Genomic DNA, 576716 nt, shown 5'->3' with positions numbered 1-576716 from the left:
TATTTATTGTTTGTCTCTTGCAGGTCACTTTATGCCAGCTGTGTGCCCAATGAGACCTAAGATTAGATACATAGGGGCCGATGCTTCAACTGATAATTTGATATAATCCGCTTGAATCTCACGTCATATTCAACGCAAATTGAATCCGCCGTAATTAACAAAGCATCAACATCGTAAAATGTTGAAATGTGTGATGTAGTATACACTCCTGCGATCTCAATCCGACGCAGATCGATGCTTGAGTCATTCCAGATGTTTCGAATTCACATCAGACTCTATTTGATCCTCTTCCCAATTTATTAGTGGCAACATGTGTGTGTGTGTGTGTGTGTGTATATATATATATACACACACACATATACAACACATAGGGCAAGATTACAAGTCGCGCGGCAAATCTGTTTTTCGCAATTGCCAAAACAACATGTGTGCTAAGGTTTTTTCGCATTTGGGGTTGCGCAGGTATTACAAGTTGCAAAATAACTTATTTTGCACGCGCGGTAACCTGCATTGTCCAAAAAGTGATATCCTGTGCGTGTTCACGTATTCCCTCATAGAAGTCAATGGAGAAGACAAATAGAAAAAAAACCAACTAACACCCTAATCCTAAGGAGGTGCGCTGGTGTAAGCTGACATATAGAGCCAGAGAGACAGGCCGCACTCTTGACAGAGAAGGTGATAGTCAGAAAGTTCCTAATCAGGGAACAAAAAGAGGCGCCACATAGGGTAATACTGACAAAGCTAGCCAATAAAAACAACAGTGTATCAAAGAGACCCTTCAGGGTGGCTACTCACAAGCGTAGCGGCACAACCGGAGTGCCTGACAGAGTGGTACGGGACCAGCAGAGTCGACCGTAAGACTCACACAGGATGCCGGAGTTTCGTGCGTCAGGTAACGTGGCGGGTCACACCAATCACAAAGGCAATACCCAGGCGGTAATGGAAGACGTCACAGTGGATGTTGAGATAGAAATAAACAGGTAACGATCATCCAGGGGAGTAGAAATGAAGATCCGAGCAAGTAGAGTAAAAAAGTGTGTAGACTTTATTGTAAACAACGCTACTAAAATTCTATTGGCTATTCAAATCAGCCAATAGAATTTCAGTAGCTCTCATCCTATTTGCTGATTTAAACAGCCAATAGGATTTCAGTAGCTCTCATTCTATTGGCTGATTTGAATTTCAAAAATCAAATCAGCCAATAGGAATGCAAGGGACGCCATTTTGAAAAGGTTCCCTTGCATTGAAGATTCATTATACGGCGATGACCGTATGAAGTGGATGCTCTGCGCCGGATGTCTTCAGGATGGACCCGCTCCGCGCTGCCAGGATGAAGATAAAAGACCCTGCCAGGATGAAGATAGAAGATGCCACCTGGATGATGATAGAAGATGCCGCCTGGATGAAGACTTCGCCGCCTGGATGTCCGGACTTCAGAAACTGTAAGTGTATCGCCGGGGGTTAGTAGGTTTTTTTAAACTTTTTTTTGGATGTTTTTTTTTTAAAATTAGAGTATGGGCTTTTCTTAAAAGAGCTCAATGCCCTTTTCAGGGCAAGAAATAGAACTGAATGCCCTTTTTTATTTGGGGGGGGGGCTTTTTTATGTTTATAGGGCTATTAGATTAGGTGTAATTGTTTTTATTTTGGAGAATTTCGTTTGTTATTTTTTGTAATTTAGTGTTTGTTATTTTTTGTAATTTAGAATTTTTTAATTTTGTGTTATTTAGTATTTTTTTTATTTTTTGTAATTGTAGATTTTTTTTTTTTAGTAGTGTTGGTTTTTTTTAATGTGTAATTTAATTTATTTAACTGATAGTTATTTAAATTTTAGTATAATAGTTTAGTATAATAGTAATGTTAGTTTAATTTATAGTTTAAACTTAGGTTTTTTAATTTCTTTTCCGCCGCAACGTACCTATCGTTCGCCACCCTTGATGCCGCGAATGTCATAGAAATCAATGGGAGTCTGAAAACCCAGAAAGGTTATGTTAGCTGCTGCAAGAAAATTAAGCTTATTACATATTTATGTAAATTAGAAAGTTGTATACTCTTTGTAAATCACACAGACAACAAAGACGCATGTTCAGTATCTAAATAATATGTTAATTAATAATATTATAATCACATGTAATTTCAAGGGACAGATTAATTTAAAAAGTAGTTTTAATGACAGGTAATATCTGTCTGGCAGCATGACTAGTAGGGATAAAAATGAAATAAATACATTACATACTATAGCTAACTTCCTTTTTTTGATCAATCTAATTTCACCATGTTTAACGCATGTAATAAAAAAAAAAAGTCCCACTGCATTTTGCACCAAATTTGACGCAATACTTTGCACCAAATTAGACACAATACTCGAACTCCTAAACAACCCACAAACTAGTGAAATTTTACACCACTTTTGATTAGGAAATGCATAATCACATTATTTATGACATCAGCCAATCTGATTTAAATATACATTTATATTATCACTAACAAATCAATACTGGTGTCATTGATCACTCATCAGAAGTGCCATTTGTTACATTGCGTATTAAACTTTGAAAATATGTATATGGGAAATTAGTATTAACCCCTTAACGACCGAGGACGTGCAGGGTACGTCCTCAAAAAAAGACAGTTAATGCCTGAGAACGTACCCTGCACGTCCTCGGTTTGGAAAGCAGCTGGAAGCGATCCTGCTCGCTTCCAGCTGCTTTCCGGTTATTGCAGTGATGCCTCGATATGGAGGCATCCTGCAATAACCTTTTTAAGCCATCCGGTGCAGAGAGAGCCACTCTGTGGCCCTCTCTGCACCGGAGATCGGTGGCTCCCTGCGTTGGTGGGTGGGAGCCGGACCGGGAGGCGGGTGGCGGCCATCGATGGCCCTGGTTATGTGCAGGGGGGGCGGGATCGTGGGCGGGGATGAGCGGGGGCGCGCACGGACGCGCGCGCGTGCACGGGAGGGCGGGGGCGGGCGCGTGCACGGGGAGGGAGCGGGTGGGAACCTCTACACTACAGAAAATTTGTTAATAAAAAATGTTTAAATGCCTTAATATTTAAAAAAAAAAAAAAGATCAGCAAGGTGGTGGGGGTTTGTCTGTGTGGGGGGGGAAGCTACACTACAGAAAAAAGCCAAATAAAAATAAAAAAAGCACTTTTTTTTTGCAAACTGGGTACTGGCAGACAGCTGCCAGTACCCAAGATGGCCCCCAATGAGGCAGAGGGGATGGTCAGAGAGCGGTTTTGGGGGGGATCCGGGACTTTGGGGGCTAAGGGGGGGATCCTACACCCTAGCATATGTAAATATGCTAAAAATGTTTTTTTTTTTAAAAACCCTTTTATTTTAGTAATGGTAGACTTTCTGCCAGTACTTAAGATGGCGGGGACAATTGTGGGGTGGGGGAGGGAAGGGAGCTGTTTGGGAAGGATCAGGGGGTGGGATGTGTCAGGTGGGAGGCTGATCTCTACACTAAAGCTAAAATTAACCCTGCAAGCTCCCTACAAACTCCCTAATTAACCCCTTCACTGCTAGCCATAATACACGTGTGAGGCGCAGCAGGATTTAGCGGCCTTCTAATTACCAGAAAGCAACGCCAAAGTCATATATGTCTGCTATTTCTGAACAAAGGGGATCCCAGACAAGTATTTACAACCATTTGTGCCATAATTGCACAAGCTGTTTGTAAATTATTTCAGTGAGAAACCTAAAATTGTGAAAAATTTAACTTTTTTTTCAATTTGATCGCATTTGGCGGTGAAATGGTGGCATAAAATATACCAAAATGTGCCTAGATCAATACTTGGGGTTGTCTACTATACTACACTAAAGCTAAAATTAACCCTACAAGCTCCCTAAAAGCTCCCTAATTAACCCCTTAACTGCTGGGCATAATACACTTGTGGTGCGCAGTGGCATTTAGCGGCCTTCTAATTACCAAAAAGCAACGCCAAAGCCATATATGTCTGCTATTTCTGAACAAAGGGGATCCCAGAGAAGAATTTACAACCATTTATGCCATAATTGCACAAGTTGTTTGTAAATAATTTCAGTGAGAAACCAAAAGTTTGTGAAAAAATTTGTGAAAAAGTGAACGATTTTTTGTATTTGATCGCATTTGTCGGTGAAATGGTGGTATGAAATATACCAAAATTGTCCTAGATCAATACTTTGGGATGTCTACTAAAAAAAATATATATACATGTCAAGGGATATTCAGGGATTCCTGAAAGATATTAGTGTTCTAATGTAACTAGCGCTAATTTTGGAAAAAAGTGGTTTGGAAATAGCAAAGTGCTACTTGTATTTATGGCCCTATAACTTGCAAAAAAAGCAAAGAACATGTAAACATTGGGTATTTCTAAACTCAGGACAAAATTTTGAAACTATTTAGCATGGGTGTTTTTTGGTGGTTGTAGATATGTAACAGATTTTGGGGGTCAAAGTTAGAAAAAGTGTGTTTTTTTCAATTTTTCCTCATATTTTATATTTTTTTTTATAGTAAATTATAAGATATGATGAAAATAATGGTATCTTTAGAAAGTCCATTTAGTGGCGAGAAAAACGGTATATAATATGTGTGGGTACAGTAAATGAGTAAGAAGAAAATTACAGCTAAACACAAACACCGCAAAAATGTAAAAATAGCCTTGGTCCCAAACGGACAGAAAATGGAAAAGTGCTGTGGTCATTAAGGGACAGTCAAGTCCAAAAAAAACCTTTCATGATTTAAATAGGGCATGTAATTTTAAACAACTCCCCAATTTACTTTTATCACCAATTTTGCTTTGTTCTCTTGGTATTCTTAGTTGAAAGCTAAACCTAGAAGGTTCATATGCTAATTTCTTAGACCTTGAAGACTGCTTCTAATCTGAATGCATTTTGACCACTAGATTGCATTAGTTCATGTGTTTCATATAGATAGGAGTTAGCCCTTATTGGCTAAAATGCAACTCTGTCAAAAGAAATAAAATAATGGGGCAGCCAGCAGAAGCTTAGATACAAGATAATTACAGAGGTAAAAGGTGTATTATTATAACTGTGTTGGTTATGCAAAACTGGGGAATGGGTAATATAGGGATTATCTTTCTTTTTAAACAACAAATATTCTGTTGTTGACTGTCCATTCAAAGTTAAACATTGATGATGATATTAGGACACACAGTGTAATATTTTTGACAATGATTTTAAAAATTTAATGATGTCAGATTCAATATAATCTTAAACTGATAGCTCAAAGGGATAGTCCACCTAACATTAAACTGTCATGAATCAGACACAGTAGAAATTAAAATCACCTTTCAGAGGCATAACCCCTGAATATTTTTTATACTAGATATATGCCCATTTTAGATCACGTACACAGCCCCTGTAGCCCACAGCATCCTCTTACTCTATTTAGAGTCTTAGGGGCCTATCTATCAAGCTCCGTATGGAGCTTGAAGCCCTGTGTTTCTGGCGAGCCTTCAGGCTCGCCAGAAACACCAGTTATGAAGCAGCGGTCTAAAGACTGCAGCTCCATAACCTGTCCGCCTGCTCTGAGGATGCGGATAGACATCGCCGCAATTCAACCCGATCGAATACGATCGGGTTGATTGACACCCCCTGCTAGCGGCCAATTTGCTGTGAATCTGCAGTGGGTGGTGTTGCACCAGCAGTTCACAAGAGCTGCTGGTGCAATGCTGAATGCAGAGAGCGTATTGCTCTCCGCATTCAGCGATGTCTGTCGGACATGATCCGCTGATCGGATCGTGTCGGACAGACACATAATAAATAGGCCCCTTAGGCACACATGTAAATGTAATGGGCCCTTTTAAAATAAAAAAAAAATCCCAATCTAAACCCTGCAACACAGTTCTGCAATAGATGTTTTTTATTACACCCACAATGCATACGTTTGCTCACACATAGGAACAAACACACTCTTTCTCACATGAACAAATTCACACTCTTCCTCACACACACACAAACAAACTCACACTCTCTCATACACACACAAATTCACACTTTCTCTCACACATACAAACTCACTCTTTCTGACACACACAAGCAAACTCACACTCTTACTCACTCACACACACAGGAACAAACTAACACATGCTGACACACACAAACAGGAACAATCTAACAGTCTTGCTAACACACATACACACTTTTGTGCACACACAGACACACACGGGAACAAACTAACACTTTCTGGCACACACACAAACTTACACTCTTGCTCACACACACAAACAAACACTTGCGGACACACACACAAACAGGTACAAACTAACACTCTTGCTCAGACACACACACACACTCCTACTCACACACATAAACCCAGATACACACACAGGAACAAACACTCTTTCTGACAGACACACAAACAAAATCACACTCTTGCTCACAAACACACACACAAACAGGAACAAACTAACACTCTTGCTCACACACACACACACACACTCTTACTCACACACATAAACCCAGACACACACACAGGAACAAACACTCTTTCTGACACACACACACACACACACACACTAATACTCTTGCTCACACACACAGAGAGGAATAAATTAACACTTGCTAACACACAGGAATTAACTTTTTTCTCACACAAACACACATATATACACACAGGAATAAACTAACACTCTTGCACACACACAAACACAGGAATAAACTAACACTCTTGCTCTCTCTCACACACACACATACACACAGGAACAACTAACACTTGCACACACACAAACACAGGTATAAACTAACACTCTTGCTCTCACACACACACATACACACAGGTACAACTAACACTTTTGCACACACACAAATACAGGAATAAACTAACACTCTTGCTCTCTCACACACACACACACACACACACACACACACACATACACACAGGAACAACTAACACTTGCACACACACAAACACAGGAATAAACTAACACTCTTGCTCTCACACACACACATACACACAGATACAACTAACACTTTTGCACACACACAAATACAGGAATAAACTAACATTGACTCTAACACTCTTGCTCTCACACACACACATACACACAGGTACAACTAACACTTTTGCACACACACAAATGCAGGAATAAACTAACACTCTTGCTCTCACACACACATACACACGGGAACAACTAACACTTGCACACACACAAACACAGGAATAAACACTCTTGCTTTCTCTCTCTCTCTCTTACACACACAAACAGGAACAAATAATACTCTTGCTCACACACACAGGAATAAACTAACACTCTTGTTCCCACATACACACCCAGAAACAAACTTACACACATGCTTACAGTAACACACACATACATATAAAACCCACTTTAACATAAATATAGAAACATTCAGGTAGATTACAAGTTATGCGCATTAGAGGGTATTTAACAAACGCAACAAAAGTTGTGTTATTTCACCCTCCATAGCGCTGCCATTACAAGTTTTCAAACAGCCGTCTTGTGCGTTCTATATGGTTGTGTTGAGCTCCATACTGCACAAAATACAAGCGTTGTTTTGACGTACTTGTGCACGCTTTCCCCATAGGCATCAATAGGGAGAGAGTGTTAGAAAAAAAACTAATACCTGCGATTGCGGAATGAAAAGCTCTCTAACGCAGCCCCATTGACACTCTAACATAAACCCCACGTCTAAACACCCCTTATCTGCTGCCCCTAACATCGCAGACACCTACATAAAGTTATTAACCCCCAATCTACCGCCCCCGACATCACCGCCACCTACATAATGTTATTAACCCCTAATCTGCCGCTCCCGACAACGCCGATACCTACATAATGTTATTAACCCCTAATCTGCCGCTCCCAACATTACCGGCACTATGAAAATTCATTAACCCCTATTCCGCCACTCCCCGCCACTGCCGCCACTATAATAAACCTATTAACTCCTAAACCGCAAGCCCCCCACAACGAAATATACTAAATTAAACTATTAACCCCTAAACGGAAAGCCCCCACATTGCAATAAACTAATTTAAACTAGTAACCCCTAAACCTAACGCCCCCCTAACTTTATATTAAAATTACAATTTCCCTATCTTAAATTAAATTAAAACTTACCTGTCAAATTAAAAAAACAAATGCCTAGATTACGAGTTTTGCGTTATGAGGGGTGCGGTGCTAATGAGCAGTTTTTTCTCACCGCTCACTTACCTACAGCGCTGGTATTACAGGTTTTTACAAACCCGGCGTTAAAAGGCAAGAAGTGAGCGTAGAGCAAAATTTAGCTCCATATCTCACTCCAATACCTGCGCTGCTTAAGTCAGCAGTGAGCTGGTTGTACGTGCTCGTGCACGATTCCCCCATAGGCATCAATGGGGAGAGCCGGCTGAGAAAAAGTCTAACACCTGCCAAAAAGCAGCGTAAATCTCAGTAACGCAGCCCCATTGATTCCTATGGGGAAATAAAAGTTATTTTTACACCTAACACCCTAACATGAACCCTGAGTCTAAACACCCCTAATCTTACACTTATTAACCCCTAATCTGCCTCTCCGGACACCGCCACCACCTACATTATACTTATTAATCCCTAATCTGCTGCCCCCAACATCACCGCCACCTACATTATATTTATTAACCCCTAATCTGCTGTCCCCAATGTTGCTGCAATCTACCTACACTTATTAACCCCTAATCTGCCGCCCCCAACGTCGCCGCCACTATATTAAATGTATTAACCCCTAAATCTAAGTCTAACCCTAACCCTAACACCCCTAACAAATATAATTTAAATAAATCTAAATAAAATTACTATCATTAACTAAATTATTCCTATTTAAAACTAAATACTATATAATATAATACCTATAAAATAAATCCTAAGCTAGCTACAATATAACTAATAGTTACATTGTATCTAGCTTAGGGTTTATTTTTATTTTACAGGCAAGTTTGTATTTATTTTAACTAGGTAGAATAGTTATTAAATGGTTATTAACTATTTAATAACTACCTAGCTAAAATAAATACAAATTTACCTGTAAAATAAAACCTAACCTAAGTTACAAAAACACCTAACACTACACTACTATTAAATAAATTAACTAAATTAAATTAAATTCAATAAATAAAATGAAATTAGCTAAATTACAAAAACAATGAAACACTAAATTACAGAAAATAAAAAACAAATTACAGATCTTTAAACTAATTACACCTAATCTAATAGCCCTATCAAAATAACCCCTCCCCCCCAAAATAAAAAAAAAAACCCTAGCCTAAATAAAACTATCAATAGCCCTTAAAAGGGCCTTTTGCGGGGCATTGCCCCAAAGAAATCAGCTCTTTTATCTGTAAAAAAAAAATACAAACAACCCCCCAGACAGTAAAACCCCCCACCCACACAAACAACCCCCCAAATAAAAAGCTAACTAAAAAAACCATTTGGATGGGCATTGCCCTTAAAAGGGCATTTAGCTCTTTTGCAGGCCCAAAGTCCCTAACCTAAAAAATAAACCCACCCAATACACCCTTAAAAAAAATCCTAACATGCAACACACTTTGGAGAAATTTGGTTTTGGTCCTAAACTTATAAATGGGATCATGTCCCTATATTCATCAATGAACACGAGAGTCAGGGTGAACGGTATACTCTCCAATGCCTTTTTAATTCGTAATGGGACCAGACAGGGCTGTCCCCTTTCCCCGTTCTTGTTCGCGTTGACAATTGAGATCTTGGCAAGCAAAATTCGAACAAATTCAGAAGTGAAGGGAATCTCTATAGGGGGCTATGTACATAAGCTCGCCATGTATGCCGACGATGTCTTATTAATGATATCAGATGTGGGAGGGTCCCTTGTAGCAGCCCTGGATGAGTTCACACATTTCGGAGAGGTGTCAAATTTCCTAATGAACCTCACAAAATCTGAGATTATGAATGTCACAATCCCCCGCACCGAGTTTGGGTCTCTGGAAGGCGGTTGCCCGATAAAAATAGCATGTGGCAAATTGAAATATCTCTGTATCTATCTGACACCAAGTATAAAGGAGATAGTGGACATGTATTATAAAATCATTAGAGATGAGATCCTTAAAGATCTATCGAGCTGGAAAAATAAAACCATTTCCTGGCTAGGCCGCATTGGGGTGGTCAAAATGAATGTGATGCCACGGGTGCTTTATGTCCTGCAGACTATCCCATCGTCTGCGGCTTCTCACCTTATTCATCAGATACAGTCAGCAATGGAGTCTTACATTTGGAGAGATCTGAAACAGAGAATTAATAGGAAAACTACTTTCCTACTGCGGAATAAAGGCGGACTGGGCATACCAGACTTACGGGTATACCAGACCGCAATATCCCTCCAAAGGCTGGGGGAGTGGTGTCATAACTCAGCTCAAAAGGCCTGGGTTCAAATAGACAATATGATTTTGGGGAGAGGAAATATGGGAGCCCTTGCGTGGATTACCCCCAGTGGCGGACCCCCTATAATTCGGCTCTATCCTATGATAGCAGAGGTACTCTCGGTCTGGGATAAATTGGTTAAAAGAGCCCCTTATATCTCCACCCCGTTCTTGCCGGTTACCCCGCTTAGAGAAAATCCCGATATGGAATTCCTACCAAGAGCTAATCTCCCGGACAAGACCTATGGTCTTAGGGATTCAGCAATATATAACATACTCCATCAGGATAAATTGAAGTCCCAGACGGAATTAACTGAATGGAACAGTGAAGTTTTTACTTCATGGTTCACGGTAGCCCAGGTTAAGCACTACTTTGACACTCACAGAGTGAGACCAGACTTGACGAGACGCAGAACCCATTTTGAAACCCTATGCAAAATGACCCCACACCCTACTCACTTGATCTCACAAATTTATAGATTATTGCAGCAGGGTGGAGACATTTACTTACCAGGATACACACAGGCATGGCAAAACAAATTGGGTATAGAAATTAGGGCATAAAGAATGGAATAAAATTTTTGACAAAACAAGGCGGGCGTCAGTATCTGCCAGGGTCCAGGAAACGCAGTATAAACTGCTGAGTAGGTGGTACTTGACCCCCAAAGACTGAAGCACATATACCCACACGCAAATGGGGGATGCTGGAGAGGATGCAGGGAGAACGGTACCCTCTTACATATTTGGTGGTCCTGTCCCTTACTGACACCTTATTGGAATGACATAATGGCTGAGATGAGCAGGGTCCTTGAAATAATCGTTCCCCCCAACCCCAGTTACCTGCTCTATCACCAACTACCAAGGATTATTAGGGAAGACAAATACTTGCTTCTTCTACTGATGCTCAATGGAGCAAAAAGCTTGATCCCCATTTATTGGAAAAAGCAGACCATCCCTAGTATTCAAGAATGGAAAAACAAAGTCACTGACCTGCTGAGACTTGAAAGGTATCATCTCAAAATTGGGAAACTATGCACACACAAGATGATGATGCTGACCTGGGAGGGTAGAGGATTCTGATTAACTGGTAAAATAATCATAGTAAATACTGTAAACCATTGTAGCACTGTGTCCCCCCTTTTTTTTTTTTTTCTCCCTCTTCTCCCACTCCACTTGAGATGACTACCCCTTCCTACCCCGCTCTATCGTTCTGCCCCCATAATTACCCTTGCACAGAGTACAACTTTGCCCGCAGCTGTGTGTTGTAGGTAAGTTGCTACAACGCCCTCTTTATCTTATGATCAGTACCCAGGTAATTAGACTTTCTTCCTATACTTTTTCTGAAATTAATAACTGTTATCACTAAACAGCTGAAGTTTGAAGTTTATGCAATATAGTCAGTATACATTTCATATATCTGATGAAGTTTTTTATGCTGTTTGACCTGAGTTTCTCTTTAATAGCTGCAAAGTGCCTCAAACATAATATTGTACAAATGTATAGATTTATGTAAAATTTGAATGATGTATTGTACTTGCATCAATATTCTGTATTTTTCACATTTCGCTAATAAAGCTTATTTAAAAAAAAAAAAAAAAAAATCCTAACACTAACCCCCGAAGATTCACTTACCGGGAGAAGTCTTCATCCAAGCGTCAAGATGTCCTCAACGAAGCCGGCAGAAGTGGTCCTCCAGATGGGCAGAAGTCTTCATCCAGACGGCATCTTCTATCTTCATCCTTCCGACGCGGAGCATCTCCATCTTCAAGAAATCCGGCGAGGAGCATCCTCTTCAAATGACGGCTTCTTCCGAATGAATGTCACTTTAAGTGACGTCATCCAAGATGGCGTCCCTTAGATTCCGATTGGCTGATAGAATTCTATCAGCCAATCGGAATTAAGGTAGAAAAAATCCTATTGGCTGATGCAATCAGCCAATAGAATGCAAGCTCAATCCTATTGGCTGATTGGATCAGCCAATAGGATTGAAGTTCAATTCTATTGGCTGATTGCATCAGCCAATAGGATTTTTTTAACTCTAACAAAAACCTAAGCTACCCATTGCCCTGAAAAGGGCATTTGTATGGACATTGCCCTTAAAAGGGCATTCAGCTCTTTTTCATTGCCCTTAAAAGGGCGTTTAACTCTTTAAGAATGACCAAACCCTAATCTAAAAAATAAACCCACCCAAAAAAGTTTTAAAAAATCCAAACACTAACCCCTGACGATCCACTTACAATTCCTGAAGTCCTGACATCCAGACGGCTAGATGTCTTCATCCAGGTGGCGAGGTCTTCATCCATCCAGGCCGCGTCTTCTATCTTCATCCAGGCGTCATCTTCTATCTTCATCCTGCCGGCGTCTTCTATCTATTCAAATCAGTCAATAGAATTTCAGTAGCTCTCATCCTATTGGCTGATATGAGCAGCCAATAGGATATCAGTAACTCTCATCCTATTGACTGATTTGAATTTCAAAAATAAAATCAGCCAATAGGAATGCAAGGGATGCCATTTTGAAATGGCTCCCTTGCAATGAAGATTCAGTATATGGCGGCAACCGTATGAAGAGGATGCTCCGCGCCGGATGTCTTCAGGATGGATCCACTCCGCGCCGTCGGGATGAAGATAGAAGATCCTGCCGGGATGAAGATAGAAGATGTCGCCTGGATGAAGATAGAAGACGCCGTCTGGATGGATGAAGACCTCACTGCCTAGATAAAGACCTCTTGCCACCTAGTTGTCCAGACTTCAGGAACTGTAAGTGGATCGTCGGGGTTAGTGTTAGGATTTTTTTAACTTTTTTGCGTGGGTTTATTTTTTAGATTAGGGTTTGGGCAATTTAAAAGAGGTGAATGCCCTTTTAAGGGAAATGCCCATACAAATGCCCTTTACAGGGCAATGGGTAGCTTAGGTTTTTGTTAGAGTTAGGTTTATTATTTTAGGGGGTTGGTTGGGTGGTGGGTTTTACTGTTGGGGGGTCTTTGTGTTTTTTTTACAGGTAAAATAGCTGTTTAACTTAGGACAATGCCCTACAAAAGGCCCTTTTAAGGGCTATTAGTAGTTTATTGTAGGCTAGGGTTTTTTTTATTTTGGGTGGGCTTTTTTATTTTCATAGGGCTATTAGATTAGTTGTAATTCTTTTTTATTTTTGATCAAGTGGTTTGTGATTTTTTCGTAATTTAGTGTTTGTTATTTTTTTAAATTTTGTATTTTGTATTTTTTGTAATTAGATACTTTGTAATTTTTATAGTAGTGTTAGGATTTTTTAATGTGTGTTTTAGTTTTCTTTAATTGGTAGTTAGTTTAATTTTAGTTTAATAGTTATATTAGTTTAATTGTTAGTTTAGTTTAAACTTAGTTTTTTTAATTTGTCAGGTAAGTTTTAATTTAATTTAAGATAGAGAAATTGTCATTTTAATATAAAGTCAGGGGGGCGCTAGGTTTAGGGGTTACTAGTTTAAATTTGTTTATTGCAATGTGGGGGGCTTTCGGTTTAGGGGTTACTAGTTTAATTTAGTATAATTTGTTGTGGGGGGGCTTGCGGTTTAGGGGTTAATAGGTTTATTATAGTGGCAGCGGTGTCGGGGAGCGGCGGAATAGGGGTTAATAACTTAAGTATAGTGGGGGCGATGTGGGCGGATGGCAGATTAGGGGTTAATAATATTTAAATAGTGTTTGCGATGTGGGAGGAGCGGTGGTTTAGGGGTTATTAACTTTATTATAGTGGTGGCAATGTCGGGGAGCGGCGGAATAGGGTTTAATAAATTTTATTAGTGGCGGCGATGTCGGGAATGGCAGATTAGGGGTTAATAATTTTAATATAGTATTTACGATGCGGGAAGGCCTCGGTTTAGGGGTTAATAGGTAGTTTATGGGTGTTAGTGTACTTTGTAACACTTTAGTTATAGGGTGTAATGCAAGTTTTTTAGCCTCACTGCACAACTCGTAATGGCAGCACTATGGAAGTCCCATGAAAAAACATAATTTTTACAAGAGCGGGACTGACGTTGCGTTACAGGCTAAAAGGCTTGCAGTAGAGCTATACCGACAAGACTTGTAATGGCTGCGTTGCTGTTTTAACACTGAAATTACAATTTTTTTCAGCATTAAAAGACAAACGCACATCTCGTAATCTACTAGAATGATACTTACATGCCAGTGGCTAACACTACCTCCTACAGCACAACTCCAAGGGCTTGACTTCATTCTGAGCATTAGCTAGCTCCAACACCTATTTTGCACGTGAGTACCATCTGGCTCCCTCACCAGTTCTGCACCTTCCTTTCCTCAGCAGCATTTAGAAGCACAAGCTGGGAGAAGAGAATGTTGCTTAGCAACTGAGTCACTGCACAGGAACTTCAGAATTAGGGAACAAGTAGACTGTGCTTAAAGGGACAGTAAACCTTAAAAATAATGTTATATAATTCTGCACATAGTGCAGAATTATATAACATTATTTAGGTGCTATAGCTATAAATGCCTTTTTTACCTTTTAATTTGTTAAAAATATGGCGCTTTTACAGACCCGCTCTCTGCTGAGCTGGTCTGTTATATTTAGTCAGCGCATCGGGCCAGCTGTATAGTCACAGCCCGGCCCGACCGCGCCATAAGACTAAGTGCAGCTCGCTCCTGTCACAGACACTATGGCCTAGATTTAGAGTTCGGCGGTAGCCGTCAAAACCAGCGTTAGAGGCTCCTAACGCGGGTTTTTTACGCACTCCGGTATTTAGAGTTTATTTACCGCGACTCAAAATACACCTAACGCTCAACTTTCTACCGCCACCTCAGACCCAGTAGTAAACATATACCGCACAAAAAAACATCCACGAATCACAAAACAAATATTACACAAAGTACACTTACACTCATACAAACACAACACTATCTTTATTTTTCGTATTTTTTATTTTTTCTTTAAAATACAAAGGATTAAAGTTGCGAGATCTCGGGTGTTTGAAAAAAATCCACACAAATCCATTTTCCCATTGACTTACATGGACATACGGGAAAAGACCCTCATATACCTACATCTAACGAATAACATTATCACAAACATACACTCATCGATGCATACAAACAATATACACCACATTACATACACAAAATATTTATTTATTACAAAAAGAACACGATTTAGTTACTTTTTCACACAAGCTCATGACGTCACTCACTTTACGAGGAAAACCAGTCTTAGAAAAAAAAATATAGAAATCTTTGGAGCCTCCATTGACTTCTATTGGGAAGACGTGCTCGTGCACGCGAAACCCTCATTTCCCTAACGCACGCAAATAGCGTAGACTGAAAAACTCCAAATACCAGCGCTAGAAAATACATGATTTCATGCGTTAGACCCAGCTATGATAAATAGATAAAGAAATGACTATTTCCCTATGGTGGACTTATGTTTTTTAATATTAAATATTCACCACACCATAAATATTTTTAACACTTTTAGATTACATCAACTACAAATCCCCATCACTAGTAACACATTATTATTTCAATAAAATTACATTTACAATTAAAATAAAATTCAATACACATTTCTGGATTCACAAACACTACACAATGGGAAACATCTCTCATTTACCTTTATTATTGCATTTCTGTTATTCAACTCATATGCTTGCAGCAACTGCATATCTACATAGGCTTAACACATGATCACTCATGGATGCACATACATTACTTTTAACATTCACTCATACATGTGCATTCAAATGATGGGGGAAAAACACATTACATTCTCTCTAGGAATCACAAAACACAACATATGGATTTTACTGTACTTTTAACATCATGATTCCATCACCAGAAACCATTAGGAATTACGTACAACAAGAACATCATTACACCAGATTACAGATGTCACTTTATGGGAAGGAACAACAATGCCAGACCGCTATATAGAAGTCAGCATATGTGGGACACAATCACAATATATACGTACATGTACATAACACGCATCACCCATCACGCAACCACAAAGCACACATTTAGATTTTATTCAGCACACAATAACAATGTAGCACAATACAACAACACAATGAGGATTTCACAACTACATAGGCAGGTTAATAATATCATGACGTCATTAGAAGATTCAACCATACACATCACAGATTCACCACTGTACCGCCCCTTTAGGAACTTTAACACTCAATACTACAATACAACATATACGTAAAACACACTTTTGAACAGCATTATTATGGAGATTTCAATGGGACAATTCAGAAATATTGTCAGATCGCACATCAATTATATATATAATACTACAGATGACAGCCGGAAGTTATTCAGTATTCGTGCAATTTTTATGGGACGCATACAATATCGTCAGATCGAAAATCAATTATATATATAATACTACAGATGACAGCCGGAAGTTATTCAGTATTAGTGCGATTTGAAAGGGACGCGTACAATATTCACATCTCGGCAATCACTTATATATACAATACTACAGATGACAGCCGGAAGTTATTCAGTATTAGTGCGATTTGAAAGGGACGCATACAATATTGACTGCTCGGAAATCACTTATATATACAATACTACAGATGACAGCCGGAAGTTCTTCAGTATTATTGCGATTTTACAGGGACGCATACAATATTGACATCTCAGCAATCACTTATATATACAATACTACAGATGGCAGACGGGAAGTTATTCAGTATTAGTGCGATTTGAAAGGGACGCATACAATATTGACAGCTCGGCAATCACTTATATATACAATACTACAGATGGCAGACGGGAATTTCGGAATTATTATTGCGATTTGAAAGGGACGCGTACAATATTGACAGCTCGGCAATCACTTATATATACAATACTACAGATGACAGCCGGAAGTTATTCAGTATTAGTGCGATTTGAAAGGGACGCATACAATATTGACTGCTCGGAAATCACTTATATATACAATACTACAGATGACAGCCGGAAGTTCTTCAGTATTATTGCGATTTTACAGGGACGCATACAATATTGACATCTCAGCAATCACTTATATATACAATACTACAGATGGCAGACGGGAAGTTATTCAGTATTAGTGCGATTTGAAAGGGACGCATACAATATTGACAGCTCGGCAATCACTTATATATACAATACTACAGATGGCAGACGGGAATTTCGGAATTATTATTGCGATTTGAAAGGGACGCGTACAATATTGACAGCTCGGCAATCACTTATATATACAATACTACAGATGACAGCCGGAAGTTATTCAGTATTAGTGCGATTTGAAAGGGACGCATACAATATTGACTGCTCGGAAATCACTTATATATACAATACTACAGATGACAGCCGGAAGTTCTTCAGTATTATTGCGATTTTACAGGGACGCATACAATATTGACATCTCAGCAATCACTTATATATACAATACTACAGATGGCAGACGGGAAGTTATTCAGTATTAGTGCGATTTGAAAGGGACGCATACAATATTGACAGCTCGGCAATCACTTATATATACAATACTACAGATGGCAGACGGGAATTTCGGAATTATTATTGCGATTTGAAAGGGACGCGTACAATATTGACAGCTCGGCAATCACTTATATATACAATACTACAGATGACAGACGGGAAGTTCTGAATTATTATTGCGATTTTAAAGGGACGCATACAATATTGACAGCTCTGAAATCACTTATATATACAATACTACAGATGTTACTTTATCATTTACAAACAATATTGCAGCAACATTGATCGATCACATTCGATGCACATTATACACAACTATGCACTTTCATTCATGTTAGCCTGGACGTGTGCTTGTTACTATAACATCGCGTTTAGGAAATATTGATTACGCATATGATCAAACATTACAAACATGCACTGTATGTGTGATATTTGACACTTTCACATTGAGAATCATTGTTTGAAACTAACATTTCAGCAAACAACAAATAAACGCCCACTGTGAAAGCATTCGCGCCGCTCACATACAAACAGGTGAATACAATCAGCAATCATTACAAACTCACTACCATTGGACTAATTGTACTATAAATCCCCCAAACAACATGGCCAATGCATCACTTGTGATCCACATCAGATCAAGTGCTTACCTTGTTACGCTGTTTTGAAAGATGGATGACGATGACATGGTAGACGCTGCTGGTGGTGCTATTGGCGAACTAGCTGTTGGTCGAATCAGGCAGCCTCGGCGGCTCAGACCGAGACGAAGGGGTCGTCTGGTTCGAGGTCCTCGTGTCTACAGGGTGAGACCCACCTTGGAAAACATGAGTGACTTTGAGGTTTATGATAAGTATCGGCTCGATCGCGAACAGCTCATTGGCCTTTACGATCTTCTTAAACCTCATTTGGAGCCACGTATACAAATAAGGACTGCTGTTCCCCCCATGAGTAAGATGCTAAGCTGTCTATACGTCCTGGCCTCCGGGAGTTTTCAATCCGGAGAACTGTACATGCATGGCCTGGCTCAAGGTACATTCTCTGGGGTGTTTGATAACTTTCTGAACGCCATGGTACGTATCAGTAAGCAATACATAGGATTCCCACAGAATGATGGTGATTGGAGGCGCCTGAAGCGGGAATTCTTTGATATTGCTCAATTGCCCAATGTCTTGGGAGCCATTGATTGTACCCACATTGCGCTGCGTGCTCCAATTGATGACTTGCCCTTCAGAAATCGCAAACATTTTCATAGCCTCAACGTGCAGTATGTTTGTGACGCACGGATGAGGATTATGCATGTGTATGCGAATTTTGGAGGTGCTTGTCATGATGCCCGCATCCTCTCTCTGTCGTCCCTGTGGAGACAGTTTGAGGAAAGACAAATGCCCCCTGGTTATCTCGTTGGTGAGTATTTGTGCACAACATGGTTAATTATTTTGACAATTGCCCCTGTATTTTTTAACTGTTAGCGTCATGTTCAGCTATAGGATTAAATTTAACCATTTGTTATTTACCGACGCTAATGTCTATTTTTATTGAAATGCAGATATGTAGCATGTCTTACCTTAAGTGTTCAGATAGAGAATGCAATGTAAACATGTAGTTAGCATTTTACACAAGGTTTGTTTTAGGAGAAATACGCATATGTAGCATGTCTTAGATGAAATGGCAAGATATTATCTCATGCAATTTAACCCTGTCATTGTCTTTTTCTGCTAATGTCTAGTTTTATTGAAATGCAGATATGTAGCATGTCTTACCTTAAGTGTTCAGATAGAGAATGCAATGTAAACATGTAGTTAGCATTTTACACAAGGTTTGGTTTAGGAGAAATACGCATATGTAGCATGTCTTAGATGAAATAGCAAGATATTATCTCATGCAATTTAACCCTGTCATTGTCTATTTCTGCTAATGTCTAGTTTTATTGAAATGCAGATATGTAGCATGTCTTACCTTAAGTGTTCATATAGAGAATGCAATGTAAACATGTAGTTAGCATTTTACACAAGGTTTGGTTTAGGAGAAATACGCATATGTAGCATGTCTTAGATGAAATAGCAAGATATTATCTCATGCAATTTAACCCTGTCATTGTCTATTTCTGCTAATGTCTAGTTTTATTGAAATGCAGATATGTAGCATGTCTTACCTTAAGTGTTCATATAGAGAATGCAATGTAAACATGTAGTTAGCATTTTACACAAGGTTTGGTTTAGGAGAAATACGCATATGTAGCATGTCTTAGATGAAATGGCTAGATACAGATTTATATATAATTTTTTTTATTTTTTTTATGTTTCTGACAACTTTTAATATGGATTATGGTTTTTAAAAAATATATTTATACAACAATATACTAGTTTAAGTATTCTGTTTGAATTATGTTCTGTTCTAAATTTATAGGTGATTCTGGGTACATGAGCCGGCCTTGGCTCATTACCCCCTTGCGTAGCCCAACTGATGTGTCTGAGGAGCGCTACAATAGGGCTCATAAGAGAACCAGGGCGGTGGTTGAAAGGATGTTCGGGCTCCTGAAGATGAGATTCAGGTGCCTGGACCGTTCTGGAGGAGCACTCCAGTACAACCCAAAGAAGGTGGCTAAGATCGTTGTAGCCTGTAGCGTCCTGCATAATATTGCACAGCGGGCTGGGATGCTGCAGGCCGTCCCGGTGGACAGAGACCTCCTCAGAGATGAGGAGGATGATCCTGTTCTAGAGGGGGAATTCCAGGACGAGGGACTTGATGTCAGAGCAGACGTCATCAACCGCCACTTTAGACGGTAAATAATAGAAGTTACACTGGAGTATTTTCAATAGATGTGAACTCTAGGGAAATGACAAGTAGAGAATTGTGCAAACATGTTAGTATTGATCAAATGTTAGAATAATATTTATTTCTCATAATATAGGTGATGCTCTGGGCATTGGGTCCTATAGCGAGTCTTTGCCACCTGGTTTTTATAGAGGACATCAGATGGTAAGTAGAAATGTATGGACTGTTGCTGGCATGATTTGTACACAAATACATAATATGGCATACATTTTTAAAAATATAACTTTGTTTACACATTACTTATGTACATAATCAGAAAGGGATACTCTAGAATGACTATGGTTCAATGTCACACAGAGGTTTGTTCTGCTCAATATGACTCATCTTCACACTTGATAGAAAATAACACAGGTTCATACACAGGCTTAGTAAGCTAGTGATAGATATTTATTATGAAATGGGGGGTGGGAGAGGGGTACAGAACTGATTCACACACTTGTATGAAATCTTTATATATAATTTCTTACATTAGGGAGATGACTTAATATAAAGACTGAAAGGGAACAATTTGAAGCCTGACAGTGAAGATTTCCAAGACTGACAGTGGGGAAAAAGCCAAGATTGAAATTGAAGTATACCAATGGGATCATGTCTGGCATATTTAAATTCTGCTGACCTTGAAAACCATACAAAGACATGTTCACATGGTAAGTGCAAACTATTTGATAGAATAAGGCTGTGGAGACATCCTATTGGAGACACTTAGATGATTTTCTATTTTGTAGATGGTATTTCCCAGTCCTCTATTTAATGAACTGATGAATAAGACACCTATTGAAGATCAACTGTTTACCCCTGAATTGACATTCAAAGACCATGCATTGTCCAGGTTGGTGTACCAATGCATGCTAGTGAAGACTGTAGAATATTAGTAGCTTACATACATTAGTCATATTTAGTTCTTAATTAGATATTTAGGGATCACAATCAGACACTTAGATGATTTTCCTTTTTAGATGGTATTTCCCAGTCCTCTATTTAATGAACTGATGAATAAGACACCTATTGAAGATCAACTGTTTACCCATGAATTGACATTCAAAGACCATGCATTGTCCAGGTTGGTGTACCAATGCATGCTAGTGAAGACTGTAGAATATTAGTAGCTTACATACATTAGTCATATTTAGTTCTTAATTAGATATTTAGGGATCACAATCAGACACTTAGATGATTTTCCTTTTTAGATGGTATTTCCCAGTCCTCTATTTAATGAACTGATGAATAAGACACCTATTGAAGATCAACTGTTTACCCCTGAATTGACATTCAAAGACCATGCATTGTCCAGGTTGGTGTACCAATGCATGCTAGTGAAGACTGTAGAATATTAGTAGCTTACATACATTAGTCATATTTAGTTCTTAATTAGATATTTAGGGATCACAATCAGACACTTAGATGATTTTCCTTTTTAGATGGTATTTCCCAGTCCTCTATTTAATGAACTGATGAATAAGACACCTATTGAAGATCAACTGTTTACCCCTGAATTGACATTCAAAGACCATGCATTGTCCAGGTTGGTGTACCAATGCATGCTAGTGAAGACTGTAGAATATTAGTAGCTTACATACATTAGTCATATTTAGTTCTTAATTAGATATTTAGGGATCACAATCAGAAAAAGGAATACATATTATAGTTGATATAGAGGTATTTGAATGGACATGAAATATTACATTTATGTTCAGCATACATATATTGTTTACATGTGATATACATTATTATGTATAAATTTAATTTTTGAAATTTAAATATTATTTTTAATCAACAATATAATGGTGTATGTATTTCATTAATTTAAAATGAATGTAATGATTATCTTTAAAAAATGTTGATCAAAGTTAGAGCATAGACACCATATGATTTTAAATGTATTTTATGAATATTTTACAACGTGTGTATTAACTTTGTTCCATTTTTATTATTTGTCATTTCAGATTGGCATCTGATGACTTCATGGAATATTTAATTATTTTCTATTAAATATATATATTTTTTTTAGCAGATTCTAATATATATCAATATAATCTGTAAATAAATAAAACTTGGACTCCCATGACTGATAGTTGGCTATTTGACAAGCACATGCATAAGAGAAAATAATGCATTAATAGAAGAAAATAAAATTCTTCAGAGAATATTAAAAGATATATTTTAACATTAATTGGGGAGTCATATTCTTCAATGCTTTTATATTGAAAAAGTATATATTAAAAATATTTAGGATATGTATTAATATTATGATTGTTTTAACATTTAATAAGGTGAAGTGGTTCAATTACATGAAAGTGACAGTGTTGTTGAATGTAAAAAGAATTGTATAAGATCATGTATCTTCCTTAGGTATCTCAAAACATTATTAGAAAATATTTTACAATTATTACATTTATAAATGGTAGGTCATTTAACTTTATAATTTTTAATAATTAGTTATTGGATGCCAGGTTAATCTATGTAATTTTCTAGTGGAGTCATTTAACTATACTTAGTAATATTATGTATTTATTACAATCTTACCTCTTGGGTTAGACATCAAATATCTATATAGAATGTAATTTCCCCTTTAGTTTATTTTGTCAATGTTAAATCAAAATACAATATGTTTGGGTCCTTAAAGGGGTCATTCAAAATGTATATTTTGTATACATTGTTACAAATATCATACAAGAATTTAAACATATTTAGAATGTACTATAGAATTACATTCAGTCTTTAAATATACTTGTTAAAATAAAAATAAATGCACATATCTTAGTCAATGATATAAGGCATCTATATGCAAACAACAATCAGCATCAAAATAGCCTATGTAGAGATGTATTTAATCCACGAATATATATAATTACAATATAATAATTGAATAACAAAACATATAAAGTTGGTCAAATATAAGATTATGATACAAAATGCATACATAACATATAGCTTAATGTCCCTCTACGCTGAAGGCTAAAAAAGACCTCATTTAATAAATATATTTCAGTCAGTGTGTAAAACAATCTAGAAGTTAATCTAAATTTGCTTTACTCATATGTTAGACTCATTTAGCAAAAGGAAGGTGCCTAGGTTTATGATATATTAAGCATTATTGTGAAATGTTTATTTAAAGGGACATGAACTCAAAATATACTTAAAGGTAGCCATTTAAAAAAAACCAAGATTTATACATTCTGAATGAGTATTCTATTTTAATCAACTTTAAAACTTGTCTCATATTATGAATGCTCATTGTGATGTTGCTATCATTACTTTAGAAATAAGGCAGTAAATAGCTAATTTATTTGCTTCAGTACTCTGGACAGAACTTGATTGTTTGGAATAATTGATGCAACAATCGTCAAGGACAACCCAGGTTTTTATTAAACAATTGTCCGTAATATAAAATATCATTATTGTTTTTCAAAGAAACATAACAAGATAACTTAACATTTGATAATCGTATTAAATAATAAAGTTGATTAACATTTCATGCTCAATCACCAATGGTAAATTTTTTTGGACAGTGTCCCTTTAAGAGCTTGAAATAGTGTATTTACTTCTCTTCCTATCTTGACATACTTTGCTTGAAAAGCATATCGAGATAGGCTCAGTAGATGAAGATTGGTGGATGCACAGAGATGCCTTATGTGATTGGCTCAACCATGTGCATTTAAATTTCTTATGTTGAGGATATATAAATACTAAGAGAAAATGATTTACATTTTAAAGTCTAAACAATCTTCTATCTCTACAGATCATTTGATACAATTGTTTGTAATGTCTCTTTAAAACTAAAGACGCCATTGCACAATAACATATATGAGCACTTCAGAGAAATACAAGCTCGAGGTTTATTTGCGAATAACAAAGCTGTAGTTTAACATTTATAAACAGATTATCAAAGTTACTGACATTCTTCCCGGAATTTTAACATTAATAAATATTGCGTGGGAAACGCATCTTCAAACACCAGATTAGCATATTTAAACATTAGTGTAATGTCAAGCAATAGCACACAATCAATGTGCATTATAAATACATTTAATAGAGCAATGTCAATACTTCACAATAAATTTATTTAAAGAACAATAAAGACATACAATATTAAATGTGTATTTGTATTAAAGAAACAGACCGTTATTAAACCGAGAAATGTCTACAACATTAATAATGTGACAGGATTAGATTTTAAAGAGTATTTAATCATTAATATTTCACGGATCACGGATATTAAATCTGCGTCACACATATCCGCATGACAGGCCCATGAGTTACAAATAAGTCTACATGAAAAATGAAGTTACAGCACCACCAAGCGGTATGTGTAAGGAAGTTACTAAGATATGAAACATTAAGGAACGGCCAATCAGAGTTCATCACACAAACACAACTTGAGTCAGGATGGTCTCACAGACATTATAACAATATTTCAAACTTTTATCCAATCAGATGTACAGATAAATTGTCCCATGGTGCATCTCATGTTTACTTCACCATATAAAAGTCCATTACACGTTGCCATCTTTGTCAGTTCTCTAATGCCTGCAGGCAATATATATTATTATTATACAACCCAGCAGGCATGTCAGTTCCCAGGTTCACCAAGGAGGAGAGCGCTGCACTGGTCCACGCCGTCAAGGACTTTTATCCCCAGCTGTTTGGGAACAAGAGGAGCTCGACAGATGCGCCTGTTAAGAAGGCCCTCTGGGAGTCTATCACCAATGCGGTTAGATTGGTGTGTGACGTCCAGAGGACCCAGGATCAGATCATGAGGAGATTCGGAGATATGAGGTTGCGTTTATCGAAAAAAGTCAACCTCATAAGGGACTGGGTACAAGCCCGTAAAAGAGGGGGCCAAAGAAAGGCCCCGCGGAAACTGTACCTACTCCCTTATGAGGTGACTTTATGCGAGCTCCTCAATCTCCGGGTCCCCAAAAGATTTAGATCCTCGCCATCCTCGGCCTCCTCTTCTTCCCTCCCAGCTGCGGGATCTGAAAGTCCTGACGCGGGGGACAGGGCAGATGCTTCTCCGTCCGGTGGCCTGGGAGGACCCGATAGAGAATCTGAACCAGGTAATTATCCAACTTCATATAATATTTATAATGTTAAAAATCCAAAATGTGTATTTAGTCAGATACTAAACCTATACAGATCTCACAACATACACTACATATGATGTTTAGATATCTGATTTTACATTAGTGATACATGAAATTGGAATGATGTTTCTTGCGCTCTACAGAATATGCGTCACAGAGCGGAAATGTAATTTCGCATCCACGTTAACATGGGTTTGCGGAAAGTGGCATTGCTTTATACATGTTGGTCAAATGACGGATGCGTAATTCCGCTTGGAATCATTGCGCAATGATCGCGAAAATGGCATTTCTCATCCACGTTAACATGGGTTTGCGGAAAGTGGCATTGCTTTATACATGTTGTTAAAAATTAAATGGAAAATCTTAGATTAGTGAAGAATACAGTATTCTTATTTTAAATATTATATCTAATAAAAAACGAATAATACTAATAAATTATAACATATGGCCATCAATTGATGATTATGTAATAACAAGCATATATTCTTAAAGATACAGTAAACAACACAACTGATTGAAAATAAGAGTCCAGGATATATTTATCATTCATTTAATTGCGGAAACTATTAACTCATGGGACTACCAAAGGATTAATATTTTTCTATTGATTTGTTATTAATGTAAATATTTTAAACATGGCATGATTAGTATTAATGATATGCAATCCTCATTTAATATATTACAGATATGGATGTGGCTGCTGGATCCTCAAGCCAGGGCTTGTCACAGTATGGTATGTCTCATTTTAATTGACATTTGTCTTAGAAACATGGAATGAACATTACATACTAAATACACATTGTTCTATATTTATATGTAATGTCTATTTAATAGATGAAAATTATATAATTATTCGGATATACTTAAATAACATATTTGATTTTAATTGCATGCTCAATACCATTCATTACATCAACATATGGAGTAGATAATTCATTAACAAACAACAACATTGTGGAATCTATTTAATTTTAGATTAAAGGGATACTGAACTACAATTATTAATATTGTCTTTCACATACAGTATGCAATATTAATAAACATAAAATATAATACTATCATCATATGTGACATATTCTATTGCTAAATGTAGTTTAAAATAAAGAAAGTACGTTTATGTGCATCTAAATATTTGTTGACCAACCTGGGTTTATATTGATGATTGGTGGATACCTTCAACAAACAATATTTATTGAATCCAATATTCCTTATCTGCCTTTAAGATTAATATCGAACAACATTCGAATTATAATAGGAGTCAATGTTAAATCATTTTTTACAGTTTGAACATAGAAATCAATTATTTAAATTAATCATGTCAGTGTCCCTTTAAGACAAAATAGATTCATTCATCATTACATTATTTTTATTAAAAACTATTGATATATAAATCTAATTATCTGTTGGAGTTACTTTATATATATCTGCATACTCTAACAGCACCATGATTACATATTAGTAATAATAAAGTTTGTTATGTATTGTGATAAATATGTGTTGTGTCCTAAACAAGATTACTGTACATTGAAAAAATGGATCGATGTGACACATGTTTGTTTAGATTTGTCAACAGATGCTCCTCAATATGTGGTTTGTGTGTATTCTTGTAACTTCTTAAGGACATATGACGGAATTATTCCGTCATAAAACAATTGAGCTAAGTGAAAGCTGTGTCCTTAAAGGGTTAAGAACATTGATCATTGGGTATATTTAGATATGCAATAGCAGCATCTGAGATGAATTTGATGTCTAATGTAGTCTGACATTAAACATATGTTGAATACAGATATGTTTACAGAATCCCCTTGATTCAATCAAGCATTTTCTGGTGTAATGACTGCTCTATTATTCACATTTTAAAGTTGATTAATGTTAAAATTCTAGACAGATGTGATTTAGTGATATCCAAAATGTGTTTAATAATATATATCTATATCATTCATAGAGAGAGTTGGTGTGGGGAGCCCACAGGAATCCAGCAGTGACATAGAGCCGCCTTTGCGGTCTCCTGGTAAGTCCATTGACTCATTTATATGTAATTGAAGGTGTATTGCTAATCAATATTATGATCATGATTCCGATGAAGCATAACATTATAAAAAATCATAGAATTTATCTTCTGATTATATATTTATTTTTTATATTGAGCGATTAATAATTTCTACTTTATTATTCTACACATTTGTTATTCATAAGATGTCTAACATATGTTTTTTTCATTTTTTTTTTTTTTTAACAACAGTCATCAAGTGATACACACATGAGAAATCTTAAATGTTCTATGTACTATGCTTTTATGAATTTAACATTAAGACAAACAATACATTAAGATTCTGATTTATTGACAATAACAAATCTATTGTCATTTGTATGCTCCATCAAAATGATGTAAATCATAACTTTGTGTGTGTATATCTTTAATGCAACATTGATGTGCGTATTTGAGCAACAGTAACATATGTTATAATATCTGATCTTAAGGTGTACACAACATGTTATGTTTTACAGAGATTGATGTCACATGTGGGATGGAGGAGGAAGAGGCTGCCTTGGAGTCTGATGGTATGTGAAATATATCTATCATGTTTCCAACATGTTTCTTTTTTTGAAATCATTTTATTGAAGACATTCAAAGTCTACAGCTTTTTCCCTTTAAAAAGGAATATTATTTGTCTGTTCAAATACACTACTGCCCCCTTTCTATATCAGGCAGCATGAAAATCTGCTTGTATATATTTTTTTAAGAATATATAATTCATGCCATCATTATGTCACATGCATATTCCATGCCAAAACACAATAATAAGTTTCACATTGTACAGACAGTCATTGAGATTCATCTGAGTGCCTATATAGATACCATATCCTCATTTCAGAATAGTTTACAGATTCAAACACACTTCGAGGTATATTGAAAACATAATCAATTTTAAATGCGTTGATTTGATGTCAGGATGTATGAGATGTTAATATATTTATTTTACATTTTCAGATGGATCCACCACTTCTGGTCATCTGGATTCCGCCCCTGCCCAGTCACAGACCCCTCCCCGTGCACACACCCCTGACCATGGCCACACCTCTGCACACACCCAGAGCCCTTCCCATCACCAAACCCATGACCATGCCCCGACCACTGCCAGCCCTTCCCATATTTCATATCCTGTCCCTCCCAAAAAACGCCCATACACCCCCCTTCGCCGCTCTCCCCGTATTCTGGCCCGTACAGCTGCCCAGACCCAAACTCCCCACTCCCCAGCTGTACGGCCTACCCTGGAGCAGCAGCTCACCACTCCCCAAGCCATTCCCATCCCTCCCCGAGCCAATCCCATCCCTTCCCCCTGTTTAAACCTTCATTGTCCTGGGTGTCAGATTGTCCTTCCCAGGCACAGCTGTAAGTATCATTCTAAATACACTTTATAAGATACTTAAAGGTACAGTGAAGTTAAATTGGTTAAATTGTGATTCAAATCCAGCATGCAATGTTAAGCCAATGTATAATAGAATACTCTTATGAATTATTCGTCATTCTCTTGATATATTTATTGAAAACAACTTATTCCTATAATTAGTTTAAACAATAAAATAAATGTGGCCATCATTTCTTTATTGTTGGATGAATGTATCCATCAACCAGCATGCACAAACAAGGTTCATCAACAAATATTGGCTTCCATAAAAACCAACATTCTTGCATTCAAAATATAGCTTGACAATTAAAACATATAATGAATATGTGTAATTTCTAAAGATTTGTCATGTCATGCTCTATCTGAATCAGTCCATTAAATATTTAGGTTCAGTGTCCCTTTAATTGGATATCACTACATATACCAAACACCACTACTTGGATCCAAAATTTTATGTCCAAATGTGGATACATTATCTCTTGTCTAACCCAGTGGGAATGTAATTTCTTCTGGTTGCTATGTTTACACAGCTTGTCCTCAATGCCAAAATGTTTAAGGATAGGTGTGCCTACCACAGTCTAAATTGAATTTTTAAATTGCTGATGTAAGTACAATGTAAATCCTTTAACAAGATTTGATACACTCAAGCTGTATAAGTGGATCATCTAAAACCAATTAAAGGGTTCAACATGTTTGAGTAACATGAGCCTTTAATGATTTCTGTCTGTCTGAATAACCTAATTCATGTGTAAAGAATATATGAAAAATAATTGATGTAAATAATTATTTGTCTTTATGATGACAATGTATGTATTAAAATCTTTTATTCTGTTGTGTAATTATCCTTAATATTAATTTTTATTTTATTTTAGGCTGTGACTCAGCATGGCTCATGCTAGAAGGGATAGCAAGAGTAGAGCAGGCCGTGTTGAGGAACGCAGCTGTCCTGAGAGGGATGAACGACACCATGCAGGCCCAGCTCCGGGTTCAGGACTTGACTCTGCGTGAAATTATGCAATTACGTTCAAGGCCTGAATCTGGAGCTGGACATGCACAGGACAATGAAGAGGATGACCAGTAAGTGGAGGATCTGGATATGCTCCATGGTGGCAGATAATAATCCTCCGTCCACATGTTGAATTTGTATTTATATTGTTGCCCTTTGGCCTTTTTATCAGTTTTTTGTTGTGCCTGTTGCACTCTTTTACCTTGTCATGTGTCTCCAATGAGGCTATGCTGGCCCTTGGCAACTCTCTTCATGGACTGTGATGCACTGTGTTACCTTGTCATGTGTCTCCAATGAGGCTATGCTGGCCCTTGGCAACTCTCTTCATGGACTGTGATGCACTGTGTTACCTTGTCATGTGTCTCCAATGAGGCTATGCTGGCCCTTGGCAACTCTCTTCATGGACTGTGATGCACTGTGTTACCTTGCCATGTGTCTCCAATGGGGCTATGCTGGCCCTTGGCAACTCTCTTCATGGACTGTGATGCACTGTGTTACCTTGTCATGTGTCTCCAATGGGGCTATGCTGGCCCTTGGCAACTCTCTTCATGGACTGTGATGCACTGTGTTACCTTGTCATGTGTCTCCAATGAGGCTATGCTGGCCCTTGGCAACTCTCTTCATGGACTGTGATGCACTGTGTTACCTTGCCATGTGTCTCCAATGGGGCTATGCTGGCCCTTGGCAACTCTCTTCATGGACTGTGATGCACTGTGTTACCTTGTCATGTGTCTCCAATGGGGCTATGCTGGCCCTTGGCAACTCTCTTCATGGACTGTGATGCACTGTGTTACCTTGTCATGTGTCTCCAATGAGGCTATGCTGGCCCTTGGCAACTCTCTTCATGGACTGTGATGCACTGTGTTACCTTGTCATGTGTCTCCAATGAGGCTATGCTGGCCCTTGGCAACTCTATTCATGGACTGTGATGCACTGTGTTACCTTGCCATGTGTCTCCAATGAGGCTATGCTGGCCCTTGGCAACTCTCTTCATGGACTGTGATGCACTGTGTTACCTTGTCATGTGTCTCCAATGGGGCTATGCTGGCCCTTGGCAACTCTCTTCATGGACTGTGATGCACTGTGTTACCTTGTCATGTGTCTCCAATGAGGCTATGCTGGCCCTTGGCAACTCTCTTCATGGACTGTGATGCACTGTGTTACCTTGCCATGTGTCTCCAATGGGGCTATGCTGGCCCTTGGCAACTCTCTTCATGGACTGTGATGCACTGTGTTACCTTGTCATGTGTCTCCAATGGGGCTATGCTGGCCCTTGGCAACTCTCTTCATGGACTGTGATGCACTGTGTTACCTTGTCATATGGCTCATATATTCCTTATTTTTACAAGATTATTTATAAACGTTGTGTATGTTTTCTTACATACTAATAAAATAAATTTTATTTCACAAATCTTTGTCCTCATTCTTCCTGTTATTTTTTGCAAGCTCTAGTTTATGTTGTTTATCCTTAAAGGGACCTAACAAATCTATTTGTTATAATGAAATCATATATGTAAGACAATAGTAAATGACTTTAAGATTAACATCTCCAATGTAATCTTATTATTTGTGTTTATATTATTTTCTCTTAGCTCTATCATTGCCTGATTATGATTAGCAGAGTAATTTCTTTATATATGTATATATATTTTTGTATTTGTGTATATATGTATATTTAAATGTTCATATCCATGTGTGTATTTATAAACTCTGCATGAATTGATGCACCTTTACAAAATGATCTGAGTATTGATACAATGATATAATCCCTGTAAAGTGTTCATTTTATTTAAATAGTATTGACTATGTGTATGCTCTTTTTAAAAACAAAATAATGTCCCTTTAAGTGATGTTGATCACTATTGTAAATGAATGTATTTCCATTTGTAAAGCGTTTTTGTCCTTTTTACAAGAACAAGGACATATAATTTTATTAATAAACAATCTTATTGTAATGTTGACAGCACCTGTATTTCATTTTCAAATCTATATTATTGTCAAAGTGTAACCAAATCAATCTCTGTGTGTAATACAAATAATGTAGATGATGAATATTAGTTAACTAATATGTTAACAAAATACATCTCCTCCCATATATGGCTATAGGTATGCTGACCATAATTAAACTTGAATAAATGACACGTTTAATCAATACATGTATAACTATTGTTATTCAACAACAATCCAAACATATCTTAAAACATCAATGGCATATGTATTTCTCATGTGTATCTTTTAAATGTTAAAGATATACACCATAGCTATAGTTCAAGGGACAGTCAAGTCCGAAAAGATGATTCATGATTTGGTGACATTCCTAGATAGCAATCTACACACATACTAGTTCCTAAAATATAAATACGTTTCTTAATGATATGCCAAGATGTCACTGAGTCCTTGTATTGTCTGCGGTTTTTCAGCGATCTCGGATGCGCCATGTTGCTTAAGACGTCACCTGCCAGGCTGTCCAATGATTCCTTGTATTGACTGACGTTCTTACGTGATCAGGAATATGCCTTTTATTGGATTGCGTTTTGACGCGATCAAGGATGCGCCTTTTTTTTTGGGGCGTTCTTACGTGATCAATAATGTGCCTTTCATTGGATGGCGTTCTTACGTGATCAAGGAAGCGCCATGTTAAGACGGCACATGTAAAGTTAAAAAAACGTGTGATTGGATTGCGTAGTCCCGCAATATTTGTGCACGTTAAAAACGTTTGTGACTGCATGCAATTTTAAAAAGCTTGCGAATATGTATTATTTGCATCATGTTACATTGTTGACCCGTAGCTGATAAAGACCAACACATTCTCTTTTGCTGGATGTCTGGTTGAATCAACGAACGAAAGCAAAATGTTTTCATGCATAGGATATTTCTAGGCAAGTGCAAATCTCTACAGTCCATGTTTAATATGTTTGTCAACAATGTTCCTTTTTCTTAAAAATTAATGTTGTGTTTAATGTTGAACATATCTAATTAATAAATATGCGCTATTGTGTTTGAATAAAGTAATCAATATGCATTTATCATATGCTAAATATATGATGCCGACTTCTTCTAAATGTAATTTCGTTGTATATTTTATGAAAGGTTCATTAGACACTCACATTATAAATAAAAATATTTGATTTTGTCTCTAGTTAGATAGTCCATTGTTTAACCAATAGGTTTATTTTGTCTTGTGTTGTAAGAAAATGTAAGTTATTTTCTTACTCCTCGCAAAGCCAATGAGTTTCATGTGAGTACCATCTCCAGCTTTGTCCAGTTTGTGTAAAGGTTCTTTTCATATGTTAATGATGGGGTATTGTGTTTTACGGTTGTAATGGTGGTTCATCTATATTTAAAATATAGCTAACCCTATTTTATTTGCAAGTGTTTGAAGCTTTTTAATATTGCTATCAGTATATGTTAATCGTGTTGTTTGTAGTAGTGTCTATTACATACAGTTATGTAAAAAATATAGGATACTGTCCCTTGAATGCAAATGTTGTTTTTTTGTATCATGTATGAGATCCACATAGTTTAATCTTCAAATATATTTTTGTTAGCATATTTCACCCCCCCACTCCTAAAAGGAATTTAAACCATATTCATTGTTAAAATAAAAATAGTTACAATAAAATATTAACACAATAATGTCTCTTAAAGAAAATAGACTTTATTTAACACGTCAATATAAATGTGATTTTCAAATTTTTTTTTTGAAAAAGTACATGTAGATATAGCAACAAGCTTAAAATGTGTTAGCATATGTAATGTTGTTAAAGGGACAGTTTCGAAAAAAATTTTTTTAACATTATTCGAAAAGTAAATTCTGTAATAACAAGGATATCAAATGTTTCTCAACAATTGAACATTTGTCTGGGTTTATTTAAATTTGCTATCTAAACCTATGAGGTTGGTGTGCTCATTTCTTAAATCTTGAAGAGTGCTTGTAATCATTATACAATTTGAGCACTAGAGGGCATTTGGATAGCATTTGTATATGTAAAACCTTGTGCTCATACAGCATATTATTGACCATGTATTGATCATTGATATCTAAAATGTTGTTATGTCAGAACAACAAATAAGTGGTCATTTTTCATAGTCATAGATACAAGGGTAAGCACATAAGTCACACATGTATTTCTCCATGTTTTGTTGTTTCAAACTTTATAATGCGTAATACAGTGTTTTCTTTGTAATCAATAATTTTCTGACTGTCCCTTTAAGCTGTGTTATTGGCATTCAAACAGTAATATGCCATCATGGATAATTGTTATGGTAATTTAGTTAGCGATTCGGGAAACAGTTTGGACATCACATCACAGAAACCAATCAATATCATGAACAAGGATAGGTATGTGATGATGTGGTTTTCACACACTTATAACCCACACTCTGCAAAGAATCTTCCTCCATGGACCCGGTCCCATAGAAGTCGATTATATACAGAGTGTGGTCCACAAGTGTATGAAAACCACATCATCACATACCTATCCATTACCCAAAAAAAATAATTTAAGATGGAAAAAAATACTTACTTCCTCTTCCTTCCCCTCTTCCCACGGGGCTGAGGCTCTGGGAGAGGCAACTGCCGACTCCGAAGAGTCCTCCTTGGAGCTGTTGTGGGAGGAGTGGAAGGAAGAGTACTGGGACGACCAAGGTGAGGAGTAGATGGCTGAGGAGGAGGAGGAGAAGATGGATGAGGAGGAGAAGATGGCTGAGGAGGAGGAGGAGTAGATGGCTGAGGAGGAGGAGGAGGAGTAGATGGCTGAGGAGGAGGATGATGAGATGGGCCGGCAGGAGGAGATGGCCCAGCAGCAAGAGGCCCAGCAACAAGAGGCCCAGCAACAGGAGGTAGACCAGCATGCGCCTCCCGGAAAAATGTGAACATTTCCTGATGAAGATTGAACATTCTTGTTTGTCCTTCTTGTATTGTATTCAGTATACTGATTATTTCATTTTGGCCTTGAATTATTTGATTCTGCCCATCAAGTATTCTGCGTCGTCCTTCTATGTTTTCTATCCGGGAGGTACGCATCTGGTCTATGTACTCCAGTAGAACCCGCACCTCCGCTATTTCTTCTTGTTGTGCCTGTTGAACCCGTGCACGGCGGGGTGCCCGTGCACGGCGGAGTGCGGGTCTTTGAGGGACCTCGGGTTCCGCGGGTTCAGCGGGATCCTCCTGTGCTTCCGGGGCCTCTTGATCATCTCCCGTGCGCTGTTCGTCACGGGGGGCCTCTTCCCTCCGAAGTGGGAATTCCTCACCACCACTCTCATCCCGGGGAGATGCAGGAGGCTGTGCTGCCTCGTCCCCAGACTCTGTATATTAAAAAAAAAAGAAAAAAAGAAATGTATATATTAGCATATTTGCAAATAAAGTTTTAAATGACTTAGCTTACGATACAATTACAAATGCAGAATCATTAATCCACTTTGAAATCTAACAAACAATCAATTCTATTTCCGCTTTTTCTAAACAGTGTTTGTGATATCTGGTCAATGTGAATGTTTTTGCGTTTGTTTTCAGTCTGTTTAAATGCACACCTAACCTATAGCCTAGATACTGATGTAACCGCTAAGTAATAGAATGCGTGTAAACAGCGTAATAGCATTAATCTGATCCTTAACACATGAAACCCAATGTTTTATCTTTCATGATTTATAAGCATACATTTAGTATCAACTTTCGAATGTACTTTTGTTATCTAATTAGCTTCATTCTCTGGATATTCTTTGCTGAAAAGCATATCTAAATATGTTTATAAGATTCTGATTGTTAGCTGAATATAGCTGCCTCCTGTGATTGTTTCACCGTGTGCATGGCTATTTCTTCATTAAAATATATCTCAAGAATGAATCAAATTATGTAATATAAGTACATTTGAATGTTTTGTCAAATTGTATTCGCTACCTCAATCATGAAAGTAAATGTTTGCGTATAGTGTCCATTGAAATACATTCGTATGTGAAATTATTGTTCAATGAGCTTACCGTCAGATGAGAGTGGCAGGTTCCCGGTATCGATTCCTCCGATACCGACTACTTCCACCTCGGAGATGCTGGGCCGCAACATTTCCTCCCATCTGCAGTACTCCATTTCAAGGGCAGGGCCGCCACCGGTCCCTGCGGCATGTCGGGCCTCCAGGCTTAACTTTTTTTTAAGTTCAAGTTTACAGTCCCGGTACCGATGTTTGATGGAATCCATATCCCGGTTCCGGCCACCCACTGCATTGACTGCATTCCGAATCTCGTTCCAGAGCCTCCTCCTGTCAGTCGGGGTAGTCTTCTGGTGCTGCAGCATCCTATACCTGGCCATATAGGCCTCTACGAGGGCCTCCTTCTCCTCCATCGTAAACCTCGCCTCCCTAGTCGCCTTGGCCTTCCCCTGTGACGATGCCCTCTGTTTCCCGGACTGTGAAGCCCTACTCTGACCGCCACTGGGCCCAGCCACTTGGTCATCTTGAACCAAGTGGCTGGGTCCACCCACCGCTTCCACCCCCGCTTCCTGCCCCCCTTCCTGCCCCCCTTCCTGCCCTGTTCCTCTCCCCCTCCCTCTACTCCCCCCTCTACCTGTCCCCTGCCTGGCCTCCATCTCCTCCCTAAACTAAACCCCAAATAATCAAAAAAAAGTGAGTGTGATGAAATGAAAGGGGGTCAAAATAAAGAACTAAAAAGACAAAAAAGGTGCTTAAAGTGTGAGGGATGTAAAAAAAAAAAAGAGGGTAAGGAGTATTTAAATAAACGAAAAGAATAAGACTAAAAGGAGGATATGTAAACTAAATGTAACTAGGGGATGGGTATGGGATGGGTATGGGGTATGGGATAAGAGTAAATGGGATGAAAGGGAATGGGACTACAAGGAATGGGGTATGGAGTGTAGTATGAGGGGGTAGGGGGTATGGAGTGTATGTAGTGTTATTGATAAGTGTATGTATGTATTGAATGTGTTTGCGTGTAAATGTGTTAAGTGTACAGATAAATCACTCGCTCGCTAACTAACACTACTTCTAATTCTCAATAACAAACACTCCCACTAACGCTCACTAACTACCACTAACTGACGCTCACACTAACAACTATCACTAATAACTCCCACTAACTCACTCACGCTCCCACTAACAGACTCTCTCCCACTCCCGCTAACTCCCACTAACTCACTCACTCTCTCACGCTAACACTACCAACTGACTATCTCACGCTAACACTACCAACTGACTCTCTCACGCTAACACTACCAACTGACTATCTCACGCTAACACTACCAACTGACTCTCTCACGCTAACACTACCAACTGACTCTCTCACACTAACACACTCTCAAAAAATCGCAAAATCTCTATTCTTAAATCTCCAAAGACCCACCAGCAACACAGTCAAAGAAGCCCTGCTTGTGTGGTGCTTATATACCCTGTGTAAATGTTTAATGATGTCCCAATTTCCATTGTAATTAGTGTTCAGGTGTGCTTTATTAGCAATTAATATTATTGCAATGTGTATTAGGTGTGTTAATTTGCGCATGCTCATTTTGAGTTGGTATTTGTGGAATGTGTAGAATGCGATGATGTCATAGTGGTCGTTTTCTCTAACATTGTCCAATAGTATTCTTTTTAAATGTGAATTTGCGATGGTGTGTTCTTCGTGAAGTGTTGTATATGTATGTTTTTCATAATATATAATGATATTGAATGCGATTTTTTTTTTAGTGTATGTATATATTTTTTATTCCTTGTTGTTATTGTGCGATTTTCCGCATCTTAAAGTATATGCGTATTCCCCGTATAAATAGTATTAAAACTTCCCCCGCTTGTGAATGTGTAATGCTTGTGTGCTTTGTTGATTGATTGATGTTGTGACATTTGCGGCGTGTTATTGTTGTGCATGATGTGGTATGCGTCATATGACCGAGCTGTGCGTATTCTCGCGAGATCGAGTGTTAGGTAAAAAAAGCTATTTTTTGACTTTCCCATTGATCTCTATGGGAGACTGTCTAACGCGGGCAGGATTACGCGTGTGACATACACGCGTTAGGAGCATCGTTAGATGGTCTTATATTAACTCTAAATACCGGAGTCAAACAATGACGTGCGTTAGACATAAAACACGCGTGGCGTTAACAGCCCATCTACCGCCGAACTCTAAATCTAGCCGTATGTGCAGAATTATATAACATTATTTTTAAGGTTTACTGTCCCTTTAAGCAGCACTGGAAAGTAAAGGTGCTGTGCCACAACTGATACTGCTAAAATGTGAGGTAAAATATATATATATATACAGTTTGCCAGTCACAGAGACCTCTGTACCTCTGCCACCACTGGCCCTAATAATATAATTTACAGTGGCCCAGAGCAATTGCTGTGTGCTTGAAAAAGAAATACACTATATGGCATCAGTTTTGCATAAATGTTATCCATTTGCAAGAGTACTAGATAGCAGCACTATTTCTAGGTATCTCTTCAACTCAGAATAACATGGGAACAAAGCAAATTTGATAATAGAAGTAAATTGGAATTATTTTTTTTTTTAAATGGTATTCTCTCTCTTAATCACAAAATATTTTTGGGGGGTTTCATATCCCTTTAAAGAGACATTAAAAAGGGGAGGGTAAGGAGAAAGTACAACATTATAAAATCATAGGGCAACAGTATTTGCAACAATGTTTTAACATTGCTATACAAATCCAGGGCCAGAATTGTGGGGGGGGGAGGAGAAAGCAGCCCTATATTCTGTAGAGCTGGTAGAATGTGGACACCTTATTTTTCTCAGGGTGATTATACTCCTTTGACCAATTCTTTTTTTCAGAATGTAAGTAAAGGTTTTGTGGAATATGCTGGTTAACACTATAGACATTTTTAAAAAAAAACACATAAATCATGATATCACAGCAGCACATAATCTCAAGTATTGGGATGGGATAAACAAGGCATTTACCAGTACAGTACGAAGTAATCCTTAGCCACTACCAGCTTGTGGCACAGCCGCTCTAAGCATGTGAGGCATCTAATGATGACATCATCCTCCTTGCAATCCGTTAGTGCAGGCAAGATGCAAGCCACAAATAAGCAGAGAACCCCGCTGCTTCTCAAATCAGCAATAGAAAAATGGATGGCTGCACATCAGTGGAAAAATAAAATTACTCTTTATTGTGTCAAAAATAAATACATGATACAGGTATGGAGCACATAGAGGCCTATTTATCATATGTCTGTCGGACCTGATCCAACAGTGCGGATCAGGTCCGACAGACATCGCTGAATGCGGAGAGCAATACGCTCTCCGTATTCAGCATTGCACCAGCAGCTCTTGTGAGCTGCTGGTGCAACGCCGCCCCCTGCAGACTCGCGGCCAATCGGCCGCTAGCAGGGGGGTGCCAATCAACCCAATCGTATTCGATCGGGTTGAATTCCGGCGATTCCTGTCCACCTCATCAGAGCAGGCAGACAGGGTTATGGAGTAGCGGTCTTTAGACCGCTGCTTCATAACTGCTGTTTCTGGCGAGCCTGCAGGCTCGCCAGAAACACGGGGCCTCAAGCTCCATTCAGAGCTTGATATATAGGCCCCATAGTCTGATGTGTTTTGTGCCCTCTAGTGGCGCTTAACCATAGACTGCTGGTACAAATTCATCACTTCCATTTATAGAACAGAATAGTCCATCAAAAGTTAACAGTCCACGTGCCACATATTAAAAATATAATGGGGTATATTTATTATAGTGTGAGCGAACATGATACGATGTAGCGTATCATGTCCCCTGCACATCGATAAATGCCGACAGCACACGCTGTCAGCATTTATCATTGCACCAGCAGTTCACCAGAACTGCTTGTGCAATGCCGCCCCCTGCAGATTCATGGTGATTGGCCGCTAGCAGGGGGTGTCAATCAACCCGATCGTATCTGATCGGGTTGATTTCTGTCCGCCAGCCTCAAAGCAGGCAGACAAGTTATGGAGCAGTGGTCTTTAGACCGCTGCTTTATAACATGTTTCTGGCGAGCCTAAAGGCTCATGCGGAAAAATCTGCCCTAATTAATAAAAACAGCATACAAATTCACAAACACAATGGCTTGATGCTTTTTATGCTTCCAGTGTAAATTAGATATGCACAAACTCTTATACAAAATAACTGACTTCTTGTCACAAACAATCTTCTTGGAATAAACAGAGCTTCTGCCATCTCTGTATATGGGCCTTGAATATATTTATATAAAGTAATTATGTCACCTCTCAAGTTCTCTTTTTTCTATAGAAGACAGATGGGTTACAGCAGCAGAAGACCACACTGGGTGCCACGCCTGTCAGCTAAGAACAATTCGCACAGGCTCACCAAAATTGGACAATAGAAGAATGGAAAAATGTTGCCTGCTCTGATGAGTCTTGATTTCAGTTGCGAGATTCCGATCGGAGGGTCAGAATTTGGTGTAAACAACGGGAAACATGGATCCAACCTGCCTTGTATCAACGGTTCAGGCTGGTGATGGTGTTATGGTGTGGGGGATATTTTCTTGGCACACTTTGGGCACCTTAGTACCAATTGAGCATCATTTAAATGCTGTGGCCTACCTGAGTATTGTTGCTGACCATGTCCATTCTTTTATGACTACAGTGTAACCATCTTCTGATGGCTACTTCCAGCAGGATAATGCACCATGTCACAAAGCTGAAATAATCTTAAACTGGTTAAGTTCAATGTACTCCAATGGCCTCCACAGTCACCAGATCTCAATCCATTAGAGCACCTTTGGGATGTGGTGGAACGGGAGATTCACATCATGGATGTGCAGCCGACAAATCTCCAGCAACTACGTGATGCTATCATGTCAATATGGACCAAAATCTTTGAGAAATGTTTCCAACACCTTGTTGAATCTATGCCACAAAGAATTAGGGCAGTTCTGAAAGCACAGGGGGGTCCTACCCGGTACAAGCAAGGTGTACTTAATAAAGTGGCCGGTGAGTGTATATGTATATATATATATATATATATATATATATATATATATATATATATATCCAAAAAGAGATTTTCACACATACATACAAATACACCCACTCACATACATATACAGACACACACAAAAAAACAATCCAGCAATTTATAGGCATAATATAACAATGTTTCTAAGTTTGAATGTTGTGAGGGTTGCTGCACTATTGAATAATCTTGTTCTAAAAAAAGTCTTAAATTATTTGCTTACTTATTTATGAGACTGCTTAGTCAGGGAATATTAGGCAAAAACATCTAGACACTTTTACCAAAATGCAAATAGTCCTTGCACAACAAAGATTGCCTTACCCTTTAAGGGACAGTATACAAACATTTTCATATACCTGCATGTAATAGACAAGATTAAGATGCACAGATACTGATATAAAAATCCGGTATAAAACTGTTTAAAAACTTACTTAGAAGCTCTCAGTTTAGCTCTGTTGAAAAGGTAGCCGGAAAGCCCACTGCAAGTGGCAAATAAGACCCCTCCTTCTTTTGCATATAAAAAGAACATTTACACAAACAGGAGAAAACTGGAGAAGGTAGCTGACGGTAATTCTCATAAAACTTTGGGGCTTGGTTAGGAGTCTGAAAATCAGAGCAATGTTATTTAAAAATAAGCAAAACTATTCTTTTTAAAAAAACAAAAAAAAAAACCAACAACCTTTATTGGCTATATAAATAGATCATCTACAAAACATTTATGGAAAGAAAAAATTAGTGTATAATGTCCCTTTAATAATGTATTATGTTGTAGTGCAGTTTATCACTAAGGAATGATCACATACGCAATTGTGTGCAATGTCTGAATATTCAAAGTTCAATTTAATACATCTTTACTACAAATAATGCTGAAGCAGTAATTTTTCTTTGCTTTGAGAAACCCCTTACATAAAAATAATAATTTTAAAAATGGGACAGTGCAGAAGCCAAAATGGAACAGGTCAGAAAGCCAAAATATTAAACATCAGTTGCAAGCTTTAAATACTCTTCAGAAAAAATATTTTACAGTTGAAAACCTTAAAATAATATAATTTTAGTAACTCCTTCCTATCCAGAATAAATATGAAACAGAAAGGAATGGCTTAGAACGGCCTGGAACTTTTAAGAAGACAAACCTATTAAATTCACCACTTACATAAGCAGAGACACCAACCCACAATTGATCCCATGTGTGAGTATCCTATATGTTATAAAATTAATTTGGTGCAAAAAAATGACACAGTACACCCATTTCCAAGTAGCCACACCTACCTAATTCAACCATTGCAAAATGCTAGGAGGGAGAAAAATAAGGAGTTAAATATCTTACATGGAGTCCACATCCAAGTGCCCATTCTGGTCCAAAAAAGTGCTTTGTGTAAAAAGGGCTCAATACAGCCATTTCCAAGGCAGCCACTCCATCCCAATGTATCCACTCCATAAGGCTAGGGGTAGAGAGAAAAGGAGATACAGACCAGCCATAGAATCCATGTCCAAGTACCCATTACAGTCAAAAAACATTAGCATAAAAAATATCAACTTCCAAAGTTCACCCATTCCACAAGACAAAGAGGTAGAGAGAGAAACAGATTCCCAGATCTGCCATGATATCCATATCCAAGTGTTTGTTCCTGTCAAAAATTCCTCCTTGTGTCTCTCCTTCCTAGGCTTGTGGAACAGGGGAATTTGGTTGTTATGGCTATTCGTGAAATAGCCATTCAAAATAATTTATATTTGGAGTTTTTCAACTCTAAATTGTTATTCTGAAGGGTTTTCTAAAAATTCCCACTCAGCTGGTAAGCCAATGATGAAAAGCATTCATACATATCCATTAGTCACTAGCCATGTTCAACTCAGGAACAGAAGTACATTGCAGCTATGTAGCTTACTTTAACTATGTGTTTAAAACCTTTGGATGGATCAAAGACTTAAATAAGATGTTCTAAAACATTAGAGCTTTTTCTTTTTTTTTTAAAGTGGGAATTAACTTTGCATAATATATGATATGTACTATTTGCTTCATGATAACATGAGCAATAATTTGAAAATGAGTATTAGTAAAATGTATGAAGTTAACTAGTAGACTTGATTGTAATGTAAATATCCTATATGCATATATTGCCTAGTACAGGAAGCTAATCACTTAGAGGGGCGATTATCTAAACCTTGCAAGGTCAGATGGGGTTCTTCACACTTACCCTTGTAGAGGCTGATATTTTGGAATTATTGTAAAAAAGAGACAGTCCCTGTGAATGGCGAGATGGCTCCTATATAAAGAAATGGAGTTCACTGTAAAGGGACACCGCAAAGTTAGCAAGGTGCACTTTAAAAATTAAATCACGCAGCCAATATATATCACGTTACACTGCTTTCTTCATACAGCATCTTACAATTGCTTATATTTTTATATGCTTGTGTTTTGTTTTTTTTGTATTAATTTTTATTGAGGTTACAACACATAATGTTAAAAGAATTTTAACCATAGCGCTGGAAATATAACTCAAAGCTGCAGTGTATAATTAAGGATTCCCTCACTCCTTACTAACAAAGTACTATAGAAGATTTAACTACACTGATTGCAGTTGATTGCAACCAGGTAATTTAACACTGCTGCGCTATCGCAATAGATTGCTAAATGAGTGCAGCAACCAAAACTGTAGGGGTATTGTAAGAGAGAGATTACCTCTAAAAAGTAATTTTAATGAACTCAAAAATTTAAAATTAAAATGTCTCACATTAATATGTACAACTACAATCATACAAATCACACAAATGCAATGCATAAATAAACATATAAAATAAACATTTAAAATAGATCACAATATACCAGCAAACAAATTCGTATGGCACACTGGTAAAAAGGATAAATGTACAGTCTCTTAGCTTAGAATCGTCCGTATGTTAAATTCTTTCAGTATGCCAGTTTTTGTGTTAAAAGCAAAAAAGACGTCAGGAAAGCTCCGGTTGGGTTAGTGGCCAGCAGAAAGCTAAGTGATAGGGCGAGAAGAAGGATAAACAATCCTTTAAACAATATGAAAGTGCAAAAACATAAGGTGCACACTTTTACTTACACCAGATGTTGATAAGCAGTCACATGGGGCTCCTCTCGAGGGCAAACCGCTTGTCTCAGTGTGTCCTAGGCGTCTTATAGCAATCAGAGGTCCGATACGTATTGCTGTATGATACAGCCTCCAAAGTGCTCAACCCGCCAGACGAAACTCCAAACTGCAAGGCACTCCCTTACGCCAAAGCAGAGACTTCAGGCTACGGAAGCCCACAAAGAACAAAGTACCAAGCAATGCGTTTCGGCTGATTCACAGCCTTTCTCAAGCTTGAGAAAGGCTGTGAATCAGCCGAAACGTGTTGCTTGGTACTTTGTTCTTTGTGGGCTTCCGTAGCCTGAAGTCTCTGCTTTGGCGTTGCTTGGTACTTTGTTCTTTGTGGGCTTCCGTAGCCTGAAGTCTCTGCTTTAGCGTAAGGGAGCGCCTTGCAGTTTGGAGTTTCATCTGGCGGGTTGAGCACTTTGGAGGCTGTATCATACAGCAATACGTATCGGACCTCTGATTGCTATAAGACGCCTAGGACACACTGAGACAAGCGGTTTGCCCTCGAGAGGAGCCCCCTGTGACTGCTTATCAACATCTGGTGTAAGTAAAAGTGTGCACCTTATGTTTTTGCACTTTCATATTGTTTAAAGGATTGTTTATCCTTCTTCTCGCCCTATCACTTAGCTTTCTGCTGGCCACTAACCCAACCGGAGCTTGCCTGACGTCTTTTTTGCTTTTAACACAAAAACTGGCATACTGAAAGACTTTAACATACGGATGATTCTAAGCTAAGAGACTGTACATTTATCCCTTTATCCTTTTTACCAGTGTGCCATACGTATTTGTTTGCTGGTATATTGTGATCTATTTTAAATGTTTATTTTATATGTTTATTTATGCATTGCATTTGTGTGATTTGTATGATTGTAGTTGTACATATTAATGTGAGACATTTTAATTTTTAATTTTTGAGTTCATTAAAATTACTTTTTAGAGGTAATCTCTCTCTTACAATACCCCTACAGTTTTGGTTGCTGCACTCATTTAGCAATCTATTGCGATAGCGCAGCAGTGTTAAATTACCTGGTTGCAATCAACTGCAATCAGTGTAGTTAAATCTTCTATAGTACAACACATAATGTTACAGAAGTAAGACATATTTAGGTGTTTCCTTTCATTTTACATAGTAAACAGACATGTTGGGTGTAAAACATCTTACATAGGTAGTCTCGCCTCTCCTCCGTAGAGGATCAGCGGCACTTCATGTACCTCAAATAGAATTTTATTTTTAAACATAAGGAACAGGAAGTATTAAATAGAAGAAGAAGCATTGAAGCTAGCTTCCAAACAGTCTTTGAGGTAGTCCATTTCTTTAGTGTTTGATGGATAAAGGTGGAACGTCCAACTTGAGCCAAATACAGAAATATATCAAACCGGACCACAGTGTGTATCAACAACCATGTGGAACTTCCTGTGTAGTAACAACAGGAGATGCTCTAGGTAAGTGAAAGGAGAAAGAAGAGAAAGATAAGGAAAAAGAGAAGAAAGAAAAGGGAAAGGGGAGGGTAGGGGGGGAGGGGCGGTAGGTTGGTATTGGTAATTAAGTTCTACTCGTCGTGTTCTGTTGGAACTCGTCCCATGGGGACCAAACGTCAGTGTGTAAGTCTAGTATCCCTCTATTCAGGTAGACAGCCTCCTCCATTGTTCTAATGTAGGATAGGATCTATTTTACTTTTTCAATGGTAGGAGCACTCTGCTGTTTCCAGTGTCGTGCGATAACTAATTTAGTGGACATTAGAAAGTAGATTAGAAGGTGTTTTCTGGGCTTAGGATGTTTAGGTATATTAAGGTGCAGTAGATAAGTTTCAGGGCCCTTATTGATTGGGAGGGAGGGGTGTTTGAAAATACTGAACACTTTGGACCACAATTTGCGAATTTCTGGACAACTCCACCAAATGTGGATATCATCTCCTCTATGGCCACAGCGTCTCCAGCATCTATCCGATGTAGCGGGTGAGCATCTATGAAGTCTATAGGGAACCCAGTGCCATCTTGTAAGCAATTTTTAGTATAGTTCGAATAGGGTAACACAGTGAATTGCCGTCTGGTGTCTGTAATAGCTCTCATCCATATCTCGGTATCAAGTACTATATCGAGGTCTCTCTCCCATGCCAGGAGATTGTGTGTTTTTTGTAGGGTAGGATATTGTAGAAGGCATTGGTAGTGTGTTGTAAGCGGTTTGTATCCCTGAAATCACGAGGTCCAACGGGGTTCCCACGGTGTGTTAGTGCGTGGTGGAGTCTTAAAGAAGTTCCAGCTATGTAACAGGGAATTAAAGCGTAGGACCTCAAAGTGCATTCTCTGTGGGACTGTATACTGCGAAAGTAAGTCTGGGTAAGAGGCCCAAGTATTTGTGACATATAAGTCTTGTATTGTAGTTATGTTTAGAGAGGTCCAACCAGCAGCGTTGGAGTTGGGTAGACCTCTTAGGAGTCCCCGTATACTGTGGATTGGGGAGGGATGCGGGGCAACCATTGATGAGTGACGTAGCTTATGCCACATAGAGAGGCAGTGCTTAATGATTGCGTTAGAGGGGGGAGGGAGGGTTCTGCAGTGTTGGGGTATCCATATCAGATCTGAGAGGAAGACCCCGTGGGGAGCGAGACTTGTTCTATATCATACCATCTGGGGGTTCCCTAGAGGGGCCCCATCCCGAGATGTGTGTAAGTGTGGCTGCCTCATAGTAAAGTCTGAGGTTAGCTAGGCCTAGACCTCCTTTTTCAATAGGGGCGTGAAGTATTCTACTTGCTATGCGAGGACGCGAGTCTGCCCAGACGTACTTGTTTAAAATGGATTGATAGGTGTTGAGGTATGTAGTTGGGATTTTGAGTGGGAGGCATCTATAGAGGTACGTAAGTTTCGGCAGAATCATCATTTTAAATGCAGAAATTCTACCCATCCAAGATACCTCTATATAGCGGGGGAGTGTTACCATTTGTTTAAGGGTCTGTAAGAAGTGATCATAGTTGGTCTCAACCACCTTCTTGAAGTCATGCGAGAGGAAGACACCCAAGTGTCTAATCCCGTTCTGGTTCCACTTAAATTTATATTTAGTCTGTAAAGCATTAAGTTGGGCTGTCGGGAAATGTAGTGGGTAAGCTTCAGTCTTTGTCACATTAAGCTTATAGAAAGAGAGCCGTCCAAATAGGTCAAAAAGCTTCAGGAGATTAGGGAGAGAAGTATGAGTAGTATCCAAAGTCTGTCCGTTATCATTTAGTCTGAAAAAGTCCTGTAAGTCAGTAGCTGTCTGTTGGGTCCAGGGATTTTTTATAAAGTGGTCTGTCAGTCTCCATGACCTCTTGAAACCCTCCACTTGTGGTGAGTTTAGTGGGGCAGTGACCATGTCATGGTCTGACCATGGACATACTAGGATGTTTGCAGTTCTCATTCTATCTAGGGCCCAGGAATCAGCAAAAATGTAGTCTATCCGTGAGTAAGTGTGGTGTGCCATGGAATAAAAGGTATAATCTTTTTCAGTCATATGGAGGCAGCGCCACACATCAAAAAGATTATATCCCATTAGGAGTTTGCGTAATCTCCTGGATGGGAGAGAGACTCCCTATAAGTAGAGATCCCCTCTTAACCTGATATTCTCTTGCTAAAAGATTTGTGAAAAATGTTGCCTGATGGGAGTTGGGAGCATATACGTTAACTAATGTATATAGTACATCATCTAGGTAGCATACTATAATGAGGAACCTGCCTTCTGTATCTCTATCTATGAGAATAGGGGAGTATTTTATGTTGTTTTGTATGAGGATAGCTACCCGTCTTCTTTTTCAAGCAGGAGGCTGTTTCACAAGTAGGGAACAAGGCTGTCTTAATCTTATGTAGGGATGGCTCTGTCCAGTGTGTTTCTTGTATGTAAGCTATATGTGATTTGTGTTTTTTCAGGTATCTTACCAGCAAGCTGCGTTTCATAGGTGTGTTGAGTCCCGTTACATTAAGGGTTGATAATGTTAGTTCCGTCATGGGCTAATCTGGGAAGATCTCACTCTGGTATTGGGTATCCAACCTGCAGGGATAAGAGGGGGGGAGGGGAGGAAGAAAGGAGGGAAGAGAAAGGAAAGTATACAGAAGAAACAAGAAAATATAATGTCACAGTTAACAACCATTATTGAAGTTTGAGTTTGTAATAGTGCGTAAAAGCACTGTTCAAGGTCACCCTGGGGAATCCACAGCTGGGGTCTCAGGGTAGCACGTATGTGAGTGCGCATATCTGCACTTACCAATTATGGGGGGAGCGAAGGGAGGGAGGAAGGAAAGGCCTATAAAAGGGAATTATATTGTGGATCTAACCACTTTTCGGAGTGCAGTGATCAAAAAGACCCCTGCTTACTCATTAAGACCTGGGTTCGTCATTCATTAGAGCAGTCGGGAGGGGGTCTTGGGTCTAATGTGTCATTTAGTGACACTTACCTAGGCGTGGGGAACAGATGTCGGCCACGGGATGGCAGGGAGTCAGCATGAAGTCATTACGGCTGGGGCCAATAATAGGCACCTCAGAATACTAGTCTCAACTGCCACAAACCCGTCTCCACCATACTGGGTATACACCTGTATACTTAAAAGTAGCAGTGCAGATATAGCATCAGACAATCACTAGCTCACAATTTTGAGGACTTGTTGCGTAGGGACCTGTGTTGGGATAGACTATTTCACCATTATCTCTTCGTCTGCAAGAGCATTTAGGGCTACTTTTCAGGGACCTATGTTATCCACTGGTACCTAGTGAAATACGAATTTACACTACAGCAGACTACTTGAGGGAGGTCTGGGGTCTAATGTGTCAAATTCTTAGTTAAGGTCTGGGCATAGGTAATAAACAGTGGGATCAGGGAGGAGAAATGGGCATAACTCGAGGCTCTTTTAATAGTGGGGTAGCTATAGGTCTCTAAAGCTGCCAATCTCGGGTTATCAAGGGGACATCCTCCAAAAATAAGTTGTGAACCTATGGGATTGAGCATGTTAGTGCAAACCTAGCATCAAAATATATAGTATTACCTAGGTTAGATAACATTTAAAGTAGAAACCTTTAAAACAAAACAGTTAACAAGGATCTCAAGATCAACAGAATAACTTGGGCCCATGGAGAGGCACATTACAAAAGATATCATCTTGGACAGTTTCTTATCCAGGGTGTTCCTCCCTGAGTCCCCAGACAAGGAGCAGAGGGGTCATAACAAGAAAGGTTCTACTTCAGGGGGGTCTTTGTGGGATGGAGCTGGTTCGGTCTCCTTGGGAGGGGCTTCCACTCCAGTGCACCCGCTCTCAGTGGAAGCAATCTAGAGGATTAAGTTTCCAGGTCTCTCTCATCTTCAGGAAGTAGTCCCCATCTCTGTAGTAACAGTTGGGCCTCTTCTGGCTTTGATATCGTGTGAAGAAGGCCATCTATGGTGATTAGCAGCTTTACTGGAAATCCCCATCTGTATCTGATACCTTGGGCTCTGAGGATTTTGGTGAAGTCTGAAATAGCATATGAGCTGAGAGATCTGGGACGATTTGAATCTGTTCGAACTTCTCTGGGAGTGTCTTGGACTTTAGGTCTACTGTTAGTAACTGACAGGAAGTATAGCAAGTTAATTGTATATGGATCTTCAACTGCAGATCTAGATGGAATGTTTCACTCAGCACCTGCTTATCATATGTAGATGAGAAGCGTATGGCTTGGAGTGAATTATTATATCTTGAAAAGAACAGAGTGACACAGGTTAAAACCTGGAGCAGTCTCTTACAGAATCAGCTGTTAGAGAAAACAGGAACCCAAGGGGTTAATTAATTCAGGTAGGAGTTTAAATAACAAGGAACCATTCAGTCACTGTTTCACTCTTACCGGAGAGTGGTCTTTAGCTATCCGTTGTAACAGCTGATCTGTCAGATTAGGACAGAAGAGAAATCCTCAGGCAGCGTGTGAACGGTTAGAACTGAGGAGCTGCGCTGATAGTAATTAGTGATCCGGTGAAGCAGGTAGTTTCAGGAGTGAAGAAAGATTTGCACAAGCAATATAAAAGTTCAAAACGATATTCAGAATTAAATCCTGTTGTAACAAAAGGGTAATCCAAAGAGCACAATATGCAGTGTTAGCTCAGCTACTAAACTCATTAACTAAGCACCTGTCTGCCCTCAGGAAATGGTTTAAGTAAGGTAAAAAAGGTGTGGCTTCATAGTTAAGGTGGAATTACAGAATTCTCAGATGTCAGACAGTTAAGGTGGAGAGATGAGTTCTGACATGACCCCCCCTTCAGGCAAGCCTTCCCAAGGCTTGCAGCCTGGGGCGATCAGGGTTCCTCCTGTGGAACTGAGCAACAAGTCTTGGAGCATTCACGTGAGATGATGGTTCCCAGGTATCCTCATCTGGTGGATAACCCTTCCATCGGACAAGGTACTGGAGTTCACCTTTAGTAATCCGAGAATCAAGTAATTCTTTCACTTCGTATTCTTCTGCATCCAGAATCGGTGGCTTGGGTGGTAAAATCTGTGTGCCAGAGGAGGAAGCTGGTTTGATCAGAGAAACGTGGAAAGTGGAGTGGATGGCCAGAGAGGGAGGTAATTGAAGTGCTACTGCATTTTGATTGATGATTCGTATAATCTAAAACGGGCCTATGAACAGACTGGCTAATTTTTTGCTTGGGATTTGCAATCTCAAATTTTTGGTCGAAAGCCATACCCAGTCACCGACTATGTATTGAGGTGATGGTCTTCTTCTTAGATCATAATATTTTTTCTGGGCGTTTTGAGCAGATTGCAAATGTTTTTGGAGTAATTGCAAATTTTGTGTCATCCTATCAGCTATATCATCAATTTTGGGACTTGGAGAACTGGTGGTTGTGAGAAAGGACATTTTTGGATGGAACCCATAGTTGGCGTAGAAGGGAGTCATTCGAGATGAAGAGTTGAGTGTGTTGTTGTATGCAAACTCAGCGGTTGATAAATAATTCATCCAGTCTTCTTGGTGGAATGCACAATAGGATCTAATGTACTGTTCTAGCCATTGATTCAGACGCTCTGTTTGGCCGTTCGTCTGTGGGTGATAAGCTGTGGTGTACCTATGGTTTATTTGTAGTTTCTGACATAGATTCCTCCAAAACCTGGAGGTAAACTGAGTCCCCCTGTCGGTGGTCAGAATGGTTGGTATGCCATGAAGTTTCAGAACATTATCTATAAATAACTGGGCTGTTTCTGCGGAGGTTGGAAGTTTCCGATATGGGATGAAATGGGCCATTTTTGTCATCAAATCAACAACTACCAATATCATGTTCATTCCAAGTGAGAGAGGCAAATCGACGATAAAATCCATGCCCAGGTGGGTCCATGGTTTATCAGGAACTTGTATAGGCATTAATAACCCGTATGGGGGTCTTCTTTCTGATTTCGATGTGGTACAAATTGTACAATCTTGTATGTATTCCTTGATCCTCATGTTCATCTTAGGCCACCAATAGTTCCTTGCTATCAAATCCTTCGTCCTGGAAATTCCTGGATGGCCAGAAAGAGGAGAGTCGTGGTGTTCCTTGATTAACTCCTGTCTTAGAGTCTGGGGTACATAAATCTTGTCTTTGATGTATCCTATACCATCTGAAGCGGTATGGAGTTGTGATGGAGTATCCAAGTCTTGGACCAAAGCCTCTTTGAGTTTAGAGGCGAAAGTTGAGGTGATACCAATGTATCTATCATGTGGTATGATTTCCTTTAGATTGTGGTCATTTAGTGGCTTTGGGTCCTTCCGGGATAAGGCGTCAGCCTTACCATTCCTTGAAGCGGGTCTGTATATGATCTGAAAATGGAATCTGCTGAAATATAGACTCCAGCAAACCTGTCTGGCAGAGAGTGTCTTGTTCCTTTGGAGAAATTCCAGATTTTTATGATCTGTATATACTATTATGGGTAATCGTGTTCCTTCTAAAAGATGTCTCCAATGCTCAAATGATCTTTTAATGGATAACAACTCTTTCTCTCCTATTGGGTAGTTGATCTCCGGAGGAGACATAACTTTAGAATAAAATGCTACTGGATGAAGAGGATGATTCAAGTCTTCTCTCTGGGATAAAACTGAACCTAAAGCGTAATCTGAAGAATCCACTTCTAAAAAGTATTGCAACTCCGGATTTGGATGTCGGAGTATCGGAGCAGAGGTGAACGCAGTTTTCAATGTGAGAAAGGCTTGAGCCGCTGATGGATTCCACAAAAAGGGTGTTGTGCAGCCCGTAAGGGCAGTTAGGGGTTTAGCGATAGCGGAATAACCTTTGATAAAATATAATAGTTACTAAACACGAGGAAGCGTTGGCCAATCTTTTACCGCTTCCACCTTGTTATCCTGCATCTGTATTCCCTCTGGGGATATATCATATCCCAAAAAGGAGATCTTTTCTGTATGGAAAAGGCATTTTTCTGCCTTGGCATACAATCGATGTATTTGTAATCTTGATAATACCCATGTGACGTGTTTAATGTGATCCTCCAAGTTTTGGGAGTATATTAAAATGTCATCGAGATAAACTATCACACATATGTCAAGAAGATCCCTGAAAACATCATTGACAAAATGCTGGAACGTTGCCGGAGCGTTACACAGACCAAAAGGCATTACCAAATACTCATATAACCCATATCTCGTTCTAAATGCTGTCAACCACTCATCTCCCTCTCTTATGCGTATGAGGTTGTAAGCCCCCCTGAGATCGAGCTTTGTGTAGATCTTAGCTTGATGTAAACGCTCTATAAGTTCGGGGATTAGGGGGAGAGGGTAACGATTCTTCACAGTAATTTTATTAAGCTCCCTATAGTCAATAATTGGCCTGAAAGTCTGATCCTTGTTCGTCACAAAGAACATGCCGGCTCCGGCAGGGGAGACAGAAGGTCTGATAAACCCCTTCTTTAAATTATCATCAAGATAGGACTTTATGTTGAAATTATTTTTATTAGTTTTTATGTCTTATAACAATAAAAGCAAAATAAAATAAAATAAAGTGAAATACATGTGTCGCTCAATTTTCTTCACATATTCAATGTGTTCTAATTTACAGATTCAAATGAAAACGGTTTCCATCATCAGTTATACAATTAGTAAAATCAAACTTTGTAGATGCACTTTTCTAAATACTTATCATATTTCTGGAACATTATAAACAGTTGTATTTTTGTGACAATCACTGTAGAGGTTCTCAGTGAATCTCAGCGGTTCATAGCGAGGGTCCCGGCTCATTTATTAGGTCTCAGTATTTAAAGCAGAAGCGTTATTCTGATTGGCCTTCCTTTTTGCCTCATGATGCATTATGAAGGGTTCCCATCTTGCTAAAAATCTTTCTTTGTCATTGAGGGATTCAGCTGCTGCACTTGCCATATTATAATGATATTCTAATTTATTATAAATAAAGGATGAGTCAGGTGGGGTGGATTTCCAGAACTGAGCTATGCTAAGTCTAACTATCGTGCAGACCATCATGGCTAGTTTAAGGTGTGTCTTTGGTATGCCAGGGATTGGGAAGTGGAGTAGAGCCTGCTCTAATGTTATTGTTATTTGTTTTTGAAGAATTTCACTAAGTAGTTTAAAGGTGTAGTCCCATATTTTTTTAATTCGCTCGCACTCCCACCACATATGTATATACGATCCTCTTTCCCCACATCCTCTATAGCAAGAATGCGATAGTGCATCTCTCGCACCATGCGATCTTGTTGGGTGGAGGTACCACCTGAACGCAACCTTTATATAATTTTCTTTAAGTAAGGCATTTGGTGTAAAGGACAATCCATTTGAGAGGTTTGTATACCATGTTTTGATTGGCCAGTTTTTACCTATATCTTGTTCCCATCTAGTAATAGTTAGTGATTTCTCTGAATTTCCTGGGGAGTTAAAAATGGAATAGAGGGATGAGATCACTCCTGGTATATGAGAGGCAGTAAGGCATAGTGTTTCTAATGTTGTGTTTGGGAGGGGTTGTGAATTACCTAATATTTCATTTGCTCTAGACCTCAATTGTAAATAATGATACCATATATTTTTGTCGTTGATGTCCATATTTTGGTATTGTGTAAAGGTCATTATTTTATCTGCTAGAAGTATGTCTGCAATTCTATAGAGTCCTTTATTGGACCATTTCTGTTGTACTGTTAAATCGACTGAAGTATCAAATGTTACTAGTGGGGTTAGTGTTGATCTTTCTCTAGTGAGTATGTATTTAGCGTTTAGGGATTTCTATATATGGATAGTATGTTCAATCGCAATAAACTTGCCGTTCTGCTTGTGTTTTGTGAGATATGGGGGCCAGAGTAATCTGGGTAGGAAATCAGTCTCGATGAGATTCGATTCAAGACGAGTCCATTGCTTCTTATTATTCTCTCTAAACCAATGTATAGTCTGCGCCATCCTAGCAGCGTGATAGTATGAAATTAAGTTGGGCACCCCTACTCCCCCTTCGCTTCTATTTGTACACATAACTTTTTTATTGATTCGTGCTTTTTTTCCTTGCCATATGAATCTCAGTAAGTCCCTTTGCAGTTTGTGTAATTCAGAGAGTGGAACTGAGATGGGTAGAGCTCTAAACAGGTACAGTAATTTGGGTAATAGGGTCATTTTAGTGGAGATGATCCTGCCGTATAGAGAGATTTTAAGTTTAACCCATTTACTGATTAGATCCCTAATGTGTTTAAACATTGGTGTATAATTAGTGTGATAAAGAGCGTGTATGTTTGCTGGGAGATTAATGCCTAAGTATCTAATGGATTTCTTAGCCCATTTAAATGTAAAATTGAGTTCTAGCAGTTTTTTAGTGTGTTGTGGGAGTTTAATACTTAAGGCCTCACACTTGTCCTCGTTTATCTTGTAGCCTGAGAGGTTACTAAATTGGTGTAGTATTTGATACAGAGGGGGAAGAGATAGCATTGGCTTGGTTAGGGACAGGATGATATCGTCCGCGAATAGGGACAGTTTGTGCTCTATTACTCCATCATTTATGCCCGCTATATTTTGATCATCTCTTATTTTAATTGCCAGCGGCTCAATACAGAGCGCGAACAGTAAGGGAGAGAGCGGGCAGCCCTGGCGAGTACCGTTTTTAATGCTTATTGCCTTAGACTGATAGCCCGATAATTTTACGAAAGCTGTTGGGGATGAGTATAAATTAGTAATCGCATCTAGAAATGTACCCCGAATCCCTATTTTCCTAAGGACAGCGAACATATATTGCCAATTAACCCTGTCGAACGCCTTCTCTGCATCCAGAGCCAGAAACAGAGAAGGCGTTCCCCCAACAGAGGCAGCATTGATCAAATCTATCACTTTGCGGGTGTTGTCCGGTGCCTCTCTTCCAGAGACAAACCCCACCTGGTCTATGTGTATTAAATCAGTAAGTATAGGATTCAATTGATTTGCCAATATTTTAGTGAATAGTTTTATATCCTGGTTTATTAATGATATAGGTCTATAGTTTTGGCAGTGCTGCTTATTTTTACCGGGTTTTGGAATTACTGCAATTCTGGCTGCTAACATCTCTGGGGGAATTACCTTGTTTTGTAGTATCGAATTGAATACTTTTACTAGTTGAGGTATTAAAATTGGTTGTAATAATTTATAAAATATCCCCGAATATCCATCTGGTCCTGGGGCCTTTGAATTTTTAAGAGTTTTTATACCTAATTTGACTTCTTCATTTGTGATTGGCTTATTTAGGGATTCCCTATCCTGCTCAGTTATAGATGGTAAGGAGCTGTTTTCTAAAAATGTATCTAATTCTATTGTTTTGTCTGTATCTCCTCTGTTGTGTGGTAGATTGTATAGTTTGTGGTAGTATTCAGCAAACGTGTTAGCTATTGCTAAGGGATCATTAGTCATTTTATTGTCTGGTAGTTTTAATTGAGGTACTGTGGTGATCCTAGTGATTTCTTTCAGTTTATTGGCCAACATTCTATCGGGTTTATTGCCATAAATATAGTATTGTGTGTCAATCATTTTAATTGTCCTAATAGCATCTTTGTTCAGGAGCTGGTCTAACTTATCGTTTTTGGTTTTTAATTGTTTTGTTAGCTCTTTAGTGGGTTTATCTAGACTTTTAGCTCTTAAGAGGTTAATTTCTGACTTTAGTTGCTCTATTTGGGTGTTTATGAGTTTACGTTGCTTGCTAGCCTCTGTGATCAATAGACCTCTAGCGTAGGCTTTTAATGCCCCCCATTCATATATTGGATTTGAGGTGGTGTCGTTATTTAGTGTAATAAATTCCTGTATTTGCTGTTGGAGTGAGTTCAGTATTAAACTATCCTGTAATAAGTGAGAGTTAAGTGTCCATGCTTTTGTTCTATTTGGGTTGATTACGCCTGAAAGTGTGATTTCTACCATAGCATGGTCTGACCAGGCACAATTTAATATTGAGGTATTGACTAGTAAAGGTACCATGATCTGACTTATGAAAATGTAGTCAATTCTGGAGTGTGATTTATGAACTGGGGAGTAATATGTGTAATCTCTGGCTGTACTGTTAAGTGTTCGCCAGCTGTCTGTCAGGTTGTGGTCAAGGGTAAAGTCTCTTAGGACTCTGTGGGATGCTCTATTTGTTGTTTGTTGTGAGGTGGTTACTGGTGATCTATCTACATTGTTGTCCATAGTGGTATTGAAGTCCCCCCCATAATTGTTTTATACCTCTTCCATAGTGTAAGTTGTTTACTTAGTCTGGATAGAAATACAGATTGATGTTCGTTAGGGGCGTACACATTGACTAACAGTACCGGGGTGTCTTGTATAAGGCCTTTTACAATTAAGAATCTACCTTCTTTATCACTAATGACTGATTCTTCTTTAAAGTTTAATGAGGTGTGGAGAAGGATCGTAACTCCACATTTTTTGTTTGGGTTAATTGAATGATATTGACTAGGGTATGTTTTATCCCAATATTTGGGAGTGTATGCTCTGGTAAAGTGTGTTTCCTGTAGCATCACTATTTGTGCTTTCAGGGATTTATATTCATTAATAGCCTTTCTGCGTTTTATGTCAGAGTTTAGTCCTCTGACGTTATGAGATATTATTTTAATTGACATAATAGTGTGATGAGTACATCTTTAGCGTTTCCTTACCTTCAGTTACAATATATACATCGTAGTGTATCCTTGTACTCTTAAACTGTTGTGTTTTCCTACCCCCTGAAGAGCCGGGACCCTCGTCAAAATGTCGCAAGACATCGTACCCTACGGTGATTCCTTCAATATATCTTAGTGGGAGATAAAAATATGTATTGAGAACAAGCTGAGAATAAGATACATAGACAGAGACCATACAATAATGAGAGCTTCAACAGTGATCTCGATCTGTAGTGTAGAGCAGTTTTGATAGACACATGTAATAAAAACAAAAAACTGTAGATGTTCATGATTCAAACTTAAACGTATATAATAGGGGAACGAATTATGGCATGCAATCAATGTGGACAATAAGCATGTGCAGTTCTAACTGTAGAAAGGAAGGATAAACCTAGCAAATAATGTTATGGGAATATGAAGGTAAGGGGTGGCGGGGTGGGGAAGGGGGAAAGGGGGGAAAAGGGAAGGGAAGAGATATAGGGGAGGGGACCCGAGATATATTTCAATTACTCAATTCACATAAATTAAACTTTAATGCAGCAATAGAAGTGCAACTCTTAGAAATTAGAGACCTCCAATGAAACTAGTCGGAGGGCTCCAAGTATAGCTAGAAACTGTATAAAGTTAGTCTCTGGAACTTAACATGGTAAACTGTTAATTCAAGAATTCTTCAAAGAGTTTTTGGGAGCTTTGCAGCTTTGACAGATGCAATTACCAGTGTTGTTACCTCCCTTCAATCCAGATCATCCTCTTCAATTGAGGATTCTGATTCTATGGGGTCATCTGGTGTAGGTTTTCTTTTCTTGTTCTTTGTCGAGTCTCGGACAGGCGTCCATTCTCTGTGAAAATTTTTCTTAGGTGTCTTGCTAGGCTGTGGTGGACTGGATTCTTCAGATGGGATTTTGAGTTTGTTCAGCAGTGTAAAGCCTTCTTCTTTGGTAGTGCAGCTGTACATGGTGTTCTGAATCGAGAAGACTAATTTGAATGGGAAGTTCCATCTGTATCTGACGTGAGCTGCGTTGAGAGCTGTAGTTATGGGTTTTAGATCTCTTCTTTTCCGGAGAGTAATGGGGGCTAAATCAGTGTAGATTTGAATATTATGTCCATCATATGTGATAGTCTGGCTATTCCTAGCGGCTTTCATGATGAGTTCTTTAACGTGGAAGTAGTGCAGTTTAGTTATAATATCCCTAGAGGTGGATTGCTGTGGTTTCGTTAGTGCCCTGTGCACACGATCCATAAGTAACATTCCTACTTCGACTTCAGGGACAAGTTGATGGAAAAGGTCCGTTATTGTTTCATCTAGGTTCTTATATGTTTCAGGAAGGTTTCTGATGCGGATATTTGATCTGCGTGATCTATTTTCAAGATCTTCGATGTGATCTTCTAATTTAGTTATGTAAGTTGAGTTTTCTTGTATAGAGTGACGTAATTGAGGAATTTCCACAACCATGTTATCTAGTTTGTCTTCTAGTTCGGCCGTGCGGCCTCCAATTTCTCTAATATCCAGCCTCAATTCTGAAATAGAAGACTTTAACTCCTCCTGAAATAGAGATTTTATCTGGGTCAAGAGTTCTTTATTGGTTATCGATGAGTTAGGTTGATCGGGGTCTGTTTGTGGGTTTTTTGCAGGGCTGGAATTTTGAGAAATAAGGCTTTTATCTGAAGCTTTTTGTTTTGCTTGAGATTTAGATAAGCATTCCTTAACTGTCTGTGTTTTATTCTTCATCTTGTTACCACTTGTTTTAGATATCCTAAACTTTAGAAGTTGTTTGCTTTATGACTGTAGTTCTAATTCAGGAAAGTCAGTCGATATTATATGGCTTAGATAATATACTCGGGATCTAGGGATTATTTAGTGATACACCATTAATTAGAACTGTCCATGCTTGCTAGTGAAAAATATTGTTAGTCACATTGATTATTCATCGTGCTTTATCCTGCCATTTATTTCCCCATTTTGCGTGGCACATTACATTTCTCTTCTTGTCTTGTTGAGGGAGAGTTATATAGAATTTCTGAGGAGTCTTGTGGGACCCTGCAGTTCCTGTTCCTCCGTTAGACTACTGAGCCCCTTGATTCTAGCCCCCTGTATCTTCCTGTTTTCAGGTTAGACCCCTCTAAAACAGGGCAGGCAGCCTGGATGGTATAAACGCGGAGGGCCGAAAAGGAAAGGAAATCTGCAGTCTTAGTTTATTATTTTTTAAATTTCTCTGCCATTAGTAGTGGGTCTGTCCTATCTGAAGCACTGCTGTCAATTTATCCCACTCTGTAATTGATCAATTTGGGTGTATGTGGAGAGGGGTCCCTCTTAGCTTTTTTGTGATCCCAGTGTAGCAATCTATGGAGGGGAATAAGGATGCAAGATGGCGCTTTTTCCCGCCTTTCAATTTGACAGTCTATAGTTCTGCTATTCAGTGAGAAGGGCAGAAAAGTATCCCCAAAGTTATCGTACCAGCTCTCTGTGAGCCTAACTGTTAAATGTACCAGTCTATGTAACGTGGATTGAGTGTCTCTCACCTGAAGTCTTCGCAGGGCTGAGTTCCCCTGCTATGCTGCATGAAGCGCGTCTCTCTTGTCAAGATAGGACTTTAAATGACTTAATTCGGGCTGGCTCAATGGGTATAGATGTCCATATGGGACACTAGATCCCGGTATTAAATCAATGGGACAATCGTAACTCCGATGCGGAGGTAAGCTCTCAGCCTCTCTTTTGCTGAAGACTTCTGCGTATTCAGCATAAATCCTAGGGATAACTGTAGTTTCTTCTGCACAATGTAGAGTATGTATGTCATTATAACACAACTTACGGCAATGTGTGGAATCTAATGTGAGTTTTAATGTTTTCCACTCTATGTTAGGCTCGTGTAGTCTTATCCACTGCATACCTAAAACTACGGGAAAGAGTGGGGAAGGAAGTACATCAAATCGTAAATACTCATGATGATTGTCCTGAGTAATGACTAATAGAGGGATTGTGTGATGGGTGATAGGACCGCTTGATATGTAAGACCCATCAACTACTCTGATAGACACAGGAACAGACTTTTTTTCAAGTGGGATTTTATTAACATTCACATACTCCAAATCAATATAAGCCCCATAAGCCCCAGTGTCAATTATAGCCTCTGTAGTCGAACGCTTACGGTCCCACTGCAAAGAGAGAGAGATGGTACAGTAAACTGGGTTATATTGAATATGAGGCATAGTATTGGTCATAATGTACTTACTCTTTTTATTTCTCTGCAGAACAGGGCAGTCTTTAACAGTGTGTGCTGGATTAGCACAATACAGACACAGAGCCTGGGCCTTCCTTCTTTGCTTCTCCTCCAAAGATAAAGGACCCCTTAACATGCCTATCTCCATCGGTTCTTGAGGGGCAGCAGCACTGCTGAGGGATTGGTTAGGTGCAGAGGTTCTTTTATACGTAGGTTCTGAGGAGTGGCGTTCGCTCTTTCTCTCCCGTAGTCTCCGGTCTATTTGAATGGACAGTCTCATCAACCCTTCCAGGCTGTCAGGAAGTTCCACTCGAGCTAACTCATCTTTTACTTGATCAGAGAGACCTAACCTAAACTGATTTTTTAGGGCTATGTGATTCCATTGGGAATCTGTAGCAAACTGCTTAAAATCAGTTATATATAATTCAACTGATCTGTTGCCCTGTTTCAAAGCCCTCATCTTTGTTTCTGCAGTTAACTGTGAGTTGGTGTCCAGATATAACTCATCCATGGCAATCAGAAAATCATTTAAGGAGTTGATGATAGGGTTGTTGTTTTCATAAAATGAATCTGCCCAAATTCTTGGCTCCCCTCTGAGGTAAGATATTACCGTGAGCACCTTTATTTTATCATTCTGGTAGGTCTTTGGCTTTAAAGTGAACATAAGTAGACAGGCATTCCTGAACTGTCTATACATACGTCTGTCCCCTGAAAATAAATCAGGAGGGGATATCTGTGGTTCTGGGCATGCATCAGGTGGTACCACTTTAGCAGATAGGGAGTCCTTGATGACCTTCCTTAACGTTTCATTTTCAACTTGAAGATTACTTAGAGCCTGACCGAGTTGGTCTACCCTCTGAGATAAGCCATAAACAACTTGAGGTAGATCCGCTGGATCCATTATTTGGGCTTAGTTAATCTGTTAGTAACTGACAGGAAGTATAGCAAGTTAATTGTATATGGATCTTCAACTGCAGATCTAGATGGAATGTTTCACTCAGCACCTGCTTATCATATGTAGATGAGAAGCGTATGGCTTGGAGTGAATTATTATATCTTGAAAAGAACAGAGTGACACAGGTTAAAACCTGGAGCAGTCTCTTACAGAATCAGCTGTTAGAGAAAACAGGAACCCAAGGGGTTAATTAATTCAGGTAGGAGTTTAAATAACAAGGAACCATTCAGTTACTGTTTCACTCTTACCGGAGAGTGGTCTTTAGCTATCCGTTTTTAACAGCTTATCTGTCAGATTAGGACAGAAGAGAAATCCTCAGGCAGCGTGTGAACGGTTAGAACTGAGGAGCTGCGCTGATAGTAATTAGTGATCCGGTGAAGCAGGTAGTTTCAGGAGTGAAGAAAGATTTGCACAAGCAATATAAAAGTTCAAAACGATATTCAGAATTAAATCCTGTTGTAACAAAAGGGTAATCCAAAGAGCACAATATGCAGTGTTAGCTCAGCTACTAAACTCATTAACTAAGCACCTGTCTGCCCTCAGGAAATGGTTTAAGTAAGGTAAAAAAGGTGCGGCTTCATAGTTAAGGTGGAATTAATGGAATTACAGAATTCTCAGATGTCAGACAGTTAAGGTGGAGAGATGAGTTCTGACATCTACATTGACAAGGTGGTTCTTGAAGATAAAGTAGTGGAGCCTCGTGACTACATCTCTCAGCTTATCTGTCAAGAGGGAGCGGGGATGGGCTACTCTGTGGGCCCTATCCATCAGAAGGTCAGAATCCTTAGCTTCTGGGACCATCTCCCTGAAGAGTTCTTTGAGGTAGCCCTCCAGGTCCTGAGGGGAGACTGATTCTGGCACTCCCCTAATCCGTAGGTTATTCCTCCGAGACCTGTCCTCCAAGTCCACAAGCTTGGCCTCCAGTGAGGAGATCTGAATGGCTAAGTTCTCTGAGTAGGATAGGAGATTAGTGTGATCTATGATGAGATCCTCCCGTTTCCGCACCAAGGCATGGGACTTGTCAAATTTCTTAGTCATAGAATCGTGGTGTCCCGCCAATAAAGATTTGATGGTATCTATTAGAGTTGTGGAGTCACTAGCCGGTTATTATTGCGGGTATTACCTAGGGCAGGTCCTAAGAGGGCCTCATATTGAGTATTAGTATCTAAGAGATCCTCGTCTGAAGCCTCATGTTGGGCTGCCGAGGTCGAGTGGAAGTGGTCTAGGACAGTCTTCTTTTGGGAGTTGTGTGGCTTAGATTTCCTTCTCTGATTCTGGGACATGATGTTCAAAGTCCTTCTAGCCTAATATGGCATAGTGTAGAGAGGTTCGCTCCAGGAGGGACCTATTGAGAATAGTTTCTCCAGAGTTGGTGAGGGGAGCCCACTCTCCAAGGGGATTGTCTCCTATCGACGAAGTCAGGCAGGGTATCTGGGATATGACCCACCTGGTGGCCAGGTGGGAAATGGAGGAGGGTGGGCTGATGCAGGGATCATATCAGTGGTCAGTAGATAGACGAGATACAGAGTTCCTGAGGACGGGTGGTCCCCTGTGGTATAGCGGATTGTCTCTTGAGGAGGGATCCTCTTAGTAGGTCTCAGGGATGTAGTGGTGTGGGAGGGCTTTGATGTATGGGGCCCTTTTTATCTTTGGCAGGCACTGTGTTATGTAATCTGTAGTGGATTTCTTGTTTAGGAGAAAGAGTTATACAACCTCATTAGGGTAACGGCCCATATGTAATTGCCAGTCCTTTTATTTTTATAGCTCTATGGGGCCTCCTGCAAGTATCCACTGCCTCAGCACCGCAGCCTCTTGGGTAGTGTTAGTGCAATCCTCCCTCGGTATAGGCATAGAGTATAAGTGAGTTTCTGTCTCGCTTATAGCGGTTAGGGGAGATTCTCTTGTTATAGCAGTGGGTAACCTTGTAATCTTTACGCTTAGGCTTTAAAATGAAGCTCTAGTGGGTATACCAGTGGTGAGTGGTTTATTAGTATAATTATAATGAGGCTTGGGTCAGCCCCTCTAATTTCTCACTGTCAGGGTTTTTTCCCTGTTTTGTTTGCCATGTGCTGCTGGCAGCCATTTTACTCACCTCTCTTGCTGACTCTGGTGCATACTGTGTGATGCTGCTCATTTCCTGCATTTCCTTTTATGGCCAGACTGGTGTACATCATCCGTGTGAGACAGGATGCAGTCTCAGAATTGTGATGTCATCACTTATTATTTAAAGGGCCTCTGTTCAGTATGCTTTGCCCTTGCGTTGTCTCAGACCTGTTTGTGAGAGCTCCTGTGTTTACCTGGCTGTCTGACGTCCCTCCTGGTTCCTGATCCCTGGCATCTTGTTCCTGACTCTGTTGTTCTCCTTATTCCTGATTCCGGCTCATCTGACTACTCGCTTTGGCTCCTGACTCGGCTCGTCTGACTACCAGCTCTGGTTTTGATTCCTGACTTGTTATTTGACTTGTGGATTTTTTTTATTATTTTTTGCTACTAATAAAGGTGTGATTATTTTTGCACTTCTCGTCTCAGTCTGATTCCTGGCATCCTGACATTGCACAAGGGTCATGAATCCTGATGGTGCTAATAATCCACCTTTACCTGCCATAATTTCCAGGATGGATGAACGGGATCACCGCTTGGATCAATTTGCACAAGCCCTGCAAACCCTGCTGACTTGCACTGCACATTTGGACCAAAGTATCCCGCAAGTTATGGCTGCTCCTGTTTCCGCTGCTGCACCTAGTCCTACCAGGAGCATGTCCAGTTCTGCACCTCTACCTCAGCGATATTGAGGCGATCCTAATCAGTGCAGAGGGTTTTGAACCAGGTGGGCATTTACTTTGAGATGTTACCTCAGGCGTTTCCCTCAGACAGAGCTAAGGTGGGATATCTCATCTTGTTACTCTCTGACAAAGCTCTTGCATGGGCTAATCCCTTGTGGGAGACTAATAAACCTGTGATTTCAAATTACCCTGAACTTGTGGCCTCCTTTCGAAGGGTATTTGATGTTCCGGCTCACTCCTCCTCTGCTGTTAAATGACTCATGTCCATTCAGCATGGTACAAGATCTGTTGCTCAGTATGCCATTGAGTTCCGTATGCTTGCCGCAGCGGTAGGTTGGAACAATGAAGCCCTTGTTGCCGCCTTCTTTCATGGGCTCTCTGATGCGATTAAAGACGAAGTTGCTGCCAAAGATTTACCAGAGGATCTCGAGGCATTGGTGTCTTTTTTGATCCTAATTGACATCAGACTCAGAGAGAGGCACTCTTTCAAGGATCGCTTGCGGAAGCCTCCTTTTCCGTTGTCTGCTACGTGTTCGTTCCCACCCATGCCTCCCTCTCCTCCCATGCCTCCTGGTCCCGAGTTACCAGGTACTGCTGAGCCGATGCAGTTGGGATTCACGCGTCTCTCCGCAGGGGAGAGGGCCTTTAGGAGGAGGGAGGGGCTCTGCCTCTATTGTGGGTTACAGGGCCACCTTTTGAAGTCTTGTCCTACACGGCCGGGAAACGCTTACACCTAAGGTCCTGTCGGGGGCAGACCTTGAGAGGTTTATCCTCGTCCCTGGAACCGCTAAAGGAGAAACTTTGGTCACAGTTGTCCTTTCCTGGGTGGACTCCTCCATAGTCACCCAGGCTCTTGTTGACTCCGGTGCTGCGGGCTACTTCATTGACAGTGCTTTTGTATCAAAGCACTCCATTTCTGTTTTGCCTCGGTCCATTCCGCTTGCTATTGAGGCCATTAATGGCAGGCCCCTTCAGCCCGCACTCGTTACTCACGAAACTGCTCTGTTATCCATGGCTGTTGGGGCTCTCCATTTTGAAACCCTCCAGTTCAAGGTGATAAACTCTCTGCATTTTCCGGTTGTTCTGGGTTATCCCTGACTCCAAAAGCACAATCCCAGTCTCGACTGGCACAGGTCCAAAATTTTGTCGTGGTCTCCACAATGTATTTCCACTTGTCTTCGGAAACCAGTTAAAGTCTTGTGCACTTCTTCGGTATCTCAATTGCCAGAGGAGTACCGAGAGTTCCTAGACATTTTTGACAAGGTGCATGCCGGTACGTTGCCTCCTCACCGGTCTTACGATTGTGCCATAGACCTGCAACCCGGAGCCATTCCTCCTCAGGCTGGGTTTACCCTCTGTCTGTTGTGGAGAATTGTGCTATGGAGGAGTATGTTGCCGATGCTCTGTTGCAGGGGATCATCCGCAAATCCTGCTCTCCTTCTCGGGATGGCTTCTTCTTTGTGAAGAAAAAGGGTGGCGAGTTAAGACCATGCATCGATTATAGGGGTCTTAATCGTCTTACCATTAAGAATGCTTACCCTATTCCGCTCATTACAGAACTCTTTGACCGCCTCAAGGGAGCTACGGTCTTTACTAAACTTGATTTGAGAGGAGTTTACAATCTCGTTAGGATCAAGGAGGGCCACGAAAGGAAAACAGCATTTAACACCAGGAGCGGGCATTATGAGTATCTTGTAATGCCCTTTGGCCTATGTAATGCTCCTGCTATTTTCCAGGAATTTATTAATGATGTCCTACGAGATATGTTGCAACAGTGTGTTGTGGTGTACTTAGATGACATCCTCATACACTCACCTACACTTGAGGCTCATCGTTCTGATGTTACACGGTTCTTCAGAGACTACGTGAGAACGGCCTGTTTTGTAAACTCGAGAAATGTAAGTTCCATCAGACTCAAGTAACCTTCCTAGGTTATGTTATCTCCATTGCAGGGTTCTCCATGGATTCTGACAAGCTATCTGCAGTTCTGCAGTGGCCTCGCCCAGTTGGTCTTCAGTCTATTCAATGCTTTTTGGGGTTCGCCAATTACTATAGAAAGTTTATTGAAAACTTTTCTTCCTTGGTCAAACCTATCACAGACATGACCCGTAAAGATAATGATCCACTCCATTGGTCACCTACTGCCATTAAGGCCTTTGATAGTCTTAAGACTGCCTTTGCTGACTCTCCAGTTCAGGCTCATCCTAACCCTGTCCTGCCTTTCGTTCTTGAGGTTGATGCGTCTGAGACTGGAGTAGGTGCCCTCTTGTCTCAACATCCTACGCCTGACGGTTCCTTGCATCCGTGTGGTTTCTTCTCTAAGAAATTGTCTCCAGTGGAGTGCAATTATGAAATTGGCGACAGGGAATTACTGGCCATAATTTTGGCACTCAAGGAATGGAGGCATTTACTTGAGGGTACTAGCGTGCCAGTGCTCATTCTTACTGACCACAAGAATTTAACTTATCTATCTGAAGCAAAACGTTTGTCACCCCGACAGGCCAGATGGGCGCTATTTTTGTCTCAGTTTAATTATGTGGTCTCCTACCTGCCTGGTAGTAAGAATGTTAGGGCTGATGCCCTCTCTCGACAATTTTCACCTCTGTCCAAGGAGGAGCCTGTACCTACTTCAGTTATACCTCCTGACCATATTTTGGCTACCATACGTACTAATTTGACTTCTCCCTTGGGGGAGGAGATCCTGGCTGCACAAACCAATGCACCTCCTGAGAAACCTAGTGGTAAGTGTTTTGTTCCTGAGAATCTTCGAACTAAACTTTCGCACACTTACCACTATCCAAAAGCCTCAGGTCACCCAGGCAAGAACCAAATGATTTGGTCTGTCACTCGACAATTCTGGTGGCCAGGTCTTCGTTCTGATGTTGCTGCGTATGTTGCCTCCTGCTCAGTTTGTGCACAGAATAAGACTCCTCGACGTCTTCCTGTGGGTCTTCTTCAACCTATTGCTAATGGTGAGCGTCCTTGGACACATCTTTCCATGGACTTCATTGTTGAGCTCCCTGTTTCCAATGGCAATACTGTTATCCTTATGGTGATTGACCGTTTTTATAAAATGTCACATTGAAGAAGTTGCCTACCGCTCAGGAGCTTGCTTAAATTTTTTCCCGGGAGGTCTTCCGTTTATATGGATTACCCAAGGAGATAGTGTCGGACCGGGGTAGTCAGTTTGTCTCCAGATTTTGGTGTTCCTTTTGAGCTCCAATGGGGATCCAGCTTTCCTTCTCCTCGGCATATCACCCTCAATCCAATGGGGCTGCAGAACGATCTAATCAAGCTCTGGAACAGTTCCTCCATTGCTATGTCTCAGATCACCCAATAATTAGTCTGAACTTGGGCAGAGTTTGCACGTAATAGTGCTATTAATGCTTCCTCCAAGTTATCCCCGTTCATGGCGAATTATGGGTTTCAACCATCCTTGTTGCCCGATTCATTCATGTCTCAGGGTGTTCCAGCTTTGGAGGAGCATCTTCTGCAACTCCGTTCCACGTGGGTGCAGATTCAGGATTGCCTTCATCGTTCTATGCAGTGGCAAAAGTTCCAGGCTGATCGTAGGCATATGCCCATGCCTTCCTTCCAGGTTTGTGAGAGAGTTTGGCTGTCCTCCCACAACTTGAACCTTCGTGTGCCTTCCAATAAACTGGCTCCCCGTTATGTTGGTCCTTTTCAAATACTCTGACGGGTCAATCCTGTGGCCTATGCTCTTAACCTTCCTCCTGCAATGCGCATCTCCAATGTTTTTCATGTCTCCCTCTTGAAACCATTGGTTTGTAATCGGTTTACCACTGTGTTGCCTCGTCCCCATCCTATCTTTGTTGACAACCATGAGGAGTATGAGGTCAGCAGCATTATTGACTCTCGTATATCCAGGGGCCGTGTACAGTATTTGGTTCACTGGCGGGGCTACGGTCCAGAGGAGCGTTCATGGGTTCCCTCCTCTGATGTTCATGCTCCTGCCCTCCTCCGTGCCTTCTATGCCCGTTTCCACAATAAGCCTTTTGTCCTACCGCGGGGGAGGGGTCATTGAGGGGAGGGTATTGTCAGGGTTTTTTCCCTGTTTTGTTTGCCATGTGCTGCTGGCAGCCATTTTACTCACCTCTCTTGCTGACTCTAGTGCATACTGTGTGATGCTGCTCATTTCCTGCACTTTTTTTTAATGACCCATAGCTATTCTGTAATTTAAGGGATATTAAAGTCAATGTTTAATTTCCCCGTAAAATGTTTGATTAAGGAAAATAAAACAACTCTGCAATACACATTCATTAATTATATTGCTTGATTTTGCTATAAAGTACCTCTCAATGATTTCTCTAGAAAGGTTGAAATGCCTCCATCATCCTTAAAGGGACACAAAAGCCAAAACTTTTATTTTGTGATTCAGATAGAGCTTACAATTTTAAACAACTTTCCATTTTACTTCTATTATCTAATTTGCTTAATTCTCTTGGTATAATTTGTTGAAGAAACAGCAAGGCACTACTGCGAGCTAGCTGAACATTGAGTGAGCCAATATAATGAGGCATATATGTGCAGGCAGCAATCAGCAACTCCTGAGCCTACCTAGGTATACTTTTCAACAGAGGATACCAAGAGACCAAAGCAAATGTGAAAATAGCACAAAAGACAGGAACATGGATTCCTCCAGACTTTTAAAGGGGATTATCCATGAGCTACTTTTTATTTTCAAAACTTTTCAAAACAAAATGACAAAGTAAGATTCTTTTAAAGCATTTGTCTTGCGATGTAGAGCTTTATTGTTGATATATGCTATGAGTTTAATGTCCCTTTAACCGCTTGTCAGGGTTTTTTCCCTGCTGTGTTTGCCATGTGCTGCTGGCAGCCATTTTACTCACCTCTCTTGCTGACTCTGGTGCATACTGTGTGATGCTGCTCATTTCCTGCATTTATGGCCAGACTGGTGTACATCATCCGTGTGAGACAGGATGCAGTCTCAGAATTGTGATGTTATCACTTATTATTTAAAGGGCCTCTGTTCAGTATGCTTTGCCCTTGCGTTGTCTCAGACCTGTTTGTGAGAGCTCCTGTGTTTACCTGGCTGTTTGACGTCCCTCCTGGTTCCTGATCCCTGGCTTGTTCCTGACTCTGTTGTTCTCCTTGTTCCTGATTCCGGCTCGTCTGACTACTCGCTCTGGCTCCTGACTCGGCTCGTCTGACTATTCACTTTGGCTCCTGACTCGGCTCGTCTGACTACCAGCTCTGGTTTTGATTCCTGGCTTGTTATTTGACTTGTGGACTTTTTATTATTTTTTGCTATTAAAAAAGGTGTGATTATTTTTGCACTTCTCATCTCGGTCTGATTCCTGGCATCCTGACACTCACCTTTTGCACTATCAAGTTCGCAGCTAGCCTCTTGTGTTTCCCTGGTGAGATGTCTGAAGTCGGGCACAGTGTTCCACCCGGGTCTGATTGCCGAGCCTTGTCGCAGCCTGCTGTTGCCCAGGGAAGGAGGGTGGGCCAAGATGGCGGCCTTTCGTGCCACTTCACTGGCGCATAGAATAGGTAATCTGCTTCTTACTTTTCAATCCTGGTCTGTAGGTATCTGCAGGAGAGTCCTCCTGCAGTCTGTTTTTTAGTGCAGAGGGATCCAGCAGTAGTTTAATGTCCGGTGCAGGGTGATGGCAGGTCTGCTTGACTTTTAAGATGGCGGGTCGGGATCCGGCAGTGAACTGCTTCTGACTCTGTTTCGTTAGGCCCACAGCTATGGACACTCCGGAGCGGAGCCCCGACCCTCCGGAGATGTCAATTGGTGTCAGATCTGTTGTCACTGCTGGCGGGTGTAGAACGAGTCCTGCTGGGTCTCGATCTCCGGCTGCGCCCTGTATACAGTGGGAGTCGGCTGGATTCAGCAGTTAATTACCCCAGGTTGTCACAGTGCCAGAGTATTCCCCTATTGATGTGGGTCTAATAGAGTGGTGTAATAGGGCTACTACCTTTTGGAAAAGTGAGTTTTGCACGCTTTTACAATTATCTCCTACGGAGCTCTCCTCTAGTGCTGCCACTTAGCTTGGCGGTAAACTCAACCCCATGCTTGTGTTTTTATTAGTTTAATTTAGGTTATAAGTATTTTGAGTGTTTTGAAAAAATCTTGCCACATTCTAACTGGCAAGAAAAAAATGTGAGATCAGCAATGCAAAACTCTTTACAGAATTTCGCTGGGATTCATACACATCCCTGGAGCTCCCATGTTCAGACCATTTTTAGCAAAAACAATGTTTTGTGTTTTGTACAAATTTTGTTGTTTTTTTTTTTTTTTGCATTGTACTTAAATTAAGATTTACACCGTACATATTTAATATGATTTATTCCTGCATAATTTACATACAATTTTTTTTATTTTTTTTAATAAAATATGATTTTTGGTGAACAATTTTGTTACGATTTTTGATGCACCTTAAAAATACAAATTTTTCTTGAGTATTTTTATGTGAATGGTTCAATTATTCATTTTCTATGATTTTTAAATTATGAATTTAATTGTGCACTTTTGTAATGTATACATTTTCTTCTCATACGAAAATGCTGTATACACCCACTTAGCGGGTCACCCTGTTTTCAGAGTAAAACGTGGTTTTATAGAATTCCACCAGGGAAATAAATAGAAGGATTGGCGATCATTTTTATAGAATCTCACCAGCCCAGAGAGCTGTAGATAATCTGCCCTTAGTTATGCACAATGCGTCATTCCAAAAGACACTCAGCTTGTTTACAGTCTGATGTATTTTATTTATTTATTTTAATTTCATTAGATAACATCTGTGTTGATGTCCAGGAAAGCATAAGCTTCAACTGTGGAGTATATTTAAATAACATTTACAGCTCATCTGAAACTTCCCAATTGCAGTAATTTATATCTGCTTGTAGTATTAACATCCTGTTCCTGGTAGCTAAGAAAAGCATCTCCCACATTTATTTTCATGACACTAGTTCTCATTTAACATTGTTTGAATACTAAAAATACATGATTCATTTTTCTTATAGCAAATATTAAGACCTTGAGGATTACGTTCACATAGCCTTATGAATTTGCTATTTCTTACGTTTAAAGAGACATTTTTTTTGACAAATTATCATTTAATTTAAATATTCAACCCTTGCTAAGGGCTAAACTCTTAATTTTGCTTAATCCTGTTATGCTTCAAATAAGGTTATAGATGATTGTAGGGTGGCTTGTAAACAACCATTGATTGGCTGATGCTTATAATTATCTGACAAGGCAAAAGAATGTGGGGTATGATCGAAATTCATAAAAGAAATAAACTGATCTCATGAAATAAAGCAATACATTTATATTAACTTACTTTAATTTAAATTATCCTTAAATTGATGTTAGTATTTATGTATCTGTCACACAGCACATCTGACTGTGCATACCTACAGAATGACCGATAGCTATTCTGTAATTAAAGGGATATTAAAGTCAATGTTTAATTTCCCTGTAAAATGTTTAAGGAAAATAAAACAACTCTGAAATACACATTCATTAATTATATTGCTTGATTTTGCTATAAAGTACCTCTCAATGATTTCTCCAGAGTGGTTGAAATGCCTCCATCATCCTTAAAGGAACACAAAAGCCATTTTTTTTATTTGGTGATTCAGATAGAGATTACAATTTTAAACAACTTTTCATTTTACTTCTATTATCTAATTTGCTTCATTCTCTTGGTATAATTTGTTGAAGAAGCAGCACGGCACTACTGGGAGCTAGCTGAACATTGAGTGAGCCAATATAATGAGGCATATATGTGCAGGCAGCAATCAGCAACTCCTGAGCCTGCCTAGGTATACTTTTCAACAGAGGATACCAAGAGACCAAAACAAATGTGAAAATAGCACAAAAGACAGGAACATGGACCAGACTTTTAAAGGGGATTATCCCTGAACTACTTTTGATTTTCCAAACTTTTCAAAACAAAATGAGAAAGTAAAATTCTTTTAAAACATTTCTCTTGCGATGTAGAGCTTTGTTGTTGATATATGCTATGCGTTTAATGTTCCTTTAACCGCTTAACCCAATATGATGTATATATATCATGCAGTACTTTGCCTATCATGCCGCATGACGTATATATATGTTGGAGCAGTATGAAGCTCCAGCAGTCTCGGCTTTAAGGTTACAGCCGAGAGCTGAAGTTTCTGAGCTCCAGACATCTGCCTGCATATGGAACCGGAGCACAATCGGTGCTCCGGTTCCATATGAAGACAGATGCCATATCTTCTTCTTGTGCCGGTGGGAGGTGTGGAAGAGAACTGAGAGGTGGGTGAGTGGTCCAGCAGCGGAGGGAGTGGGATGGCCCTAAACGGCAAAAAAAGGAGGAAAAGTAGGCATATACTGTATGTGTTTTATATGTACTGGCAGATAGTTGCTAGTACTAAAGATGGCTGTAAGTAGTGGGAGGTTTAGAGAGCTATTTGGGGGGATCAGGGAGGTGGGAGGGCTGATGAGGATCACTACACCACAGAAAAAAATTAATATAAAAAAATATTAAACCCCCCTAAACTGCATACTGGCAGACTGCCTGCTAGTACCTAATATGGTGGTGACCAGTGGGGGGCGGTAAGGGAGGGACGAGGGCTGTTTGGGAGGGATCCGGTGGTGAGAGGTGTCAGGTGGGAGGGTAATCTCTACACTAAAGCTAAAAGAAACCTTACAAGCTGCTACTTGGTTCACTGTTTGGTTCCCTTCACTGCCGTGAATAATAGTAGAAGTGCGGTGCACAGCTGCAATTAGCGGCATTCTAATTATCAAAAAGCAATGGCAAAGCCATGTATGTCTGTAAAAGCTTCTGTGGGATCCCGTTTGTTCAATCATTTGTGCCATTATTTGTATGTAAATAATTTCAATGAGAAACCCAAAATTTGTGAAAAAGTTAACATTTTTTTTTACAAGATTGTATTTGGCGGTGAAATGGTGGCATGAAATATACCACAATGGGCCTAGATCAATACCTTGGGTTTTCTACTTAAAAAAATATATAGTTTTGACAGGCAAATAAAAAAAAAAAAAAACAGGGCACTATTTCTGTTTAAATGGAGTGATAGCAAAAATGCTAAAACGTATCCGGTATTTTGGTCAATTTCTTCTCTCAAAGCTCCGGTAGCGAAGGAGTTAATGCAACATCTCCTTGTCATTCACATGTGTAGACAAGTAAGATAACATTTTAGATTAATGTCTATCATCATTTATATTGGATTATATGAGGGAATTAGAAAAGGTCGGAATATATTTATATTTGCATTTTAATTAACTTTTATAATTTTCTTATCTATTTTACTCTTTTATGATTTCCATCTGAACCATCAGATTTATCTTTATAGCCACCTAATTTCTGTAGATTTTTCTCTATCTCTGTTTTATGTTTTTTTTGCTTATTCTCTCACATCATTTCTCTCTGTTTTTCCTTATCTCTTTTAGTATTTTTTATATATATATAAATTTTGGAAGCCCAGACACACCATAATAACATTTTATTTTGCTGCCAGATGGCTTGAGCTTCTGGGAAGACAAAAAACATGGGAGAATGAGCCTGCATTATAGTTGACAATCACCCTTTTATGTCATTAAAAACAGATTTGTATTATTTTAAAGAGCAACTAGGAGGTTTTAAATTGCACTACTTTTTGATCTTGTTGTTGTTTTTTAACACTAGATAAATTATGAGTGACTATGGTTTTCCAGGTTGCCAGCACTCTCTCAGAATCTGCAGGCATTTACTTTGTGCATTAATGATTAGATGTGTTGCTTGGTATGGGCATTAAAAGTTGCTCTCACACAATATTCAGTGCATGTGTATGTAGTCTGTTTGGTCGTGATTGCTCCTCACTCACATATTTTTGCAGCCAACATATAGGGCCAGATTACAAGTGGTGCGCAAAAGATCACTTTCGCAAAAGCGATATTTGCGCTCCACTTTGCAATACCAGAGCCTGAAAATGTGCGCTGTTATTGCAAATTAGCTGCAATCGCATTGCACGGAAGCATTGTGCTCACAAGAGCGCGCTTTATAGGCTCCAATGGGAGCCTCGTTCTCATGTCATCAGACACGGAATGAGAATCTAGCGCAGCGAAGGGGGTAAGTCACCCAGCAATGGGCAGCAATTTTAAATATATATGTGTATGAATATATATACATATATATTTATGTGTTAATATGTGTATATACGAATATTCACAAATATATATATTTATATAAGTATATACATATATATCTACAGGGAACACACAGTTCTCATAGAACGCAACACCCACCAACTTTAGCTCCTTATAACTGCTTTGTGCAGTTACTTTGTTAAAAATAAAGATGCTGCTATTTTTATTTTTTAATAAAGAACACCACACTTGAATTTATGGGCAATTGGGGCACATTTAGAAAATTAACCAGAGATCTGATCTCTGGTTAATCTTCTGAGCGCTAATTGCTACCGCGAGCTTGCGGTAGCAATAACCAGCCACTTGTAATGTCTGGTTATTTATTCTGCGCCCGTAAACAAATATTTTTTAATGTATTGTCCCATTAATATAAAACAACAGTACTATTACTGCTGAGTGCTCTACACAGAGCATATCCTTGTTGATTAAATTATGAATTGTAATATAATTACCCATTTTGTGCTCTAAATCAGTATGGTTTGTTCTGAGCCAGACAAATACAGAAATCCCCATCGGTTGCAGGTTCTATCCCGGCAAGGTCCACTCAGCTTTTCATCCTTCTGAGGTCAGTAAAATGAGTAACATTAAAGGGACACTGAACCCAAACTTTTTCTTTCGTGATTCAGATAGAGCATGCAATTTTAAGCAACTTTCTAATTTACTCCTATTATCAATGTTTCTTCGTTCTCTTGCTATCTTTACATAAAAAGAAGGCATCTATGCTTTTTTCTTGATTCAGAACTCTGGACAGCAGTTTTTGATTGGTGGATGAATTCACCAAAAATGGGCCGGCATCTAAACTTACATTCTTGCATTTCAAATAAAGATACCAAGAGAATAAAGAACATTTGATAATAGGAGTAGTGATGTCGCGAACCTAAAAATTTCGGTTCGCGAACGGCGGACTCGAACTTCGGTAACTGTTCTCGAACCGGTGAACCGGGCGAACCGCCATTGACTTCAATAGGCAGACAAACTTTAAAATCCACAGGGACTCTTTCTGGCCACAATAGTGATGGAAAAGTTGTTTCAAGGGGACTAACACCTGGACTGTAGCATGCCGGAGGGAGAACCATGGCAAAACTCCCACGGAAAATTACATAGTTGATGCAGAGTCTGGTTTTAACCCATAAAGGGCCTAAATCACCTAACATTCCTAAATTGTTTGGAATAACGTGCTTTAAAACATCAGGTATGATGTTGTATCGATCAGGTAGTGTAAGGGTTACGCACGCTTCACAGTGACAGACCAAACTCCCTGTGTAACGCACCGCAAACAACCGCAAACAGTCCATTTGCACAACCACGAGATAGATAGATTTGATAGATAGATACATAGATTACATAGATCAATAGATGCAATATACATATGATAGATACAAATTACATAGATCAATAGATACAATATACATTTGATAGATACGAATTACATAGATCAAAAGATGCAATATACATTTGATAGATACGAATAACATAGATCAATAGATGCAATATAGATTTGATAGATACGATTTATATAGATCAAAAGATGCAATATACATTTGATAGATACGAATTACATAGATCAATAGATGCAATATATATCTGATAGATACGATTGATAGTTAGATAGATTTGATAGATAAATAGATAGATTTGATAGATATATAATTTCCCTGACAGAGAATTACAATAAGACATGCGGTCTGTGACCCATGGTAAGGTTACTTCCTTTTGCACAATCGAGTACAGTTTGGGGTCCGGGATTGCCTTTTGTGCAAAGAAATTGTGGCCGGGTACCTTCCACTGCGGTGTCCCCTATCAGGGGACGTGTATATGGCATGGATTTTAGGAACCGGGAGATGTAAAAAGATGCTTGGACACACAGTACAGGTCGTTCTCCTTCAGCCTTTTTATAAGAGGGTCCCCGACCTTCAACAGGCATGACAGCATGAAATACCCCATATGCCATGACTTCCTTTTGCACAATCGAGTACAGGTATGGCATCGATTTTAGGAACCCGGAGATAATTTTTAGGAACCGGGAGATGGAAAAAGATGCTTGGTCGGTCCTCCTACTTCAAATTTGGGGCACTGCGCGTGCAATCTACTGTGCCACCAGATATGAGTGGTGTGTTAAGTAGTACTATTCTTAGCAGTTTAATCTGTCATGCACGGCTGAGTAGGTTCAGAAGTTTGGAGCATGTGCAAGGTGATGGCTGGGTTAAGCTGAGAGGATGTGAAGAGGTGAGTAGGACTCAGTATACCTGAATGGAAACACAGAACAAAGAAGGGCTTTTGTTAAAGTAACTTTACTAAGGTAATGCAAGGAAAACAAGAGGTAAAGCTCATCAAGGTTATATTCCAAACTGATAATAAACAAATGAAAGTCTTGTAAAAGAACAGTTCAAGCAGAAGTCCTTCAACAGACACAGAATACCCTTACAAGTACTTGATATTAGGATCAAAGTGGGCATACACGGGTATTAGAGCCAGGGTACTTGGCATCATATGCCAGTATCTCGGTAAGGCAACTTGGTTTCAGGAACGGGCCGAGCGGTGAGCATACGCCTGTATCTCAGTAAGGCAACTTGGTTTCAGGAACGGGCTGAGCATACGCCAGTATCTCGGTAAGGCAACTTGGTTTCAAGAAGGAGCCGAGCATACGCCAGTATCTCGGTAAGGCAACTTGGGTTCAGGAACAGGCAGAGCATACGCCAGTATCTCGGTAAGGCAACTTGGGTTTAGGAACAGGCTGAGCATACGCCAGTATCTCGGTAAGGCAACTTGGGTTCAGGAACAGGCCGAGCATACGCCAGTATCTCAGTAAGGCAACTTGGGTTCAGGAACAGGCCGAGCATACGCCAGTATCTCGGTAAGGCAACTTGGGTTCAGGAACAGGCCAAGCATACGCCAGTATCTCTCGTAAGATAACTTTGGTTCAGGAACAGGCCGAGCATACGCCAGTATCTCGGTAAGGCAACTTAGTTTCAGGAAGACAAATGTCACAGTAGAGTTGCTTAAACTCAGCAAGCAGATAAACAAACAGTTCTTACAGCAGTGGAGTTTAATACCAACAGCCAAGGAAGTATACAGGTACTCACAGCATAGGTACTTGGCTTCAGGATAAACAGATGTCACAGTATAGTTGCTTAGACTCAGCAAGCAGATTAACATACAGTTCTTACAGCAGTGGAGTTTAGTACCAACAGCCAAGGAAGTATACAGGTACTCACAGCAGAGGTACTTGGCTTCAGGATAAACAGATGTCACAGTATAGTTGCTTAGACTCAGCAGGCAGATCAACATACAGTTCTTACATAAGTGGAGTTTAGTACCAACAGCCAAGGAAGTATACAGGTACTCACAGCAGAGGTACTTGGCTTCAGGATAAACAGATGTCACAGTATAGTTGCTTAGACTCAGCAGGCAGATTAACATACAGTTCTTACGTAAGTGGAGTTTAGTAGTACCAACAGCCAAGGAAGTATACAGGTACTCACAGCAGAGGTACTTGGCTTCAGGATAAACAGATGTCACAGTATAGTTGCTTAGACTCAGCAGGCAGATTAACATACAGTTCTTACACCAGTGGAGTTTAGTACCAACAGCAAGGAAGTATACAGGTACTCACAGCAGAGGTACTTGGCTTCAGGATAAACAGATGTCACAGTATAGTTGCTTAGACTCAGCAGACAGATTAACATACAGTTCTTACAGCAGTGGAGTTTAGTACCAACAGCCAAGGAAGTATACAGGTACTCACAGCAGAGGTACTTGGCTTCAGGATAAACAGATGTCACAGTATAGTTGCTTAGACTCAGAAGGCAGATTAACATACAGTCCTTACAGCAGTGGAGTTTAGTAGTACCAACAGCCAAGGAAGTATACAGGTACTCACAGCAGAGGTACTTGGCTTCAGGATAAACAGATGTCACAGTATAGTTGCTTAGACTCAGCAGCCAGTTAAGCTTACATTTCTCTCAGCATGGTGATAGACACAGTAGCCAAGTAAGCATACAGGATACAAAAGAATAGTCAGAATACAAGCCAAGAGTCAGTAGCCAGGAAAGCAGTCCAATCTTTCATAAAGCAAAAAGGAGAATACAGAAGAATGGTCAATCAGCAAGCCGAGTTCAGATGCCAGGGATCCAACAACAAAACAGGAATTCATGAAACAGAAGCAGCTCATCTCATCAGGCCTTTTTTACTCAAATGTATCGCCCAATGCCAGTCCCTTCGGGATCCATCCCTCATTCATTTTAATAAAGGTGAGATAATCAAGACTTTTTTGACCTAGGCGACTTCTCTTCTCAGCGACAATACCTCCTGCTGCACTGAAGGTCCTCTCTGACAGGATACTTGAAGCGGGGCAGGCCAGAAGTTCGATTGCAAATTGGGATAGCTCAGGCCACAGGTCAAACCTGCACATCCAGTAGTCAAGGGTTTAATCGCTCCTCAGAGTGTCGAGATCCGCAGTTAATGCGAGGTAGTTTGCTACCTGTCGGTTGAGTCGTTCTCTGAGGCTGGATCCCGAAGGGCTGTGGCGATGCATAGGAGTTAAAAAGGTCCGCATGTCCTCCATCAACAACATGTCTGGAAAGCATCCTGTCCTTGCCGGCGTGGTCGTGGGAGGAGGAGTATTCCTTTCATCTCTTCCCCTGTTAGATTCCCATTGTGCTGTGACATCACCCTTATACGCTGTGTAAAGCATACTTTTTAATTTATTTTTGAACTGCTCCATCCTTTCCGACTTGCGGGAATTTGGTAACATTTCATTCACTTTATGCTTATACCGGGGGTCTAGTAGTGTGGACACCCAGTACAGTTCGTTCTCCTTCAGCTTTTTTATACGAGTGTCCCTCAACAGGCACGACAGCATAAAAGACCCCATTTGCACAAGGTTGGATGCCGAGCTACTCAGGTCCCGTTCCTCGTCCTCACTGATGTCACTGAAGGTATCTTCTTCGCCCCAGCCCCGTACAACACCACGGGTACCAGATAGGTGACAACAATGAGCACCCTGGGATGCCTGTTGTGCTTGGTGTTCCTCCTCCTCCTCAAAGCCACATTTCTCCTCTGACTCCTCTTCCTCACAATCCTCTTCTTGCGTTGCCGCTGGTCTAGCAAGCGATGCTGATAAGGCTGTTTCTGGTGGTGATGGAGACCACAACTCTTCCTCTTCACGCTTATCTACGGCCTGATCCAGCACTCTTCGCAGGGCACGCTCCAGGAAGAAAACAAATGGTATGATGTCTCTGATGGTGCCTTCGGTGTGACTGACTAGGTTTGTCACCTCCTCAAAAGGACGCATGAGCCTACAGGCATTGCGCATGAGCATCCAGTAATGTGGCAAAAAAATCCCCAGCTCCCCAGAGGCTGTCCTAGCACCCCGGTCATACAAATACTAGTAAACAGCTTTTTCTTGTTGGAGCAGGCGGTCGAACATTAGGAGTGTTGAATTCCAACGTGTTGGGCTGTCGCAAATCAAGCGCCTCACTGGCAGGTTGTTTTGTTGCTGGATATCTGACAAGTGCGCCATGGCCGTGTAGGAACGCCTGAAATGGCCACACACCTTCCTGGCCTGCTTCAGGACGTCCTGTAAGCCTGGGTACTTATGCACAAAGCACTGTACAATCAGATTACACACATGTGCCATGCACGGCACATGTGTCAACTTGCCCAATTTCAATGCCGCCACCAAATTACTTCCATTGTCAGAAACAACTTTGCCAATCTCCAGTTGGTGCGGAGTCAGCCACTGATCCACCTGTGCGTTCAGGGCGGACAGGAGTGCTGGTGCGGTGTGACTCTCTGCTTTCAGGCAAGTCAACCCCAAGACGGCATGACACTGCCGTATCCGGGATATTGAATAGTACCTGGGGAGCTGGGGGGTGCTGTTGATGTGGAGCAAGACGCAGCAGCAGAAGAGGACTCAGCCAAAGAAGAGGTTATGGAAGAGGATGGAGTAGGAGGAGTAGAGGAGGTAGCAGCAGGCCTGCCTGCAAGTCGTGGCGGTGTCACCAACTCCTCTGCAGAGCCAGTCATTCCATGCTTGTCAGCCGTCAGCAGGTTTGCCCAATGAGCAGTGTAGGTGATATACCGGCCCTGACCATGCTTTGCAGACCAGCTATCAGTGGTCAGATGGACCCTTGCCCCAACGCTGTGTGCCAGACATGCCATTACTTCCTTTCGCACAATCGAGTACAGGTTGGGGATTGCCTTTTGTGAAAAGAAATTTCGGCCAGGTACCTTCCACTGCGGTGTCCCAATAGATACAAATTTTTTGAACGCCTCAGACTCCACCAGCTTGTATGGTAAAAGCTGGCAGGCTAAAAGTGCAGACAAGTCAGCTGTCAGATGCCGGGCAAGGGGGTGACTTTGGGACATTGGCTTCTTACACTCAAACAGGTCCTTGACAGACATCTGACTGTGGGCAGATAACCAGGAACTGCTACGGAATAGAGACTGAGTGGCGGATGGTTGAGAGGGGGCAAGGAGTACAGCAGTGGTTGACGTGGCTGAAGATGCTGGAGCATGAGGAGGATGGCGGCTTTGAGTTTGTGTGCTGCTTCTACTCATGTGTTCATCCCATCGTCGTTTGTGCTGTGAGATCACGTGCCTTCGCAAAGCAGTTGTACCTAGGTGGGTGTTGGTCTTCTCACGACTCAGTTTCTTTTGGCACAGATTGAAAATGGCATCCCTGTTGTCAGAGGCAGACACACACAAAAAATGCCACACTGCTGAGCTCTGCGATGACGGCATTCTGGTGGTGGTAACAGCATGCGTTGATTGGCGTGCTGTCTGGCTGACCCCGGGTGCCGATGCATGCTGTGCCACTAGCTCCTTGCGACGACCTCCCCCTGCTTCCAACTCGTCTCCTCCTCTCTGTCTCCCCATCTGAACTTTCCCCCTCTTCTTCTTCTCTTCTAGCGGGCAACCATGTGACATCCACGGACGCATCACCATCAACCGCTTCACTTGTATCTGACAAATCAGCAAAGGAAGCAGCAGCGGGTACAACATCATCATCATCATCACACCGTACATCGTCCATGTCTGTAATGCTGCCTGACTGAGACATATCACTGTTATCTACATCCTCTGTCAATGATGGTTGTGCATCACTCATTTCTTCCAACTGATGTGTCAATAACTCCTCTGACAGATAAAGTGAAGCGGCTGTGGTGCTAGTGTTGGTGGTGGTGGCAGGTGGGCGAGTGGCACTGGTCACTTGAGAGGTGCCCAAAGCTAAGCTGGAGGTGGATGGTGCGTCAAGGTTACGAGCGGAAGCTGTAGAAGATTTGGTGTCCTGTGTTATATAGTCAACTATTTCATCAGAACATTTTGCGTTCATGGCACGTGGCCTCTGAACACTTTTTTTTTAAATGTAGACTTACACTACTATTAAACAAGATATGAGTGGTGGCACTGGGCAAGTGGGCACAGTATACGCTGTGAGCCTGACACAAAAAAGCAGACTGATGTTTCACAGTCAAAAAAGTTTTTTTTTTAAATATTTACACTACTGTTATAACAAATATGATTGGTGGCACTAGTTGGCAAGTCGGCCTGGCACACACGCTGGCAGGCAGGCAACTGCAATTAGATTACACTAGCAGACTGATGTAAATGTTTTTTTTTTTTTTAAATTGACACTAATGTTATACCAGATATGAGTGGTGGCACTGAGGAAGTAGGCACAGTATATGCTGTGAGCCTGACACACAGACTGGCAGTGGCAGGCTGCCCTGGCAACTGAAATTAGATTACACTAGCAGACTGATGTTTCACAGTGAAAAAAGTTTTTATTTTAAATATTTACACTACTGTTATAACAAATAGGATTGGTGGTACTAGTTGGCAAGTGGGCCTAGCACACACGCTGGCAGGCAGGCAACTGCAATTAGATTACACTAACAGAATGATGTCTCACAGTCAAAAAAGTTTTTTTTTTTTAAATATTTAAACTACTGTTATAACAAATATGATTGGTGGCACTAGTTGGCAAGTGGGCCTGGAACACACGCTGGCAGGCGGGCTACTGCAATTAGATTACACTAGCAGACTGATGTTTCACAGTCAAAAAAAGTTTTTATTTTAAATATTTACACTACTGTTATAACAAATATGATTGGTGGCACTAGTTGGCAAGTCGGCCTGGCACACATGCTGGCAGGCAGGCAACTGCAATTAGATTACACTAGCAGACTGATGGAAAAGTTTTTTTTTTTTTTAAATTGACACTAATGTTACACCAGATATGAGTGGTGGCACTGAGGAAGTAGGCACAGTATATGCTGTGAGCCTGACACACAGACTGGCAGTGGCAGGCTGCCCTGGCAACTGAAATTAGATTACACTAGCAGACTGATGTTTCACAGTGAAAAAAGTTTTTATTTTAAATATTTACACTACCATTATAACAAATATGATTGGTGGTACTAGTTGGCAAGTGGGCCTGGCACACACGCTGGCAGGCAGGCAACTGCAATTAGATTACACTAACAGAATGATGTCTCACAGTCAAAAAAGTTTTTTTTTTAAATATTTAAATTACTGTTATAACAAATATGATTGGTGGCACTAGTTGGCAAGTGGGCCTGGCACACACGCTGGCAGGCGGGCTACTGCAATTAGATTACACTAGCAGACTGATGTTTCACAGTCAAAAAAGTTTTTATTTTAAATATTTACACTACTGTTATAACAAATATGATTGGTGGCACTAGTTGGCAAGTGAGCCTGGCACACACGCTGGCAGGCAGGCAACTGCAATTAGATTACACTAACTGACTGATGTTTCACAGTCAAAAAATTTTTTTTTTTAAATATTTACACTACTGTTACAACAAATATGAGTGGTGAAACTAACTTGGCAAGTGGGCCTGGCACACGCTGGCAGGCAGGCTACTGCAATTAGATTACACTAGCAGACTGATGTCACACAGTCAAAAACGTTTTTTTTTTTAAATATTTAAACTACTGTTATAACAAATATGATTGGTGGCACTAGTTGGCAAGTGGGTCTGGCACACACGCTGGCAGGCAGGCAGGCAACTGCAATTAAATTACACTAGCAGACTGATGTTTCACAGTCAAAAAAGTTTTTTATTAAAATATTTACACTACTGTTATAGCAAATATGATTGGTGGCACTAGTTGGCAAGTGGGCCTGGCACACATGCTGGCAGGCAGGCAACTGCAGTTAGATTACACTAACAGACTGATGTTTCACAGTCAAAAAAGTTTTTTTTTTAAATATTTACACTACTGTTACAACAAATATGAGTGGTGCCACTAACTTGGCAAGTGGGCCTGGCACACACGCTGGCAGGCAGGCTACTGCAATTAGATTACACTAGCAGACTGATGTCTCACAGTCAAAAAAGTTTTTTTTTTTAAATATTTAAACTACTGTTATAACAAATATGATTGGTGGCACTAGTTGGCAAGTGGGCCTGGCACACACGCTGGCAGGCAGGCAACTGCAATTCAATTACACTAGCAGACTCTTTTTAAAAAATATTTACACTACTGTTACAACAAATATGAGTGGTGTCACTAACTTGGCAAGTGGGCCTGGCACACACGCTGCCAGGCAGGCAAATGCAATAATATTACACTAGCAGACTGATGTCTCACAGTCAAAAAAGTTTTTTTTTTTTTAAATATTTACACTACTGTTATAACAGATATGATTGGTGGCACTAGTTGGCAAGTGGGCCTGGCACACACACTGGCAGGCAACTGCAATTAGATTACACTAGCAGACTGATGTAAAAGTTTGTTTCTCTTGTTAAGTGTATCCAGTCCACGGATCATCCATTACTTATGGGATATTAACTCCTCCCCAACAGGAAGTGCAAGAGGATTCACCCAGCAGAGCTGCTATATAGCTCCTCCCCTAACTGCCATTACCAGTCATTCTCTTGCACCCAACGAATAGATAGGATGTGTGAGAGGACTGTGGTGATTATACTTAGTTTCATACCTTCAATCAAAAGTTTGTTATTTTATAATAGCACCGGAGTGTGTTATTCCTTCTCTGGTAGAATTTGAAGAAGAATCTACCTGAGTTTTTCTATGATTTTAGCCGGAGTAGTTAAGATCATATTGCTGTTTCTCGGCCATCTGAGGAGAGGTAAACTTCAGATCAGGGGACAGCGGGCAGATTAATCTGCAAAGAGGTATGTAGCAGCTTATTATTTTCTGACAATGGAATTGATGAGAAAATTCTGCCATACCGATATAATGTAAACTCAGCCTTAAATGCAGTAGCAGCAACTGGTATCAGGCTGTCATGTATGTATATTTTACACTTCAGTATTCTGGGGAATGGCACTTCACTGGAATTATACTGTATGCATAAAACTTTAGCCTAATTTGCAGGGACTAGCAACAGGCTTTTTAATAACACTCAATTTATTAATGTTAAACGTTTTTTGCTGGCATGTAAAATCGTTTAATTTTCTGAGGTACTGGGTGAAAAAAAATGTTTTGGGCACTATTTTTTTCCACTTGGCAGTCGTTTTATTTAATTTATGACAGTTTACTGATCTCTGTTCTGTGTGAGGGGGAGGGACCTTTTTTGGTGCTTTTGCTACGCATCAAAAAATTCAGTCAGAAGTTTATTGTCTTCCCTGCATGATCCGGTTCATCTCTACAGAACTCAGGGGTCTTCAAAACTTGTTTTGAGGGAGGTAATCACTCACAGCAGAGCTGTGAGATTGTAGTTGACTGTGATAAAAAAAAAAAACGTTTATTTCTGTATTTTTTTTTTTTCTGCTATCAGGGTTAGTTATCCTTTGCTAATGGGAGCAATCCATTGCTAAAATTGTGTTTTTTACAAAGATTTGATGCTATAACTTTTCAGTTTATTAATTTTCAACTGTCATAACTTTTTCTGTGCTTCTTATAGGCACAGTACGTTTTCATATTATAGTAAATTACTTGAAAAGTATTTCCAAGTTGCTAGTTTATTTGCTAGTGTGTTAAACATGTCTGATTCAGAGGAAGATATCTGTGCTATATGTGCTAAAGCCAAAGTGGAGCCCAATAGAAATTTATGTACTAACTGTATTGATGCTACTTTAAATAAAAGTCAATCTGTACAAATTGAACATATTTCACCAAACAACGAGGGGAGAGTTATGCCGACTAACTCGCCTCACGTGTCAGTACCTGCATCTCCCGCTCGGGAGGTGCGTGATATTGTAGCGCCGAGTACATCTGGGCGGCCATTACAAATCACATTACAGGATATGGCTACTGTTATGACTGAAGTTTTGGCTAAATTACCAGAACTAAGAGGTAAGCGTGATCACTCTGGGGTGAGAACAGAGTGCGCTGATAATATTAGGGCCATGTCAGACACTGCGTCACAATTTGCAGAACATGAGGACGGAGAGCTTCATTCTGCGGGTGACGGTTCTGATCCAAACAAACTGGATTCAGATATTTCAAATTTTAAATTTAAGCTGGAAAACCTCAGTGTATTACTAGGGGAGGTGTTAGCGGCTCTGAATGATTGTAACACAGTTGCAATACCAGAGAAAATGTGTAGGTTGGATAAATATTTTGCGGTACCGGCGAGTACTGACGTTTTTCCTATACCTAAGAGACTTACTGAAATTGTTACTAAGGAGTGGGATAGACCCGGTGTGCCGTTCTCACCCCCTCCGATATTTAGAAAGATGTTTCCAATAGACGCCACCACACGGGACTTATGGCAAACGGTCCCTAAGGTGGAGGGAGCAGTTTCTACTTTAGCTAAGCGTACCACTATCCCGGTGGAGGATAGCTGTGCCTTTTCAGATCCAATGGATAAAAAGTTAGAGGGTTACCTTAAGAAAATGTTTGTTCAACAAGGTTTTATATTGCAACCTCTTGCATGCATTGCGCCTGTCACGGCTGCAGCAGCATTTTGGTTTGAGTCTCTGGAAGAGACACTTGAATCAGCTCCATTAGATGAGATTACACACAAGCTTAAAGCCCTTAAGTTAGCTAACTCATTTATTTCAGATGCCGTAGTACATTTAACTAAACTTACGGCTAAGAATTCCGGATTCGCCATTCAGGCACGCAGAGCACTGTGGCTAAAATCCTGGTCAGCTGACGTTACTTCTAAATCTAAATTGCTTAATATACCTTTCAAAGGGCAGACCTTATTCGGGCCCGGGTTGAAAGAAATTATCGCTGACATTACAGGAGGTAAAGGCCATGCCCTGCCTCAAGACAGAGCCAAACCTAAGGCTAGACAGTCTAATTTTCGTTCCTTTCGTAATTTCAAAGCAGGAGCAGCATCAACTTCCTCTGCACCAAAACAGGAAGGAGCTGTTGCTCGCTACAGACAAGGCTGGAGACCTAACCAGTCCTGGAACAAGGGCAAGCAGGCCAGGAAACCTGCTGCTGCCCCTAAGACAGCATGAATCGAGGGCCCCCGATCCGGGAACGGATCTAGTGGGGGGCAGACTTTCTCTCTTCGCCCAGGCTTGGGCAAGAGATGTCCAGGATCCCTGGGCGTTAGAGATCATATCTCAGGGATACCTTCTAGACTTCAAATTCTCTCCCCCAAGAGGGAGATTTCATCTGTCAAGGTTGTCAACAAACCAAATAAAGAAAGAGGCGTTTCTACGCTGCGTACAAGATCTTTTATTAATGGGAGTGATCCATCCGGTTCCGCGGTCGGAACAAGGACAAGGGTTTTACTCAAATCTGTTTGTGGTTCCCAAAAAAGAGGGAACTTTCAGGCCAATCTTGGATTTAAAGATCCTAAACAAATTCCTAAGAGTTCCATCGTTCAAAATGGAAACTATTCGGACAATTTTACCCATGATCCAAAAGGGTCAGTACATGACCACAGTGGATTTAAAGGATGCTTACCTTCACATACCGATTCACAAAGATCATTACCGGTATCTAAGGTTTGCCTTTCTAGACAGGCATTACCAGTTTGTAGCTCTTCCATTCGGATTGGCTACGGCTCCGAGAATCTTCACAAAGGTTCTGTGTGCTCTTCTGGCGGTACTAAGACCGCGAGGAATTGCGGTAGCTCCGTACCTAGACGACATTCTGATACAAGCTTCAAGCTTTCAAACTGCCAAGTCTCATACAGAGTTAGTACTGGCATTTCTAAGGTCGCATGGATGGAAGGTGAACGAAAAGAAGAGTTCTCTCTTTCCACTCACAAGAGTTCCCTTCTTGGGGACTCTTATAGATTCTGTAGAAATGAAGATTTACCTGACAGAAGACAGGTTAACAAAGCTTCAAAATGCATGCCGTGTCCTTCATTCCATTCAACACCCGTCAGTAGCTCAATGCATGGAGGTGATCGGCTTAATGGTAGCAGCAATGGACATAGTACCCTTTGCACGTCTACATCTCAGACCGCTGCAATTGTGCATGCTAAGTCAGTGGAATGGGGATTACTCAGACTTGTCCCCTACTCTGAATCTGGATCAAGAGACCAGAAATTCTCTTCTATGGTGGCTTTCTCGGCCACATCTGTCCAGGGGGATGCCATTCAGCAGGCCGGACTGGACAATTGTAACAACAGACACCAGCCTACTAGGTTGGGGCGCTGTCTGGAATTCTCTGAAGGCTCAGGGACAATGGAATCAGGAGGAGAGTCTCCTACCAATAAACATTCTGGAATTGAGAGCAGTTCTCAATGCCCTTCTGGCTTGGCCCCAGTTAACAACTCGGGGGTTCATCAGGTTTCAGTCGGACAACATCACGACTGTAGCTTACATCAACCATCAGGGAGGGACAAGAAGCTCCCTAGCAATGATGGAAGTATCAAAGATAATTCGCTGGGCAGAGTCTCACTCTTGCCACCTGTCAGCAATCCACATCCCGGGAGTGGAGAACTGGGAGGCGGATTTCTTAAGTCGTCAGACTTTTCACCCGGGGGAGTGGGAACTTCATCCGGAGGTCTTTGCCCAAATACTTCGACGTTGGGGCAAACCAGAGATAGATCTCATGGCGTCTCGACAGAACGCCAAGCTTCCTCGTTACGGGTCCAGATCCAGGGATCCGGGAGCGGTTCTGATAGATGCTTTGACAGCACCTTGGACCTTCGGGATGGCTTATGTGTTTCCACCCTTCCCGATGCTTCCTCGATTGATTGCCAGAATCAAACAGGAGAGAGCATCAGTGATTCTAATAACGCCTGCATGGCCACGCAGGACTTGGTATGCAGATCTAGTGGACATGTCATCCTGTCCACCTTGGTCGCTACCTCTGAAACAGGACCTTCTGATCCAGGGTCCCTTCAAACATTAAAATCTAATTTCTCTGAAGCTGACTGCTTGGAAATTGAACGCTTGATTTTATCAAAACGTGGTTTTTCTGAGTCAGTTATTGATACCTTAATACAGGCTAGGAAGCCTGTTACCAGAAAGATTTACCATAAGATATGGCGCAAATACTTATATTGGTGCGAATCCAAGAGTTACTCATGGAGTAAGGTTAGGATTCCGAGGATATTGTCTTTTCTACAAGAAGGTTTAGAAAAGGGTTTATCCGCTAGTTCCTTAAAGGGACAGATTTCAGCTCTGTCCATTCTTTTACACAAACGTCTGTCAGAAGTTCCGGACGTTCAAGCTTTTTGTCAGGCTTTAGCTAGGATCAAGCCTGTGTTTAAAACTGTTGCTCCACCATGGAGTTTGAACTTAGTTCTTAATGTTTTACAGGGGGTTCCGTTTGAACCCCTTCATTCCATTGATATCAAGTTGTTATCTTGGAAAGTTCTGTTTTTAATGGCGATTTCCTCGGCTCGAAGAGTCTCTGAGTTATCTGCCTTATATTGTGATTCTCCTTATCTGATTTTTCATTCAGACAAGGTAGTTCTGCGTACTAAACCTGGGTTCCTACCTAAGGTGGTCACTAACAGGAATATCAATCAAGAGATTGTGGTTACATCTTTGTGTCCTAATCCTTCTTCGAAAAAGGAACGTCTGCTACACAATCTAGATGTAGTCCGTGCCCTGAAATTTTATCTACAGGCAACTAAGGATTTTCGACAAACGTCTTCCCTGTTTGTTGATTATTCTGGTCAGAGGAGAGGTCAAAAAGCTTCGGCTACCTCTCTCTCCTTTTGGCTTCGTAGCATAATACGGTTAGCCTATGAGACTGCTGGACAGCAGCCTCCTGAAAGAATTACAGCACATTCTACTAGAGCTGTGGCTTCCACTTGGGCCTTTAAGAATGAGGCTTCTGTTGAACAGATTTGCAAGGCTGCAACTTGGTCTTCTCTTCATACTTTTTCCAAATTTTACAAATTTGACACTTTTGCTTCTTCGGAGGCTGTTTTTGGGAGAAAGGTTCTTCAGGCAGTGGTTCCTTCCGTATAAAGAGCCTGCCTGTCCCTCCAGTCATCCATGTACTTTAGCTTTGGTATTGGTATCCCATAAGTAATGGATGATCCGTGGACTGGATACACTTAACAAGAGAAAACATAATTTATGCTTACCTGATAAATTTATTTCTCTTGTAGTGTATCCAGTCCACGGCCCGCCCTGTCACTTTAAGGCAGGTAATTTTTCCATTAAACTACAGTCACCACTGTACCCTATGGTTTTCCTTTCTCTGCATGTTTTCGGTCGAATGACTGGTAATGGCAGTTAGGGGAGGAGCTATATAGCAGCTCTGCTGGGTGAATCCTCTTGCACTTCCTGTTGGGGAGGAGTTAATATCCCATAAGTAATGGATGATCCGTGGACTGGATACACTACAAGAGAAATAAATTTATCAGGTAAGCATAAATTATGTTTTTTTTAAATTTACACTAATGTTACACCAGATATGACTGGTGGCACTGAGCAAGTAGGCACAGTATATGCTGTGAGCCTGACACACAGGCCGGCAGTGCCAGGCAGGCAACTGCTATTAGATTACAAAGAAAAACAAACAAAAAAAACGACTGATATAGCCCTTTTCGGGTGCTGTCCTTACAGCAGAGATCAGATGAGTCCTTCAGGGCTGTAGTGGACAGTGAATACACTAGCCTAGCTATCAATTTCCCTATAAAATCAGCAGCAGCAGCAGCACTATCCCTCCTCTCACTAAGAATGCAGGATCAGAATGAATCTAAAATGGCTACTGCCAAGGAGCAGGGAGGGTCTGGGAGAGAGTGTCTGCTGCTGATTATCTGTAATGTGTTTGCAGACTGTGAGATACAGGGTCAAAGTTTACTCAATGATGACGAATAGGGGGCGGGTCGAACATCGCATATGTTTGCCCTCCGCTGCGAACGCGAACAAGCTATGTTCGCCGGGAACTGTTCTCTGCCGAACTATTCGCGACATCACTAAATAGGAATAAATTAGAAAGTTGCTTAAAATTTCATGCTCTATCTGAATCACAAAAGAAAAAATTTGGGTTCAGCGTCCCTTTAAGTTGGGTAATAATAATACCTGTTATCAGTTCTGCGAGTCGATAAAGTTTGAGATTGTGCAGTATACAATTATTATTATTAGATGCCAGTTATTCTTTAAATGCAATGGGTTCACTTTATGGACTGTAGGATTTTAACATAATAGATATATGAGACAGTGAATTTTACTCCAAAACTTAAAGGGACATGAAACCCAATTTTTTTTCTTTCATGATTTAGGTAGAACATTTAATTTTAAACAACTTTCCCGTTTACTTATATTATCAAATTTGCTTCATTCTCTTGGTATAATTTGTTGAAGGAGCAGCAATGTATTACTGGTTTGCAACTGAATACATGGGTGAGCCAATGACAATCGGTATATATATGCAGCCACCAATCAGCAGCTAGAACCTAGGTTCATTGATGCTCCTGAGCTTTCCTTTTGTTTTTAGAAAAGGATAACAAGAGAAGGAAGCAAATTAAATAAAGTAAATTGGAAAGTTGTTTAAAATTGTATGCTCTGTCTAAATCATGATGTCTAATCATGACTTTACTGTCCCTTTAAAGGGACGTTAAACACTAAACAAAGGCAAAATAGAATAATGCATTCAAAGAAAAGATTAGTATGAGAATAACATGTAGATTTATTTTTTGAAAGTTTAATTAGCTGTTTAAATATTGACAAAGTAAGTGCAATATTTTAGTGTCTATAAAACAATGGAAGCTGCCATGTTGTAACTTAGGTTACCGTCTCTGCTGTGGCCAATTAGGAACAGTTATAAATAGGTCACTACAGTGTGCAGCCAATGTCTGTGTGGACTATAACAGGGTTGTGCACTTCCTTTTCTAACAAGAACTGAAAAGCTCACAATTTCAGAATGGAATTACAGGACAGGGGGGGCAAAATAAATAATGAAAGTAATTGCAGAGGGCTTTTTATATGTATGATTTATCATTTTATATTACCATCTCAAAGTGTTTAATGTCCCTTTAAAACGCAATTAAATGCAGGAGAATTGCACAGTCAGTAAATGGATAAAAAAAAAGACAATGCAAAATCACTTATGGGCTGATTCAATAAAATTTCTAATTCTAGACGTGGTTTTCCACACAGGGGCAGCCCTCATGGAATTCTATAAAATAAAGGGGCTGTCCCTGTGAGCAGCACAATGTCTCTTATAAGAATAATGAGAGCTCTCTGTTAGGTAAAATTTGCTGTGGAGGACGAAGTAGAGACCCAGGCACGTCGCTGTTTTCAGTGCACTGTACCTTAAATTCACTGTTATTTTCGTATGCAAAGGTTTTGGTTTCAGAGTAATTAATTATTTGAGTATTTTGATAAAAGCTTGTCACATTTTAAAGTGACCGGCACGTCAAAATTAAACCTTCATAATTCAGATAGGGAATGCAATTTTAAACAACTTTCCAATTTACTTTTATTATCAAATGTGCTTTGTTCTCTTGGTATTCTTTATTGAAAGCTAAACCTAGGTAGGCTCATATGCTAATTTCTAAGCCCTTGAAGGCCGCCCCTTATCTCAGTACATTTTGATAGTTTTCACAGCTAGACAGTGCTAGTTCATGTGTACCATATAGATAAATGTTCTCACTCCCGTGGAGTCAGCACTGATTGGCTAAAATGCATGTCTGTCAAAAGAACTGAAATAAGGGGGCAGTCTGCAGAGGCTTAGATACAAGATAATCACAGAGGTAAAAAGTGTATTAACATAACCGTGTTGGTTATGCAAAACTGGGGAATGGGTAATAAAGGAATTATTTATCTTTTTAAGCAATAACAATTCGGTTGTAGACTGTCCCTTTAAGCTGCAAGAAAAACTGTGAGTTTTGTAGGGCGAAAATGTTTACAGAATTACGCTGGGATTTAAGAGACTATTTTATATACGACCATGGAAGCCCATGTTCAGCCCATTTTACGAAAAAACAACAATTACGCTTTGTATTTTGTTCTTATAACTACTAATTTATATGGGTTGTTTTGCACATTGTGTGTACTTAATTTACAATTTAAGCTGTGCATATTTAATAAGATTTATTGTGTAATTTACATACAAATTTTGCATTTTTGATAAATTACGATTTTTGGTGAACAATTTTGTTACGATTTTTGATGCACCTTAAAATGATGGTAAATTTACTGTGTTTACTAGAAATATTTGAATAGTTACTTAACCAAGCAAATAAAATGTATAAAGTAGAAATATAATAAATGTATTATTTAATCTATACCGTTTCAGTCACCTGCCTCCACCTCCCTCACATTTCCGGCTGCAGTTAGTCAGTGACTTAGAAGTGGTCCCCACCCAAACTCTCTCTATGTAGGGAGGAATGCGTGCTCCCAAGAAAGTAAAAGGCTTTTTGGATCACTCAAATTTATAGTCCTGCTGAGAGAGTGTGAACACCCCTTAGTAATGAGCAGTTACAATTTAAGTTTTACACAAAGGCCGACATTGCAGATCAGGTCCGCCAGACCTCGCTGAATACGGAGAGCATATTGCACAAGAGCTGCTGGTGCAACACCGCCCCCTGCAGACTCGCGGCCAATCGGCAGCCAGCAGGGGGTGTCAATCAACCCGATCGTACTCGATCGGGTTGAATTGCGGCGATGTCTGTCTGCCTGCTCAGAGCAGGCGGACAGGGTTATGGAGTAGCGGTCTTTAGACCGCTGCTTCATAATTATTGTTTCTGGCGAGCCTGCAGGCTCACCAGAAACACGGGGCATCAAGCTCAATTCGGAGCGTGATAGATAGGCCCCATAAGATAAACTCCCAGGTTGAGAGCTTCTCTCTTTTTATGTATGCAAATTAAACTAGCCATAGAACAAGCTATTATGCTATTTTTCATTCCCAGGTTGAGCGCTTCTCTCTTTTTTTTTAACATTTAATGTTTTTATTGAGGTTGAAAATAAGGCTTACAAAAAGCATTAAATAATTACATACAGCACAAATAAGTTGCATATAATACAATCAATACAAACCAGAGAAAAGTAATAAGATATATGCAAATGATAAGTTCAAACAACAACATGATGGATACCATCTGCCAGATAAACTACATACCCTCCAAATGATCGTTAAGGTCACTTTTGTACCTTCTAGTAATATAAAGTTGTCTAGCAGAGGATAATCATGACTAAAGGGAGACCACTTATGGATCTCCAGTATTAAACCTCATTTTACTTTTTTATATATAGATATAAGAAAATATGTTGTAAACTGATATGCACAATTTCTGAAAAAACAGGGAGTTTCAAGGAAAACAACAGAAGAAGACTCTGGTCACTGTTTAAGCATAGGCGGGCTATGAGAGGGGGTAGGCAAAGACTAATTGGGCGATAGGGCATGAAGCCTGTACCATCAGAAGATGCAGTAAACTAGAGTTAGTATTATTATGGCTTGTTTTAAATAAATATTTGCAACAACAACCTTGGGTGTATGAGAAGTCTGTGTATAATCTATCAAATCCTAATAGGGATATATAAGTCTATTACATGGAGTCATAGCTTTAGTTATCAATTAAGGATTCTCTCTAAATATAGTTTGAAGGCATCGTCATTAAAGTACTAGGGAGTAAACATTATATGTCTTTGTTTCGCACATTTAAGGCCGAATTAGAAAGCATATGAAAAACAATTCGCCAAACATTGATATGCTAAAGGGAAATACAGCAAAAGAATAAAAATGACCATACACTCCTTAGTACGCTGCTAAACAGAAATAGTAGTACAAGCATTTGAAAATATAATATCTGCACAGAGAGAGAGTATATAATAGTACATTAACATTTTCCTAACAGTGGTAAACTAAATAAAAATAACTGTCACAACAGAACTAATATTTAACCGATCATTTTCTTGCTATAAGTTTAAAGACAGCGTAGAAATAAAATTGCGCCTTCAACATGCACCTTTAAAGTATGCATTATGTGTCTGGAGACATAATTCTGTCGCCCGAAAAATATAAAGGAATTGCTGCATCTCGCTCAATCACCTCAAGTTTGTGCAGTAGGCAATGGGATAGTCAGTTAGATGATAACAGGCAGATAAGTAAAAATAAAGGGCTTAAACTTCATCTAGAATTGTAAGCAGTAGGATCGGAGGATTTAAAGATAACCTAAAGTAGTCATAGGGTGTCCCATGTATATAGCATAGCCCCACTAGCTGCCTGCTTACTTAAAGAATCAGCCGACACCCACAGTGATGAAAACAATGAGTCGGTAATATGTCTCCGGAGCAGGACAGAGACAGGGGGCAACATGGCGTAGCCATTCAGAGGCTGTCTCCGTTGTTAAGTTGTTTTTAGCCCACACCAGTTCTCTGGGACAAAGATCCAACGTCAGCTGCGTTCCCATAGTGCAGTTGACATATGGCAGTAAGATCTTTTGGCTGAATGGGTATATTACCATCAAGATGTGGAGGGAGCTCCCAGGAATTTCCTAACAGAAGAGGGATATGGCGTAGGCACCTGTGCACCTCGGCACCTCTCGCTTGTGAGTCCCGGCTTGTCTCAGTATAGTGCAGCAGAACAGGTACTTCCAATAAGGCCTCCGATGTTTCGATGGGCTGTGCAGCACCTTTCTTTTGCTGCCCAGCTGTACCCCTAAGAGTGACTCTCAGAGATAACGGAGCCGGAACTAGCTTTCCTGGTTCTCCCTCTTTCAGTTCGTGAAAGCTCCTCAATGTGCTAGAAGCACTCTGCGTCACGGTTCCTTCCAGGTGTGGGCCAAGTAGATCAAGCAGGTCCCGCTGCAGTCTTGCAAAGTGGTCCGCTAGGGTCTTTTGTGCCTCTTTCTCCCACCGGTCAATTGCATCTATGATCCCCTCGCTACAACGGGAGGCCGCCATTATAGTCTCACCTTGTGAAGCTTGCAGGGTTTTTAGCTCAGTAGTTATGATCTTCGGTTCAGCAGCAATAGAACTGGACAGCACATACGGCTGTCATTCCTGACATATCAGGACTCAGGGAGGGTAAATGAGGAGCCAGGTCTGTTACTAGGCCTCCGCTGCGTTCCTCATCTATTCCGGTCTGCTTGGCTGGAATTCAAAGTTAAAAAATACAGAAATCCGTTCTTCAGATATTAATCAACAAGCTAGTTGAAATTCCAGGCTTTGATTATTAATTTGAGAAGCGATAGGCAACGGATCTATCAGCTCCCGGAGTCAGCTAAAATTAAAAGCAGCCATCTTGGTCGGTGTTCGGACCCGCCCCCCCGCTTCTCTCTTTTTATTTATACAAAAGATAAACTCTGGCTATCAATGACATAAGCAGGGATTCCTTTTCAGAGACGATGGCGTGTAACATGAACGTGAGGCTGACAGATATTATTGCACCTGCGCAGATCTGCAAAGGTTGTTTTTTTTCCCCTTTTGGGGCGTATGGCACACACTGGCATTGGACATTTATAAAAATGGCACTATAATAAAAAAAAGTCAAATTTGCGAAGAGCAGACAAAAGTCAAGATAAGTAATATTTTTAGTAATGGCCAAAAATAAAAAAAAATCTTGAATGAAACTCATATTTAAATGTAGCATTAATTTAAATGCTGGTTAGCAGCTTCTGCAAGTTTACCATAACTTTAACAATAACATTTCTTCCTGAGAATTTTTTTTTTTGTGAATGGTTCAATTATTTGTTTTGTTTGATGTTCAAATTACTATGTTTATTGTGCACTTTTGTAAAATGAAGTATGTGCCCCCTAGCGACATACCCTGTTTTCAGGGTAAAAAGTGGCTTTATATAATTCCACCAGGAAAATAGGAGTACTGGTGAGCATTCTCATAGAATCTCACCAGCCCAGTGAGCTTTGCCCAGTGAGCTTTTTAGAATCGGGCCCATAGGGGTCAATTTATTATAGTGCGAGCAAACATGATACGATGTAGCGTTTCATGTCTGCTGCACATCGATAAATGCCGACAGCATATGCTGTCGGCATTTATCATTGTACCAGCAGTTCTTGTGAACTGCTGGTGCAATGCCGCCCCCTACAGATTCGCGCCCAATCGGCCGCCAGCAGGGGGTGTTAATCAACCCGATCGTAATCGATCGGGTGGATTTCTGTCCGCCGCCTCAGAGCAGGCCGACAGGTTATTGAGCAGCGGTCTTTAGACCACTGCTTCATAACTTCTGTTTCCGGCGAGCTTTCAGGCTCACCGGAAACACGGGGCATCAAGCTCCATACGGAGTTTGATAAATATGCCCCATAGTCTGAATTTCAAATGAGTAGTAGATTTAGTTCAGTTTTGCTTCCCCATGCATTATGTGACCGCCATCACACAGGAAGGGTACGTTTCGTATCATTTGGCTCTTAAAGGGACATTCCGGTCAAAATTTAATTGCACATAGACTAATTACATCTTTAAATAGAAACATATTTGCAATATACATGTATTGGCAAAAATGCTTCTAGTAAAAGTTATCACTGTTTTAGTGTTAGAATTTTTCTCTGCACGTGCATGTGAAGCAAAGCTAGATATTGTCACTGCACCCACATTTTAAATATTGCAGCTGCTCGGATCATCAGTGGGGCTTTTATCATGTCAACCATTAACAAATTGAGTCATTACCAGATTATACAAGCACCTTAGGCTCTCTGAGCAAGTGCTGTGTTTAAAATGCTGGTGCATGTTGCATACTTAAATACACTTGTAAAACAGCTATAGCTTTTATTAGAAACATTTTTGCTAATGTTTTGGCTGGAATATCCCTTTTTAAGGACATGCACTGTACCCTGTATAGGTTCTGTGTACTGTGCTTTGTGTATAAATGTTTTGCTCTAACAGTTCTCTGTAATTCATATAATTGTGGAAATAGCATACTTATTAATCTCTGTGTAGAGGTTGCATAGTTTGTTGTATATTCAAATATCTGGAAATGGAACACTGTGATGTTACTTTATTCATTTGTATTGTGTTTGAAAACTCTAATTAATGCATTTGTTTACATGGGCTAATAAGTGAAATGGGGAGCAATAAGGCTTTCATAGGCGGTGAAGTAAACTGCAGTTTAGGGAAGCTATTTTTTGCAAGGCTTCTCTTGTGCACATATTGTAAATATACAAACACTCTCTCAAGCTGTCATCTAAAACCTGTCCTGGATTCTGTGCAGCACAATTATTATCTCTATTAATGTTATTATTACTATTAATACTCTTGTTTGTCTCCCTCTCTTTCACTCACTCACTTTCTCTCTGTTCTCTGCCTCTATCACTCTCCCTTTATTCTCTTCCCCCTTTATCTTTCTCACTCTCTCTTTCTCCTCTATCTCCACAATTTATTTACTCTCTTCTCTCTCTCCCTCTTTATCTCTCTCTTTCCCCCTCTCTCTCCATCTCAATTTGTTCTCCCCCCTCTCTTTCTGTTCTTCCCCTCTCTCTATCCCCCCTCTCTCCCTTTTCTTACCCCATCTCTCTCCATCTCTCCTCCATCTTTCTGTTCTCCCGCTCTCTCTTTCTCTTCAATCCCCCTCACTCTCCCACTCTCTCTGTTCTCCCTCACCTCTTTCATTGTTCTCTCCCTCTCTCTCTTTGTTCTCTCCCCTTTCTTTATCTCTTCTCTCCTCCCCTCTCTCTCTCTTTTGTCTCCCTCTTTTCTCTCCCTCTATTCTCTGTGAGTGTGTGTGTATGAGTGTGTGAGTTTGTGGGTGAGAGTGTGTGTGTGAAGAGTGAGTGAGTTTATATTAGACATCTGCAACGCAACAAATTTCCTTTATTTTCGTTTTTTATTAGTTAAATAATTTTGTTTCAGCAAATTAGTTTAGTTAAGTTTAAAAAAAAAATAGTTTCAGCAAATTAGTTATGTTAAGTTAAATTGTTTTTTCTGATCCATTCGTTTTTTCTGATCCATTCTTCATTCATATGCATTATTCTATTCTGATGTTTAGAATAGAATAATGCATATGAATAAAGAATGGATCAGAAAAAACGAAAGATCAGAAAAAAAAACAAAATGATTTAATAACATAACTAATGTGCTGGCGATTGCCGAAACAAAATTATCTAAAACCTCTGCCGCCACCCACATCACCAATGCTAAATAAAGTTATTAACCCCTAAACCGCCGTCCCCCCACATCACCAACACTACCTAAACACCCCTAAACCGCCACCCCCCCACATCGCCGACACTAAATAAACATATTAACCCCTAAACCGCCATTCCCGGACATCACCGACACTAACTAAACCTATTATCCCCTAAACCGCATTTCCACGACAGCGCCGACTCTAACAAAACCTATTAACCCCTAAACCGCAGTTCCCCGACATCGCCAACACTAACTAAACCTAATTACCCCAAACCACAGTTCCCCGACATCGCTGACACTAGCTAAACCTATTAACACCTAAACCGCAGTTCCCCAACATCGCCGACACTAACTAAACCTATTAACCCCTAAACAGCCATTCTCAAACATCGCCAACACTAACTAAAACTTTTAACCCCTAAACCACCGTCCCCCACATCACAACCTAAATTACACTATTAGTTTTTAAAGCATTATTAATAGATTTAATAAAATCTTAAACTATTGACTTCCTAAGAAATATATATTGTTTTAATTATTAGCACTGACTGACATTTACTACCTGTTTATTAATGATCCCTCAGTGCAATTTTTGGCCAAGTGATTAAAATGTGTGCGTAGCCATACTTCAAAATGTTGTAATAAAGGTAATATCACACATATAAACTAGACATGTGCAATTCGTTTCGGACAAATTTTGTTTTCGGATGAACTTTGGCTTATTCGGAGATTCGAATGAATCAAAATATCCGAATCGGCACCATAACTAAAATCCTGAAAAATTAAAAAAATGAATAAATCAGTTTCCGAATTTTTGGATCAATTTAACAAAATGTTGGGCGGAGGAAAGAAGTGCATCGGAGAGTATGGAAAAGGTAAAAAACTGCATACAATTTTCAGATTAAAAAAAAAATATGAATTAAAGTACCACTATTTTTTATTAATCTATCCAAAGGCGTGAGCAAGTCAGCTCAACTTGACCTTTACTTTAACATAGAGATATATACATATACAGATTTATTTATATGTATATTTGTATTTACGGATGTATATATACATATAAACACATAAATACATATGTAAACATATATATATATATATATATATAGGAGCATTGGAGCCCTTTGCAGTTAAGTAGACAAAAACATGTAAAACCATATTTCAGCAATATTCATATTTAATAAAAAGTGTTTTACTGTGTATTTACTGTAAATATTTCACATTCTAATGTTCTGCACATACTAGAATATGTTTTTAGTATTTGTAAATACATATTTCTATTTATAAATATATATATATAGTTCCAATAAATATTGCACTCTCAGGATTTGCATGAAAAAGGTCAGCTTTAATAAATGTTTTTGATCTGATGAAAGGGACTTGAGCTCCCTGAATTGTCATCTATTAAAGCTGACCTTTTTCATGCAAATCCTGAGAGTGCAATATTTATTGGAACTATTATTGGCTATATTTGCACCCAGGTAGCTGCAACTGGTGGGAGGAATTGTTCTAGCTGAATTTTATATATATATATATATATTGCAAAAAAAAAATCAGATATACAGTATGTAGAAATATGTATTTATGTATAAATAGAATGTTTTCTTGTATGTGAAGAATATTGGAAGTTAACGTGCAATATTAATATTTTGATATCGGGTTAGTGCACTTGTTTGCATGCGAGTAGTAGGGATGGGCGAATGTGCAAATTTTCGAATTTCGAATGTAGAACGAATGTTATTACCGAAATTCGAATTCTAAATTCGAAAGTCGATAAGAACGAATATTCTTAGAAATTCGAAAATCGAATGTTATTTACAGTTTTCGAATGTCACTTTCGAATTCGAATGTTTATAATTATATCGAATGTCTACATTCGAAATTCGAATTTTTCGAATTCGAATATAAATTCGAATTTTTCGAATTCGAACATAAATTCGAATTTTTCGAATTCGAATATTGCATAATTCGAATATTACATTTAAAAGCATTAGAAATACTATTACAATCTAAATTCGAATTTTTCGAATTCGAATACACGTATTGCATAATTCGAATATTACATTTAAAGAAAAAGCATTAGAAATACTATTACAATCTAAATTCGAATTTTTCGAATTCGAATATACGTATTGCATAATTCGAATATTACATTTAAAGAAAAAGCATTAGAAATACTATTACAATCTAAATTCGAATTTTTCGAATTCGAATATTGCATAATTCGAATATTACATTTAAAGAAAAAGCATTAGAAATACTATTACAACCTAAATTCGATTTTTTTGAATTCGAATACACGTATTGCATAATTCGAATATTGCATTTAAAGAAAAAGCATTAGAAATACTATTACAATCTAAATTCGAATTTTTCGAATTCGAATATTGCATAATTCGAATATTACATTTAAAGAAAAAGCATTAGAAATACTATTACAATCTAAATTCGAATTTTTCAAATTCGAATATTGCATAATTCGAATATTACATTTAAAGAAAAAGCATTAGAAATACTATTACAACCTAAATTCGATTTTTTTGAATTCGAATACACGTATTGCATAATTCGAATATTGCATTTAAAGAAAAAGCATTAGAAATACTATTACAATCTAAATTCGAATTTTTCGAATTCGAATATTGCATAATTCGAATATTACATTTAAAAAAAAAGCATTAGAAATACTATTACAATCTAAATTCGAATTTTTCGAATTCGAATATTGCATAATTCGAATATTACATTTAAAGAAAAAGCATTAGAAATACTATTACAATCTAAATTCGAATTTTTCGAATTTGAATACACGTATTGCATAATTCGAATATTACATTTAAAGAAAAAGCATTAGAAATACTATTACAATCTAAATTCGAATTTTTCGAATTCGAATACACCTATTGCATAATTTGAATATTACATTTAAAGAAAAAGCATTAGAAATACTATTACAATCTAAATTTGAATTTTTCGAATTCGAATATTGCATAATTCGAATATTACATTTAAAGAAAAAGCATTAGAAATACTATTACAATCTAAATTCGAATTTTTCGAATTCGAATATTGCATAATTCGAATATTACATTTAAAGAAAAAGCATTAGAAATACTATTACAATCTAAATTCAAATTTTTCGAATTCGAATACACGTATTGCATAATTCGAATATTACATTTAAAGAAAAAGCATTAGAAATACTATTACAATCTAAATTCGAATTTTTCGAATTCGAATACACCTATTGCATAATTCGAATATTACATTTAAAGAAAAAGCATTAGAAATACTATTACAATCTAAATTCGAATTTTTCGAATTCGAATATTGCATAATTCGAATATTACATTTAAAGAAAAAGCATTAGAAATACTATTACAATCTAAATTCGAATTTTTCGAATTCGAATATTGCATAATTCGAATATTACATTTAAAGAAAAAGCATTAGAAATACTATTACAATCTAAATTCGAATTTTTCGAATTCGAATATTTTCGAATGTAATCGTAAAATTCGAAACCGAATATTCGAAAATCGAATGTTAGAATGTTATGTAAACATTCGAAATTCGATTCGAACGAACGAATGTGTTAAAATTCGTGCCGTTTTTCGAATGTTGCGAAACATTCGCCCATCCCTAGCGAGTAGGGTGTTTTTTTTCTCCACTTGTTTTGCACGCGCAATATTGTAAGTTGGGCTATTTATGCACGTTGGGTTAGCGTACAAGCAAAAACTATTAACTTTCAACTCATAATACTAGCACAATCTGAGATGCGTGATTCAGATAGAGCATGACATTTTAAGCAACTTTCTAATTTACTCCTATTATCAAATTTTCTTCATTCTCTTGGTATCTTAATTTGAAATGCAAGAATGTAAGTTTAGATGCCGGCCCATTTATGGTGAACAACCTAGGTTGTCCTTGCTGATTCGTGGATAAATTCATCCATCAATAAGTGTCCAGAGTGCTGAACCAAAAAAAAGCTTAGATGCCTTCTTTTTCAAATAAAGATAGCAAGAGAACAAAGAAAAATTGATAATAGGAGTAAATTAGAAAGTTGCTTAAAATTGCATGCTCTATCTGAATCACAAAAGAAAAAAATTGGGTTCAGTGTCCCTTTAATGCTCGAGCGGGAGTGTTAAATAGCACTCTACTTGTAATCTAGCCCTGAATGTCTGGTTCCTGTATTAAAAAAATTATAAACCTCAACTTATTAAGGTTATAAAAATGGCAGAATATCTTGCCCTGCCAGCTTAAAAGTAAATCAGCCATCACTAATATCACTTCTATTAAATAATCTTCTGGCAAGACCTTCCTATAACACACAAAACACAGTAGAGGTTTTTCATTCATATTATACCTCTCTCTATAAACTTCTCAACCCCCCTGATAAGGCCCTTTCTATACACGAAAAATCCATGTTGTGTTTGAAACACATTCAACTGAGTTATTTATCCCCTGTGCACTGGGAATACCTGGACAACTTACTTGAAATGGCTGCTCTCTCCCCACACAATGGATCCTGATAAATGAATGAACTAATAAAAACTACTAAAAATGTAGTGACATTCTTGCTCCACATATGCTAAACATACAGTGGCATCCCCAGAAATTTATTTTTTGGGGGCACTTTCAGGAGACCCACCAGTGTTTTGTGGGAAGAGAGAGAGTCATAAAGCAAAGAAGGGGAGCAGCGCTAAAAGAAGCAATAGGGTATCTACTGTGATATATAAGTTTATAAAGGGTGATACCTAATAGCTAGTGAGTTCAAATGCAGGTATTTGTTATATCAAATAGTGATCTAAAATTAAACAATTATAGTCTGCAAAGAAATATAAATGATATATAAAACAATTAAGTATGGGAAAGAGAATGAGTTTATTCTTAACAATACTGTATCACAATAAAATATTATATTAAAATAATGACATGGATCCGGATCCTCTACACATAAAAATTGATTAGACTGATGGGAGTGTTATTCCAAATGTGATCAAATGGTGGTACCTTAACACCGCTGGGTGAATAGTGCTGAAGTATCTTGTGTGTCAGCCTTTCAGCTAATATAGCTGCGTGATCACACAGGCATCCGTTCCTGGATCTTGTGATGAGTCTCTAAATAAGAGAGTGCAGTCACTCAATGGCTTAGTGGTAAGCCTGTTTCCAGAGAATTGCTGAATATTTCTTCTTCTTGACTTGGTTCCTTGAGATGTAGCTGTTACAGGTGTCTGTTGTCCAAGAGGCTCTTGATAAAGGCTCTTTGCAGCTGAAACCGGTAGATGTACCCTGATTGGCTCACACTTTTTTGAATCTCCAACAGCTCACTGAGCTGACTGAACAGACACCTGTAACAGCTACACCTGATCTCAACTGATTCTGAGAAAGCTTTTGATCAAGTGGGCTGGGATATCCTCAAATTAAGGTTAAGCTTCATTGGTTTTGGGGATCAAATCCTTCAACATATTTTTTCATTAAATAACACTTCTAGAGCCAGGATACTAGTAAATGATGGAGATCTTTATCTTCCTTTTAAAAACTCCAGCAGCACTAGACAGGGGTGCCTTTTGTGACCCTTGTTGTTAGGCTGTACTATAGAAGTTTAGGCAGCAAAAATTAGCGCTAATCCAAATATCAAATATCTATCTTTTACTACATTCCAGTGCTGAAATATGAAACAGATATAGGGGCGCCTCATGTACGTATCAGTCAATTGCCTCCAACAAGAAGGATTATACATACAAAGGGTACTCACATTTGGCAAAAGCACCCCAATGTGCTAGTCACAGACTGATAGATTATTGTGCATCAGCTCACCCACTCCCGATTTCAGGAACAATCTGGAATTTGTCCAGGATCCAAAAAAGTTCTGTATATATATCAGGAACTGTCTGAAATGTATCCAGTAGTGCTTGGCTTTGTATAAGTGATTTTTGCCACAAGCTACAATCGTATGTATGCAAAGGGGGATGTTAGAGGCAAACCGCGTCTCATCATATGCCATCTCTGAATAGATCATGTTTGTTATTACAGAGTGGAATTTTATCTGTACAAAATATATGTGATTAATGTTTAAATATGATAATGTATACTGTTTTAATGCAATATAGGTTAAAATAATTTAGTGTCTAATTGACGATTCAATCTTAGAACCACATGAAATGTTTTGTATTTAGATGAACATGCCCTATTTGTTCAATTATTAAGTCCGATTGGTTAATGCTGTATTTATGGTCTACAGGGAGTGCAGAATTATTAGGCAAGTTGTATTTTTGAGGATTAATTTTATTATTGAACAACAACCATGTTCTCAATGAACCCAAAAAACTCATTAATATCAAAGCTGAATAGTTTTGGAAGTAGTTTTTAGTTTGTTTTTAGTTATAGCTATTTTAGGGGGATATCTGTGTGTGCAGGTGACTATTACTGTGCATAATTATTAGGCAACTTAACAAAAAACAAATATATACCCATTTCAATTATTTATTTTTACCAGTGAAACCAATATAACATCTCAACATTAACAAATATACATTTCTGACATTCATAAACAAAACAAAAACAAATCAGTGACCAATATAGCCACCTTTCTTTGCAAGGACACTCAAAAGCCTGCCATCCATGGATTCTGTCAGTGTTTTGATCTGTTCACCATCAACATTGCGTGCAGCAGCAACCACCGCCTCCCAGACACTGTTCAGAGAGGTGTACTGTTTTCCCTCCTTGTAAATCTCACATTTGATGATGGACCACAGGTTCTCAATGGGGTTCAGATCAGGTGAACAAGGAGGCCATGTCATTAGATTTTCTTCTTTTATACCCTTTCTTGCCAGCCACGCTGTGGAGTACTTGGACGCGTGTGATGGAGCATTGTCCTGCATGAAAATCATGTTTTTCTTGAAGGATGCAGACTTCTTCCTGTACCACTGCTTGAAGAAGGTGTCTTCCAGAAACTGGCAGTAGGACTGGGAGTTGAGCTTGACTCCATCCTCAACCCGAAAAGACCCCACAAGCTCATCTTTGATGATACCAGCCCAAACCAGTACTCCACCTCCACCTTGCTGGCGTCTGAGTCAGACTGGAGCTCTCTGCCCTTTACCAATCCAGCCACGGGCCCATCCATCTGGCCCATCAAGACTCACTCTCATTTCATCAGTCCATAAAACCTTAGAAAAATCAGTCTTGAGATATTTCTTGGCCCAGTCTTGACATTTCAGCTTGTGTGTCTTGTTCAGTGGTGGTCGTCTTTCAGCCTTTCTTACCTTGGCCATGTCTCTGAGTATTGCACACCTTGTGCTTTTGGGCACTCCAGTGATGTTGCAGCTCTGAAATATGGCCAAACTGGTGGCAAGTGGCATCTTGGCAGCTGCACGCTTGACTTTTCTCAGTTCATGGGCAGTTATTTTGCGCCTTGGTTTTTCCACACGCTTCTTGCGACCCTGTTGACTATTTTGAATGAAACGCTTGATTGTTCGATGATCACGCTTCAGAAGCTTTGCAATTTTAAGAGTGCTGCATCCCTCTGCAAGATATCTCACTATTTTTGCCTTTTCTGAGCCTGTCAAGTCCTTCTTTTGACCCATTTTGCCAAAGGAAAGGAAGTTGCCTAATAATTATGCACACCTGATATAGGGTGTTGATGTCATTAGCCCACACCCCTTCTCATTACAGAGATGCACATCACCTAATATGCTTAATTGGTAGTAGGCTTTCGAGCCTATACAGCTTGGAGTAAGACAACATGTATAAAGAGGATGATGTGGTCAAAATACTCATTTGCCTAATAATTCTGCACTCCCTGTATTATGCCCGATGAAACGGCCATGTATTTGAGCCGAGAAATGAGTTGCATTGTAAGAGGAGCCACTTTGATGCCCCAAATTACCTACTGCTTCTGGTTTTATTTGTGTTTTTTAATTAATATTTTTTTTTACTTGAGCAGTGTGGTATAGCCATTTATATACAGCACCTTCTACTATCACATTGGGGTTCTTTTGTCAAACATGAGTACCCCTTTGTATGTATAAGCCTTCTTGTTGGATGCAATTGATTGATACGCACATGAGGCGCCCCTCTATCTGTTTGATATTTAAGATCCTTTCCATCTGTAGCCTCCCTATATATATTCATAAACAATTTAAAACAAGGGAACAATGTAATTTTGATAATAGAAATAAATTAGGAACTTAGGAAACTAGGAACTTTTTGAATCATGAAAGATTCATTTGGACATACATGTGACTTTAAAGCTTTTTTCTGCACACTTAAGAATTCTGCTGTATACAATTAACACCAACATTACAGGCTGTTCACCTGTTAACCATTTTAAGGCCTCAGAGTATCCTTCTGAACTACTTAAGTTTCTGAAGTCCAGCTAAAGAGCCCTAAATCCTTTTTTTTTTTTTTTATTCTAGTATTTTTTTTAATTTACATTTACATTTTGGCCCCGAATACCTTTACTTCTGGTAGAGCAAAAAAAGATCTGCCTTTTAGATTAGGGGTTATATGACAGTTTGACAGCGCTTAATCCAACCACCTATAATAAAATAGGACTTGGATCAAATATATATTATGTCCAAAATGTAATTCATAAAAAAGACAAAACAATTGGCAAGATAAAACAAAATATACTAAAATAATAATACTGGTACTAAAAGAATGCGTGAAAGGAACTTTGTCCTAAACGTGTAGGTGCCGGAGAAACAAAGATGGCCAACCGACTTGTACACCGACTCCACTACGCGTTTCAAGGTACACACCTCTTCATCTTGTCAACTGTATTGTCTCTTTTTTTTGACCACGTTACTGAAGTGTTTTTGTTACCAGGCTCGCATGGAGCCAAAAAGTTCTTGGTGATCACAATCAATTTTCAAAGAACTTTTCAACAGCTTTTCTAGACAACTCAAGGCACATGATAAAGCCCCAAAATGGCCTGTTGGACATCTTTACAAGTAATCCTATATTATTTGGAATCTTTCTATTTTATTGCACATGCGCAAGACACTCTGAAATGGCCACAGGTGAAATTTTAGAGGTGTATTTGTATACATGGTACCAATACATTAAAGCTCTACTTATCGCTATTGTATAGTTCATCTGCAGTAGGCAGGGCACACATTTACACGTGTATATGTTTATTTGCATATGTTTATGTGCTGAGTACATGATATCCTGTACAGCTAAAGGGATCTGTAGGAAAAGTGAGATCAGGACCCTACAGTAGCAGACCTACTCAACAAAGGGCCTTGGTGCAACATTCTTTTTGGGCCCCAAAGGCAACTCAGTGGTAAGCCATAGTAATAATGATTTTATAGATAGATAGATCTGCAACCTGAAATCTGCACTAATAAATGGTTTCTACTGCATTAGGAATGTACACATTCTGCACACACCTATGTATAGACTGGCTGCTATGGGCCCCCCAACACTTGGTCCATGGAGCCACTGCATCTGCTGCACCAAAGATAGAAACCTATTGCAATCTGAATCCATCCGGATCACTGCTAAACAATCTGAATGCCATTGATATCTAGGCATGATTAATATACTGCAAATGTTTGCTCAGACTATATTGTTACTTTATATAACAAGAGGCCTAGTGTGGCGGCTCCCAAAGGACCTTCTCCTTTAGTGCAGACCCTGGGAGCGCCACGGCCAGGGCTCTGTGAAGAAGAGGAGTGGCTTAGTGTAGCTCTCCAGCACGCCTAGGTAAGTATTTTTAACTATTTAAAGGAAACAAAGGAATACTTATTAAGTCTGCATTTGTTAAAACAAGACGGATAGCTGTGTTTGTTGGCGAATGTGCCTTCGTAACAAAACAAATGCACATTTTTAATAGTTCCTTTACACACTGAACAATGGGTTAATTCAAAAGAGCTTTACTGCAACCTTAAGAAGTGTGAAAGGGCCGTTGTATATGTCAGTTTTGGGTGACCTCCCAGTTTATATCTTAATATTTTGAAACACAACATTTTTCTATCATGATTCTTCTATTAACAATTGTTCTTTATTCTCTTGGTATCTTTTGTTGAAAAGCAGGGACGCATGCTTAGGAGCTGGCCCATTTCTGGAGCACTATATAGCAGCAGTTTTGCAAAAATGTTGTCTATTTGCAAGAGCACTATATGGCAGCACTATTTTCTGCCATGTAGCGCTTCAGACACCTACCTAGGTATCTCTTCAACATCATCATGGGATCTAAGCAAATTTGATAATATAAGTAAATTAGAAACTTTTTTAAAATGGTCTGCTCTGTCTGAATCACAAAGAAAATGTTTGGGCTTCATATTTCTTTAAGTGAAAACAAGTAAGAGGAATACACTCCTTTAAGACTTAAAAGGCTACTCCCTGACAAAGACAAAAACTCCTCCAAGTTAAAGGGATACTGAACCAAAACATTTTCTTTTGTGATTCAGATAGAGCATGCAATTTTAGGCAACTTTCTAATTTACTCCTATTATCAATTTTTCTTTGTTCTCTTGCTATCTTTATTTGAAAAAGAAAGTCCAGAACCCTGGACAGCACTTGTTTATTGGTGGATGCATTTATCCACCAATCAGCAAGAACAACCCAGGTTATTCACCAAAAATGGGCCGGCATCTAAACTTACATTCTTGCTTTTCAAATAAAGATACCAAGAGAATGAAGAACATTTTCTAATAGAAGTAAATTAGAAAGTTGCTTAAAAATGCATGCTCTATCTGAATCACAAAAGAAAACATTTGGGTTCAGTGTCCCTTTTAATGTCAAAGGAACTGAAGTGAAAGAAGCAAATAGGGAGAGCGCTACAAAAGTAGCCGATTGAGTGGTAACTAAGCTATTTTATGTGATTATTATATAAATAAATAATGGGCTAGAGCTAAAAAGGCTAACCAAATGAAACAGTGTATGTGAGATAATGTTATTCACTTAGATATATTATAATAATCACTGTAAAAGTGCATGTGCATAAAAAGTTTACTATTAATAGCTTAGATTACCACTCAATCAGCTACTTTTGTAGCGCTCTCCCTATTTGCCTCTTTCACTTCATATTTCTTTAACACATGAAAAGACCTTTTCGGGGAATTTTCTAGTGAAAATACTTTGCAGCTGTGAGCTTTTAACACAGAGATCCATTTTGTATTGCGATCACTCGAAAAATACGCTGACCAATTTGTCCAGAAAGCAAAAAAGCCATTTTGAGAGGAAATAGCCTATTTATTGTGATCAACCACATATTTCATGCTACCATTTTTACCTATTTCCAGTTAAAGGAACGGGATACTCAAATACTGAATCACTGTTACATCTCTATGTAAAAAAAGGAAGCTATTTTACCTTAAAATCGTCTCAGTAGCCACATCCCATTGTAAAACGACTTTTTACCACTAAATACATTAGAATTGCATAATTAACAAGTGCATAATAAAAACATAATGCAATAGCACTTACTCTAAATTTAAAATAATAATTTATTTTCCTCCCCATTTGCCGGCCCCCTGTAGCATGTGACATCCATGAGCCAATCACAGACTAGTATACCTATACCTTGTGAACTTGTGCCTCAAAAAGTGTGTATATAACAAAATGTGCAAAATATGATAATAGACGTCAATTGGAAAGTCTCTTAAAACTGCATACTCTATCTAAATCATGAATGTTTAATTTTGACTATATATATATATGTATATTATATTTAACTATAATTTTTGCTATTAAAATGTGACTCTTGACATCACTCATTTCCTTTTTGCTGTTTTTGCTTAGATTGTTTTAATGGATGGAATATGAAAGTTGTGATTTCTAACATTCAGTAATTACAGACTAAGGCCTAGTTTCCATTGATTTAATAGTATACTACAGTTTACAATGGCAATGGAAACTAGGCCTAAGTGTGATTGGATGGTAAGGCATTATATTATTTCTAGTTTCATTATTATTCAGTATTGTCACAGGGTGTGTTGCCAGAGGTTGCTGGAGGAAGAAGCGGTCAGTCCTTAAGTCAGTGTGGCCTTTCTGGGTCCTGAAAAGGACCAGCTTCTAGCAGGGAGACTCCAGCAACCTTCTGCACCACTCCAGTAGACAGGGTTTGTAGCAAAGACCTGTAGGTCACAGCCTGCTCAGTGTACAAATATCCCTAAGTGATAGTGTACCTCAGGCAGACAATAATAATAATGTTATTTACTATTGAAAATGATGTGTGTATCCTATTGGTTTAGCACTGTGTCAGTCATAGCAGACTCTAAGCCTATAGGTCTAAGTATGTAGGAAGCAGCTTTCTAACACTTGAAAAGGTGAATCACTAAACTTTGCGACTCTACCTGATGAAGGGCCGTGTCCCTGAAACGCGTTGTGCATAAGCAGTTTGTCTGGCCAGGCAAGTGTTTGTGACTCACTTTTTTAAGTAGCAGTTAGACCATTTTATTGCAATTTTATTTGTTCGTATTCTGTTGGGTATTAGATCTGCATGTCTTACCTGTCACTATACATATATATATTTTTATGCAATTTATTTAAGATTTTTATTTTTACTTCTTATTTTTACTTCTATGTAATCTCTATTATAGTAAAAATGTTTATCTGTACCAGCACAGTGTATTAAGATTTTTCGTAAAATTTAGATCGATTGCATTAATATATGCAACCAATTCTGTATTGTAATATTTGTTTTATTTAATAAATAAGATATATCTACACTTGTTGGGATCTATTCTATATTATTATATATATATATATTGTATTGGAGTAGATACATCAGTGCTGTTTCCTCACGTTTTCCTTGCTCAGGCAGACAAGTGATAATAATCCATTCATCCCAGTGACACAGACAAGACTTGTACCCTGGGAAGTCTGTTTTATTGAGGGAACTGCAGTGGTATAAAAAGCACTTCTTATCACACTCTAGGTACCATAAAACAATAAAAACTCCCCATTCTTAGACACTGAACAATTTGCAGGCAGAATTGAGACACTGTGACCAATTAGCAGCCTGATGGTAAGACAGCCAATAGTAGAAAGTCTACTGCAATTCCTGATTGGTCAGTAACTGGACTTTTGATTGGCTAAAACACAACCAATCAAATGAATGTGCTTCAGCCAAGCAGAGGAGTGGCTAATTTCTATGGAGTTTAACATTGAGTTTGCCTGGCTACAGATTTTTGGTATTCCCACTCCCTCTCAATACATAACACAGCCAGAGGAGGTAGGGTGCTTTGCTGGACTTATTGTTTTATTAATGTTGCAGCTCCTAGCTTCCCTGGTAACAATATATTATACAGATTTTAAAATATACTTCCCATTATTACAAAATGTTAAGGCTTGAGGAAAGGAGATTTTAATCTCCTGCAACATAAATGTTTTTTCACTGTAAGAGCAATCAAATTGTGGAACTCATTACCTAAGGAGGTAGTAAATGCCAATACCTTAGATACATTTAAAAATAGTTTAGATACATTTCTGTCTAGAAACAGAATTCATGGATATGATTGGTTGTGTTAAATAGATCACCTTTTTAATAGGATTAATTTAAGCTCAACTGGAGCTTTTTTGTAAGTATATTAATATTTGTATAGGTTGAACTCGATGCACTTCTGTCTTTTTTTTTTTTACCTCATCTACTATGTTAGAAAAATAAATAAAAGTAAGACAAACCCCCCCCCAAAAAAAAAACACAGCTTACCTTAAAAATTATCTAAATTATCAGCCATCATCAAAAACAGGCCAAACGTGATTTTTTTTAACTACAGGACCATGAGATGTTTACCCCAAATTGGAAAAGTAGTCATTTAGAGGAAGAGAGTTGGGTCACCCCAGCTAAAGCATTATTTATTCTGTATGTTAGCTAAATTAAAGTTGTATAAAAGTATGTAATTCAATTGCATTATGTTTTTTTTTTCCTTTTATTCTAGTATAGTTTTCCTAAACTTAGAAATCTACCAATTTTGCCAGTTTATATATTTTTCCCACATATCTCAAAGTCATAACATAGAAAACAGGACTACTTTCCCACAGAATAGCTTAGAAAAAAATACTGCAACTAAAAGTTTTAATAAGTTCCCTGAAAATGTATTTCATAAAGTATGAAACTTTTACTTGAATATTATAAGCTAGATGACAAGTGGCACGCTATTTAGCACTCCGGCTCAAGCGAAAACCTCACTAGAAGTTATGTTTTTGCACGAATGTCATTTTTCTAATATTATGGCCCTTTAACACCTTGTTTTATAGTGGTCTAACTCTGCCGACAACTTGACTTATTTTGATGAAACAATCCAAACTGGTTACTGAAACTGACAGTTCCTTATCTCTGCTGAGGAGGGTTAGGGACCAAAGTTTGCATTCTCAAAATAGTAAAACCTACAATTTTTAGAGGTTTACATGAAAAGAGAGCAAAATCAATCAAGTTCAATATTGTTTTTATTACATATAATTAAAGGGATATTCCGGTCAAAATTTAAATGCACATAGATTACTAACATCTTTTTATTATTATCGGTTATTTGTAGAGCGCCAACAGATTCCGCAGCGCTAATTTGAATGGAAGCATATTAACAATATACATGTATTGGCAAAAATGCTTCTAATAAATGTTATCACTATTTTAGTGTTAACATTTTGTGTATCTGAAGCAAAGCTAGATATTTTTAGTGCACCAACATTTTATATACTGCAGCTGCTCAGAGCACAAGTGGGGCTTGTATCATGTCAGCAATTAACACATGTAGTCATTACCAGATGGTAAAAGAATCTTAGGCTCTCTAAAGAAAATACTGGTGCACAGTGCATACTTAAATACACTTTTGAAACAGCTGTAGCTTTTACTAGAAATATTTTTGCTAATATGTGTATATTACAAAAATGCTTCTATTCAAACTTGAATGCATTCATGTGGATTTAAATTTTGCCAAAAATGTCCATTTAAACATTTTATTAATATTGCAGTTTCATGGTGTCTATGTCCATTTACTGCAAAAATAATATATTGAAAATATGACATAACACATACTTTGCATATTTATTGCATTGTATATACCATATCATGCATCATAGTATATTCCCTTATAATGCATATACACTTTAGTAATTAATTTATGCTTAAAGGGACACTGAACCCAAAAAAATATTTCGTAATTCAGATAGAGCATGAAATTTTAAGCATCTTTCTAATTTACTCCTTTTATCAAATTTTCTTCATTCTCTTGGTATCTTTATTTGAAATGCAAGAATGTAAGTTTACATGCCGGCCCATTTTTGGTGAACAACCTGGGTTGTCCTTGCTGATTGGTGGATAAATTCATCCACCAATAAAAAATTGCTGTCCAGAGTCCTGAACCTAAAAAAAAGCTTAGATGCCTTCTTTTTCAAAGAAAGATAGCAAGAGAATGAAGAAAAATTAATAATAGGAGTAAATTAGAAAGTTGCTTAAAATTGCATGCTCTATCTGAATCATGAAAGAAAAAAATTTGGGTTCAGTGTCCCTTTAAGAAATCTGCTGTATTTTTTCACATTGGAAGTAAGATATACACATCATTGAAAGAAAAAAAATCAGTTTTGTTACTAGGTAACAAGCCTCCAAACAGTATTATGAAAAAAAAAAAAAAATGAATGAGAAACTATAAGTTTTAACCAGTTTGTAGTGGTATTTTTCTTACTTGGATTTTTCAGTAGTCTACAAAATCGTCACTTCCCAGAATGGCCACTAGATGGTGCTCATAATAACAACAAAACGAAAGAACATTTTCTAAGCAAAAATGCTGCAGGATTAAAAGAATGAATTTACTGATTTTCTTTTTCAGTTTAGATATTACACGCAACACCTCGAGTCTGAGTTGCTTCAAGATAAAAAGAACCCTGAATACACAATAACCACGGGGCAGCCGGAGGTAAAAGTCATCTCTGCTAACAACCTTGATTTGGAATCAGGTTCCCATTTGACAAGAAGAAGAAAAAAGAATTAGGAAAAGCATTTAATGGAACTCAATACAAGACTGACATTTCCCAACTATGGAAGCTTAATCTTATGGTTTACTTAATAGTAGGATAAATAAACCATTTTTTTTTAAGTTTTCAAACTGTAACAATATTCTTGCAACATAAACTGAAAACAATATATTGTGAAAAGCTCACTAAGGATATTGTGAAAACTTCCCAGGATGCTGGATATCTGTTAAATGAGACTTCATGATTAGAAGGATATGTAAAGTAAATGCCTTTATTCCAGTCAGAAAGAACTGGAATGGAACTTTCTTATAGTTAAAACATTGGCCTTGTAAGGGGACCCTCTGCAGACCCAATGAATTGGGGGTCTACATATGGGCTGCACAAGTCACAATGGTTATTGATATCAACAGCAGCCACATATTCAGTAACATTAGATCCTTGATTATTGAGGATTTCAGGGATCTTACTACCAGTATAATGATTTCTGGCTCTTTTAATCCTCCTCTTTTGAAAATCATCCAAGATGTCACCACAAGCCCAGTGCCAACTTCTTTGTTCCCCAGTGAAAATAACACCAGATGTGGAGAAAAGATAGATTATGGGCACTTTGAAAAACTTGTTATTGGGGCAATGCTGTCTCTAATCACGTTATTAACCATTGCAGGGAATTGTCTGGTGGTGATATCAGTCTGTTTTGTCAAGAAACTGAGGCAACCTTCAAACTACCTGATTGTATCATTAGCTCTGGCTGACCTGTCAGTAGCTATAGCTGTTATGCCTTTTGTCAGCGTAACTGACCTCATTGGAGGAGAATGGATTTTTGGGCAAGTTTTTTGCAACGTGTTTATTGCTATGGATGTCATGTGCTGCACTGCATCAATCATGACTTTATGCGTTATTAGCGTTGACAGGTAAGGAGATGTTTAGAGCAATGCATTTAATCATTTTTCTGTGATCAGTTCTTTATTCTTAAAGGGGCATGAAACCTAAAAATTTTTAGACTCAGATCATACAATTTTCAACAACTTTCCAATTGACTTCTGCTAATTTGCTTTGTTCCTTTGGTATTCTTTGTTGAAAAGCATAGCTAGGTAGGCTCAGGAGCAGGGATCTAGCTGCTGGTTGGTGGCTGCACATGTATGCCTTTTGTCTTTGGCTTACCAATGTGTTCAGCTAGCTCCCAGTATTACTTTGCTGCTCCTTCAATAAAGGATAACATGAGAATGAAGCTACATTGATAATAGACGTAAATTGAAACATTGTTGCAAATTGTATGCCCTTTAAAGGGACTGGAAACACATTTTTTTTTCTTTCATGATTCAGTTAGAGCATACAATTTTTAAACAACTTTCTAATTTAATTATATTATATAAATTGATTCATTATTTTGGTATCCTTTGTTGAAAAGCATAACTAATGTAGGCTCAGCACCTGGGTGCTATTTGCTGATTGGTGGCTGCACATTTTTGATAATAGAAGTAAATTGGAAAGATGTTTAAAATTGTTTTTTTATCTGAATCATGAAAGGAAAAAAAAAAAAAAAATATGGGTTTCCTGTCCCTTTAAACAAGAAAATATCTAACTGTAAAATTGTATAATTAAAACTTTATATCATGCACCTCTTGAACTAAGATATTAATGGTGCAATATAACCAAACTTTTCCACCAGGGGTCACTTTTGTATTTTATATGTTAGTAGTTGAAGTCTAAATAATGATTAATATTAACAAAATAAAGAAATAAAATGTAAATTTTGAAAAAAAAGTGTCCCAGTGCTATATGTCCCCAAAATATTTCTTTCTTAAAGGGACATGACACACATCATTTTTCTTTCATGATTCACATAGTGCATACAATTTTAAACAACTTTCCAATTTACTTCAATCATCAAATTGGCTTAATTTTCTTGGTATCCTTTGTTGAAGGAGAAGCAATGCACTACTGGGAGCTAGCGGGACATCAAGTGAACCAGTGACAAGAGACATGTAAGTGCAGCTACCAATCAGCAGCTAGCATGCTGAGGCTACCTAGGTATTCTCTTCAACAATAGTTACCAAAATAACAAAACAAATGAGATAATAGAAGTAAACTAGAAAGTTGTTCCAAAAATCCAGGTTTTCATTATATCTTAACTAGAGCACAGGTAAAATAAAAAGCTGATAGGTGAGAGCAGGTTAGTAACCATGGTTACTGATCAGCGGATTACTTCACCTGTGCTCTAGTTCTGTTATAATGAAAACCTTGACTGTTTGGGGTTACTTGAGGACTGTGGTTGAGAAACACTGCTGTAGCTGACTCATAAAAAAAATTGGGGTTCATGTCCCTTTAAATAGATGTAAATTTGAATAATGGTGCATATATTTTCAAAAACACCTTTTTTTTAACCAATTTTATAATACAAATACAATTTGGGAGGTATATTATTTATAATTCTTGCATAAAAATGTATATATATTTTTATTCTATTATTATTACTTGAATGTGATACAGACTGGGTTAAAAAATGTTCTTTACTTGTTCTAAAAAGGTACATTTTTAACAACTCTCAAAGGACAATTTCTTAAATGTAATTTTTAACAAGAACTGTTTAAAACGATTGAGTAAGTATTCATAAGTGCATAAAATGTGTACGCAAACAAAAAAGGCGTCCTCACTGTTTAAATCAGTGTTTCTCAACCGCGGCCCTCAAGTTGCCCTAACAGGCCAGGTTTTTATTGTAGCTGAACTAGAGCACAGGTGAAATAATCAACTGATGGGCAAGAGCTGGTTAGTTACCATGGTTACTGATCAGCATGATTATTTCACCTGGGCTCTGGTTAAAGGGACATTCCTGCCAAAATTGGAATTCTCATGGATGCACTTTTGAATAGGAGCATTTTTGTAATATACATATATTAGCAAAACATTTTCTAATAAAAGCTATAGCTGTTTCAAAAGTATATTTAAAGAGACATTATACACTCATTTTTTCTTTGAATAAATGTTTTGTAGATGATCTATTTATATAGCCCATAAAGTTTTTTTGTTTTTTTTTAAATGGATAGTTTTGCTTATTTTTAAATAACATTGCGCTGATTTTCAGACTCCTAACCAAGCCCCAAAGTTTTAGGAGAATATCGTCAGATACCTACTCCAGCTTGCTCCTGTTTGTGTAAAGGATATTTTTATATGCAGATGAAGGGGGAGGGGGAGTGTCTTATTTCCCACTTGCAGTGGGCTTTTTGACTGCCTTTTCAACAGAGCTAAACCGAGAGCTTCTAAGTAAGTTTTTAAACCGTTTTATACTGGATTTTTATATCAGTATCTGTGCATCTTATTTTTTATAGTAGTGTCTATTACATGCAGTTATATGAAAATTGGTGTATACTGTCCCTATAAAGAGACAGTCTACACCAGAATTTTTATTGTTTAAAAAGATAGATAATCCCTTTATTATCCATTCCCCAGTTTTGCATAACCAACACAGTTATATTAATATTCTTTTTAACTCTGTGATTACCTTGTATCTAAGCATCTATAGACTGCCCCTTATCTCAGTGCTTTTGACAGACATGCAGTTTAGCCAAACAGTGCAGACTCCTAAATAACTCCACGGGAGTGAGCACAATTTAGCTATATGACACTCATAAACTAGCACTGTCTAACTGTGAAAAACTTTCAAAATGCTCTGAGCTAAGTGGTGGTTTTCAACGGTTTAGAAATCAGTTTGAGCCAACCTAGGTTTAGCTTTTAAAAAATACCACCAAGGGAACAAATCAAATTTGATGATAAAAGTAAATTGGAAAGTTGTTTAAAATTGCATGCCCTATCTGAATCATGAAAGTTTAATTTTGGCTCAACTGTCCCTTAAAGTATGCACCGTGCACTAGCATTTTAAATACGGCACTTGCTCCGAGACCCTAAGGTGCCTGTACCATCGGGTAATGATGCGGTTTGTTAATTGCTGCTATGCTACAAGCCCCACTGGCGCTCTTAGTAGCTGTAGTATTTGAAATGCTGGTGCAATGAGAATATCCAGCTATGCTTCACATGCACGTGCAGAGGAAATTGTTAAACTAAAATAGTAATCACTTTTGCTAGAAGCATTTTTGCCAATACATAAATGTAAGTCATCTATGTGCATTTAAATGTTGATTGGAATGTCCCTTTAAGCTATAATGAAAACCTGGTCTGTTTGGGGTACTTGAGGACCTTGGTTGAGAAACACTGGTTTAAATCCCATAAAGCGTATAAGATAAGCAAATCTATAAACCATAAAACAAGCAAGACTTTTCTTATTTTTAAATAATCAACAGTTTTATTTGTACATCCAATGATCTCATGAGAACAAATTTGTAGATCCTATGATCTTGTAATAAAGAATTTGTACATCCAATGATCTCATGATAAAAAAATGTGTAGATCCTATAATCTCATGATAAAGAATTTGTACATCCTATGATCTTGTAATAAAGAATTTGTACATCCAATGATCTCATGATAAAAAAATGTGTAGATCCTATGATCTCATGATAAAGAATTTGTAGATCCTATGATCTCATGATAAAGAATTTGTAGATCCTATGATCTCATGATAAATAATTTGTACATCCTATGATCTCATGATAAATAATTTGTACATCCTATGATCTCATGATAAAGAATTTGTAGATCCTATGATCTCATGATAAATAATTTGTACATCCTATGATCTCATGATAAAGAATTTGTAGATCCTATGATCTCATGATAAAGAATTTGTACATCCAATGATCTCATGATAAAGAATTTGTACATCCAATGATCACATGATAAAAAAAATGTAGATCCTATGATCTCATGATAAATAATTTGTACATCCTATGATCTCATGATAAATAATTTGTAGATCCTATGATCTCATGATAAAGAATTTGTACATCCTATGATCTCATGATAAAGAATTTGTAAATCCTATGATCTCATGATAAATAATTTGTACATCCTATGATCTCATGATAAAGAATTTGTACATCCTATGATCTCATGATAAAGAATTTGTACATCCTATGATCTCATGATAAATAATTTGTACATCCTATGATCTCATGATAAATAATTTGTACATCCTATGATCTCATGATAAAGAATTTGTACATCCTATGATCTCATGATAAAGAATTTGTATATCATATGATCTCATGATAAAGAGTTTGTAGATCCTATGATCTCATGATAAAGAATTTGTAGATCCTATGATCTCATGATAAAGAATTTGTACATCCTATGATCTCATGATAAAGAGTTTGTAGATCCTATGATCTCATGATAAAGAATTTGTACATCCTATGATCTCATGATAAAGAATTTGTACATCCTATGATCTCATGATAAAGATACATATATATTATTAGCTGGTGCTTGTGTTGCAGTGGTGTGTTTTAATGTGTTTGATTAGAGACTACATAAAGGTGAAGCTGTTTTTGATTTGACTAGTATTTTTGACATCCCTCTGATGAGAGTTGAAACGTTGGTGATGAATTGCAATAAAAAATAAAGTGTCTTTTAGCTTGAGTATGAGGTTTGTATAATCGTTCAGGAATTGGAGGGCTCTGCACTGTTTTTCAGGATTGGATTAGGAGTGAATCAGTTATGTTGTATAAAGAAATAAATACATTAATTAATAAATTATATAATTGCTTACCAAAGTACTTTTCCTGTTCATGGTGTCCCTACAATCAATGAGAATAGTAATTGAACAGTAGATGTAATTTTACACTGGTGCATGTGTGCCCTTTACCAAGATGATTCTGCAATTGCAAGACACTGGGATGTACAATTGCAAGACTACTGGCCTTGGGAAATTATTGACACAATATATCACAAAACCCCACAATACTTTCTTACCCAGTGGGGTTTGAATACCACTTCAAACTGGGGGCATTTTCTTCACCTCCTATCCTGGCCATAGGGAGTAAAATAAAAAAAGAATGGGGTACAGTACCCCTTTAGCGCTAACTGACTGAATAGGACAAATAATAAAGGGACATTAAACACTAAATACATTTTATAAGCATATTATTGAGGTTATTATCTGCATTCCTTTAGTTATGGGTTCCAGCATGTTGAAATCTAGATTTCACTACATTCCAGTTTTGATCTTTTTGCATATATGTAGCAACTCTCCTTCAGATACCTGCAGTGATATCAAGGTTCCAAAATACTAGCATATATATATATATATATATATATATATATATATATATATATATATATTATAGGGAAGTGCTTTAAATGTATTTAGTGCTTATATATATATATATATATAAGTAATAATGGATGGTACACTGAGCGCCTGCCTCAAGGACCCTAGCTCTGGATATTGGCTCCTAGTAGCCAATAGGGTAACAAAAGTAGAAAAGAGTTGGAACCAAAGCGCCTGAAAGGCCGGGTCTGAACAATAGTGATAGAACCGATTCACTTTTAAATAAAAATTACACTTTAATTCGTTACAGACATGGATCCATGTTACATCATAAAAACACGTTAAAATTCCTCAAACAATAAAATTCTTCAAACAAAAATAATCACTGATGATTCTCTTGTTGGTCACTAGTGCAGACCTATCTAAACTGGTTTCCCTGTATCTCTAGGTAGTCTATGAACAAAATTATAAAATAATCAATGATGATTCTCTTGTGGGTAACTGGTACAGACCTATCTAGACTGGTATCCCAGTAGCTCCTAGATTTTAAGTGTCTTAGTTACTGTTAATGTGGTGGATTCCCTCAATATGTGAGTAGTGCTTTAAGTGCAAAAAAAAAAAAAAAGGAAGTGGTGCTAGAGGATATCAAATCCTTCTATATAAGCAATAAAAAATGAAAAAAACTGATGAAAAAAACGATGAACAATGTGATTGTGGTGTTGGAAGTGACAGTGATATTACAGCTTGAGTAAAATATTGATGTTGGTAATAGACATTCCACTGTACATATTCAAACAAAACTTGTATAAGCAAGGTGTTGCAAAAATGAAAACAAAGACATAGGCTAAGACATAAACAAAAAACAAAAAACACAAAAAAATAGTCCTCCAAATGATAGTGTTAAATCCAAATTGCGGTGTTCACTCCAAAAAGTGCTGGTTATAAAACACAAAAAATAAAAGAAAAAACCCAAAGCTAAAAAATCAGTGGCCACTGTAAAATATAAGCAACAAGTCAATCCTGTGAATAGAAGAATATAATCCTGCAACCTTAGCAGTAAAAAATGGACAAAACAAGTCAATCCTGTGAATAAGTAAATATAATCCTGCAACAGTACCGGAAAATAATGGTGGATCAAAGTTTCATCCGGGGCCCGGCTGACCCAAATCCCACCTAAAAGTAAAACAAACACACAATAATGCAGAGCGTAATTTCTCAAGTAGAGTAAAAGGAGTTAGACTCACCAGTCGACGCGTTTCGGTCTGTGCTAGACCTTTATCAAGACTGGATAATATAGATTTTGGTGATCTTTTATACCTGTGTTCTAGATGCATCCCGGAAGTGATTGCTTAGTACTTCCTGTTTCGTCAGGGTGATTAAGGTGATAGACATGTTCGTTTTTTGAAAATGTCACCTTTATTTTATATTATATTATGTATTCTAATGTGCCTTTATGGCAATCAATCTCAATTTTTGATGTATGTACTTATAATTAACTCCGGTGTTCTTCCGGATTTTTCGTATCTGACAACTTCCGGTTTGCATAGGAGTTGTTGCATCTAACAACTTCCGGTTTGCATTTAGAGTTTGTTTACACATTATCGGCACATAAACTTTGCCGAAAAAATAAAATAAACTTATCGATACTAAATTCAGACCAAATGTTCAGACTCATGTTTTTGATTATTCTTTGGTTATTCTCTTATACATGATCGTTTATCCCAAAAACAAAACAAATGTACTTATTGATACTGAATTCTCAATAATGTTCCGACTCATGTTTTTTATATAGTTCATCTCTATGTAGTTCTGTCTATAGAAGAAGTGACAGTCCTTTGTAACGGCCAAGTATTCGCTCATCTATTAGAGTTATATAGTGCTGTTTTCATATATTTGAGCTTTATCTGCCTGTATTTCATAGTATCGCTTTGTCTTATCGTATATACAAGTGTGTGACCGGGGGTGTGTGCAAATGTCCTATTCCTATTGGTTGGATTTAGAGTCTGTTTCAGAGCTCTATTCTCATTGGTCACATTTATTCATTATTCCTCCCCAGGGGCGTGTTTCTGGATACTGTGTAGATGGGTAGCGTACAGTGTATTCCGAAACCTTATTGTTATTGGTCACCTCTGGGGGTATGTGCCTGAACTTTGTATACATGGTAGATGACATGCAATGTCATTATTACTGATCAGCTCAATTTGTTTGCAATAAATATTCAACATTATTTCCCCCATTTTATAGGGTTTTATGATAGATCTTAATCCAATTTTATTTATCCATCTTTATTTGATCTGTATATAATACCTTTGAGTCTTATTTGACTCGTAATACAAGATCTAATTGTAATTTTCCCTTTTGGTTTTAGAGGGTTCATTTTCATACATGTATCAATAATTGAAATATCGCAAGCTTCTTGATACATTTAAAGGAGGAGCGGAGTGGGCTAATTCACAACTTGGTGGTATATATATATATATATATGTTCACTTCTTTGTTATTATATGAATTCGTAATTAAGTATATTAAACTCCTGTTAGACCCGTTTTCGATCAAACTCTATCGTTTGTTGCAAGTTCCATGTATTTGCAAACATTTCCTTGTGTTGCACATAGATGTTAAAGCTCAATTGAATAGTTAACATCCAAGACTCCTTTTTAGTGTTCTATAGTGCAGCAAGCGATATTACTGGTATCGCTGCTGGGGGCATTTTGTGATAGGGGGTTTTCTCAGGGAGATTCTTTTGAAATGAGGTTTCCAATATGTACCCGGATGTATCCGAATACCTATGTATCAGAATATTTGTGTATATCATCTCTATAGGGAGGGCACCACTTTAGCAACAGCCCAATGGATTAGATAAGTGTTGAATTAAGCATGTTTGTAGCATTATTTATCCTTAAAGGTCGTTGAACATACACCCTAGTTATATTTTATCGGGTGAATAATACATTCACTTTCTCTAATTAAGGTAATGTTTAGCTAGTGTCTAGTGTTGGTTTATACTATTTCTTAATGGGGGAATGTATATATGTCCATATGAGTTCAAAAGAGAAAGGGAGGAATATATATTTTCATCACTATATGAATTTCTTCAGACACTTTACTGGCTTATAATTTGTTCAAATGTGCGAGCATCTTTTGCTGAACCTAATCCATATTTTTAGATTCCACTGCTCTATATAGATTAGTTCAGTTAGAGATTTTCTTTAAATTAGTGTAGAGGAGCCAAAGGTAGGGAGGGTGTCCCAATATTGGTTCATAAGTATACATCTATCTTATTTTTCTTATGGACTACTCCAAGGAGCTAGACTAGATATCTTTCTATGTATAAAATATTCTCCGAAAGCTAGGAGTGATGGGTATTTTTCATGTGAACTGAAATAGAGAGAGGTGGGTGTTTCAACTGGGAGAGATAGGTGTGGTAGTTTTCCTTTTCTTCATAAAATTTTAACCTTGCTTTTCTTGGGGGTACATGTTTTTTGTATAAATTACCCCGATATGCCATTTTGCTTCTACCAGATATTTGTATTTTTACAGACTAATTAAGTAAATGGGAAAGGTCTTCTTTATTATTGAGACCCTTTGGATATAGACAATCCATTAGGAATATCCATTTGGATTCATTAGTTAGTAATAGTTTTTCGAAGTTACCGCCTTTCCAATTTTTGGCAACTTTTTGGATTCCTATATATCTTAATGCGTTGATGTTTCCATGATGTTTGGTCGCAAAGTGCTGGTAAAGTGGCGTATCTGTGTTTAGTTTTTCGATCATCAGCAGGTGTTCCCGGATCCTATCCCTTAGGACCCTGGACGTTTGTCCTACGTATTGCAGCCCACATGGGCATTGTAGTAGGTAGATCACTCCTTTATCTTTGCATCGTATCAGATCTTGTATTTTAAACTCCTCCTTGGTGTTATGGGAGCTGAATTTAGTTGTTTTGGACCCACACTTGCAGGCTTTGCATGTATGGCAAGGGTAGAATCCTTTCACCTTATTTCCAAACACGTCCATTGTTCCTCCAGATGCTTTCTTTTGGAGGCTAGGTGCCAGTCTAGTCTTCAGATTTTTTGTTTTCCTATATATGAATCTAGGATTTTCTGGCAGTTTATCTCCTAAGACGTCATCGTCTTTTAACAGCGCCCAGTGTTTTCGAAATATATTCTCTACGATGTGTTTATTCTCACTGTATTCTGTTATCATTGCGATGTTGAAATCGCCTTCGGAGTATTTATCCTTCACCTTTTCTTTATATCTGGTGAGTTCTTTTCTTTCTATTTTCCTTACTTCGTCCAGTTTCTCATCCAGCATTTTCTCATCATAGCCTCTCTCTATAAACTTTTCCTTGATTGTTGAAGCTTGTTCTTCCCACTTAAGAGGATTAGAGCAGTTCTTTTTCATCCGTAACAGCTGTCCTTTTGGGATGTTATTCTTCCACCTATTTAGGTGGCAGCTTTTTTTATGGACATAATTGTCATCTATATAACGCCGATATAGGACCAGGTCCGCGCCTGCTGGACAGGAGTCCCAGAAAATTTGCTCCCATTTTCCCATATAGAGATTCGCGTAACTTGGCGCGAACCTGGTCCCCATGGCCGTCCCACAAGTTTGACGATAGAATTTGCCATCATTACTGAAGAAATTATGTGTTAGAATGTATCGGATGCTTTCCAATATGAACTCATTTTGTTCTGATGGTATATCGGGTTCTTTATCCAAAAAGAACTTCACCGCATCAATTCCTTCCTCATGCGGGATGCTCGTATATAATGACGTCACGTCACATGATGCCAATATATACCCATCCTCCCAAGATACATTTTCTATAAGGTTCAGGACCTGTGTCGAATCCCTTAGATAGGAGGGTAGTTTTTTAACCAGTTTTTGTAGATGTTGGTCTATATATTCCGATAAGTTGCTACTCAAAGATCCTATTCCGGAGATTATTGGTCTTCCGGGAGGTTTAGTTAGTGTTTTGTGGATCTTGGGTAGATGGTATAATATCAGTATAACTGGGTGTTTGATGTTTAGGTAGTTGAACTCCTTGTCGTTCAGTATCCCTTCTTCATTGGCCTCCTTTAATAGGTCTGTGAGTTCTTTCTTATACAGGTCTGTAGGGTTCCTTTTAAGTTCCTCATAAGTAGTCGCATCACTTAGAATTCGTTTGTTTTCAGCCTCATAGTCCTTCCTATCCATCAGGACAATTCCCCCACCTTTATCCGCAGGCTTTATCGTCAGATTCTGATTCTGTTCCAGTTTTGTAATGGTTTCCCTTTGTTTCCTTGACAAGTTTTGTTTCTTATATTTTGGTTTCCTCGGTTGTATCCCCCTTATCTCCTTACAGACAATAGTCTCAAAGGCTTCTATTGCCGATCCTTTGCTGTTTACAGGGTAAAACCCTGATCTCGGTCTTAGTTCTGTATGTATGAATTTATCCTTTGTTCCAAGATCTTCACCTTTCTTTGGATGTGCCCCACTTGTCTCTAGTTCGGCTTTAAGAAAGAATCTTTTTAAAGTCAATTTTCTAATGAACTCCTTCGTATTCACGAAGGTACAGAATTTGTCTAGATCTCTCGAGGGGGCAAATGAGAGTCCGAAATTCAGGACCGCTTTCTCGTCATCGTTTAATACATAGGAGCTTAAATTAAAGATCCCTTTATCTGTTCCTTTTTTTCCCACTTTGTTATCCTTCTGTTTTGTCTTATTGATCTTTTTACCTCCTCTTCTTCCTCTATGTGTCTTGCCCTTACCTCTGATGGTTACTGCTTTTCTTTTCCTTTTTGGTGGTGGTGTCCCAACTCTAAAAAAGGTCCGGGCATATTGTCGGAGGTGCATGGTTGTGATGCAGTTGTTTTGACCGGAGTTTTCACTTTCGGGTCTATGTTTCTTCTTTTTTTGTTGTGGATCTCCTTCCATTCCTCCACTTTACTCGCTCCTCTTTCGATTTCTCCTTCATTTTCATTCCTTTGTCTGATATTTCTTCTATATCCCCTTGGGGTTCCATATTGCCTTTCACCTTCTTGGTAGTTCTCGTGATCCCTATGGTAGTTATTACCTCTGTTATGTTGATATTCAGATTGATGTCTGTTTTTTCTCCGTTCGTATCCTCTTTCTGTCCCATATTGGTAGCTTCCATAATTTGGTTCCTCCAATCTTCTCCTTGTATCATAATCAGGCCCATAATAGTCAGATCTTCTTCTTTGGTCGTCATATCTTCTTTCTCTATTCCAGTGGTTAAACTGGTCTCTTCTGTTTCTATTTTCCTGATTCCAGGAATAATGATTGGGGTTGTATCCTCTTTTTCCATTATTGTGTCGTTGCCCCCTTTCCCATCTTTGGTCATAGTGTTGTCTTCCATGATGTCTACCTTCGTATCCATAGGTATTGTACCCATTATTATGCTGGTAGTCATTGTATTGATGGTAGGAATTATCGTTACCATATTTATCGTATCTATGTTTTTTATCTCTATAGTTGTCGAAGACTACATCTCTTCGTTCTGAACTTTGGTCTATGGTATTGTTTTTTGGATTGTTAGATCCAGATACATGTTCAATATCATTCTCTCCTTGAGTAGAGCTCCCTATTGCTGTATCATTGTCACATAATACCCTGTTGTTTGTTTTCTCTTTATTGTTTAACTCTTTTATCAACTTTTTGGTTTTTTTCTGTATTACATCCTCTTTGATTTTACTTACTTTTTTAAATAAGTTTTCTTTCCTTTCTACTATGTCTTTAGTTTCTGGCCCTGAGTTTTCTAAATTTAGGACGATCTCTTCATCCTCCTTTATTTCATGGTCTATATTAACTGTTAACATTGTTCTGTACTCTATAATTAATTCTATTAGTTTTCTAGAGGTATCAATTAGTACCTTTTTCCATTTATCAGCAATAGTTTCTGACAATGGGAATGCACATTCTTTGTGCACCAATAACCCTTTGGGTATGATATCTAATTCCAAACATTTTTGCAAAAAACTTATTTCGGCCTTATATTTCACCTCTGTGATCAATAGTTTCTCCAATTCCCTAAAGATCAGCTGGATGTCAATAACATCCTCATCATCTATGCTTACATTCATAGTATTTTTATCTTTTATTATTTTTAAATCAATTGCCTTCCTTAAATTCCGCAGACCCTCCATCCCTTACTGTTGATCCTTAAGGGGGGGAAACTTACGGTGTGTGTTTAATAGTAATAGCAATATTCAAGAGTGGAAATAGAAGCTGGCAGCTTAGTGAATCTCGGTATAATGTTATAACAAGTAATAATGGATGGTACACTGAGCGCCTGCCTCAAGGACCCTAGCTCTGGATATTGGCTCCTAGTAGCCAATAGGGTAACAAAAGTAGAAAAGAGTTGGAACCAAAGCGCCTGAAAGGCCGGGTCTGAACAATAGTGATAGAACCGATTCACTTTTAAATAAAAATTACACTTTAATTCGTTACAGACATGGATCCATGTTACATCATAAAAACACGTTAAAATTCCTCAAACAATAAAATTCTTCAAACAAAAATAATCACTGATGATTCTCTTGTTGGTCACTAGTGCAGACCTATCTAAACTGGTTTCCCTGTATCTCTAGGTAGTCTATGAAAAAAATTATAAAATAATCAATGATGATTCTCTTGTGGGTAACTGGTACAGACCTATCTAGACTGGTATCCCAGTAGCTCCTAGATTTTAAGTGTCTTAGTTACTGTTAATGTGGTGGATTACCTCAATATGTGAGTAGTGCTTTAAGTGCAAAAAAAAAAAAAAAGGAAGTGGTGCTAGAGGATATCAAATCCTTCTATATAAGCAATAAAAAATGAAAAAAACTGATGAAAAAAACGATGAACAATGTGATTGTGGTGTTGGAAGTGACAGTGATATTACAGCTTGAGTAAAATATTGATGTTGGTAATAGACATTCCACTGTACATATTCAAACAAAACTTGTATAAGCAAGGTGTTGCAAAAATGAAAACAAAGACATAGGCTAAGACATAAACAAAAAACAAAAAACACAAAAAAATAGTCCTCCAAATGATAGTGTTAAATCCAAATTGCGGTGTTCACTCCAAAAAGTGCTGGTTATAAAACACAAAAAATAAAAGAAAAAACCCAAGTTAAAAAATCAGTGGCCACTGTAAAATATAAGCAACAAGTCAATCCTGTGAATAGAAGAATATAATCCTGCAACCTTAGCAGTAAAAAATGGACAAAACAAGTCAATCCTGTGAATAAGTAAATATAATCCTGCAACAGTACCGGAAAATAATGGTGGATCAAAGTTTCATCCGGGGCCCGGCTGACCCAAATCCCACCTAAAAGTAAAACAAACACACAATAGTGCAGAGCGTAATTTCTCAAGTAGAGTAAAAGGAGTAAGACTCACCAGTCGACGCGTTTCGGTCTGTGCTAGACCTTTATCAAGACTGGATAATATAGATTTTGGTGATCTTTTATACCTGTGTTCTAGATGCATCCCGGAAGTGATTGCTTAGTACTTCCTGTTTCGTCAGGGTGATTAAGGTGATAGACATGTTCGTTTTTTGAAAATGTCACCTTTATTTTATATTATATTATGTATTCTAATGTGCCTTTATGGCAATCAATCTCAATTTTTGATGTATGTACTTATAATTAACTCCGGTGTTCTTCCGGATTTTTCGTATCTGACAACTTCCGGTTTGCATAGGAGTTGTTGCATCTAACAACTTCCGGTTTGCATTTAGAGTTTGTTTACACATTATCGGCACATAAACTTTGCCGAAAAAATAAAATAAACTTATCGATACTAAATTCAGACCAAATGTTCAGACTCATGTTTTTGATTATTCTTTGGTTATTCTCTTATACATGATCGTTTATCCCAAAAACAAAACAAATGTACTTATTGATACTGAATTCTCAATAATGTTCCGACTCATGTTTTTTATATAGTTCATCTCTATGTAGTTCTGTCTATAGAAGAAGTGACAGTCCTTTGTAACGGCCAAGTATTCGCTCATCTATTAGAGTTATATAGTGCTGTTTTCATATATTTGAGCTTTATCTGCCTGTATCTCATAGTATCGCTTTGTCTTATCGTATATATAAGTGTGTGACCGGGGGTGTGTGCAAATGTCATATTCCTATTGGTTGGATTTAGAGTCTGTTTCAGAGCTCTATTCTCATTGGTCACATTTATTCATTATTCCTCCCCAGGGGCGTGTTTCTGGATACTGTGTAGATGGGTAGCGTACAGTGTATTCCGAAACCTTATTGTTATTGGTCACCTCTGGGGGTATGTGCCTGAACTTTGTATACATGGTAGATGACATGCAATGTCATTATTACTGATCAGCTCAATTTGTTTGCAATAAATATTCAACATTATTTCCCCCATTTTATAGGGTTTTATGATAGATCTTAATCCAATTTTATTTATCCATCTTTATTTGATCTGTATATAATACCTTTGAGTCTTATTTGACTCGTAATACAAGATCTGATTGTAATTTTCCCTTTTGGTTTTAGAGGGTTCATTTTCATACATGTATCAATAATTGAAATATTGCAAGCTTCTTGATACATTTAAAGGAGGAGCGGAGTGGGCTAATTCACAACTTGGTGGTATATATATATATATATGTTCACTTCTTTGTTATTATATGAATTCGTAATTAAGTATATTAAACTCCTGTTAGACCCGTTTTCGATCAAACTCTATCGTTTGTTGCAAGTTCCGTGTATTTGCAAACATTTCCTTGTGTTGCACATAGATGTTAAAGCTCAATTGAATAGTTAACATCCAAGACTCCTTTTTAGTGTTCTATAGTGCAGCAAGCGATATTACTGGTATCGCTGCTGGGGGCATTTTGTGATAGGGGGTTTTCTCAGGGAGATTCTTTTGAAATGAGGTTTCCAATATGTACCCGGATGTATCCGAATACCTATGTATCAGAATATTTGTGTATATCATCTCTATAGGGAGGGCACCACTTTAGCAACAGCCCAATGGATTAGATAAGTGTTGAATTAAGCATGTTTGTAGCATTATTTATCCTTAAAGGTCGTTGAACATACACCCTAGTTATATTTTATCGGGTGAATAATACATTCACTTTCTCTAATTAAGGTAATGTTTAGCTAGTGTCTAGTGTTGGTTTATACTATTTCTTAATGGGGGAATGTATATATGTCCATATGAGTTCAAAAGAGAAAGGGAGGAATATATATTTTCATCACTATATGAATTTCTTCAGACACTTTACTGGCTTATAATTTGTTCAAATGTGCGAGCATCTTTTGCTGAACCTAATCCATATTTTTAGATTCCACTGCTCTATATAGATTAGTTCAGTTAGAGATTTTCTTTAAATTAGTGTAGAGGAGCCAAAGGTAGGGAGGGTGTCCCAATATTGGTTCATAAGTATACATCTATCTTATTTTTCTTATGGACTACTCCAAGGAGCTAGACTAGATATCTTTCTATGTATAAAATATTCTCCGAAAGCTAGGAGTGATGGGTATTTTTCATGTGAACTGAAATAGAGAGAGGTGGGTGTTTCAACTGGGAGAGATAGGTGTGGTAGTTTTCCTTTTCTTCATAAAATTTTAACCTTGCTTTTCTTGGGGGTACATGTTTTTTGTATAAATTACCCCGATATGCCATTTTGCTTCTACCAGATATTTGTATTTTTACAGACTAATTAAGTAAATGGGAAAGGTCTTCTTTATTATTGAGACCCTTTGGATATAGACAATCCATTAGGAATATCCATTTGGATTCATTAGTTAGTAATAGTTTTTCGAAGTTACCGCCTCTCCAATTTTTGGCAACTTTTTGGATTCCTATATATCTTAATGCGTTGATGTTTCCATGATGTTTGGTCGCAAAGTGCTGGTAAAGTGGCGTATCTGTGTTTAGTTTTTCGATCATCAGCAGGTGTTCCCGGATCCTATCCCTTAGGACCCTGGACGTTTGTCCTACGTATTGCAGCCCACATGGGCATTGTAGTAGGTAGATCACTCCTTTATCTTTGCATCGTATCAGATCTTGTATTTTAAACTCCTCCTTGGTGTTATGGGAGCTGAATTTAGTTGTTTTGGACCCACACTTGCAGGCTTTGCATGTATGGCAAGGGTAGAATCCTTTCACCTTATTTCCAAACACGTCCATTGTTCCTCCAGATGCTTTCTTTTGGAGGCTAGGTGCCAGTCTAGTCTTCAGATTTTTTGTTTTCCTATATATGAATCTAGGATTTTCTGGCAGTTTATCTCCTAAGACGTCATCGTCTTTTAACAGCGCCCAGTGTTTTCGAAATATATTCTCTACGATGTGTTTATTCTCACTGTATTCTGTTATCATTGCGATGTTGAAATCGCCTTCGGAGTATTTATCCTTCACCTTTTCTTTATATCTGGTGAGTTCTTTTCTTTCTATTTTCCTTACTTCGTCCAGTTTCTCATCCAGCATTTTCTCATCATAGCCTCTCTCTATAAACTTTTCCTTGATTGTTGAAGCTTGTTCTTCCCACTTAAGAGGATTAGAGCAGTTCTTTTTCATCCGTAACAGCTGTCCTTTTGGGATGTTATTCTTCCACCTATTTAGGTGGCAGCTTTTTTTATGGACATAATTGTTACTGTCCACTTCCTTAAAGTGGGTAGAAGTTTCTAATCTCCCTCCTATTACCTCTATTCTTAGGTCCAGGAATGTCAAGGCTGTTTGGCTGCATTCATATGTAAACTTTAGATTTACATGATTTTTATTCATAATTTCGATGGTATATATCAGATCTTCCAAAGTGCCTTTCCAGATTATGATGATGTCATCTATATAACGCCGATATAGGACCAGATCCACGCCTGCTGGACAGGAGTCCCAGAAAATTTGCTCCCATTTTCCCATATAGAGATTCGCGTAACTTGGCGCGAACCTGGTCCCCATGGCCGTCCCACAAGTTTGACGATAGAATTTGCCATCATTACTGAAGAAATTATGTGTTAGAATGTATCGGATGCTTTCCAATATGAACTCATTTTGTTCTGATGGTATATCGGGTTCTTTATCCAAAAAGAACTTCACCGCATCAATTCCTTCCTCATGCGGGATGCTCGTATATAATGACGTCACGTCACATGATGCCAATATATACCCATCCTCCCAAGATACATTTTCTATAAGGTTCAGGACCTGTGTCGAATCCCTTAGATAGGAGGGTAGTTTTTTAACCAGTTTTTGTAGATGTTGGTCTATATATTCCGATAAGTTGCTACTCAAAGATCCTATTCCGGAGATTATTGGTCTTCCGGGAGGTTTAGTTAGTGTTTTGTGGATCTTGGGTAGATGGTATAATATCGGTATAACTGGGTGTTTGATGTTTAGGTAGTTGAACTCCTTGTCGTTCAGTATCCCTTCTTCATTGGCCTCCTTTAATAGGTCTGTGAGTTCTTTCTTATACAGGTCTGTAGGGTTCCTTTTAAGTTCCTCATAAGTAGTCGCATCACTTAGAATTCGTTTGTTTTCAGCCTCATAGTCCTTCCTATCCATCAGGACAATTCCCCCACCTTTATCCGCAGGCTTTATCGTCAGATTCTGATTCTGTTCCAGTTTTGTAATGGTTTCCCTTTGTTTCCTTGACAAGTTTTGTTTCTTATATTTTGGTTTCCTCGGTTGTATCCCCCTTATCTCCTTACAGACAATAGTCTCAAAGGCTTCTATTGCCGATCCTTTGCTGTTTACAGGGTAAAACCCTGATCTCGGTCTTAGTTCTGTATGTATGAATTTATCCTTTGTTCCAAGATCTTCACCTTTCTTTGGATGTGCCCCACTTGTCTCTAGTTCGGCTTTAAGAAAGAATCTTTTTAAAGTCAATTTTCTAATGAACTCCTTCGTATTCACGAAGGTACAGAATTTGTCTAGATCTCTCGAGGGGGCAAATGAGAGTCCGAAATTCAGGACCGCTTTCTCGTCATCGTTTAATACATAGGAGCTTAAATTAAAGATCCCTTTATCTGGTCCTTTTTTTCCCACTTTGTTATCCTTCTGTTTTGTCTTATTGATCTTTTTACCTCCTCTTCTTCCTCTATGTGTCTTGCCCTTACCTCTGATGGTTACTGCTTTTCTTTTCCTTTTTGGTGGTGGTGTCCCAACTCTAAAAAAGGTCCGGGCATATTGTCGGAGGTGCATGGTTGTGATGCAGTTGTTTTGACCGGAGTTTTCACTTTCGGGTCTATGTTTCTTCTTTTTTTGTTGTGGATCTCCTTCCATTCCTCCACTTTACTCGCTCCTCTTTCGATTTCTCCTTCATTTTCATTCCTTTGTCTGATATTTCTCCTATATCCCCTTGGGGTTCCATATTGCCTTTCACCTTCTTGGTAGTTCTCGTGATCCCTATGGTAGTTATTACCTCTGTTATGTTGATATTCAGATTGATGTCTGTTTTTTCTCCGTTCGTATCCTCTTTCTGTCCCATATTGGTAGCTTCCATAATTTGGTTCCTCCAATCTTCTCCTTGTATCATAATCAGGCCCATAATAGTCAGATCTTCTTCTTTGGTCGTCATATCTTCTTTCTCTATTCCAGTGGTTAAACTGGTCTCTTCTGTTTCTATTTTCCTGATTCCAGGAATAATGATTGGGGTTGTATCCTTTTTTTCCATTATTGTGTCGTTGCCCCCTTTCCCATGTTTGGTCATAGTGTTGTCTTCCATGATGTCTACCTTCGTATCCATAGGTATTGTACCCATTATTATGCTGGTAGTCATTGTATTGATGGTAGGAATTATCGTTACCATATTTATCGTATCTATGTTTTTTATCTCTATAGTTGTCGAAGACTACATCTCTTCGTTCTGAACTTTGGTCTATGGTATTGTTTTTTGGATTGTTAGATCCAGATACATGTTCAATATCATTCTCTCCTTGAGTAGAGCTCCCTATTGCTGTATCATTGTCACATAATACCCTGTTGTTTGTTTTCTCTTTATTGTTTAACTCTTTTATCAACTTTTTGTTTTTTTTCTGTATTACATCCTCTTTGATTTTACTTACTTTTTTAAATAAGTTTTCTTTCCTTTCTACTATGTCTTTAGTTTCTGGCCCTGAGTTTTCTAAATTTAGGACGATCTCTTCATCCTCCTTTATTTCATGGTCTATATTAACTGTTAACATTGTTCTGTACTCAATAATTAATTCTATTAGTTTTCTAGAGGTATCAATTAGTACCTTTTTCCATTTATCAGCAATGGTTTCTGACAATGGGAATGCACATTCTTTGTGCACCAATAACCCTTTGGGTATGATATCTAATTCCAAACATTTTTGCAAAAAACTTATTTCGGCCTTATATTTCACCTCTGTGATCAATAGTTTCTCCAATTCCCTAAAGATCAGCTGGATGTCAATAACATCCCCATCATCTATGCTTACATTCATAGTATTTTTATCTTTTATTATTTTTAAATCAATTGCCTTCCTTAAATTCCGCAGACCCTCCATCCCTTACTGTTGATCCTTAAGGGGGGGAAACTTACGGTGTGTGTTTAATAGTAATAGCAATATTCAAGAGTGGAAATAGAAGCTGGCAGCTTAGTGAATCTAGGTATAATGTTATAACAAGTAATAATGGATGGTACACTGAGCGCCTGCCTCAAGGACCCTAGCTCTGGATATTGGCTCCTAGTAGCCAATAGGGTAACAAAAGTAGAAAAGAGTTGGAACCAAAGCGCCTGAAAGGCCGGGTCTGAACAATAGTGATAGAACCGATTCACTTTTAAATAAAAATTACACTTTAATTCGTTACAGACATGGATCCATGTTACATCATAAAAACACGTTAAAATTCCTCAAACAATAAAATTCTTCAAACAAAAATAATCACTGATGATTCTCTTGTTGGTCACTAGTGCAGACCTATCTAAACTGGTTTCCCTGTATCTCTAGGTAGTCTATGAACAAAATTATAAAATAATCAATGATGATTCTCTTGTGGGTAACTGGTACAGACCTATCTAGACTGGTATCCCAGTAGCTCCTAGATTTTAAGTGTCTTAGTTACTGTTAATGTGGTGGATTCCCTCAATATGTGAGTAGTGCTTTAAGTGCAAAAAAAAAAAAAAAAAAAGGAAGTGGTGCTAGAGGATATCAAATCTTTCTATATAAGCAATAAAAAATGAAAAAAACTGATGAAAAAAACGATGAACAATGTGATTGTGGTGTTGGAAGTGACAGTGATATTACAGCTTGAGTAAAATATTGATGTTGGTAATAGACATTCCACTGTACATATTCAAACAAAACTTGTATAAGCAAGGTGTTGCAAAAATGAAAACAAAGACATAGGCTAAGACATAAACAAAAAACAAAAAACACAAAAAAATAGTCCTCCAAATGATAGTGTTAAATCCAAATTGCGGTGTTCACTCCAAAAAGTGCTGGTTATAAAACACAAAAAATAAAAGAAAAAACCCAAAGCTAAAAAATCAGTGGCCACTGTAAAATATAAGCAACAAGTCAATCCTGTGAATAGAAGAATATAATCCTGCAACCTTAGCAGTAAAAAATGGACAAAACAAGTCAATCCTGTGAATAAGTAAATATAATCCTGCAACAGTACCGGAAAATAATGGTGGATCAAAGTTTCATCCGGGGCCCGGCTGACCCAAATCCCACCTAAAAGTAAAACAAACACACAATAGTGCAGAGCGTAATTTCTCAAGTAGAGTAAAAGGAGTAAGACTCACCAGTCGACGCGTTTCGGTCTGTGCTAGACCTTTATCAAGACTGGATAATATAGATTTTGGTGATCTTTTATACCTGTGTTCTAGATGCATCCCGGAAGTGATTGCTTAGTACTTCCTGTTTCGTCAGGGTGATTAAGGTGATAGACATGTTCGTTTTTTGAAAATGTCACCTTTATTTTATATTATATTATGTATTCTAATGTGCCTTTATGGCAATCAATCTCAATTTTTGATGTATGTACTTATAATTAACTCCGGTGTTCTTCCGGATTTTTCGTGTCTGACAACTTCCGGTTTGCATAGGAGTTGTTGCATCTAACAACTTCCGGTTTGCAGTTAGAGTTTGTTTACACATTATCGGCACATAAACTTTGCCGAAAAAATAAAATAAACTTATCAATACTAAATTCAGACCAAATGTTCAGACTCATGTTTTTGATTATTCTTTGGTTATTCTCTTATACATGATCGTTTATCCCAAAAACAAAACAAATGTACTTATTGATACTGAATTCTCAATAATGTTCCGACTCATGTTTTTTATATAGTTCATCTCTATGTAGTTCTGTCTATAGAAGAAGTGACAGTCCTTTGTAACGGCCAAGTATTCGCTCATCTATTAGAGTTATATAGTGCTGTTTTCATATATTTGAGCTTTATCTGCCTGTATCTCATAGTATCGCTTTGTCTTATCGTATATACAAGTGTGTGACCGGGGGGGGGGTGCAAATGTCCTATTCCTATTGGTTGGATTTAGAGTCTGTTTCAGAGCTCTATTCTCATTGGTCACATTTATTCATTATTCCTCCCCAGGGGCGTGTTTCTGGATACTGTGTAGATGGGTAGCGTACAGTGTATTCCGAAACCTTATTGTTATTGGTCACCTCTGGGGGTATGTGCCTGAACTTTGTATACATGGTAGATGACATGCAATGTCATTATTACTGATCAGCTCAATTTGTTTGCAATAAATATTCAACATTATTTCCCCCATTTTATAGGGTTTTATGATAGATCTTAATCCAATTTTATTTATCCATCTTTATTTGATCTGTATATAATACCTTTGAGTCTTATTTGACTCGTAATACAAGATCTAATTGTAATTTTCCCTTTTGGTTTTAGAGGGTTCATTTTCATACATGTATCAATAATTGAAATATCGCAAGCTTCTTGATACATTTAAAGGAGGAGCGGAGTGGGCTAATTCACAACTTGGTGGTATATATATATATATATGTTCACTTCTTTGTTATTATATGAATTCGTAATTAAGTATATTAAACTCCTGTTAGACCCGTTTTCGATCAAACTCTATCGTTTGTTGCAAGTTCCGTGTATTTGCAAACATTTCCTTGTGTTGCACATAGATGTTAAAGCTCAATTGAATAGTTAACATCCAAGACTCCTTTTTAGTGTTCTATAGTGCAGCAAGCGATATTACTGGTATCGCTGCTGGGACAGAAAGAGGATACGAACGGAGAAAAAACAGACATCAATCTGAATATCAACATAACAGAGGTAATAACTACCATAGGGATCACGAGAACTACCAAGAAGGTGAAAGGCAATATGGAACCCCAAGGGGATATAGGAGAAATATCAGACAAAGGAATGAAAATGAAGGAGAAATCGAAAGAGGAGCGAGTAAAGTGGAGGAATGGAAGGAGATCCACAACAAAAAAAGAAGAAACATAGACCCGAAAGTGAAAACTCCGGTCAAAACAACTGCATCACAACCATGCACCTCCGACAATATGCCCGGACCTTTTTTAGAGTTGGGACACCACCACCAAAAAGGAAAAGAAAAGCAGTAACCATCAGAGGTAAGGGCAAGACACATAGAGGAAGAAGAGGAGGTAAAAAGATCAATAAGACAAAACAGAAGGATAACAAAGTGGGAAAAAAAGGAACAGATAAAGGGATCTTTAATTTAAGCTCCTATGTATTAAACGATGACGAGAAAGCGGTCCTGAATTTCGGACTCTCATTTGCCCCCTCGAGAGATCTAGACAAATTCTGTACCTTCGTGAATACGAAGGAGTTCATTAGAAAATTGACTTTAAAAAGATTCTTTCTTAAAGCCGAACTAGAGACAAGTGGGGCACATCCAAAGAAAGGTGAAGATCTTGGAACAAAGGATAAATTCATACATACAGAACTAAGACCGAGATCAGGGTTTTACCCTGTAAACAGCAAAGGATCGGCAATAGAAGCCTTTGAGACTATTGTCTGTAAGGAGATAAGGGGGATACAACCGAGGAAACCAAAATATAAGAAACAAAACTTGTCAAGGAAACAAAGGGAAACCATTACAAAACTGGAACAGAATCAGAATCTGACGATAAAGCCTGCGGATAAAGGTGGGGGAATTGTCCTGATGGATAGGAAGGACTATGAGGCTGAAAACAAACGAATTCTAAGTGATGCGACTACTTATGAGGAACTTAAAAGGAACCCTACAGACCTGTATAAGAAAGAACTCACAGACCTATTAAAGGAGGCCAATGAAGAAGGGATACTGAACGACAAGGAGTTCAACTACCTAAACATCAAACACCCAGTTATACCGATATTATACCATCTACCCAAGATCCACAAAACACTAACTAAACCTCCCGGAAGACCAATAATCTCCGGAATAGGATCTTTGAGTAGCAACTTATCGGAATATATAGACCAACATCTACAAAAACTGGTTAAAAAACTACCCTCCTATCTAAGGGATTCGACACAGGTCCTGAACCTTATAGAAAATGTATCTTGGGAGGATGGGTATATATTGGCATCATGTGACGTGACGTCATTATATACGAGCATCCCGCATGAGGAAGGAATTGATGCGGTGAAGTTCTTTTTGGATAAAGAACCCGATATACCATCAGAACAAAATGAGTTCATATTGGAAAGCATCCGATACATTCTAACACATAATTTCTTCAGTAATGATGGCAAATTCTATCGTCAAACTTGTGGGACGGCCATGGGGACCAGGTTCGCGCCAAGTTACGCGAATCTCTATATGGGAAAATGGGAGCAAATTTTCTGGGACTCCTGTCCAGCAGGCGTGGATCTGGTCCTATATCGGCGTTATATAGATGACATCATCATAATCTGGAAAGGCACTTTGGAAGATCTGATATATACCATCGAAATTATGAATAAAAATCATGTAAATCTAAAGTTTACATATGAATGCAGCCAAACAGCCTTGACATTCCTGGACCTAAGAATAGAGGTAATAGGAGGGAGATTAGAAACTTCTACCCACTTTAAGGAAGTGGACAGTAACAATTATGTCCATAAAAAAAGCTGCCACCTAAATAGGTGGAAGAATAACATCCCAAAAGGACAGCTGTTACGGATGAAAAAGAACTGCTCTAATCCTCTTAAGTGGGAAGAACAAGCTTCAACAATCAAGGAAAAGTTTATAGAGAGAGGCTATGATGAGAAAATGCTGGATGAGAAACTGGACGAAGTAAGGAAAATAGAAAGAAAAGAACTCACCAGATATAAAGAAAAGGTGAAGGATAAATACTCCGAAGGCGATTTCAACATCGCAATGATAACAGAATACAGTGAGAATAAACACATCGTAGAGAATATATTTCGAAAACACTGGGCGCTGTTAAAAGACGATGACGTCTTAGGAGATAAACTGCCAGAAAATCCTAGATTCATATATAGGAAAACAAAAAATCTGAAGACTAGACTGGCACCTAGCCTCCAAAAGAAAGCATCTGGAGGAACAATGGACGTGTTTGGAAATAAGGTGAAAGGATTCTACCCTTGCCATACATGCAAAGCCTGCAAGTGTGGGTCCAAAACAACTAAATTCAGCTCCCATAACACCAAGGAGGAGTTTAAAATACAAGATCTGATACGATGCAAAGATAAAGGAGTGATCTACCTACTACAATGCCCATGTGGGCTGCAATACGTAGGACAAACGTCCAGGGTCCTAAGGGATAGGATCCGGGAACACCTGCTGATGATCGAAAAACTAAACACAGATACGCCACTTTACCAGCACTTTGCGACCAAACATCATGGAAACATCAACGCATTAAGATATATAGGAATCCAAAAAGTTGCCAAAAATTGGAAAGGCGGTAACTTCGAAAAACTATTACTAACTAATGAATCCAAATGGATATTCCTAATGGATTGTCTATATCCAAAGGGTCTCAATAATAAAGAAGACCTTTCCCATTTACTTAATTAGTCTGTAAAAATACAAATATCTGGTAGAAGCAAAATGGCATATCGGGGTAATTTATACAAAAAACATGTACCCCCAAGAAAAGCAAGGTTAAAATTTTATGAAGAAAAGGAAAACTACCACACCTATCTCTCCCAGTTGAAACACCCACCTCTCTCTATTTCAGTTCACATGAAAAATACCCATCACTCCTAGCTTTCGGAGAATATTTTATACATAGAAAGATATCTAGTCTAGCTCCTTGGAGTAGTCCATAAGAAAAATAAGATAGATGTATACTTATGAACCAATATTGGGACACCCTCCCTACCTTTGGCTCCTCTACACTAATTTAAAGAAAATCTCTAACTGAACTAATCTATATAGAGCAGTGGAATCTAAAAATATGGATTAGGTTCAGCAAAAGATGCTCGCACATTTGAACAAATTATAAGCCAGTAAAGTGTCTGAAGAAATTCATATAGTGATGAAAATATATATTCCTCCCTTTCTCTTTTGAACTCATATGGACATATATACATTCCCCCCATTAAGAAATAGTATAAACCAACACTAGACACTAGCTAAACATTACCTTAATTAGAGAAAGTGAATGTATTATTCACCCGATAAAATATAACTAGGGTGTATGTTCAACGACCTTTAAGGATAAATAATGCTACAAACATGCTTAATTCAACACTTATCTAATCCATTGGGCTGTTGCTAAAGTGGTGCCCTCCCTATAGAGATGATATACACAAATATTCTGATACATAGGTATTCGGATACATCCGGGTACATATTGGAAACCTCATTTCAAAAGAATCTCCCTGAGAAAACCCCCTATCACAAAATGCCCCCAGCAGCGATACCAGTAATATCGCTTTCTGCGCTATAGAACACTAAAAAGGAGTCTTGGATGTTAACTATTCAATTGAGCTTTAACATCTATGTGCAACACAAGGAAATGTTTGCAAATACATGGAACTTGCAACAAACGATAGAGTTTGATCGAAAACGGGTCTAACAGGAGTTTAATATACTTAATTACGAATTCATATAATAACAAAGAAGTGAACATATATATATATATATATACCACCAAGTTGTGAATTAGCCCACTCCGCTCCTCCTTTAAATGTATCAAGAAGCTTGCGATATTTCAATTATTGATACATGTATGAAAATGAACCCTCTAAAACCAAAAGGGAAAATTACAATTAGATCTTGTATTACGAGTCAAATAAGACTCAAAGGTATTATATACAGATCAAATAAAGATGGATAAATAAAATTGGATTAAGATCTATCATAAAACCCTATAAAATGGGGGAAATAATGTTGAATATTTATTGCAAACAAATTGAGCTGATCAGTAATAATGACATTGCATGTCATCTACCATGTATACAAAGTTCAGGCACATACCCCCAGAGGTGACCAATAACAATAAGGTTTCGGAATACACTGTACGCTACCCATCTACACAGTATCCAGAAACACGCCCCTGGGGAGGAATAATGAATAAATGTGACCAATGAGAATAGAGCTCTGAAACAGACTCTAAATCCAACCAATAGGAATAGGACATTTGCACACACCCCCGGTCACACACTTGTATATACGATAAGACAAAGCGATACTATGAGATACAGGCAGATAAAGCTCAAATATATGAAAACAGCACTATATAACTCTAATAGATGAGCGAATACTTGGCCGTTACAAAGGACTGTCACTTCTTCTATAGACAGAACTACATAGAGATGAACTATATAAAAAACATGAGTCGGAACATTATTGAGAATTCAGTATCAATAAGTACATTTGTTTTGTTTTTGGGATAAACGATCATGTATAAGAGAATAACCAAAGAATAATCAAAAACATGAGTCTGAACATTTGGTCTGAATTTAGTATCGATAAGTTTATTTTATTTTTTCGGCAAAGTTTATGTGCCGATAATGTGTAAACAAACTCTAAATGCAAACCGGAAGTTGTTAGATGCAACAACTCCTATGCAAACCGGAAGTTGTCAGATACGAAAAATCCGGAAGAACACCGGAGTTAATTATAAGTACATACATCAAAAATTGAGATTGATTGCCATAAAGGCACATTAGAATACATAATATAATATAAAATAAAGGTGACATTTTCAAAAAACGAACATGTCTATCACCTTAATCACCCTGACGAAACAGGAAGTACTAAGCAATCACTTCCGGGATGCATCTAGAACACAGGTATAAAAGATCACCAAAATCTATATTATCCAGTCTTGATAAAGGTCTAGCACAGACCGAAAGACGCTCTGCACTATTGTGTGTTTGTTTTACTTTTAGGTGGGATTTGGGTCAGCCGGGCCCCGGATGAAACTTTGATCCACCATTATTTTCCGGTACTGTTGCAGGATTATATTTACTTATTCACAGGATTGACTTGTTTTGTCCATTTTTTACTGCTAAGGTTGCAGGATTATATTCTTCTATTCACAGGATTGACTTGTTGCTTATATTTTACAGTGGCCACTGATTTTTTAGCTTTGGGTTTTTTCTTTTATTTTTTGTGTTTTATAACCAGCACTTTTTGGAGTGAACACCGCAATTTGGATTTAACACTATCATTTGGAGGACTATTTTTTTGTGTTTTTTGTTTTTTGTTTATGTCTTAGCCTATGTCTTTGTTTTCATTTTTGCAACACCTTGCTTATACAAGTTTTGTTTGAATATGTACAATGGAATGTCTATTACCAACATCAATATTTTACTCAAGCTGTAATATCACTGTCACTTCCAACACCACAATCACATTGTTCATCGTTTTTTTCATCAGTTTTTTTCATTTTTTATTGCTTATATAGAAAGATTTGATATCCTCTAGCACCACTTCCTTTTTTTTTTTTGCACTTAAAGCACTACTCACATATTGAGGGAATCCACCACATTAACAGTAACTAAGACACTTAAAATCTAGGAGCTACTGGGATACCAGTCTAGATAGGTCTGTACCAGTTACCCACAAGAGAATCATCATTGATTATTTTATAATTTTGTTCATAGACTACCTAGAGATACAGGGAAACCAGTTTAGATAGGTCTGCACTAGTGACCAACAAGAGAATCATCAGTGATTATTTTTGTTTGAAGAATTTTATTGTTTGAGGAATTTTAACGTGTTTTTATGATGTAACATGGATCCATGTCTGTAACGAATTAAAGTGTAATTTTTATTTAAAAGTGAATCGGTTCTATCACTATTGTTCAGACCCGGCCTTTCAGGCGCTTTGGTTCCAACTCTTTTCTACTTATATATATATATATATATATATATATATATATTATAGGGAAGTGCTTTAAATGTATTTAGTGCTTTTATATATATATATATATATATATATATATATATATATATATATATATTATAGGGAAGTGCTTTAAATGTATTTAGTGTTTAATGTCCTTTTAATAATTGCTAGGCCAGGATATGATTCAAATGTTAAAGGCTGAATAGCAGTAGTAGGTTTTCTAGTTAAAATTAACCCTGATTTTAACAGCATTTTATATTGGAGACAATGTATTAATTCAAACCCATTATCTTGGTCTATACCTTGTAGCTATTTTGTAAATATTCTCCCTAAATTTTTTTAGATTATTTTTTAATAAAATATGTTTTAAATGTTGCTGCAGAAAAAGAGCATATTCTCTACTGAACTACATGAATTGAACTTGTTAATATTGTGATACAAATTCTGAAATTGTAGGGTAATACTTGCTTCTTATTATGGTAATACTTTTCATCAATATTTAAAAGGATACTAACCCCAATCTTTTTTCTTTAACAATTCAGATAGCGTATGCAACTTGCTAATTTACTCTTATTATCAATTTTTCTTCGTTCTCTTGCTTTCTTTATTTAAAAAGCAGGAATGTAAAGCTTAGGATTCGGCCCATTTTAGGTTCAGCACCCTGGATAGTGCTTGCTTATTGGTGGCTAGATTTAGCCACCAATATGCAATTGTAACACAGGTTCTGAGCCAAAAATGGTCTGGCTCCTAAGCTTTACATTCCTGCTTTTTAAATAAAGATAGCAAGAGAACAAATAAAAATTGATAATAGAAGTAAATTAGCAAGTTGCTTAAAATCGCATGCTCTATCTAAATTGTTAAAGAAAAAAAATTGGTTTTAGTATCCCTTTAAGTGCACTATGCATCTATGGTAGATTTTTCTTGTCCTGCAGGATGATTTCTATCACTCCGTTCTTAACAGATGAATTTGTACCTAACACTGAGATTTATGTTCTGTTATTAACTCATTTATGAGACTGGTTTTAAATGTAGTTTTTATTTTTGATAAACTTTTATATTTATGATGCATTTTGTGAATCTGCTGTTGAAAATGCAAGAATTTTAATACTAAGGACTACATATTTAAAGGGACATTGTGCTCAAAGATATTTTGTTATGCATATGAAAAGGCAGAACTTTCATGTTTGTAAGTATGACAAGAAAATGGGATTTGTCCAGGACAGTAACATGGGATTTATTTTTATTTAACCCCTTAATGACCGGACCATTTTTCAATTTTCTTACCCTTAATGACAATGGCTATTTTTACATTTCTGCAGTGTTTGTGTTTAGCTGTAATTTTCCTCTTACTCGTTTACTGTACCCACACATATTATATACCATTTTTTTCTCGCCATTAAATGGACTTTCTAAAGATACCATTATTTTCATCATGTCTTATAATTTACTATAAAAAAATTATAAAATATGAGGAAAAAATTGAAAAAAACATACTTTTTCTAACTTTGACCCCAAAAATCTGTAACACATCTACGACCACCAAAAAACACCCATGCTAAATAGTTTCTAAATTTTGTCCTGAGTTTAGAAATACCCAATGTTTACTTGTTCTTTGCTTTTTTTGCAAGTTATAGGGCAATAAATACAAGTAGCACTTTGCTATTTCCAAACCACTTTTTTTCAAAATTAGCGCTAGTTACATTGGGACACTGATATCTTTCAGGAATCCCTGAATATCCCTTGACATGTATATATTTTTTTTTAGAAGACAACCCAAAGTATTGATTTATGCCCATTTTGGCATATTTAATGCCACCATTTCACTGCCAAATGCGAGCAAATAAAAAAAAATCGTTCACTTTTTCACAAATTTTGTCACAAACTTTAGGTTTCTCACTGAAATTATTTACAAACAGTTTGTGCAATTATGGCACAAGTGGTTGTGAATGCTTCTCTGAGATCCTCTTTGTTCAGAAATAGCAGACATATATGGCTTTGGCATTGCTTTTTGGTAATTAGAAGGCCACTAAATGCCGCTGTGCACCACACGTGTATTATGCCCAGCAGTGAAGGGGTTAATTAGGGAGCTTGTAGAGACCTTGAAGGGTTAATTTTAGCTTTAGTGTAGTGTAGTAGACAACCCAAAGTATTGATATAGGCCCATTTTGGTACATTTCATGCCACCATTTCACCGCCAAATGCGAGCAAATAAAAAAAAAAGTTACATTTTTCACAATTTTAGGTTTCTCACTGAAATTATTTACAAACAGCTTGTACAATTATGTCACAAATGGTTGTAAATGCTTCTCTGGGATCTCCTTTGTTCAGAAATAGCAGACATATATGGCTTTGGCGTTGCTTTTTGGCAATTAGGAGGCCACTAAATGCTGCTGCGCACCACACTTGTATTATGCCCAGCAGTTAAGGGGTTAATTAGGTAGCTTGTAGAGAGCTTGCAGGGTTAATTTTAGCTTTAGTGTAGAGATCAGCCTCCCACCTGACACATCCCACCCCCTGATCCCAAACAGCTCTCTTCCCTCCCCCACCCCACAATTGTCCCCGCCATCTTAAGTACTGGCAGAAAGTCTGCCAGTACTAAAATAAAAGGTGTTTTTTTTTTTTGTTTGTTTTTTTTTTAATTATTCATCTGTGATGGACCCCTGCCTTAGCCCCCAACCTCCCTGATCCTCCCCCAAACAGCTCTCTAACCCTCCCAACCTACCTATTTGCCACCATCTTGGGTACTGGCAGCTGTCTGCCAGTACCCAGTTTTCCCCCAAAAATAAAGGTTTTTTTTTGTTTTTTTTTTCTTAAATACAGCGTTTCTTTCATGTAATTAGCAAGAGTCCATGAGCTAGTGACGTATGGGATATACATTCCTACCAGGAGGGGCAAAGTTTCCCAAACCTCAAAATGCCTATAAATACACCCCTCACCACACCCACAAATCAGTTTTACAAACTTTGCCTCCTATGGAGGTGGTGAAGTAAGTTTGTGCTAGATTCTACGTTGATATGCGCTCCGCAGCAGGTTGGAGCCCGGTTTTCCTCTCAGCGTGCAGTGAATATCAGAGGGATGTGAGGAGAGTATTGCCTATTTGAATTCAATGATCTCCTTCTACGTGGTCTATTTCATAGGTTCTCTGTTATCGGTCGTAGAGATTCATCTCTTACCTCCCTTTTCATATCGACGATATACTCTTATATATATACCATTACCTCTGCTGATTTTCGTTTCAGTACTGGTTTGGCTTTCTACAACATGTAGATGAGTGTCCTGGGGTAAGTAAGTCTTATTTTCTGTGACACTCTAAGCTATGGTTGGGCACTTTTTTATAAAGTTCTAAATATATGTATTCAAACATTTATTTGCCTTGACTCAGGATGTTCAACATTCCTTATTTCAGACAGTCAGTTTCATATTTGGGATAATGCATTTGAATCAATCAATTTTTTCTTACCTTAAAATTTGACTTTTCCCTGTGGGCTGTTAGGCTCGCGGGGGCTGAAAATGCTTCATTTTATTGCGTCATTCTTGGCGCGGACTTTTTTGGCGCAAAATTTTTTTCTGTTTCCGGCGTCATACGTGTCGCCGGAAGTTGCGTCATTTTTGACGTTCTTTTGCGCCAAAGGTGTCGGCGTTCCGGATGTGGCGTCATTTTTGGAGCCAAAAGCATTTAGGCGCCAAATAATGTGGGCGTCTTTTTTGGCGCTAAAAAAATATGGGCGTCACTATTGTCTCCACATTATTTAAGTCTCATTATTTATTGCTTCTGGTTGCTAGAAGCTTGTTCACTGGCATTTTTTCCCATTCCTGAAACTGTCATTTAAAGAATTTGATCTATTTTGCTTTTTATGTTGTTTTTTCTATTACATATTGCAAGATGTCCCACGTTGAAACTGAGTCAGAAGATACTTCTGGAAAATCGCTGCCTGGTGCTGGAGCTACCAAAGCTAAGTGTATCTGCTGTAAATTTTTGGTAGCTGTTCCTCCAGCTGTTGTTTGTATTGAATGTCATGACAAACTTGTTAATGCAGATAATATTTCCTTTAGTAAAGTTACATTACCTGTTGCTGTTCCGTTAACATCTAATACTCAGAGTGTTCCTGATAACATAAGAGATTTTGTTTCTATTCCTCCTTCTAGTAAACGTAAAAAGTCTTTTAAAACTTCTCTTTTTTCAGATGAATTATTAGATGAACATCATCATTCTGATTCTGATAGTAGTTATTCTGGTTCAGAGGATTCTGTCTCAGAGGTTGATGCTGATAAATCTTCATATTTATTTAAAATGGAATTTATTCGTTCTTTACTTAAAGAAGTCCTAATTGCATTAGAAATCGAGGATTCTGGTCCTCTTGATACTAAATCTAAACATTTAGATAAGGTTTTTAAATCTCCTGTAGTTATTCCAGAAGTTTTTCCTGTTCCTGGTGCTATTTCTGAAGTAATTTCCAGGGAATGGAATAATTTGGGTAATTCATTTACTCCTTCTAAACGTTTTAAACAATTATATCCTGTGCCATCTGACAGATTAGAGTTTTGGGACAAAATCCCTAAGGTTGATGGGGCTGTCTCTACTCTTGCTAAGCGTACTACTATTCCTACGGCAGATGGTACTTCCTTTAAGGATCCTTTAGATAGGAAAATTGAATCCTTTCTAAGAAAAGCTTACTTGTGTTCAGGTAATCTTCTTAGACCTGCTATATCTTTAGCGGATGTTGCTGCAGCTTCAACTTTTTGGTTAGAAGCTTTAGCGCAACAAGTAACAGATCATAATTCTCATAACATTATTATTCTTCTTCAACATGCTAATAATTTTGTTTGTGATGCCATCTTTGATATCATTAGAGTTGATGTCAGGTTTATGTCTCTAGCTATTTTAGCTAGAAGAGCTTTATGGCTTAAAACTTGGAATGCTGATATGTCTTCTAAGTCTACTCTGCTTTCCCTTTCTTTCCAGGGTAATAAATTATTTGGTTCTCAGTTGGATTCTATTATCTCAACTGTTACTGGAGGGAAAGGAACTTTTTTACCACAGGATAAAAAATCTAAAGGTAAATTTAGGTCTAATAATCGTTTTCGTTCCTTTCGTCACAACAAGGAACAAAAGCCTGATCCTTCATCCTCAGGAGCGGTATCAGTTTGGAAACCATCTCCAGTCTGGAATAAATCCAAGCCTTTTAGAAAATCAAAGCCAGCTCCTAAGTCCACATGAAGGTGCGGCCCTCATTCCAGCTCAGCTGGTAGGGGGCAGATTACGTTTTTTCAAAGAAATTTGGATCAATTCCGTTCACAATCTTTGGATTCAGAACATTGTTTTAGAAGGGTACAGAATTGGCTTCAAGATAAGGCCTCCTGCAAAGAGATTTTTTCTTTCCCGTGTCCCAGTAAATCCAGCGAAGGCTCAAGCATTTCTGAAATGTGTTTCAGATCTAGAGTTGGCTGGAGTAATTATGCCAGTTCCAGTTCTGGAACAGGGGCTGGGGTTTTATTCAAATCTCTTCATTGTACCAAAGAAGGAGAATTCCTTCAGACCAGTTCTGGATCTAAAAATATTGAATCGTTATGTAAGGATACCAACATTCAAAATGGTAACTGTAAGGACTATCCTGCCTTTTGTTCAGCAAGGGCATTATATGTCTACAATAGATTTACAGGATGCATATCTGCATATTCCGATTCATCCAGATCACTATCAGTTTCTGAGATTCTCTTTCCTAGACAAGCATTACCAGTTTGTGGCTCTGCCGTTTGGCCTAGCAACAGCTCCAAGAATTTTTACAAAGGTTCTCAGTGCCCTTCTGTCTGTAATCAGAGAACAGGGTATTGTGGTATTTCCTTATTTGGACGATATCTTGGTCCTTGCTCAGTCTTCACATTTAGCAGAATCTCTTACGAATCGACTTGTGTTGTTTCTTCAAGATCATGGTTGGAGGATCAATTTACCAAAAAGTTCATTCATTCCTCAGACAAGGGTAACCTTTTTAGGTTTCCAGATAGATTCAGTGTCCATGACTCTATCTTTGACAGACAAGAGACATCTAAAATTGATATCAGCTTGTCGAAACCTTCAGTCACAATCATTCCCTTCGGTAGCCTTATGCATGGAAATTCTAGGTCTATTGACTGCTGCATCGGACGCGATCCCCTTTGCTCGTTTTCACATGCGACCTCTTCAGCTCTGTATGCTGAACCAGTGGTGCAGGGATTACACAAAGATATCTCAATTAATGTCTTTAAAACCGATTGTACAACACTCTCTGACGTGGTGGACAGAACACCATCGTTTAGTTCAGGGGGCTTCTTTTGTTCTTCCGACCTGGACTGTAATCTCAACAGATGCAAGTCTGACAGGTTGGGGAGCTGTGGACTCTTCCGTTAAGACCAGACCTTCTGTCGCAAGGTCCTTTTTTCCATCAGGATTTCAAATCCTTAAATTTAAAGGTATGGAGATTGAACGCTTGATTCTTAGTCAAAGAGGTTTCTCTGACTCTGTGATTAATACTATGTTACAGGCTCGTAAATCTGTATCTAGGGAGATATATTATAGAGTCTGGAAGACTTATATTTCTTGGTGTCTTTCTCATCGTTTTTCCTGGCATTCTTTTAGAATTCCGAGAATTTTACAGTTTCTTCAGGATGGTTTGGATAAAGGTTTGTCTGCAAGTTCCTTGAAAGGACAAATCTCTGCTCTTTCTGTTCTTTTTCACAGAAAGATTGCTAATCTTCCTGATATTCATTGTTTTGTACAAGCTTTGGTTCGTATAAAACCTGTCATTAAGTCAATTTCTCCTCCTTGGAGTTTGAATTTGGTTCTGGGGGCTCTTCAAGCTCCTCCGTTTGAACCTATGCATTCATTGGACATTAAATTACTTTCTTGGAAAGTTTTGTTCCTTTTGGCCATCTCTTCTGCCAGAAGAGTTTCTGAATTATCTGCTCTTTCTTGTGAGTCTCCTTTTCTGATTTTTCACCAGGATAAGGCGGTGTTGCGAACTTCTTTTAAATTTTTACCTAAGGCTGTGAATTCCAACAACATTAGTAGAGAAATTGTGGTTCCTTCATTATGTCCTAATCCTAAGAATTCTAAGGAGAAATCATTACATTCTTTGGATGTAGTTACAGCTTTGATATATTATGTTGAAGCTACTAAGAATTTTCGAAAGACTTCTAGTCTATTTGTTATCTTTTCCGGTTCTAGGAAAGGTCAGAAGGCCTCTGCCTTTTCTTTGGCATCTTGGTTGAAATCTTTAATTCATCTTGCTTATGTCGAGTCGGGTAAAACTCCGCCTCAAAGGATTACAGCTCATTCTACTAGGTCTGTTTCTACTTCCTGGGCGTTTAGGAATGAAGCTTCGGTTGATCAGATTTGCAAAGCAGCAACTTGGTATTCTTTGCATACTTTTACTAATTCTAATTCTACCATTTTGATGTGTTTTCTTCTTCTGAAGCTGTTTTTGGTAGAAAAGTACTTCAGGCAGCTGTTTCAGTTTGAATCTTCTGCTTATCATTTCAGTTTTTTTCATTATAAAATTTAAACTTTATTTTGGGTGTGGATTATTTTTCAGCAGAATTGGCTGTCTTTATTTTATCCCTCCCTCTTTAGTGACTCTTGCGTGGAAAGATCCACATCTTGTGTAGTCATTATCCCATACGTCACTAGCTCATGGACTCTTGCTAATTACATGAAAGAAAACATAATTTATGTAAGAACTTACCTGATAAATTCATTTCTTTCATATTAGCAAGAGTCCATGAGGCCCACCCTTTTTGTGGTGGTTATGATTTTTTTGTATAAAGCACAATTATTCCAATTCCTTATTCTTTATGCTTTCGCACTTTTTCTTATCACCCCACTTCTTGGCTATTCGTTAAACTGATTTGTGGGTGTGGTGAGGGGTGTATTTATAGGCATTTTGAGGTTTGGGAAACTTTGCCCCTCCTGGTAAGAATGTATATCCCATACGTCACTAGCTCATGGACTCTTGCTAATTTGAAACAAATGAATTTATCAGGTAAGTTCTTACATAAATTATGTTTTTCTGTAGTGTAGCTGCCCCCCCCAATAACCCCATCCCCCTACCCTAGCAGATCCTATTATTTAAAAAAAAAAAAAAAACTTTTTCTGCCCCCCTCTCTCTTAACACTAATCATTGGTGGCAGTGGTTGCTGCGCGCGCGCACGCACACACATGCACACGCGCGCACCCGCAGGCCCCCCTCCGCACGCTCCCAGCATCCGGCGTGCACCATGCACTTGCAGTAACCGGATGCCGGGTAGCGATGGGCCGCTCACCCGCCTCCCTTGTAAGCTCCCACCCACCAACGAACGCCACCATTGCTACCAGTGCAGAGAGGGCCACAGAGTGGCTCTCTCTGCATCGGATGCTTTTTAAAGGGTATTGCAGGATGCCTCAATATCGAGGCATCACTGCAATACCCTGAGAGCTGCTGGAAGCGATCGCAATCACTTCCAGCACTCTCTTAGACAACTGACGTACCAGGTACGTCCATTGTCACTAACTGTCAGTTTTTGCAGGACGTACCTGGTACGTCAGTTGTCATTAACCCCTTAATGACCACAGCACTTTTCCATTTTCTGTCCGTTTGGGACCAAGGCTATTTTTACATTTCTGCGGTGTTTGCGTTTAGCTGTAATTTTCCTCTTATTCATTTACTGTACCCACACATATTATATACCGTTTTTCTCGTCATTAAATGGACTTTCTAAAGATACCATTATTTTCATCATATCTTATAATTTACTATAAAAAAATTATAAAATATGAGGGAAAAAAATGGAAAAAAACACACTTTTTCTAACTTTGACCCCCAAAATCTGTTGCACATCTACAACCACCAAAAAACACCCATGCTAAAAAGTTTCTAAATTTTGTCCAGAGTTTAGAAATACCCAATGTTTACTTGTTCTTTGCTTTTTTTGCAAGTTATAGGGCCATAAATATAAGTAGCACTTTGCTATTTCCAAACCATTTTTTTTTCAAAATTAGCGCTAGTTACATTGGGACACTGATTTCTTTCAGGAATCCCTGAATATCAATTGACATGTATATAATTTTTTTAGTAGACATCCCAAAGTATTGATCTAGGCCCATTTTGGTATATTTCATGCCACCATTTCACCGCCAAATGCGATCAAATACAAAAAAACGTTCACTTTTTCACAATTTTTTTCACAAACTTTTGGTTTCTCACTGAAATTATTTACAAACAGCTTGTGCAATTATGGCATAAATGGTTGAAAAATCTTCTCTGGGATCCCCTTTGTTCATAAATAGCAGACATATATGGCTTTGGCATTGCTTTTTGGTAATTAGAAGCCCGCAAAATGCCGCTGCGCACCACACGTGTATTATGCCCAGCAGTGCAGGGGTTAATTAGGGAGCTTGTATGGAGCTTGTAGGGTTAATTTTAGCTTTAGTGTAGTGTAGTAGACAACCCAAAGTATTGATCTAGGCCCATTTTGGTATATTTCATGCCACCATTTCACCGCCAAATGCGATCAAATAAAATAAAATGTTCCCTTTTTCACAAACTTTAGGTTTCTCACTGAAATTATTTACAAACAGCTTGTGCAATTATGGAACAAATGGTTGTAAATGCTTCTCTGGGATCCCCTTTGTTCAGAAATAACAGACATATATGGCTTTGGTGTTGCTTTTTGGTAATTAGAAGGCCGCAAAATGCCACTGCGCACAACACGTGAATTATGCCCAGCAGTGAAGGGGTTAATTAGGTAGCTTGTAGAGAGCTTGCAGGGTTAATTTTAGCTTTAGTGTAGAGCTCAGCCTCCCACCTGAAACATCAGACCCCCTGATCCCTCCCAAACAGCTCTCTTCCCTCCCCCACCCCACAATTGTCCCCGCCATCTTAAGTACTGGCAGAAACTCTGCCAGTACTAAAATTAAAGGTATATTTGGGCTTTTTAGTTTGTTTTTTTTTTAGAATATTTACATATGCTGCTGTGTAGGATTCCCCCTTAGCCCCCAACCTCACTGATCCCCACCAAACAGCTGTCTAACCCTCGCCGTCTGCCTTAATAGGCGCCATCTTGGGTACTGGCAGCTGTCTGCCAGTACCCAGTTAAGAAAAAAGTGTTGGGTTTTTTTTAGAAAAAATCCCTTTTTCTGTAGTGTAGCTTCTCCCCCCACCCAAGACCAACCCTCCACCACTCCAAAATCACTTTGATTATTAGTTGATTTACATTTTAGTGTCCTTTTGCCCCACATGTGTATTTAAACATTTCTGTAGTATAGCGGCTCCCACCCGCCCCCGCCCGTGCACGCGCCCGCCCGCCGCCCCCCGTGCACGTGCGCGCGCCCACGCGCGCCCCCGTCAGCTCCGCCCCCGATCCCGCCCCCCTCCACCTTAAACAGCACACCGATGGCCGCCCACCCGCCTCCCAAGTCAGCTCCCACCCACCAACGATACCGGCCATCGATGTCCGGTGCAGAGAGGGCCACAGAGTGGCTCTCTCTGCATCGGATGGCCATGTAAGGTTATTGCAGGATGCCTCCATATCGAGGCATCACTTCAATAACCGGAAAGCAGCTGGAAGCGATCAGGATCGCTTCCAGCTGCTTTCCACACCGAGGACGTGCAGGGTACGTCCTCAGGCGTTAACTGCCTTTTTTTTGAGGACGTACCCTGCACGTCCTCGGTCATTAAGGGGTTAAGGGGTTAAAGGGACACTAAACCCAAAATTTTTTCTTTTGTGATTCAGATAGAGCATGCAATTTTAAGCAACTTTCTAATTTACTCCTATTATAAAATGTTCTTCATTCTCTTGGTATTTTTATTTGAAAAAGCAAGAATGTAAGTTTAGATGCCACACCAGTTTTGATGAACAACCTGGGTTGTTCTTGCTGATTGGTGGATAAATTCATCCACCAATAAACAAGTGCTGTCCAGAGTCCTGAACTTTCTTTTTCAAATAAAGATAGCAAGAGAACGAAAAAAAATGATATTAGGAGTAAATAAGAAAATTGCTTAAAATTGCATGCTCTATCTGAATCACAAAAGAAAAAAAATTGGGTTCAGTGTCCCTTTAAGAGACTATATATTTTAAAATTTGCTCTTTTAGATTAAACAAACATAGAAGTTGACTACAATCCCTTTATAGAGTAATAATAAGAAATGTATCATGAACAAATATAATTTTAAATAACTTAAAGGGACAGGAAACTTGCAAAAAAACTTTAATGATTTGTATAGAACATACAATTTTAAACCACTTTCAAATTTACTTCTATTATCAAATTTGCTTCATTCGCTTGTTATCCTTTGCTGAAGGAACAGCATTGTACTACTAGCTAGCAGCTAGCTGAACACATCTAGTTAGCCAATAACAAGAGACAAATGTGTGGAGGCACCAATCAGCAGCTAGCTCCCACTAGTGTAGGATATGTGCATACTCTTTTTTTAACAAGGAATACCAAGAGAGCAAAGCACATTTTAAAATGGAAGCGAAATTAAAAGTATTTTAAAATGACAAGCTCTATCTAAATTATGTATGTTTAATGTTGACTTTCCTACCCCTTTAAAAATTGTATAGAAAAAGTGTTGCAAAACCCCCCCAAAAACAACAACTTTAGAACAAGCAGGGGAATTCTACAGAGAATAAACTCAGGCAACACTATTGTAGGAAAAAGACAGAAGAAGAATTACCAGTGCTTAAAACATTTTAACACAAATACACTTGGGTATTAAATGTAAAATTAATCAAATACAAACCAGTGAACATAAGCAAATACGCATAGGGGAAGATGATAGGAAAAGACAGATATGCAGATTGTTGCAATCAGAAGGGACAAAAGAATCTTTTCAAAATTTGCAATAAATGTAAAAAAGTTTGAAAAGGGCACGAAGATCAGTGAAAACTTAAATGAGAAAAGATTGCAGTAGACAATAAGACACCATTTTGCTAAGTATATTGCAACCAAATAAATTAGAAAAGGGAGCACAAGTCCCTAATGGCATGAAATGTACTCACTAATTGTGTTTGACAGGATGAATATTGTGAATTTTGTGGTTCTCCATACACCAAGGTTTGTCATTAGAAAAATTCCACTCTTACAAAGCAATACAGCTCTCTGGATAACAGTAGACTATGTACTCATATCTGTGTAGACACTTCCTTCCTGGAGACAATTCCTTTGAAGTCCCTTGTCCTATAAAATACATATTCATCCCATATTGCATATATAGGGGCAAATTAAAGGGACTGTGTGCTATAATTTTTTTTCCCTTTACTTTCCCAATTATCCATTTTACCTTCTGGAATGTATATTACATTGTTTAGCCACAGCTCCTTTATCTTTATTTTGATATTGGAAATAGTTGACATTGGAAATCATGCTCCCAGTGGGGGTCTAAAGAAAGATACTAAAATGTTAATTTTCCATTGTTTTCTCTATGTATCAGTGTTTGATAAACATGGATAAATAAGATAAGAAAGACCTTGTGTAAATTATTAGACAGATAAGATCATTAAATCTTCTCTCCTTACAAGCACAGCCCATTTTATTGGCTTGTGGTTTCACATTTCATATATAAAATATACCTATAATATATGTTACCCTTGCACATTTTAAACTCTTCATGTGGTATAATGAGTTATTGTAAACTCATTATGGGGAAAACAGTTTTACGGTACACTGTCCCTTTAATGTATTGAATGTATTGAGGTTCCATCTCTAGAATATATATTTTCATTCTTCAACATCAATATTTTTGTATTTGATTAGCCTCAGTTTCCCGAAGTTAAGCAATTAATGAGGTAATACCTTCAGAAATTAAAAAAATATACTATTATTATACAAACTTTACAAATGATAACATATCTTATATAAGGTGTTTGTTAAAATGTTATTTGCTCAGCTGTATTATTTTTATTAGAATATTTATATAAAGATGTATAAGAATGTGTATTCAAAAACAGAATAGAGATATTAAATATTTGTATGGGGTATTTATTAACATTAAAGGGATATTGAACCCAATTTTTTTCTTCCGTGATTCAGATAGAGCATGCAATTTTAAGCAACTTTCTAATTTACTCCTATTATAAATTTTTCTTCCTTCTCTTGTTATCTTTATTTGAAAAAGAAGGCATCTAAGCTAAAGAGCCAGCCAATTTTTGGTTCAGACCTGGACAGCACTTGTTTATTGGAGGGTGAATTTATCGACCACTCAGCAAGTACAACCCAGGTTGTTCACCAAAAATGGGCCGGCATCTAAACTTACATTCTTGCTTTTAAAATAAAGATACCAAGAGAATGAAGAAAATGTGATAATAGGAGTAAATTAGAAAATTGCTTAAAATTGCATGTTCTATCTGAATCACGAAAGAAAAAAAATTGGGTTCAGTGTCCCTTTAATTGTTTAGGCATTTGCTGTGGGTGAAGATTGTTATATTTATGTAGATTTAGATTGTAATTATAATATAATTTTAATTTGAGTATTTATTTTATATTTTAGTGAGTTATCACCACCACAAGTCAGAGGCAGATTGTTTTAATAAATTGCAGTTCCCTATGAATAGATTTTATGTTTGACTTGATTAATTCTAGTACAAAAGTCTCACAAATAATAGATTTGCTCAAGGAGAGTCAATTATTCTAACTTAAAGGGCCATAATACCCAAATGTTAAAACACTTGAAAATGATACAGCATAGCTGTAAAAAGCTGACTAGAAAATATCACCTGAACATCTCTATGTAAAAAAGAAAGATATTTTACCTCAAAAGTTCCTCAGTAGCCACCTCCCATTGTAAAGGATTTCTAAGCAGCATTTTAGTGTGTCTGTCCTAGGACAGCTTAGGGGATGAGCCTCGCAAACTCTCATATTATTTAACCAATCGGGTAAAGGAAGCTCTGATCAAACTATACCAGGAAGCTCTCTATTCAACTGTGGATATTGTATTTAACCCATATTAGTATAACTATTATTGTACCTCTATAGGGATTAAGAGCAGGTATTTTTACACATCGTCCCCAACCCTGATATCAATCCCGCATATTAAAATCACTAGTGGGGGTTTCTACCGGCATAGATATTTAACATGTACTAAATTCACACTGTATTGTAACCATATACATTTATCCCACAGGTTTACGCATCACCTCCACCTATGAGACTGAAAAACATATATAAGATTCAGTAATGGGTGTTGTCACTGATAAGCATTTCTTATGTTTAAAATTTGCACTGTTCGCATAAAATCCTTAACCCCTTTCCTAATCATAGTGTATCGTATCCAGAAGGTTAAATGATTGCATCCGACTAAAAAGTCCTCATTAATCATTTGTCCGTCATATGTGTATAATCATGGCCTAGGGATCTTACCCTTAACACTGGACATATATATCACTCATAAATGTCCCCGTAAGAGCTTAAGAGCTTAACCAACTCCAATCTTTATTGGCATCCATGGAAATAGGAGCTTGGGCAGCTGTGCTAGGAATAGATTCCATCCGTGAGAATCTCTATCGGGCCCCGACCTCTTCTGGTCTGTATCCACATGGGCCATCCAAAATTGGCTGCGGATCCCCGCAAACTTAACAGGCTTTCTGTACGGTCCTAAGTGGTTGACCGCATCGCTCCACACATAGGACCAGACCAGGTCACAAACAGATTTGGTCATGGAGTCGGTCAGTACGAGCTTTATGATATTCTGTGATCTCCGCACTTTCCACCCAGTTCTGACCTCTCTCTGCGTCTCCTCCAGTGTCTCTGTGAGGTCTGGGGTATGAGCTGCCGTGGTAGAAGAAAATTGGTGCATGGATAATGATCTACACAGACCCGTCACCTGAACCGCCATGGTGCCACTCCTCTCTGGACCCTGCCAACTCGTAGCTGCCCCAAGATTGTGATCTCCTTTAGGATCCTGGCAAAACAACTCACTGGTAGGTGTTCCCTGGTTTAGGGGTTTCATTGCGTCTGTTATAATGTTGCGCATCTGAAATTCAAAATGATCCAGCAAAGCCTGTAGCGCATGGTAGGTCTCTTCCATAGCTGGATTCAGTTTTGTTGCTCTCCTTAGAGTAATAATAAGGTAGAAGTTATTTCCATAGAGTTTCATAAGCTGCGTTTCAATGAATCAAGACAGCTCGTAAGGCTGTTACTCCTGACATATCAGGACTCAGGGAGGGTAAATGAGGAGTCAGGTCTATTACTATGCCTCCACTGCGTACCTCACTTATTCCGGTCTGCTTGGCTGGAATTCAAAGTTAAAAAAAACATATGAGTCCGTTCTTTAGATATTAATCTACAGATCAACTGCAATTTAGGGCTTGATTTATATGCTTGAGATGCGATAGGCAACGGATCCATCAGCTCCAGAATTCAGCCTAAGTTAAAAGCAGCCATCTTGGTCGGTGTTCAGATGCGCCCCGGGAGTTAAGTAAATTTAATTGGAGTGGTTGTTGAAACCTTGAACTCACTCTCCAACTTGGGGATGTATACTGTCAAAGAGGCAGAAAGCAAAGCTTTGGACCTAGTCAGGCCTAAACCCCTGGTTACTACAGTAGTGACATAACTTGTGATTATGCATATAATAGGTGGACTTCATAAATATCAAAGCTTCCAATCATGCAGTTTGAAAGATATTACATAATTGGGACTCCAATCTTCTTTTTCCTCCTTTCTAAGAAGAACCAGGATTTTAAAAACCCCACCCAGAAGCACACAAATATGTGAAGGATGTCTAGGCAAATACGTTATACATTGGACAAACTCTGATTTGTATAAAAAGCCAATTTTATTGTAATTTAGTTAAAAACATAGTATAACAAATGGGTGCTAAAATGTATTAAAGTAAAAGCAGAGAGATCTGGGCCCTGACCTCAGACAAACTTGTGAGGACTGCAGAAAGCAATCCAGGTCAACGGTACCTCAGGAAGAGAAGAAAAGCTAGTTTGTAATTTGTTGCAGCACATTCTTGACCCATAATAATTTGCAGCTACTCTACAGCAAAACAGCCGGATCATTCTGTATATAGGGTTTGTGATACAGCATCTGATTAGTGCTACACGTAGCACACAGTAGTAATACTTTCAATCCACCAACATAAATATGTAAAATGCAGTATATGTGTTTTGAATATCCATTCTTCATTTAAGTCATATCTGTTAATTTACACCTATGCATTTAAATTGAAAAAAAAAGCCCTCCCTAACAGATGTTTTCAATAAAACTTTAATAAATCCCAACTAATCAAACCAAGAGTAAATCAGTTGGACATATTTAATATAATACATCATAAATATATATACATCTTGCATTCCATCATTAAATATAATACATATATAATCATATAGTAGTTGAGTAGATCAAAACCCTTACTTAATGGCCATGATACCCAAATGCTAAAACACTTGAAAGGGATCTAGCATAGCTGTAAAAAGCTGACTAGAAAATATCACCTGAACATCTCTATGTAAAAAATAAAGATATTTTACTTCAAAATGTCGTAAGTATTCACACCCCATTGTAAAAAGCTTTATGCAGCAAAGCAGTATGTCTGCCCTGGGACCTGCAAGGGAGCGTGCCTCATGCACACTTATGTTATTTCCCTATTCAGAAATCTCATGAGAGTTAAGTCAAATCTCATGAGATAACAGTAAAAGAGTTCGTAACCTCAGCACTGTTAATGCTGATTTGCTGCAGTTCATTTCTTCATTTTTTTTTTTTTTTTACCTGCAGCTGAACAGCAGCTAAAGTATACATTTTTACACAGGACTTACTCTGTTTAGCTGTGGAAATTGTGAGGTAAAATATCTTCCTTTTTTACATAGAGATGCTCAGGTGATATTTTCCTGTCAGCTTTTTACAGTTATACTGCATCAGTTTCAAGTGATTTAGCATATGCGTATTATGTCCCTTTAACCCCTTCGCGACCAAGGACGTGCCAGGAACGTCCTACAAAAAAATACCCTTCGTAACCAAGGACGTTCCTGGCACGTCCTCTGGGGATTCAAGCGGTGGAAGCGATCCTGATCACTTCCAGCCGCTTTTATTGTATTGCAGTGATGCCTCGATATTTTTTACACACCGTTGCAGAAAGAGCCGATGGTTGGTGGGTGGGAGCATTAGCAGGGAGGCAGGTGGGCGGCCCATTGCTACCCGTCATCCAGTTCCTGTATGTGCAATGTGCACGCCGGTTGCCCAGGAGTGTGCGGTGGGGCCTGCAGGGGGCGCGCACATGTGTGCGCACGTGCAGCAACTACTGCCACCAATGTGATTGAATGGGTAAGAGGGAGAGGAAGGGGGAAAAAAATTAATGATCAAAGGATCTGGGAGGGGGGAGAGGGAGGGGGTTTTGAGGGGGGGCAGCTACACTACAGAAAAATGCATATTTTATTAATAAAAATAAAAAAATTGTTTTGGGGGGGCCAAACTGGGTACTGGCAGACAGCTGCCAGTACCCAACATGGCGGGAAATAGGTAGCGGGAGGAGGGTTAGAGAGCTGTTTGGGGGATCAGGGAGGTTGGGGGCTAAGGGGGGGGGTCCACCACAGTTGAATAGATATTTAAAAAAAAAAGCCTTTTATTTTAGTACTGGCAGACTTTCTGCCAGTACTTAAGATGGCGGGACAATTGTTGGGTGGGGTAGGGAAGATAGCTGTTTGGGAGGGATCCGGGGTTGGGATGTGTCAGGTGGGAGGCTGATCTCTATATTAAAGCTAAAATTAACCCTACAAGCTCCCTACAAGCTACCTAATTAACCCCTTCACTGCTGGGCATAATTCAAGTATGGTGCTCAGCGGCATTTTGCGGCCTTTTAATTATCAAAAAACAATGCCAAAGCCATATATGTCTGCTATTTCTGAACAAAGGGGATCCCAGAGAAGCATTTAAAACCATTTGTGTCATAAATGCACAATCAGTTTGTAAATCATTTCAGTGAGAAACCTAAAGTTTGTAAAAAAGTGAATGATTTTTTTTATTTGATTGCGATTGGCGGTGAAATGGTGGCATGAAATATACCAAAATGGGCCTAGATCAATACTTTGGGTTGTATACTAAAAAATATATTTACATGTCAAGGGATATTCAGGGATTCCTGACAGATATCAGTGTTCCAGTGTAATTATTGCTAATTTTGAAAAAAAAAATGGTTTGGAAATAGCAAAGTGCTACTTGTATTTATTGCCCTATAGCTTACAAAAAAGTAAAAGAACATGTAAACATTGGGTATTTCTAAACTCAAGACAAAATATTGAAACAATTTAGCATCGGTGTTTGTTGTTGGTTGTAGATGTGTAACAGATTTTGGGGGTCAAAGTTAGAAAAAGTGTGTTTTTTTCCATGTTTTCATCATATTTTATATTTTTTTATAGTAAATTATAAGATATGATGAAAATAATGATATCTTTAGAAAGTCCATTTAATGACGAGAAAAACGGTATATAATATGTGCGGGTACAGTAAATGAGTAAGAGGAACATTATAGCTAAACACAGCAGAAATGCAAAAATAGCCCTGGTCCCAGACGGTCAACAAATAGAAAAGTGCTCTGGTCACGAAGGAGTTAAAGGAATAGTCTAGTCAAAAATTAAACTTTCATGATTCAGATAGAGCATGCAGTTTTAAGCAATTTTCTAATTTATTCCTATTATCAATTTTTCTTCGTTCTCTTTGTATCTTTATTTAAAAAATCAGGAATGTAAGCATAGGAGCCAGCCCATTGTTGGTTCAGCACCTGGGTAGCTCTTTCTGAATGGTGGCTAGACACCAATCAGCAAGCGCTACCCAGGTGTTAAACCAAAAATGGGCCGGCTCCTAAGCATACATTTAAATAAAGATACCAAGAGAACGAAGAAAAATTGATAATAGGAGTAAATTAGAAAGTTGATTAAAATTGCCTACTCTATCTGAATCATGAAAACTTAATTTTGACTAGACTATTCCTTTAATAAATAGTATTTATAGAAAAGGTTATTATCCCATTCTTTATTGAGAAATTTAGGGCGTTTTTTTTTTTTTTTTGTCAGCCTGAAATATACAGAACACTTCCTTTCTGGACAACTAATTTCTCTCTGCTGCCTCCTCAATAGTAGGGATGGACGAATGTGCTAAAAGTGTCATTCGTTTGATAGAACAAATTGTCCTATGGAGATTTTTTTTGGACAATGGAATGTTAATAAGAATGAAAATCCATTAAAATTTGGTAATCAAATGTTATTTCCGGTATTTGAATGTTACTTTCCTATTTGAATGTTCATAATTAGATTGAATATCCACATTCAAAATTTTGATTGTAACATTCAATTTAACAAATACTATTCAGAAGTTCAATAGTTCATGTGGTAGTGAATTTAGTAAATTGATACATAATAAATACAAATATATTGATTCAAATGTTTCTATTTCGTATATTGCATAATTCGAATATTACATTTAAAGAGAGCATTTTAAATACTACTACAAATATATTGAGGAGAATTATAACCTTATATTGGTTTAAATGAAAACAAATGCTTTTTCTTTCATGATTCAGATAGAGCATGCAATATTAAGCATCTTTCTAATTTCCTCCTATTATCAAAATGTATTCGTTCCCTTGCTATCTTTATTTGAAAAGCAGGAATCTAAGCAATTGGCCACCATTCAGCGCTGCCCAGGTGCTGAACCAAAAATGGGCTGGCTCCTAAGCTTAGATTCCTGCTTTTCAAATAAAGAAAGACAGAGAACGGGAAAAAAATGATAATAGGAGTAAATTACAAAGTTGCTGAAAATAGTATGCTCTAACTGAAACATGAAAAAACAAATTTGGGTTTAGTATCCCTTTAAGATAGCATGCAAAATATAGGTTTCTAAAAGAGAACTTTCAGCTGCTTGAAGAAACAATTTAAACAGTGCATAGGAATAAGATGACTTTAAAATGTCCTGATTTCTAAAAACAAATAAAGATTTGTACCAATGTATAGCATATCAGAAAAAAGATAAAATACCTTTCTCAATAAAATTTCAAAGAGAATTGAATTCTCATTGGAATTTGCAGTACACATTTAGAAACAGTCCACATTCTATATGGTATATCTTTGGTGTCACTATTTTTCTGACTTGAAAAAATGTGATATAACTTTTTTGGAATTCATTTACCCCTCTGCTACCATGAGTTTAGGAGAAAAACTTGCCCAAAATACCTGAAGGCTGCTAATTGCAACTGCACACCACACTTCTGAAATTCCTGGCAATGAAGGGGTTAATCAGCTTCTAAGGTACATTTTTGCTGTAGTGTAGGGACTACCCTCCTACCTTGTTGTAGCTGATGGTTTGAGGTATTTGATGTATTATATCCTATCAGTCATTTCTCTGTAATGATCAGTTGTGCTTGCTTTTGAACACTAAGGAGCCGATTTATTAAAGTGCGGACGGACATGATACGATGTAGCGTATCATGTACGCCGCACACCGATAAATGCCGACAGCATACGCTGTCGGCATTTATCATTGCACAAGCAGTTCTTGTGAATTGCTTGTGCAATGCCGCCCCCTGCAGATTTGCGGCCAATCGGCTGCTAGCAGGGGTGTCAATCAGCCCGATCGTATGGGTCATAAGACACATGGTTGTAAAAGCTTCTATGGGGTCCCCTTTGTTCAGAAATAGCAAACTTGCATTGCTTTGCAATTAGTTTTGGGCGATTTAGAAGGCTGCTAATTGCAACTGCGCACCACACTTCTGAAATTCCAGCAGTGAAGGGGTTAATCAGCTTTATAAAGTACATTTTTGCTGTAGTGTAAAGACTACCCTCTCACCGAACACCTTCCACCCCCTGTTCCTAACCTGATCCCTCCCAAACACCTTTCCCCACATTGGTCACCACCATCTTAGGTAATGGCAGGCAGTCAGTCACTATGCATTTTATATTATTATTATAATAAAATTACCTCCCACCTCCCCGACTCCCCCAAAAGCTCTTTTACCCTCCCACTGCCATTTTACTGTCTTATCATATTATTAAGGCAGATCGATGATCGTTATAGAGAGTGACACTCCGTGGGAGCGATGGGTGGGAAGGACCACTTTTTGTACTGTATAAAATAATATACAGCTCCTAAACTGTTTATTCAACTTTTAGAAAAATAATTCACTTACATGATATTGCATTTTGTAATATATTTTGCCTTATGAAAGAATAAGCCCTGCTTGATTCGGATTTCTAAGTGTCAGACAAATGCTACCTAAAGACACTATCATGTGATTTCAAAATGATGATACTAAAAATATATTCTTTCGTACCATATTTCTGGGTCTAGTTAGCTGTGATTGAGAAAATCTTTTCAAAAATAGCTAATACAATCAATGTAAATTATGCATCTTTTAGCCAATATAACTCCTGCATATTCTTCGTCTCTATTGTAATACATAGGTATGTTTTAAACTGCATATCTAACTCTGCATTAACATCTTTCTCACTCTTGCAGTCCTCACCTCCTGTTTCTCAACCTCCTACCCTTCTAGATTGTAAGTTCCCATGGGAATAGGGCCCTAAATTCCTCCTGTATGTGTTTGTAATTTTTTTCCTGTCTCCCACAAGTTTTCTATCATTGTTTTATCTAAATTAATTGTATCCATGGACAGCGCTGCGGAATATGTTGGCGCTTCATAAATAAAGTATAATAATAATATCAATAATAATAACTGCATATTAGCTTTATAGCTTATCCCCTCACAACTAGTCTAATACATAAATTAACTCTGGGCTTAATTGTATATATGAGTTTAATTCTTATATACTGTATATATGCAATAAAGAAGCATCAATACAGAAGTACCTTGTTTTTTATATATTATAGTAACATTTCAGGAAATATATAAATGCAAATATATTATGTAAAACTATTTATTGTCTCAAATTGTAACCATTTTTATATATTTTTATTTTATATTTTATCTGACATTCTCTGTAGTGATCTTTAACTCTAAATGACTGGGAAAAAGTCATTTTAAAGTGAAGTCTTCTGTTAAAATATATACATTTTCTGAGCTCACAGTGAACTAACATTGTTCATCAATCTGACAGACTGATGTCTGCTGTAATTGCTTTTCATATTTCATGCTGAAAACTGTGCCACATTTAATCTGTTGCTCCAGTGGGGCAGAGGTCATCTGACATCATGGGATAGATAAATCATTTTGGTGAGGGATTGACTACAATGATGCCTGTATGATAGGAGAATGAGTAAACAGTTTTCATCTTATGTGATAGTGAGAACACAGAATCATTTGGTCTGTCACCATTACATTACAATTTAGTGGGTGCATCTTCTGTATAAGGTTTTGTTCCACTGATAGTTCTTGATATTCACTGTGATTTATAATTATTACTAAAAGATAACATATGGTTTGATGAGTAACATAAATTGTAATTGTCTCTTGAATCTGTATATTGTGCTAAAGCTTTACTCAAGATATTATTTGTACAAGGATCACCTACAACAGTGCCTGATTTTGGCTGGCAACAGGGATGAGAGGTGCCATAGCAAGACTGACTTGAACCTCTGCATGTGATGGTAACGATGCCCTAACTTAGTTAGGTATATTTTAGTAGTGGTCATAAATTGCTTGTTTCTTTCATGTTGGCAAGAGTCCATGAGCTAGTGACGTATGGGATATACAATCCTACCAGGAGGGGCAAAGTTTCCCAAACCTCAAAATGCCTATAAATAAACCCATCATCACACCCACAATTCAGTTTTACAAACTTTGCCTCCTATGGAGGTGGTGAAGTAAGTTTGTGATAGATTTCTACGTTGATATGCGCTTCTCAGCATTTTTTGAAGCCCTGTTCCTCTCAGAGTACAGTGAATGTCAGAGGGATGTGAAGGGAGTATTACCTATTGAATGCAATGGTCATCATAACGGGGATCTATTTCATAGGTTCTCTGTTATCGGTCGTAGAGATTCATCTCCTACCTCCCTTTTCAGATCGACAATATACTCTTATATACCATTACCTCTACTGATTCTCGTTTCAGTACTGGTATATGTGGATGGGTGTCTTTTGGTAAGTATGTTTCTTTTACTTAAGACACTCTTAGCTATGGTTTGGCACTTTATATAAAGTTCTAAATGTATGTATTGTACTTATATTTGCCATGATTCAGGTTTCAGTATATTTCCTTTTCTTGCAGACTGTCAGTTTCATATCGGGGAAATGCATTTTTAAGAATTTTTTTCTTACCTGGGGTTTAGTCTTTTTCAAATTGATTCTTTTAAATTGCGGACTGTATTAGGCTTGCGAGGGCGCAAAATGCCAAAATTTATTGCGTCATTCTTGGCGCAAGATTTTTTTGTCGCAAAAATTACGTTTGTGATGCAAATACGTAATTTCAGGCGTCTTAGTTGGCGCTGAGTCTTTCATGAAGTTGCGTCATCTATGACGCAATTGTTTCGTTTTCGGACGTCTGGCGCCAAAAAATATTTTTCTGTTTGTTGTGCGTCATACTTGGCGCCAAATATTTTCATTATTTTAAGACCCCATTCCTTTTGCCTCTGGTCTTTTTTTCTATGTCAGAAGGTTATGCTGTTTGCATTTTTTTCCCCCATTCCTGAAACTGTCATATAAGGAAATTGATATTTTGCTTTATATGTTGTTTTTTCTCTTACATTTGCAAGATGTCTCAAAACTGTTCCTGTATCAGAAAACACTGTTGGATTCCTGCTGACTGATATCAGTCCTACCAAAGCTAAGTTCATTTATTTTATTGTTATGAATTTTTATCTTTAGCTGTGGTTTGTAATAAGTTATCATGATAAACTTTTACATGCAGAGAAAATGTCCATCAGTATTAATGCATTGTCTATTGCTATTCTTTTAACATCTAATGTACAAGATATACCTGGGAATTTATAAGAATATTTTTCTGATTCTATTCAGAAGGCTTTGTCTGCCATCCCGCCTTCTAATAAAATGTAAAGGTCTTTTTTAAACTTCTCATTTAGTTGATGAATTTTCAAATGACTGACAACATACTGAATTATCCTTCTCTGATGAGGATTTATCTGATTCAGAAGATCCTTCATCAGATATTGACACTTACAAATCTACTTTTTTATTTTAAATGGAGTACATTCGTTCTTTGTTGAAAAAGTGTTGATTATATTGGATATTGAGGAGACTAGTCCTCTTGATTTTAAGGCTAGGTAACATTTAAATTCTGTTTATTAACATCCTGTGGTTACTTCAGAGGTTTTTTTCCAGTTCCTAATACTAGGGAATGGAATAGGCCTTCTTTTATTCCTTCTTTAAGGTTTTAAAAATTGTATCCTTTGCCAGCAGTTAGTTTGGAGTTTTGGGAAAAGATCCCCAAAGTTAATGGGGCTATCTCTACTCTTGCTAAACGTACTACTATTCCTATGGAAAATAGTATTTATTTTAAAGGGACCCTTAACACTTGTCTTCTTATAATCCCCAAAACCTACTTTTTCTTATAAATAAAAATAAAATAATCACTGCAGTTTATTTTATCTGTTCCTCTTACCCCAAACTTTTCAAATGGATTGTTTTGAAATACAGTGTTGAGCCAGTGCCACATTTCCTATGTAAGCTGCCATATTGTAGCGTGCGTTACAGGGCTCATTAGTCACATGACACAGCATATTGGCTGTTACAGTACTTAGAGAATATAACATTTGCCTGCAGTGTGTGAGATGCAGTGAGACACATTTATTTCTCAGTTAGGGTGTAAATAGATTTCATTTGCCAGTCTATTGTATACAATACACATTATGCAGCAAATGCTAAGTGCATTACCTATTTTTTTTAACTTCCCCCCACAGTTTTACTTTTTCAAACTCCACAAGTTTTCTGCTCTAAGCAGAGCGTTCAGTCACTGTTGTTGTTAATTACTGACATCATGCTCCAGGAGGGGGGAGAGGGAGGGGGAAACTATAACGGAACGGAGTGTAGTTTGTGGAGATGATTTCTGCCTTTCATGACGTTTGATCCTGGTAATGTGAATCACTAAGGGCTGACAGCTTAGTGTTCGTTTAGCAAGGATCGTTTGTATGCATTATTTATCAGTGTGATCTACTCCTGTGGAGAAGATCACACTGATAAAAAATGCATACCAACGATCCTTGCTAAACGAACACTAAGCTGTCAGCCCTTAGTGATTCACATTACCAGGATCAAAGGTCATGAAAGGCAGAAATCATCTCCACAAACTACACTCCGTTCCGTTATAGTTTCCCCCTCCCTCTCCCCCCTCCTGGAGCATGATGTCAGTAATTGACAACAACAGTGACTGAACGCTCTGCTTAGAGCAGAAAACTTGTGGAGTTTGAAAAAGTAAAACTGTGGGGGGGAAGTTAAAAAAAATAGGTAATGCACTTAGCATTTGCTGCATAATGTGTATTGTATACAATAGACTGGCAAATGAAATCTATTTACACCCTAACTGAGAAATAAATGTGTCTCACTGCAGCTCACATGCTGCAGGCAAATGTTATATTCTCTAAGTACTGTAACAGCCAATATGCTGTGTCATGTGACTAATGAGCCCTGTAACGCACGCTACAATATGGCAGCTTACATAGGAAATTTGGCACTGGCTCAACACTGTATTTCAAAACAATCCCTTTGAAAAGTTTGGGGTAAGAGGAACAGATAAAATAAACAGCAGTGATTATTTTATTTTTATTTATAAGAAAAAGTAGGTTTCAGCCATTTTCATTAGGTGTTTAATGTCCCTTTAAAGATCCTTCAGATGGGAAACTTGTATCTTATCTAAGGAAAATTAATTTATTTTCATTTCCTTTTCTTAGGCCTGCAATTTCTTTGGCTGTTTCATCTTTTTTGGTTGGAAACTTTAGCGCAACAAGTATCGGATTATGATTTGTTTAGCATTGTTAACTTGATTCAACATGCTAATAATTTCATTTGTGATGCCATTTTTTGATATTTTCAAAATTGAGGTTAAATCTATGTATTTAGCTATTTTAGCTAGAAGAACTTTGTGGTTTAAATCCTGGAATGCTGATTTGATTTCTAAATCCAGATTTCTATTTTATTTCCTTCCAAGGTAATAAATTATTTGGTTCACAGTCGGATTCAATACTTTCAACTGTTACTGTGGGGAAGGGAGTTTTTTTGCCTCAAGATTAAGTTCTAAGGGTAAATCTTAAGCTTATAACCGTTTTTGTTCTTAATAAGGAACATAAACCTAATTCTTCCCCAAGTAATATGTTTCTAATTGGAAGCTTTCTTCAAAATGGAATGAATTCAAGCCATTTAAGAGATCAAAGCCAGCCCCCAAATTTGCATGAAGGTGCGGCCCTTATTCCAGCTTAGCTGGTAGGGGGCAGGTTAAGATTTTTCTAAAGTTGTTTGGTTCAAACTCCTTAGATTCAGAATATTGTTTCTCAGGGGTACAGAATAGGATTCAGAGTAAGACCGCCTGTGAGAAGTCTTTTTCTCTCTCACATATTCCAGCAATCCCAGTAAAGGCTCAGACTTTCCTGAAGTGTGTTTCAGACCTGGAGTTATCTGGGGTATTCATACCAGTTCCGTTTCAGGAACGGGGTCTGGGGTTTTATTCAGAACTATTCATTGTCCCAAAGAAAAAAAAAAAAACCTTTGAAAAGTCATGTAGAGTACCATCTTTCAGAATTGTGATTATAAGGTCTATTCTGCCTTTTGTTCAGGAAGGGCATTATTTGCCCACAATAGACTTACAGGATGCATATCTTCAAATTCTGTTTCATTCAGATTATTTTCATTTTCTGAAATTCTCTTTTTTAGACAAGCATTACCAATTTGTTGCTCTTCCTTTCTGGCCTAGTGACAGTTCTAGGAATCTTTTCAAAGGTTCTCTGTGTTTCCTTATTCTTGTTACTTGCTTAGTCTTTTCATTCTGCAGAATCTCATACGATTCAACTTCTGTTGTTCCTTCAAAGACATGGTTGGAGGATCATTTTACCAAAAAAGTTCCTTGATTCCTCAGACAAATCTCACCTTTTTTAGGTTTCCAGATAGATTGTGTCAATGTCTTTGTCTCTATCAGACAAGAGACAATTTATATTGGGTTCAGCTTGTCGGAACCTTCAGTCTCTATTATTTCCTTCAGTAGCTATATGCATGGAAGTTTTAGGTCTCATGACTGCAGCATCGGACTCAATTCCCTTTGCTCGTTTTCATATGAGACCTCTCCAGTTTTTATGCTGAATTAATAGTGCAGGGATTATTCTAGGATACCACATTTAATATCCTTGAATCCCAATATTCAACTATCTCTGACTTGGTGGTTAGATCACCATCGTATAGTTCTACGGGTCTCTTTGGTTCATCCAACCTGGACCGGGATCACAACAGATGTGAGTCTTTTAGGTTGGGAAGCTCTCTGGGGATCTCTGACAGCACAAGGGGTTTGGAAATCTCAAGAGGCGAGATTACCAATCAATATTTTGGAACTCCGTGTGACTCTCAGAGCTCTTCAGTTTTTGGCTTCTATTGAAGAGAGAGACGTTTATTTGTTTTCAGACAGACAATGTCACAACTGTGGCGTATGTCAATCATCAGGGTGGGACTCACAGTCCTCAGGCTATGAAAGAAGTATCTTGGATACTTGCTTGGCCGGAATCCAGCTCCTGTCTAATTTCTGCGGTCCATATCCCAGGTATAGGCAATTGGGAAACGGATTATCTCAGTCGTCAGACCTTACATCCAGGAGAGTGGTCTCTTCACCCAGATGTGTTTTTTCAAATTGTTCAGATGTGGGGGCTTCCAGAAATAGATCTGATGGCATCTCATCTAAACAAGAAACTTCCCAGGTACCTATCCAGGGCCAGGGATCCTCAGGCGGAAGCAGTGGATGCATTGACACTTCCTTGGAGTTATCAATCCTGCCTATATTTTTCCGCCTCGAGTTCTTCTTCCAAGAGTGATTTTCAAAATCATCATGGAGCAATAGTTTGTGCTGCTGGTGGCTCCAGCATGGCCGCATAGGTTTTGTTATGTGGATCTTGTTCGGATGTCCAGTTGCCAACCCTGGCCACTTCCATTAGGGTCAGACCTTATATTTTAAGGTTCGTTTTTCCATCAGGATCTCAAATCATTAAATTTGAAGGTATGGAAATTGAGAGGTTTCTCTGACTCAGTGATTAATACTATGTTGCAGGCTCGTAAATCTGTTTCTAGAAAGATTTATTATCGAGTTTGGAAGACTTACATTTCATGGTGATCTTCTCATAAATTCTCTTGGCATTTTTTTAGAATTCCTAGAATTTTTCAGTTTCTTCAGGATGGTTTGGATAAGGGTTTGTCTGCAAGTTCCTTGAAAGGACAAATCTCTGCTCTTTCTGTCTTATTCCACAGAAAAATTGCTAAACTCCCTGATATTCATTGTTTTGTTCAGGCTTTGGTTCGTATCAAGCCTGTCATTAAATCTATGTCTCCTCCTTGGAGTCTTAATTTGGTTTTGAAGGCTTTTCAGGTTCCTCCGTTTGAGCCTATGCATTCTTTGGTCATTAAATAGCTTTCTTGGAAAGTGTTGTTTCTTTTGGCCATCTCTTCAGCTAGAAGAGTTTCTAAATTATCTGCTCTTTCTTGTGAGTCTCCTTTTCTGATTTTTTCATCAGGATAAGGCGGTTTTGCGGATTTCATTTAAATTCCTACCTAAAGTTGTGAATTCCAACAACATTAGTAGAGAAATTGTTGTCCCTTCTTTGTGTCCTAATCCTAAGTATCCTTTGGAAAGATCTTTACATTCTTTAGATGTGGTAAGAGCTTTGAAATATTATGTTAAAGCTACTAAAGATTTCAGGAAGACTTCTAGTCTATTTGTTATCTTTTCTGGTTTTAGGAAAGGTCAGAAGGCTTCTTCCATTTCTGTGGCATCTTGGTTAAAGCTTTTGATTCATCACGCTTATTTGGAGTCGGGTAAATCCCCGAGAGGGTTACGGCTCATTCTACTAGGTCAGTTTCCACTTCCTGGGCTTTTAAGAATGAAGCTTCAGTTGATCAGATTTGAAAAGCAGCAACTTGGTCTTCTTTGCATACATTTACTAAATTCTACCATTTTGATGTTTTTTCTTCTTCAGAAGCAGTTTTTGGTAGAAAAGTTCTTCAGGCAGCTGTTTCAGTTTGATTCTCCTGCTTATAATTTCAGTTTTTTTCTTTTTCATTATAAGATTAAAACTTATGATTTGGGTTGTGGATTAATTTTTTCAGCGGAATTGGCTGTCTTTATTTTTATCCTTCCCTCTCTAGTGACTCTTGCGTGGAGTTCCACATCTTGGGTATTTGCTATCCCATACGTCACTAGCTCATGCCAATTACATGAAAGAAAACATAATTTATGTAAGAACTTACCTGATAAATTCCTTTCTTTCATATTGGCAAGAGTCCATGAGGCCCACTCTTTTTTATGGTGGTTATTATTTTTTTGTATAAAGCACAATTATTCCAATTCCTTTGTTGATGCTTTTTACTCCTTTCTTTATCACCCCACTTCTTGGCTATTCATTAAACTGAATTGTGGGTGTGGTGAGGGGTATATTTATAGGCATTTTGAGGTTTGGGAAACTTTGCCCCTCCTGGTAGGATTGTATATCCCATACGTCACTAGCTCATGGACTCTTGCCAATATGAAAGAAATTAATTTATCAGGTAAGTTCTTACATAAATTATGTTTTTTCATTGCTTGGAGATTTAAAGCAAATAAACTTTATGTTATCTTAAAAAACTTATCAATAATGTGTTTAGGGCTTTGATATCCAAAACTGGTCTAAGTTGTTCTTCCTTTTTTGGAACAATCAACATATTTGAAAAAATAAAACAAGATCTCCTTCATCTCTTGGGAAAGACAATAAAATATCTGAATATCTGAATAAACAGGATTTTTTCTTTGGGTACCTTGTAATAATGAAAATAAAGAAATTAAAAGGAAACCTTTCCTAGGAAGACTTTTATTGTAGTTTTGACAGTCTGATGCGTTTTAGAAATATTGGTACCAAAATGGTGGTAATCAAAATAGTATATAGACTTTAATAAAACTCATAATCAGAATATTCCAAGGTAAAAAAAAAAGGTTGTGCAAATCTCTTGGTTGCCAACAGATTTCCCTTAAATGGGTTCCCAATGACTTGCTATACAAGCTAAATAGTATAATAATGTAATGTAATGTAGTGGAAATTGTTTGCTTAGGTTTATTAAACAGCTGTTCTTTCCCATACAAAACCCAAACATAATGAAAATTTCAATACTTAAAGGGACATAATACTCATATGGTAAATCACTTGAAACTGATGCAGTATAACTGTAAAAAGCTGAAAGGAAAATATCACCTGAGCATCTCTATATAAAAAAGGAAGATATTTTACCTCACAATTTCCTGGGCTCAGCAGAGTAAGTTCTGTGTAAAATGTTATACTCTGCTGCAGTCCAGCTGCAAGTAAAAAAATAAATAAAAAAATGAAGAAATGAACAGCAGACAATCGGCATCAACAGTGCTGAGGTCATGAACTCTTTTACTGTGATTTCATGAGATTTGACTTAACTCTCATGAGATTTCATTGTAAACTTCCTTAAGCTGAATAGGGAAATAAGATGAGAGTGCACGTAAACTCGCTCCTTCTGCTGTCCCGGGACAGACATACTAATTTGCTGCTTAGAAGTCCTTTACAATGGGATGTAGCTACTGAGAAACTTTTGAGGTAAAATATCTTTCTTTTTTACATAGAGATGTTCAGGTGATATTTTCTAGTCAGCTTTTTACAGCATCACTTTCAAGTGTTTAAATATTTGGGTATTATGGCCATTTAAGTATGGCCTTTATGTATAGAGAAAGTGAGGGTTGAGAGAATCAGGTCTGCTCCTCATGCAATCTCAGCGCCTTTGAATGTACACCCTGTTAAAGGGATACTAAACCCAATTTTTTTCTTTTATGATTCAGATAGAGCATGCAATTTTAAGCTACTTTCTAATTTACTCCTGTTATCAATTTTTATTCATTCTCTTGGTATCTTTATTTGAAAAAACAGGAATGTAAACTTAAGAGCCAGCCCATTTTAGGTTCAGCACCTGGGTAGCACTCTCTGATTGGTGGATAAATGCATACATTTCACACAGACATTTACATTAACTTTGTTTCAAGTGTTTCCAAAGGTGTCATTTCAATATGTTTTCATCTTCACAACAATGCCATTAGCAACCTCACAAGCATCTATGAAGCTAAAAAAGCAATATTTATCAAAGTTTGTAAATAAAGCTATAAACTGAATGAATGAAGCTGAAAATAAGGTGTATCCACTTAAAGTAATGGTTGAGTGTTCATCCTGAGTTTTCAAACGTAAACTGTAGTGACTTTAGCAATTGTAAATTTAAATTCAGCCCTCAGTGTAATACATATATATTAAAATGATTATAATGTTTATTATTTTGCTTCTGGTATATAAAAGTATTATTAAAATCAGGGGCTTTCATTGATTTCCAGGCTCAACACAACGAAAGCTTCAAGTTGTACCCCCAAATTCAACTGAAAATGCAACTTTTAATGAATTCTGCAGTCTCAAAATGATTCAACCCATTCATGGCAAGCTTTTTTAGTACTTAGTAGAGCACAATTTTGCTGTCATGACCTGCTGCAAATGAGATGCATAGCCAGCCATCAGCTTCTGGCAGCGTTCCTGAGGAATCTTGGCCCATTTCTCATGAGCAATGGCCCCCAGTTTAGTAATATTCATGAGTTTTCTATGGGGTTCAAGTTAGGTGACTGTGATGGGCACTGTAGAATCTTCCAGGACTTCTTCTGCAACCATGTTTGCTGCTTGCCATTTCAGTGTGTACTTAATTTTCATAATGGCACAATAAAAGATGCTGTCTTTGTTTTTATCTACCTGGATTGCTGTTTTATTTAGCTGAGTGCGGCTGTTGCTGGACTTTTTCTGCAACCAAACCTTGGTGGAATTTGAGGTATGCTTGGGATCATTGTCCTGTTGGAAGGTTCAATGATGCCCAAGCTTCAGCTTCCGCACAGATGGCATGATGTTTTCTCCTAGGATTTCCTGATACTTCAATGAATCCATCTTGCCTTCCACATGCTGCAGGTTTTCGGTGGCAGAGGATGCAAAGCAGCCCCAGAGTATCACTGAGCCACCACCATGCTTAACTGTTGGCAGAGTGTTCTTTTCAGCGTATGCTTCATTCTTCTTCCTCCGGACAAACCGCTGATCCATCGGGCCGAAAAGTTCCAGTTTTGTTTCATTGTTCAACAGAACAGAATCTCAAAACTTCTGTGGCTTATTTATATGATTTTGAGCATATTGCAGCTGAATTTTCTTGTGCTTTTGGGTAAGTAGTGGTGTACATCTTGGAGTTCTGGCATGGAATTCTTCTGCGTTTTAGTGTGCCCCTTACTGTGCAAACTGAAACCACAGTACCTGTTGCCACCAAGTCTTGCTGCAGGTCTTTTGCAGTCACTTGAGGGTTTTTCCCAACCTGCCTTCTCAGAAATCTGGTTGCAGCTGTTGATAGCATCCGTTTACTGCCCGGTCCAGGTAGTGTAACCACTGTTCCTTTAACTTTGAACTTGCAATCTATGTTTTCAACGGTGTCTCTTGGAACATTTAGTGCCTCACTATCTTTTTGTAGCCTGCTCCTTGTTTGTGAAGGGCGATGATCTTTTCTCTTAACTTTTTGGACCATTCTTTTGACTTAGCTATATTTTTAACATAACACTCAACAAACCCCAAGCCAGTTCAGGTATTTCATGTGTTCTAGCTCAAGCACACCTGGTGCAACTAATGAAGCCCTTGATTTGTTGCATCAGGTGTGCTTGAGACAACACCTAGGGATTCTTATTAGGGGGTTGAATAATTTTGAGACTGCAGAATGTATTAAAAGTTGCATTTCAGTTGAATTGGGGGAAATCACTTGAAGCATTTGTTGTGTTGAGCTATTTCAATTGCTTTTGTTTGATTTGTTCATTGCAAACAGCTGAAAGTCTGCAAATTTTGACTATAAATCTGATTTGAAATGGGGGTTGAATAATTTTGATTACAGCTGTGTGTCATATATATATATATATATATATATATATATATATATATATATATATAAATTTATTAAAATTATGGGGGGAGATAAAAAACTGAAATTAAAATCCTCCATGTCTCAAAATTAAATCAATGTAAATATTTGCACAGGAAATTAGCACATCTAGGCAAGTATCCCTGCTTGCTTTTCCCCAGAAATTCTTAATATACAATGTTACCAATGCACAAGAGAATTGTGGGTAAGATATGCAAATTAGATATGGAAATTCTCAGTTTTTTTTAATCTAATTTGCATATCTTACCCACAATTCTCTTGTGCATTGGTAACATTGTATATTAAGAATTTCTGGGGAAAAGCAAGAGGGGATACTTGCCTATATGTGCTAATTTCCTATACAAATATTTACATTGATTTATATATATATATATATATATATATATAATACATTCAACATTGTTTTTCTTAGAATATTTCACTGAAATAAAACATAAACTTTTATACTTTTCATGCAAATGCACTTTAATGTGGTTTAAATACACATTTCAAACAAAAATAAAACATTTTATATGTTTTCACTTGCAGCGGTGAGATTTTATACAGCAATTATGGCTTGAAAATATGCATAAGGCTTGACTTGATTGGACACATATTGTCACAAAATATGCATGCACACATGCTGCTATATGTTTCTGAATCTTGCTTCAAGCCTTTTCAAGACTAGGGGGCCTATTAATCAAGCTCCGCCAGAAACACAAGTTATGAAGCAGCGGTCTAAAGACCGCTGCTCCATAACTTGTCCACCTGCTCTGAGGCGGCGGACAGACATCGCCGGAAAACAACCCGATCCAATACGATCGGGTTGATTTACATCCCCTGCTAGCGGTATTGCACCATCAGTTCACCAGAACTGCTGGTGCAATGATAAATGCCAAGAGCGTATGCTGTCATCATTTATCGATGTGCAGCGGATGTGATCCACAATATCAGATCATGTCCGCTTGCACGTTCTTTAATTGGCCCCCAAAACTTTTTCTTTCACATGAGAAACCCATTAGCCTCAGACAATCAAGTGGTAACTAGGCCTGTGCATTCGGCATATTTGTTAGCGTTGCTGAATGTGCAAGACGTTGGTTACTCACGGCCTTTGGCTACTTTTAGAGCCAGATTTGTTCTTTTCAAAGTTCAACACACTACGATCTGGATTTACACAAATCTTGTTGGTTGCACTTTCAAAAGTATAAATATGTCTCAGAAAATAGCTGAAGGCCACTAGTGGTTGTCTTCTTCCACATTCGGCAACTAACTTTAGCTCTGAATACAAAAAAGCCTCACTAAACAATTATGAGCATTAGCAGATTCAAAAATGACCTTGCATATAATTTGTTTAAAGGGATAGTCTAGTCAAAATTAAACTTTCTTGATTCAGATAGAGAAGGCAATTTTAAGCAGCTTTCTAATTTATTCCTATTATCAATTTTTCTTCATTCTCTTGGTATCTTTATTTGAAAAAGCAAGAATGTAAGCTTAGCAGCCGGCCCATTTTTGGTTCATCACCTAGGTAGCGCTTGCTGATTGGTGTCTAAATGTAGCCACCAATCAGCAAGCGCTGCCCAGGTGGTGAACCAAAAATGGGCCGGCTCCTAAGCTTACATTCTTTTTCAAATAAAGATAACAAAAGAACTTAGAAAAATTTATAATTTGAGTAAATTAGAAAGTTGCTTAAAATTGCATGCTTTATCTGAATGATGAAAGTTTAATTTTGACTAGACTATCCCTTTAATCATGTGACAGCAACACTCACTACAGGAGAATTTTATCTGGTAAGCAAATATTTATCCTACCAAGTAGCTGGTCTCGAGCATATTTCACACACACTTCATGCAGAATTACATTTACAAAGGTGGGCACATGACATCAGGGATGTTGCGTAGGGTTAGTAAAATATGATTCTTTATATCTAATTTAATATTTATGATATATCATGAATCTATATTCACTTTATTAGTTTACAGTCTACATATGGAGTTATAAATGGATATAGATGCATCATTATTATATTTATTATTTACATTTTTCAACCAAATATATATGCGTGACTTCTGATTGCATTGCAGATTTATCTTATTTCTTTTGTTTAGATACTTACACCTAGATTTAGAGTTTTGCGGCCAAAGGGGTGCGTTAGCTACGCATGCTTTTTTCTGGCCGCACCTTTTAAATACCGCTGGTATTTAGAGTTCACAGAAGGGCTGCGTTAGGCTCCAAAAAAGGAGCATATAGCATATTTACCACAACTTCAACTCTCAATACCAGCGGTGCTTACGGACGCGGCCAGCTTCAAAAACGTGCTCGTGCACGATTCCCCCATAGGAAACAATGGGGCTGTTTGAGCTGAAAAAAAAAACTAATACCTGCAAAAAAGCAGCGTTCAGCTCCTAACGCGAACCCATTGTTTCCTATGGGGAAACACTTCCTAAGTCTGCACCTAACACCCTAACATTAACCCCAAGTCTAAACACCCCTAACCTTACACTTATTAACCCCTAATCTGCCGACCCCGCTATCGCTGACCCCTGCATATTATTTTTAACCCCTAATCTGCCGCTCCGTACACCGCCGCCACCTACATTATCCCTATGTACCCCTAATCTGCTGCCCCTAACACCGCCGACCCCTATATTATATTTATTAACCCCTAATCTGCCGCCCCCAACGTCGCCGCTACCTACCTACACTTATTAACCCCTAATCTGCCGACCGCATCTCACCGCTACTATAATAAAGTTATTAACCACTAATCCGCCCCACTCCCGCCTCACTAACCCTATAATAAATAGTATTAACCCCTAATCTGCCCTCCCTAACATCGCCGACACCTAACTTCAATTATTAACCCCTAATCTGCCGACCGGAGCTCGCCGGTACTATAATAAATGTATTAACCCCTAAAGCTAAGTCTAACCCTAACACTAACACCCCCCTAAGTTAAATATAATTTAAATCTAACGAAATAAATTAACTCTTATTAAATAAATTATTCCTATTTAAAGATAAATACTTACCTGTAAAATAAACCCTAATATAGCTACAATATAAATTATAATTATATTGTAGCTATTTTAGGATTAATATTTATTTTACAGGCAACTTTGTAATTATTTTACCCAGGTACAATAGCTATTAAATAGTTAATAACTATTTAATAGCTAAAATAGTTAAAATAATAACAAAATTACCTGTAAAATAAATCCTAACCTAAGTTACAATTAAACCTAACACTGCACTATCATTAAATTAATTAAATACAATACCTACAATTATCTACAATTAAACCTAACACTACACTATCAATAAATTAATTAAATACAATACCTACAAATAACTACAATTAAATAAACTAACTAAAGTACAAAAAATAAAAAAGAACTAAGTTACAAAAAATAAAAAAATATTTACAAACATTAGAAAAATATTACAACAATTTTAAACTAATTACACCTACTCTAAGCCCCCTAATAAAATAACAAAGACCCCCAAAATAAAAAAATGCCCTACCCTATTCTAAATTAAAAAAGTTCAAAGCTCTTTTACCTTACCAGCCCTGAAAAGGGCCCTTTGCGGGGCATGCCCCAAAGAATTCAGCTCTTTTTCCTGTAAAAAAAAACATACAATAACCCCCCCAACATTACAACCCACCACCCACATACCCCTAATCTAACCCAAACCCCCCTTAAATAAACCTAACACTAAGCCCCTGAAGATCTTCCTACCTTATCTTCACCATGGCAGGTTCACCGATCGGTCCTCCGAAGTCTTGATCCAAGCCCAAGCGGGGGCTGGCGATCCATCATCCGGCTGAAGTCTTCTATCAAGCGGCGGCTGAAGAGGTCCAGAAGAGGCTCCAAAGTCTTCATCCTATCCGGGAAGAAGAGGAGATCCGGACTGGCAACCATCTTGATCCAAGCGGCATCTTCTATCTTCATCCGATGACGAACGGCTCCATCTTGAAGACCTCCGACGCGGATCCATCCTCTTCTTCCGACGTCCAAATGAAGAATGAAGGTTCCTTTAAGGGACGTCATCCAAGATGGCGTCCCTCGAATTCCGATTGGCTGATAGGATTCTATCAGCCAATCGGAATTAAGGTAGGAAAATTCTGATTGGCTGATGGAATCAGCCAATCAGATTCAAGTTCAATCCGATTGGCTGATTGGATCAGCCAATCAGATTGAGCTCGCATTCTATTGGCTGATCGGAACAGCCAATAGAATGCAAGCTCAATCTGATTGGCTAATCCAATCAGCCAATCGGATTGAACTTGAATCTGATTGGCTGATTCCATCAGCCAATCAGAATTTTCCTACCTTAATTCCGATTTGCTGATAGAATCCTATCAGGCTTGGATCAAGACTTCGGAGGACCGATCGGTGAACCTGGCATGGTGAAGATAAGGTAGGAAGATCTTCAGGGGCTTAGTGTTAGGTTTATTTAAGGGGGGTTTGGGTTAGATTAGGGGTATGTGGGTGGTGGGTTGTAATGTTGGGGGGGGGGGTATTGTATGTTTTTTTTTACAGGCAAAAGAGCTGAATTCTTTGGGGCATGCCCCGCAAAGGGCCCTTTTCAGGGCTGGTAAGGTAAAAGAGCTTTGAACTTTTTTTTTTTTTTTTTAAAACTTTTATTTATACCACATGAGGGAGAAGTAGGCACAAAGAAATGGAAAAACAATAACAGCATTGAAATGCAGTACATACAAAGAAAGTAAGTACATCACAACCCATACAGGGCTTAGACCCCGGCATCATATAAAGAAGTTCCTTTAAGTGTGACTCAATAGTCCTGCATCAGGGCGTCTTAGAAGTCAAAGTTCATGCCTCTTCTCCTCACCTTTTTCCTCTTTTCCTTTAAATATTTTCAATAAACAACAACAATAAACAAGAGAAAGAAAACAAAAAAAAAGAAAAAGAAAAAGTTATAACAATCAAAGAAATAAATAAGAAAATAAAGGGAGAGGGGGGGGTGTGTGCCACCAGAGACTGTGGCATCCCTTACTTACCCGGAGCTCCCCTGGACCGCCAGCCGTATCTTGGTATACTGAAGTAATAGGTGTGAGGGGCAGATTATAGTGGAATGTACCTGTCTATTGTGCGGCTATGTTAGAAAAACACCACTTTCCCCTAAGGTTTTCCTTCAAGATGAAATCACTGCTTCTAAACGGGTATAGGACACGCTCCCTGACAGCATCAGGCAGGTGTAGCAGATATGGTTCCCATTTCTTTATATACTTAGCTATCCTTTGTTCAACGTTCCCCCTAACATCCGCTTGTTCTATGAGCATCTGGGTGTGTATCTTGGTAAGTAGCTTTTGGAAGGGTGGAGATAAACTATCTGCCCAGTGTTGTAGGATCATTTGCTTTGCAGTCAAGATAGACACAGAGACAAAAGTATCATAGGGGCTGACAGTATGTTCTGGAAGCAGAAACAGGACTCTTTGTGCCGAAAGGGGGACTCGAGTTTTGGTGACTTTAGAAAGCCAGTAGGTTAGTTTACCCCAGAACCATTGTAGCTTAGGGCAATCCCAGAATAAGTGAATCCAGTCAGGACTCGCATGGTTACACTTAACACATACATCTTGTGCTCCCGGGATCCATTTGGCCCTGAGAGCTGGAGTAATGTAAGCTTGTTGCAAGATTTTGGTATGCGTCTCTCTTAGGTTTGCTGATAAGGTAATAGATCTAACTTCTGTTAAACTGTTTAGGAGCCTTTCACCATCAATCTGTATGTTTCTACATCTGGACCACTTTGATGCTAGTTTTTGGGTGGTAAGGGTGTCAAAGTGCCTGAGTACTAGGTTATATGTGTTTGCCAGCTCGTAGGAACCCTGTTTAGCCAGTGAGCATAGTGCAGTCAGGTTATTGTTTTCTGTGTGTAGAAGACCATCAGTTTTTAATTGTGTGACATAGTGCCTACACTGTAAGTATGCAAATCTATGTGTGTTTGGGAGCGAATATGTGTTTTTTAAATCTTGAAAGGAATGGATCGTAAGAGTTAGGGGGTTAAATAGTTGCCCGATTTTGGTAAGACCCTTTTCCTGCCGTGTCCGAAACACTTCAGTAGTGTATCCAGGCAAGAAGGAGAGATTGCCCTGGATTGGGAGGAATTTGCTAGCAGTAAATTGTATACCCCATAACTTGCCCAGCTTGGCCCATGCTCTCAATGGGTCTCTAAATAATATATGTTGTTGGATTTTTAAGGGTAAAGAGTTAGGCCTGGCGTGCGGCAGATAGGCTAGGTGCATTGGGTATATTATGCTAGACTCTAAGGTAGGGGTCGTAAATTGTCCGTTTCCCGTCAGCCAGTCCAGTACTATTTTGGTGAGGGTCGCCCAGTTGTACCAGGCAATGTTTGGAAGGCGTAATCCTCCCTTCTCATATGGCATGGCCAAAGTCATTCTATTAATTCTTTGTTTCTTACCTTGCCAGACGAATTGACCCAATGCAGATTGAAGTATTTTAATGTCTTTATGAGTTAGCAACAAGGGTAGCATTTGTAAGGGGTAGAGTATCTTGGGTAGAGCTATCATTTTAAAAAGATGTATTCTACCAGTCAATGACAGTGGAAGTCCGCTCCATCCCTGTAGTGAGTCTCTAACAGTCTGAATCATCTTACCTATGTTTAGGGGATATAGTTTGGAGGGGTCAACATGTACTTGTATACCCAGGTATTTGAACGTACCCTCTGTCACTTTGAATCCGCTGTTTAGTAGTATGTTATGTGTAGTGTTTTTCAGCCAAGTTAACTCTGATTTATCTCTATTAATTTTATAACCGGAGAATGATCCGAAGCCGTCAATAATTTCAATAAGTTTGGGTATATTGACCTCTGGGTTGCCTATAAACAAGAGGAGATCGTCCGCATAAAGCGAGAGATGTTGTTTAATTCCGTTAATCTCTAATCCCTCACTGTGCTGTCGAATGTAACAAGCTAGGGGTTCTATGGCCAAGTCGAAGAGAAGGGGCGACAGGGGGCATCCCTGCCGGGTTCCCCTCTGCAGGGCAAAGGAAGGAGATAGCCCTCCATTGATAATCAGTGAGGCTTTGGGAGCTGAGTATAGCTTTTGGATGAGGGTAAGGAAGGCGCCCGTGACACCAAACTGTGTCATGGAGGAGTATAAATGGTCCCACTCAATTCTATCAAAAGCCTTTTCGGCATCTAACGCCAAAAGGCAAGCATCAGGCAAGTTAGAGTCTGTGTCTGAGTGGGTACCATACCAGTAATGGGCAGACACCGCCAATGTCTTTCTAAGATTTACCACAGAGGAGCGTCCGGTAATGAATCCCGTTTGGTCTGAATGCACCAACTAGGGTAGGACAGTAGCCAGTCTGTTAGCTAGTATGGTCGTTAGTAATTTATAGTCGCTGTTAAGCAACGAGATGGGTCTGTAGGAAGGGGTGAGTGTGGGGTCCCTGTCTGGCTTAGGAATAATACAAATATTAGCTTCAGTAAAACGACAGTTGGGGCGAGTGTTATGCAGTAGGTATTCTGTGTATAGGGATGCTAATATGGGGCTAACCTCCTTCTCTAGAATCTTATAGTACTCTGCTGGCAGCCCATCAGGGCCTGCCGCTTTGTGTAGTTTGAGTCGTTTAATCCCCCTAGAAATTTCCTGTTGGGATATTGGGGCATTTAAATTTTCTCTCTGTTCATCTGTGAGGGAAGGGACTACAAGGTCTCTCCAGAACGCAGTTTTTCTTCCTACATCTATGTTTTGTTGGGAATATAAAGTTTGATAATATTTGACAAATTCAGTCAAGATCTCTTCAGTCTGCGTTGTCAGTCCCGATGCCGTCCGAATAGCAGTAATGAATGACTTAGGGTTGTGGGCTTTGACTAAGTTGGCTAGCAATTTGCCCGCTTTGTTACCATGTCTATAGAAGTGTCCTTGTCTGTAGACAGTGTGTCTATGGTCTTGTAGCTCTAAAAAGGTGTCTCTAGTTCTCTTTAGATCATAATATGTTTGTCTCGTTATATGGGAAGGTTTAGAAAGATAGTGGTTATATGCTTCTGTTAGTCGCGTCAAGAGGTCACTGTCCGTCTGTCTGGAAAGTTTATTAGTATGCGCCACAAAGGCAGTAATATGACCCCTCAGAACTGCCTTAGAGGTATGCCATAAGAGATCTAGGTTATCTAAATGTTGGTTATTATCTGATAGATAGTGCGTCCATGCCTGCGTAAGACACTGACGAAAGCCTATATTATTATACAGGTGGGAGGGGAATCTCCATGATTTACTTGATTGGTTTTGCTTTACCGGTTGCAATTTTATATGTATTGGGGCATGATCTGATATCGTGACTTGACTTATTGTGGGGGAGTGAATTTGGGGTGACAAAGCAGCCGAGGTCAGGAAGAAATCAATGCGTGATAAGGTACCATGTGACTTAGAAATGCAGGTATAGTCTCTCTGGTCTGGATTGTGTGTTCTCCATACGTCAGTCAGGCCTAGTGTTTCCTTGAATGTGTGCATTAGTCGGGTCTCCCTTTTATATCTGGATATGTCCTTATTGGTTGTAGCCCCTAGGGAGGGGTCCCTAAATCTATCCAGTGGGAGTGTTTGTGCTAAGTTAAAATCTCCTCCAATTATTAGAAGTGAGGTGTTGTAAGTAGCTAGTTTCGCAAACAAGCTGGTCCAGAATGTAGGGCTATATGCATTAGGGCCATAGACATTGCACAGGATATAGGTAGTAGTTTGAATACGCATTGTTGTAATTAGGTATCTGCCTCCACTGTCAACCTCCGTATCTGTAAAGGAGATTGGTAGCCCCTTCCTAACTAGGACCGCCACTCCTCTTTTTCTACCCTCTGTTGGTGTGTAGAGAATTTGGTTCACCCATCTAGATTTAAGTTTCTCATGTTCATTGGCAGACAGTCTAGTTTCCTGAATTAGTGCTGTGTCAGACCTAAGTGTGTTGAGGTGTTGAAGTATCATGCTCCTCTTCGCTGGGGAAGTTATCCCTCCCACATTCCAAGAGGTAACCTTATAATTTATCGCCATAATGGAGTACTGATAATGAGGGGTATGCAAGCCACCAATTGGGGGCTCCATAGAGTTGGCTATAGTAGGTGATTGTATGCGTATGAGGTGGGTGTGGGTAAAACTCACTGTGGATGTTGGACCTTGTAACTGCCAGCGGCTGACGGATCCATAGGTACCCCGGGTTTAATCTAAGAGAGAGAGAAGTAACAGACATTAGCAATGTTTCATAAGACATACATGATGGCAATTTATCAGAACAATACAAGCCATGTCTCCCGTGTCCCACAGGTTGGGCCGTGGTACAGGAAGTATTAGAGCTGAGAAACAAGGACATTCTTACTCTTTGGTCAGCTTTTTCCCCTCCGCATATGGCATATGAGGTCCAGCCGTTATAAGCAGTACAAGGAGAAGGGGGGGCATTTATGGAGGGAATATCTCTCTTAGGTATCTGAGCATTATCCTGAGGGGCCAGATATAGTATGATGGACTTAGGGGGGCAATTAGACACGAAATCTTCATTTCCTTCAACTAGCAGCAAGGCAGGTAGATTTATAAACAGATTTGGCACTATGCGTGCCAGATGCCGCCCAATAGGGAGAAGGTTATGTAGGACCATATATGCGTTATATTCCGTTATAGGCATGTAGTCCATAGGGGACCACACACCCGCAAGGATATTAAAAGTTGGGGGCATAAGAGGTGGCCGTATTGTAGGCAAAACATAACATAAGGGTAACATAATGACATGGTATAGCAGCATAGTGTAAACAGATATGGCAAGTAGTGCAGTAATAGTAAAAAACCAGAAACAAATCTGACACTGTGTGTGCCGGATGCCGCCCAATAATGATAGGCTATGCTGGGCCATATATGCATTGTATCTTGCTATAGGCATGTAGTCCAAAAGGGACCATGCACCTGTGAGGCTATCAAAGGCTGGAAGCATAGGGGGCGACTGCATTGTAGGCAATACAAAACATGAGGTGAATTTAATAATGTGACATAACAGTTATAATGTAAACAGTTGTGGCAAGTAGTGCAGTAACAGTAATAAACCATAATAACTTTAGAGGTATAAATTTTTAAGTCCATTCCACTCCCCAGTTGTATGGGGGAGCGGTGGAGGGCATAACTTCTTGTAAAACAGATGCCAGGATATGGCTCCAGGTACGAGTGCACCTCCATGGTGCTCCCTCTGTTCTGGAGAGTATCCAGGAGTCTCTCCTTCCATGGGAGAGCATTTGTAGTATGAGATTGTCCATAGTAAGACAAAGGAGGGCTAGGAGATAGTTGTGCCTGGTCAGCGAACAGCTCCCTGTTCCTCCGCATCCAGGTACACTTGCAGTTCTTTAGGGGTGCGGAAGAACCTAGGTCCGGTCGGTGTCTGCAGCCTCAACTTGGCAGGGTATAACAAGGAGGCCTGTCTCCCCTCCTTATAGAGGCGGGAGCAGAGAGGAGCGAAGTCCTTGCGTAATTTGGTTACCTCTGTGGAAAAGTCCTGAAAGATCAAGAGTTTTTTGCCTTCAAACATTAGGTCTCCTTTGTGGGCACGGTAAGCTCTCAGGAGTGCAAGCTTTTCCTGATAGTTGAGGCACTTAAAGATTGTTTGGCGGGGTTTGGAGTTGGAGGTTTCTAGGCCATTGTCTGGGCCTATTCGGTGCGCTCTTTCTATATCAAAAGGAAGGTGGTCTGGATTTATCCTGAGTATTTTAGGTAGAGTCATTGCTGTAAATTCTAGGAGATCTTTACCTTTCACAGATTCAGGTAGTCCCACTATTCTGAGGTTATTTCTCCGACTGCGGTTTTCTAAGTCCTCCACTTTTTCTTGTAGAGCTTGGTTTTGGCGTAAGAGTTGTCGCACAGATGTGGTGGTAGATTCTTGTCGGTCCTCCACATCAGAAATACGCTGTTCTGCCTGCGTAAGTCTCGTAGAAAATTGACGGACTTCGCTGGTAAGGGTGTCCACACCCGCCTGGAGAGACTCCATTTTTGGCAAGAAAAAGGATTTGAGCTCTTGCAGTAAACCCGTGGGGTCCATGATAGGAGTATCTGAGGCCCTAGAGCTTTGAACTTTTTTAATTTAGAATAGGGTAGGGCATTTTTTTATTTTGGGGGTCTTTGTTATTTTATTAGGGGGCTTAGAGTAGGTGTAATTAGTTTAAAATGGTTGTAATATTTTTCTAATGTTTGTAAATTTTTTTTTATTTTTTGTAACTTAGTTCTTTTTTATTTTTTGTACTTTAGTTAGTTTATTTAATTGTATTTATTTGTAGGTATTGTATTTAATTAATTTATTAATAGTGTAGTGTTAGGTTTAATTGTAGATAATTGTAGGTATTGTATTTAATTTATTTAATGATAGTGTAGTGTTAGGTTTAATTGTAACTTAGGTTAGGATTTATTTTACAGGTAATTTTGTTATTATTTTAACTATTTTAGCTATTAAATAGTTATTAACTATTTAATAGCTATTGTACCTGGTTAAAATAATTACAAAGTTGCCTGTAAAATAAATATTAATCCTAAAATAGCTACAATATAATTATTCATTATATTGTAGCTATATTAGGTTTTATTTTACAGGTAAGTATTTAGCTTTAAATAGGAATAATTTATTTAATAAGAGTTAATTTATTTCGTTAGATTTAAATTATATTTAACTTAGGGGGGTGTTAGTGTTAGGTTTAGACTTAGCTTTAGGGGTTAATACATTTATTATAGTAGCGGCGAGCTCTGGTCGGCAGATTAGGGGTTAATAATTGAAGTTAGGTGTCGGCGATGTTAGGGAGGGCAGATTAGGGGTTAATACTATTTCTTATAGGGTTATTGAGGCGGGAGTGAGGCGGATTAGGGGTTAATAACTTTATTATAGTAGCGGTGAGATGCGGTCGGCAGTTTAGGGGTTAATTATTGTAGGTAGGTGGAGGCGACGTTGTGGGGGGCAGATTAGGGGTTAATAAATATAATATAGGGGTCGGCGGTGTTAGGGGCAGCAGATTAGGGGTACATAGGTATAATATAGGTTTCAGCGGTGTACGGAGTGGAAGATTAGGGGTTAATAATAATATGCAGGTGTCAGCGATAGCAGGGGCGGCAGATTAGGGGTTAATAAATATAACATAGTGGTCAGCGATGTTAGGGGCAGCAGATTAGGGGTACATAGGGATAACGTAGCTGGCGGCGGGGTACGGAGCGGCAGATTAGGGGTTAAAAAATTTTAATAGAGTGGCGGCGATGTGGGGGGACCTCGGTTTAGGGGTACATAGGTAGTTTATGGGTGTTAGTGTATTTTAGAGCACAGTAGTTAAGAGCTTTATAAACCGGCGTTAGCCCAAAAAGCTCTTAACTACTGACTTTTTTTGCGGCTGGAGTTTTGTCGTTAGATTTCTAACTCTCACTTCAGCCAAGACTCTAAATACCGGCGTTAGAAAGATCCCATTGAAAAGATAGGATACACAAATGGCGTAGGGGGATCTGCGGTATGGAAAAGTCACGGCTGCAAAGTGAGCGTTAGACCCTTTCCTGACTGACTCCAAATACCAGCGGGCGGTAAAAACCAGCGTTAGGAGCCTCTAACGCTGGTTTTGACGGCTACCGCCCAACTCTAAATCTAGGCCTTACTGTTTAAAGAGACACTAAAGTGAACATTAGACTTTCATGATTCAGATAAAGCATGCAAGAAACTTTCCAATTTATTTTCATTTAAAATTGTTCCAGTCTTTTTATATGCACACACACCTTCTGAAGCACAGGCTACTACTAAGCATGTGCAAGAGTTTACAGTGTATACGTATATGAGTCTGTGACTGGCTGATGGCTGCCACATGATATAGGAGCCAACAAATTGAAGAAAATTTAAAATTTGTCAGAAAAAATCTTCTGCACATTTAAAAGTGTTTGTATTATGCACTTCTTAATTGCGTAAATTCTATTGTATTTAAGCTCAATACACTCATATTTATCAAAATAATATGCTTAGTAATATTTCTTGTGTTTGTTGTATAAAACAAAAAGTTTATTACTTAAAAGTTTATTAAACAAAAGTTTATTACTGATCATCCTTTCAGCATAACATATTTCTATAACAAGGTTTGACAGATATGGGTGCCAGGTTGCCATTATTCTGATAAGGCAGGTCCAAGGGAGGCACGTCTAGGAAACCATTCCGAAATGCAAGATTGTGCAAACAACAGTAGACAGTCAGGGCCGGACTGGGGTTAAAAAGCAGCACTGCAAAAATATGAAGACCAGACCTATTTTTTTTTCTCAAAGGGGATTACTGGGATATTCCTACCCCTAATATTTTTTTCAGTTTCAAATTATATTAGTTTGTATTTAAAAAAGTGCCAGATTGTTATATAGGCACCCTACAATCCAATTGTATCCATTAATCACCCCTTTAAATTGTAGCTTTCCAGCCCCAGCTTCTACAGCCCACCGTGAAATTTCCTTATTTGCAAAGCGCCAACAGATTCCAAAGTTTTCCTGAAATCCAAACTTTGTAATTAATTAACGGCTAGATTTGGAGTTTGGCGGTAGCTGTAAAAACCAGCGTTAGAGGCTCCTAACGCTGGTTTTAGGCTACCTCCGGTATTTGGAGTCAATCAAAATAGGGTCTAACGCTCACTTTTCAGCCGCGACTTTTCCATACCGCAGATCCCCTTACGTCAATTGCGTATCCTATCTTTTCAATGGGATTTTTCTAACTCCGGTATTTAGAGTCGTGTCTGAAGTGAGCGTTAGAAATCTAACGACAAAACTCCAGCCGCAGAAAAAAGTCAGTAGTTAAGAGCTTTCTGGGCTAACGCCGGTTCATAAAGCTCTTAACTACTGTGCTCTAAAGTACACTAACACCCATAAACTACCTATGTACCCCTAAACCGAGGCCCCCCCACATCGCTGCAACTCGATTAATTTTTTTTAACCCCTAATCTGCCGACTGCCACCTACGTTATCCTTATGTACCCCTAATCTGCTGCCCCTAACACCGCCGACCCCTGTATTATATTTATTAACCCCTAACCTGCTCCCCTCAACGTCGCCGCCAGCTACCTACAAAAATTAACCCCTAATCTGCCGACCGCAAAGCGCTGCCACCTACATTATAGCTATGTACCCCTAATCTGCTGCCCCTAACACCGCCGACCCCTATATTATATTTATTAACCCCTAATCTGCCCCCCTCAATGTCGCCTACACCTGCCTACACTTATTAACCCCTAATCTGCCGAGCGGACCGCACCGCTACTATAATAAAGTTATTAACCCCTAATCCGCCTCACTAACCCTATAATAAATAGTATTAACCCCTAATCTGCCCTCCCTAACATCGCCGACACCTAACTTCAATTATTTACCCCTAATCTGCCGACCAGAGCTCACCGCTACTATAATAAATGTATTAACCCCTAAAGCTAAGTCTAACACTAACACTAACACCCCCCTAAATTAAATATAATTTTAATCTAACGAAATTAATTAACTCTTATTAAATAACTTATTCCTATTTAAAGCTAAATACTTACCTGTAAAATAAATCCTAATATAGCTACAATATAAATTATAATTACATTGTAGCTATTTTAGGATTAATATTTATTTTACAGGCAACTTTGTAATTATTTTAACCAGGTACAATAGCTATTAAATAGTTAAGAACTATTTAATAGTTACCTAGTTAAAATAATAACAAAATTACCTGTAAAATAAATCCTAACCTAAGTTATAATTAAACCTAACACTACACAATCAATACATTAATTAAATACAATATCTACAAATAACTACAATGAAATAAACTAACTAAAGTACAAAAAATAAAAAAGAACTAAGTTACAAAAAATAAAAAAATATTTACAAACATAAGAAAAATCTTACAACAATTTTAAACTAATTACACCTACTCTAAGCCCCCTAATAAAATAACAAAGACCCCCAAAATAAAAAATGCCCTACCCTATTCTAAATTACTAAAGTTCAAAGCTCTTTTACCTTACCAGCCCTGAACAGGGCCCTTTGCGGGGCATGCCCCAAGAAGTTCAGCTCTTTTGCCTGTAAAAAAAAACATACAATACCCCCCCCAACATTACAACCCACCACCCACATACCCCTAATCTAACCCAAACCCCCCTTAAATAAACCTAACACTAAGCCCCTGAAGATCATCCTACCTTGTCTTCACCTCACCAGGTATCACCGATCCGTCCTGGCTCCAAAATCTTCATCCAACCCAAGCGGGGGCTGGCGATCAGCCAATAGAATGCAAGCTCAATCTGATTGGCTGATTGGATCAGCCAATCGGATTGATCTTGATTCTGATTGGCTGATTCCATCAGCCAATCAGAATATTCCTACCTTAATTCCGATTGGCTGATAGAATCCTATCAGCCAATCGGAATTCGAGGGACGCCATCTTGGATGACGTCCCTTAAAGGAACCGTCATTCTTCAGTTGGACGTCGCCGGATGAAGATGGGTCTGCGGTGGAGGTCTTCAGGATGGAGCCGGTCCTCATCGGATGAAGATAGAAGATGCCGCTTGGAAGATGATGGTTGCCGGTCCGGATCTACTCTTCTTCCCGGATAGGATGAAGACTTTGGAGCCTCTTCTGGACCTCTTCAGCCGCCGGATGATAGAAGACTTCAGCCGGATGATGGATCGCCAGCCCCCGCTTGGGTTGGATGAAGATTTTGGAGCCAGGACGGATCGGTGATACCTGGTGAGGTGAAGACAAGGTAGGATGATCTTCAGGGGCTTAGTGTTAGGTTTATTTAAGGGGGGTTTGGGTTAGATTAGGGGTATGTGGGTGGTGGGTTGTAATGTTGGGGGGGGGGGTATTGTATGTTTTTTTTTACAGGCAAAAGAGCTGAACTTCTTGGGGCATGCCCCGCAAAGGGCCCTGTTCAGGGCTGGTAAGGTAAAAGAGCTTTGAACTTTAGTAATTTAGAATAGGGTAGGACATTTTTTATTTTGGGGGTCTTTGTTATTTTATTAGGGGGCTTAGAGTAGGTGTAATTAGTTTAAAATTGTTGTAAGATTTTTCTTATGTTTGTAAATATTTTTTTATTTTTTGTAACTTAGTTCTTTTTTATTTTTTGTACTTTAGTTAGTTTATTTCATTGTAGTTATTTGTACATATTGTATTTAATTAATTTATTGATAGTGTAGTGTTAGGTTTAATTGTAGGTAATTGTAGGTATTTTATTTAATTAATTTAATGATAGTATAGTGTTAGGTTTAATTGTAACTTAGGTTAGGATTTATTTTACAGGTAATTTTGCAATTAGTTTAACTATTTTAGCTATTAAATAGTTCTTAACTATTTAATAGCTATTGTACCTGGTTAAAATAAATACAAAGTTACCTGTAAAATAAATATTAATCCTAAAATAGCTACAATATAATTATAATTTATATTGTAGCTATATTAGGATTTATTTTACAGGTAAGTATTTAGCTTTAAATAGGAATAATTTATTTAATATGAGTTAATTTATTTCGTTAAATTTAAATTATATTTAAGTTAGGGGGGTGTTAGTGTTAGGGTTAGACTTAGCTTTAGGGGTTAATACATTTATTAGAATAGCGGTGAGCTCCAGTCGGCAGATTAGGGGTTAATGTTTGAAGTTAGGTGTCGGCGATTTTAGGGAGGGCAGATTAGGGGTTAATACTATTTATTATAGGGTTAGTGAGGCGGATTAGGGGTTAATAACTTTATTATGATAGTGGTGCGGTCCGCTCGGCAGATTAGGGGTTAATAAGTGTAGGCAGGTGGAGGCGACGTTGTGGGGGTCAGATTAGGGGTTAATAAATATAATATAGGGGTCGGCGGTGTTAGGGGCAGCAGATTAGGGGTACATAGGGATAATGTAAGTAGCGGCGGTTTACGGAGCAGCAGATTAGGGGTTAAAAATAATATACAGGGGTCAGCGATAGCGGGGGCGGCAGAGTAGGGGTTAATAAGTGTAAGGTTAGGGGTGTTTAGACTCGGGGTACATGTTAGAGTGTTAGGTGCAGACGTAGGAAGTGTTTCCCCATAGCAAACAATGGGGCTGCGTTAGGAGCTGATCGCGGCTTTTTTGCAGGTGTTAGGTTTTTTTTCAGCTCAAACAGCCCCATTGTTTTCTATGGGGGAATCGTGCACGAGCACGTTTTTGAGGCTGGCCGCTTGCGTAAGCAACTCTGGTATCGAGAGTTGAAGCTGCGTTAAATATGCTCTACGCTCCTTTTTTGGAGCCTAACGCAGCCTTTATGTGGACTCTCAATACCAGAGTTATTTTTATGGTGCGGCCAGAAAAAAGCCAGCGTTAGCTTTTCGGGTCGTTACCGACAAAACTCTAAATCTAGCCGATATATTTTTAAAATTTTATTATGTTGTACAAACATTTGAAATTTGAAACAAATGTGTTAAAATTAATTTGTGTGCTAACCAGACATGAAAATATGAATATCTCACATTCCAATGTTCTTCATATCACAGAATATGTTCTATTTGTTCAGAAATAAATATATATATATATATATATATATATATATATATATATAATTGCAGAACATTGGAATGTGAAATATCATAGTAAATACATAGTTAACACCTTTATTAAAAATGAGTATTGCATACATATTTTTCATCTACTTAACTGCAAAGGGCTCCAATGCACTTCTGTGTGTACATACTGTATGTATTTCTGTGTTTATATGTGTATATATGTCTGTAAATATATATATACACATTTAAATACATATGTACACATTATATATATATATATATACATATATATATATATATATACATATATACATATATATATATATATATAGTCATGTGAAGAAGAAAGTAGATTCTCTGAATTTTATGATTTTACTTATCAGGACATAATAAAAATCATCTGGTCCTTAGCAGGTCTTAAAATTAGGTAAATGCAACCTCAGATGAACAGCAACACACATGACATATTACACTGTGTCATGATTTATTTAACAAAAATAAAGCCAAAATAGAGAAGCCATGTGTGAAAAACTAAGTACACCTTATGATTCAATAGATGAAAAACCATCTTTAGCAGCAATAACTTGATGTAATTGTTTTCTGTTTGACTATTAGTCTCCTACTCTTTTTTATACCCTGTTGCTTCAGTTCATTGAGGTTTGTGGGCATTTGTTTATGCACAGCTCTCTTAAGAACCCACCACAGCATTTCAATCAGGATGAGGTCAGAAATTTTACTGGGCCTTTGCAACACCTTGATTATTTTCTTTTTCAGCCATTCTGTGGTAGATTTGCTGGTGTGCTTGGGATCATTGTCCTGTTGCATGCCCCAATTTCGGCCATGTTTAAGCTGTCGGAAAGATGGCCTCACATTTGACTCTAGAATACTTTTGTTTACAGATGAGTTCATGGTCGACTTAATGACTGCAAGGTGCCAAGGTCCTGTGGCTGCAAAACAAGCCCAAATCTTCACCCCTCCACCACCATGCTTGACAGTTGGTATGAGGTGTTTGTGCTGATATGCTGTGTTTGGTTTTTGTCAAACATAGCGCTGTGCATTATGGCCAAACATCGTCACTTTGGTCTCGTCTGTCCAAAGGAAAGTCTTGTGGTTTGTCTTGTGGCAACCATTCCATACAAACCATAATTGTTCAGTCTTTTTATAATTATACTGTCATGAACTTTAACATTTAACATGCTAGCTGAGGCTTGTAGAGTCGTTGATGTAACTCTTGGTTTTTTTGCAATTTCACTGAGCATTGCACGGTCTGACCTTGGGTGAATTTGCTGGTCACTCCTGGAAAGATTGCCAACTGTCTTGAATGTTTTCCACTTGTGAATACTCTTTCTCACTGTAAAATAATGGCCTTTAAATTGTTTGGAAATGGCATTGTAACCCTTTCCAGATTGATAGGCAGCAACAATTGCTTTTCTATGATCATAGCTGATGTCTTTCCCTCTTGGCATTGTGTTGACACACACTTGAATTCTCCAGACCAGCAAACTGCTAAAACGTTGGCTTTTATAGAGGTGGTCACACTTGCTGATGATCAATTAATAAAGGGAATTTGATTTGCACCTGGCTGCTACTTAACCTCTTAATTCCTATTGAAGCAGTAACCGTGTACTTAGTTTTTAACACATGGATTGGTAAATAAATCATGACATGGTGTTATATGTCATGTGTTGTTATTCATCTGAGGTTGTATTTACCTAATTTTAAGCCCTGCTAAGGACCAGATGATTTTAATTATGTCCTGATACATAAAACCATAGAATTCAAAGAGGGTGTACTTTCTTTTTCACATGACTATATGGGGCCCATTTATCAAAGGGCTTGCGGACCTGATCCGACACTGCGGATCAGGTCCGCAAGACCTCGCTAAATGCGGAGAGCAATACGCTCTCCACATTTAACATTGCACCAGCAGCTCACAAGAGCTGCTGGTGCAACGCCGCCCCCTGCTGACTCGCGGCCAATCGGCCGCCAGCAGGGAGCTGTCAATCAACCCGATCGTATTCGATCGGGTTGATTTCCGGCGGTTCCTGTCCGCCTGCTCAGAGCAGGCGGACAGGGTTATGAAGCAGCGGTCTTTAGACCGCTGCTTCATAACTTGTGTTTCTGGCGAGTCTGAAGACTCGCCAGAAACACGGCCCTTCAAGTTCCATACGGAGCTTGATAAATGGGCCTGTAAGTATGTATGTATATATATATATATATAAATACATATTTAGACACGTATATGTATGTATCTCAATGTTGAAGCCCTTTGTCTGCTTTTTTTCCTCTAACACCTGAGACCTCATACATTTGAGCCGTTAAAATTTTTTTGTGAAATATTTTTTTTTTATAATTTGTTTTAGATAGTGTTGTTATGAGTGTAACTATACTTTGTAATGTATTTTTGATCACATTTAACCCACATATTACCCATTCTCTAGGTTTGCATAACCAACACGTTTATATTAATATACTTTTTACCTCTGTGATTACCTTGTATCTAAACCTCTTATAACTTATAATACAAGCGATTGCGCACCACTCCGAATCTGACCCATTGGTTTATAATGACCATTAACATACTAAATGCTATTTATGATACATTATAAATTGCTATATAATGAATAAATATAGGGCAATTTTTTGTAATATCATGTATTACATCCCTAATGACCTTAAACAAAGTTTTGGCTGAAAACACATTTTGAAATTTACAAGTTTTTTTTTGTGTATGTATTCTATTTTTTCAAAAATACATTTATAATAAACAAATTATTCTGTTTGGCATGAATCATTTTATTTTAACTAGAAGGTTAGAGGTGATCATAAAACATTTTATTCATCTTTCCTTGTTTGAATTTCAAGGCCATTATATTGCTTTTTTAAATCTGTTTTTCTGTTTTTTACCCTTACAATTCTCTACACCTTACCAGCATTATTTTAATCTGCTTGTATTACACAAATTATCACATAAATATGCATTTTATAAATGCAACACTTTTTTATTTCTGATAAACACATTTTCAACATTTTCTGCTCCTTTATGATCAGCTTGATTTTGCTATGGGGAATTTTTCTGTTCAAGTCAGATGATTTGTGGCTTACTATTCTCTTATATTTTAATCGATTCCAAGCACAATTGTTTGAATTAGATAAACCTTCTGAATTACCTACTGTGCATATAACTGGGATAAAAACTTTTTCTTATATTTGAATTTCATAGCCAAGCAAAAAGTTAAAAGAGGCAGTGGACAAAGTTGTTAAAGTGACAGTCTACTCCAAAATTTGTATTGTTTAAAAAGATTGATAATCCCTTTATTACCCATTCTCTAGGTTTGCATAACCAACACGTTTATAGTAATATACTTTTTACCTCTGGGATTACCTTGTATCTAATTCTCTACAGACTGCCCGCTTATCTCAGTTCTTTTGACAGACTTATATTTAAGCCAATCAGCGCCCTCTCATAAGTAACTCCACGGGAGTGTACATAATGTTATCTATACGGCACACATGAACTAAAGCCCTCTAGCTGTGAAAAACTGTCAAAGAGTTGAGGTGGCCTACAATGGGCAAATGAGCCTACCTAGGTTTAGCTTTCGACTAAGAATACCAAGAGAACAAAGCAAGATTAATGTTAAAAGTGAATTGGAAAGTTGTTTAAAATTGCATGCCCTATCTGATCCATGACATTTTAATTTTGACTAGATTGTCCCTTTAAATTTGATTAACTCATAACATTATGAAAAAAATCCTTTGAAAAGTGTTTTCTGATGTATTGGTTTGGCTTTCCATAAAATGTGTGAATATAGCTCATATTTGCCTCAAATATTTCTACTAACCTGAAGCCAATAAGTTATGGAAGAATCGTGTACCCCCTAGTTTCTCAACCTGTGATATTTGTACCCCTGGGGTACTTTGGGAATGGTCAAGGGGTACTCCAGGGCATTTTTTCACCCCTGATGTAGCTATTGTAAACATAATATATCAAAGAAAACTGTGTTTCTCATTTCTACCGTCAAGGACTCCTAGCATGGCAGAGTGTGAGCATTTCCCTGCCTAGGTTGGACCACTGCCCAATCACTGATTTACCTCAAACTGGTTAAACCTTATATTCTGGTTTATTAGTGACATATGAGGGATGGAAATGAGCTTCACTGATATGAATAATATTTGTGCTACTGTTGGGGTACAACATAGAAATCAAATGTATAAATACGGGGGATACTTGCTACAAAAATGTTGAGAAACACTGATGTACCCTACTAGATAACATAAATCAATTATTTATCATAAAATTAATTAATAAAAAATTTGGAGAGCAAAGGGGTGAAAAGGTGTTATACCTTTTAACTATCGCTCAAAATTCTCTGGTGGTAGCTTAAAAAATCACCATAGACTTTAACTGAGATAAATGTTTTTATCACCAGTTTCCACAATTTACCACCTCAATGGAAACTAGGCCTAAGTTGGCTAAATTGGTAAATTAGTTGTAATACCTGTTAACACATCAGGTTCTAATTCGAATATAGTCAACTGTGAGTCCATTGATTGGCGCACAAAACCTAAACCTGGTGGCTTTGTTTTTTTGTTAACTTCCTCATAGTGTAATCTTTATTGACAACCTGTAACTCACCCTTTGTTTTTCATTTTACTAAGTAGATAAAATGAGTGATTATTAAATGTATTCACCAATCAACAAGCACTTCCAAAGGTGCTGAACCAAAAATGGTCCGGTTCCTAAGGTTAAATTTGTGCTTTTTAAAATAAAGATACCAAGAGAACGAAGAAAAATTGATAATAGGAGTAAATTAGAAAGTTGCTTAAAATTGCATGCTCTATCTGAATAATGAAAAAAAAATTGGGTTTCATATCCCTTTAAGGTCAATTCTGAGAGCTAATGTTTAGCAACTGTCCATATATTTTTTTGTGGAATTTTGAATGTCATTGTATATACTTTTTGCATTTTTATATTTTTGTGTTTTATTATTTTTGGGTCAGAAAGTGTTTTCTAATTACTAGGACACTGCCTGTAATGTATTTCTTAGAGGCTCATGTAGTCTTCAAAAATAGAAATGTAATTGCATTTTTTTATTCTGTAAATGCTTGTTGATTTGCTTGAATGGAGAAAATCACTTTGTCAAGCTCTATAACGCTCCTGGTTTAAGTTGTACGTATTAGTTTAATCACCTTGTACAATTTTCTTTTTGCGCACGCTTTATAGATGAATTTAATTGCATTCCATTTTTCTTTTGTGTAGATTTTATGCAATAACATAATCACCTTCTACAATTTTTCTTTGCATAATCATTTTATAAATTGTAATTAGCGATTCCCTCCCATTAGTCATCCTTAAAGTTCACATTTCCTTCAGGAAATTGTAAAAGTGGCTATAAACATTTAAATTTGACATCTAAAATATTTTCTTTTGCTATAATAAAAGGGAAAATTCAATTTGTATAATTAATAATGACCAAAAGAAATGTAATATAATCTAATTGCATAACTCAATTGAAATATGCTTGTGTTAGCCATGTTTTTCATATTAAGGGGACATAAAATAAAAATAATAAAATGTTTCTGATGTGCTAGACGATTTTATTATTTCACTGTTGGTTGCCTTTAATTATGTATTTAATTTTTTTATTACATTGTCACTAAAATAGGGGCCCCCAGTATTTCGTGCTTCTTGTGTTTACATTATAAACTTTGGGTTTAAAGGGACACTGTAACCAAAATTTTTCTTTCGTGATTCAGATTGAGCATGACATTTTAAGCAACTTTCTAATTTACTCCTATTATAAAATTTTCTTCATTCTCATAGTATCTTTATTTGAAATGCAAGAATGTAAGTTTAGATGCCGGCCCATTTTTGGTGAACAACCTGGGTTGTCCTTGCTGATTGGTGGATAAATTCATCCACCAATAAAAAAAGTGCTGTCCAGAGTACTGAACCCAAAAAAAGCTTAGATGCCTTCTTTTTCATATAAAGATAGCAAGAGAATGAAGAAAAATTGATAATAGGAGTAAATTAGAAAGTTGCTTAAAATTGCATGCTCTTTCTGAATTACAAAAGAAAAATTTTGGGTTCAGTGTCCCTTTAAGTTGAAAGATTCCCTCAGATAATTGTTCTATACTTCCAAAGGCAATTCAACTTAAAGGGATTCCCACCTCCTATAACCCCCGATCCAATAACAGCACATTATTTAGTTTGCCTCAATACAAAAAGAAAGCAGCTCAATCCTCCTTTTCCTACAGAGCGCCACAATTATGGAATGACCTCCCTCACACTTTAAAAACTTCCCTAAGCCTAAAATCCTTTAAGAGATCCCTCTCTACATATCTCAAAACAGAATGCTCCTGTCATGGTTGATTAAATATTTCGTACCTGTTCTATGTTAAATGTTTGCATACATTGTGTATTATTATTGTTTTTGTATTTTATTGTACCCTATTGTATCAATGCAATGTTTTGTGGTCCCAGGACATACTTGAAAATTAGAGAAATCTCAATGTATCCTTCCTGGTAAAATATTTTATAAATAAATAAATAAATATATTTATATACATATATATTGAAACTTTGCTGCCCAAAGCTGAGCGATTTACCCCCTTCTCTGCACTAGGTTCTCTGCTGTGTCTATCGGCATCAAAATGAGGCTCCCATTGAGCCTCTTAGGAACGCAAAAATTTCATGCATTGCGAATGTGACCTTGCGACATTTGTGTGCACTGGTATTACGAAAGCGCAATTTTGCACTCCAATCGTAATCTAGCCCTTAGTGTTTAATGTCCCTTTTAAGAAACATAAAAATATTTCAAAATATAAAATAATTTTTACTTAGGAATATGATACTTCAAAAAGACCATCAAAATTTCTAGACCCCTATGTCCCCTTGTTATAAAGCTCATAATCCTCTCTTTAAAGGGACAGTCTATTCAATAATTGTTATTGTTTAAAAAGATAAATAATCCCTTTATTACCAATTCCCCAGTTTTGCATAACCAACTCTGTTATATTAATATACTTTTTATTTCTGTGATTACCTTGTATCTAAGCCTCTGCAGACTGTTCCCTTATTTCAGGTCTTTTGACTGACTTGCATTTATTGCCAATCAGTGCTGACTCATAAATAACTCCTTGGGAGTGAGCTTAATGTTATTAATAGGCCACACATGAACTAGCGCTGTTTAGCTGTGCTAAGATAAGAGGCGGCCTTCAAGGGCTTAGAAATTAGCATAGGGGTCTAAGAATGTTGATGATCTTTTTGAAGTATCATATTCCTAAGTAAAAATGATTTTATATTTTGAAATTTGATGATAAAAGTAAACTGGAAATTTGCTTAAAATTGCATGCCCTTTCTGAATAATGAAATCTTGACTAGACTGTGCCTTTAAAATAATAGCCCCTTTATATATTTTAATCGGTAGGTGATCACTGTGGTATTAATGATCACCTGGCTTGAATAAATGTGCATTTATTTGAGTAAAGACTCATGGGAGCCCCTATGTTCATATAAAAAAATTATAAAAATATACCCAAATGCCCCAATTTATATGAGGACTATACCTTCTTGTTTTGACTATAGAGTTAAGAAGAAAAAAACACACACCATTTTTATCAATCTTGTTTATTAAAATTGCAATATATATTTATTTTTTAATAAAGGGGTCTCTATGTACTTATAATAGGCCATCAAAACAGCCTAGAGACCCCAAGACCACTTGTTTTAAAGCCCAAAAGTCCTTGTTTAAAATAAAACCTAGGTTTTAATAGCTAGGTTATAAACTTGATAATAGTGCTTACCTGGCATGAATTAATGTGCATTTATTTGAGTTGATGCTCATGGGAACCATTATGTCCTCTACTATATCCAAAAGACCCTTATTTATATGAGGATAACCCATTCTTTTGACTATAAGGCTTCGAAAAAATCCCACACGCAATTATTTAGAACCTTGTGTATTAAAATTGTAATGAAAATATATTTTTCCCACACATTTTGATGCAGAGTTCCCAAATGCTATAATATATACGTGATCAAAAAAACGCCAAAATGCCCACAAATGGCATTTACAGGTGCACGAAGTATAGATAACAAACTAACGCCTAGATTTAGAGTTCTGCGGTAGCCGTCAAAAGCAACGTTAAGGGCTCCTAACGCTGCTTTTTACCGCTCGCTGGTATTTAGAGTCAGCCAGGAAAGGGTCTAACGCTCACTTCCAAGCCGCGACTTTTCCATACCGCAGATCCCCTTACGCCAATTGCGTATCCTATCTTTTCAATGGGATCTTCCTAACGCCGGTATTTAGAGTCTTGGCTGAAGTGAGCATTAGACCCTCTACCGACAAGACTCCATCCGCAGAAAAAAGTCAGTAGTTAAGAGCTTTCTGGGCTAACACCGGTTTATAAAGCTCTTAACTACAGTGCTCTAAAGTACACTAACACCCATAAACTACCTATGTACCCCTAAACCGAGGCCCCTCCACATCGCCGCACCTACATTATACCTATGTACCCCTAATATGCTGCCCCTGACATCGTTGACACTTAAATAATATTTATTAACCCCTAATCTGCCCCCCCAACGTCGCCGCTACCTTACCTACACTTATTAACCCCTAATCTGCCGACCGGACCTCTCCGCCACTCTAATAAATGTAGTAACCCCTAAACCGCCGCACTCCCGCCTTGCAAACCCTATAATAAATAGTATTAACCCCTAATCTGCCCTCCCTAACATCGCCGCCAGCTAACTTAAAGTATTAACCCCTAATCTGCCGACCGGACCTCGCCGCTACTATAATAAATGTATTAACCCCTAAAGCTAAGTCTAACCCTAACTTCCCCCTAAGTTAAATATAATTTTATTCTAACAAAATAAATTAACTCTTATTAAATAAAGTATTCCTATTTAAAGCTAAATACTTACCTGTAAAATAAACCCTAATATAGCTACAATATAACGAATAATTATATTGTAGCTATTTTAGGATTTATATTTATTTTACAGGCAACTTTGTATTTATTTTAACTAGGTACAATAGCTATTTAATAGTTATTCACTATTTAATAGCTACCTAGTTAAAATAATTACAAAATTACCTGTAAAATAAATCCTGACCTAAGTTACAATTAAACCTAACACTACACTATCAATAAATTAATTAAATAAATTAACTACAATTACATACAATTAAATAAACTAAACTAAATTACAAAAAACAAACAAACAAAATAAAAAAAGATTACAAGAATTTTAAGCTAATTACACCTACTCTAAGCCCCCTAATAAAATAACAAAGCCCCCCAAAATAAAAAAAATTCCCTACCCTAATCTAAATTAAAAAAGTTAACAGCTCTATTACCTTACCAGCTCTTAAAAGGGATTTTTGCGGGGCATGCCCCAAAGAAATCAGCTCTTTTGCCTGTAAAACCCCCCCACAATACCACCCCCCAACATTACAACCCACCACCCACATACCCCTACTCTAACCCAACCCCCCCTTAAATAAACCTAACACTACCCCCCTGAAGATCTCCCTACCTTAAGCCGTGTTCACCCAGCCGGGCACCGATGGACCAAAAGAAGACATCCGGAGCGGCAGAAGTCTTCATCCTATCCGGGCAGAAGAGGACATCCGGACCGGCAGACATCTTCATCCAAGCGGCATCTTCTATATTCATCCATCCGACGAGGAGCGGCTCCATCTTCAAGACCTCCGGCAAGGAACATCCTTCTTCAACGACGACTACCCGACAAATGAAGGTTCCTTCCAAGATGGCGTCCCTCCCTCCCAAGATTCTATCAGCCTATCGGAATTAAGGTAGGAAAAATCTGATTGGCTGATTGAACTTGAATCTGATTGGCTGATTCAATCGGATGGGCTGATCCAATCAGCCAATCAGATTGAGCTCGCATTCTATTGGCTGTTCCGATCGGTCTTGAAGATGGAGCCGCTCCTCGGCGGATGGATGAAGATAGAAGATGCCGCTTGGATGAAGATGTCTGCCGGTCTGGATGTCCTCTTCTGCCCGGATAGGATGAAGACTTCTGCCTCTCCGGATGTCTTCTTTTGGTCCATCGGTGCCCGTCTGGGTGAACACGGCTCAAGATAGGGAGATCTTCAGGGGGTTAGTGTTAGGTTTATTTAAGGGGGGTTTGGGTTAGAGTAGGGGTATGTGGGTGGTGGGTTGTAATGTTGGGGGGTGGTATTGTGTGTTTTTTTAAAGGCAAAAGAGCTGATTTCTTTGGGGCATGCCCCGCAAAAAGCCCTTTTAAGGGATGGTAAGGTAATAGAGCTGTTATCTTTTTTAATTTAGATTAGGGTAGGGAATTTTTTTTATTTTGGGGGGCTTTGTTATTTTATTAGGGGGCTTAGAGTAGGTGTAATTATCTTAAAATTCTTGTAATCTTTTTTTATTTTTTGTAATTTAGTTTAGTTTATTTAATTGTATGTAATTGTAGTTAATTTATTTAATTAATTTATTGATAGTGTAGTGTTAGGTTTAATTGTAACTTAGGTTAGGATTTATTTTACAGGTAATTTTGTAATTATTTTAACTAGGTAGCTATTAAATAGTAAATAACTATTTAATAGCTATTGTACCTAGTTAAAATAAATACAAAGTTGCCTGTAAAATAAATATAAATCCTAAAATAGCTACAATATAATTATTCGTGTTATTGTAGCTATATTAGGGTTTATTTTACAGGTAAGTATTTAGCTTTAAATAGGAATACTTTATTTAATAAGAGTTAATTTATTTTGTTAGAATAAAAATTATATTTAACTTAGGGTGGTGTTAGGGTTAGACTTAGCTTTAGGGTTAATACATTTATTATAGTAGTGGCGAGGTCCGGTCGGTAGATTAGGGGTTAATACTTGAAGTTAGATGGCGGCGATGTTAGGGAGGGCAGATTAGGGGTTAATACTATTTATTATAGGGTTTGCGAGGCGGGAGTGCAGCGGTTTAGGGGTTAATACATTTATTAGAGTGGCGTCGAGGTCCGGTCAGCAGATTAGGGGTTAATAAGTGTAGGTAAGGTAGCGGCGACATTGGGGGGGCAGATTAGGGGTTAATAAATATTATGTAGGTGTCGGCGATGTTAGGGGCAGCAGATTAGGGGTACAATGGTATAATGTAGGTTGCGGCGGTGTCCGGAGCAGCAGATTAGGGGTTAATAATATAATGCAGGTGTTAGCGATAGCGGGGGCGGCAGATTAGGGGTTAATAAGTATAAGGTTAGGGGTGTTTAGACTCGGGGTACATGTTAGGGTTTTAGGTGCAGACTTAGAAACCGTTTCCCCATAGGAAACAATGGGGCTGCGTTAGGAGCTTAACGCTGCTTTTTTGCAGGTGTTAGGTTTTTTTTCTGCCCAAACTGCCCCATTGTTTCCTATGGGGAATCGTGCACGAGCACATTTTTCCAGCTAGCCGCTACCGTTAGCAACGCTGGAGTTGATGTGGCGGTAAATATGCCTGTACGCTCCCTTTTTGGAGCCTAACGCAGCCCTTCAGAGAACTCTAAATACCAGCGTTGTTTAGAAGCAGCGCTAGAAAAAAACATGCGTAGCTAACGCACCCCTTTGGCCACAAAACTCTAAATCTAGGTGTAAATATTTTTATGTTAGTATGTAATATCTACTAAACAGTGTTAATATGTCAGTCCAACATAGACAACTATTCCCACGTGAAAAGAGGACTCAGGCATCCCTTCATGAAATTTTAGGCCTTTCATCAGTGATATGTTAGGAAGTAAATGGAAGAAGGCACCTCATAGTGTTTTCTGTTTCTTAATTAAAACATATGTAGGAAATAGAATGAAACCACTCACATTTGGATAAGCACCCAACAGTGCTAGTGGTGTGGACTGGATCCTCTGAATTGTCTGGCATGACTTGCCTCCAATCAACAGGGACAATCACAACCTTATCAGTTAGATAGGAGCACTGTGTAGATCAGATTTGGAGGAGCACCCAACAATACTAGTGATAAGGACCGGATCCTCTGAGTCATTTGATATGACTCGCCTTCCGTCAGTAGGTGTCAGGTTAGGAAATGTCCAGAAGAAGACCCAAATGCTAGGGCGAACTTAAACAACACCCTTGCACTCTGAGTTTAATCCAGGACGTGACCCCACGACAACTTCTATAAAACAAGGTACTCACGATATGGAGCAGTGTTGGTCTGAGTCCTCAGGGAAGAGTACAGGAATGCAAGATATAAGCCAGATAGACTTCAGTATAAGGAGCTGTATTCAGGCAGTTCTGGAATAGTCCTCCTCAGATCCAGGATAGCAGGAGTAGAGAACTAATACTCAGACAGAAGGAGGGTTAAATACAGTGTAGTCAGTACTTGCAGAGTTTGGTATCAAATTATCAAACAGTTGGTGGGTTAGCACAGAATAGTCAGTACTTGCGGAGTTTGGCAACAGGTAATCAGGCAGTTTGAGGGTTAACACAAAGTAGTCAGTACTTGCAGAGTTTGGCAACAGGTAATCAGGCAGTTTGAGGGTTAACAGAGACTAGTCAGTACTTGCAGAGTTCAGCAACGGGTAATCAGGCAGTGTGAGGGTTAATACAGAGTAGTCAGTACTTGCAGAGTTCGGCAACAGGTAATCAGGCAGTTTGAGGGTTAACACAGAGTAGTCAGTACTTGCAGAGTTCAACAACAGGTAATCAGGCAGTTTGGGGGTTAATACAGAGTAGTCAGTACTTGCAGAGTTTGGTATCAAATTATCATGCAGTTGGTGGGTTAGCACAGAATAGTCAGTACTTGCAAAGTTTGGCAACAGGTAATCAGTCAGTTTGAGGGTTAATACAGAGTAGTCAGTACTTGCAGAGTTTGGCAACAGATAATCAGGCAGTTTGAGGTTAACACAGAGTAGTCAGTACTTGCAAAGTTCGGCAACAGGTAATCAAGCAGTTTGAGGGTTAACACAGAGTAGTCAGTACTTGCAGAGTTCAGCAACAGGTAATCCGGCAGATAGAGGATGAATAAAGGATACTACACTTAGGAGCCATGAAGGAACAAACAAACGGGCACCGGAGAAACCGGAAGCCCGGGCTATGAAGTCTAAAAGTGACGTCAGCTGAAGGGACGGCTAAGGCGAGCTGACATCGCCATGGGAACCCAAGCACGCAAGGAGGACCGCCGGAGTCTACGGGCAGTCGAGCATGACAGTGCCCCCTCCTCAAGGACCCCTCTGGGGGACATGACCAGGCCTGGCAGGGTGTTTTTTGTGAAAAGACTTGACAAGAGCAGGAGCATGAACATGAGAGGCAGGTTCCCAAGATCGTTCAGTGATAGGGTAACCCTCCCAATGGACCAAATAGTACAACCGATTGCCCCGTAACTTGGAATCCAGAATCTGACTGACCTTGAACTCTGAAGTCCCCTCTACGGAAAGTGGAGGAGGTGGTTTACTCTTGATGGAATAACGGTTGTAGATGACAGGCTTGAGTAGAGATACATGAAATACAGGATGTATTTTGAGGGTCTTGGACAAGGCCAGGCGGTATGCTGAAGAACAGACTTTGGAAACAATTCGAAAAGGTCCAATGTACTTAGGACCCAACTTGTTACAAGGTTGTTTCAGACAAATGAATCTAGTGGATAAAAATACCCTGTCTCCAGTATGAAGCAAAGGAGCCTTACGCCTTCTGCGATCTGCATAGCTCTTGTATTTTAAGGAAGAAGAGAGTAGATTTTGACGAATAAGTTGCCAATGGTTACTGAGATTTTTTACCATGCAATCTGCTCCAGGAACATCAGTAGAATTGGCAATCAAAGGAAAAGTTCTAGGTTCAAAACCATAAGCCGCCTTGAAGGGTGAGGTCTGTAGGGAGGAATTGTAGCGTGAGTTGTGAGCTAACTCCGCTAAAGGTAATAACTGAGACCAGTTGGAGTGATGATGGTTTACATAATGTCCAAGAAAAGATTCCAAGGATTGATTTACACGCTCAGTCTGTCCGTTGGATTGAGCATGATGAGCAGTAGAAAGGGATATGTTGATTCCGAAGTGCTTGCAAAAAGACCTCCAAAATTTGGAAACAAATTGAACTCCACGATCAGAGACTATGTAAGAGGGAAATCCATGTAACCAAGAAATATGTAGAACAAGGAGTTCAGAAAGTCTTTGAGCCGAAGGCAAACCAGGAAGAGGTATTAAGTGAGCAGCCTTAGAGAACCGATCCACCACTACCCAAATGGTCATATTTCCAGCAGAAACTGGAAGATCCATAACAAAGTCCATGAATAAGTGGGACTAAGGGTAATGAGGAACAGGAAGAGGGTGCAACAAACCAAACAGTCGATGAGAAGTTTGTTTATTCAAAGCACAAGAGCTACAAGCAGCAATGTAATCCTTAACATCCCTCCTCATGGTGGACCACCAAACGTGCTGCTTCAATTTCCACAATGTATTGGTTACTCCAGGATAACCTGCTGAAATGTTGTTGTGAGCCCAATGTAAAAGTTTTAGACGTAAACACTCAGGATTCCAGAAGGTAATTTGTAAGAAGATGGTACCCGGTCTTGAGCAGAACGTAAAGCCTGTATTGGAAAAGAGGATACTTGAGCCACAACTCTGACTGGCCGTAGAATAGGTTCAGAATCCAATGGAGAAGACTCAGAAGTTAGAAACTGCCTGGATATGCATCTGCCTTGGAATTTTTTGAACCCGGAACATAAGAAAGTACGAAATTAAACCTGGAGAAGAACAAGGCCCACCGAGCCTGACGAGGATTGAGGCGTTTGGCTGTATTGAGGTATAGAAGATTCTTGTGGTCTGTCAGAATGAAAAAAGGTTCACTGGTACCCTCCAACCAATGCCTCCACTCATCCAAGGCTAATTTTATAGCCAACAGTTCCTTTTTGCCCACATCATAGTTTAGCTCGGCAGGATTGAACTTCTTTGAAAAGAACGTCACCGGATGTATCTTGCTGGTAGATGGATCTCGTTGGGAGAGAACAGCTCCAGCATCAGTTGAGGAAGCATCTACCTCCAAAATAAATTGGAGATAAGGAATGGGATGACTGAGAAGAGGTGCAGAAGAAAATGCAGATGTTAGCGTTTCAAATGCCTGTATAGCCGAAGTAGACCAGTTCTTATAATCTTGCACTTTCTTGGTAAGATAAGTGAGAGGAGACGTGATGTCAGCAAAGTTTTTGGTAAACTTTCTATAATAGTTGGCAAACCCAAGAAACCTTTGTAGAGATTTGAGCGTAGTTGGTCTGGGCCAGTCCTTGATAGCAGAAAGTTTAGCAGGATCCATCTCAAAGCCAGATTCTGAGATAATATAAACCAAAAAGGGAATGGAATTCTGGTGGAAAGAGCATTTCTCTAATTTAGCAAAAAGGGAGTTTTCCCGCAATCTTTGAAGCACAAGTTTTACATGATGTTCGTGTTCTTGTAAGGTTCTGGAATAAATCAAAATGTCATTGAGATAAATGATAACGAATTGATGTAGGTAATCTCTGAAGATCTCGTTAACAAAGTGCTGAAATACTGCTGGTGCATTTCACAATCCAAAAGGCATTACAAGATACTCGTACAGGGAGTGCAGAATTATTAGGCAAGTTGTATTTTTGAGGATTAATTTTATTATTGAACAACAACCATGTTCTCAATGAACCCAAAAAACTCATTAATATCAAAGCTGAATAGTTTTGGAAGTAGTTTTTAGTTTGTTTTTAGTTATAGCTATTTTAGGGGGATATCTGTGTGTGCAGGTGACTATTACTGTGCATAATTATTAGGCAACTTAACAAAAAACAAATATATACCCATTTCAATTATTTATTTTTACCAGTGAAACCAATATAACATCTCAACATTCACAAATATACATTTCTGACATTCAAAAACAAAACAAAAACAAATCAGTGACCAATATAGCCACCTTTCTTTGCAAGGGCACTCAAAAGCCTGCCATCCATGGATTCTGTCAGTGTTTTGATCTGTTCACCATCAACATTGCGTGCAGCAGCAACCACAGCCTCCCAGACACTGTTCAGAGAGGTGTACTGTTTTCCCTCCTTGTAAATCTCACATTTGATGATGGACCACAGGTTCTCAATGGGGTTCAGATCAGGTGAACAAGGAGGCCATGTCATTAGATTTTCTTCTTTTATACCCTTTCTTGCCAGCCACGCTGTGGAGTACTTGGACGCGTGTGATGGAGCATTGTCCTGCATGAAAATCATGTTTTTCTTGAAGGATGCAGACTTCTTCCTGTACCACTGCTTGAAGAAGGTGTCTTCCAGAAACTGGCAGTAGGACTGGGAGTTGAGCTTGACTCCATCCTCAACCCGAAAAGGCCCCACAAGCTCATCTTTGATGATACCAGCCCAAACCAGTACTCCACCTCCACCTTGCTGGCGTCTGAGTCGGACTGGAGCTCTCTGCCCTTTACCAATCCAGCCACGGGCCCATCCATCTGGCCCATCAAGACTCACTCTCATTTCATCAGTCCATAAAACCTTAGAAAAATCAGTCTTGAGATATTTTTTGGCCCAGTCTTGACGTTTCAGCTTGTGTGTCTTGTTCAGTGGTGGTCGTCTTTCAGCCTTTCTTACCTTGGCCATGTCTCTGAGTATTGCACACCTTGTGCTTTTGGGCACTCCAGTGATGTTGCAGCTCTGAAATATGGCCAAACTGGTGGCAAGTGGCATCTTGGCAGCTGCACGCTTGACTTTTCTCAGTTCATGGGCAGTTATTTTGCGCCTTGGTTTTTCCACACGCTTCTTGCGACCCTGTTGACTATTTTGAATGAAACGCTTGATTGTTCGATGATCACGCTTCAGAAGCTTTGCAATTTTAAGAGTGCTGCATCCCTCTGCAAGATATCTCACTATTTTTGACTTTTCTGAGCCTGTCAAGTCCTTCTTTTGACCCATTTTGCCAAAGGAAAGGAAGTTGCCTAATAATTATGCACACCTGATATAGGGTGTTGATGTCATTAGACCACACCCCTTCTCATTACAGAGATGCACATCACCTAATATGCTTAATTGGTAGTAGGCTTTCGAGCCTATACAGCTTGGAGTAAGACAACATGCATAAAGAGGATGATGTGGTCAAAATACTCATTTGCCTAATAATTCTGCACTCCCTGTAGTGACCAAATCTTGTGTTAAATGCCGTCTTCCATTTGTCCCCTTTACAAATTCTAACCAAATTGTAGGCCCCACGGAGATCCAACTTGGAGAAGATAGAAGCTCCTTGAAGTCAATCAAATAGCTCAGGGATGAGCGGCAGAGGATAGCTGTTTTTTACTGTAATTTGATTCAAAGGCCGATAATCAATACAAGGGCGAAGACCTCCATCTTTTTTTCCAATTAAGAAAAACCCCGCACCTACAGGTGAAGAGGAAGGATGAATAAAACCTTGGGCTAAGTTGTCCTTTTTGTATTCTTCAAGTGAGACATTTTCTTGATGAGAGAGAGGATAGGTCCTTCCCTTAGGTAGAGGAGCCCCTGAATACAATTCGATTGGACAGTCAAATATCCGTTGCAGAGGTAATGTCTCAGTCTCCTTTTTAGAAAACACATCACTAAAGGCATAATAGCATTCAGGCAAAGAATCAGGAATTTCCACCATAGCTACGACAGGACAGGATGGTTTAGAAGGACTTTGCAGGCAATGCTTGAAACAGGAAGTTCCCCAGGAAATAAGTTCTCCTTTCGACCATGAGAATACCGGATCATGAAGCTGCAACCAAGGTAACCCCAAAATCAACGGTATGTGGGGGGAAGACATGACATCAAAACGAATAATCTCAGAGTGAAGTATGCCCAAAGACAAAAGAAGAGGAACAGTAGAATGTTGAATGATTCCAGTATCCAAAGGCTGACCACTGACTGTAGTTACCTTGAGTAACTGTTTCTTGGCTAGAAGAGGTATCTTGAGAGAGTTAACAAAACTTGAATTGATGAATACTCCTGCAGCTCCAGAGTCTATGAGAGCTTGAGCTTGATACTTGGTGTTACCAAAAGTTAGGGTTACAGGAACAAAGAGTTTAGGATTGAGGGAAGACATGGGATTCTGGCTTAACTCTGTCCCTCTATCAGTAGTTAAGCCTTGGCTTTTACTGGCCGGATTGGACACTCCTTCAGTAAATGACCTTTGGTGCCACAATACAGACATAACCCAAGAGTACGCCTTCTATGGTGTACAGCTTCCGTTAACTTAATGGCACCTACTTCCATGGGTTCTACAGACTCTGGAGTATGGGAGTTATTATTAGAAAGACTTGTGGTTCGAATAGGAGGATGATAAGTAGATTTAAACAAGGATCTCTGATTCCTATATCTCTCCTGAAGACGTTCAGAATGCCAGGCATCAAGATTAATACACTGGAAAAGGAAAAAAACAGAGGCGCCACCATGGCCTAGTACCACCAACACAGTATATATAGAAATACAGGTAGATGTGAATACTCACAAACAGAGCGCACCAAAACGGTGCTAGTGGAGCAGGCTGGAGCTTCACAGTAGTCCAGCTCATTGATTATCCTCAGCGTTGAAACAGTCAGAATTCCTTGGAAGGGCTTGAGGTCATCATGAGCCTAAGAGAGTGGAAAAGGCAAACCAACATGGCCCAATAACGTTTGGAAAAGATAAAGTGTAACCAAATGATTATACTCACAGAATATCAGGCACCAGCAGGATTAATACACAAATTAATAAGACCCTCCAACGAGTCGGGAAGATCCCGAAATACCAGTTCTTCCTTTAGATGTTCACAAAGTCCTTTGCGAAAAGCTGCCCGTAAAGCTCCATGGTTCCACTCAGTTTCTGCGGCTAAAGTCCTGAATTCAATAGCATAATTGAGCTACAGAAAGAGATCCCTGTTTCAAATCCAACAATCCTGCCTCAGCTGCTGCAGACCTCCCAGGCTTGTCAAAAACAGAGGAAAAAATAGACACAAATGACTCCACATCCTGAAGTAACGGATCGTTCTTCTCCAAAAGAGGAGATACCCAGGCTAGAGCCTTACCCTTCAAGAGGGATATAATAAAGGTGATCTTGGAACAAGAATTGACAAAAACTTGAGGATTGTTTCTAAAATGTAAACGACACTGGTTAAGGAAACCACTGCATTCTTCAGGATTACCGTCATATTTATCTGGAAGTGGGATTCTTGGTATATACTGTCCGACTGGCTGAGGCGGGTTAAAAATGGCATTTGGACTAGCAGCAGCTGCTTCCGGAGTCGCCGTAGCTTGAGAAGGAGCGGAGAGATTATGTAGCAGAGCAGTAATCTGGTCAAGCTTGGAATCCAAAGATTGCAAATGAGCAGAATGATTTCCCAGAACTTGCCCTTGTAGAGCCACTGCCCTGGATAACTCATCGGGGTCCATATTATGGCCCGTTTGTATTGTCAGGTTAGGAAATGTCCAGAAGAAGACCCAAATGCTAGGGCAAACTTAAACAACACTCTTGCACTCTGAGTTTAATCCAGGACATGATCCCACGACAACTTCTATAAAACAAGGTACTCACGATATGGAGCAGTGTTGGTCTGAGTCCTCAGGAAAGAGTACAGGAATGCAAGATATAAGCCAGATAGACTTCAGTATAAGGAGCTGTATTCAGGCAGTTCTGGAATAGTCCTCCTCAGATCCAGGATAGCAGGAGTAGAGAACTAATACTCAGACAGAAGGAGGGTTAAACACAGTATAGTCAGTACTTGCAGAGTTTGGTATCAAATTATCAAGCAGTTGGTGGGTTAGCACAGAATAGTCAGTACTTGCGGAGTTTGGCAACAGGTAATCAGGCAGTTTGAGGGTTAACACAGAGTAGTCAGTACTTGCAGAGTTTGGCAACAGGTAATCAGGCAGTTTGAGGGTTAACAGAGAGTAGTCAGTACTTGCAGAGTTCGGCAACAGGTAATCAGGCAGTTTGAGGGTTAACACAGAGTAGTCAGTACTTGCAGAGTTCAGCAACAAGTAATCAGGCAGTTTGGGAGTTACACAGAGTAGTCAGTACTTGCAGAGTTCAGCAACAGGTAATCAGGCAGTTTGAGGGTTAACACAGAGTAGTCAGTACTTGCAGAGTTCAACAACAGGTAATCAGGCAGTTTGAGGGTTAATACAGAGTAGTCAGTACTTGCAGAGTTTGGTATCAAATTATCAAGCAGTTGGTGGGTTAGCACAGAATAGTCAGTACTTGCAAAGTTCGGCAACAGGTAATCAGGCAGTTTGAGGGTTAATACAGAGTAGTCAGTACTTGCAGAGTTCGGCAACAGGTAATCAGGCAGTTTGAGGGTTAACACAGAGTAGTCAGTACTTGCAAAGTTCGGCAACAGGTAATCAGGCAGTTTGAGGGTTAACACAGAGTAGTCAGTACTTGCAGAGTTCAGCAACAGGTAATCCGCCAGATAGAGGATGAAAAAAGGATGGTACACTCAGGAGCCACGAAGGAACAAACGGGCACCGGAGAAACCGGAAGCCGGGGCTATGAAGCCTAAAAGTGACGTCAGCTGAAGGGACTGCTAAGCCGAGCTGACGTCGCCATGGGAACCCAAGCACGCAAGGAGGACCGCCGGAGTCTCCCGGCAGTCGAGTGTGACAGTAGGGGACTCTGTTTAAATATATAATTTTAATAAATATCTAATTAATCATAAACTACTATGTGTCACTATGCTAAGCTTTTATACTAGTACAGCGGTGATCACTTTTATATACTGCAACCTATTCACACAGAGTCCTTATCCAATGAACACGTCTAGGACTGTTCCTACTGATGGAAGGCGAGTAATATCGGATGACTCAGAAGATCCGGTCCTTATCACTAGTATTGTTGGGTGCTCCTCCAAATCTGATCTACACAGTGCTCCTTTCCAACGGGCATGGTTGGGATTGTCCCTGTTGATGGGATACGAGTCATACCAGACGATTCAGAGGATCCGGTCCGCATCACTAGTACTAGTACTAGTAACCTTGTATGAGGTTAGATCATCAAAATTCAACATATGTGGTATATGGTAGCAATTTTCGACGAGGGCGCAAAATACGACAGAACACCGGATCTGCTGAAACCCCCCCCCCCCCCCAACAATAAATCTGTGTGAGACTGAGTTTCCAATGAAAATGGCCATAAGAGTTCTAATAGTGCTGGGGGGGGGGGGGGATTTTTTTGCAATGACAATTGTGGCGGTTTAATGTAATAGGGGTCTGGTGGGTTACGGTTTCAATGATTGTTTTAGGCAGACTTCAGTGCAGTTGGGGATTGTAAGTAACCATTTGTGATAACAATTAAAGGGATATTCTGGTGAAAATTTAAATGTACTTATGATTTACCTCTTTGAATAGAAACATATATACATGAATTGTCAAAAATGCTTTTAGTAAAAGTTAACACTATTTTAGTGTTAATATTTTTCTCTGCACATGCATGTGAAGTATAGCTATATATTCTCAGAGCAGAAGCCCGGATGAAGCCCTGATAGGGTGAAATGTATGTAGGTGTGGCTACATACAACGTGGAGTTGGAGTAAGCTGAAGTGTGCTTCACCTTATGAAGAGCGATATGCTAAAAAGAGATCTCGGCTACTGAGTTTGGCGTTGCCAACAAGGGTAAGCAGAATGACTAGGGTGGTATTTTAGAGGTTCACATAGTGTAGGTTGTGCTGCAGTTTAATAGTCAGCTTCTCCAACATTAGATCGACGGCGTAAGAGATTTGCCCTACCCATTGAGGCCTATGTATCAAAGGTCTTGCGGACCTGATCCGACAGTGCGGATCAGGTCCGCAAGACCTTGCTGAATTTGGAGAGCAATACGCTCTCCGTATTCAGCATTTCACCAGCAGCTCACAAGAGCTGCTGGTGCAATGCCGCCCCCTGCAGACTCGTGGCCAATTAGCTGCCTGCAGGGAGGTGTCAATCAACCCGATCATACTCGATCGGGTTGAATTGTGGCGATTCCTCAGAGCAGGCGGACACGGTTATGGAGCAGCGGTCTTTTGACCGCTGCTTCATAACTGGTGTTTCTGGCGAGTCTGAAGACTCGCCAGAAACACGGACCCACAAGCTCCATACGGAGCTTGATAAAAGGGCCTCATTGTCTGTGTTGCTTACCAGCACACATTAATGACCTCTCTGCCTCTAGCTGTTATAATCTTAACCGTGCTGGATAATTAATAATTGGAAGATGCAGCGGATGTGAGTGTTTGACTTTTGCTATATATTAAAGCAACAGCACCGAGGTGCGTGATCTGACGTTTTCTCAGCAGAGGACATCTGTCTGATTGACATTTTCTTATGTACTGTACATGCTGACCCAAGACTGGTATTGATTTTCTCTCTAATATTATAAAAGCTTCTCTACATGTATCAAAGGATAATAATTATTATATTGATCCAACCACGTATGCATTTCATTTGTGGCTAATTTTCGCTTTGTGTTTGTAATAAACTGTATATAATCATCTAACAGTGCTTGATACTAAAAGTTTTTTTTTGTCTTCCATACATTCTATGGCAGGGTTCTTCAAACTTTTTCCACCAAGACCCAGTTTAATGATACCACATACCTTCGCGACCCAATTTATATTCTTGTTTTGAAAGTTGATATAGTAATTTGCAAGATATAAGCAACTTTTGGCAAAGTGACTAAAATGTCTCCGTACTTTAATCCTGATTGTAGTCAAATGTGAAAGTGTTGTAAAAGGTAATATCACACACACTCTCATACAACACACACCAAACAAACACACTCTCATACAACAAACACATCACACACACTCTCATACAACACACACACAACACACACACTCTCATACAACACACACACTCTCACACAACACACACCACACACACGCACTCTCATACAACAAACACACCACACACTCTCATATAACAAACACACCACACACACTCTCATACAACACACAACCCACACACACTCTCATGCAACACACACACATCCCACACACTCTCATACAGCACACACACTCTCATACAACAAACACACCACACACTCTCATACAACAAACACACCACACACACTCTCATGCAACACACACCACACACACTATCATACAACACACACACATCCGACACACACTCATACAACAAACACATCACACACACTCTTACAACAAACATACCACACACACTCATACAAAACAAACACTCTTGTACAACACACACACACTCTCATACAATACACACACCACACACAAACACTCTAATACAACACATACCCCCACACACTCTCATACAACACACACACACTCTCATACAGCACACACACACTCTCATACAACACACTCACTGCACACACTCTCATACAACACTCACTCACTGCACACACTCTCATACAGCACATATTCACTGAACACACCCCGCACACACTCTCATACAACACTCACTCACTGCACACACTCTCATACAGCACATATTCACTGCACACACCGCACACACTCTCATACAACACACACAAACACTCTCATACAACACATACCCCACATTCTCTCTCATACAACACACACACACTCTCATACAATACACACACATTTACTCACACACACACACACACACACATATATATATATATATATATATATATATAAAAACGCTCACTCTCACATTTTCACACACTTATACACACACACACACACACATATATATATATATATATATATATATATATACAAAACACGGAAGGGAACTGCACTCTCATACCGGACCGGGTACACATCCCATGACCCTGCAACATGCTCAGCCCTGGGTGCCACTGGCACTCACAGGAAGCTGTGCTGTCCCCAGAGCCACAAGCAGTTAACCCCAGACAGGTCTGGGTGCAAGAACCATAGGGAAAATTACAAAACAAATTAATACAACACACAGAGAAAACCCAGCACTCACTTACAAGCTCTCAGCTAAGATTTAAAAGCAAAAATGGAAAGGTTAGTCACCGCATCTGGCCAAATGGGACAAGCTCAGGTACCACGTCAAGGTCCTCTCCAATACCTGAGACCCTAAAACAGCCACACAATGCAAGCTTTCAAATCCAAACAAACTGAAAACAAGGGAAGGGTGCACAGGAATATGTAACCACCCTAGACATATACAAAACACGGAAGGGAACTGCACTCTCATACCGGACCAGGTACACATCCCATGACCCTGCAACATGCTCAGCCCTGGGTGCCACTGGCACTCACAGGAAGCTGTGCTGTCCCCAGAGCCACAAGCAGTTAACCCCAGACAGGTCTGGGTGCAAGAACCATAGGGAAAATTACAAAACAAATTAATACAACACACAGAGAAAACCCAGCACTCACTTACAAGCTCTCAGCTAAGATTTAAAAGCAAAAATGGAAAGGTTAGTCACCGCATCTGGCCAAATGGGACAAGCTCAGGTACCACGTCAAGGTCCTCTCCAATACCTGAGACCCTAAAACAGCCACACAATGCAAGCTTTCAAATCCAAACAAACTGAAAACAAGGGAAGGGTGCACAGGAATATGTAACCACCCTAGACATATACAAAACACGGAAGGGAACTGCACTCTCATACCGGACCGGGTACACATCCCATGACCCTGCAACATGCTCAGCCCTGGGTGCCACTGGCACTCACAGGAAGCTGTGCTGTCCCCAGAGCCACAAGCAGTTAACCCCAGACAGGTCTGGGTGCAAGAACCATAGGGAAAATTACAAAACAAATTAATACAACACACAGAGAAAACCCAGCACTCACTTACAAGCTCTCAGCTAAGATTTAAAAGCAAAAATGGAAAGGTTAGTCACCGCATCTGGCCAAATGGGACAAGCTCAGGTACCACGTCAAGGTCCTCTCCAATACCTGAGACCCTAAAACAGCCACACAATGCAAGCTTTCAAATCCAAACAAACTGAAAACAAGGGAAGGGTGCACAGGAATATGTAACCACCCTAGACATATACAAAAAATATATGCTCACTCTCACATTTTCACACACACATACATTCTCATACAGACATATTCACTAGGGATGAGCGAATGTGTTTATATCTGAATTCGAATGTTAGAACGAATGTTATTGTAGAAATTCGATTTACATAATAGAATGTTGATAAGAACGAATATTCTTAAAAATTCGATTTTCTAATGTTATTTACAGTTTTCGAATGTCACATTCGAATTTTTATTAAAATACTAGGCTCTTAATGATGTAATAATTTTAGAGAATATATTTTCCTAATTTTCAAACGTAATAATTAGCTAATTCTTATTATTCTGTTCCTTTTCTTCTTGTGAATTCTTATTGCTTTCTGAACTGAGTAATGCTTTTTCTAAATTTCCACCTGTGATTCCTAGTCCTATTTATTTGAATTCCAAATTATTTAACTTCAGATTGTTTGGATTGGTAAATGTAAAGGAAATGTCTTGCTACTGAGGTGATCTTTTTTTCCATCTTTGAGGTCTTTTTCTGCATTTTTGATATTTATTAAAGTCTCGTCCTGATTTTCCTTGTTCTCATTCCTACATACATGTTCTCACATTTAAATTTTAAGGCATAGATCATCCTTCTGTAGGACAGTTTTGCCAAATCTGTCTGTGATGTCTTTAGTCTTGATCATGGAACTACATGTGCTGCATGTCCTACATTTGTATTTTATGTTTTTGGCTCGTCTGTAGTCCACTTGTACTTTATCTCCCAAAATTGTTGATAGGATTGGGTCCGATTTTAGTATGTGCCAATTTTCATTAATAATTTCCAGGATTTCTCTGGAGTTAGAATTATATGTTGTGATAAACCTGACCTGGTTTTCTGTTTTTTGGGGTTTGTTTTCTAGCCTAGGTGTTGATCTAGCTCCGAACTCTGCTTTTTTGATGGATCTTTTGCTATAACCTCATTCGATTAATCTCTCTTGCAGTTCTTTGTGTCACGCTCTGCTCAGCTGTTCTCTGCTGTCTTCTGCGTTGTTGCGCTATGTTGCGTTGCCTAGCAACATCTTACCTCACTGAAGCCGTCTCACTCTGCTGACGTCAGGCCGAGTTCTTATTCCGGCGTCTCTACTTCACTGGTTCCCATTTGTTTTACCTGCTGTGGCTGTTGTGAGTACATACTTTCTGGATTACCTGTTATCGAACTTTTGCCTGTCTGACAACGTCTCTGCTTTATCCTTCCAAGCCTGAAGATAAGTTTTATACTTTCTGTCTGATACTTGTCACTTATCATCTGCTACGTTATTGCTAGTATCAAACCTTCTTGAATACACGTTGCCAGACCTTGCCTGCTTGACTACTCTATTGGTTAACCCCTACCTGCCTGAATACACGTTGCCAGACCTTGCCTGCTTGACTACTCTATTGGTTAACCCCTACCTGCCTGAACACATGTTGCCAAACCTTGCCTGCTTGATTACTCTTTTTTACCCTTGCCTTCCTGATTTCAGTTGCCAATCTCTGCCTGTCTGACTACGCCTATTCCTGACCCTGCACTGCCTGCTATCTAACTTTCAAGTACCATCCTTGAAACCTGTGAGTAAACTCCAGTTGCTATTGAGTTAACTTTGCTTTACTCTGAAGCTGTCATGGGGTCAGGTCCTGGTTTATACTCAGTGTGCTAGTGTGTTATTTCTAAATTCATTCTAGCATTTGGGTCTGATTCTGGACTTACCTAACCTGACATAACAAACGGGCCAATATGGATCCCGCTGAGTTATCCAGGCCCGTGATTCTACAAGGACAGCTTCTTGGTACCCATGCTGCACACCTGCAATCTGTGGATTCAAAACTAGACCAGATTACTGCCCTTCTGCATAATCTCTCTTCACCTGCTCAAACTTCTGCCACTCCTGCTGCTGCTCCATTCAGTTCAAACACAGTCTACAATCCACCTCAGTTTGCAGGGCAATTGATTCCTAGAATCCCACTTCCAGATAAATATGATGGCAATCCTGAAGACTGCTGCAGATTCCTAAACCAATGTCGTCTGCATTTCAGAAATAATCCGCAAGTGTTGTTTAGTTCTTCTTCTACAATCAGCTTTTTAATTTCACTCATGAAGGGTAAAGCCCTGGCCTGGGTATCGCCTCTTTTGGAGGATGATGTGGAATCCTTTGTATCAACATTTTCTTCTGTGTTTGATAAACCCGGAAGGTCTGCGGCAGCCGAGGCAGCTCTATTGGATTTAAGACAAGGTTATCTTCCTGTAGCTCAGTATGCTATAGAATTCCGGACTTTAGCTGCTGAAACAATGGGGAACCATGGGGCCCTGCGTGCAGCTTTTTGCAAAGGACTTTGTGAACGCTTAAAAGATGAACTTGTGTTTTGGGACCTTCCTGATTCTCTAGAAGATCTCATCAACCTATGTATCAAATTAGATACCTGTTATTCAGAGCGTCTTCAAGAGAGAGACCGCAAAAGGTCATTTATCAAACCAACTTTTCGTCTGCCTTCCCGTTCTGTTACTCTTCCCACTCCTAGCTCTAATACATCTGAATCTGTGGAACCCATGGAAGTTGGAGCTATCAAGTTAACCAAAACCGAACACCTTAGAAGGCGTACACTAGGACTGTGTCTATACTGTGGTACTAAAGGTAATTTGTTAAAAGATTGTCCTACATGTCCAGTAAAAGCCAGGGGTTAACTTCTGAAAGAGGGACAGAGTTAAGCCAGAACCCTTTACCTGCCCTCAATCCTAAACTCTTTGTTCCTCTTACTCTTTCTTTTGGAAGCAACAAGTTCCAATCTCGACCTCTCATTGACTAGTTAGTCAATTGTCTCTGGATTCCTCTTCTTGCCAAGAGTCAATTGATCAAAGTAACCACAGTCAGTGGTCAGCCTCTGGGTTCTGGATACATTCAATATACTACTATACCTCTTCTTATGCACGAGCACATCAAAGCAGTGCTTGTATTTTGTGCGGTATGGAGCTCAACGCAACCATATCGCACGCACAAGCCAGCTTTTTGAAAACTTGTAATGGCAGCGCTATGGAGAGTGAAATAATGCAACTTTTGTTGCGTTCGTTAAAACTTGTAATCTAGGTGTCTTTCTTTAAATCTTTGAATAGTTTTACCATTCTAATTATTTTGAAAGTGATTAGTTTGTTTGTAATATTTTTACCAGTAGAGCGTCTGGTTTGTTTGCTTTGCTTGTTAGATTTCTTGGCTGAGATTACATATGCGCACAGGCTTCAGCGCAACTGCTTAACCTGCGTCACCCGTAATTTCCCCTTGCACATCGGGGAATCACATAAGCCCCGCCGGCAGTGCATAAACTTTCGTAAGTCGAATAAACTAGCGATGTTCAGAAATGTGTGTAAATACAAATTTCTGGAGTTGCAAGTGACTTATGGCCTACAAAAAAATCAAATCTAACCCACCTCCCAAAAATAAAGCTGACACATAAAACCCCTATATCTGCCATCACCCCCATATCGGAACTAATAATAAGTGTATTAACCCCTAATCCGCCAAACCCCCACATTGCAATCTACCTATTAACCCCTAATTTGCCAACCCCCACATTGCAAAGTATTTTATAAAGATATTAACCCCTAATCCGCCAAACCTCCACAACGCAATAAACCTAATAAATCTATTAACCCCTAAACCGCCAACCCTCCACAACTCAATTAACCTAATCTATTAAGTCCTAATCCGCCAACCCCCCACAACGCAAATAACTAATTAAATTACTAAGCCCCATAACCTAACACCCCCTAAATTAACCCCAATTACATTAAATTAAAAAATACTAATTTCTTCTACAAGATATGACGAGTGCACGGATTTCATCCTTACTTGTAGAATATTAACCTTCTGCTAGCATGAAGTGGCAAAGAGCACCACAGCAGAGCTGTATATATAGCCCCTCCCTTCCCTCCACCCCCAGTCATTCTCTTTGCCTGTGTTAGTAATAGGAAGAGGTAAAGTGAGGTGTTAGTTTAGATTCTTCAATCAAGAAGTTTTTTATTTTTAAATAGTGCCAGAGAGTGCTATTTTTCTCAGGTGGAAATCGTCAGTCTATTGCTTCACAAAGAGGAGTGGAGACAATTATTTTCTGCCCTGATGTTAATGATCTTAGCAAACATTATCTAAGATCCATAATGGTTCCCACAGCATAGCTGAAGGTATGTGTGAAAAGATCTTCAGTGTGGAGACCGGTGTCTTGCTACAAGTTTGAGGTATGTGCAGTCTTTTGTTTTCTGGGGAGACTTGATATACCAGAATAGGCTGACATTGTCCCCTATATGGGGAAGAGTAAGCAGTATGCACAAAGAAAAATATTTGTGTACCTGAAATCCCTTTATTAGTTTATTAATTTATTTCATGGCCAGAAGTTATATAGACCTTGGTGGCTTATGTTTGGGCTTGACGCTGAGAGACTAAAGCGGTTTATGGTATGAATGCAGTGGTTTGGTCTGCATTAGGAGGGCGCATGTTTTTACTTTTATTTCATTTCAGGCATGTTTGTTTGGACCCATGCGGGTCCTAGGCAAAATACAGTACGCCCGCGGTGGGCGGGGCCTATTTTCACGTGCTCCGTTGCGCAGTCTTCATTGACATTGTATAGCTTGCAGGGGCTGGAGGCTTAAGTTGTCTGCACTCGATAAGTCCTTTCCATATATCCGGACAACTGGTTCATTCCGGGGGCAGGTAGGCGCCACAGAGACCAATAAATTGTATAAATAATAAAATTTATATTCTGAGTGTTAATATTGTGTTTGGGCTTATCTTGCAAGTGGATGCAATATTAAGGAACGTTTTTAGGCACATTAAAACAGTTTTTTCAGGCTAAAAAAGTGTTTTTGCAGTTTTCAGTAAAATAGTTGCGGTATTAATTTTTTTCGTTTTTTCGTAGAATCAAAACTCAATATTTAGCAAGGTACGACTATTATCAGTACTGCTAGTCTGTTTAACATGTCGGACAGTGAGGAGGAAACTCCTTGTTCTATGTGTTTAGATGCCACTGTGGAACCCCCTCTGACTTTTTGTCCCTCGTGTACTGAGAGGGCCTTACAATGCAAAGCACAAATTTTATGTAAAGAAAATGTGTGTAAAGATGATTCTCAGGCTGAAGGGAATCAGGGAGTACCGCCAGTTTCTCCCCAACCGTCACAACCTCTAACGCCCACCCAAGCAACGCCTGGTTCTTCAACCGCGTCTAACTCATTTACTCTGCAGGATATGGCTGCAGTTATGTCAACTACCATTACAGAGGTGTTATCTAAGTTGCCAGTGTTACAGGGTAAATGCAGTAGGACAGAGGACAATGTGAATGCTGATCACTCTGATGCGTTGTTGGCTATTTCCGATGTACCCTCTCAGGGATCTGAATTGGGGGTTAGAGATCTTCTATCTGAGGGGGAACTTTCCGAATCGGGAAGTGCGTTACCTCAGACAGATTCGGACATCATGTCCTTTAAATTTAAGCTTGAACACCTCCGTCTTTTGCTTAGGGAGGTTTTAGCGACTCTGGATGACTGGGACCCTATTGTGGTACCACCAGAGAAGTTGTGTAAGATGGACAAATACTTAGAGGTGCCTACTTACACTGACGTTTTTCCGGTTCCTAAGAGAATTGCAGAAATTATTAAGAGGGAATGGGACAGACCGGATATCCCGTTCGCTCCCTCTCCTAATTTAAAAAAAAATGTATCCTATATCTGACACTGTTCGGGACTCCTGGCAAACAGTTCCTCTTGCAACCTACGGCATGCATTGTACCAGTTACAACTGCGGCGGCCTTTTGGTTTGAGGCCCTAGAAGAGTCTCTTAAGACTGAGACTCATTTAGAAGATATCTTAGATAGAATTAAGGCTCTCAAGCTGGCTAATTCTTTTATTACAGATGCTGCCTTTCAAATTGCTAAATTGGCAGCTAAGAATGCTGGATTTGCCATTTTGGCCCGTAGAGCGCTATGGTTAAAGTCTTGGTCTGCTGATGTATCATCTGAATCAAAGCTTTTGGCTATTCCTTTCAAGGGTAAGACCCTATTCAGGCCTGACTTGAAGGAAATCATTTCTGATATCACTGGAGGTAAGGGTCATCTCCTACCTCAGGATAAGGCTGTTAAATTGAGGGGTAAACAGAATAATTTTCGTTCCTTTCGGAATTTTAAAGGAGTACCCTCTTCTTCCTCTGCCTCCACAAAGCAGGAAGGGAATTTTGCTCAGGCCAAGTCCGTCTGGAGACTCAACCAAGCTTGGAACAAGGGTAAACAAAACAAGAAGCCCGTTGCTACTACCAATTCGGCATGAAGGGGCGGCCCACGATCCGGGACCGGATTTAGTAGGGGGCAGACTTTCTCTCTTTGTCCAGGCTTGGGAAAGAGATGTTCAGGACCCCTGGGCACTAGAAATCGTGACCCACGGGTATCAACTGGAATTCAAAAGTTTTCTCCCAAGAGGGAGGTTTCATCTTTCACGATTGTCTGTAGACCAGATAAAAAGAGAGGCATTCTTACATTGTGTAAAAGACCTCTCTACTATGGGAGTAATTTGTCCTGTCCCAAGACTAGAGCAGGGATGGAGGTTTTACTCAAATCTTTTCGTGGTTCCCAAAAAAGAGGGAACGTTCAGACCCATTTTAGATCTCAAGAGTCTAAACAAGTTTCTCAGTGTTCCATCCTTCAAGATGGAGACAATTCGCTCAATTTTACCAATGATTCAGGAGGGTCAATATATGACTACCATGGACCTGCATATTCCTATCCACAAGGATCATCATCAGTACCTAAGGTTTGCTTTCCTGGACAAGCATTTTCAGTTCGTGGCTCTTCCCTTCAGATTGGCCACAGCACCCAGAATTTTCACGAAGGTTCTAGGGTCCCTTCTGGTGTTTCTCAGACCACGGGGAATAGCAGTGGTTCCTCATCTGGGCGATATTCTTATTCAGGCGTCGACTTATCATCTAACAAAGTCTCATACAGACACAGTGTTAGCATTTCTGAGAACTCACGGATGGAAGGTGAATCTAGAAAAGAGTTCACTAATTCCACAGACAAGGGTTCCCTTCCTGGGAACTCTAATAGATTCTATAGACATGAAGATTTTTCTGACGGAGGTCAGAAAGTCAAAGATTCTAAATACATGCCGAGCTCTTCAGTCCAATCCTCGGCCATCAGTGGCTCAGTGCATGGAGGTGATTGGATTGATGGTGACAGCAATGGACATCATTCCGTTTGCTTAATTTCATCTCAGACCACTGCAACTGTGCATGCTCGGACAGTGGAATGGGGATTATGCAAATTCATCTCCTCAGATAAATCTGGACCAGGAGACCAGAGACTCTCTTCTTTGGTGGTTCTCGACGGATCATCTGTCCCAAGGGACGTGTTTCCGCAGACCCTCGTGGGTGATAGTGACGACGGACGCCAGTCTACTAGGCTGGGGTGCCATCTGGAATTCCCTGAAGGCTCAGGATGTATGGACTCAGGTGGAGTCTCTACTTCCAATCAATATTCTGGAACTGAGAGCAATATTCAATGTGCTTCATGTGCTTGCAATATTCAATGTGCTTCAATATTCAACTGGCTTCGGCCAAATTCATCAGATTCCAGTCGGACAACATTACGACTGTGGCTTACGTCAATCATCAGGGAGGAACAAGGAGTTCCTTAGCGATGACAGAAGTATCCAAGATAATTCGGTGGGCGGAGACCCACTCTTGTTATCTATCAGCAATCTACATCCCAGGAGTGGACAACTGGGAAGCGGATTTTCTAAGCCGACAGGCTTTTCATCCGGGGGAGTGGGAACTCCATCCGGAGGTATTTGCCTCACTGATTCTCAGATTGGGCAGAGCGGAGTTGGATCTAATGGCGTCTCGACAGAATGCCAAGCTCCCAAGATATGGATCCAGGTCGAGGGATCCTCAGGCCGAACTGATAGATGCCTTGGCAGTGCCTTGGTCGTTCAACCTAGCTTATGTGTTTCCACCATTTCCTCTCCTTCCCCGGGTGATTGCTCAGATCAAACAGGAGAGGGCTTCAGTAATTCTAATCGCACCTGCGTGGCCATGCAAGATTTGGTATGCAGATCTAGTGGACATGTCCTCTCTGCCTCCGTCGAAACTTCCAGTGAGACAGGACCTTCTCATTCAAGGTCCTTTCCAACATCCAAATCTATTTTCTCTGCAGCTGACTTCTTGGAGATTGAATGCTTGATTTTATCTAAGCGGGGATTCTCTGATTCGGTCATAGATACTTTGATTCAGGCACATAAGCCTGTCACTAGAAAGATCTATCATAAGATATGGCGTAAATATATTTTTTGGTGTGAATCCAAGGGCTACTCATGGAGTAAAGTCAGGATTCCCAGGATTCTGTCTTTTCTCCAAGAAGGATTGGAGAAGGGGTTATCAGCGAGTTCCTTAAAGGGACAAATTTCTGCTTTATCAATTTTGCTACATAAACGTTTGGCAGATGTTCCAGACGTTCAGTCTTTTTGTCAAGCACTATCCAGAATTAAGCCTGTGTTTAGACCAATTGCTCCACCCTGGAGTTTGAATTTAGTCCTTAGTGTTCTTCAAGGGGTTCCGTTTGAACCCATGCATTCCATAGATATTAAGTTGTTATCTTGGAAAGTTTTGTTTTTGGTTGCTATTTCTTCTGCTCGTAGAGTTTCTGAGCTTTCAGCATTACAATGTGATTCACATTATCTTATCTTCCATTCTGATAAGGTGGTTTTACGTACCAAACCTGGTTTCCTTCCTAAGGTTGTTTCTAATAAGAATATTAATCAGGAAATCGTTGTTCCTTCATTATGTCTTAACCCTTCTTCTAAGAAGGAGCGTATGTTACATAACCTGGACGTGGTCCGTGCCCTGAAGTTTTACTTGCAGGCGACTAAGGATTTCCGTCAATCATCTTCATTATTCATTGTTTTTTCTGGAAAGCGTAGGGGTCAGAAAGCTACGGCTACCTCTCTTTCTTTTTGGCTGAAGAGTATCATCCATCTGGCATATGAGACTGCTGGACAGCAGACTCCTGAAAGAATTACGGCTCATTCCACTAGGGTTGTGGCTTCCTCATGGGCATTTAAAAACGATGCTTCTGTTGAACAGATTTGCAAGGCTGCAACTTGGTCGTCTCTTCACACTTTTTCCAAATTTTCCAAATTTGATTCTTTTGCTTCTTCTGAGGCTGGTTTTGGGAGAAAGGTTCTTCAAGCAGTGGTGCCTTCCATTTAGGTTCCTGTCTTGTCCCTCCCTTTCATCCGTGTCCTGTAGCTTTGGTATTGTATCCCACAATTAGGATGAAATCCGTGGACTCGTCATATCTTGTAGAAGAAAAGTAAATTTTTGCTTACCTGATAAATTAATTTCTTCTACGATATGACGAGTCCACGGCCCACCCTGTCATTTTTAAGACAGATTTAGATTATATTTTATTTTTATAAACTTCAGTCACCTCTGCACCTTTGGCTTTTCCTTTCTCTTCCTAACTTTGGTCGAATGACTGGAGGTGGAGGGAAGGGAGGGGCTATATATACAGCTCTGCTGTGGTGCTCTTTGCCACTTCCTGTTAGCAGGAGGTTAATATCCCACAAGTAAGGATGAAATCCGTGGACTCGTCATATCGTAGAAGAAATTAATTTATCAGGTAAGCATAAATTTACATTTACAATTAAAATAAAAAAAACTAATATTACTTTAAAAATAAAAAAAACTAATTTTAAGTTATTCTAAAATTACAAACATTAAGAAGTCTAACATTACAGAAAATAATAAACCAAATGATCAAAAATTAAAAAATTAAAGCGAATCCTTATGAAAATAAAAACCGTTACGCAACGTCAGTACCGCACTTTTAAAAAAGTCCTTTTTCAATGGGACTTCCATAGCGCCGGTATAACATGTTTTGCCTGGGAGGCCAAAAAGTGAGCGGTACACTCTATACCAACAAGATTCGTACCGCCATCTAAAGTCAGTAGTTATGAGTTTTATGCTACAAAACTGTAACATAAAACTCATAACTAAAGTGCTAAAAATTACACTAACACCCATAAACTACCTATTAACCCCTAAACCGAGGCCCTCCCGCATTCCAAACACTTAAATAAAATTATTAACCTCTAATCTGCCGCTCCGGACATCGCTGCCACTTAAAAAATGTATTAACCCCTATTCCGCCGCTCCCCGACATCGTCGAAACTATAATAAAATTATTAACCCCTAAACCGCCGCCTTCCCGCATAAAAAACACTATTTAAATATAATTAACCTCTAATCTGCCGTCCGCCCACTCCGCCGCTATAATAAACTTATTAACCCCTAAACCTAACCCTAACACCCCCTAACTTAAATATAATTAAAATAAATCTAAATAAAACATACTTTTAATAACTAAATAATTCCTATTTAAAACTAAATACCTATAAAATAAAACCTCAGGCCTAGATTTAGAGTTGGGCGGTAGCCGTCAAAACCAGCGTTAGAGGCTCCTAACGCTGGTTTTTACCGCCCTCTGGTATTTGGAGTCAGTCATTAAAGGGTCTAACGCTCACTTTTCAGCCGCAACTTTTCCATACCGCAGATCCCCTTACGTCAATTGCGTATCCTATCTTTTCAATGCGATCTTTCTAACGCCGGTATTTAGAGTCTTGGCTGAAGTGAGCGTTAGAAATCTAACGACAAAACTCCAGCCGCAGAAAAAAGTCAGTAGTTAAGAGCTTTCTGGGCTAACGCCGGTTTATAAAGCTCTTAACTACTGTGCTCTAAAGTACACTAACACCCATAAACTACCTATGTACCCCTAAACCGAGGTCCCCCCACATCGCCGCCACTCTATTAAATTTTTTTAACCCCTAATCTGCCAACTGCCACCTACGTTATACTTATGTACCCCTAATCTGCTGCCCCTAACACCGCCGACCCCTATATTATATTTATTAACCCCTAACCTGCACCCCACAACGTCGCCGCCAGCTACCTACAATAATTAACCCCTAATCTGCCGACCGCAAAGCGCCGCTACCTACGTTATCCTTATGTACCCTTAATCTGCTGCCCCTAACACCGCCGACCCCTATATTATATTTATTAACCCCTAATCTGCCCCCCTCAATGTCGCCTCCACCTGCCTATACTTATTAACCCCTAATCCGCCTCACTCCCGCCTCAATAACCCTATAATAAATAGTATTAACCCCTAATCTGCCCTCCCTAACATCGCCGAAACCTAACTTCAATTATTAACCCCTAATCTGCCGACCGAATCTCGCCGCTACTGTAATAAATGGATTAACCCCTAAAGCTAAGTCTAACCCTAACACCCCCCTAAATTAAATATAATTTAAATCTAACGAAATAAATTAACTCTTATTAAATAAATTATTCCTATTTAAAGCTAAATACTTACCTGTAAAATAAACCCTAATATAGCTACAATATAAATTATAATTATATTATAGCTATTTTAGGATTTATATTTATTTTACAGGTAACTTTGTATTTATTTTAACCAGGTACAATAGCTATTAAATAGTTAAGAACTATTTAATAGCTAAAATAGTTAAAATAATTACAAAATTACCTGTAAAATAAATCCTAACCTAAGTTACAATTAAACCTAACACTACACTATCAATAAATTAATTAAATAAAAAACCTACAATTACCTACAATTAAACCTAACACTACACTATCAATACATTAATTAAATACAATACCTACAAATAACTACAATTAAATAAACTAACTAAAGTACAAAAAATAAAAAAGAACTAAGTTACAAAAAATAAAAAAATATTTACAAACATTAGAAAAATATTACAACAATTTTAAACTAATTACACCTACTCTAAGCCCCCTAATGAAATTACAAAGCCCCCCAAAATAAAAAAAATGCCCTACCCTATTCTAAATTACAAAAGTTCAAAGCTCTTTTACCTTACCAGCCCTGAACAGGGCCCTTTGCGGGGCATGCCCCAAGAAATTCAGCTCTTTTGCCTGTAAAAAAACACATACAATACCCCCCCCCCAACATTACAACCCACCACCCACATACCCCTAATCTAACCCAAACCCCCCTTAAATAAACCTAACACTAAGCCCCTGAAGATCTTCCTACCTTATCTTCACCTCACCGGGTATCACCGATCGGTCCTGGCTCCAAAATCTTCATCCAACCCAAGCGGGGGCTGGCGATCCATAATCCTGTGGCTGAAGAGGTCCAGAAGAGGCTCCAAAGTCTTCAACCTATCCGGGAAGAAGAGGCGATCCAGACCGGCAACCATCTTGATCCAAGCGGCATCTTCTATCTTCATCCGATGAGGAACGGCTCCATCGTGAAGACCTCCAGCGCAGATCAATCGTCTTCCGACGACGTCCAACTGAAGAATGACGGTTCCTTTAAGGGACGTCATCCAAGATGGCGTTCCTCGAATTCCGATTGGCTGATCCGATCAGCCAATCAGATTGAGCTCGCATTCTATTGGCTGTTCCGATCAGCCAATAGAATGCAAGCTCAATCTGATTGGCTGATCGGATCAGCCAATCGGATTGAACTTGATTCTGATTGGCTGATTCCATCAGCCAATCAGAATTTTCCTACCTTAATTCCGATTGGCTGATAGAATCCTATCAGCCAATCGGAATTCGAGGGACGCCATCTTGGATGACGTCCCTTAAAGGAACCGTCATTCTTCAGTTGGACGTCGTCGGAAGACGATTGATCCGTGCTGGAGGTCTTCACAACGGAGCCGTTCCTCATCGGATGAAGATAGAAGATGCAGCTTGGATCAAGATGGTTGCCGGTCTGGATCGCCTCTTCTTCCCGGATAGGATGAAGACTTTGGAGCCTCTTCTGGACCTCTTCAGCCGCAGGATTATGGATCACCTGCCCCCGCTTGGGTTGGATGAAGATTTTGGAGCCAGGACCGATCGGTGATACCCGGTGAGGTGAAGATAAGGTAGGAAGATCTTCAGGGGCTTAGTGTTAGGTTTATTTAAGGGGGGTTTGGGTTAGATTAGGGGTATGTGGGTGGTGGGTTGTAATGTTGGGGGGGTATTGTATGTGTTTTTTACAGTCAAAAGAGCTGGATTTCTTGGGGCATGCCCCGCAAAGGGCCCTGTTCAGGGCTGGTAAGGTAAAAGAGCTTTGAACTTTTGTAATTTAGAATAGGGTAGGGCATTTTTTTATTTTGGGGGGCTTTGTAATTTCATTAGGGGGCTTAGAGTAGGTGTAATTAGTTTAAAATTGTTGTAATATTTTTCTAATGTTTGTAAATATTTTTTTATTTTTTGTAACTTAGTTCTTTTTTATTTTTTGTACTTTAGTTAGTTTATTTAATTGTAGTTATTTGTAGGTATTGTATTTAATTAATGTATTGATAGTGTAGTGTTAGGTTTAATTGTAGGTAATTGTAGGTATTTTATTTAATTTATTTATTGATAATGTAGTGTTAGGTTTAATTGTAACTTAGGTTAGGATTTATTTTACAGGTAATTTTGTAATTATTTTAACTATTTTAGCTATTAAATAGTTCTTAACTATTTAATAGCTATTGTACCTGGTTAAAATAAATACAAAGTTACCTGTAAAATAAATATAAATCCTAAAATAGCTATAATATAATTATAATTTATATTGTAGCTATATTAGGATTTATTTTACAGGTAAGAATTTAGCTTTAAATAGGAATAATTTATTTAATAAGAGTTAATTTATTTCGTTAGATTTAAATTATATTTAACTTAGGGGGGTGTTAGTGTTAGTGTTAGGGTTAGACTTAGCTTTAGGGGTTAATACATTTATTAGAATAGCGGTGAGCTCCAGTCGGCAGATTAGGGGTTAATGTTTGAAGTTTGGTGTCAGCGATGTTAGGGAGGGCAGATTAGGGGTTAATACTATTTATTATAGGGTTATTGAGGCGGGAGTGAGGCGGATTAGGGGTTAATAACTTTATTATAATAGCGGTGCAGTCCGCTCGGCAGATTAGGGATTTAAAAGTGTAGGCAGGTGGAGGCGACGTTGTGGGGGGCAGATTAGGGGTTAATAAATATAATATAGGGGTCGGCGGTGTTAGGGGCAGCAGATTAGGGGTACATAGGGATAATGTAAGTAGCGGCGGTTTACGGAGCGGCAGATTAGGGGTTAAAAAAATATGCAGGTGTCAGCGATAGCGGGGGTGGCAGAATAGGGGTTAATAAGTGTAAGGTTAGGGGTGTTTAGACTCGGGGTACATGTTAGAGTGTTAGGTGCAGACGTAGGAAGTGTTTCCCCATAGCAAACAATGGGGCTGCGTTAGGAGCTGAACACGGCTTTTTTGCAGGTGTTAGGTTTTTTTCAGCTCTAACAGCCCCATTGTTTTCTATGGGGGAATCGTGCACAAGCACGTTTTTGAAGCTGGCCGCGTCCGTAAGCACCACTGGTATCGAGAGTTGAAGTTGCGGTAAATATGCTCTACGCTCCTTTTTTGGAGCCTAACGCAGCCATTCTGTGAACTCTAAATACCAGCGGTATTTAAAAGGTGCGGCCAGAAAAAAGCCAGCGTAGCTAATGCACCCCTTTGGCCGCAAAACTCTAAATCTAGGCGTTGGCTAGCTACAATATAACTAATAGTTACATTGTATCTATCTTATGTTTTATTTTTATTTCACAGGTAAGTTTGTATTTATTTTAACTAGGTAGACTAGTTAGTAAATAGTTATTAACTATTTACTAGCTACCTAGTTAAAATAAATACAAATTTACCTGTAAAATAAAACCAAACCTGCCTCACACTAAAACCTAACATTACAAAAACAATTAATAAATTAAATTAACAAAATACAATTATCTAAAGTACAAAAAATAATAAACACTAAATTACACAAAATAAAAAAAGAAATTATCAAAAATAGAAGAATTACTCCTAATCTAATAGCCCTATCAAAATAAAAAAAGCTCCCCAAAAATAAAAAAACCCTAGCCTACACCAAACTGCCAATGGCCCTTAAAAGAGCCTTTTGCAGGGCATTGCCCCAAAGAAATCAGCTCTTTTACCTGTAAAAAAAATACACCACCCACACAACCAAACCCCTCAAATAAAATCCTATCTAAATAAACCTTAGCTCCCCATTGCCCTTAAAATGGCATTTAGCTCTTTTACAATGCCCAAAACCCTACTCTAAAAATAAAACCCACCCAATAAACCCTTAAAAAACCTAACACTAACCCCCGACGATCCACTTACAGTTTTTGAAGACCGGACATCCATCCTCATCCAGGCTGCAAAGTCTTCATCAAAGCCGGCAGAAGTCTTCATCAAAGCCGGCAGAAGTCTTCATCCAAGCGGGCAGAAGTCCTCATCGAAGCTGGCAGAAGTCTTCATCCAAGCAGGCAGAAGTCTTCATCCACACGGCATCTTCTATCTTCATCCATCTGGCACAGAGCGGGTCCATCTTCAAGAAATCCGGCGCGGAGCATCCTCTTCTTCCGATCGCTGCTGTAGAATGAAGTTTCCCTTTAAATGACATCATCCAAGATGGCGTCCCTTACATTCCGATTGGCTGATAGAATTCTATCAGCCAATAGGAATTAAGGGGGAACAAAATCCCATAGGCTGTTGCAATCAGCCAATAGGATTGAGCTTTCATCCTATTGGCTGATCCAATCAGCCAATAGGATTGAGCTCTCATTCTATTGGCTATTCCAATTGGCCAATAGAATCCTATTGGCTGATTGCAACAGCCAATAGGATTTCGCCTCCCCCCCCTTAATTCCTATTGGCTGATAGAATTCTATCAGCTAATCAAAATGTAAGGGACGCCATCTTGTATGACGTCATTTAAAGGGAAACTTCATTCTACAGCAGCGATCGGAAGAAGAGGATGCTCTGCGCCAGATGTCTTGAAGATGGACCCGCTCTGCGCCAGATGGATGAAGATAGAAGATCCCGTCTGGATGAAGACTTCTGCCCGCTTGGATGAAGACTTTTGCCCACTTGATAGAAGACTTCTGCCGGCTTCGATGAGGACTTCTGCCCGCTCTGATGAGGACTTCGCCGCCTGGATGAGGATGGATGTCCGGTCTTCAAAAACTGTAAGTGGATCGTCGGGGGCTAGTGTTAGGTTTTTTTAAGGGTTTATAGGGTGGGTTTTATTTTTAGCTTAGGGTTTTGGGCAATGTAAAAGAGCTAAATGGCCGTTTAAGGGCAATGCCCATCCAAATGCCCTTTTCAAGGCAATGGGGATCTTAGGTTTATTTAGATAGGATTTTATTTGGGGGGTTTGGTTGTGTGGGTGGTGGGTTTTACTGTTGGGGGATTGTTTGTATTTTTTTTTTTTTACAGGTAAAAGAGCTGATTTCATTGGGGCAATGCCCCGCAAAAGGCCCTTTTAAGGGCCATTGGCAGTTTAGTGTTGGCTAGGGTTTTTTATTGGTGGGGGGGGCTTTTTTTATTTTGATAGGGCTATTAGATTAGGAGTAATTCGTTTTTATTTTTGATCATTTCTTTTTTTATTTTGTGTAATTTAGTGTTTATTTTTTTGGGGGAATTTAGAAAAATGTATTTTGTTAATTTAATTAATTTAATTTTATTGTAATGTTAGGTGTTAGTGTAATTCAGGTTAGGTTTTATTTTACAGGTACATTTGTATTTATTTTAACTAGGTAGTTAGTAAATAGTTAATAACTATTTACTAACTAGTCTACCTAGTTAAAATAAATTTGAACTTAGCTGTGAAATAAAAATAAAACCTATCGGCTAGATTTGGAGTTTGGTGGTAGATGGGTTGCTAACGCCACGCGTGTTTTATGTCTAACGCACGGCATTGTTTGACTCCGGTATTTAGAGTTCAAAAAAGACCATCTAACGATGCTCCTAACGCGTGTATGTCACACGCGGAATCCTGCCCGCTTTAGACAGTCTCCCATAGAGATCAATGGAAAAGCAAAAAAAACACTTTTTTCACCTAACACTCGATCTCCCGAGAAATACGCACAGCTCGGTCATATGACGCATACCACATCATGCACAACAATAACACGCAGCAAATGTCACAACAACAATCACTCAACAAAGCACACAAGCATTACACATTCACAAGCGGGGGGATTTTTAATAAAATTGAATACGGGGAATACGCATATACTTTAAGATGCGGAAATTCGCTAAATAACAACAAGGAATAAAAAATATATACATACACTAGAAAAATAATCGCATTCAATATCACTATATATTAGGACAAACATACATATACAACACTTCACTAATAACACACCATCGCAAATTCACATTTAAACAGAATACTATTGGACAATGTTAGAGAAAACGACCACTATGACATCATCGCATTCTACACATTCCACAAATACTAACTCCAAATGAGCATGCGCAAATTCACACAACTAATACACATTGCACTAATATTAATTGCTAATAAAGCACACCTGAACACAATTTACAACGGAAATTTGTACATCATTAAACATTTAAACAGGGTATATAAGCACCACACAAGCATGGCTTCTTTGACTGTGTTGCTGGTGGGTCTTTGGAGATTGGAGGTTTAAGATTAGAGAGTTGGTGCATTATTGTGAGTGAGTTAGTGTTAGCGTGAGAGAGTCAGTTGTTAGTGTTATCGTGAGTGAGTTAGTGGGAGTGGGAGAGAGTCAGTTAGTGGGAGCGTGAGTGAGTTAGTGGGAGTGGGAGTTGTTAGTGAGAGTTAGTGGTAGTGTGAGTCAGTTAGTGGGAGCGTGAGTTAGTGGGAGTGTGAGTTAGTGAGAATTAGTAGAAGTGTGAGTTAGTGAGAATTAGTAGTAGTGTGAGTAAGCAAGCGAGTGATTTTTCTGTACACTTAACACATTTACACGCAAACACATTCAATACATACATACACTTATCAATAACACTACATACACTCCATACCCCATACCCTCTCATACTACACTCCATACCCCATTCCCTCTAGTCCCATTCCCTTTCATCCCATTTACTCTTATCCCATACCCCATACCCATCCCCTAGTTACATTTAGTTTACATATCCTCCTTTTAGTCTTCTTCTTCTTTTGGTTTATTTAAATACTCCTTACCCTCTTTGTTTTTTTAGATCCCTCTCACACTTTCAGCACTTTTTTTGTCTTTTTAGTTCTTTATTTTGACCCCCTTTCATTTCATCACACTCACTTTTTGTTTGATTATTTGGGGTTTAGTTTAGGGAACAGATGGAGGGCAGGCAGGGGAGAGGTAGAGGGGGGAGGAGAGGGAGGGGGAGAGGAACAGGGCAGGAAGGGGGGCAGGAAGGGGGGCAGGAAGCGGGGGTGGAAGCGGTGGGTCGACCCAGCCACTTGGTTCAAGATGAACAAGTGGCTGGGCCCAGTGGCGGACAGAGTAGGGCTTCACAGTCCGGGAAACAGAGGGCATCGTCACAGGGGAAGGCCAAGGCGACTAGGGAGGCGAGGTTTTCGATGGAGGAGAAGGAGGCCCTCGTAGAGGCCTATATGGCCAGGTATAGGAGGCTGCAGCACCAGAAGACTACCCCGACTGAGAAGAGGAGGCTCTGGAATGAGATAAGGAATGCAGTCAATGCAGTGGGTGGCCGGAACAGAGATATGGACTCTATAAAACATCGCTACCGGGACTGTAAGATGGATCTCAAGAAAAAGTTAAGCCTGGAGGCCCGACATTCCGCAGGAACCGGTGGCGGCCCTGCCCTGGAAATCGAGTACTGCCGATGGGAGGAAATGTTGTGGTCCAGCATCTCCGAGGTGGATGTAGTCGGTATCGGAGGAATTGATACCGGGAACCTGCCATTCTCATCTGACGGTAAGCTCATTGAAGAAAAAATTCACATACGAATGTATTTCAAGGGACACTATACGCAAACCTTTACTTTCATGATTGAGGTAGAGAATACAATTCGACAAAACATTCAAATGTACTTATATTACCTAATTTGAATCATTCTTGAGATATATTTTAATGAAGAAATAGCCATGCACACGGTGAACCAATCACAGGAGGCAGCTATATTCAGCTAACAATCAGCATCTAAGCATATTTAGATATGCTTTTCAGCAAAAAATATCCAGAGAATGAAGCTAATTAGATAAGAAAAGTACATTAGAAAGTTGATTATAAATGTATGCTTCTAAATCATGAAAGATAAAACATTGGGTTTCATGTCCCTTTAAGGATCAGATTAATGCTATAACGTTGTTTACCCGCATTCACAATTACTTTGCGGTTACATCAGTATCTAGGCTATAGGTTAGGTGTGCATTTAAACAGACTGAAAACAAACGCTAAAACATTCAGATTGACCAGAGATATCACAAACACGGTTTAGAAAATGCAGAAATCGTATTGATTGTTAGATTTCAAAGTGGATTAATGATTCTGCATTTGTAATTGTATCGTAAGCTAAGTCATTTAAAGCTTCATTTGGAAATATGCTAATATATACAATTTTTATTTTTTAAAATATACAGAGTCTGGGGAGGAGGCAGCACAACAAATACAGCCTCCTCCATCTCCCCGGGATGAGAGTGGTGGGGAGGAATTTCCACTTCGGAGGGAAGAGGCCCCCCGTGACAAAGAGGGCACGGAAGCAGATGAAGAGGCCCCGGAAGCAGAGGAGGAGGCCGCGGAACCAGAGGCCCCTCAAGGACCCGCACACCGCCGTGCACGGGCACCCCGCCGTGCACGGGTACCCCGCCAAGCACAACAAGAGGAAATAGCGGAGGTGCGGGTTCTACTGGACTACATAGACCAGATGCGTAACTCCCGGATACAAAATATAGAAGGCCGAACTTGAATTCTTGATGGACAAAACCAAATAATTGAAGGCCAAAACCAAATAATAAACATACTTAATAGAATAGAACAAGGGCAAAACACAATCATTAATCTACACCAAGAGATGTTTAATTTTTTCCGGGAGGCGCATGCTGGTCTGCCTCCTGGTCCGCCTCCTGCTGCTGGGCCTCCTGCTGCTGGGCCTCCTGCTGCTGGGCCATCTTCTCCTGCCGGGCCATCTTCTCCTGCCGGGCCATCTTCTCCTGCCGGGCCATCTTCTCCTGCTGGGCCATCTCCTCCTGCCGAGCCATCTCCTCCTCCTCCTCAGCCATCTTCTCCTCCTCAGCCATCTTCTCCTCCTCAGCCATCTTCTCCTCCTCACCTTGGTCGTCCCAGTACTCTTCCTTCCACTCTTCCCACAACATCAACAAGGAGAACTCGTCAGAGTCGGCAGTTGCCCCTCCCAGAGCCTCAGCCCCATGGGAAGAGGGGAAGGAAGAGGAAGTAAGTATTTGTTTTCATGTTTAATGTTTTTTTTTATTCAATGTGTAATGGATAGGTATGTGATGATGTGGTTTTCATACACTTGTGGACCACACTCTGTATATAATCTACTTCTATGGGACCGGGTCCATGGAGGCAGATTGTTTGCAAAGTGTGGGTTATAAGTGTGTGAAAACCACATCATCACATACCTATCCTTGTTCATGATATTGATTGGTTTCTGTGATGTGATGTCCAAACAGTTTCCCTAATCGCAAACAAAATTACCATTACAATTATTCATGATGGCATATTACTGTTTGAATGCCAATAACACAGCTTAAAGGGACAGTCAGAAAATTATTGATTACAAAGAAAACACTGTATTACGCATTATCAAGTTGGAAACAACAAAACATGGAGAAATACGTGTGACTTATGTGCTTACCCTTGTATCTATGACTATGAAAAATGACCACTTATTTGTTGTTCTGACATAACAACATTTTAGATATCAATGATCAATACATGGTAAATAATATGCTGTATGAGCACAAGGTTTTACATATACAAATGCTATCCAAATGCCCTCTAGTGGTCAAATTGTATAATGATTACATGCACTCTTCAAGCTTGAAGAAATGAGCACACGAACCTCATAGGTTTAGCTAGCAAATTAAAATAAACACAGACAAATGATTAATTGGTGAGAAACATTTGATATCATTGATATTACAAAATTGACTTTTAGAATAATGCAAAACATTATTTGTTTTCTAAACTGTCCCTTTAACAAAATTACATATGCTAACATATATTTGAAGATTGTTGGTATATCTACATGTACTTGTTCAAACAATAAATATTGAAATCAGATTTATATTGACGTGTTAAATAAAGTCTATTTTCTTAAAGAGACATTATTGTGTTAATTTATTTTTAGAAAGACATTTGTTTTAACAATGAATATGGTTTAAAGTCCTTTTAGGAGTGGGGGGTGAAAATATGCTAACAATAATATATTTGGAGATTAACCAATGTGGAACTCATACATGATACAAAAATAAACATTTGCATTAAAGGGACAGTATACTATATTTTTAACAGAACTGTATGTAATAGACACTACTAGAAACAACAAGATTAACATATACTGATATCAATATTACAAAGCTTTAAACACTTTCAAACCAAATCGGGTTAGCTCTATTGAAAATATAGATGAACCCCCATTACAAACGTAAAACAAGACAATACACCATCATACACAAAACAGGAGAAAGCTGGAGATGGTACTCACATGAACCTTAGAGGCTTGGCGAGGAGTCTGAAAATTACTTACATTTTATTTGAACAGAAGCAAAATGAAACGTGTATTTGTTAAACAATGGACTATCTAACTAGAGAACAAATTAAAAGATTTGATTTATAATGTGAGTGTCTAATGAACCTTTAATAAAATATACAACGAAATTACATTTAGAAGAAGTCGGCATCATATATTTAGCATATGATAAAGATAAATGCATATTGATTACTTTATTCTAACACAATAGCGCATATTTATTAATTAGATATCTTTAACATTAAACACAACAGTCATTTTTCAGAAAAAGGAACATATTGTTGACAAACATATTAAACAACATGGACTATAGAGATTTGCACTTGCCTCGAAATATCATATGCATGAAAACATTTTGCTTTCGTTCGTTTATTCAACCAGACATCCAGCAAAAGAGAATGTGGTGGTCTTTATCAGCTACGGGTCAACAATGTAACATGATGCAAAAAATCCATATTCGCAAGGTTTTTAATATTGGCTTCATTCACAAACGTGTTTAACGTGCACAAACAAATATTGCGGGACTACGTAATACAATCAGACGTTTTTTAATATTTGCATGTGACGTCTTAATTAACATGGAGCTTCCTTGATCACGTAAGAACGCCATCCAATAAAAGGCACATTCTTGATCACGTAAGAACGGCAAAAAAAAAGGCGCATCCTTGATCGCGTCAAAATGCCATCCAATAAAAGGCACATTCTTGATCACGTAAGAACGTCAGTCAATACAAGGAATCATTGGACAGCCTGGCAGGTGATGTCTTAAGCAACATGGCGCATCCGAGATCGCTGAAAAACCGCAGCCAATACAAGGACTCAGTTGACAGCTTGGCATATCACTAAGCAACGTATTTATATTTTAGGAACTAGTATGTGTCTAGATTGCTATCTAGGAATGTCACGAAATCATGAATCATCTTTTCGGACTTGACTGTCCCTTGAACTATAGCTATGGTGTATATCTTTAACATTTAAAAGATACACATGAGAAATACATATGCCATTGATGTTTTAAGATATGTTTAGATTGTTTTGGAATAACAATAATGACACATGTATTGATTAAACGTGTCATTTATTCAAGTTTAAATATGGTCAGCCTACCTATAGCCATATATGGGAGGAGAAGTATTTTGTTAACATATTTGTTAAAAAATATTCATCATCTAAAATATTTGCATTACACACAGAGATTTATTTGGTTACACTTTTACAATAAGATAGAATTGAAAATGAAATACATGTGCTGTCAACATTACAATAAGATTGTTTATTAATAAGATTATATGTCCTTGTTCATGTAAAAAGGACAAAAACGCTTTAGAAATGGAAATACATTCATTAACAATTGTGCTCACCATCACTTAAAGGGACATGATTTTGTTTTTAAAAAGAGGATACACATAGACAATACTATTTCAATAAAATGAACACTTTACAGGGATTATATCATTGTATCAATCCTCAGATCATTTGTTAAAGGTGCATCAATTCATGCAGAGTTTATAAATACACACATGGATGTGAAAATTGAAATATACATATATACACAAATAACAATCTATATATACATATATAAAATAATTACTATGCTAATCATAATCATGCAATGATAAAGCTTTGAGAAAAATATATAAAGACAAATAATAAGATTACATTGGAGATGTTAATCTTAAAGTCATTTACAATTGTCTTACATATATGATTTTTGAAAAACCATTATTTTTGGTAGGTCCCTTTAAGGATCAACCAGATAAACTAGAGCTTTCAATCAATAAAATGAAGAATGAGGACAAAGAATCGTGCAATGACATGTCTTTTATTAGTATGTAAGAAAACATCAACAACGTTTATAAATAATCTTGTAAAAATAAGGAATATTTGAGCCATATGACAAGGTAACAGAGTGCATCACAGTCCATGAAGAGAGTTGCCAAGGGCCAGCATAGCCCCATTGGAGACATATGACAAGGTAACAGAGTGCATCACAGTCCATGAAGAGAGTTGCCAAGGGCCAGCATAGCCCCATTGGAGACATATGACAAGGTAACAGAGTGCATCACAGTCCATGAAGAGAGTTGCCAAGGGCCAGCATAGCCCCATTGGAGACATATGACAAGGTAACAGAGTGCATCACAGTCCATGAAGAGAGTTGCCAAGGGCCAGCATAGCCCCATTGGAGACATATGACAAGGTAACAGAGTGCATCACAGTCCATGAAGAGAGTTGCCAAGGGCCAGCATAGCCCCATTGGAGACATATGACAAGGTAACAGAGTGCATCACAGTCCATGAAGAGAGTTGCCAAGGGCCAGCATAGCCCCATTGGAGACATATGACAAGGTAACAGAGTGCATCACAGTCCATGAAGAGTTGCCAAGGGCCAGCATAGCCCCATTGGAGACATATGACAAGGTAACAGAGTGCATCACAGTCCATGAAGAGAGTTGCCAAGGGCCAGCATAGCCCCATTGGAGACATATGACAAGGTAAAAGAGTGCAACAGGCACAACAATAAACATAAAAAAGGCCAAATGGCAACCATAAAAACAAACATCAACATGTGGACGGAGGATTCTTATCAGCGCCCTTGGAGCATCTCCAGATCCTCCACTTACTGGTCATCCCCTTCATCGTCCTGTGCCTGTCCAGCTACAGATTCAAGCATAGAGTTCCACCGCCTCATCTGACGTAGAGTCATATGCTGAACCTGTAGCTGGGCCTGCATGGTGTCGGCCATCCCTCTCAGGACAGCTGCGTTCCTCAACACGGCCTGCTCTACGCGTGCTAGACCTTCTAGCGTGAGCCATGTTGAGTCACAGCCTAAAATAAAGAAAAAAACAAATATTAATGATAATTACACAACAGACAAAATAAAAAGCAAAGATACATTGTCATCATAAAGACAAATCATTCTTTAAATTAATTTGTTGACATTGATTATTTACACATGAAATATGTTATTCAGACAGACCTAAACCATTAAATGGACATTTTAATCCAACATGTTGTCCCCTTTAATTGGTTTTTGATGATCCACTTTTACAGCTTGAGTGTCTAAAATCTTGTAAAAGGATTTACATTGTACTTACATTAGCAATTTAAAGATTTTTGTTATACTGTGGTAGGCACACCTATCCTTAAACATTTTGGCGTTGAGGACAAGCTGTGTAAACATAGCAACCAGAAGAAATTACATTCCCATTGGGTTATACAAGAGATAATGTATGAACATTTGTACATACATTGTTGGATCCAAATAGTGGTGATTGGTATATGTAGTGATATCAAATTAAAGGGACAGTAAACCTAAATATTTTAGTTACTGATTCAGATAGAGCATGACATTAAAAAGAATTATTAATTTACTCGTATTCTTTAAATTTTAGAATTCTCTAGCTATATTTTAAATGCAAGAATGTAAGTTTATAGGGCAGGCCATTTTTGGTTATCAACTTTGGTTGTCCCTGCTGATTGATGGATACATTCATCCAACAATAAAGAAATGATGTCCATATTTTATTGGAATAAAAAACAATATAGGCATTTCTTTGTTTCAATAAAGATAGCAAGAGAATGAAGAATAATTGATAAGAGTAGTAAATTATAAATTTGATTAACATTGCATGCTCTATTTGAATCACAATTGAAAAATTTTCATTCAGTGTACCTTTAAGTATCTTATAATGTTGATTTTGAATGATACTTACAGCTGTGTCTGGGAAGGACAATCCGACACCCAGGACAATGAAGGTTGAGACAGGGGGGAGGGATGGGATTGGGTTGTGGAGGGATGGGATTGGGTTGTGGAGGGATGGGATTGGGTTGGGGAGGGATGGGATTGGGAGGGATGGGCTGCTGCTCTGGGGTAGCCGTACAGCTGGGGAGTGGTGAGTTGGGGGCTGGGCAGCTGGGGTAGCTGTACGGGCCAAAAGACGGGGAGAGCGGCGAAGAGGGACGAAGGGGCGTTTTTTTGGGGGGATAGGACAGGACAAATGGGAAGGGCCGGGAGGGGCAGGGGGCTGGGCAGGGGACTGGGCAGGGGACTGGGCAGGGGACTGGGCAGGGGGCTGGGCAGGGGACTGGGCAGGGGACTGGGCAGGGGGCTGGGCAGGGGACTGGGCAGGGGAGGAACAATGATGACCAGAAGCGGAGGATCCATCTGAAATAAATATAATAAATATATTAACATCTCATACATCATGAAATCAAATCAACGCATTTCAACTTGATTATGTTTGCAATATACTTAGAAGTGTGTTTGAATTTCTAAACAATGATGACATGAGGATGTGGTGTGCATATAGGCACTCAGATGAATAGCAATGACTGTCTGTACAATTCTAAAATTATTATTGTGGTTTGGCCTAGAATATGCATGTGACATCATGATGGCATGAATTTCAAATCCAAATATTTAAACAAATCCAAGCATATCTTCATGATGCCTGATATATAAAGGGGGCAGTAGTGTATTTGAACAGACAAATAATATTCCTTTTTAAAGTGCAAAAGCTGTAGACTTTGAATGTCTTCAATAAAATGATTTCCAATAAAGCAACATGTTGGAAACATGTTAGATATATTTCACATACCATCAGACTTCAAGGGAGTCTCTTCCTCCTCCGTCCCACATGTTAAATCAATCTCTGTAAAACATAACATGTTGTGTACACGTTAAGATCAGATATTATAACATATGTTACTGTTGCTCAAAGACACACATCAATGTTGCATTAAAGATATACACACCCAAAGTTATGATTTACATCATTTTGATGGAGCATACAAATGACATTAGATTTGTTATTCTCAATGATTCATATTTTCGATGTATTGTTTGTATTAATTTTAAAATCATAAAAGCATAGTACATAGAACATTTAAGATTTCTCATGTGTGTATCACTTGATGACTGTTGTCAAAAATGAACATGGAAACAAACATATGCTATACATCTTCTGAATAACAAAGGTGTAGACTAAGAAAGTTTTAATTATTAATCTTTCAATATTCAAAGAAAATGAATATATAATCAGAGGAGTAAATTATATGTTTGTTTCAAATGTTATGCTTCATCAGAATCATGCTCATAATATTGATTACCAATACACCTTCAATGACATATAAATGAGTCAATGGACTTACCAGAAGACCGCAAATGCGGCTCTGTGTCAGTGCTGGATTCCTCAGGGCTCCCCACACCAACTCTCTCTATGAATGATATACATATATATATTAGTGAACACATTTGGGATATCACTAAATCACATCTGTATCGATTTATAAGAATAATCAACTTGAAAATGTGAAGAATAGAGCAGTCATTATAAAAAAAAATGCTTGATTGAATCAAGGGGATTCTGTAAAAAATGATGTATTGAACATATGTTTAATTTCTGACTATATTAGACATCAAACTCATCTCATACGATGCTATTGCATATCTAAATATACCCATTGATCAATGTTCTTAAAAGAATACACACAAACCACATTTTGAATAACAGCTGTTGACAAATATAAACAAAGACATGTGGCACATCGAGCCATTTGTGCAATGTACAGTAATCTTGTTTAGGATACAACACATATTGATCACAATACCAAACCAAATTGATTAGTACAAATATGTAATCATGGTGCTGTTAGAGTATGCTTATATCTATAAAGTAACTCCAACAGTGAATATGTGAATTATATATCAATATTGTCTAATCCAAAGAATGTAAGGATTAATGAATCTATTGTTTATTAAAGGGACACTGACATGATTTATTTCAATCATTGATTTCACTGTTCAAACTGTTCCAAATGATTTAACATTGACTCCTATTATAATTTTAATGTTGCTACATTTTAATCTTAAAGGCAGATAAGCAATATTGGATTCAATAAATATTGTTTGTTGAAGGTATCCACCAATCATCAATAAAAACCCAGGTTGGTCAACCAAAATTGAGCTGCAGATAAACGTACATTCTTGATTTTAAAATACATTTAGCAATAGAATATTTCACATATGATTATAGTATTATATTTAAATGTTGCTTAATATTGCATGCTCTATCTGAATGACAACATTAATAATTTTAGCTCAGTGTCCCTTTAATATAAAAATAGATTGATTTGCCAATGTTGGTGTTAATGAATTCTCTACTCCATATGTTGATGTAATGAATGGGATTGAGCATGCAATTCAAATCTAATATGAAATTTAAGGATATCCTAAGAATTATTTAATTTTCATCTATTAAAGGGACATGAAGCTCTAAATGTGTAATTGTATACTTTTTTAAACTATGTACTACTGTTATCTGAACACATGATTTTAACTTTTGTAAATATGCCAATTTATGCATAGAAAAACAGCCGGATAATACCAGTAATGCATTGTTTAACCTAAACCAAAATCCTTTTTTTTTTTTTTTTAAGAACTAAAACAATAGACTGAACCAATGTAGCTCATAAAATGTTTAAACAAAACAATAAAATCACGTTTACAAATAATTCTATGTAAAATTTAGTTGGCATGTCCCTTAAATGACGTGATCAATTTCAAAAATGGAATCTATATTTTTAAAATATAAACATATGCAAAATTGTGTGTATTTTTTAAAAATGTATACAAATAAGATTAAGCAATACACAAGGGAAGAATATAAATTGGACATTCAAAGAATCTTACATTAAAATTAAGACATCCAGAATAGATGGGATATCTTAAATTCCAAACAAAATCAGAGTAGTCTTACAATGTAATCCTATTTTTTTGTTTTATTTATTCTTATTTGCAAAAAGTTTTAAAATCCATTCTGCAGATACATATAAATATTGAACAATGTGGATTTAGTATGTAATGTTCTGTCCATGTTTCTAAGACAAATGTCAATTAAAATGAGACATACCATACTGTGACAAGCCCTGCCTTGAGGATCCAGCACCAACATCCAGATCTGTAATATATTAAATGAGGATTGGATATCATTAATACAAATCATGCCATGTTTTAAATCTTTACATTATTAGCAAATCAATTTAAAAATATTAATCCTTTGGTAGTCCCATGAGTTAATTGTTTCCTCAATTAAATTCATGATAAATATATCCTGTACTCTTATTTTCAATCAGTTGTGTTGTTTACTGTAGCTTAAATTATTTTTTGGTGTTATTTCATTCTCATCAATTGATGGGCATATGTTATAATTTATTTGTATTCTTCTTTTTTTATTATGTATAATATTGAAAATAAGAATACTGTATTCTTCACATATATAATAATTCACATTTCATTTTGACCAACATGTGTAAAGCAATGCCACTTACAGCAAACCCATGTTAACGTGTATGCAAAATTCCATTTTCGCGATCATTGCGCAATGATTCAAAGCGGAATTACGCATCCGTCATTTGACCAACATGTATAAAGCAATGCCACTTACAGCAAACCCATGTTAACGTGTATGCGAAATTCCATTTTCGCGATCATTGCGCAATGATTCCAAGCGGAATTACGCATCCGTCATTTGACCAACATGTATAAAGCAATGCCACTTACAGCTAACCCATGTTAACGTGTATGCGCTATTCCATTTTCGCTCTGTGACGCATATTCTGTATAGCGCAAGAAACATCATTCCTATTTCATGTGTCACTAATATAAAATCAGATATCTAAACATCATATGTAGTGTATGTTGTGAGATCTGTATAGGTTTAGTATCTGACTATATACACATTTTTTTTAAAATAAAAAAATATTAAGATATTATATGAAGTTGGATAATTACCTGGTTCAGATTCTCCATCTCCTCCCAGGCCACCGGACGGAGAAGCAGCTGCCCTGGCCCCCGCGTCAGGACTTTCAGATCCCGCAGCTGGGAGGGAAGAAGAGGAGGCCGAGGATGGCGAGGATCTAAATCTTTTGGGGACCCGGAGATTGAGGAGCTCGCATAAAGTCACCTCATAAGGGAGTAGGTACAGTTTCCGCGGGGCCTCTCTTTTGCTCCCTCTTTTACGGGCTTGTACCCAGTCCCTTATGAGGTTGACTTTTTTTGTTAAGCGCAACCTCATATCTCCGAATCTCCTCATGATTTGATCCTGGCTCCTCTGGACGTCACACACCAATCTAACCGCATTGGTGATAGACTCCCAGAGGGCCTTCTTAACATGCGCATCTGTCAACCTCCTCTTGTTCCCAAACAGCTGGGGATAAAAGTCCTTGACGGCGTGGACCAGTGCAGCGCTCTCCTCCTTGGTGAACCTGGGAGCTGACATGCCTGCTCGGTTTGATACTAATATAATATATAAATATATAAATATATATACTGCCTGCAGGCATTAGAGAACTGACAAAGATGGCAACGTGTAATGGACTTTTATATGGTGAAGTAAACATGAGATGCACCATGGGACAAGTTATCTGTACATCTGATTGGATAAAAGTTTGAAATATTGTTAGAATGTCTGTGAGACCATCCTGACTCAAGTTGTGTTTGTGTGATGAACTCTGATTGGCCGTTCCTTAATGTTTCATATCTTAGTAACTTCCTTACACATACCTCCTGGTGGTGCTGTAACTTCATTTTTCATGTAGACTTATTGTAACTCATGGGCCTGTCATGCGGATATGTGTGACGCAGATTTAATATCCGTGATCCGTTAAATATTAATGATTAAATTCTCTTTAAAATCTAATACTGTCACATTATTAAATGTTGTAGACATTTCTCGGTTTAATAACGGTCTGTTTCTTTAATACAAATACACATTTAATATTGTATGTCTTTATTGTTCATAAAATCCATTTCTTGACTTATTGTGAAGTATTGATATTGCTCTATTAAATGTATTTCATAATGCACATTGATTGTGTGCTATTGCGTGACATTAGACTCTAATGTTTAAAGATGCTAATCTGGTGTTTCAAGATGCGTTTCCCACGCAATATTTCTGAATGTTCAAATTCAGGTTATAATGTCAGTAACTTGGATAATCTGTTTATAAATGTTAAACTACAGGTTTGTTTGTTATTAGTAAATAAACCTCGAGCTTGTATTTGTCTGAAGTGCTCATATATGTTATTGTGCAATGGCGTCTTTATTTTTAAATAGACATTACAAACAAACAATTGTATCAAATGATCTGTAGAGATAGAAAATTGTTTAGACTTTAAAATGTAAATCAATTTATCTTAGTATTTAGATACCCTCAACAGAAGAAATTTAAATGCACATGGTTGAGCCAATCACATAAGGCATCTCTGTGCATCCAACAATCTTCATCTACTGAGACTATCTCGATATGCTTTTCAAGCAAAGTATGTCAATATAAGAAGAGAAGTAAATACACTCTTTAAATCTCTTAAAGGGACACTGTCCAAACAAATTTAGCGTTCATGATTCAGATTGAGCATGAAATGTTAAACAACTTTATAATTTAATCTGATTCTCAAATGTTAAGAATTATCTTGTTATCTTTCTTTGCAAATCACTAATGATATTTTAGATTACGGACAATTGTTTCAAAAAACCTGGGTTGTCCTTGATGATTGTTGGATAAATTAATCCAACCAAAAAAAACAAGTTCTGTCCAGAGTACTGAAGCAAATATTTATCTATTTAATGCCTTATTTTTAAAGTAATGATAGCAACATCACAAGGAGCATTCATAATATGAGACAATTTTTAAATTTGCTTAAAATAGAATACTCATTCAGAATGTATAAATCATTAATTTTTTAACTGTCTCCCTTTAAGTATATTTTGAGTTCATGTCCCTTTAAATAAACATTTCACAATAATGCTTAAAATATCAGAAACCTAGGCACCTTCCTTTTGCTAAATTAGTATAACATATGAGTAAAGCAAATTTAGATTAACTTCTGGATTGTTTTACACACTGACTGAAATATTGTTGGTTGCACATAGATGCCTTATGTAATTGACTAAGATATGTGCATTGATGTATTTTTTTCAAAGTATATTTAAAGACTGAATGTAATTCTATAGTACTTTCTAAATATGTTTAAATTCTTTTATGAATTATTTAAAAATCAATACACAATATACTTTGTGAATGTACCTTTAAGGACCAAAACATTTGGAATGTTGATTTAACATTGTCAAAATAAACTAAAGGGGAATGAAAATTATATATAGATATGTGATGTCTAACCCAAGAGGTAAGATTTTAAAAACTACATAATATTAATAACTATAGTTAAATGACTCCACTAGAAAATTACATCGATTAACCTGGCATCCAATAACTAGCTTGTGAAAAATATCAAGTTAAATGACCTACCATTTATAAAAGTAAAAATTAAAATAATTTAGAAAATAATGTTTTGAGATACCTAAGGAAGATACAAGATCTTATAAAATTAATTTTACATTCAACAACACTGTCACTTTAATGTAATTGAACCACTTCCCCTTCTTAAAAGTGAAAACAAATAATTTATGACAAATTTTGACTACATATCCGAAATTATTTTAACATCTAAGAATTTCCAAAGAAAAGCATCGATGGATCTCACTCCCCAATTAATGTTAAAAAAGATAGTTTCATGTAATATTCTCGGAATCAGTGGATTTTATAAAATTAATGCATTATTTGATCTTATGCATGTGCTTGTCAAATAGCCAACTACCAGTCATGGGAGTCAAATTGTTTTTTATTGACAGATTATATGGATATTTATTATAATCTGTTCAAAAGAGTGTATTTAATAATAAAATGTTTATTATTACCATTTAAAAAATTAAAAGTTTCTGAAACAAAAACAAAAAAATATTCCTGGAAGTCATCAGATGACAATCTGAAATAAAAAAACAAAAATTTAACAAAGTTAATACACACGTTGTCAAATATTCATAAAATACATTTACAATCATCTTGTGTCTATGCTCTAACTTTGTTCAACATTTTTTAAAGATATTTATTAATTAAATTAAAAAAAACAAACAATAAACATACACCATTATATTGTGTAATAAAAAATTAATTTAAATATCTGAATTTCTAATTATACATAATAATGTATATCACATTTCAATAATATATATGTATGCTGAACATAAATGTAATATTTCATGTCCATTCAAATACCTCTATATCAACTATAATATGTATTCCTTTTTCTGATTGTGATCCCTAAATATCTAATGATGAAATAAGTATGACTAATGTATGTAAGCTACCAATAATCAACATTCTTCCTGTGATTCTTAACTAGCATGCATTGGTACACCAACCTGGATAATGCATGGTCTTTGAAAGTCAATTCAGGGGTAAACAGTTGATCTTCAATAGGTGTCTTATTCATCAATTCATAAAATAGAGGACTATGAAATACCATCTAAAAAAGTAAAATCATCTAAGTGTCTGATTGTGATCCCTAAATATCTAATTAAGAACTAAATATGACTAATGTATGTAAGCTACTAATATTCAACATTCTTCCTGTGATTCTTAACTAGCATGCATTGGTACACCAACCTGGATAATGCATGGTCTTTGAAAGTCAATTCAGGGGTAAACAGTTGATCTTCAATAGGTGTGTTATTCATCATTTCAAAAATAGAGGACTGTGAAATACCATCTAAAAATTAGAAAATCATCTAAGTGTCTCCAATAGGATGCCTCCACAGCCTTATTCTATCAAATAGTTGGCACTTACCATGTGAACATGTCTTTGTATGGTTTTCAAGGTCAGCAGATTGGAAAGATAATGCCAGACATGATCCCATTGGTATACTTCAATTTCAATCTTGGCTTTTTCCACTGTCAGTCTGGGCAATCTTCACTGTCAGGCTTCTAATTCTTCCCTTTCAGTCTTTAGATTAAGTCAGCTCCCTAATGGCAGAAAAAGTTTAATAAAAATTACTACAAGTGTGTGAATCAGTTCTGTACCCCTCTCCCACCCCCCATTTCAGAATACATTTCTGTCACTAGCTTACTAAGCGTGTGTAGCATCTTGTGTTATGTTCTATCAAGTGTGAAGATGAGTCATATTGAGCAGAACAAACCTCTAATGTGTGACATTGAACCATAGTCATGCTAGAGGATCGTTTTCTGAGTATTTACATTTTAAGTAATGTGTAAACTAAATACTAGTTTAGAAAATGTATGCCATATGATGTATTTGTGTACAATTCATGCCAGCAACAGTCCATACATTTATACTTACCATCTGATGTCCTCTTTAAAAACCAGGTGGCAAAGACTCGCTACAGGACCCAATGCCCAGAGCATCACCTATATTAATAAATGAAACACATTTTTAGCATTTGATGAACAATCCTAACATGTTTGCACAATTCTCTACTTGTCATTTCCCTAGAGTTCACATCTATTGACAATACTCCAGTCTAACTTCTATTCTTTACCGTCTAAAGTGGCGGTTGATGATGTCTGCTCTGACATTGAGCCCCTCGTCCCGGAATGGCCCCTCTAGAACAGGATCATCCTCCTCATCTCTGAGGAGGTTTCGGTCCGCCGGGATGGCCTGCAGCATCCCAGCCCGCTGTGCAATATTATGCAGGACGCTACAGGCTACAACGATCTTAGCCACCTTCTTTGGGTTGTACTGGAGGGCTCCTCCCGACCTGTCCAGGCACCTGAACCTCATCTTCAGGAGCCCGAACATCCATTCAACCACCGCTCTGGTTCTCTTATGAGCCCTATTGTAGCGCTCCTCAGACACATCAGTCGGGCTACGCAAGGGGGTAATGAGCCCACGCAGGCTCATGTACCCAGAATCACCTATAAATTATGAACAGAACATAATTCTAACAGAATCCTCAAAATAGTATTTGGAGTCCAATAAAAAGTTTTGTACACGATAATCCAGTAACAAATGTTTTTTTTAAAATTAAAAAATCGAGTTCAATATTATTCTCTATCTTCCCATTTCATCTAAGACATGCTACATATGCGTATTTCTCCTAAATCAAGCCTTGTGTAAAATGCAAACTACATGGTTACATTGCATTCTCTATCTGAGCATTTAAGGTAAGACATGCTACATATCTGCATTGAACTAAAAGACATTAGCGGAAAGAGACAATGACATGGTTAAATTGCATTAGCTAATATCTTCCCATTTCAGCTAAGACATGCTACATATGCATATTTCTCCTAAGCCAAACCTTGTGTAAAATGCTAACTACATGGTTACATTGCATTCTCTATCCGAGCATTTAAGGTAAGACATGCTACATATCTGCATTGAACTAAAAGACATTAGCGGAAAGAGACAATGACATGGTTAAATTGCATTAGCTAATATCTTCCCATTTCAGCTAAGACATGCTACAGATGCATATTTCTCCTAAACCAAACCTTGTGTAAAATGCTAACTACATGGTTACATTGCATTCTCTATCTGAGCATTTAAGGTAAGACATGCTACATATCTGCATTGAACTAAAAGACATTAGCGGAAAGAGACAATGACATGTTTAAATTGCATTAGCTAATATCTTGCCATTTCAGCTAAGACATGCTACATATGCGTATTTCTCCTAAACCAAACCTTGTGTAAAATGCTAACTACATGGTTACATTGCATTCTCTATCTGAGCATTTAAGGTAAGACATGCTACGTATCTGCATTGAACTAAAACTAGACATTAGCGGAAAGAGACAATGACATGGTTAAATTGCATTAGCTAATATCTTCCCATTTCAGCTAAGACATGCTACATATGCGTATTTCTCCTAAACCAAACCTTGTGTAAAATGCAAACTACATGGTTACATTACATTCTCTATCTGAGCATTTAAGGTAAGACATGCTACATATCTGCATTGAACTAAAAGTAGACATTAGCGGGGGAAAAAAAATGGTTAAATTGCATCCTATAGCTGAACATTACGCTAACATTTTAAAACTACAGTGGCAATTGTCAAACTAATTAACCATGTTGTGCACAAATACTCACCAACGAGATAACCAGGGGGCATTTGTCTTTCCTCAAACGGTCTCCACAGGGACGACAGAGAGAGGATGCGGGCATCATGAGTAGCCCCTCCAAAATTCGCACACACATGCATAATCCTCATCCGTGCGTCACAAACATACTGCACGTTGAGGCTATGAAAATGTTTGCGATTTCTGAAGGGCAAGTCATCAATTGGAGCACGCAGCGCAATGTGGGTACAATCTATGGCTCCCAAGACATTGGGCAATTCAGCAATATCAAAGAATTCCCGCTTCAGGCACCTCCAATCACCATCATTCTGTGGGAATCCTATGTATTGCTTACTGATACGTACCATGGCGTCCAGAAAGTTATCAAACACAACAGAGAATGTACCTTGAGCCAGGCCATGCATGTACAGTTCTCCGGATTGAAAACTCCCGGAGGCCAGGACGTATAGACAGCTTAGCATCTTACTCATGGCAGGAAGAGCAGTCCTTATTCTTATACGTGGCTCCAAATGAGGTTTAAGAAGATCGTAAAGGCCAATGAGCTGTTCGCGATCAAGCCGATACTTATCATAAACCTCAAAGTCGCTCATGTTTTCCAAGGTGGGTCTCACCCTGTAGACAGGAGGACCTCGAACCAGACGACCCCTTCGTCTCAGTCTGAGCCGCCGAGGCTGCCTGATTCGACCAACAGCTAGTTCTCCAATAGCAGCACCACCAGCGTCTACCATGTCATCGTCATCCATCTTTCAAAACAGCGTAACAAGGTATGCACTTGATCTGATGTGGATCACAAGTGATGCTTTGGCCATGTTGTTTGGGGGATTTATAGTACAATTAGTCCAATGGTAGTGAGTTTGTAATGATTGCTGATTGTATTCATTTGTTTGTATGTGAGCGGCGTGAATGCTTTCACAATGGGCGTTTTTTTGTTGTTTGCTGAAATGTTGTTTTCCAACAATGAATCTCAATGTGAAAGTGTCAAATATCACAAATACAGTGCATGTTTGTAATGTTTGATCATATGCGTAGTCAATATTTCTTAAACGCGATCTTATAGTAACAAGCACACGTCCAGGCTAACATGAATGAAAGTGCATAGTTGTGTATAATGTGCATCGAATGTGATCGATCAATGTTGCTGCAACATTGTTTGTAAACGATAAAGTAACATCTGCCATCTGTATTATTGTATATATAAGTGATTGCCGAGCTGTCAATATTGTATGCGTCCCTTTAAAATCGCAATAATAATTCCGAACTTCCCGTCTGCCATCTGTAGTATTGTATATATAAGTGATTGCCGAGCAGTCAATATTGTATGCGTCCCTTTAAAATCACAATAATAATTCCGAACTTCCCGTCTGCCATCTGTAGTATTGTATATATAAGTGATTGCCGAGCTGTCAATATTGTATGCGTCCCTTTAAAATCGCAATAATAATTCCGAACTTCCCATCTGCCATCTGTAGTATTGTATATATAAGTGATTGCCGAGCAGTCAATATTGTATGCGTCCCTTTAAAATCGCAATAATAATTCCGAACTTCCCGTCTGCCATCTGTAGTATTGTATATATAAGTGATTGCCGAGCTGTCAATATTGTATGCGTCCCTTTCAAATCGCACTAATACTGAAGAACTTCCGGCTGTCATCTGTAGTATTGTATATATAAGTGATTGCCGAGCTGTCAATATTGTATGCGTCCCTTTCAAATCGCACTAATGCTGAATAACTTCCGGCTGTCATCTGTAGTATTATATATATAAGTGATTTGCGATCTGACAATATTTATTAATTGTCCCATTCAAATCTCCCTAATAATGCTGTTCAAAACTGTTCTTTACGTATATGTTGTATTGTAGTATTGAGTGTTAAAGTTCCGAAAGGGGCGGTACAGTCGTGAATCTGTGATGTGTATGGTTGAATCTTCTAATGACGTCATGATATTATTAACCTGCCTATGTAGTTCTGAAATCCTCATTGTGTTGTTGTATTGTGCTACATTGTTATTGTGTGCTGAATAAAATCTAAATGTGTGCTTTGTGGTTGCGTGATGGGTGATGCGTGTTATGTACATGTACGTATATATTGTGATTGTGTCCCACATATGCTGACTTCTATATAGCGGTCTGGCATTGTTGTTCCTTCCCATAAAGTGACATCTGTAATCTTGTGTAATGATGTTCTTGTTGTACGTAATTCCTAATGGTTTCTGGTGATGGAATCATGATGTTAAAAGTACAGTAAAATCCATATGTTCTGTTTTGTGATTCCTCGAGAGAATGTAATGTGTTTTTCCCCCATCATTTGAATGCACATGTATGAGTGAATGTTAAAAGTTATGTATGTGCATCCATGACTGATCATGTGCTAAGCCTATGTAGATATGCTGTTGCTGCAAGCATATGAGTTGAATAACTGAAATGCAATAATAAAGGTAAATGAGAATTGTTTCCCATTGTGTAGTGTTTGTGAATCCTGAAAAGTTGACATTATTTTTGTGTCCGTTTAAATGTAATATTTTTTTAAATAAAAGTTTGTTACTAGTGATGTTGATTTGTAGTTGATGTAATATAAAAGTCTGAAACAATTTAATGGTGTTGTGAATATTCAATAAGTAAAATCCATAAATCCACCATAGGGAAATAATCATTTCTTGATCTATTTATCATAGCTGGGTCTAACGCATAAAATCATGTATTTTCTAGCGCTGGTATTTGGAGTTTTTCTGTCTACGCTATTTGTGTGCGTTAGGGAAATGTGGGTTTCGTGTGCACGAGCACGTCTTCCCAATAGAAGTCAATGGAGGCTCTAAAAATTGGTAGATTTTTTTTTCTAAGACTGGTTTTCCTCGTAAAGTGAGTGACGTCATGAGCTTGTGTGAAAAAGTAACTAAATCGTGTTCTTTTTGTAATAAATAAATATTTTTTGTATGTCATGTGGTGTATATTGTTTGTATGCATCGATGAGTGTATATTTGTGATAATGTTATTAGTTAGATGTAGGTATATGAGGGTCTTTTCCCGTGTGTCAATGTAAGTCAATGGCAAAATGGATTTGTGTTGTTTTTTTTCTAACACCCGAGATCTCACAACTTTGATCCTTTGTATTTTGATGAAAAATTATTAAATCTTAAAAATAAATATAGTGTAGTGTTTGTATGAGTGTAAGTGTACTTTGTGTAATATTTGTTTTGTGATTCGTCAATGTTTATTTTGTCGGTATATGTTTACTACTGGGTCTGAGGTGTCGGTAGAAATTTGAGCGTTGGGTGATTTTTGAGTGTCGGTAAATGAACTCTAAATACCGGAGTCCGTAAGAAACCAGCGTTAGGGGCCTCTAACGCTGGTTTTCACGGCTAACGCCAAACTCCAAATCTAGGCCTATGATAGCTACAATGTAACTTTTAGTTATATTGTTGCTAGCTTAGGGTTTATTTTACAGGTAAGTAAGTATTTAGTTTTAAATAGGAATTAGTTATTAATAGTAGGTTTTATTTATTTATTTTTATTATATTTAAGTTAGGGGGTGTTAGGGTTACGTTAGGGTTAGGGTTAGACTTAGGGTTACGTTAGGGGTTAATATATTTATTTAGTGTTAGTGATGTGGGAGGCCAGAGGTTTAGGGGTTAATAACTTTAGTATAGTGGCGGCGGCAACATTGGGGGCGGCAGGTTAGGGTTTAATACATGTATTATGTAGGTGGCTGCGACATTGGGGACAGCAGATTAGGGGTTAATAAGTGTAGGTAGGTGGCGGCGACGTTGGGGGCAGCAGATTAGGGGTGTTTAGACTCGGGTTTATGTTATGGTGTTAGGTTTAAACATACCTTTTTTTCCCCATAGACATCAATGGGGCTGCGTTACGGAGCTTTACGCTCTGTGATTGCAGGTGTTAAGCTTGTTTTTTAGCCGGCTCTCCCCATTGCTGTCTATGGGGAAATCGTGCACGAGCACGTTAAAACACAGCTTGCATTTGGGTGCGGTATGGAGCTCAACGCAACCATATCGCATGCACAAGACGGGTTTTTGCAAATCTGTAATAGCAGCGCTATTAAAGGTGAGCGGTAAAAATAACTTGCAAGTTATTAGTGAGTCAGCCATAATGCAAGACTCGTAATCTGGCTGTTTATTAGTTATATAGCGATGTGGGGGTTGGCAGATTAGAAATTAATATACTTTATTAGTTATTGCTGTGGGGGTTGGCGGTTGACAGGTAGAGATATTGCGCATGCGTTAGGTGTTAGTTATTATTTTCTGGGGGTTACGCTGCTTACATTTTCAGCACAAGGCTTGCTGCGCCTGCCTATTTGTGGAGAGGCGAAAATAGAATAACATTTCTCCAATGTCGCCGTGTAAGTCCTTGCACTGAATATGTTATACCGATTTGTGATGCGGTGCTATCATATAGAACCGCATCGCAAATCGGTATAACATTTTGAGCGCAAAGCTTACTGCACCTGCCTATTTGTGGAAAGGCGAAAATAGAATAACATTTCTCCAATGTCGCCGTGTAAGTCCTTGCACTGAATATGTTATACCGATTTGCGATGCGGTTCTATATGATAGCAATACTGGACTAAAAACTGGCGTCGCTTTCTTTTGCGGGCAACCCTGCATATGTAATCTTGCCCATTATCTTTTTTTCTATTAGTATAAGATATTTAAAATATATGGTTATTTTCATAGGTCAAAGGACTACAGTCGTTACTTAGCTCCCTGGTTAAAGCAGTCATTAACCATGGATTCTTGGAAGCAGGAAATTCCTTTCAGAATTTTTATAGCCCATTCTACTGGATTAGTTTTTACTTTGTGGGATTTTTTTCTCCCTTTTTCTCTTGGGATAGCATTTGATAGGAAAGTCCTACAGTCATGGGAGTGGTGCCTGCCTTATCTTTTCCGATCATTTACTTGTGGACTCCACAGCTTTGGGTATCAGTTCTCACGAGTAATGGCTTGTGGACTCTCACCACCTTAGGTTGTTAAATAAGTCCTGCATTTATTGTAATGTTATTCCCAATGTCTTACTTCTAATGTTTTATTAATTGCCATGTGATGTTCAGTCCTTAACAATACTTGCTATTATTAAATTTATAGCTGTCGTATGCCATAGCTTCAACTTCCTCCAAATGTTGTCTGTTTATTTTAAGTTATCTCACCCTGACCTGACCAGAATCTAACTTTCCAATTAGCCTTTTAAATTGTCCTTGACTTAGCAATCAACTAATTAGTGGACCCAGCTGACTGCCCTGTCTATATACTTAAAGGGACAGTATACACCATTTTTTTTAACTGCATGTAATAGACACTACTATAAAGAATAATATGCACAGATACTGATCAAAAAATCAAGTATAAAACCGTTTAAAATCTTACTTAGAAGCTCACAGTTTAGCTCTGCATAAAAAGGTTAACTGGAACACCCACTGCAAATTGGATCTATAGAAAAAAGCAGACACTCCCCCCCCCCCTTCCACTGCATGTGAAAAAAGCTGGAGGAGGTATACGTTGGTATTCTCCTAAAACTTTGGGGCTTGGTTAGGAGTCTGAAAATCAGCGCAATGTTATTTAAAAATAAGCAAAACTATACTTTTTTTTACAAAAACACACCCAGATGGGCTCATATAAATGGATAATCTACAAAACATTTATGCAAAGAAAAATCTAGTGTATAATGTCCCTTTAACTCGAATTTAGGCTGTGCATTGCACTGGGGGTGCATTGCCTGGGCAGTGTGGATTGACAACATAGCATATGTTCACATTTCTGAAGTGAACATTTTATAAGTGAACAAGTATTGGACAAGGGGCAAGAAACATGGCAAGTACTCTGTAATACTGTTTTTAACACTAGATTTTTCTTTGCGTAAATGTTTTGTAGATGATACATTTATATGAGCCCATCTGGGTGTGTTTTTGTAAAAATCTATCTCATTGTTTCCTTATGCAAGTGGTGCTGTAATACTGTGTTTTATGTGTTTGGTTCCCAATTTTGTAAAAATGCTCAATATCTTCATATTCCTTTTTGCTTCCTATTGTCTCTATAACAAACTACTTTATTCAGTTACTCCTTATCCCTCACCACCTGCACTGTTCATTAGCCCATCTCTCTTAAACTCACCTTACATTTGTATTCATGAACTTTACACATTCCTAAACAATGACTCTCCTCCCTGCACCTCTTTACTGCAAATCTGCATCTCATCTCATGTCACTCTCCCTCTTGCTTATACTAGCTGCTGGTGACATCTCCCTTAACCCTGGTCCCCAACAACTTCCTAGCCATGCACATCCATGTGTTCCTTTCCATAGACTCAGAAAGCGAAACTCTGGTAACCTTACTAACATTCCTCTTGTATCTAAAGCCACTACCCCTTTCACTTTTTCACTCTGGAACTCTCTCTCTGTTTGCAACAAGCTCACTTCTATCCATGATCTTGTTATCTCCCAATCCCTCAACCTTCTGGCTCTCAAAGAAACCTGGCTCTCTCCCTTAGACACAGCATCCACTGCTTATTCTCTCCCCTCTCTATACGATTTGCAGTCATATACCGACCCATGGCTCCTCAACTCAATTTTTAGATCACTTTGCTGCCTGACTACCTTATTTCCTGTCCTCAGACACCCCTGCCCTCATTCTTGGTGACTTTAACATCCCTCTTGACAATCCCACTGCCTCCTCTGCACAAAAAACAACTTCTGCAACTCCCTTCCTCTTTCGGTCTGTCACAATGGTCTGACTCTCCCACTCAAAAAGATGGTCACTCCCTTGATATGATCTTTAGCTATCGATTCACTATTTCAATCTTCAAAAACTCCCCTTTTCCTCTTTCTGACCATCATCTCCTAACTTGCAACATCACATCCCTCCCTACAACTCTCCCTCATTCTACCCCTCACAGGAAACTTCACAGATTCATTATGTCTTTAGATCAGCAACAGCTCGCTAATTCTCTCGAACCGCTCCTCTCATCCATCTCCTCCTCCTTTTTCTGCCCTGACCAATCTATCTGCCACTATAATTCCTCCCTCACATATCAGTCCTTGCCTTGCAATCAATCAAAACCAACATAGCCATAAATTTAGCTCTTTCTCCCTTGTTACTGAGGGAGAAGTTCTACACTTAAACTGTGCTCTCACCTCACTACCTATCCCCTCGACCCCATCCCCTCATAGCTACTTCCCTCCCTCTCTTCTACCCTTACCCCTATACTCACACACATTTTCAACCTCTCCCTCAGTACCAGTATATTTCACTCCTCTCTAAAACATGCACTGGTCACACCTATCCTCAAAAAACCTTCTCTTGATCCAACCTCCCCATCCAACTACCGTCCTATTTCCCTACTCCCTCTTGCCTCAAAGCCTCATAAAAAGCTATTATATGCATACCTGTCCCATTTCCTTACATTAAACTCGCTCCTTAACCCACTCCAATCTGGATTTCGTCCCCATCACTCCACAGAGACAGCAATCGTTAAGGTTTCCAAAAACCCAATTACAGAAAAATCTAAAGGCCACTTCTCTCTTCTTATCCTCCTTGATTTGTCCGCAGCCTTTGATACTGTTGACCACTCTCTTTTGCTTCAAACCCTCCAATCCTTCAGCATATGTGACACAGCCATCTCGTGGTTCTCTTGCTACCTTTCTAACCCCTTCTCTTCTCAATCTACATGTCATCATTAGATTTCCTAATAAGGTGCCACGGTTTCAATATCATTTGTATGCCAATGACACCCAAATCTACCTCTCTGCACCAGATCTATCTCCTTCCTTGCTAACCCATGTTACTAACTGTCTTTCTCACATCTCTTCCTGGATTTCCTCTCACTACCGTTTGCTAAATCTCTCCAAAACTTTTCTCCTTATTTTCCCCCTTCTTCCAAAATCTCCACCCCGATCTCTCTATGACTGTCGACAACTCCATCATTACCCCTACCCCACATGCCCGATGTCTTGGGGTCACATTTTACTCAGATCTTTATTTCACTCCTCACATTCAGTCCTTGGCTAAATCCTGCCACTTCCACCTTAAAAACATCTCTAAAATTAGACATTCCCTTACACAAGACACAACTAAGATTTTAATTCACTCCCTAATCCTTTCCCGTCTCGACTACTGCAACTTTGTCCTCTCTGGTCTCCCTAGCTGCCTCCTACAGTCCAAGTGACAAACAGCACTATACCAGGTGCCAGTGATATAGGGGCAACTGCAAACACCCCTCAAATCACAAAAAGCAGGGTCCACAGCATCCAGTTTTAAGAGGAATCTTAGGCTTTTATTGAAGCATCATGGCACACATCAGCACCCAGCAACATTTCAGGTTATTCACCATTAATCATGCCGCCTAGCTCCTTTACAATCCATAATTAATGCCTCTGCCAGGCTCATCTTCCTTACATGTCATTCTTCATCTGCTGCACCTCTCTGCCAATCACTTCACTGGCTTCCTCTTGACTCCAGCATACAAGTCCCTCAATTGCACTACTCCCCCCTATATCTCAGACCTTGTCTCCAGATACTCTCCCTTCCGCCCCCTTCACTCTGCTCCTATTCTCCTCCTCTCTTGTCACCTCCTCACAATCCCATTTCCAGGACTTCTCCAGACTTGCTCCCATCTTGTGGAACTCTCTGTCTCACTCCACAAGACTCTCCCCTAGTTTTGAAATCTTCAGGCACTCCTTAAAGACTCTACTGTTCAGGGATGCATAAAACCTACACTAACCTTTTCTTATACAATTCCTCTCCGCCATTGCTATCCCCTTGAGCCCCCTTAGAATGTAATCCTATGAGCCCAACTGTTTGCAGATCACCTTCTTAAGAACTGACTACAACAGTGCAACTCTCAGCAGGGCCCTCTACCCATTTGATCCCTTTAAATGTTACCTTGTATACCACCTATGTTTATAGCGCTGCAGAATCTGTTGGCGCTCTACAAATAACCGATAATAATAATAATAAAATATTAATAGGAAAGTCCTACAGTCATCGGAGTAGTGCTTATCTTATCTTTTTTCCATCATTTACTTGTGGACTCCACAGCTTTGGGTATCAGTTCTCAGGAGTAATCACTTGTGGACTCTCAGTCACCACCTTATGAAAGAAAACAAAATTTATGCTTACCTGATGAATTCATTTCTTTCATGGTGGTTAGAGTCCACAAGACACACCCTCTTTTATTTTTCCTATTGGCGGCAGTTTATTATTATTATTATTATTATTATTATTAGTTCCTCATTTCTTCAACTTCATACTTTTCTTGGTTATACGTTAGACTGGGATATCAGAGACGGATTAAAAGCTTGTGCAAGGTTGGGTATCTTTGCCTCCTCCTGGTGGCCAGGAGTTTAATTCCCAGGGGTATTAGCATGTGGATTCTCACCACCATGAATTAGTCAGGTAAGCTTACATTTTGTTTTTGCTCTAGGTCTTGGGGAATATGGTTTGATTAGCCTTCTTAAAAGTAAATAAGAAATAGAATTAGTTGTAACCTTATACTTTTGTTAGTGTCATATAATGACCCAAATTTACTGTAAACACTTATTATTAATTGGTCTACCTTGGATTCATAATGAAACATATAATTTTTAAATATAATTTTTATTGAGGTTTAGTTAAAGACATACATAGATCATAATTGATATATTTCTTAATTTAAACTGTATTGTTTATTTTCCTGTTCTTACTACACCCTTCTAGTGTTTCCTGTAGATCTATAGGAAGTAACAGTTTACAGAGCCTCAAAAAGAATAAAGGTAGTCAGCTCTGTTTACTAACAGGGCTGTTTTGATATTAACATATTTCCTTTATATAAACACTGTATGGAATTATCCAAGTACTTTTTGTAAAACACGATTCAATGTCTAATAATAACTTGATTAAAATTTTACTTTACATACTAAAGATTATTTCTGAAAATAGTTTTAGTCCATATTTTTACAAATGCAACAATAACACCAAGGTGAAAATATAGTAATTTCAGGAAAAAGTGTGTTAAATAGAAAATGCAATGGATTGCAAGAGAAAAAAACCTTAGATGGCTTGTATATGTATAAATAAATATATAGGGGCCGATTTATCAATTGTCTGGCGGACATGATCTGCTTGTGCAATGCCGCCTCCTGCAGATTCGCGGCCAGAGGTGGCGGGCGAATTAAGGAACAGTGGCCTTAAGACCGCTGCTTCTTCACTCCTGTTTCTGGGGAGCCTGAAGGCTCATGCAGAAACTATGGTATACGTGATAAATCGGCCCCATAGGGTCAGATTACAAGTGGAAAATATTTAACGCTCCTGCTCAAGCTCTAACTCCGCTAAAAGTAAGATTTATGCACGTGTCGGGTAGTGCTCATGTTACAAGCTGAAAGTTTTTGCTTGTGTGCTTACCAGAAGCGCATAAAAAGACAAACTTAGAATACCGCACACGCAATAACGTATATATATCCCTACCCTACTCACGCGCAAACACAATCACATATTCTCAAGTGCGGAATATTTCACATTCCAATGTTCTTCACCTAGCAGAATATGTTCTATTTTTTCATAAATATATATTTCTAAATATATCTTATTTTTTTTCGTACAATATATATTTATACCTATATATATTGTGTATATATATATATATATATATAAATATAAATAATTGCAGAACATTGGAATGTTAAATATTTACAGAACAAACACTATATAACAGCTTATTAAAATATTATTATTATTATATATATATGTTTTCATCTACTAAAGTAAATGTAAAGTTTAATGAATGAGTGCCGGTATCTAAAAATACTCTTATAAACAGGGGCACTTTCATTCATTAAACTTTACAAAGATGCTTATTTTAAAAATACTTACCTTTTCGTTATGGTTAACATAATGCCGATCCTCCATCCGCAGCTCCTGCTTTCTTTAGCAGAACGATGACAAATCCGGCTTCCTCTAATCGTTGTGTGCCCCCTTTGGTGTCCAGCTTGTGAGGCACACAGCGATTGTAGGAAGCCAGATCATCATCGATATGCTAATGAAAGCAGGAGCTGCGGGAGGAGGATAGGTGTTATGTTTACGATAACGCAAAGGTAAGTATTAGAAAATAAGCGTGTTTGTAAAGTTTTGGTATTGACAGCTTTTTTTATTTTGTATTTATATAGCCGTTTTAAAATCACACTGTACTGTAGTGTTTTACTTCCAATATTGCAACCCCACTATTTTTAAAACATATTTTGAATAGAGCTAAATTACCACGTCCCATACTTATAATGGGAAATGCAAATTAGTGTGATCGCAAAATAAACCTTGGTTGATTGTTGTGTGACAATTCATGTGATAATCAGAAGTTTATATATTTTTCAAAAGATGGCAGAAACTGTTATCACAAAGGATAACTGTACTCACCAGCATTACAAAGTGCTTTTAACTTCTTTTTAATAATCCACCAAAGCCTTTAACTCCCCTCTGTTATCAACCCCCAAACTGTCAAACACCTAACCAATAACTCCCCTTTACTATTAACCCCTAGGGGCCAATTTATCAAAGTCTGGCGGACATGATACGCTGTAGCATACACTGTCAGCATTTACATTGCACAAGCAGTTCTAGTGAACTGCTTATGCAATGCCGCTCCCCTGCAGATTTGCGGCCAGTCGGCCGCTAACAGGGGGTGTCAATCAGCCTGATCATATAGGATCGGGCGGATTGTTGTCCGCAGCATCAGAGGCAACTGAGCAGTTAAGGAGCAGCTGTCTTAAGACCTCTATTTCATAACTGCTGTTTCCCGTGAGCCTGAGGTCTTGCACGCGGAAATAGGGGCATCAGGTGCCATTCGGCCCTTGATAAATCGGCCCCCAAGTGACCGCAACCCCAGATGCAAGAACCCCAGTCACTTTAACACCTAACCATTATTAAACCTATACTTCCTTAACCCCATCATAAGGAAATCCCTTTGCTATTAACCCACTAGCTACCACTAACCTCACTGCAGAGAAGCCCTAAGCTATTACTTTATATAGGGTTTCTAGGCAAGGGATTAATTTATATGGGGAGTCTAACTGTGTGGGGGATCTTAGGGTAGGGGTCAGTCTAAGTAGTGGTCTTGTGTTGGGAGGGGTCCACTGTGTCAGATCTTAAGGTTGGGGTTAGTTTATGTATTTTTACCAATGGGGGTCTGGTGGCTAGGTATTAAAAGCTGAGGGTGTTTTTAATGATAGGTTTAAAAGCAATGGAAGTTTACTGTTGGGGGACTGGTGTTTAGGGGGTTTATAGCATGGTGTATTTCTTGCCATTTGATGGTTTGTCAGTTGTGTGAATAATAGCAGAGTTTTTTGTTGTTTTTATTTTAAGCATTGGGGTTCTGGCAGATAGGACTTACTATCGTGGTATTTTAACAGATGGGGATCTCATGGATAGGGGATCAATTGTGTAATGGTAATTTCACAGTTGTGAGGTGGACCTGGTGTTTAGGAAATTAATAGTCAAAGTTTTTTTTTGCAATGGCTGTCTGGAGATAAACAGGTTAATAGCTGGAGGATTTGGAGGTTGGTTGTTTAGTAATGGAGGGTTAATAGTCTGGGGGTATAGTGGTGCCTCATTTAGATTATTTTTGCTTGGGCTAGCGTGTATGCCGTTTTGTTAGCTATGCTTACGAATCCTTAAAGGAACAGACCATAACTTTGTACATATAAGTTATCTAGTAAAAAATATTGTTTTTTCTGGGTTTCCCTATCTGTGTCCTATAAGATGGATTTAGATCAAGGTTTATCTACTCCATTTGAAAAGTGTTTATATTGTCTAGCTACACGTGCTACCCCCTGTGCAATTTTGCTCCTCATGTGTAACAAGTATGTTACAATCTAAAAATAGTAAACATTCTACTGTTTCAAGAAAACTTAACTCTTCAGAGCCTTCTATCTCTCAGGAGAGTGTTGTTTCTGACATGCCTCATCTTTCTCCTCAAGTGTCCCGTTCCTAGCAGTTACACATGCAGTGTCCTGCTGTTCCACTCAGTGGAAGTGTGTTTTTGCCAGTGGATTTTGCAGCACAGCTTACTTCTGCAGTTTCTACGACCCCGAGTGCCTTACCTATCTCAGGTAATAGAAAGAGAAAATCTAAAAATATTTCCTCTAAGTCAGGAACATCTGCTTGGTCAGCTTATCCCAATTATCTGAGGATGACCATACGTCTGCAGCCCTGAAGGTGAAATCTCCAATTCAGATTCTAATGTGGTTAGTACTGTGGGATCAGAGGAGATTAGTTTTAGATTTAAGCTTGAACACCTTCATTTACTGCTTAAGGATGTTTTAGCTACTCTGGAGGATTCAGAGCCTACAGTCCTGTAGACTCCCAAGATCAATAAACTGAATAGAGTTTTTGATGTCAAAGCCAGGTCTGTGGAAGTATTTCCTATTCCTGATTGTATGTCGGACATTATTTCACAGGAATGGGAAAAACCGGGTGTTGTCTTTACCCCTTCTCCTGTTTTTAAAAGCTTGGAGCTTCGGAGTACTGTCCCTAAGGTGGATGGAGCTATACCCACATTAGCCAAAATAACTACTATTCCTCTGGATGATAGCACTTTCTTTAAAGACCCTATGGACAGGAAGCTGGAAGGGTACTTAAGAAAAATATTTCTTCACCAAGGACTGCTATGCTAACCAGTTGCTAGTATGGCGGCAGTCGCAGGTGCAGCCTCTTACTGGTGCGACTCCTTATCAGACCAATTATCAGACCTAATTTTGGAGGAAACTACTGTGGAGGAGATCCAAGACAGAAGCAAGGCTTTAAAGTTGGCTAATACCTTGATTTGTGATGCCAGTATGCAAGTAGTACGTCTGAGTGCAAAGACTGATAGTCCTGCCATTCTATCTCGCAGAGCCTCATGGGTAAAGTCTTGGTCGGCAGATATGGTTTCCAAATCTAGACTTCTATCTCTTCATTTTAAGGGAAAGACCTTGTTTGGTCCTCTGGCTGAGATCATTTCCACTGTCACAGGTGGAAAGGGAGCCTTTCTGCCAAAGGATAAGAAGATTAGACCTAAGGGTTCGCCAAACTTCTAATTTTCGTTCCTTTCGCAAATTCAAGGGACAGAAATCTTCTTCCAAGCCTGAACAAACCAAGCCCTCCTGGAGATCCAATCAACCTTGGAATGAGGGCAAGCAGTGCAATAAACCTTCCTCTAAAAACAAGTCAGCATGAAGGGTTTGCCCCGGTCCAAGATCGGATCAAGTAGGGGCAGACTCTCTCTTTTTCAAGAGGCTTGGATTCACAATGTTCCAGATCATTGGGCAGTGGAGGTAGTCTCTCAGGGATACAAGATAGGTTTCAAATCTTGTCCTCCGAGAGGCAGATTTCTCCTGTCAAGGTTATCAGCAAACCAGGGGAAAAAAAAAAGGCATTCTTAAATTGTGTCTTCTCTAGGAGTAATCATTCCTGTTCCTCAGGCAGAACAAGGTCGAGGATTCTATTCCAATCTGTTCGTGGTTCCCAAAAAAAAGAGGGAACTTTTCAACCTATTCTAGACCTGAATTGCCTCAACAAATTTCTCAGGGTTCCGTCCTTCAAAATTGAGACCATTAGTTCCATTCTACCTTTAGTTCAGGAGGGTCAGTTCATGACTACCATCTACCTGAAGGACACCTACCTTCATGTTCCTATCCACAGGGATCATTTTTAATTCCTACGATTTGCCTTTCTGGACAAACACTTCCAATTTGTAGCCCTCCCTTTCGGCCTAGCTACAGCTCTTTGAATCTTTAAGAAGGTTCTAGGGGCTCTTTTGGCAGTGGCCAGATCTCAAGGAATTGCGGTGGCACCATCCCTGGACAGTAGCTTGGTTCAGGCGCCATCTATTCATTTAGCAAGATCTCATACAGATTCTCTACAGTTAATTCTCTGCTCTCATTTCGGTCTGATTTACCTGTTTCCTCCGTTTGCCCTCCTTCCTCGGGTGATAGCCTATATCAAACAGGAGCAGGCTTTGGTGATTCTAATTGCTCCAGCTTGGCCTCACAGAATTTGGTTTGCGGACCTGGTGGTGAATATATCATCCTTCCCTCTGTGGAAATTGCCACTGAGGAAGGATCTTTTACTTCAGGGTCCTTTTCTTCATCCAAATCTAGATTCTCTGAAGTTGACTGCATGGCGATTGAATGCCTAGTCTTGTCTAGACAAGGTTTCTCTGAAAGTTATTGATACCTTGATCCAGGCTCGTAAGCTGGTAACTCTCAAGATATATCATAAGGTTTGGTGCACATACCTTTACTGGTGCAAATCTTGGGGTTTCCCTTGGAGTAAAGTGAGGGTTCCCCGCATTCTGTCCTTTCTCCAGGAGGGTCTGGAGAAGGTTTTGTCAGTCAGTTCTCTGAAGGGTCATATTTCTGCCCTTTCTGTTCTGTTACATAAACGTTTGGCCGACTTACCAGATGTTCAGTCATTTATTCAGGCCCTGGTCAGAATCAGGAATGTCTGTTACACAACCTGGATTTAGTTCATGCTCTAAAATTACTGGCATGGAGAGTCCACGGCCCCGCCCTTATCTAAATTTTAGACGGATTTTTATGTTATTTTGACATTTTTCTAAAACGTCAGGCACCTCTATACCCTTGGTATCCTCTTCTCTTTTGGTATTTCCTCGGCTGAATGACTGGGGGTTTATGGGAAGTGGGAGGGATACTTAAAGCTTTGCTGGGGTGTTCTTTTCTTTCTCCTGGTGGCCAGGAGTTGAATTCCCACTAGTAATTAGAATGGATTTGTGGACTCTCCATGCTAGGAAAGAAAATAATGTATAAAGTAAGCATACATTTTGTTTTTTTAGTGTTAAGGGTTGTGTTGGTTAGGGGTTTACTAGTGGAAAAGGGGTTTGAGCATTAAGATGTATAGTGGTTGGGAATTAATAACAAAGGACATTTTAGCAGTGGGGGGGGTGTCACTGTGATTAGGGGGTTATAGTGTTTTTTGGGTTAATAGTATTTCCTTAAGCAGCAGGAATTTATTACCATAGGGGTTGTGGAAATCTAGAAGGTAATAACAATAAGTGGATTTTAGCAGGGGTATTCTGTTGGGGAATTGTGGTGGTTTAGGGGTTATGATAGGATGTTTAGTGTTGGGAGAGGTTATTGCATCGGGGGCTGTGATGAGGTCTGGCAGTGTAGGTGTTATAAGTGCAATAGGGTCGTTGGTCTTCTTTTTTTTTGCCCTTGTCGTGCAATATACCGCTCACTGAATTATTGAAAGGCACAAAAGAATTTACCAACTACAGGTAATTTCAGAGCGAAAATGGAAGCAAGTGGTGTTATCACTTCATAACACTCCTAATTGTGCACTTGAAAGAAATGTAATTTAAAAAAAAGTAATAGTATTTACGGGGGGGGGGGGCTTGTAAAGGAGCAGTGCCATAAAAACTTGTGAATGCTGCTGTACTTATTTAATTCATGTTTACTGGGCTTACACCATTGTATACTGATGTAGTTGGATAAGTGAGTCCAAGGCTATTCCGCAGGGTTTTTTTAAAAGCAATAACACATTACAAACAATACAACTGCCTGAGGTTGCAAGTCTGTAAAATGGCTCATATGTGAAAATAAAAATATTTACATGGTTACAAAGAAAAATAGGTTGAAAAAAGACTCAAGTCCATCAAGTTCAACCTTTTACATATTCCTGTTATTGTTGTTGACCCAAAAGAACTGAAAAAAATCCAAACTGAAGCAAATTTCTCAAATGAAAAAATCCAAAGTTGCAATCAGATTTATCCTTGGTTCAACTATACTGTCAGTACTAACCGTTATACGCCTGTGTATGCAGCTTTGCCAGAAAAGCATTTAGACCTTTTTTTAAAAGCATCTACTCAATTTGCTAAAACAACCTAATTAGGCAGAGAATTATATATCCTTATTGTTCTTACTTTAAAGAATCTGTTATGTTGCTGTTGATAAAATCTCTGTTCCTCGTGTCTCAATGGATGACCTCTTGTCCTATGTACAGTTACGAGTGGTGCATTTAGATATAGTTAAGACATAGCTATCCTTTGAAACAATGGGTGTACAGGGTTCTGAGGCAGAAAACATGTACACCACATTCAGGGCAAGAAAGGCAGCATCCGCCACCCACATTGATTATTGCACAAACAAAGCCCCTCCCCTGCTCTTGTGTAATTTGTTCAATCCAGAATGATTTAAATTATCCCCTCTGAGGTTGCGAATGGCTTATGAAGCAATGGTCTTAAAGTGATCCTATGCTGCAAAGACTCCAAAAGCTACATATGCAGTTCATAAATGGAGTCCATAGTACAGGTGGCCCTCGGTTTACAACAGTTCAATTTGCACCGTTTCAGAATAACATCCTTTTTTTCCAGTCATGTGACTGCTATTGAAAAGCATTGAGAAGCAGTGCATTGATTAAAATAGCCAGTAGGTGGAGCTGTCCACTTGTGTTGCAGCAAAGATATGCAAGCCAAGCAAGCTGAAATTAATCAGTTTAACCAGACCTGAGCTATCGAGCAGCTTGCAAAGGAACAAGATCTTCCTGTCTATAAATCAGTCCAGATTGGAATGCATAGAAAGAACTGTTTGCAGAAAAATGCAAGTAAAGTCTGTGTTGTATAATTATTTTATTAGGTTTATAATGCTGTTAAGCAAATGTTTTTGTTCATTTAACTTAGTTTAATTATATATTCTGTGTTGTGTGATTATTTTATTAGGTTTATAATGCTGTTTAGCATTTAAAGTCTTCATTTCAAAGCTTTAAAAATAATGTATTAGGTGTTACTTATGCCAATTTTGAGAGGGGCCTGGAACCTAACTCCCTCACTTCCCATTGACTTACATTATAAACTGGGTTTCAATTTACAACAGTTTCGATTTATAACCATTCCTTCTGGAACCTAACCCCGGCGTAAACTGAGGGCTACCTGTATTTATTTCACAATAAGCATTTTCACACACATTATCATGGAACCTCTTTTAAATGGGCAATCTCCGTTCCCAACTGCAAAAATTCCAAAAATACGTTTATTTTGCTATCTAGGATACACAATGGATGAAACAACTGTGTTGTTTATTGCCATGAATATTACAATGCCCTGATGTCATATTTCTAGAAACTGTTTAGTATGCAAAGCAAATGCATGCAATATAAAGCTGATATATTTATTAACCAAGGATACAACCTTTAAAATAACATGACAATTAAAAAGATGAGGCTGTTAGCCCAGTATAAATGTATTTATTATACTCTGACATGGGTTCTTTTTACATGTCCCTGAAACCAGAACATTCAGAAGAGGTAATTGATGCATATTCACTGTGAATACACTTGGTTGACAGTCAAGTCTTTTCATGGTGACTACACATGAATCAACATCTCTTTATACCCCAGTCAGCTCCAAGATTATGTAAAATGAGCAGATCTTACCAATATTATATAGATGCATTTTTTTGTAAACTGAAATATATTGCAAATATGTTAAAATTTGCTATTTTTAAGGTGTGATTGCTGAAACTGAAACTTATAACAAAAATATTGTGCACATAAATGGATATATTTTATATTCAATCTTCCTCCCTTGCCAGACTAAGTAGTACATCAAACTGCAAATGAGTTTCATTCCTCATAATTTGAGTTCTTTGCTGTGTCTCCCTGAAAGATAAAAGAGTGAAAAAATAGCGAAGTACAGTTTTACTTGAAAACAATTCCTCCTTTTTTTGAGAAACATTTTTATTGCAAGTTCATAGCAGTAGAATAAAATTAGAATTTAAAATGTGCATTCTCATCTGAACCATTTATTTAGCTGCTGGTAGATAGTCAAGGTAAAAACTTGTATTACCTTGGAGGAAATATCTGGTCTTTTATTACTATCCGCTAGATTTAGAGTTCTGCGGTAGCTGTCAAAAGCAGCGTTAAGGGGTCCTAACGCTGCTTTTGGCCGCCCGCTGGTATTTAGAGTCAGCCAGGAAAGGGTCTAATGCTCACTTTCAAGCCGCGACTTTTCCATACCGCAGATCCCCTTACGCCAATTGCGTATCCTATCTTTTCAATGGGATCTTCCTAACGCCGGTATTTAGAGTCTTGGCTGAAGTGAGCAGTAGACCCTCTACCGACAAGACTCCAGCCGCAAATAAAAGTCAGTAGTTAAGAGCTTTCTGGGCTAACGACGGTTTATAAAGCTCTTAACTACTGTGCTCTAAAGTACACTAACACCCATAAACTACCTATGTACCCCTAAACCGAGGCCCCCCCACATCGCCGCCACTATAATAAATATTTTTAACCCCTAATCTGCCGACCGTCGCCACATACATTATCCCTATGAATCCCTAATTTGCTGCCCCTAACATCGCTGACACCTACATAATATTTATTAACCCCTAATCTGCCCCCCCCAACGTCGCTGCTACCTACCTACACTTATTAACCCCTAATCTGCCGACCGGACCTCGCCGCTACTCTAATAAATGTATTAACCCCTAAACCGCCGCACACCCGCCTCGCAAACCCTATAATAAATAGTATTAACCCCTAATCTGCCCTCCCTAACATCGCCGCCACCTAACTTCAAGTATTAACCCCTAATCTGCCGACCGGACCTCGCCGCTACTATAATAAAGTTATTAACCCCTAAAGCTAAGTCTAACCCTAACCCTAACACCCCCCTAAGTTAAATATAATTTTAATATAAAGAAAAAAATTAAATATTATTAACTAAAGTATTCCTATTTAAAGCTAAATACTTACCTGTAAAATAAACCCTAATATATCTACAATATATCGAATAATTATATTGTAGCTATTTTAGGGTTTATTTTTATTTTACAGGCAACTTTGTATTTATTTTAACTAGGTACAATAGCTATTAAATAGTTACTATTATTACTACTATTTAATAGCTACCTAGTTAAAATAATTATCAAATTACCTGTAAAATAAATCCTAACCTAAGTTACAATTAAACCTAACACTACACTATTAATAAATTAATTAAATAAATTACCTACAATTACATACAATTAAATAAACTAAACTAAATTACAAAAACAAACAAACACTAAGGGCTCCATGTACTAAGAGGCGGGCGGACAGCTTCTTAACTCGCAAAGCTGTCCGCCCGCCTCCGCTACACACGGGCAGCGGATCTATTGATCCGCTTGCCCGTATGTATCATTACACACTCAGCGGAGTGTGTAATGCCCGCCCCTTCAGTCGCGCGACCAATCACGCGACTGAAGGGGCTGTCAATCACCGAGAGCTCGCTCGCTCTCGGTGATTCTGCTTCGCCACCTAAGAGGTGGCGTAGGGTGTAGGAAGCAGCGGTCTAATGACCGCTGCTTCTTACATTGCGGGAAGCAGGCTCGCATATGCGAACCTGCCCCGCAAAGGCTCCGGAGCAGCTTTCGCTGCTTCGTACATGGAGCCCTAAATTACAAAAAAAAAGATTACAAGAATTTTAAGCTAATTACACCTACTCTAAGCCCCCTAATAAAATAACAAAGCCCCCCAAAATAATAAAGGTCCCTACCCTATTCTCAATTAAAAAGTAACCAGCTCTTTTACCAGCCCTTAAAAGGGCTTTTTGCGGGGCATGTCCCAAAGTAAACAGCTTTTTTGCCTGTAAAAAAACACACAATACCACCCCCCAACATTACAACCCACCACCCACATACCCCTACTCTAACCCAAACCCCCCTTAAATAAACCTAACACTACCCCCCTGAAGATCTCCCTACCTTGAGTCGTCTTCACCCAGCCGGGCACCGATGGACCAAAAGAGGACATCCGGAGCAGCAGAAGTCTTCATCCTATCCGGGCAGAAGAGGACATCCGGACTGGCAGACATCTTCATCCTAGCGGCATTTTCTATCTTCATCCATCCGGAGCGGAGCCATCTTCTTCCAGCTGACGCGGATCCATCCTTCTTCACCGATGCCTACTCGCCGAATGAAGGTTCCTTTAAGGGACGTCATCCAAGATGGCATCCCTCGAATTCCGATTGGCTGATAGGATTCTATCAGCCAATCGGAATTAAGGTAGGAAAAATCTGATTGGCTGATTGAATCAGCCAATCCGATTGAACTTGAATCTGATTGGCTGATTCAATCAGCCAATCAGATTTTTCTTACCTTAATTCCGATTGGCTGATAGAATCCTATCAGCCAATCGGAATTCGAGGGACGCCATCTTGGATGACGTCCCTTAAAGGAACCTTCATTCGGCGAGTAGGCATCGGTGAAGATGGATGGATCCGCATTGGCTGGAAGAAGATGGCTCCGCTCCGGATGGATGAAGATAGAAGATGCCGCTTGGATGAAGATGTCTGCCGGTCTGGATGTCCTCTTCTGCCCGGATAGGATGAAGACTTCTGAGAGTTGTAATGTTGGGGGGTGGTATTGTGTTTTTTTTTACAGGCAAAAGAGCTGTTTACTTTGGGGCATGCCCCGCAAAAAGCCCTTTTAAGGGCTGGTAAAAGAGCTGGTTACTTTTTAATGTAGAATAGGGTAGGGACCTTTATTATTTTGGGGGCTTTGTTATTTTATTAGGGGGCTTAGAGTAGGTGTAATTAGCTTAAAATTCTTGTAATCTTTTTTTTGTAATTTAGTGTTTGTTTTTGTAATTTAGTTTAGTTTAAAAAATTCTTGTAATCTTTTTTTTTGTTTGTAATTTAGTGTGTTTTTTTTTTGTAATTTAGTTTAGTTTATTTAATTGTATGTAATTGTAGGTAATTTATTTAATTCATTTATTGATAGTGTAATGTTAGGTTTAATTGTAACTTAGGTTAGGATTTATTTTACAGGTAATTTGGTAATTATTTTAACTAGGTAGCTATTAAATAGTTAATAACTATTTAATAACTATTGCACCTAGTTAAAATAAATACAAAGTTGCCTGTAAAATAAAAATAAACCCTAAAATAGCTACAATATAATTATTCGTTATATTGTAGCTATATTAGGGTTTATTTTACAGGTAAGTATTTAGCTTTAAATAGGAATACTTTAGTTAATAATATTTAATTTATTTCGTTATATTAAAATTATATTTAACTTAGGGGGGTGTTAGGGTTAGGGTTAGACTTAGCTTTAGGGGTTAATACATTTATTATAGTAGCGGCGAGGTCCGGTCGGCAGATTAGGGGTTAATAAGTGTAGTTAGGTAGCGGCAACATTGGGGGGGCAGATTAGGGGTTAATAAATATTATCTAGGTGTCGGCGATGTTAGGGGCAGCAGATTAGGGGTACATAAGTATAATGTAGGTTGCGGTGGTGTCCGGAGCGGCAGATTAGGAGTTAATAATAATATGCAGGGGTCAGCGATAGCGGGGGCGGAAGATTAGGGGTTAATAAGTGTAAGGTTAGGGGTGTTTAGACTCGGGATTCATGTTAGGGTGTTAGGTGCAGACTTAGAGAGTGTTTCCCCATAGGAAACAATGGGGCTGCGTTAGGAGCTGAACGCTGCTTTTTTGCAGGTGTTAGTTTTTTTTTCAGCCCAAACTGCCCCATTATCTCCTATGGGGGAATCGTGCACGAGCACGTTATTCCAGCTAGCCGCTACCGTAAGCAATGCTGGTATTGAGGGTTGAAGTGGCGGTAAATTTGGCTCAACGCTCCCTTTTTGGAGCCTAACACAGCCATTCAGAGAACTATCAATACCAGCGTTGTTTAGAAGCAGCACTAAAAAAAAAAAGACGCGTAGCTAACGCACCCCTTCGGCTGCAAAACTCTAAATCTAGGTGATTGTGAATAAAGAGAACACAAACACCTAGATTACGAGTTTTGCGGTTAGAGGAGTGCGTTGCTAACGTGCAGTTTATTCTCACCGCTCACTTACATACAGCACTGGTATTACGGGTTTTTACAAACCCAGCGTTAACAGGCAAAAAGTGAGCGTAGAGCAAAATTGTGCTCCATACCGCACTCCAATACCAGCGCTGCTTAAGTCAGTGGTGAGCTGGTTGTACGTGCTTGTGCACGATTTCCCCATAGAAATCAATGGGAAGAGCCGGCTGAGAAAAAGTCTAACACCTGCAAAAAAGCAGCGTAAAACTCAGTAATTTTTAAAAAAAGAGTAATTTCGACCCTAAAACATTGAACGCCAGTATAAACACCTACTGCCGCATGATAAAAGATAATTTTGTAGACCTATTGACAACAAGACAAGCCCCAGTAAGAAACAATCTCAGTAAAGATGAGTGGTCAGCGCTGAACAACCTTAGGAGGTTGGGTATAAGGGAAGCTGACAAGGGGGAAGCACTTGTCCTCCAGGATTGTGAAAACTACAGTAATGAGATGCTATCGTAACGAAACAACTCTACAGTCTATCGTAGACTACCGAAGAATCCAACAATGGAATTTAAAAACACCATTGATGATTATCTTGGAGTATTGCTGGATAAAAATATCCTAAACAAAACAATATGTGAATATTTGATAGTTTTGCACCCTATTACTCCTATTATCTACACCTTGCCAAAGGTACAAAAGGACCCCCAGAGACTCCTGGCCGGCCTATAGTGTCTGCACAGGGTTCGATTCTACAGACACTAGCTACCTTCCTGGATGACATATTACAACCTTTGGTCAGGCAGATAGATTATTTCTTATTGGATTCCATTGAACTGGTCAAGCTGCTACAATCTATTGAGGACTTAAAGGGAGATGAGTTGATGTTAACCCTTGATGTTACTAGCCTGTACACCATCATACCCCACACAGAGGGGATGGCGTCCATACGTGGGAGTCTGCTAATGTATCCATATGTGGGACCACCACTTGATGTCATTCTTCAGCTTCTGGAGTAATGTTTAAAATATAACTACTTTAAATTTGAGAACAAATTTTATCTACCCATCCTATGCCAACTTTTATATGGCACAGTTTGAAACTTGAGGCACTTATTCCAAGATCAACAAATAAGATTATTTCACAGGTATATAGGTGACATATTCATGATCTGGGGTGGTGGAAAGAATGACCTGGATCAGTGGCTTGATGAGCTTAACAAAGCAAACATAAATATTAAATTCAAGATCACATCGAGCGTGCAGATGGTGGATTTCCTGGACTTACGCATATATAAATCTGGGGTGAGACTGCTGACCACCCTATTCCAAAAGGAGACAGATAGAAATTCCATCCTGGAAAGCACAAGCTGTTACCCTCCGTACCTGAAAAGGGCGTTACCTAAATCACAATTTAAAAGAGTGGCACGAAATAATAGTGATGATAGTGCCAAGAGGTCACAGATGAATGAGATGAGAAAGAAGTTCTTGATTCATGGGTACAAAAACAAACAGATGGGTGAAGCATACACTGAGGCTTTGTCAATGACACAGGAACAAGCTAATGAAGAAAAAGGAGACAATAGATTTCAACAAAGAAAGATTGGTATTTTCTATTACCTTCATTCCTGAAAAGGTGGACTTACCTAGAGCTCTACATGAGCACTGGAAGATCATCTCTACGGATTCCACATTACCTTGTGGCAATATGGACATACCTATGGTTGGGTACAGAAGGGCGCCCTCCTTATGAGCTATATTGATGCATCCTGACAACAAGCCTAGTTACAAAACTAGGACCTGGTTAAACACCGCAAAAAAATGGGTGCTTCCAGTCAGTGGATGCACCACTTGCAATGGTATGACCCAGAGCAAATTTTTTACACACCCCTGGTCCAATAGAAAGTTTGAGATCAAACACAGGGTAATTTGTACAACAAAGTATGTAGTGTATATGCTCCATTGCCCTTGTGGCAAATTTTACGTGGGCTAAACCCAAGATGATGCATGTACCAGGATGGCCAACCATAGGTCAGCTATTAGGGCAGCCATCAATAGTGGCAAATCTGACCAACCTGTCGCCAGGCACTTTGTGCAGGGGCACCACACAGTTACTGATCTAAGATTCATTATTATAGATCATGTCCCCCCTTTACTGAGGGGAGGCGACAGGGGCAGATTGCTATTACATTTAGATATGCAGTGTTTCATCTAGAATCTTGAACCAGTGCAGACACTTTAACACACTTGCTCTCTGTTATATAAACTCCTACTATGGATTTTGGTCAGTATATGTTACTTTGCCCATGGTGACATGATTTATAGAGTAAGTAGGTTACAATATGTGTTAAATAGCCTGTCTGGTGCTATTCAAGTTATATCTCACTCTAAGGCCAACACTCAAATCAATCGCTCTAGTGCAATAATACACCAAAACATAAGTTCAGTATGGATATACTGGACATGCAGTAAGGATGTCCTACAGTCCTATAACATATTATATTATACAGTGTAGGATACACATCAGCCAACAGTGCAATATAGTTGTTATTAGTATATATTATACTTAGGCAGGATTTAGTGTGTCAGGACTGTAGTATTGACATTGACACAACAGTGAGGTGTTATATGCAGATTTGTGCCAATTGGCAGTTATATGCTAAGTGAGGTGTCAACAATTATTGAACTTGTATAGTTATGAAATTAAATAAAATAGTGACAATACACATTGAGGTATATGGAGGTGTGCACTAGATGTAACTTTCATTCTCCCTGTTGTAATACCTTTTTAATTTTGCTTTTATGAATTTTGTCCTATCAGGGCTGCCGTACGGACTCACGCGCATGTGCAGTTGCGCGGAGGGGACGCTACTCAGTCTGATGATATGCGGTGCAGGTAACACATAAAAGTTTTATTGTTTGTATTTGTTTGTAAGTTTGAGGACGGGGGAAACCCCGAAAACTTTCACTTTGTCAAATATATATGCTATACTAAAACGGAGAGTGTCTTGTTTTTTGCATGTCTATAGAATTTGTACCCCGGATGTTGATGCACTTTTAAAGTGAGTGCTGGATCCACATCGGATATATATATATATATATATATACTGGACTTTCTCTGTGTGTTATATCAAATTGTTTTGTAATTTTCCCTATGGACCTTGCACCCAGACAAGTCTGGGGTTAACTGCCTGTGACTTTGGGGACAGCACAGCTTCCTGTGAGTGCCATTGAGCACCCAGGGATGTGTACCCAGACCAGTCTGAGAGTACAGTCCCCTTCCGTGTTTTGTATATGTCTAGGGTGATTACATAAGCCTGTGCACCCTTCACTTATTCCTAGTTTGTTTGGTTGAGAGCATGCATTGTTTGGCTGGTTTAGGAACCCAGGATTTGGAAGGGACCTTGACATGGTACCTGGGCTTGTCCCATTTGGCCAGATGCGGTAACTAACCCTTCCATTTTTGCTTTTAATCTTAGCTGAGAGCTTGTGAGTGCTGCACTTTCTCTGTGTGTTGTATTAATTTGTTTTGTAATTTTCCCTATGGGCCTTGCACCCAGACCTGTCTGGGGTTAACTGCCTGTGACTCTGGGGACAGCAAAGCTTCCTGTTAGTGCCATTGAGCACCCAAGGCTGAGAATGTTGCAGGGCAGGGTCATGGGATGTGTACCCAGTCCAGTCTGAGAGTGCAGTCCCCTTCTGTGTTTTGTATATATATATATATACATATATATATATATATATATATATATATATATATATATATATATATATATACATATATATATATATATATATATATATATATATATACAGTGTTTTGGACAGTTTCTGCAGTCTATCTAGCCCTAGATGGAAAAGAGCAGTATCAGCCTTTAGGCCCTGTACTAGCCCCAACGGCCCCAGGAGATTATCTATGTGGGACCACAACACCTTTAATTTACTGCAGTCCCACCAAACGTGATATTGTGGAACATTCTATGGACTCTCGCTGGAACCATATGCCATCTTACAAGTAGTTTGACAAAAAGCTTGCATATTGTAACACAATATACTGCCGATTTTATTGACTGTATAGCCCGCTGCCACTCTGCTACCTTTCTTTAAATCCCACTTTTAACGCAATAGTTCTCCCATTCTTCAGAACTGTAACTTAGCTCTTAGTATGTAAGCGTTATACCAATGCACCTGTAGCATCCAAGTCAGTTGTAAATTCTAAGGAACCCTCTGGTCATTATGAATACAGACTAATAAAATAACATAACATATATACATACAAGTATAGAACAAAGACAGATATACAGCCACATAGGCAAATCTGGACTAGTTATCACCACTCAATAACATGTAAGGATATTGGCTCCAGCATTTAGCATTCACCTTGTATTTTAACTGCAGTGTCCCGTGTTGTCACACAATGTCCTGACTACTTTCTTGACATCATTTAATGTTCTATGGAGGAAAAAAGGAAAAGAGATAAGAAGGATATTATCCTCATATTACGAGTAACTTCCCGGGCCCATCGTTCTTTGTGACACAAATCAATATACAGTTTCTACATATTTTTTCTATGCCTTTGTAATATTATACAGATACAAAGCCCTTTATATAAACAGCTTGGAACCGTAAAAGGTTTGGAATTTCCAATAGTTTGGATTTTGAAGTATTTGTATATTTGCATATGTAAAATGGAACAGCTTGGAGAGAGGGGATTGGACCAATCATAAACAACAATATCTTTCATGACATTGAAGTAATTCTGAAGTAATATACAATTATACTTACTGGCGAGTATTAAATATATGGGAATCTGTTCCTTTGTATTTATTTCTGTGTTTGAAACAGCATTTTTTTCTCATTAAAACCATCACCTAGGACGTGTCCATAACAATGGTCAAAACCTACTAACAAATCAGACTTGCTAATTTTATCTGTGTTAGGTACTGAAATGCTAATTATGTATTTTGGTTGAAAAAGTACAGGCAGCTATTTCACATACACAATTTCTTTGGAAACAAATTAAAGGGGATGCATATTTAGAATAAAATGTCCCTTTAAAATTAAAATGTTGATTTTCATGCACTTACATTTATTAATGTGCGAGCGGACATGATACGAAGTAGCATATCATGTCCGCTGCGCATTGATAAATGCCGACATCATACGCTGTCGGCATTTATCATTGCACCAGCAGTTCTTGTGAACTGTATTCACAAGAACTGCGATCGGGTTGATTTCTGTCCGCCGCCTCAGTGCAGGCAGACAAGTTATGGAGCAGCGGCCTTTAGACCGCTGCTTCATAACTTCTGTTTTCGGCGAGCCTGAAGCAAGGGGCATCAAGATCCATACCGAACGTGATAAATATGAGAATCAAAATTTGAATTTCACATTTGAATGTAACATTTCAAGTTGATTCACATTGTGTAATTCTATAAAACAAATCAACATTCTAGTGTTAATTTTACTTTCTCAGATGTTTTTCCTTAAACAAGTAAACATAGCTAAATTAATAGTCATTCTATAAAAACTCTCAGTGACAGAAACAAATGTTGAGGTAATGGTATTCTCCTTGAAAGCTGGCAGGACATCCAGGAATTTTAACAAACAGTTTTTAAAAAAAATAATAAATGTACTAAATTAAAATGATGGATGACAACATGTTGTGCTGTGCTTTAGGCACTATCTCCCCTTTGCTTTTGTCTTTTTCTTTCTTTACAATATAATAACATTCCAATATTAGAAAAAAATAAAACTTGAAAAGGTTTTAAAGTAAATTAGTTTATCTATATTCCACAAATAAACATATATAAATAAACCTATACAGCTGTATTTTTTTCTAAAAGTTCATAAACTAAGTTGCTAGGAATGGTGATTTAGATGGTCTGAAGCTAAGGTAATTGTCGAAATGCACGTGGGACAGTTTAATCTAGCCTTTGACATAGAGAGAATATGATATGAAAGGGACAGTAAACTTAAAAAATAATATATAATTCTGCACATAGTGCAAAATTATGTAACATTATCTTAGCGACAGCTTTAAAAATCAAAAGATTTGAGATTTTAGCTCTCAAAGTTGCACTTACCGGGTCTCATCTCCAGGCTCTTCTGATCATGTCTTCATTTTCAAAAGCAGTTTGCGGGTGCAATGTCTAATCACAGCACGTCCGATCACGCTATTGAACTAAATGTAGCTCGCTTCCGCTACCAGACCAGAGCTCTGTTGTTTAGGCATGTGTGCCTCCTATGTGTGATAGAGATAGGTCACCTACAGGCCATTTCAAATACCTACCCGTTGTTTACTGGGATAACAATTGGCAGAGAATTTTTTTCCCCCAACATAATTATGTAACTTTTTCCGCAGAAGTCTGCTCTAAGTTGGTTTAAGACCCAGTGGTTTATTTTAAGCCTTCCACAGGACATGCTTTGGTGCAATTCAATGTTAAATAGAAGCATTTTGCAATATACTTTCATTAGCAAAAATGCTTTTAGTAAAAGTTATTTCTGTTTTCCTGTGGCATACGCACATATACTATTAGGGCCTGTGCACTAGTGTTCAAACACTACACCTTCTCAGAGAGCTGGCGGGGTAGTGTTTTGCTTCTGAAAACATAATTTGTGTCATACAAGCCAATGCTGACTCTCTGAGAAGGTTTGGGGGCATATTTAACAATGTGCGAGTGGACATGATATGAAGTAGCGTATCATGTCCGCTGCCCATCGCTGCCCATCGATAAATTCTGACAGTATACTCTATCGGGATTTATGGGGGTGTCAATCAACCCGATCGTATTTGATGGGGTTGATTTTTGTCCACTGCCTCAGAGCAGGTGGACAAGTTATGGAGCAGCGGTCTTTAGACCGCTGCTTCATAACTTCTTGATAACTTCTGTTTCCGGTGAGTCTGAAGGTTCGCTGGAAACAAGGGGCCTCAAGCTCTATACGGAGCTTGTTAAATATGCCCCTTGGTGTTTGAATACTGGTGCATGGGCTTTCACAGTATATGTGCGTATGCCTCAGAAAAATAGCAATAACTAGGGATGGGTGAATGTGTTGAAAGTACAATTAGTTTGGTTGAACGAATAGTCCCGTGGATATTCATTTTGGATAATAAGGATGAAAACCCATTCAAATCCGTTAAAATGTTTTATTTATGATTTTTAAATGTTGCTTTCTAATGTTACTAATTAGATTGAGTATCCACATTTGAAATGTCTGATGTAACATTTAATTTAACAAATACTATTCAGAAGTTTAATAGTTCATGCGGGGGGAATTTAGTAAATTGATACATAATAGATACAAATATAAGGCCTTGATTACGAGTTTTGCGTTAGAGGCTGTGTGGTGGTTTTCACTCACCGCTCACTTACCTGCAGCGCTGGTATTTACAAGTTTTCAGAAACCCGTCGTTAAAAGACAAGAAGTGAGCGTTGAGCAAAATTTTGCTCATTACCGCACTCCAATACCAGCGCTGCTTAAGTCAGCAGTGAGCTGGTCGTACGTCCTCGTGCACGATTTCCCCATAGGAATCAACGGGGAGAGCCGGCTGAGAAAAAGTCTAACACCTGCAAAAAAGCAGCGTAAAACTCCTTAACGCAGCCCCATTGATTCCTATGGGGAAATAAAAGTTATGTCTACACCTAACACCCTAACATGAACCCCGAGTCTAAACACCCCTAATCTTACACTTTTTAACCCCTAATCTGCTGCCCCGACATCGCCGACACCTACATTATACTTATTAACCCCTAATCTGCTGCCCCTAACATCGCCGACACCTACATTATATTTATTAACCCCTAATCTGCCGCCCCAATGTCGCCACAACCTACCTACACTTATTAACCCCTAATCTGCCGCCACCAATGTCGCCACCACTATATTAAAGTTATTAACCCCTAACCCTAACACCCCCTAACAAATATAATTACAATATATCTAAATAAATATTCCTATCATTAACTAAATTATTCCTATTTAAAACTAAATACTTACCTATAAAATAAACCCTAAACTAGCTACAATATAACTAATAGTTACATTGTAGCTATCTTAGGGTTTATTTTTAATTTACAGGCAAGTTTGTATTTATTTTAACTAGGTAGAATAGTTATTAAATAGTTATTAACTATTTAATAACTACCTAGCTAAAATAAATACAAAAGTACCTGTAAAATAAAACCTAACCTAAGTTACAATAACACCTAACACTACACTATAATTAAATAAATTAACTAAATTAAATACAATTACCTAAATTAAATTAGCTAAAGTACAAAAACAAACAAACACTGAAATACAGAAAATAATAAACAAATTACAGATATTTAAACTAACTACACCTAATCTAATAGCCCTATTAAAATTAAAAAAGCCCCCACAAAATAAAATAAAAACTAGCCTAAACTAAACTACCAATAGCCCTTAAAAGGGCCTTTTGTGGGGCATTGCCGCCCAAGTAATCAGCTTTTTTACCTGTAAAAAAAATACAAACAACCCCCCCAACAGTAAAACCCACCACCCACACAACCAACCCCCCCAAATAAAATACTATCTAAAAAACACTAAGCTTCCCATTGCCCTGAAAAGGGCATTTGGATGGGCATTGCCCTTAAAAGGGCAGTTAGCTCTTTTGCAGTCCAAACCCTAACCTAAAAATAAAACCCACCCAAAACACCTTTAAAAAACCTAACACTAACCCCCTGAAGATCGACTTACCGGGAGAAGTCTTTATCCAAGCCGGGCCAAAGTCCTCAACAAAGCAGGGAGAAGTCTTCATCCAAGCCGGGCGAAGTGGTCCTCCAGACCGGCAGAAGTCTTCATCCAGACGGCATCTTCTATCTTCATCCATCCGGCGCGGAGCGGGTCCATCTTCAAGACATCCGACGCAGAGCATCCTCTTCATCCGACGACTAAAGCTGAATGAAGGTACCTTTAAGTGACGTCATCCAAGATGGCGTCCCTTAGATTCCGATTGGCTGATAGAATTCTATCAGCCAATCGGAATTAAGGTAGAAAAAATCCTATTGGCTGATGCAATCAGCCAATAGGATTGAAGTTCAATTCTATTGGCTGATCCAATCAGCCAATAGGATTGAGCTTGCATTCTATTGGCTGATTGGAATTTAAATTTTTATTATAGTGTTTGCGATGCGGGAAGGCTTCGGTTTAGGGGTTAATAGGTAGTTTATGGGTGTTAGTGTACTTTCTTTTACAAGATATGACAAGTCCACGGATTTCATCCTTACTTGTGGGATTTAACCTCCTGCTAGCAGGAAGTGGCAAAGAGCACCACAGCAGAGCTGTATATATAGCTCCTCCCTTCCCTCCACCCCCAGTCATTCTCTTTGCCTTTGTTAGTGATAGGAAGAGGTAAAGTGAGGTGTTAGTTTAGATTCTTCAATCAAGAAGTTTTTTTTTTTTAAATGGTGCCAGTGAGTACTATTTTTCTCAGGGAGAAATCGTCAGTCTATTACTTCCCAAGAGGAGTGGAGACATCTTATTTTCTGCCCTGATGTTGATGATCTTAGCAAACATTATCTAAGATCCATGCTGGTTCTAACAGCAGCTGAAAGTAGTGTAAGAAAATCTTCAGTGTGGAGAATGGTGTCTTGCTACAAGCAGCATTGAGGTATGTTCAGTCTTTTTGTTTCTGGGGAGACTTGATGCATCAGAACAGGCTGACATTTTTCCCTATATGGGGAGGGGTAAGCAGTATGCACTATATGTAAAGAAATGGTGTACCTGGAATCCCTTTATCTTTATTGCCAAAGTATGTAAAATATATCTATGAGGCTTATTCAAGAGGGGCTAGACGCTGGGAGTTGCGGTTCTGCTTAAGGGCTGTCATTGTTATTTATACCACTGGCCTGAAGGAGTGCAGTGGTTTTAAGATGTTTTCACTCAATATCTGGGGTGTATGTAAGAAGGGCACACAGCCTTTTTTGTACTTAGATGGACATGTTTATTTTTTTCTTTGCGACCCATGCAAATCTTAGCAAGCTTGAGTTACGCCCACGGTGGGCGGGGCCTATTTTCGCGTGCGCAGTATCAGCCGGATCGCATGGGCAACAGAGTCCTGATCTCCGGTGGGGCCTAAGTTATCCTGACTTCCAAAGGGCCTGAAAAGCTCCTCGAGCAGCAGCAGTTATATTCTGGGGGCAGGTAGGCGCCACAGCAGAGCTGTGGCGTAATGCAGGGGCCTGTATAAGTATCATAAATAAATAACTGTTAAATCGATGTTATATTTTTTTTCTTTCTAATCTCTGCAAGTGGATGCAATATTGATTTTGGGCACATTAATATAATTTTTATTGCCACAAACACATTTTTGAAGATTATAGAAAAATTGTTGTGCTTTTATTATTTAAAGGCGCAGTACAGTTTTTTGTATTAACATTTTTGTCTCTATAATTGAATTTAAAACTCAATATTTTAAGCTAAGAATGACTATTATTGCTATTATTGCTATGGCTAGTCTGTTTAACATGTCCAAAACTGAGGAAACTCTTTGTTCTATGTGTTTAGATGCCAATGTGGAACCCCCTCTGACTTTTTGTCCCTCATGTACTGAGAGGGCCTTACAATGTAAAGCACAGATTTTATGTAAAGAAAATGATGCCTAGTTATCAAGCCGTCAACCTCAAATACGCTGGAATTCCGCAGCGTATTTGTGGTGAGGCTGATTCGCCTTAGTTATCAAAGGCTAGAGACCAGCAAAAGTAGAATTTAGTGACGTAAGCTTCGATCCGCCGGACTCAATCTGACACAGATCGATTCTTACGTCACTCCAGATGTTCTGCACACAAGTGCGGCACAATCTGACTACTTTTGCTAGTTATCAAAAAACTAGCAGGTACGCTCGGCACTTTTCCGGCCCAGCGTACCTGGTTTTCAATCCGCTGCCCTGAAGGCGGCGGATCCCATAGGAATCAATGGGAGTCTGACCATAGCGAAAGTACAAGTTTGCTGCTGCCAGACATCCCATTGATTTCTATGGGAGCTGTCTACACCTAACACCCTAACATGTACCCCGAGTCTAAACACCCCTAATCTGTCCCCCCCTACACCGCCGCAACTATATAAAGTTACTACCCCCTAAACCGCCGCTCCCGGAGCCCACCGCAAGCTACTATATACATATTAACCCCTAAACCGCTGCTCCCGGACCCCGCGGCAACTATAATATGTGTATTAACCCCTAAACCGCCGCTCCCAGACCCCGCCGCCACCTACATGATACCTATTAACCCCTATCCTGCCCCCACTATACCGCCGCCCTCTATAATAAAGTTATTAACCCCTATCCTGCTGATCCCGCACCTCGCCGCAACTAAATAAATAGTTTAACCCCTAAACCGCCGCTCCCGGACCCCGCTGCAACCTATATTAAACTTATTAACCTCTAATCTGCCCCCCCTACACCTATAATTCATTTATTAACCCCTATCCTGCCCCCCTACACCGCCGCCACTGTAATAAAATTATTAACCCCTAAATCTAAGTCTAACACTAACCCTAACACCCCCCAACTTAAATATTAATTAAATAAATCTAAATAATATTTCTATTATTAACTAAATTAATCCTATTTAAAACGAAATACTTACCTTTAAAATAAACCCTAATATAGCTACAATATAAATAATAATTATATTGTAGCTATCTTAGGATTTATTTTTATTTTACAGGCAAATTTCAATTTATTTTAACTAGGTACAATAGCTATTAAATAGTTATTAACTATTTAATAGCTTACCTAGCTAAAATAAACAGAAATTTACCTGTAAAATAAATCCTAACCTAAGTTACAATTAAACCTAACACTACACTATCATTAAATTAATTAAATAAATTAACTACAAATAACTACAATTAAATACAATTACATAAACTAACTAAAGTACAAAAAATAAAAAAAGCTAAGTTACAAAAAATAAAAAAAAAATACGTTACAAACATTTAAAAAATATTACAACGGGGGCGGAGCTAGCCAGCAGCCTAGACAGTCACAATTTATCAGAGCTCTAGTTAAAACCTGTCATTTATTAGCCCTAAAAAGCATGATTTAGGAGCTGATTCCCAGAAAAAAACTTTGGAGCAGTATTTACTCACTACAAGGGACCATTGGCTGAAATTTGGCTGAGTTTGAGACAAATTTTGATCTACCCAAAAAGGAGTTCCAGAGGATTTTCAGGAAAATCCCAGGCTTCGGCCTACCTCAGAAGTCTCTGGCTCATTAAAGAGCCTGAAATCTTCAGGAAAGAATAAAATTAAAGCAGGCAGAACTACCATCCCTGATAAATAACTGCACATCAGGATCTAAGCAGCCTAATGTATCCAGAATTCTCTGCTAACCAGCTCAATATGGAAGATCACTACAGGCAAATTAAAGCCCTACTGGACAAATTAGAGGAGAAAATGGATCACAACTTTTCTGATCTAACGCTCATACTCAGGGATCAGCAGGTTATGGAGAGCAGCCTTACGCCCAAGATGGCGACTACTTTAGACCCTGACAAATGTGGTAAGTCCTCCCTGATTGAAGCAAAAGGGTTATTATCGGAGCTGGATACTCACTATCAGAATCGGACACCGGTAAAACCCAAAGCACTATCCCTGCAACACTTCTTGCCAGATAAGACAGCTGATGAAACTATCCCTACAGAGCGGAAAATGACTGCATCACAGATCTGCATGACATCTCACCCACATGGTGCATCTAGATTTTTGGCGGCGAAGGCTGCAACTCGGCGGATCACTGTTTTCTCATATAAATATTATGCAAAACTGCTTCCCAGGTACATCTTCCAGCTTCTTCCTAAACAGTTACCACAGCTCAGTGATCCGCAACCGCCGGTGGAGAGATGGAACTTGGGCCCAGATCTAGTGCCACATGATGAAGAGTCGGCTGTTCATGATACCGGAGCGGCGGGTCCTGCAAGCTGCTATAAGAAATCTGACCTCCTAATGCTGGCCTACACTTACCATCCTCGAAGTAATAGCCTGATCCCTGGACGGAAAAACCTTTTTATCTGGCTATGCAGTCCCTTTGCCGCAGCGCAATCAGCAAGAAGTGGAGTCATCATGGCTGCAGGCATTGGGTAAAAAACAGTCTTCACAAGTAACTATGAGTGTCCCTTCATCATAAACTGTTTTTTTTTTTGGTTGCTCCTGATATATACTTGATGTCTTTGGAACTGGCGCTAATTAGTATTAATATTAATTTTATTATTTACAAATATAAGCCTCTATCTACTATTCCCAAGTTTTAGCCTGTATTCTGTGTGACTCTGGCATTACCTTACGTAAGGCAATCCTTCATGAAGGTGGTTGTTATGTGTTTAGATAAGATTGGAATTGCTCATACCCCCTCAAATACCGATGTATGGCTCACCCTGTTATGCTATTTATCAGTTTCTTTATTGCACATACTCTTTAATGTACTAAATACCAGAGTGCTTTCTATTACAATATATTTGCTCACTAATGTGAGCTTTAACTGCATGGTCTAGATAAGGGGTGCCACCTATATTAACTATCTTCCTTAATGTGCTAAAAATGCTATTATATTCAGATATAGGAAGGTATGGTCTTATAGTTAACTATTATTTGATCTTATTCCAGTTGTGTGTATTAACCCTAGAGTTTTTTTCCTTAGAGCCTCTCATGAAATAAGTTGCTGTAGCTTTGTAATTGTGACATAACAGCTATGGGGTATGTTTATTTAGCTCAGCTACAATATGAAAGTCGAATGTCTATATATGAATGGCAGCCCCACTGTTTGGTAACATTAGCATACTTACATATGTTCATAACTTGCATTTGGATGTTGTTTGTGCTTCTCATGTCAAAGCAGCGATAACTGATTATTTCTCATTTCCTTTCCTCACGTAATAAATATGTTTAGCTGTAACCCCTGGTACCCCCTAGGTATATAAGTTAAGATTACTACTAGCTGCTGTACCAGAGTCTTTTGTTTATCCATTTGAATAATATAGCCATGGAACAGATTTCTATAGCCCCTATCATCTTTATAGTATATGTATAGCTCCTCGCCCTCATATGCACTTGCAAAATTATCAAACTGCTAAACCACTAGAATACTCATGGGGCTTTTCATATATTGCTAAACAAGAGCAGACTGTTTTTTCTTATACTGTCACACTACATGAAAGGTCTTAATATAATATTATTATTAGTAATCTTAGTTAGTGAATATTATAGGTAAGCACTTCCTCTAATATATATATTTTCAAACACAGGTTTGATGCCCACTTATCCTACAATCTGAGATTGCCAAGTTTCAGCCGGCCACTTATAAGCCCATACATTGCTGCAATATCTTAAAAATAATTTTAATGTATACGCAAGGTATCAGTGGCCACTACTCTTAAACTTCCTACGTATTGACATGACGTCTAAGCTATCTTTTATGGGTACTGCAACTACTTTAGTACCAGATTCTTTATTGTTTACGCCTCTTAATTTCCTTACTACGAGCTAAGGCTATAATAGCACTATCACATGAGCCCAGACCGGATCTCAGTCTTAACAAATAGGCTTGATATCTATGTTTGACATATAGCAACGCCCAATTGTTCACAATAGAAGACTAAGCTATACTCTTACCTCTATAGCCCTATAAGAAGGCTACATTTGCTCCATGTGAGTACACTTGAAGGGTTATGTGACAGGGTTTCTCTAACAGGTCAAGTTTAGATTTTAAGAAATGGTATTCAACTGATGGTTAAGAAATGGTATTCAACTGATATAGTTTTCATGTCCACGTGTGCGTTAGCTTGCCAAACTCCATATGATTAGTAGTGTTACTTTTTCATACAGGTAAAAAACTGGAGAGTTACCCCCTATGTTCCTTAGTTGACCTATATATGATTATATGTATATGACTCCGCCCTCCTCCCTTTCCCTCGCATGCAGAGCGGTGCTTACCCGCTGGATATCCCCCCCCCCCTCTTACTATATACACATTGTCTCTTTTCTTGCAGCCCCTAAGGAGCTGCTTACTGGACCATCAGTTATTTTTTCCACAATTCTGGTCCATTGGGCCTAAAACTATATCTCTAATTGGCCAGTCATCTTTGCTAGTTTATTGAAAAATCGAGGTTTCATTAGCCTACCATTAATGTTTTATATAACTGTTGAAATGTTATACTTAGTTTTGTCTGTATCTTTTTCTCTTTTCAAAAAGGCGTATTATGTTTTATGTTTAATATGCAAAACCTCAATAAAAAATATATTAAAAAAAAAATAAAAAAAATATTACAACAATTTTAAGCTAATTACACCTAATCTAAGCCCCCTAATAAAATAACAAAGCCCCCCAAAATAAAATTCCCTACCCTAGTCTAAATTAAAAAAGTTCAAAGCTCTTTTACCTTACCAGCCCTTAAAATGGCCTTTTGTGGGGCATGCCCCAAAGAAAACTGCTCTTTTGCCTGTAAACGAAAAATACAACCCCCCCAACATTAAAACCCACCACCCACATACCCCTAATCTAACCCAAACCCCCCTTAAATAAACCTAACACTACCCCCCTGAAGATCATCCTACCTTGAGTTGTCTTCAGCCAGCCGACCCACCGATGGAACTGAAGAGGAGATCCGGAGCGGCAGAAGTGATCCTCCAAGGGGCGCTGAAGAAGTCTTCCATCCGATGAAGTCATCATCCAGGCGGCGCTGAAGAAGTCTTCCATCCGGGCGATGTTATCTTCCAAGCGGCGCTGAAGAAGTCTTCCATCCGGGCGATGTCATCTTCCAAGCGGGATTATCAATCTTCTTTCTTCAGGATCCATCTTCATCCCGCCGACACGGAACATCCTTCTTTCCCGATGGACTACCGACGAATGAAGGCTCCTTTAAGGGACGTCATCCAAGATGGCGTCCCTTCAATTCCGATTGGCTGATAGGATTCTATCAGTCAATCGGAATTAAGGTAGGAAAAATCTGATTGGCTGATTGAATCAGCCAATCAGATTGAGCTTGCATTCTATTGGCTGATCGGCACAGCCAATAGAATGCGAGCTCAATCTGATTGGCTGATTGGATCAGCCAATCGGATTGAACTTCAATCTGATTGGCTGATTCAATCAGCCAATCAGATTTTTCCTACCTTAATTCCGATTGGCTGATAGAATCCTATCAGCCAATCGGAATTGAAGGGACGCCATCTTGGATGACGTCCCTTAAAGGAGCCTTCATTCGTCGGTAGTCAGTCGGGAAAGAAGGATGTTCCGCGTCGGCGGGATGAAGATGTATCCTGAAGAAAGAAGATTGAAGACCCCGCTTGGAAGATGACATCGCCCGGATGGAAGACTTCTTCAGCGCCGCTTGGAAGATGACATCGCCCGGATGGAAGACTTCTTCAGCGCCGCCTGGATGATGACTTCATCGGATGGAAGACTTCTTCATCGCCCCTTGGAGGATCACTTCTGCCGCTCCGGATCTCTTCTTCGGTTCCATCGGTGGGTCGGCTGGCTGAAGACAACTCAAGGTAGGATGATCTTCAGGGGGGTAGTGTTAGGTTTATTCAAGGGGGGTTTGGGTTAGATTAGGGGTATGTGGGTGTTGGGTTTTAATGTTGGGGGGTTGTATTTTTCTTTTACAGGCAAAAGAGCAGTTTTCTTTGGGGCATGCCCCGCAAAAGGCCCTTTTAAGGGCTGGTAAGGTAAAAGAGCTTTGAACTTTTTAAATTTAGAATAGGGTAGGGAATTTTTTTATTTTGGGGGGCTTTGTTATTTTATTAGGGGGCTTAGATTAGGTGTAATTAGCTTAAAATTGTTGTAATATTTTTTAAATGTTTGTAACTTATTTTTTTTATTTTTTGTAACTTAGCTTTTTTTATTTTTTGTACTTTAGTTAGTTTATGTAATTGTATTTAATTGTAGTTATTTGTAGTTAATTTATTTAATTAATGTAATTATAGTGTAGTGTTAGGTTTAATTGTAACTTAGGTTAGGATTTATTTTACAGGTAATTTTGTATTTCTTTTAGCTAGGAAGTTATTAAATAGTTAATAACTATTTAATAACTATTCTAACTAGCTAAAATAAATACAAAGTTACCTGTAAAATAAAAATAAATCCTAAAATAGATACAATGTAATTATTAATTACATTGTAGCTATCTTAGGGTTTATTTTATAGGTAAGTATTTAGTTTTAAATAGGAATAATTTATTAAAGTATAGTGTAGTGTTAGGTGTAATTGTAACTTAGGTTAATTTTTATTTTACAGGTAATTTTCTGTTTATTTTAGCTAGGTAAGCTATTAAATAGTTAATAACTATTTAATAGCTATTGTACCTAGTTAAAATAAATTGAAATTTACCTGTAAAATAAAAATAAATCCTAAGATAGCTACAATATAATTATTATTTATATTGTAGCTATATTAGGGTTTATTTTAAAGGTAAATATTTAGTTTTAAATAGGATTAACTTAGTTAATAAGATAAATATTATTTAGATTTATTTAATTAATATTTAAGTTAGGGGGGTTTTAGGGTTAGTGTTAGACTTAGGTTTAGGGGTTAATAAATTTATTACAGTGGCGGCAGTGTAGTGGGGGGCAGGATAGGGGTTAATAAATGTATTATAAGTGGCGACGGTGTAGGGGGGGCAGATTAGGGGTTAATAAGTTTAATATAGGTTGCGGCGGGGTCCGGGAGCGGCGGTTTAGGGGTTAAACTATTTATTTAGTTGCGGCGAGGTGCGGGATCAGCAGGATAGGGGTTAATAACTTTATTATAGGTTGCGGCGGTATAAGGGGGCAGGATAGGGGTCACTAGGTATAATGTAGGTTGCGGCGGTGTCCGGGAGTGGCGGTTTAGGGGTTAATACATTTATAAGAGTTGCGGCGGGGTCTAGGAGCAGTAGTTTAGGGGTTACTAACTTTATTTAGTTGCGGGAGGCTCCGGGGGCGCCGGTATAGGGGGTAGAACAGTGTAGTTAGTGTGGGTGCTTAGTGACAGTCTAGCAATAAAGCTGTCAAAAAGCCAAAGAGCAGCGAGATCGGATGAGTGATAACTCTCACAGTCCGCTGCTCATCGCCCCGTACTTGGTGCGTGGCTTTTTGACAGATTTATTGATAATTTAGGTGAAATTTTTTAGGATTGCGACGGCGATGGTAGGCGAGCTTAGGCAGGCGTATTGGGCCGGCGAAGGCAGGTAAGTTGACACGTTGATAACTAGGCCTCTATGTGTCTAAGGATGATTCTCAGTCTGAGGAGAATCAGGGTGAACCGCCAAATTCTTCCCAAGCGTCACAACCTTTAACGCCCACCCAAGCGGCGCCTGGTTCTTCAACCGCGTCTAATTCATTTACTCTGCAGGATATGGCTGCAGTTATGTCAACTACCCTTACAGAGGTATTATCTAAGTTGCCAGTGTTACAGGGCAAACGCAGCAGGACAGAGGTCAATGTGAATACTGAGGCCTCTAATGCTTTGTTAGCTATTTCCGATGTACCCTCACAGGGATCTGAATTGGGGGTCAGGGAACTTCTGTCTGAGGGAAAAACTTACCGATTTGGGAAGTGTGTTACCTCAGACAGACTCGGACGTCATGTCCTTTAGATTTAAGCTTGAACACCTCCGCCTGTTACTTTTAGCGACTCTGGATGACTGTTACTCTATTGTGGTACCACCAGAGAAATTGTGTAAAATGGACAAATACTTAGAGGTACCTGCTTAAAATGATGTTTTTCCGGTTCCTAAGAGAATTTCGGAGATTATTAAGAGGGAATGGGACAGACCGGGTATCCCATTCTCACCTTCTCCTAATTTTAAGAAAATGTATCCCATATCTGACACTGTTCGGGACTCTTGGCAAACAGTCCCTAAGGTGGAGGGAGCGATATCTACCCTGGCTAAGCATACAACTATTCCTATTGAGGACAGTTGTGCTTTCAAAGACCCTATGGATAAGAAATTGGAGGATCTTCTGAAGAAACTGTTTATTCTTCAGGGTTTCCTGTTACAACCGACGGCCTGCATTGTACCAGTTACTACTGCGGCGACCTTATGGTTTGATGGATTAGAAGAGTCTCTTAAGACTGAGACTCCTTTAGAGGATATCTTAGATAGAATTAAGGCTCTTAAGCTGGCTAATTCTTTTATTACGGATGCCGCCTTTCAGATTGCCAAATTGGTGGCTAAGAATGCTGGATTTGCCCTTTTAGCGCATAGAGTGTTATGGTTAACATCATGGTCTACTGATGTGTCATCTTAGTCAAATCTTTTGGCTATTCCTTTCAAAGGAAAAACCCTATTCGGGCCTGACTTGAAAGAAATTATTTCTGACATTACGGGAGGTAAGGGTCATCTCCTACCTCAAGATAGAACTGCTAAACTGAGGGGTAAACAAAATAATTTTTGTTCCTTTCAGAACTTTAAGGGAGTCCCCTCTTCTTCCTCTTCTTCCGCCAAGAAAGAAGGGAATTTTGCTCAGGCCAAGTCCGTCTGGAGACCCAACCAGGCTTGGAACAAGGGTAAGCAACCCAGGAAGCCCACTGCTGCTACCATGACAGCATGAAGGGGCGGCCCCCAATCCGGGACCGGATCTAGTAGGGGGCAGACTTTCTTTGCCCAGGCTTGGGTAAGAGATGTTCAGGATCCTTGGACACTGGAAATCGTGTCCCAAGGGTATCAGCTGGAATTCAAAAATTATCCCCCAAGGGGGAGGTTTCTTCTTTCACGATTGTCTATAGACCAAGAGAGGTGTTCTTACATTGTGTAAAAGACCTCTCTACTATGGGAGTAATTTGTCCCGTTCCAATACTCGAACAGGGGCAGGAGTTTTACTCAAATCTTTTCGTGGTTCCCAAAAAAGAAGGAACGTTCAGACCCATTTTAGATCTCAAGAGTCTAAACAAGTTTCTCAGAGTCCCATCCTTCAAGATGGAGACTATTCGAACAATCCTACCATTGATACAGGAGGGTCAATATATGACTACCGTGGACTTGAAGGATGCTTACCTTCATATTCCCATCCACAAGGACCATCATCAGTTCCTAAGGTTTGCCTTCCTGGACAAACATTTTCAGTTTGTGGCTCTTCCCTTCAGGTTGGCCACAGCACTCAGGATCCTCACGAAGGTTCTAGGGTCCCTTCTTTCAGTTCTCATGCCGCAAGGCATCGCAGTGGCACCTTATATGGATGATATTCTGATCCAGGTGTCATCTTACCATCTGACAAAGTCTCATACAGACTTGGTTCTGTCCTTTCTGAGGACTCACGGGTGGAAGGTGATTCTAGAAAAGAGTTAATTAATTCCACAGACAAGGGTTCCCTTCCATATCTATGAAAATTTTCTTGACGGAGGTCAGAAAGTTAAAGATTCTAAATACATGCCGAGCCCTTCAGTCCAATCCTCGGCCATCAGTGGCCCAGTGCATGGAAGTAATTGGATTGATGGTGGCTGCAATGGACATCATTCCGTTTGCTCGTTTTCTTCTCAGACCACTACAGCTGAGCATGCTCAGGCAGTGGAAAAGCGATTATGCAAATTTGTCTCCTCAGATAGATCTGGATCAGGAGACAAGAGACTCTCTTCTTTGGTGGTTGCCACTTTATCATCTGTCCCAAGGGACGTGCTTCCGCAGACCCTCATGGGTGATAGTGACAACGGACGCCAGCCTACTGGGTTGGGGTGCAGCCTGGAATTCCCTGAAGGCTCAGGGTGTGTGGACTCAGTCAGAGTCTCTTCTTCCAATCAATATTCTGGAATTGAGAGCAATATTCAATGTGCTTCAGGCGTGGCCTCAGTTGGCTTCGGCCAAATTCATCTGCAGTCAGACAACATCACGACTGTGGCTTACATCAATCATCAGGGAGGAACAAGAAGTTCCTTAGCAATGACAGAATTTTCCAAGATAATTCAGTGGGCGGAGACTCACTCTTGTTATCTGTCAGCAATTTACATCCCAGGAGTGGACAACTGGTAAGCGGACTTTTTAAGCAGACAGACGTTCCATCCGGGGGAGTGGGAACTCCATCCGGAAGTCTTTGCCACTCTGATTCTCAGATGGGGCAGACCGGAGTTGGATTTGATGGCGTCTCGTCAGAATGCCAAGCTTCCAAGATACGGATCCAGATCAAGAACTGATAGATGCCTTGGCAGTGCCTTGGTCGTTCAACCTAGCTTATGTGTTTCCACCGTTTGCTCTCCTTCCCCGGGTGATTGCTCGGATCAAACAGGAGAGGGCTTCAGTAATTCTAATCATGCCTGTGTGGCCTCGCAGGACTTGGTATGCCGATATAGTGGACATGTCCTCTCTGCCGCCGTGGAAGCTTCCATTGAGGCAGGACCTTCTCATTCAGGGACCCTTCCAACACCCAAATCTAGTTTCTCTGCAACTGACTGCTTGGAGATTGAATACTTGATTTTATCTAAGCGGAGGTTCTCTGATTCGGTCATTGATCCTTTGATTTAGGCACGTAAGCCTATCACTAGAAAGATCTACTATAAGATATGGCGTAAATATCTTTTTTTTGTGCGAATCCAAAGGCTACTCATGGAGTAGAGTTAGGATTCCCAGGATTCTGTCTTTTCTCCAAGAAGGATTGGAGAAAGGGTTATCAGCAAGTTCCTTAAAGGGACAAATCTCTGCTTTGTCAATTTTACTACACAAACGTTTGGCAGATGTTCCAGATGTTCAGTATTTCTGTCAGGCTCTGACCAGAATCAAGCCTGTGTTTAGACCAATTGCTCCACCCTGGAGTTTGAATTTAGTTCTTAATGTTCTTCAAGGGGTTCCGTTTGAACCCATGCATTCCATAGATATTAAGTTGTTATCTTGGAAAGTTTTATTTTTGATTGCTATTTCTTCTGCTCGTAGAGTTTCTGAGCTTTCAGCGTTACAATGTGACTCGCCTTATCTTATCTTTCATTCTGATAAGGTGGTTTTACGTACCAAACCTGGGTTCCTTCCTAAGGTTGTTTCAAATAAGAATATTAATCAGGAAATTGTTGTTCCTTCTTTATGTCCTAATCCTTCTTCTAAGAAGGAGCGTCTGTTGCATAACTTGGACGTGGTCCGTGCCTTGAAGTTTTACTTGCAGGCGACTAAGGATTTCCATCAATCATCTTCATTATTCATTGTTTTTTCCGGAAAGCGCAGGGGTCAGAAAGCTATGGCTACCTCTCTTTCTTTTTGGCTGAAAGTATCATCCGTCTGACATATGAGACTGCTGGACAGCAGCCTCCTGAAAGAATTAAGGCTCATTCTACTAGGGCTGTGGCTTCCTCATGGGTATTTAAAAACGATGTTTCTGTTGAACAGATTTGCAAGGCTGCAACTTGGTCGTCTCTTCACACTTTTTCCAAATTTTACAAATTTGATACTTTTGCTTCTTCTGAGGCTGGTTTTGGGAGAAAGGTTCTTCAAGCAGTGGTGCCTTCCGTTTAGGTTCCTGTCTTGTCCCTCCCTTTCATCCGTGTCCTGTAGTTTGGTATTGTATCCCACAAGTAAGGATGAAATCCGTGGACTCGTCATATCTTGTAAAAGAAAACGAAATTTATGCATACCTGATATATCTATTTCTTTCACGATATGATGAGTCCACGGCCCTCCCTGTCATTTCTAAGACAGGTATGTACTTATTCTTATTAAACTTCAGTCACCTCTGCAACTTTGGCTTTTCCTTTCTCTTCCTAACTTCGGTCGAATGACTGGAGGTGGAGGGAAGGGAGGAGCTATATATACAGCTCTGCTGTGGTGCTCTTTGCCACTTCCTGCTAGCAGGAGGTTAATCCCACAAGTAAGGATGAAATCCGTGGACTCGTCATATCGTAAAAGAAATACATTTATCAGGTAAGCATAAATTTAGTTTTTTTTGTTGTTGTTTTTTTATTTTTTATTGAGGTATGAAAAACAATTACAGAGCAGATGAAAAGTTGCCATACTAACACAGAAGTAAAAACAAGGAAAGGAAGAAAGCAAGTATATATGTAGGTACAATGCTCACCCCACACGGGAAACATAATATATATATATATATATATACATTATCATAACTTCATAAGAGTTAAGAGTAGGCAAAACTAATAGAAACCTCATATTTTATAATGATATATACCTCCTAATATATGAGTAGGTCACTTTTAGACCATCTTACTAATTAATGGTTTTAGATGGAGGAAAGGTAGTTTTGGGCTATAGCCACTTATGGGCTTGAAGTATGAAAACAAGATTTTATACAATGATAAGAACAGTTTGGTGTCACTTGTAATGCGCAGATACAACAATGGAACAATATATCAAACATGAACATGAACAAAAACCACCTAATACTGATTAAATAGATAATAACAAAAGAATGGGTGTCCATTTCCTTCAGCTCTGAGTAAACCTTTACACTAGTGACTGTGTGGTAATAATGGAGATTAATAGCGCAGTGGGATATGTGAAACCAGAGGTGCGCAGCAGGATGGAGTTTAACAGGATGGCATAATCTTAGCTGAGATCTAAGTAGGAGGGTATACCCGTAACCTCAGACAATTAACAAGGCAAATATGCTATATTTGGAGCCCTATGCAGAAATAATAGCTGACTACACGTTGCTGAATATTAAAGGGGGGTTTTACCCAACTATCATATATAATAACGTATAGACCTGTTAGTAGGTTGACAGAACTGACTGCCTTAAGCTGAAAGGGATAATGACAATCTTATTACAAAATTAGGAACAGACACAAACATTTAAAAAACAGAACAAAACATAGGAAGGGCCAGCATGGCACACCATACCAGGTCCACCTGATCATTAAGTGCAATAACACGTCACATAATTTCTTATGAAACCATAAGCGTGTGAATTCATATGGAGACCTTAAATTTAGTTTTTTAGCACTTTAGTTATGAGTTTTATGTTACAGCATTGTACCATAAAACTCATAACTACTGACTTTTAAATGCGTTAGGACTTTTGACAGGGTAGGGTGTACTGCTCACTTTTTGGCCTCCCATGACAGACTCGTAATGTCAGCACTATGTAAGTCCCATAGAAAAAAGACTTTACGAAGTTTACGTAAGTCGTTTTGCGGTAAGGCCAAAGAAGTATGCGGTGACCCTAAACCTGCAGACTCGTAATACCAGCGGGCATAAAAAAAAAAGCAGCGTTAGGACCTCTTAACGCTGCTTTTTTTACCCTAACGCACAACTCGTAATCTAGCCGTAAGTATTCAAATTTTTCTATTTTTAAAAATTGTATAATTCGAATATTTAATTTTCAAGAGAGCATTAAAAATACTATTACAAATATATTGATTAGCAATTTTCAATTTCGGATATTGCATATATTTAATATTACATTTAAAGATAGCATTAGAAATACTATTACATTAACAAATATTAGAATGTTGTAAAAACATTCGGAACAAACCAATGTGTTAAAATTCGTTGCATTCGCCCATCCCTAAAGTTTTATTAGAAGCAATTTTGCTAATGAAAATATATTGCAAAAATGCTTCTATTTCCATTTGAAAGGCACACATGTACATTTCTTTTTTGACCTTTCTAGAATATAATAGAATAATTTATTCGCCAAGTATAAAAAAAGAAAGTTATACAATAAAGAAACAAATACAATCAGCAGTGTAAAAATCTAACAATTCATGTTTGCTATTTTAATAGCACAGGGGAAAAATTATTCAGAAAAGGGTTTGTCCAAGTTCGTAAAACACTCAACCTTGGCCTACGATAAAAAGATAGACAATTAAAAAAAACAATGGCCAGGGTGAGATAATTATTATTTTATTATTATTATTATTATTATTATACTTTATTTATGAAGCACCATCATATTCTGCAGCGCTGTCCATGGATACAGTTCATTTAAATAAAACACTATAAAACTTGTAAGAGACAGGACAAAATTTACAAACACATACAGGAGGAAATGAGGGCCCTATTCCCATGGGAACTTACAATCTAGAGGGTAGACCCTGCACAACAGAAGTCCTGCAGTCTAGCATGAGAAGAGGTGATAGTCGCAGATGCAAGGAGCAGGTCATTGTTGGATCTTCTTGGGCGGGCTGGAGTATACTTGTTGATTAGAGAGGATAGGTAGAGGGGATTGGTGTTGGTGAGCGCTTTGTATGCAAGAGTTAGAATTTTGAATTTAATTCTGCTGTGAATGGGGACCCAATGAAGGGACTCTCAGAGAGGTGCAGCAGATACAGAGCGACAGGAAAGGTGGATCAGCCTGGCAGAGGCATTTAGGATGGATTGAAGGGGGGAGAGGCAAGAAAGAGGAAGGCCAGTAAGTAGGTTATTGCAGTAGTCAAGTCGGGAAATAACAAGGGAGTGGATTATTGGATATGGGGGACGAAGGATAGATTTGAGTCAAGTGTAACTCCGAGGCAGCGGACTTGGGGCGATGGGGAAATGGTGATGCCGTCAAAAGGGATAGAGAAGTCACAAGTCAGCGTAGAGCTTGAGGGGGGGGGGGGATAAGAAGGAGCTCAGTCTTGGACATGTTAATACCAGATAAGCAGTCACTGACAAGAGGGAGAGAGAGCAGGGGTGGAGAGGTAGATCTGGGTGTCGTCAGCATAGATATTTGAAGTCATAACTGTTGATAAGTTTACCCAGCGAAGTAGTATAAGATAAATCAGATAAAACTTTTCTGAATTTCTTATTCATCTTTGAAAGGTAAATGTCCTTAAGAGAAATAAGATGACACCCAGGGGTCAATTTATTAAAGTCTGGCAGACATGATATGCTTTAGCGTATCGTATCCGCCAGACATCGCTGAATGCCGACAGCATATGCTGTCCGTATTCAGCATTGCACAAGCAGTTCTAGTGAACTGATTGTGCAATACTGCCCCCTGCAGATTTGCGGCCGCTAGCAGGGGGTGTTAATCAGCCCGATATAGGATCGGCCTGATTGATGTACGCAGTCTCAGAGGTGGCGTATGAGTTAAGGAGCAGTGGTCTATTGACCGCTGCTTCTTAACTCCTGTTTCCGGCGAGCCTAAAGGCTCGCACGGAAACAGGGTGAATTGGCCTAATTTGGCAAATAATAAATTGACCCCCCAATGTTTTTTTTTCTCGCATAGCTATCAATTCGGTGTAGTTTCTCCTTTAAAGGGAAAGTCTACTCCAAAAATGTTATTGTTTAAAAGATAGATAATCCCTTTATTACCCATTCCCCAGTTTTGCACAGCCAACATGGTTATATTAATATACGTTTTACCTCTGTGATTACCTTTTATCTAAGCCTCTTCTAACAGCCCCCTTTTCACATGACATTTTATTTGTTATCTATTGACTTGCATTTTAGCCAATTAGTGCAGTGTCAGCTACAACTCTACGAGAGAGAGCACAATTCTATCTATATGGCCCACATGAATTAGAAGAATTATTGTGAAAGCAATTTTTTTAAAAAAAAGCATGTGATAAGAGGCCATCAGCTGGTTAATGGGTAGTAAGGGCAGTATCTATATTTTTAAACAAGAACAATTCTGGTGTAGACTGTCCCTTTAATGATAATGTAGCAGAGCTATACCAGGTTAAAATGATGGAAACAATACGCACAATCTTACCTTTAATCCAGCAGGGTCAATATGTCTGCTATAGAGCTCAAGGATGCATACCTGCATATTCCTATAAACAAAGATCACCATCAATTCCTAAGGTTTGTGTTCCTAGATAAACACTATCAATTTGTTGCTGTTTCATTTGGTCTGGCTATGCACTTTCACAAAGATGCTAAGAGCACTGTTAACAGTGATCAGAGCTCATGGGATCTCAATTGCCCCTTATCTGGATGATATCTTAGTGCAGGCTTCTTCCCTGCCTATAGCTATTGCCCATACTCAAAGACTCCTATCCTTTGTCCAAGACCACGGTTGGAGAATCAATGTTCGAAAGAGATTAAAGGAGGAAATACCAGTTGGACAATATCACGAAGGTGGCCTACATAAAACATCACGGGGCAACCCGCAGTACACTGGCTATGCAGGAAGTGTCTCAGATTCTGTCTTGGGCAGAGAGGAATCAATGCTCTCTATCAGCAGTTCACATTCCAGGAGTGAACAATTGGGAAGCGGATTATCTCAGCTGTCAGTCGGTTCATCCAGGAGATCTGATGTCCTCCCATTTAAAGCACAAAGTTCCAATGTATTGTGCAAGATATTGATGCCTTGGTGTGTCCATGGAACATTCAACTTTCAAGAGTAATTGTTCGAATCAATCGCAGAAAATGGTGCAGAAGTCCTCCTCTCCTCAATGGCTTCTTCCTCTTTTACATCATAATCTTAAATCTCTAAGTTTTATGGCGTGGAGGTTGAATGTCTAGTTTTAAAACATAGAGGGTTCTCTGATTCAGTTATTGACACTCTGATTCAGGCCAGAAAACCTGTTACCCAAAATATGTATCACAAAATTTTAAGGGCATACTTTGAATGGTGCTCTTCCAGAGGATTTTCTTACACTTCCTTTAGGATTCCAAGAATTCTTCAGTTTTTACAGGATGGCCTTGACAAGGGTTTGTCTGCTAGCTCCCTTAAAGGTCAAATTTCTGCTTAATCTGTTCTCTTTCATAGAAAATATGCTAAACTTCCTGACGTTCAGACTTTTGTCCAGGCAATAGTAAGAATTAGGCCAGCTTTGCAACCTATTTCTCTGCCATTAAATTTGAATCTAGTTCATTCTGTTCTGCAAGGTCCTCCTTTTGAACTGAAGCATTCCATTGATATCAAACTTGTATACTGTAAAGTGCAATTTCTTTAGCTAAGAGAGTTTCTAAGTTATCTGGCCCGATTCATCATTGGCTGTCCGACATGATACGCTGTAGCCTATCATGTCCGACAGACCTCATTGAATGCCGACAGCATACGCTGTCTGCATTTAACATTGCACAAGCAGTTCTAGTGAACTGCTTGTGCAATGCCGCCCCCTGCAGATCCGCAGCCAATCGGCAGCTAGCAGGGAGTGTCAATCAGACCGATCATATAGGATCGGCCAGATTGCAGACCGCAGCCTCAGAGGCAGCAGACCAGTTATGAAGCAGCGGTCTTAAGACAGCTGCTTCATAACTGCTGTTTCTGGCGAGCCTGAAGCTTTGCGTGGAAACAGGGGCATCAGGGGCCATTCGGCCCTTGATAAATCGGCCCCATCAGCCTTATCTAGTGATTCTACATTTTTTTTTACACAAAGATAAAGCTGTACTTCATACTAAATATTATTTTCTTCCCAATCAGGAGATTGTTGTTATTTCTTAGTGTTCAGATCCTGCCAATTCTAAGGAACAACTTTTACATAATCTTGAAGTTGTCAGAGCATTGATGTTTTGTCTTCAAGATACTAAGGAGTTCAGAAAATCTTGTAAGGGAAAGAAGGCTACTATTGTAGCTTTTGCCTCTTAGCTCAAACAGGTAATTCACAAGGCTTACTTGGTGGCAGGAAAGTCACCCCCAAAATGAATCACAGCTCATTCTACAAGATCTGTTGACACTTCCTGGGCTTTCAAAAATGATGCATCTTGGGAGCAGATTTGCAAAGCTGTTACTTGGTTTTCTCTGCATACCTTTTCAGAATTTTACTGCTTTTTTGCAAGCAGCTTTTGGCAGAAAAGTCCTTCAGGCCTCAGTGTCTGACAAATAGGAACTGCCAAAAAATTGTCATCCCCCCCATTCCGTAACATGGACTATCTGCTTGGCTATTAATCCCACATGTTATGGAGCCCTATCGACTATCATCATCATACGAAAGAAAACAAGTATAGAATTTATTTGATTCTTCGAAGTCAAATCAACCAATAGGATGTAAGCAGCTTTAATCCTATTGACTGATTTGAATTTGTCAGCCAATAGGAATGCAAGGTGTGACGGATACCCCAGCTACCCCGACTGGGTAGCTCAGCCCAACTGGTCCTGCTTCCTCCCTGCCGACTACAGCTTTGTAGCTGGCAAGTGACCACAGCCTGTAGCAACTCCTGATGCCCGACAGCATCAGTACCCAGGGTACCACCCTGTGACAGACTCCAGCTACCCAGGCTGGGTAGCTCTGCCTGAGAATCCTTTCTCTGCCTTAAACAGGCTGCTATGTAGCACAGGAAAAGTGATTTTAGCTGGAGCTCACCTAAATAACTAGACAGACTAGCATATTCAGATGAAACAAGAACTGCTTTATTGCACAGAAAACACAGCTTTTATATATTTCCAACACATGGGGATAGTTACTACACAAATAGAAACAAATATTATACAATTAGACAAACATCGGACAATGGTTAGTTAAACAGATTCTAATCACATCCTGACTTACAAAAGGACAATGGATGACTCGCACAATAACAGAAAGACACTTTACACCTAGACTAGATAACAACAGGGGTGAGGTTATAGGGGGTAGGGGTTTATTGCACAGGAAACACAGCATTTAGACATTTCCAACACATGGGGGTAGTTACTACACAAATAGAAACAAATATTATACGAGACAAACATCGGACAATGGTTAGTTTAACAGATTCTAATCACATCCTGACTTACAAAAGGACAATGGATGACTCGCACAATGAACAGAAAAACACTTCACACCTAGACTAGATAACAACAGGGGGAAGGTTATAGGGAGTAGGGGTTTAACCCTTGCAGCCTGGTATCCGTGACATCTCCCCCCCTCCAGTTTGGCAGACCCAGCTGGACCCTTAACGGGTCGGCCTGGGGCTGTCTGATGGTGGCCCTACACTTCTCGGTTGCTGGGAGAGGTTATCCCATCTCTCCTGAGCTTGGGGCATCCTGGGGGGTTCCTGCTGACGTTTATAGCCTGTGCCTTGGGCGCAGGGATAGTCACATAAGGCAACTTCCCGAACAAGTTTTCTAAGGCCGGCTCCAAAACAATTGCTGTCCCACAAGTTCCAGTGTCCTTAAGTTCTATGGCCACACTGCCTCTCTCTGTGACACTCTGTGACCCACCCACAAACAAAGCTAGTGTCAGTTTCCCAGCTGTTTTACCATCCCAGACCAGAGGGGGAGGTTGCTCCTTGGTGGGGCAGGTAAAGCTCGGGTGCCCAAACATGTGGCACCAACCGTATACACTTTTATCCTCCTTGCCCAATGCAACGCCTGCCCCCTGTGAAAAATACTCCGGGACAAGAAAAGGGTAGAGACCCTGCCAAGCTACTGAGGGGAGAGTCCGTCTGTGTCTTCTCCCGAGAAGGAGATCTACCGCTGGGGAGGGAGGTCTGCTACCTCCGCTCCATGGGAAACTGTGCTGCCGCTGGGGAGAGAGACCAACTGTCTCCTCTCCCAGAAAGGGATTCGGCCGCTGGGGAGAGATATCGATACCCGTCTCTCCCTGCAAAGGCTTCTCTGTAAGTGGAGGGAGGACGAAGGATGGATCTGCCGCTGGGGAGAGAGACCGACTGTCTCCTCTCCCAGAAAGGGGTTCTGTTTACGGGGAAGGATGGATCTGCTGCTGGGGAGAGAGACCGACTGTCTCCTCTCCCAGAAAGGGGTTCTGTTTACGGGGAGGGAGGACGACTACCTCTGCTCCCAGGGGATGGCTCTGCCCCTGGGGAGAGAGACCGACTGTCTCCTTTCCCGGGAAGGGGTTCTGTTTACGGGGAAGGAGGATGACTACCTCCGCTCCCAGGGGATGGCTCTGCCGCTGGGGAGAGAGACCGACTGTCTCCTCTCCCGGCTCCTGGCTCTGCTGCTGGGGAGAGAGACCGACTGTCTTCTCTCCTGGGAAGGGGTTCTGTTTACGGGGAGGGAGGACGACTACCTCCGCTCCCAGGGGATGGCTCTGCTGCTGGGGAGAGAGACTGACTGTCTCCTCTCCAGGCTCCTGGCTCTGCCGCTGGGGAGAGAGACCAACTGTTTCCTCTCCCGGCTCCTGGCTCTGGCGCTGGGGAGAGAGACCGACTTTCTCCTCTCCCAGGAAGGGGTTCTGTTTACGGGGAGGGAGGACGACTACCTCCACTCCCAGGGGATGGCTCTGCCGCTGGGGAGAGAGACCGACTGTCTCTTCTCCCGGCTCCTGGCTCTGCCGCTGGGGAGAGAGACCGACTGTCTCCTCTCCCGGGGAGGGGTTCTGCTGCTGGGGAGGGTTATTGACATCCATCTCTCCCTGCAAGGGGTTCTCTGTAAGGGGAGGGAGGACAACTTCCTCCTCTCCCTGGTTTCCTGGAGCTGTTGCAGGTGCTGGACAGAGGCTGGCAGCTCTCTGCCTGGTTGCCAGCGCTTCTGCTAGGGTGGCCCCCTGGTCCAAGACCATAAGCTCGGAGCTAGATTGCTGATCAGGATCCAGCATCTCTGCATATGCCACTTCCAGTTCCCATTCCTGGTCAATCATAAAATTCAGATCAGCTTCACCCCAAGGCACTCCCGAAAGATCCAACAGTCTCTCTCCGTATCCGCGAATTTCAGCCAGTCTTTCGTCAGTCTTATCCCCAAAGTCGGGGTCCTTTAGCATCTTTTCAAATAGTAATCCAGGGCCGCCAAAGCCAAAGCCCTCTGTTGGGTAGACCTCCTCCAGCCATGACCACACATGCATAGCATAACACTGGAGGGCTCGGTAGCCATCCTCCAGCACCATCTCTGTCTGGACCAGTCCGTGTAAGGCAATCAGCTGTTCCTCCCTGGGCTGCTCTCCCAGGAAAGGCATTCGTAAATCTAGCTGGAGCCAGTACCTTTCCGTATCAGTGGGGAGGACCTTTCCAAAACAGTCCCACTCCTGTTGGAGAGCCTTCCTCCAGAGTCGCTAACGGAAAAAGTTCCTCTCTTCCCTCTCATTCTGTGCAGAACCAGGACCGTACAGTGGGGCCAGTGCCTCTGTCATTCTCCATCGGAACTCGGCCTCCATGGTTACCGGTTACTGTGGCACTTCTCCTCTGTCAGCAGGAACCGTGTGGAAGAAGCAGATCCCACCACTGCCAGCCAATGTGACAGATACCCCGGCTACCCCGACTGGGTAGCTCAGCCCAACGTGTCCTGCTTCCTCCCTGCTGACTGCAGCTATGTAGCTGGCAAATGACCACAGCCTGTAGCCACCCCTGATGCCCGACAGCATCAGTACCCAGGGTCCCACCCTGTGACAGACTCCAGCTACCCAGGCTGGGCAGCTGTGCCTGAGAATCCTTTCTCTGCCTTGAACAGGCTGCTATGTAGCCCAGGAAAAGTGATTTTTGCTGGAGCTCACCTAAATAACTAGACAGACTAGCATATTCAGGTGAAACAAGAACTGCTTTATTGCACAGAAAACACAGCTTTTATATATTTCCAACACATGGGGGTAGTTACTACACAAATAGAAACAAATATTATACAATGAGACAAAGATCAGACAATGGTTAGTTAGACAGATGCTAATCACATCCTGACATTTATCATTGCACTAGCAGTTCTTGTGAACTGCTGGGACAATGCCGCTCCCTGCAGATTCGCGGCGAATTGGCCACTAGCAGGGGGTGTCAATTAACCTGATCGTATTCGATCGGGTTGATTTCTGTCTGCTGTCTCAGTGGAGGTGGACAAGTTATGGAGCAGCAGTCTTTAGACCGCTGATTCATAACTTCTTTTATGATGGCTCAGATTGGCCGCTATCGTATTCAATCGGGCCCGATCGTATTCAATCGGGTTGATTTCTGGTGATTTCTGTCCGGTGCCTTGGAGCAGGTGGACAGGTTATGGAGCAGCGGTCTCTACACAGAGCATCAAGCTCCATACAGAGCTTCATAAATATGCCCCTAAGTGTTTTGTTGCTTAGACTATGCAATGCAAAATATAGAGAAAGTGTTTACAATAGTGAGAAACTTTGGGTTTAGTGAAATATTTTTTTACAATATGTCTGATGCATTTACAAGTGTTATGAAAAATGACTGCAGTATAAAACAATTAGAATACTTTGCAATATTACATTTTAGTCATTTTAAGTTTTAGCAAGTAAAAGACATTATGATAGAATTTTTCTTATCATATACTGTACGTCCCGCGGATGCACTTGACATTAATAATAGCTGCTACAGTTAATAACGACAGTTAAATTACTTTATTGCTATTATGTAGTAGTGGCTTCCCTAGATATATTGGCTATTATATGTATTATGGAAGAGGCACTGCAGTGCATACGACAGTTAGCTTATCACAAGAGTGGCCGCTTTAATGAATAAACAAACTAATGCATGTGGCACATACATTTTGTTAATCAGTTTATGTGGTTAAAACCATTTCTCTAAAGGTGGGAAAAGCTGCAATGTCCTTGTCAGTTGATGGGTTCCTGTGTTGTTAGCCAATAATTATGTAAGCTTCACTTTTGTTCTTGACAGTCCTACGCTCATTAAGAAATACATTTAAAACTGCTACTTTAATTTTATTTGAAGGGACATTAAAGGGATATTAAACAGTCTGTTTTATTGTTGTAATAAAAAAGCACTAAGCAGTGGCTTATACTTAAAATATGTATTATTCATCTATTTAAATGGATTTTACATTTTATTTATTCATTTTTTTACATTACGTTTGTGCAGTTTCTATTACTTCCTGTCAAAGCCCTACAAGGAGGCTGTGCTCTCTACAGGAAGTTTATTTAGCATGATGCCATCAAACTTCCAGAGTTGTTTTACTATCAAGTGAATAGACTAGATAAACAAGGACTCAGATTTGCTCATGGTCAGAACTGCAATGAATAAAACTTAAAGGGACACTCAGGTAAAATTAAATTTTAATGATTCAGATACAGTCAGCATGTAATTTTAAACAACTTTCCAATTTACTTCCATTAAAAAAATGTGCACATTCTTTTATATTTACACTTTTGGAGTCACCAGCTCCTACATGGTACAGGGGGAGTGGAAATATACATACATTTGAAATTTGTTAGACAAAAATCTACTACTTATTTGAAATTCAGAGTAAATGCTATTGCATTGTCTCGTTATCTTGCATTTGTTGATTATGCAAATCTACTGTGTTTACTGGTCCTTTAAATGGACATGAAAGCCAAATGTATTTATTTCATGATTTATAAAGAGCATGCAATTTTAAACAACTGTCCAATTTACTTATTTTATATCATTTGCTTAATTCTCTTGATATAGCCTTTGTTGAAAAGCATATATAGATAGCCTCAGTAGCTTCTGATTGGTGGTTAAATATAGATGCCTCTTGTGATTGGCTGTCCCATGTGCATTGCTATTTCTTCAACAAAGGATATCTAAAGAATTAAGCAAATTAGATAATAGAAGTAAATTGGAATGTAGTATAAAATTATATTCTCTATGTGAATCACAAAAGAAAAATTTTGGGCTTCATGTCCCTTTAAGTTTCAAAAATGTTCCACTCTACTCACATTAGCTACAGTGAGAAAGTGTTAATTTTGCAAGAAAACAAGTAAGTTGTTTGTTTTGTTATTTTACACAATCTGTTTCTTTACACTGATTTAACATATTTGTTTTTACCAAAGCAACACTGTTAAATATCCCTTTTAACCCAGAAGCACAATTACAGTAGCTGGTTACTACTCATCATCATGCAATTAGTTTTCCACCTGTGCCTTCACCTCTCTTCAGAGCTGTTTTCTTATTTTAACCCTTTACAGGTGCCAGTTGGTGAATGCTAATTTATAAGCCCTTGAAGGCAGCCTTTTATCTCAGTACATTTTGACAGGTTTTCACAGCTAGAGGGCGTTAGTTCATGCATGCCATATGGATAAAATTGTTCTCACTCCCGTGGAGTAATTAATGAGTCAGCGCTGATTGGCTGAAATGCAAGTCTGTCAAAAGAACTGAGATAAGGGGGCAGTCTGCAGAGGCTTAGATACAAGGTAATCACAGAGGTAAAAACTAACGGCCAGATTACGAGTTTTGCGTTATGAGGGGTGCGGTACTAACTTCCACGTTATTGTCACCGCTCACTTACCTACAGCGCTGGTATTACAGGTTTTTACAAACCCGGCGTAAAAAGGCAAGAAGTGAGCGTAGAACAAAATTGTGCTCCATACCGCACTCCAATACCAGCGCTGCTTAAGTCAGCGGTGAGCTGGTTGTACGTGCTCGTGCACGATTTCCCCATAGACATCAATGGGAGGAACCAACTGAAAAAAAGCCTAACACCTGCAATAAAGCAGCGTAAAGCTCCGTAACGCAGCCCCATTGATTCCTATGGGGAAACAACATTTATGTTTACACCTACACCCTAACATGAACCCCGAGTCTAAACACCACTAATCTTACACTTATTAGCCCCTAATCTGCAGCCCCCCACATCGCCGACACCTGCATTATACTTATTAACCCCTAATCTGCCGCTCCGGACATCACGGCCACTTACATTATGCTTATTAACCCCTAATCTGCTGCCCCAACATCGCCGACACCTACATTATATTTATTAACCCCTAATCTCCCGCCCCCAATGTCGCCGCAACCTACCTACACTTATTAACCCCTAATCTGCCGCCGCAACTATAATAAACATATAAACCTCTAAACCGCCGTACTCCCGCATTGCAAACACTAGTTAAATATTATTAACCCCTAATCTGCCGTCCCTAACATCGCCACCACCTATCTACATTTATTAACCCCTAATCTGCCGTCCCTAACGTTGCTGCCACTATATTATATTTATTAACCCCTAAACATAAATCTAACCCAAAATAAATCTAAATAAAACCTACTATTAATAACTAAATAATTCCTATTTAAAACTAAATACTTACCTATAAAATAAACCCTAAGCTAGCTACCATATAACTAATAGTTACATTGTATCTATCTTAGGGTTTATTTTTATTTTACAGGCAAGTTTGTATTTATTTTAAATAGGTAGAATAGTTACTAAATAGTTATTAACTATTTACTAGCTACCTAGCTAAAATAAATACAAACTTACCTGTAAAATAAAACCTAACCTAAGTTACACTAACACCAAACACTACACTACAATTAAATAAATTCCCTAAATTAAATACAATTAACTAACTAAATTCAATACAATTAGCTAAATTACAAAAACAAACAAACACTAAATTACAGAAAATAAAAAACAAATTACAAGATATTTAAACTAATTACACCTAATCTAATAGCCCTATCAAAATAAAAAAAACCATCCAAAATAAAAAAAACCCTAGCCTAATCTAAACTACCAATAGCCCTTAAAAGGGCCTTTTGCGGGGCATTGCCCCAAAGAAATCAGCTCTCAGAAATCAGCATCTTCAAGACATCCGGCGTGGAGTATCCTCTTCAATCGACGGCTTCTTCTGGAATGAAGGTTCTATCAGCCAATCGGAATCTAAGGGACGCCATCTTGGATGACGTCATTTAAAGGAACCTTCATTCCAGAAGTAGCCGTCGATTGAAAAGGATGCTCCGCGCCGGATGTCTTGAAGATGGACCCGCTCCGCGTCGGAAGGATGAAGATAGAAGATGCCGTCTGGGTGAAGACTTCTGCCCGTCTGGAGGACCACTTCTGCCGGCTTCGTTGAGGACATCTTGCCGCTTGGATGAGGACTTCTCCCGGCTTCGTTGAGGATGGATGTCGGCTCTTCAAAACTGTAAGTGGATCTTCAGGGGGTTAGTGTTAGGATTTTTTAAGGGTGTATTGGGTGGGTTTTATTTTTAGATTAGGGGTTTGGGCCGCAATAGAGCTAAATGCCCTTTTAAGGGCAATGCCCATCCAAATGCCATTTTCAGGGCAATGGGGAGCTTAGGTTTTTTAAGTTAGGGTTTTATTTGGAGGGTTGGTTGTGTGGGTGGTGGGTTTTACTGTTGGGGGGTTGTTTGTATTTTTTTTTACAGGTAGAAGAGCTGATTTCTTTGGGGTAGTTTAGGCTAGGGTTTTTTTTTATTTTGGGTGGTCTTTTCTCCAACATAGGTGTGTCCGGTCCACGGCGTCATCCTTACTTGTGGGATATTCTCTTCCCCAACAGGAAATGGCAAAGAGCCCAGCAAAGCTGGTCACATGATCCCTCCTAGGCTCCGCCTACCCCAGTCATTCTCTTTGCCGTTGTACAGGCAACATCTCCACGGAGATGGCTTAGAGTTTTTTAGTGTTTAACTGTAGTTTTTCATTATTCAATCAAGAGTTTGTTATTTTCAAATAGTGCTGGTACGTACTATTTACTCAGAAACAGAAAAGAGATGAAGAATTCTGTTTGTATGAGGAAAATGATTTTAGCAACCGTAACTAAAATCCATGGCTGTTCCACACAGGACTGTTGAGAGCAATTAACTTCAGTTGGGGGAACAGTTTGCAGTCTCTTGCTGCTTGAGGTATGACACATTCTAACAAGACGATGTAATGCTGGAAGCTGTCATTTTCCCTATGGGATCCGGTAAGCCATGTTTATTACGATTGTAAATAAGGGCTTCACAAGGGCTTATTTAAACTGTAGACTTTTTTTGGGCTAAATAGATTGATATTAACACTTATTTAGCCTTGAGGAATCATTTATTCTGGGTATTTTGATTTAATAATATCGGCAGGCACTGTTTTAGACACCTTATTCTTTAGGGGCTTTCCCAAAGCATAGGCAGAGTCTCATTTTCGCGCCGGTGTTGCGCACTTGTTTTTGAGAGGCATGGCATGCAGTCGCATGTGAGAGGAGCTCTGATACTTATAAAAGACTTCTGAAGGCGTCATTTGGTATCGTATTCCCCTTTGGGTTTGGTTGGGTCTCAGCAAAGCAGATACCAGGGACTGTAAAGGGGTTTAAAGCTTAAAACGGCTCCGGTTCCGTTATTTTAAGGGTTAAAGCTTCCAAAATTGGTGTGCAATATTTTCAAGGCTTTAAGACGCTGTGGTGAAAATTTGGTGAATTTTGAACAATTCCTTCATGTTTTTTCGCAATTGCAGTAATAAAGTGTGTTCAGTTTAAAATTTAAAGTGACAGTAACGGTTTTATTTTAAAACGTTTTTTGTACTTTCTGATCAAGTTTATGCCTGTTTAACATGTCTGAACTACCAGATAGACTGTGTTCTGAATGTGGGGAAGCCAGAATTCCTATTCATTTAAATAAATGTGATTTATGTGATAATGACAATGATGCCCAAGATGATTCCTCAAGTGAGGGGAGTAAGCATGGTACTGCATCATTCCCTCCTTCGTCTACACGAGTCTTGCCCACTCAGGAGGCCCCTAGTACATCTAGCGCGCCAATACTCCTTACTATGCAACAATTAACGGCTGTAATGGATAATTCTGTCAAAAACATTTTAGCCAAAATGAACCCTTGTCAGCGTAAGCGTGGCTGCTCTGTTTTAGTTACTGAAGAGCATGACGACGCTGATATTAATATCTCTGAAGGGCCCCTAACCCAATCTGAGGGGGCCAGGGAGGTTTTGTCTGAGGGAGAAATTACTGATTTAGGGAACATTTCTCAGCAGGCTGAATCTGATGTGATTACATTTAAATTTAAATTGGAACATCTCCGCATTTTGCTTAAGGAGGTATTATCCACTCTGGATGATTGTGAAAATTTAGTCATCCCAGAGAAACTATGTAAAATGGACAAGTTCCTAGAGGTGCCGGGGCTCCCAGAAGCTTTTCCTATACCCAAGCGGGTGGCGGACATTGTTAATAAAGAATGGGAAAGGCCCGGTATTCCTTTCGTCCCTCCCCCCATATTTAAAAAATTGTTTCCTATGGTCGACCCCAGAAAGGACTTATGGCAGTCAGTCCCCAAGGTCGAGGGAGCGGTTTCTACTTTAAACAAACGCACCACTATTCCCTTAGAGGATAGTTGTGCTTTCAAAGATCCTATGGATAAAAAATTAGAAGGTTTGCTTAAAAAGATGTTTGTTCAGCAGGGTTACCTTCTACAACCCATTTCATGCATTGTCCCTGTCACTACAGCCGCATATTTCTGGTTTGATGAACTGCTTAAGGTGCTCGATAGTGACTCTCCTCCTTATGAGGAGATTATGGACAGAATCAATGCTCTCAAATTGGCTAATTCTTTCACTCTAGACGCCTCTTTGCAATTGGCTAAGTTAGCGGCTAAGAACTCTGGGTTTGCTATTGTGGCGCGCAGAGCGCTTTGGTTGAAATCTTGGTCGGCTGATGCGTCTTCCAAGAACAAGCTACTAAACATTCCTTTCAAGGGGAAAACGCTGTTTGGTCCTGACTTGAAAGAGATTATCTCTGATATCACTGGGGGTAAGGGCCACGCCCTTCCTCAGGATCGGCCCTTCAAGGCAAAAAATAGACCTAATTTTCGTCCCTTTCGTAAAAACGGACCAGCCCAAGGTGCTACGTCCTCTAAGCAAGAGGGTAATACTTCTCAGGCCAAGCCAGCTTGGAGACCAATGCAAGGCTGGAACAAGGGAAAGCAGGCCAAGAAACCTGCCACTGCTACCAAGACAGCATGAAATATTGGCCCCCGATCCGGGACCGGATCTGGTGGGGGGCAGACTCTCTCTCTTCGCTCAGGCTTGGGCAAGAGATGTTCTGGATCCTTGGGCGCTAGAAATAGTCTCCCAGGGTTATCTTCTGGAATTCAAGGGACTTCCCCCAAGGGGGAGGTTCCACAAGTCGCAGTTGTCTTCAGACCACATAAAAAGACAGGCGTTCTTACATTGTGTAGAAGACCTGTTAAAAATGGGAGTGATTCATCCTGTTCCATTAAGAGAACAAGGGATGGGGTTCTACTCCAATCTGTTCATAGTTCCCAAAAAAGAGGGAACGTTCAGACCAATCCTAGATCTCAAGATCTTAAACAAATTTCTCAAGGTCCCATCGTTCAAGATGGAAACCATTCGAACTATCCTTCCTTCCATCCAGGAAGGTCAATTTATGACCACGGTGGATTTAAAGGATGCGTATCTACATATTCCTATCCACAAGGAACATCATCGGTTCCTAAGGTTTGCATTCCTGGACAAACATTACCAGTTCGTGGCGCTTCCTTTCGGATTAGCCACTGCTCCAAGGATTTTCACAAAGGTACTAGGGTCCCTTCTAGCGGTGCTAAGACCAAGGGGCATTGCAGTAGTACCTTACCTGGACGACATTCTGATTCAAGCGTCGTCCCTTCCTCAAGCAAAGGCTCACACGGACATTGTCCTGGCCTTTCTCAGATCTCACGGCTGGAAAGTGAACGTGGAAAAGAGTTCTCTATCCCCGTCAACAAGGGTTCCCTTCTTGGGAACAATTATAGACTCCTTAGAAATGAGGATCTTTCTAACAGAGGCCAGAAAAACAAAGCTTCTGGACTCTTGTCGGATACTTCATTCCGTTCCTCTTCCTTCCATAGCTCAGTGCATGGAAGTGATCGGGTTGATGGTGGCGGCGATGGACATAGTTCCTTTTGCGCGCATTCATCTAAGACCATTACAACTGTGCATGCTCAGTCAGTGGAATGGGGACTATACAGACTTGTCTCCGAAGATACAAGTAAATCAGAGGACCAGAGACTCACTCCGTTGGTGGCTGTCCCTGGACAATCTGTCTCAAGGGATGATGTTCCACAGACCAGAGTGGGTCATTGTCACGACCGACGCCAGTCTGATAGGCTGGGGCGCGGTCTGGGGATCCCTGAAAGCTCAGGGTCTTTGGTCTCGGGAAGAATCTCTTCTACCGATAAATATTCTGGAACTGAGAGCGATTTTCAATGCGCTCCAGGCCTGGCCCCAGCTTGCGAGGACCAGGTTCATACGGTTTCAATCAGACAACATGACGACTGTTGCGTACATCAACCATCAGGGGGGAACAAGGAGTTCCCTAGCGATGGAAGAGGTAACCAAAATTATTCTTTGGGCGGAGTCTCACTCCTGCCACCTGTCTGCTATCCACATCCCAGGAGTGGAAAATTGGGAAGCGGATTTTCTGAGTCGTCAGACATTGCATCCGGGGGAGTGGGAACTCCATCCGGAAATCTTTGCCCAAGTCACTCACCTGTGGGGCATTCCAGACATGGATCTGATGGCCTCTCGTCAGAACTTCAAAGTTCCTTGCTACGGGGCCAGATCCAGGGATCCCAAGGCGGCTCTAGTGGATGCACTAGTAGCACCTTGGACCTTCAAACTAGCTTATGTGTTCCCGCCATTTCCTCTCATCCCCAGGCTGATAGCCAGGATCAAGCAGGAGAGGGCGTCGGTGATCTTGATAGCTCCTGCGTGGCCACGCAGGACTTGGTATGCAGATCTGGTGAATATGTCATCGGCTCCACCTTGGAAGCTACCTTTGAGATGAGACCTTCTTGTTCAGGGTCCGTTCGAACATCCGAATCTGGTTTCACTCCAGCTGACTGCTTGGAGATTGAACGCTTGATTTTATCGAAGCGAGGATTCTCAGATTCTGTGATCGATACTCTTGTTCAGGCCAGAAAGCCTGTGACTAGAAAGATTTACCACAAAATTTGGAAAAAATATATCTGTTGGTGTGAATCTAAAGGATTCCCTTGGGACAAGGTTAAGATTCCTAGGATTCTATCCTTCCTTCAAGAAGGATTGGAAAAAGGATTATCTGCAAGTTCCCTGAAGGGACAGATTTCTGCCTTGTCGGTATTACTTCACAAAAAGCTGGCAGCTGTGCCAGATGTTCAAGCCTTTGTTCAGGCTCTGGTTAGAATCAAGCCTGTTTACAAACCTTTGACTCCTCCTTGGAGTCTCAATTTAGTTCTTTCAGTTCTTCAGGGGGTTCCGTTTGAACCCTTACATTCCGTTGATATTAAGTTATTATCTTGGAAAGTTTTGTTTTTAGTTGCGATTTCTTCTGCTAGAAGAGTCTCAGAATTATCTGCTCTGCAGTGTTCTCCTCCTTATCTGGTGTTCCATGCAGATAAGGTGGTTTTACGTACTAAACCTGGTTTTCTTCCAAAAGTTGTTTCTAACAAAAACATTAACCAGGAGATTATCGTACCTTCTCTGTGTCCAAAACCAGTTTCAAAGAAGGAACGTTTGTTGCACAATTTGGATGTTGTTCGCGCTCTAATATTCTATTTAGATGCTACAAAGGATTTTAGACAAACATCTTCCTTGTTTGTTGTTTATTCAGGTAAAAGGAGAGGTCAAAAAGCAACTTCTACCTCTCTCTCTTTTTGGATTAAAAGCATCATCAGATTGGCTTACGAGACTGCCGGACGGCAGCCTCCCGAAAGAATCACAGCTCATTCCACTAGGGCTGTGGCTTCCACATGGGCCTTCAAGAACGAGGCTTCTGTTGATCAGATATGTAGGGCAGCGACTTGGTCTTCACTGCACACTTTTACCAAATTTTACAAGTTTGATACTTTTGCTTCTTCTGAGGCTATTTTTGGGAGAAAGGTTTTGCAAGCCGTGGTGCCTTCCATTTAGGTGACCTGATTTGCTCCCTCCCTTCATCCGTGTCCTAAAGCTTTGGTATTGGTTCCCACAAGTAAGGATGACGCCGTGGACCGGACACACCTATGTTGGAGAAAACAGAATTTATGTTTACCTGATAAATTTCTTTCTCCAACGGTGTGTCCGGTCCACGGCCCGCCCTGGTTTTTTTAATCAGGTCTGATATTTTATTTTCTTTAACTACAGTCACCACGGTACCATATGGTTTCTCCTATGCAAATATTCCTCCTTAACGTCGGTCGAATGACTGGGGTAGGCGGAGCCTAGGAGGGATCATGTGACCAGCTTTGCTGGGCTCTTTGCCATTTCCTGTTGGGGAAGAGAATATCCCACAAGTAAGGATGACGCCGTGGACCGGACACACCGTTGGAGAAAGAAATTTATCAGGTAAACATAAATTCTGTTTTTTATTTTGATAGGGCTATTAGATTAGATTAGGTGATTATTTTCTTTAATTTAGTGGGGGGTTTTTGTGTGTAATTTAGCTAATTGTATTCAATTTAGTTAACTGTATTTAATTTAGGGAATTTATTTAATTGTAGGGTTAGGTTAGGTGTTAGTGTAAGACAGGTTAGGTTTTATTTTACAGGTCAATTTGTATTTATTTTAGCTAGGTAGTTAGTAAATAGTTAATAACTATTTAGTAACTATTCTACCTAGTTAAAATAAATACAAACGTGCCTGTAAAATTTAAATAAACCCTAAGCTAGATACAATGTAACTATTAGTTATATTGTAGCTAGCTTAGGGTTTATTTTACAGGTAAGTATTTAGATTTAAATAGGAATTATTTAGTTATTAATAGTAGGTTTGCTTTAGATTGAATTTAATTATATTTAAGTTAGGGGGTGTTAGGGTTAGACTTAGATTTAGGGGTTAAAAAATGTAGTATAGTGGCGGCGACGTTGGGGGCGGCATATTAGGGGTTAATAAATGTAGGTAGGTGGCAGCGATGTTAGGGGCGGCAGATTAGGGGTTAATAATATTCAACTAGTGTTTGTGACGCGGGAGTACGGCGGTTTAGGGGTTAATATGTTTATTCTAGTGGCGGCGATGTCCGTAGCGGCAGATTAGGGGTTAATAATTTTATTTTAGTGTTTGCGATGCAGGAGGGCCTCGGTTTAGGGGTTAATAGGAAGTTTATGGGTGTTAGTGTACTTTTTAGCACTTTAGTTATGAGTTTTATGCTACAGCTCTGTAGTGTAAAACTCATAACTACTGACTTTAAAATGCGGTACGAATCTTGATGGGATAGGCTGTACCGCTCACTTTTTGGCCTCCCAGGACAAGCTTGTAATACCGGTGCTATGGAAGTCCCATAGAAAAAAGACTCTACGCAATTTGCGTAAGTTGATTTGCCGTAAGGCCAAAAAAGTGTGCGGTGCCCGTAAATCTGCAAGACTCGTAATACCAGCGGGAGTAAAAAAGCAGCGTTATGAGGCTTAACGCTGCTTTTTTACTCATAACGCAAGACTCGTAATCTAGCCGTATATTAATATAACTGTGTTGGTTATGCAAAACTGGGGAATGTGTAATAAAGGAATAATCTATCTTTTTAAACAATACAAAATTCTGTAGTAGACTTTTCCTTAAAGCTTAAACTTCTCCGTCTCCAGCTGCTTCTCTGCTGTCCTGAAAATATTCCCCATAGGAAGTAATGAGTTAAAGACTTTCCATTTACAAGAATAATGTTGTCAACATTTATCTAAACTAAAGCCTATCTAATTGCTAAATTATCACTATTAACTTACTTTATAGCAACATCGTACCTGGAAGGGTTAAAATGAGTCCGCTGTTTATTAGACTTACTCCCACCACTGCCGTCCCACTTAGAAAACCCCTTTTTTTCGAGCGGTGATGTATTCAGATTCTTGCTAACACAAACAATGGATGAACTGTGAATATGTTCTAAGCGTTCTAAGTTGTGGAGTCTAATAAACAACGGACCTCCAGGTACGATGTTGCTATAAATGAAATGTGTCTATATCCATTTTTTTTAATAATGATTTCATATTTACGTTCACTATAGGCTGTGTTTACCTTCACTTTAAGTACTGATATAATGCTCTCTTTAAGTGTAAGTGGTGGGGATACCTTTAAGAAACCACCCAGTTACTTTTGATTAGTTAATTGGTCTGGGGCTATATTAGCCAGGGCTGAGTTTCTAAACATTGTGTCTATGAGTAAGGCTAAGATGTACAGCCGAAACGCGTAAGACAGCAGCTGGGTCTTTCTGTTTTTAAAGTATTTTAAGCTCATGTAAGTCTAAATAAAGTATGTGTTTTTTTCTATGTCTGGAGGCTGGCCGGAGTCTTTTTTCTGCTTTTGCCACTGATATAATGAAGCCTGGACATTATACTGTTTGACAGTAAAGTCAAAAGTGTAACTTTCATGATTCACGCAGAGCATGTTATTTTAAACAACTTTTCATTCTACTCATATTATATAATTTGCTTTGGTTCCTTAATATAATTTGCTCAAAAGCATACCTAGTTAAAAGGACATGAAACCCAAAAAATTATTTCATGATTCAGATAGATAATACAATTTTAAACAAATTTCCACTTTACTCTTATTATTTCATGTGCTTCCTTCTCTTGTTATCCTTTACTGAAAGGTTTATCTAGGTAAGCTCATGAGCAGCAAAAAACCTAGGTTCTAGCTGCTGATTGATGGCTGCATATGTATACCGATTGTCATTGGCTCACGTGTGTTCATTTAGAAACTAGTAGTGCATTGTTGCTCTTTCAACAAATGATACCAAGAAAATCAAACAAATTATATAATAGAAGTAAATTAGAAAGTTGTTTAAAATTGTATTCTCTGAAGCATGAAAGCAAACTTTTGGGTTTGATGTCCCTGTAAGCTGAGAGCTAGCTGGTGATTGGTGGCTGTATATATAAGCCTGTTGTCATTGTGTTGCCAGAGGTGTTTAGCTAAGTGCCAGTAGTGCTCTTGCACTCTTCAACGTGTGTGTGTGTGGGGAGGGGGGGGGGGTCATGTCAGTTTAAGCACTTTAAGTGCTTATTTTTTTGTTTGTAGTTGGTCAAGTGATTTTAAACATTAATCCAAGCAAAGCAGGATAAACATGTAAAAATACTATGCAAAATCAAATGTTGTCTTAACCCTTAGCACATTTACATTAAATGCTATATACATATGTATGGATGCAAAGTCAAGCTTTAATGCCAAAAATGTCAGTGTAGCAACAGAATGCAAGACTAAAGCAATGGTTCTGTTTCTTTTCTGGCATCTTGGCACAATTTTTTTTATGCAAGTGCTGGCACAAGGCATAGACATTAGGGCAAATAGAATTATGTGTCGGATTTCTACAGAGAAACATGTAGAACCTAAGTGACATTTAAATACATAGTTACATATCAGTTGAATGCATGCATAAACATATATACATTGTTTCTAATCTTTTTTTAGCAGGTACCCACACAGCCATATATTTTTGTCATATGTACCCCCAACAGCAACACGTAAAATAGTATTAGGTTAAAAAAAAATCTGTTTTCAAGAATTTACTTTAAAATCCAGTTTTACTGAATGCAACTGCACCACATATTTGGAAATATAAGAGCAAAAAATAAATAAATAAATAAATAAAGCAACTTATAAAAAAACACACACACAACTATATACATTTTTTTAATATTATATCACTTGCAATAGAAAAAACATGTTAACAATGAGACTTTGGGGCGGATGTATCAATGTCTGGGGGACATGATCCGCTTACACTTTAGATAAAAAGGAAAAAATAAAAAGTCCAAATCCATTGGTAGGCAGCACTCCCAAATGAAGTAGTAGAAAAGCAGATCCTGAAAAACAGAATAGGTGACTCATAGGGAAATAACATCAAGCAGTGGGAGGGATTACATTGACAGACAAATGCCCACTCACATATGTAGTAGCACACACAATTTTATAATCAGCAGACCAAGACCTCAAAGAGTCGGTCGGCAGACTCGCTCACGATATCCGGCTGGCAGTCACGTGATAGGCATCCACCAATGGCAAGAGGACCCTCTGGTCACATTGAAGGATATGTCCTGTAAACTGTCCACCAATCAACCGGCAGCAAGCACCAGAGTGTGAGAAAACAAGGGAAACCCTCGGAAGAAGAGTAAACACAGAGCGAGGATAAACTAAAATCAATTTATTAAAACAATTAGGTAAAAATAGCAACGCGTTTCTCGGCCACAGTTCCATTTCATCAGGCTGTGCAAATGTTAAAAACCCTGCTCTATATAAACCTTCCCTTTAACCAATCAATGCTTAATGCAGCCACACACCCCAAAAAAGGATGTCACGCCTCTAAAGCCAAAATTAACAAACATCATCATGAAACATCATATGAAATTATCAGTCTAATCTAAGACATACTAAATAAAATACTTTATATGCTCATAGAATACCATTAGATATTGGTGAACCAATGCAAAGTGTATATATAAAAAACGGCAAAAAAATCCTAGGCAATAGTTACATTATTACAGTTGACATTTAAAACCTCATGGTCTGTCAAGTAACAATCCTAAAACCAGATCGTATATTTCTTGTCATCAAACAGACCTCGCTGAATGCGGAGAGCAATACGCTCTCCGCATTCAGCATTGCACCAATAGCTCTTGTGAACTGCTGGTGCAACGCCGCCTCCTGCAGATTTGTGGCCAATCAGCCACCAGCAGGGGGGTGTCAACCCAATCGTATTTGATCGGGTTGAATTGCGGCGATGTCTGTCTGCCTCCTCAGAGCAGGCGGACAGGTTATGGAGTAGCGGTTAAGACCGCTGCTTCATAAATGGTGTTTCTATTTGGAGCTTGATAGATAGGCCCTATAGTCTTGTCTCAAAATAGGTTAATTAACCCTTGCTGATCCTTTAATGTTATCATCATTCTTCATAAGGACTATTATTCTCGAAGTGTGACAATATGTATTATGTGCTCAATCATAAAAGATGAGAGTGATCAAAAAGCATGTAATGTGGAGTGTACATAATTAAAGTAACGTGTCATATTACATTAGAAAAAGTGATAGTGACCTATGACGTAGTTGTGTTGTTATGCAAGAAAAAAGTGCATATTTAAGTCTATATGAAAATGTGTGAATCAATGTGAGAGAAATGTTTAAAAATGTATTATTATTGATCTGTGTATTATTGAGCCCAGAGCCAGAACTTTTCTTTACTTTCTGTACTTTCTTACTTTTTTTAGTGAAACATTTTCTGCAGGTCTTTTTTAAATAAAATTCAATTTTAAAGGGCCATAATACCCAAATGTTTAAACACTTGAAAGTGATGCAGCATAGCTGTAAAAAGCTGATTAGAAAATATCACCTGAACATCTCTATGTAAAAAAGAAAGATATTTTACCTCAAAAGTTCCTCAGTAGCCACCTCCCATTGTAAAGGATTTCTAAGCAGCATTTTAGTGTGTCTGTCCCGGGACATCTGAAGGGACTAGCATCGTGCACTCTCATATTATTTCACCAATCAGGTAAAGGAAGCTTACTATGAAATCTCATGAGAGTTAAGTCAAATCTCATGAGATCACAGTAAGAGTTCATGACCTCAGCGCTGCTGATGCTGATTGGCTGCTGTTCATTTCTTCATTTTTTTTTATTTTTACCTGCAGCTGGGCAGTAACTGAGTATAACTTTTTACACAGAACTTACTCTGCTGAGCTGAGGAGATTGTGAGGTAAAATATCTTCCTTTTTTACATAGAGATGCTCAGGTGATATTTTCCTGTCAGCTTTTTACAGTTATACTGCATCAGTTTCAAGTGATTTAGCATATGAGTATTATGTCCCTTTAAATTAATTAGACAGTTACACTAAGGCACCAGTTCAATTCCAACGTGTTGGTTAACTGAAGAATAAAGCAATTTTTTATGATTTATATATAGTGCAGTAGTTGACTATTGCATTGCAAATTAGCTGCATACAAAAAAAGAAATTTAAAAATGTCTCTTTAATAAAGCTGTTTACTTTTCTCTTTGTCTAACATAGAAATGTAGTAATAAAACGATGCAGTGCTCTTACATTTAGAATAAACAGACTGGGAAATCTCTGAGAGACAGTCAACAAGCAATGTGCTGCTGCTTTGCAGCGCTACTGCATATTTGACTGCTCACTTCAAACAGCACTTTGCCCTAGATGCACTGTGTTAAGGAAAATTGACACAATGCAGCCAGAACACAGCTCTGTTTGAAGATAACTGTGGGGCAGCACTACAAAGTTATAGTTTTAACAGTTCCTGCATATGTCCTGTTCTTTCTGCAGACATGCTGCATTTTCTGTGATGACATCTCACATCACTGTATGTTCTGCCTTGGGGTTATTGAGTATACAGTTTTAGTCTGAAATGTCTATTCCTTAAGGGGTTAAGAGCATCCCTATCTAGTAGCTTTAATGGGTCAGTGCAGGGTTGGAAGGTATTTATACATAGAATTGGGAAAAAATGCTAAATCAACAATGTGTTATGATTGGTGGGGCGATTCTAACTGTAGTCCTTCCTCATCCTGCAGTGTTCACTATCCTAAAGCTTGCTTATGTAATTTCCTGTTTCAAATAGGGGGGAAATTTAACTACAGGAATTTCCGTTCCTAGCAGTGGGATCTGTGATTCATTCTGAGTATATGAGTACATACAGATGTAATAACAGGAGTTATAAGGCTTGCCTGGAGGCTTCAGGTGTTATGCCTCTGTGTTTGTTTCAACCTCAAATACAACATTTTAGCAGGCTTTAGAAAATTCTACTTTTTTGGGGGTTTGTTGGGAATTGTAATATTTCTAAGACAGGATCTCCAAAACTGCCTATATCACTTCAGATACAAAGTTATGCACCTCCAGAGATCTGCTATAGCCTGCAGAGTACATGCAATAATATGTCCATCTACAACAAGACACAGATAAGTGCTGTCTGAAAGTGCAGGGTAGGTATTTGCTAGTATGAAGAGATATGTTAGGGATATATGTAGCAATTCTTGCAAATGGAGGACTAGACAGCTGTTTCAGTGTGTTTAGCTTATATCAATAGTAACTTATGGTATACTTAAAGGGATAGTCTTGTCAAAATTAAACTTTCATAATTCAGATAGGGCATGCAATTTTAAACAATTTTCCAATTTACTTTTAATCATCAAAGTTGCTTTGTTCTCCTGGTATTCTTCTTTTGAAAGCTAAACCTATGCTAATTTTAAAGCCCTTGAAGGCCCTTTATCTCAGTGCATTTTGACAGTTTTAACAGCTAGACAGTGCTAGGTCATGTGTGTCACATATATAACATTGTCTAAAATGCAAGTCTGTCAAAAGTTCAGAGATAAGGGGACAGTCTGAAGAGTGTTAGATACAGGGTAATCAGAGGTAAGATGTATTAATATAACCATGTTGGTTATGCAAAACTGCAGAATGGGTAATAAAGGGATTATCTATCTTTTTAAACAATAAAAATTCTGGAGTAGACTTTCCCTTTAATGTATAATATTTCTCGAGAACCAACAGTATTTAACTGCAAGTAAAATTCCACTTTGAGGGGGCATGCATATATTTAGTAAGTCAGTATGTTGTATGCAGTATAATTTTATTTTGGTTCATATTTATTATTAAAACGTGCCTAGTGTGTGGTTTGTTAAATGTGATTGTAGCAGTTACTTGTTGCGGTGTGAGGTGTGATAATGTGCTCTCTCTTCTGTAACGCATGCACAGTTATTGCTACTTGCACAGATACCATTTATATATATTAAGATAATGCTCAGTAATTTGCCTGCCTATTGGAAATGTAAATGAATACAATTGCTGATGTTTTGTTCTCTAAATTATTTCACTTTTGTGGTTTTGAAGAGAATGTTTTACTGATACCTTCAATATTTCTCTTTCTGTCTTTATCTTTCACTCTTTCTGTATTTTTCTCTTATTCTTTCTTTCTTTCTTTTTCATTCTTTCTTTCTTTCTTTCTTTCTTTCTCTCTCTCTCTTTGTCTCCCTTTCTCTCTCTTTCTCTTTCTCTCATTCTCTCTCTTTCTCTCATTCTCTCTCTTTCTCTCATTCTCTCTCTTTCTCTCATTCTCTCTCTTTCTCTCATTCTCTCTCTTTCTCTCATTCTCTCTCTCTCTTTATCTTTCTCTCTCTCTTTTTCTCTCTTTCTTTATCTATCTCTTTTTCTCTATCTCTTTTTCTCTCTCTCTCTCTCTCTTTCTCTCTCTCTTTCTCTCTCTCTCTCTCTTTTTTTTCTCTCTCTTTTTCTCTTTCTATCTCTTTCTCTTTCTCTCTCTTTTTCTTTCTCTCTCTTTCTCTCTCTCTCTCTTTTTCTCTCTCTCTTTTTTCCTCTCTCTTTTTCCTATCTCTATTTCTCTTTCTCTCTTTCTCTTTCCCTCTTTCTCTCTCTCTTTTTCTCTATCTCTCTTTTATCTCTTTCTCTCTCTCTCTCTCTCTCTCTCTCTCTCTTTTTCTGTCTCTTTTTCTCTCTCTTTTTTCTCTCTCTTTTTTCTCTCTCTTTTTTCATCTCTCTCTTTTTCTCTTTCTATTTCTCTCTCTTTCTCTTTCTCTCTCTTTTTATTTCTCTCTCTTTCTCTCTCTCTCTCTTTTTCTCTCTCTCTTTTTTCCTCTCTCTTTTTTCCTATCTCTATTTCTCTTTCTCTCTTTCTCTTTCCCTCTTTCTCTCTCTCTCTTGTTCTCTCTCTCTTTTGTTCTCTCTCTTTCTCCAAAGGCCATAAGGGAAATTACAAGAGAAAAAAAATAACACAGTACATATAAAGAGCACAACTGGATTAAAATAAAAATTGACGCTTTAATTACAGCATTTGACCAAATGATGATAGGCCCAGGACCACATCAAGGTCTCTTCCCCCTTGGACCCTAACCTACAATGTGCTTTGTAATTTTTCCCTATGGGCTTTGCACTCAGGCTGGTCTGGTGTTAACTGCCTGAGTCACTGAAAACTGTGCAGTTTTTCCCTCTGAAGAAGCGTTAAGTGAAATGCGCGTCAGGGGTGCACATGTTGGCCATTTTTGGCTTACTCCTTGGTACAAAAAATATGCCTTTGGCAAAATAGTCAGTATAACAATATTTTTGGCTCCCCCTTTAGAAGGAGATTAGTCACAGATAGAATAGACATAGTAATCAATTACAGGTGAATCCCAATAGCAGGAGTTTTTACACAATCTATATAAGGATAACCGCAGCTTTTGCTGTCAAAGGCATTCAGCCACAGCCAGATTGAACATAAGAATACAAGAATATGTAACTCTGAATAGCGAAAGGTGACTCCCAATAACAGGCATATTCACACAATCTGTGTAACGATAACTGCAGCTCTTGCTGAAAGAGGCATTCAGTCATAAACAGATTGAACTTTATAATATAATGATATGTGACTCTGAATAGCGAAAATCCATACCTATATTATTGCAAAACCAAGGAGTTCAAGTATTTTTAAGAACGTATGTGTGTGTTGTGCCTGTTTGTAAAATTACGTAATAAACTAAGTATGAATGAGAAGTGAGTATGTGAATTCCACAAAAGTACCTAATTGCACTTAAAGGGGGATATTTATCAAAGGTCTGGCGGACCTAATACGACAGTGCAGATCAGGTCCGCTAGACCTCGCTGAATGCAGAGAGCAATACACTCTCCGTATTCAGCATTGCACCAGCAGCTCTTGTGAGCTGCTGGTGCAACGCCACCCCCTGCAGATTTGCAGCCGCCAGCAGGGAGGTGTCAATCAACCCGATCGTACTCGATCGGGTTGATTTTCGGCAATGTGTGTCTGCCTGCTCAGAGCAGGTGGACAGGGTTATGGAGCAGTGGTCTTTAACCCTTTAATGACCACAGCACTTTTCCATTTTCTGTCCATTTGGGACCAAGGCTATTTTTACATTTTTGCGGTGTTTGTGTTTAGCTGTAATTTTCCTCTTACTCATTTACTGTACCCACATATATTATATACCGTTTTTCTCGCCATTAAATGGACTTTCCAAAGATACCATTATTTTCATCATATCTTATAATTTACTTTAAAAAAAATTATAAAATATGAGAAAAAAATGGAAAAAAACACACTTTTTCTAACTTTGACCCCCAAAATCTGTTATACATCTGCAACCACCAAAAAACACCCATGCTAAATAGTTTCTAAATTTTGTCCTGAGTTTAGAAATACCCAATGTTTACATGTTCTTTGCTTTTTTTGTAAGTTATAGGGCCATAAATGCAAGTAGCACTTTGCTATTTCCAAACCATTTTTTTTTCAAGATTAGCGCTAGTTACATTAGAACACTAATATCTTTCAGGAATCCCTGAATATCTATTGACATGGATATATTTTTTTTTAGTAAACATCCCAAAGTATTGATCTAGGCCAATTTTGGTATATTTCATGCCACCATTTCACCGCCAAATGCGATCAAATACAAAAAATCGTTCACTTTTTCACAAATTTTTTCACAAACTTTTGGTTTCTCACTGAAATTATTTACAAACAGCTTGTGCAATTATGGCATAAATGATTGTAAATTTTTCTTTGGGATCCCCTTTGTTCAGAAATAGCAGACATATATGGCTTTGGTGTTGCTTTTTGGTAATTAGAAGGATGCTAAATGCCACTGTGCACCACACGTGTATTATGCCCAGCAGTAAAGGGGTTCATTAGGGAGCATGTAGGGAGCTTTTTGGGGTAATTTTAGCTTTAGTGTAGTGTAGTAGACAACCCCAAGTAATGATCTAGGCCCATTTTGGTATATTTCATGCCACCATTTCACCGCCAATTGCGATCAAATTAAAAAAAAAGTTAAATTTTTCACAATTTTAGGTTTCTCACTGAAATCATTTACAAACAGCTTGTGCAATTATGGCACAAATTGTTGTAAATGCTTCTCTGGGATCCCCTTTGTTCAGAAATAGCAGACATATATGGCTTTGGCATTGCTTTTTGGTACTTAGAAGGCCGCTAAATGCCGCTGCGCATCACACGTGTATTATAGCTAGCAGTGAAGGGGTTAATTAGGTAGCTTGTAGGGAGCTTGCAGGGTTAATATCACATTTAGTGTAGAGCTCAGCCTCCCACCTGAAATATCAGACCCCCTGATCCCTCCCAAACAGCTCTCTTCCCTCCCCCACCCCACAATTGTCCCCGCCATCTTAAGTACTGGCAGCAACTCTGCCAGTACTAAAATAAAATATATATTTAGGCTTTTTGGTTTTTTTTTGTTTAAGCATATTTACATATGCTGCTGTGTAGGAGCCCCCCTTAGCCCCCAACCTGGCTGATCCCCCACCAAACAGCTGTCTAACCCTCCCCCTCTGCCTTAATGGCCGCCATCTTGGGTACTGGCAGCTGTCTGCCAGTACCCAGTTTATAAAAAAACAGTTGCTTTTTTATTTTTTCCCCATTTTCTGTAGTGTAGCTCCCCTACCCACCAAAGAACAAACCCCCACCCCCTCCTAGATACCTTTGATTGTTTTGTTTTTTTAAATAAAAGCTTTTTTCTGAAACTTTTAGCACAGTCTTTTCTGTAGTGTAGCGGTTCCCACCCGCTCCCGCCCCGTGCACGCCACCGCCCGCCGTCCGGCGTGCACGCGCGCGCGCCTGTGCGCGCCCCCATCGCCCCCGCCCCCGATCCCGCCCCCCTCTACATTACCCGGCCCATCGATGGCCGCCCAGCCGCCTCCCAAGTCAGCTCCCACCCACCAACGATACCGGCCATCGATGTCCGGTGCAGAGAGGGCCACAGAGTGGCTCTCTCTGCACTGGATGGCCATTTAAGGTTATTGCAGGATGCCTCCATATCGAGGCATCACTGCAATAACCGGAAAGCAGCTGGAAGCGAGCAGGATCGCTTCCAGCTGCTTTCCACACCGAGGACGTGCAGGGTACGTCCTCAGGCGTTAACTGCCTTTTTTTTGAGGACGTACCCTGCACGTCCTCGGTCATTAAGGGGTTAAACCGCTGCTTCACAACTGCTGTTTCTGGTGAGCCTGCAGGAGCTTGATAAATGGGCCCCAAAGATATTAAAATAGGAGGCAAAGCAATCTTTTTTGGCACATCTATATGTGCTTTTCAGTCTAAATATTGTACACAATTGCTGGGAAACCTCTTACACAAACAATCTTTACAAATAGATAAGTGTCACAATAGGATTGTCTCCTGCATAATACAAAGAAGTGCGTAGTCCCAAAACTTAGAACTAATTGTTTTCTGTGAGTGCCCAGGATTGTGAGTTTGCAGAGACATTCACCTTACTTATCAAAGACTAGAGACCGGCAAAAGTAGAATTTTGTGAAGATCGATTCTTACGTCACTCCAGATGTTCCGCACACAAGTGCGGCACAATCTGACTACTTTTGCTAGTTATCAAAAAACTAGCAGGTACGCTCTGCACTTTTCCGGTCCAGCGTACCTGGAGGCGGCGGATCCCATAGGAATCAATGGGAGTCTGACCATAGCGAAAATTCATGTTCGCTGCTTCCAGACATCCCATTCATTCCTATGGGAAATGTCTGCACCTAACACCCTAACATGTACCCCGAGTCTAAACACCCCTAAGCTGTCCCCCCCTACACCGCCGCAACTAAATAAAGTTATTTATTATTTAAAGCTACTCTATACATATTAACCCCTAAACCGCCGCTCCCGGAGCCCACCGCAAGCTACTCTATACATATTAACCCCTAAACCGCTGCTCCCGGAGTCCACCGCAAGCTACTCTATACATATTAACCCCTAAACCGCCACTCCCTGACCCCGCCGCAACTATAATAAATGTATTAACCCCTAAACCGCCGCTCCCGGACACCGCCGCAACCTAGTAACCCCTATCCTGCCCCCCCTATACCGCCGCCCTCTATAATAAAGTTATTAACCCCTATCCTGCCGATCCCGCACCTCGCCGCAACTAAATAAATAGTTTAACCCCTAAACCACCACTCCCGGACCCCGCCGCAACCTATATTAAATTTATTAACCCCTAATCTGCCCCCCTACACCGTCGCCACCTATAATAAATTTATTAACCCCTATCCTGCCCCCCCTACACTGCCGCCACTGTAATAAAATTATTAACCCCTAAACCTAAGTCTAACACTAACCCTAACACACCCCTAACTTAAATATTAATTAAATAAATCTAAATAATATTTCTATTATTAACTAAATTAATCCTATTTAAAACTAAATACTTACCTTTAAAATAAACCCTAATATAGCTACAATATAAATAATAATTATATTGTAGCTATCTTAGGATTTATTTTTATTTTACAGGTAACTTTCAATTTATTTTAACTAGGTACAATAGCTATTAAATAGTTATTAACTATTTAATAGCTACCTAGCTAAAATAAAGAGAAATTTACCTGTAAAATAAAAACTAACCTAAGTTACAATTACACCTACACTATCATTAAATAAATTATTCCTATTTAAAACTAAATACTTACCTGTAAAATAAACCCTAAGATAGCTACAATGTAATTAATAATTACATTATAGCTATTTTAGGATTTATATTTATTTTACAGGTAACTTTGTATTTATTTTAGCTAGTTAGAATAGTTATTAAATAGTTATTAACTATTTAATAACTACCTAGCTAAAAGAAATACAAAATTACCTGCAAAATAAATCCTAACGTAAGTTGCAATTAAACCTAACACTACACTATCATTAAATAAATTAAATAAATTAAATACAAATAACTACAATTAAATAAAATTACATAAACTAACTAAAGTACAAAAAATAAAAAAATAGGTTACAAACATTTAAAAAATATTACAACAATTTTAAGCTAATTACATCTAATCTAAGCCCCCTATTAAAATAACAAAGCCCCCCAAAATAAAAAAATTCCCTACCCTATTCTACATTAAAAAAGTTCAAAGCTCTTTTACCTTACCAGCCCTTAAAAGGGCCTTTTGTGGGGCATGCCCCAAAGAAAACTGCTCTTTTGCCTGTAAAAGAAAAATACAACCCCCCCAACATTAAAACCCACCACCCACATACCCCTAATCTAACCCAAACCCCCCCTTAAAATAACCTAACACTAATCCCCTGAAGATCATCCTACCTTGAGTCGTCTTCACTCAGCCGAGCCACCGATGGAACTGAAGAGGAGATCCGGAGCGGCAGAAGTGATCCTCCAAGGGGCGCTGAAGAAATCTTCCATCCAATGAAGTGATCCTCCAGGCGGCGCTGAAGAAGTCTTCCATCCGGGCGATTTCATCTTCCAAGCGGCGCTGAAGAAGTCTTCTATCCGGGCGATGTCATCTTCCAAGCGGGGTCTTCAATCTTCTTTCTTCAGGATCCATCTTCAGATTGAGATCGCATTCTATTGGCTGATCGGAACAGCCAATAGAATGCGATCTCAATCTGATTGGCTGATTCAATCACCCAATCAGATTTTTCCTACCTTAATTCCGATTGGCTGATAGAATCCTATCAGCCAATCGGAATTGAAGGGACGCCATCTTGGATGACGTCCCTTAAAGGAGTCTTCATTCATCGGTAGTCCGTCGGGAAAGAAGGATGTTCCGCGTTGGCGGGATGAAGATGGATCCTGAAGAAAAAAGATTGAAGACCCCAATTGGAAGATGACATCGCCCGGATAGAAGACTTCTTCAGCGCCGCTTGGAAGATGACATCGCCCGGATGGAAGACTTCTTCAGCGCCGCCTGGAGGATCACTTCATCGGATGGAAGATTTCTTCAGTGCCCCTTGGAGGATCACTTCTGCCGCTCCGGATCTCCTCTTCAGTTCCATTGGTGGCTCGGCTGAGTGAAGACGACTCAAGGTAGGATGATCTTCAGGGGATTAGTGTTAGGTTATTTTAAGGGGGGTTTGGGTTAGATTAGGGGTATGTGGGTGGTGGGTTTTAATGTTGGGGGGGTTGTATTTTTCTTTTACAGGCAAAAGAGCAGTTTTCTTTGGGGCATGCCCCACAAAAGGCCCTTTTAAGGGCTGGTAAGGTAAAAGAGCTTTGAACTTTTTTAATGTAGAATAGGGTAGGGAATTTTTTTATTTTGGGGGGCTTTGTTATTTTATTAGGGGGCTTAGATTAGGTTTAATTAGCTTAAAATTGTTGCAATATTTTTTAAATGTTTGTAACCTATTTTTTTATTTTTTGTAACTTAGCTTTTTTTTATTTTTTGTACTTTAGTTAGTTTATGTAATTGTATTTAATTGTAGTTATTTGTATTTAATTTATTTAATTTATTTAATGATAGTGTAGTGTTAGGTTTAATTGTAACTTAGGTTATGATTTATTTTACAGGTAATTTTGTATTTCTTTTAGCTAGGTAGTTATTAAATAGTTAATAACTATTTAATAACTATTCTAACTAGCTAAAATAAATACAAAGTTCCCTGTAAAATAAAAATAAATCCTAAGATAGCTACAATATAATTATTATTTATATTGTAGCTATATTAGGGTTTATTTTAAAGGTAAGTATTTAGTTTTAAATAGGATTAATTTAGTTAATAATAGAAATATTATTTAGATTTATTTAATTAATATTTAAGTTAGAGGGGTGTTAGGGTTAGTGTTAGACTTAGGTTTAGGGGTTAATAAATTTATTACAGTGGCGGCAGTGTAGTGGGGGACAGGATAGGGGTTAATAAATGTATTATAGGTGGCGACGGTGTAGGGGGGGCAGATTAGGGGTTAATAAATTTAATATAGGTTGCGGCAGGGTCCGGGAGCGGCGGTTTAGGGGTTAAACTATTTATTTAGTTGCGGCGAGGTGCGGAATCAGCAGGATAGGGGTTAATAACTTTATTATAGAGGGCGGCAGTATGGGGGGCAGGATAGGGGTTACTAGGTATAATGTAGGTTGCGGCGGTGTCTGGGAGCGGCGGTTTAGGGGTTAATACATTTATAAGAGTTGCGGCGGGGTCTAGGAGCGGCGGATTAGGGGTTAATACATTTATAAGAGTTGCGGCGGGGTCTAGGGGTTAGTAACTTTATTTAGTTGCGGGGGCCTCCGGGGGCGCCGGTATAGGAGGTAGAACAGTGTAGTTTAGTGTGGGTGCTTAGTGACAGGCTAGCGTAAAAGCTGTAAAAAAGCTGAAGAGCAGCGAGATCGGATGAGTGATAACTCTCACAGTCCGCTGCTCATCACCCCGTACTTGGTGCGCGGCTTTTTGACAGATTTATTGATAACTTAGGCTAATTTTTTCAGGTCCGCGGCGGCGATGGTAGGCGAGCTTAGGCGGGCGTATTGGGCCGGCGAAGGCAGGAAAGTTGACACGTTGATAACTATCCCCCATAGAATGCAAATATTCCAAAATCTAAACTATTCCGAAATCCAAACCTTTTCCAGTCCAAAGCAGTTTCGATAAAGGGAAAAAGTGTAAAATAAATAATGAAAGTATATTGTAAAGTTGTACTATGAATAATAAATCTCACAGTGTCTTCTATGCCTTTGTCTCTCATTGTCAGCGCTGCGGAATCTGTTGGCGCTCTACAAATACCTGATAATAATAATAATAATAATTGTCATACACCCGTACCCAGGCTGCTATAAACCTTAAAATAATTATTTTTTAAACTAAGGGGCCAATTTATTAAGCAGCGGATGCTGCTTATTCCGTGTGAGCCTTCTGGCTTGCAGGAAACAGGAGTTAAGAAGCAGCGGTCTTAAAGGGACACTGAACCCAAATTTTTTCTTTTGTGGTTCAGATAAAGCATGCAATTTTAAGCAACTTTCTAATTTACTCCTATTAGCAAATGTTCTTCATTCTCTTGGTATCTTTATTTGAAAATCAAGAATGTAAGTTTAAATGCCGGCCCATTTTGGTGAACAACCTGGGTTGTTTTTGCTGATTGGTGGATAAATGCATTCACAAATAAACAAGTGCTGTCCAAGTTTCTGGACTCTCTTTCTTTTTTAAGACACGATGAGTCTACGGATCATCTTAATTACTAATGGGATATTCACCTCCTGGTCAGCAGGAGGAGGCAAAGAGCACCACAGCAGAGCTGTTAAATAGCTCCTCCCTTCCCTCCCACTCCAGTCATTCTCTTTGCCTACGTTAGTGATAGGAAGAGGTAAAGTGAGGTGTTAGTATAGATTCTTCAATCAAGAGTTTATTATTTTTAAAGTAGTACAAGATTGTGCTGCTTTTTACTAGGGTGTAGCCGTAGTCCATATCAGTCTCTTCAGTAGAGCTTTTGGTGGCTTTAGAGCAATGTGAACTGGTGGGACATAATTCTCACTGCGCCTCCCATATATTTATGCTGCCCTAATCCTAATAGCCTAAGCAAGATTACTCAGGCTTTATCCTTTTTCCACACGGCTATGGGAGGGAGAGGACCTCTTAAACCTGCTGAGCTGCCCTGCTGTCGGGCAGAGTTCAAGGTAAGTGCTAACTTTCTTCTGGGAAGATCTCAGAGGAGTGGAGCACTTTATTATATTTCAGGGGACATAGCTTCATTTCTGTAAGAAGGAGGACCCTGTGACCTCAATTAGTATGCAGGTACTGGGCTAAGGGCTTATATCTATAACTCAGTATAGAGAACTCAGGAGGGTAAGGTGTTTTGTGGCTGGTTCAGTTGATTACATCCCAATCGGTTTGTTTTTGGGCTAAGATGCTACCTGTGAGCGGTAGTACTATTTTCACTCTCGTTCTTTATGGAGCTCTGTTTGAGCCTATTCTTACCTTTAGATATTGTGTTGTTATCTTGGAAAGTTTTATTTCTCGTTGCTATTTCTTCTGCTCGGAGAGTGTCAGAGCTCTCGGCATTTCAATATGAGTCTCCTTATCTTATTTCCATTCAGATAAGGTAGTTTTACGTACTAAATTAGGATTTCTTCCTAAGGTTGTTTCTGATCGGAACATTAATCAGGAGATGGTTGTTCTTTTCTTGTATAGAAAGAGGATATATGTCCTCAGAGGGTGCGCAGATGCTAGCAAGTTTGTTGGAAGAGAAGAAACTTTGAAGCGATGGCTGCACTCCCGATATTAGTCCCGATGATATCCAGATGGACCTCGAGCTGTAAGAACGAGAAAGGAAGAGAGGCGCCAAAACATAAAACAGTATCGTGGTCTGGATAGGTGAGAAGCCCCTATATGTTTGTTTCCCCCCGTTTGTTCCAGATACTCACAAAATCGGCGGCACAGATGGCGTGCCTCTAAACGCAGGTCGGGACTGTTTAGAGTCGTCCGACTGACACACCTACGTTAGCATACGTCACTCCGTGTCCACAATCGACAATCACCTCTGTTGGTTTCGTATGTCTCCGAGCACACCAATGCCACTGGAGGTATCGGATTAGCATGAGGCGTAAACAGCAACCCTTAGCGAGTGGATGGAGGTAAGGGTAAAGTAATAACAGGACAGGAAAGGACAGGTGATAAATAATCGTCTGTATTTATTAAAAAGAAAAAGAGTTCTTTTCTTGTGTCCTAATCCTTTTTCTCAGAAGGAAGGACATCTGTTCAATTTGGATGTGGTCCGTGCTTTTCAGTTTTACCTGCTTTGTTCCAGTGACGTGCGGTGACCTCAGATGTTGGTGAGGCACTGGCTATAATACCCCCGAGAAACATATATATATATATATATATATATATATATATATCACCGTATTTAGAATTTAAAGGGACATTATTGTTTAAAAACTACATACCCTTTTTCTGTAGAGTATGCAGTATTAAGACTAGTGACCTGCACCACTACGTGTTTAACCCATGCAGATGGGTTAAATACATAGTATAAGTACTGCGCTGCTGGTCCTGAGTGGAAACTGCCGCTAATACATTCAGCAGCGCTAGTTACACCGCTGAATCACGCTACTAGTACTGATAAATATATCAGTGTCAGTTTTTATTCAGGACCAGTGATGTTGTGTGAGGCATGAGTGGTAATTCTACTATGTGTTTAACACCTTTGCGGCATGCAGCGTTGCAGACAAAATCTGGGTGTGGCAGTGCTCCACAAAGCTCCAAATCAGGGTTTGAGTTGATTTACATCACTGCTTCCTATATGCTGTTCTGCATTATATCACAGTGCCATACAAATGTTTGCAGTAATAGCATCCAACAGAGTTTATTTGTTTTTTATATTTAGTTTACCCTTTAAACAATAAAAAACATTGAATTCTAAAAGTGGTGTCACTTTTTTGTTTAATATTTTTAATTAACTGTTTGAGTGCAAGGGTTATGTCAACAATTAGTGTTACCTTTGAATATATAAAAAAATAAGCCCCATTTTAAAACTACATATTTAAACTGCATATTACATGATTTTATATACAGTATTTATATATATATATATATATATATATATATATATATATATATATATATATATATATATATATATATATATATATATATATAGATAATACCGTCCATACAACACAGGATATACCCTCCAAAGGTCGTCTGCCTGGGTGCTATGATGCTTTAAATAATTCCAATATAAATGACAGCACTCTCAGGTCTTTTTTTCAAGTGAGAACAACAAAAGTCTCTTTTTAATGAAACGTTTTCGAGGAGCTTGTCCCCGTCATCAGCATGACACACCAGTGAAACACAACATATATTTATACAAACAAACCAATATTTTTAATGCCAACAACCTGCGTTCCAGTGATTTGTGGCCGGAAGTGCCTAATGTCATATGACTTCCGGTCTCTATTGTTTTGAATATATCTTATCCGTGTAACTTATGATTATTATCTAATCGTGATCCAATATATGTCTACTGTGTGTCTATTAAGTATCTATGATCGGTATGTCCCTGTGTCACTCTTGTGATATTGTGATCCGCCTGCTTTTCGCCGCTTCGTTGGTGTTTATCATACCTTACATTAATATTTTAAACTTCTATGTGCAGGCTTTGTCTCTATATTAGCCACTCTCATTGTGTGTTCTATGTGATTTATTTGTGTCAATTTGTGGGTATTTATATTTATGTGCATATGTACGATCTTCTTATGTTAACGTTATCTACCTTTTTTGTTTATCTCGGTTGCCTTGGTTACCCAGTAGCGCTGACTGTGTACTTTCTATGTGTCTTGCACTATCTGTTTGGCATTAATTATAAGGCATACCGTATGTTTTTTCATTGTATTTATACTTTGTTGCATAATTGTTACCCCACTGTGTGTTATTTACATTATCTTATTATCCACATTTTACATGTTTATTTATCTTTCCCAATGGTGTGAGTGTCTAGTTGCTCGTGATTGGCCCATTCTAATCTTTGATCATGTCTGTCCAAAGATTAGTGGTCAGATTGTGCCTATACAAAACTTAAATTATTTACACACATAATTCTGACATATAGTGTCCCAATTCTAATTTTGCTATCTACATATTTTGTACTTTAAAATGTAACTTATCCTCTTAATATTTGTTTTTTATCGTCTTCTCCTGTATATTTATATTTCATGTTTGTTTTTCTAAGATTGTCTCTTATATGGGAGATCTTGGAATGTTCCCACTACGGTTCACTTTTCTCCTAAAGTCCTGTAAGCCGGATCTATGTTCTTTTGTTGCCATTCTCTTTTGATTCGTAATTTTGTTCCATCTTTTATGAATTTCGGTGGTATCCATGTTCTGTGGTTTTCTCTTTGTTATAGTTGGCTACTGTCTATCTAGGTTATGGGAGTAGTTGTTTACTGGTAACATGCCTGTACTGTGTCTTACCCCAAGAGTAGTGGAAGCCACTCTCGTGTCTCACCTTACTCTAATCATAGGATTATGACTAGGGCACTGCCCCCCTTGGGGTCTGTGTCTCAGTCTATCCCTGATACGGTGCACAGTATCCGGGCGCCGTACCTTTGTTTGTGTCTCCTACCTATACCAGTGCCTTGAAGTCAGGTGCTGAATTGAGCCCCCCTGGATATATTGTTCCCAGTCTATACATCCATTCTGCCTCTCTTCTGAGTAGGGCTTTATTGCGGTCCCCTCCTCTCTCCAGCTGGGGAATGTGATCAATTAAGATGTATCTGATGCTGGAAACTTGATGTTGTTGTTGGGTGCAATGTCTGGCTACAGGTTGATCTGAATTGCCTGTGTCAAGTGCCACCCTTATCGCCCGCCTATGGTTGGCCATTCTTTCGCGTAATGTCCCACTGGTCTTACCAATGTAAAATCTGGCACATGGGCAGAAGAGTAGGTAGATTACATGTGTTGTATTGCACAACAGAGAGTGTTTGATGTGATACACTCGGTTAGTGTGCGGATGGTGGAAGGTCTTAGTGGCTATTAGGCCATAACATGTGGTACAGCCTAAGCATTTATATGAACCTTTGATGTTAACCTTTTCTTTTTTTAGATAGCATTTTTTGGGGTCTGTTTTAACCAGCAGATCTCTTAGATTCGTGCCCCTCCTGTATGCAATCATTGGTGTAAGGTTATGAGCAAATCTTAGTTTAGGATCCGACTGTACCACGGGCCAGTGTTTCCTTAGGATATTACCAGCCTCAGTGGTATTTGGTGAAAATGTGGTTGCCATTATGAGCCTGTTAGATGGTTCTTTGTTTTTTTCTTTATTCATAAGGGTTGTCTGTGTGTACGGTAGTACTTCTTGTAGGATTGTATCTATTGTATTCTTTTTGTATCCCCGTTGTATGAATTTGTCCCTCATATACTGAAGTTGGGAGACCCCTGTGGCTTTATCTGTGTTGTTGCGTATTACTCGCATAAGTTGTGATTTAATGATCCCTTTGAGTAGAGCTGGTGGGTGACAGCTAGTTGCACATAGTAAGGAGTTCCTATCGGTGGGTTTGTAATACAGTGTAGTGCCTAATGTGCCGTTTTGTATGTACACATTTAGGTCCAAGAAATGTATTTCAGTTACACTGTGTGTTATTTTGAATCGCACAGGTGTATCTGTGCTGTTGATGTATTGGAACCATTCTAATAGTGTGTGCTGTCCTCCCCTCCAAATTAAAAAGACATCATCTATATATCTTACATAGAATATTATAGATGTTATATCCTTGTTCCACAGAAATGTCTTTTCAAAGTCAGACATATATATATTGGCATATGATGGGGCCATATTTGACCCTATCGCCGTGCCCGATGTCTGCAGGTAGTACTGAGTCTCAAAGCGGAAATAGTTATGTGTGAGACAAAATTGCATGAGTGTCATGAAGTACTCAATTGGGGGTCCCTCATATTCTGTGTCTTCAATAAGGTGGTTCCTAACTGCTGTTAGTCCTTTGTCATGAGGGATGATGGTGTAGAGACTGTTGACATCCAGGGTTACCAGGATGTCCCCAGTCTCCACAGCAACATCCCTCAATTTACGTATGAGATCATTTGTGTCAGCGATATAAGACGTGGTTTTTTTCACTGTGGGTTGCAGCAATATGTCAAGTAGCTGTGCTACTGGCTGCGTCATGGATTGTACCGCTGACACAATTGGTCGCCCTGGTGGTCTTTCCATGGTTTTATGGATTTTGGGCGTGGTATACAAAATCGGGACTTTCGGATATTTAGTAGTGCAAAATTCATATAAATTCTCATTGAGGTATCCCTGCTGAAATCCAAGTGTTAGAACTTGATCAAGCTCCTGTTTAAATTTACCCGTGGGGTCTCTTGTTAGTGTGGTATATGTTTCAACATCACCTAACTGTTGCAGGATGTCCTCTCTATAGTCTGAATAGTTCAAAAGGACAAATGCCCCGCCCTTATCTGCGGGGCGGATGACCAATGAGTGATCATCCTGCAAAGTTTTGATGGCTTGCCTTTCTTCTTGTGTTAAGTTATGTGTCCATTTTTTATTAACCCTTTCTGATTCAAGGTCTTGTGTAGTGAGCCTTATGTAGGTCTTAGTTGACGCACTGTTACTGTGCGGTTCAAATGTACTTGCCTTTTTGCATTTATCTAATAAAGACATTTCTGTCTCTCGTGTGGGGGTGTCTTGGAAGAATTCCTTAATCTTTAGAACTCTGTTATGTTTATACATATCTATTTTGAGTTCTAGTTCTGGTGTGCTATGGCTTGGTACAAATGTTAGGCCTTTGTTGAGGACTTGTCTTTCTGCCGTAGTTAGTGTATGTTCGCTAAGATTGACTACTATGTCCTCATTCTGTTGCGGCGTGCTGGCCTGTATCTTCCTCCCCGCCCTCCTGATGTGTGGCCTCTGTCTCCTCCTCCTCCCCGTGACCTGGTGGTTACCCCTAAAAAATGGCGTTCTGGGGTGGAGTGTCCCCTATGTACATATATGTCCCCACGTGTTGTTTGAGGTGTATATGTACCTGGTGACATAGGGGTTGTATGTGAGGTATTGGTATCTGTTTCGGATGATTCAGCCCCACTTGTGTCTATTGTTGCAAATTGTACTCGTCTAGGTCTATAGGTTCTCCTGTTCCTACCTTCTGTGGAGTTAGTTAACCATTTGTATACCCTACCATGAGTGTAGTCTGCATTAACAGAGTCAAGTTTTCTATTTTTAAATGCTGTTAAGTCAGTTTTATATTTTTCTATTTGTTGGTTCAACTTGAGTAGCCAATTTTCCTGCTGGTCTAGTGTGAGTGTGGGGTTATGTGCCTCCTCAAATGATGATATTTCTATCTTGACCTTTGCTAGTATGTTTGTAACCTCTTCAATTACTAGGAGTACCAAATCTAGGGAGCACTTATTTAAGATATGGCACCACTTTCTTCTAAACTCAGGGTTATCACGCCCTATGGTGGGGATGTTTTTAACCCTGAATCCCCTAGGTATGTGGCTAAGTCTGTAATACTCAGATAGGTAGCTACCGTGTAACATGAGATCTATTTCACGTTTTTTAAGTTTTAATAAGTTGTGGTATAAATTTATAGGGGTCTCACCAGTACTTCTGTTGATTGGGGCGAATAGTATCCTTGCTGCATCGTCCTGCGTGTAGGTCACCGTACCTATCTGTGCCACCAGGGCATGTTCTCCTGGGGTTTCCTCCGGTTGCACTGTTATGTTTCCTGGTGGTGGTAGTGCTGTTATTTGGGAAAAGACAGGTTCCATTTTAGTTATGCTGTTTATGCAATATAGATGTACTTCTTGGCTCAAATGGCTTTGCAATTCACTCTTGATGTCATAGGTGTCCAGTATATTAAGAGGTAATATTCAGTCAATGATAGCATGCAAAAAAAGATAAAGAAAGTTTTTTTCTGGGTTGTCACCAGTCTAGAAGTGGGGGTATCACTGTGTATACAAAAATGTAATACCGTCCATACAACACAGGATATACCCTCCAAAGGTCGTCTGCCTGGGTGCTATGATGCTTTAAATAATTCCAATATAAATGACAGCACTCTCAGGTCTTTTTTTCAAGTGAGAACAACAAAAGTCTCTTTTTAATTAAACGTTTTCGAGGAGCTTGTCCCCGTCATCAGCATGACACACTAGTGAAACACAACATATATTTATACAAACAAACCAATATTTTTAATGCCAACAACCTGTGTACCTCTTGGTGTCCCAGAAAACCCGCCAAACACTCGTGTTTGGAACGCACTATGCGTTCCAGTGATTTGTGGCCGGAAGTGCCTAATGTCATATGACTTCCGGTCTCTATTGTTTTGAATATATCTTATCCGTGTAACTTATGATTATTATCTAATCGTGATCCAATATATGTCTACTGTGTGTCTATTAAGTATCTATGATCGGTATGTCCCTGTGTCACTCTTGTGATATTGTGATCCGCCTGCTTTTCGCCGCTTCGTTGGTGTTTATCATACCTTACATTAATATTTTAAACTTCTATGTGCAGGCTTTGTCTCTATATTAGCCACTCTCATTGTGTGTTCTATGTGATTTATTTGTGTCAATTTGTGGGTATTTATATTTATGTGCATATGTACGATCTTCTTATGTTAACGTTATCTACCTTTTTTGTTTATCTCGGTTGCCTTGGTTACCCAGTAGCGCTGACTGTGTACTTTCTATGTGTCTTGGACTATCTGTTTGGCATTAATTATAAGGCATACCGTATGTTTTTTCATTGTATTTATACTTTGTTGTATAATTGTTACCCCACTGTGTGTTATTTACATTATCTTATTATCCACATTTTACATGTTTATTTATCTTTCCCAATGGTGTGAGTGTCTAGTTGCTCGTGATTGGCCCATTCTAATCTTTGATCATGTCTGTCCAAAGATTAGTGGTCAGATTGTGCCTATACAAAACTCCCTACTCAGTTGGAAGGATGGTGACGGAATCCCATTAATTAATATTGACGCTCTGGGGTTGGCATATAGAGTCTGGATTATGTGTGCAAAAAGCCCTGTGACACCAAATGTGTTTAGAGTATGGAAGAGATGGGCCCAAAGGACCATGTCAAAGGCCTTCTCTGCGTCAACTAGCAAAGCGCATGCCTCTTGAGTTTCACCCCCCTCCCTTTTTGTTTTGTTCCAAAAATGGGTTAATATGAATTGGAGCTTTCTAATATTTAAGACCGAGGATCTTCCTTTTACAAAGCCCGTTTGATCTTGATGTATTAAGGAGGGCAAGGCCACCGCCAACCTATTCACCAGTATTTTTGTGAACAGTTTATAATCCTGATTCATCAGGGAAATAGGCCGGTAAGATTGAGGAAGGAGTGGATCTCTATTTGCCTTGGGGATTACACAAATATTAGCCTCTGTGAATCTTTCGTTTAGGGTCATTTCTCCATTCATAATTTTGTTGTAAAGGGAGGTGAGGGTCGGTGTCATATTTCCCCCTAGTAACTTGTAGTACTCCCCAGGAAGCCCATCTGGGCCTGGCGTCTTGTCAAGTTTAAGTGCAGCTATCGCCTTTAATGTTTCCGTCTCTGTAATTTTTGCATTTAGGATACCTAAATGTTCTTCTGATATAATTGGGGTGCATATGGTTTGCCAAAATTGGTCTTGTTGGGAGCTATCTACTGTGTTCCCCTTATATAGGGACTTATAATACCTTGTGAAGGTAGTTTGGATGTCAGTTGTGGAGGTGTGTAAGAGGTTTCCATCTTTAATGGCATTTATGTATCTGTTGGGCCTATGGAGTTTGGTAAGCCTAGCTAGGAACTTCCCAGTCTTGTCCCCATAACGGTAAAATTTAGCCTGCACTGATGTCATTCCCCTTATCGCATCTTGATGTAGAGCTGTGTCTCTTGTAGCTTTTGCCTCTATGTAACTCTGTTTTGTGCTAGAGCAGGGGTTGCACAAGTACTTATTTCTCACACTTAGTAGTCTCCTCAGTAAAATCTCTGATCTTATTTTATTCTTTTTCAGCTTGCCTGCTGAGTACGAGGTGATAATACCTCTCATCATTGCCTTACTCGTCTCCCAAAACAGGAGAGTGTTATCCTTGTGCGCTTTATTTAAGGTCTCGTATGCCCTCCATTCCCCTGCTAGTAAACTCTTAAAGTTTATATCTCCATATAGATATGTGGGCAAAAACCAACGGCGTGGCCCCTCCCTATTAGGTGTGAGAGTAATTTTTAGACTGATAGGGGCATGGTCTGAAATTGTTGGGATATCAATAGTCGCGTCAGTTATGTTTGGGCCTAGAGAGTTGGTATTTAAGAAATAATCTATCCTTGAGAGTGTGTTTTTTGCTGGTGTTGAGCATGTGTAATTATTTTCCTCTGGGTGTTAGTCTCTCCAGATGTCAGTTAAAGCTAGTGAGTGTTTAAACTTAGCTAGAGTAATAGAGTCTCTTTTAGTGTTACGCAGAGTCGTGTTCTGTATGACATTGGAGGCGGGGTCTCTAAATCTATCAGCCGGTGATTGCGGCACTATGTTGTAATCTCCCCCCAGGATTATCTGTGTGTCTGCAAACTGTAGCATTTTGTTACTTAGATCTCTCCAGAACTCTCTCTTGTCAGTATGTGGGCCATAGACCCCCCCAATAGTTAGTCTTGTTTTCATTTCTCAGTTTAGTAAGGACATATCTCCCATCCACATCAGCTTGGTGTTTGTCAATAGTATAGGATAGGTTTTTCCTAAAAAGGATAGCAACCCCCCTGGCCCGCTTTTCCTCATAGGTAGTATGCAGTACTTCTCCCACCCACCCCTGTTTCAACTTCTGGTGTTCTATGTTAGATAAATGAGTTTCTTCTAAGATCGCTATATCAGCGTGCTGTTTTTTGAGGTATCTGAGTATAGCTTTTCTCTTTATGGGAGAGGATATTCCCCCCACATTCCACGACACTATTTTCATGGTGTGCGACACAATGTGAGCAAATCACTACCTTTCTAGAGAGCGTTATGTATTGTGTGTAATTGATTTCTGTTGTTACTCACAGTTAGCTGGTCGAGGGAGAGAGTACAATCTTACCGACAGTTTTGAGAATAGTTCAGTTTCCCCCTGTTAGTCTCTGAAAAGAAAAGCAACAGTTAAGTATACAGTATATTTCACACCCACAAATACTGAGTTATAAAACTTAAGACAAGAAAACTGGAAACAGTTTCACTCTGCTCAGCAACAATTAAAACAATTAAACTTTTTAAGAAAAAAGAGAAGAAAGAAAAAACTTCCAAACAGCTCCCCCCCCCTTATTCTTCTGTAAGAGCATGCAAACTGTGGTAAAAAACACTTAGAGTTCTAAGCGTCCCTCCACTGGATCAATATTGGCCAATGAGCCAAAAGTGTGGATCTTTGCAGTGTTCAAAAGTACTTTCCTCTTTCAGGTGTCACCATCTTCTCTTTGGTGAGGTGCCTGCCCATTTTCTGGTGGTTTTATGGTGTGGTCTAAAAAGACCTGTACCTGCTTCGGGGTTTCGAATAGCCTCGGGCCTTGTGGTGTTTGCAATCTCAATTTGGCCGGGTACAAGAGCGCCACCGACTCTCCTTGAGCTATCAACTCTCTGCAATATGGCGAGAATTCTCTCCTCTTTTTGGCAACTTCCTACGAGTAGTCTTGAAAAATATATATTCTTTTCCCCTCAAAGGAGATGGAGGGTATTTGCCTGTAGGCTCTGAGTAGCAGCATCTTGTCTTTGAAATTTAGGTATCGCACCATAATCTGTCTTGGTGGTCTGTCTTGGATATTCTCCTGTAGTGATGGTTCTATTCTATGTGCTCGTTCAGCTATGCATGGCACACTAGAGGGGGAGAGCTTAAGTAGCCCTGGAAGGACCATTTCAGCAAAGTCTATCAGATCCCTAGATGGGACAGATTCCGGAACTCCCACTATACGGATATTGTTCCTTCTGGAACGGTTTTCCAGATCCTCTAGTTTAGTTTGTAAGATCTTGTTTTGCTTTTGTAGATTGGTGATTGATGATGAAGTCTCTCTGTAGCGTTCTTCTCCTTCTTCAATTTTTTGCTCCACATTAGTTAAGCGGGATGAGAATGCTTTCACATCTGTGGACAGAGTATCCAAACCTGTCTGAAGCTGCTCTATCTTGGGTAAAAAGAGGGCAGAGAGTTGTGTTACAATTGGGTGCGGGTCCTGTACAGAGCCATCTGAAGTTTCTGGTCGTTGTTGGTCTGTTTCTTGACTTTCTATTTGATTTTTATTCCGTCTATCTGGTAGCTTCTGTCTCCCTGACATCCTATCAGTTTTTTGTAATATGGGAGAAAATACTTTTGCATGCATGTAGTTCTTGGGTAAGCAAATAACTTGTGGATTAGAAAAGTACAGTGGGGGGGGGGGGGGCGGAGCCTATAGTTGAAGCGGCAGGACGCATTTCTGTGGAGCTCCTGACTCTAAATGTCTTTAACAGCCTTAATTGTATGACAGTTGTTTAAAATAGAGAACATTTATGCTCAGCAATAGTCTGGGATAACTGGAAGTACAAATCCACGTTGAGATTGCTGATCGCCTATGCTCTTCAGCTGTGCCACAAAGGGATCGTTACCTCTATCAAGGCCGACCGTCTGCGTGACCAGGGCTGCCGCATTATACCTCCATCAGGAAACTGGGTTATAAGGCAGGAGTTTAACACTGCTTTCAAAGATTCTTTAATGGGATGACACCAGGTGAGCTGTACACAAGACATACTTAAACCACAGCTCTATCACATTCACTCAGTACGCAGACAAGATGGCGCCTAACACTGCCCTGACACTTGCAGCCGTGACCCGCTTGTTGGATGAGCACTTTGCGAATATGCTCTATACATGGTCCACTGCATGGGAGGATCTACGGGCAGTCTCAGTGCGAAGTGATAACAAGCACTCTATGTCCACAATGAAAACTGGGGAAACAAAAGGAGGGGATACCACACGTGAGCGCTTTTCAGATCTAGTGGTGCCCTCACGCCAAGACCGAGTTCCGACAAAGATCAGGGGCATACCTGCCCCCCAGCAAGCTATCCAGGTCGAGCGGGTTGTGACTGAGGGAGGAGGAGATGGTCCTATAAGTATACCCGACAAACAAGCCCTGGATCTATTAACTGAGCGCTCTGTAGCGTGGAGCGTTGAAGTTACGACACCAATATCACAAGTGCAGGAACAAGCCTGGGCCGTGAACACTATAACTGCTCAAAGGCACATCTGGCAAAATCGGAGTAACTCCACTAAGCATGCAAGAATTACAGTTAAGACCACAACCGCTGACAGGAAGGATTCCTGGATCCCCATCACATGGTTTGCGATATGGAGAGAAGCTGGGACACTAGTACCATACCTCAGCAAAGGCCACCGCTCTGAGGGTTCTGCAATTGCCCAAAGGAACCACCACTATTTCTGCAACTCTCCCGCTTCATATCCTCTGATTCTGGTAAAGCTGGGCATTGGGTAAGCTGCGCACACTGGGACCGGTACGAATTTATGCCCATAACTAGGCACATCATAAGCTGATGGACACTGTGTGGGTTAATTTCTGGGACTGTTCTACTCAAACTAATACAACCACGCTTGTTTTCAGTGCAATTCTTATTATTATTGTTGTTTTTATATTTTATTTTATTTTTTACTTATTACTAAACCCCAACTAGTTTTAGAGTTTAGTGTCTTGGGGAGTTGAAACAGACTGTTGGACTACTGATTCCACGAGGACTAAGTTTCTAAGCTTTAGTTGAAAATTCGGAAATCTATCTCATTTACAAACTGCTGTATCTGTGGGGACTATAAATATGTGCACTCATATTAACTGCTAGAACATTGTAGTTTCATAAATGCTGTTCCTGCTAGATGGTGAAATCAACTTCTTATGTACATGCATAAATATATTGCAATTGTTGGCTATCAAATTAACTCCATCCAGGGTTAAGATCCTAGTATTTATGACCTAAATTTGTAAATGTGCCGATACTATAGTTGGACAGTGCCTTAATTAGATTGATAGATTTGACAGGCCCTAATATGTATCACAGTGCTAATATATATATATATATATATATATATATATATATATATATATATATATATATATATATAACTTGGGCTTATGTGTAGGCACAAAATGAATATATTGTTAATCTCACATTATAATAATGCTATGTAATTTCAGCAGAGACTATAGCTAATTCCCAGAAGGGAGTCCTATTGTGCATATTTAGGTACCTGATTGTTTGGTAGATATTTTTATATGCCCCTAGGGGTACATTATTCCCTCTTTAAGAGTCACTTCTACACTATATAGCACCCAATATGACTAGGCTGCTTAGCAAGGTTAATAAGATGGCTCCATCCAACAATGTACAGACTAGAGATAACCAGATGTTACACTCGACTATAGTGGAAGGCTCCCTGGTGTTGCTCTTTATGTGTTATTATGTTTATATCTGACCATATTCATGTTACTATAATAGTTTTTTTTTTCTGTTTATTTCAAGGTCCAAAAGAGACTGTGTGTTACATTAGAGCACCTCAAATAAGCCATTTAGCTTCCATGGGTCCATGAGTGGCCTGTTGAGCATAATAGAGGTGTTTTCATTTATTGACTATAAAATATAAAACTGAGGTTTCAGAAGCTCATACTATATTATTTACTTGAAATTATGGGTATTTTGCCATTTTCTTACTGTTGTATTATGTTTTATGAGAAATATGGTATTTATTTCTGCCTGTTTATTGTTATGCAAAACCTCAATAAAAAGATTAAAATAAAAAGAAAAGAAAAGTACAGTGGCTTATGAAATACGCATCAGAAATCAATACTGTGCATGTGTGTGGAGGGTCTTGCTGAGGGGGGGGGCCTACACGGCCACTATTTAGTGTGCCATAGTTAGTAGTACCCCACTGAGAGTAATTTTGAAATGTGCAGTCTGTTTATACTGGGAAAAGTAAAAGGATTAGGGTCTCTCTATCCTCACTTGTCCTGCTGGGCACTTAAGCCGTTAAGCTAGCCCCCCTAATCTCTATGTACTTCTGCAGTGCTCTGGTTATCTGACCCGGTATCTTAGGGCCACTCTTTTACTATCCAGGGCCCAGTGATTAAAGAGGCAGTCTTGAAGAAAATCTGCTCTGTAACTATGTCCTAGCCCCTTCCTTTCACTAGGCGTTATTGCTCCCGGTGTGTTAGAGGAGCTGCAGTTTACAAATGGGGGCCGGGCTGAAAATGGCGCTCAGTTTCGTGCCTAAATGTTAATGCACTCTATGGGATCTCCTTACTGCTCCTTATCCCTTACTCTTATATTTATCAGTCTCCTTTACTCACAAACCAGGCCGATTGCCCAATGATGTTGTGGCTCCACTGTGGTCTGTGTGCCTCTTTGATCCGCCGTCCGGCGACTGTATATTTTCCCTCCGGTGTAGAGCTAGGTGGTTGCTCCTTTCTCTTTTAGATTCCGACAGCCTTCAACTATTAAAGCTGCCAAGGATACGAGTTGTGGGGCGCTTTGAAAGGGAGTTTAAACCCTTTTTCCTCGCTAGCTGCACGGAGCTTCCTTGCTGTGCGTCTTGCTGGTGCGCCCGCCCACCGGAAGTCCCCTTGGTGCATATTTTTTATTAAAACGTGCCTAGTGTGTGGTTTGTCAAATGTGATTGTAGCAGTTACTTGTTGCTGTGTGAGGTGTGATAATGTGCTCTCTCTTCTGTAACGCATGCACAGTTATTGCTACTTGCACAGATACCAATTATATATATTAAGATAATGCTCAGTAATTTGCCTGCCTATTGGAAATGTAAATAAATACAATTGCTGATGTTTTGTTCTCTAAATTATTTCACTTTTGTGGTTTTGAAGAGAATGTTTTACTGATACCTTCAATATTTCTCTTTCTGTCTTTATCTTTCACTCTTTCTGTATTTTTCTCTTATTCTTTCTTTCTTTCTCTCTCTTTCTCTCCCTTTCTCTCTCTTTCTCTCATTCTCTCTCTCTCTTTCTTTCTGTCTCTCTTTTTCTCTCTCTTTTTCTCTCTCTCTCTTTTTCTCTCTCTCTTTCTCTTTCTCTCTTTTTTCTCTCTCTTTTCTCTCTCTTTTTCATCTCTCTCTCTTTTTCTCTCTTTTTCATCTCTCTCTTTTTCTCTCTTTTTCTTTCTGAATCTCTCTCTTTTTCTCTCTCTCTTTTTTCCTCTCTCATTTTTTCTATCTCTATTTCTCTTTCTCTCTTTCTCTTTCCCTCTTTCTCTCTCTCTTTTGTTCTCTCTCTCTTTTTCTCTCTTTTGTTCTCTCTCTTTCTCCAAAGGCCATAAGGGAAATTACAAGAGAAAAAAATAACACAGCACATATAAAGAGCACAACTGGATTAAAAGCAAAATTGACGCTTTAATTACAGCATTTGACCAAATGATGATAGGCCCAGGACCACATCAAGGTCTCTTCCCCCTTGGTCCCTAACCTACAATCGCCTAGATTACGAGTTTTGTCGGTAAAGACCTGCGGGGCTAACAAGCCTTTTTTTTCCAGCGCACACTTTAAACAACGCTGGTATTACAAGTTTTCTGAATGGCTGCGTTAGCCTCAGAAAAGTGAGCGTTGAGCAAATTTAGCTCCACTTCTCACTGTAATACCAGCATTGCTTAAGTCAGCGGTAAGCTGGCTAAAACGTGCTTGTGCACGATTTCCCCATAGGAAACAATGGGGCTGAGATGGCTTGAAAAAAACCTAACACCTGCAAAAAAGCAGCGTCCAGCTTCTAACGCAGCCCTATTGTTTCCTATGGGAAAATAAAAGTTATGTCTGCACCTAACACCCTAACATGAACCCCGAGTCTAAACACCCCTAATCTTACACTTATTAACCCCTAATCTGCCGCCCCCGCTATCGCTGACACCTACATTATATATTATTAACCCCTAATCTGCCACTCCGGACACCGCCGCCACCTACATTATCCCTATGAACCCCTAATCTACTGCCCCCAACATCGCCGAACCCTACATTATATTTATTAACCCCTATTCTGCTGCCCCCAACGTCGCCGCCATCTAACTACACTTATTAACCCCTAATCTCCTGCCCCCAACGTCGCTGCTACTATAATAAAGTTATTAACCCCTAAACCTAAGTCTAACCCTAACTCCCCCCTAAATTAAATATAATTTAAATAAATCTAAATAAAATTACTATAATTAAATAAATTAATCCTATTTAAAACTAAATACTTACCTATAAAATAAACCCTAATATAGCTACAATATAACTAATAGTTACATTGAAGCTATTTTAGGATTTATATTTATTTTACAGACAACTTTGTATTTATTTTAACTCGGTACAATAGCTATTAAATATTTAATAACTATTTAATAGCTAAAATTACCTGTAAAATAAATCCTAACCTAAGTTACAAATACAACTAACACTACACTATCAATAAATTAATTAAATAAATTAAAAACAATTATCTAAAATAAAATACAATTAAATAAACTAAACTATATTACAAAAAAAACAAACACTAAATTACAAAAAATAAAACATATTACAAGAAGTTTAATCTAATTACACCTAATCTAAGCCCCCTAATAAAATTTAAAAAAAACAAAATAATAAAATTCCCTATCCTAAACTAAATTACAAAGTAATCAGCTCTTTTACCAGCCCTTAAAAGGGCTTTTTGCTGGGCATTGCCCCAAAGTAATCAGCTCTTTTACCTGTAAAAAAAAGAAATACAATACCCCCCCAACATTACAACCCACCACCCACACACCCCTACTCTAAAACCCACCCGATACCCGCTTAAAAAAGCTAACACTACCCCATTGAAGATCACCCTACCTTGAGCCGTGTTCACCCAGCCGGGCACCAATGGGGCAGAAGAGGACATCCGGACCAGCAGTATTTCTTTTTTTTACAGGTAAAAGAGCTGATTACTTTGGGGCAATGCCCCACAAAAAGCCCTTTTAAGGGCTGGTAAAAGAGCTGATTACTTTGTAATTTAGTTTAGGATAAGGAATTTTATTATTTTGGGGGGCTTTTTTATTTTATTAGGGGGCTTAGATTAGGTGTAATTAGATTAAACTTCTTGTAATATTTTTTTATTTTTTGTAATTTAGTGTTTTGTTTTTTTTTGTAATATAGTTTAGTTTATTTAATTGTATTTTATTTTAGATAATTGTATTTAATTTATTTAATTAATTTATTAATAGTGTAGTGTTAGGTGTATTTGTAATTTAGGCTAGGATTTATTTTACAGGTAATTTTGTAATTATTTTAACTAGGTAGCTATTACATAGTTATTAACTATTTAATAGCTATTGTACCTAGTTAAAATAAATACAAAGTTGCCTGTAAAATAAATATAAATCCTAAAATAGCTACAATGTAACTATTAGTTATATTGTAGCTATATTAGGGTTTATTTTATAGGTAAGTATTTAGTTTTAAATAGGATTAATTTATTTAATTATAGTAATTTTATTTAGATTTATTTAAATTATATTTAACTTAGGGGGGTGTTAGGGTTAGGGTTAGACTTAGGTTTAGGGGTTAATAACTTTATTATAGTAGCGGCAATGTTGGGGGCAGGAGATTAGGGGTTAATAATTGTAGGTTGGTGGCAGCGACGACGTTGGGGAGGGCAGATTAGGGGTTAATAAAATTTACTATAGTGTTTGCGAGGCGGGAGTGCAGCGGTTTAGGGGTAAATACATTTATTATAGTGGCGGCAATGTCCGGTCGGCAGATTAGGGGTTAATAAGTGTAGGTAGGTGGCAGCGATGTTGGGGGTGGCAGATTAGGGGTTAGGAAATATAAGGTAGGTGTCGGCGATGTTAGGGGCAGCAGATTATGGGTTCATAGGTATTAATGTAGGTGGCAGCGATGTCCGGTCGGAAGATTAGGGGTTAAAAATATTTATTTTAGTGTTTGCGATGTGGGGGGGGGCCTCGGTTTAGGGGTTAATAGGTAGTTTATGGGTGTTAGTGTACATTGTAGCACTTTAGTTAAGAGTTTTATGTTCCGGCGTTAGCCCATAAAACTCTTAACTACTGACTTTAAAATACGGTAGGAGTCTTGGAGGTAGAGGCTGTACCGCTCACTTCTTCCAAGACTTGTAATACCAGCGTTAGGCAAATCCCATTAAAAAGATAGGATACGCAATTGACGTAAGGGGATTTGCGGTATGGAAAAGTTGCGGTAGAAAAGTGAGCGGTAGACCCTTTCCTGCCTGACTCGTAATACCAGCGGGCGTTAAAAATCAGCGTTAGGACCCCTTAACGCTGCTTTTTAAAGCTAACGCAGAACTCGTAATCTAGCAGAATGTGTTTTGTAATTTTTCCCTATGGGCTTTGCACTATGGGCTGGTCTGATGTTAACTGCCTGAGTCACTGAAAGCTGTGCAGTTTTTCCCTCTGAAGAAGCATTAAGTGAAATGCGCGTCAGGGGCGCACATGTTGGGAGCAACAGTCTCCTCTTTTTACACATTTTTGGTTTACTCCTTGGTAAAAAAAATATCCCTTTGGCAAGATAGTCAGTATAACAATATTTTTGGCTCCCGCTTTAGAAGGAGATTAGTCACAGATAGATTGGACATAGTAATCAATTACAGGTGAATCCCAATAGCAGGAGTTTTTACACAATCTATATAAGGATAACCACAGCTTTTGCTGTCAAAGGCATTTAGCCACAGCCAGATTGAACATAAGAATACAAGAATATGTAACTCTGAATAGCGAAAGGTGACTCCCAATAACAGGCGTATTCACACAATCTGTGTAACGATAACTGCAGCTCTTGCTGAAAGAGGCATTTAGTCATAAACAGATTGAACTTTATAATATAATGATATGTGACTCTGAATAGCAAAAATCCATAATAAATTGCACTCAGCACTTTTTTCAAGACAGTACCTATATTATTGCAAAACCAAGGAGTTCAAGTATTTTTAACCCCTTAATGACCACAATGTACCCTGTATGTCAATGGTCGTTAAGGGGTTTTTCAGGACATAATAGCACAAGTCTAGCAAGAACACTCTATTAATGCACTCCCTCCAGCAGGCTTTGAGGAATAGAGCAGTCTCAACGCTGGTGACAAGACCGCGCTATAAAACAATCAAGTCCCAAAAAAAGGCCAGCGACATACAGGGTACGTTGCTGGTCCTTAAGGGGTTAAGAACGTATGTGTGTGTTGTGCCTGTTTGTAAAATTACGTAATAAACTAAGTATGAATGAGAAGTGAGTATGTGAATTCCACAAAAGTACCTAATTGCACTTAAAGGGGGATATTTATCAAAGGTCTGGCGGACCTAATACGACAGTGCAGATCAGGTCCGCTAGACCTCGCTGAATGCGGAGAGCAATACACTCTCCGTATTCAGCATTGCACCAGCAGCTCTTGTAAGCTGCTGGTGCAACGCCACCCCTTGCAGATTTGCAGCCGCCAGCAGGGAGGTGTCAATCAACCCGATCGTACTCGATCGGGTTGATTTTCGGCAATGTGTGTCCGCCTGCTCAGAGCAGGCGGACAGGGTTATGGAGCAGCGGTCTTTAAACCGCTGCTTCACAACTGCTGTTTCTGGTGAGCCTGCAGGAGCTTGATAAATGGGCCCCAAAGATATTAAAATAGGAGGCACAGCAATCTTTTTTGGCACATCTATATGTGCTTTTCAGTCTAAATATTGTACACATTTGCTGGGAAACCTCTTAGACAAACAATCCTCACAAATAGATAAGTGTCACAATAGTATTGTCTCCCGCATAATACAAAGAAGTGCGTAGTCCCAAAACTTAGAACTAATTGTTTTCTGTGAGTGCTCAGGATTGTGAGTTTGCAGAGACATAGAATGCAAATATTCCAAAATCTAAACTATTCCGAAATCCAAACCTTTTCCAGTCCAAAGCAGATTCAATAAAGGGAAAATTTGTAAAATAAATAATGAAAGTATATTGTAAAGTTGTACTACGAATAATAAATCTCACAGTGTCTTCTATGCCTTTGTCTCTCATTGTCATACATCCATACCCAGGCTTAGTGATGTTGCGAATAGTTCGCTGGCGAATAGTTCCCGGCGAACATAGCATGTTTGCGTTCGCCGCGGCGGGCGAACATATATGATGTTCGATCCGCCCCCTATTCGTCATCATTGAGTCCACTACAGTCCTGAAGGACTCATCTGATCTCTGCTGTAAGGACAGCACCCCAAAAAGCCCTTTTTAGGGCTAGAACATTTTTCCTGTGTAATCTAATTGCAGTTGCCTGCCTGCCAAGCCACTTGCCCAGTGCCACCACTCATATCTGGTGTGACAGTAGTGTAAATTTTAAAAAAACAAACTTTTTTGACTGTGAAACATCAGTCTGCTAGTGTAATCTAATTGCAGTTGCCTGCCTGCCTGCCAGCGTGTGTGCCAGGCCCACTTGCCCAGTGCCACCACTCATATCTGGTGTAACAGTAGTGTAAATAAATTAAAAAAAAATAAACTTTTTTGACTGTGAAACATCAGTCTGCTTGTGTAATCTAATTGCAGTTGCCTGCCAGCGTGTGTGCCAGGCCCACTTGGCCAGTGCCAACACTCATATCTGGTGTAACAGTAGTGTAAATTTAAAAAAAAAAAAACTTTTTTGACTGCCAGCGTGTGTGCCAGGCCCACTTGCCCAGTGCCACCACTCATATCTGCTGTAACAGTAGTGTAAATTTAAAAAAAACAAACTTTTTTGACTGTGAAACATCAATCTGCTAGTGTAATTTAATTGCAGTTGCCTGCCTGCCAGCGTGTGTGCCAGGCCCACTTGCCCAGTGCCACCACTCATATCTGGTGTAACAGTAGTGTAAATGTAAAAAAAAAAAACTTTTTTGACTGTGAAACATCAGTCTGCTAGTGTAATCTAATTGCAGTTGCCTGCCAGTGTGTGTGCCAGGCTCACAGCGTATACTGTGCCCACTTGCCCAGTGGCCCCACTCATATCTGGTGTAACAGTAGTGTAAATTAAAAAAAAAAAACTTTTTTGACTGTGAAACATCAGTCTGCTTGTGTAATCTAATTGCAGTTGCCTGCCTGCCAGCATGTGTGCCAGGCCCACTTGCCCAGTGGCCCCACTCATATCTGGTGTAACAGTAGTGTAAATTAAAAAAAATAAACTTTTTTGACTGTGAAACATCAGTCTGCTTGTGTAATCTAATTGCAGTTGCCTGCCTGCCAGCGTGTGTGCCAGGCTCACAGCGTATACTGTGCCCACTTGCCCAGTGCCACCACTCATATCTGGTGTAACAGTAGTGTAAATTTAAAAACAAAAAACTTTTTGGACTGTGAAACATCAGTCTGCTTTTTTGTGTCAGGCTCACAGCGTATACTGTGCCCACTTGCCTAGTGCCACCACTCATATCTTGTTTAATAGTAGTGTAAGTGTACATTTAAAAAAATAAAAACTTTTTGGACTGTGAAACATCAGTCTGCTTTTTTTGTCAGGCTCACAGCGTATACTGTGCCCAGTGCCACCACTCATATCTTGTTTAATAGTAGTGTAAGTGTACATTTAAAAAAAAAAAAGTTTTTGGACTGTGAAACATCAGTCTGCTTTTTTGTGTCAGACTCACAGCATATACTGTGCCCACTTGCCCAGTGCCACCACTCATATCTGGTGTAACAGTAGTGTAAATTTAAAAACAAAAAACTTTTTGGACTGTGAAACATCAGTCTGCTTTTTTGTGTCAGGCTCACAGCGTATACTGTGCCCACTTGCCCAGTGCCACCACTCATATCTTGTTTAATAGTAGTGTAAGTGTACATTTAAAAAAATAAAAACTTTTTAGACTGTGAAACATCAGTCTGCTTTTTTTGTGTCAGGCTCAAAGCGTATACTGTGCCCACTTGCCCAGTGGCACCACTCATATCTTGTTTAATAGTAGTGTAAGTGTACATTTAAAAAAAAATGACAGGCAGAGGCAGGCCACCCCGCAGGTGCCGTCGTGGTCGTGGTGCTGTGGTTCCCTTTGGCCCTAGAATAATGCCCAGTGTTCAGAGGCCACGTACCATGAACTCGAAAAGTTCTGAGGACATAGTTGACTTTTTAACACAGGACACCCAATCTTCTATAGCTTCCACTCCGAACCTTGACGCACCATCCTCCTCCAGCTTATCTTCGGGCAGCACCTCTCAAGTTACCACTAGCACCACAGCCGCTTCACTTGATCTGTCAGAGGAGTTATTTACACATCAGTTGGAAGAAATGAGTGATGCGCAACCATTATTGCCAGAGAATGTAGATAACAGGGATATGTCTCAGTCAGGCAGCATTACACACATGGACGTACGGTGTGATGATGATGATGTTGTACCCGCTGTGCGAGTTTGGTCTGTCACTGTGAAGCGGGCGTAACCCTTACACTACCTTATCAATACAACATCATACCTGATGTTTTAAAGCACGTTATTCCAAACAATTTAGGAATGTTAGGTGATTTATGCCCTTTATGGATTAAAACCAGACTCTGCATCAACTATGTAATTTTCCGTGGGAGTTTTGCCATGGATCCCCCTCCGGCATGCCACAGTCCAGGTGTTAGTACCCTTGAAACAACTTTCCCATCACTATTGTGGCCAGAAAGAGTCCCTGTGTGTTTTAAAATTCGCCTGCCCATTGAAGTCAATGGCGGTTCGCCCAGTTCGCCGGTTTGCGAACTTTTGCGGGAGTTCGCGTTCGCAGTTCGCGAACCCAAATTTTTAGGCTCGCGACATCACTACCCAGGCTGCTATAAACCTTAAAATAATTATTTTTTAAACTAAGGGGCCAATTTATTAAGCAGCGGATGCTGCTTATTCCGTGTGAGCCGTCTGGCTTGCAGGAAATGGGAGTTAAGAAGCAGCGGTCTTAAAGGGACACTGAACCCAAATTTTTTCTTTTGTGGTTCAGATAGAGCATGCAATTTTAAGCAACTTCCTAATTTACTCCTATTAGCAAATGTTCTTCATTCTCTTGGTATCTTTATTTGAAAATCAAGAATGTAAGTTTAAATGCCGGCCCATTTTGGTGAACAACCTGGGTTGTTTTTGCTGATTGGTGGATAAATTCATTCACCAATAAACAAGTGCTGTCCAAGGTTCTGGACTTCCTTTCTGTTTTTAATACACAATGAGTCCACGGATCATCTTAATTACTAATGGAATATTCACCTCTTGGTCAGCAGGAGGAGGCAAAGAGCACCACAGCAGAGCTGTTAAATAGCTCCTCCCTTCCCTCCCACACCAGTCATTCTCTTTGCCTACGTTAGTGATAGGAAGAGGTAAGGTGAGGTGTTAGTATAGATTCTTCAATCAAGAGTTTATTATTTTTAAAGTAGTACAAGATTGTGCTGCTTTGTACTAGGGTATAGCCGTAGTCCATACCAGTCTCTTCAGTAGAGCTTTTGGTGGCTTTAGAGCAATGTGAACTGGTGGGACATAATTCTCACTGCGCCTCCCATATATTTATGCTGCCCTAATCCTAATAGCCTAAGCAAGATTACTCAGGCTTTATCCTTTTTCCACACGGCTATGGGAGGGAGAGGACCTCTTAAACCTGCTGAGCTGCCCTGCTGTCAGGCAGAGTTCAAGGTAAGTGCTAACTTTTTATTCTGGGTCTGGGAAGATCTCAGAGGAGTGGAGCACTTTATTATATTTCAGGGGACACAGCTTCATTTCTGTAAGAAGGAGGACCCTGTGACAGCAATTAGTATGCAGGCACTGGGCTAAGGCTTATATCTATAACTGAGTATAAAATTACCCTGACACAAACAGGCTTAATATACCCATACCCCCTCCCACTTCATTACAATAAACACCTGCCTTTACCTACCTACTTCCATTTTTACTATTAGCTCCCTCTAGTGTGCACAGACTAAATTATTCATTATACTATGCAGATCAACTAAAGATTTTATTCATGCAGATACCAAGAATGCATTTCTCTTTATCAACATATATACACAGAATAGACACCAAAGGAAAGGGGTATCCAGTGATCTTATATCACTAGAAACAATTTTTTAACCCCTAAAGTACCTTTCTTACAGAAATTAAGGAGACAATCATTTAGAAAATACTCCAATCCATCTCCCTGTTCATACCTCCTGGCCACATAGTACCCAGTGTATAAATCCAAAACAGTTCTCTTTGTTTAAGTTTTCTCTCCCTATTGCCCCCCTTCTAGGTTTCTCAACATGATCTATGATTTAAAATCTTATTTGGCTGAGGCTATGTCCAGCTGTGAAAAAATGATGTGCCACAGGTGCATCAAGGATTAGATTAGATACACGGCAAATTCTGTATTGCAGGTAAAATACCCCCTAATCCAAAATTTCTTGCCAGTACGTGGTTGGGAAAATGTAGGGCCCCGCAACATATCATTGCAGTTGGTATAATTTAGGCAGGGAAAACAACCATTATTCTTCTTATTAACGTATCTCTGCACTTTCATCTTACTTGGTACTATATCGGCCCTTACAAGAGTATCCTTAAGATTTTTACATCTCACGTATGCTGGCATGGGAAATTCTTGGAACTCTTTTACATCAGGATTGCAATCACTCAGTACACTCCAATGTTTCCTTATAATCCCCTGTATCCTGTTACTCAGAGGGGAAAACTTACTAACAAAAACCATCCTATCCATTTTTTCTTTCACTTTTTCTTTTTGTTCTAACAATTTTTGTCTATGAGTTTCCAGTGCATAATTTATGCCCTCCTGTATCAATTCGGATGGATATCCTCTCTTAGTAAACGTACTCCCAATCTCACTAAGCCTCTCCAATGCCAAACTTTCATCTGATACTATGCGCCTTACACGCAAAAAAATTGCTTTTTGGCAAAGATCGAGTGAGAGTAGGAGGATGTGCACTATTGTAATACAATAAGTTATTGCAATCTGTTTCCTTTCTGTACAGATCCACTGATAGCAAATTTCCAGACTTATACACTTTGGTATCTAAAAAATTAATACTCTCTTCACTATGGACGAGTTTGAATTTGATATTCAGGGTGGCATTATTCAAATCCTCAAAAAACTTTTCCAGGGTTCCAATGTCGCCCAACCACAGACCGAACACGTCATCTATATAGCGCCACCATGTGGCGCCATATAGGATAAATAAAGGGTGGCTATACACCACATGCTCTTCAAACACATTCATGAAAATGTTCGCATATGTGGGGGCGACATTGGAACCCATGGCTGTGCCCTGGAGTTGGAGAAAATACTCATCTTGGAAAAGGAAATAATCACACCTAAGTACAATACCTAGTAGTTCAAGAATAAAATGTCTCTGCATGTCACTTATCCCTACATCATTGCAAAGCATTTTATTCACTGCTCCAATACCTGCTTCATGTGTGATGGATGTGTACAAGCTTACCACATCCATACTATACAGAATGCCTTTACCTTCACTTAATTCTAGGCCCTGTATTTTATTCAAAAAAACCCCTGTGTCTCTTATGTGGGAATTAGATCCCACAAATGGTCTTTGATATTTATCTAAAAAGATGGATGAATTGGACAGGATTGACCCGATTCCAGCCACTATGGGGCGTCCTGGTGGAGCTACCTTGTCCTTATGAATTTTAGGTAAAGTATATAGGACAGGTGTTATTTCCTCAGTCTCCAATAGGAATCTAGCCACATCCTGTCCAATAACTCCTCCCCTTTCTACCTTAGAGACACAGTTCTCTATCTCCTTTTTAATTTCAAACTTTGGATTTTTAGGTAACAATTTGTACACTTTTTCATCTGCCAATTGTGTTCTAATCTCCTGGACATAAAACTCTTTGTCTAAAAGGACAGTAGCTCCTCCCTTATCCGCTCTCTTAATGATAATCCCCTTATTATCACTCAATTTCTTTAAGGCATTCTTATCCTTTTTGGTAAAATTTACTTTTCTATTCACCTTAGTATCATTACATTTCTTTTCTAGAATCTCAATATCTCTATCCACCAATTGTATAAAAGTTTGCACACTAGGGTTAACCTGTGTTGGTGTGAAATTACTTTTATTTCTCAATTTAAATTTAGATAAATCAAGTGTTTCAATACATACATTCTCCTTGGCCAGTGGCACATTACAACCTGAAAAAAAACCTAGGAGAGGGGGCAATAGGGAGAGAAATCTTAAACAAAGAGAACTGTTTTGGATTTATACACTGGGTACTATGTGGCCGGGAGGTATGAACAGGGAGATGGATTGGAGTATTTTCTAAATGATTGTCTCCTTAATTTCTGTAAGAAAGGTATTTTAGGGGTTAAACATTTTTTGCTAGTGATATAAGATCACTGGATACCCCTTTCCTTTGGTGTCTATTCTGTGTATATATGTTGATAAAGAGAAATGTATTCTTGGTATCTGCATGAATAAAATCTTTAGTTGATCTGCATAGTATAATGAATAATTTAGTCTGTGCACACTAGAGGGAGCTAATATTAAACATGGAAGTAGGTAGGTAAAGGCAGGTGTTTATTGTAATGAAGTGGGAGGGGCTATGGGTATATTAAGCCTGTTTGTATCAGTGTAATTTTATACATGACTAAGGACATTTGTCCGAAACGTTGTAGTAACTTTGTGGCTTAAATAAAATATTTTTACACAGTGCTGCTGCAGCTTGGACTTTTTCATGATATTGTGGGGTTCTGGTATAGCCTGCATGTATAAAAACCTCACTGAGTGCTGAACAGTGATTTGTTGCTACTATAACTGAGTATAGAGAACTCAGGAGGGTAAGGTGTTTTGTGGCTGGTTCAGTTGATTACATCCCAATCGGTTTGTTTTTGGGCTAAGATGCTACCTGTCGGTGGTAGTACTATTTTTACTCTCGTTCTTTATGGAGCTCCGTTTGAGCCTATTCTTACGTTTAGATATTGTGTTGTTATCTTTGAAAGTTTTATTTCTCGTTGCTATTTCTTCTGCTCGGAGAGTGTCAGAGCTCTCGGCATTTCAATATGAGTCTCCTTATCTTATTTCCATTCAGATAAGGTAGTTTTACGTACTAAATTAGGATTTCTTCCTAAGGTTGTTTCTGATCGGAACATTAATCAGGAGATTGTTGTTCTTTTCTTGTGTCCTAATCCTTTTTCTCAGAAGGAAGGACATCTGTTCAATTTGGACGTGGTCCGTGCTTTTCAGTTTTACCTGCAAGCGACTAAGAACTGTCGTCAGTCTTCCTTGTTTGAGGTTTTCTCAGGAAAACGCAAGGAACAGAAAGCTATGGCTACTTCTCTTTCTTTTTGGCTGAAGAGTATCTTACGTTTTGCATATTAGACTGCTGGATGGCAGCCTCCAGAGAGAGTTACGGCTCATTTCATGAGGGCTGTTGCTTCCTCATGGGCGTTCATAAATGAAGCTTTTGTGGAACAGATTTGCAAGGCTGCAACCTGGTCCTCTCTTCACACTTTTCTAAGTTTTACAAGTTTGACACTTTTGCCTCGGCTGAGGCCGTTTTTGGGAGAAAGGTTCTTCAAGCAGTGGTGCCTTCCGTTTACGTTCCCTGTCTTGTCCCTCCCGTAGCATCTGTGTACTCTAGCTTGGGTATTGAATCCCATTAGTAATTAAGATGATTCGTGGACTCATCGTGTCTTAACAAAAATAGAAAATGTATGCTTACCTGATAAATGTATTTCTTTTTTGACACAATGAATCCACGGCCGACCCTGTTTCTTTAGACAGGTTGTGGGTTATTGTAAACTTCAGACACCTCTGCACCTTGGCTTTTCCTTTCTCTTCCTAACTTCGGTCGAATGACTGGAGTGGGAGGGAAGGGAGGAGCTATTTAACAACTCTGCTGTGGTGCTCTTTGCCTCCTCCTGCTGACCAGGAGGTGAATATTCCATTAGTAATTAAGATGATCCGTGGACTTATTGTGTCAAAAAAAGAAATAAATTTATCAGGTAAGCATACATTTTTCTTTTTTCAAATAAAGATAGCAAGAGAACGAAGAAAAATTGATAATAGGAGTAAATTAGAAAGTTGCTTAAAATTGCATGCTCTATCTGAATCACAAAAGAAAAAAAATTGGGTTCAGTGTCCCTTTAAGACCGCTGCTCCTTAACTCATCCACTACCTCTGAGGTGGTGGACTGCAATCATCTCGATCCGATATGATCAGGATGATTGAAACCCCCCTGCTGTGCAGGGGGCAGCATTGCACAAGCATTTCACCAGAAATGCTGGTGCAATGCTAAATGCCGACAGCGTATGCTGTCAACATTTAGCGATGCAGGGTGGACATGATTCGCTATAGCAAATCATGTCCTCCCGGTATGATAAATTTACCCCTAAATATTTTTCTATAAAGTATCACACACAGAACAAAAGTTTGTAATGTAGACTGTTGGTTAAGGGCCTGAATACTTTTGCAAAACATTGTACATACCATCCCTCCTTAAAGGGACATAAACCTCCTAATAATTACAATGTGTGTGTCTTTTTCTTTGTTACCCTGCGTTGATAGGGTTGGGATCATGGGTGGTAAGTAGATGGGATATGCAATTTTTTTGTAATAACTCTTTATTAGATGGTTTTATAAGTTTGAGTGTACTTTTAAATGTATGTTTTAATGTATTTTGTGCAACTTCTTATTTGAGCATAACAGTTAACCAGAGCTCTGGAGGTTGTGCTATCCAGATGCACGTTAAATAGGGTTTAGTTGTGGTTGCTAAACTGAGAATACGCATGTATGTTTTTGTAGGAGCAGCCAGTATTTTTTCACATTTGGTGTAAAACATCACATGTGGCTTTGTGGCTTTATCCCTTTTATCTAAGGTTAAACAAAAAGTGCTTAAGACTGTAAAGGAAAAAAACAAAAAAAACTGCTGTATCAAAATACATTAAGTTGTTTTTATTATGTCACTTTATTAATGTTAACATTAATGTGTTTGTATCTGGAACTCTATAAATATATGAAACATAAAAACTACAGGGATAATTTCACTTTTAAATGTCAATCCCTCATAATCCTATAACAGTTCCTTTTTTTTTTTTTTTTTTTTAAAGGGCTGTCAAGTTTTATTATAAAATCATTTTCACTATCTTTATTCTTTATATGGCTTTTTTTTCATTTCTTAGGAGGCTATTCCTTTTTTAAATTCAGTAGTAAAGAAGATTATCAGAAGGTTGAATTCCTTGACACAATGGTCTCCAAATGCAATGGCACTTTAACAACTGACCTGTATGTAAAGCCTACGGATAGAAACACCCTGCGACATAGCAAGAGTTTTCACCCCCAAGAGTCTTTGAAAGTGTTCCTAAATCCCAGCTAATTAGGGTGGATAGGATTGTTTCTGACCGTGGAATAAAGCAGGCTAGGTCTGCAGAAATGAGGGCCAGATTTACTCAGAAAAAGTAATTGAGGAATCCCTGAAAGGTCCCCCCAAGAGATATACAACTCCATCTCTAAAGAGAATGAAATTTGTTAGCTTATATAATGTGATGAGACAACATGTTTTTAAATTGATTAAGAAAAACTGATTTCTTCTAAAGGAAGCATGTCCTGAGATTGAAGAGTTCAAAACTATCCCTAGAGCAGCATATTGGAGGGGTAATACCATAGGCAGGAAATTAGTGCATGATATGCCTAGACAGGGTCCTGAGACGGCTCTTAAAAAATTATTTGGTACCCCTAAGAATGGTACTTTCCCATGTCTAGGTTGTGCCCAGTGCAGTAGTGTTATCAAGGGAGGTGCAATCTCACATCCATATACAGGTAGAAAGTTCCTTATCAAGGATATTTTACATGCAATTCGACTTATGTGGTTTATGCGCTTAAATGCCTGTGTGGGCTGTTATATGTGGACGGTACGACCTAAAAGATCAAGGACCACATATGCCAGCATAAGTCGACTATTAGAAATGAAAGGACTGCACACCTCCCAGTCCCTGCACATTTTCTAGAAAAGGGCAATCAAGCAAGCCAACTTAGATTCATGGTCATTAACCATGTTCCCAGACGAATAAGAGGGGGTGATAGGGCCAAAGATCTTTTAAATAGGGAGGCCAGGTTAATTTGGCATCTAGACACCATGTACCCTAAGGGTTAAACAGAGAATTTGACTTGCTTACATTTATATAAACAGGGGAAAGTATGAAATCACATTTGTAGATGTATGAATGATTAAGTGCATTGAGGCATTAAGATTGTATAGGTTAATGAGGGGGGGTTCCCTCTTGTATGTATAGCAACTTTCTGCAATTGTTTTCAATGAGGTGATACTTTCTGCATTAGGATGGAGAGGGTTAAAAATGAATTTGAATTAAGTTTGGATGATGTCAGCTGTGACTTCATCATTGGTTAACCCCTCCCATTACCACTTGACTGGTCACCTCTGTTTCATGTTTTGTCTATAAATGTTGTTTTTTATGCACATGAATTTAGCTTGAGAAAGGGGCAGGAGCCCCGAAACGTTGCTCACCTTAATAAAAGGTACAGTTACCTGATCGAGTGCCACCTTTGTGTTATATTTTTATATTTCTTTAGTTTCTAAGAAAGTGACCAAGCACCTTTGAGGTTTAAGATGCTACAGTAGCCAATGGGAATACATATCACCCCCATACAGTGTAAACAGTTCTTTTTTTTTTTGGCTGGCAACTCTCTGCAGATACTAGTTTATTGCAAAGGTAAACTTGTGCAGGAATAAAAATCAAGTGCAGATCTGATCTATCAGGGACATGGAGGCAATAAACAATAGAAAACTGTTTCCTAAATGTAAGACAGAAAAATGTTTCCTTGTTTCCTATCTGCAGCATACTATACACAGTGGTGTCACACAATATACTATGCAAAGCTGGTATAATTCATAACATTATATATAATTATGGCAATCTGCCATATAAGGAAATTGGACACATAAATATATTTATTGCATATATGGATTAGTGGGTAGATATAGGATGATTGTATTGTTTTTGTCTGTTCTTCAAGTGAAACTTGTTTTATATAGCTAGATAGGTTGTATGATATAAAACCACTTGCACTTTAATTACTGAGTATTTGTCATAGAAACAATAGTCTTATTGAACAGAGCTGTTTTTTTATCCTTAAATTCATGAAAGGTATATTGTAATTATCATCTCCCCTGCAGATTCAGTGTTTCTATAAATAGGATTGCTTGAAGAGAATTCAGAGGTCACTTACACTCTTTTAATCATATCAATTGTTTCCACAGAACAAAATTATTGCTTTAGGCAATCATGTCTTATTTATGAGTTTTCAGAAATCTATGAATTGTTATAGCTTTATCTTACTGCTTCAGAATGTCATTCATAAAAATGAAATTATCAACAGCTATCTTATTTTAACTGTAATTTAAACTTCCCTTAAGAAAATAGAAAATGAGTCAGATGTGTAAAAACAATTGGTTAATTTAAATTGGTTCATTAGGTCAATGATTAGCATTTTGGAAACATATTCTTATGGGAAAAATATAAACCAGTTTATACATTATTTTACATTTTTTAGAGTCTATACAATTCAATGTTCATTTCAGTTTTTATCCCATTGCCTGCAGTGATTTAAATGTGTTCTGCTTATGTAAAACATTGCAAAGCAATGTATGACTCTTTGGTGTTGTTTGAAAGAGCAAAATATATAGGGCTAGATTACAAGTGGAGCGTTAAATTATCACGCGCCTGCAAACGGGCAAATTTGCCTGTTTGTGGGCATGCAATAATTAATCAGCCATTACAAGTGGCAGGTTATTGCTACCGCAAGCTCTGTTTAGTTTTATAAATGAGCCACAAATGCCCTCAATATACAGTCTAGTGTATATTATTAAAAAATAAAGATAGCAGCATTTTTATTTTTTAATAAAATAACTGCACTAGACAGTATTTTGAGGCTAAAGTTGGCAGGAAAGGGGTATTAGAAAAAACCAGCACTAAAAAAGTGCCTTTACATTGCGGTCTATGGGAACTGTCTGTTCCCAGTAAATATATATGTATATGAATATATACATAAATATATGTGTTAATATGTGTATATACACATCTAAACACATAAATATATATGTATATAAACATATACATATATATTGAAATTTGCTGCCATTGCTGCGCTACTTTCCCCCTTCACTGCGCTTAGGTTCTGATGCTGTCTCTGACGGCATCAGAACCAGGATCCCATAGGAGCTCTTGTGAGTACATTGCTGAAAACTTGTAATACCAGCGCACAGTAGCGTGTTGGTATTACACAGTGGAGTGCAAATATCGCTTTCATGAAAGCGTTATTTAGCGCTCCACTTGTAATCTGACCCTTAGCCCCTATTCAATTATATTTTTAGTGCCTTTTCTGTTTTCATTCCACTTAGCTAAAGAGACACCATTAGTTAGTAAAGCTACTCAAGTATAGCAAAAATAGAAAGTTAACTGTTTGTCACAATTTTTTTAAGGGGGGGGTGCAAGTAATTTTACAGCCTCATCACATAAGCAAAATAAATATGTGCAACAAAATTAAAGTAAAACATGAGGTCTTATTTGTTCAGTGTCGATAATGAGTGTCTAAAGTCCAGCAGAGTAGTCCGGTCCAGTAATAAAGCAAAGTCAGTAATAGAAGTGCATCCAAAGAAGAGACCAATTTACGAGCACTGAAAGTGTTGCAATATCACTACTATTGAAATGTCATGATGAGTTGTGAAAATGATGAATGCGAGCCCACCCTCGCACAGAACATTATTAGCTTCGAAAGCAAATTAATATAGAAAATGGCAGTGCCCATAGCAAACACAGAAATAACTGTAACCAGAGATAATGACATTTTCTTGACTGCAAATTTATTTAAATATCTTTTGAGAACAGTGAAGAAACCACTGCTTATCAATTGTTAACACATTTTTAATTGATCTGAAGTAATAATCAGGACTGTAACAAAGAGACATGATGTTTACTAATCAAGCTCTTAATATCTTTCTTTTTTATTTCAATTTTGAGGTTGTAAAGTACAGCATTAATGTCTTTGGAATGGGTTTTCTTTTGGCGATTGCGTCATTGGGATTGAGTATTAAAATGAGGTTTGTACAATGAGTTCTTCAATTTTGGACCATCTATAAAACCTCATCAGTGGTTTCATGATTCACAGTGTGAGAACTTTGAAAATCCCGTTATAGAAGATACGATAAGTTGTAGCCACTTTCATCTTATGGAAATTAATGCCCTGCACTGTTCTTCAGGATTTTAGATAAAAACTTCACTAAAATGGAAAATAAGGTTTTCAAAATTAATTTAAAAAATACATTTGAACATATTAAAAGTTTAAAAAACCTACTTGATTAAACATGCCCAGTATACCCATATACTAATGTAATTCTTATTGTTTAACACTTATCATAAAGACCACTGAATCCAATTACAAAACACTGACCAGGACTGTATTAACCCATTTGTAATCAGTGATCGGCGTCTATTAATGGTAGTTGAAAGGGTCATTGTGAGAAAATGGAGATCAACTCTTACTCCAAGATAAAAGCACACATTAGTGCAGCAGGTTTCAAACAGTTTGGTGGCGCATAATCAGAGTATACTCACAAGATTTCAGTTTAACCTCAGTCTTTATTTAAAAACGTCAAACTGGCGACTTCAAATGCAGCTTCAAGGTTTATGTAAAATATAGCTCAACGTGTTTCGGCTGAAAATAGCCTTTATCAAGAACACTCACTACTTTACATTGTAGCAAAGTGTTATTTCTTCAGTGTTGTCACATGAAAAGATATAATAAAATATTTACAAAAAAAGTGAGGGGTGTACTCACTTTTGTAAGATACTGTGTGTATATATATATATATATATATATATATATATATATATATATATATATATATATACACACAGTATATACTGTATATCAGGGGCGTATTTTGGCCTAAGCAAACAAGGCACTTGCCTAGGGCAGTTGATTGGGGGGGGGGGCAGTGGAAATGTCCAAATTGGACCCAAAGTGTGTGGCCACCATTATTTTCCAGCAATGCCTTAACTTGGGCATGGAGTTCACCAGAGATTCACAGGTTGCCACTGGAGTCCTCTTCCACTCCTCCTCAATGATGACATCACAGAGCTGGTGGATGTTAGAGACCTTGCGCTCCCCCACCTTCCGTTTGAGGATGCCCCACAGATGCTCAATAGGGTTTAGGTCTAGAGACATGCTTGGCCAGTCCATCACCTTTACCCTCAACTACTTTAGCAAGGATTGAGCCAATAGGATTGAGCTCACATTCTTTCGGCAATTCCAATCAGACAATAGAATGTGAGATCAATCCTATTGGCTGATTGGATCAGCCAATAGGATGAAAGCTCAATCCTATTGGCTGATTGCAACAGCCAATAGGACTTTTTCCCCTTTAATTCCTATTGGCTGATAGATTTCTATCAGCCAATCGGAATGTTAGGGATGCCATCTTGGATGAAGTCACATAAAGGGAAACTTAATTTACCAGCGGCGATCGTAAGAAGAGGATGCTCCGCGCCAGATGTCTTGAAGATGGACCCGCTCCGCGATGGATGGATGAATATAGAAGATGCCGTCTGGATGAAGACTTCTGCCGCTTGGATGAAGACTTCTGCTGGCTTTGAGGAGGACTTCTGCCGCCTGGATGAGGATGGATGTCCGGTCTTTGAAAACTGTAAGTGAATCGTCGGGGGTTAGTGTTAGGTTTTTTTAAGGGTTTATTGGGTGGGTTTTATTTGGTTTGGGCAATGTAATAGAGCTAAATGCCCTTTTAAGGGCAATGCCCATCCAAATGCCCTTTTCAGAGCAATGGTTAGCTTAGGTTTATTTAGATAGGTTTTTAATTGGGGGGTTTGGTTGTGTGGGTGGTGGGTTTTACTGTTGTGGGGTTATTTATATTTTTTTTACAGGTAAAAGCTGATTTCTTTGGGGCAATGCCCTGCAAAAGGCCCTTTTAAGGGCCATTGGCAGTTTAGTGTAGGCTAGGTTTTTTTTCTATTTTTTTTTTTTGGGGGGGGGGTTATTTTGATAGGGCTATTAGATTAGGAGTAATTCGTTTTTATTTTTTGATAATTTCGTTTTTTATTTTGTGTAATTTAGTGTGTTTTTTTTTTTGTAATTTAGATAATTGTATATTAATATTTTAATTTATTTTATTGTAATGTTAGGTTTTAGTGTAAGGCAGGTTACTTAGGTTTTATTTTACAGGTAACTTTGTATTTATTTAGGTAGCTACTATTTACTAACTAGTCTACCTAGTTAAAATAAATACAAACTTACATGTGAAATAAAAATAAAACCTAAGATAGCTACAATGTAAATATCAGTTATTTTGTAGCTAGCTTAGGTGTTTTTTTTACAGGTAAGTTTGTATTTAGTTTTACATTGGAATTATTTAGGTAATAATTGTAAGTTTTATTTAGATTTATTTTAATTATATTTAAGTTAGGGGGTGTTAGGGTTATGCTTAGGGTTAGGTTTAGGGGTTAATATATTTATGTAGTGATGTGGGAGGCCAGAGGTTTAGGGGTTAATAATTTAATTCAGTATATTTTGTTGCGGGGGCTTGCGGTTTAGTGGTTAATAGGTTTATTATAGCGGCGATGTGGACGGACGGCAGATTAGCGGTTAATAATATTTAAATAGTGTTTGTGATGCGGGAGGGCGGCGGAATAGGGGTTAATACATATTTTAAGTGGCGGCGATGTCCGGAGTGGCATATTAGGGGTTAATAATTGTATTTAAGTGTTTGCGATGTGGGAGGGCCTCGGTTTAGGGGTTAATAGGCAATTTATGGGTGTTAGTGTACTTTGTGACACTTTAGTTATAAGTTTTATGCTACAGCTTTGTAACATAAAACTCATAACTACTGACTTTAGATGGCGTGGTACGGATCTTGTCATTTTAGGCTGTACCGCTCACTTTTTGGCCTCACTGCAAAACTTGTAATAGCAGCGCTATGGAAGTCCCATTGAAAAATGACTTTTTTAAAAGTGCGGTACTGACGTTGCGTGACGGCCAAAAAGGTGTGCGGTACACCTATACCAACAAGACTTGTAATAGCGGCGTTAGGGAAAAAACATCGTTATGGGCCACAACGATGCTTTTTGAGTCATAACACAAAACTCGTAATCTAGCTGTTAGTTAGGAAGTTAACCTTAAAACGCTATTTCCTCAAAGATCCAGAAAATAGAAACAGGCCAAATAAGGAAAACTACATAGAAGCATCTGATTTAGATACATTGAAAATATTAAAATCTTTAGAAGAGGAGAGATCGATAGGGGCTCCTGAGGCTCAGACTAGGGATCTAGACTTAGATGAGCTACTAGATCTATCCATGTATGAAACTCCACCTGAAATATGTCATTCTAAATTTAAAGGTAAATCTTGTTAGCGGCACTCCATGACGGCGACTCCTCTCTTGGTGGACACTCTTGGTGCACATGCTGGTGCTTTGAATTGTACAGGCTCGATATTTTACACATTATAGTAAGTGTGTTTTTTTGTTTTTTTTTTCATTTTAACATTTTTATTGAGAAGAAATTTGCAGTACAATAGCAGTTAGACAACACTGCAACATAAGATACATACATCCAATATAAATGGTACAGTACAGCTTGATGGTCACATACAATTCACATACTGTTATATTCAAAAAAAGAAAAAACTTGCAAGCATGAGAGAAAATAGCAAACTTTTCAGTCATAACAGAAGCAGGGCATTTTTTAGCCCTAGTTATAGAAGCTAGTAAGGAAAGGGTCCGAAGAACCCATATATTGGTATTCCAGGTAATTTGATAAACTAAAATCAAACAGATGTAAACATCTCCCTCGACAAATGGTTAGAAGGAAAGGGGTTAGGGGAACAGGGAAGGAGGGAAAGAGGAAAAAAAAAAAAAGGGGGGGGGGAACATACATACATAATCCTCAATATACTAATGTGATGGAGGAAAGGATATAAACCATATCTATAAGAGCTCGAACCAATCCGACCACGTCTCCCAATAGGAGTCTAGGGTATTAGTTTCTCCAGCCACGTACTTTTCCATGTTTGCGAAATGATTAATCACCTCACAGACCTCATTTAGGTTTGGGGGATCCAACCACTTCCAGGCTCGGGCTATACAGAGTTTGGTAGCAGCTAGAACATAGATGAGAAACCTCTTGACATTCTGGGAGAATGACTTCGGGAAGATATGGAGCAAAGCAATCTTAGGGGTCAAATGAACATCTAGATTCATGGAACCCAACAACATTTCAACCTCACTCCACAAAGAGGCCACCTTCGGGCACTCCCACCATATATGGAGGTCTTTGCCTTCTAGATCACATTGTCTCCAGCATTTCCTGTTAGTTGATGGATACATCGCCGCTAAGCGTACCGGGACTCTATGCCATTTCAGCACAACCTTCATGTGTAAGTGTGTTTTAAATGTGCGCATTGCCTGTTTGTTAATAATCTACACTTGATTCGTTTTTGCACTCTGTTTTTTTTTATCTCCTTTTTCTATAGTGCAGTCCTAGATAACAATCCCTTTATTATTTTTGGACCTGTATCTTATTTAGGCCTAGATTATGAGTGGATCGCTAATTTATTGCGCGCCCGCAAATGGGGGGCGCCCGTTTGCAGGCGCACGATAAATAACCAGCCATTACAAGTGGTCAGACCTCTGGTTATTTTTTTAAATGTCCCCCAATTGCCCAAAAACTACTGTGTGTAGTTCTTTTTTTAAAATAAAAATTGCAGCATTTTAATTTTTTAATAAAATAACTGCACTAGGCAGTTTTTGGGAGCTAAAGTTGGTGACTGTCGGGTGCTGGTTCTCATGCCGTGTCTCATGAGCAAAATGCTTCCGTGCAAGTATCGTGCGCTGGTATTGCTCAGTTAAGCGCAAATATTGCTTTCGCATAAGCAATATTTAGCGCTCAACTTGTAATCTATCCCTTATTAGTTTTTTTTTTTTAACTAACTTAGTAGTTCAATACAACAATACATGATGTACAAATACATACACTAATCTAGATTTCATATGATGTGCTTTATTTGCTAGTTAGCCATTTACAAACCTTACAGAGGCAATTACAATAGATTGAAATAAGGAAATAAATTAACTTCAGGTTTCGTTTGAGCTGCAAGCTGCTACCTATAGAAGGCACTGGTGCTTTATGGGAAGCAACTTGTTGCATAGATTACATGATTTAACAGCGTGATCCAGGCAATGCTAAAACCTCACCAAACAAATACAAATGAAATTGCAATTATTTTAGTAAGTTACTTACATTTATGTTTAGTTTGTGGTGTTGTTTTTATTTTTCAGTATTTATTTTTCAGATTTTAAACCAATTTCATGAAGAATAGCCTTAGACACATCAATAAGACCAGTATTTGTAAAGGGGTCAGTGCATACTGGACTAAGCAATGGTAAACCTTCAGTCACTACAAGGAGATTCTTAATCAGCTTACTCTGACATCATGACACCTATTTAATATACAAAACAATTTAAACAAAAAGGCCCTTTTAGTAACACATTACAACATAAAAAGTTCAAAGTGCATAAATGAACAATTCACTGCCTACATGATTGCATTGTATTTGTCCTTTCTCTTCATCCAGAATATATACATATATACAGATATTACAGTGGATCTTTTTATTTGATTAATTTGGTATGGAACTTTATAGATCCACCAGATTTCGATGTAAATAAAGTGATAGTAAATCCTAGTGTTTGTGAAACACTAGGATTTACCAGTGGAACAAATAAGGGGACTTTCAGTCATGAAGTATAAAATACTTCATGCTAATAGTTCCTTTATTTGTCTGAAACGTTTGCCAAGCTGGGCACCTCAGGCAGCCCATGGCAGAACACTATTTTTTCACTGAGGTGATTTTAGCCAGTAGTTTGCTAGCTATCCGGCATGGCACCAGCTGGCCCACATGGCTATTGGCTAAGAGGTAGAAACATCACCTCACTGAAAAATAGCATGCTGCCATGGTCTGCCTGAGGAGCTCAGCACGCGAACGCTTCAGACAAATAAAGGAAGTTTCAGCATGAAGTATTTTATACTTCAAGTCCCCTTTATTTGTTCCACTGGTAAATCCTAATGTTTAAAAAATGCTAGGATTTACTATCACTTTAAGCTACAGTGCCCATTAAAATCTGTAGATACTGATTTGACCATTCCAAAAGTTTTGTAAGGGCATGACCTTAAAAGTAAATTATTAAAAAGTACCTGTATATTGAGATCCTCCTACTTGAACAAAAACTCCTTAATGCGTATATAGAGTTCCATGGGTTACATTTAAATACCTGTTTATTCTTGACTCCAAAGTTGTCTTCCTCAAAAATTACCTCAAACTCATCCTTCAAAAAACCTAACATAATATACCCCTGTATTTAATACTGACCACAGGAGAACTGTATGTTACCCCATGGTACCTACATACTTTGGCATCCACCCAGTGTGAGCCCAACAGACTCACCTATTGTGGCACAAAATGGCCTATGTCTACCGCTAGTTCCAGCACTTGCAATGACCCAAATCACTACAGAATTTTTCAACCACGGCACCATGAGATTTTTCTAACATGAAGGTCTTGTTTTTTCTTAGTTCAAAGCTAAATATAACCTAATATAACAGTCTTTTCCAACCAGCATTTGTAAGTTGTTTATACATGTTTCATGGTATATTTTTCAAATATCAATTGGAGGGAGACATTATTCATCTTCAACTTTAACCAAGATCACATGCGTCAACAGGTGTAATGTGTAGCATTATCAAGTAATTATTCAGTCATCTGTGAGTAGATAACTCTAAAGTCATCATTAAAGGGACAGTATACACTCATTTTCATATAACTGCATGTAATAGACACTACTATAAAGAAAAAGATGCACAAATACTGATATAAAAATCCAGTATAAAATGTTTTAAAAACGTACTTAGAAGCTTTAAGTTTAGCTCTGTTGAAAAGGAAGTTGGAAAGCCCACTGCAAGTGGGAAATAAGACACTCCCCCTCCCCCTTATTTTGCATATGAAAAGACCCTTTACACAAACAGGAGCAAGCTGGAGAAGGTAGCTGATGGTATTCAAATAAAACTTTGGGGCTTGGTTAGGAGTCTGAAAATCAGAGCAATGTTATTTAAAAATAATCAAAATTATAATTTAAAAAAAAAAAAAACTTTATGGGCTTTATAAATAGATCATCTACAAAACATTTATTCAAAGAAAAAGTTAGTGTATAATGGCCCTTTAATCCTACCCATAATCACAATCGCTGATGCCTATATCACAATCTCTGATGAAGGGCAGAATTACTTGCTAGCAAAACATGTGTCAGTTTTAATGCACCCCTAAAGTTTTATATTCAATAAAAAATTCAGTTATATACTGTGAGCCAGATTACAAGTGGCGCGCTAAATACTTTTTTCACTTGCATGCTAAATGCATTCAAACAGCTAGATTACGAGTTATGCACGCTATAGGTTGCGTTATTTAACCCCCTATAGCGCAGCCATTACAAGTTTTGAAAAACCCGGCTTGTGCGTGCAATATGGTGCTATTAAGCTGTTAAATGCTGTTTTGACGTGCTCGTGCACGCTTTCCCCATAGACATCAATGGGGAGAGCGGTTCAGAAAAAAGTCTAACACCTGCGATCGTGGAATGAAAAGCTTCGTAAAGCAGCCCCATTGATGTCTATGGGGGTAAAAAACTAACGTTTAAACCTAATACCCTAACATAAAACTCATGTCTAAACATCACTAATATGCCCGCCACTGACATCGCCGGCACCTACATAATGTTATTAACCCTTATTAACCCCTAATCTGATGCCCCCGATATCGCTGTCACCTAAATAAAACTATTAACCCCTAATCTGCTGCTCCCGATATCGCCGCCACTATACTAAAGTTATTAACCCCTATTCCCCTGCACCCCAACATCGCCCACACTATAATAAATCTATTAACCCTATTCCGCCACTCCCCGACATCGCCGCATCTAAATAAATCTATTAACCCCTAAACCTCTGGCCTGCCACATCACTACCACTAAATAAACCTATTAACCCCTAATCCGCCAGCGCCCCACATCGCAACAACCTAAATTAATAAACTATATTAACCCCTAAACCTAACCTAACGTACGTAACCCTAAGCCTAACCCTAACACACACTAACTTTAACATAATTAAAATATAGCTAAATTAAACTTACAATTATTAACTAAATAATTCCTATTTAAAACTAAATACTTACCTGTGAAATAAAACTTAAAAGGGCCTTTTGTAGGACATTGCCCTAAAGGTAACAGCTCTTTTGCTACAAAACAAAACAAACACCCCCTAACAGTATACAAACCCCCACCCCCCAAACCCACAAAATAAAACCTAATCTACCCATTGCCCTGAAAAGGGCATTTGTATGGGCATTGCCCTTAAAAGGGCATTTAGCTCTTTTGCTGCCCAAGTCCTAATCTAAAAATAAAAACCCACCCAAAGCAAAAAAATACATTGCACAACATAAACAAATGATCAAAAATAATAAAAATTATTCCTATTCTAATACCCATTAAAAAAATAAAAAAACATTAAAAATAAAAAACCTAATCTATAATAAACTACCAATAGCCCTTAAAGGGGCCTTTTGTAGGGCATTGCCCTAAGTTAAACAGTTATTTTACCTGGAAAAAAAATACAAAGTCCCACTAAAATTACAAACCCCCACCCCCCCCAACCAACAAAATATAAAAAAATATCTAAAAAACCTAATCTACCCATTGCCCTGAAAAGAGCATTTGTATGGGCATTGCCCTTAAAAGGGCATTTAGGACTTTTGCTGCCCAAACCCTAATATAAAAAAACACCCACCCAGAAAACCATTAAAAAAAATCTAACATTAACCCCCAACAATCTACTTACAGTTTTTGAAGTCCCGCTTGAACGATCTTTATCCAGGTGGCGAGAAGTCTTCATCCAGGCAGCCTCTTCTATCTTCATCCAGGCGGCAAAGTCCTCATCCAGGCGGAGAGAAGTCTTCATCCAGGCGGCATCTTCTATCTTGATCCCGGCGGCGCAGTGCGGATCCATACTGAAGACATCCGGCGCAGAGCATCCTCTTCATACGGTTGCCGCCGTACACTGAATCTTCAATGCAAGGTACGCGATTCAAGATGGCGTCCCTTGCATTCCTATTGGCTGAAAAATTTGAATCAGTCAATAGGAATTAGAGCTGCTTAAATCCTATTGGCTGATTTGAACATTAGCTGATTTTAGGATAGGGTTTTTTTTTATTTTCGGTGGGCTATTAGATTAGGTGTAATTCTTTTTTTATTTTGGATAATTTTGTTTGTTATTTTTTGTAATTTAGTCTTTTTATTTTTTTGTAATTAGATAGTTTGTAATTTTTAGTGTTAGGATTTTCTTAATGTGTATTTTAGTTTAATTTAATTGGTAGTTAGTTTAATAATTATATTAGTTTAATTGTTAGTTTAAACTTACGGCTAGATTTAGAGTTTTGCGGCCAAAGGGGTGCATTAGCTACGCATGTTTTTTTTCCCCCGCACCTTTTAAACAACGCTGGTATTTAGAGTTCTCTGAAGGGCTGCGTTAGGCTCCAAAAAGGGAGCGTACAGGCATATTTACCGCCACTGCAACTCTCAATACCAGCGGTGCTTACGGACGCGGCCAGCTTCAAAAATGTGCTTGTGCACGATTCCCCCATAGGAAACAATGGGGCAGTTTGAGCTGAAAAAAAACCTAACACCTGCAAAAAAGCAGCGTTCAGCTCTTAACGCAGGCCCATTGTTTCCTATGGGGAAACACTTCCTAAGTCTGCACCTAACACCCTAACATGTACCCCGAGTCTAAACACCCCTAACCTTACACTTATTAAACCCTAATCTGCCGACCCCGCTATCGCTGACCCCTGCATATTATTTTTAACCCCTAATCTGCCGCTCCGTACACCGCCGCAACCTACGTTATCCCTATGTACCCCTAATCTGCTGCCCCTAACACCGCCGACCCCTATATTATATTTATTACCCCCTAATCTCCCCCCCCAACGTCGCCGCTACCTATCTACACTTATTAACCCCTAATCTGCCGACCGGACCTCACCGCTACTCTAATAAATGTATTAACCCCTAAAGCTAAGTCTAACCCTAACACCCCCTAAGTTAAATATAATTTAAATCTAACGAAATAAAATAAATCTTATTAAATAAATTATTCATATTTAAAGCTAAATACTTACCTGTAAAATAAACCCTAAAATAGCTACAATATAAATAATAATTATATTGTAGCTGTTTTAGGATTAATATTTATTTTACAGGCAACTTTGTATTTATTTTAACCAGGTACAATAGCTATTAAATAGTTAATAACTATTTAATAGTTACCTAGTTAAAATAATTACAAAATGACCTGTAAAATAAATACTAACCTAAGTTACAATTAAACCTAACACTACACTATCAATAAATAAATTAACTAAACTACCTACAAGTATCTACAATTAAATCAACTAAACTAAATTACAAAACAAACACTAAATTACAAAAAAAACAAACACTAAATTACAAAAAATAAAAAAAGATTACACCTACCCTATTCTAAAATAAAAATTTAACAGCTCTTTTACCTTACCAGCCCTTAAAAGGGCCTTTTGCGGGGCATGCCCCAAAGAAAACAGATCTTTTGCCTGTAAAAAAAACATACAATACCCCCCCCCAACATTACAACCCACCACTCACATACCCCTAATCTAACCCAAACCCCCCTTAAAAAACCTAACACTAAGCCCCTGAAGATCTTCCTACCTTATCTTCACCACGCTGGGTATCACCGATCCATCCAGAAGAGGGTCTGAAGTCTTCATCCTATCCGGCAAGAAGAGGGCATCTGGACCGGTAGACATCTTCATCCAGGCGGCATCTTCTATCTTCTTCCATCCGGCGCGGAGCGGGACCATCTTGAAGCAGCCGACGCGGATCCATCCTCTTCTAACGACGTCCTAAGTCCGAATGAAGGTTCCTTTAAATGACGTCATCCAAGATGGCGTCCCTCGAATTCCGATTGGCTGATAGGATTCTATCAGCCAATCGGAATTAAGGTAGGAAAAATCTGATTGAATCAGCCAATCAGATTCAAGTTCAATCCGATTGGTTGATTGGATCAGCCAATCAGATTGAGCTCACATTCTATTGGCTGATTGGATCAGCCAATCAGATTGAGCTCACATTCTATTGGCTGTTCCGAACAGCCAATAGAATGCGAGCTCAATCTGATTGGCTGATTGGATCAGCCAATCCGATTGAACTTGAATCTGATTGGCTGATTCAATCAGCCAATCAGATTTTTCCTACCATAATTCCGATTGGCTGATAGAATCCTATCAGCCAATCGGAATTCGAGGGATGCCATCTTGGATGACGTCATTTAAAGGAACCTTCATTCGGACTTAGAACGTCGTTAGAAGAGGATGGATCCTCGTCGGCTGCTTCAAGATGGTCCCGCTCCGCGCCGGATGGAAGAAGATAGAAGATGCCGCCTGGATGAAGATGTCTACCGGTCCGGATGCCCTCTTCTTGCCGGATAGGATGAAGACTTCAGACTCTCTTCTGGACGGATCGGTGATACCCGGCGTGGTGAAGATAAGGTAGGAAGATCTTCAGGGGCTTAGTGTTAGGTTTTTTAAGGGGGGTTTGGGTTAGATTAGGGGCATGTGGGTGGTGGGTTGTAATGTTGGGGGGGGTATTGTATGTTTTTTTTTACAGGCAACAGAGCTGTTTTCTTTGGGGCATGCCCCGCAAAAGGCCCTTTTAAGGGCTGGTAAGGTAAAAGAGCTGTAAACTTTTTATTTTAGAATAGGGTAGGGCATTTTTTTTATTTGGGGGGCTTTGTTATTTTTTTAGGGGGCTTAGAGTAGGTGTAATTAGTTTAAAATTCTTGTAATCTTTTTTTATTTCTTGTAATTTAGTGTTTGTGTTTTTGTAATTTAGTTTAGTTGATTTAATTGTAGATAATTGTAGATAGTTTATTTAATTAATTTATTGATAGTGTAGTGTTAGGTTTAATTGTAACTTAGGTTAGGATTTATTTTACAGATAATTTTGTAATTATTTTAACTAGGTAACTATTAAATAGTTATTAACTATTTCATAGCTATTGTACCTGGTTAAAATAAATACAAAGTTGCCTGTAAAATAAATATTAATCCTAAAATAGCTACAATGTAATTATTATTTATATTGTAGCTATATTAGGGTTTATTTTACAGGTAAGTATTTAGCTTTAAATAGGAATAATTTATTTAATAAGATTTATTTTATTTCGTTAGATTTAAATTATATTTAATTTAGGGGGGTGTTAGTGTTAGGGTTAGACTTAGCTTTAGGGGTTAATACATTTATTAGAGTAGCGGCGAGGTCCGGTCGGCAGATTAGGAGTTAATACTTGAAGTTAGGTGTTGGCGATATTAGGGAGGGCAGATTAGGGGTTAATACTATTTATTATAGGGTTTTTGAGGCGGGAGTGAGGCGGATTAGGGGTTAATACATTTATTATAGTAGCGGTGAGGTCCGGTCGGCAGATTAGGGGTTAATAATTGTAGGTAGGTAGCGGCGACATTGGGGGGCAGATTAGGGGTTAATAAATATTATGTAGGTGTCGGCGATGTTAGGGGCAGCAGATTAGGGGTACATAGGGATAATGTAGGTTGCGGTGGTGTGCGGTCGGCAGATTAGGGGTTAAAAAAATTTAATAGAGTGGCGGCGATGTGGGGGGCCTCGGTTTAGGGGTACATAGGTAGTTTATGGGTGTTAGTGTACTTTAGAGCACAGTAGTTAAGAGCTTTATGAACCGGCGTTAGCCCAGAAAGCTCTTAACTCCTGGCTTTTTTCTGCGGCTGGAGTCTTGTCGTTAGATTTCTAATGCTCACTTCAGCCAAGACTCTAAATACCAGCGTTAGAAAGATCCCATTGAAAAGATAGGATACGCAATTGACGTAAGGGGATCTGCGGTATGGAAAAGTCGCGGCTGGAAAGTAAGCGTTAGACCCTTTCCTGACTGACTCTAAATACCAGCGGGCGGCCAAAACCAGCGTTAGGACCCACTAACGCTGGTTTTGATGGCTAACGCAGAACTCTAAATCTAGGCGTTAGTTATTTTAATTTGATAGGTAAATTTTTATTTAATTTAAGATAGTGAAATTGTAATTTTAATCTAAAGTTAGGAGGCGTTAGGTTTAGGCATTACTAGTTTAATTTAGTTTAGCGATGTGGGGGGCTTTCGGTTTAGGGGTTAATAGTTTACTTTACTATATTTTGTTGTGGGGGGCTTGCGGTTTAGGGGTTATTAGGTTTATTATAGTGGCAGCGGTGTAGGGCTTAATAACTTTAGTATAGGGGGGCGATGTGGGCAGACGGCAGATTAGGGGTTAATTATATTTAAATAGTGTTTGCAATGCGGGAGGGTGGCGGTTTAGGGGTTAATTACTTTATTATAGTGGTGACGATGTCGGGGAGGGGCGGAATAGGGGTTAATCTTTTTTTTAGTGGCGGCGATGTCAGGAGCGGCAGATTAGGGGTTAATAAGTTTAATATAGTAATTGCGAAGGGACTCAGTTTAGGGGTTAATAGGTAGTTTATGGGTGTTAGTGTACTTTTTAACACTTTAGTTATGAATTTTATGTAACAGATTTGTAGCGTAAAACTCATAACTACTGCTTTTAGATAGCGTTACGGATCTTGTTCTTTTTAGGGTGTAACGCAGGTTTTTTAGCCTCACCGCAAAACTCGTAATGGCAGCGCTATGGGAATCCCATGAAAAAATATAATTTTTACGAGTGCGGGACTGACGTTGCGTTACAGGCTAAAAGGCTTGCGGTACACCTATACCGACAAGACTTGTAATGGCTGCGGTGCTGTTTTAATGCTGAAAATGACATATTTTCAGCGTTAAAAGATGAACGCACAACTCGTAATCTAGCTGAAAGTAAGATATTGCAATGAGCAGGTTTGCTCGGGTATTAGAAGTTGAAAGTGTAAAATTAGCACGCTAACTTCAGAACATGGAATATCACAACCGTGTTAACGTCTCCCCATAGAACTCACTTTCATTATTGCCTTTTAATACATGCTAGTATTTTATTAGCTTTATAAGATGCTAATCTGTATTGTGCACCCATTTTTAGCTTGTGTATCTATAAATACTCCCAAATCCATTTCCTCCTCTATTTTGCTAAATCTAGTCCCATTCAAATAAAAGGTTACCTGGTTTTTGTTTATTTCCAAAATGTTAAACCTTATATTTTCCAGTATTAAATCTAATTTTCCATTTACCAAACCATTCTTCCAACTTTTGTATATCCCCTTGTAAAGCAATTTCATCCTACACTGACCTAATGACCTTACACAACTTTGTATCATCAGCAAAAATAGAGAAGTTGCTATTTAATCCCTGCTCCACTAATAAACATATTATAAAGAACAGGACCCAGTACTGATCCCTTTGTCCAATCTGAGTATGATCCATTTACTAATACTTTCTAAAATATTCAACTAGTGACTGAAATATTTCTGCTTCTAATACCCCTTGGTGCAAAGTGGGTGAATAAGCCTTTAGTACAAAAAGACACTTGGCAAGGAGCTTAACAATATATGTCCTATAGCGTGTCCAGGAGACCCCTTCCGCTTACTCACAGTTAGTAGAAGCGATAACCAGGAACATGCTCCCTTCTAGTTAACAAGCTTCCAATGTGTCTACGTATTCACGGATGGGCGGCAGACCATAAAAAAGGGGTGTACACTAGTTTTAAGCGCTCAGTGCTGTGATGCTTACGTACCCTCTCTCCAGCACTCGACACTGAGATTCTCCTGGATTTTCAGTTATACGGGTATCAATGCACTTCCACACAGCTACCTGAGCCTAGGCACCACTTTAGGCTTCCTCCGCAACACCTTAGGGCAGGGGTGGGCAGACTTTTGTAAGGCAAGGGCTACCTCTAATTTTATTCCAAGTGACGTGGTCACCTAACTAAAAAAAAAAAAAAAACCCAGTCTTGATAATAATAAATACAATAATGTATTTATTAAAAAAAATAAACAAAGAATAGTCCAGCACACACTGTGTAAACGGGTGCAAAATAGTATTTTTGCCACAAATAGGACCTGCTGGCTGAAAAATGTCATGAATTGTATGCACCTGTTTACAGTGGGTGTGGCTGAAACACCTGAACTAAATAATTAAATAATTAGTAGGGGTGTCCACATACTTTTGACCATATGGTGTAGTTTTATTGCAGTTAATAGAATATCTAAGAGTTTTCACAAGCATTCCAAAAGTAAAATAAAACAAAATTACAAAACAATGTGGCTCCTTAGTTGAAAAGGTAGTAGACATCTGGAATAGACCAATGCTAGTACAGGGCTGGTTGAAGATTGGATTGTCTCTCTAATCAACAGACCAGCCAAACTTTCTATAATTCAACAGGTAAATGGTATTTGATATATGAACAAAATCCTTCACAAATGTAGTTCTAATATAACCTAGCAACCAGGGATAGAACACAGTGTCAAAGTGTCTATTGTTCCATTAGGCTGGTAGCATCAGTTTAATGCAAAATTTCTGTTGTAAAAATGTATTCTAGCTGTTGAAAGACATTTTACAAGTTACCTCAACAATGACATAATTCCTGATGTGACACATCATCTCATTCACCAACAAACATAATACATATTGTTGATAGAACTATTTTACGAGCAACATAAACAAATCCTTATATGATTTAACAATATATGACATTATTTATTCTCCATTATAGATGCAGATAGTATTAACATACATTTGTTTCTTTCAACAGTAGAAAAATAATAAATGACAATATTTCATATGAATAAAGAATGTCATATAATATCATTGGTTAGAGATATTTCAGTGCAAACATAGATAAATATATCTTGATGAAAGAGGGCCCTATCAAGTATGTCCATATCTCTTCCGTAAGTGTAAGCTTTAATATTTGTTATGCCATATGCATATCCTAGCTATTCTTGAGTTAGTTATTATTTATGTCTTATACATAGCCAAGGCATTAATAAATGTCCCTACTGTCTTTGGGCTCTATTTATCAAGCAGTGGTTGCTACTTCGTAGGTCCATCATTTTAGGTTTGCCTGAAATTAAAGTTAAGAAGCAACAGTCACAAGACCGCTGCTTCTTAACCTCTCCTCCACAAATCACCCCGATCCGATCTGAATGATTGACAGCCCTTGCTAGTGGTCGTTTTTCCGCCAGTGAGCGGCATTGCACAAGCATTTCTGGTATAAACAAAAAAAGTGCGCTAAAAGCTACAACACATCAACCAGTAATGGGTATATAAGATATATTTAATTAGAAAATATTTACTTACAATATGTGAAATTATGCTAGGTAAACTCAGCTTGCAACCACTGGTGGTAAAATACTCTAATTCCTAAAAGAGGCTATATTCGCATATTAAAAAGGTTCACTTTTAAGACAACATAAAAAACTAAAAAAACATAAAAATACATTCGGTATATATACCGTTCTCCTCTATATATATCTAATTATAAAAACAAGACAGCTGAATAACTACTTTCAGGATAGTTTCAGTTCATCCGAAAAGATACGTAATCTTGTAATATTCTAGTATACAACACTGTGTTTAACTTGTATCAATTCTTAAGAGATGAATGAAAAGAGGAATAAAGTTTTGAGGTATATAGCACTATGTGCCACGTTGTATCAGTTCTCAAAAGATGGATAAAGCCTCAAGGTTTACAACAAAAGATGGATAAAGCCTCAATATATATACGTATATGTCTTCCTTCGTGTCATATAAGCCTTTGAGAGCTACAGGTATTCCTTACCCCGCAAGTGAAGTGCTCCTTATGGCTAATTTCCACCTCCCAGTACCTTTCACAAACCTTTGTGGTTGCGTGCGCCTCATGTGTATTATTTCACTCACTTCCGGGTTCTGGTATCTGGTATCACCTTTGTCGGGTTAAGCCAATCAGAGTGTTCTTGCCGATTTCAAACTTCATGCGGGTGCCTGTGTAGTATTCCAGTGTCCGAGGATCTCCCTTGTTCACAGAGCGCTCTGTATAAAGGGATTTGTGGATATGTAGATTCCCAGCAGGTATTATCTACGCGTTTCATCCTCCTTGGAAGCCTTTATCAAGACCTTGATCAAGGATCTTGATAAAAGCTTCCAAGGAGGCTGAAACGCGTAGATAATACCTGCTGGGAATCTACATATCCACAAATCCCTTTATACTGAGTGCTCTGTGAACAAGGGAGTGTATTTATCAGTCAGAGAAAAGAAGGGGTGCTGTGGTTGGGTGTGTACGTGGTGTAAAATATCATATGCAGATTTAATAATGAATCACATTACATAACCAGCCTGGTTATACAGACAAAAGTTCATGGTCTTGCTATGTCCATGGGTCCACCCCAATGTCCCCTGACAATAGCAAGATAGGAATAAAGATGTCTTCAATATATGTATAGAACTCTCCAATGCTGTTCAAATGGTATCACATATATATGTATCATAAACAGACTCACCACAGTCCTGTTTCAGGTTGATCTGTCCCATGTGTCTTTGCGGTGCTGTTGATAATGTTGTGATACTCCTCTTTGTTACTGGTGAGTGTCCAAGCTGGGAATTGCTTGGACACTCACACAGGTTTTGAATATAGAGAAGGTGCATTTATTATAGTAATTCAATATATGTAGTTTATTCAGGGTTAAAGAGCCAGTCCAGTGGTTTATAACATGTCAACTAGGAGTTAAGCAACATAGTACACGCACACAATTCTTTCACTTATCTAAATTCAAAAATGTATCTAGATTGACAGAAATCACTGTTCACACGTAACATTATGACGAGTCCTGATCGCCCGTAGCTAAGAAACTTGCAGTATATACAGTTTGGTATACCCAGTATGAGAAGTATAACAAGGGTCTTGATCCAGGTTATTTTGACACACCTACTAGAAATAACGATCCTTATATCAAGGGAGGGTATTTAGTTAGAGTAATCCCTCTAGCAAATCCGATCAACACTAAACAATAGTTATTCAACACACCTCTCACACGCACATTACTCGAGAAGGAGGCGTAGTCTAGCTTTGGCAGCTGAGGGGAACGAAAGCCTATAGGGTGAAAATAGAGGTGTGTACCACACGTCACTCTAGTATACAAACAAACACACACGAAATCTAAGAGCCGTAATCGCATCTCAGGTCATGAGGTTTCATACACAACAGTCAGTGAGCAGTTTCGGATCCAGGCTGTCCCAGGTATCATTTCTTTCTTTCCTTTTTCAATATGTGGTAGGTATAATGAACGCAAGGGAACTTAGAGCGTTTAATACATAGGGATATGTAAACATACAAATGAGACTACATAAATGCAAATTTTTGTTATATAAGCATAATGTCTTATTATGAGTACCACATTTTCTAGTTAAATAGACGTGGCGAGGAGCATTTTTATACAGTTTGGATGATAGCAATGGAAAGCTTACAACAAAATAAATAAAAAAACTTCAAGTGAGCTATTCCAACATCGCCACACCTACTAACAGTGAGTCAGTAGGGAAATCAGGTGTCTGAATAAATTAAATTAAATCAAGTTGATGTTTAACATTGGTTAATTACTTGAAAGGTGTGTACTCTACACCCAATGGAAACACAGAGAAGGGTTTTTAAATGGTGAATTTACAACCACTTTTTAAGCAGGCTAGGATTAAGGCAGACGCCGAAACCGGTCAGCCATTTTTGTTCTCTGAATATTGTTTTCTGTTTTCACACTCTTACCCTGGGGTTAATTAACCCTTCTGTTTAAATAACTGTAAATAAATTTTGTTTTTTCACTCGCTTTTTGGTGCTCCTACTGTTTTCGTTTGAGTGTATTTATCAAGCTCCGTATGGAGCTTGATGCCCAAGTTAGAAAGCAGAGGTCTAAAGACCGCTGCTCCATAATCTGTCCGCCTGCTCGGAGGCGGCAGACAGAAATCGACAGAAATCAACCGATCGAATACGATTGCATTGATTGACACCCCCTGCTAGCGGCCACAAATCTGCAGGGGGCGGTATTGCACCAGCAGTTCACAAGAACTGCTGGTGCATTGATAAATGCCGAGAGTGTTTGCTGATGGCATTTATCGATCTGCAGCGGACATAAATCGATATATCGAATCATGTCTACTCACACCATCATAAATAGGCCCCTTTGTCTTTATTCCATAATGGAAGCTTATACCAATTAACATTCTTTGTTTCTGTGTAGAACTCATCCATAGATTACTTCTGAAACTTTTACCCTCTAGTTTGAGTTCATAGACTCTTGTTTTGGTATTGCCCTTTTAGTGAAGAATGGGTTTAGTCTTCTTTAATTTTTATTAAATTAAAAAATGTTAAAAAAATGCTATTATATCAACTCCCTCCATACTCTACCTAAGCTTTTCATACTAAAGTCATGAAGTATATTGAACTTTCTAAAATATTCAACTAGTGACTGAAATATTTCTGCTTCTAATACCCCTTTGTGCAAAGTGGGTGTATAAGCCTTTAGAACCGCCTAAGTAGAAAAAGACACATGTGGCAAGGAGCTTAACAAATATGTCCCATACCGTGTCCAGGGTTTAAAGCAAAATATAGAGGACCCCTTCCGCTTACTCACAGTTAGTAGAAGCGATAACCAGGAACATGTTCCCTTCTAGGTAACGAGCTTCCAATGTGGCTCCGTATTCACGGATAGGCAGCAGACTATAAACAAGGGGTGTACACTAGTTTTCAGTGCTCAGTGCTGTGATGCTTACGTACCCTCTCTCAAGCACTCGACACTCAAAGATTCCCCGGATATTCAGTTATACGGGTATCAATGCACTTCCATACAGCTACCTGAGCCTAGGCAGCACTTTAGGCTTCCTTCGCAACACCTTACGGTATCCAAAAAGAGAGTTCCAGTTAAAGCTGTTAGGGAAATCTATACAGAAAAGCTCATCATACTTGCCACTAAGACACCCATAGACCATCAGAAGGATAGAAAGCGAGCTCCTCCTGCTCGCGAAGTAGTGTAAAAGTATAAAAAGAGAATCTTTCACCAGCGGGTACAAATCAATAAAATTTAAACTTTTTTTAATAAATCATAAAAGAAAGCATCAAGGCTGATGCGTTTCAGCTCTACATAGTGCCGTAATCATAGGCCATAGTGACTAAATGTCAATGCGCCTCTTAAATAGACCTGTCTCTGCAGGTGTGCAAACATAATTATAACTTTAACTATTTACTTGCTAGAACAATATAGTTACAGCTTATTGAAATTGAATACACCAGATTGTTACATAGTTACATTTCAACACATTTAGTTAGGTACACAAATCTTAAGTATATTATTTTGTTACTTTGCTATATTAAGTATCTTTAAATAAGCGCAAAGACCATTTAAATATACATATAATATACATTAAGGGATATAATTTCCATTATTTTTCTACCTTACACATTATGCATAAGTAAAGAAAATTAATTTCTAAGTCATTGGGGCCCATTTATCAAGCTCCAAACGGAGCTTGTGAGCCCGTGTTTCTGGTGAGTCTTCAGACTTGCCAGAAACAGCAGTTATGAAGCAGCGGTCTAAAGACCGCTGCTCCATAACCCTGTCGGCCTGCTCTGATGAGGCAGACAGGAATCGCCGGAAATCAACCCGATCGAGTACGATCGGGTTGATTGACACCTCCCTGCTGGCGGTTGATTGGCCGCGAGTCAGCAGGGGGCGGCGTTGCACCAGCAGCTGCTGGTGCAATGTTAAATGCGGAGAGCGGATTGCTCTCCGCATTCAGCAAGGTCTTGCGGACCTGATCCGCACTGTCGGATCAGGTCCGCAAAGACCTTTAATAAATAAGCCCCATTAGCTTTAAGTTTACAGGAGTAAAACGCCTTATTTGTTTTAGAGAATATTAACAATGCTGATAAATCATATCCTATTATATGTGTTCTTGTTTTTAATTTGTGGCCCATTAATATTGACCCATTTTTATTATTTATGTAAAAAAGACTCCTATGGCAGAGATATAACCGCTGATTTATAAGCATAGTCTATTAATTCAAACTGACTTATTCCCAGAAATTAATAATATTTTCTGAATTGTAACCCTTCGGTACTTGTGTATCTAACTTAAATATCCAATAGACTTCTTGTCTCTTTAGAATTCTCAATTTGTCTCCTCCTCTTTCTGTTCTTTGTATTGTCTCAATTGCTTGCTATTTAAAGGTACTTATGTTTTGATTGTGTTTGTATATTATGTTCAATAACTGACTCCTTAGAAAGGCCACCTCTTTTGAACAATTATTTGATTAAAGCACTCTGATGTGTATTCCTAAGAGAACATTCTACCACTTTTCAATTATATATTATTTCATGATTCATATAGAGCTTGCAATTTTAAGCAAATTTCTAATTTACTCATTATCAATTTTTCTTTGTTCTCTTGGTAATCTTTATTTAAAAAAGAAGGAATTTCAGCTTAGGAGCCGGGTCATTTTTGTTTCAGCCCCTGGGTTTACATTCCTGCTTTTGAAATAATGATACCAAGAGAACGAAAAAAAAATTGATAATAGGAGTAAATTAGAAAGTTGCTTAAAATTGCCTGTCCTATCTGAATCATGAAATAAAAAAATTGAGTTTAATATCCCTTTAATGCTGATTGCTCTTTTGAGCTTTATATTGTATTATGCATCTCTCCTTTATATCCAGAACCCTGCATATCTTGGTAAATTATCTAAGAAGTCTCATCAGTACTGTGATAATTTCATAAATGCAATTTTTAGCTTGAGAGCTGTTACTATTCTGGATGTGAAATATATAATATAATTCTGAAAAACAAACAAAGATATTGAGGAATTTCTCTCATGTTTTAATAATTGGGCTTTTAACCAGTAATATCAGTTTATGACATGTGCAATTGAAGGGACAGTCTAGTCCAAATAAAACTTTCATGATTCAGATAGGGCATGCAATTTTAAACAACTTTCCACTCAAATTTTTAGCATCAAATTTGCTTTGCTTTCTTGTTATTCTTAGTTGAAAGCTAAAGCTAGGTAGGCTAATATGCGAATTTCTAAGTCCTTGAAGGCCGCCTCTTATCCAAATGCATTTGACAGGTTTTCACAGCTATAGGGCGTTAATTCATGTGTGCCATCAAGATAACATTGTGCTCATGCCTGTGGAGTTACTTATGAGAGGGCACTGATTGGCTAAAATGCAAGTCTGTCAAAAGAACTGAAAAAAGGGGACAGTCTGCAGAGGCTTAGATACTAGGTAATCACAAAGGTAAAAGTATATTAACCCCTTAACGACCAAGGACGTGTCAGGCACGTCCTACAAAAAGTGTCAGTTAATGACCAAGGACGTGCCTGACCCGTCCTCTGGGGTTTCAAGCAGTGGAAGTGATCCAGCCACTTTCAAGGTATTGCAGTGATGTCTCGATATTGAGGCATCACTGCAATATCTTTTTTTACCCATCGATACAGAGAGAATCACTCTGTGGCCCTCTCTGCATCGGCCAGCGATGGTGCTGATCGTTGGTGGGTGGGAGCCATAGCAGTGTGCTCAATTGTGCGGGAATACACGAGGAAGCGCACGCACATGCTATATTTATATTAGAATAAATGTATGGGAAGGAGGGAGAGGGAGGAGGGAATGAGCGTTGAAAGGGATCTGGGAGGGGGGTAGGGAATTGAGAGGGGGCAGCTACACTATAGGAACATTATTTTTCAGATAAAAAATAAATAAAACACACTTTTTTAACAAAATTGGTTACTGGCAGGCATCTGCTAGTACGCAAGATGGTGGCATATAGGTAGAGGGGAGAGGGTTAGAGAGCTGTTTGGGGGGGGGTCAGGAGTTTGGGGGCTAAGGGGGAATCCAACACTGCAGAATAAACATAAAATAAAAAAATGTCTTTTATTTTAGTACGGAAAACTTTCTGCCAGTACTTAAGATGGCAGTGACAATTGTGAGGTAGGGGAGAGAAGAGGGCTGTTTGAGAGGCGTCAGTGAGGGATCAGGGGGTGGGATGTGTCAGGTGGGAGACTGATCTCTATACTAAAGCTAAAATTAACCCTACAATTTCAGTGAGAAACCTAAAGTTAGTGAAAAAGGTAACTATTTTTTTATTTGATCGCATTTGACGGTGAAATGGTGGCATGAAATATACCAAAATGGGCCTAGATCAATACTTTGGGTTGTCTACAAAAAAATATATATATACATGTGAAGGGTTATTCAGAGATTCCTGAAAGATAAATAAATATCACTATAAATATCACTAATTTTAAAAAAAAAGATGGTTTGGAAATAGCAAAGTGCTACTTGTACTTATTGCCCTATAACGTGCAAAAAAAGCAAAGAACACGTAAACATTGGGTATTTCTAAACTCAGGACAAAATTTAGAAACTATTTAGCATGGGTGTTTTTTGGTGGTTCTAGATGTGTAAGAGATTTTGGGCTTCAAAGTTAGAAAAGTGTGTGTTTTTTCATTATATTTTATAACTTTTTATAGTAAATTATATGATATGATGAAAATAATGGTATCTTTAGAAAGTCCATTTAATGGTTAGAAAAATGGTATATAATATGTGTGGTAACAGTAAATGAGTAAGAGGAAAATTACAGCTAAACACAAACACAGCAGAAATGTAAAAATAGCCCTGGTCCCTAACGGTAAGAAAATTGAAAAATGGTGTGGTCACTAAGGGGTTAATATAACCATGTTGGTTATGCAAAACTGGGGAGTGGTAAATAAAGGGATTAGATATATTTTTAAACAATAACATTTTTGGAGTAGACTGTCCCTTTAACATCTTCATATTGGTTTGGGTGTTTTATAATCAAAATATTGTAAGCAGCAAATTACAATCATAGGTGAAGATTTTGATGTAAACACAGCACATGCAACATATTTAAAAATGATAAAAAAAAGATGTGCAAACAGTGAATATACACTGTGAGGAAAATTAAGACTGCTAAGAAAACATTATATATTTCAGTACTAGCACACTTAGGGGCCTATTTAACAAAGGTCTGTCGGACCTGATCCGACAGTGCGGATCATATCCGATATACCTCTCTGAATGCGGAGAGCAATACATTCCCCGTATTCAGCATTGCACCAGCAGCTCTTGTGGGTTGAATTGCGGGGATGTCTGTCCCCGCAATTTGTATACATAGCTCATGGCTAATGTTATGCATTTTTGTACTAACATATAAAATAAATTGGTATTAGAAAGCACGTTCTAAAAATCATGTTAGCTAGACAAATTAACCAGAAACAGAATAATGACACCTCATCTGTTAAAAATATAGATTTTTGTTTAGGTCTGAAAAATCACAGCTGTTATAGTTTCCCTTTTATATGGTGTTGACGAAGAATTTAATTGCTCCAAACAATGCAATCCCATTTAAAACGATGCTTTTGTTTCTTTCTGAGAAAGTCATTTATCTAGTGCCTTGTATCTGCAATGACCTGGTTTTGAAAGGACATTTATATTAACTATATTAATTGCTGTATTTCAAAATACTGTTCCTTCATGTGGAACACATTTGTTTATTAAATTGTTTTTGTCAACATCACAATAAAGTGCTCCAAATTCAAAAGAACAATGGAAGTCACGCTAAAATCATTACAAAAATGGACTTATAACTAATGGCAAAACATATTTAAATTTGCATCTTTAATGGAAATGATTTATATCGTTGTGCATAATGCGATAGATAGACATAAGCATCTTGTGAAAATTTGGACAGGGGTCATTATACTAATAGCTTTTATAACAAGACATTATTTATTTGCAAGCTTTTTATTCTTTGTTACATATAGACGGCTGATAGGAAAGTGACTTAGTACATATTTTAAATCATAGTTGGCCACATTTCCTGCTCGCATCTACATTCAAATGCTTTGTGGCTGTCATATTTTTGACACTTTTAATCTCTTAAAATATATTTGCTGCCATATACAACTGGCAGAACTCCACGTTAGATTTGAAATCTATAATATCCATCTAAAGCAACATCAAGGTGTACTGTCACAGAGACCTGCTAAAATGTTCTTTATATGTCACCAGGGATATAAATTAATGCACAATACTTACTAGATTAGTTTTTTTTTAGATCCGCTGTCTATCTTAAAATTGTTAGATTCAGTGACATTTTAATCAAATTAGAGGGTTTTCATATTTTTTGGAGACATAGGAAGAGTTTAGACATTTGTTTTACATGTAGTGAACAATTGATGAAATGTCACTTTTTAAGGAATGTTCAAGACATAATAAATGTTTTACATGTATTTTGGCATTGTAAATGGAAAGTAAAGTACTTGACAAAGTGAGACTTTTTGTCAAATATTTAAAAGGTGTTTTGCGTGGATATTGTTTAAAAACTGGAAATATTCAGCAAATTATTTTACAAGTTCATTAGCTTATTTGACATTTTTTTGTTTACTCTGCAGTAAGCTTTTTGTAGCCCAATATCTGTCTCCAAGACAAAAATAAACAAGCTAAATATTTTCATATATTGCATGTACTTACTATTATGCGGCCTATTTATCAAGCTCCGTATGGAGCTTGTTGCCCCGTGTTTCTGGCGAGTCTAAAGACCGCTGCTCCATACCCTGTCCGCCTGCTCTGAGGCGGCGGACAGACATCGCCGAAAATCAACTCCAATACGATCGGGTTGATTGACACCCCCTACTGGCAGCCGATTGGCCGCAAATCTGCTGGGGGTGATATTGCACTGCTGGTGCAATGATAAATGCTGACAGCGTATGCTGTCGGCATTTATCGATGTGCGGCGAACATGATCCGCAATATCAGATCATGTCAACTTGCACATTAATAAATAGGCCCCTATGTCTCATCTCTGCTGACAGGGAATTTGCTGGGGAGGGTACTAGGTTACGAGGAGCTAAGGCATTGATTGTTAAAGGGACATTATACTCATATGCCAAATCCCTTGAAAATGATGCAGCATAACTGTAAAAAGCTGACATGAAAATATCAGCTGAACTTCTCTATGTAAAAAGGAAAGATATTTTACCTCAAAATTTCTTCAGCTCACCAGAGTAAGTTCTTTGTGAACAGTTATACATTGGCTGCTGTCCAGCTGCAATTAAAAAAACAACAACAAACAAAATTAGCATCAGCAGTACAAAGGTCATGATTTGCTTTGCTGTGATCCCATGAGATTTCACAGAAATCTCACGAGATTTCATAGTAAACTTCCTTAAACAGAATAGGAAAATAACATAAATGTGCCTGCACATGCCAGATGCACACTCCCTTGCAAGTCCTGGGACTAGCATCCTGATTGGCTGCTTTAAGTCTCTTTATAGTGGGGTGTGAATACTTAGGACATTTTGAGGTAAAATATCTTCCTTTTTTTACATAGAAATGTTCAAGTGATATTTTCTAGTCAGCTTTTTACACCTATGCCGCATCACTTTCATGTGCTTCAACATTTGTGTATCATGTCCCTTTAACTAGCATGCCACTGAGATCAATGATTTATCAGTGCACAGATAAAGTATGATTGTTTAGTACATGCTTTCCCACATTTATACTTATTTATCCTCAGGGACTGTAAACAGACGCTCTCTTAAACACAGATAAATTAGGGTCTCAGATATGTTGATTTTGTCATTCATGTTTTTTTTTCCAGAAATCTGGTCTGTTTCCAGCTTTCAAGGAGTAATATCACACAAATTTGATTTAGTGTGAGTGGGAATTTGTTAGTATGAATGTGTTTTCCAGTGAATTAGTTGGAATTTGTAATGGTATAACTGACATTCACCTAGATTACGAGGTTTGCGTTATGATTGAAAAAGCAGCGTTATGGGCCATAACGATTTTATTTTCCCTAACACTGCTATTACGAGCCTTGACGGTCCTTTTTCAATGGGACTCCCATAGCTCAGGTATTACGAGTTTGCATGGGAGGCCAAAAAGTGAGCGGTACACTATATAACCACAAGATCCGTAACGCCATCTAAAGTCAGTAGTTATGAGTTTTATGTTACAAAGCTGTAACATAAAACTCATAACTAAAGTGTTACAAAGTTCACTAACACCCATAAACTACCTATTAACCCCTAAACCGAGGCCCTCTGGCATCGCAAACACTATAATAAATGTATTAACCCCTAATCTGCCACTCCGGGCATCGCCGTCACTATTAAAATGTATTAACCCCTATTATGCCGCTCCCCGACTTTGTCGCCACTATAATAAAGTTATTAACCCCTAAACCGCCACCCTCCTGCATCACAAAAACTATTTAAATATCATTAACCCCTAATCTGCCATCCGCCCATACCGCCGTTACAATAAACCTATTAATCCCTAAACCGCAAGCCCCCCACAACGAGATATACTAAAATAAACTTTAACCCCTTAACCAAAAGCCCCCCACAACGAAATATACTAAAATAAACTATTAACCCCTAAACCTAACAACCCCCTAATTTTATATTAAAATTACAATTTCCCTATCTTAAATTAAATCTTACCTGTCAAATTAAATAAATTAATTTTAAACTAACAATTAAACTATTATCATTATTAAACTAAAATTAAACTAACTACCAATTAAATTAAACTAAACTACACATTAAAAAAAATCCTAACACTACTCTAAAATTACAAAAAGTATCTAATACAAAAAAACTAAATTACAAAAAAACCAAACACTAAATTACGAAAAATAAGTAACAAATTATCACAAAAAAAAAGAATTACACCTAATCTAATAGTCCTATCAAAATAAAAATGTTCACCCAAAATAAAAAAAAACCTAGCCTACAATAAACTAACAATGGCCCTTAAAAGGGCCTTTTGTTTTGGCATTATCCTGATTGGAACAGCCAATAGGATGAGAGCTCAAATCCTATTGGCTGATTGGAACAGCTAATAGGATGAGAGCTCAATCCTTTTAGCTGATTGGATCAGCCAATAGGATTTTAGCAGCTCTAATTCCTATTGGCTGATTGAAATCTTTCAGCCAATAGGAATGCAAGGGACGCAATCTTGGATTGCGTCACTTGCATTGAAGTTCAAGTTTATAGCGACGACCCTATGAAGAGGATGCTCTGCACCGGATGTCATCAGGATGGACCCGCTCTGCGTCGGATGGATGAAGATAGAAGATTCCGTCTGGATGAAGACTTCTTGCCGCCTGGATGAGGACTACGCAGGCTGGATGAAGATCAAAGAGGACGCCTGGATGAAGACTTCTTGCCGCATGGATGATGACTTCGCCGGCTGGATGGATCCTTTTTAAGGGTTTTTAGGGTGGGATTTATTTTTAGTTTAGGGTCTGGCCATGTAAAAGAGCTAAATGCCCTTTTAAAGGCAATGCCCATACAAATGCCCTTTTCAGGGCAATGGTTAGTTTAGGTTTTTTTAGATAGTTATTTTATTTGGGGGTTTGGTTGTGGGGGTGGTGGGTTTTACTGTTGGGGGAGTGTTTGTATTTTATTTACAGCTAAAAGAGCTGATAACTTTGGGGCAATGCCCCACAAAAGGCCCTTTTAAGGGCCATTGGTAGTTTATTGTAGGCTAGTTTTTTTTTTTTTTTTTTTTTTTTTTTTTTTTTGATAGGGCTATTAGATTAGGTGTAATTCTTTTTTATTTTTGATAATGTGTTTCTTATTTTTTGTAATTTAGTGTTTGTTTTTTATGTAATTTAGTTATTTTTATTTTTAGTAATTTTAGTGTTTATAATGTTAGGTTTTAGTGTAAGGCAGGTTAGGTTTTATTTCACAGGTAAGTTTGTATTTATTTTAACTAGGAAGTAAGTAAATAGTTAATCACTATTTACTAACTAGTCTACCTAGTTAAAATAAATACAAACTTACATATGAAATATAAATAAAACCTAAGCTAGCTACAATGTAACTATTAGTTTTATTGTAGCTAGCTTAGGTTTTATTTCACAGGTAAGTTTGTATTTAGTTTAAAATAGGTATTATTTAGTTAATAATTGAAAATTTAGTTTAGCTGTATTTTAATTATGTTAAAGTTAGGGGGTGTTAGGCTTAGGGTTACGTTAGGATTGGGTTAGGGTTAGGCTTAGGGGTTAATGGATTTATTTAGTGGTAGTGATGTGGGAGGCAAGAGGTTTAGGGGTTAATAACTTTAGTATAGTGGCAGCGACATCGGGAGCGGCAGATTAGGGGTTAATAGTTTTATTTAGGTGGCGGCGATGTTGGGGGCGGCAGATTAGGGGTTAGTAACATTATGTAGGTGGTGGCGATGTTGGGGGCGGCAGATTAGGGGTTAGTAACATTATGTAGGTGGCGGCGATGTAGGGGGTGGCAGATTAGGGGTGTTTAGACTCCGGGTTTATGTTAGGGTGTTAGGTTTAAACATTAGTTTTATTTTCCCCATAGACATCAATGGGGCTGCGTTACGGAGCTTTTCATTCCACGATCGCAGGTGTTAGACATTTTTTTTGCCAGCTCTCCCATTTGATGTCTATGGAGAAATTGTGCATGAGCATGTAACAGCAGTGCTTGATTTTGGTGCGGTATGGACCTCAACGCAACCATATTACCCGCACAAGCCTGCCTTTTTAAAACTCGTAAAACCAGTGCTATAGTGAGGTGAAATAACACTGCTTTTGTGGCGGTCATTAAAATCCCTATAGCTGATTGTTTTTTTATAAATGTTATTTTCAGTTTATTGGAGATGTATATATACACCCTGTTCCAAATTATTATGCCAATGATATCTTTCTCATTTACCTAAATAATTGATGTAAACAACAGTCAGCATAATTCTCATGTTATCAACTATTAAGAGTACAATTCAAATTTTATTGAACAAACCTCCTAATGATAACAGTATTTTTTTTTTCAAAATAAAAAAACTTACAATACACTGTTCCAAATTATTACGCACAGTAAGTTTCAAAACACTTTATAGGTTGTAGAACTGAAAATTTTCATTTGTTGTGTTTGCAGCATATTTACTGAAATCAAAAGCTATTTCAATCAAACTTTGAACAACATTTTAACTTTTTAAAAATTTTAACAGATCATGTTACATTTTAACATAGGACCCCATATTTGATAGCATCCATTGAACTTGTATGTTTTTGGACAGTTTCTGCTTGAATTTGTTTGCAAGATGTCAGAATAGCCTCCCAGAGCTGCTGTTTGGATGTAAACTGCCTCCCACCCTCATAGATCTTTTGCTTGAGGATGCTCCAAAGGTTCCCAATAGGATTGAGGTCAGGGGAGGATGGAGGCCACACCATGACTTTCTCGCCTTTAATCCCCATAGCAGCCATTGATGCAGCATGAGATGGTGCATTGTCATGCATGAAGATGATTTTATTACGGAAAGCATAGTTCTTCCTTCTGTAACAGGAAAGGAAGTGGTCGGTCAGGAACTCCACATACTTTGCAGAGGTTATCTTTACAACTTCGGGGACCCTAAAGGGGCTGACCAGCTGTCTTCCCATTATTCCGGCCCAAAACATGACTCCACCACCGCCTTGCTGACGTTGCAGCCTTATTGGAACAGGGTGGCCGTCCACCAACCATCCACTACTCCATCCATTTGGGCCATTCAGAGTTGCACGGCACTCATCAGTGAACAGGACTGTTTGAAAATTAGTCTTCATGTATTTTTCTGCCCAATGCAGCTGTTTCTGCTTGTGAGCATTGGTTAGTGGTGGCCAAATGTAAGGTTTATGCACAGTTGCAAGACTCTGGAGGACTCTACACCTTGATGTCTGTGGAACTCCAGAGGCACCAGCAGCTTCAAATATCTGTTTGCTGCTATGTAATTTAGCAGCTGCTCTCTTGATCCGATGCATGGATCTGGCAGAAATCTTCCTCAATGTGCCTTTATCTGCACAAACCCGTCTGTGCTCTGAATCAGCCACAAATCTCTTAATAGTGCAATGATCACGCTTAAGTTTTCATGAAATATCTAATGTTTTCATACCTCGTCCAAGGCATTGAACTATTTCACTCTTTTCGGCAGCAGAGAGATCCTTTTTCTTCCCCATATTGCTTGAAAATGGTGCTCTGCTTAATAATGTGGAACACCCTCCTTTAGTAGATTTTCCTTTAATTGGGCTCACCTGGCAATCTAATTATCACAGGTGTCTGAGATTGTTTTCAGTGATCAAAAGAGCCCTGAGACACAATGCCATCCATGAGTTAAACTGAAAAAAAATTTAATCTTTGTGACACTGAAATAGAATTTGCATAATAATTTGGAACAGGGTGTATATACACACTGTATAATTGGCACCTGTCTTGGGAAGGGGGTTGCTGGAGGTACCTGGAGGAAAGAAGCAAACAGTTATCTTGTGGTCCTGGATGGAAGCAAAATTCAGATGAAGCAAATTGCCAGTGTAGCTACAGGGAATAGGCAGTCAGAATGTCTTAGACCTTGGTAGGAACAAGAATCTGGAAAGATACCCGGTGCCAGGGGTAGCTGGAGGGAAGAGGCAGTCAGTAACTGTGGCCTTTCTGGGTCCAGAAACAGACTAAAATACAGCAGGGGAACTCAGGACCACATCAGTAGACCTGGGGGCCGATTTATCAAGGGCCGAATGGCTCCTGATGCCCCTGTTTCCGCGCTAGCCTTTAGGCTTGCTGGAAACAGTAGTTAAGAAGTAGCAGTCTTAAGACAGCTGCTCCTTAACTGGTCTGCCGCCTCTGAGGCTGCGGACATCATTCCACCCGATCTCATACGATCGGGTTGATTAACACCCCCTGCTAGCGTCCGATTGGCCGTAAATCTGCAGTGGGCGACATTGCACAGGGTACTACATGGGTACAAGTAACACTTTATCTTATGCAAGGTGCAACAAAACAATAAAAACTCCCATTTCATAGCCAAGAATCATAAATGGCCAGGAAACTTAGAATTGAAGGATTGTACATATTTATCAGCCTTATGGTAAATAAAACAGGAGAGATCCACCCATCACAATCCCTGAATGACTGCCAACTCATCACTTGGGGCCCGATCCGATATGCAGCGTCGCCCACAAAAGCCGGCGACGCCAAATTTTGCGCTGGTTTGGTATCCTATATACGGCGTAACCTAGAAGTAACACTTGTATATTTCTGCCTTCGGCCGTAGTTTTTTGGCCCATAGAAAGGTATACCAAACCCGCGCAGTTTGGTATTTAATATACAGCGTAAGGACTTACATGGTGAAAATGGAGAAATCTTACTCCAGTTTCACCTCGCCACAAATTGCAGGCGTAGTAAGTCTTACACTGAGTATTGGAGCCCCGTAACTCCCTAAAATGCCTGCAAACACCTAACGCATGCGCAATGTCTATCTACCTGTCAACCACAATCCTCCGCCGCATCCCTAATAAAGTGTTTAACCCCTAAACCACCACTCCCGGACCCCGCCGCCACCTACATTAAATGTCTAACCCCCTAATGTGAGCCCCCTACACCGCCGCCACCTATTTTAACTATATTACCCCCTAATCTAATCCCCCTACACCGCCGCCACCTATAATAAATGTATTACCCCCTAAAATACTAAAATGTCCCTACCCTAAACTAAATTACAAATAGCCCTGAAAAGGGCTTTTTGGCGTGGCATTGCCCCAAAGTAACCAGCTCTATTACCAGCCCTTAAAAGGGCCTTTTGTGGGGCATTGCCCCAAAGTAACCAGCTCTTTTACCAGCCCTTAAAAGTGCCTTTTGCGGGGCATTGTCACAAAGTAATCAGCTCTTTTACCTGTAATCTAATCCCCCTACACCGCCGCCACCTATATTAAATATATTAACCCCTAATCTGACCCCCCTACACCGCCGCCACCTATTTAAACTATATTACCCCCTAATATGATCCCCCTACACCGCCGCCACCTATTTAAACTATATTACCCCCTAATGTGAGCCCCCTACACCGCCGCCACCTATTTAAACTATATTAACCCCTAATGTGAGCCCCCTACACCGCCGCCACCTATATTATATGTATTACCCCCTAATCTGACCCCCTTACACCGCCGCCACCTATATTAAAATTATTAACCCCTAATCTAATCCCCCTATACCGCCGCCACCTATATTAAATTTATTAACCCCTAAAATACTAAAATTTCCCTACCACTAAACCTAAGTCTAACCTTACAAATAGCCCTGTAAAGGGCCTTTTGCGTGGCATTGCCCCAAAGTAACCAGCTTTATAACCAGCCCTTAAAAGGGCCTTTTGCGGGGCATTGCCCCAAAGTAATCAGCTCTTTTACCAGCCCTTAAAAGGGCCTTTTGCGGGGCATTGTCACAAAGTAATCAGCTCTTTTACCTGTAATCTAATCCTCCTACACCGCCGCCACCTACAATAAATGTATTACCCCCTAATCTAATCCCCCTCCACCTCCTCCACCTATATTAAATAGATTAACCCCTAATCTAATCCCCCTACACCTCCGCCACCTATATTAAATATATTAACCCCTAATCTGACCTCCCTACACCGCCGCCACCTATGTTAACTATATTAACCCTAATTATATTAGGGTTAATATAGTTAATATAGTTATTATATTATATATATTATTAATATAGTTAATAATTAATATAGTTATTATATTATATATTAACTATATTAACCCTATCTAACTCTAACACCCCTAACTTAATTATTATTAAAATAAATCTATATAATATTAATAATATTAACTAAATTATTCATATTTAAATCTAAATACTTACCTATAAAATAAACCCTAAGATAGCTACAATATAATTAATAATTACATTGTAGCTATTTTAGGGTTTATATTTAATTTACAGGTAACTTTGTATTTATTTTAGCTAGGTACAATAGCTATTAAATAGTTAATAACTATTTAATAGCTACCTAGTTAAAATAATTACCAAATTACCTGTAAAATAAATCCTAACCTAAGTTACAAATACACCTACACTATCAATAAATTAATTAAATAAATGTCAGGTTCGTGGAAAACCCCCTTGAAATAGTAGCTGGATCTCAACTGCAGACAGTAGTATAGCTATGTCTATCTAGGAAATGAACAATCCTTATAGTTTTCCTAATTTCTTTGTTACAGGAGAGAAAAGATGTGTCCTGTATATCCTAGTAGTAGAAATTATCAGAGCTCTTAGCATTGTTTACGTATCTGTAATTCTAGTATTAGTGGAGCCTTTATCTATCCGTGAATTAGGACGTGTGTACACTGATTATAATTCTTATAAGTCCGTTTGTTAAGCTCACTTAAAAGACACTGTTTTAGCAGTTGGTATATGCGGTGCCAAACCGCTAACAGTAGGGAGACATGGTTCTGCAGCAGCTGCTGTGCTGTGTCCCAGTGGGTGTGTTGCGAGGCACCAATCAGCTTGCTGGATCTGCTGACAGGCAGTGAGTGTTTTCGCTGGGTGTCCTGAGACTGAGTCTGGTGCGAGAGGTTCTGTGTCCCAGTGGGTGTTGTTGAGAGCACCAATCAAGCAGAGCGAGTGATCGTAGGATGGCTTGAGGCAGTGTCTGCTGCGAGCGGGGTTTAGTGAGTTTAGTCTAAACATTAATCGGCAGGTGGAAGGGGGAGGAGCAGGAATAAGTAAGGTAGAATTAAAGGTATAGCATCCAACCCTGACAATAAACTACAAATATCTAAACTAAAATACAATTAAATACACTATAACTATATTACAAAAACAAACAAACACTAAATTACAAAAAAATAAAAAAAAGATTACACGAATTTTAAGCTAATTACACCTAATCTAAGCCCCCAATAAAATAACAACAAAGCCCCCAAAAATAAAAAAAATTCCCTACCCTAATCTAAATTACAAAAAGTAATCAGCTCTATTACCAGCCCTTAAAAGGGCCTTTTGTGGGGCATTGCCCCAAAGTAATCAGCTCTTTTACCTGTAAAAAAAAAAAAAAGAACAACCCCCCATTACAACCCACCACCCACATACCCCTACTCTAACCCACCCAATCCCCCCTTAAAAAACCCTAAGTCTAACCCCCAAGTGCTCCTTACCTATCCTGAAGACCGGCGGAGAAGGTCCTGTTCCAGGCGGAGAAGTCTTCTTCCTGGCGGCGACCTCTTCTTCTTCCAGGATCCAGCCAGCGCGAAGTGGAGGAGTTGAAGAATTCCTATTCAGTGTACGGCGGCGATCGTATTAAGAGGATCCTCCACGCTCCGGCTCCAGTCTTCAGTTCCAGCATCGCCGGTCTTCAGTTCCAGATGGACGGTCTTCAGCTCCGCGGTCATCGGTCTTCAACTCCTCCGCTCCGCGTCGGCTGGATCCTGGAAGAAGGAGAGGTCGTCGCCTGTAAGAAGACTTCTCCGCCTGGAACAGGACCTTCTCTGCCGGTCTTCAGGACAGGTATGGAGCACTTGGGGGTTAAACTTAGGGTTTTTTAAGGGGGGATTGGGTGGGTTAGAGTAGGGGTATGTGGGTGGTGGGTTGTAATGGGGGGGTTTGTTCTTTTTTTTACAGGTAAAAGAGCTGATTACTTTGGGGCAATGCCCCACAAAAGGCCCTTTTAAGGGCTGGTAATAGAGCTGATTACTTTTTGTAATTTAGATTAGGGTAGGGAATTTTTTTTATTTTGGGGGGCTTTATTTTATTAGAGGGCTTAGATTAGGTGTAATTAGCTTAAAATTCTTGTAATCTTTTTTTTATTTTTTGTAATTGTGTGTTTGTTTTTTTTGTAATTTAGTTTAGTGTATTTAATTGTATTTTAGTTTCGATATTTATAGTTAAAATAAATACCAAGTTACCTGTAAAATAAATATAAACCCTAAAATAGCTACAATGTAATTATTAATTATATTGTAGCTATCTTAGGGTTTTTTTTATAGGTAAGTATTTAGATTTAAATATGAATAATTTAGTTAATATTATTAATATTATATAGATTTATTTTAATAATAATTAAGTTAGGGGTGTTAGAGTTAGATAGGGTTAATATAGTTAATATATAATATAATAACTATATTAATTATTAACTATATTAATAATATATATAATATAATAACTATATTAACTATATTAACCCTAATATAATTAGGGTTAATATAGGTGGCGGCGGTATAGGGGGGTCAGATTAGGGGTTAATATATTTAATATAGGTGGCGGCGGTGTAGGGGGATTAGATTGGGGGTAATACATTTATTATAGGTGGCGGCGGTGTAGGGGGATTAGATTACAGGTAAAAGAGCTGATTACTTTGTGACAATGCCCCGCAAAAGGCCCTTTTAAGGGCTGGTAAAAGAGCTGATTACTTTGGGGCAATGCCCCGCAAAAGGCCCTTTTAAGGGCTGGTTATAGAGCTGGTTACTTTGGGGCAATGTCACGCAAAAGGCCCTTTACAGGGCTATTTGTAGGGTTAGACTTAGGTTTAGTGGTAGGGAAATTCTAGTATTTTAGGGGTTAATAAAATTAATATAGGTGGCGGCGGTATAGGGGGATTAGATTAGGGGTTAGTAATTTTAATATAGGTGGCGGCGGTGTAAGGGGGTCAGATTAGGGGGTAGTACATATAATATAGGTGGCGGCGGTGTAGGGGGCTCACATTAGGGGTTAATATAGTTTAAATAGGTGGCGGCGGTGTAGGGGGATCATATTAGGGGTAATATAGTTTAAATAGGTTGCGGCGGTGTAGAGGGATCATATTAGGGGGTAATATAGTTTAAATAGGTGGCGGCGGTGTAGGGGGATCATATTAGGGGGTAATATAGTTTAAATAGGTGGTGGCGGTGTAGGGGGATCATATTAGGGGGTAATATAGTTTAAGTAGGTGGCGGCGGTGTAGGGGGATCATATTATGGGGTTAATATAGTTTAAATAGGTGGCGGCGGTGTAGGGGGATCATATTAGGGGGTAATATAGTTTAAATAGGTGGCGGCGGTGTAGGGGTATCATATTAGGGGTTAATATAGTTTAAATAGGTGGCGGCGGTGTAGCGGGATCATATTAAAGGGTAATATAGTTTAAATAGGTGGCGGCGGTGTAGGGTGATCATATTAGGGGGTAATATAGTTAATGTAGCTGGCGGCGGTGTAGGGGGGTCAGATTAGGGGGTAAGACATATGTAGCTGGCGGCGGGGTCCGGGAGCGATGGTTTAGGGGTTAATATATTTATTATTAGGAGTGAGAGGGGGGATTGCGGATAGAGGAGTATACGTGTGGGGCTATGTTTGGGAGGCGTGTTAGACAGTAACGGGTGATATTATAACTTAGTCAGTTTTTTATGCGGCGGCAGTTTCTAAAGTGCCGTAAGTCACTGGCGACTCCAGAAATTTGTACTTACGCAGATTTCTGGACATCGCTAGTTTGTCAGACATACGGCACTTTAGCATCTCACGGCGCCGTATATGTGATAGCTCGAGTTGCGAGCTGAAACTACGGGCGGTGCAGGTTTCCACGCTTGTGCCGAAACCTGCGCCGTATATCGGATCGCGCCCTTGATTGGCAAGTACAGGGACCAATTAGATATATTCCTACTGAACAGTTGCTTGCTTACTATATATTGGAATTTAACAATAATATTGTCTGGCTCTGGATTCTAGATAACCCCACCCTCTTTTAATTCATAGACAGCCCAGGGAGGTAGGTACCTGACTGGAATGTATTACTCCTTCCTTCAGGTACAGTAGTACACTACAGAAATTATACTTGCTTTTCACATAATACAGTATTTATTAAAAAAAAGTCTACCTTATCTACTTTACTGTTTATTTCAGAAATTCGGTATCCACGATAACATGCCATACCAAAGATATCTGTATCTTTTTTTTTTTTTTTAAAGATTGTTTTGAGGGTTAAAGAAACATAAACATACAGGTACCTTACAAAAATGATACAGTCATTACACTCCATGACCATAAATGGACGTACAATATAACAATTGGAGCTAATACAAGAGAATGTGGAATACAATAATATAGCCTACTGCCTAAGTAGTACATTTAGTATAAAATAGAAGATATTAAACTCTAACCCTCATTTGTTCAACCTCCTTGAAGCAGGTGAGGCCACTTTTGGACCTCCAACATTGTAAATAGAACGGATAGTTGGAGGATTATAATCATATAAGGTCGCTTTTAGACCTTCAGAAAATATGTCAAATATAGATATAATATATTAACATGAATATATCTTGTACAATACCTAGAAACACATCTCAATTTGTACCTTATAATTAGTATATAAATAGACATTCTTTGCACCTTTATGAATAAAGAAAAGTTAAAGGGCTGTTAAAATAGTAAGTGTATATGCTCTCTATGAAGGGGCTTCTGAGCAAGTCAAGAAGGCTTTTATATAAAATGAGGTTTCTGTTAGCATATATAGATTTTCAAAGGTATATAAAAATTAACAGTAGCGCTTGTTGTGCCATAACAGATCATATGATACAATTATATAAGGCTATATATAATGTATTGGTCACTTTTGCTTAATAGATAGAAAATATACAAACAACTGGAAACTGTTATAGGCAAATCTATGCTGTAATATCAGAACCCTGGATAGCCAGTAATAACTTGTATAACAACTATAATAAAAGAGGAGAACTGTGCCATATAAGAAATAATACTTGGTGATGCATTGCTCTAATGTCCATTAGGGTAAGTTATATAGAGGTTTCTCAAGTAACTGGGGCAATAATATACATCTACAGAAACCTACATTCCTATACAGTGTACACAAAATAAAAATTATGAGTGCTCTCAATACAGGAGACGTTATTATACCTGCTTAGAGAAGGGTAGGAGTAAATCTTAATCATTCAATTGCAGGTACATTGCCTTGAAGCATTACGAAAGCAGCGAAACTGAAATACCTATTTCTTTAGTAAAAGCTAGAAATACATTGAAGTATGCAGGAGGTGTTGGGTATTAACAATTGTACATGCCTTGTAAAGTGAAAGTAAAACTGTATATATAAAATCGATTAAGGGCATGTCAATCCCTATATACATATCACTTGCTGAGTATAGGCAATAGACAGTATTATATCATTAAAAGCGTGAATATGTTGGACTATAAATGAGCAAAAAAAACAAAAACAATAATAAAAAAAAGCAACAACATCCTGCCATTAGGTGTATAGTAGCTAGGACCCATAAATCAAGCTAATCAGTTTTCATAACAGTGTCCAAGTACCAAACTCGAAGAAAAGCCTAGTGCACGTCTCACCCAACTCCAACTTTTGCACAGTTACTGGGTGGCAATACAATCCCGAATGATGTAAAGTTTAGACTCAAGTAGTATCCCCATAACAGTCCAGAGTCCCACCATACATTGTGTCCCAGGCTAGCAGGGGGATCGTGCAAAAACGGTACCCAGAGCTTAGGATCAATTACATCTGTAGTACGGGTAATCTGTTCTCTGGTCATGACCGACATAGCAGTGTAGTTCCGGTCTGGTGTAAAACACTTATCTGATATGGTGGTGGAGCAGCTCTGAGGATTGTTGAGATCCACAAGCCCGTTATTTAACTGAGCATATTGACCTCCGATATCCCTCATCAACTGTCCAATAGCCAGGTCTAGCAGGGAGTTTACCCCTTGCTCAGGTGGATCGGGCGGGTCTAGAATTTCCTAATGTCTCCTTGTCGCTCCCTGCCGTACAAACTAGGCTCTCACTTGTAATCATCTGGTTTGGAGTAAATGGAAAATTTCACAATTGCTCTTCAGAAACTACATAAGCCTTACTTTTGGGCACAGGGGTCGTGATCATGGGGCTTGCTGACTTAGTGAAAAGCATCAGATTGTCTAGAGTCTCGATCATTTTGCGTTCAAAATCCAGTAAAGTCTTGTAAAGAACAGCACAAAACTCCTCCTTATGTGTAGCCATAATAAAACTGAATATCCAGGTAGTGGTCATTCTTCAGCGCAAATGGCTGGTTAAACTGATTTATCAGAGTAGTGTGGGGGGTAGAGGAAGGTATAGGCTGTTATAAGGCCCCTGCTGCGTACCTTCTCTATTCAGGACTGCCTGTTCTCACTTGTATATAAAAGTCGCACTTGTATATAAAAGTCGCATGAATTTATTCTAAAGATATAACTTGACACACTGCTCTTGAAAAAAAATATGATTTGCGAGTTTTAGAAGAAGCAAACAGCAGTTTTGCTGAATCCAATGTTCAGCCGTAGCTAGCAAGCAGCCATCTTGGTCGGACATGCCCCCCCTAGATATCTGTATCTTATACTAAAGGCAATAGACCTGCAGTCTCCAGCATAACCAAAGGAGAACCACAAAAGGCCAAATCTAAATAATGCAGGGCATGACAAATGTAAATGGAAATTAGCACACAGAGTGAATATTAAAGGGACACTGAACCCAATTTTTTTCTTTCATGTTTCAGATAGAGCATACAATTTTAAGCAACTTTCTAATTTACTACTATTATCAATTTTTCTTCATTCTCTTGCTATCTTTTTTGAAAAAGAAGGCATCTAAGCTAAGGAGCCAGCAATTTTTTGGTTCAGAACCATGGACAGCACTTGTTTATTGGTGCTGTCCAATCAGCAAGGACAACCCAGGTTGTTCACCAAAAATGGGCCGGCATCTAAACTTACATTGTTTTTTTTCAAATAAACATACCAAGAGAATGAAGAAAATTTGATAAAAGAAACGAGGTAGGAGAGTTGTCAGAAGGGGAGGGTACAAAGAAAAAAAAGAAAGAAAAAGAAATAGACATCATATATGATCTGAGTGACCGCCCCTTAAGTGAAAGGAGTTTGCTGAATAAAGGTCTGTCTTTTGTCCCGACCCCCATGATTGATAAGTTTCAATTGAACATTGATATGTATAAATTGCAAAGGCAATTGAAGATCAGGGACTTTTTTAAAGACAAGGAGCAGACCGTGTTCAGCAAATTCAAAGCACCAAGTAACTTTGATCTTGTTAACTATAATCCTTCCATTCAAAGCTTTACAAGAATGGTTACAAATTCTTTCGAACAATCTGATTTTAAGGGGTATCCATCAAATCTTACTAAAGATGAAAAGTCAGCACTAAAAACCTTGAAGACTGATAACACCATTATTATACATGCAGCAGACAAAGTTGGATCTATTGTTATTCAAAACTATTCTGATTATCGCCAAGAGGCATATAGACAATTGTCTAACACCACTACTTATCTTAAATTGAAGGGTAATCCAACGAACACTTTCAAAAAATCTTTAGACCATATTTTGAAATGTGGGGTGGAGGCAGGTATGATAAACGAAAATGAATATGAATATATGAGCATTACTTTTCCAATAATACCGGTGTTATACCTACTTCCCAAAATACATAAAACATTGATTAACCCTCCTGGCAGGCCTATTGTGTCTGCCAGGGATTTGTTATGTTCAAGAGCTGCTGAGTTTATTGACCATCATCTTCAACCAGTGGTTAAAAAATATTTTTCTTTTATACTGGATTCTCCATCATTGATTAGAAAACTACTAGACGTAGACTGGTTGGAAGAAGGGGATTTACTTGTTACCATGGGCGTTGACAGTCTGTACACTGTCATTCCCCATGTGGGGGGTGTGCAGGCTGTCAAAACCATGCTTAGTTTATCATTGGCATATGCGGGACCCCCCATAGAGTTCCTGCTTTAATTGTTGAAAATAATTTTTTCAGATTTGAGAAATAGTATTTTCTGCAAATAGCTGGAACTGCTATGGGTTCCAGTATGGCTCCCGCATAAGCCAACATATATATGCTTTGGTATGAAACGTTTATAATGAAGACTCTATTGATACCTGACATTAAATTTTATGTTCGCTATATAGACGACGTGTTCCTTGTATGGAGGGGCACAGTGGACTCCTTACGAGATTGGATTGAGGGCCTCAATAAACTAGGATCGCCTATACGATTTAAATATGATGCTAGTATGGAATCTATACCGTTCCTGGATCTAAAGATCTCAAAAAGTTTAGTTGATGAGATAGTCAAATTTAGTACATCACTGTACACAAAGCCTGCTGATAAGAACTCCCTTATCCTGTCGAACTAGTTTCCACCCTACACACCAAAAGAAAGGGGTCATCAACTCACAACTCATGCGGGTAGCTGGAAACACACTCATGGAGACTAGGGTCCTCCAAGAGAATGCAATGAGAGAAAAACTCAAGGAGAGAGGATATAGATCTGTGGACATTGATAATTCATTACAGAACTTGTCACAATATGATCAAAGGGCACTCCTTCATAAGACAAAGACTGAGAAGGTCAATGCTAATAACATCAATCTGATCACTACGTTTACCCCCATGCATCAGATATTGGAAAAATCGGTACGTAACAATTGGGAGATAGTAAAATCTGACAAATCTCTCCCTTTCACACATACCAACGAATGGTATACAGGAAAGCATCCAACTTGAAGGACATTTTGGTCCACAATGACCCAACGCAGTGCTATCAAAAGGGCACTTGGATGGATGCCAATAGGAAGCCCGGTTGCTTTAAATGTGGGGACTGCACTACGTGCAATAGTATGCTCACTGGATCACAATTTCATCACCCTCGTACAGGGAGGAGATATAAAATCTATCATAGATTTACCTGCACCAGCAGCTTTGTGATATACATCTTGACATGTCCGTGCTCATTGGTCTACGTTGGAAAGATTTCTACCACATTTTGAGAAAGGATGGCTAACCATTGCCACACCATAAGAGCAGCAATTGATAAACAGGAGTCAGACCAGCCAGTAGCATTTTATGCAAGCAGGGCACACAGCGGCCAGTTTAAGAACTATGGTCATTGATCATGTTCCACCCCTTAATAGAGGTGGAGACAGACAAACAAAACTGTTGCAAATTGAAGCCTCCTGGATTTATCGTCTTGACACAGTCACCCCCAGAGGATTGAATGTTCAATTGGACTATAATGTGTTTATATAGCCGGATTGGGCTATGATTGGACGATCTAGGTCTTCTTCTGGCAATGTAATGTCATTGAGTCATCATTTTGGACACCAATACTAATGAGGACATTGCCTTTAGTGAACTACTCTCTTGGGAGGTGGACAAATCATCATGTGCTTGTGTTCATAATGAGTGTGTTGTTGACAAAAGTTTTTACCATACAACAAGAATTATGACGTGAAAATTGGTATTACTCAAAATACATGTATTCAATGTTTCAGTATACCGCCCTCTGGGGTAGATAATAATATCTATAAGATACATAATGAATGTGTTGTTATTTAATTAAGTTTCTACTAGATAACATGAATCATGAAGCAGTACTGAAATTGTTCAATATATATATATATATATATATATATATTCAGTATTTTACCATTATCATAATATGTTAGTGGAGTGTTTAACCGTTTTAAATTACACACTTTATTGAGGTAGTCTGCCTCTTTAATTATAAACATCCGTGGTTCCGCCAGCCTGCTACTGTCTCACGCTCTCACTAACTGAGCCGAGGATGACGATGTATGTACCTCGTCATAGGAGGAGTGGTTATGCTAATTAGCCACACTGTTGTCCTCTCTGACTTCTGTTCGGCCTTAATGACGTAGCGGTGGGGCATTGGACTGACGAACCGGATGTTAGGAGCATGCTAGGGGTTTAAATAGGGCAATAGGGGTGTTAGTTAGGATCATTTTTTGGAGACTTTGAATATACCCATTGATAAAGGTACTAGGCAGGTACCGAAACATTTGGGGGTAAACTGTGTTTTGTGGATGCTATGATTAAGAAAGAATAAACGCCTTTTTACAGACCGGTGAGTGCAGCATCTTTTATTCTAATATTGAGTAAATTGGACTATGCTTATATGTGTTTTGCAGCACCCCGGCAGTTGTTATTGTCTTATGGAGTGCACCTGAAATTGGATTGGTATATATATATATATATATATATACACACATTTTTATTTTTTATGTCACAGAAAATTAAATAAATATTTTATCCTGATTCTGAGAACATATTGGGTGAGTTACACCCATTTAAATACATTTAAATTTAATACATATTTAATACAAATATATATCATGCCTATCAAATACAATCTTCAAAGAAAATTTGATACATGCTGTTTTTTCAATCAGCTGGATTAAAAACCAGTAACTACATGCCTACAACTTAATTTTGGCTTGTAGCTTGTGTACGGGTTTGGATAAAGTTAGTGAGATGGGAAGCAGTAGCAGAGGTCCCACTTGTTGATTAACCTGTAATATTGTCTCAAAGTATGAATTTGTGCTACCTTCCTCTCTACACTTCTCAGCTTACAAAATACAATCTGGTACAAGGATTGCTGTCATGATGTTCTGTTTGAAGCTGGTCTAAGTCTGCCCAAACCCCTTTCTAGAGCATCCAGTCTCCAGGAACTGCCCATAATCCAATACCGACCACACAAGTTATTGTCTAAACCTTCCTTCTAAACTATAAAACCATGTCTCCATGACTCTGCATCCCATGGGAGGTATGCAGTAGTTAATAAAAAAAAAAAAATCAGTTTAAAATGTTTGCTTACTGCAAATCACATGTTGTAATGCTCCTGTGGCGAATCAAGAGTTTTCTGTTCTTGGTGGAGAGGCACAAAAATCACTCATTCTGTCATCCAATGGCCTGCACTTTTGATGTAAGTGTTCCTAGTTTATAGACTCAATGGCTTTGATTACAAGTGATGCACTAACGTTAGTGTTGACGCAAAATTGTAATATCACAAACGTGCTAACTTGTGCTCATATGACAAGTTGAAAGTAAACGTACACTGCCTAGCGTAATCTAAATTTTCACTTGTCAGGTTAGCACAAGACCTCACGAAAGCATACTACTATTCCTCTTGTGGATAACTCTTCCTTTAGAGAACCTATGGACAAGAAGTTGGAAACTTTACTGAGGAGAATGTTCCAACACACAGGATTTTTATTCCAACCAGCGGCCACGGTGGCTGGGGCTGCCACCTACTGGTGCGACTCTCTGTCTGAACTTATCGAGGTGAAATCTCCCCCTCGAGGAGATTCAGGAGAGGCTCTAAGAGTTACCAATTTCTTCACCTGTGATGCGAATATACAGATTATACGCCTGAATGCAAAGGCTTAAGGTTTTGTGGTCCTAGTCTGCAGGGCTCTCTGGTTGAAGTCTTTGTCTGCGGATATAACGTCTAAATCCAGACTCCTTTCTCTTCCTTTCAAGGAAAAGATCATATTCGGACCAGGTCTGGATTCCATCATTTCCACGGTTTCTGTAGGGAATGGTGCCTTCCTACCACAGGATAAGTAGAACAGACGTAAGGGATGGCAGTCCTCTAATTTTCATTCCTTTTGTTTGGACAAGTCCCAACAATCTTAATCTTCATCCAAACCCGAGCAGCCCAAGAGTATTTGGATGCCGGCTCAGTCCTGGAACAAGTCCAAACAGACAAAGAAGCCCGCCAATAACAAATCGGCATGAAGGGACGGCCCCCAATCTGAGATCGGATCGCTTAGGGGCAGATTGATGCTTTTCTCAAAACGCATGGTTTCAGGATCCTTGGGTTCTGGAGGTCGTATCTCAGGGATACCAGATAGGATTCAAATCTCATCTGCCCAGGGGCAGATTACTACTCTCCAGACGGTCTAAGAGACCGGAGAAGAGGATAGCCTTTTTAGGTTGCGTACAGGATCTAGTCTCTTTACGAGTAATTGTCCCAGTACATACATCAGAAAGAGGTCTGGGGTTCTATTCAAACCTCTTCGTTTTGGTTCCCAAAAAGGAGGGAACTTTTCGTCCAATACTGGAATTGAAGTGACTAAGCAAATTTGTCCCTTCCTTCAAGATGGAGCCAATAAGATCAATCCTTCTCCTGGTTCAGCAAGGACCGTTTATGACTACAATAAATCTAAAGGATGCCTACTTTCATGTTCCGATCCACAGGGAACATTTTCAGTTCCTGAGGTTTTCTGGATCAGCACTTCCAGTTCATAGCACTTCTGTTTGGCTTAGCTACAACTCCAAGAATATTTACAAAGGTCCTGGGGGCTCTCCTAGTGGTAGCCAGAACTCGAGGTATTGCAGTAGCACCTTACCTGGACGATATCTTGGTACAGGCACCATCTTTGCATCTAGCAAGGGATCACTCAGACTTTTTTCTAAATCTTCGGTCACATGGATGGAAGATAAACTTGGAAAAGAGTTCTCTTACTCCGAATACCAGGGTGAATTTCCTGGGCACAGTTATAGACTCTGTGTCCATAAGGATCTTTCTAATAGATCAGAGACATTGCAATGTAACAGCATGTCTTGCCCTCCAGGTCTCCTTAAGACCTTCGGTAGCCCAGTGTATGGAGGTGATTGGGCTCATGGTGTCTTGTATGGACAACATTCTGTTTGCCAGATTTCATCTCAGACCTTTACAGCTATGCATTTTGTGACAATGGAATGGTGACCAAACAGACCTGTCCCAACAGATAATACTGGACAGCCTGTCGAGAGACTCGCTCTCTTGGTGGCTCTGTCAAGATCACCTGTCCCAAGGCACGTGCTTCTTGAGACCATCCTGGGAGATTGTGACTACGGATGCAAGCCTATCTGGCTGGGGAGCCGTTTGGGGTGCCAGGAAGGCACAGGGTATGTGGACTCAGGAGGAGTCCACTTTACCAATCAATATCTTGGAACTCTGGGCATTCTTCAATGCTCTGAAGTCTTGGCCCCTTCTGGGTTCATCCCAGTTTATCATATTCCAATCGGACAATATAACTTCGGTAGCCTATATCAACAATTAGGGAGGAACGAGAAGTTCCTTAGCGATGAGGGAAGTATCTCAGATCTTAGAATGGGGGGAGGTCCACAACTGTATGCTGTCAGAAATCCACATTCTGGGTGTGGACAACTGGGAAGCAAACTTCCTCAGCAGGCAGTCCTTTCACCTGGGGGAATGGTTTCTCCACCCGAGGTATTTGCAGAAATATTCAGCAGATGGGGGATGCCTGATATAGACCTGTTGTCTAAATGCCAAACTACCCAGGCATGGGTCGAGATTGAGGGATCCTCAAGTGGATCTAATAGATGCCCTAGCAGTTCCATGGAGGTTCAGACTCATATCTCTTTCCTCCATTACCTCTTCTCCCTCAAGTGGTGGCCCGCATAAAACAACAGCGAGCATCAGTGATTCTTATTGCTCCATCCTAGCTGTGAAGAACTTGGTTCGCGGATCTGGTGGGGATGTCCTCATCTCCTCAGTGGAGGTTACCTTGTCTCAGGGACCTGCTGATACAGGGTCCTTTCCTACATCAAAATATAGATTCTCTGAGGCTGACTGCGTGGAGATTGAATGCTTAGTCTTAGCCAAGAGAGGTTTCTCTGAGAGTGTCATTAACACTTTGATTCAAGCTTGTAAGCCAGTTACTCAACGCATCTACCATAAAGTGTGGCGGACTTACCTGCACTGGTGTGAGGAGCGTGGTTCATCTTGGCATAAGGTTAGGGTTACCAGAATTTTATCTTTTCTCCAGGATGGACTGGAGAAGGGTCTATCTGCTAGTTCCCTGAAGGGACAGATATCGGCCCTGTCGGTGTTGCTGCACAAGAGCTAAGCTGAGCTCCCAGATGTGCAGTTCTTTTTAAGGCTCTGACTAGGATCAGACCTGTGTTTAGAAAGGTGGCTTCACCTTGGAGTCTCAATCATGTCCATTTGAGCTCATGCATAATTTTGACATTAAACTGTTATCTTGAAAAGTTCTATTTCTATTGGCTATTGCCTCTGCTTGCAGAGTCACTGAGATTTTTGCCTTCCAATGTGACCCCCCTTACCTTGTTTTTCTTGCTGATGCCTACCGTATAACAATTCAAAAGGTGAAAAACCTGTGGAATCTTGGGGCACTTCCCTAATGGAAAACATAAGGTATGGTAACAAACAATCCCAGTTCTTTCAATCCTTGTCTACCATTTTACGCAACATGCTTTTTAGAGTTTTATTAAACCTCTCAACTAACCAATCAGTTTGGGGTGATACACAGATATTTTTAATTGTTTAATTTTTAAGAAGTTTACATAACTCTTTCATAATTTTGGACATAAAAGGGGTTCCCTGATCTGTAAGTATCTTCTTTGGTATGCCCACCCTGCTGAACATCATTATTAACTCCTTAGTAATATTCTTAGAGGAGGTATTCTGCAAAGGAATTGCCTCAGGATAGCGGGTAGCATAGTCAACCACAACTAAAATATGCTCATGCCCCCTACCAGACTTTTTAACCCCTTAATGACCAACGTCGTAACCTGTACGACGTTGATTGTTATGCCCTTAAGGACCAGTGACATACCCTGTACATTGCTTTAGTCCTAGGCTTCTCTCTGCCGCGATCTCGCTCAAAATAGTGATATTGCGCTATTTCTGCATGCCCCAAAAGAGCGAGATTGCGCTATTTCTGCATGCACTGCAGAAATAGAGTTGCAGAGTTGTCTCTCTGCATCGGCCAGTGATTGCGCCATTCGTTGGTGGTTGAGAGGAGTAGCAGGGAGGCGGGCGGGCGGCTCATCGCTGCAGGAACTTCCTGTTTCTGTCCCTGCAGTGTGCGCAGTACATCAGGAGCACGCAGGGGGTGCGCGCACACGCTGCATTGATGAGGGTGAGGGAGAAGGAAGGAGAGGGAAGGAGAGGGAGGGAGATTCATTTTTGTAGAGGGATCGGGGAGGGTGTTGAGGGGGGGCAGCTACACTACAGAAAATGATTAGGGGAAACACCCCCCCCAAAAAAACCCATGTATTATGGCAAAATGGGTACTGGCAGACAGCTGCCAGTACCCAAGATGGTGGAATATAGGTAGAGGGGGAGGGTTAGAGAGCAGAGCAGGGATCCGTCACTTTTGGGTATTCGTCACATTGGGTATTTCTAAACTCAGGACAAAATTTAGAAACTATTTAGTATGAGTGTTTTTTGGTGGCTGTAGATGTGTAACAGATTTTGGAGGTCAAAGTTTGAAAAAGTGTGTTTTTTTACATTTGTTCATCATATTTTATATATTTTGTAATAATAAATTATAAGATATGATGAAAATAATGGTATCTTTAGAAAGTTCATTTAATGGTGAGTAAAACGGTATATAATATGTGTGGGTACAGTAAATGAGTAAGAGGAAAATTACAGCTAAACACAAACACTGCAGAAATGTAAAAATAGCCCTGGTCCTTAAAGGGACATAAAGCCTAATTTTTTTCTTTCATGATTTAGATAGAACATAAAACTTGAAACAACTTTCTAATTTAGTTCTATGATCAAATTTTCTTTGTTTTCTTGTTATCCTTATTTGAAAAGCAGAAATGCAAGTTCAAGAGTGTGCACGTGTCTGCAGCACTATATAGCAGCAGTTTTGCAACAATGTTATATATTAGCAGTAGCACTAGATGGCAGCACTATTTCCTGTCATGTAGTGCTTCAGGCATGTGCACGCTACCTACATAGGTATCTCTTCAACAAAGAATAACATGAGAATGAAAAATATTGATAATAGAAGTAAATTGGAAACTTTTCAAAAATTGTATTCTCTATCTGAATAATGAAATAATTTTTGGGGGTTTAATGTCCCTTTAAAGGAAGGGAATTGAAAAATGGCCTTGTCTTTAAGGGGTTAAAGGGACAGTCAAGTCCAAAAAAAAACTTTCATGATTTAAATAGGGCATGCAATTTTAAACAACTTCCCAATTTACTTTTATCACCAATTTTGCTTTGTTCTCTTGGTATTCTTAGTTGAAAGCTAAAATTAGGAGGTTCATATGCTAATTTCTTAGACCTTGAAGACTGCCTCTAATCTGAATGCATTTTGACCACTAGAGGGAATAAGTTCACATGTTTCATATAGATAACATTGAGCTCATGCACGTAAAGTGACCTAGGACTGAGCACTGATTAGCTAAACTGCATGTCTGTCAAAAGAACTGAAATAAGGGGGCAGTCAGCAGAAGCTTAGATACAAGATAATTACAGAGGTAAAAAGTATATTAATATAACTGTGTTGGTTGTGCAAAACTGGGGAACGGGTAAAGGGATTATCTTTCTTTTTAAACAACAAAAATTCTGGTGTTGACTGTCCCTTTAAGCAAACTCACTTGTATCAGCTTTTCTCAGTTCAGCTGCAATGTGTGTCTCTCTCCTAGTCAGAAAGACTCTGGAGGCTCTCTCTTTCCATCTAGCATCTGGAGAATAAATTACCCTCTAATTAAACACAGGTGAGGAAAAATCCCTTCCTGATTGCTCACTCTCACTCATGTGAAAACTGAGGAATGGAACACTGGCCTGTCCTTTCTCCAGTGTTCCACCCCAGGGACTTACAAACACAGTAGCTTCATTCCTAGCCACATTTTATACAATACATTTCCCTGGGACTTAAAAACTGAATACTGTACACATTTCAACATAGTAGGAGAAATATAAACCGATCACTCACAATTCCCTGTTCTCTGTCACAGTGTGTATATATATATATATATATATATATATATATATATATATATATATATATATACGAGATGAGGAAGAAGGAAGGCTGAGTCCAAGTGTCAATAAACAGGTTTATTGCGGAGCAGGCTTTCTGGATACAAGGTAAGCTCCAATCTTACGCGTTTGCGCATGAGCACATGCGCTTCATCAGAGATATCAGTCTCTGCTGGTCAGGATCCATATAAAGGAGTGAGTGGCCAATCAGAACAGGTATAGTCCTTAACTCATCAGGTGGGAAAGTTACCTGCAAGGTGTATGATTAGGTGGTCACTCACTAGTTTGTTTATATTGATCCTGTGCAGCAAGAGACTGGATAGAACAGATAAATAATAGGCAAATGACTATAAATATAGAGCTTGCTTATACATAATGTTTCAAACATATACATATATTTCATTAGGTGTAGTACTGAATGTGATCACAAAAGTAAATACTTGTTCTGAATGCTTATCATGTGCTAAACATGAATATTGGTTTATGTATTTACACATTTAGAAATAAGGACATGTTCAAATAGGACAGTTAGGCAATTTTTTACAAACTCATAGTTGGACAAAGCCCCTTTATAAGGGGAATTTAACATGTTGAATTATACTTGACAGAACTGAAACAAAAAATGACATTAGCCCTTAGTGTGACTTACAGTACTACTCCAAACATCATCATAAGTTAAAATAATTAATAACATTCTGTAACCTAATAACATTCAAACCAGCGTTACTAAGCTGCATTTATAAATTGCTTCTGTAAATCTACAAGGAAAGTGTGCATATACTTTGCTATATACTTGTAGCCCCCAAATAGTGTTCAACTCATGGTTGTGTGTCACTTAGGATATTAGGTGAATATATGGAAAACTTCTCTAGAATAGTTCTTAACAATGGGAAAGGAGAAAATTACTGTTATATAATTATATATATATATATATATATATATATATATATATATATATATATATATATATATATATAATTTTACTAACTAATAATCAACTATGTATAGAAATATACATTTAAAAATATATAGAACATTTGTTTCTATATGAAGTAGATTGTAATATAAAATGTAAATGTAAAATATTCTTAACTCACATCGGGCTGAGCACAGTTGGTCTAACGCGGTGTCGGGATTAGCGCGCAAGTGATAAGTGTTAGGTTTGACCTGATCTTTAGCTATCGATGCACTCTCTCAAACTTCACAAACTCCCCCTTTCCTCTTTCTGACCACCATTTCCTTACTTGCAACATATCATCCCTCCCTACAACTCTCCCTCCTTCTGCTCCTCACACCAAACTTCACAGAAGCATTATGTCATTAGATCAACAACAGCTTTCTAATTCCCTCAAACCTCTCCTCTCGTCCTTCTCCTCCTTTTCCTGCCCTTTCCAATCTATCCGCCACTAAAATTCCACCCTTACATCTGTCCTTGACAATCTCGCCCCTCTTACCATAGCTCGGAAATCAAACACTCAAGCTCAGCCCTGGCATACTCCTCTGACACGATACCTACGCAGATGTTCCCGTACTGCTGAGCGGCACTGGAGAAAATCTAGGAGTTCAGCTTATTTACAAAATTACAAATTTATCTTGAACTCCTACTTCTCTGCCCTTAATTTCCATAAGCAACACTACTTCTCTACTCTTATCTCTAATCTTTTCTCCAAAACGTTTGTTCTCCACTTTCAATACTCTTCTCCGCCCTCCCCCACCTCCTGATACAACTTCTCTGTCAGCTCAAGACTTTGCCAACCACTTCAGTAACAAAATCGACTCCATCAGAAATGAAATCAGCTCTCAACATAATCCCATTCTCTCACCCCCTCAAATGCTCTCAATCAACCACAACCCACATAACCTTAGACTTAGCTCATTCTCCCCTGTTACTGAGGAAGAAGTTTAGGCACTTATACCGTGCTCTCACCTCACTACCTGTCCCCTTGACCCTATCCCCTCACAGCTACTCCCCTCCATCTCTGCCACCCTTACCCCTATACTCACACACACTTTCAACCTCTCCCTCAGCACCGGTATATTTCCCTCATCGCTGAAACATGCACTGGTCACACCTATCCTCAAAAAAACTTCCCTTGATCCTACCTCCCCATCCAACTACCGCCCTATTTCTCTCCTCCCTCTTGCATCAAAGCTTCTCGAAAAACTAGCTTATGCACGCCTATCCCATTTCCTTACAATAAACTCCCTCCTTGACCCATTGCAATCTGGATATCGTCCCCATCACTCCACAGAGACAGCAATTGTTAAGGTTACCAACGACCTAGTTACAGCAAAATCAAAAGTCTTCTCTCTGCTTATCCTCCTTGATCTGTCCGCAGCCTTTGACACTGTTGACCACCCTCTTTTGCTCCAAACCCTCCAATCATTCAGCATCTGTGACACAGCCCTCTCATGGCTCTCTTCCTACCTGTCAAACCGTACCTTTAGTGTAGCCTTCTCTGGGGCCTCCTCTGTCCCGTCACCACTTTCTGTCGGAGTACCGCAAGGCTCTGTCCTCGGTCCCCTTCTCTTCTCAATCTACACGTCATCACTAGGTTCCCTAATAAAGTCCCACGGTTTACAATATCATTTGTATGCCGATGACACCCAAATCTACTTCTCTGCACCAGACCTATCTCCTTCCTTGCTAACCCGTGTCACTAACTGTCTCTCTCACATCTTTAACTGGATGTCCTCTCACTACCTCAAGCTAAATCTCTCCAAAACTGACCTCCTTATTTTCCCCCCTTCTTCTAAACTCTCCACCCCCCAATCTCTCTATAACTGTCAACAACTCCATCATTACCCCTACCCCGCATGCCCGATGTCTCGGGGTCACATTTGACTCAGATATTTCTTTCACTCCTCACATTGGCTAAAGCGTGCCGCTTCCACCTTAAAAACATCTCTAAAATTAGACACTTCCTTACACAAGACACAACTAAGATTTTAATCCACTCTCTCATTCTTTCCCGCCTCGATTACTGCAACTTTGTCCACTCTGGTCTCCCCACCTGCCGCCTAGCTCCTTTACAATCCATAATGAATGCCTCTGCCAGACTCATGTTCCTTACACGTCGCTCTTCATCTGCTGCACCTCTCTGCCAATCCCTTCACTGGCTTCCTCTTGCCTCTAGGATCAAACACAAAATTCTCACTCTGACATACAAAGCCCTCAACTGCACTACTCCCCCCTATATCTCAGACCTTGTCTCCAGATACTCTCCCTCCTGTCCCCTTCGCTCTGCTCACAACCTCCTACTCTCCTCCTCTCTTGTCACCTCATCACATTCCCGTCTACAGGACTTCTCCAGACTGGCTCCCATCTTGTGGAACTCTCTTCCTCACTCCACAAGACTCTCTTCTAGTTTTAAAAGCTTCAAGTGCTCCCTAAAGACTCTACTGTTCAGGGATGCATACAACCTACGCTAACATTTCTTTATACCAGTTCCTCTCCTCCATTGCCATCCCCTGAACCCCCTTAGCATGTAAGCCTAAGAGTCCAGCTGTTTGTAGATCACCTTCTTAAGAGCTAACTACAACAGTGCAACTCTTGGCAGGGCCCTCTACCCATTTGATCCATATAATTGTTTTGTTGTACTCCGCATTTGTTTATAGCGCTGCGGAATCTGTTGGCGCTCTACAAATAAGCAATAATAATAATAAAGGTTTTCTTTCATCAGCGCTCTCCATTAAAGTCTGTGGGGAGAAGAAGTTAATGCAGTTGCAATATCCTAACTCCTGAAGTTAGCACACGTTGGGTTTCGCTCTTGCACAAATAATTTACTTTCAGCTTGTAATACACTCTAAACTGTGCGTAGTAAAAGTTTACTTCTGGCGGTGTTTGTGCTCGAGTGAATGTGCTAAATAACGAGCCAATTGTAATCTGGCCCCATATTTCTGTCTTTGTCTTAGTTTTAACTATAGATGTCCAGTTCAACTTTAAATCTATCTTTTAATCCTGAGTTTGAAGAAATATATTTTTGTTTTTTAAATGAGCAGTCATTATTCAAATACATTTGCTAGGTTATAGAAGTTTCCTTTAAATGAATTGCAATTCCTTAACTTCAATTTGCATAAATTTCCATGTGAAATACTTTCAGTCATTTTGTTAGAAAACTCCTATAAATGTTAAATTCCACTGGAAACTCAAATTCATGAGATTTTATATCCAATTTACATAAATCTTTAGATTTTACTGTCAAAATCAAAGCTTTATTGTCACATTTCTCTTTGTATAATAGTATAAATTGGAAATACCATTAGTTGAATATCATAAAACAAAATTGTAAACATTTAAAGAGGTCACATATAAAATAAGTAAAACTATCCTTTTTTTGTTTTCAACAGTTGTATTAGTTTTTTTTGTTTGTTTTTTATTTATAATTTATAAATATAAATTGATTTATAATTTATATTATGTAAATTTAATGTAGTATAAAAAAGCAGAGAGCAATCTCTCATTCTAGATTTTGTAATAAACCTTTATCACCCATATAAAGATGATCCTTAAATCCTTGCACCAATCGATTAAAAAAGGGGAAACGAAATGTAGGGGAAAGTTTGGAATAGTTTTACTCTTTAATTGAAATAATCTTTACATATCTAATGTTAAAAAGGCTTTGTACTCATGCTTTCTCGTTTGTCTCACCTACAAGAGGATATTTTAAAACACATTTTAATTTCATTTTTAAATATGGATTTTCCTGAACCTTTACTTTGTTAAACCAATAAAAAATGGCGTTGTCCCTCCTAACCAATTGGTGGGCACTTTGGTATCAGTTTTCTGCAAGTTAAAATTTTTAATAGCTTTAATTTTAATGAAATATATATATACAGGTAGCCCTCAGTTTACGCCGGGGTTAGGTTCCAGAAGGAATGGTTGTAAATCGAAACCGTTGTAAATTGAAACCCAGTTTATAATGTAAGTCAATGGGAAGTGAGGGAGTTAGGTTCCAGGCCCCTCTCAAATTGGCATAAGTAACACCTAATACATTATTTGTAAAGCTTTGAAATGAAGACTTTAAATGCTAAACAGCATTATAAACCTAATAAAATAATCACACAACACAGAATATATAATTAAACTAAGTTAAATGAACAAAAAACATTTGGTAAACAGCATTATAAATCTAATAAAATAATCACACAACACAGACTTTACTTGCATTTTTCTGCAAACAGTTCTTTCTATGCACTCCAATCTGGACTGATTTATAGACAGGAAGATCTTGTTAATTTGCAAGCTGCTCGATAGCTCAGGTCTGTTTAACCTGATTAATTTCAGCTTGCTTGGCTTGCATATCTTTGCTGCAACACAAGCGGACAGTTCCACCTACTAGCTATTTTAATCAATGTACTGCTTCTCAATGCTTTTCAATAGCAGTCTCATGACTGAAAAAAAGGTTGTTATTCTGAAACGGTGCAAATTGAACCATTATAAACCGAGGACCACCTGTATATATATATATATATATATATATATATATGCACACACAAACACACAAATTTTAGTTAATATATATAAATACACACACCAGGTGCTTGCGTCATTTGTTACAAAGGCAAGCCATGTCTGCATTGTTTTTAATCCCAGGTTATACCAAATACATATAAATCTCATAAGATCACTTTGGCCTAGATTTAGAGTTGGGCGGTAGCCGTCAAAACCAGCGCAGGGATAGGCAAGGTGTCCGTACATGGACACTGGTGTCCGTGACTGGCCCTTGCAGTGTCCGCCGCCTGTTTTGTGGCGTTTAGGGAGGCGTAGGACAGATGAATGCTGGTCCTGACTCCTCCTTAACATACGCAGCACCAAGTGTTGCGGGGCTGGGGCCACCCACATGACACAGCTCAGTAGCGGCAAAGTGAGTGAGAGAGAGGGAAGAAGCAAGCTGTCTTCAGTGCAGCCTGTGTCAACCACCGTGAGTCGTGACGGGTACCAATTCCTTGATCTGTGCGGCAGCCAAGTGCTGATATCTGTGTGTAGAAGTAGCAGAGCACTGCCTACTCTGACAAACCTTACCTAACCAAGTAAGCAACCAACCATGATGATCATGTTTTATTACAGGTATATCTTTGAATGAATTGATCCCTGAGACATAGGATCCATTTCTGTATTTTTTCATCGTTTACACACAGGAATAACTTTTTAGGAGCATCTCTTCACATCTTGTATTCACATAAGGGTCACTTTATAAGTGTGTTATTCACTTTAACACATCCTAAATATTCATTTGGATTATTTTTTACATTTTTTCCTTTTTCTTTTTTCATTTTTGGGTACACACATTTTTGATTATTCACGCCAACTTCATCACATCATCTTTTCAGGATTTTTTGGATATTCACAATAATTTTTGAAATTTGATTTGAAAACCACTACGTTTTTCTTTTTTACACACTTCATCATTTCACCGTTTATCGAGGGATATATAAGGATAACTGTTTTAAAATAGAATCTTCATATTGGACATTCACTCTCTGGAAAGAATTTAAAGTTTGGGACCTACATATTTATGGACACCTACTCAGTAAATTGATGTTTTTATATTTATTTTTTATCCAACCATCAACAGCTGTTTTATTGTAATTTATTTTGTGATTAAGATTGTATATTGTTGTGGTTTTTAACCACAATTGTATTGTTTTTTATATAGATATATGCATATTTTATTGTTAATTTTAAGTGGATCCACTTTTGTATCTTGTTTGTATATTTTAGCTATAAGTAGCTTATAAAATATTTTATATACCCCTATAGAATTTCAATATATTTTTTATTTAAATAATCTTGTCACTACTAGTGTCTTAGCCTTTTAGGAGGTGCTCTGTGTATTTATTTTTAGCACTACATTCACCTTTTTGGGGGCGCTGGTACCCACAATACTAGGAGCTACAGACACAAGGTTGAGCGCTGTCAGATTTTAACAGATTTTGATCATGCGAGTGACATCAAGGTGGGTGTGCGTGGTCAGGAGTTGCAGAGCCCCCCAGCAGCCTCTTTAAACTGGCTGCTCTGATGCTGGGACACATGATACCGTCTGAGAATGATGGGAGTCAGAGCAGCCAATTTAAAAAGCCTGGTGTTCTGTTTGTACTGTGACTCCCAGTGAATGTCTTAGCAGCCAGGGGGTCTGCATGTTGAGACTACCCAGGGGAGAGTGAAGGGTTAAAACAATCTCTCTGCAGGGAATAGATCTAGGAGAGTTAGTAGCAATTCTGTCCTGCTTGTACTTAGGTGGAATTCAGTCCTGCTTCACCACAGATACATATTTTATTTCTGGGTGCTGAAGGGCAGTACATGAAAAGTGCTGCCGATGCTGTATGGAACATTGATATGCTGCAGGGGGGATATCCAGTGCGGGAGGGATTATAAAAAGCTGCCCTGAGTATTTAATTGGTGTCTGTAATGAAGCATAGTACAGGGCTGCACTTTTCATGTACTGCCATTCGCTGTCACTTCTGCTAGATGGTATTCCACCATGCATCCTCTACCCTCTCAGTAAAGAGAGTATTTTTTTAATTTGAAATGTACCTTGATGTCTTTCACTGATATCTGTACTTTGGAAAATGTCCGCCACAGCCTTGGTCCGTGCCTATCCCTGAACCAGCGTTAGAGGCTCCTAACGCTGGTTTTTACCGCCCGCTGGTATTTGGAGTCAGTCAGGAAAGGGTCTAACGCTGACTTTGCAGCCGCGACTTTTCCATACCGCAGATCCCCCTACGCCATTTGCGTATCCTATCTTTTCAATGGGATCTTTCTAACGCCGGTATTTAGAGTCGTGGCTGAAGTGAGCGTTAGAAATCTAACGACAAAACTCCAGCCGCAGAAAAAAGTCAGTAGTTAAGAGCTTTCTGGGCTAACGCCGGTTTATAAAGCTCTTAACTACTGTGCTCTAAAGTACACTAACACCCATAAACTACCTATACACCCCTAAACCGAGGTCCCCCCACATCGCCGCCACTCTATTAAAATGTTTTAACCCCTAATCTGCCGCTCCGTACACCGCCGCCAGCTACGTTATCCCTATGTACCTCTAATCTGCTGCCCCTAACATCGCCGACCCCTATATTATATTTATTAACCCCTAATCTGCCGCCCCCGCTATCGCTAATACCTGCATATTATTATTAACCCCTAATCTGCCGCTCCGTACACCGCCGCCAGCTACGTTATCCCTATGTACCCCTAATCTGCTGCCCCTAACACCGCCGACCCCTATATTATATTTATTAACCCCTAATCTGCCGCCCCCAACGTCGCCTCCACCTACCTACAATTATTAACCCCTAATCTGCCAACCGGATCTCACCGCTACTATAATAAATGTATTAACCCCTAAAGCTAAGTCTAACCCTAACACCCACCTAAGTTAAATATAATTTAAATCTAACGAAATAAATTAACTCTTATTAAATAACTTATTCCTATTTAAAGCTAAATACTTACCTGTAAAATAAACCCTAATATAGCTACAATATAAATTATAATTATATTGTAGCTATTTTAGGATTAATATTTATTTTACAGGCAACTTTGTATTTATTTTAACCAGGTACAATAGCTATTAAATAGTTAATAACTATTTAATAGTTACCTAGTTAAAATAATTACAAAATTACCTGTAAAATAAATCCTAACCTAAGTTACAATTAAACCTAACACTACACTATCAATAAATTAATTAAATACAATATCTACAAATAAATACAATGAAATAAACTAACTAAAGTACAAAAAATAAAAAAGAACTAAGTTACAAAAAATAAAAAAATATTTACAAACATTAGAAAAATATTACAACAATTTTAAACTAATTACACCTACTCTAAGCCCCCTAATAAAATAACAAAGCCCCCCAAAATAAAAAAATGCCCTACCCTATTCTAAATTAAAAAAGTTCAAAGCTCTTTTACCTTACCAGCCCTGAAAAGGGCCCTTTGCGGGGCATGCCCCAAAGAATTCAGCTCTTTTGCCTGTAAAAAAACCACATACAATACCCCCCCCAGCATTACAACCCACCACCCACATACCCCTAATCTAACCCAAACCCCCCTTAAATAAACCTAACACTAAGCCCCTGAAGATCTTCCTACCTTATCTTCACCTCGCCGGGTATCACACCGATCCGTCCTGGCTCCGATGTCTTGATCCAAGCCCAAGCGGGAGCTGAAGATGTCCATGATCCGACTGAAGTCTTCTATCAACGGCATCTTCAATCTTCTTTCTTCCGGATCCATGTTCATCCTGCCGACGCGGAACATCCATCTTCACCGACGACTTCCCGATGAATGATGGTTCCTTTAAGGGACGTCATCCAAGATGGCGTCCCTCGAATTCCGATTGGCTGATAGGATTCTATCAGCCAATCGGAATTAAGGTAGGAAAATTCTGATTGGCTGATGGAATCAGCCAATCAGAAACAAGTTCAATCCGATTGGCTGATCCGATCAGCCAATCAGATTGAGCTTGCATTCTGTTGGCTGTTCCGATCAGCCAATAGAATGCGAGCTCAATCTGATTGGCTGATCGGATCAGCCAATCAGATTGAACTTGATTCTGATTGGCTGATTCCATCAGCCAATCAGAATTTTCCTTCCTTAATTCCAATTGGCTGATAGAATCCTATCAGCCAATCGGAATTCGAGGGACGCCATCTTGGATGACGTCCCTTAAAGGAACCTTCATTCTTCAGTTGGACGTCGAACGAAGAGGATGGATCCGCGCCGGAGGTCTTCAAGATCAGCCGCTCGTCATCCGATGGAACAACATAGAAGATGCGGCTTGGATGAAGATGTTTGCCGGTCCGGATGTCCTCTTCTGCCCGGATAGGATGAAGATTTCTTCCCGAAGATGGACTTCTTCATTTGCCGCTTGGATCCAGACTTCAGCCGGAGGATGGACGTCACTCTTCAGCCCCTGCTTGGGCTTGGATGAAGATTTCGGAGGCTCTTCTGGACAGATCGGGACCCGGTGTGGTGAAGACAAGGTAGGGAGATCTTCAGGGGCTTAGTGTTAGGTTTATTTAAGGGGGGTTTGGGTTAGATTAGGGGTATGTGGGTGGTGGGTTGTAATGTTGGGGGGGTATTGTATGGTTTTTTTTACAGGCAAAAGAGCTGAATTCTTTGGGGCATGCCCCGCAAATGGCCCTTTTCAGGGCTGGTAAGGTAAAAGAGCTTTGAACTTTTTTAATTTAGAATAGGGTAGGGCATTTTTTTTATTTTGGGGGGCTTTGTTATTTTATTAGGGGGCTTAGAGTAGGTGTAATTAGTTTAAAATTGTTGTAATATTTTTCTAATGTTTGTAAATATTTTTTTATTTTTTGTAACTTAGTTCTTTTTTATTTTTTGTACTTTAGTTAGTTTATTTCATTGTATTTATTTGTAGGTATTGTATTTAATTAATTTATTGATAGTGTAGTGTTAGGTTTAATTGTAGATAATTGTAGGCATTGTATTTAATTAATTTATTGATAGTGTAGTGTTAGGTTTAATTGTAACTTAGGTTAGGATTTATTTTACAGGTAATTTTGTAATTATTTTAACTAGGTAGCTATTACATAATTATTAACTATTTAATAGCTATTTTACCTGGTTAAAATAAATACAAAGTTGCCTGTAAAATAAATATTAATCCTAAAATAGCTACAATATAATTATAATTTATATTGTAGCTATATTAGGGTTTATTTTACAGGTAAGTATTTAGCTTTAAATAGGAATAATTTATTTAATAAGAGTTAATTTATTTAGTTAGATTTAAATTATATTTAACTTAGGGGGGTGTTAGTGTTAGGGTTAGGGTTAGACTTAGCTTTAGGGGTTAATACATTTATTATAGTAGCAGTGAGGTCCGGTCAGAAGATTAGGGGTTAATAATTGTAGGTAGGTGGAGGCGATGTTGTGGGGGGCAGATTAGGGGTTAATAAATATAACATAGTGGTCGGCGATGTTAGGGGCAGCAGATTAAGGGTACATAGGGATAACGTAGCTGGCGGCGGTGTACGGAGCGGCATATTTGGGGTTAATAATAATATGCAGGGGTCAGCGATAGCGGGGGCGGCAGATTAGGGGTTAATAAGTGTAAGGTTAGGGGTGTTTAGACTCGGGGTACATGTTAGAGTGTTAGGTGCAGACGTAGGAAGTGTTTCCCCATAGGAAACAATGTAGCTGCATTAGGAGCTGAACGCTGCTTTTTTGCAGGTGTTAGTTTTTTTTTCAGCTCAAACAGCCCCATTGTTTTCTATGGGGGAATCGTGCACGAGCACGTTTTTGAAGCTGACCGCGTCCGTAAGCAACGCTGGTATCTAGAGTTGCAGTGGCGGTAAATTATGCTCTACGCTCCCTTTTTAGAGCCTAATGCAGCCCTTCTGTGAACGCTAAATACCAGCGGAGAAAAAAAGCCAGCGTAGATAATGCACCCCTTTGGCCACAGAACTCTAAATCTAGCCGTTAGAAATTTGTCTTGGTAGATATTACAATAGGAAAAACTGTGTAAAATATCCAGATTTTAGATGATTCATTAGCAGAGGCATACAGGGGTTAAAAATCAAGCAGTACAACACCAACAAAATGATAATCAGGGTTAACATGTTTAGTTGTTTACATGGAGACTCATTTGTTTATATCTAAGAGCCAGTTGATAATAAATGCAGGAGTTAGAAATTTTGGTTGGTCACAAGTTTGTTTATATATATTTATATATTTTTATTATATTTTCCTCATTTATTTATCAAATTTAACCCTGGATCACAAAGAGGAAAAATATTTTCCTAGCTGGGACATGTTGTGGTAGAAAAGCAGGACCGACATCCCAATTAGACTGTCCTGCAAGGTGCTTGATTAAAGGGACAGTCAAGTAAAAAAAAAAAAATGTCAAGATTTAAATAGGGCATGTAATTTTAAACAACTTTCCAGTTTACTTTTATTACCAATTTTGCTTTGTTCTCTTGGTATTCTTAGTTGAAAGCTAAATCTAGGAGGTATATGTGCTATTTTCATAGACCTTGAAGGCCATCTCTAATCTGAAAGCATTTTGACAGTTTTTCACCACTAGAGAGCGTTAGTTCATGTGTTTCATATAGATAACATTGAGCTCAGGCACGTGAAGCTCCTAGGAGCAAGCACTGATTGGCTAAAAATGCAAATCTGTCAAAAGAACTGAAATAAGGGGGTAGTTTGCAGAGCCATAGATACAGGGTAATCACAGAGGTAAAAAGTGTATTATTATAACTGTTTTGGTTATGCAAAATTGGGGAATGGGTAATAAAGGGATTATCTACCTTTTGAAACAACAAAAATTCTGGTGTTAACTGTCCCTTTAAGCAATTTCAAGCATGAGCACATGGAGGTAGCAAAGCACGACAAAGAGGAAATATATTTCTCACATTTGGTTTCATTACCATAATAAATACACATGTAATGAAAAATAAATAAAGCGTTTCTCCACTTCTTAATTAAAGATCAACAGGTAATCCAAATTAAATAAAACTTTCTCCACCTCTCTATCGTTTTTGAATATTAACATAAACTGAGATTACTCCTAAATGCATTAACTGTACGCTACGTTGTCTTGTCTGCTTGATCAGCTCCTGTGGCGGAAATTGATGAATTTAGGAGTAATCTTAATTAATGTGCAAAGTATGATGCGATAGCATATTTCGACAGAACACTGCCCTTCAACCTCTAGCGTGCTGTCAGCCCAGCGCCACTGCATTGAGAAGGATAGTGAATAGAGGCATACCAAATTAACAATGCCTGGCATTTTAGAATAACTTTTTTTTTTACTTGTACAGTTGCCTTTGAACTACTAGTGTGATTGTTAGTGCTGTGCTAGCAGATTTAACAGGGTGGCAAGTGTGGGTGCAAAAACAGCAAACCCAGGAGAGAGATGGAATGGGAGACAGAGGGGTGGTAGCTGCAGATCCATTCTGCTCCTGGCATATATTTCCAGTTAGAGCATGCTGTACCTTTAGGGTGTCCTGTGTCATGCATGGAGCGCTGCTTATCCAGCTCTCAGCCTTGGTAGTTTGGTAAGCTTGCTCCTGCTCGTGGTGTTCAGGTATGAGAGCAGGCTTTATGGCAACTGAATACAGCACAGGCTAGAAGTGCCCCAGCATTGGATATATCTTCAGCATCCTTCCAATAGACCGGGCTGCTCCTTCATTGTCTGTGCGGCATTCTGGAACTTATAGTTCACATCTGCACAGACTAGAAAGGATCCAGCCACCCTGGGATGAATTGTATGTGTGGCTGACAGCTGTCGGGTTTGTCGAGCCCTGATATACAATAATGTGTAAAAGTCATAGGCCACCATTAGATTTGTTGTTTTAGCAATGGTATAATGTCCATAAATAATAATTTCTCAGTCTCTTTATTAGAATACAACCAGAAAATACAAGATATTTGTATTCAGTTAAAAAATAGAAAAAAATCTGAAAAACAGCTTTATAGGCTAAAGTGGCAAGTGTATAGTGTGACCTCCCCTTACACTTGAGGAATAGCAGGAACCTGGCTCTCGAAAACCTAAATGGAAGGGATGCCTAATTAATGTTATTGCTAACACCTGTACTTTTCCTACTATTTCATGTCAAAATGACTGCTGTGAAAAAGGTCTATTAAACCTCTATTAAACCAGGTTTATGCAAGACATGCAATAAAGGCATACAAAATTTGTATGTAATGCTCAAGCATTACTTACATTTGGTATGAGTTTAATTAATTGAAAGCTTGCTAATAAGACCAACTTTCAATCACATCATTGCATTCAAAATGCCAAAGATCACAGAATTTGACAGACATAAAATCAATCATATTTGCATCATTTTGCATTAGCAAGGCCACTCTCAAAGGGAAATCAGAAAACAAACTGGATACTCAAGATGTGGTGTTCAAGCTGTTGAGGAATCAGAAGAGGTCAGGGGCAAAAAAAGGACTGGAAGGCAAAGAAAACTTTCAAAATCTGATGAGAAGTTTCTCAGAGTTTCTTCTTTAAGAGAATGGAAGAAGTCCAGAAAGGACCTGGCTCAGCATCTGGCAGCTTCATCGGGATGCAAAGTTGACCCTTCTATAGTCCAAAGAAGCTCAATCAGGAATGGTCAGGAATGGAGCAGCCAAGAAACCACTTTTACCGAAGGGGAACTGGGTGAAAAGGCCCTCTTCATCTAGGCTCCAGTGCCCATCTTTTTTGTGGCGGAGGCGCACTTCCACTTTCTTTTCCACCGTCTCCACTCTGCAATCTTTATCTCTCTTCGGGGAGCCCTGGTCTTCATGCGGTTTCCACTGCACAATGAAGTCCTGAAAGTGCAGAACCTCAATATATAGGGGTACCACTTAATTCTGATTGGCTGATTTGAATTTATTGTGGTGGGTATGTGGCGGCATAGGGGTTTATAGTTAGAGACAAATGGGTTAATCATTTATTGCAGTGGGTATTTAGTGGCATAGGGGTTATAATAGATACTAGCAGTGGTTATGTGGTGGCATATGGGTTAATAGTTAGATACTAGCTGTGGGTATGTGACGGCATAGGGGTTGTTAGATACTAGAGGTGGCTATGTGGCAGCATAGGGGTTTATAGTTAGTTGATTACAGTGGGTATGTGGTGGTTTAGATGTTTATTAGTTTAGTGTTAGTTTGTGATTGTGGAGTTCTTCGGTTTAGGGGTTATAAGATTAGTGGTTAGGCACACAGCAGTTATATTTAAGGGATCCTTTACTATACATTGACAATATTGTCAGCGATGCTGGGTGTGGTCTAATGCCAGCATCACCGACCAATGGCATGTATAGTAAATGCCTCTTGTTGATGCCGCTATGTGAGAGTTAGATTGTGTGAAACTCCGAATGCAGGAACAGATACACAAGATAAGGAAAGTGTTTCTTGAAAGCTTTACTGGGATAAATAAAAAGAAACATTAGGTAGTGCAGATTGAAGATCACAGAAGATACCTTATGCAAATCACTAAAAGTATTTTAGCAAAAACAAAGTCCATAATATACTGGTGTTTGATTAAAATAGTCAAAAGGTGGGAGTAACACAGGGTACCTATTAGGTACAGCAGGCACAGCTAATCTGAAGAAGGTTGACACTGGTATGTTAGACACAGGTTTCTCAGCAGGCACAGGATACCCAGCGGGTGGTGTTGGTGAGACTGTCACTGGGTACCAGGTAGGTACAGCAGGTACAGCTGATTTAAAGAAGTCTGTCACTGGTATGGTAGATATAGGTTTCTCAGCCGGCACAGAATACCCAGCGGGTTCTGTCACGAGAGACCAGCACTTTATACCGTTATTTAACTGGGATCATTTCATTGAGCAAAACAAATGGTGAAATAGATTGTACTTTATTCACTAAAAATAGGTAAACACACAGAAGTACACAAAATACAGAAAGAACACACTTACTTTGGGGCTAGGAGACAAACTACCCTTTTCTATCAGCCACAGTCAGTAGAATCCAGGTAAATACAAATAGTCCTCTTGCACAGTCTTGTTATAGTCCCTTAGAGAGCTCTTGGGCATTCAATCCCTGTATAGTTCAGGCATCTTGGAATAGCTCTCTCTTTTTTTCTCACGCAAAGTGGTTTTGAAAATTGCCCATCTCTCTTGTCAGCTCTCAACACGCCCCCTTGCGATGATCTTAGCAACCAATCGTAACCCAGCACACAGAGGGGCATCACTGTTAACAGCTGTCAGTCTCACCCCCTGATCACCTGCTGATATTGTAGTCAGTCTGGCTGAGGATGTACAAATGCAGCCTTTTGATGTGCCACATCTGAGGGTAATAGATGGACCAGATACCACTTTTGTCCCTAGAAGATTTACTGCCATGAGTAATTAACTCTCTGCTTTGAAGCAGCCTGCTCAGATATGTAAATCAGTCTTTTAATCAGAGACTGTGAAAATATTTCTTTGTACACTGGCTTGTGACATAATTTGTACAAATAGCAATACACCACTGTTATTGACATACATGCATGAGAGGAAAGCCCCAAAATACAGAATAAAGTAAACCATGTGGGCCCAACCCCCAAATTCCCCATCAGTGAGCCTGGGCACCCACTCTTCCATCACAGGTACTGTTAATGAGACTGTCACGGGATACCAGGTACATACAGCTTCAGGAACAGGATGGGCATACACCAGTATAAGGTTATTCTGCTTGACTTTCAGGATCTAGGTAAGCATACAAAGGTATCAAGGTAGGTATGCTTGGTCTCAAAAGCAAGGTGAACATACACCGGTATCAAGGTAAGTATGCTTGGTCTCAGGAACAAGGTGAGCATACACAGGTATCAAGGTAAGTATGCTTGGTCTCAGGAGCAAGGTGAGCATACACAGGTATCAAGGTAAGTTTGCTTGGTCTCAGGAGAAATGTGAGCATGCACAGGTATCAAGGAAAGTATGCTTGGTCTCAGGAGCAAGGTGAGAGAGCAATAACTCAGTCCAGACTTATGGGCTGAGTGAACTTTTATAGGAACTCCCACACCTGAGTCCTCCAAATGACTGGCCCTTTAAATCTAGGCAGCGCGTAGCCACGCGCGCCTAGAGAGTTGCAGCCGCAGCTGCTAGACAGACTGATCTCGGTGTCCCTCCACGTGGGACGTCGAGAAGGACCTATACAAGCTCCGTGTTTACCGCGGCCGGGGGCGAAGGTAAGCAACCGTACAGCTATGTCGAGTTTGGAATATTCTGACAGGCTTGCTCGACATAGAGGTGGATCCCTTTGCCACCTCGTAGCACTTTGGATCATCGGGGCCTTTGTATTCATGTCCAGAAATACAGCCTCATGTGGCTCCAGCTGATTTTAGGAATGTGGATCAAGGAGCTCCTCTCTCGTGGACTGGTTATGAGACTTGTCCAAGAGTTTTTGCATTGTCTACAGCTCTCATAGATTTCTCTTCAGATGTGATTATAAGATTGCTGTTTTTAGGCCCCCCATTTATTGTAATATTTGTATTACATGATCCATTTAACAGGGGAAAGTTCTGGATACTTAAAGAGACAGTCAAGTCAAAATTACATTTTCATAATTCAGCTCAAGTCTTTTTATATGTACAATTTCTGAGGTGCCAGCTCCTAATGAGCATGTGCAAGATTCATAGGATATACATATATGAATTTTGCGATTGGGTGATGGCTGTCACATGATGCATTCAGAAGGAAAATTTAACTAACTTTGACATTTGTCAGAAAGAAATCTACTACTCATATTTAATTCAAACTAAGTGCTTTGCATTTTCTTTTTATTATGCATGTATTGATATTCATATTCAAATCTATTGTGTTCAGTGGTCCTTTAAACACAGTTTTAAATAGCTCTATAAACTGGTGTTGTCTTGCTTATAATTAGGTTAATAACCAGAAATTATATTCTTCTTTTGTTTAAAGGGACATGAAACCCAAAAAATTTCTTCCATGGTTTAGGTAGAATATACCATTTAAAAAAAACTTTCCAGTTGACTTCTATTATCAAATTTGCTTAATTCTCTTGGTATCATTTGTTGAAGGAGCAGCAATGCACTACTCGTTTCTAACTGAACACATGGGTGAGCCAATGACAATCGGTATATATATGCAGCCACCAATCAACAGCTAGAACCTAGGTTCTTTGCTGCTCCTGAGTTTACTTAGATAAACCCTTCAATTAAGGATAACAAGAGAAGGAAGCAAATTAAATAATAGACGTAAATTGGAAAAATTTTAAAATTGTATGCTCTGTCTGAATCATGAATTACTAATTATTTACTGTCCCTTTAAAGGGACAGTCAACACCAGAATTTTTGTTGTTTAAAAAGAAAGATAATACCTTTATTACTCATTCCCCAGTTTTGCACAACCAACACAGTTATATTAATATACTTTTTACCTCTGTAATTATCTTGTATCTAAGCTTCTGCTGACTGCCCCCTTATTTCAGTTCTTTTGACAGACATGCAGTTTAGCCAATCAGTGCTCAATCCTAGGTCAGTTTACGTGCATGAGGTCAATGTTATCTATATGAAACATGTGAACTAATGCCCTCTAGTGGTCAAAATGTATTCAGATTAGAGGCAGTCTTCAAGGTCTAAGAAATTAGCATATGAACCTCATAGTTTTAGCTTTCAACTAAGAATACCAAGAGAACAAAACAAAATTGGTGATAAAAGTAAATTGGGAAGTTGTTTAAAATTGCATACCCTATTTAAATCATGAAAGTTTTTTTGGACTTGACTGTCCCTTTAAGTCTGTATACCTTTTAGTCAGGTGTCAAACTTTGTGTAGAAGAACAGTTTGTTGATTGTGTTTTTATGTAGATAATTTATAAGGCTCACTCAAAGACAAAACATATGAGCTGGAAATAGAGAATGATATATACATTGTTATAGGGATAAAACGAGTATATTAGTTATTATTGATACTGATTACTTAGTCATATATTTCAATGCTGGGTATTGCAACAACACAAATAATCTAGTATTATAAAACAGATCTCTGTAGCAGCTCTCATTTTAATAGCAAGGACCTCTTAACCAACACGTTTATTATTACATAGACAAAGGTTTGTAGCAATAGCTCAATAGAAGTGCTGGCTTGAAGAATAGTAACTTTCTGACAGGACGTGAAATGGAACTGGAAGTAGCTACTATTATTAACATTAATTATGGCTTGTAGTGTTACTATAACAACCCATTTTGACTGAATATGTAGAACTAGGTCCCTTTGAAAAACATTTGAAATAATACAAAGATGCATTACAGAATAAAAGCCTTCTTTTCCAGTCAGAAACCCAAATAAATTAAAATGTCCATGCTGAAAGGTGCTCTTTAGAACAGAGCTTTCCAAACTTTTCATGTTGGTGACACACTTTTTAGACCTACATCATTTCGCGACACAGTAATTTAGTTGTACTAGCAAACAGGAGGTTAAACTAACTTGTTTTAAAGAGATACGGATACATACATAAATTATATAATAATGAGATGTATTTACAAGTAACAGTATGTATGTGCAAGAATTAAAAAAAAGATTAATAACACCAGTAGCTACTTACTATATTAATGGGATTTATGAGGTTGATGGGATGAACACAGTTTCTGAATATTTGGTGGAATATTAGATAAAGACACCCACATTTCATCATCAAGCATTTTTAAGCTTCCACTTCCTATCCATATATCAAGAGCAGGTGCAGCAATGCACTACTGGGAGCTAGCTGCAAAAAAACCCCCACTGACTTCAGCTCAGCATTTAAGCTGCCGCCCTCAGAGCATACACACTGCTGTCCCACTCACTGACTAGACATGCAGTTACGAGCCAATTAAGAAGACTACACGTGCAGTCAGGAGCCAATGTGCCGCCAATGGGAATAGTTTCAGTTCCCACTGAGCTGCGCCAATAGGTTAAGATGATCTGTGTCCCCCTAGGTATCGATCACGTGTCAACCATGTGATATGCGTAGCAGGTAGGCGGAAAGTCAGAAACCAAAAAAAATTTTTTAAAAAAATTGGTGCTGAAGCAGGGACACACCTACACACTGCTGCCGACACACTAGTGTGTCCCGACACACAGTTTGGAAAGCAATGCTTTAGAAGATACATACTGTACATAATTAGCAATGTTGCCTCAGTAACTTATACATTCTAAAACAGTTTTTAATCTATTAAAGGGATACCAAAAGCAATTTTTTCTTTCATGATTCAGAAAGAGCAGTGTTACTCAACTCCAGTTCTCAGGACCCTTAACAGGACTAGGCGCTAGGGACACACTGGCAACATTATCTGATTGGTTGTGTATCTAGTGCGTCACGGACACACGGACCAATCAGATAATGCATTAACGGCCGAGGACAGAAACGCTGCAGAGAGCTCTGTTCTAATCAGAGCCTCGGGTGCCGCAATGGCCTCTGGGAACCTAACCATGGGTCCCACCCCCCACAACGTGTTTTTAAAGGTTCTTGGACAGACCGGAATGTTATCTGATGGACATTTGTCAGATTATTAAGCGTCGCACACGCATTCTGTCCGAGAACCTGCAAAAGCACGTGGGTAGGTTCCCAGAGGCGGTTGCGGTGCCCAAGGCTCTGATTAGAACAGAGCTCTCTGGAGCATATATGCCCTCAGCTGTTATTGCATAATCTGATTGGTCTGTGTCTCCGTTAAGGACAGGATGCACAACCAATCGGATAACGTTGCCAGTGTGTGTTGCTAGCACCTTGATTAACAGGCCACATATTCATTAACTCTTAACTAGCTAACTCTAAAGACTGCTGCTCCATAACCTGTCTGCCTGCTCTGAGCAGGCGGACAGACATCTCCGGAATTCAACCCGATCGAGTACGATCGGGTTGATTGACACCCCCCTGCTGGCGGCCGATTGGCCGCGAGTCTGTAGGTGGTGGCGTTGCACCAGCAGCTCTTGTGAGCTGCTGTGCAATTGCGAATACGGAGAGCGTATTGCTCTCCGCATTCAGCGATGTCTGTCGGACCTGATCCGCACTGACGGATCAGGTCCGACAGACATTTGTTAAATAGGCCTCATAGCCTGTTAAAGGGACATTATACACTCATTTTTTCTTTGCATAAATGTTTTGTAGATGATGTATTTATATAGCTCATAAAGTTTTTTTAAAAAATAAATGTATAGTTTTGCTTATTTTTAAATAACATTGCTCTGATTTTCAGACTCCTAAGCAAGCCCCAAAGTTTTATGTGAATACCGTCAGCTACCTTCTCCAGCTTGCTCCTGTTTGTGTAAAGGGTCTTTTCATATGCAAAAGAAGGGGGAGGGGGGAGTGTCTTATTTCCCACTTGCAGTGGGCTTTCCAGCTACCTTTTCAACAGAGCCAAACTGACAGCTTCTAAGTAAGTTTTTATACAGTTTTATACTGGATTTTTATATCAGTATCTGTGCATCTTATTCTTTATAGTAGTGTCTATTACATGCAGTTATATGAAAATGAGTGTATACTGTCCCTTTAAGGGTCCTGAGGACTTGAGTTAAGAAACACTGAGATACAGCATGAACTTTTAAGCAACTTTCTAATTTACATATATTATCAAATTTTTTTGTTTTCTTGCTATCTTTTTTTTTTAAAAAGCAGGAGTCTAAGCTAAGGAGCCGGCCTATTTTGATTCAGCACCCTGGATAGCACTTGCTGATTGGTGGTTACATCTAGCCACCAATCAGCAAGCACAACCCAGCTGCTGAACCAAAAATGGGCCGGCTCCTTTTCAAATAAAGATACCAAGAGAACGAAGACATATTGATTATAGAAAGTTGCATGCTCTATCTGAATCATGAAAGAAATAATTTTGGGTTTAGTATCCCTTTAAATAATGATTATGAATCCACTTCTTCTCCCCATCTTTTCAAGGGTAGCAGCTTTAAAATGACATTGTACTAGTTATCACAATAGACTAGCAACAGTGCAGCTTTGCAATGCTTTTGCAGTCAATTGGTTACTAATCTCATATAAATTAAAGGGATAGGAAAGTCGAAATAAAACTTGCACGATTCAGAAAGAGCATGTAATTTTAATACACTTTTAAATTCACTTCTATTTTCGAATGTGCTTCGTTCTCATGGTATCCCTTGTTGAAAAAGAATACGCACATATCCTACACTGGGTGATTTGCTTATTTGCTAACCAGATGTGTTCATCTAGCTGCCCTAGGTGCAATGCTGTTCCTTCAGCAAAAGATAACCAGAGAATGAAGCTAATTTGGTAATAGAAGTAAATTGGAAAGTTGTTTAAAAGGTTATGTTCTATCCAAATCATGAGAACAAAAATGTTGGGGTCTCCTGTCCCTTTAATCATTGTTGCTATTAAAGGGGCAGTAAAGTCAAAATTAAACTTTTTTTTTTAAACTTTCCAATTTTACTTTTTTGTTGACTTTGCTTTACTCTCTTGATATCCTTTATTGAAGAGCAAATGTGGTAGCATGCACTTTAGCACTCTATGGCAGCAGTATTTACAACAATATTTTTAGCAAAGTTATACATTGTTGGAGACAATGCTTCCATAGAGTCCTAATGAAATATGCACCCCCCAGAGGTTCTATGAGCCGACCTAGTTTATTCTTCAACAAAGGATACCAAAAAACAAGGAAAATGTGACAATAGAAGTAAATTTGAAAGTAGGCATGTACATTATTCATATTTCAGATATCAGTTTGACCAACTAATGCTGAATATGACCACTAGTAGTTGCTTTCAGCTATGTATGCAAGATACATTAGTGTTAAAGTGCAAAACATATTTGTGCAAATTCACTGTGCACTATTATTATAATTAGTATCATCAGATATTTGTAGAGCGCCAACAGATTCTGCAGCGCTATACACTACTGGGACAAGAGGCAACTCTTTACAGCTACCAATCACCAGCTAACTCCAAGTAGCGTAGAGTATGTACATATAGGTTTCGAACAAAGGATACAAAGAGAACAAAGTATATTTGAAAATAGAAAATAATTTAAAAATTGTCTTAAAATTAAATGGTCTATCTGAATCATGCACGTTTAATTGTCACTTTCATAGTCATCTAATTATAGATCTAGATGAATAGAAGCAGATGATAAATGATAACTTGGAGAAATGAGGCTGGCTGCAGAGTTTAGGAAAGTTAGCATAGGAGAAGGGGATGTTAAAGGGACATGATATCCAAATGTGGAAGCGCTTGAAACTGATGCAGCATAGCTGTAAAAAGCTGACTAGAAAATATCCCCTGAACCTCTCTATGTAAAAAAGGAAGATATTTGACCTCAAATTTCCTAAGTATTGACTCCCCATTGTAAAGAGACTTTATGCAGCCAGTCAGGATGCTTGTCCCAGGACAAACTAGGGAGTGTGTATCTGTCATGTGCTGGCACAGTCATATTATTTTCATATTCAGTTTAAAGGGACACTGTACCCAAATTTTTTCATTCGTGATTCAGATTGAGCATGACATTTTAAGCATCTTTCTATTTTACTCCTTTTATCAAATTTTCTTCATTCTCTTGATATCTTTATTTGAAATGCAAGAATGTAAGTTTAGATGCCGGCCCATTTTTGTTGAACAACCTGGGTTGTCCTTGCTGTTTGGTGGATAAATTCATTCACCAATAAAAAAGTTGCTGTCCAGAGTACTGAACCCAAAACAAGCTTAGATGCCTTCTTTTTCAAATAAAAATAGCAAGAGAACGAAGAAAAATTGATAATAGGAGTAAGTTAGAAAGTTGCTTAAAATTGCATGCTCTTTCTGAATTACAAAAGAAAAATTTTGGGTACAGTGTCCCTTTAAGTAAGTTCTATGAAATCTCATGAGATCACAGCAAAAGGCAAAGCATTACCTTAGCACTGCTGATTCTGATTGGCTGTTGTGTTTTTTTTTTTGTATTATTATTCCTAACTTGCAGCTGGACAGCAGCTGAAGTATAACTGTTTACCCAACACTTACTCTGGTGAGCTAAGGGAATTTTGAGGTAAAAATTCTTCCTTTTTTACATAGAGATGCACAGGTGATATTTTTCTTGTCAGCTTTTTACAGTTATGCTGCATTACTTTCAACTGATTTAGCATATGAGTATTATGTCCCTTTTAAGAGAATGAAGCAATTGTTCATTCTGGAAATTATAACAGATTTCATTGCAATGACATTACCAAGGAATTGACACATTTTGAAAAAAATCATAATAATTATGTGAGATTTAAAGATGAGTGCATCTGGGCCATGTTAGCAGATGTAATAGAGGTTACATGACATTCTTTAGTTTTCTGTGACAGAAGCCACCTGAGGGTTACATATGGTGCCATAGATCCATCCTTTGTTGAAAAGCAGAGGTAGACTTAGGAGCAGCAATGCACTACTGGGAGCTAGCTGCTAAGTGCTGTCTACTAGGGATGTGCATTCAGAGTATTCAGTATCAAACAAATACCCAATATGGGCACCGCCAGCAACATTCAGCTATTTTCGTAACCGAGATTCTTCTTGTGAAAGTGCAACATACAAAGATCTGTGCAAATTCATATCTTAGTATGTTGCACTTTCACAAGAAAATATCCAGCTCCGAAACTAGCCCACACATATGTACCTCTTGTTACTGGCTTGTCTGATGTGTCCAGCTAGCTCCCAGCAGTGCATTGCAAATGATACCAAGATAATAAAGCAAATGTGATTACAAAAAATGAAATTGAAAAGTTGTTTAAAATGCTATGCTCTATATCACTTATTTTCAAATTTGTCATAATGCCTCCCCAACAGGCCACATTTTCAGGATTACCTTGGGTGAGAGCAGGTAAAATAAACATTGTTACTAATCAGCTGATTATTCCACCTGTCTTCTAGTTCAGATATCCTCAAAATCTGGCCTGTTAGGGAGGTCTGAGGACAGGTTTGAAAATCAGTGCTCTATCTCAATCATGAAATAAAAATTTGGGGTTTTATCTCCCTTTAATGGGACAGTCAACACCAGAATTTGTGTTGTTTAAAAAGATAGATAATTCCTTTATTACATATTTCCCAGTTTTGCATAACCAACACTGTTAAAGAAAAACACTTGTTACCTCTGTAATTACATGGTATCTAAGCCTCTGCAAACTGCCCCCTTATTTCAGTTCTTTTGACAGACTTGCATTTTAGCCAATCAGTGCTCACTCCAGGGTAACTTCATGTGCATGAGCTCAATGTTATTTATATGAAACACATGAACTAACGCCCTCTAGTGGTCAAAATGCATTCAGATTAGAGGCAGTCTTCAAGGTCTAAGAAATTAGCATATGAACTCCCTAGGTTTAGCTTTCAACTAAGAATACCAAGAGAAACAAAGCAAAATTGGTGATAAAAGTAAATTGGAAAGTTGTTTAAAATTACATGCCCTATTTAAATCATGAACGTTTTTTTGGGACTTGACTGTCCCTTTAAGTTCTTATGCGTGCTAAGTTCATAAACCAGATCCTCTTTTGGTTAATAAACAGTTGAAAATCAAATAACTATGTGTTATTCAAAGGAAATTCCTACAGTATCCCTGTTTTCATTTGTTTTTCTGTGTCTAATTTGTTTTGCTGATTTATGATTTTTCTCATTTTTTTTTATAATTCAATCAATGGCTCTATTTTTATTTATCGGAATTGCTTTGAAATTGATTAAAAAGAAGAAAAAATGAGAAACACCCTTATTGCTATATTACATTTTTTTTATATATAAATTCAGACTGTTTGGAATGTAGTAATTTGTTTTCTTAAAGGGACAGTCAAGTCCAAAAAAAACTTTCGTGATTTAAATAGGGCATGCAATTTTAAACAACTTCCCAATTTACTTTTATCACCAATTTTGCTTTGTTCTCTTGGTATTCTTAGTTGAAAGCTAAACCTAGGAGGTTCATATGCTAATTTCTTAGACCTTGAAGACTGCCTCTAATCTGAATACATTTTGACCACTAGAGGGCATTAGTTCACATGTTTCATATAGATAACATTGAGCTCATGCACGTAAAGTGACCTAGGAGTGAGCACTGATTGGCTAAACTGCATGTCTGTCAAAAGAACTGAAATAAGGAGGCAGTCAGCAGAGGCTTAGATACAAGATAATTACAGAGGTAAAACGTGTATTATTATAACTGTGTTGGATATGCAAAACTGGGGAATGGGTAATAAAGGGATTATCTATCTTTTTAAACAACAAAAATTCTGGTGTTGACTGTCCCTTTAAAGTCTAGTATTTTTTAATACAAACTATATTATTTTATATAAAACACACCTTTTTTAAATTTAACAGAATTGCTATTGTATAAATCTCTTCGGCATTTCATGCTTCTTAAAATTTGTTTGTTTTTAATTATAATGTAGGCAAAACAAGACATATTAGAAAAATATGTGTAAATATTAAACTAATGGTTTTTATTCCTTGGATCACATTCAACACTATCTGGCAAAGGAAGTTAACTATTTTCCTAAATTGCTCATTAGAATTCATAGAGTGTTCTTAAAAAACAGGCCGTGCATGCAGCTGTTTAGTGGATTAAATGGTTCTTACTTAAAACATTATAATGTATAAAATATACATAATTCATAAAATATTGTCATCACACATTAGCATCCAAAACGTTTCAAGCAACCAGTACTTTGATATAATGAATTCTACCTCAAACATCAAGCTTTTTACTTAATATTTGCAATAATAATAATAAAAAAATTAATATAGCGCTTGATTTATTATGCAGCGCATGCTGCATTCTACGTCCATAATTTCAGGTTTACCTGAAACGGGAGTTAATAAGCATCGGTCGTAAAACCACTGCTCCTTAACATCTCTGCCACCTAAAAGATACGATCGGGATGATTGACACCTCCTGCTAGTGGCTGATTGGCCGCCCGTAAGCAGGGGGCAGCATAAGACAAGCATTTCACAAGAAATGCTTGTGCCATGTTAAATGCAGACATCGTATGCTGTCGGCATTTAGCGAGGTCGAGCGGACATGATTCGCTACAGCAAATCATGTCCGCTTGACCATTCATAAATCGACCCCATATTCTTTAAATAAATACTAAATGACATGTTCCAATCTAAATGCTATAATGGCAAGTGCAGGCTGTATGTTCAATAAACCATTTAAACAGAATGATCACAACTGAACAGTACTTCATCAATAAATTAATGCCTAGGGTTAGATTTACCGATGTCTGTCCGACATGATACGCTGTAGCATAACATGTCCGACAGACATCGCTGAATGCCGACAACATACCCTGTAGGCATTTATCATTGCACAAGCAGTTCACCAGAACGGCTTGTGCAATGCTGCTCCCTGCAGATTCGCGGACAATCGACTGCTAGCAGGGGGTGTCAATCAGCCCGATCGTATAGGATCGGGCAGATTAAAGACCGCAGCCTCAGAGGCAGCGGACAAGTTATGGAGCAGCAGTCTTTAGACCGCTGCTTCATAACGGCTGTTTACGGCGGCCCTTGTTAAATCTACCCCCTAATATATATTAAAAAAATCAAGAATAGCAAAAAAAAATCCAAACTCTTCTTTTTGAGCTTTTTTATTCTTATAACATTTTATCCACATCTTTCAGAATTATATTCTTGCCCTCCCATAACTCTGAAATAACTCCCCCCCCCCCCAAACCAACCTCAGTCTTCTATAAATACATTGGGGCTGATTTATCATTCTGCTGATGCAGCTGTTTCCACGCGTTAAGAAGCAGACCTTAACTCGTCCACCACCTCTGACACCCCCTGTTAGCGGGCGGCATTGCAAATGCATTTCACCAGAAATGCTTGTGCAATGTGAAATGCCGACAGCATATGCTGCTGGCATTTAGCCATGTCAGGCGGACATAATTTGCTACAGCAGATCATGTCCGCCCGACAGTTAATAAATCTACCCCATGGGTTTATCTTTTATCTTTTTATTTCTCTTTCAAATTAGATTTTTAAATAATTCTGCCCTGGATAAAGAGACAGGAAACCCCAAACATTTGATTCATGATTCGGATAGAACAAACAATTTTAAACAACTTTCAAATTTACTTTTAGGGGCATATTTATCAATGTGCGAGCAGACATGATACGAAGTAGCGTATCATGTCCGCAACACATCGATAAATGCCGACAGTATACGTTGTTGGCATTTATCATTGTTGTGAACTTCTTGTGAACTGCTGGTGCAATGCCGCCCCTTGCAGATTCGTGGCCAATTGGCCACTAGCAGGAGGTGTCAATCAACCCGATCATATTCAATCGGATTGATTTCTGCCCGTGGCCTCAGAGCAGGCGGACAAGTTAGACCGCTGCTTCATAACGTCTGTTTCCGGCGAGCCTGAAGGAGCTTGATAAATATGCCCCTTATTATCAACATGCTTCATTCTCTTGTTATCCTTTGCTGAAGGAACAGCATTGCACTACTTGCAGCAAGCTGAATACATCTAGTTAGAGACAAATGTGTGCAGGCACCAATCAGCAGCTAGCTCCCACTAGTGTCGGATATGTGGGTATTCATTTTCAACAATGGATATCAAGAGAACAAAGCACATTTGAAAATAGAAGTGATATTAAAAGTGTCTTAAAATGACACACTCTATCTGATTCTTGCCATTTTAATTTTGACTTTCCTATCTCTTTTTTTAAAGGGCTAAACTTGGCGGCTGTGGTGTGTTTGAAACAAAAACAGCACTTAAAAGTGCCTTTGCATAGTGGTATATAGGAACAGTGTGTTCCCTATAAATATATATGTATATGCACATATTAACACATATACCGTATATGTATCCATATATTTTTACACTTTGTTGTGCAACTTACCCCTTTCACTGCGCCAGGTGCTTTGCCGTGTCTGACGGCATGAGAACAAGGCTTCCATTGGAGCCTATGGAAGTGCGCTCTTGTGAGCACAATGCTTCCAGGCAATGCGAACCTCGTGCGTGTGTGGTATTACAAAATGGAGCGCCAATAGCACTTTAATCTGGCCCCTGACTGGTATTGTAGTATCTATATCTTGCATACTGAACATTGTTAATTTGATTCCAAGTCAAGGTAATTAAGTTAAAGGGACACTGTACCCAACATTTTTTTTTTCATGATTCAGATTGAGCATGGAATTTTAAGCAACTTTCTAATTGACTCCTATTATCAAATTTTCTTCATTCTCTTGGTATCTTTAAACAACTAGGAATACTAATTGTACAAAGAGATATGCTTAGAATTAGAAAAGAATACCACATAAACAATTATTTCTTTAACTCCAAATGATCATATGAGTATGAAAATTACTCTATTTGTTTAAAATGTTCCATTACATTCATACTTTAATACTTTATTGTTTAAACTAGGAACAAACATTCACACAGGAATAGCCTAAAGGGTTAAAAACACTTAAACCCAGGAAGGTATATAGTAAACACTGTTCTATGTTATCTACCTGATGCCCACAGATTTATAATAACGGATAAGCTAAGCCCTTGCAATCCGAGGGCTATTTTACTTTTAAATAGTTATATTCTAAGGTAAATGGTAGGCACCAGGATTAAACGAATATATAGATAGTTTCAAATTCTATTGTTCACTAGGCAAGCAGTTAAAAGAGCGACAGACAGGAGAGAACTAGCTTCTCCTGCTGGACCCCTGACGCGCGTTTCACAGAACGCTTCCTCAGAGGGGGTGCGGGCCGCTGCTATTCGGCGTTATTTATGTTGGTGGTTGTCCCACCTCAAGCCCCTGATTTGTTGTCCCTCTCGATTTCTAATGATTTTGATTGGATGCTCATTCTGTCGGTAATATGAATAGACTGTGACATCCGGTATTGCGTAACGAGTGGAGGGAGTGTAAGTAAGGGGGCGTATACGATGTTGTTAGAAGGCCAATCAGTACCAAGTAAACAAGGGGTGTGTATGTTCTGTGGTAATGATTGGATGATCGCTGCGGATTGTAAATAAGGCATGGAGGCTTAAGCATTATTATGTATCATACCATATCGCTACTAGTTAATGATTTGTTATATCGTACCGCAATAGCATAATTGAGTTCTTAGTCTTTAGATTAAATACATAAAATGTGAAATTCGTAAGCGGGCGCATTACGGGATATATCAAGATTATTCAAAGGTTGTGAGACAGATTGCTGCATACTGTTAGAGGAATAAGGAGCAGACTGTAGTTTAGCTGCTACTTGATCATTATTATTAAAATATGCATATAGTGCGTTCTGACACATAGATTAACCCTTGGACAATTGACCACCTTATAAGATACTGTCTTACAATTTTTATAAATGGAATTGTGAAGTAATTCAGAGTAGTGATTATTCTTGGTGAGCTAACGTAATTTTACATTGCCTGTATGTATTGTACTGAAGGGAATCGTAAGTAATAATGGTGAGCCCCATAAGTGAGTACACCGACACCATAAAGTTATGTGCTAAGTTTAGCACTGTGTTGCATTGACTTTATTTATAACAACCATTATATATATGATTTTAAACTGTTGAACTGACAGTAGGATCGGACATATCCTGCTGTTTTACTTTGGGTCAAACTTTTATGTTTTCATCTCCATACATACAGAGAAATTAAGATCCGTAAATAAAAGTTGATAAAATTTGATCTAGACTTTAGATTCTTATTTCAGATCCCAAGTATGGGTTATTATTACAGAGTAACTACAGTGCTAGGTGACATGAAGTAGAACATTTTTTTACTAAGAGAATAGTAAAATGACCACCTTATAAGATACTGTCTTACAATTTTTATAAATGGAATTGTGAAGTAATTCAGAGTAGTGATTATTCTTGGTGAGCTAACGTAATTTTACATTGCCTGTATGTATTGTACTGAAGGGAATCGTAAGTAATAATGGTGAGCCCCATAAGTGAGTACACCGACACCATAAAGTTATGTGCTAAGTTTAGCACTGTGTTGCATTGACTTTATTTATAACAACCATTATATATATGATTTTAAACTGTTGAACTGACAGTAGGATCGGACATATCCTGCTGTTTTACTTTGGGTCAAACTTTTATGTTTTCATCTCCATACATACAGAGAAATTAAGATCCGTAAATAAAAGTTGATAAAATTTGATCTAGACTTTAGATTCTTATTTCAGATCCCAAGTATGGGTTATTATTACAGAGTAACTACAGTGCTAGGTGACATGAAGTAGAAAATTTTTTTACTAAGAGAATAGTAAAATGGTGAAATAAAAAAACCCCAAATGGGATATATACTCGATAGCAGTATAAAGTGAATGTGAATGACTATGGTGAAGTGGTTGGTATATACTGGAAGAGAGGGGAATGTGTGGTATTCTCAACTAAGTGAGACTATAGGTCTTAGTGTGATTGAAAGTAGGGAATTGAAAGTGAATATAATATATTTGAATTATTAATGTTCATAAGTACGAGTGAGAAATAATTCATTATTATAGTGAGAGGGGGAAAGTGAGAGAGAACAACATACATATGTTGAATGTTAGTGAGGACTTGTTGGTGTTTAACTGTGAAAACTTATTTATATTATACAGTCTCTTGGGACCAATACTGAACCTCTAATCAAACAAATAATGTGGGAAAAATGATATTAAGATTAGGTGAGTGACAGATTATAAGAGCCGGTTGTAGAAGAAAGACAGTGACTCTTAATGGTAGTTAATGCTGTTTTGATTGGTGTGTTATTTGGCTGTTTATTCGGATACGGTGAGGGTACATAGTTATTAAATGCCTTTATTTCACATTATTTAGATCCTATCCTCTGTATTATCCATTTATAATGGATATTGTATCAGACGAAATGTGTATCAGTAAATTCCTTATATAGGTTGTTTTAAGGATAACATTGATGTGTATTTTCCCCCAAAAAAATATAAAGGTTGGGTGAGCATATAATACTAAGAACACTGTTTTGGATAATAGCGATACTATGTATTTTTAACTTAGGGGTTAGATATATACAAAAAAGTTGTTAAAGTCATTCATGCCAAATGGTTTTACCGCATTTAGAAGGTATATCCATTTGCACTCCATTTTTAATAAAGCCTTTTCGATGTTGCCACCTCTTATGCCAAGAGATGCTTTTTGGATCACAGTGTATTTTAGATCTTTAGGTGAACCACTGTGGTGTGATAAGAAATGTTTGGCCACAGAGGTGATTTTTTTGCCTTTATCTTTGTCTCTTTGGGCATATTTGATATTGTACACATGTTCCAAGATGCGTGTTTTTATCTCCCTTGTCGTCATGCCAACATATGCCATTTGGCAAGAGCAATAGAGTACATATATTACTCCTATAGTGGTACATGAAAAATGTGCTTGGAGGTTATATACTTGTCCTGTTTTTTTAGTTATTGTTTTTGTTTTCAAAACATATTTACAGGCAGAGCAGGTACCACATGGGTACATACCTGGGTTTGTATCTTTTTTCTTGGCAGTTCTTACGAAGTGACTGGATACCAATTTGTCTCTCAAGTTGTTTGGTCTCTTATATCCTAATGAGACTCTGTCGCCTATTAATGGTTTGAGAGTTTCATCATTCTGGAGTATGTTCCAATGGTCATTAATGATTTTGATGACATGTTGCATCTGGGGATTATATGTCGTAATGAGTCTGGGGCATGATTCTTGAGGAGTTTTGCTTTTGGGGATTAGTAATTCATCTCTACTTTTCCTAAGTGCTTTGTACTTGGCTCTTTTTATGGATTAATAAACAGCCAAATAACACACCAATCAAAACAGCATTAACTACCATTAAGAGTCACTGTCTTTCTTCTACAACCGGCTCTTATAATCTGTCACTCACCTAATCTTAATATAATTTTTCCCACATTATTTGTTTGATTAGAGGTTCAGTATTGGTCCCAAGAGACTGTATAATATAAATAAGTTTTCACAGTTAAACACCAACAAGTCCTCACTAACATTCAACATATGTATGTTGTTCTCTCTCACTTTCCCCCTCTCACTATAATAATGAATTATTTCTCACTCGTACTTATGAACATTAATAATTCAAATATATTATATTCACTTTCAATTCCCTACTTTCAATCACACTAAGACCTATAGTCTCACTTAGTTGAGAATACCACACATTCCCCTCTCTTCCAGTATATACCAACCACTTCACCATAGTCATTCACATTCACTTTATACTGCTATCGAGTATATATCCCATTTGGGGTTTTTTTATTTCACCATTTTACTATTCTCTTAGTAAAAAAATTTTCTACTTCATGTCACCTAGCACTGTAGTTACTCTGTAATAATAACCCATACTTGGGATCTGAAATAAGAATCTAAAGTCTAGATCAAATTTTATCAACTTTTATTTACGGATCTTAATTTCTCTGTATGTATGGAGATGAAAACATAAAAGTTTGACCCAAAGTAAAACAGCAGGATATGTCCGATCCTACTGTCAGTTCAACAGTTTAAAATCATATATATAATGGTTGTTATAAATAAAGTCAATGCAACACAGTGCTAAACTTAGCACATAACTTTATGGTGTCGGTGTACTCACTTATGGGGCTCACCATTATTACTTACGATTCCCTTCAGTACAATACATACAGGCAATGTAAAATTACGTTAGCTCACCAAGAATAATCACTACTCTGAATTACTTCACAATTCCATTTATAAAAATTGTAAGACAGTATCTTATAAGGTGGTCAATTGTCCAAGGGTTAATCTATGTGTCAGAACGCACTATATGCATATTTTAATAATAATGATCAAGTAGCAGCTAAACTACAGTCTGCTCCTTATTCCTCTAACAGTATGCAGCAATCTGTCTCACAACCTTTGAATAATCTTGATATATCCCGTAATGTGCCCGCTTACGAATTTCACATTTTATGTATTTAATCTAAAGACTAAGAACTCAATTATGCTATTGCGGTACGATATAACAAATCATTAACTAGTAGCGATATGGTATGATACATAATAATGCTTAAGCCTCCATGCCTTATTTACAATCCGCAGCGATCATCCAATCATTACCACAGAACATACACACCCCTTGTTTACTTGGTACTGATTGGCCTTCTAACAACATCGTATACGCCCCCTTACTTACACTCCCTCCACTCGTTACGCAATACCGGATGTCACAGTCTATTCATATTACCGACAGAATGAGCATCCAATCAAAATCATTAGAAATCGAGAGGGACAACAAATCAGGGGCTTGAGGTGGGACAACCACCAACATAAATAACGCCGAATAGCAGCGGCCCGCACCCCCTCTGAGGAAGCGTTCTGTGAAACGCGCGTCAGGGGTCCAGCAGGAGAAGCTAGTTCTCTCCTGTCTGTCGCTCTTTTAACTGCTTGCCTAGTGAACAATAGAATTTGAAACTATCTATATATTCGTTTAATCCTGGTGCCTACCATTTACCTTAGAATATAACTATTTAAAAGTAAAATAGCCCTCGGATTGTAAGGGCTTAGCTTATCCGTTATTATAAATCTGTGGGCATCAGGTAGATAACATAGAACAGTGTTTACTATATACCTTCCTGGGTTTAAGTGTTTTTAACCCTTTAGGCTATTCCTGTGTGAATGTTTGTTCCTAGTTTAAACAATAAAGTATTAAAGTATGAATGTAATGGAACATTTTAAACAAATAGAGTAATTTTCATACTCATATGATCATTTGGAGTTAAAGAAATAATTGTTTATGTGGTATTCTTTTCTAATTCTAAGCGTATCTCTTTGTACAATTAGTATTCCTAGTTGTTTAGTTCTACCCTCTAAGAATCCACATTAGATGTGCACCATAACTATTATAAGTAACTACTAAGTATTGGTATATTATATACCCTCTGTGATTTAAAAAATAGGTACTACATCTAATTACTGACTAACTCCTACTATCCCCTACCACATTTTTTAAAGCTTAGTTCTTTGGGAGAATATACCCAGACTCTCTCTTCTGGGTTTAGCCCTTTTCCTTGGGGATCCAATATAGCAATAAAACACACAAAATGAATATTCAATCAGACATGGCTAATCGCCATCAGAAACGACTTATAGAACTTAACTCTATTTTTAACAGTTCCACTAGGGACAATATACAAATCAATGAGGATGAATTAAACAATGTGTTATGTAAATTACATCAAACCTTACATAAACAATCTAAAAGATGGTGGAACTGGCACTTCTTTGAGAAGTACGCAGAAAAAAACATAATTCCCAGAGGGTTAAGGATGAAGGTATTTCCAGCCTTCAACCTTTATAACAATGACTTAACCAAAGAATGGGAAACAGCACTGTCAGAGTGCTCTCTCAAATTAATAAATATATTAATTAAACACGATAAACTCGAACTATCAAAGTTAGATTCTGAAATTGAAGAATATAATGCCCAGCTGTCCCAATTTAATGATAAAATAGATTACAAAAATCAGTATGATAAATACCAAAAAGAATTGGACAAATTGGAGCAAGAAATAATAGCAACTAAAAAACAAAAGCTGCAGAGAGATATTGAAGATTTTCAAAATCAAAGAGTTTATCGTTGGCGCAGCAATATGACCACTAGATATAGGGGTAACAGATATCTTGTTCAACAATCTGAGAGCAGTGCAGAAAGTGAAACTGATATTTCAGACAATGACTCTGACACAAATACTGACAATGACAGTACCAGCAATACAGACACCAATAGTGCCAGACCCAAGAGCTACAGCTCAGTACAATCTTCCACATCTTCTTCTTCCTCATCATCTTTTTTGTCCAAAACCCCTCACAACATAACTCCACCAGTCACCACAGCCAATCAGCCCAACACTCAGAACAGGGGCAACAAACGGAAATTCTCAGGCCCAGTGAGACAGTCAACAAGAAGAAGGGAATTGAGTCCCTTCAGCAAGATAAGGATGAACAAATGAGGATCATTAACCTCTCTGATCATTTATTAAGTACTACACACAAATCTGTACTATCTAGAGGACTGTCTTTCTGCCCTGTAAATTCATTAAACAAATTTGAGGTAATAAAAGATATTCATCTGTTCTCCAGAAAAATACTACTTAAAAAATGATATGCCTTTAATCCAAACAGTTTGAATGCAGAAGATTTACTGACTGTAGACATACTGCAGGAGTTATCTGCAGACAGCACAGATATACAAACAGTAACTGACACAAATATCCAATTGGATGAACCTGCATCTTCTGTTTGGAAATCTAATGTAAAACCTAAATCCACTTATGTTCCATCCTTTTCTATATCTCCAGAGATACAGATCTTCTGTAAGATGGTATGTAAAGAAATTGAACAATTGCCCATATACAGGACCAAACAAAACCTTAACATCAATGAAATAGATGCACTAAGAGAGATAGAATCATGGCAAGATGTTTTAATCAAGCCATCGGACAAAGGTGGAAATGTGGTCCTTTGGCCACAACAAATGTATATGGATTAGGCCAAAAAACAATTATCTAACTCTGCTTGCTACAAACAGTTGATATTCAATCCTCAGAGTTCATATCTTACTCAATACAACCAGATGATATTAAGTGCTTGGAAATCGAATATAATATCTAACTCAGAGAAAAAGTTTTTGATAAAGGACAACCCTAAAATTGCCACTTTATACTTTCTACCTAAAGTGCACAAAAATTCCTCAATACCCCCCGGAAGACCTATCGTGTCAGGAAATGACAACTTAACAGAAAATGCAAGCAAATTTGTGGACTTGCGACTAAGGGAATATCTTACAAGCATACCCTCATATGTACGAGACACAATGGAGGTATTGCAGATGTTACAAAACATCAAATTATCAGAGGATATGTGGCTGGTAACAGCGGACGTTGAGTCCCTGTACACAAATATAAAACACGAAGATGGAATCAAAGCCATTAAATATTATTTGGCTTCAAATAATAATGATAATAACCTACATAATGACTTTATAATTCAACTCTTAAAATTTGTCCTGACTCACAACTTTTTCACATTTAATGACAGGTATTACTTGCAAACCCAAGGTACCGCTATGGGTACAGCTTGCGCGCCGACTTACGCGAATTTATTTCTAGGCTACTGGGAACTATTCTATGTATTTTCTAATGAGCTTGAACAATATACTGAACACATCCCTATGTGGTTAAGATACATAGATGATGTTCTTTTCATCTGGGAAGGGTCATATGAACAACTTGAGACCTTTATGAAGAGAATTAATGAGAATGATCTAAACATCAAATTAACTTTTGAGGCTAACCAGCAGGAGATATGCTTTTTGGATTTAAAAATATTCAAAAATAATGAAGGATTCATCAATACCACGATGTTTAGGAAAGAAACATCAACCAATACTCTTTTACATCATTCCAGTGCCCACTCTCCAAGTACCCTGAAAGCTATACCATACGGGGAATTTTTGAGACTCCGTCGAAACTGCACTACCAATGAGATCTACATACAGGAAAGTGTAGCTTTAGCACAAAGACTAATGGCACGTGGATACAGTAAAAAATCCATAAAAAGAGCCAAGTACAAAGCACTTAGGAAAAGTAGAGATGAATTACTAATCCCCAAAAGCAAAACTCCTCAAGAATCATGCCCCAGACTCATTACGACATATAATCCCCAGATGCAACATGTCATCAAAATCATTAATGACCATTGGAACATACTCCAGAATGATGAAACTCTCAAACCATTAATAGGCGACAGAGTCTCATTAGGATATAAGAGACCAAACAACTTGAGAGACAAATTGGTATCCAGTCACTTCGTAAGAACTGCCAAGAAAAAAGATACAAACCCAGGTATGTACCCATGTGGTACCTGCTCTGCCTGTAAATATGTTTTGAAAACAAAAACAATAACTAAAAAAACAGGACAAGTATATAACCTCCAAGCACATTTTTCATGTACCACTATAGGAGTAATATATGTACTCTATTGCTCTTGCCAAATGGCATATGTTGGCATGACGACAAGGGAGATAAAAACACGCATCTTGGAACATGTGTACAATATCAAATATGCCCAAAGAGACAAAGATAAAGGCAAAAAAATCACCTCTGTGGCCAAACATTTCTTATCACACCACAGTGGTTCACCTAAAGATCTAAAATACACTGTGATCCAAAAAGCATCTCTTGGCATAAGAGGTGGCAACATCGAAAAGGCTTTATTAAAAATGGAGTGCAAATGGATATACCTTCTAAATGCGGTAAAACCATTTGGCATGAATGACTTTAACAACTTTTTTGTATATATCTAACCCCTAAGTTAAAAATACATAGTATCGCTATTATCCAAAACAGTGTTCTTAGTATTATATGCTCACCCAACCTTTATATTTTTTGGGGGGAAAATACACATCAATGTTATCCTTAAAACAACCTATATAAGGAATTTACTGATACACATTTCGTCTGATACAATATCCATTATAAATGGATAATACAGAGGATAGGATCTAAATAATGTGAAATAAAGGCATTTAATAACTATGTACCCTCACCGTATCCGAATAAACAGCCAAATAACACACCAATCAAAACAGCATTAACTACCATTAAGAGTCACTGTCTTTCTTCTACAACCGGCTCTTATAATCTGTCACTCACCTAATCTTAATATCATTTTTCCCACATTATTTGTTTGATTAGAGGTTCAGTATTGGTCCCAAGAGACTGTATAATATAAATAAGTTTTCACAGTTAAACACCAACAAGTCCTCACTAACATTCAACATATGTATGTTGTTCTCTCTCACTTTCCCCCTCTCACTATAATAATGAATTATTTCTCACTCGTACTTATGAACATTAATAATTCAAATATATTATATTCACTTTCAATTCCCTACTTTCAATCACACTAAGACCTATAGTCTCACTTAGTTGAGAATACCACACATTCCCCTCTCTTCCAGTATATACCAACCACTTCACCATAGTCATTCACATTCACTTTATACTGCTATCGAGTATATATCCCATTTGGGGTTTTTTTATTTCACCATTTTACTATTCTCTTAGTAAAAAAATTTTCTACTTCATGTCACCTAGCACTGTAGTTACTCTGTAATAATAACCCATACTTGGGATCTGAAATAAGAATCTAAAGTCTAGATCAAATTTTATCAACTTTTATTTACGGATCTTAATTTCTCTGTATGTATGGAGATGAAAACATAAAAGTTTGACCCAAAGTAAAACAGCAGGATATGTCCGATCCTACTGTCAGTTCAACAGTTTAAAATCATATATATAATGGTTGTTATAAATAAAGTCAATGCAACACAGTGCTAAACTTAGCACATAACTTTATGGTGTCGGTGTACTCACTTATGGGGCTCACCATTATTACTTACGATTCCCTTCAGTACAATACATACAGGCAATGTAAAATTACGTTAGCTCACCAAGAATAATCACTACTCTGAATTACTTCACAATTCCATTTATAAAAATTGTAAGACAGTATCTTATAAGGTGGTCAATTGTCCAAGGGTTAATCTATGTGTCAGAACGCACTATATGCATATTTTAATAATAATGATCAAGTAGCAGCTAAACTACAGTCTGCTCCTTATTCCTCTAACAGTATGCAGCAATCTGTCTCACAACCTTTGAATAATCTTGATATATCCCGTAATGTGCCCGCTTACGAATTTCACATTTTATGTATTTAATCTAAAGACTAAGAACTCAATTATGCTATTGCGGTACGATATAACAAATCATTAACTAGTAGCGATATGGTATGATACATAATAATGCTTAAGCCTCCATGCCTTATTTACAATCCGCAGCGATCATCCAATCATTACCACAGAACATACACACCCCTTGTTTACTTGGTACTGATTGGCCTTCTAACAACATCGTATACGCCCCCTTACTTACACTCCCTCCACTCGTTACGCAATACCGGATGTCACAGTCTATTCATATTACCGACAGAATGAGCATCCAATCAAAATCATTAGAAATTGAGAGGGACAACAAATCAGGGGCTTGAGGTGGGACAACCACCAACATAAATAACGCCGAATAGCAGCGGCCCGCACCCCCTCTGAGGAAGCGTTCTGTGAAACGCGCGTCAGGGGTCCAGCAGGAGAAGCTAGTTCTCTCCTGTCTGTCGCTCTTTTAACTGCTTGCCTAGTGAACAATAGAATTTGAAACTATCTATATATTCGTTTAATCCTGGTGCCTACCATTTACCTTAGAATATAACTATTTAAAAGTAAAATAGCCCTCGGATTGTAAGGGCTTAGCTTATCCGTTATTATAAATCTGTGGGCATCAGGTAGATAACATAGAACAGTGTTTACTATATACCTTCCTGGGTTTAAGTGTTTTTAACCCTTTAGGCTATTCCTGTGTGAATGTTTGTTCCTAGTTTAAACAATAAAGTATTAAAGTATGAATGTAATGGAACATTTTAAACAAATAGAGTAATTTTCATACTCATATGATCATTTGGAGTTAAAGAAATAATTGTTTATGTGGTATTCTTTTCTAATTCTAAGCGTATCTCTTTGTACAATTAGTATTCCTAGTTGTTTAGTTCTACCCTCTAAGAATCCACATTAGATGTGCACCATAACTATTATAAGTAACTACTAAGTATTGGTATATTATATACCCTCTGTGATTTACAAAATAGGTACTACATCTAATTACTGACTAACTCCTACTATCCCCTACCACATTTTTTAACTCTTGGTATCTTTATTTAAAATGCAAGAATGTAAGTTTAGATGCCGGCCCATTTTTGGTGAACAACCTGGGTTGTCCTTGCTCATTGGTGGATAAATTCATCCACCAATAAAAAATTGCTGTCCAGAGTACTGAACCCAAAAAAAGCATAGATGCCTTCTTTTTCAAATAAAGATAGCAAGAGAACAAAGAAAAATTGATAATAGGAGTAAATTAGAAAGTTGCTTAAAATTGCATGCTCTTTCTGAATTACAAAACAAAATTTTTGGGTTCAGTGTCCCTTTAAGTTTTATGTTGTTTTTGCCATATGAAAAAACCAAAACGAAACAGAAGCCTGTTATAACATTGTTGAAAGACAGGTTAGGCCATGTTTAAGTCTTGTATGCTAAAGGCAATTAGTTTAAAGGGACATTCCGGCCAAAATGTAAATGCACATAGATGAATTACATGTTTGAACAGAAACATATGTGCAACATATATGAATTGGCAAACTGATTCTAGTAAAAGTTATCATTCTTTTAGTGTTAGCATTTTTCTCTGCACGTGCATGTGAAGCATACCTAGATATTCTCAGTGCACCAACATTTTAAATACTACAGCTGCTCAGAGCACCAGTGGGGCTTGTATCATGTCAGCAATTGACAAATTGAGTCATTACCAGATAATACAAGCACCTTATGGTCTCTGAGCAAGTGCTGTGTTTAAAATGCTGGTGCACGGTGCATACTTAAATACACATTTGAAACAGCTATAGCTTTTACTAGAAATATTTTTGCTAATACATGTATATTACAAACATGCTTCTATTCAAAATTTAAATGCAGACATGCGGATTTCAATTCTGGCTGGCATGTCCCTTTAATGACTACTATACTGGTTTATGAAATCAAAAAGGAAACCTTTTTTCAAGTTTATTGTAAGACAAGTTGGCATTTTTTTTTATTTTCATGTTTTGTATACTAGGGGTTGACTCTTAAATTCCCAGTGCTGAAACCTAATGGAGCACTAAACACAGTACAACTGCATACTCAATAAATAATATAATAAAAAGACTATGCAAATGCACTTAGGGGTCGATGTATTATTATCAACCTGTCAATGCTGCAGTCTTAAAGGGACACTGTACCCAAAAATTTTATTTTGTGATTCAGATTAAGCATGAAATTTTAAGCAACTTTCTAATTTACTCCTATTATCAAATTTTCTTCATTCTCTTGGTATCTTTATTTGAAGTGCAAGAATGTAAGTTTAGATGCCGGCCCATTTTTGGTGAACAACCTGGGTTGTCCTTGCTGATTGGTGGATAAATTAATCCACCAATAAAAAAGTGCTGTCCAGAGTACTGAAACCAAAAAAAAGCTTAGATGCCTTCTTTTTCAAATGATAATAGCAAGAGAACGAAGAAAAATTGATAATAGGAGTAAATTAGAAAGTTGCTTAAAATTGCATGCTCTTTCTGAATTACAAAACAAAAAAATGGGTTCAGTGTCCCTTTAAGATACAATCGGATACAATCAGGTTGATCGACACTCCCTGCTAGCAGTCAATTGGCCGCAAATCTGCAGGGGGCGGTATTGCACAAGCATTTCAAGAGAAATGCTTGTGCAATTTTATATATACCGACAGCATATATGTATTTCCTGTGAATCTTGCACATGCTCAGTAGGAGTTGGCGCTTTAGAAAATGTGTATATAAAAAGATTGTGCACATTTAGATAATGGAAGTGAATTTAAAATGTATTTAAAATTGTGTATTCTATCTGAATTATGAAAGTTTAATTTTGACTTGACTGTCCTTTTAACATGTAAATAAATCACATATTGGATCTCATGCTTAGTAGTTTTTTTGTTTTGTTTTTTTTTAAGTTTTTTAGTAAAAAATTTTATTGAGGTTGTGCGGGGAAATTCAACATATATGAGATACAATAAAACACAAATGACAAAATATGTACTTCACAAATTATTTTTAAGTAGTGAAAAAGTCAGACAGTGAATCTCTATAGTTAGATGCTTTGAACCTCAGTTTTATATTATTTTCTTAGGTGTGTTCCTCTACTGGCAGCAAGGGTTACTCTTGAACCCTACAAAACTTATATGATCTGGGAGAGGAAATTGGCTTTGGGTATGGTCAGTTTTGGACCTAGATAAATAATGGAAAGTTAGCAGCTGAAATAAGAATAGGTGTAATAGTAGAAGATGTGGGACAGTAGAAGGAGAATTGGGGGAATCAACAGGCAAGAGCTGTTTTGGTCAGGGTAAGGAGGGGGGGGGGCTTGTTAGAAATATGCGTTATTTAGAGGAGAGAGATTAAAAAAAAAAAAAAAAAAAAGATAATTAATATGATGGATACTATAGAATAGAATAATTAGGGTAGATAATGTTCCAACAGAAGTCTAGACCCGTAAGTGCCTATGTACTCTGGGTATTGACTAACACAATGAGTACCAAGTAGGTAAAATATATAGACTGGGGACTAGCTAGGTTGAGCCATGGGTTATGCTGGGAAGGTGATAAGTAGAGTGAATACTGATAAATTGTGGTTTATGTAGATCAAGTAGTAATGATAATCTACAACTATGTAAGTAACTTAATGTGACAGAACCCTTAATGATAATAAGATACTATCTCCTTGGTGTTAGGGAAATGACAACCAACCGCTCAACTGGGATAGGCTGGGGTAAACATTATTGTGGCATGGATAATAATTAGAGCCATATGGTAGGTAAGTTTAGTTAGGAACGGAGGCAGGATATTCAACACATCATTGGGTGTTAGGGATTACATTATCAATTAGACTCCAGATGAACAATGTAGAGTTCAGTAGTGAGTGGAGCATATCAGAGCATTAAGCTATAGGCCCATAGTTATCAAGGTCTGTCGGACCTGATCGGACAGTGCGGATCAGGTCTGACAGACCTCGCTGAATACGGCGAGCGTATTCAGCATTGCACCAGCAGCTCACAAGAGCTGCTGGTGCAGCGCCACCCTCTGCAGACTACAGCAGGGAGGTGTCAATCAACCCGATTGTACTCGAGAGCTCAGAGCAGGTGGACAGGTTATGGAGCAGCGGTCTTTGTGACCGCTGCTTCATAACTGCTGTTTCTGGCGAGACTGTAGGATCGCCAGAAACACGGGGCATCAAGCTCCATTCGGAGCTTGATAAATATGCCCCATAGTGTTAACAGCTCTTTAAGAAGGCATAGAGTGCCTACTCCAAAATCATAAATGTACCCTAGGCTTATCTGATGTTGGTTCTAATGAGCCTGGAGACTATAAAGTGACTGCAGTCTCGGGTACTCTGGTCTATCTATACCCGTTAAGGGTGACCTGATGATACATGTCTGACAATTAGATACTGACTCATCCCTAATTGCTTATAATGAGCGTCTATGAGGTATGATCTGTAAAAGTGAACCATTCATCAGCCCGTTGCATTAATATCTATGAAGTAAAAGGCTCGAATAGTGAAGTGTGATAACAGATACCCCTGTAGAAAATCGCTAATGGATAGTTACAGGGGTAAAAGGCACGTATCAGAATGCAAGCATATTATACATGGACTCTCTTATATTATATATTGACAACCATTACTAACACTAAATATAGAGGGTAGTTAAACTAGGACATGCACTAGACCCTGGTTTTCAGAGTGTGTGCGTTAGGAAAACTTAAAGAATTAAACAATGTTCATAAATTCACATGCGTGTAGGCTTATGGTTTCGCCACTTAATATATTCGCAGCTATCTCACGCCTGAGCGTGTTAAGTCTGTCAGTCTGTGAAGTAAGTCCTGCTCCTCATCTGTGTTGAAATAGACAGCTAGGGGAAAGTCTCGGAGGGACATTGGTACAGGACAACCCCAAAGAATACACAGCCGGATCTCCCTCAGTCTGTAGAACTGCCCAAAGGCCATGTGTATCCTCGGCTGCCCCGGATCCCCCAACCGAGGGCCAGCTGCATCCCCCGACCGGGCGACCCAGAGCAGCAGTACTTGATTCTGACTGGTGTCAAAGTGAGGACTAGTGGCTGGTTAGGAGTCCAGTATTTCACAGCAGGATGTCGGACCCGATCAGGTATCAGCGTAGCGGACATCTTCCTGAGAATCAGTGTATCTGTAATGGGAACTGGCTGGGGAGCCAAAGGGTGCATCTCAGAGCTATTTTCAACATATCTTCTGCAGGTAAGGTCTGGGATCTGTCCGTACTCAATAGAATTGCAAGGCGGGGTTATGCTAGTATTGGAAAAGTCCTCCGTTGGAACTGTGATGACGCACTCCAGTACTGAAGGTAGTCTAGCTTCATCCTCTGTATAGATCCCTTTGGCAGCAGCCATCATAAGTAAAGCTGAGATGCTACAGTGGAACTCCTCCATCTTGTTGTCTAAAGGTGGTGATTAGTTGGGCCCACTATACCCGGTAAACCGGGGGGGAAGGGGTTGAGAATGAAATTGCAGATCGTCTGCCTACCCGACTCAGTGTGTGGTATAGATCTCCATATGATAGAGGTCTCTAAGGCTTAAGCTGTGATGGGAGATGAAGTTTAAAGCCTTCTTGGATTCAGCTTGTAATAGTTGCTTATGGTAAGTCGTCGGGTAGGACGTTACAGCTTCCTGAGATGATGACGGCCTAGAATCGTTACTTGGCTATTTCAGGTCCTGAGAGCTTTTGTGTTAAAATCTGGGTATAATCCAGATCTGCAGGAGAAATAGTAGTAGAGTGCTATGAATATGATGCAGAACTAGATCAATATCCCATGAAATGTTTATAGTTAATAAATTGGCTCCAGGAGCTTCATAAAGTGCGACTGTTCATGGCCGCCTTTTAGCCACACCCCCGCTTAGTTGTTTTAAATCTATAAAAAAAAGTATTTTGTAGATCAGAGGGCATAAGGGTACTAACAAGAATACTAGTCCTTGTTTTCGAGTTAAGATTTATGGTTTACATACCCCTAACTTCTTGACTTTAACACTTTGTTAAAATGCGTTATGCCCAATGGGTTTCTTATCATATGCTCACGTCGGTGGGTTGTGGATGACACTGCACTAATTGGCCAAATTGCAAGTCAATGGATAATAAATAAATAGCCATGTGATCAAGGGGCTGTCAAAAGAGGATTAGATACAAGGTAATCACAGAGGTTATGCAAAACTGGGGACTGGGGAAAAAAGGGATTATCTATATTTTTAAAAAATAACATTTTTAGAGTTGACTATCTTAATTTACATAGTTTATCCTGTTTGTGGGGGCTCTGTGAAATGTCTGTTAAAAGTTCTATTCAGAATAAAATGTTGAAGGAAATGTAATATATTTGGTAAGACTAAAGACACGAGACAAAATTTTGATGAATATCAATTCTGATTGTATAAAATGAAAATTGCATTTTTTAGATTTTAATAATTTTACATTCTAAAGGGAGATTTAAGAGCTTGTTGTATTGACAACTTATCCCTTTCTTATGAAAACAAAAGTCCACATATTTTAGTATTATAGGCCGTGATTCCAATATTTCCAAAATTCTACAATATAAAAAAATGGGATAAGCTGAAGCTGTCTCCGGATGTCGCAACTGTCCATATATCTTGTATTGTTTTGTGCTTTTACAATTAATTGATGGTAATGATGTATTCTTTCATGATTCCGATAGAGCATGTAATTTTAAGCAACTTTCTCATTTTCTCCTATTATAAATTTTAATTTGTTCTCTTGCTATCTTTATTTTAAAAGCAGGACTGTAAAAGCTTAGGAGACGTCCCATTTTAGGTTTAACACCCTGGATAGCGCTTGCTTATTGGTGGCTACATTTAGCCACCAATAAGCAAGCATAACCCAGGTTCTGAACCAGCCGGCTACATGTCTGCTTTTTAAATAAAGATAGCAAGAGAATGAATAAAATTGATGATAGGAGTAAATTAGAAAGTTGCTTAAAATTGCATTCTTTATCTGAATTAATGAAAGAAAAAATTTGGGTTTAGTATCCCTTTAAGTATTGTTTTTTTTATTTGGTGCAATTTGATCATCATCAAAAAGTGCCATTGCAGCTGTTAGCATGGGCAGCACCATCTTGTTGTTCAGGTCCAAGCATATGCAGATTAGTGGCCAATATCGCTATTGTTTAAAAGATTTGCGTCATTGTCCATCTGTGGATGTTGAGCACTTTGTTGAGGGCCTTTGTTGAATTACATTTGTCAGTTTTGTTGTTGATATTTAGTATATAACTTTTGGGGGCCTATTTATCAAGCTCTGTATGGAGCTTGATGCCCCGTGTTTCTGAAGGCTCGCCAGAAACACAAGTTATGAATCAGCGGACTAAAGACAGACATCGCTGGAAATCAACCCAATCCAATAAGATCGGGTTGATTGACACCCCCTGCTAGCGGCCGGGAATCTGCAGGGGGCGGTATTGCACCAGCAGTTCACTAGAACTGCTGGTGCAATGATAAATGCCGACAGCATATGCGGTCGGCATTTATCAATGTGCAGCGGACATGATCCGCAATATTGGATCATGTCCGCTTGCACGTTCTTAAATAGGCCCCTTGGATGGGTGGATTAAGCTTGTTTAAGTCATTACTGTCCATGTATTGTAAGGGTTACAATATATGAAACAAACAGTTCTCCTTTTAACACTATATTGCTTGGGCGTTTAAGTAGATCAAATGACTAGACATAACCATGCGAAATAGGGTTGCCAAAATTTGGTCCAATAACTGTGTGCTCTCTAAATGCAATGTCCAATAGTCCATTGACAATTGAAAGTTGCTCCAAGAGAGACAATAGTGCTGGTAATAGGTAAATGACAAAACCGCTTACCTGCACTGCCCCGCTCCGTAATGAGTCCGGTCCTGGGGAGGAAGAGGAATTCACTACGCCATCGGTCCATGCCGCTCCACTGCGTTCTGGCATCTGCCAAAGTTGAAAAAATTGCTGCGTGATCCTTACGGCCTCCCTCTTCAGACATCACCTGGGGGTGTGGGGAACTCCTTAGCTGAATGGTTGTCTGCTGTGTAGTACTCTGTGCACTGTTGTGTGTCCTGATCTCTTCTCAGGATCCCATTGGGCAGCCATAGGACGGTTCCTGGTCAGCTCAGTGGAGGAGTAGAATGAGGAAATGGCCCCAATAGGAGCTCCACGCTTCAGTTGGTCAGGGTAGAAGTCAATGCAAAAAATGGCGAAGCAGAGCTCCAATATAAAACATACAAATTTATTATGTCAAATTAAAAATAGTTTGAGGGGGTCTTCTACCTCCAGATATGTGGAACTGCTATGGAGGCAAAGTTCGCCCCCTCTTACGCCAACCTCTTTATGGGGTGGTGGGAGCAGGACCACATATATGGAGTGGGAAGCCCCTTTGACATGAAGATAGTGACGTACAAAAGATTTATTGACAATCTCCTTTTTATTTGGAGAGGGAGCGTGAAAGAAATATCACTCTTCATCAATTATCTAAATACCAATGATGTAGGCATCTCTTTCACGTCTGAGTCTAATGCCTTGAGCATTAATTACCTTGACATCACTCTAATAGGCCATAGTGGTGAAAAGGTACAAACCAAGGTTTTCAGGAAACCAATCACTGGTAACACCTTGCTCCATGCAAAAAGCTGTCACCCTAAAAGTGTCTTTCATGGGATAGTGAAGGGCCAGTTAATTTGTCTCAAACGAAATTGCTCAAAAAAGGAGCAATATGAGCTAGACTCAAGAAATCTTATCAAAAGTCTAAGGGCAAGGGGATACAAGGATGAGACTATCATGAAAGCCTCAGAATATGTAAAGGGTATGAATAGAACTGACCTATTGTGCCCAAAAAGTGACAAACCAGAAACAACTAAAAAATCTCTTACCAAAGGAGACATTATACTCTTCATAACAGAGTACACTGAACAATATAATGACATCTGTAACATAATGATAAAACACCTCCCCATGCTGAAAGTTCACCTACAGGCGTAATAAAACAATAGGCAGTCGGTTAGCTATACAACTAAATTGCCCCCCACTTTATCCTCCCAGTCTTCATGGCTGTCAAATAAGGGTATGTTCAAGTGCCATAATAGAGACTATGTAGCCTGTGAAAAAGTGGAACAAGGGGAAAGTTTCAAATCTTCAGTCACAGGCTCAACATATACTAAGAATATGTGCCTGAACTGTCGCTCCACTTTTGTAATTTACCTGATCACGTGCACAGTTTGTGACAAACAATACACAGGCATGACCACTCAAGAAGTAAGATCCCGAATTAGGGAACACCTCTCCAGTTTAAGAATAGGTAAAGCCAGTACTCTACTTGTACAGCATTTTGTCCAATCACACAATAAAAATACCAACACATTCAAATGGACATATGTAGAATGAGTCCCAGTACCATTGAGGGGAGGGGATAGCAAGAAGCGACTGGCTAAACAGGAAATTTTGGGGATTTTTACCTAAAAAAACAAGGTTTCCCTCTGGCTTAAATTTGAGTTATGATCTTATAAACTATTGGGAATAATTCAGATCACAGCCACTTTAATGCATATCCTTTGTGTTAAGACCCTGTAACTTATATATCCATCTGCCCTATAGGAGTTTACACCTTGTCAGGACCAATAGAACTTAGTGCCATTCAGGGAGTAGGGTTTTTATACTATTATTCCTATACTACAGGGAGTGCAGAATTATTAGGCGTTGTATTTTTGAGGATTAATTTTATTATTGAACAACAACCATGTTCTCAATGAACCCAAAAAACTCATTAATATCAAAGCTGAATAGTTTTGGAAGTAGTTTTTAGTTTGTTTTTAGTTATAGCTATTTTAGGGGGATATCTGTGTGTGCAGGTGACTATTACTGTGCATAATTATTAGGCAACTTAACAAAAAACAAATATATACCCATTTCAATTATTTATTTTTACCAGTGAAACCAATATAACATCTCAACATTCACAAATATACATTTCTGACATTCAAAAACAAAACAAAAACAAATCAGTGACCAATATAGCCACCTTTCTTTGCAAGGACACTCAAAAGCCTGCCATCCATGGATTCTGTCAGTGTTTTGATCTGTTCACCATCAACATTGCGTGCAGCAGCAACCACAGCCTCCCAGACACTGTTCAGAGAGGTGTACTGTTTTCCCTCCTTGTAAATCTCACATTTGATGATGGACCACAGGTTCTCAATGGGGTTCAGATCAGGTGAACAAGGAGGCCATGTCATTAGATTTTCTTCTTTTATACCCTTTCTTGCCAGCCACGCTGTGGAGTACTTGGACGCGTGTGATGGAGCATTGTCCTGCATGAAAATCATGTTTTTCTTGAAGGATGCAGACTTCTTCCTGTACCACTGCTTGAAGAAGGTGTCTTCCAGAAACTGGCAGTAGGACTGGGAGTTGAGCTTGACTCCATCCTCAACCCGAAAAGGCCCTACAAGCTCATCTTTGATGATACCAGCCCAAACCAGTACTCCACCTCCACCTTGCTGGCGTCTGAGTCGGACTGGAGCTCTCTGCCCTTTACCAATCCAGCCACGGGCCCATCCATCTGGCCCATCAAGACTCACTCTCATTTCATCAGTCCATAAAACCTTAGAAAAATCAGTCTTGAGATATTTCTTGGCCCAGTCTTGACGTTTCAGCTTGTGTGTCTTGTTCAGTGGTGGACGTCTTTCAGCCTTTCTTACCTTGGCCATGTCTCTGAGTATTGCACACCTTGTGCTTTTGGGCTCTCCAGTGATGTTGCAGCTCTTAAATATGGCCAAACTGGTGGCAAGTCGCATCTTGGCAGCTGCACGCTTGACTTTTCTCAGTTCATGGTCAGTTATTTTGCACCTTGGTTTTTCCACACGCTTCTTGCGACCCTGTTGACTATTTTGAATGAAACGCTTGATTGTTCGATGATCACGCTTCAGAAGCTTTGCAATTTTAAGAGTGCTGCATCCTTCTGCAAGATATCTCACTATTTTTGACTTTTCTTAGCCTGTCAAGTCCTTCTTTTGACCCATTTTGCCAAAGGAAAGGAAGTTGCCTAATAATTATGCACACCTGATATAGGGTGTTGATGTAATTAGACCACACCCCTTCTCATTACAGAGATGCACATCACCTAATATGCTTAATTGGTAGTAGGCTTTCGAGCCTATACAGCTTGGAGTAAGACAACATGCATAAAGAGGATGATGTGGTCAAAATACTCATTTGCCTAATAATTCTGCACTCCCTATAAACACGGATATTTGGCTCTTAGAATTTTGTTCTATATGTTATTTCCTATTACGTATCTACATCCCCCTTAGAGATGGAACAGAGTATCTTTACGCATTAATTAACATTATATAAAATTTTCATTTTTAGTTTTTTTTATAAACAAAACAGATTATACGAGTTCAAGGTTGACTTTTGCTCCTCTCCCCTTCCACCCTATTATAGCTATGCACAGCAATTGATATTTCTTCTTATTCCCTTATATAGAGATACTCCAATTGACTGAGGAAAGACTTAGAGATCCAGAAAGGTCTTTTTAGGAAGTCTGCATACAGTACGATAGATATAGGGTACATTTTTCAGTTTTACTTATGCTTTAAATTTGAGTTATTACGCCACATAAGGCAGAGATGAAAACATTCTATTGCTATGCTTGCATAACTTACATAACGTATAACATTGAGCTACTCATTCAACATACTTTATAATAATATTAAGTTGGCGTTTTTGTAATTTCCAAATGCTTCTTGTTTTCATACACTCTCCCACACTTATGATATTTGACTGACTGCATTACAGGTCTGACATGATTGGAGCCTAAGTACACTTAGGATTATTTATTCTAGTTAGCCATAAGAGGAGTTTAATCGTGGCAGAGACAAAGAGTTTGTGTAACTGCAACTAATTTATGACTTCACCTCCCCTTCCCCTTTAAGTAATTATTGGAAGGTTGGCCTAAGTGCCAAAGGAGGCGTGTGAACATTAGCCAATGGGGGTTGACCTATTCATTTAAAGGGTGGGGTGGTAACCACATATTTTTAACCAGCTTTGACAATGGCAGGTGGCCGAAACGCGTCAGCTGTGTTCTGACCCCCTACTTGTTCTTTGTACATATGTGAACCTATTTTTAGTTTGACATAATAAATTTGTATGTTTTATATTGGAGCTCCGCTTTGCCATTTTTTGCATTTACAATATATGAGCCTATATTTTACAAAAATGAGAATGGTGTTATCGTTCACTTCATGAGGTCTATTTATATATGTGCGGCATACACTGTTGGCATTTATCATGGCACCAGCAGTTCTTGTGAGCCGCTGGTGCAATACCGCCCCCTGCAGATTCGTGGCCAATCGGTCGCTAGCAGGGGGTGTCAATCAGCCCAATCGTACATGATAGGGCGGATTGCTATATGCCGCATCAGAGGTGGCGTATGAGTTTAGGAGCAGCGGTCTGAAGGCTCGCTCGGAAACAGGGGGAACAGGGGTCCTTTGGCCCTTGTTAAATAGACCCCTATGACTGTTCCAGAAAGGTGTTCCAGGAGCCAAAAAACATGATTGACTAGATTGGAAGTGTGAACAGATATCTTTGATAGACATTGAATTTGCTGTAATCTCTAACCAACACATACTAATAGAACAATGTAAACTGTTTTCAGCTAAAGTTAGGTTTATTGTATTGACAACTGATGTTTCTTAACTTCATCTACGGATGTTTTCATTGTGAAATATAATAAATCTATTGTTAATTCAATAAAATAATGACATTTAGCTAAACAATATAGCAAGAAATAAAATAATAATCTTAGCTACAATTACCATTGCTTCATATCTTTTGTTTTTAGAATTTGTAATCTTGAAAGTATATTATCTGTAAAGCATTTAGCAATCATAATAAGATGCAGAAATTGCATAGTATACTATACTTAAAATTGTACTGTTATGATTAATTACATGTAATTAGACTAAGTTTACAACATTATCAGAGATGATTTGTTCTAGGGCCATCTACATAAATGAAACATGGGGAAAAGGTTAGAAACTGTATATAGAAACTATTCAGACTTGGCTAAGTAATTCAATTTAAATTACAAGTGAAAGACTTACAGATGCCATACTAATGTATCATTAATGCATACAACAAATTGTTCAGTGTCTTTGCAAGCACAATTATGTTGTTTTAATAACTAAATATTGCCATTGCGTTCTCATAAAGGGCGAGATTACATATGCGGCGTAGGTTTCAGCAGAACTTCTAAAACCCACGCCTCCCGTAATTTCATCTCGCACATCGGGTGAATCACATATACAGCGCCGTCAGATGATAAACTGCCGTAACTCGGGTAAACTGGCAATTTTTTAGAAATGTGTGAAAATGGACATTTCTGGAGTCGCTAGTGACTTATGACAGTTTATGAACTGCCGGTGTCTAAAAAAAAAATAAAAAAAATGTTAAATTGCACATAAAAGTCTAACCCGCCTATCAAAAATAAACCTGACACTTCAAAACCCCTATATCCATCATCCCCCACGCTGAGGATCAGGACTTTGGATAGTGCAACCAAGCGTTCTCTTTCTCCCCATAGACTTCTATGGGGCGCACTAAAGAGAGCCTTCTATTTATCATTTGTGCACTAATCCAACACTGCGCTAGATCAACTGTACTAAAGCCAAAGGTGCGTTAGGAATACTTTAAATTCCTATGTTTTTCACTAGAAGAAAATGTTCTTTCTCTTGTAAGGTGTATCCAGTCCACGGACTTGTGGGATATTCTCCTTCCCAACAGGAAGTTGCAAGAGGATCACCCACAGCAGAGCTGCCATATAGCTCCTCCCCTAACTGCCATATCCAGTCATTCTCTTGCAACTCTCAACAAGCATGGAGGTAGTAAGAGGAAAGTGGTGTAACGTAGTTTGTTTTTTACTTCAATCAAAAGTTTGTTATTTTAAATGGTACCGAGTTGTACTATTTTGTCCCAGGCAGAAAAAGAAGAAGAATCTGCCTGTGATTTCTATGATCTTAGCAGGTTGTAACTAAGATCCATTGCTGTTCTCACACATGACTGAAGAGAGAGGTAACTTCAGCGGGGGAATGGCGTGCAGGTTATCCTGCTATGAGGTATGTGCAGTTAAATTTTTTTCTAGAAGATGTGTATGCTAGAAAATGCTGCTGATACCAGATTTATGTAAGGTAAGCCTGAATACAGTGATTTAATAGCGACTGGTATCACGCTTACTTTCTGAGGTAATACTCTTATAGATTTGCAATATAAAACGTTTGCTGGCATGTTTAAACGTTTTTATATATACTTTGGTGATAAAACTTTATTGGGGCCTAGTTTTTTCCACATGGCTGGCTTAAATTTGCCTAGAAACAGTTTCCTGAGGCTTTCCACTGTGTTACTATGAGTGGGAGGGGCCTAATTTAGCACTTTTTTGCGCAGTAACTTTTACAGACTGAGACATCCAGCTTCCTCCAGGAGTCCCCTGAATGCTATAGGACCTCTCTCAAGCGCTCTTAGGCTTTCCAAAATCGTTTGTTGGGGAAGGTAGGCCCACAGCAAGGCTGTGGCAGTTTGGTGTGCTGTTTAAAAAAACGTCTATATCATTTTTTTATTCGTTTTTTGAACTAAGGGGTTAATCATCCATTTGCAAGTGGGTGCAATGCTCTGTTAGCTTATTATACACACTGTAAAAATTTCGTTTGATTTACTGCTTTTTTTCACTGTTTTTCAAATTCTGGCAAAAATTGTTTCTCTTAAAGGCACAGTACCGTTTTTATTATTTGCTTGTTAACTTGATTTAAAGTGTTTTCCAAGCTTGCTGGTCTCATTGCTAGTCTGTTTAAACATGTCTGACATAGAGGAAACTCCTTGTTCATTATGTTTAGAAGCCATGGTGGAACCCCCTCTTAGAATGTTTACCAAATGTACTGATTTCACTTTAAGCAATAAAGATCATATTCTGTCTTTAAAAAATGTATCACCAGAGGAATCTGACGAGGGGGAAGTTATGCCGACTAACTCGCCCCACGTGTCAGACCCTTTGACTCCTGCTCAAGGGACTCATGCTCTAATGCTCCAAGTACATCTAGTGCGCCCATAGCGTTTACTTTACAAGACATGGCGGCGGTCATGGATAATACACTGTCAGCGGTATTATCCAGACTTCCTGGGTTTAGAAGAAAGCGAGATAGCTCTGGAGTTAGAAGAAATACAGAGCATACTGACGCTTTAAGAGCTATGTAGTAAAAGATAAAGAGGAGCGCTAAAAAAAGCTAGGTACAAGATTAGAAGTATATAATAGGATATGATAAATTAAGAGTTTATTAACATAAAAGGACAAAATATACAATATATAACTAACAATGGAGTATAGTGCTGTGAAAGTGCCGTGCTTGGCTGGTTTTAGATTGCAATAATGTTCAGTATAATGCAATGCTATGTGTAAGGAATTCCTTATAAGTTAGAATGTGCGTGCTAAATATAAAAAGTGCATAGATTAGGTGCGTGCGGTGTGAGTGGTATAATAAACACAATGCACAATATGAACAAGTTTAAACTAAAAAGACACTAATTAGGAGAACGTATATGTGTGGCCACACATTAATAATAAAAGTTTGATTAAAAAAACACACAATAAGATTGTCCAAGGCAGTCCAGATAAAAATATATTAGAATCCCTTCCAAATATTAGAATGATCTCCTTCCAAAAAAACGTTAACTGGAAAAAATGTGTTCAATATTTTCAGTTTTTTCAAATAAAAAAGTCTTAGAATGAAGTTAGTATGATAACCCCCACTTTTCCTCTTACCGGACCTCCGTTTGTTGTCAAGTATTTCTTCTGCCGTGCAGCTGCGGACCTTTCTGTTCTCTGCTCTTGGTAGATTCTGAGCACTGGGCTTCGGCGTCTACTCAGCGTCAGCACGTTCAATCCCTGATCACCTGAATGCTCCAACAACCAGGATTGGCTCTTCAGTATGGGACTCTTGGAAAACGGAGTGAAGGGGGTATTTTGAAATGGTATCCTGTGGTCAAAATGATGATAAGATGGGTACAGTGCACTGTTACCAATGGCATCCACAAGTAATTATCCTCAATTACGTGTTTCGGCGCTCACTCATGCGCCTTTATCAAAAAGACTTCATACTAGTGGATGCAATGTGTGATATTTTATTTTTTTTTTCCATATTTTTTTTATTTTTTTTTATTGGTTCAATTCATGGCATACATTCTTAGGAAGTCAATTACTGGTAGATGGTACAGAAATAAATATTTACAAAGCATATAACCAGTATAAGACAAACAAAACAAAAATATACATGACATGCTCATCTAACATTTTACATAGACAATGTATACGATATTTGCCTGAAAACGGTATACCTCCTAGCTGACTCACGAGGCCACTCTTGGACCTCTCAAAAATGTAGAAATGGAATATTATAGTCGGTAACCTGAAATAATAAGAGACCACTCATGGGTCTCAACTGTTGAACCATGTTTTTCTTTTATTTAGATGAAATTATAAGTAGGGCTCTACCTGCGATATGATTAGGGTGAACGATTATGATGTTTAGTTTAAGATGGAGTTGTGCGTACAATGAATAAACATATCTATATAAGTTGTAGGGGTTTACGAGTAAGAAAAAGTTATAGGCAATATGCATAAGATTTAATGGGGTGTAGGCCACTAGTGTAAGATAAAAGGGAGACTCAACAATTATCAACCCCGGAGGAGATCACTAGTTATACTTCTATGTTTGTATTGTAGTACCATATCAGCCATAGATAGGACAATACTATTTCTCCGACAAAATTAAAAAAAAAAGAAATGGATAGCCTCTATGAATATGCTGAGGTGTAAACAATAACTAAGGCTCTAGTATCAAGCTTAATAAATCTAAAATAGGAAACCTCACACTGCCCCGGCTGCTGGCAGCAAGGCGCCCACTTTAAAATACTGACTAGAGGAATGGAAATAAAAAAAATAAAAAAAAAATAAAGCTCAAAGGCTATCATGCATATTTGGGGTATAAGTGCGGGAATGGCTGTATACGTCTGTTGTGAGTTTTGAAGAACAATATAAACTGGGCACTGTTAAATGTATAGGCATACCACAATTGACGTTAATAAACCCCTAAACATGTAAGAGTAGGGCAAGAAACCTGCAAACACATGTCCAATAAAATGTTCTCATGGATTAGATATTAGGGAGTGAGGTGTGGATTATTTAATCTATTATTCATCAATTAGATAGACACTCTTCTAATCTGCAGCTATGTCGAAGGCAAGCACAAAATATATAACACGATGATTATATGATATAACTTTTACCTTGTGAGACCTAGCTAGGATCTTTTAATTTTACCCTTTCAAAATAAAGAGAGGAAAAAAGAAAAAACAATAGGTAAAGGGACCTGTAGATGTAAAACAAATAGAATATCCTCCCTGAATTGGCATGAAATGATATCTCATGGATCTTGATGCACATATTCATAGACTACATATATACACTTTTCAACTCTGAAATTATCACAACAACACTCACAAATACAGAACAAAATGGCTCAAGGATATAACTCTAATATAATGAGATCTAACTCTGATCTTTAACTTAATAACCTGAAATGAGCAGTGAAAACAATTATAACTCATAATAGCAGCCCATTGTGTCTAGGTTCTACCCAACTTGTTTTAAGTTAAACATATGTTATATAATAATAATTTCAGCTGCAAGGGTAAACACTGAGTAAGTTGAAAACTCGATAATAATCTGTGAGGACCTTTGTTGAAAACTTGTCAGAATAGTCTTAAGCAGGTATAATCAGAGTCCTCACTGACTTTAGTAAAAGAAAGTGTCACTTAAATGGCAATCTATATGAAGCACGCTGATCAGTATTACCCCACTCCTATTCTGTTATATGCTCTCCTATATTTTTGCAGGACATGAAGAGAGTGTTTCAGGGCATAAATCCCACTGCAGGAAGATGAGATCTGAAGATAGGGTTCATCATGTAGTGGCTCGTCGGCATTTCCACTGGACCCAGAAAATCCCAGAGCAGGACAGTCAATTGCTCTCAGTTTAGCAGCCGATAACGGTGGGTTAAGACCGACAAAGCAAATATTCTGTTGAATAGTGAGGATGCTCCGGCTTGTTCCGTGCGGCTTGTCCCGCACTGTGGGAGACTGAGTGAGGTCATAGATAAAGGGGGTCGCAGCAATATTTGGCTTGTCACCGGCATAGGTCTCTGGTGAGTCGGACTGCACCCGTATTGCTTTGCCTAGAGACTCTTTAAACTCGATCACGAGCGGCTCATCTAATTGCGCTGACTGGAGTGAGTCTTTGTTATCCAAGGGGTTCTGAATATTTACTTGGCCTTTCGGTTCCACACTCTTAAATTTGCACATGTTTTCAACACCCCATGCTGCAGAAACGGTGGCCATCATACGCTTAAAATGCTGGTTTAGTAAGTGCCCCATAGCTTTCACCAGATTGCTGTCGCAAAGCTCCATTTCACAGTCAAGCATTATCAGTATTGGCTCCCCTCTGTCTTTCAAAATTTGTAGCGGTGGTAGGTGATAGATGGATTTTAGTAATCTGCTATAAATTATAGCACATAAAGTGCTTCGTAATGACAGGGCTGAAAACGCCCTGCCGGGGGGTATAGTGTAGGCCGAGTTCTTGTGACGGCTCCAGGCGCCGATGCCAGCAGCAATTCTTGTCAGACAAAGCACAATAGATGCAGAATTCCAATTACAGAACAGCTCTGATAAAATATTAAACAGATCGATGCATTGACATGTGGATTTCTGTAATTTTTAAGTAGAAGCTGCAGCAGCATACAGCAGTGCGACTAATCATGGCCGCTGCCCGGAAGTTCCCCCTCCAATGTGTGATATTTTTATAGTCAATGGTCTCCTTCTTTGAATTTGGATTGGTCCAGAGTTGTTATAATTATATTTCTTGTTTGTTTGTTCACTATGGTGAGTGAAACATACAGGATTTCTTATAGCAATTATTATGGGAAATGACAAGAAATATGTATAGTGTTACAGGTTGGTTAACGGAATAAGACTTTTGCTAGGTTAACCTATCTGTATTAATATTTGCCAGCTAGATAGTTTGATCCTACAAACACTGTAGTCTGCAGTAAACTAATTAGGCAGGATTAAAGTTCAGGTTCATGCAACAATACTGTCCAGATATTCACTGAGATATTGCTCAAAGTAGATACTGTAGCAAATAAAATATAAGGTATCAAGTAATAGTATTGGTAAATATACGACCTGTTAATCAGTCCTGAAAACAGAGGTGTGCAAAGTTAAATGTGAGGCCGCGGAAGGTTGCGGCTTGCAGCGTGGAGCTGTGTGAGAATGCCTCCAGGCGGTAGCTGATGACGTCAGCGGGTAGCAGCCGATACTGGTCTGAGACGAGCTGAAAGTAGAAGCTGCGGTTAGTAGCGAGAGCGAGAGTGCCGCTCTGAGATGCTGGGGAAAATAGGTGGAGCCGGATTGGCTCAGTTTCACACACAATTGAGTGAGAATTGCAGATAATCCAGCATAGAAGAGAGGCAAAGGTGTGTCTTAAATAGGCAGGTGAAATCATTAAAGGGGCAGTGAGCAGAGAAAAAAGGAAGGATCTGACATATCCCCCCCCCAAGAACACCCACAGCGAGGGTTCTAAGGACAAGGTCTTTCCGGATTTCTACGGTGGAAAAGTGAAACACACCTGGGGGCCGAAACTGAAGTAGCAGGTTCCCATGAATCTTCAGAATGATCATACCCTTTCCATTGTACTAGATATTCCAAAACACCCCTTCGCCGCCTGGAGTCAAGAATAGCCTCTATCTCATATTCTAAATCCTGGGAAAGAACATGGGTAACAGAATCCATGGTAAATCTGTCGGAAAGACAGGGTTTAACCAAGGAGACATGGAAAGTCGGGTGTATCTTATATGAGTGAGGCAGTTGTAAAGTGACAGTAGCTGGATTCCTAACGGCAATTATAGGAAAAGGACCTATAAATAGCTTACTCATTTTCTTGGAGGGTGTATGTAAGCGCAAATTCTTAGTTGACAACCAGACTAGTTGTCCAACCTGGTAGACAGGTTGAGGCTTATGCCGCAAGTCATAATAACGTTTATGGGATGCTTGTGCATGTTTTATGTTGTCTCGAGCAACAGACAAGGTCTGGGAGATGTCATTCACAGTGTCGTTGACTTTAGGACAGGGAGATGGTGCATAAGGAAGGAAGCTGATTCTGGGATGGAGTCCATGATTGAGAAAGAAAGGGCTAAAGCCAGTTGAAGAATTCTTAGCGTTGTTGTAGGCGAATTCTGCCAGAGCGAGATGGTCAGCCCATTGATCCTGTTGGTTGGAGCAAAAACAGCGGAGGTACTGCTCCAACCACTGATTGGTGCGCTCTGCCTGTCCATTCGTTTGTGGATGATATGAAGTTGTGAGCTTTTGAGTTACTTGTAGAGTATTACATAAATGTCTCCAAAACCGAGAGGTGAATTGTGATCCTCTGTCCGAAAGGAGTACCATAGGCAACCCATGTAATCTAACAACATTCCTAATAAACAAGTCGCAAGTTTGTTGTGCAGTGGGTACTCCTATAGCTGGTATGAAATGTGCCATTTTTGTTAGCAAATCAACTACTACAAAAATGGAGGTGTACATAAGTAAGGGAGTGGTTTCAAGAGTTACTGGACCATAGGATAATGAAGACCCATCAACCAAATTTATAGAAACAGGAGACATTTTTGCTTGTGAGGGTATTTTATTTCTATTTACAAAATCACAATCAATGTAATTTCCTGAAGCGCCTGTATCAATAATCGCATCAATCTTTAGGCAATGTAGATCCCACTGTAAAGTAAAGGACATAGAAATATGTGGTTGTTTTGGTCTGTTTAGTGAAAGGCTAAGAAATGTTGAAGAAGTCTTACCGTTTTTTGTCTTTTTTAAGAGAGGACATGCTGTCAGGTCATGCTCAGGGGCAGCGCAGTACATACACAGACGATGAGTGCGTCTTCTGCCTTTCTCCTCAGGTGATAGAGGACCTCTGATGAATCCAATATCCATTGGAGTCTCATTATCCCTAGAGGGTACTGGTGGAGTATTCTGTCGTTTGTATGAAGTTAGAGTGTTTGCCCTCTCTTGTTTGCGTTCCCTTATACGCCTATCAATTGTAGTGCAATGTGTGAAGAGATCCTCCAAATGCTCTGGTACACCAGTACGGGAGAGCTCATCTTTGATGTCTTCTGAAAGCCCAATCCTGAACTGGTGTCTAAGCGAGGGTTCATTCCACTTTGATTCAATTGCATAGATTTTAAATTGTGATATATAATTTTCTACAGGTTGTCTGCCCTGTCTCAAGGCCCTGAGAGAGGATTCGGCAGATTCCTGTTTAAAAGGATCTTCATATAGTGAGGATAGAGCCTTTAGAAAATCCTGTATAGAGTTTAGAATGGGATTCTGATTTTCAAACAAACTATCCGCCCAAACACGGGGTTCACCCCTTAAATAAGAGATAGTGGTCAACACCTTAATTCTATCAGTGCTATAAGTTCTGGGTTTTAGTTCGAACATCAAAAGACAAGCATTTCTAAATTCCTTAAACATTGCTCTATTACCACTAAACTTGTCAGGAAAAGACACCTGTGGTTCAGGATGTGCTTCTGAATGTGCAGTTTTAGCAGTATACATATCTCTAAGGCAATCTTTGAGCACCTGATTTTCAGTTTGCACTTCTCTGAGCGTTAAATTTACAGAATCCATACGTTGAGTTAAAGTGGCAATTTGGTTTGCAATTTCTGTCATATCCATGGTGCTATACCTGTATTTAGAGGCTGGATTATACTGTTATAATTATATTTCTTGTTTGTTTGTTCACTATGGTGAGTGAAACATACAGGATTTCTTATAGCAATTATTATGGGAAATGACAAGAAATATGTATAGTGTTACAGGTTGGTTAACGGAATAAGACTTTTGCTAGGTTAACCTATCTGTATTAATATTTGCCAGCTAGATAGTTTGATCCTACAAACACTGTAGTCTGCAGTAAACTAATTAGGCAGGATTAAAGTTCAGGTTCATGCAACAATACTGTCCAGATATTCAGTGAGATATTGTTCAAAGTAGATACTGTAGCAAATAAAATATAAAGTATCAAGTAATAGTATTGGTAAATATACGACCTGTTAATCAGTCCTGAAAACAGAGGTGTGCAAAGTTAAATGTGAGGCCGCGGAAGGTTGCGGCTTGCAGCGTGGAGCTGTGTGAGAATGCCTCCAGGCGGTAGCTGATGACGTCAGCGGGTAGCAGCCGATACTGGTCTGAGACGAGCTGAAAGTAGAAGCTGCGGTTAGTAGCGAGAGCGAGAGTGCCGCTCTGAGATGCTGGGGAAAATAGGTGGAGCCAGATTGGCTCAGTTTCACACACAATTGAGTGAGAATTGCAGATAATCCAGCATAGAAGAGAGGCAAAGGTGTGTCTTAAATAGGCAGGTGAAATCATTAAAGGGGCAGTGAGCAGAGAAAAAAGGAAGGATCTGACAAGATTAATTGTTAATTGATAGTCCGTGAATTTTTTTTTTAACTCCTTGATGTTATTTATTTTCTTTTCTTTGAGGTAGGTATTTAAAAGTCTGATAAAAAACTGATAAAAAATGAAAGGTATAATTTGGAAGGGATATTTACTTGCTAGAAATAATTATAAGGTATTAACATAATCGGATGTTTTGGAATTATGCATATATATAATGAATTATTTGTATATACATGAGTATACAGATTACAACATAAATAGATTTATTAGTTCGAAATAGTTGTATATGAATTAATTAGAAATCCTGTTAGAAAAAATAATAAATAAATAAAACTTAGAGCCTGTTTTCGCCATATTGTATTACTATACTTAAAATACTTAAAATATCTAATAAGTTAACATGAAAATGTATACAAATAAGATAAAATAGTGGATAAGTAGAAAACAATACTGTTTTTTGTTTTGGCTAAAAAGAGACTTGCCCTTGTCTATTATTAACAGAAATATAAAAAATATAAAATTATAAAAATATATAAATAGTTCCTGGTCAAGTTGTGTAGTCTCAGATGTTTATTTCTTATCTGGGAATATTATGATAGAAATATGAAAAAATGTAAATATATATATATATATATATATATATATATAAAAAGAATCTTACATATGGAAATACATGTTACTTGTAGTTAAATAAATGGATTAAGATCAAAGTCTGCATTTAATCCATTGGGTGAAAGTGATTTGAATTTAAATATTAATTCAGCTTCAGCTCGTAGCAGATCTTTCTCAAGTATTTCACCTCTGTTTTTTGTTAATTTTTTAATTCCCCAATATTTTAGATCTGTTGGTTTCTGATTGTGGACCTCCTTGAAATGTTTTGACAGTAAGTGTTTTTCATTACCCCATTTGATGTTAAGGAGGTGTTCACGAATTCTGTCTCTTAATGGTCTACTCGTTTCTCCTAAGTACTGAAAATCACAGGAACACTGTATCAAATATATAACATTCCTGTCTGTACATTTTATATTTTCGTTGATAAAATGAATGTATTTACTTTTGGTTGACGAGACGTTTTTAGTTTTGTTACTGAACTTGCAAGATTTGCATGTTAAACATGGAAAGAAACCTTGAATTCTTTGTCCTTGTAGATCTAAATCAGTTTTTATTTTTTTATTGAATTGACTTGGTGCTAAAATAGATTTAAGGTTTTTTGATCTTCTATATACAATAGAAGGATGTTCTTCTATTAGATCACTTAGTAGGGGATCTTTTCTAACTAAGTTCCAGTGTTTGTTAAGGATTCTACGAATAACTTTATGATCTTGGCTATAATTCGTTATAAATGAAGGTCTATTAGAATTTACTTTATTCATATTCTTTTTGTTTACAGTTTTTTTAACTAGTAATTCTGTTCTATTACATTCTCTGGCACTATATTTAGCTTCCCTGACCTGATTTGTATCATATCCTCTATCTAAAAATTTACTCTGTAATAATTCTGCTTGTCTTTCGTAATCTTCCTCAGTTGTACAATTTTTTCGAATTCTTAGGAACTGGCCTTTTGGAATATTTTTTATCCATCTCTCAGAATGGCAACTTTCTTTATGTACATAATTGTTAGCATCCACAGGTTTAAAATATGTTTCTGTAACTATTTTGTTGTCAATAATTTTTATTTTTACATCTAGAAAATTTATAGAAACCTTGCTACACTCATAAGTAAAAATGAGGCCCCACTCATTTAGGTTAAGATCTTCAAAAAATAAATCTAAAAGTTCTAAATCCCCATCCCATATAATTAATAGATCATCTATAAAACGCTTGAAGAGCACAAGGTTTGCACCCCATGGGGATTCTATTATATGAGTTTTTTCGAATAGCCCCATGAAAAGGTTGGCATAACTGGGTGCAAACCTTGTGCCCATCGCAGTTCCTTTTATTTGTAGATAAAATTTGTTATTAAAATTGAAATAATTATTACATAATATAAAAGAGATACAATTTAAAATAAAGTTAATCTGTAAATTTTGCATTTCATAATCACTATTCAAATAGCATTCTACTGCATGTAAGCCCAATTGATGTTTTATATTAGTATATAATGAGCTTACATCACAGGTAACTAGAACATATCTATCTTTCCAAGTAAAATTTTGTAACTGAAGTAAAAAATCAGTAGTGTCTTTTAAAAAAGTTGGGAGGGTCTGCACATATTTTTGCAAAAATTGGTCGACATATTGCGACATATTTGAAGTCAAAGATCCAATTCCCGATATGATGGGGCGACCTGGAGGGTTAACCAAACTCTTATGAATCTTTGGGAGATAATAAAATATAGGTGTTTTGGGGTGTGGGACATTTAAAAAAAGAAATTCATCATTATTAATAATCCCCATATCTTTAGCATTCTCTAATAATTTCATAAGTTCCTTTCTTTGGGTTAAAATTGGGTCAAATTTCAGTTGTTTATATGTTTCTGTGTCACTTAGAAGTCTATTTGCCTCTATCACATATTCTGATGTGTTGAGGATGACGACTCCTCCTCATTTATCTGCAGATTTTATCATTATTCTCTCATCATTCTTTATATCTTTTATAATGTCTTTTTCTTTTTTTGAAAGATTATACTTAATTCTATTATTAAGTTCACTTTTTTCGACATCTTCCTTTACTAATTTTTCGAATAGTTCTAGATATTTCCCTTTATCTTGTGTTGGATAAAAACTTGATTTCATCTTTAGATCTGTATGTATGTAGCTATGTTTGCTTTCTGACTGGTTTTGTGAGACATGTCTCTCTAAAGGTGTTTTGAGAAAATGTCTTTTTAATGTTAATTTTCTAATAAATTGATTCACATTTATCAGAGTTTCAAATTTATTTAATCTGCTGGTAGGTGCAAATGAGAGGCCTTTGCTTAATATTCTTGTTTGCTCTTTATTTAAAGCTACATCACTCAAATTGAATATGCCACTTTTTGACTCGTCTGACTCTATTTGTGTCTTTTCGACTGTTTGTAATTTTCCTCTTCCTCTACAGCCTCTAGTCTTCTTTTCTTGTCTTTTTTGATTTTCCATTCGTAATCGATTTGAAGTTTCTGGTTTTGATGGGCCTATCTCTAAAAAAGAGGGCTCTAGGTGGCTCTCTATATCATTTAATTGGGAAAGGGGATCATATCTATTATTGGTAGGTAATCTCCAATTATTTATTTTTATAATAATTTGATCCAGATTTATTATTGCCCTCTCTGTGCCACTCTCTATTTCTATTTGAGTATCTCTCTCCATAATGGTTTTGATATCTATTTCCATTTTCAGAATTTTGATACTGATGGTTGTAAGGGCCATCAGAATATCCAGTTTTTATCTCCAACTGTTATCGTAATTTCTATGATCAATTCTATTATTAGTATGATTCCCATTCTTCTCTATTTCTTGGAAGATTAGTGTTTCTTGTGTAATAATTATTTCTAGAATCTACATGTTTATTTGTTTGTTGATTTTCATATCTGTAGTTTTGTCTTGGGGTTCTACTATTGATTTCTTTAGATGATATATCAATTCTAGTCTGATCGTCTTTCTTTTTATTCTCTTTTTTAAAAAGTGAGTTTTCTGTACTGTAACTGTATCTATTTGAATGGAATTTGAGTTTTCATTGATAATAGGTTTATCACTATTTTGTTGTATTTCAAGATAATCTTTTTCATCTCTTTCCATTTTTCTCCATTTAGTGTTATTTATGCTTGAGCTCAATTCTTTGATGTTTTTTTATAATTTCTAGCTGTTTATTTTGAAAGAGTAAATCATCTGAATGGGGTTTCAGTATTTCTTTATATGTGTTAACTTTATCAGCTAATGTTTCTAGTGATCTGGTGCGTGCTTTCACAATAACTTTCATCAACTTTAGGGAGGCGAATTCTAGAGTGCTATACCATTCTTCAGCATGATCTGGATCTAGATCAAAGGTACAGTTTTTCTTTAATCTTAACCCTCTGGGTACCATATTAGATTCCAAATATTTCTTCATAAACTGTATTTCTACTTTCTGTCTAATTTCTTTAGTCATAATGTCTTCTAGGTCAATGAGACTCTCAGATAGATTAAAAGTCGAAATATTATCAGCATCTTTCGAATCTTTAAGTTCGGCTAAAAGAAAATCTCTAGTGCTAAATAAATCCATAGGGGTATGTATTGTTAGGGAGATAGTTAGAAAATCAAAAGTTATAGTAAATCAATACACAACCCAAATCATACCTCTAAGCTACCTCAACAATCTGTGATCTCCCAATAACAGATAAAAACAATAATGTAGTAAAAGATAAAGAGGAGCGCTAAAAAAAGCTAGGTACAAGATTAGAAGTATATAATAGGATATGATAAATTAAGAGTTTATTAACATAAAAGGACAAAATATACAATATATAACTAACAATGGAGTATAGTGCTGTGAAAGTGCCGTGCTTGGCTGTTTTTAGATTGCAATAATGTTCAGTATAATGCAATGCTATGTGTAAGGAATTCCTTATAAGTTAGAATGTGCGTGCTAAATATAAAAAGTGCATAGATTAGGTGCGTGCGGTGTGAGTGGTATAATAAACACAATGCACAATATGAACAAGTTTAAACTAAAAAGACACTAATTAGGAGAACGTATATGTGTGGCCACACATTAATAATAAAAGTTTGATTAAAAAAACACACAATAAGATTGTCCAAGGCAGTCCAGATAAAAATATATTAGAATCCCTTCCAAATATTAGAATGATCTCCTTCAATATTCTAGTCTTAGAATGAAGTTAGTATGATAACCCCCACTTTTCCTCTTACCGGACCTCCGTTTGTTGTCAAATATTTCTTCTGCCGTGCAGCTGCGGACCTTTCTGTTCTCTGCTCTTGGTAGATTCTGAGCACCGGGCTTCGACGTCTACGCAGCGTCAGCACGTTCAATCCCTGATCACCTGAATGCTCCAACAACCAGGATTGGCTCTTCAGTATGGGACTCTTGGAAAACGGAGTGAAGGGGATATTTTGAAATAGTATCCTGTGGTCAAAATGATGATAAGATGGGTACAGTGCACTGTTACCAATGGCATCCACAAGTAATTATCCTCAATTACGTGTTTCGGCGCTCACTCATGCGCCTTTATCAAAAAGACTTCATACTAGTGGATGCAATGTGTGATATTTTTATAGTCAATGGTCTCCTTCTTTGAATTTGGATTGGTCCAGAGTAATTGTTAATTGATAGTCCGTGAAAATTTTTTTTAACTCCTTGATGTTATTTATTTTCTTTTCTTTGAGGTAGGTATTTAAAAGTCTGATAAAAAAATGATAAAAAATGAAAGGTATAATTTGGAAGGGATATTTACTTGCTAGAAATAATTATAAGGTATTAACATAATCGGATGTTTTGGAATTATGCATATATATAATGAATTATTTGTATATACATGAGTATACAGATTACAACATAAATAGATTTATTAGTTCAAAATAGTTGTATATGAATTAATTAGAAATCCTGTTAGAAAAAATAATAAATAAATAAAACTTAGAGCCTGTTTTCGCCATATTGTATTACTATACTTAAAATACTTAAAATATCTAATAAGTTAACATGAAAATGTATACAAATAAGATAAAATAGTGGATAAGTAGAAAACAATACTGTTTTTTGTTTTGGCTAAAAAGAGACTTGCCCTTGTCTATTATTAACAGAAATATAAAAAATATAAAATTATAAAAATATATAAATAGTTCCTGGTCAAGTTGTGTACTCTCAGATGTTTATTTCTTATCTGGGAATATTATGATAGAAATATGAAAAAATGTAAAAATATATATATAAAGAATCTTACATATGGAAATACATGTTACTTGTAGTTAAATAAATGGATTAAGATCAAAGTCTGCATTTAATCCATTGGGTGAAAGTGATTTGAATTTAAATATTAATTCAGCTTCAGCTCGTAGCAGATCTTTCTCAAGTATTTCACCTCTGTTTTTTGTTAATTTTTTAATTCCCCAATATTTTAGATCTGTTGGTTTCTGATTGTGGACCTCCTTGAAATGTTTTGACAGTAAGTGTTTTTCATTACCCCATTTGATGTTAAGGAGGTGTTCACGAATTCTGTCTCTTAATGGTCTACTTGTTTCTCCTAAGTACTGAAAATCACAGGAACACTGTATCAAATATATAACATTCCTGTCTGTACATTTTATATTTTCGTTGATAAAATGAATGTATTTACTTTTGGTTGACGAGACTTTTTTAGTTTTATTACTGAACTTGCAAGATTTGCATGTTAAACATGGAAAGAAACCTTGAATTCTTTGTCCTTGTAGATCTAAATCAGTTTTTATTTTTTTATTGAATTGACTTGGTGCTAAAATAGATTTAAGGTTTTTTGATCTTCTATATACAATAGAAGGATGTTCTTCTATTAGATCACTTAGTAGGGGATCTTTTCTAACTAAGTGCCAGTGTTTGTTAAGGATTCTACGAATAACTTTATGATCTTGGCTATAATTCGTTATAAATGAAGGTCTATTAGAATTTACTTTATTCATATTCTTTTTGTTTACAGTTTTTTTAACTAGTAATTCTGTTCTATTACATTCTCTGGCACTATATTTAGCTTCCCTGACCTGATTTGTATCATATCCTCTATCTAAAAATTTACTCTGTAATAATTCTGATTGTCTTTCGTAATCTTCCTCAGTTGTACAATTTTTTCGAATTCTTAGGAACTGGCCTTTTGGAATATTTTTTATCCATCTCTCAGAATGGCAACTTTCTTTATGTACATAATTGTTAGCATCCACAGGTTTAAAATATGTTTATGTAACTATTTTGTGGTCAATAATTTTTATTTTTACATCTAGAAAATTTATAGAAACCTTGCTACACTCATAAGTAAAAATGAGGCCCCACTCATTTAGGTTAAGATCTTCAAAAAATAAATCTAAAAGTTCTAAATCCCCATCCCATATAATGAATAGATCATCTATAAAACGGTTGAAGAGCACAAGGTTTGCACCCCATGGGGATTCTATTATATGAGTTTTTTCGAATAAGAGTTTGGTTAACCCTCCAGGTCGCCCCATCATATCGGGAATTGGATCTTTGACTTCAAATATGTCGCAATATGTCGACCAATTTTTGCAAAAATATGTGCAGACCCTCCCAACTTTTTTAAAAGACACTACTGATTTTTTACTTCAGTTACAAAATTTTGCTTGGAAAGATAGATATGTTCTAGTTACCTGTGATGTAAGCTCATTATATACTAATATAAAACATCAATTGGGCTTACATGCAGTAGAATGCTATTTGAATAGTGATTATGAAATGCAAAATTTACAGATTAACTTTATTTTAAATTGTATCGCTTTTATATTATGTAATAACTATTTAAATTTTAATAACAAATTTTATCTACAAATAAAAGGAACTGCGATGGGCACAAGGTTTGCACCCAGTTATGCCAACCTTTTCATGGGGCTATTCGAAAAAACTCATATAATAGAATCCCCATGGGGTGCAAACCTTGTGCTCTTCAAGCGTTTTATAGATGGTCTATTCATTATATGGGATGGGGATTTAGAACTTTTAGATTTATTTTTTGAAGATCTTAACCTAAATGAGTGGGGCCTCATTTTTATTTATGAGTATAGCAAGGTTTCTATAAATTTTCTAGATGTAAAAATAAAAATTATTGACAACAAAATAGTTACAGAAACATATTTTAAACCTGTGGATGCTAACAATTATGTACATAAAGAAAGTTGCCATTCTGAGAGATGGATAAAAAATATTCCAAAAGGCCAGTTCCTAAGAATTCGAAAAAATTGTACAACTGAGGAAGATTACGAAAGACAAGCAGAATTATTACAGAGTAAATTTTTAGATAGAGGATATGATACAAATCAGGTCAGGGAAGCTAAATATAGTGCCAGAGAATGTAATAGAACAGAATTACTAGTTAAAAAAACTGTAAACAAAAAGAATATGAATAAAGTAAATTCTAATAGACCTTCATTTATAACGAATTATAGCCAAGATCATAAAGTTATTCGTAGAATCCTTAACAAACACTGGCACTTAGTTAGAAAAGATCCCCTACTAAGTGATCTAATAGAAGAACATCCTTCTATTGTATATAGAAGATCAAAAAACCTTAAATCTATTTTAGCACCAAGTCAATTCAATAAAAAAATAAAAACTGATTTAGATCTACAAGGACAAAGAATTCAAGGTTTCTTTCCATGTTTAACATGCAAATCTTGCAAGTTCAGTAAGAAAACTAAAAATGTCTCGTCAACCAAAAGTAAATACATTCATTTTATCAACGAAAATATAAAATGTACAGACAGGAATGTTATATATTTGATACAGTGTTCCTGTGATTTTCAGTACTTAGGAGAAACGAGTAGACCATTAAGATGGGGTAATGAAAAAAACTTACTGTCAAAACATTTCAAGGAGGTCCACAATCAGAAACCAACAGATCTAAAATATTGGGGAATTAAAAAATTAACAAAAAGCAGAGGTGAAATACTTGAGAAAGATCTGCTACGAGCTGAAGCTGAATTAATATTTAAATTCAAATCACTTTCACCCAATGGATTAAATGCAGACTTTGATCTTAATCCATTTATTTAACTACAAGTACCATGTATTTCCATATGTAAGATTCTTTATATATATATATATATATATATATATATATATATATATATATATATATATATATATATTTTTTTACATTTTTTCATATTTCTAACATAATATTCCCAGATAAGAAATAAACATCTGAGAGTACACAACTTGACCAGGAACTATTTACATATTTTTATAATTTTATATTTTTTATATTTATGTTAATAATAGACAAGGGCAAGTCTCTTTTTAGCCAAAACAAAAAACAGTATTGTTTTCTACTTATCCACTATTTTATCTTATTTGTATACATTTTCATGTTAACTTATTAGATATTTTAAGTATTTTAAGTATAGTAATACAATATGGCGAAAACAGGCTCTAAGTTTTATTTATTTATTATTTTTTCTAACAGGATTTCTAATTAATTCATATACAACTATTTCGAACTAATAAATCTATTTATGTTGTAATCTGTATACTCATGTATATACAAATAATTCATTATATATATATGCATAATTGCAAAACATCCGATTATGTTAATACCTTATAATTATTTCTAGCAAGTAAATATCCCTTCCAAATTTTACCTTTCATTTTATATCAGTTTTTTATCAGACTTTTAAATACCTACCTCAAAGAAAAGAAAATAAATAACATCAAGGAGTTAAAAAAAAATTTCACGGACTATCAATTAACAATTACTCTGGACCAATCCAAATTCAAAGAAGGAGACCATTGACTATAAAAATATCACACATTGCATCCACTAGTATGAAGTCTTTTTGATAAAGGCGCATGAGTAAGCGCCGAAACGCGTAATTGAGGATAATTACTTGTGGATGCCATTGGTAACAGTGCACTGTACCCATCTTATCATCATTTTGACCACAGGATACTATTTCAAAATACCCCCTTCACTCCGTTTTTCAAGAGTCTCATACTGAAGAGCCAATCCTGGTTGTTGGAGCATTCAGGTGATCAGGGATTGAACGTGCTGACGCTGCGTAGACGCCGAAGCCCGGTGCTCAGAATCTACCAAGAGCAGAGAACAGAAAGGTCCGCAGCTGCACGGCAGAAGAAATACTTGACAACAAACGGAGGTCCGGTAAGAGGAAAAGTGGGGGTTATCATACTAACTTCATTCTAAGACTTTTTTATTTGAAAAAACTGAAAATATTGAACACATTTTTTCCAGTTAACGTTTTTTTGGAAGGAGATCATTCTAATATTTGGAAGGGATTCTAATATATTTTTATCTGGACTGCCTTGGACAATCTTATTGTGTGTTTTTTTAATCAAACTTTTATTATTAATGTGTGGCCACACATATACGTTCTCCTAATTAGTGTCTTTTTAGTTTAAACTTGTTCATATTGTGCATTGTGTTTATTATACCACTCACACCGCACGCACCTAATCTATGCACTTTTTATATTTAGCACGCACATTCTAACTTATAAGGAATTCCTTACACATAGCATTGCATTTTACTGAACATTATTGCAATCCTAAACCAGCCAAGCATGGCACTTTCACAGCACTATACTCCAATGTTAGTTATATATTGTATATTTTGTCCTTTTATGTTAATAAACTCTTAATTTATCATATCCTATTATATACTTCTAATCTTGTACCTAGCTTTTTTTAGCGCTCCTCTTTATCTTTTACTACATTATTGTTTTTATCTGTTATTGGGAGATCACAGATTGTTGAGGTAGCTTTAAGAGCTATGTCTGATACTCCCTCACAATATACAGAAGCTGAGGAAGGAGAACTTCTTTCTGTGGGTGATGTTTTCTGATTCAACCTGATTCCGATATGTCTACATTTAAATTTAAGCTTGAACACCTCCGCGTGCTGCTCAGGGAGGTTTTAGCTGCTCTGAATGACTGTGATACAATTGCAGTGCCAGAAAAATTGTGTAGATTGGACAAATACTATGCAGTGCCAGTGTGCACTGATGTCTTTCCAATACCCAAAAGGTTTACAGAAATTATTACTAAGGAATGGGATAGACCAGGTGTGCCGTTCTCTCCCCCTCCTATTTTTAAGAAAATGTTTCCAATAGATGCCACCACATGGGACTTATGGCAGACAGTCCCTAAGGTGGAGGGAGCAGTTTCTACCCTAGCTAAGCGTACTACTATCCCTGTCGAGGACAGTTGTGCTTTCTCAGATCCAATGGATAAAAAGTTAGAAGGTTACCTTAAGAAAATGTTTATTCAACAAGGTTTTATTCTACAGCCCCTTGCATGCATTGCCCCACTCACTGCTGCTGCGGCTCTCTGGTTTGAGTCTCTGGAAGAGGCTTTACAGGTAGAGACCCCATTGGATGACATACTTGACAAGCTTAGAGCACTTAAGCTAGTCAATTCTTTTGTTTCTGATGCCATTGTTCATTTGACTAAACTAACGGCTAAGAATTCTGGTTTTGCTATTCAAGTGCGCAGGGCGCTATGGCTTAAATCATGGTCAGCTGACGTTACTTCAAAGTCTAAGCTGCTTAACATTCCCTTCAAGGGGCAAACCTTATTCGGGCCTGGTTTGAAGGAGATCATTTCTGATATCACTGGAGGAAAAGGTCATGCCCTTCCTCAGGATAGGTCCAAATCAAGGGCCAAACAGTCTAATTTTCGTGCCTTTCGAAACTTCAAGACGAGTGCGGCATCAACTTCCTCTAATGCAATACAAGAGGGAACTTTTGCCCAGTCCAAGTCGGTCTGGAGACCTAACCAGACCTGGAACAAGGGGAAGCAGGCCAAAAAGCCTGCTGCTGCCCCTAAGACAGCATGAAGTATCAGCCCCCTATATGATAACGGATCTAGTAGGGGGCAGACTTTCGCTCTTCGCCCAGGCTTGGGCAAGAGATGTCCAGGATCCCTGGGCGTTGGAAATTGTATCCCAGGGGTATCTTCTGGACTTCAAAGATTCTCCTCCAAAAGGGAGATTTCACCTTTCACAATTATCTACAAACCAGATAAAGAGAGAGGCATTTTTACACTGTGTTCAAGACCTCCTAGTTATGGGAGTGATCCACCCAGTTCCGAAGGAGGAAAAGGGACAAGGATTCTATTCAAATCTGTTTCTGGTTCCCAAAAAAGAGGGAACCTTCAGACCAATCTTAGATCTCAAGATCTTAAACACATTTTTCAGGGTTCCATCATGCAAGATGGAGACTATTCGTACCATCCTGCCTATGATCCAGGAGGGTCAATACATGACTACAGTGGATTTAAAGGATGCGTATCTTCACATTCCGATACACAAAGATCATCATCGGTTTCTCAGGTTTGCCTTCCTAGACAGGCATTACCAGTTTGTAGCTCTTCCATTTGGGTTAGATACAGCCCCAAGAATCTTTACGAAGGTTCTGGGGTCACTTCTGGTGGTCCTAAGGCCGCGGGGCATAGCAGTGGCCCCTTATTTAGATGACATTCTGATACAGGCGTCAAATTTCAAAATTGCCAAGTCTCATACGGACATAGTTCTGGCATGTCTGAGGTCGCATGGGTGGAAAGTGAACGAAGAAAAGAGTTCTCTATCCCCTCTCACAAGAGTATCCTTTCTGGGAACTCTAATAGATTCTGTAGAAATGAGGATTTACCTGACAGAGACCAGGTTATCAAAACTTCTAAATTCCTGCCGTGTTCTTTATTCCACTTCTCGCCCTTCGGTGGCTCAGTGTATGGAAGTAATCGGCTTAATGGTAGCGGCAATGGACATAGTGCCGTTCGCCCGCCTACATCTCAGACCGCTGCAACTCTGCATGCTCAGCCAGTGGAATGGGGATTACACAGATTTGTCCCCTCTACTAAATCTGGATCAAGAGACCAGGGATTCTCTTCTCTGGTGGCTATCTCGGGTCCATCTGTCCAAAGGTATGACCTTTTGCAGGCCAGATTGGACAATTGTAATGACAGATGCCAGCCTTCTAGGCTGGGGGGCAGTCTGGAACTCCCTGAAGGCTCAGGGATCGTGGACTCAGGAGGAGACACTCCTGATAAACATTCTGGAACTAAGAGCGATATTCAATGCTCTTCAGGCTTGGCCTCAGCTAGCGACAATGAGATTCATAAGATTTCAGTCGGACAACATCACGACTGTGGCTTACATCAACCATCAAGGGGGAACAAGGAGTTCCCTAGCGATGTTAGAAGTCTCAAAGATAATTCGCTGGGCAGAGATTCACTCTTGCCACCTATCAGCTATCCATATCCCAGGTGTAGAGAACTGGGAGGCCGATTTTCTAAGTCGACAGACTTTTCACCCGGGGGAGTGGGAACTCCATCCGGAGGTGTTTGCACAATTGATTCATCGTTGGGGCAAACCAGAACTGGATCTCATGGTGTCTCGCCAGAACGCCAAACTTCCTTGTTATGGATCCAGGTCCAGGGACCCCAAGGCAACCGTGATAGATGCTCTAGCAGCGCCTTGGTCCTTCAACCTGGCTTATGTGTTTCCACCGTTTCCTCTGCTCCCTCGTCTGATTGCCAAGATCAAGCAGGAGAGAGCATCGGTGATCTTGATAGCGCCTGCGTGGCCACGCAGGACTTGGTATGCAGATCTGGTGGACATGTCATCCTTTCCACCATGGACTCTGCCGCTGAGACAGGACCTTCTACTTCAAGGTCCTTTCAACCATCCAAATCTAATTTCTCTGAGGCTGACTGCCTGGAGTTTAAACGCTTGATTTTATCAAAGCGTGGTTTCTCCGAGTCAGTCATTGACACCTTAATTCAGGCTCGAAAGCCTGTCACCAGGAAAATCTATCATAAGATAGGGGACAGATTTCTGCTCTGTCTATTCTTTTGCACAAGCGTCTGGCGGATGTTCCAGACGTTCAGGCATTTTGTCAGGATTTAGTTAGAATCAAGCCTGTGTTTAAACCTGTAGCTCCACCTTGGAGCTTAAATTTGGTTCTTAAAGTTCTTCAGGGGGATCCGTTTGAACCTCTTCATTCCATAGATATCAAACTTTTATCTTGGAAAGCTCTTTTTTTGGTAGCTATTTCCTTGGCTCGTAGAGTTCCGAGTTATCTACCTTACAATGTGATTCTCCTTATCTGATCTTCCATGCAGATAAGGTAGTTCTGCATACCAAACCTGGGTTTTTACCTAAGGTGGTATCTAATAAGAATATCAATTAGGAGATTGTTGTTCCATCATTGTGTCCTAATCCTTCTTCAAAGAAGGAACGTCTATTACACAATCTTGACGTGGTTCATGCTTTAAAGTAATATTTACAAGCTACTAAAGATTTTCGTCAAACATCTGCTTTGTTTGTTGTCTACTCTGGACAGAGGAGAGGCGAAAAGGCTTTGGCAACTTCTCTTTCTTTTTGGCTAAGGAGTATAATAAGCTTAGCTTATGAGACTGCTGGCCAGCAGCCTCCTGAAAGGATTACAGCTCATTCTACTAGAGCTGTGGCTTCCACATGGGCCTTTAAAAATGAGGCTTCTGTTGAACAGATTTGCAAGGCGGCGACTTGGTCTTCGCTTCATACCTTTTCAAAATTCTATAAATTTGATACTTTTGCTTCTTCGGAGGCTATTTTTGGGAGAGAGGTTTTACAGGCAGTGGTACCTTCCGTTTAAGTTCCTGCCTTGTCCCTCCCTTCATCCGTGTACTTTAGCTTTGGTATTGGTATCCCACAAGTAATGGATGATCCGTGGACTGGATACAACTTACAAGAGAAAACATAATTTATGCTTACCTGATAAATATTTCTCTTGTGGTGTATCCAGTCCACGGCCCGCCCTGTCATTTTAAGGCAGGTATTTTTTAATTTTAAACTACAGTCACCACTGCACCCTATGGTTTCTCCTTTCTCTGCTTGTCTTCGGTCGAATGACTGGATATGGCAGTTAGGGGAGGAGCTATATGGCAGCTCTGCTGTGGGTGATTCTCTTGCAACTTCCTGTTGGGAAGGAGAATATCCCACAAGTAATGGATGATCCGTGGACTGGATACACCACAAGAGAAATAAATTTATCAGGTAAGCATAAATTATGTTTTTAATTTTTAAATATATTTCTATATACATATGTATATGTTTTGTAATATATATATATATATATATATATATATATATATATATATATATGTCTATATTATATATATATATATAAAATATATTTAAAAATAAAAAAAAAGTGAAGAACATAGAAATTTAAAGTATTTCTATTTAAAACACATTAAAACATATTAAAATGATATTGCATGTTTAAAGGTATTTAACTGGGAAATGCTCAAAAGTGTGTGTGAATATATATAACAAAAGGAGTAGTATTGTCAGCGGTGGCTGTGTTAAATGTCTTTGTATGTTTGGTACAATTTTGGATTCTCAACTGCAGATCTTGCCTGCTGTATTTGTGCAGTGTATATCGCTTAAAGGAAGAAATGACTCCTGTAATTTGATTTGGTTACAGGAGAGAACTGTATGACTTGGTTAAGTTAAGTCTGCTGCTAAGTGGATAGCGTAGAATGTTCAGACTGTATCTGTTTCTCATAAGCTTTAGTACAAACCCCCTGGTGAAAGTCAATACAGAGAGGATAGTTTAAGAGTGCTGTTGGTATTTACTGCCTTGTGACTGAGCGGAGGAGACAGCAGAGCTGCTGCGGCTAGGTTGTAACCAGGATGACGTTGCAAGGGGGCGTGGCCACCCGGCACTCGTATGCAGTATCGATAATCCTCAAGTAAGTTTTACAGTCCTGTTTACAGTGCAAGCATAAAGATAACAGCTACTATGCACTTGTAAGTCTGTGAAGTTGTAAGCGATGGTTCCAGCTGGAAAGGTTTTAGCTGCAGGGGGTAAGCAGATTGAAGTCTGTGCGGCAGCAAACAGGTTATCTGTGTTTGTTGGTTGTCAGCTGTTGTAGGCAATCCGGATAAGATTTAGTTAGCCCAATAAATCCTATGCAGTTGTCTTAGAGGGAACAGAGTTAGGTTCACACAAACTGTGATTGTGGAAAGAGATATCTTCAGGTAAAAGTTATAAACTCCAAAAGACATAAGTATTTAGGCAGCACAATGATCTGTGCTGTGTGTAGCAATGCTACAAGCTAAACTCATTAATTAGCAGCTGAGGCTGTGTTGAGCAGGAACTTATAGGCTGTACTTAAAGGTATATACACATACAGCTAAATACCTGACAAGTATTTAAGTTGGCTGTTCGGTTACGATATTACAGGGGCATCCACCACGCCCACATTGTTGTTGATTTGAGTATTCACTTGTCAGCATCGCAACTAGCTCAGGCGGTTCACAAGCACATGGCTAATTACCATATGCGTCATAACAGCACCAACTACAGAATAACATCTATTTGTATAAGGGGGACTTCCATACTCTTGCATTTTCATGCATTTTATCTCTCTCACTTTTTTTTCCTGGCTTGCCACTTTTTAGATTGGATGTTGCGCTATGCATTAGAGGACAACCATTACACAGAATATCTACAAAGATATCTCTTTAAGAAGAATGGCTGAACCCATTTTGTGTGGGGTATGTGTTGTCATCATATTTTCACATTTCTACACCTCGATCACCGCAGCACAAGCATGCAGTATCAATGACTTTGTTATAATCCTATAACATGTTGGCACAACATCTGGCCTATTAAGAGATCTTTATTATAAGCGATCTAATTGTTTCAGACTATGGGTAGTACCCGCTATATGTGGGGCATGTATTACTAATATGCGTGGAAACACCCTAGTGACTAAGTCTCACTCAGTTACAGACAGTTACAATCACTGACTACATTCACAGTATCATTACAATATCGAATCGGGAGGATTGTACATATATTACAGGACGTTCTGCTATATGTGGAGCTCGATTCCCTAGAATGGCACAGAAGTGACGAAGGAATTCGGGTAAAGTGTCTGTTTACACCCCCATTCTCTCACATACGCTGATGGCTAGTGATTGGTTTTGGAGTCGTCTGATGCGGCATCAGTGGGTATGTGTATCCATGCTCTCACCTCTGATTTGCGATACGTATGCCTTGTGGGCGGAGAGCGATGACTGGTATGACGCATATGGTAATTAGCCATGTGCTTGTGAACTGCCTGAGTTAGTTGCGATGCTGACAAGTGAATTCTCCAATCAACAACAATGTGGGCGTGGTGGATGCCTCTGTTTACAGCGTGAAGAGGATTTGGAACACAGCTGTAATCACTCTCAATCATAATTGGGAGTTGCTATAAATTGGGGCACCACAGCCAGTTCTTTTACACTTTCCTTGGGACATCACATAGCTGATGTGCCTTCTCTAGAGCAACATTCTCTACACTTGGGACATTTGATAAAGATGCCAGTACGACATTGAAACGTCATGCTAATCCCCTATTTTTAACCCTTTGATGATTAAAAGTTAATTTTTATTTTTTCAAGACCAGTGAGTGCTGTCTTTCTTTGGAACTTCTATATATACTGTATATATATATATATATATGTATCCTGTTAGGAGCCATCACTCACTCCAATGTATTAACACCCAGGGTGCACTGTATAGATATACAAACTTCAAAAAACAGACAGGCACTTTCCGGCATTCAACAATTACAAACTCTGTTTATTATCCAGTGATGTTTCGGGGCGAACCCCTTCCTCAGACCAGTAAACATAAAACATACACTTACCCCCTTATATCCCCACCAAAGTGCTCATTACACCTCCGGCTATCCGTCAGCATCCCAGTTGCGCAATGAATCATCACTAGATAATAAACAAAGTTTGTAATTGTTGAATGCCGGCAAGTGCCTGTCTGTTTTTTGAAGTTTATTCATACAACTCCAATTCCAAAAAAGTTGGGACAGTATGGAAAATGCAAAAAAAAAAAGAGTCATTTAAAACTTCAATTCACCCTGTACTATATTGAAAACACATTATTAACACATTATTTGATGTTTTACTTTGTGAATTTACTGTATTTTTGAAAATATTCAAATCTGATGACTGCAACACACTCCAAAAAAGTTGGGACAGTCGACTGTTTACCACTCACTTTCTAACATCACCTTTTCTTTTAATAACACTTATTAAGAATTTGGGCACTGAAGACACCAGTTGGTTAAGTTTAACAAGCAGAATTTCCCCCCATTTATCCATTATCCATGTCTTCAGCTGCGCAACTGTATGGGGCCTTCGTTGCTTTATTTTGCGCTTCATAATGCGCCACACATTCTCAATCAGAGACAGGTCAGGACTGCAGGCAGGCCATGCTAGCACGCACACTCTCTGCTTACACAACCATGCACTTGTAATTTTGACAGAATGTGGTTTGGCGTTGTCCTGCTGGAAAATGCAGGGACATCCCTGGAAGAGACGATGTCTGGATGGCAGCATATGTTGCTCCAAAATGTATACATATCTTTCTGCATTAATGGTGCTCTCACAGATGTGCAAGTTAGCCATGCCATGGGCACTAACACACACCCATACCATGACAGACGCTGGCTTTTGGCCCTGACGCTGATAATGGCTTGGATGGTCCTTTCCTCTTTGGCTCAGAGAACACAACGGCTGTTTCTCCAAAAATGATTTGAAATGTTGACTCCTCAGACCACAAAACATGATTCCACTGTGCTACTGTCCATTATTATTATTATTATCATTTATTTGTATAGCGCCACCAAATTCCGTAGCGCTGGGTACAATGATAGGGGTATACAATGACAAAGATTTGTTATAAAATACAAAACATAACAAAACTAAACAAATCTAGTACAGGAGGAAGAGGGCCCTGCTCCGGAGAGCTCACAGTCTATAGGTTTAGGGTGCAGAGACATAAGGATGAGATAGCTTGTTACATCGGTTGTAGTTGCAGCAGTGAGTCAGGCAGTTCATGTATATGTATTAGTTTGGTTCATATGAGGGATGGAGGAGAGATGGTAAACCTCTCTGAATAGGTGAGTTTTCAAGGAGCGTCTGAAGCTATACAAGGTTGGAGACAGTCTTATGGAGCGAGTTAGAGAGTTCCAGAGGGCAGGAGCAGCACGTGCAAAGTCTTGGAGGCGGGAGTGGGACGTAGAGATAAGGAGTGTAGAGACGTAGGTCAGAGGTTGATCGAAGAGGACGGGATGGGGAATATTTCACGATGAGAGAGGAAATATCGTTGGGAGTTAGATTGATGAGTGATTTGTAAGTTAGGGTTAATACTTTAAATTGTATTCAGGAGTGTATGGGGAGCCAGTGTAGAGACTGGCAGAGCGGAGCAGCTGATGTAGATCGGCGACTTAGGTGGATGAGTCTAGCAGAAGCATTCATGATAGATTGGAGGGAGAAGAGGCGGTGTTTTGGAAGGCCATTTAGGAGTAGATTACAATAATCAATACATGACAAAATGAGGGAATGAATAAGTATTTTTGTAGTTTTTTGAGTAAGGAAGGGACGAATTCTGGAAAGGTTGCGTAGGTATGAATGGCAGGATTTGGTAAGCGCTTGTATATGTGGGTTGAATGTGAGTTCTGAGTCTAGTGTGACCCCAAGACAGCGGACCTGGGGTGAGGTCAGATGAGACCAAGCCCAGAGAAGTCAGCGGCGCTTCTGGACAGTTTTGATGTATGGCTTTTGCTTTGCATAGAAAAGCCTTAACTTGCATCCGTCAATGGTGTTGACTGACAAAGGTTTACCATAGTATTCCAGAGCCCATGTCAGGATATCCATTATAGACTCATTATGGTTTTTGAGACAGTGACGTCTGAGGCATCAGAGATCACACGCATTCAGAAGTGGTTTTCGACCTTTCCTTTTATGCACCGAGATTTGACCAGATTCTTTGAATCTTTTATTATGTTGTGCACTGTAGAAGGTGAAATGCCCCAAATCCTGCCGATTTGTCTTTAGGAAATGTTGTTCTCAAAGTGTTGGATTATTCCGTGACTCATCTGTTGGCAGATTGTCAACCCTCGACCCATCCTTGCTCTTGAAGGACAAGGCCTTTTTTGGAGTCTCCTTATATACATTTCCTCACCTGTTTCACATCACCTTCTTATTTCAACTTGTCACATCGCAACTTTTTTTGTAACGTGTTGTAGTCATCATATTTTAAATGAGTGTATATTTTCAAGAAAACATTCAATTCACAAAGTAAAACATCAAATAATGTGCTGTGTCAATAATGCATTTTCAATATAGTATTGTTTTTTTTGCATTTTCCATGCTGTCCCATTTTTTTCAGAAGTGGGGTTGTATATATATATATATATATATACACAGTATATATACAGTATATATACAGTATATATATATATATATAAACTTCAAGGAAAGAAGAGGCACTCACAGGTCTTAGTTAACACAAATTTTATTAATAGTTCATCAATTCAGTCAGTCAACGTTTCGGTCCTCACGTGGACCTTTGTCAAGACTGTTTCTCTCTTGCTGACTCTGGTGCATGTGAGGACCGAAACGTTGACTGACTGAATTGATGAACTATTAATAAAATGTGTGTTAACTAAGACCTGTGAGTGCCTCTTCTTTCCTTGAAGTTTCTACCTATCTACCATAGAGTGCACCCAGGCACTACACACTTACAGTGAGTGCTTGGGTCCCAAAACTAGATATATATATATTATATATATATATATATATATATATATATATATATATATATATATATATATATATATATATATATATATATATATATATATATATATATATATATTGAAGCCTTTTCCTGTCAAACAGTTTTATAACCATATCCCTTTTTAACCCTTTTCAAATCTTTTTATCAAAATTAATTTTTAGTTTTTTTTTATTAAAAAATGTATATACTGTACCTGAATGTGTGTAATACTTTTTTTAAATATGCATTTGATGAGTTTGGGGGTTTATTTTTTTTTTTAACCCTTACACTTTGCTTCAGGTTTCAACCTACAACTTTCAACTATTTAGTGCAGTCGCAATATCCATTAAAAGTATATTGAGCTAGAGCAATGTTGGCCGCATTAAACCTTCTCTGATAAATGGTATTTAGCAAGGACTTGTAATTTCAAATTGCGTGAAAATTTTAACGTGGTCCAGCGATATTGCTTATCAAGTTCCGTACTATTATTAGCACACCTCCTGTAATTGGGCCCTATGAGAGGAATAAAAAGTAGTATATCAAATTCAGTCATGTGGCTAGGTAATTAGTTTAGCTTAAATGAACAGTCTACTCCAGAATTTGTATTGTTTAAAAAGATAGATTAGGCCTTTTATTACCCATTCCCCAGTTTTGCATAATCAACACAGTTAAATTAATATACTTTTTACCTCTGTGATTACCTTGTATCTAAGCCTCTGCAGACTGCCCCCTTATTTCAGTTCTTTTGACAAACTTGCATATTATCCAATCAGTGCTGACTCCTAAACAACTCCACGAGAGTGGGCACAATGTTATCTATATGGCACACATGAACTAGCACTGTCTATCTGTAAAAAAACTATCGAAATGTACTGAGTTAAGAGGCAGTAGCAAAGGGGCTTACGGTTTTAGAAATCTGAGCTTTAGTTCTGAGCTATAGTAAATGGGGGCTGTCATTTTATGAGACATATTTTGCACCTATGAAGTGTAGAGATGTCTTTCTTGGGGCAAACATTGTTTATAAATGGATGTTTATAAGGCCCGCACAAGTTGGACACAGCCTCTGAAGTCAGTTTATTTGGATATTAGTGTTGCAGTACAGCTCGAGTGAGCTGCCTTTCCATTATTGTTTTTTACAACCCACACTCTTGCTCATGGAAATGTAATTTTGATTATCTGTTTGGAAATTGGTATTATAGCTACAAAACAAACTTATATATTATACTTGATGGAGCCTGATTCTATTCTATTCTATTCAGATAGAGAGGCCTACTTATGAAGGCGTCAACCGCAAATACGCTGGAATTCCACAGCGTATTTGTGGCGAGCCTGATTCTCCTTAGTTATCAAAGCCTACAGACTGGCAAAAGTAGAATTTTGTGATGTAACATACGATCCGCCGGTCTCAGTCCAACACAGATCGATGCTTACGTCAATACAGATGTTCCGAATGCAAGTTCGGCACTATCTGACTATTTTTGCAAGTTATCAAATTTCTACCAGGTACGCTCGGCACTATTCCGGCCCAGTGTACCTGGTTTTCAATCCGCCACCCTGGAGGCGGCGGATGCCATAGGAATCAATGGGAGTCTGAAAGAAGCAAAGCTTATGTTCGCTGCTGCCCAATATCCCATTGATTCCTATGGGAGAATAAAAGTTACGTTTACACCTAACACCCTAACATGTACCCCGAGTCTAAACACCCCTAATCTGTCGCCCCCTAAACCGCAGCCACCTACATTATACTTATTAACCCCTAATCTGCCGCCCCGACATTATACTTATTCACCCCTAATCTGCCGCCCCCAACATCGCCGCCACCTACCTACATTTATTAACCCCTAATCTGTCGCCCCCAACATCGCCGCCACTATATTAAAGTTATTAACCCCTAAACCTAAGTCTAACCCTAACACCCCCTAACTTAAATAAAATTAAAAGAAATCTAACTAAATATCCCTATCATTAACTAAATAATTCCTTTTTAAAACTAAATACTTACCTATAAAATAAACCCTAAGCTAGCTACAATATAACTAATAGTTACATTGTATCTATCTTAGGGTTTGTATTCATTTTAACTAGGTAGAATAGTTACTAAATAGTTATTAACTATTTACTAACCACCTAGCTAAAATAAATACAAAAGTACCTTTAAAAATAAAACCTAACCTAAGTTACACTAACACCTAACACTACACTATAATTAAATAAATTAACTAAATTAACAACAATTAAATAAATTAAATTAGCTAAAGTACAAAACCCCCCCACTAAATTACATAAAATAAAAAACAAATTACAGATATTTAAACTAATTACACCTAATCTAATAGCCCTATCAAAATAAAAAATAAACCCCCCCCCCCCAAAAAAAAAACCTAGCCTAAACTAAACTACCAATAGCCCTTAAAAGGGCCTTTTGCGGGGCATTGCCCCAAAGTAATCAGCTTTTTTACCTGTAAAAAAAAATACAAACACCACCCCAACAGTAAAACCCACCACCCACACAACCAACCCCCCAAATAAAAGCCTAACTAAAAAAAACTAAGCTCCTCATTGCCTTGAAAAGGGCATTTGGATGGGCATTGCCCTTAAAAGGGCAGTTAGCTCTTTTGCAGGCCCAAAGCCCTAACCTAAAAAATAAACCCACCCAATACACCCTTAAAAAATCCTAACACTAGCCCCCTGAAGATCGACTTACTGGGAGAAGTCTTCATCCAAGCAGCAAGATGTCCTCAACGAATCCGGCATAAGTGGTCCTCCAGACGGGCAGAAGTGGTCCTCCAGATGGGCAGAAGTCTTCATCCAGATGGCATCTTCTATCTTCATCCTTCCGACACGGAGCGGCTCCATCTTCAAGACATCCGGCGTGGAGCATCCTCTTCCAACGACGTCTTCTTGCTGAATTAAGCAGCCAACATTCATACACTAGACTCTAAACAGCGACTGCAATAGGTCCCATGGAATGTTAAATGACAGTGATATCATAATGTTCCAAAGCAATGTTAATCAACAAGCTTTATGATATTAGATAAACTCCAGTGGTGCAACACAATGGTATAGTTGTATAATCAATTTAATAACGTGTTGTTATTAAAAAAACGGCATCCACTAGATTATTTTCATCACAGGTGTGTGTATACCTTTTCAATGGCGTGTGTGTGTTCAGATGTATATCCTCTTGTTCACGTTAAAGATCAATAATAATACCACAATACACAGTACCCACACCGGTATCAAAACTACTGACTTAATAATCACAGTGAATAATATCATTAATTCCGGTCCTACTCACCGCGGGAAGGGCAAATTTCAGTGTCAGTGGTAAATGATCTGATCTGTGTCGATTTTTCTTGGTTGTCCTCACACGCTAAACACACCTGCAGGGTAGCTCAGTGATTGTCTGCTATGCAGGCTTTAGTTGCTTGGAAAGAAACACAGGTCATAGATTGCATACACCTCTCCTCAGCGTTTCCCTGCGCTGACATAATGCATAAAAGATTCCAAAAGAAGTTGTAGGAGGTATTTGCAGGCTGCACAACTTAGGTAAAAGTTAATAAAGTTTATTTAATCATTTAAAATTGATACAAGCACAATTACAATTGTTACCCAAACACACAGGGGAAAAAGACTGCCTTCCGACGCGTTTCCTGCTCAAACTGAGCACTTCATCAGGAATGGCAGGTGTCTCCCTTCCAAACTATTTATTGGAGTCGAACAATTTAACCCTTGTGAACTACACTTTGAAAATAAATGTTCAGTTCATCTTTTCAACAAATGTTGTTACTGAACAAGGATTACATGTCTTCAACTCCAACAAATCTCACCATTTTATAACATGAATGATACATTAATTACTACAATATTTACATTAAACATTTTAACATTTTCATTTGTTTGCAGTTTGAAAAGTAGAGGGAATTGCTATGTTGAAAGAAAGTGCTTCGTAATACAATAAACAATTTCTAAGTAAACAGTGTACTCTAAAGTGTATCTTTATGGCCTATATGTGTATCGGTTGGTAGGTGTAGCCATATTGTTAGCTAACAAATTATAGATGCGAACTTGTTTCGTTCATTTGTTGAAATTCGCTATATATGGATCCACGTACCCACCAAGTACACTGTGTGCATCTCACAGTTTGTACATTCTCACAGTGTATAGATTCAAATGAATCATGTTACCTTAGTACATCAATAACAAAAACTTAATAATGGTAATACAGGTAATTTGTATATTTGTTGCCCTGTGAGCTAGCTCTATATTTGCCAATGGTATAAGTTTATATTAATGCGGATCTGTGAGTTTTGAGTTTAGATATAAAGATAACTCATGTATGTGTTACACTGGGAGCTAGATCTATGTATTTTAGTAGTGATCTTAGTCTATGCTGAATTAATATCACTTTAAGTGACGTCATCCAAGATGACATCCCTTAGATTCCGATTGGCTGATAGAATTAAGGTAGAAAAAAATCCTATTGGCTGATGCAATCAGCCAATAGGATTGAGCTTGCATTCTATTGCATCAGCCAATAGGATTTTTTTTACCTTAATTCCGATTGGCTGATATATTTATATCAGCCAATAGGAATCTAAGGGACGCCATCTTGGATGACATCACCTAAAGTGATATTCATTCAGCAAGAAGACGTCGTTGGAAGAAGATGCTCCGCGCCGGATGTCTTGAAGATGGAGCCGATCCGTGTCGGAAGGATGAAGATAGAAGATGCTGTCTGGATGAAGACTTCTGCCCATCTGGAGGACCACTTCTGCCCGTCTGGAGGACTACTTCTGCTGGATTCGTTGAGGACATCTTGTCGCTTGGATGAAGACTTCTCCCGGTAAGTCGATCTTCAGGGTGCTAGTGTTAGGATTTTTTTTAAGGGTGTATTGGGTGGGTTTATTTTTTAGGTTAGGGCTTTGGGCCTGCAAAAGAGCTAACTGCCCTTTTAAGGGCAATGCCCATCCAAATTCCCTTTTCAGGGCAATGGGGAGCTTAGGTTTTTTTTAATTAGTATTTTATTTGGGGCGTTGTTTGTGTGGGTGGGGGGTTTTACTGTTGGGGGGGTGTTTGTATTTTTTTTTTTACAGGTAAAAGAGCTGATTACTTTGGGCCAATGCCCCGCAAAAGGCCCTTTTAAGGGCTATTGGTAGTTTAGTTTAGGCTAGGGTTTTTTTTTATTTTGAGGGGATTTTTTTTATTTTGATAGGGCTATTAGATTAGGTGTAATTAGTTTAAATATCTGTAATTTGTTTTTTATTTTCTGTAATTTAGTGGGGGTTTTTTGTACTTTAGCTAATTTAATTTATTTTATTTAATTGTTAATTTAGTTAATTTATTTAATTGTAGTGTAGGGTTAGGTGTTAGGTTAGGTTTTATTTTACAGGTACTTTTGTATTTATTTTAGCTAGGTAGTTATTAAATAGTTAATAACTATTTAGTAACTATTCTACCTAGTTAAAATAAATACAAACTTGCCTGTAAAATAAAAATAAACCCTAAGATAGATAGATACAATGTAACTATTAGTTATATTGTAGCTAGCTTAGGGTTTATTTTACAGGTAAGTATTTAGTTTTAAATAGGAATTATTTAGGTAATGATAGTAATTTTATTTAGATTTATTTAAATAATATTTAAGTTAGGGGGTGTTAGGGTTAGACTTAGGTTTAGTGGTTAATATATTTAGAATAGTAGCAGCGACGTTGGGGGTGGCAGATTAGGGGTTAATAAATGTAATGTAGGTGGCGGCGGTGTAGGGGGCGGCATATTAGGGTTAATAACATAATGTAGATGGCGGTGGGCTCTTGCAGTGGCGGTTTAGGGATTAAAAAGTTTATTTCATTGCGGTGGGGTCCGGGAGCAGCGGTTTAGGGGTTAATAACTGTATTTGAGTTGTGGTGGGCTCCGGGAGCGGCGGTTTAGGGGTTAATAACTTTATTTCATTGCGGCGGGGTCCGTGTGTATTCAGGTCCGCGGCAGCGATGTTAGGCAATCTTAGGCGAGCATATTGGTGCCGTTGAATGCAAGTAAGTTGACGGCTTGATAAGTAGGGGCCACGGCATTCAATTTTAGTTCTATTATCTAATTTTCTTTAATCTCTTAATATCCATTATCAAAACATACTGTACCTAGGTAGGCTCAAGAGGTGGGAGCTAGGTTCTGATTGGTGGCTGCACATATAGGACTCTTGTAATTGGCTTACCAATGTGCTTAGCTAGCTCTCAGTAGTGCATGGTTGTTCAACAAACAATAACAGAACAATGCAGCAAAATTGATAATAGAAGTAAATTAGAAACTTGATTAAAAATGTATGATATATCTGAATCATGAAATACAATTTTGGGTTTCATGTCCCTTTAATACTTTGTAATAAACAAATCTTCTTTGGAGTAAATTCCTTGGTGGTACTGAGATCTGAACTACACTAGAGAACAGTGCAAGCCCATTACAGGGCCATTATAGTGTGAAAAAAAGCATATGCTCTAATTTGTTAAATCATGTAATTTAATCAGTATTGAGTACTTGAGGACCATGGGTTAAGAGCCAATGTCCTACATCAGTGTTTCCCAACCGCGGTCCTCAAGTACCCCCAACAGTCCTGGTTTTCATTATAGCTGAACCAGTGCACAGGTGAAGTAATCAGCTGATCAGTAACCAACCTGCTCTTATCCATCAGATGATTACTTCACCTCTGCTCTAGTTCAGCTATAATGAAAACCAGGACTGTTGCGGGTACTTGAGGAACGCGGTTAGGAAATTCTGCCCTACATGATAGGAGCCTAGAATTCATTACCATGTTGATTCAACTCTGTCTTTGCCTGTAGCAGCTTTTCTTTCCTGTCCACTATACCCTGTGCCCTTGCTGTTTTGTGTTATTATTTTATAATTTTGAAGATGCAGTTAAAGTATTTAAAGGGACATGAATCACCAATATTGTATTCCATGAGTCAGATAGATTATTTTGGTATCATTTGTTAAAAAGCAGGGATGTAAGTTAAGGAGCGTTAACGTGTCTGGAGCACTATATGGCAGCAATTTTTCTAGAATGTTATCCATTTGCAAGAGCACTATTACCTGCCATGCAGTACTCGAGACACCTACCTAGGCATCTCTTCAACACAGAATATTATGGGAACAAATTAAAGGGACATAATACTCATATGCTAAATCACTTGAAAGGGATGCAGTATAACTGTAAAAAGCTGACAGGAAAATATCACCTGAGAATCGCTATTTAAAAAAATTCACAATTTTCTCAGCTCACCAGAGTGCTGTGTACAAAGTTATCTTTCAGTTATTGCCCAGCTGCAGGTAAAAAAAGAAAATAAATGAAAAGCAGCCAATCAGCATCAGCAGTGCCGAGGTCATGAACCCTTTTACTGTGATCTCATGGGATTTCACTTAACTCTCATGAGATTTCATAGTAGACTTCCTTAAACTGAAAAGGGAAATAACATGAGTGTGCATGAGGCACGCTCCCTTGCTTGTCCCGAGACAGACATACTAATTTGCTAGTAATTTCCCGGCTTGACTACTGTAACAACCTACTAACTGGCCTTCCTCTCTGCTACCTCTCCCCCCTTCAATCCATCCTAAAAGCCTCTACTAGGCTAATCCACCTCTCCCGACGCTCTGTACCTGCCGCACCCCTCTGTGAGTCCCTTCACTGGCTCCCCATTCACAGCAGAATTAAATTCAAAATTCTCACTCTGACCTACAAAGCCCTTACCAATGCAGCCCCCCCATACCTGTCCTCACTCATCAACAAATATACTCCAGCCCGTCCCCTAAGATCCAACAACGATCTACTCCTTGCCTCTTCTACTATCACCTCCTCTCATGCTAGACTACAGGACTTCTCTCGTGCAGCACCAACCCTCTGGAACGCACTTCCTCGAGCTGTCAGACTTTTTTTTTCTTTTTTATAAATTTCTTTTTTATTGAAGGTTTTTAGCAATAACAATCAAAACATATGGCACAAAAAATGATATATTACATTTACAGGAAATCACTGTACTGTAAGACAATTCAACACTGTTTCATATCTGTTAGCCATTTATATATGATAGAAAAAAACAACATTTTATATATTTTTAATAGCGACAAAATAATTGTAACTGTTATTCCAGTCTCTCATGTCGAGACACCTTCCAAGAGAACCTTGTAGTTACATATTGACCTAAATATATAATAGACTGTATTAAAGCAGACATTTCTAAGTTAGTTTATCCTTTCTTTATGGGGTAGTATTCTATTTACTTAGTCTAGAGAGGATATGCATATGTAGGCGAGGGTAGGGATTATAATGTGTATAGACAAAGAGAGAAGGGGGAGGGGGGGGGGAAGAGGAGAGAGAGGAAAAAAAAAAAAAAAAAAAAGGGGGGGGGGGGCGGGGGAACTGGGATGCCGAAAGACATACACTAGTTACTTCTAAGATCTAGCTTCTACTAGCCCTATCCATCGGCTCCAGATCATGAAGTAAGTGTCTAATTTATTCATTGAGCTATATACAAATGCTGTCAGACTTTTACCCAACCTCTCCTCCTTTAAATGCTCCCTAAAGACCTTCTTGTTCAGGGAAGCCTATAACCAAATCAGTAACTAATGAATTCCACTTGCCTAACAGTTGCCCTCATCTAACTTCACACTAACATCATTCCCACCTTTGCAGTCCCCACCTCCTGTTTCTCACCCTCCTACCCATTTAGATTGTAAGTTCCCATGGGAACAGGGCTCCCAATTCCTCCTGTATTTGTTTGTTAAATTTTGTCTGGTGTCTCATATTGTACTGTCCTTTTATCTTTGTTACCTATGAACAGCGCTGCGGAATCTGTTGGCGCTTTATAAATAAAGAATAATAATAATAATTTGCTGCCTAAAATCCTTTACAATTGGGTTTGAATACTTAGGACATTTTGATGTAAAATATCTTTCTATTTTACATAGAGATGTTCAGGTGATATGTTCTAGTTATCTTTTTACAGCTATGCTGCATCACTTTCAAGTGTTTCAACATTTTGGTATCATGTCCCTTTAAATTGGAAACATTTTAAAAATGGTATGCTCTGACTGCATCACAAAATAAATGATTTGGTTTTCATATCCCTTTAATATTTATTATCTTATATAGTAATCTACAGCTTTATAATAGCTATGTATTTTTTCTTTCTTTAGGTACCTTGGAATTACAAGACCTCTGACATATCCTGTGAGACAGAATGGAAAATGCATGGCCAAAATGATTCTTTGCGTCTGGTTACTTTCTGCTTCCATAACGCTACCTCCCCTCTTTGGCTGGGCTCAGAACGTAAACGATGATAAAGTATGCTTAATTAGCCAGGATTTTGGCTATACCATTTATTCCACAGCTGTTGCCTTTTACATTCCAATGTCTGTTATGCTTTTCATGTACTATAGAATTTATAAAGCTGCCAAGCGAAGTGCTGAAAAACACAAATTTTCGGGTTTTCCCCGTCCAGAAGAGAGTGAAGGAATGATATCTGCCAATGGAGTTATAAAACCTCACAAAGAGTCAGAAGAATGTTCAAACCTTGCAAAGTTTCTTAGAAATGATAGGAAAAACATTTCAATATTTAAAAGGGAACAAAAAGCTGCTACAACCCTTGGGATTATCGTAGGTGCATTTACGGTTTGTTGGCTACCATTTTTTATACTTTCAACTGCAAGACCTTTTATCTGTGGAACTGAATGTAGTTGTATACCATTGTGGATGGAAAGAACATTCTTATGGTTGGGATATGCAAACTCTCTGATAAATCCATTTATTTATGCTTTTTTTAACCGGGATTTAAGGACAACCTATCGGAATTTGTTACAATGCAGGTACAGGAATATCAACAGGAAGTTGTCTGCTGCAGGGATGCACGAAGCTTTGAGGCTGGCAGAAAGGCCTGATCATATCCTGTAAGAACATCCAAAATACAGTATTCTTCCTTACGTCATCTTTAATGTGGGAAATAATACTGATTCTTCCATAGGTCTTGTGAAAGTTGTATTTATTAACATAAAAGCTGACTCATTTCTTTATACTTGAAGCAAATATTGTCGAGTATAGATAAATATATGTATGCAAGATGAACCACAATGGATATGTTAAATATACAATGACAATTAAAACAAACCTTATATATAACTGTGTTTAACCCCTTCAAAGGGCATTAAGCACTTTGAGATAGTAATATAAAATTATATACTTTCATTATTTATTTTGTCCCCTTTTACTTTAATTCCATTCTGAAATTGTGAGTTTTTCAGTTCCTGTTAGAAATGGAAGTGGAAATGGACTGTTATATTCCACACAGCTATTGGTTGAACAATCTAGTGACCTATTTATAACTGTCCCTAATTGGCCACAGCCGAGACGGTAACCTAAGTTACAACATGGCAGCTCCCATTGTTTTATAGACAATAAAACTTTACACTTACTTTGTCAATATTTAAACATGAAACTTTAAAAAATACATCTATATGTTATGCTCAGACTAATTATTTTCCTTGAATGCATCATTCTATCTAGCATTTATTTAGTGTTTAATGTCCCTTTAAGTTAAAGTCAGATCTAAAGCAACTAGTACCTATCTGAACACATCTACTACATTATACAAAAATAGATACTCAGGAAACCTTATATATCTTTAAATATGTTACATGTATTCATTGTCATGCACATATTCATATGATAACAACATGTTTTCAGCAAATATGTTCATTATTAAATTAAAACTCCCACATGCACTGTTATATCATGTACAGTATTCCTCAGCATATCTATAATATGAAGAAAGAAAATGCATATACAATGAGATACTAGTTCTTAATAGTTTTATAGAAGTTTATAAAGACTGGCCAGGACAGTTCATCCAATTTACTTATGTTATCAAATTTGCTTTGTTCTCTTGGTATAATAATAACTAGTATTTATATAGCGCCTTTCTCCCAGTGGGATTCAAAGCACTTTTTCAACGCTCGCTCTCGGAATTAACCAAATCGGCAGCTGAATAGTTGTTATTATTACCCAATTTAATGGTACTCATTTTATCGACCTCGTAAGGATGAAAGGCTGAGTCAGCCCTGCTGGGATTTGAACCTGTGACCTTGGATCTTTTAAACAGGCTTTTTTGTAGGCAGGGCATTTACCAACTGAGCTACTTCACTGGCATATGGTATCTTTTACTGAAGAGTAAAACTAGGATCTTATGAGCCCAGGAGTGTGCACGTATCTTTAATTCACTATGGCAGCAGTGTTTTGCAACATTGCTACAAATAATGTTGCAAAACACTGCTGCCATAGAGTACTAAAGACACGTGCACACTCCTGAGCTTTTATGAGCCTACCTAATTTTACTCTTCAATAAACGATACTAAGAGAATGAAGCAAATTTGATAACAGAAGTAAATTGGAAAGTTGTTTAAAAAGTACATGCGTTGGGGCTGATTTAACATGCTAAGAAGCAACAGTCTTCTTAACTTATCCGCCACCTCTGAGGCGGCGGACAGCAATCATGCCGATCAGATACCCTGCTAGCGTCCGATTGGCTGGGAATCTGCAGGGGGCGGCATTGCACAAGCATTTCACTAGAAATGCTTGTGCAATGTTAAATGCCGACAGCATATACTTTTGGCATTTAGCGATGTCGGGCGGACATGATCCGCTACATCGGATCGTGTCCGCCATAATCATAATAAATCGGCCCATTTATCCGAACCTTAAAATATTTAATTTCTACTTTACTGTCACTTTTAACTAAGAGCCCTGAGCAACTGTATTCTATTCCATTAGAAAACACTTTTTGTATGATTTTAATCCCTTAACGACAGTGACGTACCCGGTACTTTACGTGTTGCAAGAGGATTAAGCTGCTTAAACAGAACAGGTCTTATGGATAAATATCAGGTAGAAATAGAGCGGTCTCGCCATTATTGGCAAGACCTGAGCTATTTAACCCCTTAATGCACAAACAGCAGCCAATGTACTGGGTAAGAGGTTATTTTTTTAGGTGTCTTTCTCAACAGCTTTGACCATTTAATGAACACAATCATTTTCCTAGCAACTAAAATGTGATCATCCAAATGGCCATTTCCTATTGCAACCATGTGTTTGGGCATTAAAAATGTTGATTATTAAAATTATATAAAATTATCACTTGCTTACATGTCATGAATTGATTTTATTGGTGGAATATAAAAACTGATTTTCAAACACGTGATATAGGTCTTTAATTTGTTTTAAACCAGTTAGCCACTTTATTTTATCTTTTCAAGGGGCTACAAACCATTTGCTTCCATATAGGTTCATAGAAACCCTCTGCTAAAGAAGACATTGAGAAAACTTGAGGTTCTGTTTATAATATAATTGCAACCTGAGAGTCTTTGGCATTTACACACATTAGCACTTGCTTCTTATATAGAGATCTATTAATTTCTTTCTGTCTTTTTGTATTGTATTATATTATATTTATTATATTTTATTGTGCGGTCCCCTGCGTTTGCGCTCGGTAGGCTTCAAAGCTTATAGCACTGCTTGTCAGTGGTATATTCTATTTGTGTATATATATATATATATATATATATATATATATATATATAGCACTCTCACCACAATATCAACTGCCAGGGTGCCAACGGTTAAATATAATAGGTAAGAGGCGGCACTCACTGGTCCTTCCAAAGTGTACTTTATTTGAACAAAGTGTCGTTTCGGGGACACACTCCCCTTTTTATTTGAACAAAGTGACGTTTCGGGGACACACTTTGTTCAAATAAAGTACACTTTGGAAGAACCAGTGAGTGCCACCTCTTACCTATTATATATATATATATATATATATATATATATATAATATTTGAAAATAAAATTAACATTTTACGTAGAGATGATCAGGTGATAGTTTTTGTCATCTCTTTACAGATATGCTACATTACTTTCAAGGGCTTTAACATTTGGATATCATTTCCCTTTAACTCGACTGCAGGCTTGCTCATGCGCTCCAAAGCTACATTACTCACCTCAATAAGTGTAGCCCTATGATTAATAGTTTACAATCATAGTCTCGGGTGCAATTTAGAAATTTGTCTATTTTTTTAATGGTACATAAAAGTACAAAAACGAAAATGCTCTAATAAGTTATAGCATTTTATTATTGGACTATTGCTTCTACATAATTGTGTGTTTAACACCTATAAAAGGGATTAAGCACATAATTAAAGTGAGCTCCAGAGCAAAAATGGACTACTGGGAGCTAGCTGAACACATCTGGTGAGACAAATGTATCTAGCCACCAATCACCAGCTAGCTACCACTAGTGTAGGATACAACAAAGTATACTAAAAGAACAAAGTACATACATGTTCTATCTGAATTAGGCAAGTGGAATAAAAGTTTGACTTACCCCTTTAATATCACAAGTTTGAATTTATTTTTCTTAAAAAATAAACTAAAACATAGGTTAATTCTTATCACTGCCAAAGTGTTGCTCTTTATTCAAATCCAGTAACTCAGTCATTGGTTTTCATCTATAGCTCTATACTGTATAAGATAATATTTGTTATATAGTACAATTAACAAATAACTAGTTCATATTGTTCACATTTGATTTGCTCTCAAAACTGATACCATGGCCTCTAGTTATCAAGCCTTCAACCTCAAATACGCTGGAATTCCGCAGCGTATTTGTGGCGAGGCTGATTCGCCTAAGTTATCAAGCCCTACACACCGGCAAAAGTAGAATATAGTGACGTAAGCTTCGATCCGCCAGACTCAGTCCGACACAGATCAATTCTTACGTCACTCCAGATGTTCCGAACGCAAGTTCGGCACAATCTGACTACTTTTGGGAGTTATCAAAAAACTACCAGGTACGCTCGGCACTTTTCCAACTACCAGGTACGCTCTGCACTTTTCCTGGAGGCGGCGGATCCAATAGGAATCAATGGGAGTCTGACCATAGCGAAAGTTCATGTTCGCTGCCACCCGACATCCCATTGATTCCTATGGGAGCTGTCTACACCTAACACCCTAACATGTACCCCGAGTCTAAACACCCCTAATCTGCCCCCCCCTACACCGCCGCCACCTATATTAAACATGCTAACCCCTAAACCGCCGCTCCCGGACCCCGCCGCAACTATAATAAATATGTTAACCCCTAAACCGCCGCTCCCGGACCCCGCCACCACCTACATAATATCTATTAACCCCTATCCTGCCCTCCCTATACCGCCGCCACCAATAATACATTTATTAACCCCTATCCTGCGGATCCCAGACCCCGCTGCAACTAAATAAATTGTTTAACCCCTAAACCGCCGGCTCCCGGACCCCGCCGCCATCTATATCAAACTTATTAACCCCTAATCTGCCCCCCCTACACCGTCGCCACCTATAATAAATTTATCAACCCCTATCCTGCCCCCCCTACACCGCTGCAACCTATAATAAAATTATTAACCCCTAAACCTAAGTCTAACACTAACCCTAAACCCATCTTAAATATTAAATAAATAAATCTAAATAAATATTACTCTTATTAAATTAGTTATTCCTATTTAAAACTAAATACTTACCTATAAAATAAACCCTAATATAGCTACAATATTACTAATAATTATATTGTAGCTATATTAGGATTTATTTTTATTTTACAGGCAAATTTAAATTTATTTTAACTAGGTACAATAGCTATTAAATAGTTATTAACTATTTAATAGCTACCTAGATAAAATAAAGTCAAATTTACCTGTAAAATAAAAACTAACCTAAGTTTCAATTACACCTAGCACTAAACTATCATTAAATAAATTATTCCTATTTAAAACTAAATACTTACCTGTAAAATAAACCCTAAGATAGCTACAATGTAATTAATAATTACATTGTAGCTATTTTAGGATTTATATTTATTTAACAGGCAAGTTTGTATTTATTTTAACTAGGTACAATAGTTATTAAATAGTTATTAACTATTTAATAACGACCTAGCTAAAAGAAATACAAAATTAGCTGTGAAATAAATCCTAACCTAAGTTACAATTAAACCTAACACTACACTATCATTAAATAAATTCAATTAATTAACTACAATTACCTACAATTAAATACAATTAAATAAACTAACTAAAGTACAAAAAATAAAAAACTAAGTTACAAAAAATAAAAAAATATTACAAGATTTTTAAGCTAATTACACCTAATCTAAGCCCCCTAATAAAATAACAAAGCCCCCCAAAATAAAAAATGCCCTACCCTATTCTAAATTACAAAAGTTAACAGCTCTTTTACCAGCCCTTAAAAGGGCCTTTTGCGGGGCATGCCCCTAAGTAATCAGCTCTTTTGCATGTTAAAAAAAATACAACCCCCCCCAACATTAAAACCCACCACCCACATACCCCTACTCTAACCCACCCAAACCCCCCTTAAAAAAAAACTAACACTAACCCCCTGAAGATCTCCCTACCTTGAGTTGTCTTCAGCCAGCCGACTACCGATGGAACAGAAGAGGACATCCGCAGCGGCCGAAGTCATCATCCAAGGGGCGCTGAAGAGGTCTTCCATCCGATAGAAGTCTTCATCCATGCGGCGTCTTTAATCTTCATCCATCCGGAGCGGAGCCTTCTTCAAATGAGCCGACACGGAGCCATCCTCTTCCAACGACGCCTACCCGATGAATGGATATTCCTTTAAGTGATGTCATCCAAGATGGCGTCCCTCGAATTCCGAATTGGCTGATAGGATTCTATCAGCCAATTGGAATTAAGGTAGGAAAAATCTGATTGGCTGATGCAATCAGCCAATCAGATTGAGCTCACATTCTATTGGCTGATCGGAACAGCCAATAGAATGTGAACTCAATCTGATTGGCTGATTGGATCAGCCAATCAGATTGAAGTTTAATCTGATTGGCTGATTGCATCAGCCAATCAGATTTTTCCTACCTTAATTCCGATTGGCTGATAGAATCCTATCAGCCAATCGGAATTCGAGGGACTCCATCTTGGATGACGTTACTTAAAGGAATATCCATTCATCGGGTAGGCGTCGTACCTAGTTAAAATAAATACAAAGTTACCTGTAAAATAAATATAAATCCTAAAATAGCTACAATGTAATTATTAATTACATTGTAGCTATCTTAGGGTTTATTTTACAGGTAAGTATTTAGTTTTAAATAGGAGTAATTTATTTAATGATAGTGTAGTGTTAGGTATAATTGAAACTTAGGTTAGTTTTTATTTTACAGGTAAATTTGCCTTTATTTTATCTAGGTAGCTATTAAATAGTTAATAACTATTTAATAGCTATTGTACCTAGTTAAAATAAATTTAAATTTGCCTGTAAAATAAAAATAAATCCTAATATAGCTACAATATAATTATTAGTAATATTGTAGCTATATTAGGGTTTATTTTATAGGTAAGTATTTAGTTTTAAATAGGAATAACTAATTTAATAAGAGTAATATTTATTTAGATTTATTTAATTAATATTTAAGGTAGGGGGGGTGTTAGGGTTAGTGTTAGACTTAGGTTTAGGGGTTAATAATTTTAATATAGGTTGCAGCGGTGTAGGGGGGCAGGATAGGGGTTGATAAATTTATTATAGGTGGCGACGGTGTAGGGGCGGCAGATTAGGGGTTAATAAGTTTAATATAGGTGGCGGCGGGGTCCGGGAGCGGCGGTTTAGGGGTTAAGCAATTTATTTAATTGCGGCGGGGTCCGGGATCCGCAGGATAGGGGTTAATAAATGTATTTTAGGTGGCGGCGGTATAGGGAGGGCAGGATAGGGGTTAATAGGTATTATGTAGGTGGCGGCGGGGTCCGGGGGCGGCGGTTTAGGGGTTAATACATTTATTATAGTTGGCATATTGGGGCCAGCAAAGGCAGGTAAGTAGATGGCTTGATAACTAGAGGCCCATATGTTCAAATACTCTTACAGATTTTATTCATGCCCCATATCTGTGTTATCCTGCATAGCAACCAAGCATTGTGGGCTAGCTTACGAGAGGATCGGTAATTACCGGTCCCGCTCGCACGCTAGCTTTTTGCGCACGTCACGTATTACTAGTTGAAAGTAAATCTTTTTCACTTGTGCACAAAGTGCAGAAGTTACACGTTATACGTTAACATACTCTCCCATTGACTTCAATGGAGAGAGAAAAGTGGAAAAACCCAACACCCATACTCGCACATAAAACCCGAATTGCCATAAGCTTCGTACTCTAATAACCCCTACACCATCACATAGCCCACCTCTAAGTACCCGCTACACTATTAACCCCAAACCACCAAAAACCCTATCGCAAAGTAACCCAGTAACTACACTGTTAACCCCGAAATAAAAAAAACTATACTAAACTACAGAAATAGCCCTTTAAAGGGCTTTTTGTTGGGCATTGTCCTAACGTGTTACTCTGGCCAAACTCTAAAATGTTTGAGGGGTAAATGCGATTGCATTCAAGCGATCATGTTTATTTTCGACTTGTAATACAAGTAGACATTGCCGCTGAACAGCTCCGCAAGGGAAAATATGGAAAGCGTAAATTAAATTGCGGTTAATTAAACAGTGCGCCACTCCTAATCTGGCTCTATGTGTTGAATGAATCAAACTGAATATTTTACATGTCTATACCTTTCCAGCCAATCCCTTTATACTTATCTGTGATTGGCACAAATCCTCCAGATAGGCATAATTAAATTTAGACTCCAATTTTCATTTAATCCCCACATTAAAGTAAAAACTATAAAGTCACTTTTTTTGTTATTAAATCAATTTATTATTTATAAATCTGTACATAGTGTATAAATATGAGACAGACAATGATGTATCTCTTTTACAATGCATACATATAAACATCTTTCTAAAAAAAAAAAAAGTCACTTTAGGATATATTGGCCTCAACTTTCAGATTTCTGAAATTTCCTCTCCATATTAAAAAAAACAGAATCTCTTCAATTCACCACAACACTATTGTTAATGACATAATCTCTGTCAATCACTAAAAACCAACAACTACTCTCCAGGATATTCTGTTCTTTTCACTAACTAATCTGGCATTCATCCTCATTCTGCTGGTCCATCACCTCCTCTCCTGACAGTCTCTTCTCTCTCTGTATATCTTCTGAATATTTTTTTTTTTTTCACAGTAATAAAGCAGCATCAGTTTATTTCATGAGAGGCTCTACAGGGAAAACCCTAAGGTTGATACCCATATTATATGTGTCTTAGTCAGATAGGAATAGAAGAATTCCTCAAATGGCTTAATTCAGGGCAATAGCAGCTCATGGGTGCAGTGTAGTCCCAAAATACAACCTATCATATACAGTTTAATGCACAAATGTATTATATGGCATGTGGCAAGTAGATGTAGAGACAGTAGAGGTAAGGGCATAGTACAGATCTCATTAGTTACTAATACTTAGGATAAATACAAGGATAGCAGTACAAACTGTAACTATTTTCTAAACAACAGATCCTATAGTAGATCTAACTTTTGTTGAGAGCACCCTGGCTAGAAGTGGGTTAATTTAACTTAATAAAAATAAAGTGAATGTATTAAGTGAGTAACAGGTATAGCAAGTTAAGCCCTATTAATAGACTAGAACATGCTCATAAAGGCATCCCAAGCCTAACATCCTGTAAAATAAGTCCAGACTATTGTGATATAGTCCAAGTGTTGGGTTGGCCTGCATCAAGAGGGAAGAGAAATTGTTAATCTGGAACTCTATATAAATATGGATTGTCACTGGAAACAGTGACAGCAGAGCATGGCAAACTGGCAGTTCGCTGATGTATAGCAATAAGTCATAAAGTAAAAAGGACATAAGAGTAGTAAACTTTGCAAAAATAAATGTCTGTTGTGATCTCCGTAATCACTCTAGACTACTCCTCCAGCACAGAGTCCATTTAAATGCACACTCGGAAAACTTATAAAAGGAAAAAGCTGCAAGTTTTTTCTGAATATAAGGGGAAATAAAGTAAATCATAGAACCTGTAAATAGGGATGACGCTGGTCAAACTGCACTCCGTTTTACCCACACCATTCCTATCCAATTTGCTCCAAGACACAGGCAGCAGCCCCCTGCCAAGAATATATAACGTAGTGTCTGCCAGGCTAAGGATGTCACCCGCACCGGGAACTCTTGCAGAAAGAGAAATGATGCTCCTTTCAGCTGGGCTGAAACGTGTGGTCGCCATGTCAAGAGAATTGAGCGCGTAGTCAGGTGGCTGCTCCGCAGAGCAAGAAACGGGGCTAAGCAGATGTGTGAGAGGCATCCATAACCCGCCCCGTGAGTGTGATAAAGGTTCACCACCCAAATTGCCTGCAAGCCGATCAAGCCATTCTCTACCATCAGGGAGCAAGCGAGGCATCTCTATGTTTGTGAGGTAAGGTGTAGGCTCAGACTTACATAGCCGACGGGACCTTGCATTCTGCGAGGTCAGTTCCGGTGTACACAGAGACATTGGTGCATGTTCAACGTAGAACGGATCAGAGCGTCCCTGTGAAGGAACAGCAGTGTCGCTGTTAGTTATGATAGGCAATGAGAACTGCTGTTGCTGCTGTGGAAACATCGGCAGGCTGTCTAGATAAGACTCCGGCTGCGTGTCTCCAGGGTCCATGTTAGTCGGTGTCTAGCCGGCCGCTCCCCTCAGTACCTGCAAAGAACCTATTAAATCCGAAAAGCAGCTGGCCATCTGTATGTCAAAATTTTGTAACATAGCAAGTAGTATTTCAGGTTCCTCCTCCATTTTAACAGCGGCTTCAGTCTTTGTCCTATAGGGTGCCAAGTCAATAGTAGTGGTGGAGGGCCTACTGAATTTGCCACCCGTAGTGCGACAGCTCACTTCTGAAGGGGTCATGAAACACTCCTGTTGCCGGAAAATTCTTCTCAGAGCAGAAATCCTGTGGCTACATGGATTATAGTATCACATCCCCACGCATAGCTTAAAATGATGCCGAAAAGAAGCAGTTTATTAGGAATTTATGAAGCAAGGCCTAGGAGCTCAGCAAATATGCGTCTGCTGGCCTCGGCTGTTGGCTCCGCCCCCTGACTATTTTTTTTTAATTGATGGTGATGGCATGTTCAGTATCATTTGATCAGTGCAGTTTGATCACACTAGGCGGTGCCAACTTTTTTTTGGGGTCCAAGAATACATACATTGTTATCAATATAGTTATTATTTATCCAATTGATCTATGGGAGTTTAGTATTTATCAAGTGCATTTGGCTGTTGAATTTGATGTGTCCTTTTTTTGTTAACATTTAGTGGATAACTTGTGTTCGGGTAAATTGTGATTGCTGAGGTCAGTGATGCCCATGCAATTTTATGGGTGACTTTTCCAATATCTGTTTTGATATTTTTCAAATACAAGAATGATATTGTTTCCATTGTCTGTCCGACATATTGGGAACCAAAAAAACATGATCGATTAGATTAGAATCATCCCCATTATTGCTTACTTATATTGATGTATGTGTAAATGTTTTATTATTTAGGGAACAAGAAAGATTGACATTTTATTTAATCAATTTCTTTTTAACCCTTTTAGACCTTTCATGTGTTTATCCCAAATATAAATGGCCTTCCCTAATCAAAGCCACTATTAATATTAATTTTAAAATGTTCCATCAACCAATGTTGCATTCCCATAATTCTAATCACTTTACTTCCTATTCCTATTTTATTTTTTAAATAATCCAAAGATCTTTAATGAAATACTTTAATTGCCTTTTCATAGTAAATCACACAACGTACATATGGCTGTAAATAAAACTATAAATCTAATATTATTAGTTTTAGAATGTACAGAATATATTCAACAGTGGTTAACAAAGATGCTAAAATATTGCTTTATTAATAAGGCAGATATATGTTCATTTGCAAAGAACAACTAAGGAGAAAGGTTAAAGGGAAATGAATCCCCAAAAATATATTATGTGGAATTTGTTTAGTTCCCATGATACTCTGTATTAAAGAGATACCTAGGTAGGCATCTGGAACACTACATGGTAGGAAATAGTTGCCATCTTGTGCTCTTGCAAATGGATAACACTCTTGCAAAACTGCTGCCATATTGTGCTCTAGAAATGGTCCGGCTCCTAAGCTACGTCCCTGCTTTTCAACAAAAGATACCAAGAGAACATGAAATACAAAATTGATAATAGAAGTAGCTTAGAAAGTTGTTTAAAATTGCATGCTGTATTTGAATCATGAGAGAAACATTTTGGGATTCATATCCCTTCAATAATATTGCCTCTACCAGGTTCCCAGGCATGTTTTCAGACCAATGTTCATACTGATATCAATACACCTAATACAATAAAGTATCTTTAGTGTTAGGCCCCATCTATGAAGCTCTGACAGACAAGGCTCTCGTTAAGAGAACCTGTCCACAAGCTTGGGGCCTCCAAATCAGCATCTGCAGCCGGAATTTAAGAATTCACGTGCGAGCAGATCTTGTCAATCATCATGGACAAATACGTTTGGACTTTGGACCTTTGTAGGCTAAAAAGCAGTGGTTATATGACTGCTGCATCTTAACTCTCAGTTGCCTTAATTTGCTCAGACTGTGTAGTATATGTTAAATACTATACTAACTATCATTATAACTAAAATCAGGCATCAGAGAGCTTGAACTAAACTAATACATTTTCCCCGTTCTAGTTACTTTCTAATGTGGTAAGTAAATGGTAAGTGACTAAAATGAGATGTGATTAAAGGGACATTAGTGGTGTCCCAGGTCTAGTTTTATCGTTGCTAGGTCCTGTAGGAGTAGGGAGCCGGGGACAAACACTATGGGGCCTATTTATGATGTTGTGAGCGGACATGATCCGATATAGTGGATCATGTCCACTGCACATCAATAAATGCCAACAGCATACGCTCTCGGCATTTATCATTGTACCAGCAGTTCTTGTGAACTGCTGGTGCAATACTGCCCCCTGCAGATTTGCGGCCAATCGGCAGCTAGCAGGGGGTGTCAATCAACCCAATCGTATTCGATCGGGTTGATTTCTGTCCGCCGCCGCCTCAGAACAGGCGGACAAGTTATGGGGCAGTGGCCTGAAGGCTTGCCGGAAACACGGGTCATTAAGCTCCATACGGAGCTTGATAAATATGCCCCTAAAATCTAAATACTGCATACAAATGAGATTACCCTGTGTTCAGCATACAATATTTTATAATCACCTCTATTCTTGTTTGCATGTGTTTTTTTTATTAGCATAATAAGGGCTAGATTACAAGTGGAGCGCAAAATTATCACGCTCCCGCAAACTGGAAAATTTGCCCGTTTGCAGGCACGCGATAATAACCAGCCTTTACAAGTGACTGGTTATTGCTACTTCGAGCTTGCGGTCGCAATTAGCACTTATAAAAATAACCAGAGATCAGATCTCTGTTTAATTTTATAAATGTGTCCCAAATGCCCCCAAAATACTGTGTAGTGTATTTTATTAAAAAAATAAAGATAGCAGCATCTTTAATTTTTAATAAAATAACTGCACTAGGCAGTATTTTAGAGTCTAAAGTTGGTGGGTGTGGGGTGTAAGAAACAAAATGGCACTGAAAAGTGACTTTACATTGTGGTCTATGGGAACTGTTTGTTCCCAGTAAATGAATATATACATATATATGTATGTGTTAACATGTGTATATACTCATATTAACACATACATATATATATGTATATCAGCATATACATATATATTTACAAATGCTGAAATTGCTACTTACCCACTTCACTGCTCTTAGGTTCTGAAGCCGTCTCTGACAGCATCAGAACGAAGCTCCCATTGGAGCCTATGGAAGCGCGCTCTCATTAGCACAATGCTTTCCAGCAATGCGAACCCAAGCTCGCATTCGCATTCCTGTTAACTTGCAATACCAGCGCACATTAGTGTGCGCTATTAGTGAAGTGCAAATATCTCTTTCATTAAATAGATATTTAGCGCTCCACTTGTAATCTGGCCCTAACTGTTTTGCATATTTTTTTTATTTATTTTTTAAAAGGTAAACTTTATTGAAAGTCGACAGCAATACAGTACGGTAATCGGTACACAAGATAGAAACAACATTATATGGTACAGCCCTTACTATTATGGTTATACAATAATAGTCCACATTCTTAGTTTGACACATTGATACCAGAAGCCATCAGTAGTGGGGGTATTGTCCATAAGGCCTATGTTGGGATACCACAGAAGAGACAACTCATGCTGTCCTTGTTTGCAGAGTCCCTTACAAGTTCTGTCGCCATTGTGGCATGTGTATCTAAGGATATTTTGTACCGACTCCAATAAACATAACATCATTCAATAAAAAACCTATAACATTTATATGTGCAGAAATTACAACCCATTAGTTCCAAACCTACTATATAGCAATATGAGAAAGGAAAGGGGCCGGGTCCGGACAGGGGGGGAGGGAGGAGGAGAGGAAGGGGGGGGGAAAGCCTGGCCAGAGGGAGCACCGCTATATTTTATGACGCCTCCACTGGGGCAGAGTCCCCTGATGCAACAGGAGTGTGGAGCATAGTTTCCCAATAGAACTGGACATTGTGGAAAAAATATAAATTACCGTTGCTATAATAAAGATATTCTTCCACCGCCAAAAGTTCCGAGGTGTGGGTTATCCACTCCTGCTTTGTGGGAATGCGTGCAGACTTCCAGTTGCGGGCGATAAGTGCCTTTGCACTGTTTAAACTAATTTGTGCTAGTTTCCATTTAATTTTGCATACTTTGTCGGGTTTATAGTTTAAAAGGGTGATAGAGGGTGACAGATTAAATGTTGCTCCTAGTAGTTCCCTGAGGAGTTGCTCCACCTCCCTCCAGAAAGGGGAGAGTGAACGGCATTGCCACCATATATGTGACATCGTCCCAGCGGACCCACATCCCCTCCAGCAAGTGGCGCCCGCTCCTGGGTAAATCTGTTTAATTCTTTCTGGTGTGAGGTACCAACGGAACAACACTTTGTGATTGAGCTCTAGGAATCTGGGTATAGATGAGGACTTGGCCGTGTGGTATAGAACATTCTGCCATTGTTCCTCAGGGATCTCAACTCCTAGTTCCCTCTGCCAATGTAACCTATAAGAAGGGGACATTGGCGTTAACACTACATCTAACATTTTTTTTGCCTTTGACAGAGAGCCACGGGGAACAGTGCCCGATAGGCATAGCCTCTCGAAGTTTGTCAGGTTTCTGAGTAAACTATCTCTATGGGGTGAGATTTTCAGTAGGTGTGTGAGCTGTGCGTATTTGAGCCACCCGGAAAAAACACCTCCCGCCATTTCAGCTAACTGCGTGTCTTTAAGGCGTTATTAAAAACCAGATTGGTAAACGGTATCGTACATTCCAGACCTATAGGATTAGATTTTTTGGCCAGTATACCTCCCGCAAATTCCGCATTATAAGATATTGGTGACATTGGGGAGATGGGGGACGAAATGCCCTTTATTTTAGCTCGGATCCCATGCCATGTTCTGAAGAGGTGGTTATATAATGGGGATATTCTTGCGAGGGGGGTCTGGCCGAATGCTTAATACAACTAAATGGGCCAAGGTTTGGTGATTTTAAGAGAAAAGAGTCTATGGATGCCCATGCTTTAACATTCGTCAATTTGTGCCATTCAATAATCCTCTGCAGGACTACAGCCCTATAGTATGACAATACTGACGGTACTCCCAGTCCCCCTGCACCCAGTGGCGCTGTAATGATTTTCTTACTAATGCATGGCTTAATGTTACCCCATATAAAGGAGTTTAGTATAGATTGTAGTTGATTGATATATGTGTTCGGCAGGTGAATGGGTACAGTCTACATAAAGTAACTGTGGGAGGGCTGTCATCTTTACTGCTTGTATCCTGCCCCACCACGATAGCGATTTATTTTGCCAGCTATCGAGTTCCCTTTTGAGTCTGTGCATGATGGGTATATAGTTATGCTTAAATAATTTGCTACTCCCCGACGTGAGCTGGATACCTAGGTATTTGAGTTTGTCTTGGTTTAATTTGTATGGGCAATGTGTTCTTAGGGCTTCGAAGGATTGATTTTTCATATTAATGTTTAGGATTTCCGACTTTTGTGCATTGATGTGGAAATTCGAATGAGCACTAAATCGATTGAATTCCTCTAATAAATATGTGATCGAGGTGTTTGGGGAAGTTAACAAAATGAGGACATTGTCCGTGTAAACGGTTATTTTAAAGGTGTTAGGACCCAATGTGATGCCTGTAATTTTGGGATTTTGTCTAATATGTGCGGCCAGCACCTCCATAGAGATGGCAAAGAGGAGCGGGGACAGGGGGCAACCCTGCCTGGTCCCATTTCCGATGCTAAAGCTATCTGACAGAACGCTATTGGCCTTCTATGGATCATCAGGTCACCAACACCAAAGGCGGACAGGCAGGAATGCAGGAAATTCCAGTCCAGCCGGTCGAAGGCTTTCTCAGCATCGGTTGATATTAATATCAATGGAATCTTCGACCGGCTGGCATGCTCGATTAATTGAATTACCCTAATGGTATTATCCCGTGCTTCCCTCCCGGGGATAAACCCCGATTGGTCCACATGGATAATTTGGGGGAGAATTGAGTTTAGGCGGGTTGCTAAAATTTTTGCGTAAATCTTAATGTCCGAATTGAGCAGGGATATGGGTCTATAGTTTTCCACTTTTTAGGGGTCTCTGTCCGCCTTCGGTAGAACTATAACGTGAGCCTCTAAGTTGCACCTGGGCCAGGGTGTTTTCTCATCTATTGCTCTGAACATTGAGGTTAGGTGCGGGGACAGGAGTTGCCGGTAGTTTTTATAATATAGGTTTGTGAACCCGTCGGGTCCCGGGCTCTTGCGCATAGGAAGGGATTTTATTGCTAGGAGCCCTTTAATTGGGGCCTCTAATTTCTGGGATAACTCTACTGGAAGGACCGGAAGGGCAGCTTCCGCAATGTACCTCTTTCGTTCCAGGGGATTTGCTGCTAGTGGTGGCTTCGGAAGGTTATATAATTTGTTATAAAACACTCTGAATTCATCTACAATTTGGTGACTGCTGAGGGCCTGATGACCTGCGGAGTCGACTATGCTATGTACATATGAGTTAAGCTTCTGCTCCTTAAGGGTTCTCGCCATAGACAGACCTATCTTATTTGAGGTGGCCAGATACATTTTCTTGAGATACATCGCTTTGGATTGGGCTTCTCTATATATTAGTCTATTTAAATCATTCCTCACCTGTCTTAACTTATTAGCTGTGACTATCTAGCGGGGATATTTTGTGATTCAGCTCTAATTCGCGGATATTTTGAATCATAGATTTATATGCCTCGCGGTACTGTTTAGTGAGAGCTACCTTACGTTTTATCATTTCCCCCCTAATTACACATTTGTGGGCCTCCCATAACGTGTGCGGTGAAGTGTCCGGCGTATTGTTAAGTGCAAGATATTCTTTTATCATCTTCGCTATGCGTTTAGAAAATATTGGTTTTTTTAACAGGAATTCATCGAGCCTCCACATGTAGGGGGTTAGCGGTCGTTCAGACCAGCCCAGAGTGGCCAACACTGCGGCATGATCAGACCAACTTATTTGTTCAATATCAGAATCCCTCACTAAGCTATAGGTGATTTGGTCTGTGAATATATAGTCGATACGTGAGTAACATTGATGCGGGTTGAGAAAAAAGTGTAGTTCCGTTGGCTCGGGTGCTTGGCACTCCACACATCAATCAGGGTGAGCTTATGTGTAAATGTTCTAAGGTCCTGTAGGGTCTTAATGGGAATACTGCCTCGACCTAGGGAGCAGTCAATACCTGGCTCAAGTGCTACATTTAAGTCGCCTGCTATGATTAGAGCACCTTTTTGTACTTTATTTGTTACTTTTTTAAAGAATTGTGCTTGTTTCAAATTAGGGGCGTAAACATTGACCAGCATAACTGGTCGACTATAAAGGAGGCAGATAAGGATAAGCCATCATCCCCGGGGTCTGCTTCCATAGTTGTGAGCTGGAATGGTAATGACCTGTGAAACAAGATTCCCACCTCCCCGCGTTTATCTATGTGTGATGCAAAGTATGCGGTGGGATAATCCTTATTAGTGAATTTTGGGGAATTATCTTTAGGGAAGTGGGTCTCTTGCACAAAGACCAGACCCGCTTTGGATTTTTTAAAGCATGAGAGAGCGACTGATCGCTTTGTAGGGGAGTTTAACCCCTTCGCATTCTGAGACACTAGTTTGATGTGGTGTTGTCCCACATGGGGGGACTTATGGTTCAATAAAGGAGCCATACTAAACTACCAATTGCATAAGGGAGATATTTGTTGTGTAGCCTAAAAAGACTCCATGTGAGGGTGGAAACTAAATGTATTTGTAGTGTAGTGTGTAGAGCTATTACCTGAAAATAGACTGATATGCAGCGCCTACAGCTCCGGCCAGGCCAAGGGTAAAAGGGAAAGATAGGGAGTTGTGGTAAGAGTAGGTTGAGAGGAACGATTCTGTAATGGTAGAAAACACATGTAAATAAAACAATACATACAACAATTAACACAAAAACTTGAACACAAACATGAAGCATTGTATGCCTCTGACTACTTAACTAAGGGAGGGGGGGTATAAGTGGCTGCTACGACTTATGGTAGCAGGTCGGCAGCAGAGCATTAAGCCTTGGAGTTTAACAGCCTAGGGCATCCATCCAATGCGCAACAATCTAATATACTGTTGACATTTGTAGCGAACAACATTAGAACAAGAGATATATAAAGAAACTTATACATTACAGTTTTCAATAGCGGAGTGAGGCAACTAGCACGTGTTCATATGGGCCCCCACTCCGTGCTGACAACAGGAGGAAGAAGGAACCACACGCAGCCGTGGGCCTTATGTAGTGGGACACTCAGCTTAAAGGTAGTTCCATGGCTCAGGTAGGCGGCTCAGGTAGGCTCCTCCCGGCTGCCAGGGTTATTTGCTAGGGGTCTGCGCTTCTTTCTGTAGGGGACTTTCGTCCATTCTTGCCTCTGAGGGTTTGGTGTGCGCTGATCCTTTGGAGCTTCCTGCAGAGCGGGAAGACTGGGATTTGAAGAGCGAGCAAAAGTCCTCCAGATCCTCTGGTGTTCTGTATACAGCAGTTGAATTATCCTTGATTACTTTTAAACAAAAGGGAAAGCCCCATCTATAAGGGATGCCTAGGTCTCTTAGGTGTAGGGTAAGATATCTTGATTCCCTTCTTTTGCTCAAAGTCAATTGGCTGAGGTCCGCATAGAATTGGAGGGTGCATCCATTATGTGAAAAGGGTGATTTTTTCTGGGCCGCTGTGAGGATATTCTCCTTGTCCCTGAAACTTGTAAACTTGATGACGATATCCCTTGGGGGAGCTGTATCTTTTGGAGGGGGTCTCAGAGCTCTGTGATATCGGTCTAGTAGGTACTCCACAACTTCCTCATTGTCCATTAATTTGTTAAATAGGGTTTGTATGTATGGTAGGAGCTCCGGGGTCTTGATATTCTCCGGGATCCCCGTAATTCTGATTTTCTGACGCCGCCCCCTGTTATCCAGGTCTTCCACCTGGTCCTGCAATTGGTTTATTATAGTGGAGTGATGTGACATTTGACGGGTCTGGAGATCAAGGATTTTGTCTGTATGTTCCGCATCTTCCTCGATTTGTGCTATCCTGGAGCCAATTTCACTTATCTCCCTCTTGACCTCTGATAAGCTAGATTTTATCATTAAGCTAACTTGTCCAATAAACTTATTAAAGTCCTCTTTGGAAGGCAGAGTCTGAAGATCAGCTTTAGTTAGCATTGTCTCTGGGCTTCCCTCCGGGTCAGGGTCTGGAGGTGGAGAAGGCGTTTTCGTGGGGTTATCAACTTGCTCTGTAGTTGCCGCTTCTACAGCTTTAAAAAAATTGTGTACTGTGGGGGCCGTAGAGATACTACCTTTGCCTGCCTTTTCAGCTCTGGGTGCTCTTATAGAAGTCATAATAAAAATAAAAATAAAAATGACCCCTGTTCTGTTAGGAGATTATGGTAATGGCAGTGTGGGGGTCCTCTGTGATAAGCTGTGCTCCCCTTGAGAAAAATGGCAAATCTGGTTGTAGAGTTCACACTGTGAAATGTCAGATTTCCTGCTCCTTTAGGAAGTATATGGTTAGGAAGACTATTACACGTTTACCAGGATGACGCCATGTTATCTCCACACATGCAGGTGTAGTGCAGCTGGAGCTGCCTTGCGTTGGCCTTATGTGATAGTGTAGATTAATGATGCTGCTGCCAAGGGGGAATCCTCCTGTTTAGACCGTGTTTGCTGTGTGTTAGCATAACCTTGGGGCAATGTGGGGTTGATGCATAGTACATGCGACACTGTTACGGGATACTATTCCCCTCTTACCCTCCAGGCATACTCCGTGTAACGATGCAGTCACCTGGTACTCATCTGCTTTCCTCTGCTCTCCGCAGTGTAGTGATAGGCAGGAAAGTTCGTTATATGCCTCCTATGGCCCGAGTAACTTAACCATGAGCCTGGGGTATGGTTCGTAGTAGGCCTCAGGGGAGCCGCGTGGGACCGCGGTTTGCTATATCCGGCTATGCACCGCACCGGAGAATCGCCAGATGCACTTCCAGCCCTTAATGGTCAGGTGTGGGCAAATGTAGCTCCCAACTCACATAATTGTGGAACTAGTAAGGTGATTATGCCAACCACACTTCGGAGCTCTAATCACCTGCGACCATCTTGGGCGCTGGCTAGCTCCGCCCCCGTTTTGCATATTTTTACATAATTTCTCCACCTTAAGTTTTTTATATAAAGCACATAGATTTGCAGGAGTAAAATATTTAAAGAATACTCAAGACCTGGTAAAGAAATTTCAGCTACATCCATGGAATACCCCTCACCTTCTCACTACTAGAGACAGGGAAATTAATTTTACAATAAGAAAAATAATACACTTAGAAACATAGAGTTTGACAGTAGATAGAAAGCAAAAAGGTCCACAAAGTCTACCTGTATTACATCTTACTATTTTCTTAGTATAGCCTTATGCATTGACCCCACATTCTCAATTCATTCTTAGCCCCCTTTACCAATGAAACACACCAAATTCCAACTTGGGTATAAAAAGGCTGCAGCTTGTTTATTAAATAACGACATTTTTTATAACAGTAACACTGTAACTTTAACAAACCAACTAGCTTGCCCCAAATCCTCAACATAAACTCCCACCCCCACCTTGGGGGAGGACCCTCCTCAAGAAATCCTCCCCTGCTATCCTAGTAGGGGGTACCTGTCAATTCCTCTTAGGCGTCAGCCTCTAGAGACTAGTGCAAGCACCCCGCCAAAGCTGCGACTCAAGTAACTATATCGTAAATCTCCTGCATTCAGGGAGGGAGGGAGGTAACTTTGCCTCTCCGTGCTGTCTGGGATCAAAGAGGCTTCTACTTCCTGTGAGGCCCCTTTTACCACCTGACCTCACACTAACACTCCACCTACTGTCCTCTCTGTGACCCCATTCCTTGGAATTTGGGTCAATTAATTCCTCCTTCCAATTCGTCATCCGGGCTCTCTCCTTGATCCCACATTCTAAATTTATTCTTAGTCCCCTTTACCAATAAAACACACCAGACTCCAACTTGGATATGAAAAGGCCACAGCTTTGTTTATTAAATAACAACATATTTTATAAATGTAACATTGTAACTTTAACCAACCAACGTGCTTGCCCCAAATCCTCAACATAAACTCCCACCCCCACATTGGGGGAGGGTCTTCCACAAGAAATCCTCCCCTGTTATCTTAGTAGGGGATACCCATCAATTCTTCTTAGGAGTAAGCCTCTAGATGCTAGCGCAAGCACCCCACCACAGCTCGGCCCGTAGGACGAGCACCGCCCAAACCCGCCAAGGCCTTTTCAATACCCTTCTTGATATTAAAATTGAACAAATAATATCCCACCTCATTGACGTGCACTCCATCCTGCAAATAGAAACATCTCCCCGACTCACTCTCAAATTCCACATGCCTTAAACCAAAACCACCCAGCTTTCTCACATGACTAGATATAGTCCTATTCTACTTCCGTCTGGAAGCCTGCAATTTCCTTACATCCCACGCTGCCCTCCACACAACCCTACACTCGATCTCCGACCATACAATAAGCAAACCAGGAAACAATTGCAGCAGTCGGTCCAAACTCACCTTCATTCTATCTACCAACTCTTTCTTTAACACAAAGCCCAAATCATTCCCCCCTGCATGCACTACAAGAATATGAGGAGTGGAGAAGCACCTCACATACTCCACCACCTTGCCCACCACTTGATCCCATTTCATGCTCCGAACTCCAAACCATTTCAACATAACTCTTTCCCTAGGCAACCCCAGTTGAATGCCGTCCTCCTTCACTGTTGCAGCTTTTCTCGCCCAGTAAATGTACGAGTGCCCCACCAGCACTGAAAGCACTGAATCTGTTGGCCCCCGTTGCATCTGTAAATAAACACAACTTGTTGTCAGACCAACCTGCCTCCTGGAACAGCAACCTCCCGTTGAACTCCTCCAAGAATATGGCCCATACTCGCAGATCTTCCTTCAGCTCCAAAGTGAGGCGAACATGATTTTTTTCCCTCCCCACGGCATCTTGTATAGTCGCTTTCAAGTCCCTCAATTTGTCCTCAGGCAGCCTATACTCCATCCAAAAACTCAAAGACGTCACAGGCCCTTCCGACTTCTCTTCCGCCACCGGGATCCCGAATTCCTTTGCCACCTTACTGAATGAGCTCACCAGTCTCTCGCACTCCCTGGCCCAGCTGGGCCCACAAAAAGAAAATCATCCAGGTAATGAACCAATGACGATAGCCCAGACTTTTGCCTGACCACCCAATCCACGAATGAGCTAAACTTCTTGAAAAACGCACAGGAAATCGAGCAGCCCATCAGCAAGCATAGGTCCACAAAATAAGAACCCTCAAAGAAACAGCCAAGCAAGTGGTGGCACGTGGGGTGGACCGGTAACAGTCTGAACGCAGACTCCACATCCACTTTAGCCATCAATGCTCCCTGGCCAACCACCCTAACCACTGCCACTGCCCTATCGAAAGATGCATACTTCACCGACACTAATTCCAGGTCAATCCCATCATTAACTGAAGCGCCCTTAGGATAGTACAGGTGGTGAATCATTCGGTACTGCCCTGCCGCCTTCTTGGGCACCACTCCCAAAAGCGGCACCGGCAGGTTGGAGATGGGGGGGGCCGGGAAGGGGCCCGCCATTCTCCCCAGGGTGATTTCCTTTTCCAGTTTTGCCTTCAGGACCCCCGAATGTTCCTTAGCCGATTTTAAATTTCCCCGAACCTCCCCATCTCTTGCTCCCTGAACAGGATTCGAAACCCAGAGCTGAAGCTGGTTAGCAACAACTCTGCATCCTCCCATTTGACCCCTCCTACATCCGTACACCTCTAGCCACAGGACCATCTTTATGACCCTCACCGGCGTCCATTCCCACAACAGCGTTCTCCCCTGGCTTGACCCCCTGTTTCCCTTTCTTGAAGTATCTCGCCCCAGAGTGGACTCCACCTCAGTGGGAACACTCATGCTTATACTTACAGGAGGACCCAAACCAGCACTGGCCCTCATTAAACTGGAAGCACAGCCCCTTCCGTAATGCCTTTGCGTCTCCACCCCGGAACCTCCACTCCCTGCCCCAAAATCTGCCGTCTGAAAGGACTGGTCCCCCCACAGTGGCATCATGATTTTATGCCAGATTCCCATGTCCCTGTCATCCCACTGCATCTCCGGGCGCGCCGCCATCCGCTGCGTAAACCTCTCATCGTACCGCCACCATGCCATACCCCCATAAGTCTGGTATGCCCCCGAAATTTCATCCAGATAACAGAATAACGCGGAACACTGGTCAGGGAATTTTCCCCCTATCACTCTGTCCATAATACAAAGGCCTTTGACCAGTTACAAAAGTGTTTTTTTTTCGGTACCGCTTCTTCCTCTCGTCCTCCTCCTTCTTGCTCTTGTCCTTTTCATCCTCCTTCACCTCCACTACTGGGTCCATCGGGAGCAATGCAAAAATCTCCAAGAACTAACTTTTCCACACTTTTCCTCCAGGACCTTCAGGCTATCCCCGCTCCCCGTCGCCGTAGCTGTCCCCCGCAGCTTGGTAACTGCCGCCGCTACTGCCTGACCTGCCACGGGCCCCCATTCTCCTGCCACAAATGCTGCTTGCCCTTTCTTTTCTAGCACAGCAATCAAACCCCTCAAACCCGTCAACCACGTCTCCCTCTCTCCACTCTGCATGTCACTCAATCCCGATATATCCCCAGAGGCTGTTTTACCTGTAAGTTGCCTCACCATTACTGGTCCATCCACCAGCCCTGCCTGAACTCCTGCTTCACTCCTGCTTGGTCACCCAGCATGCCTGCTGGACCCCCTGCCTCCTTCACGCTCCCTTCTGTCGACCTCCAGCTCTCTTCTGACACCACCTTTCCTGACAGGCAAACGCCCTCTCCTGCCCGGTGACCGCTCGACCCAGGCCCACGTGGGTGAGAATGGCTCCGCCACCCTTGCTGGTCTCCTCAATGGGGACCATGATCTCCTGCCATCACCCGAAGGCCCACGGCCTTTCGTCGGGTCCCGGCTGTGCTCCTGCCCTGCTCCTGGTGCTGCGTACTGTAGAAGGGGAGGATGTGAATAACCTACCCTCCAGCACTTCCCCCTCCTTGACTACCTGCCCCTGCCACAATCACCCCCTCTCCTGCCCCGGCCCCCTATCACTCCATTGAGGAGATAATAACTGTAAAAGCTGAGCCAGGGTAGACAGATCTCCTACCTGACCCGCCGTCGCTGGTCCTGCTGATGTTCCCTCCTGTGGATCATCCTCCTCCTCCTCAAAAGTGCCACTAGCCTCCAGCTCCAGAAGTGGCTCTGTCAACTGCTCCCGAGAGGATTCCCTCTCCTCTTGAGTGGCCTTCAAGGCCCCCCTCTCCTGCGCACACGACTCCCGCATACCTGGAAAGACAAAGAATTAATATCCCACTAATTAAGCCTTACCCCCCCCCCCCCCCCCCCCACACAACCCCCACCACCATTTTTTTTTTTGGTGGGGGGAGGAAGGGGAAGCCCCCAAAGCCATATAATGGCAGAGAAACCAACCCGCTGCCCCTGGGGGTGTCCTCAAGCCCCTGACCAGCCAAACCCCCCCAACCTGCTAACCATTGAGCCACATGAGCTGCACCCACCCTGGCCTTCACTCATCCCCCCCCCCTTCAGCATTGCTTCCCTCTTTTTTTTTTTTAATACCACCGCAGCATCCAGCTGCCGTTGGCCCCCTGCTAGCTCCCACTCCTGATGGGCTCCTACCTACCCACTGCCAGGTCCATTACCCACCCGCCCCTCCATCAGATGCCTGGCCTGGTTCATAGCCCAGTTTCCACCTTTTTTTTATACAAGCCTCAACAACTTTGCTGCAAATGTGGGTCCCCTACAGACTCCTGCTAGCCTTGACACCCCCTACTGCCCTCTAAGCCCCCCCAGCTCCCCCACTCATTGTTGCTGCGCTCCCCCTCACCTCCTCTGTTGCCAATACATAGCTCCACTCCCGGGCACCCCCCCAGGCCTTTTCCTGCCCAGCCTTCCGCAACCCTCCCCCCTCCACCCAGCGCGTTACCGAATGACCCCTCCACGGACCCGCTGCTCCTCCCGAGGTCCAATCCAGGCGACGCCATTCGCCCTGGCCGCCTGCACAATCTCTTCCAGCAGCTGCTCCATTCCACCTGGCAAGTAAAAGCAAGGTAAGCAGAACTTTGCCTCTCCGTGCTGTCTGGGATCAAAGAGGCTTCCACTTCCTGTCAGGCCCCTTTTACCACCTCACAGTAACACTCCACCTACTGTCCTCTCTGTAACCCCATTCCTTTGAAGTTGGGTCAATTAATCCCTCCTTCCAAGTCGTCATCCGGGCTCTCTCCTGTCCCAGGCATTTTTTAATTATTTTACAGTCCTTGTCTTTATCACCTCTATTGGAAGTTTATTCCATAAATTAACCTTCCTTTCTGTAAAAAATGCTTCCTCACATTTCTCCTGAATATGCTACCCTCTAACATAAAGGGACACTAAACTTTCATGATTCAGATAGAGCAGACAATTTTAAGCAACTTTCTAATTTACTCCTATTAACATGTTTTTTTTCTTGATATCTTTATTTATAAAGCAGGAATGTAAAGCTTAAAAGCCAGCCCATTTTAGGTTCAGCGCCCTGGATAGTGCTTGCTTATTGATGGCTACATTTAGTTAACCAATAAGCAAGCATAACCCAGGTTCTGCAAAAAAAAAATGGGTCGGCTCCTAAGCTTTACATTCCTGCTTTTAAATACAAATAGCAAGAGAATGAAGAAAAATTGATAATAGGAGTAAATTAGAAAGTTGCTTAAAAATGAATGCTCTATCTGAATCATTAAAGAACAAAAATTGGGTTTAGTATCCCTTTAAGATTGTGACCCCTTGTTTTCGTATTTTTTTTACTTAGTCCCTTCATATACTGTATATGAAGGTTTCTATCATTTCACCTCTTTCCCTTCTCTCCTCTAAACTATAAATATTTATTTATTTGTTTTATATGATTCATAAAGTAATATTTGATTTACAATCTTTGGATTTGCTTTCTTTTCTTGAGCTTGATGGGTACTTATTTTAGTAGCATTCTTTGTTGTTCCTCTTCCAATTAGTTTCTCAAAGTATCTGAAGAAGGCGTTAAAAGGACAATAAACAAACACCTTATAATTATAAGATTTTTTTATAGTCTTCCAATAGATTAACATATCATTAGAGTCTTCTAGAATATATTCATGTATGTATCTTATTCACATATTTCAATGCAAGGAACACCCCTTTGTGAGACACATTGTTTCCAAGGTAAAAACCAGGGTCTTCAAAGTATTAGTGCCATTTCTTACAGAAGAGCTTTATTATCTAAATATCTGTGCACAGCCAAGATTCTATATAAAGATCAGTCAGTGAAATGTAGGACACTTTCAAAAGGTTGGAGCATTGGCACTACAAGCGGACAAGCTCCCAAGTATTTACACAGTGGTAAATTACAATTATTAATAGCTTAGTGTTATGCTAATATTAGAAGGGAGGGGTGCTGCGCACAAAAATTGCATACATAACAATACGTGGAGATACAAAAGAGATTCCCACTACAGAATGCGAGATTAGCACTCACTGTCCTGACTGAAAGACGAAATTTTAATTGCCACAATTTAAAACATAACTTTCAATAAATGATTAATAAAAAGGGGGTTACAATTAGATTAAAAACCTAGGATAGAGTGGTCGCTGATAGGTTACCTTAATAAAATAGGTATTGCTAATAGGCCTCTGAGGTATGATAGCCAAAGTAAATATTAAGGTAATATCATAAACATGTATTCCTGTGATATTAAAGATAAAGTGGGTGTATATTGATTGTATTACTCATAGGTCATAATAATCTATGGGAGTAGCATAAATAGAGGTACCCCAATAGTGTAAACCATATATAGTATCTGGGGAGGGGTGAACAAAGGGGGGCTGCCTGTATCAAGGTATTACTGGTTGCTGTGAGACTAGATATTAGAATGGTGTACCCAAAATTGCCAGTAACCAGTTTATAAAGTACATAGAGAAAGTGGATACGTAGTTCTTAAACACATGTGTACACTCGCTGATATTACATCAGCAGTAATGAATGTTCCGAATGTTCCGAATGTCCACTTAATTATTGTAGACCCATGATATCTTTATTATATGATGATATAACTAGTATAGGGCTTTAGGGTATTGGGACTTTTACGGTTTTTAACACATTATCATGCGCAATATTTTCTATTAGATTTATTATCTTAGTTTCAGAGATCTTTAACGTAATGTAGCTTGTATGGAGATTTCCAGCGTATCAGCGTTAGTGATTACTGATATAATATCGCTGTCAATCTGATGGAATTACTTAGTTAGCGTGTTATGTGTATATAGTAACTTTCTACAGTCTCAGATTTTCTCTAATATACATATAGTGGTAATAATCATATTCTGTCTCAATAGACTGAAATGTATGTGAACAGCGTGATGACCGAGAATAGAACTGAGATAGTTTAATCGCCCGCTACGCTAATAAGAGAGTGCCATACAGATTAAATAAATATCTATGTGATTGCTGATATGCAATCAGTTACAATCGTTCCTAATATTCTCTATTAGTTTTATTTTCCTAGTTAGCAAAGATCTTTAACATAATGTAGCTTGTATGGAAATTTCCAGCGCCTGAGCATTAGTAACATCTAATATATTTCTAATGTATTATCATTGTCAATCTGATGGAGTTACTCAGCGTAAATATATAGTAACTTTCTACAGTCTTAGGCCTAGATTTAGAGTTTTGTCGGTAACGACCCGCGTAGCTAACGCCGGCTTTTTTCTGGCCGCACCATAAAAATAACTCTGGTATTGAGAGTCCACAAAAAGGCTGCGTTAGGCTCCAAAAAAGGAGCGTAGAGCATTTTTAACGCAGCTTCAACTCTCGATACCAGAGTTGCTTACGCAAGCGGCCAGCCTCAAAAACGTGCTCGTGCACGATTCCCCCATAGGAAACAATGGGGCTGTTTGAGCTGAAAAAAAACCTAACACCTGCAAAAAAGCCGCGTTCAGCTCCTAACGCAGCCCCATTGTTTGCTATGGGGAAACACTTCCTACGTCTGCACCTAACACCCTAACATGTACCCCGAGTCTAAACACCCCTAGCCTTACACTTATTAACCCCTTATCTGCCGCCCCCGCTATTGCTGACCCCTGCATATTATTTTTGACCCCTAATCTGCCGCTCCGTAAACCGCCGATACTTACATTATCCTTATGTACCCCTAATCTGCTGCCCCTAACACCGCCGACCCCTATATTATATTTATTAACCCCTAATCTGCCCCCCTCAACGTCGCCTCCACCTGCCTACACTTATTAACCCCTAATCTGCCGAGCGGACCTGAGCGCTACTATAATAAAGTTATTAACCCCTAATCCGCATCACTAACCCTATAATAAATAGTATTAACCCCTAATCTGCCCTCCCTAACATCGCCGACACCTAACTTCAAACATTAACCCCTAATCTGCCGACCGGAGCTCACCGCTACTATAATAAATGTATTAACCCCTAAAGCTAAGTCTAACCCTAACACTAACACCCCCCTAAGTTAAATATAATTTTAATCTAACGAAATTAATTAACTCTTATTAAATAAATTATTCCTATTTAAAGCTAAATACTTACCTGTAAAATAAATCCTAATATAGCTACAATATAAATTATAAATTATAATTACATTGTAGCTATTTTAGGATTAATATTTATTTTACATGCAACTTTGTAATTATTTTAACCAGGTACAATAGCTATTAAATAGTTAAGAACTATTTAATAGTTACCTAGTTAAAATAATAACAAAATTACCTGTAAAATAAATCCTAACCTAAGTTACAATTAAACCTAACACTACACTATCAATAAATTAATTAAATAAAATACCTATAATTATCTACAATTAAACCTACCACTACACTATCAATAAATAAATTAAATACAATACCTACAAATAACTACAATGAAATAAACTATCTAAAGTACAAAAAATAAAAAAGAACTAAGTTACAAAAAATAAAAAAATATTTACAAACATAAGAAAAATATTACAACAATTTTAAACTAATTACACCTACTCTAAGCCCCCTAATAAAATAACAAAGACCCCCAAAATAACAAAATGCCCTACCCTATTCTAAATTACTACATTTCAAAGCTCTTTTACCTTACCAGCCCTGAACAGGGCCCTTTGCGGGGCATGCCCCAAGAAATTCAGCTCTTTTGCCTGTAAAAAAAAACATACAATACCCCCCCCAACATTACAACCCACCACCCACATACCCCTAATCTAACCCAAACCCCCCTTAAATAAACCTAACACTAAGCCCCTGAAGATCTTCCTACCTTGTCTTCACCCTATCAGGTTCACCGATCCGTCCTGAAGAGCTCCTCCGATTTCCTGATCCAAGCCCAAGCGGGGGGCTGAAGAGGTCCATGATCCGGCTGAAGTCTTCATCCAAGCGGGAGCTGAAGAGGTCCATGATCCGGATGAAGTCTTCATCCAAGCGGGAGCTGAAGAGGTCCATGATCCGGATGAAGTCTTCTATCAATAGCATCTTCAATCTTCTTTCTTCCGGATCCATCTTGCAGACCTCCGACGCGGAACATCCTCTTTTCCCGACGCCTACTAGCCGAATGACGGTTCCTTTAATGGACGTCATCCAAGATGGCGTCCCTCGAATTCCGATTGGCTGATAGGATTCTATCAGCCAATCGGAATTAAGGTAGGAATATTCTGATTGGCTGATGGAATCAGCCAATCAGAATCAAGTTCAATCCGATTGGCTGATTCGATCAGCCAATCAGATTGAGCTTGCATTCTATTGGCTGTTCCGATAAATAGGAATAATTTATTTAATAAGAGTTAATTAATTTCGTTAGATTAAAATTATATTTAACTTAGGGGGGTGTTAGTGTTAGGGTTAGACTTAGCTTTAGGGGTTAATACATTTATTAGAATAGCGGTGAGCTCCGGTCGGCAGATTAGGGGTTAATAATTGAAGTTAGGTGTTGGCGATGTTAGGGAGGGCAGATTAGGGGTTAATACTATTTATTATAGGGTTAGTGAGGCGGATTAGGGGTTAATAACTTTATTATAGTAGCGGTGCGGTCCGCTCGGCAGATTAGGGGTTAATAAGTGTAGGCAGGTGGAGGCGATGTTGTGGGGGGCAGATTAGGGCTTAATAAATATAATATAGGGGTCGGCGGTGTTAGGGGCAGCAGATTAGGGGTACATAGCTATAATGTAGGTGGCGGCGCTTTGCGGTCGGAAGATTAGGGGTTAATTATCGTAGGTAGCTGGCGGCGACATTGTGGGGGACAGATTAGGGGTTAATAAATATAATACAGGGGTCGGCGGTGTTAGGGGCAGCAGATTAGTGGTACATAAGTATAACGTAGGTGGCGGTCGGCAGATTAGGGGTTAAAAAAATTTAATCGAGTGGCGGCGATGTGGGGGGGCCTCAGTTTAGGGGTACATAGGTAGTTTATGGGTGTTAGTGTACTTTAGAGTACAGTAGTTAAGAGCTTTATGAACCGGCGTTAGCCCAGAAATCTCTTAACTACTGACTTTTTTCCTGCGGCTGGAGTTTTGTCGTTAGATGTCTAACGCTCACTTCAGACACGACTCTAAATACCGGAGTTAGAAAGATCCCATTGAAATCAGACACGACTCTAAATACCGGAGTTAGAAAGATCCCATTGAAAAGATAGGATACGCAATTGACGTAAGGGGATCTGCGGTATGGAAAAGTCGCGGCTGAAAAGTGAGCGTTAGACCCTATTTTGAGTGACTCCAAATACCGGAGTTAGCCTAAAACCAGCGTTAGGAGACTCTAACGCTGGTTTTCACGGCTAACGCCAAACTCCAAATCTAGGCCTTAGATTTTCTATAATATATATATAGTAGTGGTAATCATATTTTATCTCAATAGACTGGAATGTTTGTAAGCAGCGTGATGACAAAGAATAGATACATAAATTATTAGCCAAACAGGCTCGCTAGAATAACAACTCAAGCAGCAACAGTATCATACAAGTAACAAAGTGTTAACAATTGTATTATACTATCATACTAATGATTGTGTAATATACTACGATTGTATTCGTATAACTATGTCTCCTGAGAGTCCTATTGCCCACCGGTAAATGTGTGTAGTAACACAGTAAAGTTCCTATACTAATTCCGGCAACCCTACGGTTTCAACACCTCCGCACCCACCTAAATATAGCAGAATATAATTGTGCACCAACAGTGGTTTACTCTATCCTAATTTAAAAAAGAGCTCCCATAAGCTCTGTGTTTAACACCTAATGCGTTTCGCCCGTATAGAGCTTTTTCAAATAAAAAGCCCAATATCACAGGAATAGGAATGCATGTTTATGATATTACCTTAATATTTACTTTGGCTATCATACCTCAGAGGCCTATTAGCAATACCTATTTTATTAAGGTAACCTATCAGTGACCACTCTATCCTAGGTTTTTAATCTAATTGTAACCCCCTTTTTATTAATCATTTATTAAAAGTTATGTTTTAAATTGTGGCAATTGAAATGTAGGACACCTTTATTGGAAAAAAATACTGGATACATTAATTAGCACACAGCTAGATTACGAGTTTGGCATTATGAGTGAAAAAGCATCGTTATGCTTCATAACGCTGCTTTTTCCCTAACACCGCTATTACAAGTCTTGTAGGTATAGGTGTACCACACACCTTTTTGGCCACCATGCAACGTCAGTACCGCACTTTTTAAAAAGTCCTTTTTTAAATGGCACTCCCATAGCGCCGGTCCTGTGGCTAGAGGCGTACGGATGTAGGAGGGGTCAAATGGGAGGATGCAGAGTTGTTGCCAACCTGCTTCAGCTCTGGGTTTCGAATCCTGTTCAGGGAGCAAGAGATGGCGCGGTTCAGGGGAAATTTAAAATCGGCTAAGGAGCATTCGGGGGTCCTGAGGGCAAAATTGGAAAAAGAAATCACCCTGGGGAGAATGGCGGGCCCCTTCCCGGCCCCCCCATCTCCAACCTGCCGGTGCCGCTTTTGGGAGTGGTGCCCAAGAAGGCAGCAGGGCAGTACCGAATGATTCCCCACCTGTACTATCCTAAGGGCGCTTCAGTTAATGATGGGATTGACCTGGAATTAGTGTCGGTGAAGTATGCATCTTTCGATAGGGCAGTGGCAGTGGTTAGGGTGGTTGGCCAGGGAGTATTGATGGCTAAAGTGGATGTGGAGTCTGCGTTCAGACTGTTACCGGTCCACCCCACGTGCCACCACTTGCTTGGCTGTTTCTTTGAGGGTTCTTATTTTGTGGACCTATGCTTGCTGATGGGCTGCTCAATTTCCTGTGCGTTTTTCGAGAAGTTTAGCTCATTCGTGGATTGGGTGGTATCACCTCTATGTAAAGTTTATTCCATAAATTAACCTCCCTTTCTGTAAAAAATGCTTCCTCACATTTCTCCTGAATATGCTACATAAAGGGACACTAAACACAATTTTTTTCTTTCATGATTCAGATAGAGCAATTTTAAGCAACTTTCTAATTTACTCCTATTAACATTTTTTTTTTCTTGATATCTTTATTTATAAAGCAGGAATGTAAAGCTTAAAAGCCAGCCCATTTTAGGTTCAGCGCCCTGGATAGTGCTTGCTTATTGATGGCTACATTTAGTTAACCAATAAGCAAGCACAACCCAGGTTCTGAAAAAAAATGGGCCGGCTCCTAAGCTTTACATTCCTGATTTTAAATACAAATAGCAAGAGAACGAAGAAAAATTGATAATATGAGTAAATTAGAAAGTTGCTTAAAAATGAATGCTCTATCTGAATCATTAAAGAACAAAAATTGGGTTTAGTATCCCTTTAAGATTGTGACCCCTTGTTTTGGTATTTTTTTTACTTAGACCCTTCATATACTGTATATGAAGGTTTCTATCATTTCACCTATTTCCCTTCTCTCCTCTAAACTATAAATATTTATTTATTTGTTTTATATGATTCATAAAGTGATATTTGATTTACAACCTTTGGATTTGCTTTCTTTTCTTGAGCTTGATGGGTACTTATTTAATAGCATTCTTTGTTGTTCCTCTTCCAATAAGTTTCTCAAAGTATCTGAAGAAGGCGTTAAAAGGACAATAAACAAACACCTTATAATTATAAGATTTTTTACAATCTTCCAATAGAATAACCTATCATTAGAGTCTTCTAGAATATATTCATGTATGTATCTTATTCACATATTTCAATGCAAGGAACACCCCTTTGTGAGACACATTGTTTCCAAGGTAAAAACCAGGGTCTTCAAAGTTTTAGTGCCATTTCTTACAGAAGAGCTTTATTATCTAAATATCTGTGCACAGCCAAGATTCTATATAAAGATCAGTCAGTGAAATGTAGGACACTTTCAAAAGGTTGGAGCATTGGCACTACAAGCGGACAAGCTCCCAAGTATTTGCACAGTGGTAAATAACAATTATTAATAGCTTAGTGTTATGCTAATATTAGAAGGGAGGGGTGCTGCGCACAAAAATTGCATACAAAACAATACGTGGAGATACACAAGAGATTCCCACTACAGAATGCGAGATTAGCACTCACTGTCCTGACTGAAAGGCAAAATTTCAATTGCCACAATTTAAAACATAACTTTCAATAAATGATTAATAAAAAGGGGGTTACAATTAGATTAAAAACCTAGGATAGAGTGGTCGCTGATAGGTTACCTTAATAAAATAGGTATTGCTAATAGGCCTCTGAGGTATGATAGCCAAAGTAAATATTAAGGTAATATCATAAACATGTATTCCTGTGATATTAAAGATAAAGTGGGTTTATATTGATTGTATTACTCATAGGTCATAATAATCTATGGGAGTAGCATAAATAGAGATACCCCAATAGTGTAAACCATATATAGTATCTGGGGAGGGGTGAACAAAGGGGGGCTGCCTGTATCAAGGTATTACTGGTTGCTGTGAGACTAGATATTAGAATGGTGTACCCAAAATGGCCAGTAACCAGTTTATAAAGTACATAGAGAAAGTGGATATGTAGTGCTTAAACATATAGTGGTAATAATCATATTCTGTCTCAATAGACTGAGATGTATGTGAACAGCGTGATGACCGAGAATAGAATTGAGATAGTTTAATCGCCCGCTACGCTAATAAGAGAGTGCCATACAGATTAAATAAATATCTATGTGATTGCTGATATGCAATCAGTTACAGTTGTTCCTAATATTCTCTATTAGTTTTATTTTCCTAGTTAGCAAAGATCTTTAACATAATGTAGCTTGTATGGAAATTTCCAGCGCCTGAGCATTAGTAACTTCTAATATATTTCTAATGTATTATCATTGTCAATCTGATGGAGTTACTCAGTTAGCGTATTGTAAATATATAGTAACTTTCTACATTCCTACGCCTAGATTTAGAGTTCTGCGTTAGCCGTCAAAACCAGCGTTAGGGGATCCTAATGCTGGTTTTGGGCTACCGCTGGTATTTAGAGTCAGTCAGGAAAGGGTCTAACGCTCACTTTCCAGCCGCGACTTTTCCATACCGCAGATCCCCCTACGCCAATTGCGTATCCTATCTTTTCAATGGGATCTTTCTAACGCCAGTATTTAGAGTCTTGGCTGAAGTGAGCGTTATAACTCTAACGACAAGACTCCAGCCGCAGAGAAAAGCCAGGAGTTAAGAGCTTTCTGGGCTAATGCCTGTTCATAAAGCTCTTAACTACTGTGCTCTAAAGTACACTAACACCCATAAACTACCTATGTACCCCTAAACCGAGGTCCACCCACATCGCCGCCACTCTAATAAATTTTTGTAACCCCTAATCTGCCGACCGCACACCGCCGCCACCTACGTTATACTTATGTACCCCTAATCTGCTGCCCCTAACACCGCCGACCCCTATATTATATTTATTAACCCCTAATCTGCCGCCCCCAACGTTGCCACCACCTACCTACTATTATTAACCCCTAATCTGCCGACCGGACCTCACCGCTACTGTAATAAAGTTATTAACCCCTAATCCGCCTCACTCCCGCCTCAATAACCCTATAATAAATAGTATTAACCCTTAATCTGCCCTCCCTAACATCACCGACACCTAACTTCAAGTATTAACCCCTAATCTGCCGACCGGACCTCACCGCTACTCTAATAAATTTATTAACCCCTAAAGCTAAGTCTAACCCTAACACCCCCCTAAGTTAAATATAATTTTTATCTAACGAAATAAATTATTTCTTATTAAATCAATTATTCCTATTTAAAGCTAAATACTTACCTGTAAAATAAACCCTAATATAGCTACAATATAAATTATAATTATATTCTAGCTATTTTAGGATTAATATTTATTTTACAGGCAACTTTGTATTTATTTTAACCAGGTACAATAGCTATTAAATAGTTAATAACTATTTAATAGCTACATAGTTAAAATAATTACAAAATTACCTGTAAAATAAATCCTAACCTAAGTTACAATTAAACCTAACACAACACTATCAATAAATTAATTAAAATACCTACAATTATCTACAATTAAACCTAACACTACACTATCAATAAATTAATTACATACAAATACCTACAAATAAATACAATTAAATAAACTAACTAAAGTACAAAAAATAAAAAAAGAACTAAGTTACAAAAAATAAAAAAATAATTTACAAACATTATAAAAATATTACAACAATTTTAAGCTAATTACACCTACTCTAAGCCCCCTAATAAAATAACAAAGCCCCCAAAATAAAAAAATGCCCTACTCTATTCTAAAATAAAAATTGAAAAGCTCTTTTACCTTACCAGCCCTTAAAAGGGCCATTTGCGGGGCATGCCCCAAAGAATTCTGCTCTTTTGCCTGTAAAAAAACATACAATACCCCCCCAACATTACAACCCACCACCCACATACCCCTAATCTAACCCAAACCCCCCTTAAATAAACCTAACACTAAGCCCCTGAAGATCTCCCTACCTTGTCTTCACCACGCCGGGTATCACCGATCCATCCAGAAGAGGGTCCAAAGTCTTCATCCAAGCCCAAGCGGGGGCTGAAGAGGTCCATCATCCGGCTGAAGTATTGATCCAAGCGGGGGCTGAAGAGGTCCATCATCCGGCTGAAGTCTTGATCCAAGCGGGGGCTGAAGAGGTCCATCATTCGGCTGAAGTCTTCTATCAAGCGGCATCTTCAATCTTCTTTCTTCCAGCTCCATCTTCATCCCGCCGACGCGGAACATCCATCCTGGCCGACGACTTCCCGACGAATGACGGTTCCTTTAAGGGACGTCATCCAAAATGGCGTCCCTCGAATTCCGATTGGCTGATAGGATTCTATCAGCCAATCGGAATTAAGGTAGGAAAATTCTGATTGGCTGATGGAATCAGCCAATCAGATTCAAGTTCAATCTGATTGGCTGATCCAATCAGCCAATCAGATTGAGCTTGCATTCTATTGGCTGTTCCGATCAGCCAATAGAATGCAAGCTCAATCTGATTGGCTGATTGGATCAGCCAATCGGATTGAACTTGAATCTGATTGGCTGATTCCATCAGCCAATCCGAATTTTCCTACCTTAATTCCGATTGGCTGATAGAATCCTATCAGCCAATCGGAATTCGAGGGACGCCATCTTGGATGATGTCCCTTAAAGGAGCCGTCATTCGTCGGGAAGTCGTCAGCCAGGATGGATGTTCCGCGTCAATGGGATGAAGATGGAGCCGGAAGAAAAAAGATTGAAGATGCCGCTTGATAGAAGACTTCAGCCGGATGATGGACCTCTTCAGCCCCGCTTGGATCAAGACTTCAGCCGGATGATGGACCCCTTCAGCCCCCGCTTGGGCTTGGATGAAGACTTCGGACCCTCTTCTGGACGGATCGGTGATACCCGGTGTGGTGAAGACAAGGTAGGGAGATCTTCAGGGGCTTAGTGTTAGGTTTATTTAAGGGGGGTTTGGGTTAGATTAGGGGTATGTGGGTGGTGGGTTGTAATGTTGGGGGGGTATTGTATGTTTTGTTTTACAGGCAAAAGAGCAGAATTCTTTGGGGCATGCCCCGCAAAAGGCCCTTTTAAGGGCTGGTAAGGTAAAAGAGCTTTTCAATTTTTATTTTAGAATAGGGTAGGGCATTTTTTATTTTGGGGGGCTTTGTTATTTTATTAGGGGGCTTAGAGTAGGTGTAATTAGCTTAAAATTGTTGTAATATTTGTATAATGTTTGTAAATTATTTTTTTATTTTTGTAACAGGTTTTTTTTTTGTACTTTAGTTAGTTTATTTAATTGTATTTATTTGTAGGTATTTGTATGTAATTAATTTATTGATAGTGTAGTGTTAGGTTTAATTGTAACTTAGGTTAGGATTTATTTTACAGGTAATTTTGTAATTATTTTAACTAGGTAGCTATTAAATAGTTATTTACTATTTAATAGCTATTGTACCTGGTTAAAATAAATACAAAGTTGCCTGTAAAATAAATATTAATCTTAAAATAGCTAGAATATAATTATAATTTATATTGTAGCTATATTAGGGTTTATTTTACAAGTAAGTATTTAGCTTTAAATAGGAATAATTGATTTAATAAGAAATAATTTATTTTGTTAGATTTAAATTATATTTAATTTAGGGGGGTGTTAGGGTTAGATTTAGCTTTAGGGGTTAATACATTTATTAGAGTTGCGGCGAGGTCCGGTCGACAGATTAGGGGTTAATACTTGAAGTTAGGTGTCGGTGATGTTAGGGAGGGCAGATTAGGGGTTAATACTATTTATTATAGGGTTTTTGAGGCGGGAGTGAGGCGGATTGGGGTTAATAACTTTATTATAGTAGCGGTGAGGTCCGGTCGGCAGATTAGGGGTTAATAACATAGTAACATAGTAACATAGTAGATAAGGTTGAAAAAAGACTGAAGTCCATCGAGTTCAACCTATAAAATTTTAAAATAGTTACAAAAAGCTCCAGTTAAGCTTAAATAACCCCATTAAAATGTGACCCATTTAATACTAGCATCATATCCATGAATTTTGTTTATATACAGAAATTTATCCAGACTATTTTTAAATGTATCAATGGTATTGGCATTCACTACCTCCTTTGGTAATGAGTTCCACAATTTTATTGCTCTTACAGTGAAAAAACGTTTCCGTTGCAGGAGATTAAATCTCCTTTCCTCCAACCTTAAATTATGACCTCTTGTCAGAAATAATTTTCTTGGAATAAACAGAGCTTCTGCCATCTCTGTATATGGGCCTTGAATATATTTATATAAAGTAATCATGTCACCTCTCAAGCGCCTTTTTTCTAAAGAGAACAGACCCAGTTTGGCTAGCCTCTCCTCATAGGTTAATTTCTCCAATCCCCTTATTAGCTTTGTGGCCCTTCTCTGAACTTTTTCTAGTTCTGCAATATCTTTTTTAGCAATCGGTCCCCAGAACTGCACTCCAAACTCAAGGTGAGGTCTTACCAGGGCTTTATATAATGACAGAATTATGCTTTCCTCCCTTGAATCAATGCCTCTTTTAATACATGCTAGTATCTTATTAGCCTTTGAAGCCGCTGCCCTGCATTGTGCACTCATCTTTAGTTTGTTATCTATTACTACTCCCAAATCCCTTTCCTCCTGTGTTTGGCTAAGTATTGTCCCATTTAAAAAATACGTAGTTCCATTCACTTGCCCATAGTTCTAATTTTAGCAAATCCCTTTGTAAAGAGAGTTCGTCCTGCTCTGACCTAATGACCTTACTTAACTTAGTATCATCTGCAAAAATAGAGATGTCGCTATTTAATCCTTGCTCCAAGTCATTTATAAAAATATTAAAAAGAACAGGGCCCAGTACTGATCCCTGGGGGATGCCACTGATTACCTTTGTCCAATCTGAGTATGATCCATTTACTACTACTTGTTGCTCCCTATCTTTTATCCAGTTATTTATCCATGAGCTAACATTTTCAGCTATTCCCAGTCCCTTAATTTTGTGCATTAATCTCTCATGTGGCACTGTATCAAATGCCTTTGCAAAATCTAGGTATATCACATCAACAGATTCCCCTTTATCTATATTTTTACTTCCTCGTAGAATCTAATTAGATTCGTTTGACATGATCTATTTCTCCTAAAGCCATGCTGATTAGAACTCATAATCTTGTTTACACGAATATGCTCATCAATATAATCCCTTATAATCCCTTCAAATATCTTCCCCACTATATTGATGTCAGACTAACTGGTCTATAGCTTCCTGGATCATCCCTGCTTCCCTTTTTGAAAAGTGGCACCACATCAGCTTTACGCCAATCCTGAGTACCATGCCTGAGGATAATGAGTCTTGAAAAATTAAGAGTAAAGGTTTGTCTATAACAGTGTTAAGTTCCCTTAACACCCTTGGGTGTATTCCATCTGGGCCTGGAGTTTTATTTACCTTAATATTTTCCATTTTTTTCCTGATACCCTCTAAACAAAACCCAGTTAGTGGTATGGACTGGCATGTTCTATTCTGTTCCAAAGTATCATTCAATGGTTCCTCTCTTCTGTATACTGAAGAAAAAAACTGGTTTAGTACCTCAGCCTTCTCCCTGTCATTATTTATCATGCTACCCTCCACACATTTTAATGTACCTAATTAGATTTTTTGCTATTTATGTACTTAAAGAACCTTTTAGGGTTAGACTTAGAATCCTTGGCAATTAATTTTTCATTTTCAATTTTGGCTAATTTGATTGCTTTTTTGCATGTGTAGGTAGGTGGCGGCGATGTTGGGGGCGGCAATGTTGGGGGCGGCAGATTAGGGGTTAATAAATATAATATAGGGGTCGCCGGTGTTAGGGGCAGCAGATTAGGGATACATAGGGATAACATAGGTTGCGGCGGTGTACGGAGCGGCAGATTAGGGGTTAATAATAATATGCAGGGGTCAGCGATAGCGGGGGCGGAAGATTAGGGGTTAATAAGTGTAAGGTTAGGGGTGTTTAGACTCAGGGTACATGTTAGGGTGTTAGGTGCAGACATAGGAAGTGTTTCCCCATAGGAAACAATGGGGCTGCGTTAGGAGCTGAACGCTGCTTTTTTGCAGGTGTTAGATTTTTTTTCAGCTCAAACGGCCCCATTGTTTCCTATGGGGGAATCGTGCACGAGCACGTTTTTGAAGCTGGCCGTGTCCGTAAGCACCGCTGGTATTTAGAGTTGCAGTGGCGGTAAATTATGCTCTACGCTCCCTTTTTGGAGCCTTTCTGTGAACTCTAAATACCAGCAGTATTTAAAAGGTGCGGGGGAAAAAAAGCATGCGTAGCTAACGCACCCCTTTGGCTGCAGAACTCTAAATCTAGGCGCTAGATTTTCTATAATATATATATAGTAGTGGTAATAATATTTTATCTCAATAGACTGGAATGTTTGTAAGCAGCGTGATGACAAAGAATAGATACATAAATTATTAGCCAAACAGGCTCACTAGAATAACAACTCAAGCAGCAAAAGTATCATACAAGTAACAAAGTTACGTTGTTATCAATTGTATTATACTATCATACGAATGATTGTTTAATATACTACGATTGTATTCGTATAACTATGTTTCCTGAGAGTCCTATTGCCCACCGGTAAATGTGTGTAGTAACACAGTAAAGTTCCTATACTAATTTCGGCAACCCTCCAGTTTCAACACCTCCGCACCCACCTAAATATAACAGAATATAATTGTGCACCAAGAGTGGTTTACTCTATCCTAATTTAAAAAAGAGCTCCCATAAGCTCTTTGTTTAACACCTAACGCGTTTCACTCGTATAGGGCTTTTTCAAATAAAAAGCCCTATATCACAGGAATACATGTTTATGATATTACCTTAATATTTACTTTGGCTATCATACCTTAGAGGCCTATTAGCAATACCTATTTTATTAAGGTAACCTATCAGTGACCACTCTATCCTAGGTTTTTAATCTAATTGTAACCCCCTTTTTAGTAATCATTTATTAAAAGTTATGTTTTAAATTGTGGCAATTGAAATGTAGGACACCTTTATTGGAAAAAAAATACTGGATACATTAATTAGCACACAGCTAGATTACGAGTTTGGCGTTATGAGTGAAAAAGCATTGTTATGCTTCATAACGCTGCTTTTTCCCTAACGCTGCTATTACAAGTCTTGTAGGTATAGGTGTACCACACACCTTTTTGGCCACCATGCAACGTCAGTACCGCATTTTTTAAAAAGTCCTTTATCAATGGGACTCCCATAGCGCCAGTATTACGAGTTTGCCTGGGAGGCCAAAAAAGTGAGCGGTACACTCTATAACCACAAGATCTGTACAGCCATCTAAAGTCAGTAGTTATGAGTTTTATGTTACAAAGCTATAGCATAAAACTCATAACTAAACTGTTACAAAGTACACTAACACCCATAAACTACCTATTAACCCCTAAACCGAGGCCCTCCCGCATCGCAAACACTAAAATAAAATTATTAACCCTTAATCTGCTGCTACGGACATCGCCGCCACTTTAAAAAATTATTAACCCCTATTCCGCCGCTCCCCAACATCGCCGCCACTATAATAAACCAATTAACCCCTAAACTGCCGCCCTCCCGCATTGCAAACACTATAATAAACCTATTAACCACTAAACCGCAAGCCCCCCACAACAAAATATACTAAATTAAACTATTAACCCCTAAACCTCTGGCCTCCCACATCACTACATAAATATATTAACTAAATAAACCTTACAATTATTAACTAAATAATTCCTATTTAAAAATAAATACATACCTGTGAAATTAAACCTAAGCTAGCTACAATATAATTAATAGTTGGAATAGCCAATAGAATGTGAGCTCAATCCTATTGGCTGATATGATCAGCTAATAGGATGAGAGCTCAATCCTATTGGCTGATTGCAGCAGCCAATAGGATTTTTTCCCCTTTAATTCCTATTGGCTGATAGAATTCTATCAGCCAATCGGAATGTAAGGGACGCCATTGGATGATGTCACTTAAAGGGAACTTCATTTTTCAGGGGCAATTGGAAGAAGAGGATGCTCGGCACCGGATGTCTTAAAGATGGACCCACTCAGCGCCGGATGGATGAAGATAGAAGATGCTGTCTGGATGAAGACTTCTGCCGGCTTCGATGAGGACTTCTGCCCGCTTGGATGAAGACTTCTGTCGGCTTCAATGAGGACTTCTGCCCGCTTGGACGAAGACTTCTGCCGCCTGGGTGAGGATTGATGTCCGGTCTTCGAAAACTGTAAGTGGATCGTCGGGGGTTAGTGTTAGGTTTTTTTAAGGGTTTATTCGGTGGGTTTTATTTTTAGCTTAGGGTTTGGGCACCGTAAAAGAGCTAAATGCCCTTTTAAGGGCAATGCCCATCCAAATGCCCTTTTCAGGGCAATGGTTAACTTAGGTTTATTTAGATAGAATTTTATCTGTGGGGTTTGGTTGTGTGGGTGGTGGATTTTACTGTTGGGGGTTGTTTGTATTTTTTTACAGGTAAAAGAGCTGATTTCTTTGCAAAAGGCCCTTTTAAGGGTAGGGTTTTTTTATTTTAGGGGGGCTTTTTTATTTTGATAGGACTATTAGATTAGGATTAATTCGTTTTTATTTTGGATAATTTCGCTTTTTATTTTGTGTAATTTAGTGTTTATTTTTTTGTAATTTAGATAATTGTATTTTATTAATTACATTTTTTTATTTTATTGTAATGTTAGTTTTTAGTGTAAGGCAGGTTAGGTTCTATTTTACAGGTAACTTTGTATGTATTTTAACTAGGTAGTTAATAAATAGTTTACTATTACTATTTACTAACTAGTCTACCTAGTTAAAATAAATACAAACTTACCTGTGAAATAAAAATAAAACCTAAGCAAGCTGCAATGTAACATTATGCATGCAAACAGGTGTATAATATGTATTAATACTTTCCCCTTCTGGTGAACCGCAGCCGTCCCACAGTCTCTCCCAAGGTCTGTGTGAATATATCAGGTGTGCTAGCTGGAGGCGCTGGTTCAGCTTGTATCAGTCGTTGGTATCTTCCTTTTCTTTCCTTCCTCAGTTGTATAAGTCTAGGTGCAAAATAGTGGTGCTGAAATATCAGACAATACACCATACAAAGGTGAATATCTACTCACAGTGTATATTGCAGGTTACCGGCTCCTTCCCAATATGAAAAGACAATATCACAGATTCAGTAAAAAAGTTTGTCTTTATTTGGCTCAACGCAAAAGCGTTTCAACGGTCCCAGCCGTCTTTCTCAAGAGCAATAAAAGTGCTTTACAAACCAAAGCATACCTTTCCGCTGCACAGGCGGCCTTTAAATACATGTCAGTTACGCTACCTGCTTCCCCATTGGAGGAGAGCAGGTTTACACCCGATTCAAAATTTCAATTGTAAATTTAAAATAAACATCTAAAAAAACAATATTAATTATATTAGAAACTATAAGTTTGTTTTAAAATATAAAATTTCTGTAGATATCATCATTTTTGCCGGTTTTGTAGTTCCCTTTCAGGTAGTTTTCTGTTTCAAGTTCCCTTTCAGGTCCGGTATGTCAGTGAAGATCACATGTTATAGGTTGTCCAATGAAATTCAGTTTCTGGTATAGTGATGTTTTGTAGTTCCCTTTCAGGTAGTTCTCTATTTCAGGTTCCCATTCAGGTCTGATATGTCAGTGGGTATCACATGTTATCGAATGTCCAATGAAAAACAGTTTCTGATTTTCTCAAAATAAAAAGACATAAGTGTTATTCACAGATACAAAGTTTCTTATATGAATTCTGCTTATCCAAATATTTAGAGGAGGTAGAATAAATTGCCACTTAGAAGTATATTACAAGTTGGAATAGATACTTTTCATAATTAAACATTCATATTATAAATAGACTTCTATATTTATTGAATGTTAGATATTGACTCAGCGACTTGTGTGTTGCATATAATTTCTTGAAATTAAGTGTGAGAATTATATTCTTTTGTACAATATGTGTATATATAAACATTAAGTGTGATGATATGACATGAACTGTCTGTATAAATACATATTTATTTTGCCCCCTTTTTTTTTTTTTTTTTTTTTTTTTCTGTGTGTGTCCTTATAATCGTATTCACCTCAACAGGAACAAAAAATGTTACTGATTTATTTAGGCCCCATATTTCCATCTTTTGAATTTATCATTTATTTTGTCTCCCCTTTCCTATGTTAAGAGTTTTTTAGACAAAGGCAGCGATTTTTGTGTCCTTATTTAGACCCCATTGGGCATATGTTCTAAGTGTATGTATCCATTTTAATTCTCTTTGGTCTAGTTGTTTTGCCAGATTACCACCCCTCCAATGAAGTTCAACCTTCTCAATTCCTATCCATAGAAAGGATTCTTTTGTGAAATGTTCACAATTGTTACAGTGTAGCGGCACTCCGTGGTCATCATGATTCTTTTCTATTTTATTTTGATGTTCCATGATTCTTGTTTTTAAAAATCTGGACGTTTGTCCTAAATACTGGATTTTGCAGCCACATTGCAACAAATATATCACATTTTTACTTTTGCAAGTAATGAATTCTTTTATTTCAAATTTTTTTCCCGTAACTGTGGAGTTAAATGTTTTGTGTGTTCTTCTGGTGTAGTTACAACCTTTGCATTTGCCGCAAGTGAAGAAACCTGTCATGTTACTTATTTGTAAAGGTTTTTTGGGGGCTATGCCTTTTATGAGTGAGGGAGCTAATTTTTGTTTCAAATTTTGTCCTTTTCTGAAGATAACTGTGGGCTTAGCTGGAATTATAGGTCCTAGATATTCATCCTCTTTTATGATGTGCCAGTGCTTTTGTATAATTTTTTTGATTGTATGATGTTCTACATTAAATGTGGTCACAAATTTAGGGAAATTATTGTTAAATGAGGTCTCATTTTTGTGTTTGTTTTCTAACAGGGTTGATCTTATTTTATTTCCAACTTCATTTCTTTCTTTTTCTAAAGCTCTATGGTCATATCCCTTTTGTATGAATCTTTCTTTGAGTATTCTTGATTGTTGTTCGTAATCATCTATATTGCTGCAGTTCCTGCGTATTCGTAGGAATTGGCTTTTTGGTACTGACTTTAGCCAGTTAGGATGGTGGCAGCTATCATGTCTAATGTAGGTGTTAGTGTCACACTTCTTAAAGTATGTTTTGCTGTGGATTTTCTCATCTATAGTGTAAAGAGTTAAATCTAAAAAATGTATTTCTTTTTTGTCATATTCTACTGATTATGTGACTTGCTGATTATTGTTATTAAGTATTTGTACAAATTCTATGAGTTTGGACTCACCCCCCTTCCATATGCACAGAATGTCATCTATATATCTATGCCAGGACACCAGGTCTGCACCAAATTCTTGATTATGCCATACATGAGTCATCTCAAAATAGTCCATGTAAATATTGGCATAAATTGGTGCAAACCTGGTGCCCATGGCAGTCCCACAAATCTGTAAATAGTAGTTCCCATTGAACCAAAAAAAGTTGTGATATAGAATAAATTCTATGGCTCTAAGTATGAAATCTAGTAATTTTGGTGATAAATCTTTATCTTCTGATAGTTTCCATTTAACTGCCTCAATCCCTTTTTTGTGATCAATTATGGTATACAAAGAAGTCACGTCCATGGTGACCCAAAAGTAATTTTCTTGCCAGGGTATATTTTGTATGATTTGTAAAACATGTTTGGTATCTTTTAAATGAGATTTTGCCTTCTGTGCGTAGGGTTGGAGAAAAAAATCTATGAATGCTGACAAGTTTGAACTTAAAGAATCTATCCCACTGATAATCGGCCTTCCTGGTGGCCTTGTTGCATGCTTATGTAATTTGGGTAAAAAATAAAAGATTGGGGTCTTAGAATCTGTTTTATAAAGAAAATCAAATTCCTCTTCTGTTATTATATTTTGGTTAAATGCTTCCATAAGTAGTTTTTGAAGAGTGGAGGTGTATTCTTTTTTAGGATTCTTTGTTAAAATAATATATGTATTAGAGTCTCCTAGGATTCTGTTAGCTTCTTCCATATAATGTTCTTTATCTAGAATGACCACACCTCCACCCTTGTCCGCCTCCTTTATCACTATATCTTCTCTCTTGTTTAGATTTGTAAGAATATCCTTTTCTTGTTTTGTAAGATTGTGATAACTCTTATTTACTTTGTTGGTTAAATTGTCTATATCTTTCATTATCAATTTATTAAATACCTCTATATTGGGACCCTTTATGTGACTTGGGTAAAATCTTGAGGGGTTTTTAAATTTACTTCTTAGACTATCTTGAGGTGGTATATATTGTACAGATGGCTGTTTGGCAAAGAATCTTTTTACTGTTAAATTTCTCACAAATTTTTGTGCATCTACAAAGAGTTGAAAAGAATTAACTTTTTGTGTGGGGATAAATTTTAATCCCCTGGATAAAACTGATTTTTCATTGTCACTTATGGTTTTGGATGAAAGATTAAAGATCCCCTGTGTTACTGTCTCCTCTTTCTTTGATTTCCCTCTTCCTCCTCTATTTCCTCTATGTTTGGAGTTCTTCCCCTCTTTTTCTGAGGATGATCTATCCTGATTGGTGAATATTTGTTTTGATGTGTCCAATTTTCCCTGTGTGAATGTTTCTCTCTCTCCCTCATATGATCCTCTTTCTGGTATGTGTAATGGTGAGAGGGTCTTGAAAAACTTTCCCTTATTTCTGTTTTGTGTTTCTCTTTTGTTTCTCCCTTCATAAAAGGAGATCGTGGTCTTTTATAATCTTGGTGATGTGCACGTGGTGTTTTTGGTGTATAGTGATAATTATGTGTATCTTTTTGATAATAATCTTTTTGTTTTTTATATTGGTTTTGAGCATAGTATGGAGAATCATAGTTCCTATGATCATTTCTTTGTGTGTATTCTCTGTGTTGTGAGCTGTGTCTTTGATTTCTTTCATTGTAAATAAAATTTTCATTTACCAGTTCTTTATTGTGCGATCTTGGTCTCTGATTTCTTTCTTGATGTGTGTACTGATTTCTACTAGTGTCCGTGCTATAATTTCTGTGCATGTGACCGTGATTTAGATCTTTTCTATCTCTAGAATATTCATTACTGTGATATACATTTTTTCTGTTGTGATGTGAATAATTATTACCATTATTGGTTTTTGTTCTCCCCCTTTCATCAAGTGATTTGTTTTGCTGTGTAGGCTTTTTTTGTACATATTGTGTCCCACCTTGAAAGTCTTCATTATCTCTCATATATTTTTGATGTTTTTTGTCACCTATTGTTTCATCAAATTCTTTTGCTTTCTCTTTAATGTATTCAAACTTATCTTTACATTTCTTGCTGTCTAAATAACCACTGAGTTCTTGTTCTAATGTATTAATTTCTTTCTCTAGAGATTTCAATTGTAAGTCTTGCATCTCATATAGTAAGCTGACTAATTCTAGAGAACATTTATGTAAAGCTGCGTTCCATTTTTGCAAAAAATTATCATCCTCTAATCCAAATGCTGGAATTTTAAATACTCTAAGTCCTCTGGGTACAATACTTTCATTGAGGTATCTACTTAAAAATGTTACTTCCCACCATTTTTTGGCTTCTTTTGTGTATAATTTTTGTAATTTAAAAATTATAGACTCCCATTCGGAGTTAGAGTTTTCTGTTTTACCAAATATGTCATTATATTTGGACTGTCTTGCAGTCCTCCAATCATTTAAAGTATTATTAACAATGGTATTTTCCATATTATACAGGAGAGAAAAAACAGATATACATGCAAACAGGTGTATAATATGTATTAATACTTTCCCCTTCTGGTGAACCGCAGCCGTCCCACAGTCTCTCCCAAGGTCTGTGTGAATATATCAGGTGTGCTAGCTGGAGGCGCTGGTTCAGCTTGTATCAGTCGTTGGTATCTTCCTTTCCTTTCCTTCCTCAGTTGTATAAGTCTAGGTGCAAAATAGTGGTGCTGAAATATCAGACAATACACCATACAAAGGTGAATATCTACTCACAGTGTATATTGCAGGTTACCGGCTCCTTCCCAATATGAAAAGACAATATCACAGATTCAGTAAAAAAGTTTGTCTTTATTTGGCTCAACGCAAAAGCGTTTCAACGGTCCCAGCCGTCTTTCTCAAGAGCAATAAAAGTGCTTTACAAACCAAAGCATACCTTTCCGCTGCACAGGCGGCCTTTAAATACATGTCAGTTACGCTACCTGCTTCCCCATTGGAGGAGAGCAGGTTTACACCCGATTCAAAATTTCAATTGTAAATTTAAAATAAACATCTAAAAAAACATAAAAAACAATATTAATTATATTAGAAACTATAAGTTTGTTTTAAAATATAAAATTTCTGTAGATATCATCATTTATCAAAATTTGAAATAAAAGAATTCATTACTTGCAAAAGTAAAAATGTGATATATTTGTTGCAATGTGGCTGCAAAATCCAGTATTTAGGACAAACGTCCAGATTTTTAAAAACAAGAATCATGGAACATCAAAATAAAATAGAAAAGTATCATGATGACCACGGAGTGCCGCTACACTGTAACAATTGTGAACATTTCACAAAAGAATCCTTTCTATGGATAGGAATTGAGAAGGTTGAACTTCATTGGAGGGGTGGTAATCTGGCAAAACAACTAGACCAAAGAGAATTAAAATGGATACATACACTTAGAACATATGCCCAATGGGGTCTAAATAAGGACACAAAAATCGCTGCCTTTGTCTAAAAAACTCTTAACATAGGAAAGGGGAGACAAAATAAATGATAAATTCAAAAGATGGAAATATGGGGCCTAAATAAATCAGTAACATTTTTTGTTCCTGTTGAGGTGAATACGATTATAAGGACACACACAGAAAAAAAAAAAAAAAAAAAAAAAAAAGGGGGCAAAATAAATATGTATTTATACAGACAGTTCATGTCATATCATCACACTTAATGTTTATATATACACATATTGTACAAAAGAATATAATTCTCACACTTAATTTCAAGAAGTTATATGCAACACACAAGTCGCTGAGTCAATATCTAACATTCAATAAATATAGAAGTCTATTTATAATATGAATGTTTAATTATGAAAAGTATCTATTCCAACTTGTAATATACTTCTAAGTGGCAATTTATTCTACCTCCTCTAAATATTTGGATAAGCAGAATTCATATAAGAAACTTTGTATCTGTGAATAACACTTATGTCTTTTTATTTTGAGAAAATCAGAAACTGTTTTTCATTGGACATTCGATAACATGTGATACCCACTGACATATCAGACCTGAATGGGAACCTGAAATAGAGAACTACCTGAAAGGGAACTACAAAAGATCACTATACCAGAAACTGAATTTCATTGGACAACCTATAACATGTGATCTTCACTGACATACCGGACCTGAAAGGGAACTTGAAACAGAAAACTACCTGAAAGGGAACTACAAAACCGGCAAAAATGATGATATCTACAGAAAATTTATATTTTAAAACAAACTTATAGTTTCTAATATAATTAATATTGTTTTTTATGTTTTTTTAGATGTTTATTTTAAATTTACAATTGAAATTTTGAATCGGGTGTAAACCTGCTCTCCTCCAATGGGGAAGCAGGTAGCGTAACTGACATGTATTTAAAGGCCGCCTGTGCAGCGGAAAGGTATGCTTTGGTTTGTAAAGCACTTTTATTGCTCTTGAGAAAGACGGCTGGGACCGTTGAAACGCTTTTGCGTTGAGCCAAATAAAGACAAACTTTTTTACTGAATCTGTGATATTGTCTTTTCATATTGGGAAGGAGCCGGTAACCTGCAATATACACTGTGAGTAGATATTCACCTTTGTATGGTGTATTGTCTGATATTTCAGCACCACTATTTTGCACCTAGACTTATACAACTGAGAAAGGAAAGGAAGATACCAACGACTGATACAAGCTGAACCAGCGCCTCCAGCTAGCACACCTAATGTAACATTATGTAAGTTGCGGCGATGTCTGGGGCGGCAGATTAGGGGTGTTTAGATGTGGTTTTTATGTTAGGATGTTAGGTTTAAACATCACTTTTTTAACAGAAGCATTTCTTAAATAGTTACTAAACCCAGCATATCAGACCTTTATTACCTGTCAGTTATAGGCCCAAAGGAAACATTAGATCAGACCCATGGCCTCGAAGTACTTGACAAATATATACCTGCATTAACCCTCATATCATACAACCATATACACTAACCTGAAAATATATGGTCACACACAGACACCCACCTACACAAAGCCATGTGCACACAAACAGTGGCGTCACAAGGGGGGGGGCGGGGGGGGGGCGGGCCGCACCCGGGTGACACCCTCCAGGGGGTGACACCAAAAAAAAAAAAAATTTTTTTTTTTTTTTTTTTTTTTTTTTTAATTTTATTGAAATTCAAAGAAATACAATGTTGAGATGCATAGATTTTTTTTTTTATTAGAGGGGCTGGCATTTGTGAACATTGGTGGGACTGGGGAAGTTGTAGACACACAATTTTTTTGCCCCTTGAGCCAGTGCTGCAATTTCAACAAATAGTTTTCCCGGCTGCTTTTGCTTGTTTGTACTTTGCTTCTCCCCTGTCCAATTTCGCTATGAATGTTGTGGGCATGCCGTGGGGCTTGCAAAGTTGCGCTGCTAGCCTAAACCTGCCTGCCTATCTGTGCTCACTGCTCAGTGACATGTGGAGCAGTGGAGTCACTCACTGCTGTGCTGTCTCTCTAAACGGGAACTGGCAAATCATGAGGGGATGCCTGGCACCTGACCGCATGACTGTTTGACACTGTCTTTAAAGTGAAGGAGCCAAGTATGATGCCCACCAGACCATTACGGTTACGGTACACTAAGTGCACACTGAACAGGTAGGAGGGCGGGCGGGGGTATGGGGGTGGGCAGAGTGCAGAGGTGATTGGCCATAAGAAGCGGTAGGCACGCGGCCCGGGCTGTGCACTGACAGACTTGGAACAGAGTCAGAGAGAAGAATTTTCATAGTTTGTGCCTAAACCTTTTCTTTAGTGATTTATTTTTATAGTGCTCTGTTTATCTTTCATTTGATGCTCTGCTGAGCCAGGGAGCAGCTCTAGGCATGAGCTTCATAATGAATGCAGTGCAGTTTACATATTTTGTAAGTGTGTGTCTGAGTTTTTGTGTGTGTGTGTCTGAGTGTGTTTCCGAGTGTTTGTGTGTGCATCTGAGTATGTTTTTAAGTGTGTCTGGGTGTTTGTATGTGTGTGTGCCTGTGTTTTTGTGTGTGTCTGCTTTCTGGGGGGGGGTGACACCATAACTTACCGCACCGGGTGACACCAACCCTAGTGACGCCACTGCACACAAACAAGCCCCAAGCAACACAAACCTGTACACAATAAGTACCCACAGACATCTACTTGCATGCATACACATTTACAGATAAGTACAGACATACAAGCACACAGGGTGTCACAGATGTCCACATTGATACACACGAGTACCCACACTCACATTTACTGCATCAACAGGCAACCACATACAAACACCCACATTCACACATTTACAGGCATACCACATACACGCACATACAGATAAGTACACACAAACACACATACAGGCTGCCACAAATGTTCACATGCATACACACACAAGAACCCACAGATACTCACATTCACACACAAATGTCCATCAAGACAACCATTGTCACACACATACAGGCAACACATGTACACACATACACACACATATAAACACACCACAACCACACACAAACAGGCACCCACATTTACATACATATGGAGGCCCAGCACCAATATTCCCTCTAATTTTTTTGAGCACTGTGCGCAAACATTTTTACAGGTGCAATATTCGGTCAATTGACTAAAATGTGTAAACACTTTTTACTTGAGAGCCGTCAAACTTGACGTGTTGTAAAGGTAATAACACATACACACATAGGCATTCATGCTCTCTCTCATACACACTGTCTCTTTCACACACTCTCTCACACACAGTCTTACACTCTCACAAACACATTCTTTCTTTCGTACACACACACACACTGTCTCTCAGACACTCAAACTCTCATACACACAGACAGTCTCCCATGCACACACATTCTTACACTCTTACATACACACACACTCACAAACACACACTCTTACACTAAACAGTGGTCTTTCATTTACATAGCAATTATGCACCTATAGTGGTCTCAGCTGCATTTTAAAGCCAGCTCAAATCACATCATATAGATTCTCCTAGTCAGAAATAGTAACATAAAGCATACTGTGGAAATAAATTGCCCACTAGCTCATGAAAGCATATTCCCTGACTTGCCAAAATTATAACGGATAACAGTGCAAAACAATGATGAACACTGACTAGAATGATTAGGCAATCTAATGACTCATGCCACTACAAAGAATGTCAACTCAAAAATATACTGGGCTACTTATGTACTAAAAAAGAACACACAACTTGCTATTAAACATTGTAATTCCATCCAAGACATAATCATAGAGTATACATTACTAGGATGAAATGCTGACATCATGTTCTGCGAACCTACATTTTCACAGGCTCCTATAAAGCCTATATAAAGCATTAATGCCTAGATTACTTGCACGTTATTCTCACCGCTCACTTCCCTGCAGCGCTGGTATTACAGGTTTTTACAAACCCGGCGTTAAAAGGCAAGAAGTGAGCGCAGAGCAAAATTGAGCCCCACACTTCACTCCAATACCAGCGCTGCTTAAGTGAGCGGTGAGCTGGTTATATGTGCTCGTGCATGATTTCCCCATAGACATCAATGGGGAGAGCCGGCTGAGAAAAAGTCTAACACCTGCAAAAAGCAGTGTTTAGCTCAGTAACGCAGCCCCATTGATTCCTATGGGGAAAAAAATAATTATGTTTACACCTAACACCCTAACATGAACCCCGAGTCTAAACATCCCTAATCTTACACTTATTAACCCCTAATCTGCCGCCCCCGACATCGCCAATACCTACATTACTTACATTATACTTATTAACCCCTAATCTGCCGCTCCGGACATCGCCGCCACCTACATTATATTTATTAACCCCTAATCTGCCGTCCCCAATGTCGCCGCAACCTACCTACACTTATTAACCCCTAATCTGCCGCTCCGGAAATCGCCACCACTATAATAAACATATTAACCCCTAGACCGCTGCACTCCCACCTCGCAAATACTAGTTAAATATTATTAACCCCTAATCTGCCGCCCCTAACATCGCCGCCACCTACATTAGTTATTAACCCCTAATCTGCTGCCCCCAACGTCGCCGCCACTATTCTAAATTTATTAACCCTTTAAACCTAAGTCTAAATAAAATTCCTATCATTACCTAAATTATTCCTATTTAAAACGAAATATTTTTTTTCGCCGCCACTATAATAAACATATTAACCCCTAAACCGCCGCACTCCCGCATCGCAAACATTAGTTAAATATTATTAACCCCTAATCTTCCGCCCCTAACATCGCCGCCACCTACCTACAATTATTAACCCCTAATCTGCCGCCCCCAACGTCACCGCCACTATATTATATTTATTAACCCCTAAACCTAAGTCTAACCCTAACACCCCCTAACTTAAATATAATTAAAATAAATCTAATTAAAACCTACAATTAATAACTAAATAATTCCTATTTAAAACTAAATACTTAACTGTAAAATAAACCCTAAGATAGCTACAATATAACTAATAGTTACATTGTAGCTAGCTTAGGGTTTATTTTTATTTTATAGGCAAGTTTGTATTTATTTTAACTAGGTATAATAGTTACTAAATAGTTATTAACTATTTACTAACTACCTAGCTAAAATAAATACAAATTTACCTGTAAAATAAAACCTAACCTAAGTTACACTAACACCTAACCTAACCCTACAATTAAATAAATTCCATAATTACAATTACATAAATTAAATACAATTAAATAAATTAAATACAATTAGCTAAATTAAAAACAAATAAACACTAAATTACAGAAAATAAAAAAACAAATGACAAAATCTTTAAACTAATTACACCTAATCTAAGAGCCCTATCAAAATAAAAAGCCCCCCCCCCCCTAGCCTAAACTAAACTGCAAGCTCAATCCTATTGGCTGATTGGATTTTTTCCACCTTAATTTCGATTGGCTGATTGAATTCTATCAGCCAATCGGAATCTAAGGGACACCATCTTGGATGACGTCACTTAAAGGTACCTTCATTTAGCAAGAAGATGTCGGAAGAAGAGAATGCTCCGCGCCGGATGTCTTGAAGATGGAACCGCTCCGCGTCGGAAGGAGGAAGTTAGAAGATGCCGTCTAGGTGAAGACTTCTGCCCGTCTGGAGGACCACTTCTGCCCGTCTGGAGGACCACTTCTGTCGGCTTCGTTGAGGACATCTTGCCGCTTGGTTGAAGACTTCTCCCGGTAAGTGAATCTTCGGGGGTTAGTGTTAGGATTTTTTAAGGGTGTATTGGGTGGGTTTTATTTTTAGGTTAGGGCTTTGGGCAGCAATAGAGCTAAATGCCCTTTTAAGGGCAATGCCCATCCAAATGCCCTTTTCAGGGCAATGGGGAGCTTAGGTTTTTTTAGTTAGGGTTTTATTTGGGGGGTTAGTTGTGTGGGTGGTTGGTTGTTGGGGAGGTTGTTTGTATATTTTTTTTTACATGTAAAAGAACTGATTTCTTTGGGGCAATGCCCCGCAAAAGGCCCCTTTAAGGGCTATTGGTAGTTTAGGCTACGTTTTTTTTTATTTTGATAGGGCTCTTAGATTAGGTGTAATTAGTTTAAAGATCTGGTAATTTGTTTTTTATTTTCTGTAACTTAGTGTTTGTTTTTTGTAATTTAGCTAATTGTATTTAATTTATTTAATTGTAGTGTAGTGTTAGGTGTTAGTGTAACTTAGGTTAGGTTTTATTTTACAGGTAAATTTGTATTTATTTTAGCTAGGTAGTTAGTAAATAGTTAATACCTATTTAGTAACTATTCTACCTAGTTAAAATAAATACAAACTTGCCTGTAAAATAAAAATAAAACCTAAGCTAGCAACAATGTAACTATTAGTTATATTGTAGCTAGCTTAGAGTTTATTTCACAGGTAAGTATTTAGTTTTAAATAGGAATTATTTAGGTAATGATGGGAATTTTATTTAGATTTTTTTTATTATATTTAAGTTAGGGGGTGTTAGGGTTAGGGTTATATTTAGGGGTTAATATTTAACTAGTGTTTGCGAGGCGGGAGTGCGGTGGTTTAGGGGTTAATATGTTTATTCTAGTGGCGGCGATTTCCAGAGCGGCAGATTAGAGGTTAATAATTTTATTTTAGTGTTTGTGATGCGGGAGGGCCTCGGTTTAGGGGTTAATAGGTAGTTTATGGGTGTTAGTGTACTTTTTAGCACTTTAGTTATGAGTTTTATGCTACAGCTTTGTAGCGTACAACTCATAACTACTGACTTTAAAATGCGTTAGGAATCTTGACGGGATAGGGTGTACCGCTCACTTTTTGGCCTCCCAGGACAAACCTGTAATACTGGCGCTATGCAAGTCCCATCGAAAAAAGCCTTTACGAAATTTACGCAAGTTGGTTTGTGGTAAGGCCAAAAAAGTGTGCTGTGCCCCTATACCTGCAAGACTTGTAATACCAGCGGGCGTAAAAAAGCAGCGTTAGGACCTGTTAAAGTTGCTTTTCCACCTTCCCGCAAAACTCGTAATCTAGCCGATAGATAGTCTCTGAAAACTCAGGCACAAAAAGGTCATTAATTGAAAGCAGTTATTTCATACCTTTTATCAGTCCGGAAGTGTTAGTGTTTATGTACCAGTGAACTTAACAGCTGGAAAGCCAAAGCTAGGAATTGATCCCCTGGACATAGTTCAGCAAACTTCAATCTGCAGATGCAGGTCATGTAGTCCAAGGAGACTGAAATGCTGGACCAGTCAAAAAAGTCTTATCTCCCTCAGTCACAAACTGACTAATGTTTCTCATCTCCTAACTGTTCTAACTCAACCTGCTCCAAATAATTAGTTCTCTCTCCATGGACAGCCACCAAAAAAAAGTAAATAAAATATAAACATTTAAAAAAAAAAAAAAAACATTCCTGGGCTCAGGCTGTGTGCAAATGGAGCTCTGCTGGAAAAAGGTGTGTGCGTGCACCTTACAGGGAATGGTGCATGGCACCCATATTCACATACAAATACAGGCACCAGTGTTCCCTCTAAGGCACTGGTTTTCAAACCTGTCCTCAGGCCTCCCCAACGGTCCAGGTTTTCTGGATAACCTTGGATGAGAGGAAGTAAAATAGCCATGTTTACTAATCAGCTGATTATTTCACCGGTGATCTAGCTCAGATATCCACAAAATGTGGCCTGTTAGGGAGATCTGAGGACAGGTTTTGAAAACCAGTGCTCTAAGGGCACATTTTGCAAGCGGCCCAACAGTGAAACAGGTATCTTTGAGGTCTGCTTTGTGTAGTGTGTGCTAACTGCAGGGTGTGTTTCCCTAATAAACTATTTCACTGCTCGCAAAAAAAATGTTTGCAGCTTGCAAAATGTGGCCTTAGAGGGTACAATGACAGTCACCCACATTTGCACGCATATACAGGCACTACATGCACACACATACAGGCACACATAATTACACTGATACATATAAACTCTGGTTACCTCCTAGATCATGCTCTGCCCACCTGCTTCTTATAATGGCAGATAAAGGTTATTTTTTTTCATTGTGTTGCTGTCTTCTCTGTCTGGGGGAGGACTACTCTACAAACGTTTCCCTGCTGACTGATTAAATACTGGGATTAGTATTGCCAGTATTTACACAGTACTGGCAATGACTGATAACCTCAAAATAACGGCTGTGCTGGTGAAATATTGGCCAAGTGGCAACCATAATGGTATGAGGTCCTACATGGCATTCTCTTAAAACAGTATTTTACTAACTAATTTCAGCATTTTTGCTATCACTCCATTTAAACAGAAATAGCCAAAAAAATCCATTTACCTGTCAAATATATATATATATATATATATATATATATATATATATATATATATATATATATATATATATACATATATTAAGTAGACAATCCAAGGTATTGATATAGGCCCATTTTGGTGTATTTCATGCCACCATTCCACCGGTAAATGCGATCATATAAAAAAATTGTTAACTTTTTCACATACTTTGAGTTTCTCACTGAAATTATTTGCATACCGCTTGTGCAATCATGCCACAAATGGTTGTAAAAACTTCTCTGGGATCCCCTTTGTTCAGAAATAGCAGACATATATGCTTTGCCATTAGTTTTTAGTAATTAGAAGGCCGCTAACTGCAGTTGCACACCACACTTCTATTATTCCCTGCAGTGATGGGGTTAATCAGGTAGCTGGTAAGGTTAATTTCAGCTTTAGTGTAGAGATTTACCCTCTCACCTGACACCTTCCACCCACTGATCCCTACCTGATCACTCCCAAACAGCTCTCTTCCCTCCCTTTCTGCAGTGCAGGATCCCCCTTACCCTCCAACCACTCTGATCCCTCCCAAACAGCTCTCTAACCCTCCCTCCTCTAACTATGTGCACCATCTTATGTACTGGCAGCTGTCTGTCAGTACCTATAAAATGGCATTATTAATTTTTTTTTACAATTTTTATTATTTTCTGTATTGTAGTGATCCCCACACTTCCCCCGCCCCTGATCATTAGTTAGGGACCCCCTACCCCACCTTTTTTCTGTAGCATAGCCCTTTCCTTCCCTCCCTCTCCCTTTATTTTGATATTTTCCGCAGTGTAGGTTCTGTATAAAGCTGCTGTTAGAAGTCACAGCTTTTTGCAGTAGTCTTTTGGCTGTCTTTACTGCCGACTCTACTTTCCCATTGCTTTGAGGGTATCCTGGTGACGAGGTAACGTGGTCAAAGTCCCAACCCATACTGAAGTCTTTTAACTCCATTGAAATAAACAGTGGTCCATTATCAGAATATACAGTGTCTGGGATTCCATATCTGGCAAAATGGGCATTTAATTTTCTTATTACTGTAGTAGATCTTGTATTCTGAAGATGGTCTATCTCCCAGAAATTAGAGTCATAGTCCACTGTTATTAAATACTCCTTTCCTTGGAATGTGAACAAATCAATGCCAAGCTTTTCCAACGGTCTCGTTGGGATCTCATGAGGAACAAATGTCTCTTTCTGTTGTTTAGTATCGAATGAACGGCATATGTCACATTGGTCTATATATTATTTTAACTGTGCATTCATTCCTGGCCAGTAAATACTCTCCCTGGCTCTGCGTAGACATCCTTCCTCACCAAAATGTGAAGAATGTATTTGAGACATAATATCTGTTCGGAGATCAGATGGAATAACTACTCGCTCAGCTTTGAATAGAACACCATCCTGTACACTCAGTTCATCATGTATGTGGTAGAATAGTGAAGCCTCTAGGGGTACCTGTTCCTTAGCTCTGTTGTATAGCAACAAGTCTCCTGTTTGAGATGGGTAGATATTGGAGCATGTTTATAGTTTCAATCTGGTGCTCCACAGAACCCTCCATAGAACCTTCTTCTAAATAAGCCCTATTTAATGTGTCTGCCACCGCCAGAGACTTCCCCGGGCAGTATCTGATACATGCATCATACATTTGAAGCTGTAACATCATACACTGCAGATGTCTGGGTGCTTTAAGTAAGGGTTTCTTCATGATGCTTTCAAGGGGCTTTCAAGAGGCTTATGGTCTGATTGTACAGCTACTGTCTGCCCAAATGTGATTTGGTAAAAATGTTCCCATTGCAAATAGGACTGCTAATAGCTCCTTCTCTATTTGTGCATAACCTTGCTCTGTTTCCATCATTGCTCTGCTTGCAAAAGTGATTGGTTGTTTACCTTGCATCAGTGCTGCTCCCAGACCTTTCTCTGATGCATCACATTGAAGTTCTAATGGTTCATCTGGGTTATAATATTTAAGCACTGGTGCACTGCTGATTTTTTATTTGATCTGCTGAAATGCCTCTTCCTGCACCTCTGTCCATTCCCACACTGCACCTTTCTGGGTTAGTTGGCGCAGTGGTTCACCTGCATCTGAGAGGTTTTCACAAAACCTAGAAGGATAGTTCACCATCCCCAAAAATCTCTGTACTCCTTTAACATCTGAGGATCTGAGCATTTCAGTAATGGCTTTTACTTTGCTTGGATCTGCTTGAAGTCCCTGGGCTGATAATAAGTGACCAATACATGGCACTTCTGTTTTCCTTAGCTGACATTTTTCTGGATTTAGTTTGATGTGTCTTTCTCTACAACGATTGAGCAATTTCCTCAACTTTTGATCGTGGTCTTGAATAGCTTCAACCTCGGTATCACCTTCTCCTACAATCAGAATATCATCTGCAATAATACTGATACCTGGTAGCCCTTCCAGTGCATGATTTATTTTTCCCTGGAACACTTCTGGGGCTGGGCTAATACCCATAGGCATTCGAACCCAGCGGAATCGGCCAAAAGGAGTAGAGAAAGTTGTCAAATAGCTGGATTCTTCCTCTAATTCAATATGCCAAAATCCACTCTTGACATCCCATACTGAAGAAATCCTTGCTCTTGCTATGTCAGGAAGTATATCATCAATTGTTGGCAGAGGATAATGGCACCTTTTCAAAGCCCTATTCAGAGGCTTAGTTCACTACCACCATACTACTAATCCAGTCTGTACTTCTCTCTACAGGGGTTATAATGCCCTGTATTTCTAAACTGGTAAGCTCCTCTCTAATTGGTTTGAGTAATGACACAGGAACCTTTCTTTTTGGAAATCTGAAAAGCTGGTTCCAAGGTCAGACCCAGAATGTCTTCATATTCCTCTAAGTCTTTGGTCTCCCTATAGACAGCTTGTACTGTTGGCTTTCTTTGTTGTGTATTGGCACGACACTGGCTAATGAAATTATTTGCTTTACCACACCCTTTACGTTGCTTTCCAAATACTGAGCATTTTTCTTTCAGTTTCTCGTGACGCTTTCCACAATACATACACTGTATTGTCTTGTCTGGAGTCATTGTCATTCTGTTATGACCCTTCCTAAGGGTGTAACTTGTGTCCATCCCATGGACTGACACAGCACTGGTGCTGGAACTTTAAATGATCTTCGCCCTCTCTTTAGACAGCTCAGCAGCTCTACCTATTTGAATACATTTTTCCAGTGTTAAAGCCACTTCTCTCAGTAGGTATTCCCTAAGTTTAGAGTCTCTTGTGCCACATACAATCCTGTCCCTGATTAATGAGTCTCTGATATTACCAAAATTGCAAGTGGCTGCCAGTGTACGCAGATCTGTGACATAAGCATCTATTCCTTCATCTTCCCTCTTACTTCTTAAAAAAAAATTATATCTTTCCACAGTCTCATTTTGCTTTGGCTCACTTTGGCTCACTATAATGATCAACTGCTTAAATTAGCAGAGCCAGTGTGGGAGCTGCTGCTTCTGGGAGAAGGGTGTCTTTTACCTCTCTGCCTTTTTCTCCAATTAAGTACAGAAACAACTTTACCTTCATCTTCTCTGGTTTGTCAGCCATGATTAGGTCTATGTATAGAAGAATGTCTTCTTTCCATCTATTCCATGCCTGAGACAGATTCCTTGTCTGAAATCCAGCAGACCTGGTGGTTTTAAACTTTCCATATCCTCTTTTGGTGTATTTCTCAAATAACATCCGCTGCCACCATGTATAAAGCTGCTGTTTATAAGATAGTCTCTCAGACTCCAGTTGCAGTTTTAACAAATTTATTAAAAGAACATCTTATAACAGAATGCATAAACTTCAGCTCTTGTTACAGTTAATGTCTGTGTAACTGCCTTACTCATCAACTAACTATTTCCTGCTGTACTGCATTGTAACATATATTAAACTTCCCCCTGGAACCAAAAACTATCTTTTTTGGTTCCATACATATTGATACAGGTTCCTCACACTCCCTCCCCCTTTGCTGCTGGATCGCCAACCAGCCTCCCAGATTTCCTCCCACACCAGCAGATAATCATTACAGACTGTGACATACACAGTGTCACTGTCTGCAACAATCTGGCATCTGTCTTCATATGGAAATGGAGCAACCGAACACGCTCCAGTTCCATATGCGGGCAGATGCCTGGAGCTCAGGAACTCCAGCTCTCGGCTGTAACTTAACATCCGAGACTGCTGGAGCTTCCTGCAGCTCAGATGTATTATAAACGTTGTGCGGTATGATAAGCAAAGTACCGCACAACGTATATATATATATATATATACATTGCATTAGTTTAAGGGTTTAAAAAGCATAATGTTCAATGCAAAAATCATAATCAAAGTACCCATTAAAAGTAATATTAATAATATGCATTGAAATTTGTATAAAACATTAGCAACAAAATGCAAATTTAATTTTTAAAATTATAATTTAACCCCTTTTACTGCTGAGCCATTTTTACACCCTGTGTTTGAGCTGTTTGTAGTTGTTTGATGCTCACTGCATTTACATATTTTTTTCAGTGGTGTACCTATACAAATTATACATTGCAGACCTAAAGTATTTGAAAAATAACCTTTAGTTTGCAGAAATACAGAATCATAATAAAGCAAAGGTCCACCAAATAAAATTCAAAAAATAAAAAGAGCCTTTTTGTGTTATTTTCTATGGTGTATATAGTAAATAGCATTACGGGTGTCATTATTCCCTAGTTATTTCAAACCCAAACTTTATTGTACCACATTTAGCAACAGTTCACCTTTCCAAAAGTTTTGCATTTTAAATCTATATTTTTTAGAATCAAATTATATTTGAAAATCAGAATATAAAGGGCTAGATTACAAGTCAGCGCTATTTAGTGCTTTTGCTTGCAGGCAAACACAGCTGGAAGTAAAGTTTTAATGTGGGCGGGTTAGCACGCATATTGCAAGTTTAAAGTAAATTGTAAGCAATTGTTAGAAAACCAACACATGCTAACTTCAGGACTTTGGATATTGCGACCACGTTAACTTCTTAACCCATAGACTTTTATGAAGCATGTGTAAAAAAACAACAACAAAAAACACCATGTTAGACCTACAGTGCTAAAACCAAAGGGTAGTTTTGAATATTTTACATTACAATATAGGGACAAAAAAATTGGAAAATAAATGTTTCTTAAAAGAAAGAAAGTTTTGAGCTTGAGTCATTGATGGATTATTGAATGTTTCTGACTAGCTCTGAAAAGTTTTTGAAAGTGTGCAGACCATATCTAGATATATGAATAGTTTATGGATTTAGCTCCCACCTGTGAAAGTTGAAAAGAGGATGTGGATACGTTGACATCCCATACCTCACACATGGTGATATGGAGCGATCCATCCCAAGCCAGGAACAACGTGCCCTCACCTATTTGTTTGACCGGGCAGTAGCAGCAGAGAGGATACTGTATACTGACAGATTGGAGCAAGTGCATATTGAAGAAAAACCGAAGGATGTGTATCATGAATTACTGAGATTGAGGAGAAGGGAGACTGACCTATATCTACACGCTATCTTACTTTCTGAGTACCATAGGGAAGGTAAAATTCCTAAAGGATTCAGAATAAAGAATATCCCCACTTAAGGACGTAACAACCCTGAATTCTGTAAACGGTTCCGCATATTGAACAGGTGTTCACTAGACCTCATACTGTTGGTGCGGTGCTCACTGACGGATATTGAAGGAGAAAGGGTTACAGGGAATAAATCTGAAGATTGGCTCACTAAGTTGAATAAACAGGTTCCAAACAAATTTTTCGGGGTGAATACCTCCACTATGCTGAATTGAGCACAATGTTGATTAAACAATATATAGAGGTTGTGGAGTTTATTAAAGAAAAGGACACATTAAAAAGTGAAACTTTATTGTAACCATGTTAAAATACCTGTATATCACACACACACACACAACTCCTATGTGTCATCCGAATGAAAGGGTTAATTTTCAATATGTCCCTCTCGCAACATCGCTAATCAGACCAACACTAGGGATTAACACATATTAAAAATATTAGACCATGGGGCGAAAATTTATAACTATCATATCAACTGAATCATAATTCCATTCTCTCACCCCCTCAAATGCTCTCAATCAACCACAACCCACATAACCTTAAACTTAGCTCATTCTCCCCTGTTACTGAGGAAGACGTTTCGGCACTTATACTGCGCTCTCACCTCACTACCTGTCCCCTTGACCCTATCCCCTCACAGCTACTCCCCTCCCTCTCTGCCACCCTTACCCCTATACTCACACACACTTTCAACCTCTCCTTCAGCACCGGTATATTTCCCTCATCGCTGAAACATGCACTGGTCACACTTATCCTCAAAAAACCTTCCCTTGATCCTGTCTCCCTATCCAACTACCGCCCTATTTCCCTCCTCCCTCTTGCATCAAAGCTTCTCGAAAAACTAGCTTATGCACGCCTCTCCCATTTCCTTACAATAAACTCCCTCCTTGACCCATTGCAATCTGGATTTCGTCCCCATCACTCCACAGAAACAGCAATTGTTAAGGTTACCAACGACCTACTTACAGCAAAATCAAAAGGCCACTTCTCTCTGCTTATTCTCCTTGATCTGTCCGCAGCCTTTGACACTGTTAACCACCCTCTCTTGCTCCAAACCCTCCAATCCTTCGGCATATGTGACACAGCCCTCTCGTGGCTCTCTTCCTACCTGTCAAACCGTACCTTTAGTGTAGCCTTCCCTGGGGCCTCCTCTGCCCCATCACCACTTTCTGTCAGAGTACCGCAAGGCTCTGTCCTCGGTCCCCTTATCTTCTCAATCTACACGTCATCACTAGGTTCCCTAATAAAGTCCCATGGTTTACAATATCATTTGTATGCCGACGACACCCAAATCTACTTTTCTGCACCAGACCTTTCTCCTTCCTTGCTAACCCATGTCACTAACTGTCTTTCTCACATCTCCAACTGGATGTCCTCTCACTACCTCAAGCTAAATCTCTCCAAAACTGAGCTCCTTATTTTCCCCCCTTCTTCTAAACTCTCCACCCCCAATCTCTCTATAACTGTTGACAACTCCATCATTACCCCTACCCTGCATGCCCGATGTCTCGGGGTCACATTTGACTCAGATCTTTCTTTCACTCCTCACATTCACTCTTTGGCTAAAGCCTGCCGCTTCCACCTTAAAAACATCTCTAAAATTAGACACTTCCTTACACAAGACACAACTAAGATTTTAATCCACTCTCTCATCCTCTCCCGCCTCGATTACTGCAACTCTGTCCTCTCTGGTCTCCC

The 576716-nt window shown here is 38.8% G+C and overlaps 1 protein-coding gene across 1 annotated transcript; it reads left to right on the top strand.

Moving 5' to 3' along the window:
• The first annotated feature begins 115140 nt into the window (after positions 1-115140).
• Positions 115141-512683, top strand: HTR7 (5-hydroxytryptamine receptor 7). Its single transcript, XM_053691693.1, has 2 exons — positions 115141-115661; positions 511930-512683. The coding sequence occupies exons 1-2, from the start codon at positions 115141-115143 to the stop codon at positions 512681-512683; spliced, it is 1275 nt and encodes a 424-aa protein (XP_053547668.1).
• The last annotated feature ends 64033 nt before the right edge of the window (positions 512684-576716 follow it).

The sequence above is a fragment of the Bombina bombina genome, chromosome 9 (genome assembly GCF_027579735.1).
Source record: "Bombina bombina isolate aBomBom1 chromosome 9, aBomBom1.pri, whole genome shotgun sequence".
Classification (NCBI taxonomy): Eukaryota; Metazoa; Chordata; class Amphibia; order Anura; family Bombinatoridae; genus Bombina; species Bombina bombina.
This window is presented reverse-complemented; position numbering and strand designations above follow the sequence as displayed.

Excerpts from the sequence above, each read along its gene's own strand:
- HTR7 (XM_053691693.1), top strand. The coding sequence starts at position 115,141 with ATGGTTATTGATATCAACAGCAGCCACATATTCAGTAACATTAGATCC. Across the intron at positions 115,662-511,929 it reads TGCGTTATTAGCGTTGACAG|GTACCTTGGAATTACAAGAC; the intron begins GTAAGGAGATGT and ends TTCTTTCTTTAG.